The sequence below is a fragment of the Pseudopodoces humilis genome, chromosome 29, assembly GCF_049639895.1.
Source record: "Pseudopodoces humilis isolate 2021_Gansu_Grassland_sample_001 chromosome 29, ASM4963989v1, whole genome shotgun sequence".
Taxonomy (NCBI): domain Eukaryota; kingdom Metazoa; phylum Chordata; class Aves; order Passeriformes; family Paridae; genus Pseudopodoces; species Pseudopodoces humilis.
In genome coordinates this window covers 2,494,803-2,934,051 of record NC_142228.1, presented here as the reverse complement: position 1 = coordinate 2,934,051, position 439,249 = coordinate 2,494,803, and the positions used below count along the sequence as shown (strand labels likewise).

The 439,249-nt window shown below is 54.9% G+C and overlaps 40 protein-coding genes and 1 long non-coding RNA gene across 62 annotated transcripts in view; 33 read left to right on the top strand and 8 right to left on the bottom strand.

Annotated features, from left to right (window-relative positions):
• The first annotated feature begins 1,606 nt into the window (after positions 1–1,606).
• CAVIN1 (caveolae associated protein 1) lies at positions 1,607–16,576 on the top strand. Its single transcript, XM_005531467.3, has 2 exons — positions 1,607–2,256; positions 14,200–16,576. Exons 1-2 carry the CDS (start codon positions 1,837–1,839, stop codon positions 14,863–14,865), a joined length of 1,086 nt encoding a protein of 361 aa, XP_005531524.1. The 5' UTR covers positions 1,607–1,836; the 3' UTR covers positions 14,866–16,576.
• An 874-nt stretch (positions 16,577–17,450) lies between these two features.
• On the top strand, positions 17,451–30,552 carry STAT3 (signal transducer and activator of transcription 3). Of its 2 annotated transcripts, none has more exons than XM_005531466.3 (24): positions 17,451–17,584; positions 21,328–21,474; positions 21,996–22,140; positions 22,304–22,402; positions 22,669–22,764; positions 22,848–22,929; positions 23,305–23,399; positions 23,608–23,759; positions 24,204–24,362; positions 24,463–24,555; positions 25,216–25,275; positions 25,554–25,583; positions 25,702–25,795; positions 25,878–25,925; positions 26,143–26,226; positions 26,316–26,414; positions 26,567–26,702; positions 26,932–26,984; positions 27,071–27,165; positions 27,438–27,577; positions 27,925–28,137; positions 28,367–28,409; positions 28,746–28,858; positions 28,937–30,552. In XM_005531466.3, the coding sequence occupies exons 1-24, from the start codon at positions 17,472–17,474 to the stop codon at positions 28,990–28,992; spliced, it is 2,445 nt and encodes an 814-aa protein (XP_005531523.2). In that variant the 5' UTR covers positions 17,451–17,471; the 3' UTR covers positions 28,993–30,552. The 2 variants fall into 2 exon arrangements, with proteins under 2 accessions (XP_005531523.2, XP_014115654.2); XM_014260179.2 differs by having other exon boundaries at positions 27,925–28,140.
• A 6,252-nt stretch (positions 30,553–36,804) lies between these two features.
• Positions 36,805–52,234, top strand: LOC102101483 (signal transducer and activator of transcription 5B). Of its 5 annotated transcripts, none has more exons than XM_005531465.3 (19): positions 36,805–36,902; positions 46,623–46,760; positions 46,876–47,032; positions 47,115–47,204; positions 47,338–47,512; positions 47,587–47,717; positions 47,814–47,965; positions 48,042–48,197; positions 48,281–48,460; positions 48,574–48,661; positions 48,761–48,883; positions 49,033–49,125; positions 49,253–49,459; positions 49,634–49,728; positions 49,795–49,925; positions 50,571–50,726; positions 50,947–50,998; positions 51,208–51,315; positions 51,383–52,234. In XM_005531465.3, exons 2-19 carry the CDS (start codon positions 46,633–46,635, stop codon positions 51,507–51,509), a joined length of 2,349 nt encoding a protein of 782 aa, XP_005531522.1. In that variant the 5' UTR covers positions 36,805–36,902; positions 46,623–46,632; the 3' UTR covers positions 51,510–52,234. The 5 variants fall into 5 exon arrangements, with proteins under 5 accessions (XP_005531522.1, XP_014115668.1, XP_014115669.1 ...); XM_014260193.2 differs by having other exon boundaries at positions 50,571–50,741; XM_014260194.2 differs by lacking the exon at positions 36,805–36,902 and adding an exon at positions 36,919–37,005 and having other exon boundaries at positions 50,571–50,741.
• A 530-nt stretch (positions 52,235–52,764) lies between these two features.
• GHDC (GH3 domain containing) lies at positions 52,765–55,806 on the top strand. Of its 2 annotated transcripts, XM_014260129.2 has the most exons (8): positions 52,765–52,975; positions 53,057–53,187; positions 53,262–53,838; positions 54,090–54,273; positions 54,363–54,434; positions 54,543–54,676; positions 54,806–54,894; positions 54,996–55,806. In XM_014260129.2, exons 1-8 carry the CDS (start codon positions 52,765–52,767, stop codon positions 55,194–55,196), a joined length of 1,599 nt encoding a protein of 532 aa, XP_014115604.2. In that variant the 3' UTR covers positions 55,197–55,806. The 2 variants fall into 2 exon arrangements, with proteins under 2 accessions (XP_014115604.2, XP_087924233.1); XM_088068107.1 differs by having other exon boundaries at positions 52,765–53,187.
• A 1,202-nt stretch (positions 55,807–57,008) lies between these two features.
• LOC102101121 (inactive phospholipase C-like protein 2) lies at positions 57,009–66,665 on the top strand. Of its 2 annotated transcripts, none has more exons than XM_005531462.3 (6): positions 57,009–57,140; positions 61,303–63,792; positions 63,984–64,187; positions 64,767–64,842; positions 66,272–66,381; positions 66,480–66,665. In XM_005531462.3, the coding sequence occupies exons 1-6, from the start codon at positions 57,135–57,137 to the stop codon at positions 66,663–66,665; spliced, it is 3,072 nt and encodes a 1,023-aa protein (XP_005531519.1). In that variant the 5' UTR covers positions 57,009–57,134. The 2 variants fall into 2 exon arrangements, with proteins under 2 accessions (XP_005531519.1, XP_087924236.1); XM_088068110.1 differs by lacking the exon at positions 57,009–57,140 and adding an exon at positions 60,452–60,557.
• Positions 66,666–67,869: 1,204 nt separating this feature from the next.
• On the top strand, positions 67,870–69,076 carry HCRT (hypocretin neuropeptide precursor). The gene is made up of 2 exons (XM_005531463.3): positions 67,870–67,942; positions 68,452–69,076. The coding sequence occupies exons 1-2, from the start codon at positions 67,874–67,876 to the stop codon at positions 68,893–68,895; spliced, it is 513 nt and encodes a 170-aa protein (XP_005531520.2). The 5' UTR covers positions 67,870–67,873; the 3' UTR covers positions 68,896–69,076.
• A 488-nt stretch (positions 69,077–69,564) lies between these two features.
• KCNH4 (potassium voltage-gated channel subfamily H member 4) lies at positions 69,565–78,831 on the top strand. The gene is made up of 16 exons (XM_088068006.1): positions 69,565–69,663; positions 72,122–72,355; positions 72,491–72,622; positions 72,764–72,906; positions 73,819–74,062; positions 74,256–74,413; positions 74,724–74,931; positions 75,052–75,246; positions 75,425–75,624; positions 75,965–76,214; positions 76,319–76,533; positions 77,414–77,461; positions 77,543–77,910; positions 78,018–78,121; positions 78,205–78,284; positions 78,370–78,831. The coding sequence occupies exons 1-16, from the start codon at positions 69,588–69,590 to the stop codon at positions 78,829–78,831; spliced, it is 3,117 nt and encodes a 1,038-aa protein (XP_087924132.1). The 5' UTR covers positions 69,565–69,587.
• Positions 78,832–79,451: 620 nt separating this feature from the next.
• Positions 79,452–92,031, top strand: RAB5C (RAB5C, member RAS oncogene family). 3 transcript variants are annotated; one of them, XM_005531460.2, is made up of 6 exons: positions 79,452–79,543; positions 87,845–88,089; positions 89,130–89,281; positions 89,567–89,689; positions 90,419–90,512; positions 90,883–92,031. In XM_005531460.2, exons 2-6 carry the CDS (start codon positions 87,924–87,926, stop codon positions 90,996–90,998), a joined length of 651 nt encoding a protein of 216 aa, XP_005531517.1. In that variant the 5' UTR covers positions 79,452–79,543; positions 87,845–87,923; the 3' UTR covers positions 90,999–92,031. The 3 variants fall into 3 exon arrangements, with proteins under 3 accessions (XP_005531517.1, XP_014115650.1, XP_014115649.1); XM_014260175.2 differs by lacking the exon at positions 79,452–79,543 and adding an exon at positions 79,867–79,887; XM_014260174.2 differs by lacking the exon at positions 79,452–79,543 and adding an exon at positions 86,001–86,274.
• A 1,795-nt stretch (positions 92,032–93,826) lies between these two features.
• LOC102100449 (heat shock protein beta-11-like) lies at positions 93,827–94,645 on the bottom strand. The gene has a single exon (XM_014260180.2). It carries the CDS (start codon positions 94,557–94,559, stop codon positions 93,975–93,977), a length of 585 nt encoding a protein of 194 aa, XP_014115655.2. The 5' UTR covers positions 94,560–94,645; the 3' UTR covers positions 93,827–93,974.
• Positions 94,646–95,507: 862 nt separating this feature from the next.
• On the top strand, positions 95,508–96,343 carry LOC102100263 (heat shock protein 30C-like). The gene has a single exon (XM_005531457.3). The coding sequence runs from the start codon at positions 95,585–95,587 to the stop codon at positions 96,188–96,190; it is 606 nt and encodes a 201-aa protein (XP_005531514.2). The 5' UTR covers positions 95,508–95,584; the 3' UTR covers positions 96,191–96,343.
• Positions 96,344–97,234: 891 nt separating this feature from the next.
• KAT2A (lysine acetyltransferase 2A) lies at positions 97,235–103,648 on the top strand. The gene is made up of 18 exons (XM_005531459.3): positions 97,235–97,453; positions 98,042–98,165; positions 98,244–98,389; positions 98,757–98,846; positions 98,994–99,175; positions 99,424–99,615; positions 99,705–99,811; positions 99,951–100,058; positions 100,145–100,281; positions 100,417–100,625; positions 100,696–100,822; positions 101,057–101,167; positions 101,257–101,400; positions 101,645–101,759; positions 101,852–101,888; positions 102,023–102,086; positions 102,293–102,377; positions 102,598–103,648. Exons 1-18 carry the CDS (start codon positions 97,235–97,237, stop codon positions 102,789–102,791), a joined length of 2,391 nt encoding a protein of 796 aa, XP_005531516.2. The 3' UTR covers positions 102,792–103,648.
• A 625-nt stretch (positions 103,649–104,273) lies between these two features.
• DHX58 (DExH-box helicase 58) lies at positions 104,274–108,683 on the top strand. Its single transcript, XM_014260163.2, has 12 exons — positions 104,274–104,454; positions 104,531–104,732; positions 104,832–105,022; positions 105,223–105,339; positions 105,562–105,688; positions 105,769–105,951; positions 106,035–106,291; positions 106,409–106,558; positions 106,788–106,949; positions 107,212–107,402; positions 107,595–107,691; positions 107,930–108,683. The coding sequence occupies exons 1-12, from the start codon at positions 104,287–104,289 to the stop codon at positions 108,107–108,109; spliced, it is 2,025 nt and encodes a 674-aa protein (XP_014115638.2). The 5' UTR covers positions 104,274–104,286; the 3' UTR covers positions 108,110–108,683.
• A 646-nt stretch (positions 108,684–109,329) lies between these two features.
• LOC148182460 (uncharacterized) lies at positions 109,330–112,918 on the top strand. The gene is made up of 2 exons (XR_015774690.1): positions 109,330–109,464; positions 109,886–112,918. It is a non-coding gene; the product is annotated as an uncharacterized LOC148182460 (long non-coding RNA).
• Positions 112,919–118,821: 5,903 nt separating this feature from the next.
• Positions 118,822–177,637, top strand: ZNF385C (zinc finger protein 385C). 3 transcript variants are annotated; one of them, XM_088067999.1, is made up of 9 exons: positions 118,865–118,939; positions 137,198–137,446; positions 165,073–165,215; positions 169,639–169,749; positions 171,322–171,493; positions 171,982–172,317; positions 173,818–174,005; positions 174,166–174,264; positions 174,575–177,637. In XM_088067999.1, the coding sequence occupies exons 1-9, from the start codon at positions 118,903–118,905 to the stop codon at positions 174,797–174,799; spliced, it is 1,560 nt and encodes a 519-aa protein (XP_087924125.1). In that variant the 5' UTR covers positions 118,865–118,902; the 3' UTR covers positions 174,800–177,637. The 3 variants fall into 3 exon arrangements, with proteins under 3 accessions (XP_087924126.1, XP_087924125.1, XP_087924124.1); XM_088067998.1 differs by having other exon boundaries at positions 174,166–174,279; XM_088068000.1 differs by lacking the exon at positions 137,198–137,446 and having other exon boundaries at positions 118,822–118,939; positions 174,166–174,279.
• On the top strand, positions 148,210–160,981 carry C29H17orf113 (chromosome 29 C17orf113 homolog). Its single transcript, XM_014260142.2, has 3 exons — positions 148,210–148,342; positions 157,293–157,917; positions 158,845–160,981. Exons 2-3 carry the CDS (start codon positions 157,399–157,401, stop codon positions 160,375–160,377), a joined length of 2,052 nt encoding a protein of 683 aa, XP_014115617.2. The 5' UTR covers positions 148,210–148,342; positions 157,293–157,398; the 3' UTR covers positions 160,378–160,981.
• Positions 177,575–179,728, bottom strand: NKIRAS2 (NFKB inhibitor interacting Ras like 2). The gene is made up of 3 exons (XM_005531455.2): positions 179,573–179,728; positions 179,135–179,376; positions 177,575–178,738 (listed from the first exon to the last, which is right to left on the bottom strand). Exons 1-3 carry the CDS (start codon positions 179,664–179,666, stop codon positions 178,499–178,501), a joined length of 576 nt encoding a protein of 191 aa, XP_005531512.1. The 5' UTR covers positions 179,667–179,728; the 3' UTR covers positions 177,575–178,498.
• A 133-nt stretch (positions 179,729–179,861) lies between these two features.
• Positions 179,862–200,271, top strand: DNAJC7 (DnaJ heat shock protein family (Hsp40) member C7). Its single transcript, XM_005531454.3, has 14 exons — positions 179,862–180,091; positions 187,510–187,598; positions 187,842–187,966; positions 188,053–188,166; positions 188,487–188,561; positions 190,031–190,149; positions 190,487–190,640; positions 191,371–191,535; positions 192,505–192,596; positions 193,630–193,703; positions 194,048–194,194; positions 194,382–194,534; positions 195,013–195,075; positions 195,392–200,271. The coding sequence occupies exons 1-14, from the start codon at positions 179,862–179,864 to the stop codon at positions 195,427–195,429; spliced, it is 1,638 nt and encodes a 545-aa protein (XP_005531511.2). The 3' UTR covers positions 195,430–200,271.
• CNP (2',3'-cyclic nucleotide 3' phosphodiesterase) lies at positions 200,208–206,614 on the bottom strand. The gene is made up of 4 exons (XM_005531453.3): positions 206,531–206,614; positions 203,680–204,349; positions 202,974–203,116; positions 200,208–202,427 (listed from the first exon to the last, which is right to left on the bottom strand). Exons 1-4 carry the CDS (start codon positions 206,531–206,533, stop codon positions 201,975–201,977), a joined length of 1,269 nt encoding a protein of 422 aa, XP_005531510.1. The 5' UTR covers positions 206,534–206,614; the 3' UTR covers positions 200,208–201,974.
• A 219-nt stretch (positions 206,615–206,833) lies between these two features.
• Positions 206,834–215,668, bottom strand: ODAD4 (outer dynein arm docking complex subunit 4). 4 transcript variants are annotated; one of them, XM_088067914.1, is made up of 12 exons: positions 215,550–215,662; positions 215,027–215,158; positions 214,608–214,761; positions 212,340–212,401; positions 211,524–211,680; positions 210,530–210,754; positions 210,004–210,211; positions 208,408–208,494; positions 208,016–208,212; positions 207,761–207,861; positions 207,470–207,545; positions 206,834–207,038 (listed from the first exon to the last, which is right to left on the bottom strand). In XM_088067914.1, exons 1-12 carry the CDS (start codon positions 215,658–215,660, stop codon positions 206,935–206,937), a joined length of 1,614 nt encoding a protein of 537 aa, XP_087924040.1. In that variant the 5' UTR covers positions 215,661–215,662; the 3' UTR covers positions 206,834–206,934. The 4 variants fall into 4 exon arrangements, with proteins under 4 accessions (XP_087924040.1, XP_087924042.1, XP_087924041.1 ...); XM_088067913.1 differs by lacking the exon at positions 206,834–207,038 and having other exon boundaries at positions 207,339–207,545; XM_088067916.1 differs by lacking the exon at positions 212,340–212,401 and having other exon boundaries at positions 207,018–207,545; positions 215,550–215,668.
• Positions 215,669–217,295: 1,627 nt separating this feature from the next.
• On the top strand, positions 217,296–242,098 carry ACLY (ATP citrate lyase). 4 transcript variants are annotated; one of them, XM_005531452.3, is made up of 28 exons: positions 217,296–217,415; positions 222,905–223,074; positions 224,343–224,465; positions 225,463–225,525; positions 225,747–225,937; positions 226,871–226,950; positions 227,399–227,529; positions 228,874–228,992; positions 229,489–229,625; positions 230,026–230,087; positions 230,257–230,374; positions 230,505–230,659; positions 231,051–231,141; positions 233,280–233,421; positions 235,165–235,333; positions 236,210–236,314; positions 236,540–236,736; positions 236,892–236,973; positions 237,315–237,425; positions 237,924–238,051; positions 238,244–238,337; positions 238,584–238,738; positions 239,102–239,252; positions 239,770–239,913; positions 240,095–240,208; positions 240,716–240,798; positions 241,035–241,111; positions 241,279–242,098. In XM_005531452.3, the coding sequence occupies exons 2-28, from the start codon at positions 222,916–222,918 to the stop codon at positions 241,371–241,373; spliced, it is 3,276 nt and encodes a 1,091-aa protein (XP_005531509.1). In that variant the 5' UTR covers positions 217,296–217,415; positions 222,905–222,915; the 3' UTR covers positions 241,374–242,098. The 4 variants fall into 4 exon arrangements, with proteins under 4 accessions (XP_005531509.1, XP_087924074.1, XP_014115608.1 ...); XM_088067948.1 differs by having other exon boundaries at positions 227,399–227,533; positions 228,878–228,992; XM_014260133.2 differs by lacking the exon at positions 217,296–217,415 and adding an exon at positions 220,802–220,883.
• Positions 242,099–242,975: 877 nt separating this feature from the next.
• KLHL11 (kelch like family member 11) lies at positions 242,976–248,803 on the top strand. The gene is made up of 2 exons (XM_005531536.3): positions 242,976–243,460; positions 243,673–248,803. Exons 1-2 carry the CDS (start codon positions 242,976–242,978, stop codon positions 245,267–245,269), a joined length of 2,082 nt encoding a protein of 693 aa, XP_005531593.1. The 3' UTR covers positions 245,270–248,803.
• Positions 248,804–249,103: 300 nt separating this feature from the next.
• Positions 249,104–253,476, bottom strand: KLHL10 (kelch like family member 10). The gene is made up of 5 exons (XM_005531450.3): positions 252,485–253,476; positions 251,280–251,766; positions 250,574–251,191; positions 249,964–250,113; positions 249,104–249,475 (listed from the first exon to the last, which is right to left on the bottom strand). The coding sequence occupies exons 1-5, from the start codon at positions 252,913–252,915 to the stop codon at positions 249,104–249,106; spliced, it is 2,058 nt and encodes a 685-aa protein (XP_005531507.3). The 5' UTR covers positions 252,916–253,476.
• Positions 253,477–253,838: 362 nt separating this feature from the next.
• On the top strand, positions 253,839–258,614 carry NT5C3B (5'-nucleotidase, cytosolic IIIB). Its single transcript, XM_014260148.2, has 9 exons — positions 253,839–253,904; positions 253,999–254,097; positions 254,529–254,598; positions 255,001–255,047; positions 255,473–255,558; positions 255,742–255,831; positions 256,846–257,008; positions 257,151–257,351; positions 257,601–258,614. Exons 1-9 carry the CDS (start codon positions 253,902–253,904, stop codon positions 257,709–257,711), a joined length of 870 nt encoding a protein of 289 aa, XP_014115623.1. The 5' UTR covers positions 253,839–253,901; the 3' UTR covers positions 257,712–258,614.
• Positions 258,615–258,914: 300 nt separating this feature from the next.
• Positions 258,915–264,701, bottom strand: FKBP10 (FKBP prolyl isomerase 10). The gene is made up of 10 exons (XM_014260141.2): positions 264,396–264,701; positions 262,955–263,100; positions 262,436–262,625; positions 262,025–262,170; positions 261,728–261,917; positions 261,342–261,487; positions 261,037–261,226; positions 260,565–260,707; positions 260,244–260,407; positions 258,915–259,975 (listed from the first exon to the last, which is right to left on the bottom strand). Exons 1-10 carry the CDS (start codon positions 264,611–264,613, stop codon positions 259,790–259,792), a joined length of 1,719 nt encoding a protein of 572 aa, XP_014115616.1. The 5' UTR covers positions 264,614–264,701; the 3' UTR covers positions 258,915–259,789.
• A 1,706-nt stretch (positions 264,702–266,407) lies between these two features.
• Positions 266,408–271,129, top strand: P3H4 (prolyl 3-hydroxylase family member 4 (inactive)). The gene is made up of 8 exons (XM_005531535.3): positions 266,408–266,884; positions 268,886–269,035; positions 269,152–269,323; positions 269,395–269,523; positions 269,628–269,773; positions 269,860–269,943; positions 270,130–270,271; positions 270,360–271,129. The coding sequence occupies exons 1-8, from the start codon at positions 266,408–266,410 to the stop codon at positions 270,368–270,370; spliced, it is 1,311 nt and encodes a 436-aa protein (XP_005531592.3). The 3' UTR covers positions 270,371–271,129.
• A 2,378-nt stretch (positions 271,130–273,507) lies between these two features.
• On the top strand, positions 273,508–290,828 carry JUP (junction plakoglobin). 3 transcript variants are annotated; one of them, XM_014260134.2, is made up of 15 exons: positions 273,508–273,583; positions 282,863–283,095; positions 284,054–284,307; positions 284,473–284,711; positions 285,093–285,294; positions 285,706–285,850; positions 286,199–286,302; positions 287,253–287,591; positions 287,982–288,137; positions 288,282–288,401; positions 288,561–288,711; positions 288,815–288,936; positions 289,189–289,228; positions 289,565–289,731; positions 289,964–290,828. In XM_014260134.2, the coding sequence occupies exons 2-14, from the start codon at positions 282,870–282,872 to the stop codon at positions 289,708–289,710; spliced, it is 2,244 nt and encodes a 747-aa protein (XP_014115609.2). In that variant the 5' UTR covers positions 273,508–273,583; positions 282,863–282,869; the 3' UTR covers positions 289,711–289,731; positions 289,964–290,828. The 3 variants fall into 3 exon arrangements, with proteins under 3 accessions (XP_014115609.2, XP_087924261.1, XP_014115611.2); XM_088068135.1 differs by having other exon boundaries at positions 273,560–273,624; XM_014260136.2 differs by lacking the exon at positions 273,508–273,583 and adding an exon at positions 274,693–274,960.
• A 2,372-nt stretch (positions 290,829–293,200) lies between these two features.
• Positions 293,201–303,861, top strand: HAP1 (huntingtin associated protein 1). The gene is made up of 18 exons (XM_088068150.1): positions 293,201–293,368; positions 293,625–293,716; positions 293,833–293,891; positions 294,356–294,547; positions 298,784–298,860; positions 298,970–299,086; positions 299,190–299,290; positions 299,526–299,634; positions 299,769–299,847; positions 299,941–300,071; positions 300,144–300,218; positions 300,315–300,452; positions 300,527–300,594; positions 300,673–300,840; positions 301,002–301,315; positions 301,402–301,620; positions 302,059–302,161; positions 302,835–303,861. The coding sequence occupies exons 3-18, from the start codon at positions 293,840–293,842 to the stop codon at positions 303,229–303,231; spliced, it is 2,340 nt and encodes a 779-aa protein (XP_087924276.1). The 5' UTR covers positions 293,201–293,368; positions 293,625–293,716; positions 293,833–293,839; the 3' UTR covers positions 303,232–303,861.
• A 118-nt stretch (positions 303,862–303,979) lies between these two features.
• On the bottom strand, positions 303,980–305,061 carry LOC102114322 (gastrin/cholecystokinin-like peptide). The gene is made up of 3 exons (XM_005531533.2): positions 304,978–305,061; positions 304,266–304,466; positions 303,980–304,181 (listed from the first exon to the last, which is right to left on the bottom strand). Exons 2-3 carry the CDS (start codon positions 304,462–304,464, stop codon positions 304,057–304,059), a joined length of 324 nt encoding a protein of 107 aa, XP_005531590.2. The 5' UTR covers positions 304,465–304,466; positions 304,978–305,061; the 3' UTR covers positions 303,980–304,056.
• A 4,479-nt stretch (positions 305,062–309,540) lies between these two features.
• Positions 309,541–310,703, bottom strand: EIF1 (eukaryotic translation initiation factor 1). The gene is made up of 4 exons (XM_005531446.3): positions 310,559–310,703; positions 310,078–310,241; positions 309,889–309,990; positions 309,541–309,761 (listed from the first exon to the last, which is right to left on the bottom strand). Exons 1-4 carry the CDS (start codon positions 310,587–310,589, stop codon positions 309,717–309,719), a joined length of 342 nt encoding a protein of 113 aa, XP_005531503.1. The 5' UTR covers positions 310,590–310,703; the 3' UTR covers positions 309,541–309,716.
• Positions 310,704–328,123: 17,420 nt separating this feature from the next.
• LOC102114145 (keratin, type I cytoskeletal 14-like) lies at positions 328,124–332,889 on the top strand. The gene is made up of 8 exons (XM_005531532.3): positions 328,124–328,669; positions 329,839–329,921; positions 330,463–330,619; positions 331,121–331,282; positions 331,364–331,489; positions 331,580–331,800; positions 332,246–332,283; positions 332,643–332,889. The coding sequence occupies exons 1-8, from the start codon at positions 328,160–328,162 to the stop codon at positions 332,738–332,740; spliced, it is 1,395 nt and encodes a 464-aa protein (XP_005531589.2). The 5' UTR covers positions 328,124–328,159; the 3' UTR covers positions 332,741–332,889.
• A 4,387-nt stretch (positions 332,890–337,276) lies between these two features.
• LOC102113894 (keratin, type I cytoskeletal 14) lies at positions 337,277–341,633 on the top strand. The gene is made up of 8 exons (XM_014260143.2): positions 337,277–337,834; positions 339,393–339,475; positions 339,735–339,891; positions 340,144–340,305; positions 340,387–340,512; positions 340,603–340,823; positions 341,147–341,196; positions 341,385–341,633. Exons 1-8 carry the CDS (start codon positions 337,313–337,315, stop codon positions 341,480–341,482), a joined length of 1,419 nt encoding a protein of 472 aa, XP_014115618.2. The 5' UTR covers positions 337,277–337,312; the 3' UTR covers positions 341,483–341,633.
• A 5,701-nt stretch (positions 341,634–347,334) lies between these two features.
• LOC102113962 (keratin, type I cytoskeletal 19-like) lies at positions 347,335–350,679 on the top strand. Its single transcript, XM_005531531.3, has 7 exons — positions 347,335–347,865; positions 348,198–348,280; positions 348,511–348,667; positions 348,753–348,914; positions 349,219–349,344; positions 349,440–349,666; positions 350,592–350,679. The coding sequence occupies exons 1-7, from the start codon at positions 347,335–347,337 to the stop codon at positions 350,677–350,679; spliced, it is 1,374 nt and encodes a 457-aa protein (XP_005531588.3).
• Positions 350,680–357,427: 6,748 nt separating this feature from the next.
• LOC102113706 (keratin, type I cytoskeletal 19) lies at positions 357,428–362,315 on the top strand. Its single transcript, XM_005531444.2, has 8 exons — positions 357,428–358,049; positions 358,978–359,060; positions 359,415–359,571; positions 359,738–359,899; positions 360,324–360,449; positions 360,554–360,780; positions 361,082–361,227; positions 362,016–362,315. Exons 1-8 carry the CDS (start codon positions 357,477–357,479, stop codon positions 362,039–362,041), a joined length of 1,500 nt encoding a protein of 499 aa, XP_005531501.1. The 5' UTR covers positions 357,428–357,476; the 3' UTR covers positions 362,042–362,315.
• A 4,557-nt stretch (positions 362,316–366,872) lies between these two features.
• LOC102113781 (keratin, type I cytoskeletal 19-like) lies at positions 366,873–372,007 on the top strand. Its single transcript, XM_014260144.2, has 8 exons — positions 366,873–367,415; positions 368,305–368,387; positions 368,907–369,063; positions 369,476–369,637; positions 370,096–370,221; positions 370,385–370,611; positions 371,082–371,200; positions 371,732–372,007. The coding sequence occupies exons 1-8, from the start codon at positions 366,927–366,929 to the stop codon at positions 371,755–371,757; spliced, it is 1,389 nt and encodes a 462-aa protein (XP_014115619.1). The 5' UTR covers positions 366,873–366,926; the 3' UTR covers positions 371,758–372,007.
• Positions 372,008–379,043: 7,036 nt separating this feature from the next.
• Positions 379,044–384,139, top strand: LOC102113597 (keratin, type I cytoskeletal 19-like). 2 transcript variants are annotated; one of them, XM_014260139.2, is made up of 9 exons: positions 379,044–379,695; positions 379,785–379,867; positions 380,468–380,624; positions 380,870–381,031; positions 381,306–381,431; positions 381,601–381,827; positions 382,119–382,420; positions 382,874–382,975; positions 383,824–384,139. In XM_014260139.2, the coding sequence occupies exons 1-9, from the start codon at positions 379,099–379,101 to the stop codon at positions 383,847–383,849; spliced, it is 1,782 nt and encodes a 593-aa protein (XP_014115614.2). In that variant the 5' UTR covers positions 379,044–379,098; the 3' UTR covers positions 383,850–384,139. The 2 variants fall into 2 exon arrangements, with proteins under 2 accessions (XP_014115614.2, XP_014115615.2); XM_014260140.2 differs by lacking the exon at positions 382,874–382,975.
• Positions 384,140–390,651: 6,512 nt separating this feature from the next.
• LOC102113523 (keratin, type I cytoskeletal 17-like) lies at positions 390,652–396,387 on the top strand. Its single transcript, XM_005531443.3, has 8 exons — positions 390,652–391,338; positions 392,120–392,202; positions 392,651–392,807; positions 393,413–393,574; positions 393,932–394,057; positions 394,274–394,500; positions 395,243–395,613; positions 396,065–396,387. The coding sequence occupies exons 1-8, from the start codon at positions 390,673–390,675 to the stop codon at positions 396,088–396,090; spliced, it is 1,818 nt and encodes a 605-aa protein (XP_005531500.2). The 5' UTR covers positions 390,652–390,672; the 3' UTR covers positions 396,091–396,387.
• A 2,963-nt stretch (positions 396,388–399,350) lies between these two features.
• LOC102113403 (keratin, type I cytoskeletal 19-like) lies at positions 399,351–402,975 on the top strand. Its single transcript, XM_014260145.2, has 8 exons — positions 399,351–399,813; positions 400,612–400,694; positions 400,886–401,042; positions 401,269–401,430; positions 401,600–401,725; positions 401,818–402,044; positions 402,209–402,297; positions 402,703–402,975. Exons 1-8 carry the CDS (start codon positions 399,367–399,369, stop codon positions 402,720–402,722), a joined length of 1,311 nt encoding a protein of 436 aa, XP_014115620.2. The 5' UTR covers positions 399,351–399,366; the 3' UTR covers positions 402,723–402,975.
• Positions 402,976–407,976: 5,001 nt separating this feature from the next.
• LOC102113217 (keratin, type I cytoskeletal 16-like) lies at positions 407,977–411,821 on the top strand. Of its 2 annotated transcripts, none has more exons than XM_088067938.1 (8): positions 407,977–408,423; positions 409,239–409,321; positions 409,475–409,631; positions 409,858–410,019; positions 410,189–410,314; positions 410,407–410,633; positions 411,182–411,210; positions 411,569–411,821. In XM_088067938.1, exons 1-8 carry the CDS (start codon positions 407,977–407,979, stop codon positions 411,586–411,588), a joined length of 1,251 nt encoding a protein of 416 aa, XP_087924064.1. In that variant the 3' UTR covers positions 411,589–411,821. The 2 variants fall into 2 exon arrangements, with proteins under 2 accessions (XP_087924064.1, XP_087924063.1); XM_088067937.1 differs by having other exon boundaries at positions 411,182–411,263; positions 411,565–411,821.
• An 8,000-nt stretch (positions 411,822–419,821) lies between these two features.
• LOC102113338 (keratin, type I cytoskeletal 19) lies at positions 419,822–424,749 on the top strand. Its single transcript, XM_005531442.3, has 8 exons — positions 419,822–420,385; positions 421,657–421,739; positions 422,062–422,218; positions 422,457–422,618; positions 422,751–422,876; positions 422,993–423,213; positions 423,963–423,991; positions 424,491–424,749. The coding sequence occupies exons 1-8, from the start codon at positions 419,969–419,971 to the stop codon at positions 424,508–424,510; spliced, it is 1,215 nt and encodes a 404-aa protein (XP_005531499.1). The 5' UTR covers positions 419,822–419,968; the 3' UTR covers positions 424,511–424,749.
• Positions 424,750–428,855: 4,106 nt separating this feature from the next.
• LOC102113149 (keratin, type I cytoskeletal 19-like) lies at positions 428,856–433,628 on the top strand. Its single transcript, XM_005531441.3, has 8 exons — positions 428,856–429,383; positions 429,888–429,970; positions 430,779–430,935; positions 431,220–431,381; positions 431,521–431,646; positions 431,784–432,004; positions 432,830–432,855; positions 433,362–433,628. Exons 1-8 carry the CDS (start codon positions 428,856–428,858, stop codon positions 433,433–433,435), a joined length of 1,377 nt encoding a protein of 458 aa, XP_005531498.1. The 3' UTR covers positions 433,436–433,628.
• A 3,554-nt stretch (positions 433,629–437,182) lies between these two features.
• LOC102112963 (keratin, type I cytoskeletal 23) overlaps positions 437,183–439,249 on the top strand; it is a 10,036-nt gene continuing 7,969 nt past the window's right edge. Inside the window, exon 1 of the mRNA XM_005531440.2 lies at positions 437,183–437,625. Coding sequence (XP_005531497.2) covers positions 437,212–437,625 — 414 coding nt within the window. The 5' untranslated portion in view covers positions 437,183–437,211. The remainder of the gene's footprint in view (positions 437,626–439,249) is intronic.

The window sequence follows — 439,249 nt, the reverse complement described above, 5'->3', positions numbered from 1 at the left end:
ATTAAAATACAGATGAGTCTCCACATAACACTTGAAAGGCTGAATTCAGAATTTCTGAAGAGAAATACAAGGAGCTCTGCTCTGCATGTATCCTGTCCTATACCTGAATCCCTACACATTTATCTGTGGAAGCCCACCCGGAGCAGGTGACCCCAGGGACAAACAGCTCTGGGGCTTTGGACTGGCTGCCTACAGTGAGGGGTTTTTTTTTATGGAACTCTTTTATGTCTTTTATGGAACAGCAGCAGCAAACACTGGAAATAAATGCTCTGATAAAAGGTCCCTCCAGGAAAGAACAGTGTACAGAAAGCAGCCTGTTTTCACTACGTGAGATAATGGCTATTGTGGGGGACACAGGGTACAATTCTGTGATCCCAGAGCCACCAGGCCCAGGTCAGTGGGGACAGTGAGCAGTCACGGGGCAGGGAAAGTGCTGACTGCTGTGAGCATTGTGAATGAACAATCCCTCTGAATCTGTGGGATGTCTGGGTTCCCCAGGGTGTAGCTGGGATGGATCATCTCCCCCAGTCTGCCCTGAGCCAGCTGGGCTGGGAGGAGCCCGGGGCTCTCCCTGGTATTTGCCAGCCAGTGGCAAAGGCTGAGAGCAGACTCGGTCTGGCAAGAGGTGCTGAGGTTAAATAACTCTTGTCAAAGCTCTAGAATGAGGGAAGCTGCCACCTTCCCAAGTGGCAGCTCTGTCCATGGGCACTTGGCTCCCTCTGGCTGAGCCAACCCCACAAACAGTGAAGGGTCTGGCCCACGGTCACTCCCAAGATCTGAATTTTCCTTCTCCACATTCCTGGCATGTTCCAGCTGGGTTGTTGAAAAGTCTGTGGTGGCGCCTCCCATGTTTTGAGTCATTTGGGGGCTTTTACCACTAAATGCACAAGTAACCCACTGAATTTGGGCTTTGTTTACAAGCAGTGTACGCTGCAGCGTGTCCCACATTTAAAGTCTGGTGACTGGATCTGTAGAAGGCTCAAGGATTGCAGAGCTAGGTGAGCTCTTTTAGGGGGGGTGCCCAGCTGCCTCACCTCAGGAGCGAATTGTCCATCTCTGTGTTAAATTTGTGTGGAGAAGTATTGCACCCTGCGTGTACTGTGTGTGCCTCTTGTACATTCACATACATGGCAGGGGGCATTGCTAAGATACAGACATTTTCATGCTGTAACTGCTGAATTCAAATTGTAGCATTTCTTTAAAATACTGAAAATCAGGTTCTGGTAGTCCTGGAAAAAAAAACCCCAGACCTAAGTATTGGCAAAAGGTCTGAACTTCCAGCTGAACTTCAGCATGTGCTGTTGTTTAAACCAGCCTTCAGTGCACACAGCTGTGCCCAGATGGGGCTGCTTGCTTCCCACTCTCTTCCCAGCAGCTTCCCGAGCCGTTTACTAACTAAAGGATTTTGTTTTTTCCTCCTGCTACTTCAGTGCCTTTAGACTGAGGGTAAAGAAGGGGCAGCTGCAGTTCCAGAGCTTTGCATTCCTGGCCGAGCCGTGCTTGTGTTTGCATGCAGAGCCATCGCCTTCCCTCCAACTATTTTAATCATTTCAAAAGGGTGGGTCAGCAGGCATTTGGCAGCGGCTCCTTTTCTATAGCTGAGGTGGAGTCAGCCAATGACCTGCAAGCCTGGAAAATTTTGCAGGGCAGTTCCACTGGACGGCTGTGCGGAGCTGTGCCATTTGAATTTCAGCACAGACACTCACTCACTGCGCTCCCCATTCCTGGCGTGTCTCCCAGTGCGGAGTTTAGCTGAGGCTCGGGCTCAGTTTTCCCTGCTCTCTCCCGGCAGTGACAGCTTCTCCGGGCTCCGTGAGCCAGGACTCCCGAGCCACCATGGAGGACACCACCTTGCAAATCATCGAGCCACCCACTGTTTCTGAGACCTCGGAGGAGCAAGCGCCCGAGGAGCCCATCAAATCCGACCAGATCAACGGTGTGATGGTGCTGACCCTTCTGGACAAGATCATCGGAGCAGTGGATCAGATCCAGCTGACCCAAACACAGCTGGAGGAGAGACAGCAAGAGATGGATAGCGCAGTGACCAGCATCCAGGGAGAGCTGACCAAGCTGACCAAGGCACACACCACCACCAGCAACACTGTCAACAAAATGCTGGAGAAGGTGCGCAAGGTGAGCGTCAACGTGAAAACAGTGCGGCAGAACCTGGAGAAGCAAGCTGGGCAGATCAAGAAGCTGGAGGCCAATGAAGCCGAGCTCCTGAAACGCAGAAACTTCAAAGTCATGATCTATCAGGTAAGGAGCTGTTTCACTATGTCTTTACATCCTGTTAGTGGGTGTTTTCTCTGCTGAGGGTCCTGTCACGCTGCATGTTCCGCCCAACCCTCTCCCAAACTCCCCAGATTGTCTGGCAATCCAAATTGAGGCGGGTCCCCTGTCACTCTCATTTGTGGTTTAACATTTTCTGTGTGTCCTAAGACAAAGTTTGACAGAATTGTCCCATTTAACAGGAATTTTAAGGCAGATAGGGAACAAGGCCCTAAGAACTCACTGCAATGGGCCAGAAGTATCAAAATAACCCGATTTTACTGCTTAGCTCAACGAAAAGCAATAGTGCTCTGCAATCTGGCAGGGGGTGTTGTAAATCCAGCTGCCAACGTCTCTTCTACAAAGAGACACCATGTGTATGGCTACGTGGAGACCGATAATATTTCAGATTTGTGACATGCATCTGGTAACAAGTGATAGTAACCCCAGGCTCAGGGTTACTCTGTCCAGCCAGGGCAAATAGAACTGTCAGAGAAAATCCAGCCCCCTGAGCTTGGCAGTGCTCTGGGGTGGTCTTTGCCGAGGGTTTATACAATTCCCATCTTCTTTCTTCTGCATCCTGCAAGCCTTGAACCTCCTTGTTGTTTGGTCTCAATAATAGCTTTAGTTTGCTTAATAATCATCCCCTGCACTAAGCGTTGGAGTTTTCACTTAAACAAGGAGAGAGAGAGGAACGTGATTCTGTCAGGTTTCCTGCCTGGAGTTAGTTTTCCGCAGCAGAGCAAACTCTTCTATTGGGCCAGAAAAGCAAGTTAAACAGTTAATGCTGCAGTTGAAAGCCTCTGGGTTAATAATAGCCAGCACTCAAATGGAGAAGCTTCGACGGCTGATCATGTGAAGAGAGAGAAGAAAAGCAGACTAAAAGGGAGAACGGCCCATACTGTGAGGTTTGAGGGCAAGTGGCTCATGACAAGCCGGACACTGCGGGACTCCTTGGTTCAGAGCTTGAGCATTTGTTGTTTTATCACGGCTGAAAGGCTGAGATACTTGAGCCGGTTCAGATCATACAGGAAACACAACCAGTTGTAGACAGATATATGTGCATGGATTTATTACAAGCTTTTTGTATCTATTTATCCATGGAAAAAATAAAATAGAAGCAACAACCACCGCAAAGTGAGAGGAGTGAAGGGAATTGTTTAAACATAACATTCCATGTCAGTTACAGAAATAGGTAGGAAGTTGGCAAGGTTCAAGGTCCTTGGGAAGCATCCCAAACATCTGCAGGTTAGTGTTTCATGAGCAATTTGTGTTGATTTGCTGTGGCTTATTGATATTGAGTGGAGTTTCTTTTTTAATATGAAAAAGCAATCCTGCTTCTAAAGGCTTGGGGCCTTTCTTTGCTGCTGTGGTGAGGACGGAGCAGCCTTGGAAAGAGTCGTTTGGCCAGGGGCTGTGCCAGGGACTTGAGGAATCATGGAGGTATTAGGGGAGGAAATTATTTGGGATTTGGGATAATTTCCCAGCATGGATTTTAGTGTGATTTGAATGCCACAGAGCACAGGTAAGGAATTCTCCAGGTTTGCAGCATGTGAAATGGAGCTGTTTGTGCCCTCATGGACATGCTGGTACTTCCATGGGAGCCGGAGCAGACCCGGCCCCAGTGGGAAACATCCAGTGCTGGGGTCCACCCTGGGGGTTAACTGAGGAATTCACTGTGCTTTCCTAACGGTGTCTACACTTAAAAACAAATAATTACAAAATAACTCTAATTCAGTGTCTCACATCTCCGACCCCCCCACTACCAAAATGTGTGTTGGGTACGTTACTGATCATGTAATTAATTCTGCAGTGCTGAGCACATTATCTCTCATCTCTGACTCAGAAAAAGCTACTTTCCCAAGCTGGGAGTGAATCCTGTGTGTTTTCAGTTGCTGTGGAAAAAAGTCCAAAGATTTATTAGTCTTTTATTTTGGAGAACAAGAGATAAACTTATCCTAAGAGATGTAAAAAGTTCCATAATCCCAGCAGTGACTGTTTTTGGGTGAGAGATCTGAGCAGAGCAGGAGTCATGTTCTGTAGGGTTCAATAGTGCACAGTTCTGCAGCTGGAAGAAATAAAGGAGTTAAAGACAAATTAGCTCTTTGCTGGTTCTTGATGTTTGATTATTCTCTCAGCATCCTGAGGCTTCAGCCATTGTGGAGGGATTATTTCAGGAGTGCAAATAAGACCTTTTGCACCTTGGAGGGAAGTCAGACTGCCTGTGATAATTGTGTTTTGCTTGCTGTAGATTAAGAGGAGATGAAAACCAAATTTTTATCAGGGAAAGCCTGACCTGTGGCATGATCCTGAGCATGTCTGCTGGGGTAGTTTCAAAATTTGGGGGAGAAAGTGCAGGGTTGGATATCACTCCCACGTCCTGGCTGAGGGGAGGTATTGAGCAGAACATTTACAGGCATCACTCCCAGTCCCATCCATGCTTGCATTTTCTCACTTGCTTACCCTCTTTGAGCTGATTTTGCCGGGACCTAGTCTGATTTCTCTGAGTTAAGAATTTTTTTGTATAGATTTAATAAGTTGAAAACAACCATACTGCTCCAAATTACTCCATCCTTCTCTTTTGAAAACTTGCTGAGCCAAAGCAGAGGTGACAGCTTTGACAGGCCACTGTGTACTCAGCCATTCAGTGCAGAACTTACCTTCCTAAAAAGTCTGATGGCAGTGAGTGCCTGCACTGCTCATCAGCCCCTGGGAACAGAGCTCAGAGCTTCCTTTGTGCCTCTGTCCTGGGCTCCTGTCTTTCAGAGAAATCAGGACACCAAAAAATTCCGTGAGAGTGGTTGCTAATAAAAACAAACTAAAGTGACTTCATCCCAAATCTCCTGGTTTTAGGATCCTGAACCTGGGGCTGGTTACTGCAGTTCATGGTTAAATAATGGATGTCCTGTGCTAGCAGCTACTGCTCTGAAACCGGACTTTGTGCCGTGTTCAGCTGGAGAGTGGCACGTGGCAGTTTATGTAAGCTTGGCATTTTCCTCCAACTGGTTTTTGACAATTAAACTTATTCCTGCAAATGCCAAAGGCTGATTTTGTTACAACCGGACAAACCCTTGCAGCACTCGGCACACACACAGAGTATTGAATTTCTAAAGTGTGCCAGACCTTTATTTTGAGGCTCGTGTGGGTGCCGAGCTCTGGGAGCTCTGGCTCGGGATGGGCAGTGTTTTCTTTGGGAAGAGCAGCCTTTGTCCAAGGGGTGTGAGTGTGTGCTCCCCCCACTGTCCTGTTTGGAGGCTCCAGTGGGGCTCATCAGCTCTTCAGGGGGCTTTGGTAGCTGCTCTGAGCTGTGTGAGATGTGAGTTTCTGTGGGAAGGGCTGTGTATTGGGAGAGCAGGGTGGGATCTGGATCCCAGCCATGCAGTGTTGGGTGGGTAGGGCTGGGCAAGGAAATATAAATAGCCCAGCCTGGCTTTGTGCTCGCGTGGGCCTTATACGGACGGGAGCAGCGAGTCTGTACATTGAGAGAAGGAGGGGTAGATTTCAAACCCACACATTAATGGGACAGATTCAGAGGCCAGACCTGAACTGCCTCGGGTTTGGGTCTGTGCTCTTCAAAAGAGAGTGTGGAAAAGGATATGAGCTCAGGGGGCTGAGGAGAAGCACAGGGCAGGGAGCCCAGGGCATATAAACCCACTGCCCCCAGGTTACAGCCTTTCTCCACTGCCCAAACAGAATGGCAGCTGTAGCCCTGAGCTATGGTTTTGTTTCAAGTTAATCATTCAGAAACTCATTCATGATGAGTTTAATGGCAGTGGAGCATTGACTCCAGCCAGCAAGATCCACAGGTTTGAGGGACAGCCTGGGTGGGTGACGTGCCTGCAGTTGAGTGGAGCTTGCCCAGCTCCCAGCATTAAAAAATAAATAGGAATTTCCAAAGCAGTTTGACAGCACTGGGATTGGCATGGGCCCCAAGGACCTGCAAGACCAGCTGGCTTCACATGGCTGAGAGATCTCTGTGCTGGAACATCCATCCCTCTTCCCGGTGGGTCACAGCAGGGATTTGCATTGCAGCAGCCACTGTATTTATTTTCTGAAAATACTTTAAAATAAAAAGCAGGTTTCACTTTCACTGCAAATCCAGTCTAAAGCAGCTCCTGTCAGTGCTGCCTCCAATGTTCCCCCGTGAACATCCTGATGTACAAAAATCTTTCATATTCTTTGCATATTACGGAACTATAAGAGTCTCAAGATAATAATTCAGAGGAGACTGAGCCTTAAAAAAAGTCAGGATGTTAATAGCTCTGACTCTTAGGATTTTTTTTGGTGCAGATTACCAGTCTACCATAGGCAACTCTGGAGCGTGGATTTCTCTGTTGCAGCCTAGTATTAACTGCATTAATATTTCATTGCTCAGCTATTATTTATAAGCAGTTGGTGCCAGAACTCTTTGCTTTGCTCAAATCCTTTCACCATTATAGTTACAGACTGAGCTGTGCAGCCATAAATTGTCTCAGAGCAAAGGGCCAGAGGCTGCCCAGCCATTGGGATAGGGTTAGATTGGATGAGTAGTGCCTCATGAAAACAAACCCAAGGTAATATCCCTCCTGATCTCATACTCCTCCCTCAGGCCTCTCATGTGCACAATGCAGAAGGTACAGCAATGACTCATAAACTATTCAGCAACAGGCTTACCCCTCTTTTATTCCATTTGGCATGGTCCTCTTGATTCTGTAAGATCTCCTACAGCTTACAGGGCACCCGAAGAATTGTGGGTCCACTGTCCAGCTGTGAGATAGACAAAGAGCAGAAACAAAATGTGCAGTATTAGTAAAGGAAAATCAAATATTTAGAATAAAAAGTCTCAGGATGTTTAGTCTCCAGCTTTATGTGAGGATGCAAATGTCAGTGTCTGCAAATCATCTGTGATACAAACCCTGTCTTTGCTGCTTTGCTGTTCAGGAGCAGCTCCGGAGTCATCAATTAGTTCAGACAGATTTATCCTGGAGGAGTAGATCTGAGAGGAAAGCCAGTGGTACAAACAGACTGATAATGGCATCAAAACTTTTTAATCCTAACAGAGGAGGGGAAAAAAGCTCCTTTTCACTTCCAATTTATTTACTTCTCTGTTTCCTACAGCCCTGCCTCTCTTCTGACTCACTAAAGGCAAAACCATTTTTCCAAGCACAGCCTTCTTCTCTCCCCACCCTCCCTCCCTTCCTTTGCACCAGCTCTGGTGCCTGTACCAGGCTGCTGTTTCTCTCAGCACATGAAGCAGATCCAGCTTTTCAGACACAGCTTTCAGGACACAGTGTAACTGGATGTGCCTGATAGAAAGAAGTGCCAGGCAAATTGCACAACATCCAGAATTACAGAGGCTGGGAGGACTCTGCCAGTCAGGGGGATGCTACTTGAGAATGAACTATTTATCCCTCTAACATTCACCTGATCCCAGCCTGATTTGCTTTCTCCCCTCATACTTTAGATCTCCTTCTCTCAGAAGTATTCCTTGGTGACTTCTTACAGCAGGACTCAAAAGTCTCGTCCCTAAGGCTTGAGGGTTCTCTTTTCATGAAGCTCTTGGCACTATTGAAGACAAACTTTGTCCAACCCTTGGAACCCAGAGTCAAGGCCCTGTCTGACTTTGCTGTGTCACTGGGTGCAGAGATCTGGGAGCTGCTGGGAATTATCCAGCGCTGGTTTAGGGTAAGGTCAGTACGTGACAAAAACAGCGGATAGAGTTCTGGAGTTGTAGCCGCCTGTTTCAGTCTCTGCAGCCTCTGCACTTGAATCAATAAACACAGGGGTTTAAAATCACCACCCTTTTTTTCATGATCTTACACTTACAAGCAAACTCTGAGTTCAGCTAAGCAAAGAGAGACGCATCCCCAACAGGCAACACTGAATTCCTGTGACCATGAGCAGAGTCTGGCCCTGTGGCAGTGGCAGTGGGAATGTGCCTGAACCCCCAGAAGAGATCCTGTGTCTCCTGGGACCTTCTGAATCAGAGACAGACACTCTTCAATCTCACAGATCTTTGCTGACTCTCTTTTCTTTCAAATTCTGCTTCCCAGCTTCTCCCTTTACTAAAACGTACCCCTGTGCCTTTTCTCTCTGCCTGTTCTTGTGCTAACCCAGATCACTGTTGGTGTGTTTTTAATCAGATTCCTGGCAGGAACAGGTAAGTGTTTCCACTGTGCTTCCTTTCCCCGGCCATTGAAACGCAGTTTTCCTCATCTCAGCCCCAGAAGATGCCGCGCGTGTGCCTTGAGTCTTCGCCAGGGACTGCCCTGTGAGCCCAGCCCGTGGAGACAGGCCCAGGGCAGCAGAAGACACGCAAGGAGGCAGCAGTTTAGGGCCTCGTCAGCAGCACCCCCGAAGATCACTCTGAACCTCTTCGAAGCTCTGGGAGCTGCTGATTGCGAGCCTTTGCTTCTCTCCTGCTTGGGGCTGCCTCAGGCTCCCAGACCTGCAGGGCTGATCCTGCTGCTGACTAATGTGCTTGCTGCATGAGCGTGGGTGTGAGGAGCTGGGATATTCCCTTGGGCGATCTGGGGAGCAAGGAGCTGCTGTGTGTGGCTTGCATGAAGGGCAAGTGGCCAGGGGCAGTTGGCTCTGCTGGCATCTGCTGTGACTGGACAAATCCCACCTGTTCTTTGAGCTGCCATTTCCCCCTCTGAAGCACGGCCCGGGAACACTCACCTCCTCAGGCTTTTTGTGAGCGTTAGTTTGTGATTGTGAAATGGTTTGAAGTTGTTGTTTTAAACAGGTAGAACAGGCAGAGAGCACAAACTGTGACATAAACTTCCAACGCCTCGGGCAGCCCCTGCAGCATCTTCCATTTTCGTCTGGCCACAGACACTCTGCTTGCTGACAGTCAGGCCCTGCACACACTGGAGTGGTGACTTTAACTGCTGTTCATGTAACATTTAGGCCACAGAGGCCACAGTGGCCTGTTGCCTTCCTGTCATTTGGCAGCTGCTGGACACAACGCCCTGAGCTGCAGCTGCCCTTTGGGAGTCACCCAGCAGCGTGTGCAGCACTGTCCAGTGGGAATGGCCACCTGCATGGACAGGACTATTCCAAGAGCCAGGTGAGGGTGAACCAAGTCCAGGAATTGTGGTCCCTGGGCAAAGATGCCAGGGAAAACTTCTCCTTTTCAAGGAGAGTATCAGATGTAAGAAAAAACTTCTCTGTCTTTTGTTTTTTTTTAATCTAGCAATTTCAGTCTCCACAGAAAAGGTCTCTTCCACCAAGGCAGTGGAGAGGAAAGCAAAGCCACCTCTGTGCAGGGTATCTGGACACCCCTGAGCCCTGCTAGGCTCAGGGTGCTTCTCAGGCATGCTGCTGTTACTCAGGAATAGCTGAATCCTCCTTCCCATGACACTGCTGGAAGGTCAGCACAAAACAGTGTCCTCTGAGGCCTGGCAGAGTAGAGCAGTTATCATGGCAACGGGAGAGCAGAACTTGTTCTCCTCTGGCACGGTTTGACCTGACCTGGAGGGCTGTTTGCTGCCCAAGCTCCTCCTAATCCTCCCCCGGCCTCCCCGAGGCTGGGATGCAGGAGGGGCTACAGGCTCCAGCTCACCCAGCCTTGGGATCAGCCCGATTTGGTCATAGTGGAGCCCAGGAATGTGAGCTGGTCGTTTTCTGCACGTTATGGCTGCACATGTCAACCAAACTCACTGTTTGTGCTGTTGCAGTTGTGTAAAAATAATGGAGTGAAATGAATTGCAGATGTGATTTGCATGTGCATGTGAGAACCTTCCATTAAACCTTCCAACTGGAGACCGGAGTGGCTGGGAGTGCTGGGACTCTGTTTCTTACACACTGACTGAGAATGCAGCTCAGCTCTGTGCCTCCTTGGCCTTTTATACACCAGGGGAAGTGTTTATGTGTGTTGTAGCAACCAGGCTGGTGTCCATGGCCGTGGGCTGCGGGTGACTCACTGCCAGGGAACTCGAAAACAATGTCAGATAAAAGCCCACTCAGGAGAGCTGGGAAGAGACTGCTGTGGATCCAACAGCTCGGAATTGTTTGAAGTAGGAGGACACAGGGCAGCTGGCAGCCAGCTGCCTTTGGGTTTGGCTGTGGGCACTGGGGCCCCTCTGGGTGCCCACAAAGTCCACAGATGGACCGGCCCAGTGCCAGGGAGCTTCCCAAAGCACATCTCATCCCAGGAGGTCTGTGCTGCAGGGATAACGCAGGCTCCCTGTCCCTGTCCTGCTGCTGGCTGCAGCTCTGCACCGTACACAGAGCACGGCCAGAGTTTGCTGCTGCTGGTACCAAGGTCTTCTGAAAAATGTTGTTTACCCGCTGTCCTTGTGCCAGTTGGATCCAAGCAGAGAAGACAGAACTGGTTTGTCTCTGCTGATTGGGAGCCAGGTTTTGAACACCCCAACAGGCAGGGATGCCAAGACCCAGGATTTTGGACTCGCCCACTTCAGGATCAGTGTTTTCCAAGTAAAAATAGAATGCCTGGTGTTAAAAATGTGGCTCAACTGGATGAGTCATGAGTGAAACGAAGTGCAGAGAGCATAGTGCCTTGCTCAGAGCAGGGATTTGTACAGCAGCCACCAGTGGGCCTGGGATGGTTCTTGATTGTTCCAGTCACGTCCCATTATCTTCCATGCCTGTGTCTGCAGGCACGTCCTGCCTACACTAGGCAGTTCCCCTTCCCCACTGGAGAAACCTCCCAGGCAGGGAGGAGGAGACTCTTGGTGGCTTTTGGGCAGTGCCTGAGTGCAGGGGGGAGGAACATGCAAGGGATGCTCAGCAGAATGTGCCTGTCCCCATTAAGATGTGCCAGAGCTGTGGATGTTCTTGCACCAGGTGTGCCTGAACCCGCAGGAATGCTCCCTGAATGCAGGTGAGCTTGGACTCTGGGATTGTCCCTTAGCACACTGCTGAAAATCCTCCAGTGGTCCCCCAGTTGGTTATCTACAGGTCAGATCAGCAATCAGTGAGGAAGTGGTGAGAAATACAGGAATTCTCCATGCTTAGGAGAGAGAGAGGCCGGGAGCAGGACGTGAAGGGTTTCCCAAACACAGCTGGAGAAAAACTCTCGGAAACGGTCCCAAGGGGGGCAGCTGGGATCCTCACGTATGGGAAAGGCTGTGCTCCCTCTGTGCCTCTGGGTCTGATCCAGGAGGTGCCTCCTGACAGAGGCAAGAGCAGAGCTGTGAGTGCTGCAGGGCTGGGGTTGGGCTGTGGGGGTGGAGTGGGGCTGGCAGAAGTCAAGAAGTGCCTGAGTGCAGTCCTGGGATCACAGAGCTGGGCAGCTGCTGCTCTGCGGGTGAAGTGCTGGATTAGGGAGATCTGCAGGCACCCCAAGAGGGGTTGTTCCCACTGTCCCATGTATCCAAAGCTGCTGCTGGCAATGTCTTCATGGCTGTGAGGGAAGAGCTGCAGGATGCTGCTGAGGCTGGATGGGAGCATTGCTGGTGCAGCCCATCCCATGACATCAGAAAATTCAGTCAGGAGTTGGATATACTGGTGTAGCACGAGGAAAGGTTGTTATTTATGTGACAGACACTGCGTTTTTGAGGTGGTGTTTCTTTCTCAAAACACATATTCTGGAGCTCACAAGGGGCTGATAGGATCAGGGTTTGCAGGATATGGCCCATTTCCAGGGACAGCCCTGCCAGGCGAGAGGGGGATGCCTTTGTTCTGGCTCATTGTGTTGCCTCAGAGGGAAGGAAGTGGCTGGAGTTCCTGATGTTCTGCTGGCTGGGCAGGTCCCTGGAAGTTTCTGGGATTGCTCTAGCAGGTGTTGTTGTGGAGAACAGGATCCCTGCCTTCCCTGTGATGTGGGTTTGCCCTGGACTGACCTGGCCCTCTGGAGAACACATGTATTGTTTTCTGCTGAAGTGCCTCATCAAATGAAGAAAACACATGTTGGCCACTTCACCTTAATCTCCACAAAGTAGATGAGACCTGACCTGTGATCTGGAGGGTGAAGAGCTGCACCCAGCACAGTTCTTTGCTCTGAAGAAAACCCACAACAAAAGCTCTACTCCAGCAGGCTCTGTGTTTTCACCACAGACACTGCAGACTGTGCCATCCTCACTGACCTCAGTGCTCCATGGAGCTGGCTTTTCACTGCTCACAAAGGTTTCTCCAGATGCCCTTGTGCTTCCAGAACCTCACCTGGCCCAAGGAACCTGTACTTGGGAAAAAAACGAGAAAGTAGCTGAGAGCATCTGGATTTTGCCCAGGTGAAGCTGTGCTGGAGTCACGTATTCAATGAGTTGTGTCACTCCTCCAGGGGTGCAGGGCTCAGAGGGCTGGGCACAGCACCCATGTCTGCAGGGAGAGCATCTCCTCCTGCCTCTGTCCAGGAGCTCAGGCCAGAGCCAGAGTGGCAGTGACCTGGGTCAGCCAGGGCAGTGGCGTGCGGTGGGACAGCTCTCAGGGTGTGCACACATGCCGTCCCTTCCGGCACTGAGCAGGGACCGGGATGTTCTGTCCCACGGCAGCACCAGGAACACCCCTCCTCATGCCTGATGGAATGACCATCCCCAGTGTCCTGGCTCTTGGCACCTGTGCAGCTCGTTCATGCACGCCTGCAGCGGAGCAGTGGCAGCTGCTGTGACACGCAGCGCATGGGAGGTGCCACAGCAAAGTCACTCTCCTGGATCCCAGGGCACCTCCCTGAGCCGGGGGCACGCAAATCACTGCTGGTGTTCCAGGGTTTGCCCTTCAAGCACTTGGGGTACACAGGGACTGCCCCTTGATTTCCCTGGGTCTGGTTCCTGCCAGTGCAGGACTGGAATCCTGTCCTTGCTCTGTTCTGCTGCTGTCTGCACCAGGGCTCAGAATGGCACCTGGCCATCCTGCTGCCCAGGCTCTTCTCCAAACCTCAGCCCAGCAGCTCCGAGTGCCGTGTGCCCGTTCCACATATTGCCCTTTGGCTGCTGCTGGATTTCTGACAGCACTGGTCCTGGCAGCTCCCATCTCTCCCACCCAGCTCTGTAGATTAAAACTGCTTGGGCAATAAATTTCCGAGCGTGAGCTGCAGCCCTGCAGCTGTGACGCTCTGTACAGTGACGGGCTATTTCCAGCCTCTCCTGGGAACAGAGAGGTGAATCACTGCAGCAGGGACACATGCTATGTGCTGCTCAGATGAAAACCAATCCCACTCCAGACTTGTGCCCCTCTCCCGGGCACATGCTCATCCTCTGCCACTGGGATCAGAAACTTGGCTGGCTCAGCCTTGTGGAGAAGCTGAATGAATCCAGCCCTGTCCCAAGTAGAGCTGTGTATCCTTGCAGACCAGGCTGGGTGAGTTGGGACCACTGTCTCCACCATCTCCAGATATGGAATCAGGCAAATACTCTAACTTATTCCCCAGTGGAGAAATAGGAAAAACAGGGCAGCCTGCTGCATCCCAAGAGATGTCCCAGCCCCACATCTGGATCCTGAGGCCTTGGGAAAGTCTGAGTGCAGCCTGGGGGCAGCCAGGACAGCTTGTGCACGCTGGTGCTATGGCCAGACTTTCAGCTTTGGCTGAGCCTCTGCAGCCCTGCACTGCAGCAGGGCTGCAGCTGGACCTGACCAGGCTGGAGACCTGAAGAGCACTGTCCTGTGGCCAGGAGTGAGGGGCTGTGATGGTCAGGTCCTGAGATAAAGATGAAACTGGAGGGCACAGAACTGTGACACAGGCAGAGGAAGAAGGGAAAAGGCTCCAGTTTCAGTGCTGGGCTGCCTTTCCCATACTTCTGGTGTCACAGATGAGTTTGGAGCCAGCCTAGGGTGAGGAGAACTGGTGCCCAAGTCCTGGTATGGGAGAGTCCTAAGCAGATCCTCTTCACAATAACTTGTCAGCTGCAGTAAGGGAGGATGAGCTCAGGCCTGAGGTGTGTTTAGCTGGGCAGAGGCTGATGGCTCTGTGGCACCATGGGAGGGAGGACGGGCCGGCTCCAGGGTTGCTGGTGTCTGTGTGTCTCACTGGCTCCGCTCTGTGTCTTGCAGGATGAAGTGAAACTCCCATCTAAACTGAGCATCAGCAAGTCCCTAAAGGAAGGTGAAAAGCTGGAGAAGGAAGGCGAGGGTGAGGAGGTCCCTGTGGGTGAGGACCATGCAGAGGAGGACCACATCCAGCTCTCCTCGGATGAGGAGGTGGAGATTGAGGAGATTATTGAAGAGTCACGGGCAGAGCGCATCAAAAGGAGTGGCATGAAAAGGGTGGATGACTTTAAGAAGGCGTTCTCAAAGGAGAAGATGGAAAAGACTAAGCTAAAGACCAAGGAAAACCTGGAGAAGACCCGCCACAACTTGGAGAAGACCCGCCACAACCTGGAGAAGAGGATGAACAAGCTGGGCACTAAAATTGTGACAAATGAAAGGAGAGAGAAGATGAAGAGCTCTCGAGACAAACTGAGGAAGTCTTTCACCCCCGACCACACCATCTATGCCAGGTCCAAGACAGCTGTCTACAAAGTGCCACCCTTCACTTTCCATGTCAAGAAAATAAGAGAGGGTGAGGTGGAGGTGAAAGCCACAGAGCTGGTAGAGGTTGGTGGAGAGGAAGGAGAAAATTCAGATCTGATGCGTGGGGAGAGCCCCGACATGCACACACTGCTGGAGATCACGGAGGAGACTGACGCGGTACTGGTGGACAAGAGTGACAGCGAGTAGGACAGGCTGCAGAGCACAAGGGTTGTGGACGACAGCTGAAGACATTATCACTCACATTTTGAGCTCTCCCTGCCCTGGAGCCCCAGGGAAGTGTACACGATGAATCCTTCTTACCCTGCAGAGCCGACGCCGATCCCCTGCCTGCTTGTACAAGGTTTATTTTATATTTTAGTTTAAGCACATAAACATTAGGAACACGGAACTGTTTTTCTTACACTACTAAATCACCCTCAGAGACCAATCCTGCAGCAGCCTTCTTGCCCCACACCTGAAGATGGGCTTTGAGCGACAGGGCCCTGACCCAGCTGGAGAGTGCTGTCCCAAGACAATGGCTGTACAGAGTCCTCCATAAGAAAAACCTGGTGTCAAGAAAGCTTCCTGCAAGTAGCCCACCAGCCCACACCACCCAGCCCCCTGTGCCAGGCTGCACAGCAACCCCACAGGCAAGAAGACTCCCAGCACGCAAACCGGCTGCTCCTTTGGGGGACCAGAGGAACTGGGGTGCAGCCGGTGCACGGGAGGGAAGAGCTGAGCAAGTCCTGTTGATGGCCAGCGCATGGCCAAGCTGAGCTGGCATGGGGCAGGTGGGGCTGCTCCTCTCTTCCCTCCCAAGGACTCGGTGACCTTTGCACGAAGCCACCCTGCAGCTGGGCCTGCCATGGGTGCCTGCAGGGTGTAACACAGCTGGGGCCAACTGCTCCTCCCCACTGTGGCCCAGGGCCGTGGCAGGAACAGCACAAGCTGCAGGGAAGTAGCTGCCAGAGATCCAGGGTCCATGGCGAGTGCCAGGGGCAGGGAGCAGCATGGAGGTGGGGTGCTGGATCTGCTCCCTCCACACCCACAGAGCTGGTGGCAGCAGGCAATGAAGCCCACACTTGCTGCCCCGGGAGAGGGGAACACTCAGGCAGTGATAGCAGAGCAGCCACCACAGCTAGGGACTTGTTCCCAGAAGGATATGGGATTCACTGCTGCCATGTGAGGCTCTAGACCATCAGAAAGAGGCCTTGACACCTGTCCAGCACCGGATCTTGAGCACTTCTGAGCATCTGCTTTCTGCAGGGGTCCTGGCACAGCTCATGCCCGTGCCCATGTCCTGTGCTTTCCTCCCCGTGTCCTGCTTTCTGCAGCTTCACTCCCTGCCCTGAGTGAGGCAGCACAAAGGCAGCACACGGTGGCTTGGGGGCTCTGCCTGGCTCAGCCCCACTTGGCTCTTACATACACAGCCCCTGCTGCAAGCCCCAGCCACACATTCCCCATCCTGCTCCCCCAGCACGAGGCTGCTGCTGTTCACATAACCCAGTAGATAATCTTGCATTTTCTTTAAGAATTATTTTCCTTCAAATTGTCCAGTGCTATCCCGATCTCGGGGTCCTGCCACAGCTTCCCTCCCCACAGAAGGTGTGACCGGTCGGTTCCGTGTGCCGGCTGCAGGCAGCCCCGAGACACCGGTGGCCCCGAGGCTCCCGGTGTGGGGAGGCACTGGGCACCGGCTCTTGGCTGCTGGTGGTTCCCAGTCCAGTGTGGGCCCCAGCCCGCAGGTCACCTGCCCTCATGGAGTCTCTTGCGAGCCCACAGGCAGTTTTCACGCGGGTTTTCTCTGAGCAGCAGGGCCAGGACAGCAGGGCCAGGGCGGCAGAAGCCCGGCTGATCCTCACCTGTCCCTGGCTGTGCCCAGGCAGCAGCGCAGCAATAAAGTCTCTTTTGTAAACCACCAGTGTGCGGCCTGTCCATGGCACCGGGCACTGGGGAGGAGCTGCCACACAGGGATCGATCCCCAGAGCTTCAAGGGGATTGATCCCCACAGCCCCACAGGGACTGATCCACACAGGGATCCATCCCCACAGCCCCACAGGGACCGATCCTCACAGCCCCACAGAGATCCATCCCTATAGCCCCACAGGGACCGACCCCCACAGCCCCACAGAGATCCATCCCCACAGCCCCACAGAGATCCATCCCTACAGGGACCCATCCCCACAGCCCCACAGAGATCCATCCCTACAGGGACCCATCCCCACAGCCCCACAGAGATCCATCCCCACAGCCCCACAGAGATCCATCCCTACAGGGACCCATCCCCACAGCCCCACAGAGATCCATCCCCACAGCCCCACAGAGATCCATCCCTACAGGGACCCATCCCCACAGCCCCACAGGGACCCATCCCCACAGCCCCACAGAGATCCATCCCCACAGAGATCCATCCCCACAGCCCCACAGGGACCGATCCCCGTTTGCCCCACGGGGCCGATCCCCTTTTCCCCACGCGGGGGCGCTGCTCCCAGCGCGGCGCACGGGCCCGGCCAAGGAGGCGCGGCCCCTTTAAGAGGCTGCGGCGGCGGCGACCGCGTGACGTCACGGCGCTGCCCGGAACTCAGCTGGGTTTCCCGCACGGCTGTTCCCGGCAGCCGTCCCCCCCCCCGTGCCCCTGCACCGCCTCTGCCTAGCGAAGCCCCGCGGCGGGAGGCGGTGCCATCCGGGAATAGCCGGGGGCAGCCCCCTCGCCTCGCGCCGTGACGCGCTACGCGACGGCCGCGCTGATTGGCTGTCAGAGGCCGGCTGGGGCGGGGCCGTGGGAGCACAGAGTAGCCATTGGCGTTTGGATAATGACGTCACTGAGGGGGGTGGAGCCGGGCCGCAGGAGGTCCGGTCCCTCGGCGCAGCCGGACGCGATCGTCGCCGTCACCGGGAGCCGCCGCCCCGCCCGCCGGGACCGCCGGTGAGCCTGGGAGGAGCGCGGGCGCTGCTCGTCGCCGGGAACCGTTGTCCCCCGGGCCGGTTTGGGGCCGGGGCCGCCCCGCGGGCCGGCCAGGGGGGGGGGGGGGCCGGCATCGCGGGACAACGCGGGGGGGGCCTGTCCCGGTTCCCCCCTCACGGGAGGGCCGAGCCCCGGTGCGGAGCGGGGTTGATCTGTGCGGCCGGGCCGATCTTCCGGGTTGACACCGCACCCGGTCCGGCACAGACCCGAACCTCGGAGAGCGGAAAGCGTCGGGACCGGCAGGGCCAGAGGAGGCGCGGCCCGCCCGGGTCCAGCTGGGGCTGGGCCGAGGCTGGCACAGCTTCGGGGTTCCCGTGCGGAGAGAGGCACGGGTGGTGCGGCTTGTCCCGGCGCTGGTAGCATTATGTTGATGGCAGGACTCAGAACCAGGACTGGGAGCCCAAAGGGTGTCCCGGACACCGGGGCTGAAAGACCCGGCTGGGATCTGTGGAGCTGCGAGCTCAGGGCTGTCACATGCCTCTTGGGCTGCAGCAGCAGCTCGGGGTGTCCTGCCCGGACCGGGCCTTGCCTCGGTTCCTGTCCCCGTGGGTGCTGCTGTGACGAGCAGAGCAGGCGGGCTCTGCAGCTCGGGAGAGCGAGCCGCCCGAGAGCTGTGCGGGGGCTGGCAGCGCTGCCCACCGCTCCTGCCCCCGCTCCCGGGGCTGTGCTGCCCGTGGCTGGGTGGCTCCTGTCCCGCGGGCCCTGGTGCACCCCCCGTTCCTGTCGGAGGGACACAGACACGGCACTGTCAGTGTGGCTGGAACTGGGGGGGTGGGCTGCCCTGGGCCCGCCCCCTGTGCACCTGCAGGGACTGGCCCTGCCTGGTGGGCACGTCGGGGAGCAGACCCCGCTTCCACCCTGACGGTGATCGCTGTCACTGTCGCTCCCCCAGTCTTCTGCTTCCTGGGGATCTGTTGGAGCTGCCGGAGCAGCGGTGGCAGAGGACAGCAGGGGGGTGGGCTGGGTGTCCCGTGCCCTGGGGTGGATGGTGACAGTGTCACTCACAGCTGCTGCAGTGGGAGCTCTGCTGGGATGGACCTTGGAGAGCTGTGATGAGGAACAGCAAGCCCACAGCCTCAGTGGTTGTGAGGTTGCCCAGAGCCATCTCCCTCCTCCTGCTGCAAATCTCTGCATCACTCTTTTCCACCTCCAAGGCTGGCTTTGAAATCACTCTAGAGGAGCAGAGCCAAATTCTTCTAGCAGCCTTTCCAAACTGGCTCTTGTCCTGCCAGAGACTGGCTGCTGTGTCAAACAGTTTTCCATCAGGCTGTTGATGACTGTGTGCAAGAGGGAGCAGCGAGGTGCCTGCTGCTGGTGCAGGGACTCTGTGAAGTGTTGTTGATGGCATCTGTCATGACCTTGTGATGGCACCGGGATGATGTGGCCTGCGCAACGCTGTCAGTGACTGAGCTTCATCCTACTCGTGTCACTGCAAGGGACATTGAGTCCCAGGGTCCTTCTGAGGCCTTTTCCAGTGACTGCCCCAGGGCTCATTGTTTGTTGTGGGGACACACGTGCAGGGTGTTCCCAGGTGTGTCCCAGAGATGAGAGGGTGGACAGAAAGCAGTTGTAGCGTTGCTTCCAGGGCAGCCCCATTTTCAGTGGGGTGGTCGGAGTGTGCAGAGCTGTCCCAGAGGCTGCAGGTGACACTGTGCAGCTGGGCCTGACTCTTGTGCTCTGCCCTTGCAGGGAGATAAAGAAAGGTGAACTTTAGCTCTTGAGCTACTTTTAGCAGCTCTGCTCTGAGCTCTGGACAGCATGTTTACCCCTGAGCTTGCATCATGCTGTGTTGGTCCTGGCTATGTCGGCTGCTCTCTGGCTCCATTCCAGAGACAGAGGCAAACCACAGCGATGGGCAAGCCCGGCAGGATCAGAAAGGTTCAAACTTCAGATCTTTAACCCAGGCAAGGATAGCTTCCCATTGGTGGGGCTGGCCAGGCAAAGGCTTCTGCATGGGGTTCCAGGAGTGGCAGGGTCAGAACTTCCCTGATAGTGGTGGCTGCTGCCGTAAGGAGTGTCTTATGGACCCTTTTCCTCCAGGAATGTTGGTGTGCCTTTTGCCCTCCTCGTTGCCAGGAGGAGCTGGAGTTTAGTGCTGCAAGCTGGCTTGTCCTGCTGCTGTTTGTGGCAGTGGGAAGTGGCTGAGTCCTGTCCAAGTGCTGCTGCCGCGTGGCAGCCTGGGAGCTTTGCTCTTGGCCCTTTGGTGCTCTCAGACTGCGGCTCCAGCACTGCTCTGAAATGCCGAGATTGTGGCTTTCAGGAGGAACATCTGCTTGGATCACGGGTCCGGATGTGGCATCTGGTTCAGTTTCTGCAGCCTGGTGGGAAGGTTCGCCTGTGAGCCACTTGACACCGGGCGCTGCAGGGGCTGCCCGGGTGCCTGCCCGCTGTGCCATGCTGCCGCAGCACTGTCCTCCCCAGAGCTGGAAACACGGCTGTGGCAGGAGCTGGGCTGGGGCAGCGGCTGCTGCTGTTTCCGGAGGGGCTGGTGCAGCCCCCCCCGTCCCCGGTTCATGGCGCAATAGGAAGCGAGGTGGCGGCTGAGCTCACGGTCCAGGCGGGGCAGTCCCTGCCGGGCTGTCGCTCTTGCATGGCCTGTGCACTTGTCGGGTTTTTTCTCCCAGCAGCGGCACCACTCATGCTGCAGGAGTGGCCTCCAGGACCGAATGGAAGGAGCCCTGCAGCTGCTGGGGCAGAGGGAGCATTCCCTGAGCTGCTGCAGCTGAGAACTGGCCACAAAGGGCTGAACCTGCTGTGGGATGGAGGCTCTGCTGTGCTGCCCCACACACAGCCCTGCCCCACAGCTCACAGCCCAGCCCTTGGTCTGCAGCATCGCAGAGGCTCTGTCACATCAGCCAGGGCTGACTCCAGGGCTGTAGGAGTCTGTTGTCGGCAGGACCTTGCACAGCCACTGGCTCTCTCCTTTCATGTTCACTTGTTGCTCTATTGAAAGCAGGTTTGGTTCATGTGGATTTCTCTGAGGATTGCACCAGAGGGTTGTAGGTCAAGGTTAATGTCCTGTGGAGGCTGCTCCTGCCTTTGGGGCCGTTCAGTGCCGTGAAGTACTAAAAACCTCTCTAACTCCCATGTCTGTGCCAATCTCTGTCCGCTCCTGGTGCCTCAGCCCACAGGGGATGTTTTCCCTTTCTTCCTTCACACCCAGACAAATGGGGAGAGAGTCCCTCAGGAGGGCAGGCCATGCAGTGATGCTGCATCACTCAGTGCAGGGACGTTTTGGAAAAGCAAACCACTTAATGCAGGGAAGTGACTGCTGGTGTCACGTGGAGCTCTGCCTTCATTTGCCAGCACAGCTGGAGTCCCCTCGTTAGTGTCAGTTTGATTTCCATTGATGCAAGTCGTGAACTTGAAAATTGCTCCTTCCTTGTTTCTGTAGTTTCCTGGCAGTCTCCGCCTTCCGCACTTACTGTAAGCTCCACAGCCTCTTCCCTGCCTCCCGGCAGGGCTGACCAGGGGTGCCTTCGAGACCAAATAAAAGCCTCGTTCCTACCTGTTGCCAGTGACCAGCCTGCCTGTGCCAGCTGTCCTGGAGCACTGTGCCCTGGGCTCGTGCCCTGGCTGACTCTGGTTCTGGCCAGAGAGAACCCTTTTCAGGGTGTTGCAGTTGTCACAGCTGGGTCCTGGCAGGAGGGAGCCAGGAGCCCACTGGGAGCCAGCTCTGAGCCACCTGTGTGCCCGTCCCTCAGGTCTCCGGAGCTGGCCAGGATGGCGCAGTGGAACCAGCTGCAGCAGCTCGACACGCGGTACCTGGAGCAGCTCCACCAGCTCTACAGTGACAGCTTCCCCATGGAGCTTCGGCAGTTCCTGGCCCCGTGGATTGAAAGCCAGGACTGGTAAGCCCCTTTGAAATGCCAGTGAGGGGACTTTGCTTGTAACACTCACCTGTAGGGGCTCAAGTGGGCTGGAGGAGTTCTGTCACTTTCCCTGGGCCCCTGGCCCAGGGACTGGCCTCTCTCCCTGAGGCTTATGTGGCATTGAGGGAAGCAGGACTATGCATGGAGTGGGACTTTGTGCACTGTGTTAGAGCCTGGACCAGGAGAAGAGGTAGCTCTGAAGCAGGGGGATGTCCCCATGCAGGGCTGGCTGACACAGAGTACTGATCCCTGGATCCTGTCCATGAGCATGTGGGACGTGCTCACAGACATCAGGTGCTGGTGTGCACTGTGCCTGGTGCTCTGTTCTACTTGACCAGATGCTGATTAGTCTCAAGCTGGACTCAATCTTAGAGGTCTTTTCCTACCTAAATGATTCAGTGATTCTGTAAGTTGCACAGGGGATGGTGGCTGTGAGCAGAGCCCCCCTGCTTTGCCCTTGCCCCACACCAGGCACTCAGGGCTCTCCCTCTCTTGTGCAGGGCATACGCTGCCAGCAAGGAGTCGCACGCCACACTGGTGTTCCACAACCTGCTGGGGGAGATCGACCAGCAGTACAGCCGCTTTCTGCAGGAGTCCAACGTCCTGTACCAGCACAACCTGCGCCGCATCAAGCAGTTCCTGCAGGTGAGGTGGGAAGTGCCAGCTTGGCAGGGGTAGGCATGGTGGGAGAGCTGGTGAGAGTCCAAGCAGTTCCTTGGCACACCTCACTATTCACAGCTCTCAAGGATGTGGAGATCCTAGGGGTTGCCTTGTGCCTGCTGACCATGGGGTGTTTGACCCTTTACAGAGCAGATACTTGGAGAAGCCAATGGAAATAGCCCGCATCGTGGCTCGCTGCCTCTGGGAAGAGTCCCGGCTCCTCCAGACAGCTGCCACTGCTGCCCAGGTCAGTAGCCAGGTATCCCAGGGCCTCCATCCTGATTCCCGACAGCCAGGACACAGTCTGGGTGTTCTGGCTGGGTGTGGTGAGCTGGGTGCCCCCATCTTTCCTCTCCCTGACCCTGTGCTGCCCTGGAGCTGATGCTGAAGTGAGCAGCAAGCTGCCAGTGTGTGTTAGTGACAGGCTGAAGACTCTACCGAACCTCCTCAGGCTGGGAGGGAGCATCCCCAGGTTACAGCCATGTCCTTATGCCTTTCTTGTCCCCTCTGCAGCAAGGGGGACAGGCAACACATCCAACAGCAGCTGTGGTGACAGAGAAGCAGCAGATGCTGGAGCAGCACCTGCAGGATGTCAGGAAGAGGGTGCAGGTATGTGTCTGCCTGGGCACCTTCTGCTGTCCCCACCATGGTTCTTGAGTGCTTTGAATGAAATCACATCTCATGCCTTGCAGGATCTGGAGCAGAAGATGAAAGTAGTAGAAAATCTCCAGGATGACTTTGATTTTAACTACAAGACTTTGAAAAGCCAAGGAGGTAATGACAGCTCATTAGCATCTGCAAACCACAGTGTGTTCCTGCAAGGAAACTTGCTGGAGAGGTGTTCCAACCTCCACTCCCATCAGGAGTGTGCTCAGACTCAGGGCATTTGCATGGCAATTGGAGAAACTTGGTCTTCTGTTTCTGCCACTGATGGTGCCCTTGAGGGAGCTGAACTGAGCTTTGCTGTGGGATGGGGAGGGATTGGCCTCTGTGGGTGCAGGAGAGCCACAGAGGTGCTTGGAGGCTGTGCCAGATTCCTGCTTGGCTATAGGTTGCCTGCACTTTGCTGTGGAAGCGTTGTGTTGTTGTGGCACTTGAGAAGGTGGGAAGAGTCCATGTGTGTGGCTGAAGCTTCTCACCTCTGCACAGACATGCAGGACCTGAACGGGAACAACCAGTCAGTGACCCGGCAGAAGATGCAGCAGCTGGAGCAGATGCTGACGGCGCTGGACCAGATGCGCAGGGTAGGTGGGGAAAGTGGCTCTCCAGATTGCTCTGGGTGCAGATCCTCCTTCTTCAGGGTTGGAGTTTGGTAGTTCCTGCATGGCCAGAACCAGGGTCAGTGCAGCAAGCACAGCCCTGAGCGACTTCTTCCTTGCCTGTGAATGTGAAACCTGTGGGTCTGTGGGGGAAGTCACAGGGTGCTGAAGGTTCTGCTTTCTCTCTTGGCAGGGCATAGTGAGCGAGCTGGCTGGGCTGTTGTCAGCCATGGAGTATGTGCAGAAGATGCTGGCAGATGAGGAACTGGCAGACTGGAAGAGGCGGCAGCAGATTGCCTGCATTGGTGGCCCACCCAATATCTGCCTGGACCGGCTCGAGAACTGGTGAGAGCTGGCTGGGACTGTGTCAGTCCCCAGAGCAGTGGTACTCACACACCTGCTGTGGGAATGAGCTCTTGGTCTCTGGAAATGTCCTTGCAAAATGGTTTCTGATGCTTGCACACATGAATTTAGCCTGCAGTTTAGACTGAGCTACGATGGTGGGCACGGTGCTGGAAAGGTGTCCCATTGTCCCCAGCTCCATGCCTGGGGGACTCTGAGGCTGCTGGAAAATTTCTGGCCCTGGAGTCACCTGTGCACGTACACGTTTTGTTTAAAATGCATGGCCTAGAAAAATGCTCTGGGCTTGGAGCCACAGACACACTCAGTTCTTGACTGGTTTGGCATGGAGAGTGTGTTCTTGCATAGGAAGAGGAGGGCTCCGCAGGCTGGATGGTGTGGGTTTGGCAGCCAGAGCTAATGCTGGTTCTCCCTGCGTTATCTCCCTAGGATAACCTCTCTTGCTGAATCACAGCTACAGACCCGGCAACAGATCAAGAAGTTGGAAGAACTGCAGCAAAAAGTATCCTATAAGGGTGACCCAATCGTCCAGCACCGGCCCATGCTGGAGGAGCGGATTGTGGAGCTGTTCAGGAACCTGATGAAAAGGTGCTGAGGGCAGGCAGGAGCTGCAGGCAATCCCAGTCATGGCCATGGGTGGAGGGTGGGCAGTGAGGATCTGACTGTGCCCTCTGTGCTGTTCCTGCAGTGCTTTTGTCGTGGAGAGGCAGCCCTGCATGCCCATGCACCCTGACCGACCCCTTGTCATCAAGACAGGCGTGCAGTTCACCACCAAAGTCAGGTGGGTCACCTCCTGCAGGTGAGGGAGTGGAGCTGAGCAGGGAGGGCAGCGTGGGATTGCTCTCTGGAGATGATGCTGCAGATGCAGCCCCTGCTTTCCTGGGGAGCACTAGTGCTGGGAAGGGATGGATACCAGCAGGATAGATCCCAGAGGGATGATCCCGGTGGGCTGGAGTGCTGCCCACATGACTCAGCACGGGGCTGGCTGGGGATCCGCCGGGTTCTGGTAAATCCTGTTGTGGGAGTAGGAAGCATCAGCACATCCCTGGTCCCCCTGCTGCTCAGCTGGGCCCTGTTCCCTGCCAGCCTTCGTGGAAGGAGGCTGCTCTGACACCAGGCTCTGCCTGGAGCTTCCTTGCCCTTTCCCAGCTGTGCCTCCATGGCAGCCTCTGGCTCAGAGTAGTGTGGAGAGTGTTTGTTCAGAGCCTGGTGTGGGCAGTCAGCAGCCCAAACAAGCTCCTTGGGATGCTCAGGGGAGCATCAGCACCTCCCTGGTTCTGGGGACAGGTGTCAGGGCTAACATGTCCCAGGCCGGTGTGAAGGTGTGCCCAGGGCTGCTGGAGGAGCTGCTCCATATTGCTGGCTGTGCCAGGTGCCCTGTGGAACAGGAGCAGTTTCTGTGCACAGGTTGTTCATGCTCTGTGTCTGCTGCCTCTTGCAGGTTGTTGGTCAAGTTTCCAGAATTGAACTATCAGCTGAAAATCAAAGTCTGCATTGACAAGTGAGTCCTGTGCTTCCCTTCCAGTGGCACTGGGATGGGGCTGATTCCTGCTGTCCTTGGATTGGGCTCAATCTCCACAACGAGGGCCAGTGTGGCCCCCAGTTGAAGGGGAGGGTGCAGGGTGGTGCTGAGTCCCGAGGGTTCACCCCCACATGGGGGGAAGGCCTGCGGGGCTCATGGAACTTGTGCTGGGATGTAGCCAGCACTGCACACCAACTTGTGTGCATCAGGGTAGGAGGGCCACTGCCATGACCTGGTGTCTCTTGCCCCTTTTCTAGGGACTCCGGGGATGTTGCAGCACTTCGGGGGTAAGTGCACTGTTTGCTGTGGTCCTTTTTCCTTGTTTCTGCTTTTATTCCTGGCAAACATCCTAGCACACATTCACTCCAAGACAGCCCTCTCAGCCACACTCTTTCCTCTTCCCAGGTCCCGGAAGTTTAATATCCTGGGGACCAACACCAAGGTCATGAACATGGAGGAGTCGAACAATGGCAGCCTCTCAGCAGAGTTCAAACACCTGGTGGGTACCATGAGCTCCTGAGCTGCTCCTGTTCCACCACATGTCATTGTGGTGTTGCTACAGCCTGTTCCTCTCTCTGCAGACCCTGCGGGAGCAGCGGTGTGGGAATGGAGGCCGAGCCAACTGTGATGTGAGTGTTTGGGTCCCTGGCAGGGGGTCTGGCCATTACAGGGGCAGCTGAGCTGGGAGGGAATGCAGGAGTCCTGCCCTGAGGCAGGCGGTCCACCAGCACCGATTGGCACACTGGCAGCTTGCCAAGCCAGCCCTGAGTGGCCCTGCTAGGTCTGGTGGTTGTGTGTTGGGCTCAGGGTGTCTTGGGGTGCTCATGGTGTCCCCTTCTGCCCCAGGCCTCGCTGATAGTCACTGAGGAGCTGCACCTCATCACTTTTGAGACAGAGGTGTATCACCAGGGGCTGAAGATCGACCTGGAGGTGAGGCATGGGTCACTGCCTTTCACTGGCACGGGCCTGGGTGGAGCCTTGGAGTTGTCCCAACCCATGGTCACATCCTTTCTTTGCAGACCCACTCATTGCCTGTGGTGGTCATCTCCAACATCTGCCAGATGCCCAATGCCTGGGCATCCATCCTGTGGTACAACATGCTGACCAACAACCCCAAGGTAGGGCTGGTGTGGGAGGACAGCAGGGCGGGTGTCAGGATGGGGGTGTCAGGGTGAGAGAGGGAAACTGAGGCTGGGGAGCGAGGCTGAGGCAGTACCTGGCCCTGCTCCTGTCGCATGTCCCGCTCAGGGCTGTGTGTTCCCTCGTGCAGAACGTGAACTTCTTCACTAAGCCGCCCATTGGGACCTGGGACCAGGTGGCAGAGGTGCTGAGCTGGCAGTTCTCCTCCACCACAAAGCGCGGGCTCAGCATCGAGCAGCTGACCACGCTGGCAGAAAAACTGCTGGGTAAGTGCAGGGTGACATGGCATGGGGTCCTACCCATCCCTGTTGTCCCCTGGGGTGATTCCCCATCTTTACATGTCATCCAAGAGTGAGGTCCTGTGTTTGGCCTGAGGGCTTTTGGCCTGAGTAATTTTCAGTTGCTTGGTTTTCTCCGAAATGGCACAAACCCTGGAAATGGTGTCTTTGGGAGGACAGCTCTATTTAAATGGTTGTGTTCTTTTTTCTTTGCCAGGACCAGGTGTGAATTACTCTGGCTGTCAGATCACCTGGGCCAAGTTCTGCAAGGTAGAATTTCCTCTCTTTTCAAGCACCTTCCCTTGGCTGTTCCCTTCTTCCAAGCTGTGCTAGCAGCCTCTCTTCCTTTTCCTCAGGAGAACATGGCTGGCAAAGGCTTCTCTTTCTGGGTCTGGCTGGACAACATCATTGACTTGGTGAAGAAGTACATCCTGGCATTGTGGAATGAAGGGTGAGTGCCAGCCCAGAGCCTATGGTTAGGCTGGGCCTTGGAGGGGGTTCCACAGGTTCCATCCTGATGGCGTGGGGTGCCTTGTCCATGTACGGGTATGCTGTCCTGGGATACTTTTTGCTGGTTCAGAATGCAAACTCACCTGGGAATCCATAAAATGTCAGTGGCCAGGCTGAGTTCTGCTGTTAAGCAGAGCTGGCAGGGTTTACATCCTGGAGGAGCTGCTCCTGTGCCCTGACCCACATCTGTTGTTCTTGTTTCCTCCTGCCCAGGTACATCATGGGGTTCATCAGCAAGGAGCGGGAGCGAGCTATCCTGAGCACCAAGCCCCCAGGGACCTTTCTGCTGCGCTTCAGCGAGAGCAGCAAGGAAGGTGGCATCACCTTCACGTGGGTGGAGAAGGACATCAGTGGTACGAGCTTTACTCTCAGTACCCTGGGTGCCTGGCTTGGCATTCTAGAGGGGGCTTGGATGCCCTGATAAACACTTGTCCTTTGTCCTTGTCCCAACAAGCTTGGGTTAGCTTCTGAGCCTAGCCACCCTTTGCTGGTCTTTGCTGAGTGTCTGTGCCCACGTGCTGCCCATGGGCACAGTTTTCTATGGCACTGAACACATTCAGGTCCCAATCCTGCCCCATGGTCTGCTGTGTGCCTGGTAGGGCTAAACACAGCCCCAGGCCCATCTTGTCCCTACTGCTCCAGGAGTGTCTGAATGCAGCCCTGCCTTTGTTCTGTGCCAAAATTCTCCTTCCTTGCACAGGGAAGACACAGATCCAGTCGGTGGAGCCTTACACCAAGCAGCAGCTGAACAACATGTCGTTTGCGGAGATCATCATGGGCTACAAAATCATGGATGCCACCAACATCCTGGTGTCCCCACTGGTGTACCTGTACCCAGACATCCCCAAGGAGGAGGCGTTTGGAAAGTACTGCCGCTCCGAGAGCCAGGAGCACTCAGAGGCGACGGACTCAGGTAGTCGTTGGCTTTCTGTGGCTCCTTGGTCACAGGGAGGCTCTGGGGACAGCACTAGCTGTCACCAGCCAGGACTCTGTGCCATCCCTGGAGGGCACAGCCACAGTGTGGGACCAGCTATGGGGTCCAATTGGGTATGGGCAGAGGGTGGGCACTGCCTGTGTTCCCGGGGGCAGAGAGAAGGGCTCGTCTTTGTGTGGCTGATGACGGAGCTTCTCCCTCCTTGCAGGTGCTGCTCCGTACCTGAAGACCAAGTTCATCTGTGTCACCCCGTGAGTGTTCCTGGGGGCTGTCTGTCAGTGCTGGGGAGGGGGGTTTGTGTGCTCAGCCTTGCTTGAGGGAGAGGTTTCCTTCCTTTCTTTGTACCTCCATCCGAGCTTTGCTTGGTTACTGTGGGGTTCCCAGCCTGGGGTGACAGTGGGGGCTGAGCCAGGCTCCGGCTGCTGCCCAAACCACAGCCCTGTTCTTCCCCTCCGGGGCCCCTTTCCTCTGGAGAGCTCTGGGGGCCGCTGGGCCATGCCCAGGGGCCCCTCAGCGGGTGGAGGGGGTGTTAGAGAGCTCTGGCCAGGCCCTGACTCCGGAGGTTTCTGTGCTTCTCCTTCGGACAGCACCTCCTTCAGCAACACCATCGACCTGCCCATGTCCCCGCGCACCCTGGACTCGCTCATGCAGTTCGGCAACAGCAGCGAGGGCGCAGAGAACAACGCGGGTGGGCAGTTCGGTGAGTCAGGGGGGGCTGCAGGGGGCCCTGGCTGCGGCCACACGCGGGCCCCGTAACCCTGGCTGTGTCTGCCCGCAGAGTCGCTGACCTTCGACATGGAGCTGACCCCAGAGTGTGCGTCCTCGCCCATGTGAGGGGCTGCGCCGGCGCGCGGGGCCCTCCCTGGGCTCAGCCTTCCCGCCTCCAGAGCGCTCCCCCGGATTTGTCCCACTCGGCTGCAGCTGCTGCGGGCCTGCCCTCGGGAACAGCCGCGGGCCTGGCTCCCTGAATGGGTCAGGTCCTCACCTGACCCCACAGAGCAGCCCCTCTCCAGGGTGGTGCCGCTCATCTTTGGGGGAGGGGGATGAACCTTTTTCTATTTCCTTCCATAACAGTTTTCTATTATTTTTGCTCATTCAAGTGCCTATTTGCCTCCGATTGCAGCCACAGTTCCTACAAACGCTTCCACAGCCCCGGTCCTGCTGCTGGAAGCTGCTGCCCTGACTGCCTGCACCCAAACCCACAGGACCCTACAAGTCTGGAACTGCAGAGGGGATTTGCCATATGGTGGGGTCTGCCCTACTGCTCCCAGCACATCCTAGAGCTTGCAGGGTGCTGGGTTGAGTGCTCACTCTGCACCCACCTGGCCCTGGTTTTGGCCAGGATGACCAGTACAGGGCTTGCAGTTGCAAGTGGATGTATCCAGGTGCTCCTGCCCTGGACTCAGCAGGCACTGCCCCTGCTGGCCTCAGCATGGGTTTGCTGGGAGACCAGAGGTTTGGGAATGGCTTGTGCTTGTCCCCAGCTTCCTGCTTCAGGCACAGCGGTCTGGCCAATGCCAGCAGCCTGGGCTCCTTTTGGGATGGTGCGTGTCCCTGGGGTAGGGCAGAGCTGCTGCCCAGTAATGGCACTTGTGTGTAAACAGCATTTGCAGCTGTGGCCCACTTTGGGAGCTGGGTAGAGCCACAGGGGCTGCCCTGGCTTGTCTGTGGCCAGGCTGGTGCTGAGAGCATGGTCTTGCTTCCAGCACTGTGCTGAGTTAGACCAGTTGGACCCTGGGGAACTGGGGGAACCAGCATGGCTGGCACCTGGCCTGTCCCTTTCTCCCTGGGTTGTGAGGGGCCAGGCATGGGCTCTGCAGCTTCTTGGGGGCTTCATGTGGCATTTCTGTTGGAGATTGGCCCTCACAGTTAAGGTGGGAATGGGCAGAAGTTGAAGGTGGATGTGAGGAGAGGAACCTGCTGTGGGGCAGTGCAGGACAGTGACATGGGTGTTGTGAAGTGCAGATGTCCTGACTTCTGGGTGGGTTGATGGTTGTGGTCCTGCATTTTCCAAACTTGGAGGAGCCCTCCTGCCCTTTCCATGCAGTGGGCAAACAGACATGGATGAGCAGTGAAGGGGTGGGGGAGAGCTGCTCCCTGCAAGCTGCGTCACAGCTGCTGGGCACGGAACCAGAGGGCAGGGGGGAGGATCCCCATGGCTGTGGGGTCTGGGCAAGCCCCCCCAAGCTGTGTGGGAGCAGGATGGAGGGTCTTTGGGGACGCTGAGGGGCAATGAGGGCCCTTTGCCCCTCTGCTCACTCACCATAGCTGCCTCCAGCCGCAGTCCCTGGAGCCCAGGGCAGCATTCAATACTGTAAAAAATTTTATTTTTTGTATATTTTATTGCTGTATCTACAGGCTTTAACTTTCTCCAAAATAAAGGCCCTGAAGCGACGTGCTGTGGGGTGTGAGCGTGGCTCTGCCTGACCCTGCTCCGGGAACTGGGGCCTCCGTCAGCGCAGTTCGGCCGCGGTGCCGCAGCTGCGGTTTGCTCGGCGTGAAGCGGCTCCAGCGCTGCCGCACCTGCCCGGCACGCGTGGGCAGCTGCCCCTTCCCGGGCCCTGCCTGAGCCACACGGGGGGAAAGCGCCGTGTCCCAGCCCGTGGTTGCTTTCTCTGCCCCAGAGACGTGCCTGGGTCTCCTCCGCTTGTGTAAAGGAAATGCCGGTGCCAGCGTGGGAGGACACGGCTGCACTGGGGCCCTGCTCTGGCTGCTCTCAGCCCAGGGTGTCTGGGGCTGCACTGGGGCCCCTGCGGGTGCTTCTGCCCTGGGGGTGGTAGGTGGGCTCTGGCTGGAGGTGACCGGGCTGGAGCTGAGGCTGGGGGCAGCAGGGGCACCACTGCTGGGTGGGTGTATGAGGCTGGGAGCGCTGGCTGGTGGCACTGACACGCTCTGCCCACAGGGCCCCAGTGGATCCCACCCCAGCACCTGCACCCCTAGCCCTCTGCAATACCACAGAGAACAGGATCATTCCAGCATTTGTGCTCTGGTGAGGCCGAGAGGGAGAGATTATTTCTCTGTCAGAGCAGGATTAGTGGGATTGTTCATGCAGGTCATGTAGAACTGGCTGTGCTGGATGGTTTGAGGTGCTGGAGGTGCCCTGGAGCCTTCTCTGCCCTCTGTGTGCCCTGGAGCATCCTGCTCAGGTCTGAGCTGACTGTGTCCCTGCTTTGCAAACCAGCCCCCTTCCAGGACCCCTCCATTTCACTGTCAAACCAAACCAGGGCTCTGCCCAGACCCCACAGACTCATTCCTGCTCCCAGGATCCCTGTGTTGGATCATTGCCTGCCTCAGCAGTGCAGCCCAGGGTGCTGTGGGTGGGGGGCAGTTCACTGGCAGGGACCCCCTTCTCCTGCCCCGGCAGGTACCAGCTCCCCTCTGGCAGCTGCAGGATGGAGTTGAGAACCCAGGACTTGGGAATTCTCTAACCCATCTGCATTGCCACAACCGTGTGGTGTCAGGAACAGTGTCTCATTCCATTTTCCTGTGGATCAGGGGTTTCTTATCTCCCTGGACCCACTGCATCCCTGATGGCACCTGCCCCACTCAGCCAGGGGCCAGCCCTGAATAATGGGGTCAACCAACTAACCCAGGGTTCCTGCTCTCAATGCTCTGGGTAGCAGCAGGCTGGGAACTCGTGGATCCTGATGTGCAGCAGGAGAAAGGGCCCTGTGCTGGGCTGCTGAAACCCTGCAGCAGCAGCAGCAACTGGGGCAAGGGACATTTGCTGACATCCTGTCCCTCTCCTTCTGCCCCTGCCAGCCCTGCGGGGCTGCAGCCCTTGCTTTCTGCCTGTGCTGGGCCATGAGGTTGTTTGTGGCTCCAAAAGGAGGTCACGGGGTGGCTTTGCTCCTTGCCCGGGGCCACAGCACAGTGGGGAGGAGTGGGGACGGTGTCTGAGCCAAGCGTGCAAACGGATTAGGGGTTTCCAAATGCAGATAATCCGCTTGGGATGTGGACACTTGCGTGATGGGCACAGGGCCGCCCTGTGGGGATGGGCAGCCACCTGCCAGGGCAGCCCTGGAGCAGGGGCAGTCCAGAGGAGGCACTGATGTAGGGTCCCACTGGTGCCTGGGGTGTCTGAGCTGTGCAAGATTGACAGTTCCTTGGGAATAAAGCAGCAGACAGGGATTAGAGAGGCCACAGTTTATCTGCGACTCCAGCCCCATCCCCGGGGCCAAGCAACTGAATGAGCAGGGCTGCAGTGAGGGGTGGGAGGCAGAGACCCCCGGGATTCAGCTGCCACCTGCCCAAGGACCGGCCTGAGGGTCTCCTCTGCTCTCCCAGGCTCTGGGTAGGATCTTCCCACAGCAACACATGCTGAGCTGCAGAGCACATGCCCCTGCTGCCCAAGCCAAGAGCCATCCCAATCCCTGCTTCCAGTGCTCAGAACACAACAGTCAAATATTGCATCACACTCAGATTAATACACAGCAGAGCAGAGCCAGGCAGTGGTGGCTTCCACTGCCACATGTGGCAGAGGTCAGACCTGGAGCTGCAGCACAGCGTGATCTCCAAAAACACCACCTCCCAACCATTCCAGGAGGACACAACCTGCCTGCTTCCCCACAGGTGTCCCATCCTGGCTCAGAATGCAGTGTTTGGCTGTGGTGGCACCACCAACGAGGGCTCCACTCATCCCAACATGGGGTGAAGGGCCCTGGCCCTGGTGCAGCCGCTGGACTGGGCTGACCTGTGGCAGCACGATTGTGGCAGGAGCGGCTGGGACTGAGCGGTTACTGTGGCAACCTGAGCTCTGCAAGGGCTGCAGGGAGAGGGCAGAGATGCATGGAGAAGTGCAGGGATGTTGGGATGCACCAGCATGGGGTGGTGGCCAAGCGCAGCCCTTCTGCTGCCCCCAGCCAGCCCCGGCACTGGGGTGGGCATGAGAGGATTGTGTCCTTGGTCCCAGCTGGGCTGCAGAGTCCCCACCGTGTCCCCTCAGGTGTAGAGATACTCACTGAGCTGATGGGGGGTTCTGGTGCCCTCTGCAGACCCTGCAGGGCTCTCGCTGTCCTGCATGTTTCAGCAGCAGAAACTGGATGTTCTTTCCTAGCTGGAGGAGCTACAGAGGAAACAAAGAGTCTTTGCCCAAGCAATGGCACTGCTTGTCTGCTGAGGCCAAGCGTTTGCTGGGTTATTCCCGAGTGGCTGGAAGCAGAGGTTTCCTGTGGAAATTCCCCCTTGGACAAAATGTCATTTCCGTTTTTTTCTGGAGCAGATCATCCCCTCCTGCTGGCACTAGGCACCATCAGGCTGAGCCTGTGCCAGTGACAAGCTTCTCTGGTGCCCCCACTTCCCTCTGTCCATGGGCTGGCCGGGTTCTGGCAGGGTCTGTGCTGCTGCCCTGTCCCCTGGGCTGCTGGCCCCTCTCCACAGGCTGCCTCTCGCACCAGCACCAGGGCTGGAACCCCGCAGGGCCCATCTGGACTGGTTCTCCAAAGGGACCTTTGTGGGAAAACATGAATCTATGACTAATGTGGGGATTCATCTGGTTCACATTAGCTGGGCTGGATTATCACAACAGGGTTTTGTGGCCTCAGCACAGACCTGGGAGGGTGAGGGATGCAAAGCAGGGATATGGGACGGGGCTGGGCTGCCCCATGAGACGTCCTGCTGCCCTAAGCAGGAGGGGATGGAGCCCAGGCTGTGTCCTGCCCGCAGGTGATGTGGTTGGGTGTTGGTGTTTTGCCCAGGCCCAGCATCCTGCACATCCCGGGAGCAGCAGGGGGGATTGCAGAGGAGCCTCGCATACAGGATGTGCCCGGAGGGCAGTAGCCAAAAGCGTCAGGACCTCTCCGGAGCCGCCTAAATAAATGTTTCCACTCCTGAGAAATAATTAAGACCCTTGAGATGCCACTTAGAGAGGAAGGCTGTTCCGCCTGCACTCTTTGCGTTCCTGCTCCAAACACAGAGGCAATTTTCTCAGAAATCCATTACGAAGCTCCAGGCTCCTTCTGTCCCCGGAATGCACGGCGTCATTCTGCATCCTGCTGAGCTCATGCGAGGTGACCGTGCGTCCGGCTGTGCCTCAGTCTGGACAATGCTCACCTTCCCAGAGGCTTCCCGGGACTTGCTGAGGACCAAAGAGAGTCAGGGCACAGCTGGGGCCACTTCAGGGCATCGCTGGGGGTAGAGGTGGGGCAGATCCAGGGGCAGCCTCTCTATCGGGCTCTGCTGCAGTCACTGTTCCTCTGTTCTTTTCTTCTGGAAAGAAGGAATTTCTCCTGGGTAACATCCCCACCAGCCAGCTCGTAGATTTCCTTGGGACCTGGTGAAAACAAATTGTGATTGGCTTGGATTGGATTGCATTGGATTCCATTTGCTCTCTCAGCATGGGCCACTCTCCACTTTCTCTCCCATCACTAATCTATTTTTCCTTTTTTCACCCTTCATACCAGAAAGGGGAGGGAGAGAGGAGGGAAGTGAGAAGGACCGGAGGGTGTTTTCTGTACATCTTCCAACTCTACCAAGCACATGTGGCTGTGCAGGTCTCTGGTACAGGCAGTGCTGTGTCCCCCGTGTTCCTCCAGATATCCCTGGATCTGTGGTGCCCAGACAGAGCCCCAGGAGCCACAGACATTGTGTGTGACCTTGATTCTCTGGCCTGAGCAGCCAGTGCCCGCCTGGCTGACTGTGCCAATGGGTTATGTGGGCCAGGGATTGTGAAAGCCGCGTGTCCGCGTGATGCAACTCACCAGAGCAAGAGCGTCCTGGCCAAGCAGGGTGGGCAGGCACCAGGGCCCTGCGCTGCCTTCTCCGTTCCTTCTCTTTCGTCTCATTGAATACAGACAGTGTGGGGGCTGCTGGTTTCACGTTGTGTGCCTGTCCCTGCTTCCCAGGGTCACAGCTCACCTCTCTGTGAGGTCTGGAGTGCCCCAGCAGCACTGGGAACGGCAGCCAGGGCTCTGCTGGCAGCAGCTCAGCAGCGATGTGTCAGCCTCTGTGCGTGAGATTCTCCCAAGTGGGTGAGCACAGGCGGCAAAACATTTGTTCGGGCTGGAGTCACTCATTCAGTCATTCACCAGGGCTGCTGCAGTCTCAGAGTAGGGCTGGTAAATTGGAAAGCACTGTTTTGTGGTTGGCGTTTGCATGGAGCAGGTGCTGGGCTGGTGCCTGCCCAGCCCACAGGTATTTATCTCTTGGAAGTGTGGAGCTGGATAAGGCAGTGAGGAGCCCGAGCTGGAGCTGGAGGACTTTAGTACAAGAGCAATAGATAAAAGCAGTAGAGAGGTGGGAACTTGGGGCTGTGCTTTGATACAGTGGCCAAGTGATTTGCAACTGCTGGTGCATCAACTGAGAGCGATCCCGTTCCAGCAATGGCACAAGGAGAGATGAGCCTCTCCTTCCTGGATTCCCACGGGGGAAGGGTCACCTGTGCTTCTCCCAGCCCAGAGCAGGAGAGGGACCTGCGTTTGCTGAATTTCTCTCCAGAGTTTTTTCAGGCCACAGAAGATGAGCTGGTAACGAAAGTGAAAGCCCAGGAGATCCCATGCGGCGGGTGTGAGTGCTGGGGCAGAACGAGCACACCCAGTATTGCTTCCTGCCGCCGCCTCTGCCCATCACCGCACAGCAGCCGCACCCCGGGGTGCCCATCACCCGGGGTACCCCACGGCCCTGGGGCGCCAGTGCTGCCAGGAGGAGCCTGCTGTGAGTGGCAGCTGTGCAAAAGCTCCTCAGGATGGTTTTCTTATGGCTGCTGTTAATTTTCCCTGTTTGAGCAACTGCAGAGGAGCTGGCAGTGCCTTTGGTCTCCTCACAGCTTGCAGGGGACATGGCAGCTTGGGGAAGGGGATGCAGTGTCCTGTGCCAGCAGGTGCCCGAGGCTGTAGCAGCGCTGGGGATCTTGCTCATGCACCTGGCTGCCAAGTGTCAGCCCAGGCCTGTGGTGGGAACGAGCACCGTGCAGCCACGGCTGCTTCACGCAGAGGGCCCGGCGTCAGCACAAGGCAGCCCTGTGGCCACCTGGTACAGATTTGGTCATTCCTGTTCCCAGAACCAAGGCTTGGTGCTGCTTTGGGCTTTCCCGGTACTTACTGCCAAATTCTGGTGCTGGTTTGTGTCCTGCCAGAGCTGCTGGTGTTGAAGGCTGAAGCTGTTTTGGATTCTGCCCGTATCTGGTGCTAGTGCCACTACTCACTTATGACAACCCTGTACCATTACTCGTGCTGGTGCTGGCACTGGTGCCGTTAACCTGTGCTGGTGCCCGGTACCGTCACCCAGTGCCAGTGCCTGATGCCATTATCCCGTGCCTTGTTCCGGTACCGTTACCCGGTGCCATCACTCCATGCCATTACCCGGTGCTGCTGCTGTCCAGTGAGTGGCACCGCTCCCGTTACCCGGCGTTGCTGCCCGGTGAGTGGCACCGCTCCCGTTACCCGGTGTTGCTGCCCGGTGAGTGGCACCGCTCCCGTTACCCGGTGTTGCTGCCCGGTGAGTGGCACCGCTCCCGTTACCCGGTGTTGCTGCCCGGTGAGTGGCACCGCTCCCGTTACCCGGTGTTGCTGCCCGGTGAGTGGCACCGCTCCCGTTACCCGGTGTTGCTGCCCGGTGAGTGGCACCGCTCCCGTTACCCGGTGCCGTTGCCGGTGCTGGCGGGGGCAGGCGGGGGCGGGGCCGCGGGGGGCGGGGCCGCGCGGGCCGGGCCGGGGCGCGGCGGGGGCAGAGCGGCGGCGGTGCCGAGTGCCGGGAGCCGCCGGGAGCCGCCGGGAGCAGCGGAGCCGCAGCCGCCGCCGCGGCCGCAGGTGGGCGCGGAGCCGCCATCGCCGCCGGGGCCGGACCGGACCGGACCAGACCGGACCGAGCGGGCCCGGGCCCCGTCCGCCTTCCGCAGCAGGGCCGGGCGGGGTGCGGTGGGGCCGGGGACGGGGCCGGGACGGGGGGTCGGGCTTGGGGCGGTCCGGGCCGGTCCGCACTGTGGGTGTTTTGTAACCCCGGGCGGGCGCAGCTGAGCCAGGCGTGGGGCTCGGCGGGGGCCCGGCTGGGCCCGCGGGCCCCTGGGCGGGCGGAGGCGACGAGTAAGGGCCGCTCCGAGGGGGCGGCGGGTACGTCCCGGGCTCGTCCTGGTGCCGCGGCGCATCCCGGGCCGGGGGCGCTCCTCGCCCGGCGGAGCGGGGCCGGTTTTCGCATGCGGGCCCCGCCGGAGCGGCGGCCGCGGAGGGCGGCTCCGAGTGTCGGTCCCGGGCCGAGGGGAGGATCCGGGACGACGCGAGGCGTCCCGTGCAGTGACGGAGGGGTCCCGCCGCGGGCGGCACACCGGGCCGGGATGGCGGCAGGGCGGGCCCCGTTGCCGTCGGTGGGACACGCGGCTCCGCGGGGCGGGGGGGATCGTTCCCCGGCGGGAGCGGCGACACCACGGGGACCGCAGCTCCCGGTGGCCTTTCACCCAGCTCGGGCGCGGCCGGTGACTGGAAGCCCGCGGGAGCCGCGGCCACCTGTCCAGCGGGTTACGGAGCTGTCAGGGCTCCGTGCCCGGCCAGCCCCGGGCCGTGCCAGGCCGGCCCCGGGCAGCTCCTACCGAACGGCTCCGGGGCTCCAGTGCTCAGCTCGCACCGGCACTGAGCGTGCCCTGAGCTGCGGTGGCACCACCGGCTGCCCGGGGCTGTTGGCTCGTTCGAGTCTCGGCCGTGCTGGGCACAGGGCCGGGGACAGGCGGTCACCAGCCGCACTTTGGTGACAGTGTCTGGGGCGCGTTGCAGAGGGGAATCGGGGCTTGGCTCAGGGTAGCTCTGCGTGGTTTGCCCATAGCAGGGACATGGCACACGATGAGAGCAGGACATTCCTGGCTGTGGGCTGGCTCACTGTGCTGGCTGCCTGCGGCCAGCCCGCGTCCCTGCAGTGCTCGTGCCTGTGCCCAGAGCAGTGTGAGCCCTGGCAGTGGCATGCGAGGGGGGCACTTAGTGCAGGCACGATGAGCTGCTCCGCAGAGCCCGACCACTGCCGTGGGCACCGGGAACCAGCCCTCCACGGTGGGAGGACCCTCTGAGACCTGACTCCTGGTCCGGGTCCTCGTGCTCCTGAAGCGTCAGGATTGCAGCGTGACCTGATGTGGTTCCAAGGTGCTGGATGTGAGGATGGAGACTGACTTTCTGGGTTTTACAACTGTTCCTGGGGAGCTGCTCATCCCTGGGGCTGGAGAGGGCTGGTCCGTGCCCTGCTGTGCTGTGGGTGCAGCATGAGGAGGAGGAGGAGCTCTGGTGTGGGCTGATGGGTGCCAACAGCCTGTGTGCGTGGACACGGGAGAGCTGGAGCAGGGCGTGACGGGTGGCTGTCACCCACTCTGTTTTGTGGCACTGACAGTGCCCTGCTTTGTGGGTGTTGGGCCCCTACAGCTGTCACTGGAGCCACCTCACCGGGTCTTTCTGCACCTGCCTTGTGCCAAGGCCAGTGCTTTGGGGCAGGATTAGGGATGCTCTCACCGTAAAGGGAGATGCAGCTGGGGATGCTTAGCACAGGGCACACAGAGCCTCTGGAGGGACCTTCCCCTCTCCCTCTGCAGGGGAAGTGCTGACTCCAAAGTGACTGTGAAGGCTTTGCCATGGGGTTTCCCAGCTCTCTCTCGAGTGATAGCAAAACTCAGATACCCTGCTTGCAAAAAATCCCTGCTCCCTTGCACTCCTCTATGTCGTGGGCGGCGAGTGGCGACTGTGTTGAGCTGGGTACAGTGAAGTGGCCCCATCATCTGGGAAATTACTTTCTAGTCTGCAAGGAATGACTGTAAGCTGGGCTGCACTCGACAGGCTTCACAGCAGCCCTGGGGAGCCGGTGGGAGCCCAGGCACAGTGGGATGGCAGGATGGGACCTCCCTGCCATCCGCATCCCCTGGGACTGCAGGCCGCGTCCCTCTGCCTGCCCGGCTGCGGTGACTCCCAGTGTCCCACACACTGTGAGTGCTGCCCTTGAAGCAGGGCATGGCTAGGGTTAGGGTTAGGGTTAGGGTTAGGGTCAGGGTCCCCACCTTGCCAGGACAGGTCAGGACTCAGCTCTGCAGCCATGCAGGCAGCTCCAGCCTGGGAGGCTGTGCTGGCTCTGGGGCCCGGCACGCTCCAGGAGAAGTAGCCTCGACAGCTGTAATGTTTCTGTGGCATGCCTTTCCTTTCATGGGGTGTCTATTTTGCAACCCCCAAGTGTTTTGATCCCGGGAGGAAGGGGGCGGGGGTGTTTACCCTGGCACCGCGTGGCTGGTGCAGGGATCCAAGTGGCGCTGGGCATGCCTGAATTTCACATGCAGCAACAGTTCTAGCAACATCTGCTGGCTGATAAAAGGTAGACTGCTGCACGCCGCTGCTCCCGCCGCGTTGGGAAACGTCGAGGGGGAGGCACACTGTGAACACGGCTTCCTGGCAGATAGGGCTGAGCTGACTTGCTGATAAAGCAGAATCCACCCATCTGGCTGCACCAGAGGGGCCAGGAACACAGGCTGCTCACAGGCGCTTCATGCCCAGTGTTTCTCTGAGTGCTGGGTCCTGCCTCCCACTGTATCAGGAACGATGTGCTGGTGGGCTGGGACAGCCCCAGCAGCATAGCTGAACCACAGCACAGTCACAACCCATTCCCAGTTCAAACAGTCACTGGTGAGTTTTGCAATCTCCATTTTCAGTGTAACTATGTGTGATGAGCTGGTTTATAGCACAGCTCTGCTGGGAGGGAACTGGGGAAAAGGCTGGTGCTGGAGAGCCACTGCCTCAAAGAGCCAGAGAGAGCAGCATCGACCCAGCCCTGCCCACCATGTGCTGGGAGCTCATTCTGTCTGGCCTCTCATCCCTATCAGTCAATGGCCCTGCAAAGCCTTTAGCAGAGGAACAGGCTGCTCTTGCTGGGAGTTCTGAGTTCCTACAGCAGCTGGAACGGCTGTAAAATGATCTTTGCCCTCTTTGGTGTGAACACCCGACCCTGGTGCTGCTGGGCTGTGGGCCCAGGGGTGCAGCACCAGGCCCTGCTCGTGGAGATGCTGCAGTGAGGCTTACAGTGCAGCTGAGGGGCAGGGGCTCTGCTGCTGCTCCAGGAGCTGGAAAGCCCATCCCAGGGCTAGGAAAGCCAAAATTCACCTGGAACATGTTTGTGTGTGTGCGGATGCATGCTGTGCTTCACCCATCTCTGGTTTTGAGAATTTTGTTTTACAAACCACTGGTGTTTTGGTTGTTTTATTCTCTGTCTGACTAGTCCCCCCTCCTGCAGCATCCCTGGATGTCTTTGTATCCCCTCTTCCAAAGGCAAGGCTTTACCCCTCTCCATCCTGCTCCTCTGACTTGGTGCAAGAGCATCTCTGTGCAGAGCTGCTGCAGGTGCTGGGGATGAACTCTGGGAGTGCGGTGGGGGCACGCAGGAGCTGCTGTGGTGTCTCTCTGGCTCTCCCTGCTCACCAGACATCCAAAAGCCTGTGCCATGCCTGCTGGGCTGGCCCTGAAGGACTGCCATGCCAGGGGTGAGGAGGCTCCTGCACCATCTCCCCAGCCCCAAGGAAAGCTGGATCATGGCATCGATCTGAGGGGATGGATGCGGCCAGAGCAGTGCTGCCGGTGCCTGTGCTGCCCACATCTTCCCCAGCCCACCTGGGTCCTGCCCAGCAAATCCGGTCTGGCTGTGGCTGGATTAGTGCCATTGTATGTGCTCACTGGAGCATGGCAGAGAAAATGAAATTGTGTCTCCAGACCCCAATCAGGACTAATTCGATGCTGAAATGAGCTTAATCCTCAGGTCCTTCACCCAGCCTGTCCCTCCTGGGCTGGCGCAGGTCTGAGCAGGGATTAGCACCGACCCAGGAGCTGTGATGGATTTGGCCTTGGTGCAGGAGGCTGGCACAGAACCTGTGGGACCCCAGGGCTGTGCCCTCAGCATGGCATTATAGGGACTTGGGCTTGGTCATTATTAGCATGGAGGGAAAATCCCTTCCTTGAGTGTCCTCACACAGGGCAGCTGCACATCCCTGCCCAGGCAAGGGCCAGAGTCTGCCCAAGCTGGGATGCTGCAAGTGGTCGGTGGCTTTGTGCCTGCCCTAGGATTCTGCCACCAAGCCAGGGGAAGCTCCAGAACCCTGAGCTGGCAACTCCCTGTTGTGACAGCCCCAAAACCAGTTAATTCAGCTGCTTGGCCCCAGGGAGCCAGGAGTAATTAAAGCTCTGCCCAGCCTCTCTAATCCTGTCTGGGGGTTTATGGTGAGGGCAGCAGCAGTGCTGGCAGGGGCTGGGCTCCCCACAGCAGATGTCCTGCAGGAGTGACACTGGACTCGTGTCCATGGGGCTGGTTGGGCACTGGGCTCTGCTGATGTGGCTTCACCTTGTGTCCTGCCCACCACTGCTGGCCCTGCTCAGTGTCTGAAGGAGCTCTGGCTGCCCCAAGGTGGCTCTTGGTGCACTGAGGTTTTCTCGAGGTTCCAGTCACTGTATTCAAGGGATTTTGCTGGGTATTTTGGTGGTTTTGGTTTGACGCATGTTTCTGGGCCTATCTGGTTGGAAGAAATCTGAAGTGAGGAGGAAAACCTTTCCCAAGGATGGCAAGTGCTGGCAGGTGCAGAGCCTGGCCCGTGGTGTGAGATGAGCTGTTGGCAGCCCCCAGGACTGATACCCCTGGTACCAGTCCCCAGCTGGGGCATCTCAGCCTGTGTGGGGCTGATGTCCTCTCTGGGCAGCATCAGGTCATGCATGCGGTTTCCTTGTTCCTGTAACAGTGTGAATTCTCTGCTATCAGCTCCCTGTTGCTGGGACACCTGGGCAGTCCTGGTGCTACTCGTTCCAGCTCTGCCTGCTGGCTGTGGGGCCTGTCGCCTCTGCTCTCGGGGGAACGTTGGATTACCAGAGCCAGCCCTGCCTCTTTCATGAGCGTCATGGTACCTGGCCCTAGATGTTTCCAGTGTGGGCTGCATGGTTCGGCTGCCTCCTCCCCGATGCCACCAGGGTGAAGCCATAAGTCACTGCCATTTTCTGTGGGAGACAAACAAACCCCATCAAAGCACAGAGCTTCTAGAAGGAGCTCACTCCCGTGCTGGTGGGCGCTGCCACCTCCCAGCCAGAGCTGGAAACCACAGGCCGGTGTAAAACACGCGAGCAGCCTTGTCTCCACAGCGTGCCGGTGCCACAGCCCTGGCTGCAGCTCTGAGCAGGGCTGGGGGCTGCTCACCAGCCCCCGGCTGCTCCTGCTGCAGGCTCCGCTCCAGGGCTGTGCGCCGGAGGCTGTGAGCGAAACTGGGGCTGCAGCTGAGTGGGTCCCGTCTCGCCCCATGCCGAACTCCTGCATCGTCCCTGGGGTCCCATCCCTGGCTCTCAGCCAGCCACGGGGGCTCAGTGCCAGTACAGAGGCTGTGCCTGCTGTTCCAGCGGGGAGGTGTGAGGGGCCGAGGGGGAGAGCGGGCCGGGCCCGCTGTCCGGCGGGCAGCCGTGGCAGCAGTCGGGGAGGCTGTCCCGCTCAAGCAGCTGACATTTTGGAAGGAAATAGCTCCTCTCTGCTCCTTCCTGTAGTGCGCAGCCAGCGAAACGGCGGCCCGGGAGCCCGGCTGTGCCCGCCCCGAGCCGTGGCCGGGCTGTGCTGGGGCCGGACGCCAGAGCGGGGCCTGAGCGCGGCTGCAGCGGGACACTCCGCTCCGGGCTCCAGCGGGACACTCCGCTCCGGGCTCCAGCGGGACACTCCGCTCCAGGCTGCAGGACGGGACACTCCGCTCCGGGCTGCAGGACGGGACACTCCGCTCCGGGCTGCAGCGGGACACTCCGCTCCGGGCTGCAGCGGGACACTCCGCTCCGGGCTGCAGCGGGACACTCCGCTCCGGGCTCCAGCGGGACACTCCGCTCCAGGCTGCAGGACGGGACACTCCGCTCCGGGCTGCAGGACGGGACACTCCGCTCCGGGCTGCAGCGGGACACTCCGCTCCGGGCTGCAGCGGGGCCCCGGGGTGAGCCGATGCGGACACGGGGCCGCTGTGGGCGGAGGGGTGGCTGGCTGTGTCGGGGAAAGCGGAGCCCTGCGCTGTGCCGAGCTCCCGGCTGTCACCTCCCCCGTGCCCGGGGCCCGTCTGGGGGCCGGATCTTGCCCTGGAGGGACCTCGCTTGGGGCCGCCCACCTTGGAGGGCTGCGGGACCTTCCGCCGGGGCTGCCGGGGACAGGGGCGGCGCTGGCTGGGGCAGCCCCGGGGCCTTTCGGCGGCACCACGGTAAAGTCCGGCCCTGCGGCCACAAGCGAGGCCGGCTGTGACCTGGAAGCGATCGCGGGTTCCCGGAGGTGCCGAGAAACCACGTGTCCGTGTTTACTGCGGCGGGAGGCGCCCGCTGCCGCCGGAGCCCAGCGCCGCGCCCCTGCCCCGGCAACACAGCGCTCCGGAGACCCCCGGGCTGCGGGAGCAGCGGGCGAAGGGCAGTGCGGGAGCCGAGGGACTGCGTGGGTCGAGGGAGTGGGGCGGGGGTTTACAGCCAGAGCCCTTTGCTGTGTTCCCCCCAGGCCTTTGCCTAGCCCTGGGCCCCTGCCTGGCCCTTCACGGCATGGGTCTGGGTAAGAAAGTGCTGTCGGGGGCAGTGCCAGCACCAGGGCTCGGGTGTCCTGCTCACGAGGAGGTTTTCGGGCTGGCTGTGTGCAGGGAGCATCCCGTGCAGAGCGTGCTCCGGCCCCGGGGTGCGTGCTGCCTACAGCAGTGTTTGGATTTTGCCGTGCCCATGGCACGTGGGAAGCCGCTACTGCCGGTCTCACCCTGTGAGGCATTTCCCTCCTTTTGTCTGCCCACGGATGTGCTCTGGCTCTCCTGCAGCTTGGGACTTGCTGGAGCCTGCTGTCACTGTGCCTGTGACCCTTCCCCAGTGTGGTCATGTCAGTCCCCTGCCCCCAGCCCCAGCAGAGCTGCCACCTTCCCCATCTTCCCCTCTCGCTGCTGCCTTTGGCCTTCTGAGTGCCCTTTCTGAGGGGGTTTCTCCTGTTTTGCATTGGGTTTGGCAGTGCTTCTCCATCAGCAGTGGGCAGTGAGGCTGTAAGAGGCAGAAATGGTGACTGCTGGCCCTCTCTCTGCTCGGTCCCTGTGGCACTGGGGTCCGTCCCCACAGCTCCGGGGTCGGTGTCCTCAGCAGTGGTCCTACCCCGTGAAGCTGCCGTCCGCCTGTGCCGCTTCACAGGCAGTAAATGAGCGCGTTGCTGTGGCTTGTCGAGTGCTGCTGGTTAACCGAGCTGCAGTGACGGGTGGGTTCCAGCTCGCTGCCGGCGAGTAAATGCAAAGTAGCCTAAACCACTACAATTATCTGCCTCTTGCAGTTGTTGGAGAGCGCGTGGGGCCAGTGGCTGCTGTGCATGGCTGAGCCATGGCAGTGCTTGAGGCTGCATGGCCCTGCTGGGGCTGGTGGGCTCGAGGTGGCACTGGGGTGAGTGACTGTCCCTGGATGTCAGGTGAATTCGTCTCTGGGCTCCCATCCCTCGGGCAGCTGGTGGTGCCACCGAGGAGCATGATGCTGGAAAGTGATGTTAGGCATGGTCCAAGCCAGGGCAGTGGCTGCCAGCAGCAGCCAGGGGCAGGAGGCAGGGCTGCCTGGAGAGGCTGGCAGTGGCAGCTCCACCTGAGCAGTGGGATCACGGTGCTGCAGCTTATGCTAAAACTGAATTGCTGCCTCAGCCATGTTGAGTCTCAGGGTCAAAGGTCTGCCCATGGCTGGTGGCACTGGTTGCTTGTGCTGGGGTGGTCAGGCTGCCCTGCAGCCCATGGGGAGGTTTGGTTTGTCCACTGGTGAGACAGAGACAAAAATGAGACAGATTCCCCCCAGGAGGAATTGCATGTTCTGCTGCATTGACAATGTCTGTGGAGGTTGTGCTCAAGCCTGGTGCAGATGGTGTTTTGGGACGCACCAGGTGAGCTCTGCACCATCAGCCACTGCACAGCCCCTTGTAGAGGCAGATGTGAGGCTGGTGCTCCTGCTCCCAGGCTGGCACTGGCCAAATGTGGAGCCTGCCAGCTCACCACAGAGCAGCCAGAGACTCGTTGCTTAACAACATGCTGGAGTGGAGTAGGAAGTGTTTTGTCACTGTGAGATGGGAAGAGATCACCATTTTATCAACAGGCGGGGCAGTGTCTGTTTGCTCCGTGTCCGTGCGGATGTCCCCACAGTACTGAGGACTTCAGTCACTTTGTGGTGCAGTGGCACTGGCATGGCTGTTCTTGGCTCTGCCCCTTATCGAGCCTCCGCAATTTCCAGCAGCAGCATGTCCTGCTGTCAGCCATCCCACCTTCCCTTTCCTCTTTGCCGGTGTTCTTCTGCCTCCCCAGGCCCCTCCTTGCCAGCAGCATTTCCAGCTTGGTGATTTCTGTGAATGTGGAACGGTTCCTCCCTTTTTATAGGGGAAAAATTCATTTTTAGCCAGCTCTGGGTTATTGTTCCTCTTCCTGTTCAGGGGCGGGTGTGCCTGGCTCGGGGGCTCTGGCTGTGGCTGCTCTGCTCAGAGCTGCTGCCACTGTCCCCCAGCATGTGCCCCTGACCGTAGGACAGTGCCAGCTCTTTTGGCGCCCTGTGGGCCACTGGGTATTTCTGAGGCTGAACAAAATGCTTTGGGGAGAGGGGGAAGCACAGTCCCCACTGGCTCAGTCCCTCTGCTTGTCACCAGCCAGTGCAGTGATCAGGTCCTGGCCTTGGGACATGTCCAAGGCCTTGTGCCCCTGCCTGGCCCCTCTGTGTGGTGCCAAATCCCAGGTGGTTTGGGTGTGAGTGTATCTAAATGCTGTTTACTGCTGTCTCCTCACTCAAGGGGGACCTTGAGCCCCCCAGGCCCTCCTACATCACTCACCATCATATCACCCTCACACACTCAACTGCAGGTTGTTTCTCCAGCCCCCTCGAGCCACAGGTGACCCAGGGGGCACGCTGGATTTCAGTAGAGGTGTTGTCGGCACCATCCCATCCCTCCCTGCCCCTGGGGAGCCAAGGCTGTGGCGGGTGGAATCCCTGGGGAGCCAGAGCTACCCCAAAACTGCTTTGGGAAGGTCCATGCATCTCCCCCAGAACATGGGGCACACAGTGGCCCTGGGACTGGGGACTTGTCAGGGGCTGCAGTGCCACGTGGGCTCTTGGGGCTGGGGCTGCTCCTGCCTGCTGGCACTGCCAGGGTGTGGGCAGGAGCGGGGTGAGCGCAGCGGGGGCCTCTGCTCTGCGTCACCCTGGATTTCTGGCCAGCCCTTCCTCCCCCTGGCCTGTTTCCTCATTTGCGTGGCCAGTGATGGCTGCGATCCCGTGGTGCAGTGAGGGGAAATGAGAACCATGTGGAGAGGCCGTGCAGAGGCACATCCCTGGCCCTGGGCACCCCCAGGGCTGTTCCTAGAAAAGAGGAGGGGTGACTGAGAGCCAGGGTCCTCTGCCCCCACATGCCCTTTCTTTCAGCAGCTGGAGACAGCGCTGGCAGCACCAGGGACTCCGAACACTCCTGCAGAGGGTGTGGGAACAGCCAGGGCCAGACCCCTTGCAGCACAGTGCCTGCCTGTCTCTGCTGGTGCCCTTATGGTGCCTCTCGTGCAGGTGCTGAACCATGGCGGTGTGGATCCAGGCCCAGCAGCTCCAGGGGGAAGCCCTGCGGCAGATGCAGGCGCTCTATGGGCAGCACTTCCCCATCGAGGTGCGGCACTACCTGTCGCAGTGGATCGAGAGCCAGGCGTGGTAGGTCACGGCTCCTGTTCCCAGGGCGTGCCGGCTTGGCAGCCGCTGCCCCGGGGGTACAGGTGGGTGCTCCCCACTGCCAGGCTGCCCTGACACCGCTCTGCTCTGCACTCAGGGACTCCATCGACCTTGACAACCCTCAGGAGAATGTGAAGGCGACACAGCTTCTGGAGGGGCTGATCCAGGAGCTGCAGAAGAAGGCAGACCACCAAGTGGGTGAGGACGGCTTCCTGCTGAAGATCAAGCTGGGGCACTACGCCACGCAGCTGCAGGCGAGTGGGGGGCTGTGGGCAGGGGTGCAGGGCCAGGGGGGTCCCTGCCCCGTGCCTGGCTCAGGCAGTGCTCTCCCCACAGAACACGTACGACCGATGCCCCATGGAGCTGGTGCGCTGCATCCGGCACATCCTCTACCACGAGCAGCGGCTGGTGCGGGAGGCGAACAATGTGAGTGCGGGTGAGGGTTCTGCAGGGTTGGGGGGATGCTCAGGGGCTCTTCTCCATCATGATGGGAGCAGCCCTGAGGCAGGGAACAGGGAGTTCCCCTCGCTGTGCTGAGCGCACTCTGTGCCCCGTGCAGAGCCCTTCCCCGTCCGGCTCCTTGGTGGACGCCATGTCCCAGAAGCACCTGCAGATCAACCAGACCTTCGAGGAGCTGCGGCTCATCACGCAGGACTCTGAGAATGAGCTCAAAAAGCTGCAGCAGACACAGGAATACTTCATCATCCAGTACCAGGAGAACATGCGACTCCAGGGTGGGTGGGGGTCCAAGGGGCATGGGCCTGGGGTGCTGTCAGGGCCAGCCCTAACACCGTGCCCTGTCCCCCAGCCCAGTTCTCCCAGCTGTCCCAGCTGGGCCCCCAGGAGCGCCTGTCACGGGAGACGACGCTGCAGCAGAAAAAGGCATCGCTGGAGGCCTGGCTGCACCGCGAGGCCCAGACACTACAGCAGTACCGCGTGGTGAGTGATGCCTCCTGGTTCCTTGTGATGCCTCCTGGTTCCTTGTGATGCCCTGTGACACTGCCCCTGCAGCCCTGATGTTGTCCCACCTCGCAGGACCTGGCTGAGAAGCACCAGAAGACGCTGCAGCTGCTGCGCAAGCAGCAAACAACCATCCTGGATGATGAGCTGATCCAGTGGAAGCGTCGGCAGCAACTGGCAGGGAATGGGGGTCCACCCGAAGGCACCTTGGACGTGCTGCAGACCTGGTGAGTGCCTGGTGGGGTGGGGTGGGATGGGATGGGGTGCTGAGCCCCAGTGTGTGCTGAGCCCTGCTCCCCCCAGGTGTGAGAAGCTGGCAGAGATCATCTGGCAGAACCGGCAGCAGATCCGGCGTGCCGAGCACCTGTGCCAGCAGCTGCCGATCCCAGGCCCAGTGGAGGAGATGCTGTCAGAGCTGAACGGCACCATCACCGATATCATCTCTGCCCTGGTCACCAGGTACAAGCTGGAATCAGCTGGGTGGGGGGGGCCAGGTTGGCCCTGCCCCCTTCCCAGCCCCCCTGATCCCCCTGCCCCCCCAGCACCTTCATCATCGAGAAGCAGCCCCCCCAAGTGCTGAAGACACAGACCAAGTTTGCAGCCACCGTGCGGCTCCTGGTGGGGGGGAAGCTGAACGTGCACATGAACCCCCCCCAGGTGAAGGCCACCATCATCAGCGAGCAGCAAGCCAAGGCCCTGCTGAAGAATGAGAGCACCCGCAAGTAATGCCAGGGGCTGGGGCTGCCGAGGCAGTGGGGAGCAGGGAGGGGAAGGGCTGCACTTTGCACAGCTCCCAGTCCTGCTGGTCTCCTGACTCTGTGCATTCCCGTGGCAGTGAGAGCAGTGGGGAGATCCTCAACAACTGCTGTGTGATGGAGTATCACCAGGCCACTGGGACACTCAGCGCCCACTTCCGCAACATGGTGAGTGCCATTCTTCCCCGTCCTGTCCCCTTGTGTCCCTCTGTGTCCACCCCGGTGTCCCCATCTATTCCTCCATGCTCACCCCTCGTGTCCCTGCAGTCCCTGAAGCGGATCAAACGCTCGGATCGCCGTGGGGCTGAGTCAGTGACAGAGGAGAAATTCACCATCCTCTTTGAGTCGCAGTTCAGTGTTGGTGGGAATGAGCTGGTCTTCCAGGTGAAGGTAAAGCCACTCTGTCCCTTCTGCAGGCCCTAGGCAAGCTGTGGACACTATGCCCACAGGAGTAGGGCTGGGCTGAGGCCACATGGGTGCCCGTGGGTGATGTTCCCTTGGTGCCCCACAGCCCATTCTGGTCTCCTTCCTCTCGGCAGACGCTGTCCCTGCCTGTGGTGGTGATTGTTCATGGGAGCCAGGACAACAATGCCACGGCCACCGTGCTTTGGGACAATGCCTTTGCCGAGCCCGTGAGTGCCACTGCAGTGGGGGCCGGACAGCAGGACAGGCCCCATCTGCCCTGAGCAGATGTGGGAGCAGGGCTCAGCCTCCTGGTGGGACATAGCTGCTGGTGCTGACCATGCTCTCTGTCCCCAGGGCCGCGTGCCCTTCGCTGTGCCCGACAAGGTGCAGTGGCCACAGCTCTGTGAGGCCCTCAACATGAAGTTCAAGGCAGAGGTGCAGAGCAGCCGTGGGCTGACCAAGGAGAACCTGGTGTTCCTGGCACAAAAGCTCTTCAACAGCACCAGCTCCCACCTGGAGGACTACAGCAGCACCACAGTGTCCTGGTCCCAGTTCAACCGGGTACGTGGCCTGGGCCCTGTCCAGAGCCCCACCAGTGCTTGTGCTTGTGGGGCGGGATGGGGTGTACCCACCTGGGGGTCCCCGAGTCTCTGCCACTGTGCCCAGTGTCTGTGCTGTGTAACAGAGGCTCGGAGGCTGGTGACAGGAGTGCTCTTTTTCTGGGGATTTCCACAGGAAAACCTGCCTGGGAGGAATTACACCTTCTGGCAGTGGTTTGACGGGGTCATGGAGGTGCTGAAGAAGCATTTGAAGCCGCACTGGAATGACGGGTAAGAGCCGCCCTGCCCTGTGCTGCCTGGCCCGAGCCCCAAGCCCTGACGCCCTACTCTGCCTAGGGCCATCCTGGGCTTCGTCAACAAGCAGCAGGCGCACGACCTGCTCATCAACAAACCCGACGGGACCTTCCTCCTGCGCTTCAGCGACTCGGAGATTGGTGGCATCACCATTGCCTGGAAGTTTGACTCCTGTGAGTCTGTGCCCGGCGCTGGCATCCCTGGATTGAGTATCCCTGGCCCCATCTCATGCTCATGGGGCACTGGCACTGCCAGTACGCTGGAGCCATCCTCAGGAAAAGAGGCGAGCGCCAGGCTGTCCCATGGGGAGCGATGCTGCCCTCGCTCACTGCAGCTGTGGCTGTGTCAGGCCCAAACGCTGGCAGCAGTCGGGAGGAGGGACCAGGCTGAACCCTCCAACCCAGCCCTAGGGACTGATGTGGACTGTACAAAATCCAGTTACTCAGTGGTGCTCCCCAGTGCAGGGGTTGTCAGGGGTGGCCTGACCCTGTGCAGGAGTCTGTTGCTGTTCACAAGAGCAACCTTTGGAGGGTCAAATGGCTGAGAAGCATCACAGAGCCCCACGGAGCCCATGGTTGGGGAACCAGCCTCCCACGTGTCAGGATGAGGCCAGACCTGCCTTGGCTCCGCTGTGCCTCCTACCTTATCCCATTTTCTGGTGATCTGTGCTTTATCCTCAGCTGTTGCTGAGGGAGGGATGCAGTGTGGGTGGGACATGCTGTTTGCTGCATGGTGTGACCTGCAGCCCATGTCCAGAGCGCGGCCAGGAACTGCTGCAGATTCTGGGAGTCACTGTGATCTTCACACTTGTCTTGCAGCTGAGAGGATGTTCTGGAACCTGATGCCTTTCACCACCAGGGATTTCTCCATCCGCTCCTTGGCTGACCGCCTCGGGGATCTCAGTTACCTCATCTACGTGTTCCCCGACCGGCCCAAGGACGAGGTGTTCTCCAAGTACTACACACCGGTTCTCTGTGAGTCCACGCCAGGTAGCGCTGTCCCTTCACCCCACGTGTGTCCCCTCCTTTGTGCATCCAGCCAGGATGGAGCTGGTGTTCTCAGCATCCCCCCTGCCCTGGGGCCGCACCAGCCCCACAGGGGTTCTGCATCTGGCCACGTGTGAGCCCCCAGCACTGCCTGGGGTTGTGGCGTGTGCTCAAGCTTGGGGCCTCAGTGCTGCCTCCTTCTCTCTAGCTAAAGCTGTGGATGGATACGTGAAGCCACAGATCAAGCAAGTGGTGCCAGAGTAAGTGTGACCCTGAAGGCAGATCCTGGGATGTGGTTGCCATGGGTTTGCAGCACTTGAATTGGCTGGGTTGGGTGGCAACCCAAGGTGCTGAGGAGCTCAGGTCTGCCACCAGTGATCACACTGGTGCTGAGCCTTGTGAGATACCTTGGTGACCTCACCCACGGGGCACCCATCCTGCCCAGTGCTCATGAAACCCATCCCCACAGGTTTGTCAATGCATCAGGAGATTCTGCCCCCGGAGGGGCCACCTACATGGACCAGGCACCCTCACCTGCCGTCTGCTCCCAGCCTCATTACAACATGTACACCCAGAAGTAAGTATCACACCCCTATCCCTCTGCTGCTGCAGCTGGTCCTCCCCTCACCGCCTGCCTCCCACAGCCCCGACCCTGTGCTGGACCCCGAGGGTGATTTTGACCTGGAAGACACGATGGATGTGGCGAGGCACGTGGAAGAGCTGCTGCGGCGCCCCGTGGACAGTCAGTGGATCCCCCACGCCCAGTCGTGACAGGCAGGCGCCTGGTCCCTTGCCCCTGGCCCCGGCGCTGCGGGGACTGTGCTGTGTTCGTGTCTCTGTGCCAGGGGACAGCGGGTGGGCCCTGCCCCCAGGATTTGCTCTGTGCTGCCCTGAAACACAGGCTGGCGTCCAGCTCTTTGGTGTTTATGCCCTTGTATAAACGGCAGCGGATTTGTCGCATGGTTTTCCTGTATGTTCCTTTTAAGAGGCCCAGCTTCGGCTTTCCGCTTCTGCCAGCACTGGCCCTGCAGCCCCCCCGTCCCCCCATGAGGCTGCTGGGGCGGGGGCCGCCAGCCTGGCCTCAGGTTCGCTTTCGCAGTCGTCACTAAGAATGTACATGTCGCCTTCTTGTTCTCCCCCGCGGCTCCATTCCCAGGGGTGTGTGAGGGCAGAGGGCAGAGGAGGGGTTCTGCCAGGGCTCCCCTAGCCCGTGCTGGTGCTCTGCTCCACAGTGGCAGGGTCCCTGAACCTCATCTTCTCCTCTGCCCCCAAGGATGCAGGAGCCCCTCTGGCTCCCGGCCTCGGTGTCCGCTCTGGAGCCGGTGCAGCGTGAGGGTGGCAGGGTGCGAGGGCACCCAGCGAGGGCAGTCGGGTGGGCAGGGGGTTTGGGGAAGTTTTGCCTCTCCCCTCGCCTGGGCGGGAAACTCTGGGGTCCTGGCCATGTTATTTTTCTATCACAGAGTAAATAAAGCACGGAATATTTTTGTAACACAGAAGCTCTGGGTGCCACGTGTGTCTTGGGACAGAGGCGGGTCCCTCTGGGGAGCTCCTCATCTCGGGGGCACCAGATGAATGCTGGGGCTGGGCCTGGTGGTCGGGGTTCCTGTCCCCGAGGGCAGAGTCGTCGAGCCTCCACTGGCACAAGCTGGGCGGATCTGAGGGGCTCTGTCCGGGCGGGAGGGCTGCCCTGGGGAGCAGGGGCTGGGCTGGGGCTGGGGCCGTTTTTCCGGGCAAAAAAGCAAAGTAAAGCGGATCAATTGCCCTGTTTTTCGAAGAAGGATCTTGCTCTTGACGGAGGGGTAGAGGGCGCTGGTACTCGGGGTTAAATTGCTGTTGAATTCCCCGCCGAGCGGGGGGCTCCGGGTGTGCTGTGTAAAGGCGAAAATGAAAATAAAAGTAAAGCGGGGAGGGGGGGCGGCGCCGGGCGCGATAATTCTCCGTCATTTCTGCCGGAGGCGGAATAGCCGGGTGGGCGAGGGGGGTCCGGGGCCGAGTCCCTGCCCTGGGGCGGTGTCCGCATTCCGCGATGCTGCCGGCGGTGGCGGTCGCGGCGGCGGTGGCCGTGGCCGTGGCCGTGGTGGCCGTGGCCGGCCCCGCGCTGCGGCACCGCCTGTTCCGTTCCGCCCTGCGCCGCGCCGGGGGCCGGTACCGGCGGCGGCTGCAGGCTCTGGGCAGGGACGTGCGGCTGAGCCAGGAGCGGCGGCTGCGGCGCCTGCTGGGCACCGGGACCGCCGGCGGTGAGCGCGGGGCTGCGGCGCGGGGGCCGGGAAGGGGTCGGTCCCATGGCTGCCCTTCTCAGTTTGTGCCTCTCCCGGCAGGCTCGGAGCAGTTCCAGGAGCGGCATCCCCTGGGGCAGCCCTGGGGGGAAGAAGCGCCGGGGGATCCGGTTCCCCCGCCGCGTCTGTGGGCTCTGCTCTTCGGCTGCTGGGACCCCGACCCCCGGCTGCAGGTGCGGGGAGCGGCGGGCGTCGTGGGCGCGGATCCCCGCAGGGTCTGCCCTCCTGACCCTCCCGTTCCCCGCAGGGGTCCCTGCTCTACCTGGACGCCCTCGGTGCCGCCTTTCCACGGGCCCTGTCCCGCCGGGGCACGGCCGTGCTGCATTGGACCCCTGGCTGTCCCCGCGCCCCGGCGGGGTGGCCGCTGCCCACGCTGTACTGCACCCCGGCCGCTGCGGGCACCCTGCGCTCTCGGGCGGCTGCGCTGCGGCTGCAGCTGCTCTTTGCCCTGCGGCAGCGAGCGCTGCATGTGCTGGAGGCCGGGCTGGCGGCCGAGCTGCACGATGCGCTGCTGGCCCTGCGCACTGAATGGCCCCAGCTGGCCCAGGAGCTGGCGCTGGGCAGGCTGAGCCCCCAGCCCGGGCTGCCCGAGGGGGTGCGGGACCAGCTGCAGGCGCTGCTGACCCCTGATGCTGCCCGGGCAGCCGAGCTCCGTGCTGAGTGCGCCCGTGGCTTCGAGGGCATCGTGTTGCGTCTGTGGCCGCAGCTGGAGGTGGTGGTGGTGAGGACGGCGCATGGTGCGGAGCGGCTCTACCGCGACTCCCTCTGCCAGACCGACTGCCAGGGACTGCCCTTCTACTGCCCCTTCTACCAGGCAGCAGGAGGTGAGTGTCCCCCACGCCAGTGTGGCCCATGGCCTGCCCTGGGTGCCCACAGGGAGCTGCTGCCATATGGCAGCACAGGTCTCCCTGCCCCAGCAGATGCTGGTGCATCTCTGTGCTTCATTCACTTCCTGCAACCTGAGAACGGCTCAGTCCCGGCGCCAGCAAAATTCTGCCCCTTGGAGAGGGGTGAGGCTTCTGTGGGCAAGGGAGGGTCTTGGGAGCTCACATTGGCACATGCTGCCTCTGCCCAGCCCTGCTTGGTATAAACCTGTGGCCAGTGGAGCCAGCGCCCCAATTCCTGCTGTGCCCTGACTGGGCTTTCTGCGAGTTCCTGCCCTGCCTGGCCACCAAGGAGCCACGGACGGTGCTGCTGGATGAGCTCTGGGAGGGACGCGAGTATGGGCTGGTTGTGACAGCTCAGCCAGGAGAGTACAGGTGCCTCCTCCCTGCTGTGTAGCCCTGGAGGGCTGCCTCCCCCAGCCCCATGCACCCTTCTCCCCCTCACACTCTCCCTGCCCACGCAGATGCCGTACTGGGGAGGTGCTGAAGGTGACCGGCTTCCACAAGCAGTGTCCCGTGGTGGAACCTGTGCGCAGGTGAGGACACCCCACCCCCTGTCCCTCACCTTTGGGAGCTGGGCCCGTCTATGGGCAGGGTCTTAGCAGGAGGGTGCCAGTGACCCACCCCGTGTCCCTGCACCGCAGGGAGAGCCAGACACTGAGCGTGCGAGGTGAGAGCATCCCTGAGGAGCAGTTCTGCCAGAGCCTGGGCCGCACCCTGAGGATGTGGCCAGGGGCTCGCCTGATTGACTATGTCTGTGTGGAGAGCAACCTGCTGGGTGAGTCCTCCTGAGCTCTCCAAATTCCCCCAAAAGTGTAGCTGGCACTGCATGGAGCTCTGCAGCCCTCCTGTGCCCAGAGGACGGGGGACTGAGGGCAGCTTTAACATTCCCATGGTACTGGCCCAGGTGACTCTTCGGGACCCTGTGCCCCCCACTACGAGGTGTTCATGGAGCTGCAGGGCCTGCGGGACCTGTCAGAGGGACAGCGCTACAGGGTGAGCAGGACATGGGCTCTGCTCTGGGGCTGTGTGAGGTGGCTGAAGGACACTGCTATGGCAGTGTGGGACCAGCACAGGCAGCTGCCCTCTCTTTGCAGCTGGACCAGTGTCTCCAGGAGGATTTTCCCATCTACAAATCCTTCCGCTTCAAGGGCAGCATTGGGCCCCTGCGCCTGCACCTGGTGAGGCCCGGGAGCTTCACCCGGCTGCGGGAAGCTCTGGGCTCCCCCATGCCCATGCCCAGGGTCCTGCGCCAAGAGAAGCTGCTGCGGCTCATCCAGGGATCAGTCATCTCGTAGGGCAGCCTAGGGGTCCCCCTTCCACCCTGGGGTTCCCTTGGCATGCACCCTCTGAGGAGGGGCCATGTCCCAGGGGCAGGAGGGCATGGGGGCAAGGGTGCCCAGCCCCAAGGGTTTGGAGCAAATGGAGACAGTGAACTTGATCTGTGGTGGCACTGGTGCTCCACTGGTGCACCACTCAGTGCTGCTGTGGGGATGGAGCGAGAGCTTGGGAGCATCACGGGGCAGGGGAATCCTGCAGCTGCAGGGTCGCTCAATGCCTTGGCAGCACCTGCAGCCACAGAGGAGTGGCTCCTGTGCCTGTGCCTTTCCCAAGGGACATACTGTGCACCACAGCCCGTGGCTGAGGCAGTGGGCTCAATGGAAAACTGCAGGAGCAGGCGGAGCAGAAGAGCTGTGGCTCATCACTGAGCACTGGGGCCCTGTGGCATTTTGTCCCCTGGCAGGGACACTGCGGGCAGGGCTGGTGGTGGCAGGTGCCACAGAGCAGCCCCAGTCAGGCTTCAGTGCGTGTCCACTGATTTAAAAATAAGCTCCAGTGAGGGCTGCTTTTAATGTTTTAAAAACCAAATGCAAAATAAAGGAGGATTATCTCTTAAAAATAAATAAAGTACCAAACTCTGGGATTGATTTTTTTAGACTATTATTTTTAATCCTCATTAAAGAGATTGCTCAAGCAATCTGACTGCTCTGGGGGCTGTTCTTGGGGGTCCTGGGGAAGGGACAGCCATGAATATTTAACCAGCAGAGTGGCTGCTGTGCTCTGGGGGCTGAGGCTCTTTGTGCCTTTGAGGCACACGTGTACTATCGGGAGGGACTGGTCATTTCCCCCCATGCTCATTAAGGGTTATTTCAAGGGCTGGTGAGGGCGTGGGGGGCACCTGCTGTGCCGCAGATGCTGCTGGGGGGCAGCCGGGCCGTGGGCAGGAGATGATCTCTTGAACAAGGCTCACACAAAGCCAAGCATCCTCCAGCACAGCCGAGACCCCCGCCAGGCACGAACCTGGCTGAGGCCTGCGCTCCCATCCCTGCTGGAAAAAAACGGGAGCAAAATTTCTGCTCCAGGTCGCGGTGAAGCTTTGCCTTGGGCTGGGAGCACCCCGCAACAAAAGCCTTGAGGCAGCTGCCTGGCAGAGCCGTGCGGTGCCAGGGCTGCTCTGGGCGGCTCTGCTTGCGCTGCCGTGCCCGGGTACCACCCCGGAGGGAGGGGAGGTCGCTGGGGTGGAACCCGCTGGGCAGGGCCAGGCTGCTGCGTGCCCGCCTGGGTTTGGATGCCAGGCTGCAGGGCGCAAGGTCGATTTGAGTGCCCGACTGCAGGGTGCAGCTTGTTTCGGGTGCAGGCTCATTTGTGCTGCTGGTACCAAGGCTAGAGGGTGCGGGTGCCCGGCTGAAGGGTGCTAGGCGGGGTTTGCGTGCCCGGCTGCAGGGTGCGGGCTCGGCCGGGGTCCCACCGGGATGGGGCGGCTGCCGGGCCCGGACGCTGCGGTACTGGGCGGAGGCCGGGGATGCCCCGGCGGTGGAAGGTGCCGGTGTCCGATGGCCGTCCGCGCCCCGCCGCTGCAGCTCGGCGCTCGGGGGCCGCGCAGTCCCCGTCCCCATCCCCATCCCCGCCGCGTCCCCGCCCCCGGCCCGGCCCGTCTCCTCCTCCCGGCCGCGCCGCCTCCCGCCCGCTCCGCCACTGAGCCCGCAGCGGCGGCGGCGGCGGGCGCAGGCTCCGGGCGCCCCCGGGCCCCCGGGGCGCCCGCTGCCGGGGGCCGGCGGGGGAGGGCGGAGGGGCCCCGGGGCGCCCCGCCGCCGGGCTCGCCCCGCCCCGCCGCGCCGCTGCCTAACGGGCCCCGCGGCGGCGGCGGCGGCAGCCCCGGCTCGGGCTCAGGCAGCAGCAGCCGCGAGGACTCGGCGGAGCGGAGCCCCGCGCCCGCCGCGCCCCGGGCCAGCATCATGAAGGTGAGGGCCCCGCACCGGCCCGGCCCCCCCGCGCCCCGGGCCCGGCCCCTGCGCAGCGCTGGGGTGCCGAGCCGTGTCCCCCAGCCGAGCCCCGCGTCCCCCCGCACCGTCTCTGTCCGCCGCTCCTCGCTCCCCCTGTGCCCGTGGGGCCGCTCCGAGGAGCTGCAGAGCAGCCGCATCCCCCGGGCGACCGAGGGTCGCCGCCTGCCCGTGGTGCTGGTCACGCCGGGACTGACACGGCGTCCCCGCGCCCTGCCTGGACCCAGGGTCCCCAAGGGCACAATCTGGCCCGGCCCGGCTCTGTGGAGTGTCCATGGATCGCCCTGTCAAGTGCCGTGGCCACGCTGCAGCATCACCCGGTCCTGCTCAGGACACCCCTGGGTTCCCGTGAGAAGATGCCCGCTCCTGCCCCTGGAGCAGCCTCTGCTCTCCCGTGCTCTCTTCCTGACAAGTGCTGAGCTTCGGGCCTGGCCTGAGCAGCTTGCAGTCTGCTCCCAACACCTGGTGTTGGTGTTGCCGGGCCGTGGTGGGGCCGGGGTCTAGGGGGGTCTCCCACCTGGGTGGGCAGCGGATCCCACGTGTGCTTTCCTAAATGAACCCCCTTGATTGTGCTGATGCCAGCGGTACTCGCTGACACAATAGGTCACGTCCGCCCGGGACTTGCCTCCCCGCTCCCGGCAGCCTATTTTAAGCTGGGATTGCTCCGGTGCTATTAATACCCGGTGAGGGGGCTGTTTCCGTGGTGCCCCAGCCCAGTTTTCTGGACAGCGGAGTCAGGACCCTGAGTCCCTGCCCGCGCCCGCCTGGGCTCTCGCTGCAAACTGTTGCGGGGGCGGCCGGGCTGTGCCCACGCGGTGACGGCACCGAGACCTGCGAGTGCTCCCGTGCTACCAGAGGCTGCTGCCAGTGCACCGTCTGTGCCCGGTTTCCTTGGGGACCTTGCCGAGGTCTCCTGCTCCTCCCGGGACGGACCAGCATCATTCCTTGCCCAGGGACCATCCGTGGGCATGGCGGGCTGGGGGTGGTGAACATCTCGCTTGCACCGGGCCGGGCACATCCCTGTCACCACCTGCGTCACCGCGGGATTTGGCCTCACGTGAAGGTCGGGTGGCCCAGGGCCAGCACTGGAGAGGGAGGGCGCTGGCCCGGGAGAGGTCAGACCCGGACAGTGTCCCCAGCTTGTGCCGATCCGTTGTGCATCTCCGAGTCCATCCGGGGCCTGAGCGGCAGCGGAGGCACATGTGGAAAGAGCTGCCAGCTCTGTTATTTTTTGGGATTTCCAGAACAGGCTGGAGGAGTGAATCTGAAAGTGCGACTCACTGGCTGTGTGGAGACAGGGGGGCCTGAGGCACCGGGGTTCAGAGCTGTCCCCTGCAGTGTCCCTGTGCCCTGGCTAGAGGACCTGCTCCCTTCTTTCTTCTCAGGCTGAAAGCGGAGCGGGCTGGTGGTCCCGTGGGCTGAGAGGGACTTGGGGGTATTGGATATTCTGCAGGAGGTTTCGCTTCCATAGCATTTTGCTGCTCTGTCCCCCGAGCCCCCTTCCCATCGCGTGCCAGTCCCAGGAGCTGTGTGGTGCCTCTGCTGGGATCTGACTCCACGGCCCCTCGCCGGGGAGTGGCAGCTGGTGCCGCGGGGAGTGGATGTGTCAGTCGCTCTCTTCTTGGCAGGGAACAAGCGACGGTAGAAAAGCCCTGACTGTGCCTGGCCTCCCACTGCCTCAGCTCCGGGGCTGCTGCCTGCCCGCACCCCTGCCCACGCTGGATTAGGGGTAGCGGGGAGACCCGGGACCTGGGGAATTCAGCTGCAGATGAGTCACGTCACGGCCAGGCTGCGGGATAAAGGGAAAGGAGGGACAACTGATGGGCCCTTCTCCATCCCCTGCTTTGAGAGTGGGTTATGTGGTCGGTAACGGTGGCCGTCACGTGGAGGCTGAGATTAGGGCATCAGCACTCACCAGGGCACTAATGAAGGAGATAATTGGCTGAAGAGGTGCTTAACACACGCTGCAGTGCTGAGCAGGGCAGGCAGCTGGGCTGGAACGTGCCCTCCTTGTGAGCCCACGCTCACCACTGGCACCGCCATCGGCATCGCGGTCTGTGCTTTGCTCTGTGGAGCCCTGCCTGCTCCCTGCCAGCTCGGTGGCACAGCGAGCAGGATCCCTGATCCGGCCGGAGCTCTGCCCTCTGTCTGGGGGTGTTCCATGCTGTCATGGCCGTGGGCACCGTGTCCTCCCGGCTCCACTGCTGCCTTACTCGTCACCTGCCTGCGCTGCTCCTGCCGCGCCTCGTCCAGCACTCCGTGGGCTGTCCCCCGGGTTGAAGACCACCGGGAACAGCCTGGGAAAGGCTGCCAGGGAGCAGAGGCTCTTCCCCGCCGGTCCCCAGGCAGCACTGAGGAGCGTAGGGCGGCTGCAGACGGGAGGCTCCTCGCATCCCCTGTTCGCTGTTTGCCCGTTCAGAGGGAGAAGCGGGGTCTGTGTGCGCTCTTGGCTCTGTGCCACCCATCTGCACCCCAAAGTGCTGCAGCGGGCACCCCCTCCCCTATCTACGCCTGAGAGGGTGGGGGTCTGCAGGGAGGGCGTTCGGGCTTTCGCCCTGAGCCGGGGTGCGGGGGGACCGGCGGGGCTGGTGCCGGTGGGGTGTGTGTGGCCGCCTGCATCAGGCACAGCTGGAAGCAGGTCCCTGGCTCTGGGTGCACGCAGGCCCCCCGCCCGTGTTTCCTTTCCGGATGGATTTCCTGTTTTCAGCTGTGGGGCCCGGTGCGGAGCCGCTCGGGGTGGGTGCGCCGGGCGGGGAGCGGGTCCGCAGAGAGGCGGGGGTCCTGCCGGGGAGCAGGAGGTGCGGCTCTCGGTGCCCATCGCCCCTCGGCCAGCTGGGGGCTGCGGCTGCCTGTCAGTGGGGCGCTCAGATTGCAGCACGCAGGAAGCATCCGGCGTCGAGTTCTTCCCCGCAGGGCTGGCCGATGGCGTGACCTGCCGCTGAGCGCCTGCCGACCCGGGATGGCTGGCACCGAGGCAGGGTCTTGGAGCTCGGCCAGCTCCCTGGAGCAATCTGGCAGCGAGAGGATGCAAACAGCCACCACATCCGAGCTCCGGGGTAGTAGGATATGCCTGGCTCTAACAAGGTGCTCAGGGCTGGTGCTGGTTCCTCCTTCCCTGGGCATTCCTGGAGGATTCCCCATTCCCTGGGGAAGCCACACATCTATTTGAGTGACCTATCCCGGATGCCCTTGGCTGTGGCTGCCTGACTCCGTGGGGCAGATCCCAACCCTCCAGGATCAGGCACGGCATGTGCTTGCCCAGGCGCAGCCCCATGCAGGAGCTGTGGAAGTCGGGGCACTGAAGGGGAGCAACCCCTCACCTCCAACCTGGGCAGCTGAGCAGGACCTGCCTCTGACAGAGACACCACCAGATTAGAGGTGACTCACCATAATCTTGAAGAAGTGGATTAAATCTCCTCCTACTGTGCTGCTTAATGAAATCCATCCCATAATACACTCCTGGCCCTGCTGTTCCCCCTTATCCCCTGCCAGCCCCGTGGCAGCTGGGTCCCCCTCCCCGTAGTGAGGCAGGACAGAGTGTGGGTATGAGGTGCTGGCAGCAAACAGCCCGTGCCCTCGTGACCCTGCGCTCTGTGGGACAGAGCCGTGGCCACGGTGGTCCCCAGCGTGTGGCACTGGCAGGGACTGTCCTGCCCCGCTCCTCGCAGGAGAGCAGGGGCTCTGCCTTGGGCTCTCTAGGAGCAGCTCTGCTCATGCATCACATGCCGGGTGTCTGTTTTCCTCTGATGTCCCCAGGCCAAGCAGCCAGGGGCTGTGCTGGGCTGCTGGCTCATGGCTGTGCCTGTGAGGGTGAGCGAGCAGTGGGGAGGGATCCAGCTCAGGGCCAGGAGCAGGAAGGAAGGAAGGAAAGCAGAGTTAAAATAAGCCAGGCAGTGAGCTGTGAGGAAAGCCAGGGCTGGAGCTGGCTCCCAGCCCCCCAGGAGAGGGGCGGACTGGTGTGGACTGGGCTTAGTGTGGTGCTGGGGCACCCTGGGGCAGTGCTAAGCACTACTTTGGGCTGGGTTGGGGTGGGGGGACCATGGGGAAGGAGGATGCCAGGAACTGGTGAGGCCTGTGCTGCCTGGCTGTCCCTGATGACTCTGCCCCTTTCCCACCCTGGCAGGATGGCTCTCGGCAGCGGCCAGCACAGAAGAAGAAGACAGTGTCCTTCAGCTCCATGCCCAATGACCGCAAGATCAACAGCACAGCTGCCTGCATCTCCCTCATGCTGGAGGGCTGTGAGCTGAAGAAGGTGCGCTCCAACTCCCGCATGTACAGCCGCTTCTTCGTGCTGGATGCCGACATGCGCTCCGTGCGCTGGGAGCCCTCCAAGAAGGACTCAGAGAAGGCCAAGATCGAGATCAAGTCGGTCAAAGAGGTGCGTGTGGGCAAGAAGACACCTGTCCTGCGCAGCAATGGCCTCTCCGACCAGTTCCCAGACGAGTGCGCCTTCTCCATCATCTATGGAGACAACTACGAGTCCCTGGACCTGGTGGCCAGCTCAGCAGATGTGGTGAGTGCCTGGGTGATGGGGCTGCGCTATCTGGTGTCCTATGGAAAGCACAGCCCTGAGGCGCCTGGGACTGGCCACCCCAGCCTCCGGACATCCTGGATCTCCTCTGTCTTTGACCTTGCTGACCTGGAGAAGTCTGGCCGCATCCCTGTGTCCCGGGCTGTGCAGCTGATCAAAGCACTCAACCCTGGCATGAAGACCTCCACCATCGAGCTGAAGTTCAAGGAACTGCAGAAGGCCAGCGAGCGTCCTGGCACGGAGGTGGCCTGTGACCTCTTCGTGGAGGCATACTGTGAGCTCTGCACCCGCCCTGAGATCTTCTTCCTGCTGGTCCAGTTCTCCAGCAACAAGGAATACCTGGGTGTGAAGGACCTGCTGATGTTCCTGGAGGTGGAGCAGGGCATGGAGGGGGTGACAGAGGAGAAGTGCTTGGAGATCGTCAGCAAGTATGAACCCTCCAAGGAGGGCCGGGAGAAGGGCTACCTGGCCATCGATGGCTTCACGCGTTACCTGCTCTCTGCTGACTGCTCCATCTTTGACCCACAGCACCGCAAGGTCTGCCAGGACATGGCACAGCCCCTCTCCCACTACTACATCAGCTCTGCCCACAGCGCCTGCCTGCTGGAGGACAACTTCTGGGGCCGCTCAGACATCAGTGGCTACATCAGTGCCCTGGGCCTGGGCTGCCGCAGCATCGAGCTGGTGCTGTGGGATGGCCCCGAGGGTGAGCCTGTGGTCTACACCAGCCCCTCAGCTGCCTCCTGTGTGCCCTTCCGTGCCGTGGTGGGGCTGATTGACCAGCACGCCTTCACTGCCTCCGCCTACCCCCTGATCCTCTGCCTGGTGGTGCGCTGCTCGGCCCCCCAGCAGCGACTCGCTGCTCAGTGCCTGCGCAAGACGCTGGGGGAGAAGCTGTACCTGGAGCCCCCCAACCCCGTGGCGTCCTACCTGCCATCCCCGGAGGAGCTCAAGGGCCGCATCCTCATCAAGGGCAAGAAGCTGCCGCCCACCTGTGAGGACAGCGAGGGGGAGGTGTCGGATGAGGAGGAAGGCTGGGAGCTGGCGCGGCGACTGGGCCAGGAGGACCGGGAGGCACCGGAGGGAGGTGGCCTGCGGCGGGTGCGCCTCAGCCGTGAGCTCTCGGAGCTGGTGAGCCTCTGCCAGGCTGTCCCCTTCCAGGACTTTGAGAGCTCGAGACGTGGGCAACGCTACTGGGAGATGTGCTCCTTCAGCGAGGTGGAGGCGGGACGCTTTGCCAACGAGTGCCCGGCTGAGCTGGTCAGCTACAACAAGCGGTTCCTCTCCCGCATCTACCCCAGCCCCATGCGCATCGATGCCAGCAACATGAACCCCCAGGATTTCTGGAAGTGCGGCTGCCAGATGGTGGCTATGAACTACCAGACACCAGGGCTCATGATGGACCTGAATGCGGGCTGGTTCCGGCAGAACGGGGCCTGTGGCTACGTCCTCCGCCCGGCCATCATGCGGGAGGAGGTCTCCTACTTCAGTGCCAACGCCAAGGACTCCCTGCCTGGGGTGCCTGCCCAGCTCCTGCACCTCAAGGTCATCAGTGGGCAGAACCTGCCCAAGCCCAAGGGCTCGGGGGCCAAGGGGGAGGTTGTGGAGCCCTATGTCTGTGCTGAAATCCATGGCATCCCGGCCGACTGCGCTGAGCACCGCACCAAGACAGCCCTGCAGAGCGGGGACAACCCCATCTTCGACGAGAGCCTGGAGTTCCAGATCAACCTGCCGGAGCTGGCCGTCCTGCGCTTCGTTGTGCTGGACGATGACTACATTGGGGACGAGTTCATTGCCCAGTACACCATCCCCTTCGAGTGCCTGCAGCCTGGCTACCGCCATGTCCCCCTCCAGTCGCTGGCCGGGGAGCCCCTGCCCCACGCCACCCTCTTTGTGCATGTGGCCATCACTGACCGCCGTGGTGGGGGCAAGGGGCACCGCCGGGGGCTGGCGGGGCGCCGGGGCCGCCGAGTGCGGGAGTACACTTCCACCAAGGCCACTGGCATCAAAGCCATCGATGAAGTCTTCCGGACGGCCACCCAGCCGCTGCGGGAGGCCACTGACCTGCGGGAGAATGTACAGGTATGGACCCTGCAGAGGCACCCGGGGACCTGGCTTGTGCAGGGGAGGATGGGGCTGGACTGAGAGTGGTGGGGAGCCAGGCTGTCCCCCTTTTCCCGGGGGATGTGAGCGAGAAGCAGAGAGCTGTGGGAAATGGGGGTGCTCCTGGGGGTCTGCCCAGCTGAACTGACACTGGACACTGGTCTCTGCAGAATGCATTGGTCTCCTTCAAGGAGCTGTGTGGGCTGACACCCGCTGCCAATATGAAGCAGTGCATCCTGACGGTGTCCACGTGGCTGCTGCACAGTGACAGCGCACCCAGTGTCACCCTCAACCTGGCAGAGCAGTACCCCCCCATGGAGGCCCAGGGCCCCATCCCCGATCTGCTGCGCAAGGTCCTCACTGCCTACGAGACGGTAAGTGCCGTCCTGCCGGGCTCAGCTCCTTGGGGAGGCTCCCTGGGATCAGAGGGACCAGCAGCCAGTGGTGGTGCAGGTTTTATGGGATGAACCTGAGTAGGCTTGTGGGATGAACCCAGGCAGGTTTTGTGGGATGGATCAGAAGGTCCAAGGATGGAGAATTGTGAGCTCACTGTCCCCATCCTGGGGCAGAGGAAGGTGAGTGGCCGGGGGCTGCATGAGTGCTGCCCAGGAAGGAGTCTTGCCAAGGCACAGGCTTGCCCAGATCATCTGACCCTTGGACACTGCAGCCCCTCCCCTATGTCTGCACTGCCTGTTCCTTGTCCTGGTCCCACCAGGTGGGAGAAATCCCATTAATAGCCACAGCCAGAGCTGTTTCCTTCTTTTGTGTTGAAGGGAACCTGGCCATTGGCCAGGTGCAGGTCACACCATACCCAGCCATGTGTGGTGAGGTGGGAAGGGCCAGGCCCTGGGCTTGGTGTGGGGACAGCCCCTGATGAGCCCCATCTCCTCATCCACTTGGCTGGGGGCACAGGGCCAGGGCTGGCCAGCTCCTCACGCTGCCCCTCTCCCTAGATGATCCAGACTAGCCGGACGCTGATCGAGTCTGCCGACGCCGTGTACGGGAAGCTCATCCAGGCACAGCAGGCAGGTGGGTCCTGGAGGGCAGCCCCAGCTCCGCTCTGGCTCTGGCTGTGGACCCAAGCACGTCCTGGGGCTCAGGGCTTCCTGCACTGGGGCAGGGTGCAGGTGGGTGGGCTGCAGAGCTGTGTGGTAGGGAGCAAGCAGAGTGGGGGAGGCTGATGAGGAAGCGGGGAAGAGTCATTAGCTGTCAAAAACCAGAACATAATTAGTGCCAGAAATAACAGGCTAGGGCTGACGGCAGAAATGGCAACTGAGTGTTAAGACTTCCCAAACACATGGCAGAACCCACACAGGCAGGTGCTGCTGCTGCCTGCCCTGGTCCTCCCCGCAGGTGCCCCCACTCTGGCAGCTGCCTGGGACCTCTGGCCCCACTCCAGGCCCTGATGGCTGCGTGGCCCTTCTGTTGGCTGGGACCCCACAGGGATAGCCCCACCAGCTCCAGAGACTTCTGTGGGCTCCCCTTGGGGCTGGGAGAGTGTCAGGAGCTGGAGGGGCTGGGGAAGAAGGAGGGGGCCCTGCTCTGCTGTCCCCGCCATGCCAGCCTCACTGCCAGCAGCCGTGTTTGTTCCCTGCCTACGCGGCAGACGGAAATCTCCCCAAGCTCTTGGCTCAGCTCTGCCACTGCTGTGAGCACTGGGGGAGTGGAGCAGTGGGGCACAAGCTGCAGGGCACAGATTGGTGCTGTGCCCTCTGTGCTGCTCTGGCTGCTGCACTGGGGTGCTGCAGGGCAGAGCGATTCTGGGGTGTGCAGAGGGATTCAGAGGTTCCAGGGGTGCCGGTAGGCAGCAATTTGGCGGCTGCAGCCCCCACCCCCGTGCTCTGCTGCTGCCTGTCCCTGCTTTCACCCTGGCCGTGCTGTGGACAAGCCCCTGCGGTGGCAGCACAGCCGGAACCCGGCTGGCAGGAGCTGGGGGTCCGGGGAGCTGCGGCGGGGGCGTGGGGCCGTGGGAGCGCTGATTGGCAGCGCGAGGGCGAGCGAGCTGCGTGGGAACCCTCGCGTGGGCCCAGAGCCGGTGCTGCGTCAGGAGGGGTAAATATAGCACCCACTCAGGGGATGTCACGTGGGGCACAGTGACGGGGCCTGCGCTCCGATGGGGGGGTCTGGTGGCCCTGCTCCCACTCCCCCCCAGATGAGCCATGGAATTCAAGAGCTGTGCCTCTGTCCAGGGTCTCCGCTGCCCTTCCAGACCTCTGGGGTCCAGAGCGGCCACAGGCCACAGCTGACCATGGTGCTGGGATGTTCGGGGTTCCACTGGCCCAATCATTTGGGGCATAGAGGATTCTTGAGGCTCCCGGGGCAGGGGGGAGCCCACCCAGCCTGCAACCCCATGGTGGGCAAAGGGCATCCCTCTGGCTTGGTCCCTGTTGGTCGTGGGTGGTGGCTGTCCCTGTGCCAATGTCCCTGCACCCACTGAGCACCTCTCCCACCAATGCAGGGATGGATTTCCACAAGGAGCTGCACCGCATCGAGACCAAGGAAGGGCTGCGGGGCCGCAAGCTGCAGAAGGCGCTGGAGAGCTTCGCCTGGAACATCACCGTCCTCAAGGTGAGGGGCAAAGGCTGCAGGGATACCTCTGCCCTGCCCTGTCCTGCCCCTTCACCCTCCTGCCTCCACCCTAACACACCCCCGTCTCCTCCCCGCAGGGCCAGGCTGACCTCCTCAAGCATGCCAAGGCGGAGGCACTGGACAACCTGTGGCAGATCCACAACGCGGGGCAGTCCTGCGGCATCGGCAGGAACGGATCAGCCTCGCCGGAGCCCTCTCGGCTGCAAGCTCCGCTGGAGCCCATCCCTGAGACAGACGGAGGTGGCGACACAGCGTCCTGCTGACCCCGGTCTGGGGCTCGGGGCCCGGACTGAGCACCCTTGGCCGCAAGGGGCCGGGAGCAGGGAGCCCCAGCCTGCCCGGGGAATGTGTGTGAGGCTGGGTGCCTGTGCTCTGCCGTGTTGAGGGGCTTGCACCAGAATTCAGTGGAGAGGTTGGGAAGAGATGTCCCTGCTCCCTTTTGCCCCACCAAGCTCCCAGAGGACTCATCCATCCCCTCCATCTGCTTCTGGAGCCCGTACTCTGCCGAGGGGCCAGTGGGGATGCTGGTACCCCAGTGCCCATGTGCATGTACCCAGCCTGCTGTGCCAGATGCCACGTGGAAAAGCAGCCCCAGGTCTGGAGTTCTGCCCACCCTCTCCAGGGCTGCAGGTTTGGCCTTCACCAGCCCTGGGGAAAACCTGGCTGGGGCAGGAAGGATCCTGACTGGTCCTGTCACCTCCATAGCATCCCTAGGGTCCCCACTATACAGAGGAGCTGGGAGGTTCTCTGGTGCAGCAGATGTGGGGCCAGGGTGTCCCTGAACAGCAGCCGTGGCTTCTGGCATCAGGGAAATGTTTGGGTTCATCCCCCAGGGCAAGGGAGTTCAGCACAAGCAAAGGCTGGAGGTGGTCTGGGGTCAGGCGGGGGCTGTGCAGTGTTATAAAGAGTGCAAGACCCTCCCTGGTGCCCTGTGGCTCCCTCTGTTCCAGGCGCTGGAGCAGGATGGGATGGTGTCACCAAAGGGGATGGAGGGTGGCAGCAGGTACAGGACCCTGGTGGCACCATCCCTCCCTGGCAGCAGCCAAGCGCAGGGTGACGGCTCACCACGTCAGTCAGGGAGCCGTAGAGCTGCTGGCAGCCCTTTGTTCGGGGGTTTAATTAGCCTAATGGGGCTCTGAGCAGCGGCCCCTCGCATTGCGCTGCTGTCGGAGCCGGCCAGAGCTGACCTTCAGCCCATTTGTGCCAGCCCAGCAGCGCGGCCCGGGGGCAATTATGGCCTCATTAGTGCCAGGCATCCCGTCCAGTGAGTACCCTCACAATGGGGACGTGCAAATGAGGGGAAAAATGAGGCGAAAGGCCTGGACCGTCTCCGGGCTACCGGCCACAGCGCTCCCACGTCTCCCAGAGACCAGTCGCTGCCGCTGGCCCAGCGGTATTTTTGGCAGCACTATTGTGCCGGGCTCTATAAAGTGGCAGTGGCAGTGCAGGGTGCCGTGCTGTCGGCTGCCCGATGGGACATGCCCCAGAGCCGCTCGGCCAGCTGAAGACCCCAGGAAGGATGGAGGTGCCCAACACCAAGGTGGGGCTGGGGTGCTGCAGCCCCTGGGGACAAGAGAACAGCGATGGGTGAGAGATCAGAGTGTAGGGCTGGGGGTGTGGGAGGGCCTGGCCGGTTTCTTGGGAATCTCCGAGTGGGCAGCAAATCCCCGGGGCTCCCCGACTGTACCAGCAGCTGATGAGGGGACTGCTTGGGAGGGAGCTGGGCATGCAATGCCTGCAGCATTCACTGCTTGTCCCATGGCACTGGGCAGAGAGGAGGGTGTCTGCCACAGCTGCTGTGTGCCGGAGCAGGGCTGCGGTGAGGACACCCACATCTGGCTGCTGGCTGGATCACAGGTGAGGGTGCTGCGAAGGGCGACAGTCCAGGTGCACCTCGGGTGTGGGGCTGGGCCGCTGTGGCAACAACCAGGGCAGGGAGGAGTTGAAACACCAGTGAGCACAGCAGGGGGAAGGGTCCTGGGGCTCTGCAGTTCCCCCCCTCTCTGCCCTGTCGCTGCCCTGCTCTAACGCTGCGCGTTGCTCCGGCAGCCCCGGCGAGCTGCCTGCCTCCTGCTCCTGCTCCTCTTCTGCTCCCTGGCTGCTGCTCGGCAGAACCTGCCCCACTGCTGCCGGCAGAAGACCTGCTCCTGCCGTGTCTACGACCTCCTGCACGGCATGGGCAACCACGCCGCTGGCATCCTCACACTGGGCAAGAGGAAGAGCGTTCCCCTGGCCTTCCAGAGCCGGCTGTACCGCCTGCTCCATGGCTCCGGCAACCACGCTGCGGGCATCCTCACGATGGGCAAGCGCGGGCAGCACCCTGGCACCACCTGCCACGACACGCTGGGCTGCCCTGCGGGCACGGTCGCCCAGCCGACAGCGGTGCCGAGAGGTGCTGACAGCAGCCCTGACGGCCCCAGGGAGTGCCAGGGACACTCAGGGAAGGATCTGAGCACGAGCCAGGCCCAGGGAGCTGCGAGGAGCTTTTACTAAATGGGATGGGGGCAGCGGGACAGAGAGGGGATCCCTGGCAGGGTGGACTCCGGGGACACACAGCCGGAGCTCAGTGTAAATAGCACTTTTAGATACCTCCTCCCAGCCCTGGCCCTGGCCCGGCCTGCTCAGGGCACCGCGGGCACCGCGGCCTTTTACAATAAATGGTAGCCTGATGTCACCCGGCTCTGTTGTCTCTCTGGGGAGGGCTTGGGCGGGCGCAGCGCCGGGGCAGCTGCCGGAGCCGCGCTTGGACCGGGCTCATCTGCCTGCACCGGGGCGTGCAGCTGCCTGGGCGCGGTACCAGGACAGAGGCTGACCGAGGTGCGGCGGGTCCCGCTCCTCCTGCAGCCCCCGCGGGGCTGGGAGGGCCGGGGGCGAGCGGCTCCCGGTGCCCCCGGTACGGCGGCTCCAATGCCGAGCGGGTCCCGGTGCTCCCGGTACGGCGGCTCCAATGCCGAGCGGGTCCCGCCGCCTCCAACCCAGAGCCCCCCCGGGCCAGACCGCCCCACCCGCGGGCGGGGAACGGTGCCCGACGGTGCCGAGGCCCCTCCCGGTGCCGGGGCGGAGCGGGGGCGTGCCGGGAGCCCCGGGCGGGCCGGGGTCAGCCTGCGGCGCCGCGGAGGGGCCGGGGGCGGCGGAGGCAGCCCCGCCGCCGCAGCCCCGCGGCGGCCGGCCGGTCGGGCGGGACGATGCCGGTGATGAAGGGGCTGCTGGCGCCGCAGAACACCTTCCTGGACACCATCGCCACCCGCTTCGATGGCACACGTAGGGCTGGGACGGGACCGGGGAGGGGCCGTGGCGGCGGCGGAGGGAGGACACCGGGTGGGGAAAGGCGCTGCCCCGCAGGACACGGCGAACGGGACAGGGGACAGGGCTCGGCCCGGCCCCGCTGAGCCGGAGCCTCGGCCGGGTGCGGCCACCCACGCGCCGTACGGGGACCGTCCCGTATCTGGGCTCGGTGCTCCGGGACTCGCCGTGCCCGTGCCCCGGGCCATCCCCGCGGGGCTCTCCCCGCTCCCGCTGCCGGTGCCGCTCGGTGTCGCCGCAGCCGCGCTCAGCACCAGGGACAGATCCCGGTGACTGCTGGAGGGACGCGCGGGGCCCCGGGAGGGGCGGGGGACATCCGGAGAGGGCACGGTCGGGCTCAATACGCCCGGGCTGACCCGGGACCCCCGGGCCCCACCGCTGCCCCGGCCCGTGCCCGTGTCCCCGGCCCCTGAGTTCCTCCCCGTGTCCATGTGCCGGCCCCGGCACGGATTGAAGCCGGGGTAGGTGATGTCCGGGCGCCACACCCCAGCTCCAGCACTGCCGGCACCATGAAGCCACCCGGGGACGGGCCGTGCTCATGACTGACCTCAGCTTCACCTCAAAAACACCTGGAGCAGGTGTCTCCCGGGCCAGCTGCCTGCATGGCTAATCATCTCCCTTCCTGGGAGCCCGCAGCCACCTCCCAGGGCACTGTCGAGGCAATCGGAGCACTCTGGAGCATGTGTTTGCTTCTTTGCCGAGCTGTCTCCTGCCCTGGAGTGACACGGGGCAGCCCTGGTGGCGCAGGGGGTCATTTGCCCGGGGAAGCTGAAATTTGGAATGTTATCCTTGGGGCTGCAACGTGTGAGAAATCTCTCTTCTCCTACTCTGACTGAGCTGCTCCTGAGGGTGACAGGGCAGAGCCACATGTACCACATGGCTGTGATCCCCCTGTCCCTCCGGAGGGGCAGAGCTCCAGGATCAGGCTTTCCTGGGAGGTTCTGGGGGAAGCTGACTGCAACACCACCACCAAAGCCTTGGGAATTTGCCCCGGAGAGCCTGGCTTTGCCTCCAGTGCCCTGGCAGTCCCCCGTCCAAAGCTACCCAACCGCCTCCGGGCACTTTTAAACGGTGTGGGGCTTTGCGGGTTTGATGTGCATCTTATCGGCTTTATCTGCCATGGAGAGGGGTTTAGCGCAGTGATACCCCGAGGGGAGTTAACCCTGCCTCTCCCGGGCAGCTGCTGCTCTGGGCCCCGGGCACCTGGCCAGGCCCACTGGCCACCATGGCTGGGGTCTGCCAAGCCTGCCAGAGCCACATCCTCCAGCTCACTGAGCCACTCCCAAATGCAAACCCTTGTTTTCTGTTCTAATAACACATCCTGGATATCACCATAATCCCGGCTTCCCAGAGCCAAAATCTGGCCTTAGTCACAGCTTCAGGCTATTTTTGCTTCTCCGAGCTAATCCTGGGCTGAGCTGTGCTGTGGTGGCCCCACGGCACCCCCATCGGCCGGGGCTGCATCCCTTCCCTCCCGCAGCCTCTTGCTGTGTTTGCCTTGCCCTGGCATCGCTCTGCCTGTGGTGTGCGGGTCCTGGCATCACCATGGGCTCCTTTCTTCTGTGAGGGGGGCAGAGCACATCTTCCTGATCCTGGCTGTGTGGTGCCGGGGTCCTGTGCTGGGCACCCACCACTTCAGGCCATTTTGGGGCTGGGAACAGCCTGGTCTGCCCACACTGGGTTCCACCACAGTCCATGCCAGCTGCACACCCGCTTCCTTGGCACCCTGCTAACGTGAGCCTGCCTGTCCCACTGGTGCTGTGGGGCAGGGCCTGTGGCTGGGGGCTGGGGGGCAGAACAGCTATTCTGTAGTTGGGCAGGGCACGGGGCTGGCAAGGACTTTCCTGTGGCTGGTGCCACCTCCCGCTGCCAGGGCTGGGTGACGCTGGGGAGGCTCTGGGTGTTGCTGAGAGGCCGAGGATGCTGTGGTTCCTCTCTGGCAGCTGGGCACTGGCCCTTGACTTCCCGTGGGCTCATGGCTTTTCTCCCACCCTCTCAGCTGGTGTCCCAGCACCCCACACCTCTGGGGGTGTCAGCACCACAGCTGGGCACCTCTGGGCTGGATATGCCCAGCCGAGAGCTGCTGCTCCCGCTAAGCTCCCTGAGCCCCGGCGGAGCTGGAGTGGCAGATGGCGAGGGGGAGGCGTGAGCTGCCTCGCGTGGGTGATGGGGGCCAGGAGATGGATCCGGGCTCCTTCCCCTTCCAGAACATGGGGCTGGGGTCCTGCCCGGGCTGGGACCTTGGGGGCAGCAGGAGAAGGGATGGCTCTGGGAGCATCTAGGGGCAGCCAGCAGCCACGTGGAGATCTGGCTCCACTTCCCAGAGGGACACATGGGGGGGCCGGGAGGGCTGGGCTGCTGATCATGCCCTCTGAGGTTGCCCCAAGGCCTCGGGGGCAGCTGTGTCTCCTTTCAGACAGCAACTTCATCCTGGCGAACGCACAGGGCCGCTGTGGCTTCCCCATCGTCTACTGCTCTGATGGCTTCTGCGACCTCACCGGCTTTGCCCGCACCGAGGTCATGCAGAAGAACTGCAGCTGCCGCTTCCTCTGTGGGGCTGAGACCAGCGAGCCCATCCTGCAGAGCATCGAGAAGGCGCTGGACAGCAGGCAGGAGTACCAGACTGAGGTCTGCTTCTACAAGAAGGGTGGTGAGTGGCACATGGGGCTGGGTCCCTGGCCACAGCTCCAGCTGGGATTTGGCCCCATGGCGGTCTCATGGCCCTGGGGGGATGCTGCTGAGTCAGGGAGCTGCCCTGCCTTCACCAACTCTCTCCTTCACCCAGGAGCTGCCTTCTGGTGCCTGCTGGACATCATGCCCATCAAGAATGAAAAGGGGGAGGTGGTGCTCTTCCTCTTCTCCTTCAAGGACATCACAGAGAGCCGAGGCAGGAGCTACCCTGGGGACAAGAAGGAGGGTGAGCCACGGCTGTAGAATGGGGATGGGATTCAGGGAGCAGCGTGTGCAGTGGGCACGTGACAAAGGGATTCCCTGGTGGGGAACACATACACCCACGTCCCAGCACTCTCATTAACTCAGCATGCCTTGTCCGCTGCAGAGAAGCAAAGGAGTGAGAAACAGAGGAGCAAGAAGCCCGGGAACTCACACCTGAGGGCTGCACGGAGGCAGGGCAGGACCATGCTGCACCAGCTCAGCAGCCAGTTTGTCCGGAGAGACCGTGGCGAGATGAAAATCAACCGTGTAAGGACCTGGGAAACCCTCAGTTTTGCCCAGTGCCTCCCATTCCGGGGCTGTGGTGAACTGGCAGTGCAGCAGCTCTCCTGACAGCAGCCTCCAGCCTCACCCAGCCTCGCTGGGATGCTGTTCCCATGCACATCCCTCCCTGGCCTGCCAAGTACCGAAATGCCCCCCAGCTCTGGCAGCCACGCCGTAGCCACTCTGCTCTTGTGTTTGGTTGGCAGCAGGAGAACCCAGAGGGTGCCCAGATCTTGCTGTTGAGACAGCAGACCTGGCAGCTGTGGCAGAGCTGTGCCTCTCATCACACACACACTGTCAGGAAAGCCCAGTGCTGGCTCTGAGCACAGCCATCCTGGCTCTGGGGAGTGCTGTTACCAGGGTGCCAGAGCTCTGGAGCTGCCAGATAGGGCAGGGACCAGAGTCAGTCCTGTGCCAGGCTGCTGTGCCCAGTACAGGGCACCACCTGCAGCTGTGGGGCCAGAGAGAGGGTCTGAGAGCTGCTGGGTCCCAGAGCTGATGAGTGTCATAAAGTCACCCCAGGACATTAGGCAAACGATATCAGTGCACCAGTCTTGAATTTTGGCGATTTGTGTGGGATGGCCCTGGCTCTGCCCTCACTCTCCTCTGCCCCAGCATGTGAATTGGCATCTGAGACGGTTCCAGGCAGCAGTTGGCACTGCCAGGGGATTACTGTTAGTAGCAATGACATTGTGTTAATTGATGTGCTGTAATTGGCCATTCTGTGCCCATCTCTGAGGGTGACCACAGTGCAGGAGAAGGATGTCATCACCCTGGCATCAGGGGCTGCCAGCTGGTTGGCAGGACTCAGGAGATGGGGTGGCTGTGGTGGCCTTCACCCCTGGTGTGGGATGGCCCCTGCACCATCCCCATAGCACCCCACATTTGCTCCTGCAGAACGTGTTTGAGAACAAGCCGTCCATCCCCGAGTACAAGGTGGCCTCAGTACAGAAGTCCCGCTTCATCCTGCTCCACTACAGCATCTTCAAGGCACTCTGGGACTGGTTGATCCTGCTGGCCACCTTCTACGTGGCTATCACCGTCCCCTACAACGTCTGCTTCACGGGCACAGAGGACAGTCTCTCAGCTGCCCGCAGCACCATTGTCAGCGACATCGCCGTAGAGATGCTCTTCATCCTCGGTAAGTCTGTATCCTGATCCGGGATAGAGGTGGGGCAGGGATGAGAGGTGATGGGGAGGGGAGTTGGGATTGCTGTGCCCCTGCTGTTGCTCCTGGGCACACCAGATGTGAGATCAATGTTGGCTGTGGTCCTGGCTCAGCTCTAGCAGGCACAGAAGGGGTGGTGAGGGCTGGTTCTGCTCTCCTGGGGTAGACATCATCCTGAACTTCCGGACAACATACGTGAGCCAGTCGGGCCAGGTTGTGTACGACCCTCGCTCCATCTGCATCCATTACGTGGCCACCTGGTTCTTCGTGGATCTGATCGCTGCTCTGCCCTTCGATCTGCTCTACATCTTCAATGTGACTGTGGTGCGTGCTGCTGGCACAAACACACCTTCTACAGCAACGCTGCTGCCCACCTCCCTGCCCCTCTCCAACACCCACGTCTCCTGGGGATATTTGGTGCCCTGACAAGCCACGACCCTGGCTGACTGCTGGGTGTTAGGCACAGGGGTGCAAGGCTGATTGGGGATAAGCTGCCTCTGCCTTGCCCTATAACCCATGACCCTCCTGGCAGCTGTGGGGGTGGCAAAGGGCTCCTGCCCCGGGGATAGTGCTGGGGTCCCTTTTTGTCCCTGCCTGCAGCTACACCGGGTTCACCTTCCTGCCTGCCCCCCAGACCTCGCTGGTTCACCTGCTGAAGACGGTGCGGCTGCTGCGGCTGCTGCGGCTGCTGCAGAAGCTGGACCGGTACTCGCAGTACAGCGCCATGGTGCTCACGCTGCTCATGTCCATGTTTGCACTGCTGGCGCACTGGATGGCCTGCATCTGGTACGTCATCGGCCGCAAGGAGCTGGAGAGCAACGACCCCCGCACCTGGGACATCGGTGAGCGTGGGGTGGAGGCGTGCTCGGAGCGCTGGGGATCCCCCCCGTGCCGTGGAGCAGCAATGCCAGGGGAGCAGCCCTCACAGCTGGATCCTGCTAACCCCGGGCTGTGCTTGGCAGGCTGGCTGCACGAGCTGGGCAAGAGGCTGGAGGCTCCCTACATCAACAATTCGGTGGGGGGCCCCTCCATCCGCAGCGCCTACATCGCCTCCCTCTACTTCACCCTCAGCAGCCTGACCAGCGTGGGCTTCGGCAACGTCTGCGCCAACACCGACACCGAGAAGATCTTCTCCATCTGCACCATGCTCATTGGGGGTGAGGAGAGCAGTGGGGCCGGGCAGGGCCCTCGCCTCGGGCTGCCAGGGCATTGATGGGCAATCCAGGGGGAGATGATGGGCACGTGTGCCCTGTGAGACAGCCCCGGGCTGGGGTTTGGGGAGGTGCCCCCGAGCTGTGCCCCACGCTGGGCCTGACGCTGCCCTCCTGCCCCCAGCGCTGATGCACGCCGTTGTCTTTGGCAATGTCACGGCCATCATCCAGCGCATGTACTCCCGCCGCTCGCTCTACCACACGCGCATGAAGGACCTCAAGGACTTCATCCGTGTCCATCACCTGCCCCAGCAGCTCAAGCAGAGGATGCTGGAGTACTTCCAGACCACCTGGTCGGTGAACAACGGCATTGATGCTAACGAGGTAGGAGGTGTTGGTGGGGCTCGGCCAGCCCCCTCCAGCCCTGACCTGCACCCAGCGGGGAGCAATGGGGCTGGCAGGGCCAGCTCAGTGGTGCTGGAGGGACCAGGTCTGGGGCAAATTCCTGCCAGCACGGGGAGCGGGACAGGCACATGGAGCAGAAGCAGCTGATTACCGCAGAGCTCGCCTCTGCTAGTCGGGACTGCTGAGCACTGCCGAGACACACGGGCAGCTCAGCAGCGAGATTCCCCGCTCCGGAGGGGGATCTGTCCCCTGGGGCTGCAGGAAAGCTGCTCCTGCTCCCCGTGCCTCGTGCCCAGAGCCCCGGCTCCTCTCTCCCCAGCTCCTACACGACTTCCCCGACGAGCTGCGTGCGGACGTGGCCATGCACCTCAACAAGGACATCCTGCAGCTGCCCATCTTTGAGACCGCCAGCCGCGGCTGCCTCCGCTCCCTCTCGCTCCACATCAAGACCTCATTCTGTGCCCCGGGGGAGTATCTGCTGCGCCAGGGCGACGCGTTGCAGGCCAACTACTTTGTCTGCTCCGGCTCCCTCGAGGTGCTAAAGGACAACGTGGTCCTGGCCATCCTGGGTGAGGGCAGGTGGCGTGGGCTCTGCCCCCGCCCTTCCTGCTGGCCGGCAGAGTGAGGGGCTCAGGGCTCGTGTCACTAGCCCACCCCTGGTCCCCTCCTGCAGGCAAAGGGGATTTGATTGGAGCCGACCTGTGCAGCACGGACCAGGTGATCAAGACCAACGCGGATGTGAAGGCGCTGACCTACTGTGACCTTCAGCACATCGGGCTGCGGGGGCTCTGTGAAGTGCTACAGCTCTATCCTGAGTACGCCAGCAAGTTCACAGCTGACATCCACCAGGACCTGACCTTCAACCTGCGGGAGGGCAGCGAGATGGAGGTGGGTGCGTGTCCTCCTTCTCAGGCCCCTTCCTGTCCTCATGGCCCTGGGGCTGATGTCCTGTGGCCATGGAAGGGGAGTCTGTGCGCTCCCTGCTCGCAGTCCCCAGGCTCCAAGGCTGGGGTGGGGGCTGCAGCTCTGCCACCCCGGCATGAAGGTATGTCCTGTCCTGCTTCTGCCAACCCGGGGAATCGGCAGAAAGAGCATTTGTGATGCAGGAAGCTGAGGTCCCCCCTGGAGTGCAGCACACAGCTGGGGGCTGTGGGTTTAGTCATGCTGATGGCTCCAGCATCCAGGGGGATGTTCTGCTACAGAAATGGCTCTGCTGCACTTTTCCTCCTCTGGATCTGCTGAGAGAGGTTTGGATCTCCTCTGGAGCATCTCCATGGTACCCAATTCCCCCCTGAGCCTGATGGATGTGGTGTAGGAGGTCAGTCTCTAGGCACCAAACAGCCCTACCAAGACCCACCGTGTCCATAACACAGGAGGGGTGTAAACAAACCAAGAGTGGAGAATGCCAGGAGTGTGCAGCAGGTTCTGCACCTGCGTCACTCTCCCCAGCTTGCTGCATGCTGCAGACAGAGCTGGTGCTCTGATGGCTGAGCCGGGGCTGGGATTTGGGGTGCAGCCTTGGCTCTGGCTCAGGACACCCAGGCCGAGGTTGGGCAGCTCACCATTGACATGGCAGCAGCAGAGGAAGGAGAGTGAGTGAGGGGTTGTGGAGGCTGGTGCTGAGGCTGATGTGTGGGGATGGGGAAGGCTTGGTTTTCCAGGGGGGCACTGCGAGGCTGGGGGGGCTGCGGGCCCGTGACTGGTCTCTGTGGAGCTGTGCAGGGGCTCCCTCCCGCTGCTGAGCCGGTACCGTCTGCTCTCCCCGCAGGGGCTCTGCCGCTACTCCCGGTCCCCGAGGCTGTCGCAGGCGCCACAGGTTCGTCCCTTGCCGAGGCGATGGGGGAGGACGGGGGATGGCTGGGGCTGGGGCCAGTCCTGACCTCCTGCCCGCCTGCAGCCTCGTCCGGAGAGCGGTGCTGCCCCGGAGAAGCCCCTTCCCTCCATCGTGGAGGCTGAGGAGGAGCCCGACGAGGTTTTCCAGCAGTCCCCTGGCAGCACCTCCCGCCGCAAGCTGCTGCTGCCCGCGCTGGGCAGCTCCGTGCGCCGTGGCTCCCTGAGCAGCCTCCTGGGCGATGAGATGTGCCAGGTCTCAGCCCTGCGGCACAGCTGCCACTCCCCAGCCCGTGGGGGCCGCGGCCGCAGCCCCTCTCCGCAGTGCCGGAGGGACCCCCGGCTCCTGGAGCGGGATGGTGGCGTGGGCAGGAGGCCGGCCAAGCTCCTCATCCCCTCGCTGCACACTTACGGCCCGCCCGACCTCAGTCCCAGGTACGGCTGGATGTGCCGGTGCCTTGTCCCGCTGCTGGCGGCTGCTCAGATGGTGGCAGAGAGGTGAGGGGGTAACGCGGGGCAATCCTCACCCCCTCCTGCTCTAGAGTCGTGGATGGGATTGAAGACAACGGAGGGACTTCAGAGTCACAAACTTTCTGCTTCAACGTGGACCCGCCGCCGAGTGCGGCAAGGGATTCCCCCACCTCAGGTACTGCCAGCAGCTGCCAGAGTGCTGGCCCCGGGCCCGGGGGGCTCGGCAGGGCATTCGACCGCTCTCTGTGTCCTCCCCAGCAGGGACCGACACGGGCGGCCCAGCCCTGGTGATGGAGACAGAGGAGATAAAGCAGAACATCAGCCGGCTCAACCAGGAGGTGTGGTGGGGACCAGAGTTGGGTGCATGTCCCCAAAAACCCTGGGGACACCGGCCGGTGCTCACTGCTGTCTGTCCTTTTCCAGATCAACCACCTCAACCAGGAGGTTTCGCACCTCAGCCGGGAGCTGCAGAGCATGATGGAGCTGCTCAAGGGTCACCTGGGCACCCCGCAGCCCCCGGCCTGGCCCTGCCGCCTGCCTGCCACCGTCTCGCCGCCTCCCCGGCCCTCGCCGCCCGCTGCCCCGGTGCCCCCCTCGCCCCCGGTGCCCCCCAGCCCCCTCAGCTCCCCCACCGCCAGCCCCCGGGCCAAACGCTGCCCCGTCCGCAGCCGTTCTGCCCACGCCGCCGCGCTGCACCCCTGGCTGGGCACCGAGGGGCCGCGCCCGCCGCGGGGGGACACCCCCGGCCCCGACCCTCGCCGGGGCTCGGACTCGCAGCCGCCCCCGCTGCCGCCCCGCTCCGCCCGTTCCTTCCCCGGCTGCTCGGCCGGGGCTTGGTCTCGGGCCCGCCCGCAGCCACGGTCCGGCTCCACCAGCTCGCACTGACCCCGCGGGCACCGGGGGAGCCTCCCCGGGGGACTCCGCTCCGGGCGGGCCCTGCCCGGGGGGGCCCTGCCCGGGGTCCCCCGGGACGCCGCACTCCGAACACTCGCAGGGATTTTGATACGGTTTTATACTTTTCGCCCACGGGGCCTTTTCTACATCCCGGCCGGGCCCGGCAGCCCCGCCCGGGGTCCCGCGGGGCCGGGAGCGGCGGGGATCTGGCGGAGGGGGCCGGTGGGAATCCGTAGGGATCTCCGGTAGGATCTCCGGCTTGCCCGGGGGTCACGGCCGCTGCCGCCCTTCCGCGGCTGTAGTTCGTGTTGTTCCGCCCCGCCTCTCCCACGCTCCCCGCCACACCGAGAAATAAAGCCTCTATTTTTCCATCCCCGGCTCCGCCGAGTCTCTGCCCGCGGCTTCCCCGCCCTGTCCGGGGCCCCTCTCGAGACCCCACGGAGCCGGTCGCACCGGAACGCCCCCGGACCACAACTCCCAGCAGTCCCCGCGGGGCGCCATGACGTAACGCAGCTCGCGTTGGGGTGGGGCGCTGCAAGGGGCGGGGCGTTAGTGGGGCGGGGCCAGGTGATTGGCAGCTGTATCCACCTATCGCCGGCAAACGGGGGCGGAAGGGGTGGTCGGGTCCGGAAGCGGAACGGGTAAAGGCGGAAGTGAGGGCCGGGGCCTGCGAGACGCACCGGCGGGAGCGGCGCTGCGGGCGGTGAGTGGGGCCGCGGCCCCTCGTTTCGCCCTGTGGTGGCCGGACCCGGAACTGACACAGTTCCCCGGGATCTCGCCCGGCCGAGGTCGGCAGCCGGGCTCCGCCGCTTCAGGGGCCCCGTGACGGGAGTGGAGCGGGGGCTCGGTGGCGCCGCTGTGCCGGGCGGGGCGATGCTGGGGCTGGACCGGACGGGCGCCGCCGCCAGCAGGGCGGGGGCTCTGGGCGGCCGGGTACCCTCCCCTCTCGCCGTGCGCCGGCCTAGCGGGGCCCTGCGGGAATTGCGAGGCGGGGGAGCGGCGCTGCCGCGGGCACCGGCGGCTCCGGCCTGCTGCTACCGCTGTGCGGTGAGCGCTAACGGGACAGGAGCCACGCCGGGTGCGGGGAGCGGCACGGCCGAGGGGAGGGTGCCCGGCTCAGGACAGACATCCCGGCGGCTGTGGGTTCTCGGGGGGGCTCCTCCGGGCTGGCTGTGAGCAGGAACGGGCCCGTGCAGCCGGCACCGTGCGATTGTCCCGGAGCTCAGCCGGGACTGACCCGTGCTTCAGTGGGATTGGGGAAGCTGTGGGGTTTTTATGGTGGGGTTATGTTTTGTATTTTGTAGTAGTTGCTCAGCCTCTGAGGTGGGAATAGGAGCTCCAGGAGCTGGGAAGCCCAGCTGGGTTCCCGGGAACTGCTGAAATGAGGGACATGACTTGATTTACTGCAACTGGGCTCCAGGGGAGACTGTCCTGGGTCAGTACTGGTGCCAAACACAGCCCTGTGCCCCTCGAGGGCCCTTGTGAAGGAAAACCCATGGTGCTGTAGGGCCCCGAGCAAGGCCCACGGGCTGCAAGGACATTTTGTGGTTTGTCTGTAAGAGAATCTCGAGCAAGGCTGTCCTTGGATCTCTGTCACAGCGGGAGAGAGCCTGCTGTGTGAGCTGGGAGTGTGATCGATGTGGGAGTGCAGGTGTGAGTGTCAGCAACAGGTTTGCCCTGCTAAATGCTGGGGAACCGCTCAGGCCTTATTCCTGGTGATGCTCAAGGTACTGACAGAGCTCCTGGGGCTGGGCAGGAGCTGTGAGTGGTGCTGTGACCTGCAAGGACCCCGGCCCAGCTCTCACCCCGGCCCAGCTGACCTTTAGTTGCTGCCCTCTGATGTGGCTGTTGGAGCTCTGACCTTGCCTGTTTTCAATCCTGTAAGGAAGCTGGAGAGGAGAATATGTCGAGGGACTATTTTAAGTCTGGTGTGGAACAACTTGCATCTGCTATTCTTAGCTTTTTGTGTGGAGGGTCAGCACACTTGAGCTGCCCTGTTTACAGCCTGACATGGGGCCTGTGCTCTGCTGGGGCTCCTGAGCCGGCTCTGAGCCTTGGCTGGGGCCAAAAAAGCAAACTCAGTCCAGTTGTCTTGACATGTCCTGCAGTCTGAGTGATTTTCCTGGAAATATCCACTAATTTTCACTACTGCCTTGACCCTTAAAGTCTTTTACATTTCTTTTCAGCTTACCTGGATAATGGGGTGAAAGAACTATGTCTGAAAAGGGGTAAGAATTCAGGATAGTACCTGTAGGCAGCTGCAAGACAATGTTGATCTTGATGCATTCTTGGAGTGAGGCAAGCAGGTAAAGCACGTGCCTGGCTGGATCTGGGAGGTCAAGGACAGGAATGTTTGGGGTCATACCTGGATCTCAGTGTTGAAATCACCCCAGACCCCTCACGAGTCACAACAGTTTGCTGAAACAGTCAATACCTTCAGACCAAAAGTCTGCTTCTGGGGCGGCCTTCTCTCCTAACGTGCTCTGGCTGATTTAGCTGACATTTGGTTAAAGATTGTGCAGGCAGTGATGAGGGGTCCCTGTAAGCTCTGTAAGTAGGGGCTGATGCCTCTTCAGGTAATGAAACAACACAAGGCAAGGCGAGATGGACTCCTGGAGAGGGTTTGAGTTACTGGAGAGCATGAGGGAAAGGCTGGCTTGGCATGTGGATATGAGTATAGTAAGATAAAACATTTATCTAATTTTGCATTAGTAGAGTACACTTTGCTTTCCTGTGAAACCAGTGATGCGTTGGGCAGTGTGTAAAGGAACTGTCTGCTGCTGTGTGTGTGCTTGGCCAAACCTAATTGTTGTGCTGAGACGTGGGATTATATGCAAAGCTCTTCTGCATCTCAGCAGGGATCAGCTGAAGGGCTGCTCTAGGCCCTGCCAGTCATCAGCTCTGGATCCAAACTTCTTCAGCTGCTGCACAGTTAGTGGATGGTGGTCATGGCATCTCCCTGAAGAGGGAGGGGGAAGGAATGCCAAGTGCTTTCACACACAGGAAATGAAATGGGAACGCTTCTAATGAAGTGGGTGTAGCCCAGAGTATTCCTGTCAGCAGACTTAAAAGAAGATAGAATGTAGAAATGTTGGAGTCAGCTGTTTTCTTCCCTTGGGGTATGAAGTTTGCAGCCTCTTATGCAAGTCCTGAGAAGTTGTCGGAATAAAATTGAACACATTGTAGATGCTGTCCAGAAACAGGGAACCTTCCTGGGTGTGACAGTATTGGGGAGGTATAAAATTAATCTGTGTTCTGGGGGGAATGCTGTCCTCCCCTGGAGCACAGGAATGAGCTGCTGGAGCAACTCTGCATAAACAGATAAGAAAACACTGTTTTTCATGTTTGCTTTGGTTTGGTAGTGCTCCAAATAAGGAGCTCCTTGAGGCAGGAGATCTTTGTGCAGTCTGGGAAAGATATTCTGAAGGTCACGGATTCTTTGCAGTGCAGGTGGCAGTTTGCTGCTTTACATTGCTGATGTTGCCTTCTTGCTGACTGACTAGTGGGTGCTATCCAAGGCATGTGTTGCTGAGTGTCTGGTCAAAGCAATGCTGTGTCTGTCGAGGGTATCTGAACAGGAGTCGGTGTCAGGAACAGGAGTTAAACAACCTTGGCTGGAGAATTAAAGCCTTGATGCTTTTGTTCCATTTGAGTCAGTCCAGGCATCCATGACTTGATTCTCCAGCCTTGCTGTGCCAAGGATAACTGAAAGTGGGTGAGGGCTCCAAGAGGGAGCTACTGTGGGACAGGGAGCTAGTGGGCAGCTAATGGGAGAGGAAGGTGATGTAAAACTCTTCCACAGAAGTCTGTGCTGGGGGAATTGTCACAGCAGGGTGATGGCCTTGAAATCTCTGAGGATAGAGTTGTTTTGGAAAAGCTGCTTTGGAAAACAGCTGGCTGCTGGGGCTGCTCCAGAGGGCATGGATGTGCAAATGTCAGGAAACAGATGTGTGTATCAAGTGCATGAGAAGGAGCTGGTACTAGTTCAGGTCTGTAGCTGAATGACTAGTTCAACTTTGGAATGGAAATCCTATTTACCTCTAAATTAAGATGAAAGTGTCCAAATCTTTGTGAGTCTTGGATGTGGGACTGCACAGAGGAGTTGTTACACTATCATAAGTTAGTCACACCCATAGGAGTGCTGCTGTCTGTGCTGGTTTGGGTCTGTGAATCTGCACTTGAGGGTTGTAGTGCAGCTCCTGCCAGCTGAAGTGGAGAGTGGCCCAGTTCAGAGCAGTTCTGAACTCCAGACTGTGTCCTTGCTGATCAGGGCACTGAGAGCTCATTCTCTGGGGAGGGAAAAGGTAGGGAGGTAGACTATTGAAACTCATAAGACTTGATGGGACTGAGGTCTGTGGGTTGAGTGTTTCCTGGTTCATCTCCTCTGTAGCAGGTGGATCTGTTCCTCTTTATCAGCAGCCTGGACCCTCCTGCAGTCAGGCTCAGGAAGTTTGTTCTTATTTGGAACATATTGTTAAGTTGGAATATTGGGTTGATGTTCCATGCTGTGCTAGCCTGGGCTAGTGTGGTCAGTGTGTGGTTCTGGTGAGATCCACACTTTCTGCTGGTCCTGCTCATGGAAGTTGCTCCTGACTCCATGGCCTGAAGTGCCAGTGGAGCCCTGGGCCAGCTGCCCGTGCAGTGTGAGGTGAAGCAAAACCTCTGGGTAACTTCAGAGCTTCCTTTGCCAAGGAATTCATGTAATGCTGTCAGCTATTTAACGAGATAAATACTTCACTGGGGCTTTTGTCTTGAGTATTTTGGTTCTAAGCCAACAAATCCCCAGTGAAGCAACTCCTTGCATAGCTGAGAGCAGCAGCAATCCTTTGGGTAACCAGAGTCTTCAGGATTGGGTTTCTAAATATCCTCAGCTTTCAGAGTAGTCCTTGCTACTGGGTAAAGATGGCAAAAATATCAGATTCTCTAACTTCTGACACCCTCAATGAGCAGCCTCCCTGTGATGGGGTCTCCTGCAGGGGTTAACATGGGGGTCTGACAGTAATTCCCCTGTGGAGATTTGTGTTCTTATTCTGGGTAGGTTTGTTTCCAGTGGGCTCTGTTGCTGTTCCCCTGCATCCTGAGAGCTCTGGAGAATGATCTTACACTTGGGCAAGCAGGGAGTGCAGCAGCCATGGCATGTGCTTTCTCATTTAGGGCATTCAGATTCTTGAATTTAATATTCCTGGCTGTGTACAGCCCCCTCCAGCTAACCCTGGAAAGCAGAGGGGTTGGAAGAGCACAAATGCAGAGGTGATAGACCTGGAGGTCTCACCTGTGGGACAGCATCAGGAATTGGTACTTGACTTGGATCTCAAAGCAAACAACAAACTATGTTAGAGTTCACGATAAAAAAATGAGTGCTTTTGCTGTGGGATGCAGAGCTCCTGTGTGCTTCAGTGAGCAGGAGGTGGGTTGGGCAGGTAAACAAACCAGCAAGAGTCATCTCATGGGTCTTGTGATCTCTCAAGTTCTGGGTTTCACTAGTTAAAAGAAACTAGTAGGAAAATTAATGCTTGTTAATCTTGATTACATGAGTACCCCACCATGCCCTTCCTTTTCATGGCCTTGACAGCTTGAATTAGCATGGTTGGACTTCAGCTGCTTTCCCTTGTCTGTGTGCTATTGCTGTGGTTATTTTGGTCTGCCTGACCCATGGCTCGAGTGTCAGTGCTGGGGTTCTCGTGGGGAGCAGGGAGGGGTGAATGCCCAATTCTCTGCTGGAAGAGGTGGGAGGATGAACAGCTCCCCAAGCACCACAAATTACTTCATAGAGCAGGAAGCAGTCCCTGTTCCTCAAGTCAGTGTCCACTAGTGGGTGTAGGCTGACCTAGCACAGGTTCAGGCTGTGTAGTTCAGCTGCTTGTTCTCTCTGCAGAGCCGAGTTCTGTCTGACTGGAATCCTCAAACATGTTGGCATTGGCAGAGTGCCTGTCTGTGGGGGACAGTGAGCCAGCCAACAATACACCCGTCCTTCCTTGGAGGGAAGAAACTATTTAGGATACAGTTTGCCACGCTGCTTAGGGGAGAAACCTTAGCTGGCCACCTTCCAGGTGTGGTGAAGCAAAAAACCACCTGGCCAGCATCCTTTTTGGTTCATGTTAATTCTGTCTTATTGGTTGTTCCCTTTAACATGCCCTGACCTGCAGGAGATAAAAGGTCAGATTTCTGTAAGGCCAGTAGCATTCATACAGAGATTTCTTGGGGCAAAGAGCTGAATTAAAGCCTCCAAAGAGATCAGATGCAAAGCTCCATCTCTCTTTCCTCTGCGTTGCTGAAGAGCTGAATTTCACTCAGCCTTTTTAAAGGCTAAAGCTGAATTCACTGTAGCAGCTGAGAGGTGCAGGGGTCTCAGCACTCCACCACCACCCCAGCTGGCTATACCTGTCCTGCCACAGAGCTGCTGTCTACAGCACTGGTGGGCACTTCAATTATTTGTTTCTTCCTGTGACCATCAGCTGGTCATCCAGGTCTTGGGTATGTCCTTAGCCCAAGGCTATCAGTGACCAGTTAGGGTCTCTAAATTCCACTCAAACATCTGGAAGGCATGGCAACTTCTCATGTGAGCATGAAGCCATATAAACTTGTATCCAAGCCTCAAACCACCCTTAGATGATGATCCACTTCTCCATAATTGGAGCAGTCGAGACTCTGGCTGCTGCCCTGCCTGCACTGACCAGTGGCTGTCCACAGTGAGCTCAACATAGATGTGCTCATCTAATTCCTTTGGAGTTCATGTAGCACAACCAGATGGCAAAATGCATCAAGATCTGTGAAATATAGGTCAGGCTAAGACTTGAGGATGTCAACAAGCTCATTTCCTTGTTTTGCTCTGGGAATCACCGCTATCGGATTTCGGGAGGCCATAACTCAGACACACAGTGATTCACATGGTGTTTGTGCAGAATGTTGGTCTGGAACAGCAGTGGAGCTGATAGGCTGCCCAGGGAGTTATAAATACAAGGTTAAACCAGAGCTGTTCCCTTATAAGCTCTGTTTAGAGAGGAAACTCTAAAAGATGGAAGCCTCTTCAGGCTGGTAGAAATGGTGAGCTGCTGCTGAGCCTCTTGAACCTGGTGGTGACCAAGCTGTTCCTGGCCAGAGCAAGCAACTCTGCTCCCTCACTGTCCAGCAAAGCCCAGTTGTTTGTTTGTTTCATATCAAACTTTCTCATCCTGTCAGTGTTTGCCCTTTCTCAGAAGAGGGAGGGTAGTGCTGACCATGCTACTTGCAAGGATCCAGCTCTGAATTACAATATTTTTTCCTGTTTAACCCAAGACTGGACTCAAGAGCAATGGCATCACAGCTCTGGCTCCTGAAACATCCCACAGTACTCAGAAGTTTTACTCCTCAGTTTCTGTCCTACCTGCCAGCTCTGGTGACTGGTACCAGCCTAACAGCTGCTGTCTGACTGCTTCCTGGTCAGAGCAATTTGAGGTGAGATGTCTCTAGGTCAACGTGTGCTCAAGTGCTTTGTGTTGTGTAAGGTGCTGGCACTCGCAGGCTCCAGAGGAGCTCTGAACTGGCTGGAGGTTCCCTGTCTGTGTGGATTGTTTAAACTTGAAGCATATGTAAAGTAACCTCAAGCAGTCACAGCTGGACAGGCCTTGCCCTGGAAAGCAGCTGTTTGAAACTCTCCTCTGTGCTGAATAGGCTTGAGCCTTGTTCACAGGACACTCTGCTCCAGTTTGACCTGTTTTAAACTTCTTATTCATGGATATCTAATATTTACTGAGAGAATGCAGGATGTACATAGGCTTTCTTTGGGGATACTCAGGACAAGGAGAAATTGGCTTTTGGGGCATTTTCTTTCAACCAACAGCCTGTGTTAGGAGAGTAGAAGGGAAAGTGATGATCCAGAGCAGATGCAATCAGCTGTAGCATTTATCATCCACAGGGAAGTGGGAGTTGTGAAGGGTACAGGAAATGTGCCTAAATCTGTAACTGTGTACTTGGAAAGCATTCCTGTTCTCTGCAGGCAGCAGAGCTTAGTGCTTAGGGAGGCCCTGGGATTCACTTGTGGGTAACTCTGGATGTAAATCAGCTCATCCTGCTGTTCCTGCCATGGTTTTGTGCTTCTGCACCACTCGGGAGATTGGTGCTGGGGACTGGTTGGCAGTGCTGATCCCAGGGGATGCTGTCTGTCCATGCTGGCTTTGAACAGTCCATGTGAGGAACGTGGCCAGTAGCCTGATGACCTGGAATGCTGTGGGATAAGGGTGCTGAGGCAGCAGGATGGGTGTGGGAAGCATTAGGTGCTGCCTCTGTTTGGATCAGGTTGGGTGGTGATCCCTGGTGTGCAGCAGGAATGGGAGGGGGAGCTGCTGTCAGCTTTGGAGGGGACAGCCTGTGCCCAGAGAGCTGCTGTCAGGTGCCTTTCTGAGGTGAGCACCTCCTCAGGTGCCTCCCATGTAGCAGACAACCTTCCAGGCTCCAGGGCCATCCTTGGGCCCACTGGGAGGGGCAGAATGTTGTGGTTTAAGTGCCTTAGGACAAACAGACAGCTCTAGAAACTCCTTTTGTCCAAAAGCCTCATGGCCTGCAGAGCTGCCTTGTGGCACTGGGATTGCTCTGTATAGTGTTGATAGTCTGAAGTTGCTTCCTTGTGAACTCAGGAAAGGAGGAGGGAGCTAAAGGTCAACCCCAGTTACCTCTGTGAACTGAGTGATTGCTGTTTGAATAGACAAAGCTCTAATAACACCCATTGTGTGCTGGGTGCTGGCAAGGCCTGTGTCACATCCATACAGGGTGGAAGTGTTGGAGGGCCCACTGGTGGGGAGGAGAGCTTGTATTACCATTACCTCTTTACCAGGGAGGCTCTGCAGACCCAGATCCTGCTGCAGAGGCTGCTGCCTAGCAGGAATTGCTCTGTGGTGCTCACAGCCAATAACTTTCCACTGTGGGAAAGAACCACCACCAGTCTGTGCTGATGGTGACTGCAGATCACCCTCTAGAACTGGTACAGCTGGTCCCTGAGCATGTCACTAACTCTGACCTCCTCTTCCAGTTGCAACCTGCCTACAGGTGGATCCCAGTGCAGAACCTGCAGCATCCTTAACTCTTGGCACTCCTGCACTTAGACCACAATGGCAGGTCGAGGTGGAGCTGCCCGACCGAATGGACCAGCTGCTGGGAACAAAATCTGCCAGTTTAAACTTGTTCTCTTGGGCGAGTCAGCGGTGGGGAAGTCCAGCCTGGTCCTGCGCTTTGTGAAGGGGCAGTTCCACGAGTACCAGGAGAGCACAATTGGAGGTGAGTGCCAGCTCCAGATGCCTGTGGCCAGGAGGTGCTGACCTTGCTGGGGCAGTCTGGGGTGTCAGAAGCAAGACTGGCTATTTTGGTCTGGTCTGGGATTTTTGCTATAAATAGAGCCAAACAGTTAATGCTTTAACTCTTGGTTCACAATTTATTTGTTGGTGTAATGATCAGCACAGCAGAGAATAACGCTATGGCAACCCTGCATTTTACCTCTGAGGAGGCTTTGTTTCCAGTGCCTCAGCTCTAGCTTCTAATTGGAACTGAGGCCTTCAGCTTGGTTTATACCTCTTAATTATCTTTTCAGACCATGACCTGGGATTTTGGGGCTGTTTCTAGCCTGACACTGTTAACTACTTTCACAGTGCTTTCAAGTCTAGTAGTTTATTAGCTTGAAATCATTAGCACCGTGTAACCAGTCAACCAAAGGCTGGTTGGCACGTGGGTCTCTGAGCACCAATACTGGGGGTGTCCTGAGGAAAGGCTTGAGTTGTCCTTCTGTGACCTGTGCAGGAAGTAAGCACAGCTGAAAGCGTGGCTAACTGGAAAGCAGGGCCTAATGCTGCTCTGTGGAGTGCTGTGCTCTGCCTCAGTCTGTATCTGAGAGCTGTGCCTTTGTGCTGGGTGTAACACATGGTCCTAGACTCACTGTGACAAGAAAACAACCAGTTATTAAACTGGGGAGTGTGGTGTAAGTGGGCTGAGTTGGGTGGTGGTGTTATTGGTGCTCCCCAGGTCTGATCAGGGTGCTGCCACAACTGCACTGCATGATCTCTGGCAGAGGGTCTGGCAGTCTGGATGCTCCAGGGGCCAGCTGCTGCCTGGGCCCTCCAGACCACCTTCCTGTCACTGTGAGATGGTTCCTGGTTGCTGTGAGCAGGGAGTGTGGCACAGCAGAGCTGCAGCTGCCACAGCGAGTGGCACTGGCCTCTCCAGGGCTCAGCTCGCTCCCCTGCGGCAGCAGAGCTGCTCTGAGCTCCTGTGCTGGCTCTGGGCCCTGTCCTGCTGGAGCTGAGGCAAACCCCCTTCTCTTGCAGCTGCCTTCCTAACACAGACAGTGTGTCTGGATGACACAACAGTGAAGTTTGAGATCTGGGACACGGCGGGGCAGGAGCGGTACCACAGCCTGGCCCCCATGTACTACCGAGGGGCTCAGGCAGCCATCGTGGTCTACGACATCACGAACACAGTGAGTGTGGGCAGGGCTGGGGGGCTGCCAGGAGGCTCCTGCTGCCCCTGGGAGCGTGTGTGGGTCAGAGCCCTGCAGGTACCTGGCTGTGGGTGCCAAGTTCTTGAAAACTGCTCGTGGCCTCTTCCTCAGCTCTGGCCAAGGCTGTGAGCTGATAAAGGATCCTGCTGCCAAGTGCTGCAGAGGCAGAACATTCCTCACAGGAAAACCTTGTTCTAATCATATCTGCCCTGTGGATTCCTACACGGCTGCCCTTCCTGACTGCTGCCTCCTGTTTGCTTCCAGGACACATTTGTACGAGCCAAGAACTGGGTGAAAGAGTTGCAGAGGCAGGCTAGTCCCAATATTGTAATTGCGCTAGCAGGAAACAAGGCAGACCTTGCTAACAAGAGAGCTGTGGACTTCCAGGTGAGTGGGAATCCAGAGAAGTTGTTTCCCCAGCAGGTCAGGAAAGCATATTTTAGATTTTTGCCTAAGTGAGGGAGATGGCAGCTATGTAAAATACGCTTTGATGGAGAATGAAAGTGAGGTTTTGTGCTGAGGACTGCAGGATGCCACTGAGCAGGATCTGTGCCCTGCCTTTGTTTCTGTCATAGCACATGTGGCCCTGGCTGGTGAAAGTCCTGGTGAATGTGGAGGAGGAGGTCCACAGAGCACAAGCTTCTGTCCTCAGCCTCCTTTGCTGCCTTACTCATGTGGGGATGTCTGCAGGGTGTGAAACAGCATCTTCTGGGTACGAGACACATGAGGAATCGTTCCTAGCTTGGTCTCTGCTCTTCACAGCTCTTTCCTCATCTGAGGCAAGTGCTCAGGAGAGGTTCTTACCCAGCCCTCACACAGGATTGCTTGTGGTGCACTTGCAATGGGTGACACTCCCAGCTGACCCAGGCACTGTGTGTGCATGTGGCTCAGTCAGGCTGTGCCCCAGCTCAGCTGAGGGACACTGGCTGTGCAGGGCTGCAGGTGGAGCATGTCCCTGGTTTGTCCAGGCCAGGTGGGGGCAGGGACAGGGGAGGCAATTTCTGGCCCAAGGTAGTACATAGTGTTTCTCCAGCAGTTAGTGCATTGACAAGTGCAAGAAGTTTGCTTGGGGCTCCTGGCAGGCTGCCTTTAGCATTCTGATGTGATTGTTTGTAGGATGCACAAACATATGCAGATGACAACAGCTTGCTGTTCATGGAGACGTCAGCGAAGACAGCGATGAATGTGAATGAAATCTTCATGGCAATAGGTACGGCCTGTGTGTAGGGCTGGGGTAGCTCTGAGCACCAGCACTGCTGCCCAAGAGGGTCCTGTGTCAGCCAGGGCTGGTGGCTCTTACTGGGGCAGGTGTCCAGTTTGCTACACTGGTGTGGCTGGTCTTTCCCCAACTGTGTGGAGCCTTAGCCTTGCAAAGCTGGTTCTCTGTCCCTGTGTCTGGGGTGGTGATGGAGATGGGAGCAGGTCTGATGCCAGCCAGAGCCAAGGATGGGGTGCATCTGCATTTCCATTCTGTCCCAACCTCTGTTGGCAGTGAGGGCTCAGGTGGGAGCAGGCTGGGGTGTGCGTGGGAGGAGGTTGGCCTCTTGGGAGGACCCTGCTAACATCCTGTTTCTTTCCAGCCAAGAAACTGCCAAAAAATGAACCCCAGAATGCTCCTGGTGGCCCAGGCAGGAATCGGGTGGTGGACCTTCAGGAGAGCAGCCAGCCGAGCAGAAGCCAGTGCTGCAGCAACTGAGCAGCTGCTCCGGCCCGCGAGCCCTTGGAGGACGTGACTGGAACCCACGCTAACGATCGCACTTACCGTAGGGCGGCTGCTGCCGGCGCCGCTGTGATTCTCCATCCCTTTCTGATCATAGGCTGGAGGGAGTTCTTCCACCTGCACCTTTCTGTACAAATACTAATTCAATTCTAAGTCTTAAGTCACTTTTTTAATATATGAACTTCTGCTCTTCCCTCTTCCTGGTGGTGGTGGATGCAGGACCTGGTGTCTGCCCAGCCAGCGTGGCCGTCCCGCGGGTGAGGCCAGCAGCAGCCAGGTCCCACAGCACTGTAGTTCACTATGGGAAACAAAGGGATATTGGGACATGTGTTTAAAGTTCCCTGTCTGTAAGAGCTGAGGCTGATCCCGTATGATGCGCCCAGAACAACCACTAAACTGTAGCATTAGAGACAAACTCCGGCTCTTGGGCCACTTATTGACCAAATCAATGATGAGTATTTGGGGTGGGGCAGAGGGAAGCAAAACTGGTTTCTTCTGTATTTTGTATTGTATGTTTCTCCATGTAACCAATCAGTATCTTGTCAATATAGTACATCCAACGAGCTGCCTGTTGTCTTTCTTTGTGTTGGACTCCAGCATGCCAACTCTTCTTTTCTCTCGGTTCTGTCGTAATGCACTAATCCTGTTGCAACTTTTGCAAAAAATCTTGTATAGAAATTTGTCCTTTTCTTGATGGTTGTGATGCCACTAATATTGTTAACCCTGCTCTGGTGAGAATACACAAGGTTTACTGATGTACAGAGGTGGGGTGGGGGAAACCTTGGGTAACCTGTCGGTGAGAATGACGTGTATTGCAAAAGCCTGTAATTCCACAAAGAATGAAGGGAGGTATTAAATGGCTTCTGTTGCCAGACTCTAACTGATGTTGGCTGCTGCCTAGTGCCTAATGCAGTGTCTTATGCATCCTGGTATTTAAGAGGAACTGTTGACTTAGTCTTCATCACAAACTTCAGTTTTGTGTGATTAAAACAAAATTTTTATAAACCTATCATAACCACAATGTTCATGTTTCTTAATGCAGCAGGGACTGGACCTGAGCCCAGCAGTTCTGGTGGAGGCTGAGATGTGCTGGGCTCCTCCTGATATGTCCCACACCTTGGTAGGGAAATGGGGCCCTTCCTTCCTGAGGAGGGAGAAGTGGGGCTCCTGAGCTCGGGCTGTGCAGCTGCTCCTGCACATCTGCTCTCCTCACAGTGATGGTGCTGGTCTTCACTGGGCTCCAGTGTGCTCAGGGGAGCTTGAGGGAAACTCTGGGAATTATTCCTTGCTTGATATTTCTGGGGAAGCTACAATGCAGTTGGGAAGAGGTGGGGGATCAGTGTGTGGAGGAGCTCTGCTCTGCAGTGGGACAGGCCTGGGACGGTGCACCAGAACTCATGAACACAATGCCTCTGTCCCTGGAGCACGATGGCCTTGGAAGATGCTGCTCTCCTGTCACTGCTGCATGGACTGTGAGACCCCAACACCCTGGGACCTGGAGTCAATGTGGAAGAAGGAGCAGCCCCTTGCAGCTCTATCCCTACCATGTGTGCTGCTGACAGCACCATTCATGCTCGGGAGAGGCTGAGGATGGAGATGTGCTGCGTTTGAAACCTGCTGTCCCCTCAGCGGAGGAGCTGCAAGAGGCTCAGTCACAGGAGAGCTGTGAATAGAGTTGTATGAACAGCCTTGGCTTATGTGCCCTTCATCTGCTACCCAAGGTCTCAGTGCCTCTTCCTCATGTTGGATTTCCTTAAAATCTTGGAAGCAGGAAGGGTCTGTGGAGTGATTTAGTGATGGAGTGCCTGGACTCGTGCTCAAGCCTGGGCTGCCTGTGGGGTGTGGGCTGCAGTGGCCCCCAGTATGCCTCATTTGTGTGGTGCTGTTTGTGCTTGGACTGCTGAGCTGCTGGGACCACCCAGTGCTTACAGTGTGGGGTGGACTGATGCTGGTGGTTTCCCCAGGCAGCCAGAGATGGACCAGTTTTGGAGAAGAGCATCCCTGATCCCACTCAGAATAGTCCAGTGGGCACTGTGTGCAGTGCTGTTGCCATCTGCTGGCTCCTCTCTGTGAGTGCCTGGTTTCTTCCTAGACTTGGGGTCTCTGTGCAGGTATCTGTGATGCCCTAAGGAGGGTGTTGCTGCTTTCCAGAGCAGGTGCTCAGGGGCTCAGTATCGAGGCTGGGGACCTGCTGTTGTTCCTGGTGTGTGTGGGCAATGGGCTGTCTGATCTCAGGGCGGCTTTAGCACAAACAGGCATTCCTGCCTGCTGCCTGCCCGCATTCCTGCTGCCTGCCCACACACCTGCTGCTTGCCTGGGCCTGAGTGCGGGTGTTTGTGGTGGTTATGCATCATGCCCGGGGTTGGGCTTTTCCCTCCCTGCTGCTGGGAGCTCAGGGTGGACCCCAGCAAGCCCTTGCCAAGCTGGGAAGGGGAAAGTGTGAGTACAACAGCCTCACATCACACCCCAGCCAGTGGTTCCCTCCCTGTTCTGTGGGGATGGGTATTGGCCAAGGCTGTGGAGCTGGAGATGATGCTGACAGCAGTGGGAGGGAGGGGTGAGGGTACCCCTGCTGCTCCTGTACAGGTGAGTGGGATGGCCCTTCCTGCCTGCCTCCCTCCCTTGGCAGCACAGTGCTCCCAGATCCCCTCCCTCACAGAACCCTCTGGGTCTGCTCTCTGGCCCCATTTTGTGCTGCCCTGAGAAGCAAAAGAAATTCTTCCCTCTCTGTGCATCCCATCCCCTTGGCACCAAGAGTAGGGCGCAGCCTCCCCACCAGTCAACACCCAGAGAACACGAGAAGATTCAATGCAAAAGTGTTTTTATTGGATACAAAAACATTCCAGTATAGTGAAAAAAATGACATCATTGCCAATGAAGCTTGTCTGGGCTTAAACCCGAGACTCGCTCCTGTCTGCTCCGGTCCTGCCGTGGCCATCGGGTCCCATCCTGTTACACCTGGGCTTTCTTGCTGGCTCCATCCTCAGAAGCTGGTCCGGTCTGTGGGGCAGCAGGGCTGACCTGGATGGGCACGTTCCTCTCGGGAGCGGCCGGCAGTGCCAGCTTGGGGGCCTCGATGCGGAGCTGCCCTTCCTTGGACAGGGAGCAGGTCAGCGCTTCGGCATCCACCTCCTCGGGCACGTCCCACTCCCGCTTCAGCACCTCGTACTTGTAGGAGAAGGAGCCCTTCTCGTCTGTGCTCTGCGTCTCCTTCTGCCCCACCAGCACCACCTTCCTGCCCACCACCTTCACCGACAGCTGCTCGGGAGCGAAGTTCTTGACGTCCTGGCAGACGGAGAAGCCGTCCCCAGAGCCCTGGGTCAGGGTCATGCTGGTGCTTGGGGTGTGCTCTGCAGCGATGGCTCCGTGGTTGCTCAGGAGCTGCTCGAAGCTGCTCATGAACTCCCGAGCTTTCTCCATCTCCTGCTGCAGCTCGGTGAAGATGGTCTCTGCGTGTGGCCAGAGGGTCCTCACTGTGCCCAGCCGGCTGGCCAGGGAGCTGGAGGCGAATGGTGCGAGGTGCATCCGGCAAAGCATCTCTGCTGCTGGTGCTGCTGCTGCTGCTGCTGCTGCTGCTGCTTCTGTCCCCTTTTCCAGTGGGTTGGAAGCGTTCTGCCCCGCTGCAGCCGCCGCAGGTTTTTAAAGCCGTTCCCTGGAGGCGTGGCCGTGTCCTGCACATTACGTCACCCTCGGGAGAAGAGCTCAGCACTTTCCAGCCCGTTCCAGCTCATTCTTGTTAGTCACCCGTGAGAAGAGGCACCGCTGACATCGTGCCCGGCATACCTTCGCCCTGACTCTTACAGCTCTGCTCTCCTGGCTTATAATTAGCAGCATCACCTCAGCCTCCGAGCCTGAGCCACCCTTGCCAAAAATCTGTGCCCTTTGCATTTCCCAGGCATGGAGTGAGTGTGGGTTGGTCTCCTCCCAGCCTTCCCCCACCCTCAGCCGTGGCCCATTTCTCCCATCTGTGTCCACGGAGGTCCCCTCAGCTGAGACCAGAAGTCGGTCCGTGGGCCCATGCCCAGGTGGGGTGCACAGTGGGGTGCTGAGGGGTCAGGACAGGATGGCCAAGAGAGAGAGGGGTCTCAGAAAGCGCAGGAAGTGCCTGGCAGCAGATGACATGGGATATGTACTTTTGGGTGGGACGAGTCCCTGTACTGGCAGAAGTGATGAGCTCCTGGCAGAATGGAGCCTGGCTCCACCAAGCCCCCGGTGGGGGGCCAGGGAAGGGCTGTGTAGCCCCCCGGCCATGGCCCCATGGGCTCTGCTGCATCACGATGGCTCTGCAGAAACCTGAGCTCCCAGCAGTGACTGCGGCTCCCTATTTGTGGCATGTGACGTCCCCAGAAACAGGCGCTGCTATTTTGGCTGGTGGATAATCAGCCTCTCAAAAATAGGCGATGGCTCCAGGAGGGTGCGTGGGGAGAGAGCGTTCTGGAAGGGACACACCCCTGGGCAGGGGAGAATAAAATCCGCTGTTCCCCTGCCCCAGCCCAGCACGGCTCCGGCCACTGCACCGAGCAGAGCTGCAGCACAACCAGGAGCACTCGTTTGGAGCAGAGATGCTTTGCCGCCTGCACTTCATGCCACCCATGTCCAGCTCGCTGTTCCCGTGGCTGGGACCCGTCCGCACCCTCTGGCCACATCCAGGCACCCTCTTCGCCGAGCTGGAGCGGGAGATGCGGCTGGAGATGGAGAGGGCTCGGGAGTTCATGAGCAGCGTCGAGCAGTACCTGAGCGGGAGCAGCCCCGGGCGGCTCGGCATCACCGCAGAGCGCACCCCGAGCACCAGCGCAGCCCTGACCCAGGGCTCTGGGGACGGCTTCTCCGTCTGCCAGGACGTGAAGGACTTTGCGCCCGAGCAGCTGTCGGTGAAGGTGGTGGGCAGGAAGGTGGTGCTGGTGGGGCAGAAGGAGACGCAGAGCACAGACGAGAAGGGCTCCTTCTCCTACAAGTACGAGGTGCTGAAGCGGGAGTGGGACGTGCCCGAGGAGGTGGATGCCGAAGCGCTGACCTGCTCCCTGTCCAAGGAAGGGCAGCTCCGCATCGAGGCCCCCAAGCTGGCACTGCCGGCCGCTCCCGAGAGGAACGTGCCCATCCAGATGGGGCCGGCGGTGGCACAGCCAGCTGGCAGCACTGAGGATGGAGCCGAGCGAGCCAAGGCGTGAAGAGGAGCAACGGGGACCAGGCTGAGCCTGGCTACGGGGGCAGCTGCTGGCCGCAGAGCGGGACCGCGCTAGGACTGCGCGACGCCCCTGGGGGTGGCGTCTGCCCAAACCATACGGCTTTTTTTGATATGTAATAAATATTCCTAACTTTTATTTGTGCGGTTTCTGTGTTTCTTGTCCAGCCCAGTGCTTTGCAGCGCTCCTGCCTGTGCCCACGCAGCGCGATGGGAGGGTGGGGAACGGGGCTGTGCTGGCACCGGGCACGTCCCTGGCACCTCTCCCCAGCTCTGCCCTGGCAGAGGAAGTTGGGCGAGGGGCTCCAGGCCATGTGCAGCACTGAGAATCCCCGGGAAGTCCTGAGCATCCCCCTGGGTAGCCTTCGGACAACCGATTCCCATCTTTGGGATGGTGCTGGAACACTCCCGTGCGGTGCCCGCATCCCCCGCGCCGGGTGCTGGCACCTTCCAGGCGCTGCCCGCAGCTCCGCGCACCAGCCCGACGCTAAACCGCGCCCCGCACGGTGAAGGAGGCGCGGCCTCTCCTAAATGGCCACGCGGGCGGAGCCGGTTCGCTGGTACCGGGCGGGAGGCGCGGCCACGCTCCTCGCCGGGCGCTCGGCCGCCCCCCGTGCCGGCTGCGAGAAGGCGGAGGGAGGCTCGCACACCGCATTTGGAGACCAGGGCGTGGCCACGCTCCATATTTGCGGGAGTCCGCGGAATGCGGAGCGCGCCGCGGGACCGAGCGCGGTACCGGTTACCGGAGAGGTGGGAGGGCTCCTCCGGGCACCGACGGCTCGGCCTCGCCCCGTGAGGGGCTGTCGCGGTGGGTCGTCATGACCGGACCTCGATCCTCTCTGGACGGCTCGCGCCAGCCGCAGTCCCGAGTGCGAGCTCCGCTCCCGTTCGGGACAGCGGGTGACGTGAACCGGGCCCGGGAGCGCCGTCCCGGGAGCACCGGCCCCACCTCCCCCGCCGCGGCGGACTACGGATCCCGGCGTTCCCGGCGCGCAGGCGCACTGAGCGCGGGGCGCACGCGGGGCCCGGCATGGCGGAGCCGGAGGCCCCGCAGCCCGGGCGGCCCCCGCCGGGCCCGGGGACGGGAACGGCGGGGGCGAGCGGGGGAACGGCCGGAGGAGCGGGATCCAGCGACCCGGCACGGCCCGGGCTGAGCCAGCAGCAGCGGGCGAGTCAGCGCAAGGCGCAGGTGCGGGGGTTCCCCCGCGGGAAGAAGCTGGAGAAGCTGGGGGTCTTCTCGGCCTGCAAGGTGGGGGACAGCGGGACCGGGAGGGCAGCGGGTGGGGCTCGAGGCTGGGCAGGAACGGGAGATGCAAGGACGGGCATGGGTGGGCGGTGCAGGACGGGGTGCAGGGGATAGAGGAGTGGAGGTTCGGTGCTGTGCATGGGTGGGGGATGAAGGACGAGGGTGCTGACCTGAGTGGGGGGTGCAGGAGGGAGTTGCAAGGACGTTTGTGGGTGTAGGAGGGAAATTTAGGGGGTGCAGGAGGGTGAGTGCAAGGGATACGTGGACAAAGGATGCGGGATTGGGTGCTGGGATGTACGTGGGGTGCAGGAGAGGTGTGCTGTGCTGTGTGCAGGCAGGGGGTGCAGGAAGAGAGTGCTGAGTTATCCAAGGGAGGTGCAGGGATGTCACTGAGCAGGGGCTGCAGAGTCCTGGGGCTGCATGGAGGAGCGTTGGGATGGTGGCTGATGCAGGGTGAGGGCTGAGAAAAGCTGAGCTGGGTGAAAAGGGGTCGGTGGGAGCCGGGGAAATCCTTTGGCCACAGAAGGCGGCAGCCTCAGCCCGTGGCAGTGCGTGGGACACTGCAACCACCACTCCTGTCCCTCATCCCAGGCCAACGACGCTTGCAAATGCAATGGCTGGAAGAACCCAAACCCCCCCACAGCCCCTCGAATGGACCTGCAGCAGCCGGTGACCAACCTGAGCGAAGCGTGCCGGAGCTGTGGCCATGCCCTGGGTAACTCCTGTGGGACCTCCTGGGCAGGGCGAGCGGTGCTGATCCCTCGGCCTCACGGTGCTTTTCTCTCCGGCACAGCGGATCATGTGTCCCACCTGGAGAACGTCTCAGAGGAAGAGATCAACCGTCTGCTGGGCATGGTGGTGGACGTGGAGAACCTGTTCATGTCAGTGCACAAGGAGGAGGACACGGACACCAAGCAGGTGTATTTCTACCTGTTCAAGGTGTGTCTGGGGCTCTGCATGTCTCACTGCCCCACTCATGGAGGGATTTGTCTGGTCATTGTGGGGGAGCGGGGGCTGTCCCACTGTTCGTGCTCTGTTGGAGCTGGTGCTGAAGCTGGGGCTGTGAACCATCCACAGCCCAGCTGTGGAATGCCAACCCTCTTCTGGAGTGACTGCTCTCCTGGCCTTGAATTCCCTAGGGGGGCAGTTTCTAGGGGATGAATGGGTGTGCTCCAAGGACAGCACTGGTGCCTTCCTGGCTGCAGAAATTGGAGCAGCCCCATGGCAGCATTCAGCCACCTCCACCATTCTGGGAGCATGCAGTTCCTGGGACTCTTTTTGACCATGTGTGACGGTGTCTTTGTAGCTGCTGCGGAAGTGCATCCTGCAGATGAGCCAGCCTGTGGTCGAGGGGTCCCTGGGGAGCCCCCCCTTTGAAAAACCAAACATTGAGCAGGTGAGGCTGCTGTCAGGCTCGTGCCCTGCCCTGATGACTTGTCGTGCATTCTGCTGCTCTTGCACGGTCCCCTCACTCTCTGGGAGGCAGCATGGAAGAGCCCAGAGCAGCCCCTGGCACCCTCCCACTGTCTCATCCTCTCCCCAGGGAGTCCTGAATTTTGTGCAGTACAAGTTCAGCCACTTGCCACCCAAGGAGCGCCAGACCATGTATGAGCTCTCCAAGATGTTCCTGCTGTGCCTCAACTACTGGAAGCTGGAGACACCGTCCCAGTTCCGTCAGCGCTCCCAGAACGACGATGTGGCCACCTACAAGGTCAACTACACCAGGTGAGGGCAGGGGGCCACTGAGCCAGCCCCCCTGGGGTCTAACTCCCAGGACTCTCCCCAGCTCTCCCAGACCGTCAGTCCAGTAGGAGAGCAGGCACCCAGTGGGGTCAGTGCTTCTAATGGTCAGCTGTGCCCTTTGTCCACCTGCTCTTCTCGCCCCTGCTCCCAGCAGCATTGGCCCAGCAGGGATATGGTTGCTCTGGGGTCTGGTTCTGGCCCTGTCACCAGAGCCCCTTCCTGTCCCACAGGTGGCTGTGCTACTGCCATGTGCCACAGAGCTGTGACAGCCTGCCCCGCTATGAGACCACCCACGTCTTTGGGCGCAGCCTCCTCAAGTCCATCTTCACGGTGACCCGCCGGCAGCTGCTGGAGAAGTTCCGGGTGGAGAAGGACAAGCTGGTGCCGGAGAAGCGGACACTGATCCTCACCCACTTCCCCAAGTAGGTGCCCGGTGTGGAGATGGCAGCTGGAGCGCTGAGGGGACTCCTCTTTTGGGGTGCTTGCATGCTGATGTGCCACTCCCTTCCAGGTTCCTCTCCATGCTGGAGGAGGAGATCTACGGTGAGAACTCTCCAATCTGGGAGGCTGATTTCACAGTGCCAGCTACAGAGGGTGCCCAGCTGGTGTCTCGCCCAGGTATTTTAGGAAGCAGCTCCCGGTGTTTGGGGGCTGTGGGATAAAGGGTCAGGGTGTGGCTGAGCAGTGGCGGTGGCTGGGCTGCCATGGCGTGATGAGGCATTTTCCAGCAGTCATGGGCACCATGGGTCTGTTGCAGCTGTGGTGAGCACCGTTGCCGTGCCCACCACTCCTCTCTTCAGCAAGAAGCTCAGCAGCAGCAGCTCAGCTGCCAGCCTGGACTCCAGCACCCCAGAGCCCCTGCCAGGTAAGGTCCCATGAGCCCACGCCAGAGAGCTGGAACTGTTCGTGGTTCCTCCCAGCACTGCATGTGCCGCTCTGCTCCCATCCCAGGAGAGAAGCGGAAGCTACCTGAGAGCCTGACGCTGGAGGATGCCAAGCGGATCCGTGTCATGGGAGACATCCCCATGGAGCTGGTGAACGAGGTCATGCTGACCATCACGGACCCTGCTGCCATGCTGGGCCCCGAGGTATGGGCTGCGGATGCTGGGGTGGCTCTGGTCCTCTCCAGGGCCCACAGAGCTGCTTCCCCAGTGTGCCGAGGTGGAGTGGGGCTGCACAACAGAGGGTGTGCAGAGCCAGTGACCCCGACCCCGTGCCCCCAGACCAGCCTGCTGTCGGCCAACGCGGCGCGGGATGAGACGGCGCGGCTGGAGGAGCGCCGCGGCATCATCGAGTTCCACGTCATCGGCAACTCGCTCTCACAGAAATCCAACAAGAAGATCCTGATGTGGCTGGTGGGGCTGCAGAATGTCTTCTCACACCAGCTGCCCCGCATGCCCAAGGAGTACATCACTCGCCTCGTCTTTGACCCGTGCGTGGCTGGGGGATGCGGGGGGGCCGGTGTGGGGGGCTCCCCTCACCCTCGGCCGTGCTGCCCGCAGGAAGCACAAGACCCTGGCACTGATCAAGGACGGACGAGTGATCGGGGGCATCTGCTTCCGCATGTTCCCTACCCAAGGTTTCACGGAGATTGTGTTCTGTGCTGTCACCTCCAATGAGCAAGTGAAGGTGAGAGCAGGGAGATGGGCACACACATGTGCCCCCCAAAGCCTGGCATGGGCAGGATGGTCTCTCTGTAGCTTGTGTAGGGCTGTCCCAGCCCCTGTTCAGCACTGGCCAACCCCAAGCAGTGGTGGTTGCTCCAGGAAATCTTCCAGCTGCCATTTCCATGGGTGGGAGGGGGTTGTTTATCCCAACTGGCGCTGCTTGGGGGGGGCCCCTGTCTCACGGTACTTCCCCAAGGGCTATGGGACGCACCTGATGAACCACCTGAAGGAGTACCACATCAAGCACAACATCCTCTACTTCCTCACCTATGCAGATGAGTACGCCATTGGCTACTTCAAAAAGCAGGTGGGCTCCTTTCCCTAGGAGCTATCCCCAGCTCTGCTGCGCACCTGCCCCCTTCCACCTACCCCCTCCCACCTGCTCCTCTCTCCTAGGGCTTTTCTAAGGACATCAAGGTCCCCAAGAGCCGCTACCTGGGATACATCAAGGACTACGAGGGGGCGACCCTGATGGAGTGTGAGCTGAACCCCCGCATCCCCTACACTGAGCTTTCACACATCATCAAGAAGCAGAAGGAGGTACAGCCCAGGGGTGGGCAGGAGGGGAGGTGGGTGCTGCCAGCTGCCCCCTGAAGGCAGGGGAGAGGTGTGGGGCTGTGCTGGCCCTGAGAGCAGAGTTGCAGGGCAGCAAGGGGGCACTGGTGGCATTGACACTGGCCAGGGTTGTTTCTGGCCCTGCATGGTGGGTTTGTGGGGTCCCACATCACGGGAGCATCCTGCAGCCCCCACTTACCTGCTCCCTTCTAACCCCCATTCCCTGCAGATCATCAAGAAGTTGATCGAGAGGAAACAGGCCCAGATCCGCAAAGTCTATCCAGGCCTGACCTGCTTCAAGGAGGGCGTGAGGCAGATCCCCATCGAGAGCGTCCCTGGCATCCGTGAGTCCTGGCAGGGGGTCTGGCAGGACGGTGCTGTCCTCCCTCCCCATGGCTGTAGTGCAGACATGCTGACACTGACATTTGTCTTCCAGGAGAAACAGGATGGAAACCACTGGGGAAGGAGAAGGGGTGAGCACTGCATGGGGGTGGGCGTAGACCTGCAGGAGCAGGGCTGGGGGCTCAGCTCAGGCTGTGCCTCAGTCTTGGCAATTTCCTGGCCCTGGAATGGAGAGAGGCTCATGGGAACTGGCTTTGTCATGCAGGAAGGAGCTGAAGGACCCAGACCAGCTCTACAACATGCTGAAGAACCTCCTGGCCCAGATCAAGGTGTGGGCAGGAAAGGACCCTCACTCTGGGGTGCCTGTCTGCCTGACAGGCAGAGCTCAGAGCTGCCTCCCTTGGGATGGGCTGTACAGGGCTTTGTCCTGGGGCATTGCTGGGGGACCGAGGTGTGGGGGGAGCAGGACCCCTGGGTGCTGGGGCGAGCAAGGGTTGTGTGTTCACTGCTCCAACTGCCCCCCACTTCTCCCCAGACCCACCCCAGTGCGTGGCCCTTCATGGAGCCGGTGAAGAAGTCAGAGGCACCAGACTACTATGAAATCATCCGCTTCCCCATTGGTAGGTTGCTGTGTCCAACCTCCCAGGACAGGCTGAGAACCCCACATTAATAGTGGGATCTGTGCTGGGGACTCATGTTTGGGGTGATGGGAGCCTCGGGCTATTCCACCCCAGAGCAATGACAGAGCAATGAGTTGGGACACATGGTTGGTGTCCAGCTCAGTGGCTGGGGGTTGCAGAGGCCTGGGGAGGGAGGGATCTGACCCTTCCCCACCCACAGACCTGAAGACCATGACGGAGCGCCTGAAGAACCGCTACTACGTCACCAAGAAGCTGTTCATCGCCGACCTGCAGCGCATCATCACCAACTGCCGCGAGTACAACCCGCCTGACAGCGACTACTGCAAGTGTGCCAACACCCTCGAGAAGTTCTTCTACTTCAAGCTCAAGGAGGGGGGGCTCATCGACAAGTAGCGGGGGCTGGCCTAGACCTGCTGTGGCCACTGGCCCTCCCATGGGAGGGACAGGGCTCCTGTAGGATCTAGCCCCACTCTGTTGGTGGGAGCTGCTGGAGGGATTGGTGCTGCTGAGCAGCCTGGGGAGCTGGGCTTTCATTCCTGGGGAGCCACAGGGGCTGGGGGGCTGGTGCTTTTATCCCTGAGGTGCTCTGGCTGCCTCTCCCAGGGAATAGGGGTGAGGCTGGAGCTGCCTCATCAGGACCTGCCCTGGGCAGGGACAGCACTGAGCTCCTGCCTCTGCCTGGGGAGGGGAAGCCCCCTGACCCCTGTGCATCCCCTTACCTGGGATCGTGCCTTCTGCCCTGACTCCCTGTGACAGGGCAGGGGTACACAAGTGCTTTGGTTTCTGCTCCGTCCACGTACAGGCAGCCCCTACCCCTCACACTGAATGTACGGCGGGGTCAGCCCTGTGCTGCCCGCAGCGGTGCTGCTCCTGGGCCAGGGTCCTGCTGGGCAGGGGGCTCTGCCCTGCACACCCAGCTCCTGCTGCCTCTGTCAGCTCTTCCCTCCCCCCGGGGCAGGTCTGCCTTCCCTGCCTGTACATCCTCCCTGCCTGCCCCTGCTGCCAGCTGGGGTGTGGGAGGCTGCCAGCCCCAGTCCTGCCCCTCTGAGTGCCAGGGAAGGTGGCTGCCCGGTGCTGTGCTGGCCTCTGCTCCCTGCTCTGCTCTGGCTGGCAGCCACATCTGCTCGTCTCCCCCCTTGCTCCCACCTCCTTGTGCCCTCCACCCCTTTCCCTGCCCCCTACTCCCCCATTCCACTTGACTGGTGTTTTCGTTGGTTTGTTTGTTTTGTTTTTTTTTTTAATAAATGTCCTTGTGCAGCCCCAGCTCCATTCTTGGGGCTCACCCCAGCGTGGTAGGCGAGGGAACAACCTGGGATGCTCCAGAGGGCGTTGGGGAGGGGAGCAGGAACAGCTCGGGATGGGGAGAGAGTGAAGATCGCGGTGGATGGGCTGGGCAGAACTGGGGTGCGGGGGTTGGTTGGGGTGCACGGTGCTGCGCTGGGGTCCCGGACAGGCCGGGGCACAGGGGCGGGGGATTCTGCGGGAGCTCCACTCGGTTTTGGTTTCGGCTCCAGTTTGCAGCCGGGGCTCCAGGGGGGGCTCCCCGGGCCGGGCGGGCGGCTCGGTTCGGTTCGGTTCGGCTGGGCAGGGTTCGGCTCGGCTCGGTTCGATTCGGTTTGACTCGGCTGGGCAGGGTTCGGCTCGGCTTGGCTGGGTTCGGTTCGGTTTGGCTCGGCTGGGCAGGGTTCGGCTCGGCTCGGCTCGGTTCGGTTCGGTTTGGCTCGGCTGGATTCGGCTCGGCTCGGTTCGGCTCGGCTGGGTTCGGCTCGGCTCGGCTGGGTTCGGCCGTGGCCCCCCCTTGCCGGGCCCTCCCCCTGCCCCGCCCCGCCGGGACCGGGCGGATGCGCCGCCTCCAGTTTCGATTCCCGAGCGGTCCCGGCTGCGGGGAATGGAGCTCTGGGGGTACCAGCGGGAGGCGGCGGCCCCGGCCCTGCTCGGCCGCAACAGCATCGTTTGTCTGCCCACGGGCGCCGGGAAGACCCGAGTGGCCGTCCACGTGTGCCGGCGGCACCTGGAGAGCCGGCGGGGCGGAAAGGTGGCCGTGCTTGTCAACAAGGTACTGCCCTGCCCCAGCACCGCGGGAGCCTCGGCGGGGATCCCGGCCGCTGCTGAGGGTGCTCCTGTGGGCGCAGGTGCACCTGGTGGACCAGCACAGCGAGAAGGAGTTCCACGCACTGCAGGACACCTTTAAGGTGGCGTCCGTCAGTGGGGACACCAGCCACAAAACCTTCTTTGCCATGCTGGTGAAGAAGAGCGACGTTGTCATCTGCACAGCCCAGATTCTGCAGAACGCCCTGGTCAGCACGGAGGAGGACATGCACGTGGAGCTGACAGGTAGGCACCACACCACATGTACTGCTGGCCCCACGGCTGTGGCTGAGCCCCCAAGCTGAGCAACCGTCTCACCCTGCTCCCCTCCCTGGCCCGGAGCAGATTTCTCACTGCTGGTGATAGACGAGTGCCACCACACACACAAGGACGCCGTCTACAACAAGATCATGCTGAGATACCTTCAGCGCAAGCTCAGCGGGGAGCAGGACCTGCCACAGGTCCTGGGGCTGACGGCATCCCCTGGCACTGGGGGGGCAACATCCTTTGAGGGGGCCGTAGAGCACATCCTGCAGGTGCGTCCTGTGCCCCGTCCTGCTTCAGCACAGCTCGCCTTGGGGTTCAGCAGGGTGTCCCTTGGGATGAGGACAGGTGTGTGGGTGCTGGGCAGTCCAAAGGTGTCATCCCCAAACTCACCAGGTTGCCAGCGAGCACCACGCACAGCATTGTCCTGGGCAGCTGGGCTCAGGGTGGAAGCAGGGTCTTTCCCTCTCAGATCTGTGCCAACCTGGACACTGAGAAGATCACACTGGTGCAGGACGAGGTGCAGCACCTGCAGAGCCATGTCCCCCAACCCAAGAAGCAGTATGACCTGTGCCAGGAGAGAGAGCAGGTGAGGGATGGCTGCTCAGAGCCATGGGGTTACTCACTGGGTGGGAGATGAGACCCCCAAACCCTGCTGGGTGAGGGGCTGTGTCCCTTCATCCGCTTCACTCAGGCCAGCGTGAAAAATCAGTTAACCCAGAGCTTTGGTGCTGGGGGATCCTGCAACTGTCTGGGTCCTGCCATGCAAGCAGCCACAATTCCCGGGTCCTGAGCCCCTCCCTGCTCCCAGGACCCCTTTGGTGAGCAGCTGAAGAAGGTGATGGTGCAGATCCAGCAGTTCATGGAGAAGCCGGATCTCCCGCAGAACTTCGGCACGCAGATTTACGAGCAGCGCATTGTGGAGCTGGAGAAGAGAGGTGAGGGTGTGGCAGTGCGGGTGTGGCAGGGCTGAGCCGCGGGTTCAGGCTGTGATTGCGGTGTCCCCTGGCCCCTCCAGCTGCAGAGATGTTTTGTCGCAAGACGCGGGTGTGCGCCCTTCACCTGCGCAAATACAACGACGCTTTGCTGATCAGTGACGCCGTGCGGATGGTGGACGCCTTCCAGTGCCTCCAGCAGTTCTACAGCGCTGAGAAGGATAAGAAGGGCCCCACCGAACAGTTCCTCACTGCCATGTTTGAGGGTAACAGAGGGGCCTGGAGGGGGGTGATACTGGCTGCATTTTGGGGGCAGGGAGTGTCCCTGACACCCCGCTCACCTGTGCAGAGAACAGGGCGAGCCTGCAGGCACTTGCCGGGGACCACCGCTATGAGAACCCCAGGCTGGGCAAGCTGGAGGAGATCCTGCGTGAGCACTTTCAGCCCCTGGGAACTTCTCGTGGCATCATCTTCACCCAGACAAGGCAGAGTGCCCACAGCCTGCTCAGCTGGCTGCAGACCACAGCCACGCTCCACAGGCAACACATCAGAGCTGCTGTCCTCACCGGCGCTGGCTACAGCAACCAGACCAGGCACATGACACAGGCGAGTGGAGGAAGGAACTGGGCTGACCCCACCCGGCACATTTTGGGGTGCTGCGGATGCTGCCCAGGTCTCAGAACCCTACACAGCTGCTGAAGCATCACCCCTCTGTCTACCCAGAATGAGCAGCAGAATGTGATCAAGCAGTTCCGTGAGGGAGCCCTCAACCTTCTCTTCTCTACCAGTGTGGCCGAGGAGGGCCTGGACATCCCCGAGTGCAACATTGTGGTCCGCTATGGGCTGATGACCAATGAGATCGCCATGATGCAGGTGCTGCCCCGGCTCCCTCTGGCCCTGCCAGGATCCCCCAAAGCTGAAGGGGTGGGACACCGGGGCTCTTGCATTCCCTGCAGGCAGCTCCCTGGGGATGAGCCCAGCAGAACATCTCCTTGGCAAGGCACAGGGGAGGGTGGAGGTGGCTCCATCCTCACAGGGTAGCACAGAAGTCTTGGCTGTGTCCCTCTTCTACTGACTGCAACATTTGGACCTTGCCCTGCAGGCCCGGGGCCGTGCCCGTGCTGAGAACAGCGTCTACTCGGTCCTTGCCAAAGCCAACAGCAGAGAAGTGACCCGAGAGCTGCTCAATGAGGACCTGGTGGAGCTCATGAAGAGGGCGATTCAGGCAGTGCAAGCCATGCCTGAGCAGGATTACTGCCAAAAGGTGGATACTGGGTGCTGCTGTGGGCACTGGCAGGGCCAGGCAGCTCTTGCTCCCCTCTGCACCCTGCATTTGGCTGCCTGCTCTGTCTCGGGGAAGCACCAGATCCTGGCATGGGGTTGTGTGAGGGGCACAGGGCAGTGTGTGCCCATCCTGCCCTGTGGCTTGTGCTCCTGGGATGACACATCCCTCGGTAGCCGTGGATTTGCCGTGTCTGCCATCTGTCCCTGCCCTGCAGTCCTGTCCTGACCCCTGTCCCCCCCAGATCCAGGAGCTGCAGCGGGTGGCCGTGGCCAGCTGGCTGATGAAGGAGGCCAGGATCAGCAAGCAGCGGCAGCTGCACGACCCGGACGCTGTTCGCCTGTACTGCGTCAACTGCAACACGGCCGTGTGCCGCGGCAGCGACATCCGCACCGTGGAGGGCATGCACCACGTCAACATCAACCCCAAATTTGGGTAGGAGTCTCACATGGGCAGCGGTGAGCAGGCAGATGGGTGAGGGTAGCACCAGCCTGCTGCCAGCTCTTTCTCAGGGACCTTGGTACAGGGAGATTGCAGGAACTTTGTTGGACTACGGGAGCACCTGTGCTGCCCTGTTTGTGTCCCCTGGACCATCATCCTTAGTGTCTGGTGACCATTTCCTTCCAGGTCGTATTACAGAGTTTCCTCTGGGAAAATACAGTTCCAGCGTACTTTCAAGGACTGGGAGCCCGGCTGCTGTATCTCCTGCAAAGCCTGCAGCCAGGTGAGCTCCACAATTCCCCTGTGTCTGCAGCCCAGTCAGAGCAGGAGGGACAGGAAGGGCTGTGCCTTGTGCCCCAGCTCCCAGCTGCACATGCGTGTGTCACGTGTGTGCTGTGGGACGTGGACATGGGCTGTCTCCAGAGGAAGGACATTCCTTGGGAGCACGAGCTGTCCCATCCCTGTGTGCGTGGCCCTGGGGATGCTGTGTGTGTGTAACTGTCCCCTCCCTGCCCACACAGAACTGGGGGATGGAGATGCTGTACCGGCAGGTGAAGCTGCCTATCCTCTGCATCAAAAACTTCGTGGTGGAGACACCAGAAGAGAAGAGGAGGTACAAGAAGTGGGGCTCTGTGACGTTCCCCATCAAGGCGTTTGACTACCTGGAGTACTGCTCTGACACCTGCAGCCTGTCCTTCTAGCACAGGCTCTGTTCAGAACAGGAATATTCACAGGGCACTTCCAGGGTGCTACATGAACAGAGGAGGCTTCCTTGACCCTTGGACAGAGAGCCACGGCTCACTCCTCTCCTCCTCACTGGTCTGAGCCCTAGCAGCGTGTCCCTAGCTGGAGCCCATGGCTGCTGAAGGGGCTTTGCTGCACCCACGTAGAAAGGATGAGATGCTGGGATGGAAAATCATCCAAACCCTTCCTTGCTCCCCATGCTGCTGCCTTCTCAACCGTGCCAGGGGAGCCATCTGTTTCTGTGGGTCCAGGACAGTGCTTCTCCACCCTGATTTAAGAATTTGATGGGTCTCCATTAAAAACACAGATGCTGGACTGAAGGGGCAGGGTGGCCGCATGACTCGTGGCAAGAGCTGGCTGGGCTGAGGCTGCGAGGGGGGACATGGCCCTAGAGCCAGAACCCACTGTACCCTGAGCCAGCAGAACAGGGGTCTCCAGGGGACAGTGGGGTCTGTGAGGCTGTCCCGGCTCTATCCGACCCGCAGACAGTGGCCTGAGCGACCCATCCCACCCAGCCACCCAAGGCCGAACCTTCCCGAGGTGCAGAACGAGCCTAAACCCCTCTGGGGCAGCCCCTTGGGTCCCCTCGGGATCACCTGGGAGCGCCCTGGGTTTTGCGTCCGAGCTTCGGGGGAGCCGCGGGGCTTGCGGGGGGCTCGGGACCGGGACCGGGCTGGGGCACAGGACCGGGCCGGCTTCGGGATTCGGTACCGGGAGCGCCCGCGCTGCCCCGGCCGCGGCCGCTGGAGGGAGCCCCGGGCCGGGCTGGGGAGAGCGGGGAACCGGGAAACGATCCCGGGGGAACCGGGAAACGATCCCGGGGGAACCGGGAGTGTTCGGGGAACCGAGAAACGATCCCGGGGGAACCGGGAGTGTTCGGGGAACCGGGAAACGATCCCGGGGGAACCGGGAGTGTTCGGGGAACCGGGAAACGATCCCGGGGGACCGGGGGATGTTCAGGGAACCGGGGGATGCCTGGGGAACCGGGAGATGATCCGGCGGGGGCCGGGGGATGCTCCGGTGGGTACAGGGGGCTGCAGCTGCCGCTCCACGCGTGTCCCTGCCCCCCGGGATCCTGCCACACTCGTTGGTGCTGGCCCGGGGAACCCCCCCCGCCCCCCGGTAAGCAGCGCTGGTGCTCGGCAGGTCCCGGTGGGGAGGAGCTGCAGAAGGGCGAGGACACGAGCAGGGAACGGAGTCCTGCTCCTGCCTGACTTTGGTACCAGAGGCTCCCGCGGTGTCAGGCACACACAGCCCGCCTTCAGGTGGAGATGGCCCTGGGGAAACCAAGCTCCTTTTCATCGGAAACTGGGTAATGAGGCCATTTGAGTTATTTGTAGCTCCTTGTGGGCTGGGATGGCCTCTCCTCCCACTCCCTAGGCAGGATCCCTTCCCCAGAGACCCCAGACTGTTTTGCTCAGCTCAAATTGCCCTGATTTGTGCTTGGAGAATTGAGGTTGTGAGTTAGCCCAGTGGGTGCCCACAGCACTGGGTGCTGCAACCTCTCCCCAGCCCTGGTAGATCTGTCTGTCAGCTTGGGTGCCCCAAACCAGAATTCCTGTAACAAAACTTCCCCCTTTTTGAGGGGGTGCAGCTGACTCCATGGGATACGGGGCCAGGACAGCACTGTGAGTCTCTGTGGGTTTTGCAAGTGGGTCTGTATCCAGCTTCTGCTTGTTTTTCCCTCTGTGTCCCTGGTTTAACATCAGCCACATCGGATTTCTCCTTCCCAGGGGCTCGGTCACCTTGGGCCTGGCGGCAGGGAGCAGCCGAGCTGCAGTGATCAGCGCTGTGACCTTGGTCAGTGTCCTTCAGGGCTGGCATCCCTCAGAGCCTGCATCCTTCTGAGCCAGCATCCTTCAGGACCGGCATCCTTCAGAGCCAGCCTCCTGTGGCCAAATCCCCAGGCTGGAAGAAGTCTGTGGCTCGAAGCACCTTTGCTTATCTCAGCTCCCCAGAGTCCTTACGTTCCGGCCATCACGACTGGCTGTCTGTAAGCAGAGATGGGCAGCATTAGCCCGGCAGCAAACAGCTGCTGCAGCAAGTTCTGCTGGCACAAGCAGCATGGTTTGCCCCTGGCCCACAGGCTGCCAGCACGGGAGCAGCCCCAGGAACGCCTGTGGCCTCCTGCCCCAGCACTCCCGTGCCCCCGGCAGCCGGGTGTGCTCACAGAGTCAGGGCAATGCAGCAATTTATTCTTCACAGCTCATTTCATTTGTCATCAGTGCGTCAGAAAGCACCGATTCCCCTCCCAAGGCACCAGCTGGAAAACCTCCGGCTCCTCCACCTGGCAGTGCCTCAGGTCAGCCCTTTCCCCAGGCTGGTGTTTAGCGGGACTTAGTGCTCAGCCTGTTCGACTTATCGGGAAGGAGCCTGAGATGTGATTTGATTACAGCATGCAAGCATCTTCCTGGGGAGAAAACTGCTGGGTATTAAAGGGCTCTTTAACTTGGCAGAGAGAGGAATAATGAGAACTGGGGCTGAAAGATAAAGTCAGGCAGATTGAAATTTGAAATCCAGGGCAGGTCTGCAGCAAAGAGGGCACAAAGCAGGACCTCAGGCACCTTTCTCAAAGAGATGCCTGGTGCTGAGGGTCCTGCCCTGTGGGTGGTTCCATCCTGCTTCATGGTTTCGGCTCAGGCAGCAGCAGGATGAGCAGCAAGAGTCCAGTGGCATCCTGGGTGAGGGGGATGGGAACTGAATTTTGCTTCCCAGGCACATTTGAAAATCTGGCTATTGCACAGTATCTCTTCCAGAGCCTGGGAGCACATCAGACCCCGAGGTGACCTTTCCCGGGACAGCTGGATTTTCCCTCTCTGTACCAGGGGAAATTCCATCCTTCAGAAAAGTGCTTGCAGTGGAGGAATTGGATGCCCAAACCCAGAAGCCCTCTCCCCATTTTGTTCCTGCATCTCCTTTTCTCCACTGCCGGGAGCTCACGGGAGCCCACAAAGCGTGCGGGGGTTCCCTGTCCCACCCGGCCCCGCCGGGAGTTAATCCTGACTGTTCGCATGTCAGGATGCTGCTGGATTAAACAAGGGGATTAGCATCAAACAATTTCCCTGGCGCCCCGAGCGGGAGGCAGGAAATATAATCACTGCAGGTTTATTCTGCTTAGGTTCAAACAGCTCCCCAGCACGCAGCGTGAGATTCCGGCCGGGCCGGTGGCACCGCCAGGCACCTGCCCAGGCCAGGGTGGGAGCACCGGGATGAGGCTGGCACCACCAGGGCTGCTCGTGCCGGGGGGATCAGGGAGGTGTCCTGCTGTGTGGCACTCGGGTGGCACTCGGGTGGCACTCAAGTGCCTGCTGAAGCCTGTGCCCCCTGTGGGTCCCACCAGCCCAACCATGGCCAGTGCAGAGGAGCCGTCCTGGCTCGGGGAAAGGGCTGCACCCTTCGCTGGGTGTCCCCAGGAGGGTACAAAAGCCAGCACTCGGGAGACTCCAGTCCCCCACAGTCACCGAGCCCCCCAGCACCGTCCTTCTGGCTGCTCCTGCCAGCCTGGGCTCAGCTGTGGATGGCAGAGGATGGAACAGCCTCAGGGATGTAAAGGCAAATCTCTTTTCCCAACAGCTCCTGGGTTCCTGAGCCAGGGAATGGTGATGCTGCTCTGATCTGATGGCAGCAATGCAGCTTTCATCCCAAGCTTTGTGCCCACCTGGGTCCCAGGGTCCTCTGTCAGCACTGGGGCACAACCCTGTGCTCTCAGCTGCTTAGAAAAAGTAAAACAAACCCCCTAAACCTGGGGTTTTGATGGAACAAGCTCGTGCAGCACTGGCTGGGGCACAACAGCCCTATGCCTGGCAAGGAGACTGGACTTCTCTTCAGACCAGTGCACTGTGGGAGCAGCTGGGCTCACATCCCTATGGCCTCGCTGGCCCAGATATTTTGGTCCCTGGAGGTTTCTTGGCTGCTTTCCTCTGAGGAGCATCCCCAGGGCAGCCAAGTCCCTGGTCAGCTGAGAACAGGACCATGACACGTGCCCACCTTGTTTTTCTAGGAAAGGGCTAAAAATACCATTCTAGGGCTGTGTGGAAGGGCCTGGGCCAATCCTCACTACTGGGAGTCAAGTGATTTACAGCCCTGTGCATGATCCCAGCGACTGTGCAGGGGCAGGGACAGTCCCTAGGCCAGGGCACGTCTCTGTGGGGCAGAAGAGCAGAGGGGCTGCAGGTCCTGCCTTCCTCAGCGCTGCTGGGGGTGGCCAATCTCCTTTCTTGCCATTTTTAGGTGACTGTGTTTGGGCTGGGCATTGGCAGGATGTGGCAGGGGGGATGCAGCACGGTGGGGTAAGAGCCAGGGACAGCTGGCAGGTGCTGCCACAGTCTGGGGCCTCCCAGGACCCCTGGCATGAGCTGCGATATCTGAAAACTCCCAAACAAAATTTCATGCACTAAATCTTAGGGCTGCAATTCTGCTGAGACCTGGCTTTATAATTGGATCTGTCAGAAACCCGTCACACTTAATGTGCAGCTGCCAGCATGCGTGCAACTCCTCAGCGACTGCGCTGCCTCTGCTGGGCACCGGCAAATCTGGTCCTGGGATTTTCCAGCTTGAGGAAAGGTCTAGTTCATACCTAAATCTCTAACCCTGGGAGGAGGACAGCCCTAGTTTTAACTCGAGGTGCCTCAATTTCCCTCTGTGCCAGGGAAGGCAGTGGGATGGGGACGATGCTGGCGAGGCATGAGAGCCCAGCATACGCGTGTGTTCTTCACCTGAGTAATCAAACTCGTTATGCAGTGTTTGATTAAAGGCCACAAAACATATTATCTTTGATTCTTCCACTTTATTTTTGTTGCCTTGTCCCTTGGAGATGAGAGTTGTTCTGGTACGCATTAGTCACAAAGCCCCAACCTCGCGCTGCGTTCCTGCTATCTGAGAAATGAATTATTAATGGTGCATTAAACAGAGACTGGAAAGGGGCCCTGGGACACTGATAATCAGGAGCTAATTGAGGAAGAAATGAGATACTGCTCCCGTTGCAGAACGAGGACTGTGCAGCGCTGCGATACCAAAGGTGACCCTGCTAAAATTCCTGGGCCAACTGCGCCCGGCTCTGCCTGCTCAGCCCTCGCTGGTGGGTCATGTGTGCACCTGGCAAGGATGTTCTCCCTGGCTGGGATGTTCTCCCTGGCTGGGATGTCCTCCCTGGCTGGGATGTTCTCCCTGGCTGGGATATTTTCCTTGGCTGGGATGTTCTCCCTGGCTGGGATGCTCTGCCCTGGCCAGGATGTTCTCTGTGACAGGGATGTTCTTCCTGACAGGAATTCTCTCTCAGGCATCAGAAAGAAATCAGACAAATGCATTCATGGCCCTGGAAAGCTGCTGTATCCCAGATTTTGATGGCATGAAGTAGATCCTGGGGCTGGCCAGGAGTGTGGGCACAGGCTCACACCTCAGGGGTGATATCCCACCTCAGTGGTGGCTGCTCAGGATGCTGGATCCTGCCTGGAACCTCATCTGGGCTCCTTCACAAGTGACTGGGGCTGAACAATTTCAATCAATTTTATTTGTCCTCCCTGGCTGTTTTTCCACACAGCTTTCAGCTGGGGCCTGTCAAATTTCTCCTCTTCCACTCTGGCTGCATTAAAGGCTCACCCCAGCCCTGGCACCACCAGGGGTCCTGTGGGACATTGCCACAGGGCCTTGAGGGCTGGAGCAAGCTGGGAGCAAGGGGAATTGTCACTGTCACTGCCCTCCCTGGCCATGGGCTGCTGCTCTGACAATGTCAGGCTGACATGGGCCCAGAGTGTCCCATCACCTCCCCTCTCCAAAACCCAGTGGAGGCTTGGGTTTAGGACCTGACTGTCCTGTTCCCCTCCTGGTGGGCTCAGTGCTGCTTCCTCCCAATACCCAGCCAAGGCTCCCTGCTCCAGCTCTGCTGCCACGTCACGCTGAAGCAGCCGCAGTTCACCCAGACTCCTTGCATAAATATTTATGCACTGATGCAACACTTTTCTAAATATAAAGCTTTATCTGAAATTTCATTTAAACATTAAGTGTAGATAATTTATTTATAATTAATGTAGACATCAAGCCCCATCTCTGGAATGCCTGTGAGCTTTCATTTATAATTGGGAGGTAAGTCAGGAGCTAGAGGCTGGGCTCTTATCAGTTTCATTTTAATTTTCCTCCTACAGCAAATGAAGCTGGTGCAATTCATCTCTCATTAGGAGGAAGCACAAAACTCCCCTAAAATAACAGTTTTATGGGGAACAGGTAATAAACCCATCTTTGTCCCTCTTCTCTTGCCTTTGATAATGTTACTGGGGCTCACAGATCCCTTCAAAGTGTTGGTCTTCCTTAAAAATAAGTCCATTAAAAATTAAAACCACTTTCCTATATAATAAAATTTACTCTCTGCAATTATGCAGAGGGAGCAGTTATCGGCCTTCCATAGATTTTAATTAAAAGTTACAATGGGAAGGAAATAACAACGGCCATAAAATAACAGCAGCCTCTCCCCTAACAATGAGTTATTGGTGCCTCTGTTGCTCAGGTGCCTCTCAAAGTGATGCTCAATGGTGGTGAGAGGTGCTGGGGGTCCCTCGTTTACTTCTGCAGCTCTGGGGGAGTTCCTGCACCCATGGGTGCCCAAATGGGTGCTCAGCTCAGCTTTGACCCATTTGTGCTCTTGTTTCTGCACCCCAGTTAGAGAATGAGGCCGTGCTGCCTGTGGTGCCCATGGGGTGGGGTTAGGGTTAGGGTTAGGGTTAGGGTTAGGATTGGGGTTGGGGTTGGGGTTAGGGTTAGGGTTAGGGTTAGCTTTGGGGTTAGGATTGGGGTTGGGGTTAGGGTTAAGGTTATCATCACCCTGCTGATGTGGCTGTGCAGATCCTGGGGTGCAAACCACAGTCCAGCTCTGTCGGGCTGTGGGGTCATGGCTTCTCCCCTTTCAATCCCTCCAAGCTGGGCTCATCCAGCACCCCTGAGTCCTTCCTTGGGAAGTGTGTTCTGGCAGAGCAGGGCTGTGGAAGCTGCGTGTGCCTGGCCCAGATATTTTGCAGAGCTCAGAGAGAGACCATCAAAGGCAGCTCCGCACTCACGCTATAAATAGCGGTGCCCGGGCTGGTGCAGGGGCTGCCGGTGGGAACGCGGTGCCTCCGTCACCTGCAAGCACCTGCTCATGTGGAAAGAGCTGCAGCAGTGGAAAAGCTTATTCCATGTGTACAACTCTTCCAGAGTGCAAACCTTTGCTTCTGAGGATGCCTCAGGCTGGTCTGAATCCAAACACGGGTGTTTGTGGGGCCAGTGCCCCTCACCCACGCTGGCTGTGGGGCTGAACTCCCCAGCTGGCCAGGGCTGGGTCACTGCTGGTTGAGCTGATCAGACACAGGAGAGAGCCAAGCTGCTGAGGCTGCTGCAGCTGCATTCCCCCCATGTCAGCTTTTTGTTTTCCTGGAGTCTGGAGATGCTGTGGTGCCACATCCCATCCCACAACCCATGTCAGCAGCGTGTCATGGGAATCAAGGTGAATTGAACCACCTGGAGCCCAGCTGGGCCCTTGCACCCAGGCCATGGACTGGGGACCAGTTCTGCCCCGTGCCAGGCTGCTCTGGCAGCTCCCTGTGGGCTGGTGCTGCCCAGTGCTGTTGTTCCTTTAACCAGTTACAGCTGACAAGTGTTCCACTGCTGATCTCGTCATCGCCTTCCCTGGGTCCTGGCTGTGAAGGTGCTAAACCCCCCCTGATTTGGCTCTGAAACGTTTATGAAATCTTTATGGGCTTTTGAAAAGATTTTAATTCCCTGACACTGCTGCTTTCACTGGGAAAAAAAAAATAAATTATGACTCAATGAGCAATTACAGCTCAACAGCTGCTGAACGGCCACGGCAGCTGCTGGAGCAGCTTGGCACGGCTCAGCACGGTGGCCGAGGAGCCAGAGAGCCTTCCTGGAAAGTGGAGCTGGGCCTGAATCACCCCACACCGACCTTCCTTGGCTGTGGGACCCTGGCTGGGCCCTGAGCACAGCCCCTCCTCTGCCCACCTGTCTCCCACGGCCCTCGGTAGCCAGGAGCCTGAGTTGTGCCTGGTGCTGGTGGCTGCTGTGCAGTGCCAAGGAAGGAGACAGCTCTAGCTGCACCTGGAGAGCTGGGCACTGCAGCCAGCCGGTGTCGTGGGACCCCAGTGGGTGCTGCAGGAGGGATCCTCCTTCCCTGGGGTGCTGTGGTTCCATATTTGGGATTGGCAATGTCTCAACAGCATCATGGCTGGGCCAGCCTGTCACCCCTACCCATCACTGGAGAGGTGCCACCACAGTGTCCCTGGGCAGCGCCAGCTCCTCCCTTTGTGGGGGGATGTCAGAGCTGCCAAAGGATGTAGAACATTGGTGTAATTGTAAAATTCCCTGTTTACTGAAAGCAGAGCTGCTGAGCTCCAGAAACATGATGAAAGAGGAAGGTTGCCCTGACAGTGCCCATTCCTTCCTGGCAGTGCCCATTCCCTCATAGTTCCCTCCCTCCTGGCAGTGCCCAATCCTATTTCCTCAGAGGCTCATTTCTGCTTCTTCAAGTGCACAAAGTTGCTGTACAGAACTGACAATGGGGTTGGGAGAAATTCTGTGAGCAACTGCAGTGTGCTGGAGGGGCTGGGTGTGCTGTGCCTTCTGCTGCTCTGTCCCATGGCACTTCAGGGTGCTGCAGTTGGAGATGACCTTCTCTTTGTTTAATGTTTTGTCTTCAGCTTTGGAGATATCTGCAGCAAACCAAAATGTTTGAGGGTGACCGTGGTCTTGGCACAAACAGTATCTCGGGGGGAAGCAATGTGAAGGGCTGCTCTTGGAAGAGTGAAGCCAGAGTTCCCATGGGAAGGAAGAAATGCATCCATGCTCCCCAGTGCTGGAATGCTGGGAGCTGTGGGTCAGGTAGGAGGCCTCATCTCTGCAATTCTGGATCCCCGTGCCTGGAAGGGGAGTGCAGTCCCTTCCCTGCACTGTGGTGGAGGCAGGATGAGGCTGAAAGGGTTCAAGTAAATGAAAAAAGTGTGGAGGAGCCCCAGCCATGCCTCTGCTCCTTGGAGAAGAAAGCTACACCATCATCATCAGGCTCCTGACAGCCAAGGTACTGTAAAGTTTGAGATCCATTAGAGCAGCTGTAATTATTTATAGGGAGGAAAAAACCAACATCCTATATTGTACAAATCAGATGGCACAGCAAACAAATGCACCGAGCTTTGGCAAAAGGGCTCTGAAAACCCAAAGTGATTTATGATGAGCCAGGATGAGGCTCAGTGGTGCCACACTGCTGCTCCTGGGGACCTGACTCTGAAAGCAGAGGGGAAAGGGACTCCTGGTGTGGACAGGTGGGATCTGCTGCTGCTGGGCCGCCTGCTTGTGTTCCGGGATCTGTGGACCCAGAAGTAGCTCAGACTGGGACTCCCCACTCCTGGCTTCCCCCTCCCTGGCCTCTGGTGGCCCTGGAGCCTCCTGTGGGCTTGCAGGGGTTTGGAGCAGCACATGCTCTGCCCCCGCTTCAGCAGCCTCCAGCCTCTGCCAGCAACAGCACGGGGCCAATCATACCTCTGCCTCTTGGCATCAATTCCGTGTTTTAGCAGAGGCAAAGTTGTGAGCAGGCAATTGCTCTGGGACACAGGAGCTCCTGGGTACCTTCTCCAGAGGAGAGGGCTCTTGGCCAGAGCAGTTCCCTCCCAGTTGGGCTCCAAAGCTCAATTAGCAGTTTTGGGAAGTGCTTTGAGATCCTCTGCAAAGTGTCCTGGCGGAGGGCAAAATGTGATTATATAACGTGTCTAGACAGCATATTCCTTGGGGCAGGCAGCAGGACGCTTTTATATCTCCTCTCCTGTGTCAGCACTGTGTGGCCCCGCTGAAAGGTTCTGGGAGCTGCTAAAATATTAACAATGATGACAGCGACAGGCCAGCTCAGACTTTTGCACTTAAAATTGTTGATCTTAGCACAAGGTGGGAGCGTGGCAGCAGAGGCACCTTTGCCTGGTGGCACCTTGTGCTCCAGCTGAGGAGCACGGAGCACCTCCCTGCAGGCCCCCTCCCTCCATCCTGCCCCGGGCTCCGCTTCACCCTCTTGGAGCAGCCAGGCTGCCCGGGCATGGCCACGGGTCCTGTCCCTCCGTGCTGCCTGCTGGGCCTGGCTCGGACCAGGGGCTCTGCCATCGGCAAAGAACTGCAGCCCCCGGCGATGCCACCTCCCTGGAGAGCCGGGCTGTCTGCTGCCACTCAGGGTGCGGGACTGGAGACCCTGAGACCGGACCCGCTCTTCTCCGGGGCGCTGGTTGCACACGGCATCCCAGTACCCTGAAATTCAGGTGCCCTCCCCACTGTGTCCTCCTCTGCGCGTCTAACCACACACCTTACCGACCCCCCAAATCCCCCGGGAAGGGCCTGGACAGCCCCTGTGTTCCCACCGTCCCAGCCCCGGGCAGCCGTGACCGAGGGCTGCGCGACGGGAGGATGCCCCCGAGCCCCTGCGGGATGCAGCTCCGGGATGCAGCTGCGGGTGCAGCTCCGGGATGCAGCTCCGGGATGCAGCTGCGGGTGCAGCAGCGGGATGCAGCTGCGGGATGCAGCACCGGGATGCAGCTGCGGGATGCAGCACCGGGATGCGCCGCCGCGGTTCCCCCTCCCACTCCGTGCGGGCGCCGAGGGGGGGTTGGACCGCGGCGGGGCGCGCGCTGCCTTCATCCCCCCCCTTCCTCCTCCTCCTCCTCTTCCTCCTTCTCCTTCTCCTCCTCCTCCGAGAGCGCGCTCGCACGGCCGGGAGCGAGAAGCCGGCGAGAGGATGCTGCAGACGGCGGCCGAGCCGGGAGCCTGGGCAGGTAGGGCGGGCGGGGGCTGCCGGTACCGGCGGCCGCGGGGCTGGGCTGTGGGCACGGGGAGTTGCAGGCTTAGGAAAGTTGCGGGAGGGGGAGGATGCGCTGGAGGGGCCCCGGGAATCGGGATGGGGGCCCGATGTTCGCCCGGCGCTCCCCGCGCTCCGTCCCGGCGGGTGACGGGGCAGGGGCGGCGGGGGTGACGGAGCCCCGGCCCCGCTGACCCCCCGGAGGGGTCAGGCTAGGATGGAAACTTCTTGAGCGGAACTTTCCCGAGGCCAGCCTCTCTGCAGCGCGGGGCTGAGGTTCCCACGCCGAGCGGGACCCGCTGGGTGCCGGTAACCCCGGCTGGTCCCCGCCGTGAGACCCCACGGGTGTGCGCCGGACTGGGGTCTGCGGCAGCAGCTGGCCGGGGGTGGCGGTGGCCCAGGTGTGCGGCCCGGCCGGGGCAGGGGGCGGTGGAGCGGTCCTTGGGCCCCTCTGGGCCCGGCTGTGCTGCTCGGCGTGCACAGCACACCCTGCGCCTTCCTGGAGCTGCATACGTCCATGCTGGGATCGGGACTTGGAGAGCTGTGCTGGGAATGGAGCCGAGGCTCTGGCTGCCTCCACGGGGACTCTTGGTTCCTACGGAAAAGGACCTTCAGAGAGCTGTACAAAAGATCTTTCTGTTGGCTGTGTCTCCGGGTGGGAGCAGCGGGGTCCCCTGGTCCAGGAATGTGGAGGCAGAAGCAGGATCCGCACTCAGCAGATTGACCGCTCTCCCCTGGCCATTACCAATAGACTTTGCTGTTAACTTGGAGCAGCAGCTAGTTATGGTGGAAGCTTTTAAGGAGTTTGCATCGGGGTGGGCAGGGCTGGGGCTTGTTCTGCCCCAGAGCGAACCCCACGGATCCCGGCACAGGGACGTGCCTGCGCCTGCCCTTGGCAGCGCCATGGCAGGGCGGTGAGCGCCGATCCTGCTGGATGGGCGTGTGGGAAAACAACATCTTGGCACAAGAGGCTGCGATTTGTTTGCAGAGCAAAATTTGAAAGCGCTGCTTAAATAGGGGAGATGATTCTGTGTGAAGGTGAGGGGTCTAGAGCCTGGTATCGCACTCCTGGAGGCTCTAAGGGGTTTCCAGGTTGATTCACCAGTGCAGGGATCAGCACCAGCTCACTGGTACCTTGCTGCTGGAGCTGCCCCTGCGAGGGCTGGATGTGTCTGTGGGTCCCACGAAGTACGGCAGCACCTCTGGGTTGCAGTTCTGGGTGAAAATGTGAGGCAGGAGCTGGTCCTGCCCTGCTCAGCCCTGCACACACATTGGCTTCACCCCCTGCTTACCTGGGGTGTCTGAGTGCGGAGTGGAGATGTTTGTGAGCTGCATGTGGGGCACGGTGCCTGAAAATAGCATCAATGGGCAGTGCCACTGTGTGTGACAGCCTGAGGATAAATGAGGCTCTGTCCCGGCTGCCAGCCTGGCTGGGAGTTTCCTCAGTGACTGCCATCCAAATCCACCACCACTGAGTTTTTTTAAGTGACTGCAGGTGTTTTCCGATGGAGCATCCAGCCCAGTGGCTTTGCTGAATGATGTTTGGGTGGAACATCAAACACTGAGGGGATGGAGGAGCTGTGCTGGTCCCTCAGTAGCTGCCAGTGTGATTCTGCCAACCAGAAACTCTCTTGCCATATGCAGAGTTCAGGGCAGGGTGACGATACTGTGTGCTGTGGATTTCGTGTTGTTCTATAATCTGCCACGTGCATTGGAAAAAAGGGCCGGTGTGACCCTGGCTGTGGCTCTGGCTGTGAATGCACAGAGCCTGGCTCTGCGTTAGCAGGGCTGTGACGTCATGCCAGGCTGTGACTTCCCACTGGGAGTCTTGTACACGAGCATCCCTGAGCTGGCATCCCTGAGCTGGCATCCCTGAGCTGGCATCCCTGAGCTCTCCATCCCTGAGCTGGCATCCCTGAGCTCTCCATCCCTGAACCCTCCATCCCTGAACCCTCCATCCCTGAGCTTCCATCCCTGAGCTCCCCTCCCTGAGCTCCCCTCCCTGAGCTCGTGCTGTGCTCGGCTGGGGCTCCAGAGCGGCTGCTCTCACTGCCCAAGTGCTCTTCGACTGACAGAGCAGCAGCCTCTGGATGGAGAAATCAGGAGGCTGCTTTAATAGTCCCAAGAGTAACAAATATTTTTGTGGGTTGGTGGTTCACTGGCCTCAGGGCTTAGATCACAGTGCTGCACTTTGGGAGGGTTGCATGTCCTGGCCATGGTAGATGAGGATTGGGGTCTGGCTGCTCAGGTGAGGAGGTACCATCCTGCTGGAGTGTGCACTGCCAGTGGGATCAGAGCAGCCTTCCCATCCCATCCCATCCCATCCCATCCCATCCCATCCCATCCCATCCCATCCCATCCCATCCCATCCCATCCCATCCCATCCCATCCCATCCCATCCCATCCCATCCCATCCCATCCCATCCCATCCCATCCCACTGATGTTCTCTGCACTGTTTATGGGGGCTCGTGTTCAGCATTCCCAGCTGTCCCAGGACAAGGCTCCTGTCAATGTGCCAAAGGGGACATGGACAGGGATAGGGCAGAGCTGCCCCAGCTCATTCTGCCTGCTGCTCATCCCCATGGGCTGGCAGGAATGTGCAGAGCCCGGAGTGATGCTGTGGCCCCAACAGAGCGGCACCAGGAGCTCGCCTGGCTGTGGCGAGCCATTCCAACCCAAAAATACTCCCTGAGCATTGCCCCAGCATCCTCAGACTTCAGCTGGTGGCTGGTAAAGGAACCCTGGTCTTTGGGCTCTTATTTGTTGTGTTTCTGGGGATCTTCCTCTTGTTTGGCTTCTCTCTAATGTTCCTGGGGAGATCGATGTGTTTCTACGAGTGCACAACACAAGTCTGTTATTGACTGAACAAGGACCTTTGCATGGATCTTCCCAATCCAGTACTGGATGTGTCAGTCACATTTCTTCACACTGGTGAATTTCCAGGGCTAAAAGCAAATCTGCTGTGGAAGCACCGGGCAGTCCCCAAAACGATTTACGCATCATAGGGGCAAAGATTCCCTTTCCCAGCCCTGCAGCCCTTCCTGTTCCTCAGCTCGATCAGAACTGGAGTTTGAGTTTTCCAAAGCCAGAGCCCTCAGTTCTGCAGCTCTTTAATCATTTCTAGGGATGATAAAAATGCAAAAATGTGCACCCAGAGCAGAATAATGAAGCCCATGAGGGTCTATTTGTCAATTTAGCAACGATATTGTGATGTACAAAGGCTGTTTCTTAGTATGATGTTCTGAGATTGCCTCCAAAATAGCACCATAATTTCTGTGTCAGAAAGCCCCTGTCAGGAAATATGTCTGTGCTCTCAAGGAAACCCAGGCTGCAGCTGCACCGTAACAACTGCTCCATTTCTCTTTAGAAATACAGCAATTTACTTGCCAGTCATCAAAGGGAACCTGCAGATTTAGTAGCTGTGAGCTGTTCTGCGGGCATGGGATGCCCCAGGTCCCGTGGGAGCCGCCCTGGTGCTCCCCCAGTGCAGGTGTTGGTGTTTCAGAGGCATCAGGATGCCCATGTGCCCAGCCTGGCTGCACCCTGGCCATGGCAGCAGGGCTGGCACAGGCACACCGGGCTGTGGGCACAGGGGGAACTCTGCTCTGCATGTCTGTGGGACAGAGTGGGTGCTTCCTCCATCACTCCTGACTCCACAGGGGCTGAAGGCACAGAGAATCCCTCGCTGTCAGAGAGCCCTTTATGGCTGTTTTTTATAAAACACACCACTTTTCCCCCTGCAATGTAAACAGCCTTTTCCCCAGGATGAATTCCCGGCAGGGCGCCAGGGAGAGGGGCTGGGGGTGGGTTTGGGGCTGCGGGGCCCTGCAGGGGTGAGCCCAGGCTGGGCCCCGCTCATGGGGGAGGGTTCTGGGGGAACCTGGCCCTGGCTCGGGCTCTGAGCCCTCAATACCAAACAAATCTGTGCTGCTTTGAAATGGGAATGTTCCTGAGTCGTGATTTTCCCTGGCCTAATTATGGAAATTTATTAATTAGTTGATAAGAAAGATCACTGGGAAATTGCAAAGGAAACATTTTGAGGTGAAGCCCTACTCTGTGCCTGTGTCTGCCTGGAGTCAGGAGCTGCTCCAGCTGCTGGACCTTGGTCAGGCAGCAGTGGCTGGGCTCGGGGTGCTGAGGGAGCTGGGCATCCCTGCTGCTTCCTATGGTGAGGTTCTGGATTCCTCTGGCCAACAGGTTTGATCCTGGCAGCTCTGTGCCAGCTCTGCTCACTCCTCTGCCTCTGCTCACCCGTCAGGGAATGAGCTGGGGCCTCTCTGCTGGGAATCAGGCTGATGCCACTCATCTCCAGTTTGAGTATTTCTGCTTCTGACATCTGGCCAGTCTTGCTCTGCATCGGGGGATGAAGGAACTGTTCAATGTGGGGTGGGTTTGGCCTGTGTAAGATCAGAGGGGGTTCTCATCTTCCCATCACCTCCTAGCTCTCTGAGAGCTCTGCTGCCTTGGAACTGGGAGAATTCTGCAGCCACTGCCCTGGGGACATCTTTGGTCACATCTTTGTACAACCACATGGCAAAGGGCTAAGAGCTTTTTGGAGGATATTGGAGGATATTTCCCTTTATCTGTTGGAGCAGGAGAGACATGGAACCAACGATGCCTCTTGCCAATTGTAACTTGGCTCTTGCAGGTGCCACTGTGATGCTGCCCTGAGTGTCCAGAGGCTCTCTGGACCCTCTCAGGACCAGGACCAATGTGGCAGAGATACCAATAGCCACCACTGGTGGTGAGAGGATCCCAGCAGAGCAGCACCCTAGCCTGCTGGTTTTTGTGGATGTGGGTAATTTCTGGCATATTTTTGGAGGCTTGGGGTTTTTTTTCCCCGAGAACTTTCTCTGTTACTGTGTGTGATTTGCTGCCCTTGGCCTCCTCAGCCACGTGCCCAGGGGATGTGGCATGGCTGCTGTTTGCCTTGGTCGGAAGCGCTGCCGCTCTGAGTTCGTTTGAAGGGCTGAAGGCACAGAGCCGCTCTGTGCACCGGGCTAGGGGCTCTTCTGAGGAGCCTGAAATGCTTGTAGGAAAAAAAACCCATAAAAATCCCAAACAAGGGAAGCTTGTTAGGGAGCCAGCAGGAGGCTGGGAGTGGCACAGAGCGGCTGCTGGCCGAGCTGGGGGCGAGAGCTGAGGTCAGGCAGTGGCTCCCTCCCGCAGCAGGTTCCTCCACCTCCGAGCCCTCCCGCCCAGTGCTGGGTGTGCTTCCTCTCACTCAAGGCCAGAGCCTATAAATATCCCAACTCCAAATTTTCAAGAAGTATTAGGAACTCTCCAGGCTTATTTTTGAGGGCTGTTACGAAAGGGCTTGAGCGGATTAAAGCTCTCCCGGATTAATCTGTGCTCAGGAAGGCGGGGGGTGCAGGAAGGGCAGTGCTGGCACCCCCAGCCTGTGATGTAGGGGGTTCACCATGACCCCCGGGCTCCCCACTCCCCATCTTGCTGGGACAGGGGGCAGCAGCTGTGGGGCAGGGGGGGGACACTTCCACAGAGCCATGTTCCCAGTCCCTCACTTCTCCCAAGCCCCCAGGAGCCCCCCAGACCCGGCCAACATCTGTAGGGCTGCAGGTTTGCACAGGTCAGTGTCAAATTTATGTGCCCTCTGGTTTCTAGAGGAGGTAATTAGCCAACAGGTGTAATAACAATTTAGTAAATGTGTCAGATAAGTGAGCCAGTGTGGTGCAGAGCACGCTGTGCCTTTGGAGGAGTCTTCCAAGGGCTGGGGATATGCCAGATGGGAAAATAGCAAATTCCCTTGTCCAGGCTGGGGTCTGTCCATCCTGGGTCTGTGCAGGAGTTCACTCCTGGCCAGGAGCTGCTGCAGGGCTCGGGGAGGGACCTGGGACTGGCGCTGCAGGGTTCACACCTGTTCCAGAATCTCACCTTCCTGGCCAGATGTGGAGGCAGATGATGACTTGTGTGCTCCATTACCACTGGAAGGCACAAAGCAGTGCCAGAACCTCGGGGCAGGATGAGTGCTGACTGATGCTGGCTACGGCAGAGGATGAGTCAAAGCGATTTACAGACACCCAGCAGCCACCTGCACCTCCAGTGTTGGCCTGCTGCTGGCACTGCCACAGTGCCAGTGCTGCTCCCATGGCATGGAGCTCGGGCCCAGGGAAGTGCCAAGGTGGGTTCTGGCAGCAGAAAATCAGCTCCAGCGCCTGCTGGCACTTGGCATCTGCTTGGTGCTGGGAAAGCTTTTCAGTTTGGGAACATTTCTCCTCCTGAGGACTTGGGCAAACCCTCTGGCAAGAACACAGTGGTGTATGACAGTGAGATGCTGGCAGGTGGCAGGATGCCCCTGAGCGCCCTGGGAGCAGCTCCCCACTGCTCACCCACCCCTGGCTGGCCAAGGAGCTTTTCCTTCTCCTGCCAGTGGTGGGAACCGCAACCCTTTTGCATCCCCAACTGAGGGACCGCTGGCTGTGGAGTGCCAGATGATGCAGGCAGGGCAGGGTGTGGGATCCTTGGAGGGTCAGGGTGCTGTGATGCTGCGGCCCCAGGCACTAGGTGTGTCCCCCCATGGGGACAGTGATGGGGAGAGGCACTGGTTGGTGGTGAAGTGCCTGCTGCATCACCGATAAACAACTGCCCCTTCCAATCCTCATTAGCACACGGAACACGAAGCCTGTTTTGGCTGTGGGTGGGGCAAAGCGTGGCTGGTCCCGGGGGGCTCATGCAGATGGGGGTGATGGGTCTGTTGGAAGGTGGTCTCAGGTCTTGAGGGGCTGCAGAGGGTTGTGCATGGCCCTGCTGACACTGTCCCCAGCACAGGGCTCCTCATGTGGGCAGGGCAGGGCAGGCAGGGTCACAGAGACGCCTCTGTGGAGGATTTGGCCTCTCCCTGCCTGCCCTGGCTCCAGCAGAGCTTTGATGGGTGTGAATCAGTTACAGAGCAGGAAACCCTGCAGAACCCAGAGGCAGCAGTGCAGGGGTCTCACCCCCTCACCACCCAGCCCCATCCTGCAGTGGGATCAGGCACTGGCTGCCCAGCACCGCTGGCTGTGCCCACTGCCAAGCTGAGTGACAGAAATCCTGCCTTTCTTCACCTGCTGACAAGGCGTTGGAAAAGGGAGAATTCTTTAAAACATAAACCAAATAAAATTAGGTCTTCTGGTAAGGGATTAAATGGGGGCCCTCAGCTGTATTTATAGAAGGTTCAAAAGTAAATCTGTTCCCAGACTGAATAAATATTTTGCTCAGGCAGGCACGATCTTCAGTTCATCTGTCTTGCAAAGACTTGAGTGAGAGGGGAATTGATTTTCTTCAGCCTGAACAAGGCAAGCGCCTCTTAGACCCAGATAGAAAGTGAAGTCCCATTATTGGCTGAAATGGGGAAGCAGCTGGGAAATCATTAAAGCAAAGACAAAGCTGCTTTAGGGAGGTGACAACTCGCTGTCCTCCGTCGTGGCTGGGGCTGCCACCCCTGAAACTGCTGTGGGGCTGTGTTGCTCTGACCCCATGAGAGAGTTTGGAGACACGGGGTGAACATCTGGCCGCAGCAGCAGCTCCCTGTGGGAGATGGGAGTGGCTGGTGGCCGGCACTGGTTGTGTGATTGCACAGGTCCAGTGGCATGGGGGAACCTGTGGCTGGCTCAGCTCATCCCCCTGGATGGAGGGGGATCCGTCCAGCTGCGGTGGCGGTGCCAAGGACATTGAGCCCGTTCTCTGCTGCTGCACGGATCACCTGGAGGTGCGGACACACCGACAGCCAGCTCAGCGCTGCCGGACACGGAGTCACCGGGGCTGGACCTGCTCTCACATGTCGGGTTTTTGCGCTCCTACGGCTGCCGTGCTGCGGCTGCCCTGTCGCTAAGGATGAGAGGAAATCGCTGGCACATCGTGTCACTTCCCCAGCCTGCGGGATGCAGCCACTCACATGGTCCCCGGGCTGATGCAGGTGGTCCAGGCAGAGGTTCCCCTGGCAGCGTTCACCCCAGCGCTGGGTGTTCAGCGCAGTTCCAGCTCAAAGAGCTTCTTAATTCAAGCCGACACCTGGTGTTTGCAGACATCAGTTACCGCCAAGACAAGAGCTCAGTGCTTTGCACTTGATAAAAGCAGCTGCCGGGGCAGATCCAGAGCGGTGTGAACTGCGCAGCCGGGGCTGCCGGGGCTGCCGGGGCTGCCGGGGCTGTCCGGGTTCCCGGGGCTCCCGGGGCTGTCCGGGGCTCCCGGGGCTCCCGGGGCTGCCCCGCTCCCCGCGGCTGCAGCGCTCCCCTTGTCCTTTCCCAGGTCATAAAGATAACAATAAAAGGGAGAATGAAGAACAAGCCAAAGCACTTGGCAGTGTTTTCCAGCTTCTTCTCGCTGTTTTCCGTGGCAGAACCACATCAAACAGATGCTTGCCTGCGAGAAGGTCCCCAGCCCCAGGTGGGTGCCCGGAGCTGGGACGCTGTGATGGAGCGCTGGCGAGAGTTTGCTGTGTGAGCTCTGTCCGCCCCGCGCTAAAAAAAGGCACAAAATGAGCAAAATTATGCGCTGAGTCACTAATCGTTCACCCGCTGCTTTAGTCACCAGTGCTCCCACAGCGGGGGACGTTTGCTGAGGGGGCACAAACTGAGCTGTCACCGCGCTCGATGGATGTGGCCGAAAGCAGCGAGGAGCTGCTGCTGCAAGCACGGCTTCTGACACCGGACCGACCACCGGGCTCCACGGCCACAGGAGCTGCTCAATTAATGACAACTCCCTGATGAATCCATTGATTAATCGCGGCCGTGTGCTGCAGCGGAGTCACTGTCCCTGTCCTGCTCCCTGTGCTGCTCCCTGTGCTGCTCCCTGTGCTGCTCCCTGTCCTGCTCCCTGTCCTGCTCCCTGTCCTCCCACGGGTATCGCAGCTCCTGCCGAGGGACACGGGCTGCTGTTCCGCGGCTGCTGGTGCGGTGTAGCACCCCCTGCTCAGGGGTGGTGAGGCTGAGCCGAGGGCTCTGTGCCTCAGTGTCCCTTCTGCCGGTGTCCCCCACCCGACACAGGGATGTTTTAGCCGTAACCCGCCGTGCCGGAGCCAAGCGTGTGTGAAAGAGCCTGTCTCAGCACAGGGAAGAGCCATAAAGGGCCTATTTATGGAGCTGGCTCCTCACAATGTTTTCAGACACAGCCCTCGCATGTTTTCATAACAGCAACGCCTCCACCTCTCGCCAGCTGCCAGCGGAGCCGAGCCTCTCGCCGCTGTCCCCGGCACGCCCCGGGGAGCTGGGAGCCCTGGCAATGGGCTGGAGACTGAGGGGCTTCCCATCGGGATCCCGGCCCCGCTGCAGCTCGTCCGGCCGTGCCTTGGCCGCCTCTCCCGTCCTGGCTGCGACCTGGCACTGTCCCCACGCAGGGACCTTGGCACGGATGGGCTGCTTTGTGCGGCAGGGACTTGTCAGCAGCCTCTCTGCCCTGGCCGCCTCGCCACCGCGCTCCCCATGGCCTGGAATTCCATGGAGCGCAGGGCTGCGCCCGGCATCCGGCTTCATCCTGGGAATAACCCAGGGAAGGAGCAGCCTCTGGCCCAGCCGAGGCTCGGTGCTGCTCCCCGGTCACACGAGCAGCCGATGTGAGCCGTGCCCAGCCCGGCTGTGTCCCCCCGCCGTGCCAGGTCCCCTCCGGTGACAGCGTGGCAGGATGGCAGTGCCATGCACGTGTGGCAGGCAGGTGAGCACAGAGCGAGCAGGGAGAGCTCTCCTGCACAGCGCCACTGAGCAGGAGGGAGGCAGGAGTGGGGCTGTCTCCACGGCAGGAGGATAAATAACTTTTCATTAGTCCATTTTGGAATTCCTTCCAAACAGGAACGCTGACCCAACCGAGCTCATTAAATAACGTTAATGGTGCTGCCCAAATAAATAGTCCAGCTGCCACCTGCACCGCCGGCCAACACTCGCTGCCCTCTGCCCCTCTGGGAGCAGAGGTTTCCCAGTCTAATTCCATCCACGTGCTTCTCTCCTGACACCGATGACCTCCAGCACAGCACAGGATTCTCACACTGCAGCGACTGGGCTCCTGCAGCTTCATCCCAGTGAGTGCTGGGGCTGGCAGGAGCTGGGAGAGGAGTGGAGACCAAACCGTGGCGAGAGGAGGGAATGAATCCAGGCCATGCTTGTCACTGAGCTGATTAAACCCAAGCGCTGAAACTCTTCTGTCCTCCAGCCAGTGAGCAGTGTATAACTTCATTACTCCACATCCAGGAGACACTGAGGGATGTGGGCAATTCATTATCATCTGTCCCATTTCATTTCCCTGCCTGTCAGCTCTGGCATCCTGCTGTTCACAGACAAGTCAGGGTTTCAAGGTGTGAACTGAGGCTGAAGGCCAATGCTCCTGCAGCACAGATTTGGACAGGACTTTTGCATCCCCATCACTCTTGGGAACCCCACAGCAGCGCCTCGAGGGGTTCAGGGATTTTGTGCCACCCCCAGGTGTGGCACCACCATCACCAAACCCAAAGCTTCAGGGGCTTGACTTCAGAGCTGCCACTGTCAGCAGGGACTCAGGTGCTGGGGGTGCAGCGTCGTTCTGGGGAGCCCCAAGCCTCAACTGAGGGGGATGCAGAAGTGAGGGATGGTTTTGGACCCTGGTTCCTGAGGCCTCTCTTCCCCATGGCTCCGGTGCCATCGTGCTGTCCCCTATCGTGCAGGTCCTTCCTGCTGCCGCTGCCAGCTCGTCCCTGTCCCCTCAGGGTGCTCCGAGCAGCCTCACCAGGGTGCTCCTCCCCAGCCCCAGGGCAGCAGCAGTGGGTCCTGCTGGGCGCTTGCCTCAGATCCTGCTGATTAATTGCTCTGCAAAGAGCATTTCTCACAAGTTTCTTTCATAAGAAATGGTAACAAGGCTTTGATTTAGCTCTTCTTTTCCTTTCCTCCTGTCTTTTTTTATCCCTTCCTACCCCAAATGCAGGAGCCCCTTTGATCGTGTGGGTTCAGGCTCCGTAACAAGCATCTCTGTTTGTGTCGGGGGGAGTTGTCAGTGTGGTAACATGACAGCACAGTCTCCTTGTCGCCTCACACACAATGAATTATTCCTTCCACTCTTTCTTTACACCATCTCTGGGATAAATTACTGCTCCCAGATGGGCTTGTCACCCAGTGAAGCACCCTTAACCTCTGAGATGACCCCTGCCCAGCATGGAGTGCCGGCCACTGCGGCTCACCCAAGTCTGCAGTAAAACGTTGGAGTGGGGAATTGTCAGCCTAGCTTGAAAGCAAATTGCTTTGCCAATTTATTTTCTTTCTTGTGTATGAACATATTTTTCTTAAAGGGATGTTGTCACATTAAATATGGAGCTGCCAACTGCAGGCATTAAAAAATCATAGGTCGTCCCATTTTCCTTCCTCCCACTCTAAATTCTGAGAAAACAATAAATTTGGGGTTCTTTTTACTTGTCATCCGCCTTTCAGCTCGAGATGCTTTTGCAAACTTTTCCCAGCAGCTGGGAGGTTTGGGAGCCTCAGCACCACGACAAGTGCCATGGAACTGGGGCAGATCGGGCTGGCAGTGGGGAGTCATGTCAGGGTGTCTGGCTGTCCCTGGACCCATCTTCCCAGAGCTCTGGGCCAAGGACAGACCCAGAGCAGTCCTGGGACAGCGCTCAGGAGCCTCCTCCCACCACAGCTGATGGGATTGAGCCATGTGCTGGTAAGGAAATCTTCCCCAAATCTGTCCGTGAAGGGCGTTCACTGTCAACAAGTTGCCTGGACTCTGTCACTTTGTCACATCTCCTGTGACAGATGCAGAAATTCCTTTTCAGCCTTTGTGTTTCCAAGCCCCTTTTTATAGGGAAGGTAAGGAAAGTAGTTTTGTTAAACTTTGACAAACTGTGTTTCCATGCAGCCTTGCTGAGCTGAGGAAGGGAATTTGTCACACTGAACAACTTCATGGCAGTTTCTGGAACGTGTCTGATGGATCTGGCATGTGAGCATGTCTGATCTGGTGTCAGGTATCAAAAATCTCTCATATATAAGAGATCCAATTGAAAACAGGTTCCATATGGGTCTGGGTCAGTGCTTTTCCTTTTTTCTGCTGCAGAGAATCTCCCTCCCACAGCGACAGGTAGGGATAAGTCTCTTGCTACTCTTAAATTTTAAAGAAAAATCTCTTCCAAAGCTGCACTTGTACTGCAGCCTCAGAGCTCAGCAGGACTCAGCTGCCCCCCAGCCCCACCATGTGGGCTCCAGAGCCTCCCCCAGCAGGGTGTTTGATAACATTGATTTTAATAAAGCTCTGGGTTTGTTTTGCTGGGCGGATCCAAAGCACTACATGGATTTAAACAGATCCCGTTGCAAATATCTCTATCTGATACCCCTGGTGTGACCGGACTGCAAATGTCACTTGCTTAGCACTATCAAATATTTAATTTGCCTTGTAATAGAGGAGCCTTTGAGAGCTCCAGCTTAAACTGGAGATCTCCCATTAGCCAGCAGCTCTCCACAAATTCACTTAAAAGCCAGTTTCTGCCCTGAAAAGCTCCTGACCCAGATGTGGGACTGAGGGGAGCTGGGAGGGAAGACCGTTCCCACCTCTGCTGTGGGACCTGCTGGAACCCTGCTCATCACTGTAAGTGCTCATGGTGGGTGTCCTCAGCTTTGCCACGGGTGGGTGGGGGAAGGGGATTGGCACTGCCCCCACCATGGTGCTCCATGCTTGTGGCGTTGTGCCTCCAGCGGCACCACTGCTGGCCCAGCTGTCCGTGCCTGCAGTGGGGGTGGAAGCTCCCCAGGAGCTGGCCTGGATCTCATTCTGGATCCTGCACTTGTGGAAAATCATCTTCTCTGGGAACTTCCCTGCGCCAGCTTCAACAAACAGCGAGGGGGGCACGAGGTGCTCAGACTGCATCACCTGGTTCTCTGTATTTCATTTCCCAAGAGAACACAGTGGCTCTGTGAGACGTGGCTCTGCCCTAATCTTTGTGCTGACCACAAGAATCCTGAAGGATGCTGTGATCCTGCCAGGTTCTCCTCACCCAGCAGAGAGGCTGGGGGTGCATGGCCAGTGGGGGTGATGAATCCTGGAGCCTCAGTCCTTCCTCTGCCACTGCTCCCTTCGCTGTGCTACGGCCGAACCCTGGGGCAGAATGTCACACTCCCTGTCTCTGTTTGCTTTGCTGCTGTCCCTGCTCCTTTGAGAGCAGGTGGCACTGCCCAGGTTTCCTTGCTGGAGCGGACGGGCACATTCCCTGCCCCGCTGCAGAGCAGCAGCATTGTTCCCTCCATGGCATCTCCTTCAGCTGGGTTTCAGCTGTCCTTGCTGCCCGGGAACAGGGCTGGGATGTGCTGATTCAGGGGACACGCAGCCCTGCGGTGTTAATGATCTTGATGTGCAAAGGAGAGGACAGGCGCAGTGGCACCGTGCTCCGTGTGATGCTCCCTGCCCTCCCGGGAGGCTGCAGGATGTCCCAGTGCCCTTCAGCGTGTGGGAACGGGGCTGAGGGGAACCCTGGAGAGCCTCTGAGGGTAAGAACCGGGCATTTGGGGGGTTCAGAACTGAGGGTTGTGGGTGGTCTGAGCCCTGTGCCAGGAGCCAGCCTGCAGTCCCCAGCCCCTGAGGAGAGACAGCTCACACTAATCCTTGCTCTGACAAGGGAGGGTTTACGGACTGATCCTGAAATGTGCCTCGCTCTGGCGTTAGCGGAGCATATGTCAGGGCTGGGGGGGCAGCTGGTTTGATGCAGTGTTATGAAATGCTGCAAGTGCTGCAGGCATGTCCAGGCCCCTCCAAAACCTGCGCTCTGCCTGGATCTGCTCAGCTCTCAGGCCAGGCCACTGAAGCATCTCCTGATGCTATCACAGGTCCCCTGGGCCACCTCCATGTCCGGGGCAGAGCCCCCTGCGCTCATTGCAGAGAGGCCAGCGGCCTTCCCACCCCTCCACCAGCTGCCTCTTTACGGAGTTACACAGGGAATTCTCTGGGCCCGACCTTCCAGGCAGGCCGGGAAGCTGCCCCATTCCCCCATCTCCCCTGTCACTGAGAGCTGCTGCCAGGTGCATCCGCCTGCGCTTGGCCCAAGGTGGCTCCTCCAGTGCCACCCTCTGCCAGCTGGCGCCCGCTGCCCCTCGTGACGCTCGGGGCTCTTTGGGATCTTGCTGAGCCACAGGCACCAGCTCGGACGTGCCGGCTCTCGTCCGGAGGCTGCTGATGAGGGCTGATTTAGTGGCGATCGAACCGCATTTGAAGCGCTCCTTGAAATACGAGCCAAGTGTCTGCGGCTCTCCGGGCACAGGGGAGGCTGCGGTGCCCTGAGGGCCGTGGCACAAGGGCAGGAGCCGGCTCGGCTCGGCGGTGCCAAGGGCAGGGCTCGCCCTTCCCTTCACCAGCACCAGGTAGGAGCCTCCTGTGCCAGCCTGGGGCAGCAGGTTCCGCCTTGCAGAGGCATTGCTGTATCCCGAGCCCGGATGGGTGGGAGGGCTGGAAATGGCCTGTGCCGGTGGTGAGGGGTCTGGGAGGAGGCAGGATGCTGGGGCTGCTGCTGCTGCTGGGGGTCTGGGGCTCGCTGGTGGCTCTGGAGGGGGGCACAGCCACGGGCCCTGGTGCAAACATGCGTGGCAGTGGCAGGATCACAGAGCTGCCCAATGGTGCAAACCATGGAGGTGATGGGATGCAGTGATCTGAGTTGTGCTTGGGTGAGGTGTTGTGGCAGCTCTGACTTTCCTGAGGGTCCTTACAGATGTGAACAGGGACCATGAAATGGCCCTTACTCAGGGGGTCTGAGGGAATTTTGTGACAACTGTTGGTGGCCACTTTCATACCAACGCTTTCTTTTACTTCTGCTGCTTTTACTTTTGTGTGCACTCAACTGGAGGCAAGGATGGTGGGTTCAGTAGAACGTAACCTAGTGGACTCAAATAAGATATTTTTTTCTTCAGATTTCTTGCTCTCTTACCAAGTTCATGCACTTTCTGTTCAGGTGGTGTTTTCCCTGATCCCACATCACTGAATGGCGAGATCTCCCAATTAGCTGTTGTCAGGTCCTCTCAGCTCCGTGGCAAATGCAGTTTGACCTGGGGGGAGGTTCTGGTCCTGTGTGTTCTGTTGTGCTCTGTCTGTGCTCTCTTGAGTTCAGATAAAAGTCCCATGGGACACAAAGCGGTGCTGATGGCAGGAGGGTCCCTGCTGGGGTAGGACACTGAGAGAACATCCCTGCACAGATGTTCAGGCTGCATGTGCATGGGAACCTCTGTCCAGGCACTCCCTGTGCCCAAGGTGGCCTTTATGGCTCTACCCTGAGGTTATCCAGAATACAGGAAATGAGGGAAAGGACCTGACCCACATCAAACCTGCTCTCTCATCAGGATTTTGTACCTTGGCCAGAACCCCACTGCCCTGCTGATGTATCTCATGCCTAGCCAGCAGCTTTTCTGGGATGCTGTGGGATGCTGCTTCAGCAGTGTGTGTGTGAGCACAGAGCCACTTCCAGAGACTGCAGCCTGCGTGGCAAGTTGTGGTTTCTGGAGTTTGCTTTGCATTCAGGAGCTGAGTAAAGGATGGCCCGGCATGGGTCTGCTTCAAAAAATCAGCAGCCAAAGGGACATCCCCTGTGAGGCTGGAAGAGCCCTTGGCTCTGAGGGAAGGGCAGCAAGAAGTGCAGGTGGCAGAGTGCTGACGCCTTGAGAAGGCTGACCTAGAACAGAGGCTAGACAGAGTTAAGAATAAAGTAGGTATTTATTGAAAAGTCTTGAAGGATACACCTTGGGCAGTACAAAAGCCTGGCCAGGGGTACACCAAAGATGGACCTAAAAATGGTCACAAAATGAATGAGTGGTCATGAGGTCTCACATTTTTATAAGTTTTGGTCCATCTGCATATTGGGGTTAATTGTCCAATTAGAGCTTCAGATTATGAAGTCCCAATCTTCTTGTTTTCTCTCTTCAGTCCACTGTTGTTTCTGCTTTTGGGCCTGAAACTTCTAATGATTGTCCTTGATATCAAGCTAGAAAAGATATTTTTTTGTCTACCTACTCTGTGAAGAGAGATCACTAACACTTAATATGAAGCTGTGAAAACTACACACCCAGGCAGTGCAGAATATGAAAAATATGAAAGCTAAAATTTAAGGCACCAGTGTCACTGGGGTCCTGTCTTCGATGCTGATCAGCCAGGTCAAATCTGGGCAGTGGTAGGCGAGCTCATCTCCCCCATCCAGGAGAACCCTTGGGAAGACTACCCAAAAATTTGCAACTGCTTGTGATCCTCCTGCATGGAGGAGACAAAAGCCTGACCTCACCGGTCCTGGGGTGGGCTGGGTGGTGGAGCTGGGATGTGCTGACCCTGCCTTCTGAGCTGGGTTTGGCTCAGAGCCCCTGAGTCACCCTGGAGGTGTCACTTAACCTTTACCTTGCCTTAGTTTCCCTCCTGTGAAAGGCAACAGCCCCCCACCCCCCGGGCAGAAGTTCCTCAAGGCTTTGCTGAAAAGGTGAAATCTGCCCCAAAGCAGCGGTCAGTCGGGGCACTGCCAGCCTGCACATGTGCCATGACCTGTCCCGTGACCTGTCCCAGCCATGAGCCACCCGGATTGTGGCCCTGACACCTGAGAAGCAGAACAGGCACAGAAGAAATTAAGTGAATGAGACAACAAGTGTGTGTGCAATTAGGACAGACCTTCAAACGCTGCCCCGGGAGCCGGCACAGGAGCTGCTGCCTAATCAGAGCAACAGCAGTGCCCGTTTTAAAGACGAGGGAGACTTTGGGGATACTTTGTCCACATAATGTTCCAATTTTAGCTCTGCGTCCTGGGATGTAATCGCATTAAAAATACCCGGGGAGGGGGAGGATGCCAAGGGCACCCGGCGACCTGCCTCGGCTGGCTTGTCCCCACCAGCGTGCCGCGTGTCCCGCTGCGTCCCTGAGGCCCCGTCTCACATTCCTGGTGCTGATCGGCTCCCAGATCCGCTTTCCGGCTGCTCTGCTAATGGTTATCCTGGGAAAGGCCTCCAGCTCTCTTAACAGCTAGCGGGGAAGCCTCCCGCTCCTTTTGGCTAAATAGAACTATTGAGGGAGACACTCGTGGCCACCTCCGGGGTGCAGGAAGGCGCAGGATGGGTCCCGCTGAGGAGGGGGGCGCACACCCGCTGGCAGTGACGGGAACGCGCTGCCCTCTGTCCTCGCTGTCCCCTCTCCTCGTTGTCCCTCTGTCCCCGCTGTCCCCTCTCCCTCCAGTCCCCTCTCCCCACTGTCCCCCCGTTGTACCCCTGTTGTCCCCCGGTGCGGGACCCACGCTCGGGACCGGCGGAGCGGCGGCGCCACCGCGGGGCCGCGCCCGGGGCTGCAGCGAACCGAGACCCGCCCGACTCCCCGCTGGGCCCGGGGACCGAGCCCTCGTAGCCTGCTGGATGCTGAGTGCTGGGGGACACGGCTTTCGGGCTTTTGGGCTTTTGGGCAGCCCATCGCCAGAGCCAAAGCGCCCGCTGCGGTCCCCGCTGGCCGAGCCCCGCACGGTCCCCATGCGGCCCTGCCGAGGCTGCCGGGGACATCCCTGCAGGGCACCCTTGGGTCCTGCCTGGCCACCCGCAGACACCGCGGCCCCTGCCTTGGCCCCTTTTCGTGCCTGCGGGTGTTCGTAAGCCGCAGCTGCCGGCTCCAAGGTGGTAACTGGATCACAGGGCTCGGGTGACCTTCGCACCTCTGAGGCTGTTCTGGATGTCCCACCGATTCCCAGCTCGGGGTCGGGCAGCAGGAACAGTGTCCCTGCAAGGCAGAGGCCGCCTGGAGGGCTGTCCCCAGCTGACCCCAGGCCCTCTCCATGGGCAGCTCTTCTCTGTGCTGTCGCTGAGCGGGTCAGGGGCTCCCGCTCCTGCTGCAAGTTGGTCCCACAGAGCCCCGTGTTCAGGACAGGCACCTGCTGGTGGCCAGTGGTGCCAGTGCCACTCGTTCTCCTGCCGTGGTGGGGACAGGCTCTGGGACACCTCACCGCACACAAGTCCTGCCAGATGAATCTCTTGCCTGCAGAGAGTTGGTACCGTCCTAACTCTGCCTTGGGCCAACCCACAGTGCTGCCCACGAGCGAACAGAGACTTGACCTGACACAAGGAGTGTCGTCTAGAGCTGGAAACTTGGAAGAAGTGGGTTATTCTCCAGCACTAACCTCCTGGGAATGCTGCTGCTCATGTCGTCTTGCCCAAACGCTGTTGCACTTGCTCAGGGATCCCCCCCAGATTCAGACACACCACAGGCGTGGGACCTGTGTCGGGCTCTCCTGCCTCACCTGGGACCTGTTCCTGTCCCTCTGTCCTCACAGTGGGTCTGTCCTTCCTCCCGCAGGCATGAAGCGACCCCTGAGCCCATCCCACAGCCCTGAGAGCGCAGTGCAGCTGGTGGAGGAGGCCAGCTGCCCCCCCAGCCAGCCCGAGCAGCGCATGAAGCGGGAGAAGAAGCACCAGTCGTTCACACTTTGCGAGGTCTGCAATATCCAACTCAACTCGGCCGCACAGGCGCAGATCCACTACAACGGCAAGTCCCACCAGAAGCGCCTCAAGCAGCTAAACAAGGGGAAGATGCCAGCAGCCCAAGGTAGGAGCCCACCCAGCAGGTCAAGGTTGCCCAAAGGCTGCCCTTGCTCTGGCACAGCTGCTCTGTTGGGCTCGTGGAAAGTTCGGAAGTGCTTTATTTTGTCCTTGGCATCTTGTCACTTGCTGGTCTACCTGAACTTCAGGGCTTCCCCCAGCTGTCACTGGCAGTCCTCAAGTGGTTTTGGGGCCCAAGAGGCAGAAGGATGGACATGTGGGTCTGCCTGTGTGAGGTTGCTGCTGCTCTGTCTTTGTGGGTGTCTTCTTGGGTTCCTGGATGGTTTGTGCAGCAGGGACATGCGTGTCCAAGGTTGGAGTAGCTGCCAGTTGCTGGGCTACTGGATGCTGCTTTCCTGGTGCCAACCTGACCGTGTCCCTCCAGGCTCCTGCTGCGCACTTCTCCTGTATCTGTGCTGAGTTTGATTCAAAATGCTGCTTAGATGTTGGTGCTGAGGCCCCTCACCTGTCGGCTGCTGCGGCAGGGATGCCGGCACATGGCAGGAACGCTGGCACGTGCAGGTGCCGTGCTGCTGGGCAGGAGCTTGTGCAAGGGCAAGGACTCACTTACCCTCTGTGCCATCTGCCAGCATTCACCTGGCTGGGCCCAGCTGGCTGCTGCAGATTTTATGCACAAAAGCAGGGAAATGTGCCCAGAAATGTCACCCTGTCACTGTGGCTGACCTGCTCCGCCTGAGCCTTTGGCTGTGAGGGTTTGTTGTTCGCAGGGAATTGCATAGAATCACGGAAAGCCTTGGGATGGAAGGGACCTTAAAGATTATATGGTTCCCTGATCCTGTGCTTACTAGAGATTGGGCAGGCTGGAGCCATAAATTCCTAGCATGGCAGTAGTCATCTCTGTGCCAAATCCTGCCCTGACTGGGGCTGGGGTTTTTTTGGGTAAGGCCTGGGATATGCAAAGGAGCGGGTCCCTTCATCAACATTACTGACAGATGGAAATATCGCCGGCTATTTTAATGGGGATAGGGCTCATAAATTCCAGCCTGCAGCTTCCAGCTTCTCCCCTCGGTCTGTTTGTGGCCTGATGGGAGGCTGTCCAGGGATGCATTTCCTACTGAGCCAAAGAATCTTGGAGCATGCCAGTCTGCTCTTTGTGCTTCTGCACCGTCCCTGACCTCTGCCAGTGTCGCAGCCCTGGGGCCTCCGCTCCGCCGGGCAAGGTGCAGTCGCTCCTGCGTGCGCAGGGCTCTGATCTGCTTATGTGGGGAAATTACAGGCAGCAGCTGCTCCCTGCACCTCCCTGTCCCTCCCGTTCCCGCCGGAGCTGACCTTTCCCTGCACTTTTGGTTAAAAATGTCACTTCCAGAGTTGTCACTGTGAGCCTTTCCCAGTCTCTTGAGGCGTGACCCTGGGCGGCCGGGAACTGACTGATGTGACTCCTGTGTCCCCTCTGCACCGGCCGTGCCGCTGGCACTGGGGGTACTTGGTGCCATACGCGTCCTCCCCAAATGCAAAGGGGGCCAGTGAGCTGAGGACAAGCGCAGGACAAGCTCCTGGATGGGCTGCAGTGATGGGTAGGAGGGCACAGGCAGGGCTGGCAGGGCGATGGGGTGCTGGGGAAGCCCTGCCCTGCCTCATCACACTCCTCTAGGAGCCCTTCACCAGCCAGACCTCTACCTTCAGGTGCTGAAAAAATGCATCTGCCTGCAGCTGGGAGCAGTCACCCCTTCTTGGGCAGCTGCCTGTTCCGGGGCTGGGCTCAGCCTGGCACAGCCCACACACAGGAATGGCTAACACAGGTCTCCAGTGGTGTGTCAGCACTGGGGGAGTGTTGGGAGGTCAACGACAGTGGATTAAGTGAAATAATTGAGTTAGACAAAGATGGGATGTTCCTCTGGGCTGGAATCTCTGTCTCATGATGACATCTACAGCTACATCAAAGGCAGCTTCCCAGCCACCACTCAGTCTCCCCATTCCCCTCTGGATCTGTTCTTCCTGCACAGGCTGTGATCGCTGGCATCTCGTGGAGCAAAGCTGCAGAGGAGCATCGCTGGCAAACATGCTAATCAGTGTCATTACAATTCATTAGCTCTTTACCAGAAAGCCCCCAACTTAAAAACAAATTAATGCTTATTAGACATTTCATTTTGCAAGACAGATCCCAGGTCCTTGTTGTCCTGTATGGAATCATGGTGAAGGTGGTGATTAGATACAGGGTGCCCACAGATGAAAGACGTTTTCGTGCCGCAGATGCCAGTTCTAATCCAACTGGGTCACGAGTGATTTAATTACTGCCTGTGATTTCCTCAGTTTGCTCTCAGAGTCCTGGGGAACCAAACCACTGTCTGGTGATGAATGAGCAGGAAGGGCTGAGCCATCCTGAAGTGGGGACCAGTGGCTGCAGGAGCACGGACAGGGGGCTGCCTCTTCCCCTCCTCCTGGATCATCCCTGGGGTTCCCATTGCAGGACAGGCTGAGCTGGAGCATTTCAGAACTTACACCCTGATCCATTGCTCTCCCCAAAAGTCCTTTCCCCAAGAGTCTTGAAAAAGTCACAAGATGTAAAGAACAGCTTGTGCTCGCTGCTACCAGTGCATTGTCTCTGGGCCCTGCCAGCCCACATCTCCCTGAAAGGCAGTGGGAAGCACTTTCCTTTGGAGCATGAGGCTCTGGTTTCCCAGGCAGATCTGAGCTGACAGCAGCTCGTAGCCCTTTGGCCAGGGTCCGTGGGAAGGACACACTGTTCAGGCATCTCCTGTGCCAGGAGGGTTTACACAAGCCCCGAGCCCAACTCAAACCACTTTTCTTGGCTTTGGAGGCTGCTGAGCTGCTCCCCCAGTCCGAATGCCAAGGCAGGGCCAAAGCACCCGGAGGCAGCTGTGCCCTGGGGCTGATTGATGTCATAAGCTCTTGGTCCTCTCCAGTATCCCGTGGCATTTTGTACCCTGCCCCTCTCCCTGGCTGCCCGGTGCTGCCCCCCCGCAGCAACACAGCCCTGGAACAACAGTTCCTTGCAAAGGGAAAGGTCCTGGTTTTCCCAATTATCCGCTGAAATGTCTGTCCATGCGTGTTTGGGAGGAGAAAGGTTTGAGATGAGCAGAGAAATCGCTGTGACAGCTTCAGCATCACTGGGCCTGCAGCAGAGAGCGGGGCCCCCAGCAGGGGACATGGGGACCCTGGGGGAGCCTGGGCTGCTCTGGGAGTCAGTGGGGCTGGCAGCTGCTGGTGGATTTATCTTGGGCTTCAGAGGGGTGCCAGATGAACCCCCCGATTTTGGCAGCTGGCAGGGAACCCACTCCCCTTGAATGGCTCCTGCAGAGCTGGGGTCTCGGTGCCTGAGGCTGGGAGTGCCCGTGGCACTCACCAAGGAGTCCATGGTTGTGCTCTCAGCGGGTCTGGGGGAGCCCTGCTGAGAGACAACTCCTGAAAACCACGCAGAGCAGCACCTGGGAAAGCCGTGCCTTGGGGTGGAGAGCAGCAGAGGGAGGGGAGCTGGTGGCTCTAACCATGGGCAGTCTGGAGGGTGTGTGATCCCACTCCATGATGCTGCTCCGTGATCCTGGGCCATGTTCCTTCTCCGTGACCCTGCTCTGTGTGCTCTGGCATCTCATTGCTCAGCTGCATTCCCTCCTCCTTCCCCCACTGCTGTCGCAGCCTTTCAGCTGTTCATTACCCAGCAAACGGCTGCCAATCCGTTTCAGCGATGTTCAGCGGGGCTTTGTCTGCAATAATCCCAAGGTATTGATTTAAATAATTTGCAAACATGTGGGATTAGGGTCTAATTGGGACTAATCGGGGTGTGGAGGTCGTGTCACCACTGTGTCAGGGTTGGGACATTGTCACATCTGCCCTTGGTGGAGCTCCCAGCCGTGCCCAGGTGCCTGCTAGGACTTGTTCCAGCAATACCAGAGGAAAAGTTGTTCTTTCTTGCTTCCTCCTTACCTCCTGCAGCAGTTTGCTGCTCTCCTGCCTTTGGGACTTTTTGGACAAATTTAGCAGGGACAGGCCAGTATCTGGTTGTCATGGGAGCCACTTCACAGCGTCCATCTCCGGGTGCACTGGCAGCACATCGGGCTCTCCCAAACTTCCCAATGGCACATCCATGCCCAGCCTAAGTGTTAAAGGGGATTTAAGTCCATTTGGCTGGACCTGCATCTGTCAGGTGCTGATCAATATCTTGTGCCCAAGCAGCACCAGGGTTCAGATTTTAAGCTTCAGTGAATTTATGAAGGACAAACATACGGAGTCCTCCTGCTCCATTGGCCTCGGCTGCTCCCTTCAGCTGTGAGCAAAGATGAGCAAAAATAGCTTTTCAGATCAGATTTGAATAACCTGGAATCTCAGTGGGAGAAATATAATGTTTTTTTCATGTCTTAAAGATGTTGGCTGGCATCAGGAATAATTTGAAGAACCTCAGTTGGGTAATTATACATTTTCTTTCCTTCTCCTCACTCCCAGGCTTTTCCCTTCCCATTGGAGCATAGGGATGGGGTGCAGGGATGTCCCTTGGGGCTCCTGGGGGCAGAGCTGGGAGGGCTGAGAAGAGGATTTACCCCTGTCACTGGGAACTGGCAGAAAAGCCCTGTTTCATTAAATGCTCTTTTTCTACCGAAAAACCCCAAATTTCTGTGGGGGAAAGGACCTGTGAGACACGGCACATGAGCCCAGACCCTGAACATCGACTTTGTGCTGACCCATGAATCCAGAGAAAACTGCTCCCTTTCTAAATCCTCAGAAAATACCCCATTAGCTTGCTGTCCCAGCTTTCTGTGGATTAATAACTGTAGCATAATTAATCTCTGATTTTATTGAGTCAGTAACTTCAAATAGAAAATGAATTGATAAGCGGTCAGCTTTGGCTGGAAGGTTCTTGTGCTGTGGAGCCTTCCCCACCAGGACTCTGACCACTGGCTCTGCACCCCAGTTCTGGCCAGAGCTTCAGGGATATTTTTCCCTGACACACTTACTTTAAAAAGATCCTTAAAATTTAAGCTCTTGGCCATAAAATGACACAGAGAAGCTGCAGGGCTTTTCTTGTGCTGCTGGGACATGGAGGAGGTGGGAACCTCCCATGGCAGGGGCTGGGATACTCGGGTGGATGCTCCAGCTGCATCCATGGAAGGGCTTTGCCTTAAGAAATGTAGAGACCAAGCCAAAATATATCAAGGTCAGATAATGTATATCAAGTATCATCTTTGTGTGGGCTGGTGGGGGCTGCCTGGGCCATGGGAGTGTTGGGGTACCACGGATGTGGTGCTGGCAATGGCGATTTTTCCCAAAATCAGTAGGAAATTGCCTCGTGTTGTTTTTAAGCCCTGCAGTTGTGAGACATTCCTCTTTAATCGCTGATTTTGCTGTCACTTTCTTCCAGTCGGTTTGCTGTCAAGTTGCCTCAATGGTGTTCCACGACCACTCAGCTCAGGGCTGTGACACACGTGACATTAATTAGGAGTGGATTAAGAACAATGAGGAACACGGAGCCATGGAATATTTCACAATTTCCCATGTAGCATCAGATCAGCAGATTTGGAAGAGGAAACCTGGGATTTATTTTAAGTGGGGGGGGGGGGAAGAAATGGTCAAAGCAGCAGCTAAACTGTGAGCATATCCCAATTTATCAGCACCCACTGGGCCCTGTCCCGGGGGAGCTCTGAGCCTGAAGGAGCCTTTTCCAGAGCTCCATCAGCAGCTCAGAGCAGGGGGTGAGGTGCTGGGATGGGGGTGATGTCCCCTTAGGAAGGGTGCCCAGTGCTGGGGATGCTCCAGGGTCAGGCTCTGACCCCGGTCATCAGATCCAAATCCTGTTTGGAGGGTTTGGCTTTGCCCCCCGAGCACTTAAACATGTGTCTTAAACATCCCCAGGGAGGGCTGAGGACAAGGGGGACCTGGGCACCCCCGGGGGGCTCTGCAGTTCCCAGGAGGGAGGCAGCCCCTGTCCTGCTGTGGCATGGGAGAGAGGAGAACATCCCGCAGCGGCAGGCGCTGCCAGCCCGGCTGTCACCGGGGATTAGAGGTGCTGGATGGAGCCGGGCTGTGCGTGCGAGGCTGCGCCCCGTGCCCGGGCACCGTCCCGAACAGCACCGGCACCGAACCGGGGGGGCTGGAGAGGGGTGACAGCCACGGGGAGGAGACTTGTTCGTGTCTCAGTGGTGGAAACGCCGCTCATCGCCCCCGGCCCGCAGCCTCGGGCCCCTCTCCGTGCCCGCTGTGTGCTGCTCGCCCGGGGGCACGGGAGGAGCGAGCGAGGAACCGGGAGAATGGGGGGAATGGGGAGACAGGTCGGGGGGAGCTGGGGGAGGGCAAGCGGAGGGTTGTGGGTAGAGCTGTCACTGTGATTTAGGGTCGGCTGCTTAAACTGTTTTATGTTCCCAGACAGTAAGTCGTAAGCAATATAAAATTTTTTCTGAAGAGATGATCTCCCCTCGTCATGCTTCTGCCTCTTTTCCGGAGTGAGCTCTCCTCTCCATAACCCCGTGGTGTCAGTGTGGGTGTGCAGAGGGAGAAAATGGGATTCTGGCTTTTGGAGCCATGTCCACTGCCTGGGATTGGCTCCTGGTGCTGCCAGGAGAGCTGGTGACGCTGGGAGCAGAGTGCTGCAGAGCTCTGGGTGAGCTGGCCACGAGGGACTGGTGCTTGTAGCCGTGTGTCCTTCCAGCACAAGGACCATGGCCTCTCCCTGGGCTGCCCCCAGCTCTGCTTCTGGAGCCTGTGAGTTGGATGTGTTGAAGCTGTCGGTGTTGTCAGAGCTGTTGGAGTTGCCGGAGTGGTTGGAGCACTGCAGGCACTGCCTGCTCATCTCAAATTCACTTCCCTTCTTTTTTCATGCCCCTGAGTTATCGCTGCTTTTGGACAGCTTGCCCACAACACTGCTCTGGCTCACCTTTGGTATTTTCTACAGCCCCAGATTCATGAGGAATAGTTTCATTTATCTGGCTGTTTCCATGCCAGCTGGAGTGTCTCAGTGTGGTCTGTGCTGTGGCACCGGAGTGTTTGCCTGGATGAGCTCCCTGGGCACCAGCAGCTCCTGAGGGGCCAAAGCTAAGCCAGACCCTGATGGGCAAGACCAGAGACAGCATCACCCCTGGCTAATTAAGCATCCAGAAGATTTTGGGTAGTTGATTTCCATGCCAAACCCCAGCTGACTCCATATGGGCCCTGTGCCACCCCCAGGAAATCTGCACTGGGCTAAGGGGAACCAAAGTGTGATGGCAAGGAGGAACCCTCTGCCCTGTCTCTTCCAGGGGGGGGCCCCCAATTAGATGGAAAATCTTACACTGTCTCTCTGAAACTATTTCCAGGTGTAATTTCTACCCCTTTTCTTGATAATTAAATATTTTTAGGTCAACCAGTTTCTCCACCCTATTCACAGATCTGTCCTGGATGCCTTTGTAATTAGCCATCTCCCTGGGAAAGATGATGAAGCTGGGAGGCACAGGCCATCGCTTCACTACCAAAACCCTGCCCACCTTGGCTCATCCTTGAGGGTCAGAGCTGGGGATGTATGTCCCCTATGGTCACCAAACCCCTCCACTGACACATAGCTCCTAGGTTTGCTCCTTTCAAATGCATAAAAGCAGAAATCTGCAGGAAAGATTCATTTAAAAACTGGGGCATAATAATAAAAAACAAATAAAAAAAGGATCTGGGTGGGCACTGTGAACTCAGCAGTTTGGCGAGTCTCTGTTTATCAGGGGGGTCATGGGGGGCTGCAAGCCACAAACCCCATTCTCTTTGTGTGGGAAGCCCCTCGGGGGAGGAGGATTCAGCCCTTAAAATATGTTACCTTAATCCTGAATAAACTCAGGAGCAGGAAAGGTCAGCGCCTGCCTTCCTGGCCCGGCAGGGATGAACCGCCGGCGGCTGCTTCAGCTGGAGCCTTCTGCTTCTGATGGGGCTCAAGTTACAGAGCAGAAGAAAACCGATACACATCCTCCAGGTGTATCAGTCTTGATCCTATCTGGCGTCTTTCACCCCCAAATTATACCCTAAATCCTTGGTGAACAAAGTCAGCCAGAAAGGCTCTGGAAGGCTCAGCAGACTTGGGCAGGGGAGCAGTTCTGGCTGGGCTTTTATCCCTGTCTCCCTCCTCCTTTATTGACGTGTTCATTGCCCAGTTCTGGTCACTATTTGCCAGGCTGCCTCTGGAGTCTAAGGCTGGGAAGAGCCAGCAAAGAATTTAACACTGCCCTCAGTAGGGTTCAGAGTGATCCCTCTGTTGTGGCTCCTGCAGTCTGTTGTCACAAAGAACGCAGTGAATTGGTGACATTGGTGCCCCAGCTGAGCCCCCTCCTGTTCTCCCTGCCCTCTCTCATCCTTTAAGCCACAGGCAGGATTTGAGCAGACCTGCCCAAGCAAGCCCGGCTCTACAGCGGCTGCTGGCAAACGCTCCCCCCTCTTAATGCATGTCTGGGATTTGCCTCTCCCGGGCTGTGTGTGCTGAGCTGCAGGCTGAGGGCTGGGGCCCAGGGCCATTTCACAAGAAACCCTCTGGTTCCATCCCCACACTCTTGGGATGCTCAGCCATGAGTGTCCCTCATGTGGATATCAACCTGTGTTGGAAAGTGGTGACCACGAGGGGATGTGGCATCTGACCCATTTTGGCTCTGGGGGTTTTTTAGTGTCTCCCACGGGATGGTGGAGCTGGTTGTCATGGCCCCTGGGCACCCTTCTGAGCCACTCCAGGGTGAATAGTGAGCAGCTTCATCCAACAGCAGAGGTTGCAGGGAGCTGCAGCCACGGGCTTTGCTCCCTGGGATGTGGGGCAGCACCACTGGGAGGGGGATGTGGGTCTGGAGCCTGTGGGAGGGTTTGGGATGTGGGTCTGGAGCCTGTGGGAGGGTTTGGGATGTGGGTCTGGAGCCTGTGGGAGGGTTTGGGATGTGGGTCTGGACCCTGTGGGAGGGTTTGGGATGTGGGTCTGGAGCCTGTGGGAGGGTTTGGGATGTGGGTCTGGAGCCTGTGGGAGGGTTTGGGATGTGGGTCTGGACCCTGTGGGAGGGTTTGTGCTGCTGCTCTATGCCAGCTCTGGGGTACATGGACAAATATAGCAAGTTATGCACCGGACAGACCCACACTGCAGAGCTGGGAAATTCCAGCTGGAATGATCCGCTGGGCTGGGCAGGGAGGGCCGGAGGCGTAAATGGCTGGGGCTGTAATCAGCACCTGCAATTAGCCCCTGCTCCAGCTGGCCTCAAAGGCTCGGCCACGAAGTGCAGCATCCCACACCTCGGTTCCTCCCTCCCACCCCTCCGTGTCACTCCAGCTCCGGCCCTTTCAGCCGTGGCGATGCCGGCCAGGACCTGCTCTCCTGGCTGGGATAAACGCAGCGTGAGCCACAGCTGGGAGAGGATTTATTGAGGAAATTGCTGGGTAGAACTGACGGGGCTGGGCAGGTGTGGGGGGCGAGGGCAAATAGAGGATGGAGCAGGGGGTCAGGGCTGTACATCGGTCCAGCTGATCCTTGCCAGAGGGGCTGGAGGTCAGGAGATGCCAGACTTGCTCATGGCTTGTGGTTATCCCTGGGGAGAGGAGAGCAGCCATCGTGTGGTTGTCAGCCCCCCGCTCCTCCCAGTCTTTGCATTTCCAGCTCCCTCTGCTTGACGCTCCTTGCGGTAACGCCAAACTGCTGATGACATTAAACAAATTAATATCGGGTTTAAATAGCCTGCGGGAGGCCGGGCCAGGCGTGTGGGGCCAGCTGTCAATCCCAGATTAGCGAGTGCCCCGGCTAAACTTACTGCTGCTGTTAACGACCCTGACAGCAACACCCTGCCCGGGGCTCTGCCAGCGCTGCCCCGGTGCCAGCAGAGCCAGGGTGAAGTCTGGGAGAAAGACCCGTGGTGTACCCTGCCCCAGCGGGGCCCTGATGGCTTTAGTGCTTTTCAGTGCACCAGAATTCTGTAATTTACCCCAAAAGTGCCTAGTGTGGCTGTGGCACACGGGAAGGGACTCGAGCATCTCATGGTTTAATATGTTCATTTTCACTCTGCTTACGGTCCAGTGGTTTCTGCGCAACTCCTTGTATTGTTTGACTTGAGAAAAATATTCAATTCCTTCCTTGTTCTTGTCTCCCGTTCAGGGAGGCAGGGGAGGTGATTGTTTCCCCTTTTCACAAGCAGGTTTTTCATCATTTCCCTGTTTAAAGGGCAGCAATGTAAGCAAGTCATGAGCCTCTCCTCCCGAGAAGAAGCCAAAAATCCTCACAGAGAAGGTGCTGCCGTGAGGAGCCCGAGTGCCAGTCTTTGCTGATGAACTGATGGGGAGGGCAGCAGGCCCTGGGCTCGTGAAAACCCCGATCATGGGGGTCTGAGATGAGCACCCCAGCCGGGCCAGGCTGCCCGTGTGCACCCGTGTCACCCCACAGGCTGATGGCTGGCTCAGACCCTGTGTGTTTCCAGCACTCGGGGCTGGGGCTGAGCCTTGCGGGGACCCACGGCCGCGGTCACCAGGCAGGGACAGGCGGTCACCAGGCAGGGACAGGCGGTCCCCGCTGCCGGGGAGCCCCTCCCGGGGGTTCGGGGTGCGTGGCTGCCGCGGAGCCTCCCCTCCCCGAGCAAACCCTGCGGTGGAGACCCACGGGGGCATTTCGGCTCGTGTCACCCCAAAGCAGGAACCTCAGAAGACTCTCCGAGAGCGCCCCGGAGGTGCAGCAGAGCCGCTGGAGGTTCCCTCTCCCCAAGTTTCGGGGCTCGGACAGCCCCGGCGCGGGGGCGGCTGTGCGGGGAGGGGGAGCTCCGGTCCCCCCGCCCATTTCCAAGCTGATACCCGGCACCTCCGGCAGCTTCTCCCCCCGCGCTCCTGCGGGGCCGAGGCGGGGCCGGGCGCGGGGCGAGGGGCGGTGGGAGCGGGGCTGCGCCCGCCCGGCCCTGCCCGCAGCTCTGCCCGGCGAGCGGGAGGCACCGGCAGCGCGGAGGCGACGCAGCCGCATCCAAAATGCTTCTAGGTGGGTGAAACGCAACTTTCCCGCAGCCTCGTCTCTCCCCGTCGCCCTCCATCTCTCTCCCCTCCATCGCTCCTTCATCCCCCGGTTCGCCGCTGGCGGAGTCGCTGCTCGGGGGTGCAGCGGGACCGGAGCAGCCGCGGAGCTCGGGGGTCGGGGGGGCCGGTGAGGTTGGTGGGGAGGGGGACCGGGGAATCGCCTCGCCGCTGTCCCGGGGCTGCCGCTCCCCGCACGGCCCCGGCTCGAGCACTCCCGTCTTCTGCCGGGGTCCTTCAGCTGGAGGAAAGGGCACTTTTCAGCGTCCGAGCTGTTCTTCTTTATGGACAGGAACACACCGAATTGCTTCTGATTTTGCCCGTAGCTCTGCACAGAGTGTGTGTGTGTGTGTGTGTGTGTGTGGCGGGGGGGTTCTCTTCTCCACTTTGCGATTTTGGCCACTAACTTAACTCTAAATAGTGAAACACTGAGGTGGGTTATTTACTGCTGGGAAAGAACCCCGGGGATAAGCGGTACTCAAGGAGTCCGGGCTCAGAGTGAGGGGCTGGGAATGGGCTCAGCATCAAACTCAAGTATTGGTTCCCCTATGGGGTTCCCATCCTGTTCCCATCAGGGTTTGGCACCCCAAATTATCCTCATGAGATTTTCTTGTTTCTAAGTAAATCATGTCGTTCCCATTCCTTCTTGCCGTTCTGCCTGAAACCCCCGTTAAAGAGCTGCTCGTGTTATTTGCATCAGCTGAGGCTGTACCCTACACCCACAAAATGGTCCCTCCCCGCCCAGCACATAGGCAGCCTGTTCCCTCGGCTCCCAGCCTGCTAATCCTAATTACTTACGGGATTCAAGCTGAGTTTGACTCACTGCATCTTATTGATTTTTCCCAGGGCTGCAGAAAGACGAGGGAAAAGGTTGTGTGCTGACGGGGCTGGATTTTGCCCTTGCTCTTTGTCTGGGTGTCAGCTCCAACTTGTGTTTTTGCTGCACCTGTGATGCAAATGTTCGATGTTTTCTGTGTGATATGAGGCTGGGGGAGAGCGGCTGGCAGTGTCCTTGCGAGGGTGACAGACGAGGGTGGCCAGTGGTGGAGCTCCGCGGCCAGGCTTGGCCGGAGCGGACTCGAGGAGCGGAGCAGCGGCAGCAAACAAAACGTGACGCTGTTCTTGGACCCGTTTCGTGTGGATTCAGGGCTGGTAATTTTAGTGGTTTTATCAGCGTTAACTTTGCGGCAGGTGCTGGGGAGGGAGCGTGGCTGCCGGCAGCGATGGGGCTGGCACGTCCCTGTGGGCAGCGGTGCCGCTCCTCTCGGTGCGTGTGCTCTGCACATCCGTGTAGGCGTCTGTGGGCTGCCATGCACTCGCTTTCCTCTGCTAACGTGTGCCTGCCGTGTGCTTGTGGGTGCCCCAGGGCAGCCAGGCCAGGAACACAGATGTTGGTAGCCTGGCACATCAGGCAGGTGCCCATTTTGGGGTGCTCGTCTCCCATGGATCAAGCTGGCCCCAGCTGTCTCCTATGGACCAATTTAATTTTTCTAATAGTTTGAAGCACAATCTTTTCTCTGAAATGTCTTTCCCTGTCTCTCTGGAATGTGTAACACTACTCGGGATGTTTATCAGGAATACTCGTCAGGCAAAGCAGGCTTAAGAGACAAACAAAAATCCAACCCCAGAGCTTGCTTTTCACTCTGTGGCCTCAGATATGGAGGAAACATTGAAGAGCCACTAAAGCTTCAATTCTGACCCTGCAGTGTCTTGGGCTCACTGATGATCTCCACGCCAGGACTGTGTTGCTCCAGGTGGAAGGACGTGGTGGTTGCACAGTGCTTTCATGGTGATTCCAGCCCTCTTGGGCACTGTGGGGGTGGCAGTGTGGGGAGTCTGGCCCCACTGAGATGCTGGGTTTGTCTTTGGGGCTCCTTTGGTGGATGGTGGAACTGATGGAGCTTTCCCCATGGCTGTTTTGGGTGGATTTCCCTGTAAATGCAGCAGGTGTTTTTATTACTGGGGCTTGCTCCAAGCAATGTCCTGGGGGACACATCTGACCCCCTGTTTCAACCCTGACCAACACTGGGGGGGGGTATAGGGTGCTCTGACCTCCTCCAACAGCCTCAGCCTCCCCTTCAAGAGTATTTTTAGACCAAGCTGTCATCTAATCTTGACCTCCAGGATGATGTGGGCTAGAAAATATCACTGTGTCTCCAGCATCAAGCCAACAATATAATTCACAAATCTCTTTAGTCCATTTTTAATTATGCCTCACCTTGCTGCAGTGATGAACTGCTAACAAGTATTTTGAGCAAATGTGAACTTTTTTTGAAGTTTCTCAGTGCCGATGCTCCTGGCAGGTGCTGGCGGCACTGAGGCTTTGATGCTTTGTTTCAGCACCCACCTGATGTCCCTGAGCCTGTAATGACTGCAGGGGCTGGGGATTCAGCAGATTGCTTTTTTTTGCCTTTCCTGAGCGGGATGTTGGAAGGAGTGGGCTGGCTGCTCCCACTCTCCTCCAGAGTGATTATATTAGCACGGCCTGGGTAGGAGTGGCGGAAATTACAATGAAATACTAGAGGTAGGAAATAAAAATCTAATTAAAAAAATAATGACAGATGTGTGTCATCCTCTAAACCCTAGGCATGACCACCCTGGCCATGGGGCAGCCGTGGCTGCAGGGGGGTTGTGTGCTTCAGCTTTTGGGGAGCTGTGCTCGAGGAATAATGCTGGGAGCAGGATGGGAGGTGAAGGGCTTTGGTCTAAAACTTGTGAGGGGAAATACATGGGTGGATTGGGGTTTGAAAGCCCTCTTGGTCCCCCAGAACTTGCCCTCCTGAAGTCAGAGCTGGTGGGCACCCTTGGGGTGATTCCCCTTTTCCCCCTACCCAAGCAAAGCTGGGACTGGATGAAGCCCACATGGTTTCACTGCTTAGGGGGGGGTTTGGGGACAGCTGTGACACTGTCACATGCAGTGGTTTATGCGTCACTGTGGTGGTCTGTGTGCTCTGGCACGTCTGGGATGGCACTGCTGAGAGGGGATGGCCACTGGCTGGAGCCTGGCTCTGCCACTGACCTACCAAGTGGTCCTGGCTGTGTCACTTATCCTCTCTGAACCTGTCTGTCTTTCCATGGCTCTTCTTGGCTCTCTGGGGGCTTGGTGCCAGCCCAGCCCCAGCTCTGTGAGGGAGGCACCTGCCTTCAGGTGCTTCAATAATAGAAATCATTAATTTTCACTGCTAATGCAAGAAACGCTGCACTATGAAAAATGTGCGTTGGCTTGGAGGCAATTCAAAAGGCTGGTGGAGACGGGAGCCCCTAATTTGTTCCAAATTGGTTATTTCACTGGAATGGTGAGAAAGCATCAATCTGAGGAGCTTTTCTCCCTTTTCATTTCTGTCAGCCATTCCTCGGCTGTAATGAATTGGACTTGGCTGCAATTTTTACAATTTAAACAGTGTCCAGAATAAAGGCTGAACTGATCTGGGGCTCCGGTGCACTCCTGAGCTCTCCAGCTCTCAGGAGGACCCTGGCCTCTCCCCCACCACCCAGGGAGGGGTGGGCAGGGCTGTGGACAGTGCAGCCCAGATCAGGGTTCAGTGCTTGCCACCTCCCTTCTGCTGCCTCCAGTCAGGATGAGCCCACATCCCTCCTGAGCCCCTCGGGACCTGTGACAGAGGTCTTGGCTGGGCTGTGCTGGCCTGGTAGCGCTGCTGGCCGTGACACAGGGGACACTGAGCTGACTGGGATCTCTGCTGGGGGAGGCATCCCTAAATGCTGTTTTTTCAGATCATTACCTGGCAGATGGGGAGCATTGGGAATTAAAATCCAGAGGGAGTTGGGTTCAATGCTTGTGGACAAGGGAGGAAAAGATGCTCTGTAGAGCAAGGCTGATATCCAGTTTTACTCCTCAGCAGCTGCTTTTGATATCAGTGCTGAGTGGTGAAGTTCCCTGTAGCTCCTGGGAAGCAAGATGCAGCCAAGCTGCCTCCCAAGGACCAGGTGCATGGACTGGAGGAAGCCCAGGGAGCGAGATCACCCTGTCCCTGCTTCTGCTCCTTGACAAAAGGGCTTTGCCCTTCTCAGCTGCTGCTCAGAGGAGCCTCAGCCTGGAGCTGGGGTCGCCAGCGGGGAGAGATGAGCATGCTCCCCCCGCCTCCCCAGCCCAGCTCAGTAATCCTGTTGTGGCCATGTCCAGAGTTTGCAGGAATGTCATCTGAGTTTATTTCAAGGCTTGCTCCCTGCCAGCTGCAGTCACGCAGCTGAAGGTTGTGACAAGGCTGTGCAGGGGAACGAGGCACGAGGCTGCATCCTGCAAGCAGGCGGTGGCTGTGGAGTTGTGGGATTGTCAGCAAGTGCGGGGCTTCTTCTCCAGTAGCCCCCCCATGGTTCCCTGTGTATGGCCCACTGCCCACACAAACCCCTCCACAAGGACCTGAGTGTGCTGGAGCCAGAGTCTTTGTGCCCACAGTGGTGCTGGAAGGGCACCCCCAGCAGAGGAGGAGCAGCACCCTGAGTTGTTCAGGAGAGCTGGGACACAGCTGGGAAATGCTGGGGTCCCCCAGTGTGTGTCCCATCCCTTTCTCCTCCCCATGTCCCTTCCAGCATCTGCACATCCTGCAGGCCATGTCCCTGTCAGCCCGGGGGCTGCAGGAATATTTTTAATTTGGCTGAGCTGACACGGTGCCGGGTGCTCTCTCCCACATGAGACAGCGGCTCCTTGAAGCCTTCCCTCTCCACCACACACGGCAGAGATTGAACTGAGCTGTCACCACCTTCGGGTGCGAGGGATGCAGCCGGGCAGCTCCCATGAGTCCTCCCTCCCCTGCGTGCTCCCAGTTCATTCTGGGGGCTGTCACAGCTGGGGGTTTGGGTGCAGAGGGTGAGCAGGGACCTGCAGGGTGCTGGCTCTTTCCTACCCCACGCCCTGTGATGGCCAGGGGTGAGAAGGCTGGTGGAGCCAGGCCCAGGAAGGTGGGTGGGCAGGAGAACTGGGGGCTGCTCGGGGATGGGGCTCCCTGGGGTCAGCAGCTTTGGGAACACTAGCACCTCCGCTTCCCCGAGGGAAGAGCGTGCGTCATTTCCCAGAGCCTGACTGGCTTAGAGCAGGGATGGAAAGAAAATCTCATAAATATCTTTGGACTCGGGGATTTAAAAAATTTTAGGGTAATATGGCTGGTTTTGGTGTCTTCTGTTCAGCTTCTTATAGATGCAGTAAGAAACCCTTGGGGAACCCATGCATGGATGTGGGGCTGGAAGGGGTGCCAGGGATCGGCCCGGAGCATCCCAGTGGGATCTGTGTGCCTGGGGTCTGCTCTGGCTGCCGGAGCTGTGGGATGCCGGTGGAAACTGGGACTCGGATGGAAACTGTGGCTCACGGCTGCCGCCGCCCTCGTGCCGCGGGGATGATGGATGTGCTGGTGTGCCGGGGCACCTGCCCACCCAACTCCTCAGGCACGGCAGCCGGGAAAAATAGCAACAATTGGCTCGAGCCAAGGCGGCTGCTGCTGCTGCATGGAGGGAAACAGGAGTATCTCCACTCCGGTTCCTTTAGGAAGGACGTCTGACATCCGGCAGCTCTGTGAGGGCAGGCTGCTCGGCAGGGTCAGGGACAATCCAGCATACGCTGCCTGAAATTCGAGTTAAAGTTTGAGGCTTCCAGCAGGAATGGGTTTGCAGAGGAGACAGGGTCAGTGGTTTCAGCCTTGCACGGAGGAGGCAGAGCAGGGATGTTCTGTGGATCCCAGCACAGGGGCTCCGTGGAGGGGTCCCCATGGGAAGTGGAGTTGGTTCCAGCCACTGCTGATTTGGGGTCGCTACCTCTGCTGACCTGCTCTGGATGCTGGGAACCAGGGAATGGGACCAGGGGATGCAGCAGGCTCCTGCCTAAAAACTCATTAAAAATACCCAATCCTTTTTTTCTCGTGGCATTAGCACAAGAATAAAATCGGGCGTGTTTTCACCCCAGGAGCCGGCTCTGGTTTCACCACCTCCTGTTCTCATTAACCCTGGGCTAAGGTGGCTCGGCAAGAATGTTCCCAGAGCAGGAAGAGCCTCTTGCCCCGGGATACGTGGAGGAGCCTAAAGAGAGGAATTAACCGGGGGCTGCCAGAACCTCCTGGTGCAGAGCCAGGTACAATGCAGCTCCTAATCCAGGCAAATTCCGGTGGGCCACATCCCTGCTCATGGCCCAACTCCACACCGGGGGAAGGGCGAGTCTGGGTGGGAGCATCCTTCAGCTCCCAGGCACAGGATTCGTGCTGGGAAACAAGAGCCAGGTTCCCATCAGGGGTCCCACGGGACACTGGTGCCCCTTGGGATTTCAGGTTCTCAGTCTGGGGAAAGCAAATGTGGCACAAAATCCTCTTTCTGGAAGTAGTCGAGAGGCTACTAAATTTCACCTGCATTTATTGCTAAGAGAAAGTTTTTTAATGATGTCGGGGACCCCTGTGCTCGTTAGGCAGCCCTGGGTCAAGGGGCTGGGTTTCAGCTACGGCCCAGGAGTGCAGGGAAGCAGGAACACCTTGTGGCCTTCCCTAAAGGGCTTGGACTTGGATCCTGCTGAAGCTCCGTACCCACGGCTGGGGGCTGCTCTGCCCACGGCTGCTCGCAGAACACTCCCGAAAGCCAGAGACACCGCTCCTGGCTGGCTGCAAACGCTCCTGCCGCTCACCGTGCTGCATGTGCCCAGCTCTCAGCCAAAACACCCCGGCCCCGGCCCCCTGCTGCCCATCGCTCCTCGGGGGTCCCGGCGGCCGAGCGGGCTCCGTGTGCTCCCCCTGCCCAGGGGCCGGAGCCCACGGCTCGGCCACCACATCCAGTGTCCTCTCGGCCCGGCCACGGCCTCGCGGCCTTCCCCATCGCGGCCACCGCTAGTGGCCACTGCCGCCGTGGGCTGGCGGCAGCCGTGAGGCGGCCGTGAGGCAGCAAGATGGCTGCTCCCGTGCTCCGGTGAGCGCGGGCGGCCGCTGCAGGCTTTGTTCCCACAGCCGGCCCCGCGGGGGCTGCGGGGTGCTGCCGCCTCACAAACACCCCGCTGCTTTTTTTTTTGTTTTTGGTTTTTTTTTTTTTTGGTTTATTTTCGGCTTTGCGTTGCTTGGCTGGGTTTGTTTTTATTTTATTTTTAATTAGATGATTTTTTTTTTTTTTCTTTCCTATTTAAAATCTGGGAAGTTTGCGAGCCCCCCACCCCCCTACCCCAAAGCTTATGGCAGCCTTTCCATGGTACGTATGTAGGGGCGGTGAGCGGGGTGGGCACGCAGGGCTGGGCACTGGGCTGGGCGCTGGGGCTGCTCCGCTCACCCTCTCGGGCACGGCGAGCCGGCAGCCGGGGCTGATGCACCAGGGACGAGGCTCAGGGCAGCGCCTTGTCCTCTCACGAGTAAATCCTCATCCTGCCCAAACTTCCCGGCGGGGGGAGCAGCAGGCTGGTGCGGGCACCGGAGCGTGACCCCCATCCCGAGCCGCTGCCGAGTCCCCCGCGATGCGCAGCGCTGCTCTTGCCCGTGGGCAGCAGCAGCGAGGGGCGCTGGGCTGGTGCCGGAGCAGCACGGATGGAAGGGGTGCCGAGGGAAGGGAAGGGGTGCCGAGGGAAGGGAAGAGGTGCCGAGGGAAGGGAAGGGGTGCCGAGGGAAGGGAAGGGGTGCCGAGGGAAGGGAAAGGGTGCCGAGGGAAGGGGTGCCGAGGGAAGGGGTGCCATGGCGCTCTGCTCCATCCCAATCCCCGCCACGGCCTCGTGCATCCCACGCACTAATTGCTGCTCTTTTTTTTGTTTTTCTTTCCAAAGCAGCGGCTTCTGCTGGAGCAAGTGCTGGAGGGAGGGGGCTGTGGGGATGGCTTGGGAGCGAATGGGGTCAGTGACAGGGAAAGAGCACAGGAATCCTCCCGCTGGGGCCATTGCAGGCAGGAGCTCGGTGCCCGCCCGGCGCAGGGATGGATGATGGGGTCACTGTGCCAGGAGCTACGGTGCCGGTCACTCCAGGGCCACCCACCAGCATTGCCCATGGCACCCCGTGGGGACTGGTTTGGGGGCTTGTTCTTCAGAAAAACCCCAAGTTTCTCATTGGTGTCTCAGCAAGTCGTGCGGACTGATGGTATTCCCCAGTTTCCCTGCTGCGGAGTGTCCATGTTCTTTCTTTTTTCCCCTGCATTTTTTTTTCCCCTTTTCCCCATGCAGCGCTGGGTTCTTCCTCCTCCTCTTACCAACACCTTTATCAAGGCTCAGTTTGGATTTTCAGCCCAGTTCATGGAGAAATGTGAGGATCAGACTGGGCGGGCCTGAAGTGTAGGGAGAAGGTCAAGTGAATGCTGAAACCCTTCAGGTCCAGGTTTGGTTACAGGGTTAAGTGCTTTGCAGCCTCTAGCTCAGTAGAAATTTGGGAGCCTGGCCTGGAGCTGATGCGTTGTGTCACCCCCTGCGAGGGGGCTGCCATTGAATGTGCAGAGCATGGCTCTGCTGCCATGGGACCTGCCACGGCTTCGGCAATTCCCTGGAGGAGAGACAAGCCAGGCAGGACAGAGCACACCTGTGCACACAAGCACGTGTGTCTGAGCTAGCTCCCAGTCACCCTTGTTCAGCTCCAGGGCCCTGGCACTCCCTGCCAGCAGCGGGTGCTGCTCCTCTGGGGCTGAACGCTCTTTTTTAGGTGTTTCAGCCAGTGCTGAGCCTTCCTCACCTTCCCAGTGCCAGCACAGTGGGGAAGGCAGCTCCAGGGGAAGCGTGTGGGTGTTCCTGTGGCAATGGGACTGTGTTTGTGCCCCAGTCCCACCAGTGACACCAAGAGCTGCTGGTGATGCTGATGAGGTTCTTGATGGGATCCCCCTGTGTGGTGCTGGGGCTGCACAGCCTGACCTGCCCTCAGCACTGCCGTCACTGCTGCTGTCACTGTGCCACTGTCGCTGTGCCACCACAGCTGAGCCCTGGCTGAGGTTTGCAGGGCCCTAATCCCTTTCCCTTGTGTCTCTTTCATCTCCAGTCGGACCAGGAGAGTGGTAATAGACCTTCTTACTAAATTAAATGTGCAGGCTGCTCCTCGAGGCACAGTGCGGTTCAACCGTAGTTGATTTCCCAGCCACAGCAATATGGTGCCTCCAGGGAAAAAGCCAGCTGGGGAAACTTCCAATTCCAATAAAAAGTGTAAACGCTATTTCAATGAGCACTGGAAGGAAGAATTTACCTGGCTGGAGTTTGACTATGAAAGGAAGCTCATGTTTTGTGTAGAGTGTCGGCAGGCACTGGTGAAGAACAAGCACGGTAAAGCGGAAAACGCTTTTACCGTGGGCACGGACAACTTCCAGCGCCACGCGCTGCTGCGGCACGTCACCTCCGGCGCGCACCGCCAGGCGCTGGCCGTGAACCGCGAGCAGCTGGCCTTCGAGACCCGTGTCCACGGCCACCCCGAGCTGCGCTCGCTCATCAAGGTGGAGGTGAACCCCGCCAAGGTGGCCGTCCTCACCACCGTCTACTGGATGGCCAAGGAGGAGATCCCGGATGAGAAGTGCTCCTCCCTGCTCAACTTCCAGAAGTTCAACCTGTGCCAGGCGCTGCTGGCCTCGGAGCACAGCGAGTATTACCACCCCGGCAGCGTCAGGGAGATGCAGGTGTGTACGCGGGGCTGGGGGTCTGTACCTGGCGGAGCGGGGACGGAGCCCGGTCCCCGAGCTGGCCAGGCTGCTTTGCAGAATGAAAGCTCGGGAGTTCAATTAACACACAAGCACTGTGGGTTTTGCCTCTTTTGCCCTCAACTGAGTGATCAGAAAGATCAAGTAGCCGGAGAGTTTAGAAAGGATTTTCTGAATTTTACAAACGCTTCATGCCTGCTAGAATCAAATTAAATTTTTAGTGAGTCTTGGCCATTTGCCAGGCTTTTCAGCTCTCTGCAGAGCCTTATTTTACTGCAGATAGACTAAACCCACTAATTAGGTTTCCCAGCCTGTGGTGATCCTTGCAGCACTCACACAGAGGAAGTTTTCCCTCCAAGCTGGGGACTTGGCTTGAAATGGGGGGAGTGTGAGTAAATGAGTAAATATGAAAAAAATGTTGCAGTTTTGCTGCTTCTCCTGCCCCTGCTGGGCCAGTGAAGTGGAACTGCTGGAGTTGAGTGGGGCAGGTTGGTTCCTGGTGTCCTGCCTCACTGCCAGTGTAGGAGGGGGCTTGGGAATGGGGTGTTGGGGGGCTGAGGGGTCAGTGCTACTGCTGGTGCTGTGTCCTGCTGCATCTGTAGGGCTCTGACCCCGAGCTCAGGACAGGAACCCCCAAGCTCTCTGCAGCTTCTCATGGTGCTTGAGCTGGCAAACAGGAGCAGGATGAGAAAGCTTATTAGGGAGAAGGAAAGTGATTTCCAGCCTCCGTGTGTGCAACAAGTGTAAGGGCTTTTCCCTGGCTCGGGGCTCCTGCACTGCGGGAGCCTGTGGGTGGGAGCCCACCCGCTCGCTCTGTGCCAAGTGCTGCGCATCTCCCACTGCCTCTGAATCTCATTTGTGTTTCTCTCTCCCTCCCTGCACCCCCACCCCCTTCAACTGGCCCAGGCAGCCATTGCCAAAGTCCTCCACAACGAGGACAGGCACAGGATCAAAGCCTCGCCGTTCATTGGGCTGGTGGTGGATGAGACGGTGGACGTCCTGGAGCACCGCAGCCTCGCCGTGTTCACCACCACTGTCTCCCCCTGCAACGGGCAGACCTTCACCACCTTCCTGGGCAGCTTCGAGCTGCCCACCGGGGGGGCCTCCACTGTGGCAGGCAAGGTGGGTGAGGTGATGCGCTCCTTCGGCATCCCCACCATGAAGCTCACCTGGCTCAGCGCTGACAGTGCCTCACTGGTGGCCGAGCGGCTGAGCGGGGTGGGAACGGCGCTGACCTCGCTCTGCCCGCTCCTCACTGAGGTGCACTGCCTGTCCCACGGCACCTCCCTGCTGCTGGCCGAGAGCATCAGCGCCATCGAGTACCTCCAGAAGTATGAGACCACCGTGGATGCTGTGTATAGGCTCTACTCCAGGTTCCAGGGGGAAGGCAATAGCCTGCAGGAGCTGCGGAGAGTCCTGGACCTCTGTGAGATAGACCTCGGGAGCCCCAAAGCCATCCACTGGACTTCTATCTTTCCAGCTGTAGAGGCCATTGACTCCTCGTGGCCCACACTGGTGCTGCTGCTGGAGAGCGAGGCGGAGCGCTCGCCCGTGGCCCGTGGCCTCTGCGAAGAGCTCAAGAAGTTCCAGTTTGTGGCCTTCACCAAGATCCTTCTGGATGTCCTCCCCATCTTCCAGAAGCTCAGTCGCTTCTTCCAGATCGAGGACTTTGACCTCTCCATCTTGAAGCCCATAGTCTCAGCCACTGCCACCACGCTGCAGGCCCAGCAGAGCGCCAGCGGCCAGAACCTCCGCGAGTTCCTCAGCGAGATGAACAAGCACCCGCAGGACGGCCAGGAGGGCGAGAGCCGCCTATACTACAAGGGTGTTGAGCTGGCCAACTGCTCCCAAGTGCACCTGAAACACTTTGAGCACCTGAAGGAGAGCTACCTGGAGAGGGTGAGGGGCAACCTGCTGGACAGGTTCCCCAGCAGTGTCCTGGAGGCCATCAGTTCCTTCTCTGCCATCTTCAACCCCAAGTGCTACCCCCAGTCTCTGGAGGACATTGGCAGCTATGGGGTCAGCGAGCTGAATTTCCTGCTGCAGGTGTACTCACGGGTGGTGGTGAGCGAGAGGGCCCTGAGCGACTTTCCCCTCTTCAAGCGCATCGTCTTCAGCCTCAGCCAGCTCTCCTTCAAGGACCTCTGTGTCAAGCTGGTCTACAGCAGCTCTGAGATGCATGAACTCTTCCCAGACTTCGCTGTCCTGGCAGCTATTGCCCTGGCCTTGCCGCTGGGCTCGGTCCTTGCCGAGAAGATCAGCCGTGGCCGGGAGCTGCTGAAGCGTGGCCGGTCGCGCCATGCCAAGGACGAGGGGCTCTCTGACCTCATGAAGATCGCCATCGACGGGCCAGCCATCAGCGAATTTAACTTTGCATTGGCCATTGAGTACTATGAGAGCATGAGGGAATCTGGCTTCCTCATGGCACAGGTGAAGTGAGCATGGCTGGTGAGGGCCAAGCCCTTGGGCAGGAGCCAGGGCCTGCAGGCAGCCCCCAGCGCCAGCTCAGCGCCGCCTTTCGCCATCACTGGTCACTGCTGGGGCCGGTCAGCCGCAGTGGATGGTCACCTGCTCTGTGCTGGGAGAACAGGATAATTGCAAAGCCATGCTGGTCCCATGACCACCCCTCCCTCATGCCCCAAACCTCTGTTTGAATCGCCCAGAATTCAGAATCCTGGGGCCACCTGAGATCCCAAGCTGCGATGAGTTTGTTCCAAGGGTTTGTCATTATTTTGTTTTAGGGAGATGAAGGCAAAGCTCTTGAGCCCAAATGTCACGTTGCCTTTGCACAAAGATACCCAGCAGCTTTTGCTTAATGCTCTGCAAAAATGTGGGATTTCTGTTATTCTGGAGCCTGGAGAGTGAATGCAGAAAAGGCAGCGCATCCTCCGAGCTCTGCGCCGACCCCAACATGCCTGGCGGTGTCGTGTTGGTGTTCCTTGCGCACAGCACAGGGTATTTTTAGCAGTGGCATCAAGTCATGATCATTTCAAGAGCAAGAGATTTAGAGAATGATATTGTAATGGCTGAGGAAATAGTAACTATAAATGCACCATTGTGTACATATGTGTATGTGTGTGTATATATATAAATATATAAATATATATATTAAAAAGGTCTATCTTAATTTTCCTAAACTTTAAAGATATCTAAAAGGATTTTTTTTTTATTTCTTTTTTTTTTTTTTGCAAGGACAGAATAAATTATGAGCAGGGGTCTGAAAACAATCAATAGCTAATTCTTGTTCTTTGCAAAACGTTCTCACATCCCAAAATTCCCTTTGCACCCTGAGCTCTTGGCAACCTGCAGTCCAGGAGGAAGTCCTTCAACACCTGCTTTCAGGACCAACTGGAGGTGTTCAGCTCATATTTCTGCTCTGAAGTGTTTCTCTGTCCTGAGGTGAGGGGAGCTGTTGGTGCCCACAGCAGCCAGGAGCTCGGGCCCCTCTGCCCACGGGGCTGGCGATGCCAGCACAGAGGCTGAGCACGGCTGGGGTGCTGCTGGTGTGTTCCAGCGTGATGGGGCTTTGCTGGTTTTGACTTGGAGGGCTGTTTCCTTCAGTTCAGATGGATTCTCATCAGCAATAAACCCAGTGCAGCAGCATGAAGCATTACCTCAGTTGGATCCTGAGCGCCGGGTCCTTGCTGGGGTTGCCAAAAGCTGGAAGTGGGAGGATGTAACAGATCTGCTGCCCCTCAGTCCAGGTCTGGTTGCTCTGGGAGTCCAGTGCAGTGCAATCTGTTTGTTCCTAGTCCAGATCCCAGAGGTGTTGGGGCTGCACTGGTGCTGCCATCATGATCCAGTGCTGTGACTGGGTATTGCTCCTGTTCTCTGCCCAACAGCTTTTGGCACTGGGGAGCCTCCTGGAAACATGCTTGGCCAGAAACAAAAGCTTTAAAGCCCTGGCTAGGGATTTAGAGACACCATCAAAATTTGCTGAGAACATCTCCCAAGCAGGAGGGAGCCTCCGTGTGAATAAACAGCTCCGTCTCCATCTGGCCTGGGCAGACTCCGCACCAGATGCTCTCCGAGGCAGCGGCGTCTGCGGAGATGGGTCCTTGGCACACTCCTGTTGGTATGAGAACCTTCAGAGGCAGCTCTGGGAGCTCCACACAGGCGGGTGTCAGAGCACAACAGTTGCTCTGCTCTGCCTCACAGGGACCAGGAGAAAAGCCTTCTGCAGGGTGTATTCTGTGGCTGTGTAGAGTGAAGGGGTGGGGGACAGGCTGGGGAGGACAGCCAGATACAATTTGGGTGAGTTTGGTTAGAGGTAGGGCTGAAAATTCCTTTAAAGGGATCCCTACAAAAGTCACTTGTCTGTGGGACAGGAACTGAGCTGAGCTCCAGAGGGCTGGGAAGGGGCTGAGCTCCAGGCAGAGAACGTGCAGGTTCCGATGGCTCTGGCTGAGCCCCAAGCAGGGGATGTGCGGCACCACCTCGGGGACATCGTGGCTGTGACATCTCTTGGTCAGGGCTAGACCGTACCTATGCAGCTGGGGAGGGCAGAGACAACCCCCCCAAACTGCAGCAGGTGCTCATGCCAGGAACACGTGGTTCCTGTCTCCTTCCAGCCCCTTGGCACGCTCTGCAGAGCCTGGAGCACGTCCTGTCCCAGGGGGACCCGCAGTGCCAGAGCAGCAGCATTTGCTGTGGAGGTGGGGGCTCCTCTGCCAAAACGAGGGGAGACAGAGCAGGGGCCGTGACAAAAAGCTGCACCACTGGGGGGGCTGTTCACCAGCACAGCCCCACCTGCTGCTGGGTCACCTTGCATAAGGTCGTGTCATTCTATACAGACCTGGGACCCTGCCACTCTCCCAAAATCAAATCCCCTTAATTGAGTGTCTAATTAATACCTAAAAATAATGCCTTCAGCTGCTGCTGGAATCTGCCCTGCAGCAAAGGTAAGGCAGGACTCACAATGGCATGGTCCTGTAACCTTGGGAAGGTGCCCCAAGAGCATCCTGTGGGTGCCCAGCACGGTGTTGTGACATGCTGGGGAGCTTCACTGGGGTGGCCTCAGCCCTCTTCCTGTTCCTGGGAGTCTTGTCTGCTTCAGGGACAAAGCCAAGAGAGAAAAGACCTGCCCATCTGCAGGGTCTCACAGGGGTTTCTGAGCTCTCTCAAGCTGCCTGGTTTACCCCAGTCCAGAAATGTGTTTAATCCACAGATTTGAGCTCAAGGGTGTGCCAAAGAGGTTGACATATCTTCTCTGTACCATTGGTGGGCGGCAGCTGCTGCAGGTGGTGGTTGATCCTGGTCCATCAGCACTCGTCCTGTGCCTGCCCAGTGCAGGAGCTTCTCCCCAGGGACTGAACCCTTCAGCCCAAGCATTCGCTGAGCTGCAGCATCCCTTGTTGTAGTCACTGGTTTTGGGGATGAGGTGATCGCCCACTTCTTGTTCCTCCCATATATATATATATATATATATTTGATATATATGTATATTTTATGTTTTTAAGGCCAGTGCAGTCCATGCAAATCTCACTGACTGTGATGAGTGTCACCCCTCGTGATCCAGCCCCAAATGCCTTTGCTGCTCTCGCGTGGGGTCCCGGCTGCGTGTGCTGGGGGATCCCAGGGCAGCTCCTCTGGCGCCAGCCCGGCCATCTCAGATGATTTGATGTAGAAACACTGTTTCACGCCTCAGAAGGTTAATTATGCACCCCTCACCCAGTCCTGCTCGCTGCTGCTGTAATGTTATTTATTTATTTTTAAGCGGTTTCACAGATTTCCCTTCTGGGCGACTCTGGAATTAACTCGATCAGTGCACGCCTGATGAAGCAAACTGTAATTCCTCCCTGGAGTCAGGCCTGGCTTGGGGATGGCTCCGGTGCTGTGGCAGAGCCGCCGCGTGCGCTCGCCCAGAAAGAGGTCGTTGGTGCCCGTGGGGCTGGTGACGAGCGCTCGCTGCTCAAATCCAGGGAATCTCTCAAACTTTGAATTTCAGATGCATGGCTCAGATCCTGCACCAGCCAGGATCAGCATGGGGCGGGTGTGGAGAAGAGTGAGGAGCAGCACCAGCCTGGGGTCCTCATTCTGCATAGCTGGCGTCAGGGTGTGGGGGCTGGAGGGGGGCTCAGGCTCGCTGCTGTCACAAGAGGTGCTGGTGGAGAGTGTTCCTGCTGTGGGAGTGGGTACTGACCACTGTCAGCCTCCCACAAGGGTATTCTCAGGTCCAGGGGGGTGGTGGGATGGGGTTGTGCTGTGCTGGGTCAAGGGATCTGTGATGCCTTTGAGCTGAAAAAGAACCCAAACCTCAAAAAAATCCACAGGAATGAGGAACGTTGACCTCGTCCTTGCTGCAGAAAAAGGGATGGGGCTGTGGGTGGGTTGGAGTGGGTGTGAAGCTGTGTGGGACCTGAGTGGGCTCTTCTGGCTCACAGCGCTCTGAAACAGTTTATTTATTGTGTTTGATTAGTTAATATTTTTTATTTTAGCTTTTCCCCCTCCTTGCTCCCAGGGCTGGGCAGGAACTCCCTCTGTGCTTGGAGGATGCTTTCCTGTGCTCATCATCTGTGATGAGTCCGAGTTGGGATGGGGAGCAGGCTGGAGAAAGATCCCTCTGCTTGGCCTTCCCTCCCTCCATCCCTCTGTCCCACGAGTGTTTTCTGTTGAAACAGAACGTTATTAATAACTCTAGGCTATTTTTAAATCTCACGCTGGAGCGCGTGGTTGATTTGCGGGGGAACGGGGAGCGGCGGCTGTAGCGCAGGAGTGGCGGCAGCTCAGCCTCTGCTCCCAGTTCTTTTCCTGCTGCTGGCAGCCAAAACCACACCAGCCCTGGTGAGGAGCCCTGGTGGTGCCGGAGTGAGGGAGCCCAGGGCTGTGTGGCTCCGTGGGAGAGCCCAGGGAAGGGGCTGAGTCCCTGGGGGAAGTGTGGACACCTTCTGAGGTTTCAGACTCCTGCGCGTGTCCACGCTCTGATGCGGGGGCAGCTGCATCCGGCTTCGAACTGGGGTGCTGGTTTTGAGCCTTGAAGGCAAAGGGGTGCCCAGGGCCACTCTGGGCTGGGACCTTTCTCTGGGGGGTTCTGTAGTCCATGGCAGATGTCCTTACATGTTTTGTGTGCTCTGTCCTGCTGCTGCGAGCGGGGGTCACCAGTGCTAACGCTGCTCTTTCCCTCTGCCTGCCCAGGTCCCTCCGGACACAGCAGCCCCCTCTTAGCGTCCTTGCCCATCCCTGGCCGGCCTCTCCATCCCCCCTTGGACATCAAGCACTTTCTGACCTTCAGGCTCAACGGGGCATCACCGCTCAACCTCTTCCCCAACTTCAACACGGTGAGTCCCCAGGGAGGATGGGCGTCAGCTGCTGGACCCCTCCTCCCCTACAGCAGTCCCTCTCTACATGGCACCACTCCTTGAACCCTACCAGGTAGTTTCAGCTTTAATTCCTGGGGTCTTTCTCTGCTGGATACCAGTTCAACATGCCTACTTTTCCCTTAGCTCAGAGAGGTTCCTGCCCAGCCAGCGCCTGTCAGTACCAGAATTAAAAACATGGTTCATTTTAACCAAGATCAATTGGATTTTGCCCCTGGAATCAATAGTAATAAAGTAAATCTGGAGAGCAGTTCATTAGTTGAAAATTAAATAAGGAAAAGAAAAGAGAGAGAATGTACTACAGATCTGAGGAATGTGGCTGGTGCTGTGGATGTTGGGATTCAGAGTGCTGGGGGGCTGCTCCCACCCTGCTTGGGCTCCAGGTCCCCAGCCTTGGACCCCCAGCCCAGGTGCCTGGGGTGGGCAATGACACAAATCTTTAGAGATGTTCCATTAGACAGTTAAACTGCCATGGATGTGGCCAAGGACACACACCACCATGTCTGCTGTGAAATATTGTTTTCCCCATGCTGCACTGCTCCCCCAGGCTGGTCCCAGCCCCGTGGGGGTCTCTGTAACCCCTGGGTGCTGCCTGGAATTGTTGTGGAGCAGGTTGTGCCCTGGGAAGGGCAGTGGGTCCGGGGGCTGCACTGCATGCCGGTGCTCTGGGGCTCAGTCAATGCCCATTGTTTTCTCTCCTGAACCTGGAAATTTTCCTGGCAGCTTTCCTGAGCCCCCTCCCTGCTCACTGGCCTTTTGTGAGTGGCTTTGAGCTGAAACGTGCTCAGAAGGTGCAAATTATAGTTGAGATCCTCAAAGACAGTTCAGAAATTACGCGCAGGATTCCTGTTGCTGTTCAATGGGATTCAGACGTCTGAGTCCTTTAAGCTCTTTTGAAGCCCCTGCCCAGCCTCTCCCCAGGCTAATGAGCTGGAACACAGGACAGGAGGGGTTTTGATGCCATTATAGTTCCTGCTTTTTTTGTGTGGGCTCTTTTTTTAGTCACTGGAGTCAGGAGTGAACTTGACCCAACGCCTGTTCACTCCTCTTGGCTTCCACCTGCTGCTGCCTCAGCGTGTGTTCACCCACGTTTGTTGCTTTTAAAAAATTAGCAATTTGGAAAATGAATCTGGTACTTGCTGGAGGCACGCAGTGTCACACGGCTGCTGCTCTCCGTGTGGGCTGCTGCCACAGAGGATGGGCCAGACATGGACAGAGATGCCAGGGGAGGCTGTCCCAGCCATCTGGGGGTCTGGAGCCCACCACCCTGAGCTCAGACCTGAGCCCAGTCTGTGCTGTTGGCTGATGGTCCAGGGGCAGGAGCTGCCCCTTTGGGGTGTGTCTGTGCTGGAGTTGTGGCTGAAGGAGGCTGGGTGAGGTTCAGGGTGTGCTGGGCTGGCGGCTCTGGAGGAGCCAAAGCAGAATTTCCATCCCACAGGATGAAGGGCTGGAGCATCCCTGTGTCCTGAGCCAGGCTGGTCAGACTCCACTTGAGCCTCAGTGTGGGGAAGAGGGTCAGGGTCAGGATCAGGGTCTGCCCTTTGCTGAGGTCGCTGCCACACTGGAGCTGCTCTACAGCAGGATCCTGAGGTTCCCCTTTCATGCCCTGCATCGCTGGTGATGCTGTGAGGGCTCAGCAATGCCCTGCAGAGCAGGAGCTGTTTGCACTGCCCAGCAGAACACTCTGCACTCAGAGCAGGTCACAGGGCTCCCATGAACCCAGCAGATGTTTTACTCCGGAGCAAACAAAACCCTTCCAAGCTGCCTCCTGTCACTTACAGCAACAACCAGGGAAAAAAAAACCCTTGCTCCAGAGGCTCTTCACTTAGCTTGGGATGTTGCAAATCCCCAGGACCCAGCAGCGCCTCGTAAAACACCGTCAGCAGACGCGATCTGAACGGATGCTGCATCCCTGTGAATTCCTGCTCCTGACCTCAGCGGCCGCAGGGAGCTCGGCGCAGGGATCGCTATTTATATCAGCAGAAACATCCAGGGATAAATAAAGTAATGTGAGTCAATACAAATTGACTATAAAGCTGGGATCTTTATTCCCCAACATCACGGTGCCCAAAGCCACCTCTGTTGCTGGCTCCATTCTTCTGGAAACAGCCAGGAAAGCCTCAGTCCCTGGCTGCAGGACTGGTATGTACGGCTGCAGCACAGCCCCCGCCAGCCCCGCGGGAGCTGCGGGGACTTTTCCATATCTGAGAGAGCTGCGAGGGTGAGTGGTGGAGAAGAGGTAGAGGGATGTTTGTGTTTGCATTTGGGGAGAAGCACAAGGGCTCTCAGGTGGCACCAGACGTGCTCAGTGCGGGCTGGAGCTGGGCTGGGCTTCTGGCAAAGCACCTGGGACCGTGTGTGCTCCCATGGGGATGGGCAACTGAAGGCTTGAGACACTGCTTGTGTTCACCTTGGGACAGCAGGAGCAGCAATGGCCACCTTGGCTGGGATGCCTGGGGCTGGGGTGAGGAGCCAGGTGTGATTGAGCTGCCCAGCCCAGCCCCTGGGAGCTCGTGAGTGCTGTGCTCGTGAGTTGCAGGTGCTCTGGTGGACACAGCTCATTGCTGTGCCACGGGGTCGAGCAGGGTGGACTTGGCAAAAGCACAGGAGGTGGACAGAGACAGGTTGGTGCCATCACCTGGCTGGTGCCATAACCCCAGGAGGATGAGGAGACACTGCTGGGGCTGTTCAGCACCACCACCGTGTAGTTGAGGCTCAGACATGGCCCTGCTGCCACCAGCTTCCCTTGCAGCCTTAGGATGGTGCCAGGATGGTCCCTGGCCTCATTTGTGTCCTTGTGCCAGCATCTCCCTTCCCTCTGCCTCCTCCTCCGGTCCCCACCCTGCTCATTCCGCAGTGCTCAGGGTGTGGATGACCCGTGGGAGCTGGCAGTGCTCAGTGGGTGCCGGTGTTTGGTGGGAGCTGGTGGTGCTTGGTGGGAGCAACCGGCTGGAACCTGGGGGCTGACACTGCTGGGAAGGTTGGAGCCATTTTTCTTTTCTGAATGGAAAGGTGGGTGTTTCTCTGGAAAACAAGTGCTGGCCCAGCAGCCCAGCAGCATGAGGGTGCTGCCAGCAGCACATTGCAATGTTTGTTGTCAGGCATGGAACAGCATCTTGGCCATCTGTAGCTTCCCCCAGGTCTCTGCTGAACCCCAAATGCCTCTTCATTTATATGCCAGATAAGTGAGTAAAATTTCATAGCAAACAGGCACTTCATTAATCACCTGCTTTTACCATTCTGCTCACTTCTGGAAAGGAATTTGGGGTCTTGATAATGGTGCTGTTGTCCAGGCATGTGCCTCGAAGACTGATGCACCTGTCTCGGCAGTGAAATAGCTTTGCAGAGAAATACGATCGCTGAAAACCCCGGGCTCTCCTGACAGCAGGACTCAGATAAGATAATCTCCCTGTGCCACAGGGTAGGGAACAATACTTGCATTATAGATTGGAGCCACGCTCAGACAAAGAGGTTATTCTTATGTTTTCTTCCTTAATAAATGCATTTCGTTAGAAACAATTATGGCTTTTGGAAGCAGTTTGGTGCTTGGGCTGTGGAATGAGGCCGAGCCCTGGGGCGAGACAGAAGGGCCAGGGCCTGGCACTGGCCACATTCTTGGCCCCACCACAGCCCTGGGCAGGCTGGAAGACAGACATGGCTCCTGGCAGGTCATGGAAATGGTTCTGTGTGTGCCCAGCCCCATGACCGAGTTGTCATTGTTGGGTTTGAGTTGGGATTTTGTGGGCACTGTATCTTGGGTGAGCTGTGTCTGTGGCAGCAAGCACTGATGTCCCTCCTGCCCTGGCACCCATGTGGGCTCTCAGTGTCCTATGGGCTGGCACACATGGCCCTGCTCGTGCCTTTGGCATTGCCTGGGGACATTCCAACTCTCAGGTGAAGAGCACATGGAGAATGAATGGCCGGATGTTTTGTCTCTGTCCCCCACTTTGGTGGTTTCTGCTCCTGCTAAGGTCAAGGGTAGCCAGTGAGGTTCAAACAGAAACTGGCAATTTGCCACCTGTGACACAAGTGTCTGTGTGGGGGGAGAGGAGACTTGGACACACAGATGGGGTCTCGTCCCTTCTGCCAGACCACAGCTGACATTCGAACCTTGTGGATTTGATGGATTCAGGAATGGTTTAAGCAGGACAGGAGCCAGTGTTGCCACAGCACGTTGCCGTGTGCAGGGGAGCCTCCGTGGCCGCAGGGCTCCTCAGCAGATGCAGCCCCTTGCTCCTTCCAGCCACCCAGTGTGAGCTCTGCGGCACTGGCAGTGGCTCCTTGGGAGTGTGACAGGCGTGGGGGTCACCAGGTCATGGTGCCATGCTGGGGCAGCCATCAGGACACAGCACCCAGCCTCCCTCTGCCCTCCCTCCCGTTCCAGATGGACCCGGTGCAGAAGGCGGTGATCAGCCACACCTTCGGCGTGCCAGCCCCGCTCAAGAAGAAGCAGTTCATCTCCTGCAACATCTGCCACCTGCGCTTCAACTCTGCGGTGAGCGGGGCTGTGGATGGGGCAGGGAGCGAGCAGGGGACACGGGGCCAGCCCCTGCCAGGGGCATCCCCAGCGATGGGCCGGTCTCATCCAGCGGAGCTGCCGGTGCTCGGTGTCTGTGCGCTCCTGGAGCTGCTCTTGCCTCCCCGGGCTGCCTGCAGAGGAGCCATGCCAGCCTGGCCATGCTGGATCTGCAGTGCCTGGGGCTGGTGCTGCTCTGCCAGCACAGCTCCCTGGTTCTGGGCTTCATGATTCCGCTCCACAGCCAAGCAGCTCAGGAAAAGGGTTGCTTCCCTGTTTCAGGCTGCTTCCCAGCTAGAGGTGCTGTGCCAGGAGAGTCAGTCCCACTACGTGTTCCCAGTGCCCCTGTGAGCACCCCATGCCCCTGTTCCTACTCTGCCCATGTCCCTCCAGGTCCCCCCAGCTGGCCCAGACCCTCAGAGCCTGCGGCTGTTCCAGCATGGAGGCTGTGACCTACTTCAGCTGTACCCAGCCCTGTTATCCAGGGGGAGTTTATTGTCTTTGCTAATGAGGCACCATGCTCGGACTGGCCTTTTGCTTTCCCACGTACCAACCACAGCCCCAGCTCCCTGTTCCCAGCCCTTGGGAAGCCACAGGGGGAGGGATGGGACGGGATAGGATGCTTCCCCCTGCCGAGCCCGGGAATCCTCAGCTGGCCCCCTGGAATGCTGTGCAAATTAATCTGCCCAACGCAGGGGCACAGTATCTAATTCATAGTGAGGTTTCTCTCCATAAATTGCCAAACTGGGGTTGTTTTGGGGGACAATGCAGCATTGTCCCTGTTGGGAGGACACCAGTGTTCAGGGGATTTTTTTCGTGGCCATTTTTATCAGTTTGGTGCAGACGTGAATCCATCAGAGTCGCGCTTCATTATCCAGCGTTCACTGAGAGAGAGGAGCTGGGGATGTGAACCGTGAGTTGGACACCCCTTAGGATACAGTGGGTGATGTGTCCTCCCCACCAGAGAACCTCTTTATTTCGTTTTTACAGCAACAATTCATTGTACATTTCTGGAGTCATAAATTTTGCCTGAAAGCTGCTTTTAGGAGCGACTTGATGCATTTAATCCGAGCAGGGTCCTTATCTCACCAAGCAAGCAATGTTGTGATGTCTTAGAGAGTGATACCTTGGCCTCAATACGTTGGTGTCAGAGCAGGCTGGGGAGAGGAGGGAAAGGGCTCTGTGCTACACCCCACTCCCAACACCCCCTCTGTGCTACACCCCACTCCCAACACCCCCTCTGTGCTACACCCCACTCCCAACACCCCCATGTGCTACACCCCACTCCCAACACCCCCTCTGTGCTACACCCCACTCCCAACACCCCCTCTGTGCTACACCCCACTCCCAACACCCCCTCTGTGCTACACCTCACTCCCAACAGCCTTGCAGTGGTCCTGCCCTGGGGGTGGATGCCACCAGGTAAGGTGGCTGCACTAGAAACATCCCTGAGTGGCCACATGCTGGGTCTGAGCCCATCACCTGCCCTCCCCATGTCCGTCTGTCTGTCTGGTCACAGCAGTGACTTGGCCATCCCGGTCTCCCCCCCAGAACCAGGCAGAAGCTCACTACAAGGGCCACAAGCACGCGCGGAGGCTGAAGGCCATCGAGGCCATGAAGAACAAGCAGAAGGTGGTGGGGGCTGCAGCAGGGACCCCTGGCCAGGACAGTGCAGCCGACCTGGCCCCCAGCCCCGTGGGCAGTGGGGAGCTGGGCAGCACAGGTATGAGAGGGGCTGTGGGGCTGAGGAGGCTGCGGTCGGTGGGGCAGAGGTGCCACTGGTTTATAAATGAGATCCTGTGCCCGTGGGGGAGCAGGGGGTGTTTCCCTGTGATTTGGTGTCCCTGGGATGTGTTTTGTATGGATGCAGGAGAGAAAGCCAGCTCTGTCTCACACATCCCCAGGGCTCTGCCACATGCAGGGATGGGGCTGGTGGGAGCCGTGGCAGCACCAGAGCTCACCTGGGGTTTTGTGCTGAGCCCAGATTCCATTATCTGTTATCTGTTATTACAGATAACAGCTGTAATAGGAGAGACCTGGGGAAGAGCCGCCCTTGGCAGGGATGAATGCATGCAGACTTGTCTGAGTTGGTCTTGAGGAGGACGGGGGTGCTCCCCAAAATCCAGAAAACCTGTTCAGGCACAGAACTTTCTCCTTCTCCCCATTTCTTTTTCTTTTCCCCTTTTCCCCCTTTCCTTTCCCTCCCAACAGCTGATGCCAGTCAGAGGATGAAGGAGGAGTCGGAGGGTGAAGGCAGCAGCCTGGGGCTGGTGCCCAGTGCTGAGGAACCACCTGTGGAGCTGCCAGGCACTGTTGCCCCGCTGGGCTCCCCACCAGCCTCTGAGCTATCGGAGGGCACCTCAGATGCCACCAGCGTGGCCTCCTCATCCGCCCAGGCAGCTGAGGCACAGACAGCTGAGTCAGGCAGCAGCGTCAGCTCGGCCCCTGAGAGTGAGAAAGAGGGGAAAAAGAGCAAACAGCACCTGTACTGTCCCACCTGCAAAGTGACCGTCAACTCCCTGTCCCAGCTGGAGGCTCACAACACTGGTAAGGGCATTACTGGGGGGACAGGGGGACGGCCCCCCTGACACTTCCTTGGGGCTCTGAGCAAAGCCCAGCCATGCCCCATAACCAAGCAGCCCTGCAATGAAGTAGTGAGCAATAATGAGTGCTGCTGTAATTAAAAAATGTTCATTAAAATGACCTGCACAGATCAGCCATGGGGCTTTACCTGGGCTGCAGCTTCTAGGGTGAATTTTCACAAGGTCAAACACTGTTACTATTCATATCTCAATTAAGGACATTTCCAGCTACTTTTAATCAAGTGATTGAGGCTATTTTATTTTCCATTTAGCTTGAAGTTGATAGCCAGGGCTTCTCCCAAACCTGGAATAATACTTGCCAAAGCAGCTCAGTGGTTTGGGCTTGTGGCCCTGTGGAGAAGATCCCTGAGAATGCAATGAACTGTGAATGTCCATAGCCTGCAATGACTCCTGGGCTGTGCGGGGCAGCCCCTTGGGGTGGGCAGCTGTGGGAGCTGCTCAGGGTCCCCCTGAATCCTGGGGGTGGCCAGACCCACCCCCAGGGTGGTAGCAGGGGGTGGCAGCCATGGTACAGGGGTCCTCAGTTGGGTCTGCAGGCCCTGCAGTTCCAGCTCCTGGCTCACCCCTTTCTCTAGAGGATGCTTAAGTTGGGCACCCCAGCTTTAAATGGAAGGTCCTTTCCTGCCCCAGCTCAGTCAGTTCTGGGGACCAGTTCCTCCCACCCCACTGCCTACTGGGGCAGCAGCAGCTGCCGTGTGCAGGGTTGGCTCAGGACACTGCTGAGGCTCAGCTACAGACGTGTTCTTTTGCTTTTGTCAGCTCCAGTTACAAATTCAGGAGCTGATTTGGGGAAAAAGAACAACAAACAAACAAACAAACAAACAAACATTTGCAGGCTGGCGCTGCTCCGTGGCTGTCACACAGCTCCTTGCTTCACGCCTTAAAAAATAGAATGAATTAGCAGGGGCTTAAATTACTTGCTCCCCATGCACTCTCGCCATCCTGGCACTGGCAGGGACAGGATGGGGTGCTCTGTCCCCAGGTGTGTAGGGATCTTGGGTTCCTCCTTCCCCACCTGCTGTGACCCTGCTGAGCTATTCCTGGCTCCATGGCTGGCTCCTCTCTGACCTTGGGCATGGTTCAGATGCTGCAGCACAGCGAGCGGCGCGTGCCCGACTCTGCAGACTGTGCTAATGCCCGAGGACAGGCGACAGGCTCCAGTGCATGCTCAAAATAGCAGCATCTCCGAAGCTGGCACATGGAGGGGGGTCTCTGGGAAGATGAGCATCTCTGCTCTGCTTGCAATGTGCAGTTTGGCAGGGTTTGGGAACGAGCTGTGCAGCACCGACAAAAGTCTGGGTTCCCAGGCAGCTCCCTGTCCCCTCTGCCTGCTGCTGGGCACAGCTTGGTGGGGTTCCCCTGGAGCTGTTGGAGGGCACTGTTCTCACTGCCGTGGTGCTGGCACAGGGCTGGGCTGGGTTTGCTGAGCGTCCCCTCTCGCCAGGCGCCAAGCACAAGTCAATGCTGGAAGGTCACGGCACCCAACTGCGGCGAGGCCGGGGCAAGCTGCTCTCCCGGGCAGGGCACAAGTCCAAGCGGATCGGGAACAAGGGCAGCATCAACATCCAGAACAAGGCGTTTCACTGCCAAGTGTGCGAGATCTACGTGAACTCCGAGACCCAGCTCAAGCAGGTGACAATGCCCTGGGAGTGCCCAGGCACCGGGTGTGGACGTGCAGGGACTCAGGGTGTGGGTACCCGATGGTCCCTGCAGGGTGATGGGTGTCCCCACAGACCTGGGCTGCACTGTACACTGTCCTGGCTCTCAGTGATCCAGCTGTTTTCCTCCCCAGCACATGAGCAGCCGGAGGCACAAAGACAGGCTGGCAGGGAAGCCACCCAAGCCCAAGTACAGCCCCTACAACAAGCTGCAGAAGAATGCTGCCCTTGCAGTGAGTATTCTCAAGGTACCTGTCTCCCTGCACAGCACTTGCTCCGTTTGCTCACAAAGCCTTGCTCGCCATCAGCCGTCCTTGCAGTGAGTTACGGGAGCTGCTTCCCTTAAACCTTTGTTTCCATCACCAGAGCTCAGCTTCTCCCCTCAGGGAGAGTGAGCTCTGTAGCGGGTTTTGAGTCCATTCCTGGGAAGGCCAGCATGGGGATAACTCGGGAGTGCTTTGGCAGCAGCATTCACAATGGCAGCACTTGTGATTCCTCCACCTGTTCTGCAGTCTCACGGTGTCTCCTCCTCCCTCCCTGCAGTCCAAGCTGGCTTTGCAGAAGCACCTCACCAAAACCCTGGCAACCCGTTTCCTGCCGAGCCCGCTGACCGCCGCTGCTGTCTGCGCCATGCCTGGACCCCTTGCCTTGCGACCAGCAGCTGCCACCACCCTTTTCCAAGCCCCGATCCTCGGACCAGCCCTTTTCCGAACGCCGCCGGCCCACGTCCGCCCCACGCCGGGTCCCATCGTCTTCGCACCCTACTAGAGCCGCTGGCCCACCGAGGGTCTGTCCACTGCAGCTGGGCTGGGCTGCGGGGGCTGCGCGCTGGGGGCAGTGCTCCTGGTACCTGCTCTCCTGGCTGCTGGGAAAATGTAGTCGTAGACATCAACCCCGGCTTCTCCTTTGCTTGGAGAGGGCTCCCACTGGAGAGAGGTGCCCTGACAGAGCCCGGCCAGCCCCGCCGCGCATCCCCACCGCTCCCCCAGCCTGTGCTGGCCCCGTGCTCAGCAGATGAGCCCAGGCAGTGCACGGAAGAAGACAGTGTCCAAATCAGCAGGACCGTCTCATGGCCAGAGCCTGCCTGTCCTTGGCCTGCTGGCTGCTTCTTCATCGCCCTCCCAGTTGCCAGACTGGAAGGAGAGGAGCTGGCTGGTCCCTGGGAGAAGGAGCATCCCTCTAGTCCCTGCCAGCCCAGTGGGAAGGGAACTGCGAGGGGAATCTCAGCCCGGCTCTTACTGGGAGAAACAACCCCAGCACAAGTGGGAAGCTGACAGTTTCTCTCTCAGCCTGGGCTGGCTGTGCCCTTGCCAACCCTGCACCTGCCTGTGCTGGCAGGGGGTTTCTGTGCCACCCACCAGCCCCCTGTCCCCACAGCTCCCTACGTCCCACCAGCCAAAGAGCCCCTGCGGTGGCGGGCACCGGCCACACCGACCGTATCCTCACTCCGAGAGCAATAGCTGACCCCAGGGCGACGCCTCCTCCCTCCAAAGCACACGGGCCCTGCCCTGGCCCCAGAAGCACACGATGGGCATGTGGCCAAGCTGGGCCCAACTCACGCCCAGCAAGGCCGGGAGCACCAGGTCTGTCTGGTGCTGGCTCCCCGAGAGGAGGTGACCCTGTGCTTGGCACCTGTCCTTGTCTCTGTCCCACCGTGGGGACAGCCCTGCCCCTACCTCCCGGGAGATGCTGTGAGGCTGAGTGAATGTCCCTAAAGCACTTTCAGTTCTCCAGTGAAAGGCAATGCTGCTGCTCACCTGCCGTGCCCAGCCCTCCAATCCCATCCCAGTTAGGAGCTTCCAGGAATGAATCCTGATGATTCCCGAAAACAAAGGTGTCCTCAGCAGCCTGGACAATCGGGGTGCACCCATAACCTGCGGAATGCCGGGCTCTGGAGGGACCTCGAGGCCATAGCTCTGTGTTTCACTGTGCTCACACAGCCCAACCATGACCTGTCTGGGACTGTCACTGCGGAGCTCTGGGTGCCCAGCACGCTGCTGTACATAGAGAGAGTTGCATCCCAAATGGACCTTTCGCTGGAGGAACACCCCACCCCGATCTATGCAATCCAGGGGGGCAGCTCACCCGCCGCATCGGCCGCCTGCGATTCCCTTTGGTGCTGATGCATCCATGCAGCTGGAACAGTGGTGGGAGCAGAAGAACCAACGTGACACTGAGCTCTGTCCTGTCCTCAGCCCAGGGTGCTGGTTCAGACCTCTGCTGTGACTCCCATTCCCTCCCAGCCCTCGGGAAGAGGCAGGTTGGTGTGTGCACCTGGGAATCCACACGCACAAGCACACACATATCTGATGTCTTGGCCATAAGCAGCACCTGGATTTCAGAGATATTTTGCCCAGCGTGCTCCGCCGATGCTCAGGATGGGTCCTGGCATGGGGAGGTGAATGGGAAGTGGCCAATGGGTGACTCAGATGGCTGAAACATATCTGCTTCCCAGGGCTGGAGCCTTGGCAAGGACAGGGAAGCTGCAGGAGGGAGCACACACCTGCAGGATCTGTGGGCAGCACCAACCATGGAGCCACCACTGCACTCCTGTCACAGAGACAGGAGAGTGAGGGAGCCCCTGGGTATGAATTCACCTGCTCAGGGCATCCCTTCCCCAGGGAAGGAGGAGAGTAGAGAGAGGGCACCAGGAGAAGACTGAGCAGCTGTGCATGGAGACAATGGAAAGGTCTTGCAGCAGTGGTGGGACATGTGGCTTGGAGCACAGCAGAGGGAAGGAAGGCTCCCAGCAAGAACAGCTTTGCCAGGGATAGGGAGATGGTCCCACAGCCCAGGGGGGACACAAAGGGACCCCACATCCCAGGGGACAGGAGCCTGTGCTGGTGGGGCCCCAGGGGAAGGAGGGTTGTTCTATCCACTCCCCAGTGCCAAGCAACCCATGGCTGGTGCATCTCCAGCCACCCCTGCCCGTCTCACTGTGCCCTTCCCAGGCCCTGGGGGTCACCCCCAGTCCAGCAGGACAGTGGGTCCCCTCCTGTGCCGTGAGCCCCTGGTGCTGTGCCCAGCCCCTCAGAAGCATGGGGAGCCAGGAGCAGCTGGGCTCCAGCTTGCAGAGCTTCTTGGCACCACTGGGCCTGTTCCCTTCCCTTGTTCCAAAAAGCCTGTGCTGGAGCCATGGTTGCTCCTTGCCCCTCACCAGTGGAGTCCTGACGCACTCCTGTTCTTGGCACTTTAACCCTGTGAAAGCCATTCCTTCTAGTAACAATAATACTGCAACGAGCTGCGTAAGAAACCCCCGTTATGGCATCCCCCCAAATCCCCTCCTGCTCTCCAAAGCATTTACTGCCTTTGACTTAGCACATGCTGTACTAGGAGTAGGGATAGTCCATAGCGCTCGGTAACGTGTGCCCCTCTGTAAATAACCTTGGAGTGATGTGAAGTTTGATTCAAAAAACCAGAAAAAAAAAAAACCCAAAATGGAATATCCAGACTCTAGGGACTTGGCCAGTACCCTGCTGTAATGTTCATTGTATATTTTTTTGATGTACTATAACTGTTGGGAAAAAAAAAAAAAGGAAAATATTTTGATAACCGAATCTCGTCGCTTTATTGTGTTACTCAGTAAATAAAAGGAACAAGTATAAACACATTGGAGTTTTTCATCAGTTCTTTTCCTACATCCAGATTACCTGAAGGGAACGAGAGTTACTGGGTAGGACTGGGACACCTGTGCCTTGTCTTATGCTGAGAGGAGGCAGCATTGTGACAGGTGGGCAGTGAGAGCTGCCATAGCCCAAAGCATCAGGGGTGTGCAGTGTAAGTATAGTCCCAGCTCCTCCAAGGATCTAGGCAGGCAGGTTAAGCACAACCCCATCTCCTCCAAGCTCGTGGCTGAGTCTGCACTCAGGAAGAGGAGGGCTGGAATGATGGATTTGGGCACCCTGCCCTCAAGAACAGCACCTGCCCTGCTCTAGGCATTCCCTGGGGCAGCATGTCTGGATATTCCAGTGCATAAAGGAGCAGTGAACACTGCCAGAGTAAGGGACAACCTGCCAGGGAGCAGCACAGAGCCAGCTGGGGCAGGGCAAGGACAGCTGTTTGGCTGGAAGCAGGGCCAGCAAACAGGCTCTGCCCACATGTTATCAGGAAACAGAAAAAGAGGAAGTTGTTCCCTCCGGATGTGGAGCTGATCCCAACGTTCCAGCTAGCCTGTGCTGTGCCTCTGTTCCACTCTCCCAGCCTGCACCTGAGAGCAGAGGGGGTCACTGAGTGATCTTCCTATAGCACCTCTGACCACTGCAGGGGCTGGGCAGAGAGAGGAGTGGCTCCTGTCCTACTGCCTCTCTCATCTGCCAGGACCATTCCTAGCCCTGGGATGATTGTTCCTCCTGCCACCTGCTTCCCACAGGCTCTGTGACACCAGACAGGACTCAGCAGGAGGTGTGTGCGAGGGAAGCAGGAAGGTGAGGAAGAGGAGGCGGCTGTGGAAGGGAAGGGGAAGCAGGCTCAGCCATCCATGGATCCGCTGCCCTTGTTCTTGCGGCTCAGGGGAAATGCAGACTTGCTCTGTGGCTGTGTCATCTTGCTGGCCAGGTAGATGAAGGGCTCGATCAGCGTGCGCCGGTCAGCCACAGACACCTCCCACAGCTTCACCTTCTCGCCCTTGGCCCAGTGCTGGGCTGCATCATGGTCCACCCGGCGCTGCTCCTGCAGGTCACACTTGTTGCCCAAAACCACAATGGTGACCTGTTCCAAAAGGGTGAGAAGGGCCCCTGATGACCAACCACGGAGCTGCAGGGCTGGCTGGCTCTGCCATGGAGACCTGCCATGGTGGGCCTGGCCCTGCCACTGATTCCCCGTCCATGTCAAGGCCTTCTGAAACCAAATGATCTCAGCGCTCCCTTCCTCTCCTGCTGAGGTCTGTGTATCCCAAACCAGCCCCAAAGTGGAAGGAGCTTTTGAGCACCTGTATGCTCAAAGAGCATCCCAGGAGACAACCTGTTACTGCTGGGAGCCTCACAGATCAGTAACCCATGGATCAGGGACCCAGCGGTATGTTGTGACAAGCCCGAGAAAACAAAGGTGAGAACTTGCCCCAGGGGAGCAGATCCCACTGGCAGCCCCTTCTCCAGGGGGTCTCACCTCCTTCTTGTCCTTGGACTTGTCGATCTCCTTCTTGAGCAGCTCGACACGCTTGAAGGACTCCTTGCTGTCGGTGCTGTAGACCAGCACGTAGCCGTCGGTGCAGGAGAAGCAGTGCTTGGGCAGCTCCAGCCCGTCGCGCAGCCCCCGCGTGTCGTAGAAGCGGACCTGCTCCCGCACACCGCGGTCCGTCTCGATGGAGCCCACGTAAATGTCCTCCTGGGTCTCGATCATCTCCGAGCCTGGCGGGGAGGGCAGGAGCCACGTGGGAACCCAGCCCGGGGAGCTGTCCCGCCGTGCCCTCCCCGCCCGCGGCCGCTGTGTTTGGGGGTGAGCAGGGACAGCCCTGCCCGGGGGGATCCCCACAGCCAGCACTGCCCAGGGCCGGACCTGCCCGCTACACCCGAGGTCGCCGCTTCCCGGGGAAGCCGCGCTTACCGACCACATGGTTCCCGTACAGCAGTTGCTCCAGGATGGAGGTTTTCCCGACCGAGGCCTGCCCGCACACCACCACCTTGCAGCTCTTGCCCATCCCGCCGCACCGGGGCGGGCGCGGCCGAGCCTCACCGGCGGCGCGGGACGGACGCGGCGGCACCACAGCGCCCCCCTGTGGGCGGGCGGACCGCGAGACACGGCGCTGCCATGCGCAGGAAGGGGGCGTGGTCTGTACACGCCCCGCCCACCTCCCGGTCAAGTCCCGCCCATCTCCCGGTCCCGGCCCCGCCCGATGCCGCCGCCGGGCCCCTCTGCGGGCTCCCCCTGCCGGTCTGCCCCCGCCCCGCCCCACCGGCGGAGGCTCCGCCCGTTCCGGCGCTCGCCCCGCCCCGCCCCGCCTCGGTCCGGCCCAGCCCCGCGCGGTAAGATGGCGGCGGCGGCGGCGGCCGAGGCCGAGTGCGATGTGGTCATGGCGGCGCCCGACGGGCCCGGCGATACCGACAGCGACGAGGAGGCGCGCAGGTAGAGCGGCGGCCCGGGCGGGGAGAGGGCGGCCCCTGTCCCTCCCGGTGGGCGGGCCGCGGCCCGGAGAGGTTGCGAGTGCCGCAGGGCCCGGGGCCGCGGTGCATGGCGGCCGCAGGTGCTCGGCAGGGCCGGGAGCGCGCCCGGGGACTCCGCTCGCTCCTTGCCCGGGCGGACCCCGCGGGCAAAGTCCTCTGTCCCGGCCGGCCGGGAGCGGCGGCGCCCCGGGGCTCACCTGGCGGGCGGTGACAGCCACGGGCCGCACGCGGCGGGGCCCGGGAGCTGCTGGCTTTGCGATGCGGTGCCGGTGTGTCCCACTGAGCTCCCGCGGCCTCCGTGTGCACCGGGATCTGAACATCCACCCGTTACCGGGGTGTCCCAGAAATGCAGTTCACACCCTGTGTCCCGAGGCCACACACCCTCACCGGTGTCCGGGGAGCTCGCCGTCCCCCGCGCTGGGGAGGGAAGGATTAAACTCGTGGGAAGAGGAGGCTCCAAGCTCCTGAACCCTTTGCTGCTTCGTCACCCCGTTGCCCTGGTTCTCGGTCCCTTTGAAACCTGCCCACAGTGGGTTTCACTCTGTCCTGCCTTGCTGTGGATAACGGGAAAAACGCCTTGTGCAGAGCCCTGCTCCGGGAATGCTCCATCATCCGGGAGCTCCGGATGTGTCTGTGCCGTGCTCTGGTGCACCCTGCCCGAGGGAGCTGCCAGTGTCACCTGAGGCAGGGCAAGGTGGGATCCCCACCTTTCCCACAGGTAATCCCCCCAGGAATGAGTGAGCTGGAGCGCTGTGGCCAGAGAGGTGGGAAAGTGCCTGTCCAGGAAACTCCACTGGTTTTCCATAGTGGGAGGTGCTGGGTTCGTCTCTCAGGGAGCTGGAAGGAAAGAGCTGTTCCTGCCGGAGGTGAGGCATTTGCTCTGGAGGATGATTCAGTGGAATGAAGAAGAGGAAACAAAACCAAAAGTGGCCTCTGAGGAATGGTGGTTTCAGACTCCCATTGATGGCTCAAGGGATTCTATGGAAGTGAGGCCCAAGGAGAAGCTCCCTCGGGAGGTCCTGCTGAGCAAGAAGGGAGGAGCTGCTGAGGAGGCACTTGGAGCTCACAGAGCACTGGGATCGCCCAGCCTGTGAGGCTGGGACAGGCCTGTGTGGGCACATCACTCCTGCCCCCTGGGCAAGCAAATTGTGGTGTTTGAAATGGGAGAAATTCACAGAGGTAAAACCTGGCTGAAGGCACAGGTGTCTGCAAGGAGTGACCTCCAGCTCTTTAATTCTTTCCTGAGGCTGTGCCCTTCACAGCTTTCATTAGGTGCCTTTACAATGTTTCCTTTTCACGTTCTTCTGGGGATGTTGCACCTTTCCCTTGCTAAAATGAACCCATACTGGCAGGAGCTGATTCTTTGGTGTTGCTCTGCACACCCCGATTTCTTTGCAGTTCTGTGCATTAACTTCTTCCCTACCCCAGCCCTTCCTGTTTCACTGTGGTAGCTCAGTTGCTCTCAAGGAAATCAGAGCAATAATTGCTGTATTGGGGAGTGGAGTTGGAGCCTCAGAAGGTGTCAGATGTTTGTGAAAGATCCAGGACCAGGCAAGAGCTGGGTGAGCTCTGCATGGGACACACTGATTTGGTGCAGCCTTTGGGATGTATCTGTGCTCCCTTCTGTAAAAATCAGCAAAAATAAGGGAAAACTTTTTCAGCATCCTTAGCAAACGAGGGTTCTATGTTCTGTTGTTTCCATTTAGGGATTACATACATATGGATACTTTGCTCAAGGACTCACCTTTGTCCAAATGCAGGATTCTGTTCTCTGTGGCTTAATAAAACTGGAAAGTTAGAAAACAAGCAAAAGGGGAAATCTGCATTTCAGAATGGCTGTAACTAACGCTCTGAAGCAGCTGCAGACATGCCAGAGGGCTCCCAGGGTGTCCAGAGCACAGGAATGGAGTGTGGTCACAGGATAATTATTGTCTGCTGCTGCCTCATGGCTTGTTGGGGTCCTGGCAGAAAGTGTTGATGTAATTGTGTTAATTTTATCCGTTGGTGCACCAGCACGGAGCAGCTGATGAGCAGGACTGGGCTGCCCCTAAAACCTCACTTGTTTCTTCATTAATTTTAAAGGTTTCTCAACCATGGGAACAGTTTTTTCCCTGCTCCCAGCTGCTTTATGAGCTTGGGCCCCTGGAGCTTTGCCAGGGAGAATTTCCTTGTCATCTTCCTGGCACCTCAGGGTTTTGGCTCCTGTGCGTGCTCCAGGCTGGATCTTTCTCCTTCTTCAGCATTGGAGCATGTGGAAGCCTCTTAAAAAGAAATACATCTAGCTGTTGGGAAAATACTGTCAGGAGATTGCAGAGCCCCTGCTGCAAGCTTGGGATGTGTTGGTGCTTCTGCGGGGCATCGACGTTTCCCACAGCAAAGTGACGAGCATGGAGTGGCCCATACAGAGTCCCAGAGGCTGTGGGCCTGGCCAGGCTGTGGTCACTGGTCAGGTCTGCAGGTGTTGGTGAGCACCAGGAGGCTTTTCCAGTGCATCTCAGTGAGGCTCCTCCAGAATAGATGTCATTTCTCACCAGCTTTCTGCTTTTCCGGCACTGGCGGGAGGGTTGAGCCATCTGAGGGGCACCCAGTCATTCTGGGATAACCTGGAGAAGGCTCTGCTATTCCTGTTCTGCCTGTAAATGGGCACTTTGGGTTTTCAGGTGATAAACCAGCCCATTTTACTCATCTGGAATTATTTTATGATCTTATGATCATACCAGAAGCAGCAGAAGGTACTTGTGTAGTTGTTTGCTTCCCCATGCATCTCTAGGGTATTTGAATATCTAACTTAGGCAGTTGGTTTATCCAGTAGGAAAAGGTGACCCATACCTACAGTTTCAGCCTATTTCTTTAACATGAAATGTGCTTTTTTGAGGTGAATCATAATGTAGTTGTTTTCCCCTGGAATTCTTAAGCTGGCTGGCTTCCTTCATTTGAAACGAATTGCTTCCTTCAGAAAAGCACTCTTAGGCTGATTCTAGACCCTTCCATAGGTTTTCACAAAAGTTACACTGTGGACCTGCCAGGCGTGATGGGGACATTGCTGGGAATTAGGTTAATTCCAAGCTCTGGGAATTACATAATGGCACAATTAAAGCTGGGGCTCGGCTGCTGCTCTCACTCATGGCTGCAGGGAAGGTTTGGGTCGGTTCTTGGATTTCTTGTGGCATATTTTGGTTCTTGTGGCTCTTTTGGTCCTCTGAGTTTGCCCTCAGGTATGAGGAATGTTCTGAGGTTTGAGCACCTTCTGGGTTCAGGTTCAGCTCTGCTCTTGGAGATGCTCGAGGCAGCCTGTTGTTGTGTTTCTGCAGGAGAGTCCTTTGCCCATTGGTGGAGATTTCTGCGTGTCCAGGCTCGGATTTCCCGGGCTGGGGGCTGCGTTGAGTGTCTGCCATGGTGTGTGTGCTGCCCACGGAGCCAAGCTGCCGGGAACGCGTTGGGGGGAGCTGATGTGCCAGGAAACAGCTCCGCTCTGGCCTCGGCGTGCCAGCGCTGCCCAGCCAGCCACACACACACACTGTGTGCCACCACTGCCCTGGGGAGCCTGTCCCAGTGCCCAGACACCCTCTGGGGGAAGCATCTCTTCCTAATATCCAACCTAACCCTCCCTCAGCCATTCCCTGGCCACCAGAGAGAAGAGCTCAGTGCTTGCCCCTCTGCAGCCCCTCATGAGGAAGTTGTAAATATAAATCCTGAATCCTCACTCAGTGTCAAACCTTACCTGAGGACAGGTCTCTAAAGTGCATCCTGTGTATTTTTGTGACACATGGAGTGCTTTGTTTCTCTTCCAAGTCCTGAAAGAGGGGAGGGGAGAGTATTGTGTGTCCAGGGGCAAACATGATGGCTAATTTTAAGCTCTAGACATCTGCCTGCTGTAAACTGAATTGAGATCACCCAACTTATTTTACCCCAGCAGCTGAGTCACAGCTGAGAATCTGGGTGGGATTTCACCCCCAAAAATGCCTGATAAAGGCACCTATATCCTATTAAAGAAAAAGCCTCTGCAAGAACTGCACAAAATTGGCAGGTATGTTGCTTTTGCCAGAGCCTAACAGGAAAGATTGCTTGGTCAGGACAGGATTTTGGAGCCTTTCTTAAATCCTGGCTATTTTAGGGTTTTGCCACCATTTCATAACGGAGGCAGGCAGTGAAGTGGGAGTGAGGGTCAGGAGAGCTGGGAGACAGTGACTCTGCCACCTGCTTAGGTGCTGGATTTCTGTCACTGGTGGTATTGTTGTGGCACATCCCTACCCAGGGGCTGTGCCAGCACACCTGGACCAAGAGCTGCTGGGTTACAAATCCCTAAAGGTTCCCATGACAGAAAATCAGGTGTCTGCAGGAGTCTCATTGGGAGCTGGAGTGGGAGGTGGAAGCCACGATCGGCACTCGAGCGGGGGCAGCGTGTGGAAGCTCTGAGGAGGAGGCAGGAGTTGTTAGGCAAGCGTGGGATTGTGTCAGTGTGTGCAGGATGGCTTCTCCAAGAGCTGCTGTGCTGGAATGAGGAGGGGCTGAGCTTTCACAGGGCACGGGGAGGAGAAGGAGCCTTGTGCTGCTTCCTCTCTCCCCAGGCAGGCAGCGAGCTCCATCCTCAGAGCTTGAGTGTGCGAGGGAGTGTCACTGCACGCAGCTGCTGCTCGTCTTCCTGGGCCTCAAGCTGTGCCAGAAGAGGTTCAGGTTGGATGTCAGGTGGAATTTCTTTGCAGGAAGAGTTGTCAGGCATTGCCCAGGGAGCAGTTGGAGTCCCCATCCCTGGAGATGTTTGAGGAATGACTGGACATTGCACTCAGTGCTCTGGTCTGGTTGACAAGGTGGTGATCGATCACAGCTTGGGCTCAAAGACCTCGGAGGTTTTTTCCAACCCACAGTTCAATGCTGGCAGGTTCTCTGGGGTGACTGGGACAAAAGTATTTCAAGTATTAGAGATGCTGAGAAATACCATAAAAGAGAAAAAAAATAATTGCCTCGCTCACAAGGAGAATCACTCCCACCAGCCCCTCCTGTGCCTGTGGTGCATGTGAGTGATGAAAGACAAGCTTCTTACCCAGCTCCTTGGTGCAGCTCTTCTCCATTTCTGTGTCCAGCATGGAGCAGCCCCACGAAGACACAGACTGTCACAAAGACACCCATTCAGCTGGGGGCGTATTTTTAGCAAAGCACGATTCTTCTTCAGTGTCAAAAGTAGCAAGTGGGGAGCGCAGGCCCCAGCAGCGCAGGAGGCAGAATGAGCTCATTCAGACCACAGCATCTGTTGGGGTGAAACAATCCCCAGTGAGATCAGGGGCTGCAGTTCTCCTTGTTGGAGCCAGAGCCGTGGTAAACAAGGGCTGTGTGCTCTGTGTATCATCAGGGCACAACAGGGCAGAGCTGCTCCTGTCCTGGTGCTGGAGCTCGAGCCCAGCCTGACAGCTCCAGCAGGTCCTTTGCCTTCATGCTGTGGAGGTGATTTGCTTTCACAATTTTCATTGTTAAGCCTTAGGCCATGTGAGCAGCAGAAATACCTGTGCTCTTCTTTCTTCCAGTGTCACTGTGGCTTGTTGATACATTGATCTGTATTAAAATGCTTAAAAGGAAGACAGACCAATAAAAAAGAGTAGAAAACATTAATCCTTGTGTGGGGATGTTTCTCTGGCACCTCAAAGTCGCTTTCTGAAAATTGGTTTTACTGGGGTTATGTTTTCTTTCTCCCATTTTCCCAGCACTTCCCAGCAATTTATGGCAGATGGGATGCTCTGGCAGCCAGCCTTTAGCTGTGTCTGTTAGGTGGTAATTCTCAGGACAGGTAAAATGGCTCAAAGATTTATGACTCGGCCCACTGTGCTGAACAGGTTGTGATGGTGGCTCAGGTGGGTTCTGCCATTAGAACTGTTCACCTATTTCTTTAGACAACGGAGACCTGAGGGAAGGAACTTAAAATCTGTGATTTTCTTTTCTATTTGTGATATCAGAAACAAGAGAACAGTGAAACTCTTTACTGCCCGGGTTCCAAAAGTGCAGAAGTGCTGAGTATTTTTTCCACTGTATTTGGATATTTGATCTGTAATATTCAAAAAAGATGGTTGTGTTTGGAAACATTTTAATCATGCAGAGTTTGCATCCTGATGCTTGTGATATGGCTCCATCTCTCAGGCATATCTTTGTTGCACATCAGTGTAGCTGGGAGGGTGCAGAACTCCTGGGACTCTGGTGGGTTCTGGCTCCTGAGGAAAAGCCAGGCTGCAGCACCTGCCTCAGGTGTGATACTGAGAGTGGCAGAGGAGGGATGGCAGTTCCCCTCTCCAAAGGGCAAATTCATCATTTTCTGGAGCAGGGGTGGGAGGAGCTGACCTGGGAGCCAGGACAAGGCCCTAGGGGTGCAGTGGTGTGTTCTACTCCTTGCTCTGCCACAGTTCTTACCCATCTCATCCCAGGGTTTAACTCCTGCAGGGCTGTGGCTGGACTCAGCTGGGGTGTAGCCTACAGAAAAACTTAAAACTGAAAGTGAAGAGCACACTTCCCAGCTCCCAGTGTCCATTGTTCTGCCAGCTGGGAAATGTTCGATGGCTCAGTGAAAACAACCCCTGCGTGAGGTGGTTGTGTGGGAACGGCCAATGGCAGCCTGAGCAAGGCTGAAAACATGGGAATTTGTTCCAACACAATTCCCTTTGTTCTCTCCCAGGTCAGCCTGCTGAGCACTGCTCACATTCACTGTTCCATCACCGTGATGTGCCCTCCCTCTTGCCCTGTGCAGGTGAAAGGCTGAAGGGAGAAGGGGGAAGAGAAGGGGCTTGGTTTCCCTCAGGGGAAGCTTTGCTTTCGAGAGTTTAAGGGAAGCTGCTTTAAACCATATGTTGTGTGTTTTTAAATGTCCCAAACTGTCTCTGCAAATGCTTGCTCTTGAGTGTGAGGACTATTTCTAGACCTGTTGCCAAGGCAGTGCCAGGCTTCTGTTGCAGGCTTGTACCCATATTTCTCTGATTTAGCTGTCTTTTGAATGTGGAAATTGTTCTTGGCTCTGGTTCGTAAGTATGTGGGACTCCTGAAGGAGCCAGCACTGCCTCTTTTGTTCTGAGGTGCAGCACCTTGCAGGAGGGGGCTGTTGAATTTACTCCATACCAGGGAGTTCTATTGGACTCTCTGAGGGGACTCAAAGGTGGCTTTAGGCTTCTATTGCATCCATGTAAAATTTGGCCAGGAAATATCCCTGAGTATCCTGGGTAAAGCACTGGAGTATGTGGGAGCCATCAGGAAATGGGGTGTGCTGAGGGGATCTCACGAGAACCAGCTTAAATTTGGAGCATTAAACAGCTATACTGAGGTTGCTTGGGAATCAAATGCTTGTCATGGTCACAATCTGTCTGGTGTTCATTCCTTCTGAAAATGTGGTGTTTTGCTTCCTTTCAGAGAAGCAGAAGCATTCAAGGAGCAGGGAAATGCGTACTATGCCAAGAAAGATTACAACGAAGCGTTCAACTACTACACAAAAGCCATAGGTGAGAACAGCTGATAATATCAGTCTTTGCTGAATACCATGTCTAAAATTGGAGCTGGTTGCTGATTTCAAACACACCAATGGGGTTTCTGATACCACTTGCTGAATGAAAACCTCTTGCCTGCTTTAATTACCTTGGGAAATGTCACCAGATCGATAATGCCAGTCAGGGCCAATGTTGTGAAGTGCCGCAAGTTGTGCAGCTGCTGTGTGACGCTGATAGTGAGTCTTGCATTGTCTCCAGATACATGTCCCAATAATGCCAGTTATTATGGGAACAGAGCTGCCACGCTCATGATGTTGGGGAGGTTCCGAGAAGCACTGGAGGATGCTCAGCAGTCAGTCAGGTTGGACGACAGCTTTGTACGGGTACGTGGAGACCTTCAGGCGCCTCATTCAGTCCCTTGTTTGCACCTGTTACAGCTCTTGCAAATCCCTTTTACCTGTGTTCCCAGGGCCACCTCCGGGAAGGGAAGTGCCACCTTTCCCTAGGGAATGCCATGGCTGCTAGCCGCTGCTTTCAACGAGTTTTAGAACTGGATCATAAGAATACCCAGGCACAACAGGAGGTAAGAGGATGTTCACATTTAACTGTCCCCAGTAGATGCTGAGGAGGCTGAGCTGGCCAAAGGAGAAATGGAGGGTAGTGTAAGGCAGCTGCCACTGTTGTGTCTCTCTCTCACAGGGTACATTTTCCTGGACTCCCAGTTCAGTTACTTTATTTCAAGCTGATTTTAATGCTGGCAAAAGTATTCATGACATCTGCACTATTGGTGCATGGTCTGCAGTAGTTTTGGCTCTGCCATTCAGGGATTGGCTGTTCAAATGTTGCTTGGTGGCATTTCAAAGCAGAGACTGTCCTGCAGCACTTGTGTGTTCTGTCTTTCAGCTGAAGAATGCCACGACTGTGCTTGAGTATGAAAAAATAGCTGAAGTGGATTTTGAGAAACGGGATTTCAGGAAGGTGAGATTAACTTGTTTAGTGAGGTCTTATATAAGAACTGGTGTGTTTGACGTGGCCCAGGCAGGTGTGTGGCTGGTTTCCTTGTTTGGGAGGTGCTGTGCCACATGTCTTGGAGCAGGGCTGGCTGGTGAATTGTGCCAGCTCTGAAAGTGGCAGAGCTCATGCTCCCTGAGCACTGACCAAATGACAAGTGAGGAGGTGACTGGCTCAGGCCAACCCTCTGTCACTGTTTGCTTTGCAGGGTGAGTGCAGTCATGATTGAGTTGTTTGAGGCAGATTTTGTCAGCAGCAGCATTTGATCACACTTTGCTCCTGAAATGCATATCCAGAATTCTTCTTTCTCAGCTCTTTGAAATAAAAAGCAGACTGTGTGCCAGTGAGGGTCGTACAAGGAGGAATGCAGATCTGCATGGGGCATTCTCCTTACAACTTCCAAATCTTTCTTCTCAAGGATTGTAACAGGATGCAGCTGGTACTGACCTGATAGAACAAGAAATGAGAGCATGAAATCTGAAAGGCACCAAGCACTTCTCATGCAACTGCTTCTGTGCAGTGGATGTATGTAAGCCTCAGATTTATCTCAGAAAGGAGATTGTCTGGTACATTGAGCTCATTGTTCAGGTCACTCTTAGGCTAAACTCAAGATTTTGGAAGGGTAAATCCCAGCTTTGTATCACCTGTTTCTGAGGAGCAAATGGGATGTGTGATCAATCTGAATTTCCTGTGTAGGAATTGCCCTGCCTGTATTGCACGTCCTGGGCATCTGCATCTGTCCCTCACTTCCCCAGTCCCACTTCACTGGGGAGGCCAACATGAAACGTGATCTTTGTTTCTGGAGAGCTGCTCCTGCCTCACCCAGGAGCCCTTGGCTCTGGAGCACAGTGCTTCCCACAGCAGAGCCCCGTGATGTCACGGGCCGAGGAGCAGATGAACCTTGGGGAACAATGCCCCGTTCTTGCACAGATGTCCCCACCAGAGTGCAGGGATGGAAAAGACCCATTAGCTCACCCTGCCCATGGCTGTCAGGCCAGTGGAAGATCAGCCCTTGTACTGTACTTTTTTGTGTTTTGTCCAGTCCAAACTGTCTCAATCTATTGAATTTCTGTCCCTCCCACGTCTTTATACCGCAGGAAACAGGGGCAGGATTGTCCTTCTTGGCCCTTTCTTTAGGGCTTACAGTATAGAAGAGTTAAAGGGATGAACCTCCTACAGGTGTCCCTTGAGTCTTGTGTAGTGCTCTGTCACAGTAATGCAGCAGATGCCTCAGACCTTGGCACACAAAGCCCTCTGAAAGGCACAACCTGCATATGAGGAAAATTTTCCAATGAAATCTGTCTCCAGCAGCAGTGGAGGTGGGTGTCTGCACGCTCGCCTTCCTGGTCAAACACACATCTCAAGCGTGGGGCAGCTGTTCAAACCAGGCCCTTGGCTCTTAGCTGCGCTCACGCCTGTGCTTTCTCCCACCCCAGGTTGTGTTTTGCATGGATCGTGCTTTGGAGTTTGCTCCCGCGTGTCACCGGTTCAAAATCCTCAAGGCCGAGTGTTTGGCACTGCTGGGCCGGTACCCCGAGGCACAGTCTGTGGCCAGGTGAGTGTCTGAGGGCTGGGGAACACCTGTGGGGTGTCCTGGCTGCTGCCTGTGCTCCATGCCTGGAATAAGTGAGGGAATATAAAATACCAATATTCCTTAGTGCATGTTGTGATGAGGAGGGAGTGTGTGAATTTATGCGCATTAATCTTCCCGGGAAGCTGCATCCAGACCCCATTCACAAGCAACCTTCCTGTTTGGGGAAGCTTCTGGCCTTTTGGCTTACCTGTACCACAGACTTGTTGAAATATCCAAGTACCACAGTGGAGAAAAGCGTTTGTGGAGGTCAGAAGGAAATGGGAATGAGGAAGATTTCCTTCATTGCTGTGTGTTGCAGTGACATCCTACGGATGGACTCGACGAACGCCGACGCGCTGTACGTGCGTGGGCTGTGCCTGTACTACGAGGACTGCATCGAGAAGGCCGTGCAGTTCTTTGTGCAGGCCCTCAGGATGGCTCCTGACCATGAGAAGGCCTGTCTTGCCTGCCGGGTAAGTGGTGGAGATGTGGCTGCAAAATCACCGGGATTTGGCTTTTTTTAAACCCAACGCATAGTTTGGTTCTGCTGGATCAGTCCCTTCTCCCTCCCTCACCATTGCCTTTCCCAGACTTCCAGGAGCAGGCAGTGTGTCCAGCCCTTCCCAAAGGCAGCTAGTTGCTGCCTCAGATGAAACCAAGCTCCTAGAAACTGTTTCTCAGCAGATTGTGATACTTGGAAGCAGCCTCTCCTTCACTCTGTTCCCTGGTCAGGCAGAGAAGCAATAAAAAGTTGCATTGGTTCTAAAGGAATTCCTGACTTTCAGGTCGAATATCCAGGCCTATGCCCTTTCATTTAACACTTCCTTGGTGTTGCTCCTTCCCCTGGTGTGGCTCTTTGACTGACTTTAAATCTGTTCATGTGCTCTCAAAAAGTGAGCTCCCAGTCCTTTTATTTTAATCCATAAATTTATTGCACTGGCATGTTCTCATCTTAAAAAATAGGCAACCTTTTTCCTGTGGAGGATGCCTGGAACTGGCACTGGCTGTTCCTTGGTGCTTCTCTTGGGGGAAAGGCAAAGTGCTTCCAGATCATTTCAGCTGCTGGAACAAAGCTGTGGCTTGTATCCTGCAGCAATGTCTGAAACCAGATTAGAGCTGTTGTGTCTGAGGACCCTTGTCTGGCAGAACAAGGTGCTTGGTCCCCCTGACCTCATCTCCTTACCCAGGTTTGTTTCCTTTCAGAATGCCAAAGCACTTAAAGCGAAGAAGGAAGACGGGAATAAAGCGTTCAAGAAAGGCAACTACAAACTAGCGTATGAACTGTACACAGAGGCACTAGGAATAGACCCAAATAATATCAAAACAAATGCCAAACTCTACTGCAACAGGGGGACGGTTAATTCAAAGGTAAGGCACAGTCACCTGGCAGGTGTCTGTCACCAAAACCCCACCATGGCAGTGATAAACTGCAGATCAGTTATTCTGCCAAGCACAGGCCCCCCTGCCTGCTGGGCAGCTGCATCTCTGAGGCCATGGGCAGTGTTTCAGGGTTTTGTGCTTGCACAAGACTTGGATCACTTCCCAATAGCCAGCAATCGACTCCTGCAGAAACAAAACTCAAATACTTGGGCTGCACAGAGTGGGAGGGAGAGGAGGGACATGCTTTAGCCTTATCTTAGTCAGCAAAAAGCACTCCTGTCTTTCCTTCCTTCCCAGCAATGAGCAGATCTATTTTCTTGTAAATCACGTCTTGCTTTGTGCTTTTATGAATAAAAAAAAAACAACCTAATTTAAAGCCCCATGACACTTCAGCTTTGATGTTGAATTTTAGTCCTGCACTATCCAGAGAAACAGCCAGTCATGTGACAGTGCTCCCAATTCCCACCCTGTGTCCTCTGGGCATTTTTGTTCCTCAGCTGTCCCAATGCTGATGCTGCTTTCCCAGATACCCCCACTTGGTCAGAGACACAGGCTGTTCCCAAAACCTGGGAAGTGGCCACTTAATGGGTGTCTTACATGTTTGTGTCTGAAAACAAACAACACTTCTTCTAAAAAAGATTTATTTTAAATATTTTTAGGTTTATCTTCCTGCCTGGGAATTAGTTTGGACAGAGAATTGGGATTGTTATCAGGAAGGCCCATGGTTTTGAGTGCATTTCTTACACAGAAGCACCACATAGCACTGGCCAGGCTGCTGATTTTTTTTGCCAGGGAACAAAAGCTCAGTGTTTGGGGGAAATTGGAAAAAAAATCCTAGACAGAGACACAGAAAACAGTGAGACTTTCCCAGATTCTTCACACCTTTCATTTGCCTAAAGTCATGATGCAGAATTTTCTATTTGTCTGGGGTTTACTCACTTGTGTCTGATGTTGTAGCTTAGGAAACTTGAAGAAGCAATCGACGACTGCACGAACGCAGTGAAGCTGGATGACACATACATCAAAGCCTACCTGAGGAGGGCACAGTGGTGAGTACACCTTGACACCTGAGCAGGTGTGTGGGCAGGAGTGTCCTCCTAGCAGCTCTGAGGGACAGGATCACAAATCTGGAGCTTAACTGAGTAGAAGGGGTAGGGCCCTGAATTTATTCCTCTTCCTTTGGCTGCTGAGGAGATGGGGGTAGCTCTCTGTGGCCTCTCCTGCCTGCCTGGATCTGGAACTGCCTCTTGGTGGTGTATTTATAGAATCATTTGGGTTGGAAAAGACCTCCAAAATCATTGGTGCCAACCTTTGACCGATTACCATCCTGTCAACTAGACCAGAGCACTGAGTACCACATCCAGTTGTTCCTTTAACATCTCCTCGAATGGTGACTCCCTGAGCAACCAGTTTCAATGCCTAACCACCCTTTCAGTGAGGAAATTCTTCCTCATGTCCAATCTGAACAGGATTTAGGGAGGATTTGTTTTAAATCTTGACTCAGCTTACTGTGTTTATAGAGGTTCTGTCCCAGAGAGCCCCTCTCTCTCCATGTCTGCAATTGCAAATTTACAGTGGTTACAAAAGAGATTGAAAAAGACCTCCAAGATCAATCTTTCCCAACCTCCCATCTTTTTAATTGCTAAGTTACAGTGAGTAATGTGTGTGTAAGGCTGACAGATAGACACATGTCCCTTGGAGGTGCCAGGGTTGTCACTCCTGACCAGCACTGCCAGTGTGAAGCTCTGTGCCAGCTCTGACCCTGCACCAGCTCCCTGGAGCTCAGGCTGCCTGGGATCAGTTCCTGCAGCTACATATTGGAATGAGCAGGTTGTTAAAGCAGAACTTGTGCTGCCAAAGGAGTTTACAGTGTCCCCTTGGAGCCCAGAGTGTGGGTTCCTCTGCCAGGGTTTCCCTCAAGTGTCAGGGCTCCCAGCAGTAGCCCTGTGTGGGTTCCTCTGAGGTCTGATCTGCTGAGTCCTGAGTGCTTCTCTTAATCCACATCCACACAGACAGCCTGTACTGAACCCCTTTTGATGTTCCTGTGAGGGACACCTTGGCCACCAGTGTTTCTTTCCACAGTTACATGGACACAGAACAATATGAAGATGCTGTAAGAGATTATGAGAAGGTTTATCAGACAGAGAAAACAAAAGGTGAGCACAAGGGCACTCTCTGTGTGTGCACAGGTTTCCCTGAACTGGCAATTTTTTTGTTGTTCCTTTTTCCCCCCACAATATGCTGTAATTTGCAGCCTAATACCCCAGAAGGACAATATGGAGAAGCCCTCAGAGTCACTGAAAATCCCTGTCTCTGGTCTGGTTTCTCTCCAAGCATTGAATGCTGAAATAACAATTCAGCTTGTGTCTGAGGCAGTGCAAGGGGTTCAGAATGTCTGGGTTTGATTCTTGTTTTGACTGTCCCCTTGCTTTTTGAGTGGCCTGAAGTGGAAGAGATGGAATAACTCCTCCCCTCTGGTGTTTATTGTGCTCTTTTCCAGAACACAAGCAGCTCCTAAAGAATGCACAGGTGGAACTGAAAAAGAGCAAACGGAAAGACTACTACAAAATCCTGGGGGTGAACAAAAACGCCTCCGAAGATGAGATCAAGAAGGCTTACAGGAAACGAGCACTAATGCACCATCCAGGTACCCACAGCAGTCCTTATCTGCAGCATCACTGAGGCAGAAATGCAAGTGGAAGAGGGAATTTCTGGGAACAGCTCTGACCCCACAGATCTGGAGCATATTCTGGGACAGGAGCTTGGGAATGTGCAGCATTATTCATTTGCACTAGAAATTAAAAGCTTTTTCCTGCTTGTTTGTGTATCCCCAGACCGACACAGTGGAGCAAGTGCAGAAGTACAGAAGGAGGAGGAGAAGAAATTTAAGGAGGTTGGTGAGGCCTTTACCATCCTGTCAGATCCCAAGAAGAAGGCCCGTTATGACAGTGGGCAGGATTTGGAAGAGGATGGATTAAACATGGGAGGTCAGTGTTCTTTACAATACTCTGCCATGGCAGCCTTTACCAGGATCAGACCCTTTAGAGTCTGCCTGATCCCCTAAAGCAAGCCTCCTGTTGGGAATGGTTCCATGAACTGACTGGGTTTGGTCCCTGACAGTGCTGGGATGACAGGGCTGCACTGAGTGTTCCCAGTTCAGGCTGGAATACTGGTGGGTGTTGTCCTTGGCAATCTGTCACAGGATGTGTTAAATAGTGTAATTGTGAGTCCCTAAATGCTGCTTCTCCAGACCCATAGGCTGCCCTGTGGCAGGCTCTCTCTGGGACAGCTACTTTACCTGTTTGTGGTCACTTACATGGCCCCAGGTGCTGGGAGCCAGCCCTGTGCCCCCTGCCCAGCCACTCTGAGACACTCTCTGGACCCTCAGTGAGCTGACAGCTCCTGAACTGTGGGAATGTGATGGCTGTTTCACTGCAGCTCATGAATTCCTTCTCTTCCCTGTAGAATTTGATCCAAATAACATCTTCAAGGCCTTCTTCAGCGGGCCAGGGGGCTTCAGCTTCGAAGGTAGGTGAGGTGTTCTCCTCCCAGCCTTGGAATCGTAAGTACACAGATCCCCCTGGCAGGGCAGCTGGGGCTCCCAGTGGATGTGCTGCTTGAGAAGAGCATTTGTCTGTTGCATAAATCTTAAGAGCTTTTTCAAAGTTCTGCCTGCAGTGTCAGCTGGTGGCTGGTTCTGGTTCTTCTGGGTTCCAAAGCCACAGACCCAGGGGCTCCCAGTTCTGGAGCTGTGTGTGGGCTTGGCCATCCATGTGCTGCTTAGGATTGCACTAAACCAATTTGGATTTGAGAAGTCCTGATTATCTTCCATTTTCTTTTTCAGCTTCTGGGCCTGGAAATTTCTTTTTCCAGTTTGGCTAAGAAGCAAACAAACACAAATCAAACCACACATACCTGATCTGCTTCTTTTAACCTCGAATACGGACAGCCCCAGACTCCTCCTCCATCACGTCTCGTTGTCCTTAGAGCAGTTTCATTTCTGGGTTGGAGCCTCTGTTTGTGTGTTGTGTGTGTGAAGAGGAAACCAGCTCGGGAGGGGAAGGCTTGTGAATTTTGTTTTACTGTTAACTTTATTAAAAAAAAAAAAAAAAAAAAATAAAGCTTTGAATCTCTTGGTCCCTCCATGCTGGCCCGTGCTTTCAGCTGCTTCTGCCCCTCTGCACAGAGGATTTCCTGGAATCTTCCCAGAATCTCCACATGTGAGAGGGAGAAGGAATTCCTGGTTTGTTCTGGTTGCTTCCAAAGCAGCATGTCCAGGGTTTGGAGTAACTTGTAAGTTATCTTAATCTTTTGGAAATACTGCCAAGGCTCAATCCAGTTTTGTACAATCCCATTTCACCTGCAAGCCTGGCTTCTTCTTGGCTTTTTTTTATTTCTTTTGGTTTTTTTCATGGTTCTCCCAGCAAGGCCCACTTGGGCATTAAACTTCTGTGATAACGTGTGAGCTTACAATTCTGTATCAGAGAAATGCTGCTTAAAGAGCAGCTTATGTGAGAATTCCCTGTGATGCAGCTGGAATTAAGGGCTTTGTGTTCCCAAGATTGTCCTGTTTAAGGGAATATTGAATTTGCTCTGGGCTGAATTCCTTCACTGTACTTTTTTAAATTAATCCACTTGAATATTTTATATTTGTGCTAAACTTGATTTTGTTGAGCTTGATGTGTGGTTTCCTGTTACTGATCCATGACATGGGTGAGTCTTTCAATGCCAAGTGAATTCCAGGCAGGGATCATGGGTGGTTTGGGATGTGCAGTGCTGAGCTCCTGGTGTGCAGCAGCTGTGTGTTTACTTAACCTGGTTTTCCCCTGGCAGTGATTTACTCCTCCAAAGCAGCAAAAAAATGCAAGTCCAGCTCTGAACTGACAGTCTGTACTTTCTCTTGCACAGTGTCAGGACAGGAGCTGGAGGGATGGAAGAGCTTCCGGCCTGGAGCCGTGTCCTGGTGGGTTTGGTGTGGGGCACTGCCTGTTAGCAGTTTGATTTTCACCTAAAAGGTGGTGTTACAGCAGGGTCTCAGCTGGGAGAGGGCTCTGCTTCCAGAATTCCCCCCTTTTCTCTACAGCATGGACCTTTTTTGTCCAGGTGCCCTGTGTGAGCTCCTGTCTGTGGCAGGTTCTGGAGCACGGTGCTGTCAGGCTCAGCCTGGGATGTGAGCGGAGCAAGAGGCAGTGGGGCCGTGGCTGGGGGTCCTGGGCTGTGCTCAGTGAGGGGCACAGGGGTTTGGCCAAGCTCCTGGGCTGACCCTGGCAGTGTGGGGCTGTTGGAAGCTGGAGTTTGCTCAGAGAATGTCTGCTTGTGCACACAGGCTGGGCTGTGCTGAGAGAAAACCTCCCAGTGACTCTGTGTAACACCTGATTTGCCTTCCCGAAGCAGAACAAACACTGCAGGGAGCTCATTTCGAGCTCACTGAACGAGGTGATCACTCAGAATGCCACGTCTTTGTCTTCCTCCCTCCCGAGGGCAGTGCCCTTCAGCAGGACAGGGGCTGCTGTGGGGAGCTCCCGGCGGTTCCAGCGCTGGTGACGTTGCTGTCGTGGTCCTGCTGTGGTGTTTGGTCAGGATTCTTGACAATCTGCTTTCGTAGAGGGAAAATTTAAGGGCTTAAATTTTAGCACTGCAGAACAGAGTATTTTACAACTGGTTTGAAACTCAGCTTTCTAAGTGAACCAGCGCTGAGTAGTACTTTCAAAACCCAACTCTCCCACGTTTATTCTGACGTCCTTCACACTGGTGTGAGGGATGGACCCACCCAGGTGCACCAAGAGCAGCTGGGTCCTGCCACTTTTCAGGCTCTGAAATGGTGAATACGTGGGGAACTGAAATACTGGTCTATGCACACTGATGCTTCCCTAGCTTTCCTGGCACTGTAAATCAGAGTTTACAAGGCCTGTTTAGTGGCATTTTGGATCCATGACATCTCGTCCCGTGTGTGTGTGTTGATGTCACTGTACAGTCTGGGTTGTTCTCAGTCTCCTGTTGCTGAGCAGAGCCATGTTCTGTGTCTGTCAGTGGGTTTATTCTCATTTTCCCCTGCCCCAGGGAAGTGTGACCAGCTTCCTTCCTCCCTTCCTTCTCTCCAAGCTGAGTGAGCCCGTTCCCTGGAGCACAGGAGTGGAATGGCTCTGCTTCTGGGAGAGAAAATGTATACAGCAGCTATTTATAACCTGTACATGAATGCATGATTTAATGTAGTTAAATATTCATATGGTGAGTGCCAAGACTTTCTACAGAGCGTTGTTACGTGAATCAAGGTGAAGGCAAATGCATAGAACCATGGAATGGGTTGGGCTAGAAGGCCTTTAAAGGCTGTCAAGTCCAACCCTCTGCCATGGGCAGGGACACCTTCCACTAGCCCAGAGTGCCCCAGGCCCTGTGCAGCCCCTGTTCCCCACAGCACAGAGCAGGGCTGAGCAGGGCTCGGTGGCACCTGGCACCTCAGGGCAGCAGCAGTGCCCAGTGGCACTGTGACCTCCACCATGTCCCAGCATGGCTTGGGGAGACAAAACTCAGCTTCTTTCCAAAAAATGGACTCAGCTGTGCATTGCTTGGAATGTTGCCTCCACACATGGTGGTTCCAGGACATTATCCATGGGTTGTGGTTGGGTGTAGCTACAGGAAAGCTGAGAGTGCCAGTGCTCCAGCTGCTCACAGCCCTTCCACACATCCTGCAGCCCCAGGGGGACCACCAGGCCCACAGAGCCACCAGCCCCATGGGACCACCAGCCACAGGGATTTGCTGCAGAGACCACAAGAGCGTCTTCAAGCGGCGCTGTGCCTGTGCTGTTTCTAGAAGGATAGAGAGCACACAGAGGTGCAGGAGGTGGTGGTGCAGCAGCTGCCCAAGGCACAGGCATGGTGGGATGGACACACTTTGGTTTGACTCAGCCTGGCAGCTCCTGCCCAGGGTCTCCAAGGGGGAATGGCTGGTGCTGGTAGAGCTGCTGCCAACAAGGACCTGGAGAGAGCAGAGTTGCCATGGCTGAGAGCCAGACCAGGCTGGTGTGTCAGGGACATCTTCCACCAGCCAGGTTGGGAGTAGATGCTCTGAACAGCTCAAGAACTGGCAAGTGGCTGTCAGCTTCTCTGGGAAAGTTGTGAAGAGAAGTGTGTGAGGAGTGTGGCTTGGGCAGAGCTGGCATGTGAGGGCTCTGCTGTAGGACTGCAGTTTGCCAGGGAGATCAGGAGCTGTGTGGCTATTAGGCTTTGCCTTGGATGTGGTTTTGTCTGGCCATGCTGAGAATCAGAGAATAGTTTGGGTTGGAAAGCTGTGAAGTCCATCCAGGAGGTTCTGGCCACCCTCTTAAGGCACCTCATTGCGTTGGCTGCACAGAAATGTACCTGGTTTGTTTCTGATTCTGGGAGCGCTCAGTGAGCAGGATCCCCTGTGCTGCTGGCTGTTGTAAATGCAGAAATGCAAACTGGAAAATGGGAAAGACAAATTGTTCAGGTACAAGAGTATTATCCATAGAATAGTGGGTCCCTCCACTCTGTATCTGCTGAGATGCAGAGTGCATGCTGCTGTGGTACCGTGGTGTGTCTGAGCCTGGTGGAGCCTGGTGCCAGTCCCTGTCCAGCCACACTGGCCTGGATCTGCAGCCATCAAACAGTCACAGGGTTGGGCCATGTGCTGCTTTGCTGTTTCCAAATGACTTCCTCAGTTTCAGTAATAACTCCAGATATTCTCTTATTTGTGATGGATGGTTTTCATCCTGTTTAAATTCGTGCCTTGTCCTCTCCCCTCCTCTTCCCTAGGGAACAGGACAACTGTGTGCTGTACCCACCCGTGTCCCTGGAGCAGTGCTAGTCCCTGGGTGGCTGTGGCAGGGCTGTGGCAGGGGTAGGTGGCAATAGCTGGTGGCTGTCCCTGTCCCTGGCTCTGTGAGGCCATTCTGGGTCCCTGTGTGATTGTGAGAGCCGATGTGAAATGCTTTGGCCTTCCTGGCCAGGCCCCGCTCTCCTCATTCCCACCATTGTGGATGGGGTTATCCCTTCTTGGAGCAGTGCTGGGCACTTTCCCTGACCCAGATCTGAGCTTGGAGGGACAGCTCTGGTCTGTTGCTGGCAGCTGGGACACCGTGCCCGAGCTGCAGCTCTGGGGGTGGCCCAGGAGGGCAGGATCCGTGGGGAGCCCCGAGCCAGCGGGACGAGCAGCCCGGCTGCCATCCCAGCCTGTCCAACTGCCCAGCCCTGTCCCCCTGTCCCCTAATGGCTCCTGTGAACAGTGTGGTGTGAGGTGGCATCCGAGGGGCCGTGGGGGAGCACCCAGAGCCCCACAGTGCACGAGTGTCACAGCATTGCGGAATAGTCAGGACAAATCCAGGCACCGATGCGAAGCCACTTGGAGAGGAGCTTGTCCCTGCGCTGCCGTATTTATCTGAATTGGAATTCGGAATGTTTACCTCAGTGTACATAGCTCAACCTTTCCCTGGGAGGAAAGGGGAATTGCATGGAGCAATCGCTGTCTCATTGCTTTGCCAAACTCCTCATCCTCTTCCAGCCGGGCTCCGCATCGGTACCAACTGTCCCTCTTCGACCTTTCTAGGATGTGAATGGTAAAAATGTGAATATTTGTTGTTTACTTCCTTAGCAGAACTCCTGATGCCGTGTTTGTATGGGAAATCAGCCTGAGCAGACTCATATGCAATCGGTTTTACTTTATTATAAACTGTATATGATGTACAAACTAATAAAAACTCAAACAACGACAGTGTCACTGTTGTTCTTGAACAGGCAGATGAAGGAGATATTCCAGCTGTTGATTCCAGTGCTGGAGCGATCTGGGCGCTGGGGGAGTGGGCTCAGCCGGCCCCTGAGCAGGTGCTGGCAAATACCTTGTAGAGCTTTGGTGGAACAAACCCTGGAGGTTCTGTCAGGAGCGGCCCTGGCTGAGCGTTGGGCACTCGGCTGCTGCCAGTGCAGAAGCTCAGAGGGGTTTCTCCATGAAGGGTCACAGGTGCTCTGGGTGGGTTTGTAGCTCGCTATTTTATGTTATAATGAGAATTTATTCTTATCCTTCGCTTCTGAACAGCAGGAAGTATTTTGCTTTCATGGTAGAGTGTTTGGTACCAGAAAAGCACCAAAGCTCTCCCTGCTTTTGGCCTCAACAGTCAGAGAAGAAATGCTCCTTGCCCCAGCAACAGTGGGCTCGGGGTGAGCTCTGCCCCAGCCCAGCCCACGCCTCAAACACAGTCAGTATTTACAGTGTTAGTGTGGGTTAATGTCACTCTGCTGCTCCCCAGACCCTGAGCCAGAGCAGGAGGTCGAGCTGGGACCTTACCTGGGGCTGTTAGTGGAGCTTTGTGTTAAACCATGCCCAGGAGCCACCGCCCTGCTGGGCCAGGGCCCGGCACAGCACAAACCCAAGTTTCAATAAAACAGATTTAATGACGAAAGTGCTGGGTCAGTAACTTCCAGCCAGGGTTTAGGTTCAAGCAGACATGAGTTACACGGTTACGGTGCCTCCACTTCCTACACTACGGGGTTACTCCAGCCTAACTCTTAACATTCAAGTGCATTAGAGGGAGTAAAATCTTGCATGAAGTCCAGTTGTACTTCAGACATGATTTTAGTTTATATCAAATAAGATGGAAAAGATGTTAGTTCATCTCTTCCACTCCCTGCCAAAGCAGGATTGTTCCCTACAGGACGCGGGATGGTTCTTGGTCCAGCCCAGGTGGAAGGAAGGGGCTGGAGCTGCTTTGCAGGAATTGGCTCCCTGTCCTGTTGTTTCACTTGATTTCCCCAAAGTTCATGGTTGGTGTCTTTAAGACATAACCTGGCACAGTGCCCTCCTCCTGGCTGTCCCCAGAGCATCTCTGCTGTGAGGGACAGGAGCTGGGATGGAGCCCACTGGGCAGCTGCGGGACTGGCCTGCGATTCGGGCTGCCAGGACCTGCTGCCCTCAGCGAGGTCTGTCCTTAGGGGCCAAACCCTTGGTAGGGACAGGACTCCTGACAGGAGTGACCCACGCCTGGGTCTCGCTGGTTCTGACCCAGAATGGCCAACGTCAGTCCCTGGGTGTGGGAGGGGAGGGACATCCTGCAGTTCCCTTGGCTTCAGACCAGCGACTGACAGGCTTTGGTCAGTGCCAACAGGTAAAGATCGAACGATTGTGGTTCAGAGGGAAGCGATAAAAGCCCCAGAGTTGATCTTTCTCCAAGGAAGAAAACAAGCAGGACACCCCAGCTGGTTCCCTCCAAAACTCGTATTAAAATCCATGACAATTTCAGTCAGGAGTTGCTTGTTTTCTTCCTTTTCTGAGGCCAATAACTCCCCAGAGGCTTCACGCTGGGGTGGGCAGGAGGGTTTACTTTAGTAACGGTAGAATTATTTCTCTTTACACTTTTAAGGTTACAGGAGTTACTTGCCTTTTAAAAACAAACCAAGGAGCTGCCCTGCCTGTGCTCCTAGATGATGGTGCAGGAGCTAAAGGCAGAGCCCCGTTTGTTGGTGCTCTGCGTTGGCACAAGTTTTCCCTTCCCATAGTATCCCGAAAATATCGCCCTCACATCAATCTTTTTAGACAGGACAAGCATCCACATACCGTTATCAAAATACAGCAGTTTCCCTCCTCCGATTTCCCCCACTTGCTCCCCTTTGTTCCCTGCCTTTTCCAGCTTCACAAACTCCAGCAGGTCGAGCCCGGTCTGGACGGCTTCGACGCCGTTGGCGCAGCCGAGGGTGATGTGAGCGCGGCTGCCCCGCGGGAGGTTGTCCGTGGGCAGGATCTTGTCGGCGTCCCCGGGCCAGAGCAGCAGCTGCTGCTCGCTCAGCTCGATGCGAGCCCCGACAGTCTTTGTGGTGATGAACAGCGCCGAGATGGAGAGGGTGAAGCCTTTGCCGTAGGAAGCCTTCACGGCCTGGAGGAGAGGGACACGCACAAGGGACAGCGTTAGCGCCTGTGGGTGGGGATTCACGGCGCTGCCTTGGGGTCACCGTCCCCAGGCTCGGGGACAGCTCATGGCAGCTCTTGCTGTGACATGGTCAAAACACCCAGAGCAGGGAGAAGGTCAGTGCCTGACACCCCAGCTCCGTGGATTCGGAGCTGGTAACGTCTTTGTTCTTCACAAATTCCAATATTTAAACTGGGCTTATGTGCTCTGAAATAATCGATCTGGGAATCTAAGTCCCTCAATTCGTTATCATTCAGCTCAGGCTGTCAGAGATGATGCTGGAAGCCATGTGTGATCAGGGAAAGTGGGAGTATTTTGTTTGGAAACAGGAAACGATCACCATCTCAACAATTTGGAGTTTTCTCTGCACAGGCCACATGGACATAGTTGCTGTCCCTGTATTTGGCCTCTTGGGTCAGAGCAAAGCCCATTCCCAACCCTCTCCCAGGCTCATGGACACCCTGCTGGGGAGGGAGAGGACATGGAAGGAGGAGGTGGGACCCCAACACTCACTTCCTGCTGCGCATATTCCTCGGCTCCAGCTGCTTTTCCAAACTCAGTGTATTTTGTGGTGCAGTGCAGGACCCCAGGTGGCCTCTTCACAAAGTAGCTGGTGAGATCTATTTTTATTTTGGGATCTTCGATAGCAGAAGGAACTGCAGATACAGGTAAACAATGTCACTGTCACAAAGTGATTCCCCCAATGTCAACCCACAAGCCCTGGTCCAGTCTCAGCTCCCTTCCCTACCCCAGCATTCACATCTCATCTCTCTGACTGCTGGGGAGTGCTGGGTGGGAAACCAAACCCCTCCCTCCTCCCAGGCTCACGGCAGATGGAGCCAGAGAACAGAAGCTCCTGTGCACCATCGTGGCTCATCTTAAACCTGATGATGTGAGGGTCCCCTAAGGGATGGGATTGTTCAGCTTTGCCCATTTCTCTTTGCCTTTTTCCCACCCAAGCCATTGGAACCAGGGGACACCCAGGATCCCATGTCCTGCTGCTGCTGCCCGAGCTCAGTGCCCTGTGGTGCCAGAGCTAAAAAGACACAGGAAAAACTCTTTATTTTTACTTAGAAAAGCAACTTTGTCAACTATGATGACCAGGTTAGTAGCTTTAAAAAGCTTTTGTTGTTGACAGCTTTAGAAATTGGTTTTAGAAGCTGGTCAGACTTGTTAACATCAACAGGTAAGAACGTGGTAAGACAACATCTATACATACAGTATTTACTCTCCTTTTTGAAGGCTTTGAGACTCCCAAGCTCATCCAAGAATGCCTGGCCAGCCTTCCTCAGGATCTCCGAACTTCTTTTGCTCAAAAACCACCCAAAATACATGGGGAGGAATTCCTTCTCCAAGCTTGGCTTCATCTTCTTCAGCTCTTCCACAGTTAGTTTCCATTGATTCTTGTCCTTTAGCTGGGGACAATCCAAGCGCCACGGGGTTTTGGGTTCGGCAAAGATGACTTTGTACCGGTACTTGTCGGCAATGTCAAAGAGCTGGTCCAGCCGTTCCCGCTCATGGTGAGTGTCATCCAAAACGATGACGCTGATCTCCCGTTTGCAATAGTCAACTAGATCCTCATCCACCTTGGAGTACTCTTCAGGAATGGTGCTTCTTATTAGAGGTGTGATTTTATAGTGATCAACAGAGATGACCCTGCAGGCGTCTTTGTACCGATCGTGGATGGCCTGGGCGAGGGTGGACTTCCCGCTGCCAGGCAGGCCCCGGAGGATGAAAAAGGTTTTGGATTCTTTGAGTGTGGAGATGGTATCTTCATCATCCAGGAATGGGAAATGCAAACTCTCAGGTCTCTCTTTTGCTGATTGAGTAGACATTTTTCTAAATATTTTAGGCAGGAAAGTGTGACTCTTCTTGGAGAAGCCTTTGTTCTGAAATGGAAGGAGAAAACACTTTGCAGGGCAGGAACCCCAGAGAAAATGTGGCTCTGCTGACACTTTAGTGGAAAGGATGGGGCACAGGGAGCATCTCCCCCACACTCCCTCACTTGGGTGTCCTGCTCAGCTGACACCTTCTCCCACAGCAGGGATCCACTGCATCCCACCCAAGAGCTGAAGGTTCAGCCCTGCTCCCCGCTCTGGCCTTGGCAGCTGCAGTTCTGCCCCACCCAGAAGAGGTTTCTCAGGCACCATGAGCTGCCACAAAGCCCCAGCCCGGGCAGAGCTCCTCGTGTGGCACATTCAGTCTGAACGCTCAAACAAACCCCTGTGGCTGCCGGATGCGAGAGCAGTGAGCTGTGGAGGAGCCCAACAGGAACTGAAAGTTCAGCAGGTTGAGAGCTGCCACACGCCTGTCCCCTCACCTGAACCACAAACTCTACTCCCAGGGAAGGGGCTGTTCCCTAGGGCACCTGGCAAGGATGATGCTGTCTCTCTCTGAGCTGCACTGAGGATCAGCAGCTGAGTGCCTCGCAGGAATTTGGGCTTCTCTTGGGAAGAACAACTGAGATGGCTTCCAGGAAAGCCAAACCCCTCCCAGCAGCTGCCAGGCAGAACTCGAAAGTGAAACCTCGAGTGCTGGAGGAAATGAAACACTCGTGGTTGGCAGCAGTGAGCGGGAAATGCCGTTGGGAGCTGGCACAGGCTCTCCCTCCCCTCCTGCCAGCAGCTCTGGTAAGCAGAATCCCAGATTAATTCCCAGTAGGGCCTGGGAAAACACGGGACTGAAAGGAAACGAGGGATTTCTTCAGCTGTGCAAGTCCTCAATAGCATCAACGAGGCAGACACTGTTTGTTGGGTCAATACATGAACTTTCCACCCCCAGCGCTGTCTGTGGGCCAGCCCAGCCTGGGATCCACTGCACCTGCTTAAGCCAAAGACCACGAGAGCAATACCCAAGAAGTGAGTTTTGCCTTTGATGCAAAAATTGAGAAGTTTTATGTAAAACATAACTGCTCTGCCTGGGCCAGAAAAATGTTTTTCCAGTTCACAGTTTTTTAAAAACACTTCAGATGTTGATTTCCCCATCTCTTTATTCCAGAAGGTTTTGGTTCCAAATGTCCTGGGAGCAGGAGCAGGACCCCACAGTTTCCACGGGGCTCAGCTGCAGTCTCACTCCCAGCCGGGGACAAACCTGAGAGCAGCAGGGCTCCCCAGCGACCGCGGCCTCGGGGCTCAAAGGGCTCACACCGGAGGAAGCCGGTGAGTGACCTGGAGCGCTGCTCCTTCTCGCAGCACAGTGCCCCGCTTGCCGGGGCGGTCACACGGCCGGAGCCGGTGCTGCGGCGGCCCCGGGCCGGGCTGACCCCGCACCGGGCCGGGCTGTCCCCGCACCGGGCCGGGCTGCCCCCGCACCGGGCCGGGCCGTCCCCGCACCGGCCCGGCCCGCCCCCGCACCGGGCCGGGCCGTCCCCGCACCGGGCCGGGCCGTCCCCGCACCGGGCCGGGCCGTCCCCGCACCGGGCCGGGCCGTCCCCGCACCGGGCCGGGCCGCCCCCCCACGGGGCCGGCCCGCCCCCGCACCGGGCCGGCCCGTCCCCGCACCGGGCCGGGCCGTCCCGCGGGCGGGGACCGGGGCCGCTGTTCTGCCGCGGCAGCTGCTTGAGGGGACTGAGGCGCTTTTCAGCCCCGTGAACAAAGGAACAATCGCGGCCCCCCCGGGCCATTGTTCGCCGCCGGCTCGGGGACAACGGGCGCCTTCACGGGCCGGGCCGGGCGGACAAAGGCTCCGCAGAGCCCGGGGGAGCGGGGTCTCGCCGGACAATCTCCCATTGAGCCGGGACCGGCCCCCCCGCCGCCCCCACACAGCTCCCGCTTGTCTCCTGCTCCCCATGGAACAGGGGCTCGCGGAGGGAGCGATCGCCCCCGGTCCCGGGCTGTCCGCGCCCCGGCAGCCCCCAGGGTGTCCCGGGACCCCCGAGTCGGAGCCGCGGGCCCCCGGGGCCGTTCTCGGGGCCCGGCTGCCTCCGCACCCCCCCCAGGACCCGGCACCCACGTGTCGGCCACGCCGCCGGCGCTTCCACCCTCCGGGAACCGGGACCTCTGCCGGGCGGAGCGGCGGCCCCGATCCCCATGCTCATCCCGGTGAGTCCCCATCCCGCCGGCCCCGCTTACCATGGTGAGGGCAGCGGCTCCGGGGCGGGCGCCGGTGCGGAGCGGCGCGGGGGGGAAGCGGCTCTGGGGGGGGCGCGGCCGCGGCTCCTTCCATAGCCCCGGGGCCCGCCCGCCCCCGAGGGCCGGGCCGAACCCTCCCCGGGGCGGCGGTTCCGGGGCTCGGCCCCCGCCCCGCCCGCCCGCGGAGGAGCCGGTGCCGGGGATGCTGCCCGGGGTACGGGGAGGGGGGAGGCAGCGCTCCGAGTACGGCGGCGGCTCAGACCAGCTCCTTCCCTACTCCTGACACCACTCCAGTGCTGGGTATGACGCTTGCTCAATATTTATTTCATCTTCCCGCCTAGGCTCTACTTTTCCCCACTGCTCCCCTTTATTTCCTTGTGTTTTCCCCTTGTGTTTCCGTCTGCTTATGTACCGTTTCTGGCTTCCTCTGACGGCTTTTCATCTTCATTCCCTTCCTCTTTCACGTTCTCAGTGGTGTTTTTTATGTCTTCACTGCTGAAGAGACGATCTGGGAAAGGAAAAGAAAACAAGCCAAGTCCTAGAACTCAGCAGTTGGGCACAAGAAAGGCTCCCTCAGCCTCAGCAGGAATCTCTCACTCCCGTTTGGGTCCTGGCAGGGCAGGCGCTGGGCTGCACGGCCTGAGGGCACTGCGGGCACAGCGCCCTGCCAGGACCCCCCAGCGAACCCCAGGAGGACGGGCCAGGGCCGGGGTGTCGGTGACAGCCTGCAGGGGACACTCGGAGCACTGCCATCTCCTGCTCTCAGCTGGGCACGGCCGGACTTGGGAGCGCAGCTGAAGCAATGCTGGACTTCCACCAAGATTTTAATTCAATACTTGCAAGGAAATGTGTGCTGGGGGAATTCTAAGGTGCTGCTGGATATGCAGAACAGGAGAGTGGGGTTTTTTTTCCCATTTTTGGCTGCAGAGGTACAAGTACCTTTAAGTGAGAGAATCCCGTCTTTGTGGCTTTTGTTCAGCTCTGCAATGAAGCTTTTGCTCACATTATCCAAGGCCTGAAAGGGATGAAGTTCTTAATAAAAGCCCCAGAAATGCAACTACATACCCAACATTTTCCTGTTTTCTTTTGTTCTCTGCTATCATTATCAGATCCTTTCCTACTGTAAAACTGCATTTCTACAGCGTTCTACTGGCTGGAGTATCCCAGCAGGGATAGCAGCTACTGACAGAGGCTGCCCAGAGCTCCTCCTCCCCTCAGCAGCCCCCTTACCGCTATGATGGCATTTTGAGCAGTTTCACTGGGCACAAGCTTCGCCTTCTCCAGAGCCCTTTCAAAATTCATGATTGCAGACCGGTAGTCTTTCATTTTCACTGGAACAGACAAGGATATCAGCTGGTTTAGCCCAGAATCAGGAGTAAGAAATAATCAAGCCAATCTGAGCAGTTGCTTTGACTGTTAAATCCTAGAGATGTTTTCAGACCCGCTTCTCCACCCTGAGAGCAAAACCTGTGCCCACATCTTTACCTTGTGCCTGTGCCACCAGCACGGTGGCGTGGAGCTGCCACTCCACATCTCCCTCTTCATCTGCTGACTGCAGGGACTTCTGGCCATAATCTCGGGCTACTTCAGCTTTATCCAGCTCGAGGTAGCACCGCCCAATTTCATGGAACAGCCAGGCCTTCTCCAGGCTGGATTGGGCCAGTGGAATCTTCTCCTCCCAGCTTCAAGCAGAGTAAGACAGATATACCTTCACCAACCCTCACTGGGTACAGTTACCACACAACCACTGGTGTGATAGCAAAGGGTTCAGGTGTGAAAATGTCCCCAGGCATGGCTGCAGTGAGGACACACCACTGAAGGACCATGACCTGGGTCACTCCAACCCCCTGATGCCTTTGCTGCTGGGCTGTACATACGTGTTGATGGCCTGCTGGAACTTGCCAATTCGGGCGTACACGTGGCCGATGTTGTCCAGGGCCCGGGACACGGCATCTGTCAGAGAGCTGAGACAGGGAGACAAAGGGATTGTGGCACTGACATCGTCCTGTTCCTCACTCACTCTGGGTTTCTTCAGCCTCATGGTCCTTCTGGTGCTCCCCGTGCTCTCAGAGAAGCGATGGGAAGCAAAGGGCCCATGTTAGGTTGAAAGTCATGAAATTAAGGTTGATTTTTGATTTTATCTACAGCTGACCCCATGAAGAAATGGTTTAGGGAATCATTTCCACAGGGGAAATGGTTTAGCTTTGCCATTTATTATTATTATTATTATTATTATTAATTTGTGTGCAAATCTAGCAGTCCTTGGGAAAGTCTTTCCACTTTTCTTTGCCTGTTTCCCTCTGTGTCCCTGAAAGTCACGGATGATTTTTGTCTTCCAAAACAAAGATCCAAAAAGGTGTCTGCAGTGTGTCTGCAGGCTCCTGACACCGGCGCTGATCCCGTGCTTGGACCGAGCTTTGCTCCATGCTACAGGCAACTCCCTCTGTAATAACAGGCTCTGTAGGCTTTTATTTTTTTCTTAATTATCCTCATTCTCATCTTCAGAAGTGCCCTTGCCTACCCTTACCTTGGAGATGGAAAAGCCAATGCGAGGAGCAGATAAATGCGATGGGAGTCATGGAATCGCAGACCGGTTTGGGTGGGAAGGGACCGTAAGGCTCATCCAGTTCAAACCCCCCGCCGTCACAGAATCATTAACGCGAGTCATTAACAAGTCATTAACGAGTCATTAACAAAGTCATTAACGACTCATTAACGTCATTACCGGCTGCAGCCGCCAGAGGGCGCGGCCCGCCCGTCACCGCCGGTCCTTCCCGTTCAGAGCGGTCCCAAAGCCGGGCGTCTCCTCCTCCCCTCTCCTGTAATTCCTGCCTTTACCTGGCATCACCAGGAGAGAGGCAGCCTTTTCCTAAACCAGCATTCGTTTCCAAAAGGATTTTTGAAAATGAGAAACAACCCCTCAGTGACATTTTAAAAGCTCAGTGCACTACTGCCAAACAGAAGTCCCAAATCTCTTCAAGCCACTGTGCCATGATTTCTGCTATGCTTTGCAAACTCTTGCTAAATTTAAGACTACATTTTGCTCCACTGTGGTTCAAGAGCTATTGGATGTGTCCAGTGCAGACAGGCAAGTGCACCTGGAAGAGACCTTTATTTCAAGCCATGCTCAATGGTCTCTATGAAAAGGAGTTAAAGACAAAATGTAGCAGAAAACTGGTGCAATTTCAAGCCTGATCTTCCTGAGAAGGAAATGCTTGAGACTGGGACTTGTGTTCTTTTTCTTTACTACAGCAGAGATTTTGATGTGCCCTGTGCTGTGGATCTTTAAAAATCTGCTTCAGGCTCCTTAGTTTGAAATAGTGAAGATAAAAAGTCACCACAGAACACTTGGGCAGAGCTGAATGTGTAACCCTGTTAAACTCCCCAGGTGAGAATTGCATTACCTAATGCTAAAACACCCCCACAGAGGCACTTTCCCCTTTCTCCACCCACCTGAACTTCCCAGAACTTACTTCTGCCTGGCACAATCCAGATCCATCTTATGGCTGCGCAAAGCTGCCTCCATCTGTCCCATGGCCAACTGTGCACTCCCAATGCAGCTGTGGAGGTTCCCAATCAGTTCATTCTTGTTGGGAACTTCATTCTCAGACCACATTTGGATCTTTTTCAGCATACGCTCAGCTTTCCTGCAGCTTTCCTCAGCAGAACCTCTGGCCAGCACTGGGGACAGGGAGCAGAGTTTGACAGCGCAGTGTGACACACAGACATTGAGAAGCTGTGAGATACCCATCCCTGGAAGTGTTCCAGGCCAGCTTGGATGGGGCTTGGAGCAACCTGGGATAGTGGAAGGTGTCCCTGCCCATGGTGGAGGGTGGAACAGGATGAACTTCAAGGTCCCTTCCAACCCAAACCATCTTGGGATTCTGTGATACTCAGGAAGTGAGACCTGGTGAAGTGGCTAACCCTCAGACAAAGCTTGGGAATAGTTAGAGCTCCCCACAGCACTGGGAGGCACTCAGCTGCCGGCCAGGAACCTACACAGATCAATATCCTCCATATTCTTTGCGATGGATCTGCTAATGTCAGATGGTTTCTGTTTCTGGTCCTGCATCCGCCCCTGCCGCAGGACCTTGCGCTCGTACACCCGGGCGTAAATCGGCTTCTGCTGCTGCCAGAAGTCCCGCCGGTGGTTCAGGTAGGAGATGCCATCCAAAACCAGGTCCATGACTTTGATCCCCTGCCTTGTGCTGCTCTGCATCAAGTCTGGAAATGAGATAAGATAGAACCCAGGTGAGAATCAACGGACCTGAGCTGCAGCTCAGTGGGGAATTGATTTGGAACGTTTTTCTGTTCTGACACAGACAGTCCTGGATATTAAAGTGCCACATGCTCCTCAGAGCTGAGGTGATGGGGGAGTTAACAATGAACTGTTACCCATCCTGTGTGGTTCAGTGAGCTGAGCTGCTGTTCCAGCCTCATATCTGTAGCCTTCTCTGCTGATCAGAGCCAAGAAGGGGCCCTGTAAGTGGGGCCAGCTGTGCTGAGTACTTGTCCTCTGGGACAAATCATCTGTATGGCACATCTGTATTGACAGGGCACTTTGAACAGTGCTGTGGATCAGGTTGGCAGATGGAAACTGAGAGGGTTTTTACCTGCCTGCAAACCAGACCGCCCACATGTGTAATTAATACTGGCAACACTGTAAAACCTGTGAGCAAACCAAACCTTAATCACTTCTCCATTTCTGGGTGAAAAGTTCCCTAGAAATATGACTAAAGGAGAATCATCTTTGTGCCTTTTTCTAAAATGAGATACTTCTCCAATTCCTGCATCTTGACCTTAACAGCATTTATAACAAACCCACAGCCCATGAGCAAACACCTGCCTGTGTCCCCACCACCATGAGCACCATGTGCTACGTGAGCTCTGGTACAACTAATGAAGAGTCACAGGAATATAAAAGAAGAAAAGAAATAAAGAAGAATAAAAAAGGGATGAAAGAAAAATAGAATCTGCTGAGAAAGATAAATACCTTCATCCTTGAGCAACTTCTCCAGGTATGCCTTGTCAGCATAAAGCTCTCCCAGAAGCTGTTGCTCTGTTTTTGGACTCTGCTTCTTTGTCTGTTTTTGATCCTTTTGATCCTTTGGTTTGTTTTGCTGTTTCTGTTTGTCTTTTTTGCTCTGCAGCTAGAAAAAAAAGAAAGGCGTGCATCAGTGGGGAACACTGGAATGAGCAGAATTCTGTTTATACTCCATATAAGACAGCTTATTTTTAAAATAAAAACAAAAAAACCAGCTGTTTTGGCCATGAGCAACTGAAATTCTGCAGCCAGTTGTGCTACCTGGGGACTACAAGGGTGTTACAGAAAGGGTAAGAACTAGTTCTGACCTCTCAGAGGAACAAGACACTACTGCAATGGAGCACCCAAAAGTGAAGCAATAAAGAAAGTGTCCATTATCAAAACTGTGACCCTTAAATATCAGGTAAACCCAAAGTCAATATTGGAGCTCTCTGTGCTCTCCTCAACCTCTGGGCTGTTACTCATTAGCCTCGGATGGGTGACTGGCAACACCCCCAGATATGGACTGGAGGAGAAATTCTGAGTTTTGTTCCTACATGGTGGCTCCTCCTGCCCTTCTGCCTTCCCCTTTAAATTCTGGGTGGCTTGAGCCAGACCTGCATTAGAAGCAAGTGACAAACACTCTCAGGACAGGCTTTTAATGCTCAAGAGGCCCTTCAGCATGCCCCCTGCTCCCTGTCCCTGCAGGGACTGTCACTCCTCTGGTGCCCCTTTCAGCATTACAGCAACTCTAGAAACTTCTTCAGCAAGAGCCCCGTGCTGTACCTCTGCCTGCCTGCTCACAAAGCACAGCTCCTCCTTGCTCTCCAGCTTCAGCGAGGATGGGTCTGCAGACACAGAGGAGTCTGTGTTAGTGCTGCACAGCAGCCATGCAGGATGTTGTCAGCAAAATGCCCAGAAAGATGCCAAGCCAAAAACAATTGGTTTCAACCAAAGATTTTCTAATTCTTTCCCATGGAATGGGGGTGTTCTGGGAGCAGGGAACACAGCTCATCCTCTAGCTCCTCTTGGGATTTTAATTCACAGGGCAGCAGGGGCTCCTGTTGCAATATTCCTACAGAGAGGGTACATCCTGCATGGAAACTGGAGGAGAAGGATGCAGGTTCTTCTGGAGAATCACAGCTGGAGCATAAAATGGAAGGAAAGCTATTTTAAAGGTTTGTGCACTGATTAGGGCAAAAGGCTCATTGTGTTTTCACTTGACCCCCAGTACCACCATCTGTCTGCAGCCTTGTGGAACGGCTTTGTCTGCTCTGAGGGAAGGACAGAGCCTCCAAGGCTGCTGCAGAATTCCCTCTGGCACAGCCACGGGGCCCAGACCAGCAGCACAAGCCAGGCAGGCCATGGGAACAGGTGTTGCCATCCATCCAGGTGAAGCAGAGTCAGGGAAGCACTTTGGGGATGTAACCTGTTAATGTGTGTGCATTTCCCAACTATTCAAACATCTAGATCTATGCTGACGTGTTTCCATGCTTCCCTGCATCTCAGAGCTATTGACTGATTTAAAGTAAGAGTTTTTTAGATTTTAATCCATTCTTGTGCCTGCAGCCCAAGGGGTCCAAAGGTGGTTAGAGCTCTTGGTGTGGGATATTCAGCTGGGAAGATTTCAGCTGGAGCTCTGATGATACCTGAGCATTGTGCTAAGCTCAGGAAGCAGCAGGAATGGAGGAAAGCAAGCCAGATCTGGAAACCTTCCCTGTTTTTTAAATAACTACCCCATATGAAAGCACTGCAGGCTCTGGTGCCACTGGCACGTGTTAATCCCTGGCACTGGGGGAGGGCTGAAGTTTTGAAATCCTGTGAGAGGGAGGCCCTGGCCTAGCTGGGAATCTGTGTGGGGTGTGAGTGGGGCGTGCACTGGGCAGGGACAGGCTCTGGGATCCACCGGAGCGGCTCCAACCCACCCTGCAGGTTTGGCAGCCCCAGAGGAGCCCGGCACGGGTGTTCCACTCACGTGTCAGAGGTGGCAGCCCCAGGCGAGCTGTGTCTGTGCCCCACAGTGGGGCATATCCTGTCTGTGTCTGCTGGCAGGGCTGAGAGAAAAACTAAGGGAAAAGGGATGAGTTTTCTGTTTGTTTTGAACCCCACGAGGTCCTTGGCCTTTCCTGTCTCTACAGGACCCACTCGGTGATCTGAGCCAGGAACGGTGAAAGCAGAGCTCGTTAAAGAGTCAACAGTTTCACTGCTCTTTTGCAATGAAAACTGGAGGAGAGTCAGGATTTCAGGAGGCCAGTCTGAGGTAGCATGGCACATTTCATTCCAAGCTTTGAATACAGGGATAAAGGTCTCAAAATGGATTGTCATTACAATCTCTGTTTGAAGTAGATCACAGAATCATGGAATCCCAGAGTGGTTTAGATTGGAAGGGACTTCAGAGCTCATCCAGTTCCAACTCCTGGAATTCCACCTCCCATAGGCAGGGACACTTTCCACTACCTCAGGGTGCTCCAAGCCCCATCCAACCTGGCCTTGGGCACTTCCAGGGATCCAGGGGAAGCCACAGCTTCTCTGGGCAACTGTGCCAGGGCCTGCCCACCCTCACAGGGAAGAATTTCTTCCCAATATCCCATCCAACCCTGCCCTCTGTCAGTGGGAAGCCATGCCCCCTTGTCCTGGCACTCCAGGCCCTTGTAAATTGTGTCTCAAACTCTCTCATCAGCTCCTCTCATGTACTGGGAGGCCACAAGCAGGTCACTGATGAGATGAGCTGCTCTGGTCTGTATTCTCTGGAAAGTCTTCATGACGATTTTGAAAACTGGAGTGTCAGGATTTACCTACAGAACTAAAGGGATCAGACACTGTGTATAAACAGTTCAGGGGAGAAGAAAAGAATGAAAGAAAAAAAGAGCAGGGTTGGCTCTTTGTGGTGCTTCCTGGTGCTTCTGGATTTATCAGCCACAAATAACACAGACCCAGAAAGCAGAGAGGCTCTGGTGTGGGGCTCTTGGGTCACTTGCAGAGCTGATTTGCCATCTGCTGTGCCCTGAACAGCATTGTCCAGGCTCATGGGGGCCAGAAAGTGACACTTCTTACTTCCAATGCAGTTGACAATCGCCTCCTCGGCCTTGTTGATGCCCAGTTGGAACTTGTGCATATCTGGGCGGAGCCTTTGGCCTCGGTGGTAAAACACCAGCGCGAACTCAAAGTCACCCATGGTGTACAGTGCCTCTGCTTTTTGGTAAAGCCCCTAAAACGACATTTGGGGGAAGAAATTAATAAAATCAGGGAAAACTTTAACTCCTGTCAGGCATACATGAGAGCCCAGGGCTGTAATAACTTGCATATATTTAACCCCAAACCTGGAGGTGCCTGAGCACCTCAACAGCTCTGAGAGCAGCAGCAGTCTCAGGAGTGTTTGGAGCGAGCTCTTTCCTCACAGCTCTGCCTCGGACCCTGCAGGGTCTCACAGATCCAGACAAGCTTGGTCACCCCCTCCTGTTTCAGCTGGTTACCTCTGGGAATGTTTTGTCAATTTGAAGAGAGGCTTCAGCATCCTTCAAGGAGTTTTCTGTGTCTCCAAGTTTCAGAAAACACTTGGAGCGGGTGATGAGGCAGTGCTTGTCTCCTGCTCTCAGCTTCAGTGCCTGGAACCACAGACATGGACACAACACCAGTGCTGGACACGTCACCACACACAGATGTCACCTGTGCTGGCTCAACACCACAAATACACAAGTGCAGGTATTTGATGCCACAGTTCCCACATGGATCTTGATGATGGATGAGGATAAAACTGCAAGTATTTTACTGAAAATAGTATTCTCTTGTTTTTCACCGGTTCTCTGCGTTGCAGGCGCTGCACTGTCCCTGAACTGCCCTATCTGGGGACAGGTCCCTCCGTGCCTCCCCCTCTTGCCGTGGGTCCCCCCGGTGCCTCTTCCCCCGCCTGAACCGAACCGCGCCCCACCGCGGGGGCCCCCCCGAGGCCCCTCCCGCCGGGGGCAGGCCGGTGCCCTCGGGCCGCGGCGCCCTCACGTCATTGAAGCAACCCAGAGCCTTGTCGTGCCGGCCGCGCCGGCTCAGGGTTGTCCCCTCCGTCATGAGACTCCCGAAGGTGACGACGGGCAAGGACTCATCGTCCGCCATGGCTGCGCCGCGGCGCCGTTGCCAAGCAACGGCTACACAGCAACACCTGCTTCCGGTGAGCTGCCCCGCCCCGGAAGTGACGAAACGCGCGCCCGGCCCCCGCGCCCACGTGGGGTACCGGTGTCACGGGCGGCCCCGGTCGGCTCCCGGTTGCGGCCCGGCGGGTGCTCGCCGTGCCTCTGAGCCGACCCCACTCCGTACCCGTGGGGTTCTGTTCGTCCACCTGCGTTCCCGGAGCCCTGCCCGGCCGGGACGGGCGGGAGCGCGGCCGCTCAGGACAGCCGCGGTGCCCCGGCGGCTGCCGAACACCGGGCAGAGCCGGTTCCTCTGCCCCAGCGGGCAATGGCCTGTGTGTTCCGCAGGGGCAACACGAGGGCACGCACGGCCTTCCTACAGTCGGTTATTCGGTACTGGTTTGGAGCTCGCAGCTGGCACCGGTACCGGTTTCACCGCTGAGGGGGCTAATCCTGGCCAAATAAAGCCGAACGGCAAATGCGGCTGGCTCACTCCCGCCAGCGCTCCAGTCCTGACTTTATCTTGGCGCTGGGTCAGACCCTGCGCCAACATTTGTGCTTGAAACACTTTGTTCCTGCCAAGTGACTCAGAGTAAGGGCGGGGGGAGGGCATGTGTCCCGCTCGGAACCGGTGACTTTTAATGTCACCACGAGGCAGATCAGCTCCGGAGCACGCTCGGGGCTGCCCTGGGCCTGGCTGGGGCGGGAGGCAGGGTAGGGGTCACGCCAGGGTGGGGACACACGCACTGCCGAGCTCCGGAGTGGGCGGCGGGGCTGACACACCCCGTCCCCAGGGAGCCGGGCAGGGAATTTCAGGCAGATTAAGCGCTCGGTAACTGTTTTGCAGGGAGATTTTCCCCCGCTGGCACCGGTAGGTATAACACGCCGTCCCCAGCGGGTTGGGCAGCAAGGCTGTGCTCGTGAGGGCTGTGCCCGGCCCGGTGACACCGTCATGGGGACACCACAGCCCCGGCCATGGGGCAAGGCCGCCTGTTCACCGCGCCCGGTGCCGCTGATGAGCGCGTTAGTCACGGGCTGGAAATAGTAGGGAAAAAGTGAATGTGCGGTGGGAATTCCCAGGAAGCAGAACCGTGGCGGCTGCTTGTGAGGAGGAAACGGAGCAGCGGGGCGGCAGGACGCTCCCGGTGCTTCGGGAGGGTCCGGGAGCGCCACAGCGGTCTCGCCCCGCCGCCCCGCTCCCGCTGGCCGCGTCCTCGGCGATCGCGCTCCAGGGGGACCGCCCGCAGTGGCACCGGTGACCCGGCTCCGGCAATCCCGCCGCTCCGCCGTGGGTACCGCCGGGCACCGCCCGCCCCCGCAGTCACAACACGCCCGTGGGAGGTTTCTCGGCACGTCCCGGCGCTGTGGAAGGAACCCCGTTCCCGCCGCCGGTACGGCTGGGCGGTGGGCCTGTTGACGTCATCGTGGCCGGTGACGTCAGCGGCGGCGGGTCCGGCGTGGGGGGTCACGGCCGCGGGCGCCGCCGGGGGCGGGGCGAGAGTGCCGGAACTACGGCTCCCACAAGGCCACGCGGCCACACCCCATCGGCGGCGGCCAATGGGTGCGCGGCAGGCGCTCAGGCAACGCGCACGTGGCAGCGGCGGCGGGCAATGGGGGGCGGCGCCCGCCGTAGCCCGATGGGCCGGGGAGGCCGCGCTCCGCGAACAAAAGGCGGCGGCGGCGTGAGCGGGGCCGGAGCGGCGGCGGGGCCGGAGCGGCGGCGGAACGGAGCGAGGCCCAGGTGAGTGCTGGGGCGGCTGTAGCACCGAGCTGTGCCCGGCACGTGGCGGGGCTTTGCACGGCCCCTCTCCCGGCGCTGCTCCCCCTCGCCCACGCGCCTGGGCTGGGAGGCGTACTGGTTCTGGCCGGCCCCGGCCCTGATAGCTCGCGGTAGGGCGGGCGAGCCCCGGGAGCGGGCCGCGGGGGCGCCGCGGGCTCGCTCTAGTCGCGCCTGTGCCGGCGGGAGCGGCCGTCCCGGTGCGGTCCGGAGTGGAGCCCCTCGCTTCCCGCCCCTGACCTTGCGGGCGGCGCCGCCGCCTCTCCGCTGGGGTCCCCTCGCAGCGCTGCCGATGCCCGCTCGGGTCCCGGCGGCCGGGGCGGCTCTGGGGCACGGGCCGTGTGCGGTGGGCACAGCGCAGAGATTACCAAGGAGTCGGGAAAGGGCTCCGGCTTTACGCATTTTTCTCCGCTGGTGCAAGGGGACCTTGGCCGAAGCGCTTGCTTCCCCGGCCGTAAGGAAAATCCTTTCGCGGCCATCCTGGAGGAGCAGCCCCGCGTCAAGATCACGCTGTTCCCGTCCGAGCAGCAGCGTGCACAGCCCGTGTGTCGCTCCCTTCCCGGGACAGTTGGCTGTGCTCCACCTCTCCTGTTTGCTGCTTGCAAACACCTCCTGTTTGTCTTACTGCTTTCGAAATTCTCGTCCTGCTATACAGACTCTCCCTTCTCTCTGCTGATCAGTTTGTTGTCTGCAGGCTGAAAACTGAGGTGCACCCTGGCTATCCTGTTTGTAGGTGTCTATACTCTTTCTGCTCCCTAATTTGGTTTAGAGCTCAGAGTATCAGCTCTTTTGCCCAGTGCTGTTACCCAAACCCTGCTGGGTTTCCTGCATGTGAGACTTTGCAGCTCTCTCCAGATATCAGGGCTCTTCCCACAGTTCCAGCACTGCCTGAAGTGGTTCCCAAACAAGGACAGCCACAGTTGGAAGTCCTGCCCAGCCGTGGTGGCCAAGGAGCCCTTTACTGCTGTGCATTATGCAAGTGATTTAAGGCATAAGCTTGTTAAGGAGCCCCTAGGCTGCAGAAGAAGATGATCTTTAATGACAGGATTCCCAAATTTCCCCCTTGTGGCACTGGGTGGCCACCAGGTGTGGGGAGCCCGTCTGCTGCTGTCATGTAACTGGTCTGTGCTCCTCCCTGGCTGCTGTGTGTTTCTCGGAGATTCTGTGTGTGCAGGGAGCCTCCCCCAGAGCTGGGCATGCAGCACCTGTTTGCATCACCTCACACAGCATTTCCCAACCACGGCTGCGGGACCGTGACCTCATGTTGGCTGCGGCACTGAGCCCTCACCGTCCTCTGATGAAACACACGGGTCTGCCAGGTGGGAGCTGATGTAACTTTTCATGCTACCATGGGCTGAAAATACTGGCTTAGCTTGAACTGTGTTAATAAATGACCTGGAATGGAGAGGCTGCTTTATGGTGTGGGTTTGTTGACACAATTCTTGGGAGAGTGGGTGTCAAGTCTTCACTAGAGAGGGAGTCCTTTCCTCCTGCTCTGAAGTGTTGTTCAGGTGTGCTTGGAGGATGGTACTAATCTGGATCTCAGAGAATTCCATGTGTGAGCACCATATTCTGTGTGAACACAGACTGGTGAAGCTGAGTTACATATCTTCTTCTGGTTAGAAGAAAAACAAACTAAATCAATGTCTGTAGTACTTTTTCTGTCCTTGCAGAGCAGACTGTGTCACGCTGAGCAGTGCTACATCACTGATCTCCTAGGAGTCAGGGAGACTTTACCTGAGAATGCCTCCCTGTTTCTCCATCTGTGTTTCCTTTGGATTTGTTGCATGCACCCTTCAGCTGGTTGCTTATATATTGGGGTAGATGTATCAGCTGTGTCACAGCAAACACAACATCCAGCTCGAGGACTCTTTTCTGCCTTGCCACCATCCCACTGATTTTCTCTGTCATTACATTCTGGAAACTTTCCACAAGCATCAATTTCTTTGCATATATTTGATAGGTGATGTTCTGAGGGAATAACTGCTGCTGAGCTCCTGAAAATATGATCTAATCCATGTCTCTTACTTGCTCTGGACTTGCCAGCAAAGGCAGGAATCCAGCTCTTTTTTAATTGGTGGGTATGGATGATGAGAGAAAGGTCTATGAGATGTTGCAGGGAAGCTGTTTGTGTTGAAGCCCCACTAAATGAAGACAAATCATTCATGGAACTCTGTGGCACTTGTGCTGCTGGCATGAATCTGCTGTTGTGTGTGGTGTGTTCAAGGTCTGGGGCAGTGATGAGAAAATTGCTGATCATTCTTGGCTAATGCATGCTGAACTGAGCAGTAGAAGAGAAAATTGTTATCCCACAGCTTGTGTTTTGGTCGGAGAAAGGGAAATGTTTCCTGAGTTTATCTTCAGAGGTGGAGCCACTGCTCTCCCCAGTGCTGGTAAGCACTGCAGGTGCTAAACATGACTAAAAATAAGATTATTCTGACAGATGAGAGTTTGAACCTGTCTCATTCCTGGGAAACTGGGGAGATTCAGTTCCTCTGTAGTGACCTGAGTCTGTGGCCCTGCTTGGTGGTAGCAGAACAGACACAGAGAGTTAATGGACTTGCTCTGATTGTGTCTCCCTGGTTGTCAAGGGACCTGCATGAGCACACATGGCCAGGAATTGCTGATGCCCTATGGATTCTTTTCCTGCTGATCTCTTAGCTTAACAGTTCAGCAGACTGAAGCAATTGCTTTGTGTTCTGTCCCACGAGAAAGGCAGGGTTAGAACAGTGGAAAAACTGAGTGAGGGGCACAATTAAAGACTTGCTAATGTTTAGGAAACATGAAACTTGGGCAGATAAGGTCAGAACAGCCTTATTCCTGCTGTTCTGTTGCCATGACACAAGGATGTTATTTTTCATCTACTGCTATTGTAAGAGTTCTGTAGTTTCCTTTCTTTACCCCAGCAGTGTTACTGTCAAAATGAAGTGATGAAGTTGTGAGGGAAACCAGGGGAGCAGCAGAATGGAGCAGCATAAAAAAGGCCAGAAATGGTTCTGAGAGAGGAACAGCTCTGCTTTGTGTCCCTCAGATTTAAGGAATTCCATGTATGTTGCTTGTTCCCACTGAGGTTTTTTTACAGGACTATTCTTAATGAGACCTGAGGGACACCCTGGGTCCAGTTTCTTGGAACTGCATGGTATTCATTGGCATAACCAGCATCATCCTGAGTGGTTTCATTTGTAATTGTGGACTGAAGTTCTGCAGTGCTGTTCAGAGGCTCTGTGACACCCTGGAGAAATGACAAATACTTAGGTTTCTGAAATAAATATGTCTGCCATTTTCTTCCACCCATCTGCTTCTGCTGCAGTGAGATGTGACAGTGTTTCTCTGGGACAGGCCTTGAGCAGATTGTGGAGTTGATGGATTTCGAAGCGGATTGAAGCAGGAATATTGCAGCTCCCTCCCAGGCAGAACAAATGGTGGCTGCAGGTATTGTGGGAGCAGGGTTTGTTCTCAGAAACAGCTCTGCTTAAAGTACAAATTGCAATGGAAAGTTTTGGGCTGTAGAGTACAGATGAGTTGTGTGTGTGCAGCTGTGAGGCCGGGCAGCGTTGTGGTGCTTGTGGGAGCACGGCTGGGTGTGCCTGCAGAATCAGGCTGGGGTGTTGGTTTGGGGTTTGGTGTCCTCTGGCTGCTCACAAGAGCTCCCCTCTTGTCAGGCCACCTTGGTTTTGGCACTGGGCTAATAAACTAACAGGGGCTGTTTCAGTAGGCAGTTAGGGACAAGTGTTTCTGGTGATAGGAATGGGGGTTAGGTCTGATGAAAGATGGGGTGCTGCAGAAACATTGCCCGATCCTGTTTTGAAATGGGATTAAATTGGAAGTTGAGCTGCAGTCTGTTCAGGTTTTACACCAGAACTCTTTGAAAGTGAGCCTGCTGTTCTTTGTCTTTTGCCTTTGCTGTAGCTTTGCCTTTGTGGTTTTTAACCCTGGAATTGCATTTGAAAAGATGACAGTGGCAAAGTTGACTGCTGGTCCTTAAGCGCAGTTATCAGATTACAGTCATAGCACATGCTCAGTCTGACCTGTTTGGTTTTGGAAGCTCAGGGAATGCAACCTGCCTCCTACTGTTGTTGGGATGGACCAACCTCTTTCTGCTCTAGGGAGAGAAGTTCTTTATTTATAATTATGGCTAGTTAATTGCTGCCTATTCTGTGTTTGCTTATAGGATGAATAGCCCAGATGATTACTAATGGTTATTACCCAGAAGACAGCACAAGAAATAACTGGAATTTGTTAACTGTTTCCCTCTGTGGGTCTCAAGTGGGGTATGTGTTTTGTGAGGGCAGGTAGTCTTACTGAGCCATTCTGGTACTTGGCTGTCCAGGTGCTGAGATGGAATCTGAACTCCTCTTTTTTGTCTTGGTGCATCTCTACTTTGCAACTTTCCCAGAATCCATCCCAAGGGGTGATTTTGCTTCCTGCCACGCTGGCTGTGCTTGGGGAACAGTGGCATGACCCCAGTCAGTCAAAATGCAGGAGGAGCTGCTGCTTGAGCATCCCTGTCAGCAGTCTGACCCTTCAGACGTAGCAAACCCACTGGCTGATCACAGCACTCGGTTCTGATCTGTGCCACATGCAGACAGGGTCACTGGGATGAAGTATTCTTTTAAATAAGTGTTTATGGCAGCTAAAAATAAATGTGTCTTTGACACCTATGACTTTTTTGCTGCCTATCAAAAAGAATAGTTACACTCTTGGGGTCAGAAATCATTTCCTTACATCAGTTTGGAATATACTCGAAAAGAAAACTATCCATAGGAAATGGACTGAATTAGGATTTTTTCTTAAAAAAAAAACCCTAAAACAAGCTGTCTAACCTTAATCTTTTTTGTTGTCTTGAGCATCTTATTCTGACAGATGTAAAACTCTTTCCAAGAAACCTGGTTCTTAAAACAGAAAAAACAATGATGTAAACCTATTCTAGTTTTGGTAATCCTGGCAGTGTTTTCCTTTCCCTTTAGAAAAGGGTTGGGGATTGCTGATGTGCCTACAGTAAGGCTTGACTGGGAATGTGGGATGCCTTGGAGAAGTGAGTGGGAGGGAGGGGATCCCTCCCTGGAAATGCACCAGACAAAGGGGTAGGTGGGTTACACGAGGAGCAATCCTGGGGTGCTGCTACACTGGAGAGAGCTGGGCACTGCCCTGGACGTCAGGGAATGCTCCAAGCTGTGGGTTTGGGAAAGGCTTGGTGGGGGCTGGGACAAGCTGCAGGGATTCTGCCTTTCCCTGCAGACAAGGCAGGATGAAAATGGTGTGCATGGCAGGGGAATGGTGTAGAAGTTTTAAGCAGCCTGAGTAGTTCCTGCTTATCAGGGGAGTTTTATGATCTTATGTGTACTGGGGAGACTTTGGTTTGCTTTGGATTTGTGTTGAGCTGAGTGATGTGAAGTTCTTGGCCAGAACAGGGCTCTGTTCCTAATGGATTTTTGGTTTTTTTTCTCATCCAGACTAGGTAGCCATGTCAGCCAAAGCCATCTCAGAGCAGACGGGGAAGGAGTTCTTGTACAAGTACATCAGCACATCCTCTGCCATCCAGAACCGCTTCAAGTATGCCCGGGTCACCCCAGACACGGACTGGGCACGGCTCACCCAGGACCACCCATGGCTCCTGAGCGAGGTAAGGACAGGATCTGCCTTCCTGGAACACCTGAGCCCTGCTCCAGATCCTTCCTAAAGGACTGGTTGCTGTTGTTGCTCTGCCACAGTCACTCCTAACCCTGATGAAGAAACAAGCCTTGCTTCAAGGCTCAGTATCACCTCACAGGGGGCTAATTATTCCTTTAAGACTGTGAAATACAGGAGCAGAGATAGCTCTGAACCAGTTGCTCATAATTGCACAGAAGGTAGAGGAGGCTGATTCAGACAGAGATGTTGGTCCTTGTTCTCAAAGCCTTGCTCTCTGAGATCAAAAATGTCAGCAAAATGTCAGGGAAATCTTCTTTTTTAAAATTTTTCAGTGCAAAATCATTTATCTCTGTATCTCATACCTTCAGTTTCTGCAGAGAAAACATATCCAGAGCTCTTTTTATTAGCTGTCCAAGCTGGCTCCTTTCCAGTGGATAATTATATTAAGTCATTGGCTGGAGAACATGAATGTCTCATAGTCCTTGACTGACTGATTGATAGAAGCCCTGCACTAATTAGATGTTCCATGCTCAAGTGACTGAATGAACTGCAGGAAGAGATCAGCAGTACTTCTAAAAGTCTTGCAGGAAGCCAGAAGGGAGAAAAAGGCCCAAGAGCATCCTAAGACAGGTTCTGTAAGGCTGGAAAGGGCTTCAGGGTCCAGCAGCAAGACCATGCTCAGTGTCCTGTACTGCAGCACAGCGTGTTCTGACTCTTAAGTTGCTGAAATTCCAGGACATATCAGTGGTACAGGAGAATGGCACCCAGCTATAGTTTGGATTTTTTAAAAAAGATATTTGCAAGCTAGAGATGTGTGTAACCCAGGAGCAGCTATCCTTGGGTATCTTATAAGGAGCCACAGTCAGCTGGCTGAAATGCGCATGACCCTGGCCCTAGCCAGTCTCACAAGCAAAGTGTAGTGACAGCAGGAGTTTGGGGGTTTTTTTGTGAGCAACTGTCTGTGTCTGTCATGGCTTTTACTGGGTTTTTTCATCAAAACCAGCCAGAACACCGTCACCTCTGATGTCTGCTCACAGCTGAGTAGAAACAAGGTGGCTTTTCTCAAAGTACAGTGTAAAAAACCCAAATTTGCAGGTGTGTTGTACCAGGAGCTGGATTTGCCAAGATTAAAGGAATTTTGCAAGGACGTGTGCTGTGCAGGGCTGATTTAAGTTTTTATTTCACTATCTGCAGAGAACCACTCAACAGAAGTCACTTTCTAATGCTTCTTCCTTTAAATCTCTTGCCCAACCTTTGTAGCGTTTAGTGGTGAAGCCAGATCAGCTCATTAAGAGACGTGGGAAGCTTGGACTGGTTGGGATTAACCTCACTCTGGATCAGGTGAAGGCTTGGCTCAAGCAGCGCCTGGGCCAGGAAACCACGGTGAGTGCTTTGCTTTTGTTCCCAGGACAGTATAAAACTGTAAAATCACTGGGCCTCTACTGCATCCAGCCCATGTGTTTTGGCTGATGAGTGAGTGTTACTTCAGGTTCTTATTTTAATTCAGTGCTGCCTAGTAATATTTATTTTCCTGGGAATGACAGTGCAGTGCTAATGATAATGAAGTGCCTGCCATCCCTGCTGCTGCGTGTTGGGAGCTGATGGAGTTGTGCTGCCTCAAGGAATTTATGCCTTTGGTCCTCCTGGGATTGATTTGCCTCTGGCTCCAAGCCAGTGCGGCAAGAATTGGGGAACAGCAGGAGCAGCATCGTGAGTGCTCCCCATTGGGAGAATGCTGGGTGTGGAAATTACTCCTTTAGCACAACACAGCAACCATATCTAAAGCAAGAACTGGGCCACAGACTTGGGCCCACTGGTGTCCTCAGAAGTCAGGAGTATCCCCTGGTGTCTCTTGAGCCTGGAAACGTGGGTTTGGATAACAGGAAAATGCCTACACAGAACAGTTCCTGGACTCATGAGAAGATGCTAAAGGATTCTCTTGCTCTTCTGAGCTCCCTGATACCATTTCAGGGTGAACACTACTCTGATGCCTCTGCTCCTGCCACCATCTCAGGAATTCTTCACTTCTGAATTTTCCACTACTCCAAGAGCAGCTCACGCCCTTGTGTCTCACTGTGCTGAGCAGGGCCCAGTGACAGTGCTGTCTTTGGGACAGGAGAGGAGAGCAGCTGTCCTGGTGTAATTCTGATACCCCTCTGTCCTGTTAGGAATGGGAAAGGTGACCGATGCCTGTAACCAGATATCCTGGGCATGCAGTTCAGTGCTGAATGCTGTGCTGGAAAGGGAGGAGTGGTTCCCCAGGAGGCATGGTGGAGAGGGAACAATCTTAGAGCAGTGCTGATTAATTCTCAAAGCTTTCCTTATGCTGTCACAAATGTGCTGGACAAGTGGTTATGGGTGTTTTGTTTTCTGTCCCCAGATTGCTAATGCAAAAGGAATCCTAAAGAACTTTCTGATTGAACCCTTTGTCCCTCACAAACAGGTTAGTACACCATTAAAGCTTTTAAATCTCTTTGGACTTGCATGTTTAACTGGATTGGTACAGTGGAGAAAGCAGAAGTTTGGGAGCTGACAATGTTGCTGTCACCCCTGGGCACTGCTCCTTCTTGGGAAGCTGCCCCAATCCCAGCTCTGGTACAAAAGCCTCTCTGGGGTCTTCCCTGGGTGTTGCTGATAAATGCTTGTCCCTGTTCTGTGGCACAGGAGGAGGAGTTCTATGTGTGCATATACGCTGCCCGTGAGGGAGACTATGTCCTCTTCCACCACGAAGGGGGTGTGGATGTGGGAGATGTGGATGCCAAAGCTCAGAAGCTGCTCGTGGCAGTGGATGAGAAGCTCAGTGAGTCGGATGTGAAGAAGCATCTCCTGCAACATGCACCAGCTAACAAGAAGGAGTAAGTAGAGAATTCTGGAGAGGACCAGCCATGCAGCATCTGCTCTTTTTTATCTCAATGCCACATCCCTCTGTTTTCTTCACCCTGAAGGAAATGCTGCCCTTCTTGTGGCTCTCCAGAATATGCCATGCATCCTGAATCCAAGCTTTCTGACCTTATCTCAGCTGTCTGTAAAACCCAAAAATAAGATTTCATACTGCTGAGCCTTTACTTGGCAGCAGCACTTGTCAGCCAGCTTAGGTCTCAACCTGAGACTGGAGACATGTACTGAATTCTGATCCTTTATGCCAGCATAGAAGTTTCTTTCATTTAGTGAAATGGTGATGAGATGTGGCTCTGACTGCTAATTCAGAACTTCCCTCTCTCGTGCTCTGGCCTGATCTCTAAAGTTATTCTCCTGTTCTTCCTTCTGCAAGCTTATCTGTAGATCTCAAGGCTTCTGCATCTCCCTCAATTAGATGCCCATACCTAGTTAGCCTAATATGAGTCATGATTTTTCCAAACACAGCATAGTCCTTGCTGACATTGTGCAGTACTGAAGGGTGAAGGAGCCTATCACTCCACCAGTTCACTGCAGCCTCCTCTCCATCACAGCTAACAAAGCTCAGATCTGACAAAGATGGGTATCAACAGGGAGGCAACGATGTGCTTCTGTCTTGTGGGGAGATAAATCAGACTGCACAGCTCTGACAGTTGTGAGCAACTGTGTCCTCAACAGAGTTTGGTGGAGGGTAATTAAGATGAGTCATCAAGGTCTTCCTTCCTTGAGTCATCCATCACCCAGGCTCCATCCAGAGAAGATGAATGAGAATGAAAGAAATTGATGCCAAGTAGATTTGCAGATTGCCACTAACACCAATGAACAGAGCAGGCTGTACTTAGATTTGGCTGCTTTCTTTAACTTGTATTACTTTTTTTCCTTTTTTTTTACAGAGTCTTGGCCAGCTTCATCTGCGGCCTGTTCAACTTTTATGAAGATCTGTATTTTACATACCTCGAGATCAATCCATTAGGTAATAGATATTTTTGGAAGCAGAACTTTCTGTTCTGAAATACTGAAATGTGTTCTTGATCCTTCCTTTGGTTCTGTAATTCACAACAGCACCAGGTGCCATGTGCAGAAGTATGGAAGTGGCAGAGATGTCTTTGAGCTGTTCATTCAGTGAATTAAAAATGAGGAAATGAAAAATTCCCTTGAAGGGAATGTTAAGGCAGAACTGAAGAATGTAAAGATTGCACTGTTAAAACAAAACAGCCCCTGAGACAGAGCCTGGACCATGGCCACAGTTACTGGTTAATTCCTCAGGGAACTTGCTTGAGGCTGGTAGATACTGCCCGATGTCATGGGAAACAGCAGTCACCCAACTATTGCAACGATGTCTGTGTGGTACCAGATGTTGGAGTAAATCTGTAATGTGTCTCTGTACAACCCAGAGCTAATTGTGATGTTTTTCACTGCAGTGGTGACTCAGGATGGTGTTTACATCCTTGATTTGGCTGCGAAGATTGACGCGACGGCAGACTACATCTGCAAAGTGAAATGGGGGGATGTGGAGTTCCCCCCTCCTTTTGGCAGGGAAGCTTACCCTGAGGCAAGTGACAGCTGGAATTCCTTTATTGTGTCCTGAATTCATCATTCCTTGTATGCCCATGGCATTGCTGTTTCCAGTGGTTTTGTTGCTGTGTCTAGAGCACCTTGGCAGTGCTGTCCATGATAACCTGTGCGCAGGTAGCTGTAGTCCTAGGACTGCTCAGAATCACACTCTGAGCTGCAGGTGCTTCCCAGCTCTGTTTGGTCAGTTCTTTAATTCAGAATTGACTTTTTTTTAGTGGAGGCCAATATTTAACTTTCCTCAGCTGTGTGACAGAGCTCTGTGCCTGTGCAGAACCTCCTTTTGTGGTTCCTGCCCATGTTGCTCCCCTCAGCATCACTGTTTTCCTCTGGGAGCTGATGTTCCCTCAGTGTTTCAGTGACAGTTCTAAGAGCAGAGCAGCTGCTGTGTGCAAATGCTGCATCCAAGTGTGAATCCAGAGAAAATAATCATCATTTCTGAAACTTTTAAGTAAGAAGATGTTAATACACCAGTTTTTGCAAAAAGTGATGACAAGATGAGGGCTGCAGACATCACTTTGTTACAAAGCTAGCAGTGCCTGTTCCCTCTCCAAATTCCTGGGTCTGTACATCTGTACTGCTGATGCATAAGCACTGCTCCAGACATAGGTCCCAGCAGCTTCAGAGGCTGTTGGAAGTAGAGCTCTCTCCTTAATTATTCTGTTACTTATTTCAGGGGTCTGTGCTTCTCTCTCCAAAAAGATTTCTGTCCTGACTTTTTCATTTTAATGATTATAATTATGCTTCAGTTGGAAGGTTTTTGTACTGTGGCCAGGAAATCCATTTAGCTGTTCCTTTCCATGTAGCTTGCTGGATGCCAACACTTCAACTCAATTTGCTCTTAAAAGGATTAATTCAGGTTTTGTCTCTGAATCATCCCTCTCCCAGTCCCTGGGAAGGTTGTTATGGCAGAGTCTTTGCTGAGAATGTTAATGAACTCTGATGAAGTGCTGCTCAGCAGCCTGGCACACTGGGCTGCAGGAGCACCACGTTGAGCCAAATTACAGCTCTCAATGATTATGTTCCTGGCTCCAGCACAGCCAGAGTGGTCACCATGGGTGAGATGATTTTTAGATTTCCTCAGGTCTCAGTCTCAGCCAAGGCCAGAACAGACTTAACAGTTCTGTTCAGAATTTGTGGCTGTTGTGTGATGGAGCTGGTCCTCTGTCCATGACAAACGCTGTGTTTGCAGCTCTGCTGTCCCTTAGCTGTAGCTGATGGGGTGTGTTTGCTCTGTGTGTCCAAATGCACCCAGCACTGTGAGCCCTTGGGATGGAAAAGGCAGATGCAGGAGGAAGCTGAGGTTGTGCTGCTCTCTCTGCAGGAAGCCTACATTGCTGATCTGGATGCCAAGAGTGGGGCTAGCCTGAAGCTTACGATCCTGAACCCCAAAGGCAGGATCTGGACCATGGTGGCTGGTGGTGGTGCTTCAGTGGTGTACAGGTAATGGAAGTGAGGTTTCCAGAGGGCAAGGATTTCAGGTGCTGGGAGAACATAATTGCTGCAGTCTCTGGGAAGTAGACTTTCCTAAAGCTGTTTTTCCTTTACTGTGACTGTTCGGGATTGAGAGTGAAGATACTGTACAGATTTTTCACCAGGCTATGGAACATATGGAACACCTAGGCAGTTTAATTTTGGAAGGGTTAGGGTTAGATAGTTTCCTGTAGAGGTGCAGTTCCTTTCTGACTTGAAAAGAAACAAGCTGGCTGGAGGCTGTTGAGGTAATATGATTTTTGTAGTGATTGCTAAGTTTGTATCTGGGGAGCATGACAGATTAATTGTGACTGGCACCAAGAGAAGAGCAGCTTTAGTTTTCAGCAGACAACACTGTCCCTCTCTTAAGAGTCCCACTTCTCCAGGGATTTGGAGCACTTTAGGAACTTTATAGTGACTCAAACAATAACTAATCTCTTAAGTAACTGCTTTTTTTTATTGTTAGTGACACCATTTGTGACCTAGGGGGTGTGAATGAACTGGCAAACTATGGGGAGTACTCAGGAGCCCCAAGTGAGCAGCAGACCTATGACTATGCTAAAACCATCCTCTCCCTCATGACCCGAGAGAAGCACCCGGAAGGTAAGGGAGATGCTGTGAGCACAATTCCAAGCTGTGAAGCTGTGTCTGGCAGAAAAAGCTGGACAAATCTGGGCTGTTGCTATGCTTGGCCTTCCCTGACAGGGCTTTCAGTGTACTGCTGCCTTCTGAAGGAGTCAGGGCTGTATTTCTGTCAGCTCTTGCTTCAAAGAGAGGACTTGTGGTTTTCCATGGGGCCTGAGAGATCTTTATCAAACTTCCTTGCTTGGTACAAAGCTCTTATCTCGTAGCCTCTACTAAACTCAACTGCTTTAGGGTTTTTTTTTCTACTAAATACAGCTGGTTACTCTGCAACCTTGCTTCACTTTGTCCTTAACAGCTTCTTGATCTTAGAGTGCTCTGCTCCTGAAATGGTTTTACTTGCCTGTGTTTCTTCCCCCAGGGAAGATCCTGATTATTGGAGGTAGCATTGCAAACTTCACCAATGTAGCAGCCACCTTCAAAGTAAGTGACCAGTCTCAAACATCAGCAAACACACAGTTGTCAGTCCCCAGCCCTTCTTCCCAATTCCGTGTTTGACTGAGGCTCATAGTCCATCTCTTCCAGGAGTTCCTGAGATGATGGGACAGGGTAAATGTCCACCTGGGTCACCTGTCCTGTGTGTTTCTTTTAGGGCATTGTGAGAGCAATTAAGGATTACCAAGGCCCTCTGAAGGAGCATGAGGTGAGGATCTTTGTACGAAGAGGAGGCCCAAATTACCAGGAAGGGTTACGTGTCATGGGAGAAGTCGGTAAGGACCGAGCTCATCCTGAAGTTTTTTTCTTGTATCTTGCTTTCTGCTGAGCTTTCTCAAGGTTAAATGCTTCACTCTGGTAGAGCTTTTCCCTGAGGAGGCTGACTGCTCTTGTGCACTTCCACAGGGAAGACCACAGGGATCCCCATCCATGTGTTTGGCACGGAGACCCACATGACTGCTATCGTGGGCATGGCACTGGGCCACCGGCCCATCCCCAACCAGCCGCCCGCCGCAGCCCACACCGCCAACTTCCTCCTCAACGCCAGCGGCAGCCCCTCGGTGAGTTCTTCCCCACTGTGAAGGGGTCATGGGTGAGGAGCCTCATGAAGGCAGCTGCCCCTGTCCAAACAGGCTGGAAACACATTTTGGGCCACTAGTGTATTTGTAGGAAGCTTTAGGAAAACAAACATGACTTTCCCGGTGCAGTTTATCAGGAGAGGCCACCCCAATGCCCATCTCACTTGTGCAGAAAATGTGGCCTATCAAAGCTGATGATGTGACTGTTGAACCTACTGGGTCATTCAGTTTTCTGTCACTTGACTGAAATGGTCTGAAAACTCGTTTTCTTTGTAGCAGACCAGTGTAGCCAAAGTGAGGCCACCTCCTCCTCTGTGCTCCAGGCCATACCTGAAGCACTGTCCCTCACTGACTTGGCTTCTGAATCTTTCAGACTCCAGCACCAAGCAGAACTGCCTCCTTCTCTGAGTCCAAACCAGATGGCATTGCTCCAGCTAAGAAGGCAAAACCAACAGCACCTCTTGGTAAGTCCAGCCCTGGGAGTGCTGCTGGCAATGCTCTGCTGTTCCCAAAGGCAGGATGGGCATGAGAGAAATGCTTTTGTTTCTGGATATAAAGGGAAGCAGTTTTGTGGTACCTGCCTATCTTAGTCTTGAGTGTAGTTAAGTGGTTTAGCAGCTCACTTGTGCCATGAGCTCATACGCATGACTAGTCAGAGTTGGCCTGATCTGGGATGTTCAGGAACAGCACAACGTGAGGAAGTACAGTCAGAGGGCTCCAGTCTGCTTTTTTTTTAACAAGAGCAAAGCCAAATGCCCCGAGTGCTGTGGAGAGAAGGACTGCTGCAGCACCTGCCTGGGTGCCTGGCCAGCAGGCTGGCAGCAGCCAGCTCTGTCATAGCATTGCATGAGTGATTCTCTCTTTAACAGATTCAATCCCAGCCTCGAGATCTGGTTCAGGTAGGACCTGTGTGACCAGCTGAATGTGCCTGGCCTTGCTGGCAGCTGACATTTTTAGTTCTTGGTTTTGTTGCTGTTTTTTCTCTCCAAAAGTTTGCTGTGTTGTCTGGTCCTTTCCTCCTGCCCAGCATATTTAGCTGTCACCATGTAAACTTCTTATCTGGCTTTTCAAGTGCAGATCACATATGCCTCTGCACAAATACTTCCTATTTCTGGGGGAGAGAGGGCCAGGTCTCAAACAAACTTCATTTTTTCTTCCTGTCCCCTGCACAATCATCATAGAAGAGCAGCCCGAGGCACATTGTGAAAAGCTCTGTTCCCTTTGCTTTTCAAAAGGAGGGGTCACTAATTGTGACCAGTAACTGGTATCTTGTTTCAAAGGGAAAGTAGTGCAGGAGCCCTGGTTATCAGGTTTGGAAAGTACAGAAAAGTCACAAATTAACTAAATGTTGCCTTAACAGTCCAGCAAACCATTAAAGCTTGTGCTCAGTAATTTTATAGGGACTTTAAGACTACTGGGCTTTGTGCTGTGTGAGAATAAAGTGCTGAACTGGGAGCAAAGTAGAGTTTCAAGTTACCTCCCTTATCATGAGGAAGGACAGTAGAAGAGGAATTCTTGGATTGTTGCTTACATGCTCTCAGACAAACATAATTGCCTCTCTGGGTCTGCATTTTGGTGTTCCTGGGAACACTCGTGCTTCCACCCCCCCCTTGCAGGCACCTGCAAGATAAACAGAATATTCAGTTCCTTAATGGCAAGTCATGTTGCAGTGAATCTGAACTGTGAGTGTGTAGGGCTGGAGAGAAAGGACTAATTTTTTTGTTGAAGCCAGAAGAACAGTTTAATCCCTAATCCTGTTTAATTCCTAATGCTGTTTACCTTTGATCCAAATCCAGAAAGAACTCAGCAGTAGCCCAAGTTGGCATCAGCATGTGGATCAGCTCTGAGTTTTCACAAGTTTTAAAATTAATTCTGCCTGGAGTCAGAAGGAGAGACTCAATGTTGTGCTGTGACAAGTGGTGTAAATAGACTTTAAGCCAAGAGTCCATCCTCACTGGCTGAACTGTTGCTTTTCCTGTGACTCTGTCCCCTGAAGCCAAGTTTTGGGCCATATATAAATGCTTGGAGCCATCAAGTTTGTGTTGGATTCTGATTGTTAAAAAAAAACAAAACATGAGTGTGTTTAGCTCCTTTATTTTCTTTGTCCTCCCACCGTTTCCTGCCTTTTTCAAAAAAAATTTCCTATCATTCTACTGTGGTGCCTTGAGCAGCCTCCCATGGTTTGCCCAGACTGTGGGCTGTATGCAAATAAATATATTAAATTCAAAGCTCTCTTCAACTTTGCATAAGAAAACTGGGAGAAATACGAAAGGCTCCTGAGAGGAGAGGCAGAGGCAGTTTTCACTTCTATACAATCTCCCTCCTGTGATTCACTTGCCCAGTTAGTGAACCCCAAAACCTGGCTGTTGTGTTCAGAATCCAGGGAAGGGGTTTTGCTGCTTCATCTACAGTTTTTTCCTTAATTTGGACAGTGTGGCTACTCCATCCTGCAAACTGCACTTCGTCTCCTGGCTTCAGTTTGGAGGGGGGGAATACACTCATCCAGGAGCCTCAGGCAGGCATTTGGCAAAGCTGCAGTTTGTGTCTTGCTCAGGTGTACAGTTTGAAGATGGCTTGGTTTTTTTCCCCTCTCTCTGAGCAGGTAAAGCCACAGCACTGTTCAGCCGGCACACCAAGGCAATCGTGTGGGGGATGCAGACCCGGGCTGTCCAAGGAATGCTGGACTTTGATTATATTTGCTCCCGGGATGAACCCTCAGTTGCTGCCATGGTTTATCCGTTCACGTAAGTAGCCTGTGCCTGCTTTTCCATTTCCCTCTAACTCTTCTGTGACCTTCCTCCTCTCTCAGCCTCTGTGGTTCTTTAGTGGAGCTCTGCCCTGGTCTCCATCCCTGCTGGAACACCTTCTCCTCTGCTCCCTTCCACCCCTGGGTTGGCTTTGTAGGCTGCTTTCTTCAACCATTGATTTCTGGCTGCGCTGTTGAAACAGCTTAATGTTCACCATAGAACTGAAGTTCCACTTCATGTGCATTTAAAAGAAGTCCAAATTCTATTCTTCACTCAGTGAGTAAGGCAGGTGTGACTGCCTGGGCTTTCTTTCCAGCCCCCTGGCTCAGCAAAGGCAGGCAGGCTGTGTAAGGCTTCTTCCACTCACCTGCTCTTGGCTGTGTGCTTGTCTGAGACACCTTGATTTGTGCCTGCAGCAGCAGGAATTACCCCTCCAAATATTATCCAGAATTATAGCAGCTCTGCTGACAAACCAAAGCAGGTATGTAGCCAAACAAAATTTAAAGAAAGTAAGATCTTGTTCGTATTCTTTCCAATAGCAGCAGTGGTTTCTTAGCAGGCAGGAAGGAAGCCTGTGGATCCCTCAGTAGGACAGAGTTCCCTTGTGGTGTTTACCCTGTTTTACTCATCCCTACAGGGATGAGAGATGCTATTGGGTGTGCTTGAGCTTTTTTATTGTACCTCCTCAGTGTGGGGATATCCCTGTGGGACAGGGCAAGTAGGGAGAAGGGAAACAGCAGCTGCTGCTTCCAGTACAGTGAAGTGGGAGCCCAGAGCCAGGCAGGAGCCTTGCTTCATTCCCGTGGTATTTACAGGCATCCTGGAGAGCTGATGTCTAATCAACCTCTGTCCTGCAGAGAATTTCTCCTCTTGACATTTAAGACCTTGTACTGTTATTCTGCAGCTCTGATGGTAATTGCAGCTCTGTAATAACTTCTCAGCAAGTGCAAATCTAGGGGTACTGAGTGCAGGCACACCCATGTCTGTAGGTGAGTGGCAGCCTCTGGCAGTGCTGCACTTGATTAAGGATGAAAAAGCAATAGGGATTGAAGTTTAAGGCTAACTGTAATTATCTGATTCTGCTTGACCTTTTGGAGGGAGCCAGGCTAGCAAAACCTGGAATGCTCTGTCACGAATGCACTGGCATGGGAGCATAGCCAGTGTCCACACACTTGAATGATGCCCAGACTTCACTGCAGTTCCACTCAGAGCATCTACTGTGTATGAAATACCAACAGTGAAACCTTCCCAGGTGCTTCCCCTCCAGTGCCTGTGGGATGGGCAGAGTCCTGCTGGAGCAGGATTGGGCAGCTGTCTGGCCCTCCTGTTGCTGTCCTGGCTGTTCACCGCTAGTTTCCTGTTCCCCCAGTCCAGTGTTAGCACCAGCCCAGTGACACAGCTTTGCACACCTCTCATTCATTACTCTTTCTGTGCCTCATTCTGTCTTCCAGCTTGGAGTAGAGTTAAGGCTCTGGTAACTTCACTGTGGGAGAGCTTATTCATCTTGCTGGATGCCTCTGTCCCCATTAGCCCGTCTCCTTCCATACGCTGCTCTGTCCTATTCTCTGAAGAACCTTCTGCTGTCATATGGTCCCTCCCCAGACACGCTCACGTGCTCGTGTCTCAGTCAGTCTCAGGGGCTGAGAATGGGGTTTGTAAACTCCTCTGTCTGCATGCGCTGTGCCCCTTTGCCTTTCCAGCAGCCTTAAGGTCAGGGCTTTTCCATCTTCTCTTCTACAGTGGTGACCACAGACAGAAGTTCTACTGGGGCCACAAAGAAATCCTGATCCCAGTCTACAAGAACATGTCAGATGCCATGAGGAAGCACCCAGAGGTGGATGTTCTCATCAACTTTGCGTCCCTGCGCTCTGCCTATGACAGCACTATCGAAACCATGAATTATCCCCAGGTGAGTGCAGGATCCAGAAGAAGCCCAAGTGAAGAAGGAAGGCCCTGTCAGCAGGGTACTGGTGTTTCTTAAACCATGATGGCATTGGGAAATTGTCTTGGTCTTCTGACTTAGCAGATATCCCCCAGTTCTGACCCCTTGCAGAATGTAAGGAAGATGCTGGGGGCCCCTGGCAAATCCTAATGCTGGACTTTGAATTTGTTTAAGAGGAAACTGGTGCCTCTTGGTTAGCAGTAACTAATTCAGGCTGACTATACTACAGTGCTGCTCTGATGTGCAAGTGCGGCATTTAGATAAAACCTTACGAAAGAAAGGCCTTGTAAAATCATGGCTTAGGCCTATTACTTTGGCTAAGTATAGCTAATAGCTGGCCTGAGAAGTATCTGTGAGAATGAGTCTGTCAGCCTGCACCCATGAGAAAGGAATCTGCCCCTATGTCAAGAAAGATTCTACCCATGTGAAACATTTTCTTTCCAGGAGGCAAATATGTAAACATCGTTAGAGAGGAAAGTTTGTGACTTATGTGTACACTAGCAAATACTCACTAATGAACTGAGTTACAGTCAGTTGCCAACCAGTTAGAATTAAACACAATGCCTTCTGGTAACCATATAAACATGAGCTGTGAAGAATAAAGATTGGCTATTGTGGATGAAGAAACAGGTGTCTTTGTCCATCCTTACTGCGACATGCAAGGGATAGAAAATTCCATGACCAGAGCATTGAGCTTGTTGTGGAGATCATGGCAGCCTGCAGATTCAACATTTGGCCTTCCTGGATGAGAGTGCACAGAGTGACTTCCCAGTTATGACCTCCCAGGGGCCTGGTAAGGGGCTGCTCTGTGAGGTACCAATGGTTTTCTTTCTCTTGCTGCAGATCCGCACCATTGCCATTATTGCCGAGGGCATTCCAGAGGCCCTGACACGCAAACTGATCAAGACAGCTGATAAAAAGGGAGTCACCATCATTGGGCCTGCAACTGTAAGTACTGATTGCCACCTTCTCCTGTCTTTCTTAACCTTCAAATCAGCTTTCTCAGCTGGATGGGGTGTATTCTACAATCCACTTGGTCTTTAGTCACAGGAAGTCTCTCATCATAAAGTCTTTGCCATCCTTTCTCTATACAAATGTTGGTAAGGCTGCCTTACACAAGTGCTCTACAGTTTCATTATTTTAAAGGGCTTTACACCTTTTCTTATCTTACAGGTTGGTGGGATCAAGCCAGGTTGCTTTAAAATAGGCAACACAGGAGGCATGTTGGATAACATCTTGGCATCGAAGCTGTACCGTCCTGGCAGCGTGGCCTACGTGTCCCGCTCTGGGGGGATGTCCAATGAGCTCAACAACATCATCTCCCGAACCACTGACGGGGTCTATGAGGGGGTGGCCATCGGAGGAGACAGGTACGAGTTGGCACCTTTGGTAGGCACTGGTTTTTGAGTTGGTCAACAGAAGAATTGTTGGTAATTTGGAGAAGGAACAGCATGTTGGGTGTTAATTTTTCTTTTAGAAAAGGATATGAAATAAATTTCTACTGTTTCCCTTGTATTGCACACAGATATCCTGGTTCAACTTTTATGGATCATGTCTTGCGTTATCAGGATACTCCAGGAGTGAAGATGATTGTAGTACTGGGGGAGGTGAGTGAGACCACTTCACTATCTGAGAAATACCCATGGTTTTTGCTTTGGGAGCATCTGACCTGGTTGCAAGGATGCTAAATAGCAGATACTTCTACTGTTCTTGAATATTCCAAATTTTATTTCTTGCTGCTTTCATAATAAGAAATTGAATGTATTCCATGGGCAAGCATAGTTTTCCCTATTAAAAAAAAAAAGAAAAAAAAGAAAAATTAGAAGGTTCTGAGATGTCAGCCATTTTTCTGTGAAAAAGGGAAAAAGCTCCCAGCAATGCTTCTGTGTGTGTTTTGGAACTGGTTTTATCAAAAGTGCAGCTTGGAACCATCTCTCTCTCCCTGCAGATCGGAGGCACAGAAGAGTACAAGATCTGCAGGGGCATTAAAGAAGGCCGGATCACCAAGCCAGTGGTGTGCTGGTGCATTGGTACCTGTGCCACCATGTTCTCCTCAGAGGTATGGGCAAAAATGGGGGCAAATGCATAAAATAAGGATATATCCACAACAGGAAGAAAAACTGCACTCATTGTACCTAAACCTTCCAGAACTGGCAGTAGTGACTTAAATGTGCAAAAGTTCATAAATATAAATGATAAAGATATCTTGCACTTCTATAGTTCTGTCATGGGAAGTTTCCAGGGGATTCTGCTTAATTGTGAAGGGACCCCAAAGATGCCAGGGAAAGCTGCCTTTTCCTGGGGTAGGGATGGCAAAGATCTGAAGTGGGGCAGTTTAGGGAAGCAGAACATGAATATGAATGAATGAGCCTGGAGGGATTCTAGATCAGAAGATCCCTGTGATTGTCTTGCTGTCTCTGACTGCAAACAGGAGTTTTGGGAGCTCAGAGGAGACTGATGTGCAGCCACTGGTGTTCCCAGTCAGGGCTCTGTTCTGTTGCACTCTCTGCAGGTAACAGTCTCTATTCCTTAGTGCTCTCTCTTTTCCTGTTTGTAGGTGCAGTTTGGCCATGCAGGAGCTTGTGCCAACCAGGCTTCTGAAACAGCTGTAGCAAAGAACCAAGCCTTAAAGGAAGCTGGAGTGTTTGTTCCCCGGAGTTTCGATGAGCTGGGAGAGGTCATTCAGTAAGTCACATTCACAGGGCACCTTCAGCAGTGGACAAAAGCTGTCAGGGCACTAATTCTGGCCTGATAGGGAGTATATTTCTGCTTAAGGAAAGCAACTTCTACTCATTGTGGGGTTTTAAGGTCTAGGTTAGACCACCTCACCTGGATCTCTTAGAAGTACCAAAGTTACTAAATAGATTCTCTCCCTAGGTCTGTGTACCAGGATCTTGTGGCCAAAAGAGTGATTGAACCAGCTGAAGAAGTGCCTCCCCCAACTGTGCCAATGGATTACTCCTGGGCAAGGGTGAGTTGTGCTGGTTTACCTGCTTTTGGGTTTCTTGGAATCAGATGGAGCACTGGCTGTCATTCTGGATGCCACCTTGTGCTTTGTAGTGTTACTTGTGAGCTGCTGACTGTGCTAGTTGTGGGCTGTGGAAGCTGCTCTGAGGGGGACAAGCCTGAAGCTTTGCTGTTTGCTCACTCTGCCCTGTGCTGCCCCTCTCTGCTGGTGTGGTTTGTTTAACATCCTGTCTTTGCACTGCAATTCCAGGAGCTGGGACTGATTCGCAAGCCAGCTTCCTTCATGACCAGCATCTGTGATGAGCGAGGACAGGAGCTGATCTATGCTGGGATGCCCATCACTGAGGTCTTCAAAGAGGAGATGGGAATTGGAGGCGTTCTAGGCCTGCTCTGGTTTCAGAGGAGGTGAGGTGGCTCTTGTGAAAGCTTTCAGATGCTTGAAGTTTTTCTTGTTTATTAATAGACTTTTAAGCCAAAAAAGTAACTCCATGATTCCTTTGGGAAGGTAGATTCACTGGAATGCCATTTCTGTAGTCCCTCCATGACACCATGTCAGCATTCTGGGTTGTATACAATATGTTTTAATGTCAGGATGAGGTTTTCCATGAATCATGTGATGCATTGAGGAAATTACTGTATTCTAGGCATGATTTTCACTCTGTGACTACTTGTGTAGTCACACACAAGTGTGACTTGAGTCTCTCAACTCTGGGATTTTACAGGCATTTGTATATGTGTTGTGTCCCTGACTGATGTGTCTGTGCCCAGGTTACCCAGGTACGCCTGCCAGTTCATTGAGATGTGCCTGATGGTGACAGCAGACCATGGGCCGGCCGTGTCCGGAGCCCACAACACCATTGTCTGTGCCAGGGCTGGCAAAGATCTGGTTTCAAGCCTTACTTCAGGCCTTCTTACTATTGTGAGTACCTGATATTCAGGAGGTTTAGCTTTGTTACTCATTAATCTTCTAGGTATTATTACTATTAATTTTTGGATTGGTTGCAGAGTCACAGACTAGTGGTTGTGTCTACTCACACTTTGAATTTCAACTCTAATAGTTTCATGCTCCCTGTTTCAAATCTGGTTCATTTTTCCAGTAAGCCAGACTAGTTTGTCTCTTTTGAGTCTAGAAATATTTTTGTAGCAGCCAAATTGCTGTCAGTGTTGACTCTATTTGGTTGCCTGAGCTCTGACAAGAGTTACTAAAACAGACACTGGATTGTGTTGCATTTTCCCTCACGCTGTCTCTAGCAGAGATGCACTGGCTCCAAATTGGCACTCGTGTGAGAGATAAGCAGATTCTTTCTCTCGGGTGCCTGCCCAACTCTAATGTCATGAATGCCAGAGACCAGGAGGGGTGGATGGGGAGATAATCTTGGGTTTGTATCTTAATTGTGGAGTCCTTTGATGTAATTGCCTTTGTGTCCTGCACCCAGGGTGACCGGTTTGGGGGAGCACTTGATGCTGCAGCCAAAATGTTCAGCAAAGCTTTTGACAGTGGGATTATTCCCATGGAATTTGTGAATAAGATGAAGAAAGAAGGGAAGCTGATCATGGGCATTGGACACCGAGTGAAATCAGTAAGAAAACTGTATTAGGACAAACTGGAGGGATTTTTAGGGATGGGTGGGGGAGAGCAAAAACAAAAGAAAGGAAAATCAGCAAGTTTCAGAGGCAGCTGTTGACCAAATTCTCCCCAGATCTACAAAGAGTATCAGTAAGAGGCAACATCATTGACTGTAATGTGCTCTGAACTTGCAGATAAACAACCCCGACATGAGAGTTCAGATTCTCAAGGACTACGTGAAGCAGCACTTCCCAGCCACTCCGCTGCTGGACTACGCACTTGAAGTAGAAAAAATCACAACTTCCAAGGTGAAAGGCGCTGGCATTGAACTGCCCTGGGCACTGGTTCTCATGGGAGGAAAAGTGACTGGAGCTTAGCTGTATTTTCAGTGCAGTGCTTCATAAATTCTTGATGGAGATTGTGTCTGGGGTAGAGTTGAGGGGCAAGTACAGCTGCAGTTTGGAAAGGCTGAAGGCATTTGACTACCAGGGAAATGCTGAACGAGCCAAAACATCATCTCTGTGGCCACTGTCTGCTCTGGCACTGCTGGGTGTAAATCTGAGGCTGTTGGCACATGCACTGGCGTGTGACAGGGAACCTCTGGGGGTTGTTGACCCAATGGACCCCTTGTTTGGGGCTGGTTTTCTAGCATTCCCATTAAGTGTAGCTCTTGCTCAGGCTGCTGAGCAGCCTCTCCATCATTGGGTTGGTGTGTCCCCAGCTATGGGCTGTCCTCAAATCACCAGTGTAAGGTGCCAGATGAACACCATTTGCACTGTTGACATCTTTATTGAGGTATGTTTTATTTCCTGCAGAAACCAAACCTTATCCTGAACGTAGATGGCTTTATTGGAGTGGCCTTTGTTGACGTGCTCAGGAATTGTGGCTCTTTCACACGGTGAGTGAGAGGGGGCTGTTCTTGGATCCTGGTCCTATGAAGCTGCACTGCCAGCTCCTGAGGGGCAGAATTCTATGACACTGGGAAGGAAACATAGCCTGGCCTGGCTTTTGGAGGCAGAAAAGTGTCAGGGGAATTTGTGTTGGTTCTGGCACTAGAGCAGGTGGCAGCCCATCCGAGATTGATTCCTTAAATAGATGATTACCAGTAGCCATTTATTTTCCTTTGTTTTGCAGGGAAGAAGCAGATGAATATATTGATATAGGAGCTCTCAATGGCATCTTTGTACTGGGCAGGAGTATGGGATTCATTGGTGAGTTTGCCACGTCCTCCCTGCCCCTTCCCTCCTCCTGGGGCTGCCCTGCCCCAGGAGCACCAGACAAACCTGAAACATAAGGGGGATTCAATGCACTCTAGAAATCCAACTCAAGACTAAGAGGAGGGATGGGAATTTTGTAACATTAACCACTCCTCTTTCAGGACACTACCTGGACCAGAAGAGATTGAAGCAGGGTCTGTACCGTCACCCCTGGGATGACATATCCTACATCCTACCAGAGCACATGACCATGTGAGAAGCTGGTGTTGCCTTGGAATGCACCAGGACAGAAGCCTGGCCAGGGGACAGCCACAGTGGGACTGTGATGTATAAAGATGATTGCTGGGACAGAGACGTCGAGCTGCCTGGTCAAACTGTGCAAAGCGACTGTTTTATAAGGATAGAAACTTACTCTAATAAAACCAAAACTTGTGCTATTCCCTCTGTTACCTGCTGTATTTAATACTGTCTCTCACACTTTTATTTTTTCTATTCTCATTTCATTTTGTTTCCAGAAGTGATTTAGGGTTTGTGGGGCAGAGTTTGGCTCATAGGTATGCCTTACTGAACCTAACTCTGGTAACAAGCTGTACCTTTCCCATGAGGGGAACGTGCCTATCATTCCCATAAGCCATGACTTTGGATTTTTTTGTCGTTCATTGTTTTTCAATTTGTTTACCATGTTCTTATCCTTGGTCTGGCTGTACCTGAATCCTGGGACCACTGCTGATGTATAACCAATGTTAATCAAGCTGGTGTAGTAATTTAAAGTGTAAAGTTGTAACATACTGCTGTGAAAACTGTGAAATCCCTGTACTCCAGTGTCTGTATTTATGCAAACAACCTCTCCTTTCCTCTGACTGCTGCTCTGTGCACTGTCACTCATGTGATCTGCAGCTGCAAAAATCTCAGTAATAATTTCAGTGTCCTCCTTGTCTGTGTATTGTAACCAAACGCAAATAAATACACATTACTAATTTATTCCTTTTCCATGTGTGGCTTCTGTAAGTTGTCCCTAAACACTGTCTAAGGGGATGTGTGACAAGTTGTCATTTAACAAAATAACAATTACTCATGAATTGAGCATCTGCAATCAAACTGCGTACAGGCTTTCCCTTGCCTGTTTCAGTGTAGGTCAAAAAGATAAAATTTAGTAGAGCATAAGCAGAAGGACACAAAGTAGCTGTGATTGATACAGCATTATACGAGAGTTAGTGAATTGCACTATGTGTATAGCAAACATGAGCTAAGTACCTCACTGCATATCTGTGTACGATGGAGTGAGAATTCCTGAGAGGGCATGGGGAAGAAGAAAATAATGAGGATTTCCTGAGGCTCGGCGTGGAACGGGGTCTGGGTTTGGTCCGTGACACCCGAGCTCCCCGATGGCAGACGGGAGCACCGGGCTGCCCCCACGCCAGGGACGCTGAGGGGATGCGGGGTCCGGAGGGCTCCGGGCTGAGGGGATGGAGATCCGGGGGTGTCCCGAGTTAAGGGAACGCGTGGTCCCGAGGGCTCCTGGCTGAGGGGATGGAGATCCGGGGGTGTCGCGGCCTGAGGGGATGCGGGGTCCGGAGTGCTCCGGGCTGAGGGGATGGAGATCCAGGGGAGGCCTGAGGGGACGGGGGCTATGGGCAAGTCCCGAGGGGTGCTGGGTGAGGGGACGTGGAGTCTCGGAAGGTCCCAGGGGCTCCTGGACTGAGGGCATGGGCATCCACGGGGGTCCCGAGTTAAGGGGACGCGGTGTCTCGGCGGGTCCCCGGCGCTGCGCTGGCCCCGGCTCCCCTCACGGCGCCGCCGCCATTGCCCTGCAGAGACGCTTTCTCTCCCCCAGGGGGCAGCACCGCCCTCGCCCGCCATGTCCGACAAGATGGCGGCGGCCGCGGCCTGTCCGCAGCCGCAGCCCGGTCCCAGCCCCGGCCCCGGTCCTGGCCCGCCCGCGGCCGAGGCGGAGCGCGGGGGCCCGCGCGGCGGCACGGCGGACGGGGAGGCTGAGGCGGAGGAGTTCGGGTGCCCGGCGCACTGCTCCGACCTGGCCTGGCGGCAGAATGAGCAGCGCCGCCACGGCCTGTACTGCGACATCACGCTGGCTTTCGGCGGCGCGGGCATGGCCCGCGAGTACCGGGCGCACCGGTCCGTCCTGGCCGCCGCCACCGAGTACTTCACGCCACTGCTCTCGGGGGGGTTCGCGGAGTCGCGCTCGGGTCGCGTGGAGCTGCAGAAGTGGAGCTCGGAGGGCGGCCCCGACCCCGACACGGTGGAGGCCGTTATCGGTTTCATGTACACCGGCACCATCCGCGTGAGCCCCGGCAACGTCCATGAGGTGCTGGAGATGGCGGACAGGTAAGTGCGGCCGGGGCGGGGGCTGGCGGCCACCGGGCCACGGCATCGGAGGATCACACATTGCTTTGGGTTGGAAGGGACCTTAGAAGTTCATCTCGTTCCACTCTCTGCCATGGGCAGGGACACCCTCTACTATCTCAGGTTGCTCCAAGCCCCTCCAGCCTGCCCTTGAACACCTCCAGGTATCTATAACTCCCTTGTTTGTCCTGCAGGTTTCTGCTCACCCGGTTGAAGGACTTCTGTGGAGAGTTTCTGAAGAAGAAACTGAACCTCTCCAACTGTGTGGCAGTTCACAGCTTGGCCCACATGTATTCCCTGAATCAGCTGGCCCTCAAAGCACAGGATATGATCAGGAGAAACTTCCACAAAGTCATCCAAGATGAGGAGTTCTACACTTTGCCGTTTCACCTTGTCCGGGACTGGCTCTCAGACTCGGAGATCACGGTGGACTCTGAAGAAATCCTCTTTGAGACTGTTTTGAAGTGGGTTCAGAAAAATCCTGAGGAAAGAGAGAGGTATTTTGAAGATCTCTTTAAGCTGCTAAGGTTGTCTCAGATGAAACCCACATACCTGACACGCCACGTCAAATCTGAGCACCTGGTGTTGAGCAACGAGGCCTGTGTGAAGTTGGTGTCCGAGGCTGTGGAGAGCCATGCCCTGCGCTCTGAGAACCTGCAGTCTGGGAACCTGCAGCATTCCGCCTGTCCTGCCGCGCTGCTGCCACGCTTCGGCCAGAACATGGACGTCATCATGGTCATCGGCGGCGTCTCTGAGGGTGGTGACTACCTGAGTGAGTGTGTGGGCTACTTCATCGATGAGGACAGGTGGGTGAACCTGCCTCACATCCACAACCACCTGGATGGGCATGCCGTGGCCGTGACAGAGTCCTACGTGTATGTGGCTGGCTCCATGGAACCAGGGTTTGCCAAGACTGTGGAAAGGTACAATCCAAACAGAAATATTTGGGAGCAGGTTTCAAACCTAATCACCAGGAAGCATTCCTTTGGCCTTACTGAAGTGAAAGGGAACTTGTACAGTATTGGTGGACATGGCAATTTCAGTCCAGGCTTTAAGGATGTGGCCATTTATAATCCTGAGCAGGACAAATGGCTGAACCTGGAGTCGGCACCAAAGATCCTGCGGGATGTCAAAGCTGTCTCCGTGGAGGACCGGTTTGTGTATGTGGCTGCCCGCACCCCGGTTGACAGCGACAGCGAGGATGGGCTGAGGGCTGTTATTATCAGATATGATGTTGAAACCAGGCAGTGGCAGGACGTGGAGTCCCTGCCCCTCATTGACAACTACTGCTCCTTCCAGATGTCTGTTGCCAACACCAACTTCTACCACACAGCATCGTGTTGCCCCAAGAGTTACCCCATAGACAATGAGGAGGCCAAGGGAAAAATCTCCAACAGGGCCTCAGATGAAATCCTAGAATCCTTGCCCCCCGAGGTCCTGAGCATTGAAGGAGCAGCTATTTGTTACTACAAAGATGATGTGTTTATCATCGGGGGGTGGAAGAACAGCGATGACATTGACAAGCAGTACAGGAAGGAGGCCTATCGCTACTGCGCTGAGCGGAAGCGCTGGATGCTCCTGCCCCCAATGCCACAGCCCCGCTGCAGAGCCACTGCCTGCCATGTGAGAATCCCCTTCAGGTGCCTGCAGGGAACACAGAGGTACCCCATGCCACAAAATCTCATGTGGCAAAAAGATAGGATAAGGCAAATGCAGGAAAGGCAGATGCAGGAGATACACCGATACTCCCTGAGCTTACGAAGGATGCCACGCTCCCAGATCGAGTGCTAGTGTCTGCAATATCACTCCTGATGAGCCTAGAAAATAAACCTGTTTGTTAGGCTTGATGTGTCTTTATAAGACATGAGGGCGCAGATTGGATTTGATGCATAAAACCAACATCTGTTGTGTACTGAAAATTCAGAAGCTCAGAAGTTGAGGGTGGGTGGGAATTGAGACACTCCGTGAATCCAACAGTATTCCTTAATGATGCCCAGGGAAAAGCTGTAGCCTGTATCGGGCTGTGAAATGTCTCCGGGAGCATTAAGCCTGTTACTTCTCTCCTCAGATCTTTGATTCCAACGGTTTCTGTACAGTTAGTCTCTAACAGTACTACTTGGAAAATCAAAGATCTCTCTCTTAATAATTTAGTGGTTACATTTGTGTGTGCTTGAAGGCACCTGTTTCATTTGCACTTATCTCTTGACATTCCTTTGATTCTCTCCTCAGTGACTAAACTTCACAGGATTGGTGTCGGTGTACTTGGCTTTCCCAAGCTGGAGGCAAGTGCAATAGTTCTGTATGAAACAAAAGCACAATCTTTCTTTATGAAATTACTTCAGGATCTTTCTATGTGTATTAAATATTTTGTATTTGTGTGTTGTAGAGAGGCTGCAGAGTTTGTTTATAAATGGATGATTGGTTGGACACAAGGTGCTAAAAGAGCGATTGAGGAAGTGGATATTTTTTTCAGGTGTATTTGCAGGTTTGAGTTTGACTCAAGAACTTGGGTCAACAGCCTGAGTGAAGGAGTGACAACCAGCAATTAGCCACCCACCCACACTGGTTGTTCAGTTCTGTCAAAGCAGATCAGTGAGAGTGGGATTGTTTAATGGGAATAGAGTGAAACCTGAGCTACTTATAGGTCTTTTTTCAAATGTTGCACATGTTTTAATTCTAGTGAAAAGTGATGGAAGAGCCCCTGCTGTTTCCAGCCTGTCTCTGACAATCAGAAGCCTTTGCCCTCTGTGCTGTCCCAAGGGACTCCCAGCAGTTGTGCTGCAGCTCAGTACCAAGCTGGCACGTGTGCTCCTGCAGGGGGGAGAGCTGGGCTTTCAGTCTCCAAGTATCTGAATATCCCCACTTGCTGTGGGGATGAGATTTAAGCTCATTTAAACACCTTTTGGCATTCTGGGGTGGCTGTACATGCAAATGCCCTGGTTGGCTCTGGATTGCTTCCTGCTGCGCTCCCAGGGAGCAGAACGTGGGATAGTACCTTTGAGTATCCCTGCCTCTCTGACCCACTGAGCACTCCTCCTTCCCAGGCCAAGAAGCTCCAGGACCCTTTCATTTGCCAACAGTTTCAGTGCATACTTCCTACCTCCTTTTCTCCCCATCCTTCCCTTTTGAATGTTCCAGGTTTTTCCATGCAGTCTAACTCAGGATCTTAGGGAAGGGAATGGGAAGAATAACCTGGGTATTACAAAATTTGTGTAGACAAACCTTTCTGGAAAATCTGTTAGTGTTCTTGGTTCATTAATGATTTGCTGATGGGTTTGACGTGGTGACTTCTCTGCAAAGAACTTTTAACTGGTTTGGGTTTGTTTTGGTCTTAATTGTTTTGCTTCCTGAGCTGCTCATTCTCCTTTTCCAGTTCAACAGGCAGCCCAGATCATATCAGAAACTTGGGGTAAGTCTTTCTACCACTCAGTGTGCAAAGGTTTCTCTGATGTGTATGTCCCTTAATGCTCCACTTTGTGGTTCATGGGTCACTTCGATATCAACAACTTGTCTGCTTGTGAGAGAATCTCCAGCCTTAGTTAAAAAAACTACCAAACTTGAAATTCTGAAGAGTTTGTCTCAGTTTACTCCTCTGTGGTAACCATGTTGTATTTTCTTTGCCTGTTTGGTTGTTGGGGCAGGTGAAGTCTATGCTACTGGCTTCCTGCAAGAGGAAATAGGTGAGTTTAAGGTGATGTTTGCAGGTGACTGTTCCCAGACAGCTGCTGTAGGTTTGTAAGGTGGGGCTTGATCTGTGGAGTCCAGCTTATGGACCCTTGCAGGTCTGGCTGGAGTAGGTGCAGAATTGCTGCTCCTGCAGCAGTTTGTGATGCAAATGCCTCTAGTGCTGAATCCATCAATGTAACAGCAATTTGTAGGAGCTGATTTTAAGATACTTTCCCAGACTTTGCACCAAAGCAATGGAGAGGAGTTCATGTCCTCCACCCTGCTGAACCAGCTGGAAGGATTTATCAGGCAGTTGGGAGTGGCAGGTCACCACCATAGCTCTCTCCAAGCTCTCTTGTAGTCTGTCATCAAATACAGAGAATTTGTAGGGAGAAACGCCAAGATGGTTCTTTCAGTTGGAATAGGAGCTGAATATTTAATGCATGGCACTGCGCAACAAAGAGGCAAGAATAAACCTTGCAGTCTTGCTTTTTCTAAGCAAAACTGATATTGCACTTCCCAGGAGGACTCTGGGCTGACGGACAAGCTGTGGCATTTACTAAAAGCACTCCGCTCAGAGCCTGTGTGAGCCCAGCCCCATCCCTGGACAGGTAACCCGTGTGTGCCAGCCGCATGCCGTGTGTGCCGTGCTGTCCCTCCGTGTGCTCTGGGGTGAGGGGGGGCTGGCAGCAGCACTGTCTGCTCTTAATGTTTGCTCTGCCAGTTCTGGGATAGTTTTAAGCAGTTGGGGTTTTTTAGCCTTGGATCCCAGGGAACCAGTGGCACTGATGTGGTTTGTGACCGATAGGTTGAATGATCTATTGCATCACATAAGATGTTGGGAGAATTGCATTCATGGCTCTGGCTGCAGTTTAGCCATCAAGCCTGTAAATCCATAACAGTTTTTTGTGCCCTTGACCACCATAGCTTGCTGGGTGTTTATCAAATGATCCCATAACCAAAAGCCTGGGAATTCTTCCCGTGTATTTCTAGAGGCTGGTCAGCTGTCAGCGGATCCTAGTGTGTGTTCAGTAAGGGTGAGAAGGTTGACTGCTGGCCTCACTGAGGGCAAAGGGCATTGGGGGAAGTTTTCCTCCTCCTTAGGACAATCACACCTTTACACCTGTCCTCATATCTGCCTCCAAACACACGTGTCGTGTCCTGGCTTTCTTCTCAAAGCACCCCATACAGCCTTGTAACAGGATCCAGTGGGCTTTGAAAAGCAAGCATAAAGAAAGTGGTTTGTGGCTTGGATTTATTTTCAGCTCTGCCCACCTTAGGTTGGGGTACAAGCCATCTCCCGTTTGACAATGCTGGGTGGAATCTGATAAAACAGGTGCTCTTGAGGATCTAACCCTGTTACTAATATGAATGTAGAGTGTGGAACTAACGAGCTGTTTGATGACCATTAATAGTCAGATTCTCCTCCTGGGTCCATGTCACTGTGGGTTACAGCAGCTCTGCTCTCCTGGTATATTAACAGAGGGACAGCAGTTTCCTGGGGAGCAGCACTCATGTCCTTACCTGTGAGGTAAAGTAGTGTGTGTCATAGGCCCTTTGAAACAGATCCTGCTGTCCTGTTCTTGACCTTAAATACACTGTACTAAAGTTTATTGTAAGAGGTGAATTAATGAAAATAAACCTTTTATTTCTCTAGCATTCTGTTGTGCTTTTGATTTTTAAGTTGATGTATAAGGTGTGGCTCATACTCATGTTGGGTAGTACTGTTGATTGAAAATTTGAAAGGATCATTGATCCTTTTGGCCTGTTAAAATTGTTTCTATTTTAGAACAAGAGAACATACTCCCTTGCTGCCATGGGGACTTTATTACCTGAAGAGAACTATTTACACAGGCATCCAATGATGGGATGCTCAGAAGACTTTATTAGATACGCAGAACTATTTACACAAGCATCCAATGATGGCTGATCACAACACTCCTAGCTAAGGGGAACTATTTACAACGGCGAGCTCCGAGTTGAACTGGTGAACAAGATGTCCATGGAGGAGCTGTGCTGGTAGTAGTGTTGCCTGGCGATGTATTCCATGACGTTGGACAGCCCTGGCACCACGCAGCAGCTGACGGCACTGCGGGTGATGCCCATGCTGTGGGCATCGTACCACTCGTTGGTGTCCTCCTCGTAGCACTCGGTGGCAACGGTGGTGCTGAACCCATTAAAGCCCCCGACCACGAACAACAGGCCGTCCATCACCTCAATGCCAAAGTTGCTGCGTGGGTTTAGCATGGAGGGCACGGCGTGCCAGGCGTTGGCGATAGGGTTGTACGCTTCCACGCTCTGGAGCCGGCTGTTCCCATCAAACCCTCCAACCTGTGAATGCCAAAGGGACAGAGCTTGAAAGGGGCCTTTCCTCAGCCAGATCTTGGCATGCACAGCGGGATGGGAATTGCTCCTGCCTCCCTGGCTGCAGTCTGAGCATGGCAGAGAGCACGAGATCTCCAAACATGGCTCTTGCTTATTGATCCCTGCTCTCTGAGGAGCTTTCCAAAGCACTTTATGCAACTGTCAATTTTGACAGTTCTCCAGAGGTTGGATGCAGTCAATGGAGAGGATAAACAATGGATGAACAGGCCCAAGCCCCTGCTCTGTGCTGCTGATGCTGTTGGCAGCGGCAGAAATTGTGTTCTTTGCTGCAGCTGCTTAAACATTGCCAAACACCATTTTCATACTCAAAAGCGTGTGATGGGTGATAACATTCTTGGGAAGTGCATCAGCCATTCTGGCCCTGACTTCCCTAAACCTCATGTAAACACATGGCCACCCTGAAGGTCTGGGAACTGCAGCCACCCAAACCTTACCGCGTACACCTGGTTCCCGTACGCCATCACCCCAACTCCGCTTCTCCTGCTGCTCATTGGGGCGATCAGGGACCACTGGTTTGTGGTGGGGTTGAACACTTCAGCTGAGCTGAGGCACTGATCACCATCAAACCCACCACAGATGTATACCTGGTGGACAGGAGAGGTGGGAAAGTGTGAATGGGGTGGTTAGACCCTTGGTCAGGAAACATGTTGAAGAGAAAATGAATGGTGTAGCAGAATTTTTTGGGGTGTTTTGTTTTAGAATGGGAATGGTCGTGTCATCCATCCTGGGTTCAAAATAGCAGCAGTGCAAAAAGTTGATGCCAGCAAGATTTTATCTCTTGATTTTCCAAGCTGCATGAAGCAGATAGGCCTGGTATTGCACCTATGGCCAGGAAAAGGGCTGTTGGGCTCCATTTGGGCAGCAGCTTTAGAAGAATTTTTGTCCTCCTGGTCACATCTCTGCCACAACAGGCAGGCTACTTTATATCTGTAGCTCCAGGATTTAATTAATTGTTACAAATTTAAGTGATACAAATTTAGTGAAAGTTGATGTGAACTTTCTTCATGCTGCAACCTCAACTGCTCTTCTCTGGGGTTAGTTTACCTTTCCATTCAGTGTGGTTGCACTGGCGTCGCTCCTCTGCTCGTGCATGGGGGTGATCAGGGTCCACTGGTTGGTGTCTGGGTCATACCGCTCCGCTGTGTTGAGCCGCATGTACCCATCAAACCCTCCCATGGCATAGATGAAGTTGTCCACAACGGTGACGCTGACGTAGCAGCGCCGCGAGTGCATGGGTGCTACCTGCTGCCATGTCTTCTGCAGCGGATCAAACCGTTTGACGATGTTGAAATAATCTGTGCCATCGAATCCACCGATAACGTAGACGTGGCCTTTCAAATAAGCCGAGCCGTGATAGGCAACGGGGCTCTCTTGCTCCCAGGGGATGTTCAGCCACTTGTCAGTGCGGCCATCATAGGTCTCGATGGCGCTGGTGGCGCCGCCCCCGCTCCAGCCCCCGATGGCAAAGAGGATGGCGTAGGGCAGGCGCGGCCGGGTGAGCGGGTTGGCATTGACTGAGGAACTCTGGCCGTAGGAGTTCAGGTCGTAGATTTCGGACAGGGCACTGATGATGAGATCTTTGCAGTTGGCGTTGTCTTTCACGTACTCGTGAGCTTTGACGTTGTTCATGAAGTAGTCGGATTGTAGGAGTGCCAGTCGAACCTGAAACATGCAAGGAGGAGGTTGGAGTACTAACACTGATGGCTACCTCGGTAGCTTGGGGACAGCTCCAAAGCTGTGCTGCACCCACCTTGCTGAGCAAGCAGGCGATGTGCTGCCTCCTGTTCTGCGGGTCATGAGCGATCCACCTCAGCACAGCCTCAAACACGGCTTCTTCTCGCCTCACGTTAAGCTCATCCTTCTCAATGATGTGTGCCAGCTCCTCAGCAGAGAGATCTAGGAACTCCTCAGACACCTGGGACACCTCCTCGAAGTGATGCAGGATGTACACGCAGGCAGCTGCGCGCAGGTCGGGGCAGTGGTAATAGTCAGTGAGTCTGCAAATGCCAATGCAATTCTCAAAGCACAGCCTGGAACTGAGGAACTCACAGCACAGGCTGACGATGCCCATGACATTAAACTGATCTGCTGCAGCCAACAAACTCTCAACGTTGTCCTCTGTGATCGGTACTGTCCCAGTGTAGGCGTAATTGATGATGAGACCCATCATTTCAGCTGAAATGCCAGGGATTTGATAGACCATCTTGTCTGCGCTGTCCCAGTTGGTAAACAGAGTCCTAAAAACATGATGTTGCTGCATTAAACCTTGCCCCTGGATCCCCTGTGCTCCCCCTGCCTCCAGGGCACCAGTTTTGGCACTGGTGGGAGCTATTCTGGTAGGCCCCATGGTTTATTGATTAATGTTTTACTTGCTGGTTGTTTGAAAAAGGAGACAGCCTCTGGAGCATACCAGAGCTGGAGGCAGCAGGGCAGGGTATTTCACCTGAGAGGAGCAGAGGAGCAGAATCCCCCCATTGCCTGCTGCCCATGCTGTGGGGATGGGCCCAGGACAATGGGGGGGGTCTGGGGGCCAGTGCCCACAGCCAGAGCATGTTCAGCCTCTCACCCACCAGCACCCCAAGTCCTTCTCCCCAGAGCTGGTCTCAATCCGTTCATCCCCCAGCCTGGATTGATACTGGGGTGGGGTTGCCTCAACCCAAGTGCAGCACCAACACTTGGTCTTGAATTCCAGAGAGTCACAGGGTGTGGGGAAGGCAAAGCTGCCCTGTGGCAGCTGGGCCAGGCTGGCCAGGCTGTGTCTGGGGCTCCTCAGACACCAGTGCTTAGAGACACTGATATGTGGATTAATCCTGGTGTTCAGGGAGGTGTGGGGACTATGGAAAATCACTTGATGAGAGGTTCAGTGAAGGTGAAGTCCTGGAGAAGTGCTGAGGCAGGGTGACCTCAATCAGGGATTGCTGTTTGTCCCCATCCCCTTGTGTTTCAACTACTGACCTGAAGTAGATACTGCAGCAAGAGAGGATGAGCTTGTGAGCCTTGAATTCCACCCCATCCACACTGATGATCACATCACAGAATCTCCCTTCCAGGCGGAGTTCATTGGAGATGCTGCAACTCCTATCGCTCATCTTCCTCTCCATGTTGGAGGATGAATATTTGGTAGGTGCCAAGCTATCCCCCACGTTGGAGCCAGAGGCAGTGGACCTTGCTGAGGTGTGTGGAGCACTCTGGTGTTGTCCCCAAACATCCAGCACTGAACCCCCTTGCTGGTTCTGGATTGTGCCCCATAATGACATCACAGATGCAGGGGTGAGCCAGGCCCAGCATTCTGTGGTTGCCCCCAGCCTTTGCTTTCCTACAGCCCAGGTTATGCCGGGTCCTGGATCTGCACTGTGGTGATGATTGCTTGGGGCAGAACCAGCCATGTGATCGATCCCCTGGCAGCCCTTCAGAAATATTTCACTGGGGTGTAACAGCCCCCAGATGTGGGCATGAACCACTGCTGAAGTGTCTTGTGCCACCTCACCCAGGAGGAAGCTGAGGTACAGTCCAGCTCATGTCACTGCTGTCACACACACTGGCCCTGCTGCTTTGTCACTGACGTTGTGCTGGGGAGGTTTGGGTTGTATATTGCAAATGTTGGGAATTTTATTCAGCCCAGACATAGGCTGCCGAGGGCAGTAGGGGTGGATGCCCATCCCTGGAGGAATTTAAAAGTCTTGTGGATGTGGCACTTAAGGACATCATTTAGTGGTGGCCTTGGCAATGCTGGGGGATGGTTCTTTGAGGGCTTCTCCCCCCGCCAGTGTTCCTGACTCGGTGTCCTCAGTGTTCCCGGGGCTGCGGGGTGGTTCGGTGCCGGGAACCCTGCGGCCAAGAACGGCCCGGCCGGATACCTTTTTCTTTTTTTTTCTTTTTTTTTTTTTTAATGTATCTTTGAGCTCGTCGCGAGGGAAACGCAACCGCCGCTCGGAGCTGCTGCGGGCGCGGGGCGGAGCGGGGGAGGATTCTCCGGCCCCGGAAAGCACCGAGCGCTCCCCGAGCACCGCCCGGACCCCGGAGCCCCTCCCGGTCCCCGGAGCTCCTCCCGGTCCCCGGAGTCCCTCCCGGTCCCCGCAGCTCCTCCCGGTCCCCGGAGTCCCTCCCGGTCCCCGGAGCTCCTCCCGGTCCCCGGAGCTCCTCCCGGTCTCCGCAGCCCCTCCCGGTCCCCGCAGCCCCTCCCGGTCCCCGCAGTCCCTCCCGGTCCCCGGAGCTCCTCCCGGTCCCCGGAGCCCCTCCCGGTCCCCGCAGCCCCTCCCGGTCCCCGGAGCTCCTCCCGGTCCCCGCAGCCCCGCCCGGTGGCCGCAGCCCCGTGGCCCCGTTCCGGTCCCGCCCCGCGGCCGCGGGGCCCGGCGGGAGCGGAGCGGCCGAGATGGTGAGAGCGGGGCTGCGGGCCGGGAGCGCGGCCAGCACGGACGGACACAGGGGGCTGGAGGGTCTCGGTCACCGAGCGGGGTCTCTGCCTGCAGGTGCCCGAGCTGGAGAAAGCTACGGTCCGGATCCGGCAGCCCGAGCGTGTGCGGGGGATCATCCAGTCTCTCCGGGAGCAAGGGGTGGCCAAACTGCAGGTACCGGCCCCGCGGTGCATCGCCCGTGCTCTGCCCTTTTCTCAGCTGCCCCTTCCTCGTCCCCCGGCCCGGCTTCTCCCAGCCCCGCGAGGGACCTGCGGTGCAGCTGGAGGGGGAGAAGCCCAGAGGAGAGGGAGTACGGGCCCCCGGACTCCCAGTTCTGAAGCTTTAACTGTGCGCCAGTCCCCAAACCCCTGCTCCGCCCAGGATGAAGCCATTCGGTGCCGATAAGAGCTCCGGGGTGGGAGGGTGAGGACATGATCTGCCTCGCCGCTGGCAGGAGCGGCCACGTCGTCGCTGCCAGTCTGTGCCCACGGGAGACCCGGTGGTGCTGGGTGCACGTTCTCACAGGTGGCATCGCCTTGGGCTCACTCTGGCCAGCGCAGAATGCACTGGGTCACGCACGGATTCGGTTTTCTCCCCTCTTCCAGGTGATTTCCGACTTTGACATGACGCTGAGCAGGTTTGGTTGCAATGGCAGGCGCTGCCCCACATCTCACAGTGAGTGGAAGCCGTTGTTTTCACTGTCGCTAGCTCAGTTTGGTTTCTATGTTTGTATTTGATGTGGTTCCTGTCATTCCCTGTGCCAAGCCTGGCCGCTCCGTCCTGTCCTCCCCATGCAGGCCTGGGCTTCTGCAGGAGCCAGGAGCCTGCTCCTGGGCTGGCTGCCTTCATCCCACTGCCCAGGGCACCGAGGCTGCTGTCTGGCCAAGCCAGGCCCTGTGATTGTGGCCTGCTGTGGGCTTAGAGTGGGAGCCACTGCGTTGGGACCCCACTGTGCTCGGGTCACAGTGTCACCACGGCTTGTATTGGGAGGAGCCAGCACTGAGATGCAGGGGAGTTGCTGTATAAAGTCTATTTATGATTCTGTGCTACATCATTGGTGTTTTATTTGCTTTGTAGATATCCTTGATACCAGCCGTGTTATCAGCGAGGATGGCAAGAAGAAGGTGGGTGCTGTGTGTAAGGCGCCACATCTTGGCTTGGTGACTCTTGTACATGTCACCTGTCATCGGGAGGTCACACTGGCTGGTGTGGCAGCTCTCCCAGCTGTGGTGGCTGCCAGGATGGAGTGAGAAAGTGTCCAGGCTGCATTTCAGCCAGCAGTGACAGAGAAGTTAAAAAGGGAACTCGAATTTGCACATGCAGTTGTGGGTGTTTCAGTTTGATAAGAGGAGGAAGGGGAGGGCATTTGGAGCAAGGGGAGAGCCAGCCAGACTGCTGAGAGTTGCTCAGAGGGAAGCTGCTCAGTGACAAGGTTTTGGCTGTGTTTAGGTAGAGCAATGCTTTGGAGAACTTCAGAAATGCTAGTTTTGCTTAGTCTCTTTAGACCTGATGTTCACTTTGTTCTTTTTCCCCCTATGTGACACTCCAGCTGAAGGATCTGCTCCACTATTACTATCCCATTGAAATAGATCCCAACCGGACCCTGGAAGAGAAATGTCCCCTCATGGTGGAGTGGTGAGTCCTGTTTTTGGTGATCTTGACCTTGTCCTGACAACATCTTGTACCTGAGGACTACAGGACATGAGGCTTGAATCATCCCTGGGCTTGGCAGCAATCCCAAAAGATTTAGTTGTTGTTTCTGACTTCTGAGGGCCTCTGGGAGCTCTGTCATTGCTGCCTTTCCCACATCACATACAGGTGGACCAAGGCCCATGAGCTGCTGGTGCAGCAGAAGATCCACAAAGGTGACATAGCTCAGATCGTCAGAGAGTCAGAAGCGATGCTCAGGTATGGGCACGGGATGTGATGCTGAGGTTTGGGCCTGGGGATGTGATGCTGAGGTTTGGGCCTGGGGATGTGATGCTGAGGTTTGGGCATGGGAATGTGATGCTGAGGTACAGCTTGGCTGCCCACAGCCCTTCTCTCCTGACCATGTAACCAGATCTCTGTGCTGTCACCACACTGCAGTGTGACCAGTGCCAGCCTGCCTTGCTCACTCCCTGGGGCTGAATTCTAAGGAAGTCAGAACATGAGCCACAGCCTGAGCTTACTCCTTGGCTGCAGGCTGCTCCCTTCCTGCTCTGAAACCACCACCCCTCTCCTGGGCCTTGGCAAGGAGCAGCTGAGGGGCTGGTGCTGGGCACAGCTCCCCATTTGCAGGGCAGGATGCAGGGGCAGCCTGCAGCTCTCTGCTTCCAGCAGAGCTGTGCTCTTTGCACTGGAACTGCCAAGCCTTATGCAGACCCGGCACTTGGCTTAGCAGCAGATTTCACCCACAGCACAAAAATGTTGTGCTAGAACTTGCTGCTAAAGCTGACCTGGCAGCAGTGGCCCTAAGGCCAGCTCGGGGAGCTGGGCTCTGCCAGGTTTCTGCCAGGCTCAGGGAGGAGATAGCTTTTCATGAGCCCAGGTTCCACTTCTTTATGGAATTGTGTCCTGGCAGACTGGGGCTGTCACAGTTGTTGTGATCATCCTCCCAACCAGTCTGACCTGTTGCACATCTCCCACTTGTGTGGGTGTGTGTGGGCAGTGTGCCCTGTGCCCCTGCTGAGCAGCTGAGGTGCTCAGGAGATGCCAGGCAAAATGTTCCCACAAGCACCCTCCCAGCTGCTGCACCCAGAGCTCTGGGGTTCTGCCACGGGAGTGCTGCTGCCACAGAGAGCTCGTGCTGTTTGCAGAGCTTGCACATGTGTTTCTGTTTGGGAATGTGGGCAGGAACAGGAGCTGGGCTGAGCACAGGGCACCAGGCACCACGCTGGGAGCTGGTAACACAGCCCTGTGCAATGGACACTCCTGCTCTAGGGATGGCTTCAGGGAGTTCTTTGATCAGCTGCATAAGAACAACGTCCCCCTGTTCATCTTCTCGGCTGGCGTTGGCGATATCCTGGAAGAGATTATCCGTCAGGCCAACGTCTTCTACTCCAACGTCAATGTGGTGTCCAACTACATGGACTTCAATGATGCTGTGAGTTCTTGCATTGCATCCGTGTGGTGAGTGTGTGGAGGGAGTGGTGTGGTGCTGGGACTGAGGACTGGGACGTGATTAACAGTGCCACCATCAGGTTAAGAGCTGTCTGTCTGTCTGTCTGTCTGTCCCATGTGCTCAGGGAATCCTCACGCACTTCAAGGGACCCCTCATCCACACCTACAACAAGAACAACACCGTGCTGCAGGGCACGGAGTACTTCCAGCAGCTGAGCACAAGGACGAGCATCATCCTGCTGGGGGACTCCATGGGTGACCTGACGATGGCAGATGGTGTTCCCAGTGTGGAGAACATCCTCAAGATTGGCTTTCTCAATGACAAGGTGGGTGAGAGGAGCAGTTTAGTGCTTCCCTACCAGCCTTCCCCCAGCAGGGAAGGGCAGGGGGCTGCCCCAGTGATTTGGGCATGTAAGGGATTTGTATGAGCTCCTGTGGGGTGTGTGCAGGGACCTGGGGGTCTGCTGAGCTCCCACTGTGTCTGGGAAGTGGTCAGGGTAGTTATTGACTCCCTTTTCAGTACTGTGGGTGGAACATCCTCACCCTCAGCTGCTGGTTGTTCATGGTCCTGGCAGGTGGAGGAGCGGAGGGGGAAGTACCTGGATTCCTATGACATTGTGCTGGAGAGCGACGAGACGCTGGACGTGGTGAACGGGATTCTGCGGTACATCCTGGCTGAGACATGAGCTGGGGACGTGGTGTCCCAGCTCCAGCCACGCAGCAGGCACGGGGCAGGGAATGTCCTTCCCAGGACAGAGCTGGTGGGGACCTGCTGGAGCTGGCTGGGCTCCATCCTGACCTCACTAATGCCCTCAGCCAGCCCTGGAGCAGGAGAAGTGAGAAGGAGGAAGCTTCTCCTTTACACCAACCCTGCCTGGCTCTGCAGTTTCCCACCCAGAGTGACTTCGTCCCACTGGGAATTCACCCCTGCCACCTCCTGAGGCCACAACAAACCATTCCCCATTTCAGGCAGAGATGTTCTGCATTTGCTTCAGCAGCTGAGGGTGGAATGGAGACAGTTTACTGTGGGCTGAGGCCTGGTTTAGATGTGCCACTGTGTTCCTGACTAAGAAAACAAGTTTCTCTCTCGTCCTGTTTTCTGTGGACTTCAAAGCTCCTGGGCTGACTCTGGTGCCAGTGCAGCTGCTGGGCTGGTGTGGCCCTGCTGGCCATCACATCACCCAGCCCCACATTCCCCATGTAAACCAGCAGCTCTCTAGCCTCGTGTCTCAGCTCACCCATCCCTCTTGCACCAGTGCAGCTCTTACTCCGGAAAAAAAGCTTTTTCCAGCCGTCCCTCAAGACCCAGAGCTCAGCTGCAGCTGCTGCCCAAAGCCAGAAGTAAGTTTGTCTGCCAGGGATCAGAGGAGTAGGGTGGGGATGGGGGAGGAGGGGCCAATGGCAAAATTTTGAGTTTTAAGCAATGTTTTACCTGACCATGTTTGTATACTAAATTTCTGGGCTGATCCTTGGCTCTCAGAGCAGCAATAGGAAAAGACCATTTTATTTCTGTATAACCTCTGGTTATGTTGGACTATGGGAAGAGCAGATTTGTTCTCTGTTTTGGAATAAAAACAAAATTGTCTAAAGCTGGGTCACAGGTGGTTTGTAGCCAGCGCCGAGGGGCTGGAGCTGCTCTGCTCCCTGGGCTGGTGCTGGCAGCTGCCTCTGCTCCCCAGCTCCCCATCCCACCAGAGCCCCCCAGCCCTCACCAGCTGCTGGAACTGAAGCTTTGTTGCCTTTGGTGGAGGATCCCAGGAGGGAATTTTGATTTCTCCTGCCAGACCCAGTGGATGCTGGAGCCTGGAATCCCCCAGGCAAAGCTGGTCCCTGTGCTGCCAACACATGACCACGTTCCATGGCAAAGTAACCAAACACAGTCAAACTCCTTGGAAACCTGGAGGAATTATTTATTTGGTGCAAGGCAAGTCCCCATTTGAGGGATTCACTCTGCACTGATGTGCTTCTGCATTTCTTCTGTCCCTGTTGAGGACAGACTGCAGGGGCTTTGGGAGCTGGCAGGTGCCAGAGCTGTGCTGGTCCCAGGAGGACCTGAGCACTCCAAGGCTGTGACCTGCATTTGGGCATTGAAACTAAATGGGTTTGATTTGTCTCAATCACTGGGGGCTAGGAGGTGGGGAGGGTGTGAAGGGGGACAGTGCTGCTCCCTGAGGGCTGGGGGTGAAGGTCTGTTTCCCTTCTCCCAGCTGATGAGGTGTTTGCCGGGTCCCACAGTTGCAGGGGGCCCAGACTTTTGGAATGGCAGATGCCTGCAGAGTATTGGGGTTCCACCCTGGGAACTTGAGCCCCCTTCAGCCTCTTGGCCCAGGGCAGCAGGGGCAGAGCAGGGACAGGGACAAAAGCCTTCTCTTTCTTCCCTCTAAAGAATTTTAAGTGTATATATAAAAAACCCAATCCCCAACCCTAAACTACAAAATGCTGTGGTGGAGGTGAGGGGGAGCCCCCCTGTATCCTGCCTGCCCCCTGAGGCAGCACAGACAGGGGAGGGGGCTGGAGCTGGACCTGCAGTCGCTGGTGGAGGATGAAGGGGCTTAGGGAGGGGACATCTTCTAGTCTGGGTTTATTAGCTGGGGGCTGAGTTTTCCTGCTCAGGAGAACACATCAAAATACCCTCAGTTAATAAGAGGTGAAAATCAAAACCCAGCCCCCTGCAGGACTGGGGAGGGGCAGATTCCCAGGGTGGGAGACCGGCCATGACACGGCGAGGATGAGTCCTGTCTCCAGGAACAGCAGGGACTGCTCCTCAGAGCTCCTCATGAATCTTCTCCTGGTCCTCATCCGACTTGAGCTTCAGCTCGTTGGGTGTGATCTTCCCATCCTGGTTGCGGTCTTGGTTCTGGAACATGTCAGCAATGACTTTCTCTGGGTCGGAGCTGGGCATGAGGCGGCCTTTCCCCTCCGCCACCTGGGTCTTGATGAAGGTGGAGAACTGGAGAGGGGAGAGGGAAGAGATGCTGCTTGGGGCAGGGCAGGGAGACCATGGCCCGTGCCAAGGACAGGCAGGGACTGGAGCAGAGGCTGCCCTCAGGGACACTGCCCTCACCCAGCAGCAATGCTTTGGCTGGGGTGTTCTTCCTGCACAGCTCTGCAGGCTCCCAAGTGCGCAGGGGCAGCAGTGCCCTTCAAGTGCTGCTGCCCAGGGTGGGGTCCCCTGTGCCCCATTTCCTCCTGAACCCCAGCATTTAGGAGCCACTCACCTCATCAGCAGGGATCTCCCCGTCCTTGTTGAGGTCCATCTGCTCGTACAGGTTGGCTGGTGGCTCCCCGTGCCAGATGAAGAGGTAGCCCTCAGGAACCCCCTCCTCCATGGAGACCAGCTCCACCTCAAAGCGGAGCACAGCGCTGCCAGGCACCCCCCGGGCTGAAAACACAGCAAAAGCTCCAGCACCACAGGGGGCAAAGCAAAGCCCTGGCTCTGAGCCTACAGCCCTGGCAGGACAGGGGATGGAGCCCAGCAGGGGCTCAGCAAGGCTGAACCACCCAGTTTTCATTGCACACATCAGCCACCACTCCCCTACCTCCGCTCTCCCCGTGGCCCAGGTGTGGGGGGATGATGAGCACCCGCCTCTCCCCTGCACACATGTCCAGCAGGCCACTGTTCAGCCCCTCGATCACCTTGTTGGCCCCCAGAGTTACCTCTTGGGGCTTCTCATAGTCGTGGCTGCAGGAGACACAGAGGAAACAGCGCAGGTGAGAAAAGTCCCTCGGATCTAGTGGGCAACCCTGAAATCCCAACCCTTCCATCCCACCATGGCCCAGAATCCCACATCCTCCACCCTGATATGCCATGAAGTTCCACACCCTCCATCCCACTGTGTCCCTTGAACTCTCCTCCCCGCTGCCCCATCCTGCTGCCCCGTGCCCTGTGATGCTCCAGCCCTGCCTGTGGCAGAGCGGATGGTCCCGGTGCTGCCCGGTGCCTGCCCACCCCCAGCCCAGTGCCAGGCAGGGTTTGGCCCCAGGAAGGACGGGAATGCTCGGGGCACGCACGAGGAGAAGAGCCGGGTGCCGTCCAGCAAGGAGCAGTTGTAGTGGTAGCGGACAAAGTCCCGGTGGCGGGTGGTGACATTGCAGCCCTCGGGCCGGAACACGGTCTCAATCTCCACCGGGTCCTCAGGGTTGTGGAAGTCGATGATGTGGACATCAAAGATGAGCACGGCTGAGCCGGGGATTTTATCTCCTGGAAGAGGAGGATGAGGGGAGCTGCTGGAGCGCTGCAGGGCAGGTGAAGCCTTTCCCTGCTGCTTCCCACACCCCTTGATGTGCTCGTCTCTCAGAGCCCTCTGCACATTTACCTGCACCGTTCTCCCCGTAAGCCAGGTGTGGGGGGATGACCACTCGCCGCTGCTCTCCCACGCAGACCCCCTGCAGCCCCTGATCCATGCCAGGGATGATGTAGCCCTTCCCAATGTAGGTGTTGTAGGTCTGATTGCGGGAGTAACTGCAGCAAGAGAACCCCCAGCACCATCAATGCCCCAGACCCTACCCCCCAACCCACACCCCTCCTCTCAGCCTCTCCTGCTCCTCCAGAAACCAAACCTTGCTCCAAGAGATGCAATAAACAGATATTGTCCTTTTTAGCCTATTTCATGCCCACTGCCCCCTCTCCAGCCTTTCCTTGCAGTTGTGGGGTGGGAGAGGACATCAGGGGCTCTCCCTACGCAGCTGCTTCCTCCCACACCTGGAGTCAAAGAGTGTCCCGTCCATGAGTGTCCCATTGTAGTGGTAGCGGACAAAGTCCCCGGTCACAGCCCGGCGTTTGCAGGACTCTGGCACCTCCAGGTGCTCCAGAAAGACACCATCCTTGGGGTTGTGGAAATCCACCAGCAGCACGCTGAACACCAGCGATGCCTGTGGTGGGATCACAGTCCCTGGGGGAGGACACGGGTCAGCCTGAAGGAGGGTCCTTCTGTACTAGGGGGCTCTGGTCAGAGCTGGGAGGGAAGGGGCTGGCACGATAGGGTGGTGCCTGGCTCACCATAGCCCTTCTCCCCATAGGCCAGGAACGGGGGGATGATGATGCTCCTCTTCTCCCCAGCGCACATGCCCAGCAGCCCCTGGTCCATGCCCTTGATCAGCCAGCCGGTGCCCACGTAGGTGTCGTAGGTGCTGCCCTTGCTGTAGCTGTTGGTGGAGAATGAGGCTGGGGACGGCTCAGCAGCCCCAGCCAGAGCAGGGCTGTGCCAGAGGCTGGTTTGGGGGGTCACGGAGCTGCACCAGCCCTGCTGGGGAGCCAGGAGGGAGTACAGGGTGAGGCTGCTCCGACTGTGTGCCCAGCCTGGTGCCCCTGGGTCCCAGCCACCCCTAGTGACCCAGTGGCAAGGCAGAGGGTGCATCCCAGCCCCACAGCCCCCTGCCCTGAGGCCAGGTGCATCCCAGTGGCGCATACCTGGAGTCGAAGGGGGTCCCATCCAGCAGGGTGCCGTTGTAGTGGTACCGCACGAAGTCCGAGTTCTCCACCGTGCGGTTGCAGCGCTCGGGTTTGGACAGGGTGGTGATCTGCAGCTTGTCATTCTTGTTCCAGATGTCCAGCATGACGACGTCAAAGTACAGGGTGGCATCTGGGGGGATCAGCCCCGCTAAAGGGGCAGCAGCAAGGACAGAACACCTTAAGTGGGACTAAGACTAAGCCCAGGCTGGCCATGGGCTCTGTCCCCTGAAGCCTCCCCTGAAGCTGCTGCTGCTGCTCAGGGCTGCTGGTGACCCACGCCAGCCCCTGGGAAAGCAGCACAGGCCAGCTGGGGGCAGGACCCCTCCTTCCCAGGGAAGCCCCACTCCAGCATCACTCGCCCTGGCCATGGAGCCACCCTTAAGCCGCATCTGCCAGGGAGGCACTGGAGCCCTGTCCCTGCTAAGGCCAGCCCTGGGGGTTTTGGTCCCTCACCCCCCCCGTGCCAGGGCCCCTTACCCACGCCGATGCTGCCGTAGCCCAGGTGGGGTGGCACGATGAGGTGACGCCGCTCGTTCACGCACATGCCCTGCAGCCCCCGGTCCATGCCCGTGATCAGCCGCCCAACGCCCACCACACCGGCCACCGTGGCCCCTCGGTCATAGCTGGGGCAAAGGGACACACCCGTCAGAGGTGAGAAAAAGGATGGAGCTCCAAAGCTGCCGGTGCTGGTGGGGGAGGGCAGAGGGACAGGGCTGCCCCTCCCCAGTGTGCAGGGCTCCCATCACAGCCTGTGAGTCCGTGTTGCAGGCAGAGTCCATAGCTCAAAAACACGGATGCTAGAGGGCTCAATCTCATGCTGCTGGAGGGCAGCTGGCCCCTGGGGCACTGGTCAGCACTTCAGCCTGACTCTGCACCCCCAGAAGCCATCCACACCCTCCCCAGATCTCACCCACTGAGCTGGGCTGGAGGCCGGCAGCTCTGGGGCTTCCTGCTGCTTCCAAATCATTTTGTATACAGCACATTTGAGCTTTACACAGTGATGAGGAAAGACAACGTCCCAGCCTCATTTTTAAACTGCAAATTTGTTTTTATTTTTAAACTTTAAAATACTCCAAGAAATTACTGGAGCAACAGATGGTCTCCTGGCAGAGAATTCTTTTAGCAGTGAGTGTCCCCAGGCTCCCATTGCAGTTACTTTCCCCATTCATGCTTACAAGGAAGGTAAGACACATCAAACTGTGAACACCTTTGCTTTCCAGAACTCAAAAAAAACCACCTGCCTAAGAAATTTTTATTGCTACATGGTGCTGGGGCTGAGCCCCATCATGGCTCCAGCGGTTTCTGTGTCCCCAGTTCTCCTCCCCACTCATGGTGCTGCAAACCAGGGGCTGCCCCAGCCCTGATTCCCAGCCAGCATGAGCAGAGCAGGGACGAGGGGCCAAGGAACACTGAGCCCAGCAGAGTGAAGCCTCTGGGATAATGAAGGGTTTTGCCACTGCCACGTCTCAAAGTGCTTTAAGCATTTTCCTGCCTGTGCAGCACATGTAGGTACGTGTTCCTGAGTGCAGAGTGTGCCAGTTAGGGCAAAATCCCAAATTCTGCCTGTGCCCTGGACAGGCTATCCCACAGCTCTGCAGAGCTGAGGGGGTGCAGATCCCTGAAGGGCTGGGAGCTTCCGTGGGACCTGGTGGGGCAGCCCAGGCAGGGGCTGCAGAGCTGGGCTCAGGGCTCGCTTCAGCCTGAGACGTGTTCAGCCACCAAAAGCCCTTCTTGGCTCAAAGCCGGGGGTGCTGGGCGTTGTCTGGCCGGGCCGCCCGTGCCCCGGGGCTGGGGGATGGCATGGGGGTCCCCGCAGCTGCCTGCCTGCCCCGGCATGCGGGCTGGGGGCTGGGGGAGGCATGCAGGGTCCCGCCGCAGCTGCCCCCCGCATGCAGCCCCCGCACAGCCGCGGCGATACCTGGAGTCAAACTTTTTGCCATCTTTAAAGGTCCCATTGTAGTGGTAGCGAATGAAATCCCCCATCTGCGCCTCCCGCAGGCAGATTTTGGGTATATAGTATCTGTCTATCACCACGTCTTCTAAAGGGCCGGGGTCGCCCAGCGCCGGGGCCCCCAGGACGCCCAGGAGGAGGAGGAGGAGGAGGAGAAGGCAGCGGCTGCCCGGGGCCATGGCCATGGCGGTGAGGCGGCGGAAGGGCCCGGCGGGGGGAAGGAGGAGGGCGCGGGGTTCAGGACGCCCCTTTCCTGCCCGGGACGCCCCTTTCCTTCGCTTTCCCTTCCCTTCCCCTCCGTCCGCCCAGCCCGGCCCTCCTGGAATTTCTGTAGACGTGTCCGGGCCCCGCCGCGCTCCCCCCGCCGCGCCTGAACTGACACCGCGGCAGAGAACGATGCACGGCGGGAGGGGTTATTCTTTTCCCCTCTTTTGTTTTTCCCCTTAGGTTTATCCCTCCTTTTTTTAATTTCTCTTCTTCCCCCTGCCCCCCCTTTTCATCTTTTTTTACTCTCCTCTTTTTTTATTTTCTTTTCCCCTCTCATTATTTACTCTTTTTTTTTTTTTTTCCTTGGGCAATTCTTCCTCCGAAGGAAAAGCTGACGGAGCCATTGGGGAGCGGCTGTGCGGCTGCAGGCCCGGCCCGGCCCCAAGTCCTAACTCTGCTGTGCCTCCTCCTCCTGCTGCTCTTCTGCCGCTGCCAGCTCATTGCACCCGGCCCAAGATGCTGCTGCTCAGTCCCAGAAGTTTGGGAGAGTAAAGAAAAGGAATTAAATGTTTTACTAACGAGTCAGCTGCTGGCAGAGTCTTTACTGAATGGCGATGATTAAAAATGTGAAATTCCCCTAGCAGCCCTTCCCAAACACAGCCTGAAACGCTCACAGAAGGTGTTGCCCACACATCCCTGCTCCCCCAAATCCATCGGCAAGAAACAAGTCCTGTGGGGAGTGCCAGGTGGGAAATGCAACAGGCTGTGAACCCAAACCCAAATCCCAGCTCAGCTCCTCTGAGGCTCTGCTGCCAATGAGAGCAACAGCTCCAGCAAAGCACCGTCAGCTCCCCCAGCTCAGCCCGGGGGGCTCTGCAGCCCCCCAACACAGCACACCGGGGCTGAGCACCTTCAGCGCTGCTCGGGGGGACACGGGGCTGTCCCGATGGGGCGGGGGCAGGTCCTCATTGCCCCGAGTGAGTGCTGACAGGAGCGCTGGGTACGGTCAGCAGCCTTTGGTCCGCAGGGAGAAACCTCAGCAGCGTCCTGGCTCCTGCCCCGCGCTGGGACATCCCTCAGTGCCACCGTCCAGCCAGCGACAAAGAGCTGGGTTTGGACCGGGGCCAGTGCGGCCATGCCGAGGCCTGGCACGGGACATCTCTGGGACCGGGATCTGGCACGGCACAGGGCGTGCGGCCTCGGGCTTGGCAGCGGCCGGCGGCGGCGACACCTCCGGGCACCGCCGGCCTGGAGGGTCCCCCCGCGCACGGCGGTGCTGAGGCCCCTCGCTCCGTGCTGCGCAGCTCCCCCGAGCGCCCCTCGCTCCCCTGCGCGCTCCCCCGAGTGCCCCTCGCTCCCCTGCGCGCACCCCCGAGCGCCCCTCGCTCTCCTGCGCGCTCCCCTCGCTCTCCTGCGCGCTCCCCCGAGTGCCCCTCGCTCCCCTGCGCGCTCCCCCGAGTGCCCCTCGCTCCCCTGCGCGCTCCCCTCGCTCCCCTGCGCGCTCCCCTCGCTCCCCTGCGCGCTCCCCGAGTGCCCCTCGCTCCCCTGCGCGCTCCCCTCGCTCTCCTGCGCGCTCCCCTCGCTCTCCTGCGCGCTCCCCTCGCTCCCCTGCGCGCTCCCCCTCGCCCTCCTCGCTCCCCTGCGCGCTCCCGCGGCCCGGCGGGGCCGCACTAAGACCCTGCGCTCCCGGTTCGCACCGCCCAGCCCCGCCGCCCGCCCCCTGCGCGGGCCCGGCGCGGAGCGCGGAGCGCGGGCAGTGCGCGGCAGCGGGGATGGGCGGTGCGGTGCCGGTACCGGCTCCGCAGCCGGCCGTGCTGCTGGCGGTGCTGGCGGCGGGGCTGTGCGCGGCGCAGTACGAGCAGTACAGCGTGCGCGGCTTCCCCGCGGCCGCGCTGGAGCCGCTGCAGCGCGCCTACGCGCGGGCGCTGGAGCGGTACGCGGACGAGCAATGGGCGGAGAGCGCTGAGGGGCTGGAGGCCAGTCTGCGGCTCCACAGGCTGCTGCGGGACAGCGAGGCGCATTGCCACCGCCGCTGCGCCGGGGAGCCCCCCGCGGGGGAGGAGCGGGACCCCGCGTGGGAGTGGGAGCGGGAGCTGCGGCTCTTCGGGCGGCTGCTGCTCCGCGCCGGCTGCCTGCGCGCCTGCAAACGAGAGCTGCCCGTGTTCCAGCTGCGCTACCCGCCGGCGCAGACCCTGCGCGACTTCCAGCGCCGCCAGCCCTACCAGTACCTGCACTACGCGCTCTTCAAGGTGAGGCGGTGCAAATGGCAAGGGGTGTGTGTGGGGGGGGTCCTGCTTCTCCGTCCTGCTCTCCTCCACTCTGCCCCCTGACTGGGCACACCCCATCCCGTGCCCCATCCTGTGCCACCCATCCTATACCTCCTCTTCGATGCCCCAATCCTGCACCTCCATCCTGTGCCCCCATCCTACACTGTCTGCCTGCACCCTCTGATCTGCCCACCCTGAGCCCCACTCCCGTCTATCTCTGCACCCCCTGAACCCAGCTCCCCTCCATCCTGCACCCTGCTATCAGGAGCTTCCCCTTCACTCCCCATCTGGCATCCCCCACCAGCTCCTCCATCCTGCCCCTGAGCCGTGGCACGTCAGCATCATCTGGGACACATCAGGCAGAACGACTGAGGGGCCCCTGTGCTTGTGTCCCTCTGCCTCACCTTGTGCTGCCCTGGTGCCCCAAGGTCTCCCTGGACAGGCAGAGCATTGCCTGGGGACAGTGCACAGGGGCTGCCCCAACTGAGGGGCCTGAGCTGAAGGGTCCAGTGCCTCTGTGATTGCCATGGGACACGTGTCGGGATGCTCCATAAGAAAGAAAGACTTGCTCAGTTTCACAGTGCAGATGTGGAGGGAGGTTTTGTGGAGGGAGGTTTCAGAAGGTTTTCTGTCTTGGTTTGAAAAGACAGGTGTCTTCTAAGGAAGGCAGGAACCTTTTTTCCATTTCCCTTGAAATGGAAAAATGTAAACCCACCCCCCACACACACCAATTACTATAATCTTGAAATCAAGGGATTCTCAGGCAAAGATATAGGAATAGGAATAGCAGTTTTTTTTATTAGGAGAATTAAAAATAAAAATGCAGTAGCACAAAAAAAACTAAAAAGCACTGACAGAATGCAACCTGACACCCTGTTGGTCAGTGTGTTGGTAGCAGTCCAATTAAATGGTGGCTGCAGTGCTCCTGGAGTGACAGATGTGGTTCTGTTGAAGCAGTGATCCTGTAGAAGGGTGTAGTTTTCCTCTGAAGGTCCCCCGGTGGTGTAGATGGGTCCAGTCTTCCTCTGGGAATCCAGTAGAGAAAGGCTGACTGCAGTTTTCCAAGTCTCAGATTATATCCAGGTAGGAATGCTTGGCTCCTCCCCCTGGGTGGAGCTTCTCACAATGGGGTGAGGTGATTTTTCAGTCACGAAGTGACACACAATGGCCCATTAACAGAAGATGTCCCCCAGGAGTTATGAAGGATGGGTCACATAAAGAGCACTGCCCCACCAGGTTTTAACAGATGGTAATAGAATACATACTTTTGGTTACATCTTGCACTGCAACCCAAGACAGGCATCCTGCTCAGGCGCCCGTGTGTTGGCCAGAGTGTCTCTGGCAGGGGAAGTCCTCTGGTCAGGGTCCTGGTCCCTGGCCACCTGCCACTGTGGGTGCTGTTTTAGCACTCAGTGCCGCAGCCCCACTCACCTGGCAGTGGCGAGGGACTGCCTGGCTTCATCCTTAATGCCTTTTCCTCATGCTGCTCTGGCCCAAACCCATTTCATGGATGGGTCATTCCACCCTCCCTCCTTGCCTCTCACTCCCCTGAAGCTCCAACCCAAGAGCCCGTAAAGCAGCAGGGGCAGCAGCCAGGTCTGATGTCAGCGTTGGAGAAGAGCAGATGTGTGGGTCAAACCCACACCATGTGGATCCACCTCACGCCACGTGGATCCACCTCACACCACGTGGACTGCTCCTGGCTGAATGTGGGGGCCCATGAGGGGCTGAGCTGTCCCTGTGCTCACCATGGGCACAACCAGGAGGTTGGTGTGGCTGGAGTTACCTGCCAGGTCCGTGTTCCCAGATCCTGTCTGTTCACCACTGCCAGTGGATGATTGTGCAGTGGGCTGTTCCCCACAAAGATCACCCCTCTGTCCTGCAGCCCAGGGGTCTGGCTGGGTGCTGAGGCCCCTTTGGCTGCAGCACTGGCCCAGGCTGCCCAGCAGCAGGTCTCTGCACCGGCTCCTCCTCCCTCCACAGTCAAATAAGATCGAGAAAGCAGTGTCTGCTGCCCACACCTTCCTGCAGAAAAACCCCAAGCATGAGATGACCTTGAGGTACCTGAACTACTACAGGACGATGCTGGATGTGGATGAATACCTGGTTGACCTGGAAGCTCAGCCCTATGAGGTAAGGAGGGGATGGGGCTGGGGCAGGAGAGGAGCTCCTCAGGGCTTGAAGCACGCCTGGTCCTGCCAAACCCCGAGGGAAGCAGCTCTCCCTCACTAAGCAGAGGTCCTTGGCAGCCAATATTCGTGCGGTCAGTGAAGCTGTACAACAACGGGGATTTCCGGAGCAGCGCAGCCGACATGGAGCAGGCGCTGGCCGAGTACTACAAGGCGTACGAAGATTGTCTGGCCGGCTGCGAGGGTGCCTACGAGCTTCAGGATTTCAAGGACTTCTACCCTGCCATCGCAGGTAGTGGAGGGCTGGGGGACGGCAGACCTGGGGAGGTGATCAGGGGTGCAACACCCGGCATCTCCCCCCAGACCACTTTGTGAGCGTGCTGCAGTGCAAGGTGGACTGCGAGACCGAGCTCACTCCCAACGTGGGCGGCTACTTTGTGGAGAAGTTTGTGGCCACCATGTACCACTACCTGCAGTTCGCTTACTACAAGCGTGAGTGCCAGTGGGAGCAGGGGACGGTGTCCTGGGGCACCCCGGGATGCTGTGGGCCCTGGGAGGGCTGTCACCCCCGTGTCACCCGGCGCTGCTCCCCGCAGTGAACGACGTGCAGGACGCGGTGCGCAGCGTCTCCAGCTACATGCTCTTCGACCCGGGTGACACCGTGATGCAGCAGAACCTGGTCTATTACCGCTTCCACCGCGAGCGCTGGCGCCTGCAGGACGAGGACTTCGAGCCGCGGCCGGTGAGGACCCCCCAGCCCCCCCCATCCTGCAGCCCTGCACTGACCAGAGAGGGGCTGACACGGCCCCTCTCCCCTGCTGTGCCCAGGAAGCCGTGCGCTACCACAACCAGACGGCTGCTCAGAAGAAGATGCTGGAATTTGCTCAGCAGTACCTGCAGGATGATGATGAGGTACCTGCTGGGCCCGACGTGGGATGCAGATGGTGCCTATGGGGGTGCTTTTGGGGGTGTTGGGGTGGTTTGTGTGGGTGCTGCAGGGACCTTCCTCAGGTGGGGGGTCTGACCCCCCCAAAGCAGCCCTGGAGCAGAGACTGCAGGTGAGGCTGCCGAGCTCCCCTGCCCCCTCCTGTGCTGCAGATGGAGGTGGATGGTGGTGAGGGGCCAGAGCTGCTGGACCTGCCCTCTGATGGCGAGTTTGAGGGTGAAGGTGACTACGAGGAGGGCTTCTTCGCGGAGTGGTGGCAGGAACCCAAGACCAAAGGAGACAAAGACGAACAAGGTTCCTGATACCCCAAGAGCTGGGGGCCAAGGGTGGGGGGGATCTGCTTCCCACACCCCTGGTGCCACCAAACTCTCCTTGTTTACAGAGATCCTATGATGAGCCAGGTGAAGGGGCACCTGGCACCAGCTGAGCTGGATGGTGGTGGCTCTGTGATGCCATCTTGGGGACATCAGGCTTTGGGCTCCTCCCAGCCACTGGTAGGAACTCAGACTCATGGGGAGGGGCTGATCCTGCCTAGCATCCTGCAGCAGGGCTGCCTTTGCCACCTGGATGTCTGCTGCCCTGGCACAGCCCAATTCCTGTCACTGGAACACCAGCAGCCCTGAACGTCCCTGCCTGCCCAGGGGCCTGGGCCACCCCTGCCCCCAGTGCCCCAGGAGCCCTGACCAGCAGTGATGCCTCACAGCACTGGGGTTTTCTGTGGCCCTCAGCTGCTCCCCAGGATCTGTGGATGATGCACCAGGATCAACCCCTGTGTTGTCTTGAGGGGCTTGGGGGGCTACCTCGACTTTGGGAGCAGTGCACAATGCTGCTGGAGCTGGTCCTGCCCCTTCCTGTGGCTCCATGAGGCTCCTGCTCCTGTTCCTTCAGCCTCCCAGGCATAGCCCAGGTCCCCTTGGAGTCCCCAGCCTGGTTCTACAGGGGACTCCCACTGTGCCAGGTGCCTGTGTCACCATGGGACTGCAGCTTGGTGAGGCTGTGGTGCCCACGCCCTGCCCGTGCCTTGAATTTTTGCCACACCAGCCCTCTCTAGCCTTGAGCTCCATTAATTTAAGATTTCCTCTCTTGCACAGTTGCTCTTTTTATATATTTACTGGTGCTGAACTTTTAATAAAATCCAGACTGGTCTTTTCATGGCTGCCTCCACCTTCCACGTGCTGCCACGATGGGATCCAGGAGCTCAGGGTGGGAGAGACCCCACTGTGGGAGAGGAAGGGATGAGTTCAGGCCTGGACGTCCCCACAGGTGACCTGGGGGAACTTTTGGGGCTGTGGACCCATGGAGGCCATGAGAGCAGCCAGGCTCCTGTGAGGCTCTGGGTTCCCTGAGGGGGACCCCAATTTGGATCCATGACCCCCTCATTGTTCAGGGGAGTGTCAGGTGGGGTAGGGAGGGGGGCTGCAGGGGGCTGAAGGGCAGCATGTCCTACCCCACATGGCTCTTTGGGGCGTGATATGCATGATCTGGTGGTTGTTTTGGGGCGCAACACTGTGACACTGCTCCTTGGGGATGCATCCTGCTCCTGGATCAGAGGGTGCAGCCTGCATCCCCCGATGGAGGTGGGAGGTGGCAGGGTGGGATGACCCCTCTCCTGCCTGCATCGGGGCGTTTTGGGGCTCACTGGGGGTCATGTTGGTGTTGACAAGGCTGTGCCAGTCCTGGGCTGGAGGTGTCGAGCAGCGTGTGGCCGCTCGCTCCTCCCTGCCGTGTTCCCGCTCGGCATGGAAATTGGCTACGAGGACTGAAACTGAGAGGCTGAATCACAGCGTTGGCCCCGGGGGAGGGAAGGGATGGGAATGGAAGGAAGGGGGTGGCAAGAGGCTGCCAGCACCCCTCCCTGCCCTGCCTGGAACCCCTATTCACCAGGGCTTTTCCAGCTCTGCAGGGCACTGGGCGGGGGGCAGGGGCTGAGCCCCCAGACCCAAAGCTCAGGGCTTGGGAGGCGGTGCTGGGAGGGAGCACCCACTGCACCCCTGCGCCGGGAGAGGGCTGTCCTATCACCTGGGAGGAGTGGGCTTTGTCACCGATGGGTCACAGCCACCTCAGGGGGGGAGTGCCAGCCTGCTGGGGTGTGGCCGGTGGCACTCGCGAATGGATGAGAGGGAAGCGCTGAGCCCAGCGCTGGCACCGCAGCCCAGGGGACAAAGGCCTGCGAATCTTCCCAACAGCTGGGCGAGGGTGGCACTGGGCCCACGGGGCCTCCGCCCTGCTCTGACACACACCTGGGCACCGTGTCCCCTCCCCAGCCCCACACTTACGTGGAGAAGACAGCTCCTTGCTCCCACTGATCTACTGGCACCAGGCAAAGCCCCTTGCAGCCGTGAGCTGGGTGCCCAGAGTCCTTTCCCTGGTCCCAGCTGCAGCCCCTGGATGTGCCGGTGCTGGCTGCACCCATCGCACCTGGCAGTGCCAGGCAGGAGCAGCAGCTCTGGGAGCGGTGCTGTGACCCCAGCAGCGGCTGTGACAGTGAGCATGGCCACCATCCTGTCCCCCAGGACACAAAGAGTGGAGCTGCGGGGCGGTGCCAGGGGTGCAGAGATGGGATACGGAGTGACTGATTTAGGACACGGAGGTGGGATGCAGGGGGATGCAGGGGGATGCAGGGGGATGCAGGGGGATGCAGGGGGATGGGTTACATACATGGTGAACGCATCGTCGCCCTTCCCTGACACCCTCGACCTTGACCAAGGGGGGAGCGTGAATGACATTTCTGGCTGACACCTGAGCTGTGCTGTGCCCTGCCGTACCATGTCGTGCCGTGCTGTGCCGTGTGCCCATTTCCTTGTGCCGAGAGCTCTCTCGCTGTGCTCCGGATCTCCCGCTCAGCGCACAGCCATCAATTCCCTTTTTCTTGCAGAGGCGGTGGAAGCTCTGTCTCTCACCTCCCTTGGGAGCTGAGAATCCCCGCCTGGCAGCGCTCACAGCCAGACGTGCCAGGAACCGTACAGGCAGCGGGGGTGCAGGATGCTCCCTCCTCATCCTCACCGGGGCAGAATCCTCCTGCTCACCACACCTGGGGGTCCTGAGTTGGGCTGGGACGTATCCAGTGGATGACTCGGGCACTGGGTGACGGCGGCTTCGCCCGGGACGCGGCGGCAGCACCCGGCTGGACCGGTCCGGCGGGGACCGGGTTGACGCGGCTCCAGGAGCCCCGAGCCCTTCCCGAACGCCTCTTCCTGCCGCCCCCGCGCTGCTGCCTCGGGGGGTCCCCGCACGGCCCGGGGGTCCCCGCTCCCCCGGCCCTGCCCAGGGGAGGGTCCCGGCCCCACCTGGCCGCGCCCACTGACGTCACCCAGGTGGTCCCCTCGTGGTCGCGCCCTGGTTCCGCCGCCGCCGCGCCCCGCGCGCCCCGCCCCGCTGGCCAATCACCTGCGCCCGGGGGGCGGGGCCGCCGCGCCCCCGCCAATGGGGAGCGGATAAACACGTTCGTCGGGGGCGGGGCCCGGCGGGACCAGAGGTTGATGGGCGTGCGGAGCAGCCAATGGCGGCGGGGCAGCGCGGGGGCGGGGCCTGTGGCGGGCGGGGCGGCGCGCGGGGCGCTGCTCGCCTTTTGTTCGGGCAGGAGCGGGCGGGCGGCGGAGAGCGACGGTGAGCGGGGCCGGGGCACCGGGAACGGGCGGGGAGGGACGGTGAGTGGGGCCGAGGCACCGGGCACGGGGAGCCGCGATGAGCGGGACTGGCGCACCGGGCACGGGGAGCGACGGTGAGCGGGGCGGGGCAGCGGGCATGGGGAGCGACGGTGAGTGGAGCCGAGACAGCGAGCATCGGGCATGGGGGAGCGACGGTGAGCGGCAGTAGGCCGGCGGAACCGGGCAGGGATCGCTCTGGTGAGCGAGGGCAGGTCTGGAGGACCGGGCTGGCGGGGAGCGGTCCGGTGAGCAGAGTTGGGGCAGCCGGAACGGGGCCAGGGCCGTGGCCGTCGGTCATTCCGGGCTGGGCTGTACCGGGGCCGTGCGGACTCCACCGTGCGGGGCTGGGGAGCGGCCGCGCTCGGGGCGGGGAGGACCTGGGTGTCCGGGCTGGGCAGCACCGGGCGTCCCGGCTCGGCTCCGCTGCCGCCGTCTGGGGCAGGGCTCCCCGGGTGCTGCCCGTGGGCTCGGCCGGTCCTGCGCGGGACCAGCTGGGCGGGTCCCCGGCGCTTCCCGCATGGGCAGCCGGGCTGCCCTGGGCTGTCCCGGCCCCTTCCCAGTGCCGCGGGAGCCACTTTGGGAGTCGCGGCTCCGCGCTCCTGTGCGAGGCGGTGACTCGGTCCCCGGCCCCGCCCGGAGCTGCCGCTGGGCGGGCGAGGCCCTGGCACGGCGCTCGCCCGGTGCTGTGGGGCTCTTACGCAAACTGGGCTGCTCCGTGCCCAGAGTCCCACCTGGGGACACCGCGTGTTGCTCTCGAGGCCACCTCGGATCGCCTCGACACCTCCGTCCGTGCCCGCGGGGCTGGGACTACCCCTGCCCCCCGCCGGGCATTTGTGGTCTGGGGGCTGAGAGGGCCGAGGGGGATGCGGGTGACCTGACATCACCCAGACAGCCCCCCGTGGGTTAGGGGTGCTGGGCACAGTGCGGCCGGAGGGTCCCAGCTGAGATCCTGACAGCGGACATCCGCACCGGGAAACGGCGGGGAGAGCGAAACTTGGCTGTTTGTCTGATATTTGGAGAGGAGAGAGTGCTCTAATTGCGCTAGCTGAGTGATTAGCTTAATTAATCAGGTTTACAGCACAGATGAAAGGATAATGCTGAAATGTTGCTGGGAGTTGCCCGGAGAAGGCAAACGTGGGCTGTCATACGAGCGACGCGGGGAGATGTGTGCTGGGAGAGGAGCTCAGGAGGGCACTGCTGCTGCTGGGGACGGGACAGGGTGACCTGCGCCAGCCTTGTGCCTGCACGGGTGTGAGGACATCAGCCTGAACCCTCTCCGGCCAGGCTGGAAGTCCTTGCACCTCCGGCTTCCCCGCACCGCTGCTGGGGTGCCTGGGTGAGTTCCCTGTCTGGTTTGACGTTCCCTTCTCAGCTTCCCCATACCAGAAGGGTGGTGGGGGTGGGGACGCCCTGTGACACAGCCCCCTCAGTCGCTTCACCTCCTGCTCCAGCCCACGTCGTGCTGGTTTTGGCGCTGGTGCCAGCCCCGGCCAGACCGCGGGTCTGGTGTCCGTCTGCCATCGGCTGGTGGGGAGCCGGGAGCTCAGCTGCCGCGGGGATGGGGCTGGAGCGGTGCCGGGGGCGTTTGCTCCGGGCTATCAGCCGCATCCAGGGCAGGTGCAGCGTCCGCGGGGGCTCCTCCAGGCTCCGCTCTCGGAGTGTCCGGCCCAGCCGGAAACAGGGATGAGAAAATTATAGGGGTCCATTTCTGTGTCCTTGTCGCTGTCGGAGCTGGCTGGAAGGGTGCAGGGACACCCGCTGGAACTGTGTTTGCACATCTGAAGCCTGTGATCGCTCATTGTTTTGGAGGATTTCCATGAAGTGTCATGAAAAACCCGTTTTACTGCTAATTTGGCTTAAACAAGTTGGCCATCAGGACGGGGACGCACAGAGCTGCTGGCAGCGGTGGCTGAGGATTGTGCGATTGTGTTCGCTCCTTGCACTGTGGCCGCTGTGCGGGAGCGGGGACAGACGCGGGTCCCCAGGGCTCAGGGCGCTGGGGGAAGGTGGGGCGGCCGTGCGGGGCCTTTCCTCAGACAATGGCGTTCCAGTCTATTGTCTGGGCGATGTGCCGTGTCCTTGCCGGCTCCAGGAAGCGCGTCCATCACCGGGGAGGGTGAGGGGACGAGCCGGGCTGCTGGGAGGGGTCTCCTGGGGCTGGGTGTGCGAGTAGTTTGCGCACCGTGCCTGGAGCCTCCGCGGCAGCGCGGGTGAATCGTGGCCGGGCTGCAGCCGGGGGGCTTGGGGAATATCCCCTCTGGTCCTGGTGCCGCATTTCAGTGTATCATTCGGCGCTGCCCTAATCCCATTAACTCACCCCTTTGTTTCCCCCACCTGAAACCCTTACTCAGCCCTCGCAGGCGGGCAGGCACTGCGGTACAGCTGCACGGCTCCTGCAGTTCAGCCCGTTCCTGCGAGGACGGTTTCCCTTCAAGACTGTGGTTTGGTGTGGGAGCGCTTGATGGGATTTGGCTTTTTATCGCACTTCCAGATCTCCGGGATTTAAGACGGCGCTTTTGCCGGGCGCGCTGCCGCTCGCAGATGGCAGAGCCTGGGAGCGAAGCTGCCCTTGGCCCCGCTCCGCAGGCTTGGGGAACAGAGCCTTTGCACAGAGAACTTGCAGAACTTTAATTGCAGCATCTGTACCGACGCTTGCGCTGGTTTTGAAGGTTTAAATTAGACTGGCTTCTAATTAAAGTCGTTAAAAAGAAACGTAGTGTCTATTACAGCAATAGAAGCCTACCTCGGAGTTCAGCTGGTGCTTCCCTACCTAGACAGGGTGTGTGGGCACCCAGCATCACCCTGAGCCGGGGGCAGCTGGTCAGTCTCAGCCCCGTGTGGTGTCCCAGGTGGGTCTGTGTGAATGGAAACTCCTGGGCAGCTCTGGAGGACACCAGGGCTGCATTGGTGCTTGAATCGCGTTCTCTGCGCTGGGAGGGTTGGTTTTACCCCTCTTAGCTCATGGACATACTTGACAAAGTGATGGACAAGGGAGTGGGAAGGTGCAGGTACTGCTGCTCCAAAAAGGCCTCAAACTTGACCTCAGCACCATGTCTGTGCTTAAACAGGGCTGGCTTTGCAGCCACACCCGGTTTGTCGATGGCTGCCGAGGGGGGAGGTGAAGATGTTTCTATTTAAGCAGAGGTTTGAAATACCCTTCTAAATACACCATCCCCGATGGGTTCTGCGGCGGCTGCTGCCGGGCCTGCAGGCATCCTGGCACGCCTTGGACTCTGGGCTCCGGAATGGCTTTGGAAACAGGGCAGGAGCCTCGTGCCGCGGCTGCCGGGGCTTGTCGGGCAGCCCGCGACATCTGCGCTGGCTGTTCCCAGCCAGTCCTCGGTCTCCTTCCCAGAGCCGGAGCTTCTGGCGGGGTGGAGGCGGAATGCTCGGTGTTTTCCCGATATCCCACGCTTGGGTGATCGGACCTGGGCGGGGGTGGCCGTGCCCTCCGGGGGGGCTGTCCCGGTGCTGGTGGGGGGCACAGAGCCCGTGGGGGGTGGGTGCTCTGAGGTCCCGTGTGGCTTTTTGGGGTAGGGGGCTGGATGGAAAGCGCGTTCCTCTGTGTGTGGGGAGAGACCTTTGGCTGCTGGCTGTGCCTGCCGTAATCGCGGTGACGCGCGGGCAGAGCCCTGGTGACAAATCATTAACTTGCTCCGACAGGCCGGGTGCTGACGGCTGTTGGTGATAATTTCTTGTGAAGCGTCTGAACTTTGCAGCTGTAATGCAACTGGATGGAGAAATTAAGCCTGGGCTCAGCACCTCTGTGCCCCTCCTCGCTGCCCCAGCTCCTCTGGCTGGGCCAGGTGACAAATCCTGTGTCCTGGACACCGTGGCTGGAGCTGGGAACAGCCAGCAAGGTCCAGAACCTGCAATTACAGTGCTCTTAAAGAGCAACTTGTTCTTTGTGCTCATCAAAACAGAATAATGATTTTTGATTCTTTTATCCAGATGGAGTAATTGTGATTAATCTCACCATGCCAGTTCTCCTTTCCACAGACAAGTGGCAAATTCCCATCTTTCCCAGACATGATTCTAATCAAATCAGCAAACTATGAGGAGGAGATGTGTCCATGTGGGTCCTCCTGATCCTGGTGCCACTGCAGGTGGAGGTGTCTGTGCCAACAACTAGGGATGTAGGGAGGGGGATGTGGTGCCAGAGACCTCACTGTGGGTCTTTGGCAGATAAATGTCCCTGGGGAAGCCTTCCCTGGGCTGAGGGTCCTGCTGTGGGTCCTGCTCCCCGCACAGGAGCGGGGGGTGGGTGTCACGCTCACTGCTGTGTGTGCACTTGCAGCGGGAGAGCACTTGATGGATAATACTGTGTCGGTTTGTGATGTGAAGTGCCAAAACATCACAGCCTGGGCCTGGCGTGTGCGGGAGCTGTCAGGAGCTGTTAATTCAGGTGCAGGCGAGGCGTTTCGGGGACATGATCTGGGTTGATGGAGAGCATCAGCTGAGTGCAGCAGGTCGTGGCAGAGATGCCACGTTCTGGTGCTCAGGGGCGTGCAGCACCCCCAGCAAGAGGAACTGGAGCTTTGCATGAGGAATTCAGCAGCTCAAATGTAACAACATCATGGGAGTTGAATTACGAAAAAGGTTTATGGCCCCCTCCAGTGAAGGAGCCCAGATCTGAAGCTCCTGCACCCCACTGCCTTTCCTGAGTGCCCTGAAGTTGTCAGAGCTGGTGGGGCAGCCAGGAGCCATTCTGGACCTGGGTACATCCATACACAAAGGCCATGGGCTCGCTCCTTTGTGTGCAAGGCCAGGCCAGTGGTTTTGCCTGCTCTAACGAGAGGCTGATCCCCCGCCGCTGTCTCCTCCTCATTAAACTTCAAGCTGCTCTCGTTCCCCTTTGAATTCTTCCACTCATCTTCCCTGTAAAGCCCCATTGAAAGGGCTCCTGGTGCCAGGATCTGACTCGAACGCTTCCCATTGATGCTGGTGAGGTCTTGACAAGCTCCTTTCTCTGCCTGCTCCTGCTGCGTGTTGCTGAGGATCCTCTTCAAAACCACTGAAGCTTTTGTACAGTGTCTGCAGGGCCTTCGTTAGCGGCTGCCCTGGCTTTGTCAGCCCTTGGTGTCACTTCAGAGCACCTTTGGGCAGGGCCTGTGGGTGTTGGGGGACTTTGAGGTGCAGCTCTCCAGGGTGCAGGGGGCTCTGGGTGCCCTGGTCTGTGGGAAGGCTCCGTGCTGTGGCTGCCGAGCCCAGGACTGTCTGAGCGGGCAGTTGTTAATCCCCGGCTGCTCCAGGAAGGGGGGGACCGGAGATGGCTTGTGTGTAGCGTAAGTGCTTCTAAAATAGAGTCTTTTCTTGTGCTGCATTTATTGAATTGCCTTAACTGCCTCTTCCCTTTCCTTAAAAGCCTCGGTGGCTGTAATTGCAGCCACTCGCATGCTTGCACCGCTGAGCCCAGCCCCTCATATGCTGCTGCTGCTGCATGGGGGCCCCCCCAGCACTGTTGCTCTTTGCTCCCGGAGGATGTGAGTGAGGGTGGAGCTCTGGAGGAGCTCTGGCAGCCTCCTGTCAGCACCCACACTGCTGCATGCTGGGGTCAGGGCAGGCTGGACCTGCATGTGATGAGCTCAGGCTGCCCCTCGTACCCACTGACCCTGAGGCCCAAGTGCCTGGTCTGCTGCAGCCCCTGCCTGGGGCTTGTGAGGATGCCCTGTGCCCTTCACCTGCTCCCACTGGGGTGACCCCACACTGGGGATCACTGCTGCTCCCCAAGAAGCCCTAAAACAGTAAATATTTCTGCATGAAGCAGCACTCACTGCTTTCCTGCTGCTGTTCTGCACAGCTCAGCCCTGTCTGCCGGCTGTGTCCTGCCTGCTGAGGCTGAAGGCTTCACAGCAGCTGGTGAGAAGGGCTAGTCAGGCCTGGGGCTGCATGTTTGCCAGAGACTTCCTCCACAGACGGTGTCCCGGGGGGCCGGTGCTGCTTGGACGCTGATCAAATGGCTCTGGGGGCGGATGAGCTGCTGGCCGGTGCCCGACAGCCCGCGGGAGCTTCCTCTGCCTTCCTGGCTGAGGGAAGTGGTGGGAGAGGGATTAACCTTTTCCTGGCAGTGCCCTGCTTGACTGACTGAAGCCCCTGCCTGTCCTGGAGCCCATGGCTGAAGCCCCTCAGATGTCTTGGCCCCTTCCCCATTGTGCTGCAGGAGCAGGCTGGAGGTTCTCCCCAAACCTGCTGTCCCCCACATCTTCCTCACTGTTTCCTGGGGTATTCCTCACTGTTCCAGGAGAAAATCCTGTTTCCCTGGGGTCTAGGCTTGTATGGAGTGTGGCTCAGATGAGGCCTGCTGGCACCATGCTGCCCTCACTGTTCTTCCCTTCCCGCTCTGCCAGCCTGGTGGGTAGAGGTGAGTGCTGGGCTCAGCAGCAACTGTCCTGCCCACAGGCCTGATGTGGGAGGGCTGGGGCCCAGCCAGACGTGACCCCTGCTCCTGGCTGACCCTTCAGCGTGGGTATTTTCATATGTGCCCCAAATAACACCCTACTTCTCCCTCCTGCATCAGGCTCCTTCCCCGCTACAGCACTTCCTCAGAAACACTGCCAGGAAATGGCTCCAGCTAAGGTGAACCCAGGTGGAACCAGCACCCTGGTGCCCCTCTCCTGCTGATCCTGCTGAGGAGAACAGAGGACAGCTGAGGACAGAGCCACACTGTGGAGGATGGGGGAGAAGCTTGTGTCAGTGTCTGCCCCTCACTGAGTGATGAGCAGGGCATGCTTGACACAGGATTCAGAAAATGTCACTGCTCACTGCAGGAGCGTCTGACATTTGCTCCGCTGGCCCTGTCACCTCAGGTGCTGCTGGTCTCGCTGGCCCCTGTGGTGATGAGGAAACACTGTTAGGGGGATGCTCAGGGGAAGGACAGGTGCCCATGTCTCTTCTGTGGAGCTCCTGGTCCTGCTCTCCTGCTTGGAGCTTGTCTGGGGCCGATCACCAGAGCTCGTGTCTGAGCTCAAGGAGCTGCGCTGGCTTTTGATGTCCCTGGGTGCCACGGTGCAGACAGAGGGGTGGCTCATGCATAATGCAGGGCTCTGTACGGTGTCTGAGCCCAGCTCCTGGAGGTTTGGAAAATTAAGTGCCTGTCTGATGCCTGTAAATTGTGGAGTGGATGTCACTGCTCAACAATGGTGCAGCAGCATCAGCCCCTGCCAGATCTGTCTCGCTGCTGCCTGGGGTCCCTGCCCTGGCTGTGTGATCTTTTCTGCCCTCAGCTCTGTTCTCCCCCTGCCCATCTTGTCCAGGGCAGCTTCCCAGTGTTCTCCTGGGGTGTTGGGGCTCTGCAGGTGGGATGGGTGCCGGCTCACCCAGCTCCTGCACCACAGTGATGTGCCCTGCCAGTGCCACAGAGCGCTCTGCTGCCTGCCACTTCCACACTTGGTAAGGCAAGACTATTGCTTGAGTTTCCTGACACAATCTGGAGACTCTGCCACCATGGCCAGGATGACCCAGCTGAAGGACTCGCATTCCCAAATCCTGAAGCAGCACCGTGGCACTCCCAGCTCCGCACCCGGGCTCCCACGGCCCATCCCTGCTGAAACGCAGGGTGGGGAGCAGAGCTGTCTGTCCTCTCGCCCCTGGCACCATGTGTCACGCACTGTCCTGCCGCACTGATCAGACATCCCAGCTCCTATCCACCGTGGGAAGGCTCTGCCTCCACCGCCCTCCATTGCCTGACCACCGTGCATTATGCACAGCCCATTATAGCCGCTCTGAGGCTGCCAGTGCTGCTCGACAGCTCAAAAAATATTGTGTTGGCAGGAGCAGCGCCCTGCCGCGGCTCCGGGAGGGCGGCTGGGGCTGGATGCGGGGGGTTGCAGGATGCTCCCAGCCGGGGGGACAAGCGTGGCGGGCTCCTGTTTCCCATCTGGCCGCTGCTTCTGAGAACGAGGGCTTGGGATTCCTCCCTGGGAGGCCCGGCCCGTGCAGCTGGCGAGGGCTCGGCCGCTCCTTGGGAACAGCCGGCAGCGGTGGGACGAGCCGAGCCAAGCCCTTGCGCGCCGTGCCCCACGGAGCCGCGTCCTCGGCCACCACCCGACGCCCTGACTCAGCCGCCGGGCTGGCGGGGGGCTCAGCTCGGGGTCCTGGCTCCCCCAGGACGGTGCTGGGGCTGGTCCCTGCGGGTCCCGCGCTGTGCTGGCGGCTGGAGCGGAGCCAGGGGTGCGCGGCCGCCCCGGTGCAGCCCAGCGCAGGAATCGGTGCAGGTGATAATTAGGCTGTTTGGAGGTGGGTGCTGCTGCACCCAGGTATGCCGGGCGGCAGCTGCTCCCTTCGCTGCTTATCGCTTCTGAAACTCTGACTCATTCCACTTCTGCTCGGTCGGGAAGGGATAGGAATCCTGGGTGATGGGTCAGCGGAGGGCTGGGCGGGTGCTGTCTCCATCCCTCCCTCCCTGCCTGCCTCCCAACCCTCCCTCCCCGCCTGCTTCCATCCCTTCTGGCCGTGCCGGGGGCCTGGATGCAGGGCTGGTGACTCACAGCCCTGAGTGAGCTCAGGCATTAATCCATGAGCCATCTTCCCTCCCTCCCTCCCTGCCCTTGTATCCCCAAATTAAAGACAAGGAAATCCCAGCCCTGCTCCCAGCAACCTTGGCTGGTTTGTCCTGAGTGTTGGGATGTGCTGGGCTGCCCTGTCCCGGCGCTGAGTGGGGAGTGCCCAGCCCTGGACCACACCATGAGCACCCATGGGAGAGCTGAGCCAGTGGCTTTGCCTGCTTATTTTTAGGTGCTTTAGGAGTGTCACAGGAAGCTTCTAAAAAGGTTCATTTTATGCTTGGAGCTCCAGCCATATGGGGCTTGGAGCTCCTGGCATGTCCCCAGCTCTTTGCAGGTCCTGTTTCTGGAAAGGGATCTTAAAAAAGCTCATGGGCAGCTGGGGGACCCTGGAGCTTGTGGTGTCCCACTGCGCTGGGCAGAGCCAGCCCACACCTTGGCCTGGCAGTGGTGAGACACGGTGTTGTGAGACACAGCACCGTGAGACGCAGCCGCCGTTCATGTCTGAACACGAGCAACAAAGTGCTGAGCTTTGGGTTCGTCATCCCGGTGCCGCCTTTCATCTCCAGTGGGGGAGGAGGGCAGATAGGGATCGGCTCCATCTGCTCGTGGGTGCGCAGGGGCCGGCTGCTGCACGGGGGGCTGCCCTGCCATTCAGGGGCAGGAGAGGGGCAGGAGGGTCCTGTGGCAGCCTGGGCTCTCCCAGAGGTGTAACCTCTCCCCTCCCCACCCCGCAGAGCAGCCATGGAGGTGATGAACATGATGGAGCAGCCGATCAAGGTGACGGAGTGGCAGCAGACCTACACCTACGACTCCGGAATCCACTCCGGTGTCAACACGCAGGTGCCCTCGGTCAGCAGCAAGTGCCTGGGGGACGATGATGAGGTGTATGGGAAGCAGTACACCATCAAGAAGACAACCACCACGAGTTACTGCCAGGGAGGGAGCCAGAGCCAGAGCCAAGCGCAAGGTAAGGGGCTGTGGGGCCTGGCACATCTGCAAGCTCAGCTGCTCAGCTCCTGCCTTCCTGTTCCTCCCCCGTAGCCCTGCTGCTTCTGGGTACTCCTCCATGCTGGCTTCCACAGCCCGGGAGTTGTTGCTGCCTAAAATATGCTCCCTCCTGTCCTCCTTCCCAGCGCCAAGAGGCTCTTGCACGGGGGTGGCGCCTGGTCAGCCCGCGCTGGCACGGAGCTGCGCACACATCCGAGTGTGCCAGCGGGTTGGCTTGAGATGGGAACAGCTGATCCCGGCCCACAGATCTGCCACCTGCTCCACTGCCTGTCTGCCTGCTGGGAAACCTGTCCCAGCATGGCTGACAGAGCTGCCAGTGTGTGCTGTAACACTGTGCCACTGCCACGGCTCCTCCTGCTGAGGCGAGGACAACGTGGAGCCTGGACTGCAGGAGATGCTTCCCCCGGCTTTACCCCCGGGTAAAAGAGGGGGCTGGCTTGCTGTGCTTGCCTCTGCAGTTCCCTGTCAGCAATAGGTTTATTTGGAAGGTTTATTTGCCAGCCCCTGCGGGGATCAGAGCCCCCCACGGGACCCTGTGTGGTCCTTGTGCTGCAGAGATGGGGCCCATGGGTGGATACCGCAGTATCACACCTCAGCATCCCCAATGGGGAAAGCCTCAGTGTTCTCCTTTTTTCCGGTGCCAGCTGGTCCCAAGTTGCAAATATCCATAATTTTTTAATTAATGGGCCTTGTGTGACAACTGCCTCATCATGCTGCCTAATTGAGTGTTGTCTTATCTCTGTGCTGCCGGATCTGTTTACGCTTTGAAGCTCAAGCTCTGTGCAGAGTGTGCCGGGACTGCTGACGTGGCCGGTGTCACTGCGCTAAGCTCTTGCTCATCTCGTTGGGATTGGGAAGCAGGGCTGGGAGCGCTCCTTGGAGAGAGCCTTACGCTGCCTCCCTGTCCACCCCTGCAGCGGACATGGAGGCTCAGCTGGCCATGACCCGTGCCCAGCGTGTCCGGGCTGCCATGTACCCCGAGACGGTGGAGGACCGCTCGCTTCTCATCACCACCCAGCTGGAGGGGCAGCAGACCAACGTGCAGCGCCTGGCAGAGCCCTCCCAGATGCTGAAGTCAGCCATTGTGCACCTTATCAACTACCAGGATGACGCCGAGCTGGCCACACGTGCCATCCCAGAGCTCACCAAGCTGCTCAACGACGAGGACCCGGTAAGGAACTGTATCTGCTGTATGTGTGTCTGGGCTTTCAGCCTCTGCCCAGACGGGCTCCTGTCCTTGTGGGGCTCTGTGGCCGTGTCTTTCTCCTTCCTCTTGGCCAAACTCCTGGTTGCCTCTGCGGGACACCTTCCCACACGCCGGCTCCTCTCCCTGCAGGTGGTTGTCAGCAAGGCAGCCATGATCGTCAACCAGCTCTCCAAGAAGGAGGCGTCGCGCCGCGCGCTGATGCAGTCGCCGCAGATCGTGGCGGCCGTGGTCCGCACCATGCAGAGCACCAGCGACCTGGACACCGCCCGCTGCACCACCAGCATCCTGCACAACCTCTCGCACCACCGCGAGGGCCTGCTCTCCATCTTCAAGTCTGGGGGCATCCCGGCCCTCGTCAGGATGCTGAGGTACACAGTGGTGGGGGGACTCCAGCGGGGATGGCAGAGCCTGGCAGCCCCTCCTGGGCTGGGGGCAGAGGAAGGGAGGGCTCAGGCTGTCCTCAGTGTGGGTCCTTCTGCTCACCAAAACAAGGGAGTGGGACACTGTGAACCTGTGAAAACCCCTGGGGTTTGCTGTGTATGGAGACTACATCGGGGCAGGAGGAGGGGAGCAGCTCCCTCATCCATACTGCCCTGGCCACAGAGATGGAGCTCAGGCTCTGAGGTGTCCCTTCCCTTGCTGAGGGGTGCTGGGGGGTGCTGGGCTCGGGGCAGCCCCGGGGGCTCTGCTGCAGCCTGGTGAGCACGGTGTAGTTCCTGCACTGACGTGGTGTGTGCTGCCGCCTGCAGCTCGCCCGTCGAGTCCGTTCTCTTCTATGCCATCACCACCCTGCACAACCTGCTGCTGTACCAGGAGGGGGCCAAGATGGCTGTGCGCTTGGCTGACGGGCTGCAGAAGATGGTTCCCCTGCTGAACAAGAACAACCCCAAGTTCCTGGCCATCACCACTGACTGCCTCCAGCTGCTGGCCTATGGGAACCAGGAGAGCAAGGTGGGATGGAGATCACAGACTGACAGAGATGTGGGGAAGGCAGGAGGGGGCTGGTTGCCCACCTTTGCACCTCACAGATGTGCAGCAGGCAGCGGTGGAGACCCCGGCATCTCATGTGTCCTTGGTGACGTGACCGGAGCATTCCTGCATGCCAAGGGGTTGGAGCTCCTGCCTTGCTTGTGTCCTGGCATGAGCTGGGGAACCTGGAGAGGGGGTCCCAGCAGCCCAGGACTGCCACACCCCAACCCTCCATTCTTGATTCCCCGTCCCAGGAAGTGTTCAAGATTAGGTTGGACAGGGCTTGGAGCCGCCTTGTCTAGTGGAATCTGCTGCTGCCTGTGGTGGAGGGTAGAACTGGATGGCCTTTAAGGTCCCTTCCAACCCAAACCATTCTGGCATTCTGTCTTGCAGCTGATTATTTTGGCCAATGGAGGACCCCAGGCCCTGGTGCAGATCATGCGCAGCTACAACTATGAGAAGCTGCTCTGGACCACGAGCCGTGTGCTCAAAGTGCTGTCAGTGTGTCCCAGCAACAAGCCTGCCATCGTTGAGGCTGGTAAGAGAGGCTGGGGCAGAGCCACAGGAGGATGAGTGGTGGTGTCAGGGTGCTGTGGCTGAGGATGTGTCCTCCCACATGTCTGTGGGACGGGCAGAGGTCTGCAAAGTCAAGTGAAGCCACCTGTGCTGGCCTGGAGTCCTGCTCTGAAGGCTGCTTAGGCATGTTCCTGGCACTGTGTGTGGGTAGGATCCATCCTGGCTGGCTGAGATTCTTTACTCACCACGTTTGGTGCTCTGTGTACAGCAGCATCGGCCGATGCCCAGCCCAATGCAGCCCTGCTGCCACTTGCTCTTCCTCCTGCTGGGCTGGCCAGGGGTGCTCACAGGACTGTCCCCTTCCCTGCAGGTGGCATGCAGGCATTGGGCAAGCACCTGACCAGCTCCAGCCCCAGGCTGGTCCAGAACTGCCTGTGGACCCTGCGGAACCTTTCTGATGTGGCAACCAAACAGGTGAGACTGCGGGTCCCGTGGTTGTGCTTCGGTGCCGTGTTTCGGAGCCGGGTGCCGGGCGGCTCGTGCCGGGCTGAGTCTGAAGCCTCATGTTCCCTGTTCCACGAGCTGCAGCAGCGCATGTGCCTGGCGGGGTGAGGGGATGCCCTGCTGTGCTCAAGTTACCCTGCAGCAGGGCTTGCCCTGCATCCTGGGGCGCTGCTCGCTGTCCGTGGCCCTGCCCGTGCCAGCTGGCTGCCAGCACTCCTGCGTGTCCCCAGTGTGGGGCCGAGGCCACCGCGGTCACTCAGCGGGTGCCACCGGAGTTTGCTCTGGCTCTGCCCCGTCAGCCTGTCCCGGGCTGGCTGCCTGCCTGCTCCTGGGGGAGTGCCAGCAGAGCTGCTGCCAAGGCTGCTGGGCCCCGCAGCCGGTGCAGAGGTGACCCCAGCCCTGCTCTGGGTCTGCTCTCCCAGCCCTTTGCTGCCTCCTGATGAGTTTTCCCATCTGCTGGGGCCGCTCCATGTGGATTAGCTCTGATGCAGCCTGGAAACTATTTTGGCTGTCATGGAGGCATCCCTGGCTCTGATGACTGAAGGGTTGAAGGAGGACATGGTCATGGTGCTTTTAACTCCTTCCTGTCCTGCTGCTGGCCAGCACAGCCAGGACTGGGGTCACTCCATCAGCATGTGGGGAGGGCTGGCAGGGGCATTGGAAGTGTGATTCCAGCAGGAGATATTAACCTCTGAGTGAATCTGCATGTGTTAGAGTGGCTGGGGCTCACCATGAAGGAGCAGCTTCAGCTGTGGAGGCTGGAAAAGGAGCCGTGGGGGGATGGAAAAGGAGATGTGTGGGAGTCAGAACACTGCAGCCCCCCCATCACTGCATGCTGGGGGCACGTGGGGCCCGATGTGGGGCTGGAATTTGGGTCTGGCTGTGTGTGCTGCTCCCACCTCCCATCCCCACTCCTGCAGGAGGGCCTGGACGGCGTCCTCAAGATCCTGGTGAACCAGCTGAGCTCTGATGATGTGAATGTGCTGACCTGTGCCACTGGCACCCTCTCCAACCTGACCTGCAACAACAGCAAGAACAAGACACTGGTGACGCAGTCAAACGGGGTGGAGGCCCTGATCCACACCATTCTGCGGGCGGGTGACAAGGAGGACATCACCGAGCCGGCCGTCTGTGCCCTGCGGCACCTCACCAGCCGGCACCCCGAGGCCGAGATGGCGCAGAACTCGGTGCGGCTCAACTACGGCATCCCCGCCATTGTCAAGCTCCTCAACCAGCCCAACCAGTGGCCACTGGTTAAGGTAAGGGGCCAGAGGGGTGTTGGGGGCAGGAGGAGGCCGGTGGCCAGGCTGGAGCGAGCCCCTCCTGCTGTTCTGTGGTGGGGTGGGCTGCTGAGGGGCTCGGCAGCTGGTGCTGTGCACGGAGTGATGGTGGCTGCTGCTGCCACAGCCCTGCTCCTCTTGGGTCGTGTTCTTGACAGCAGCTGACGAAGGAAGTGGCTGCTCGTTGGATTTGAAGCTCAGCTTGGGGAGAGGATAAATCCAGGGAGGGGGGAAGCTGAGTCAGCCTGCACCACAGAAGGGAGGGGTGGGACAGATGGGGAGGGGTGCAGCCAGTGTTTCTCTTGGGGAACACGTGCTGCTCTGACCCACAGCTGAGACAAATGGCTCCTTCCTCCTCCTCTCCTCCAGGCTACCATAGGCCTGATCCGCAACCTGGCTCTGTGTCCTGCCAACCATGCCCCGCTGCAGGAGGCCGCCGTCATCCCCCGCCTGGTCCAGCTGCTGGTCAAGGCTCACCAGGATGCCCAGAGACACGCGGCTGCCGGCACACAACAGCCCTACACGGTGAGTCCCCACCCCTTTGCCCTGCTCCCAGCACAGCCTGGCACCCCAGAACCCAGCCTGTCCCTGGGGGAACCCTGTGCCCACACTTCAGGTGGCTGTTCCCCGGTGTGTGAGGGTCCTGGCTGAGTTCTTGTTCCCTGGCAGGATGGAGTGAAGATGGAAGAGATTGTGGAGGGTTGCACAGGGGCGCTGCACATCCTGGCCCGGGACCCCATGAACCGCATGGAGATCTTCCGCCTCAACACCATCCCTCTCTTTGTGCAGGTGAGGGCTGTGGGGACACAGGGGCTGCACTGGGCTCCTCCTGCCCAGCCTGCACGGGGAGCTGCAGCCCTGGGCTGGTGGCCCCTTGCATCAGGACATGCCCAGAGCACAGGGGCTCCTTGCTGGCTGCTTCACACGGGCGCTGATCTCTCCTGACAGCTCCTGTACTCGCCGGTGGAGAACATCCAGCGCGTGGCAGCCGGCGTGCTGTGCGAGCTGGCCCAGGACAAGGAGGCAGCAGATGCCATCGATGCCGAGGGGGCCTCGGCTCCCCTGATGGAGCTGCTGCACTCCCGGAATGAGGGGACAGGTGAGTGCTGCCATGCTGTGCTGGGGACTCTCCTGGCACTGTCCCAGCTGGGGCTCTGATGCTGTGTGGCAGCAGGAGCTGAGGCTGCTGGCCGTCCCTACAGCCACCTATGCGGCCGCCGTGCTCTTCCGCATCTCGGAGGACAAGAACCCTGACTACAGGAAGCGTGTCTCCGTGGAGCTCACCAACTCCCTCTTCAAGCATGACCCGGCAGCCTGGGAAGCGGTGAGCATCCCAAAAAGATCTTTTCCCCAGGGAAACCAGGGGAAGTCAGGGGATGGCCCCGTCCTGCTTCCAAAAGCTGTTGCCAGCACGTCCAGCCAGAGCTCAGAGGCATTGTCAAACAGCGGGAGGTGGGAGGCAGGTGGGCTGTGGCCTCAGCTCCTGCGTTGTGGCAGCACCTGGGCTTGCCACCACGTGGCCCCTGAGCATTGTGAACATGAATCCCTTCAACTGTGCCACCTTCTTCTTCCCTAGGCTCAGAGCATGATCCCCATCAACGAGCCCTACTCAGATGGTGAGTATGGCACCAGCCCTCCTTGCCAGGTCCCTGTGGGCTGGGTTCTGGGGTGGGCAGTTCCCTCAGGTCAACAAGCCAGGCTGGCTTTAAAACCTTTTTCAGGTGGCTGTCAGTCAAGTGCCAGCCCAGTCTGCTGGGGATTGGGGGTGCACAGTGGGATGCTCAGCTCCCAGGGAGCACACACTGCTGGTGCCCTCAGGCCAGGGGATGGTGGGGCCCTTTTACAGCATCACATGTCACATGCTGCCCTGGGTGGGGGGACAAGGAGGTGGCTGAGATCTGGAGAAGTCATTGGCTGATGGGAGCTGAGGTTTCCACAACCCTTCCCTGCAGAGCTGGACCCTGGTTACCGCCCCATGTACTCGGGTGACATCCCCCTGGACCCCATCGACATGCACATGGACATGGACGGGGACTACCCCATGGACGCCTACAGCGACGGCGTCCGAGCGCCCTTCGCTGACCACATGCTCGCCTAACCCCCTGCAGCCCCACACCAGGTACCTGCCAGCGCACCTGGGACATGGGCTCAGCCCTGTGGCTGAGGGTGGCCAGGGGAGGCAGGGCTGGCCGATGGCACCTGGCATGCTGAGGGGTCTCTGGTGCCACCACGGGGTCCCTGGTGCTGCCATGGATCGGTGTCCCCGTCACCTGTGGGCCCAGGGGAGCCTGTGCTCTGGTCTCCTCCCAAATCCCCCCTCGGTGGATGACGGGAGTTCTCTGCCACTGCAGGTGTTCTCTCCATGCAGAAGAGGGTGGCCCCAGAGCTGAGCATTCGCAAGAAGGACTTGGGAGACAGAAGTGCCTGAGAAGACAAAACTTTTCCATTCCCACGAGAGGTTTTATTTTTCGATTTGTTTTCTTCGCTGTGGGTCTGTGGAGAAGGTCCTTCCTCCTGGGACTGCTTCGAGCACCTACTGCCACATTCAGCATCCAAGATACTGTTTCTGAAGCTTTAAAACACAAACCTTGCACCGTTAGTGATCTTTCATTGGCAAAATAGTCTTTTCTATGAATATATATTTCTTTTTTATTTTTAATATGGTGCCAATGGCTTTTGCCGTCTTTAAGTTTGTGCTTTCTAACTTCCCCACGATTTGTTCTGCGTGTTAGTGTTCTAGGAGAGGAATCTGACATGGAAAAACCCTTTGCTTCCTGCAAACTCCAACTGAATCAGGTCAATCCAGAGTTTGCTGAAAGCAAAGGGTTCATGTCCCAGGACCTTCCAGGGTGTCTGAGGTTTAATTCTTTCCCATCAGCCGCTGGGAGCTGACTTTGTGTCCCTGTCTTGCCAGTCCCCATAGAGGAGTGACTCCAGCATTAGGAACTGTGTCCTTGTACTGATCTTTGTTGCACATTTTAACCCCATTTCCCTTATCTTTGGTGAGTGGTGTGTTTCCGTCCCCTCCTCCCTTATCTAATGCATTTTTTAAAAGAAGCTTTAGATCTGATGGTGGTTTAACACTCCAGCTGGAAAGGGATGGACAGTTACTGGAGTGTGGGTCAGGAATGGAAGATTTTATTATTTCTGTAAGTTGTTTTTTGTATAGACCAAAGCAAAGAATAAAATAACCCCTGCAGCCCTGTGCTGCCCTGAGCCTGTTCTTCTGTTGGCTGGGGACGGTCCCTGGGGGCAGCCAGGAGAAGGAGCAGCCATCGCCCTCTGTGAGCCCATGGTGAGTCCCTCCGTGGGGCAGAGTGGGAACTTCATTCCCTTGCTTGGCACCTGCTTTGCCTGGACGTGGGCCCAGGCTGCCACAGAGCACGGCAGGATACCGAGGTTCATGTGCCGTGCTCAGGACGGGAGCAAGCAGGGACAAAGCAGCAGGAGCTGGTCTGGGAAGTGGGACTGGGGGGAACATCCTGCCCCAGCTCAGCGCCGTGGCTGCAGCCAACCCCAGTGCTCAGGGAAATGGATCTGCTTCCTGCCAGGGCCCGTGCCAGGACCAGCGATGAGCAAAACAACAGCTGCTTTCCGGGCAGTCCCTGCAGAACCCCGTGTGCTTCCCGAGGGCAGTGGGGCTGGGCTGGCTCGTGGGGTGAGGCTGGGGGCCAGACAGCCCTCGGCCTGCTGCAGGTGCTGCCAGAGCAGGAGACAGTGAGTGACAGGCCTTGGCTCCAGCCCTGTGTGCCTGGGATGGGGGTTTGGGTGTGCAAAGCCTGGACCCCACCTTGTGGCTCTCAGGGGTTGCAGGGATGTTCCTGCTGTCAGATCTGGCTGTCCCCAAAGTGCCAGCAGGTCTGGAGATGCCCCAGAACATCTTCCCTAGGAGGGGTCGGGTCCATCCATCCTGGAGCCGTGGGCAGGGATGGGACCCCTGCATATGCTGGGGCAGGAATGCACATCCCGAGATCCCCAGTCCCACTGTGGCAGAGCTTCCAGGGGGCATGTCCGGGATTTTGGGGGGAAGTGGAGCCAGAGGACACTTGGACCAGAGTAACCGGAGGTGTTTGCGGGGTTCCCAAGGAGCGGCACCCCCGGGTGGGCTCCGGGAGCGGCGGGACGGACTTCGGGATCCCGGCAACCTCGGCCGCGCTCCGGAGCTGCCGGGGAGCGGCGGGGCCGGGAGCGGTGTCCGAGGGCTCCGCAGGCTCCGCCGCGCCGGGAGCAGCGCCCAGCGTGTGTGCGGATCTCCCCCGAAGCAGAACGGCCTGCCGCACCCAAACCCGGCGTCTCCCGCACTCCCGGGGGCACCGAGCCCTCGGCTCCCTCGGTGTCCCACCCGCTGTCCGCTGGCACCGGCTGCGCTCTGCCTCTCACGGTGTCCCGTGTCCCCCAGGCTGCCTTCGGGCACCCCAAATCCCCGGGCCGTGCCCGGCCGGTGCCCTCCGTTCCCCTGGGGTTGTCACAGACGGCGGCTGCCGCAGCCCCCGGAGAATCAGCCCTGTCTCTCCCCTTCTCACGGAGCTCTCCTCGGGAGGTGCCCGGGCAGGAGGGGCAGGACGGCATCGGGCAGGGCAGGGAGCGGCAGGTGCGAGTCTGCACAGGTACCTGGGGCGGCCTGAGCCGGGACCTTGCTCCTCCTGGCCCGTGTCCCATCGGTGCCCGGGACCACCGGCCTGCTCTCCCAGCTCCCGTGGGGCAGGACCCCGGGGATCGGCAGCCGAACGCCGGTGGAGGGGGGACAGCAGGGTCCGGGGTGGATGGGAGCTGCTCTGCACGTGTCTGAACAAGGATTCCCCGGGGAGAGGGAATGTACGTGCAGGAGCCGGGCCAAAAGCAGACGCAGGGCTCTGGCAGTCCCGGCTGAGCTGACTCACCGGCCCGGCTCCCTCCCCGGAGCCAGCAGCAGCGCCGCACCTCCACACGGTGGGTCCCTGTCCTTCTCTGGGGAGCAGGGTCTGAGGGCTTGGGGAGATGTTTTCTGTTCAGCATGGTGCAGGATTTGGCCCCGAGCTCTGGCGGTCCCAGTGCCACGGGGCAGAGGACTGGGGAAGGCTGTGGGTGTGTTTTGGGGTCTGCATTGTGCCTCGTGCCGTCCCTGTGTGCCAGGGGGGAGCAGGGTGCCCTGGTCTGGGTGCTGTGCATGCGGCAGCGACCTTGAGCACCAGGAGAGAGGGCAGCAATGCCCATCCCCGGCCCTGGCATGAGCCTGCAGCAGGGAACGAGGGGCTACTTGTGCCACAGCCCAATGGTGGAGGTGGGAGCAGGACTGGAGATGAGGCAGGGGGCTTGTGCAGAGGCTCCCACCCTGCAGGGCAGGGGGCAGCGATGCCGGCAGTGGCTGCAGCCCCAGCCAGAGCCATTGGAGGTGGCCGAGAGCAGGGATATGCTGGATTTATGGCCCGTCTCATGATGTGTTTATGGTAGGGATGGGGCAGCCACAGATGCAGCCCAGCCCTGCCCTGCACTGCACGGCAAGTCCCTGCTCTGCATCCTGGTGCCAACAGGGTGGAGGTTCACAGATGGACTTTGCTCTTTGAGGTGGAGCTCCCCAGGGCTCTCCGTGGCACTGCTGCCATGTCTGCCCACTGCCGGGCAGCTCCACAGCTCCTTCCCTGTTTGCTCCACAGGCAGGGACCCCGTGGCGGGGCAGGGTCCTGTCCGGTCCTGTCCGGTCCTGTCCGGTCCTGTCCAGCCCTGGCGCTGTTTTGGTGCTGAGCCCCCCGTGTCACGTAGCAGCCACCACAGAGCAGGTACGCTGACCCCTTTCCTCTGCCAAACTTGCCCCATATTCAGGGGTGGAGCTGAGCTGGAGTCTGCTCCACAGCCCTCCTGTGCCATCGGCAGGGAGTAGGGATGCCTGAGCCCTGGCTATGCTGTCCGGCCCCAGGGCTGGCAGATGTCGCCTCTAGGAAGGTGTTTGTCCTACGGCAGGATTGTGGGGGATATGGGGGTTCAGGATGTGTCCCGGGTCCCTAGAGCATCACCTGAACAGCTCCTTCCCCCCAGGCAGGGGCCAGAGAAAGGACTCTGCTGCCCGCCAGCGCCGCTCAGGGAGCCAGGGCAGACGGTGCCTCTCCCCATGGCAGCCAGGCCCCCACGTAAGGCCAGCCAAACTGGACACCCCGGTCCCACGAGAGACCCTCCCCAGCCAGAGCCCACCCGCCTGCCACCTCCAGCCCAGCCCGGACTCACCTGTCACTGCCTGTCCCCACAGCAGCCCCATGTCCCCCCGGTCAGACACGGGCACACGCCGCGATGCCGCGACCATCACCGGTGGGTAGAGCTGAGGGTGCCAGTGGGTGCCCTGGGGGAACTGGAGTGAGGGGGGTGAGGAGCTGGGTCTACTATGGGCTGTTCCTTCATCCTGTTCCCATTCTACGGCCGGAGATGAACCATTGTCCCGGCATCCTTCACCCCGCGCTGCATCCCACGCCCGCTGTCCCCAGCGCCGCTCGGCCGGGCACAGCGTGGCCAGGAGATGGCAGCAGGACCCTGTCCGCGGACAGCGGGGCCATGAGGGGGCAGCAGGACAGAGCTGGGGAGGGGTCCCTGAGTGCCACCCTGCGGGGGACCCCCTAATCCCTACACTAGTGGCTCTGGGGACAGACCCAGCTGGTGGCACCAGCCCCAAAGCCCATGGGGACAGAGTGGGCTGAGGGGTGCAGGAGCCCCCTGTGCAGCCCACTGCCCCCATATGCCCCCCACCCTGGGCTGACACCGTGTCCCTCTGTCCCCAGAGCTGTGCAGCGAGGATGTCCCCGAGGTGGAGATCATCAGCCTGCTGGGCGAGCAGCTGCCCCGCTACACGCTGCGGGCTGACACCGTGTTCGGCTACGACCACGGCGACTGGCTGCGAGCCCCCAGCGGCCCCTCGCAGCCCGTAGCCCCCCTCACCCCCCAGCAGATAGAGGAGACCCTGCAGTATTTCCGTGAGAGCCCGGGGCCGGCGGGGTTGGTGAGGGTGGTGGGCACAGGCCCAGTGTCTGTGCGGGGTCGTGATGGCGAGGACAGGCTGGGAGCTAATCGCTGATAATGGGATTGACGGGCTGGATTTCCTCCCCCGGAACATCCCGGGCTAATTCTGGGAGCAGCTCTGCTGAGCCAAGCCGGATGCTGGGAGAGAGCCCCCATCATTTCCCGGGACCCCCTGCACGTCCCTGCTGCCCTGGCTGTGCTGTGGCTCACAGGGGTGGGACACTGGTGGGGTTGGCAGAAGGTGTGCCTGTGAATCCCAGGGCTGCTGCTCCCCCAGACAGGACAGCCTGGGGCGGGGCTCAGGGCCCCTGCTGCCAGTGAAGCCCCCAGAGCTGTGGGAACCCCAGGGGAAGATCCCTGCAGCCCCCATGGCCAGGCAGGGGCAATGCCCATGGCACCGTGACGTGGCCCATTCCCAGCGTGAGGTCGGGGTTCAGCGGGGGGCGCAGACGGATTATCTCTGCTTTGTTTCTGCCTCTGGCCTGCGTGTGGCGGGGACAGGATTAGAGCAAGGGGCTGGGGGATGGATATGGGGCAGTGGGAGACAGATGGGGCTGAGGCCTCCACCCACCTGCTCACGCCAGGCTGGGCTGGGGGTAAATCCTCACCATGCCCTGCCTGTGCTTGCAGCCTTCCCCTTCTGGCTGCTCCCCCCTCTGCTTCTGCCCCTGCAGTGACAGTACAAGGGATTGAGCCCCAAACCCTGTCTCTGTGCCATGGGGCAGGGAGCATGCAGCACCACCACCCCAGCAGCCCAGCCCTGCTCCATGGGGCCGGTGGTTCTCAGTCCCAGACTCCTGCAGGTCACAGATGCCCAGGCCTCCAGTGCCATTGGCATGTGCTGGTGAGGAGGGGGCCCATGGCGTCATTCCTTTACTCAAACCTTTAAGCTGCCGTCAGAAATAGCCCCCTGTAATCTGCTTGCACAGGCACAGGGAACCTGCCCAGAGGAGCAAATCCTGGGGCAGGGGATTAGGAAGAAGCAGCTCCTGCCTGTCCATGCTGAGACGCGTGCTTGAGTCCTTGGGGTCCCTGGAGGGACCAGTGGGTGATGCTGGCTGTGTCCCAGACCTTACCAAGGGAAACGCCAGTGCCAGGAAGGGGGAGAGGCTGGGACTGAGGGCACCTGCTCCAGTCCTCACTCCAGAGGGGACTGGTGGTTATGGCAGGATGCAGTTGGGGCCAGGATCCCAATGGGTAGGAGTCAAGCAGGCAAAAATGTGCAATGGTGCGGGGCACCTTCAGCTGCATCCATTCCCTGATTGTTTGGGTGCTAACAAGGAAGGGCACTGGGGCAGGTGACGAGGACAGAGCACGTTGGCATTACCAGCATCACACCCACGTGGCCTGTGCTACGTGCCTGCCAGCTCCTCCATAATTCAGCACACCATGATTTATTCAGTTTTCTTGCTTCTGTGCTGCTTCTGCACCACTGTGGGATTGTGGGGATGAGAGGGTGTCAGCCAGGGAGTGTGGGACGTCCTGGGTGGGGCACGAAGGGGGCCAGGCTCACGCTTGGAGCCAAGGGTGGTGAATGGGGAGGTGGGAGTGGAAAAGCCCCTTTCCTCATCAAGGACCTGGCAGGTCCCAGCGCTGCAATGGGCACTGGAGGGGCAGGGTTTGTGATGTGGGTGATGATGGGGGGTCCAGCCCTGGGGTGGCAGGGCAGGGCTGGCCAGAAGAATGTACCCTGATCCTCATGGGGACCGAGGCCCTGCACAGTCGTGGCTTTGACTGAAGGGCCCAAAATCTCTCCCTGCCCTTTCCAAGGGGCAGAAGCCTCTGTCTGTGACACCCATGGTGTCAACACTGCCGAGTTGCTGCTCAGGGACCCCAGTGTCCCCTCAGCCCCTCGTGGGGGGCCTGTGTGCCCTGACTCGCTGGGCTATGAGTTTGGACAAGAGGTGGGACACCTGCACCAGCCCCCAGGGCTGAGCAGAATTGTCCTGGTGGGTTTCCCAAAAAGGAACCCGGTTCTAGGGTGCCTGATGGGGAGATCACGTCCCCCGGACGGCCCGGGAAAACGGGGGGAATGGGCAGTCCCGGGCAGCCTCCGGCACCCCCCGACCCCCGCATCGCCCCCGTTCTGCTCCCGTCCGGCCCCGCCCCCGTCCCGGCCCCAGCCCTGGCCCCGCCGCCGGGGGATGCGCCGGGCAGGTGCGGGGGGACGGGCGATCCTATAAATAGGGGCGGGAGCGGCCGCAGCGGCTCCGCTCAGCGTGGCGGGGCTGGGCACGGCTGGGTGGGCACAGCGGGCCGGGCGGCTGCGGTGGGCTCGGCACGATGGAGATCTGGAGCAGCCCCACCGCCTACGATGAGTTGAATGGGAACGCGGAGCGCGGCGGCGGCGCGGACCCCATCGCCCGGGAGCTGGAGGAAGGTGAGGGCGGCCCGGGTGGTCCCGCCCCGGGGATGGGGATGCGGCTGCAGCACGGCTGGGCTCCCCTGGGCTTGGTCTGGAGCGGCTGGGCTCGGGATGTCCCCGGGGCTGGTCCGGAGCGGTCAGGCCGGGGTCTTCCCTCGGGAGGTGCCGTCTGCTCCCCACCCGTGCGTTCCCTCAATCCCGATCTCCCTCGCCACCCTCTGGCCCGGGCTTGCCGCCGCCCGGTCCCTTGGGGACCCCCAGGGTCACCCCGACCCTAAGGAGACCTGTCCCCAGGCCGGGAGTGGCGGGGAGAGGGGCCCTGCCAGGTCTGCGTGTGCCCGTGGGGAAGGGTGTCCTCTTTCCCGTGGGAATGGTGTTCTCCCCCCCGCATCCCCCGGATCAGGCCCGAGGATGGATGTTTACATGTTTGTCAGCGCTGCAGCCCCCGTCTCCCAGGGCCAGCCGCTCGCTCCAACCGAAACGATGCTCATGCTCTAATTATTTCCAATTAATGGCTCGGGGGCCTGACGAGGTGCAGTTGGGGACCCCCGCGGGGAGCGGGTGCGGAGAGGGGGGGTGAGGCTGGGGCTGGGGTTGGCCCTTCTTCCCACGGACGTGTTTGGGGTACGTGCCCTCCGGGCCTGGGGGCAGCAGCCGGGGCAGTGAGGACTGGACGGGACCGGGGTGGCGAGTGGGGGCATTGCCATGGCAACACACTCACCATTACACAACCCCAGCTGGGGAGGCCTAATGGGATTTGTGAGGCTGAGCTTCTCCGTTAACCCACTTCGTCTGCGCGGCTGGGGACGCGGGTGGGGGCCCCGAGCGCAGCCAGAGCTGCTCTGCCAGGGGAAACTGAGGCACGCACCCTCGGGGCAGCAGAGCATCAGAAGGGGCATGGGGAGCGCTGCGTACTGTGGGCAGGGTGCGGGGCACAGGCAGGGCTGTAAGCAGGGTCTGGGGTGCGGGCAGGGCTCGGGGCTTTGCGCCCGGCTCCCGGCTCCCTCCGACCGCGCGGCTCCAGCGCCGCCGTCTGGGAGCGTGCCCGGAGCTGCCTGGCAGCGCCCGCGGCCGCAGCTGGCACGATCCGAACCGGGGGGACTGACGTCTCCGTGCTTGCACCTCCTCTCCCGGCCACAGAGCCAGGGAGCAGCGAGCAGAGGCAGAGCTGTAGCCGGGGCCCGGCCTGACGCGGAGGTGTTGGTGTGCTGGGCAGCTGCCCGTCCCCGCAGCGTCCTCTCCGCAGCTGCCTCTGGTGCTCTGGGGGTGTTTTGTGCAGCTGGAGGGGCACCGGGTGGGTGCGAGCTGCAGCATCCCCTCCCCCAGAGAGAAACTAGGGCAGGGGGGATCTGGGGGAGGGGGCTGGGGACAGACTGGAGAGGACACCGCCTGTGAGCCCGGCTCGGCGCGGTGCCACCCACAGCTATTTATGCTGGAGCTCCAGCCTGCTTTCTGCTGGAGATGTCACCTCTGATCCTGTCTCCGCTGCTGCCCTTTCCCGTCCCCCTTTTCTGGGAGCCCTGCAGTGGGGCTGGCACCGCTCCTGTGCTGAGGCCATGGGGTCAGTGAGAGGCCCCAGCATTTTTCTTGCCACCCCAAGGTGCAGGCAGGGTTGGGGGCAAGGTGTGAGTCCCCTGTTTCCCGTGATGCTGTCACAGCTGTGGGGATCTCTGCCTGTATCTGCCTGGCACTGCATGAGGTGCCACCGAGCAGACAAAAATTCCTTTCTGGAGACCAGCCTGGGGCAGCCTTGGGGGGACAGTGCTGAGCCCCTGGGTCAGTGCTGCCACAGTGTGGGGGTTCACCTTCTGCCCCTCTCCCCCAGTCCTGTGTGCTGAGCGGGTGGTCAGGATCACGAAGACCTACCACGATATTGACGCTGTCACCAACCTGCTGGATGAGGTATGTTGGAGATCCCGCCTGTGTGAGGGCTGGTGGGACCCTGGGGACACAGGGGTAGGTGAGGACCGGGGAAGGGATGTCCCAGCTGAGGCAGACCTGCCCCTTGCAGAAAGAGAGGGACCTGGAGTTAGCAGCACGCATTGGGCAGTCCCTGTTGAAGCAGAACCGGAGCCTGACTGAGCACAATGAGCTCCTGGAGGAGCAGCTGGAATTGGCCAAAGAGGAGGTAACGGCTCCTGGGCACAGGTCTGGGCCTTGTCCCCTTGCATGCTCCCCTGGGGGCAGCTGTGGTCCCCTCAGCCGTGTCCTGAAGCACTTTGTGTCTCCAGATCGCGCAGCTGCGCCACGAGGTCTCCATGCGGGATGACCTTCTCCACTTCTACACCACCACAACGGAGGAGAGCGAGCCCACCACCACCACCTCCACACCGTGAGTGGGAGTCCTGTCCTGCCACTCACCTGGGGCAGAACTGCTCCTGTGGGTTGGGCAGGAGCCATCACCATCCCTGGGGTAGCACTGCCACACTCCCTTCCCTCCCTTGGTGGCTGTGGGTCCAACCCCACAGAGCTTGGTTGCTAAAGATTCCCGGGGGTGGGCAGGGCTCTGAGGGCAGCCCCATCCTGCCCACGCTGCCGGGTGCTCAGGTCATCCCTGCTGTCCCCAGGCTGCGCAGGCACGAGTCCTCGCTGTCCTTGCAGCAGTACTTCCAGTACGACACCTTGCAGCAGAAACTCAAGTGCTTGGAGGAGGAGAACCAGAAGCTCCGGATGGAGGTGAGCAGAGCCAGTGGTGGATGCCCTTCAGCGCCCACCTACAGCCCGCTCTCTGCGAGGGGACCCGAGCTGCCCCCTCAGGGAGACGGGAGGTCCTGCCTGTCGTGCTCAGCCCCTCCAACGCTCTCCCCCAGGCCACCAACATCGCCACTGAGACCTGTCAGTACGAGGACCAGGAGCAGCAGCTGATGATCGACTGCGTGGAGCAGTTTTGTACGTAGGGCTGGGGGGTCTGCGGGCACTGCCCGGCTGGGCGGGCTGGGTTGGGACCGTGCCCGGCGGTGACGGACCCCGGCCCTCCCGCAGCCGAAGCGAGCCAGCAGGTCGTTCATCTGTCGGAGGAGCTGGCGCGCAGGGCGGAGGACGCGGCACGGCAGCAGGAGGAGATCAGCCAGCTCCTGGCGCAGGTCGCGGATCTGCAGCAGAAATGTCGCACGGTGAGGGTCCCCTGTCCTGCCGGGGGGAGGGGGGTGCGGGCCCAGCCCCTGACCTGGCCGCTCTGCCCGCAGTACGGCTCCGAGGTGGAGGAGCTCCAGCAGCACCTGACCGCGGCCAAGGAGGTGCAGCAGCAGCTCCGGATGGAGGTGAGCCCGGGGGAAGCCGTGGGTGCCCGGCCTGATGGGGGGGATCCTTCCCCGCTGCCCCCGGGCCGGGCTCAAGCTGTGCCCGTGTCCTCGCAGCTGCGGGATCTGCAGGAGAAGTACGCGGAGTGCGGCGGGATGCTGCAGGAGGCTCAGGAGGAGGTGAAGAGCCTGCGGAGCCGCAGCCTGCCCAACAGCACCGTGAGCCGCTACAGCTCAGCCAGCCTCCTGCCCGTGGTGAGTGCGGGGCTGGCTGCGGGGGGGCGTCCCTGATTTTCCCCTCTTCTGACACTCTGTACCCCCGTCCCCAGGACTCGCTGGCGGCTGAGATCAAGGGGATGATGAGGAAGAGGACAGACAGCTCCTCCTCAGACTACAAGTGAGTGCTGTGGTGGCCGGCTCACGCTGTGCCGTGGGCTGGGGCTCCGGCTCACCCTGAGCTGCCTCCTGCCCGCAGGAGCTACCAGCGCGTCTTTGAGACGGTGAAGGCCGTGAACCAGGCAGCCAAAGCCAAGTCTTGCTCTGAGTCTCCCCACCATGTTCCAGGCTCCAAGCAGTTGTCTGCTGCCCATTCTGGGGGGCCCAGCACCCCCCACACCAGCTGTGCCGGCTCGGAGGATGCCCAGTGAGTGCTGGGGTGGGGAGGATGGGGCTGCTGCTCCTGCACAGGAGCTGGGGTGCAGGTGAGCCGCTGCTCACAGCGGGGCAGGGAGGGCAGGCTCCGGCTGGGGCCCAGCACAGCAGTGTAGGGCTGCAGCCCTGGGCACCCTGGCGCTGTGCCCGCAGGGCCGAGGGGGCCGGCGAGGAGTCCCGGGCAGCCCCGGGCCGGCAGGACCTGGAGGCGGCCGTGCAGAGGCTGTCGCTGCGGCAGCAGAGCCACGTCTCCGAGGAGCGCTCCTTCTTCGAGGCCGAACGGGAACGCAAACTCTGGCGGCTGAGAGATGGGGCGAGCTCCAGTGGCTTCCTCACCCCCGAAGGCAGCGTCGTCTCTACTGGGACCAACTATTCCGGGGGCTCGGACCTCACCGCCGGCTCCAGCTTCTCCCTCGGCTCCCTCACCTACTTACCCGACAAACTGCAGATCGTGAAGCCGCTGGAAGGTGAGGGGCAGAGGGGGTGCAGAGCTGCAGGTGTTCTGAGGGTCCAACACCCCCACCTGAGCTCCCACCGGCTGTGTCCCCCCCAGGCTCTGTGACACTCCACCACTGGCAGCAGCTGGCACAGCCCAACCTGGGTGGGATCCTGGTACCCCGTCCCGGGGTGCTCACCAAAGACTTCAGGCAGCTGGACACAGACCTGGAGGAGGTGTACAGCCTCAATGACCTGGAGGAGGATGATGTGGACACCAGCTCCTTCCAGCTGCTCCCTACCTCAACACCCGCCAAAGCCAAGGAGCGCCCCAGGGGTGAGCACGGGCAGAGGGGACGGAGGGGCCGCAGCCCCCGGGATGTCCCTGTTCTCCTGTCTAGGCTGCCTCTCGCCTCCCTCCTTGCTCTCCCTTCCTGCAGCAGCCTCTCCTCTCCTGTCCCATGGGGACATCCCACCTGTCCCCACGGGGATGCTCCGCCTGCAGCTGCTCAAGGGCCGTTCTCGGGCAGCTGCCCCGGCGGGATGAGCCCTCTCCATCACCCTGGCGAGCCCCTGCTGCCCCCCGGCTGCCTGGAAGGGACCGGTCTGGGACAGACCTGTGCTGGCTGTGCCCTCTGAGCAGGCACCAGACACAGTTGCTGCTGGAGCCGTGTCCCGTGCATGGAGCTTCCAGCCCAGCTTTGGCTGTCCCGCCTGGCCTCCACCTCTGCCCTGTCCCCCTCCCCATTGACCCCTTGTCTCCTGTCCCTTCCAGTGTTCCTCTCTGTTAACAACCTCCCCCAGACCCAGTCTACCTTCACCATCACCACCTGCCACATCCTCCACCCCACCACTGCGATCACCACGGTGACACCCAGGTAAGGCGCATGGCCCCCGCCAGCTGCGCTGCCTGCACCATCCCCCAGCCCCGCTGTGCCCCCAGCTCTCTCCTCCTGCCCCCTGCCCGCCTCCCTGCAGCTCGAGGAAGTGGCAGGCCGGGGGCCACCTGCAGCCCCCGATGCTCTGAGAGATGCCAGCACTAGAAATATCCCCAAATCTGGCTGCTGGGGTGTCTGTGTGCCCGGGGGACTGGGACCTCCTCTGCGCTGCAGCACCCTGATGGATGGAGAGCCTTCCTCGGGTGGGCTCTCCCGGGGGAGCAGCAGCACCCCGGCCAAGGAGCAGCGGGTGCTCCTGGCACCCTGGGCAACCGGCACAGCTTTCCTTCCTCCCCTCTTGGGCAGCGGCCAGGAACTTTTCCCAGCCGGGCTGTCCCTTCGTTAATGAGCACCGGTGATTAGCCCTAATGAGCCCCCCCAAGGCTCGTTGGGGGTTGGTGCAAGCTGGAGTTAACTGTTAGACAAAACCCTGGTGTCTGGAAATTGCTTGTGGAGCTGTGGCTGTGTCCCAGTCTCTCCTGGCTGCTGAGGAGCAGCCCCATCACTCTCGGGTGCTTGAGCAGTTTGCAGCACGGGGGTCTCCTATAGCCCAGGGCTCTGTAGGTGAAGGAGGACACCAGCTGATCCCCACCTCTGCTCTCTTCCCCTCCAGTCTGTATCATGCCGTCGTGCCTTCTTGTGGGCCCTTTGAGGGGCTGAGCCTCAGCAGCCCCTCACCAGAACAGACTCCCCCCACACTGGCGCTTGGTCCTGGACCCCCGAGCACCCCCATGGGACTCTTCAGGCTCTTGCTGGGGCGAGATTCCCGCTTGGCACCAGGGACTGGATCACGGTGGGCCCCCTCACTCCACTGCCAGGACCCTCAGCATTCTGAGTCACAGCCCCCCCGTGTGCCCAGGGGCCAGGACGGACCCCGACCCAGGAGCAGCATCTTCAGCTGGAACCTGGTGGAGAAGTTGCAGCGCCTTGGGCTGGACAAGGTGGTGGCCAGAGGGGAGATGTCCTGTGCCCGGCCAGGGCCCAGAGGGGCCTGGGGCACCCAGAAGTGATGCTGCTGCAGAGCCCCCAGGCTCAGAGTGAGACACATCCTCTTCCTCACCCATCCATGGGGAAACAGACAGGACAAGCTTCAGCCTCAGCTCCTGGCGCTGCCCCAGGTCCATCAGCGCTCCTGGCACCAGCCTGGGGAGCTTTGCCCCAGCTGTAAGGACAGAACCTGGCACAGCTCCCCACCTGTGGGGGGTACAGGGGGTGCTGGCTGACCCTGCCCCTGCTGGAGGAGTGTGGACCCTTCACAGGAGCCAGTTTCTGGCAATAAAAACTGTTCCTGCTTCTGCTGAGCCTGTCTGTGGAGCGAGGGGCAGCGTGGCCCGTTTGGGGCTGTCCAGATGCTGCAGAGAAGGGTGATGCTCAGTCTGGGCTCGGGTGTGTCCTGGGGCCACCCACTGGGGCCGGGGGGAGACCCCTGCACCCTGGGCTGGGCCCCTGGCCAGCACCTGGACTGGACTGGCTTTTAAAGGGAATGGTGGTTTAACTCTTTCCTGCCCACTGAATAGCAATAGTAGCAGCACCCACAGCTTGGGATGTTTCTGGGGGTGCATCTGTTGCTCCTCCCAGCTGTGTCCCTCTCTCCAAGCTGTGCCCCATCCCCTGGCAAATAAATGTGAATTCACAGAGCAGTTTGGTTGTGCTGTGTCTGCTGCCACGTTCTGTTTGCTGCCCTGTGCATCTCTCTGGGGGCAACTCCCCACTGCCCTCCCTCCCCGGCTCTCCCCAGCACAGTGAGAGTGCAGAGGCCGTAGTGCCAGAGTTTTATTGTGGGAAAGGACACACTGAATGTGTCAGGGCTCTGCACGGCCAGCCCATCCCAGCAGCTACACAGCACCAGCCTCGTCCTCAGCGCTGCGGCGGCCGAAGTCCATCCAGTCGGGGTAGTAGTGGTCGTGCAAAGCCTCCATCCCCTCATCCCCGTGCACAAAGGCCTTGTGCTTGTTCAGCTCTGCCAGGGCAAAGGCAGCAGTCAGAGCTGGCACGAGGGCCAGGCTGTGCCCCCTGAGGGCTGCCCACCCTGAACTCCCAGTACCTGCGAGGACGTGGGGCAGGAACTGGGACAAGAGGTGCTGCTGCTCCTGGGACAGGTCCTTGGGCCAGTCCCGCCGGACCAGGCTGGGGGGGGGCTGGTGGGGGTCCCCCAAGGCACCCGGTGCCTCTGCTGCTGGCCGGCACAGGCAGGCGGTCGCTGCGAGGGCGAGGATGAGACCGAGGCACAGCGTCACCTTCATGGCTGTGGAGAGACCGAGCAGGGGTGGGGACGTGGGGGAGCTGCAGCCCCCAAACTGGGACATGCTATGCTGTGGTGAGGGTGGCCTGGGCACTCAGCCCTGGCCATGGCCAGTTCACACTCTCCTGTCCCTCCCTTTGGGTCCCCACATCCCCTTTCCACCTTCTCCCCAGGTTTTCTCCCTCCTTGTCTCCTGGCTGGAACCCACATCCCCATGAACCACAGTCAAGGCAGAGGGATTCATAAGGCTCAAGTCCCTCTCCTTGCTCCTTGCAAGGATGCTGAAAACTAAAGCACACGGCCAAGAGCATCATCCAGCTCCTCCCTGAGCTCAAACAGCTGGAGCTGGGTTCCCATCCCCAGGGCATGGCCCGGCCCAGATCCCCTCGGCTCCTCTTGGTGGGTCATTGAGTTGCTTTGTCCCTCCTATCTGCTCCTCAGGTTTTCTCCATCCCTCTCTCCCAGCTGGTCCCCAAGTCACCTGTGGACAGTGGCAGAGCCCTGTGAGACTCACCTGTGGGTTCTGAGGCTCAGCAGGGTGTCAGGGTGGGTGTCCTGGTGGGTCTCAGTGCGCGTCTTCCTCCAAGATCGCCCCAGCTCAGCCTCGCTTTTAAAGGCACTGCTGGGGCTGCCACACCCCAGGGCGGCTCCAACACAGCCACCCATCCCCGGGGGGGCCCTCGGGCACCTGTGTGTGCTCACAGCCACACAGACACACAGACACACAGACACACACAGCCACACAGACACACACAGCCACACAGACACACACAGCCACACACAGCCACACACAGACACACACAGCCACACAGACACACACAGCCACACAGCCACACAGCCACACAGCCACACAGCCACACAGACACACAGCCACACACAGACACACAGCCACACACAGCCACACACAGACACACACAGCCACACACAGACACACAGCCACACACAGACACACACAGACACACACAGCCACACAGACACACACAGCCACACAGCCACACACAGCCACACACAGACACACACAGCCACACACAGACACACACAGCCACACAGCCACACACAGACACACAGCCACACACAGACACACACAGACACACACGGACACACAGCCACACAGCCGGACACACAGACACAGCCAGACAGCCACACAGCCACAGACACACAGGCACACAGGCACACACAGGCACACACAGGCACACACAGGCACACACAGCCACACACAGCCACACACAGCCACACAGCCACACACAGCCACACAGCCGGACACACAGACACAGCCAGACAGCCACACAGCCACAGGCACACAGACACAGACACACAGTCACACAGACACACAGACACACAGGCACAGACACACAGACACACAGACACACAGACACAAGCACACAGACACACAGACACACAGACACACAGACACACAGACACACAGGCACAGACACACAGACACACAGACACACAGACACACAGACACAGGCTCACAGACACACACAGCCACACAGCCGGACACACAGCCACACAGCCACACAGCCGGACACACAGACACAGCCAGACAGCCACACAGCCACAGGCACACAGACACAGACACACAGACACAGACACACAGACACAGGCACACAGGCACACAGACACAGGCACACAGACACAGGCACACAGACACACAGACACACAGCCACACAGCCACACAGCCACAGCCAGACACACAGACACACAGTCATACACACACACATACACACACACATACACACACACACACATACACACACACACATACACACACATACACACACACATACACACAGCCACAGCCAGACACACAGACACACAGTCATACACACACACATACACACACACATACACACAGACACAGCCTGACAGCCGTATCCATACACACATGTACAGGCACACGTGTCCATACACATTCCTAGCTACACAAGCACAGTTCATGGCTGGCTGTACATGGACACACGTGAACACAAATCCAGGTGCAGCTGCCAGGGCATGGTGCCTTGGCTGCACTTTTGTACAGAACAGGAGAGCTCTGTGTGCAGCTGAACATGCACATCATGCATTATTAAATAATAACAGCTACACAGTATCACACACTGCAGTGGTGTGTGCTTATATATAAATACTTATATAAATAATACAGTGTCATATATAAAATTTTATACAGTATAAAATATATATATATATAATGTGTACATTTCTAATATCAATTCTAATTATAATAATTCTAATATAAATTTCTAAACATAGCTTATGCACCTATGTAAATACATCCAGGTATCCATATGTACACATGGATACATATGGATGAGGTAATTGTACATCACTGAGTGATGGAGGGTGTGTGCAGTGATGGATACCATGGAACACCATGACATATCTCTCTCTCTCTATATATGTATATATGTATAGAAACACAGCTATATGTATATATAAATATGATTACATAAATATATATTTACATATGTTTATATGTACATGTCTATATATATGTGCATATACACATATACACACACATATACATGTATATATTTATATACACCCCCATGATTTTTGGATTTTCCCATTACCTAAATGATTCTGGGATTATGTATATATTTGTAGATATATGTACACATATACCTAAATGTGTACACATTTATACATATTTATACATCCAGACCTATCTGTATTTATAAATAGCAATACATATGCATATATCTGTATGTGCACATGTATATATATACAGGAGTAGGTGTGTTCCTACATGTGTACGTGTGTCTGTGTGTCTGTCTGCACACACACACACACGGGTGTACGCGCTCCCTGACACGTGGGTGTGTGCACACGTGTTGTGCCAGGGCTCCCAGGGGCTCTGTGCAGACCTGGGGGCTGTGTCTGTGAGTGTGTGTGAGGCCCCTCACCAGGACACAGGCCCTGGAGCTGCCCATTCTGCAGCTCTGGATCTCTCCCTGCACCCCAAAAAGCTTTGGGGTGTTGCGGAAGGAGTGGGCCCCGCTCGTGTCAGAGCCCCTGGAGATCCTTGTCTGTCGCCATCCACCCCCTCATTGGATATTGATGTTTCCTGCTGCCTGTATTGACCCCTCATCAGTGTATTTGTAGAGCCCATTTGTCTCCCTCTTTCAATAAACCCCGTGAACGACATCCTGGGCTGGGGCACGTCACTGTCCCGTGTCCCCACGTGTCCCCAACGAGCCGTGTCGGTGCTCCTCAAACACCCCGAAACAAATGGGCTTTGGATGGCCGGAAGGCAGCGGCACCCAGCACCCCGCGGCCATCGATCGCTCGCTCCACCGAGCACTCACACAAGGAACAAACAAATTGTTTTCCAATTTCTGCCTTTTAATGGTTCAATCTGGACCAAATGAGCCATCAGGGTGATGGGGACATGGTGGCCACTCCCTCCAAGGCCACAGCTTGGCATCACCTTGACGCAGATTTCTTACTGGGGCTGTGGGCTGGACCCTTCTGCGGGTGGACAGGCAGAGCTGGAGGATGGACCAAGCACTCCTCACCCCTCCCTAGCTGTGGTAGCTGTCCTGACACAAAAAGGGCACGGGAATTCCTGGTGCAGCAGCAGCAGAGATTGGGCTGTGTCAGGTTGTGTGCACAAATGTACACCCTGATGTGAATGCTGGCCTTGGTGCTGTCAGCACCTGCTCTCCATGTGCAAGGCTGCTCACCTGTCTGCCAGCACCTGCTCCCCGAGGCACAGGCAGGGCTGGAGGTCACTCTGAGGCACAGGCAGGGCTGGAGGTCACTCTGAGGCACAGGCAGGGCTGGAGGTCACCTGCCTCCTCGGTGCACTTGAAGCTGCTTTGCATAATTGCAGTAATTTGGTTTCCAAGAGCAAAGTCTCCCGGGAAAGTGGCAGTGAACTCAGGGCTCCTGCACAGCTCGCGGGCGATGGGGGTCATTGTGGCAGTGGATGAAGAGCCAGGACCTGCTCTGGGGGGCTGCCAGGAGCATGAGCAGGAGACCAGGGTGGGAGCAGCCTCTCAGGACACCCCAGCCCTCCCTGCTGCAGGACAGGTGGGCTGGGGGCAATGGGAGGGAAACCCAGGGACTCCCCGTGCACTCAGGCATTTCAGTGCATTTCCACACCACTCTTGTGCCAGAGGCACCTGCTGGCCCCCAGAACCATTGCTGCCCTCAACCAGTGCATTTTACTGAGATTTCATTCTTGCCTGTTGATCTTGAGCTCAGGAAATAACGAGAGCACTCAGCCCCTGACCTGTGGCAGAGCCTGACTGGGGTGGCAGTGCCTCCCCCTCCTCCCCGGAGCATTTTTGGGAAGCACGAATGCTGACCCTGCCCAGGGGACTTACAGGAACACAACGAGCACAGGAGCCGGTTCGAGGGTTAGAGCCAGGGCAGGGAATGACTCAGCACCCACCCACTCCTCGGCTTTCCCTCAGCTCCCAGCAGGAGTAGCAGAGACAGCACCAAGGGAACTTCCCCTTCCTGCAGTGGGCCAGAGCTGGGGGCAACCCCCAGGGCTGGGAATCCCAGCAGGCCCCTGAGCTTTGGCCCCAGGAACAATGGAACCCACCACGCACAGGCTTTTGAAAACCAGTTTTATTTAAATAACTTTAAATACATTACAGTAAAACATTAGAATTGGAACCAAAGCCATGTTACTGCACAGGGTGTGAGGCAGTGCCAGCTCCAGGGATGCTCATGTTAGTCCAACATTGAGCCCTTGTCACAAGTTTAACCCATGGGACAGTTCCTCCAGTGCCTGGTACCTCAGGGCTCGCAGGTACCAGCACCTGAACTGCAGCCATCCAACCTCCAGGTCACTCTTCTGTCACTCCTTCTGAGCCAGGCCTCCCCACATCCCACTGCCTCTGGGAGCCAGCACAGCCCAGAGGGATGTGTCCCGGAGCCAGGGGCCTCGCACCAGGCAGGACACGATTCCCCTCTGTCAGGATGGAAGTGCAGCTGGACTGAGGAGCCATCAGGACAGGCAGAGTCCCTGGGCTTAGCTGGGAACAGCTGGAACTTTTGGCTTCAGGCTGGATGGTGCCGCTGCCCGCGCTACCTCTGGGAAATGAGGGACAGCCAGACGAGATAGCATGGGCTCGTGTCAGTTTATTACATCACCAATTACAACAGTCCAGACTCAACAGTGGACCCAAGATCGTTACATTACACAAACCGGCTGGTTTTAAACTTATGACAAGGGACAGGTGGGAATTTCATGGTAAGGATATCTTCTTGCATAAAGCTCCAGTGGCCCACAGGCACTTAAAACCCGTGGACTTTCAGCTGGTCGTCTTTAGCCAGTCCAATCTGCAAGACAGAAAACGCGTTCACAGCATGGGGTGATGCCTCTGCGCATCCAAACACTGCCCACACCCAGGGATCTGTGTGCATTTAACAAACTCCTGTTTATCTCAGCAGGCTGAAGGTGTCCTACCTCCACGAGGAACTGGCAGATGTTCTTGCGCTGGTCACCCTGCAACTGAATCACTTCTCCATACTCGGGGTGCTCAATTACAGTACCATTGCAGGCAAATTTCTGCAGCAAAGACACAAAAATTCCCTTAGCACCACACAAACATCCCTGCCGGGCGTGGCCGTTGCCCCCCGAGCCGACAAGCCCTACCTTCTTGAAGGCCTTCACCAGTTTCTTTTTATCGTAGTCATCCGCGATGCCCTGGACTGTGGTGAGGGTCTTCCTGCCGTTGCGCTGCTGGATCCTTATATGGATGTAGTCCTCAGTGCCGGCCGGGAGCAGGTCATCACCCTTACTTGCATCCGCAAAGGGGTCTGCGGGGAGCGCCGTCAGGCCCCGCCCCGCCCCCGCGCCATTGGCCCCCGCGCCCGCCCATCACGCGCAGGACACGCCCCATTGGCCGTCGCGCCCGCCCGTCACACCTCGGCCCCGCCCCCGCGCGCCTGCCCGTTATCGGTAGGTCCCGCCCCTGCCCCCACCCCATTGGCCGACGCGCCCGCCCGTCAGGCCTTGGCCCCGCCCCGCCCCCCCGCGGCTGACGCAACCGGGCCCGGAATAGCAACTGCGCCACGGGGCGGGGCCGGGGCGGGGCCCGCGCGCTCCCCCGGCCCCACCGCACAAAGGGCCTCACCGAAGGGCTGGAGGTTCTGGATAGCGGACATACGATACGCTTCCCTTCCCTCGGCGGAGGCGGCGGCGGCGGCGACGGGGGCGGCTCTGGCGGCGGGAGCGGCTCTGGGCGGAGGATGCTCTCGCGGCGGCGGCTCGAGGCGCTGTCAGGGGGGCGGGACTGCCGCCGACCGCTTATATACCGCCCCTACGTGACGCCATCACGCACGGCGAACGAGAGCGATGATTGGCTGTCAAGCGGGGGCGTCAGGACGCATCGGGCGAACGCGGCCGCGCCCCTGCTGGCGCGGGGGGAGCGGGGCGCATGCGGGGCAGGGGGGCCCGGCAGCGCGCGGGGCGGCGCGTGCGCAGTGCGGTGTGTGGGCCGGGGCCGGGACCCCCGGGACCCCCGGCCCCACTCGGGGTCGCCTCCGCCACTCCCGAGACCCCCCGGGGCCCCAAAATACTCCCGGGACCTCAAAAATCCCCCTGGGACACCTAACCTCCTCCCCGAGACCCACAAAACATCCCCATGAAGCACAGAATGCTCCCCGGGACCACTCAAACACCTCCAGGTCCCCTTGGGATTCCCCTCCAAAGAGCACGGTACGCCCCGAAACCTTCACGGGGGCCCCAAATCCCCTCCAGCCCTCGCAAATTTTCTTGGGACCCTCCAACCCTCCCAAAACACCCTTATTATGTCCCCGTGAAACCTCTTTGGGAACCCCGAACTTCTCCGGGAGTCCCAAAGCGTCCCAACCCCTCCTTCACTCTTCCGAAATCCCCTTGGGACCCTCAAAAGACTGATCCCGTTCCCTGGCCCTCACTGGCTACGCATTGTCCAGCCATGGTGCCCATCACTCTGGATGGCTGCAGGAGCCAAGGCCAGCCCAGAGCAGTTTGTCCATTCCCAACCCTGTGTCTGTCACATCCATCCGGCTCCACAGCCCAGCGCTGCCCAGGCCTGCCCGGAGCTGTGTGGGGCTCCTGTGGGCACTGCAGGTGTTTTCCCGGCCACCTGCACATGTGGGGAGGCCCCGGGTCCTGCCTGTCCGGTGATTCGTGTCCCGGTGTCAGGAACTCGCAGCGATCCCGTGCCCCAGCCCGGGGTGACACCGCTGTGCCCAGCCTGCCCGGGCTGGCCTTGCTGAGCCTGGCACAGCCTGGTCACCACCCTGTGACTGCAGTGCTCCGGGCATGGAGAGATCTTGGGTCCTCTCCTGGTGCAGCTGCAGCCTGGGAACGCTCAGAGCTCACCTGTGGATGTGGGTTTGTTACCAGGGTTTGTCACTGGCTGTCCCCACGGTGCCACCGCACCTGCAGGGAGCTAAGTGCTGACAGAGAGGAGGGTTCTGTTCCCAGGCTGCTGGCAGGGAGATGCTCGGAGGACACACAGTTCTGGAGTGGGCCTGGGGCTGTGCTGCCGAAGGGAAATGCTGAAGGTGTCACCAGAATCTGATATGAAAGGAAGATTTTTCTCTTTAAACGACTGAAATGGATCCCCTGGCACCTACTGCACCTCAGCTCAATCTGGCAGGCCTTGGCAAACCTCAGCCTGTGCAGAGTGAGCTCAGTTCCTTTTGCTGTCTGTCCTGAGCGCTGGCACGTCCCACCCTGGCTCCTGGGGTGTCCCAAAGGCCTGGCTGGGTCAGCACATCTCAGTAACCCCAGTCATGGTGCTTGGGAAGGGGCAATCTCTGTCCTTTCGTAATGAGAGACAAAGGTGGAGGGCAGCGAGCCCAAAGGGGCCCAGACCAGGGTCAGTGGGAATTGGTGATCTTAGGTTTAATCCTGTTCTTGAGTCCTAATTTTAGGGCCTGGAGCCTGGCTCGCAGTGTTAGGACTGAGCTGCTAAACACGGACATTGTACGGCATTCCCGGTGCTGCCGTGGATAAACCCCCCAAACTGGCAGGTGTCTCCCTGCTGTGGCTCAGCCAGCACGGGGGCTGCTGGCACGGGAACATCACATCCCGCTCTGAGACATGGTACAGGTGCTAAAAATACCCTGAGACTCCAGACACGAAGAACAGTAAATCTCTGACAATTAATGGGGTCAAAAGCCACGTAGATCTAAACAGAGCGTGAGCTCCCCTCTGGGAGCGGGTCAGAGCTGCACATGGAGTGGGAACATCGTCCCGGGGAGGCCTGGGCCTGCTGGGCTGAGGATCCTGGATCTGGAGCTCCTCAGCTCCGTTTGGATCCCCTGCAGCCCCAGCTCCCTGTGTAGGTGTTCCTGCCCTGCTTCGGAGCCATCTCTGAGGCACGACGTGGGTTTGACAGGTTATTGGCAGCTGGGTGTGCTGCCATCTGCGGCTCTGGCAGACGCCGCATGGGTCGGATGTTGCATCATTCTTGGGGGTTTTATTTAAGATAAAGGCAAATGATTTCTCTTGCACCAGGCAGAGGGAATTGTTTGCGTTGCTGTATTTGTGGTGTTTCTGAAGCATCTGTCTCTTCTGTGTGTGACGGATCAGCTGGAGAACTGGCTGAAATTTTCATTAGAATATCAATTTGCTCCATGGCCACCATGAACAAGCAGGTGGTTCTTCTCTCTCCTCGTTTTCTGATCAGATTTTCCTCCTTTCCCAGAGAAGGAGCCATCTCTAGCAGCCGCATGGTGGAGTAGCCAGACAGGAGGAGCAATTAGAGCTTTGCACTCCCATCTTTCTGCTGGAGGCATTTCCAAGTTCTCACTGCAGCCAAAGGGCTGCTATTCATATTCAACACCAAACACTCGAGCAGAGCCATCGGTAACTTCAGTCTGATGTGAGCTCTGGGCAGACTGGCCCTGCTGCTGAGCCAAGATCCCCCAGAGAGTCGATTTATCAGTGTCACTTCTGATCTGCAGAGTCCACATGACACATCCTGATAGTGTCCTCACCACTGGGCCCCCAGAGCCTTTGGTCCAACACCAGAAGAAGCAAGTGTGTGTCAGACACCAGAGTTAAACCCATCACTGGTGAGAGCTGTCACAGAAGTGTTAACATCCGATTTTTGCTGTGGGCAGGATTCAGAGCTGGCACCTGCAGTCATGGGTGACTTTGGCAACTGAGTCCCTGCACCCTCCTCCCCTCTGCCCGTCTTTGGGTGCTGGTCCCGACCTGTCCTGCCCGAGGAGGTGCCGCTCCCGGCTCCCCACGAGGTGGCAATGCTGGTCTCCTGCAGCTCCGAGCTGCTGCCGTCTCCTCGTTCCCAGCGCCTGGCAGATGATCCAGTCTGTCGCCTGGGCAATGCGGGGGCTCCGTGCACCACAGCCGGTGCGTGGGGCCCTGGCCCTGCCAGGGGAGCTGACAGAGACTGTTCAGGGGCAGCAGGAGGAGCAGAGGGAGCCCAGAGCCGCCTGTGTCACCTGTGCTGTCACTGCTCACTGGAAGGCATCTGGGGCTGCTCCTGGGGACCACTGCGCTCCTTGGCGAGTGGCACTAGTGGCCCTGCGACAAGGAAACGGGCTGGTGCTGGGGACAGGCTCTACCCGGCAGAGGTGCCCCTGCCAGTCCCGGGGATCTCACGGGGAAACGCTCCCGTGTGTGTGTGCAGACAACAGACCCGGGGAGCCGGTGTGATGCAGCTCAAGACTGTGTGGGGGTCCTGCAGCAGCGGCCCTGGGGCTCCTGGGGGCTCTTGGTGGGTGACTGCCTGTGCTTACTGCAGGTCTCTCTCCTTGTTGGGTCCTGCAAGGCCATTTCACCCGTGCTCTGAGGTGGGGGCATCTTGGTGCCACCCCTAGTCCACCTGGGAAGTGCAGCAGAATGGAAGGAATCATCCTGGCATTCGGCCTTACAGCTCAGCAATGCCCTCCGGGCTGAGACATTCCTAGAAACCAGCTTTTCTCCTCCAACATCCTTCCTGCAGCCTCTGTGTGACCGCAGGGATGGGGATTCAGGATGAGCTGGATGTTTGATGGATATTTGATCCCATTAATCAGTGCGGGCAGCACTGACAGGCGTCAGCCCTGGTGATTAACCTGCTCCTGGAAAGAGCAGCAGGGTGAGCACGGCTGTCACGGGGCCAGAGGCAGTGCAGGGATTCCCTGATCAAGTCCTACATTTCCTTTACACAACTATTCCTGGCATTCACATCCCAGATTTGCAGACCCCGGGGTGTTGCATGAACTGGCCGCTGCCCACCTGCAGTCGGGACCTGCGGGATGCTCGCTGTGGTCCCAGCTGTGGATGCTCGGGATGCAGGCACTGGACATGGTGTGACACATTCAGAGGGCTCCACGCACTGCGGGACAGCAAGGGCAGGCCGTGGGCACATCCTGATTCCTGTCAACCCAGTGACCTCCAGTGACCGACGTGGCCCCGGGTGCGTTACAATCACTGCGTTTAAGGCTATTTATTCACCCTCCCTGCCACTGCTCAGCTCCCGCTTCCCCTGGCAGGGCCCCCACCCTCCCTCCTGTGACACCGCTGCTCTCCGCGAGGTGCCAGGAGAGCTCCAAGCACAGGCTGAGCCTGCCCGTGCTGCTGCTGCAGGTGAGCAGGAACAGACCTGCGGCAGGTGAGTGGGCAGGGACCTGGCTCAGCCTACACAGCCGCTCCTGCCGGCCCCTGTGCTCTGTCCCTTCAGGCCGGTGCTGGGGAGTTCTCTCAGGGAGGGCTCTCCAGGATCTTGGAGATGTCTTCCTGCAGAGAAGGGATGCTGTGCCCCTCACTGCAGCCCTGGCCAGTTCCTGGGTTATTCCCATGGGCTCTCTCCTCCCCCACATGGGGATTCCCCTGGCCAAGGTGGATGCCCCGTGCAGACATCACTCCGTGCTCACATCGCAGGGAATGTATTGAATAAACATCCCCCTTGTGGGGGTCACTGGGGTCCAAAAGCCTCAGCCCTCAGCTGGGGCCTTGGCATCAGCCTGGAGCAAAGCTGACATGGGAATAGGGATCACAAAGACCAGGAAGGGTGGGAGCAGCTCAGGGCAGCAACTCTGCTCTCCATCAGACACCCTCAGAACTGCTGGGAGCCCCGGGAAGAGCTGGCCCCTGCCTAGTGACAGTCAGCAGATCCGGAGGGTTTTCTGCGGTGGAAGGGTCCAAACCAGGCATTGAGGGCCGCTTAAGCAGCTGGGAGAGGGACAGGATATGATTTTCATTCTGTCTCCTGATGGATTCAGGAGCTGTCGGCACCAGGCACAGCCGGCGCGGGGCTGACTCAGAGCCTCGGCATCGGGCTGTGCTGGGAGCAGGGACCATCCCTGCAGCTCTGCCTCAGCCCCACACAGCCTGTTTGCACATGCCTGTGAAGCTGCTCCTGCCAGACACGTCCTGCTTTGCTGTAGTTTGTCACTCCTGGGCCATAGGACACAGAACTGCTCCAGTGCCACAGAAAAGGGCAAAGGTACCAGGCTCAGCTCCCACAGCTCCCTCGCTGCAGCACAGCTGGGATGGCCAGCACAGCCAAGGAGCAGCAAGGGACATAACTCATCTCCCACTGCTGCCCTGCATGGCTCCAGCCCAGCTCCACCCAGTCTCAATTCTCCATCCCTGGAAGTGCTCAAACCCAGATTGAATGGGGTTTATAGCAATCTCATCTAGTGGAAGGTGTCCCTGCCCATGGCAGGGGGTGGAACTGGATCAGCTTCAAGGTCCCTTCCAACCAAAACCCTTCTGGGACTCCATGATTCTATGATCCATCTGGGCACGGCAGTGCAGCTGTCCTGCCCTGCAGCCCTCTGCTTTCATCTTGCCCTTCCACTCTGCCTGAGCCAGGCAGCTCCCCTCCATTCTGAAGGGAATTTCTTGCTCCATGCCAGGGAGAGAATTTGGGCCATGGAGAGACCCTGGGATGAACCTGTACTGGAATCTTGTGTGCCAGGCAGGGCCCTTCTGAGCTGGGCTCCTGGCATGTGCCAGCTCATCAGCACCATCACCAGCACTGGCAACGTCTTTGGACACAACATGGGCGCATCTGGGCCCTTTCCTGCCATGGTGGGCACCCAGCAATGGGAATAACCTGAATGTGCTGGGAAGCACAGTGAGACCCTTCCAGGTGCCCTGACACCCACCCCGTGCTGCTGATGCTGCCTGGCACAACGGGGATCCCAGCAGAATCCCCTGTCATGCCACAGCAAGGGCAGAGGGGACGAGCCTTTCTGAGCAGCTCTCCATGTCCAGGGGCTCCGAGGCCCGTGAGAGGAGCAGTCCCAGCCCATGAGAGGAGCAGCCCTTGTCCCCTCTGGAGAATCAGTGCACTGCCCCCGTGCCCCCCAGCTCCAGCCAAGGGAGGAACCGGCCTGGCTCAGGCATTTGATCCTGCCCCGGTGTGGCAGGGGATGCACACCAGGCTGAATCCACCTCTTGCTGATCTGGCGGTAAGGGGCAGGGAATTTTTGGGGTAACAGCAGCAGAAATGATGAGCACAGGGCAGAGCTGTCCCCACTCTGCTGACTCGAGCAGAGAGAGGGGCAGGTCAGGCCAAACACCTTGTTCAGCACCTTCCTCAGTCCAGTTCATATTTCACTTACGAGGCAAAACCTGTGCGGGGTGTGAACACATCCCCACGCAGCTCCAGCCGCAGCCCGGCCCCTTCCCGGCCCCGCGGCCAGGCACACTCATCCCTGCCTACACCAACCCCCCGAGGGCCAAACACTGGCCATGGGCCAGAGCTCCTCCCGGCGTGCTGCCAGCGCCAGCCCAGCCCAGCTGCCCGTCCCGGCACGATGCTGGCACGGCAGGGATTTGCCTCTTACAAAACACTTGGCCGTGGCACTCCCTTGCCAGGTCGGGAGTTGGAGCTGGGAGCAGGGGGCTGGGATGGCCATGCTCTGGGGTCCCAGTGCCCCCGTTCCCAAAGCCCAGACAGGCACTGGGACAGGATGGCCTGGGAAGGGTTGCAGTGGCAGAGGACACTCGAGGGGACATCAGCCCCTGGGGTGCTCAAGGTCCTTCAGAGCCACAGCTCGTGTTTGTTGCTGTGTTGTGCAGCTGCCCAGGCCCCTGTGCCTGTTCACACTCCTGGGGCTCCCCTGGCCCCCCAAAGGTGCAGGAGCAGTGTGTTTATCCCAGAGCTGCCTGGTCACCTCATCTCAGTTACCAGCAAGTACCAGCCTGGCAGGGAGACAGGGAAACCTCAGCAGGCACTGCCTTGGGGCTGCAGCTGTAAAACCACTCGGTGATAGCCCCTTCTTTTGGTTATGAGATGTCAGGGACCCCAGGCAGAGGCATTTCCATGTACCAGCACTGCTCAGCTGCCGTGTTTGTGGCCTTCCCGGCAGCCACTGCACTCACCCCCTGGCATGGAGCTTCCTGGGAAAACCAGGTCAAGATGGAGCCTTTCAGCCTGCTGCAGATTTTGCTGTGCTTGTGCCACAGGCTCAGTCTTTGCCAGAAGCAGAGCCACGGTGGCTGAACCGGCATGGGGCAGGAAGGGCTGGCAGATCAAGTGGGTTTTGGGGGCACAGGGAAGCCCAGGGTTGGAGTGCCAGGGCTAATATTGGCCCTGAACCTCCCAACCCTACAGCAGGTTCTCGCCAGGCTGGGCCAGGGGCTCAAACCATGTAGAGCTGAGATCAGAAGTGGGAACTGCCTGGCTCCCCAACTGTCCCCCTGCTCCAGGGCAGACTGGGGTTGCATTTCCCTTTCCTTTGCTCCTGAACCAGGAGAAGGAATTACACTCCCCACCACAGCCTCCCTGCCCAAGAGCCCATAAACCTCGCTGGAAACAAACATGACACAGGGAACAGGGGCTGCCCAGCGGCCCCCAGCACGCAGCCTCGGGGCAGGAGACCCCCAGGCTGGGGGTGCTGGGCTGAGCTGCAGGCGTGTCACCAGCGGTGTTTTGGCTGCCAGGGCCGCGTCCCTGCCGTGGCTTGTCCCCACACCCAGCGCTGGGCTGTCATTAGCGAGGCGGGTCCTGCCCGCGTTCCCATGTCCGCGTCAGCACCGCCGCCCTCGCGGGCGCTGCCAGGCGGTGCCCGCAGCCAGGTGTGCCCCAGCCAGGTGTGCCCCAGCCAGGTGTGCCCCAGCCAGGTGTGCCGCCCCGCCACCGCGGTACCAAATAAAGAAATCGCCCGCGCCCTTCTGCTTGCAAAACACTTTGGACCTGGTGCTCTGCTGACGCCGCCGGTTCCCAGCAGCTCCTGGGATGTGCTGGGGGCTGAAATGGCTCCTCTTCCCCTTGCTGGGCTGCAGGCGAGAGCCCCGGGACCCTGCAGATACAATGCTCTCAACCTCCACAGGGCCCCCAGTGCCCCATCAGCAGTGCAAGGGAAACGGAAAGAGAACACAGACAAGGAGCCACAGTGTCAGTGTGGGCTGCCCTGGCCGTAGGACTCACACCCCGTGCATGGAGCCCGACTCCCAGGCCCAGGACATGAAGGAGCTGCTGGCAGGCAGTGCTGGTGCTGCACCATGTGCCACACTGGCCTGGCTGCGGTCACCGTGTCCCTGGTGCTGCCGGCGAGCCACGGAGCGGCACCAGGCACAGACCTGCACTGTGGTCAAGGCTCACATCCCTGCCACGGCCGCTGCAGCACAGCTGGGCCAGGGCCAGTGGCAGGACAGCAGCTCCAGCCTCCCAGCGATCCCACAGTGGGGTCACCAGCACAGGGTGGGAAACAGTGGTGGCTGGAGGAGGAGGCAGGAAGCTCTGGCAAAGCTGGTTCAGGAACCAGCCTGTGTCTCTCCATGTTCATGAGCGACAGGGAGAAGCTCAGGAGCAGGGGGTTCTCAGGTCTGTCCTAACTCGTTAAGCATCTGGGATGAACAGAATGTGTCCAAGGAGCTCAGAGGGTCCAGCCCTGTCTGTAATTTGGGAAGGCTGTGTGCTGGCTGGGGATGACAGAAATGCCCTGAGCAGATATGGCCCCTCACCCAGTGAGGCTCATGTATCCCCGAGTCCCCCAATTCCTCACAATGCTCTGGGTTGAAGCCCTGGGTGTCAGGCAGTCACTGGAGAACTGTCCCCGGCCAAAGCAAAGGTGATGGGCCTGATAAGGCTCCAATTGAAGGGCCTGACTGGCCACCCATGTGGTTCCAATCTCTTGGGGACACTGGTGCAATCCCCCCCCACTCCCAGCTTCCAGTCACCACAACCCCAGGGAAGGGTGGTCAGACCCCAGCCATGCTGGGCACTGAGCTGTACTGACCCCGCACAGGGAAAGAAGGCACCAGCACCCTGGCCTGTGGGAGCTCTGGGGACAGCAGGAGAGGGTTTGGGGCTCTCTGCAGAGAGACAAAGCCAAAATAGGGCTGGCAGGAGCCCCCCAGTCCCCCTGGGCTCCCTGGGCAGGGCTGTGGCTGGGCCACGCAAGTGTAAAGTTATTTCTCAGGAACTGGCTGATGGTGAAAGTTCTTTCCCAGGTGTGGCCCAAAAGGAATGTAAATCCTCTGAAGTCCTCATCTCCCCTGTAATTATTGTCAGACAAGTTTCAGCTTGGAGCTGGGCCGCCCCGGCCCCGGGCATGGGAGCGGGGGGATGACGCACAGGCCTGTCCCTGCAGCGCACATGTCCCCTCCTGCCCCAGGAATGCATCCCATGACTCACGGGGACCGCGGGGGCAGCCAGGCGGTCGGGGTGGATGTGGAGGGGAGCACCCGCAGTCGAGGTGCTGGGTGGGTGCACAGCACTGGGCTCATGCAGGTGTGGGGGCCCGTGTTCTCCAGCCTGGACATCCCATGGGATGGCTGAACAGCCCGGCACTGCTCTCCCCCAGGGGACACAGGCTTGCCTGTGTCCCAGCATCCCAGCAGTGTCCCAGTGTCTCAGCAGACCAAGGAGAAAGGTGCCTCCCTAGCTCTGACCATGCAGGGCACTGCTGGTCTGGTCTGTGCCCCTGGTGTCCCTCACCCTGACCGATTCCACAGGCATCATCCCTGGGACATCGTCACTGGGCCAGTGGAAATATTCCTGGCAGCTGTGGGCCAGCAGATTCCAAAGGGTCTTGGCTCATGGGGCTGACAAAACTGAGGCACAGGACTGACAGGGTCCGACCCATCTCAGGGGAGCCTGTGCAGCTGCAGCTGGAGCTGGGGCAGTGCTCGGTGGCACCTCAGGGCCAGGGGCTCGGGGTGAGCCTGCTGTGGCTGCGTTCCCAGCGGGAATCACTCGGGAAGGAGCCCTGCAGTTCCCGAATGCCACGGCCAGGCTCTGACCCTTGTGCTGTGCACCTGGGGGTCGGTCACAGGCACGGGGCGGGAGCAGAGCAGAGTCCACAAGGACTGCCAAGGCAGTGCCCGGTGCCAGCGGGGCTATCCCCGCAGCCTGTGTGTGCGGAACAGCCTCGGGTGCGCGTCGGAACTGCGCACGCCAGGAGAGCACACGAGTGTGCTCACCTTACACACTGTTCACGCTCTTCTCCTCCCCTTTCCCCCGCTCTGCCGGCCGGACCAGGCGCTGGCTCTGCACCCGCCCCGGCTCTGCGGCACCGGCACCGGGGCTGGGGAACTGCTGGGGCGCGGGGAGCGGCGCGGCCAGGATGCAGGCAGGGATCGGCTGTGCAGGGCACCTTTGCACACCCCTGCACACCCCAGTACCCCCCGCACACATTAGTACCCCCCAGCGCACCCCAGAACTGCCCCACAGTCCGTCCCCGTCCCCGTCCCCGTCCCCGTCCCTGTCCCCGTCCCCGTCCCCGTCCCCGTCCCCGTCCCCGTTCCCGTTCCCGTTCCGTCCCCGTCCCCGTCCCCGTTCCCATCCCCGTCCCCGTCCCCGTCCCCGTCCCCGTCCCCGTCCCCGTCCCCGTCCCCGTTCCCGTTCCGTTCCCGTTCCGTCCCCGTCCCGCCGCGCCTGCCGCTGCCAGCAGGGGGTGCCCGTGCGCAGCGATCGCGCCCCCGGGCACCGCCCGGCGCTACCGGCTCGTCCCGCCCGCTCCCACCGGGGCCCCCCGGATCCCACTCGGCTCCACCGGGTGCCTCCGGGATTCCCCGATCCTCCCGACCCCATGGGGTACACCCCAATCTTCCCGCTCCCACCGGGTACCCCCGATCTTAACCGGTCCCACCGGGTCCCACCGGTCCCCTGGTCTCACGGGGTCCCCTCGGATCCCCCGGCTCCCCAGGGGTCCCGCCGGGCCCCTCTGCACCGGCCCATAGCCCAGAGCGGGATCCCAGCACCGTTTCCCAGGGCAGGTCCCAGCCCAGATGCCTGAGTGCAGTCTGATCACAGCAGGGGTGGGGGCATCACTGGGACATTGGGACCACCGGGACACCGGGACTACTGAGCCACCAGGGCATGGGAACCATTTGGACCACAGATACCACCAGGACCATCAGGACAACAGGACTACCAGGACACTGGGGCATGGGACCATCAGTACCACCGGGACCTTTGACACCACCGGGACCTTTGACACCACCAGGGCTCCCACCGTTCTGTTCTGCCCAAGAGTCTCAGCCCAGCCCTGGCAGTGCAGAACCGTATCCACGCACTGAGCGGGGTACGGAGTTTATCCTGAGCACCCGCTGGTTCTGCAGCACTGGGCTGAGCCAGGGGTTCGGATTAACAGAATAATAACAGAAGTGAAGCTGCTTACAGAGCTGCAGCACGTAATTACTGTTATGTATTGGAGAATCCGCCACGCTCCGGGCGAGAGCGGGGCCAGCGTGTGCCAGGCCCAGGCAAGCCATCGCCTCCTGCCAGACACGGCTGATGGGCCTTGGCTCTGCACTCCCAGCTCGTGTTCAGAAAATCATTAGTGTCATTAGAGCTCCAGGGTGGAGCAGTGGCTCTTGGCCAGGAGCGCCCTGGGCATGGTGAAGGAGCGGGAGTGGGAATGGGGTCCCAACAGGGACCTGAGCAGGGCTGGGGGTGGGGGCTCAGGTCCTTGGGGGGAGCCAGGGAGGGATGGGGCAGGTTTATTGCCAGGGGCCTCTGGTAGGCACCAACTGTTTCAGTCTTGTTAATGACTTCATAAAACTCCCTGCCAAGTACAGATTAACGAGCAGCCAAGTCATTACCATCTTGTGGGAAGTGACAGCACAGCCCGGTTACAGGGACTGCTCTGGGGTACATCTCCTGAGCACAAGGGCTGGGCAGCCCCTTCCCCTCCCAGCAGCTGCGGTGGCCTCCTGGGAGCATGGCCCCGCTGTCCCCTCAAGTGCACGAGGTGACAAGGCCCTGCTGCACCAAGGCCATGGCACAGCCTCACAGGCAACACCTGCCAGAACCATTGGCCCTTGAGGAGCAAGAGAGGGAGGGCAGGAGGGATCCAGAACACACAGCACATCCTACCTGAGGGGCCAGGCCACAGCCCTCTTCCAGAGAGAACTGAGACCAGAGCTGGGGTCCCACAGAGGAGAGGGGCTTCCGTGGAAATCACAGTCTGTGGGGGCTGTTCCCATTGCTCCTGCCCATCCTCCTGGTCATCAGGGCTGTGCTGCTGGGAAGGGTCTGCATGGGGCCATCCTCCTGGCTGCAGGAGCGCACTTAATGCCAGCAGAGGCTCCTGTGGAGGATTCACAGGGCTGGTGGAATCCCTGTCACCACCAGCAGGTTTGTGACATCCCCCTGGGGTCCTTTGGTGTGACTGGCCTCACCCCAGAGTGGGAATTAAATCGTGATTCCCTTCTGTGAGCGCAAGCGTCCCCAGGCCAGTGCTGGTAGCTGCCTCACCCCACCACCAACGTCACGGGTGTCCCAAGCCGGGATTCCCATCCGGCTGAAGACCTTGCCCTGGGGGCACAGCGGGTGTGGGTGCAGGATGAATGTGGGAGCCGCTGTTTGTTGCCCACAGTCAGCAGAAATTTTGTGTGACTCCCTGCCAGTTGTGCCGTGCTCAGTGAGGGGAGAGGAATGAACAGACAGGGTGTGATTGTATTGCCACACCGAGGAATGAGACATGAGAAAATGCAAGAACTGCTGCTACCTAGAAGACAGATGCTGAAAAATTAACATGGGAAACCCCAAAGGTTGGAGTTTGCCATGGAGATAGAGCTCAAGCAATTCTTGTGGCTTGGGACTTTGGCTCTGCTCAGATATAAAAATATTCTTCTGTCTGAGTAAAACAAGCCCTGAGGTGTGTCCATCTGTCCTTCTGCCCACCAGAGAGACTCTGGTCACACTTCTGACTGCAGCTCAGGGAGATTCATAGGGAGAGCCTTGGTCCCACACAGCATTGGAGCAGCTTGTCCCTTGGGCTCTGGACAAGGGAATCCCCAGCTCTGGTCTGTGCTTCTGCACTCTGTCACTTGCCTGAGCCCAGGCTGGGGTGGATGAGTTAGGATGTCACTGGAGACAGCCTGCAGGGAGCCAAACTGCTCAGTGCTGAGCTTACTGGAATCAGTCTCTCATCCCCAGGCAGAGGCAGGAGGGCTGAGCCAGCCCTTGGAGACAGGACTGGTGTGATCACAGTTTGTTCAGTATATTCCTGGCTGAGATGTGCCAGCAGAGAGGCTGTGCTCAGCCTGGGGTGGGCTGGCAGTGCACGGGGCTGTCACAGTGCCTGGGTGGCCAGGAGGATGAACAGCTGCAGTGGGACTGGGGGGAAGAGATTCAATAATTGTGGAAAGATCATCTCGTGCCAGATGTGCCCATGATCCCTGAATGCAGCAGAGAGAACCCCATCCCCCCACACTGCCTGGCCACTTGGATGAAGAGGGGAGCTTTGGACTGGCTGTGTCAGCAGTGCTGATTCCTTGGGAATCTCTCTGTGAGGGGATCTCCTTGGCACACGCTGAGCCAAAACAGGCAGAACAGGTCTCTGCTGGGGAGCAGAAATGAGCCCCAGCATGGTGGGGGTGGAGGTGGCTCATGAACAATCAATGACACAGGACCAGGACCTCACTTGGTGCTCTGCAAACCACTCAGGACCTGGGACTAATTGAGCAACATCACCCTGTTCAGAGGATAGAAGACTTGAGGAGAGGAGAGGAGACTCGAGGAGAGGAGACTCGAGGAGACTCGAGGAGACTCGAGGAGACTCGAGGAGACTCGAGGAGACTCGAGGAGAGGAGACTCGAGGAGAGGAGAGGAGAGGAGAGGAGAGGAGAGGAGAGGAGAGGAGTCAGTAGCCCAGAGTGGCCCTGATATGGGGCCGCCAATGGGGCAGCTGGAGGGTCCCACTGGCACAGCAATGTCTGGCTTCCCTGCTCCAGTTTGGAGCCTGGGAAGGGACAACAGAGAGTCACTCCCCTTGTCCTTCCCTTCACCTGGCTGCCTCTGTTGCTGCCTTCTCCCCTCTGCAGTGGCTGGGCCGGGCTGTGCTGTCCATCTCTCAGTCTCTTGGTGTGAGCAGGAGGGAATTAGATGGGGTGACATCACCCCCACCGTGCAGCTCGAGCAGCCGAGGCTCGGCTCGCTGGCTGGTGGCAATGTGCCCTGGGCTGCCCAGAGGGAGTTTCCATTGCACACACAACCACAGCTTCCTTTCATGGTAATAGGATCTGGGATGGCTTTTTCCAAATACTGTGGGGGGGTGCCAGGACACGTCTTGGCACATGGTAAAGAATTGACGGCTGAGATAGAAACAAAGACATCATGTGTCACTCCACACCTTGATATATTTGTTACCTATTTTGTGTTGTTCAGACTTTCAGAGCAAATCCGTCAGCAAGGGTAGAGCCTGTTCCTGCCATTCCTCACACACAGGAGACTCCTTTCCCAGGCCTGCAACCGTCAGTGAGTTCGCACTGAGCTGGGAATTGCTGCAGAAGGCACTCGGGAGAAGCTGGCCCACAGGGGAAATGCAATGACTCCTAATTAGCTCTTATTCATGACATTAAAAGCACAATTAGATGTTGTTGTTTGAGGCAAATGCAACACACTGACCGTGCCTGTTCCACAGCAGCTCTCCCCACTCTGGGCACTGCGTGTGCAGCGTGGTCACCCCAACAGGCAATGTCACCTCCCCTCCTATGCGAACCAAGGAGTTCAGTTCTTTGCTCCCCTCTGCAGCACACGAGGCACAGATAGCATCTCCGGCGTGCTTCTTGCTGGAACAGACTCTGATACCATCTCCCAAGAATTATGATGTGTTCTTTTTTTCTTTTATCTCAAGGGAATTTGTTGTGGGTCAGTGCTTCAGGAAAGCCTGGGAGATGGAATTCTTCTGGTAACATGAAATAGCTGAAGCAGTACTGTTCCTCTGAATCCTGATGTCCCATCAGCAGCCAGCACAGGGGAGCTCTGTGCTGAGGGTTCCTGATGTTAGAGTGGGGGTGGTGTGGGGTGGATGCTCAAGAGCTCAGACAGGGGCTGGGACGGCAGCTGACCAGCAAGAGCATTGGTCAGAAAAGACCAGGAAAAAGCTGATATTGCAGGACAGTCTCCAGGTTGTCTGTCTGCCACGTGGTAAAAGAACTGAAACCTGAGCTGGGGTTGTGATAATACAGAAAGAAAAGCTGTAAGGCCAGGTGTCCCCTGCCCCTGGGCTGTGGAAGGGCTTTGCCTTGTGTTAGGGCAAGTGTCACCTTCAGGCTGACTTGTAGTGGCCTAAAATGTGAGGGTGACCTGAGGGGGGTCAGACCTCACAGCACAGGATTTAGCCCACGTGGGAGGCTCAGGGCCAATGTGGGAATTGCCTGGAGCAGGAGGGTGTTTGCTGGAGCAAACATGAGCAAAGTGAGTGCATTTGGAAGAGCTGGGTGCAGGGGTGGCCTGGGATGGCTCTGGAGCACAGCTCTCACACGACGGCTGTTGGGTAATCCTGTACCCCCCACTGCAGAGGGAAACGGGCCAGGAACATCTGATCTTTGCCCTGCCAGGTTGCCCCAGGATGGTGCTGGAAGCTGAGCACTGTCCTCTGCTCACTCTGCCATTTGCCAGTGCTGGGTTGTGCCCAGGTCCCCCCCTTCCACAGCTCTCTGAGGGATGGGCAACGTGTGCATTCCAAACTCCCGGTTTTTGCAGCCTGGGGAGTCAGAATTCCAAATCTGAATCCCAGGGGTGTGAGGCAGTGCTGCCCAGAGAGCAGAGCCCTCGAATGAGAGGATCCAGAGTCTCTTGTTGTTTCCTTGGTGGCTGCCCAGAAAGTCACCCCACGCTCCTGGAGCTGCTAAGGGGAGCGTGACTGCTGTGAAGTCCTGAGATCTAACAGGAGGAAGATAAAGCCTTGTTGTTATTGTGTCCTTCGGAAAGAAAGGAGGCACCATGAATTACCGAGGGTGAGGCTCTGGGAACATCTGAGCACCTCCAAAATCAGTTAGTGCATTATAATGTGAAAACAGCCCGAGGGGGCTGGGAAGGAAGGAGATCACAACATAAGGGAACACACAAAAGGGTTCCTAATCCCTATAACTCCTTCACTACCTCACAGGCACCTCTGCAAAAAGCAAAATAACTTCTTTTATTGAGAATGCCGTGGCTGGAGCCAGGCAGGCCGGGCTGGGTGTGCGATTTTCCACTGCGCACAAAAAGAGCTGGCATCACATCAGTGAAGGGCTTTTTTCTCAAGAAAGAATAAAACACCGCAGTGCCACACTTCCTGCTTCTTTGCTGCTTTTTTCACAGCAATACCTGTTCAGCTATGTTACTGTAACCATCCTGCTCAGTCCTTCAGTAGCCGGGGGCAGGCACTGTCCCTCCCCTCTGGGTGTGCTCAGAGCCTCGGTGTTTGCAGGGTCCTCACCCCTAGTGCTGGGCTTTGCCCATCAACACTTTTGACAGAGGTGATGCTGAGTTACCATTGGCATCGCTTTCTTCAGCTGCAAATCTGTAGGAAAAAGCCTTTAGCACAAGCACTGATCAGGATTGATTGTACTCTTCCTACTGATAAGGATTTATCCTTCTCTTCCCATTGATAAGGATTGATCCTTCTCTTCCCATCTGGAATTCCAAGAAACCTGCGCTGGCTGTGGGTGTCTGAGAGAGTTTCATTCCCTCTCCTCTGATTTAGAATGTTTAAGCATTAAACCCTGCCTCAATGCTGAGAAAGCAGAAATTGTGGCACAGAATTTTTTAGCTTCTGCACATTTTTTAGAAGTCACAAGCAGTTTCTGTGGGATTTTGGGAAAGGTGATGGAGTAAAGCCGGTACTGCTGGGAAACATTACTCATCTGCCCTTTAAACTGTGTGAAACCCCACCAGAGTAGGGACTTTCCAGTCTCTGTAGGGAGATTCAGCCCAGGCTGGTACATAAGCAGAAATTGATGGAGTTTATTCTCTTTTGAGCTATAAGATTTCTGCCAAGTCCTGTATCAGTACACAAATCCTGCCAGGTCTGTGCTTGTCCTGTGATAAAGGTCGTGACGGGAAAGTTTCCATCTGGCTTTGGCTTGGCCCAAGTAAAGGTTGTGGATGTGCAGAGCTCTTAAGTCAGCAGCTTTCCTTGGATTTAGACTTCTCAAAAAAGCAAGTAAATAGATTTGTAGATTTTTGCAATGATACTTGCGAGTGATTTGGCGGATGACAGAGGATTCACTTGTGTTACTCCATGAGGGAGCAGCGGGTGGAGCTGGAACGGGCACTGGGAATGCCCTGAGCAGGGACCTGGATGGCAGCAGCTGCTGGGAATGGAAGCGGAAGAAGGTCCCATGTGAGAGTTGCCGGTGGGATGTGACAAAAGATGTGAAATCAAGGAGAGAAAAATGATGATTCTGGAATTTGGCTCTGGCTGTCAGGGGTGTCGAAAGGCGCCGGCAACGCCTCCTGGCCGGGCTATAAAGGGCCCCGAGGCAGGGGAGCGAGCACTCACTGCTGCTGCTGCTGCTGCTGCACTGCCGAGCCGCCTCTCTCCATTGCAGCTCCAGCATGAGCACCACTGTCAGGCAATACTCCTCCTCCACCTCCCTCAAGGGCTCCGGCGGCCTGGGGGGGGGCTCCAGCAGGCTCTCCTCCGTGCGTGTTGGGGGAGGAGGCTACAGGGCCCCCAGCGTGCACGGGGGCTCTGGCAGCTACTCCGTCTCCTCCCGCATGGTCTCGGGCTTCGGCAGCGGCTTTGGGGGCAGCTACTGCAGCAGCGCAGGAGGGACCCTCGGCGGGGGCTTTGGGGGCAGCTATGGGGCCGGCTTTGGGACCGGCTTTGGAGGAGGCTTTGGAGGAGGCTTTGGAGGCGGTGATGGCATCCTGCCGGCCGGGGAGAAGGAGACCATGCAGAACCTCAACGACCGCCTGGCCACCTACCTGGACAAGGTGCGAGCCCTGGAGGAGGCCAACACCGACCTGGAGGTGAAGATCAGGGAGTGGTACAAGAAGCAGGGACCTGGTCCTGACCGTGACTACAGCCCCTACTACAGGACTATCGAGGAGCTCAGGAACAAGGTAGGATGCTGGGATTAACACAGGGGATGTGTCAGAGAGGAAGCAGAAACAATGACTGTTACCTCTGTAATTAGTCAGCACTAATTATGTCATAAAAAGTGTCTCAGTGGCATGTGTAGAGTGCTCGGCTGGAAATTAGAGATGTCTCAATGTCTGCTTTTGGTTACATCCTCCTGAGTTGGACAAGTGGCAGCTTTCACAGGCAGGAACAGATCTAAGAGGATGTAACACAAAAATGAAGAGAACAGACAAGTCTGCACTGATCGTGTGTGTTCTTGGGAGTTTAAAATTAAGGTGCAGGGAAATTTGCAGCTGTGGGCAAACTTTGAAATACTGATATCATGTCTGAAAACATTCAGGCAAAGAATTTGCAAACTTGTTTCAGCACCTCCTGTTGAGGAGATTTAGATGATAAAAAGATGGAACTGACCAATAACGAGTTTTTTGCCTCTTTTGGCAGTTGCTGCCCCAGGGCTGGAACTGGTGCAAAGCCCTCAGCCCAGGCAGCTTGGGCGTGGGGATTTCTCTCCCTTTGATTTGACTCCCAGCATCCCATTTTGGAGGAAATGCTCGAGTTTACATTGTTCTCTTTTATTTCCCATGTATTAATTGCCCTTAGCAATTCTGGAAGCTGTGGACAGCTGGAGCTGCAGGAGTGCTGGCAAAGGATGCAGGGAGCTCATTTTTTCCCCCCCTCCTCAACAGACTTCTCCTAAACTCTGACTTGAATCTCCTCCCAGTGTGGGTTATTTGCTCCTGCTTTGGTAATATGAAAATCAGAATCTGTAGGCACCTGCTCACTGCCTTTTGTTCCATTTCTGCTGCCAACAAAATAAATCCATCCCAGAACAAGGTGTGCCAAGCACAGACACCCCACTGGTCCCTCTGACCTTTCCACAAACAGCATCTGCCCTGAAGGATAGGAACAAAGGCCACCATCAGATCTCACACATCTTATGTGGCCTTTTGAAACACTTACTGAGGGACTTTTGGAAAGGGAGGTCATGGAGTAACCAGCCCTTCCCGCAGTCAGTGTCAGCTGCATCTCACTTGTCCTGATTCAAGACACACTTCTGCTAAGGAAATGCCAAACTTCCCCAGAAGTGTTGTTCCTGTCCCAACACTCAGCCAGGAGGAATTCCTGACACTCCTTATCTTTTACTGTCCAGGTGTTGGTGGCCACAGTTGAGAATTCCAACCTCCTGCTGCAGATTGACAATGCCAGGCTGACAGCAGATGACTTCAGGACCAAGTAAGACACATTTCCTGGAAAAAAATGGAGCAAAGTATGCAGGGAAGTTTGATGAAATGAGAACAAAATCCCATCCAAACCCCAGAAAGGCAATGTGGAAGCAAAGCCTTCGAAATGAGGGCACAATTTCCAAAGCAGATGGTTATCTCAGTCTTACAGGCACCCAGGGGTTGTGTTGCTTTCATCCAAACTCACTATTTTATTCCTGTAGTTTGTTAATCTCTGACATGGCCTTTCCTGTGCAAAGACCTTGCCCTGTGCCTCGCTGTGTCCTTAATGTGTGTGTGCAGCTCCACAGAGCCCAGGGCCAGTACCAAGGCCTGGAAGTGTCAGGAGCAGGGTGATGTTATGGACTCAGGCCGACACTTTATCATCAGTTTTCCCCCATTTTCCTCAGCATTTCCCCTAGGAAAGTTGTCAGTGGGGCCGTGTAGTACTGCCACAATGCCAACAGCAGTGTGGAGGCAGCAAACAGCAAGCCCAGGTGCTGTGTGCCCAGCTGGCAGGAGCTCATGCAGCTTTGCTGTCTGTGTGTCCCCAGGTTTGAGTCGGAGCAGGCTCTGCGCATGAGCGTGGAGTCCGACATCAACGGCCTGCGCCGGGTCCTGGATGAGCTGACCCTGTCCAGAGCTGACCTGGAGATGCAGATTGAGAACCTGAAGGAGGAGCTGGCTTATCTGAAGAAGAACCACGAGGAGGTGAGCACAGAGTTGGGCTCTAAAAAGGCCACCCTGGGCCCTGAAATTTGAATTCTGGTCCAGCCTTTAAGGCTATGCTGAGTTCTGAAGTGCTGGGTGGGAGGTGAGAAGTGCTGGTGAGGCAGCAGAAGGGATACACTCCGGACAGCAGCACATCCTCCCTGGAGCATGTGGGACTCCTGTTCACCCCTTGCCATGTCAGTAATACCCACTGTGGCTGTTAGAGATTCATTAACAACCCTCACAGCTTCTGGCTGCGAAGAACTGTTCCCTGAGAAATGAACCAGCTACAGGCTCTGCTTTATTCTCTGGAGAATTAACTCCAGTGGGGATTTCTCAAGAATTTGAATTATTTTATTTGTGGTCATGGAGCAAACACCCCAATTTGCTCCCTTTTGATCAGCCCCCAAATGCTTGCTATCCTGAAGAACTGTCTCAAGAGGAACAATTTATATGCCGGTTCTTGGACTGCCTGAAGATGCGTTTCTCTTTTTGTGTCAGGAAATGACTGCCCTGCGCGGGCAGGTGGGTGGGGAGATCAGCGTGGAGATGGACGCTGCTCCTGGCATCGACCTCACCAAGATCCTGGCGGAGATGCGGGAGCAGTACGAGAGCCTGGCGGAGAAGAACCGCAGGGACGCCGAGCAGTGGTTCTTCAGCAAGGTGAGGAGCCGGCGGCGAGCAGCGGGCGCGGGGCCGGGGCCGCTGCCGGGGCTCTGAGGACACGGCTTTGCCTGGCTGCAGACGGAAGAGCTGAACCGGGAGGTGGCCATCAACACGGAGCAGCTGCAGAGCGGCAAGACGGAGATCACGGAGCTGCGGCGCACGATCCAGAGCCTGGAGATCGACCTGCAGTCGCAGCTCAGCACGGTACGAGGGCCGGGCTGGTGGTGGGGCGGGGGGTGCGGGGCTGTGCCCCCCCGGCCGCCCCCCTGAGCCCGGCCCGTGCCCGTCCCACAGAAAGCGGCTCTGGAGGGCACCCTGGCCGACACCGAGGCGCGCTACGGCACCCAGCTGGCCCAGCTGCAGATGCTGATCACCGGCGTGGAGGAGCAGCTGGCCGAGCTGCGCTGCGACATGGAGCGCCAGAACCACGAGTACAGGGTCCTGCTGGACGTCAAGTGCCGCCTGGAGCAGGAGATCGCCACGTACCGCCGGCTCCTGGAGGGCGAGGATGCCCAGTGCGTGAGGGGCTTGGCTGGGAGGGAGGGTGGGATGAGATGGGTCGTAGCAAAGGAAAGAGAAAATGAACCACCTGCATCCCCTGGAGAGTTCTCTCAGCCTGAGAACTCTCTCATTCCCTGACCCATTGCATGCAACAGGGTCTCCCTTTTCAGTCCCACCAGTCCACAACAGCCCAGTGGTTGTAACGGCCCTGCAGCATCCCTGGGTTCCACCTCCTGTCCTTCCACATGTGTGTGGTCCTGGGCAGGGAGCAGGTGCTGCACTGGTGTGTGAATCCCTGTGTCAGACTCCCATCCTTACCTGCTTCTTCCTTCAGTGGGGACACTGGCAGCATTTTAATCATATATTGGTACAAGAAATAAAGGCAGGGTTTAAATAATGATTTTGTCTTGGAGATGACTCACTTTTTCTCACCATCTTTTCCTTGTTCTCCTCCCATAGCATGTCTTCCCACTACGTCTCACAGCCTGTGAAAGAAGGTAAGAACAGGTCTTGGCCGAAGCTCTGGTCATATACAGCTCTCATACCCTCACCCACCTTAGCACACACTCCTTTTACTTTTCTACTAAAGTTACTACTTTATTATATTTCCCAAATTTGAACTGATATACAAAATTTTACAATATAACAAATTTATATAAAAAATATTACGATATACCAAAACATGTGTCAGAAATGATCTGAACAGACTGAGTCTGTACAATTTAGCAGTGGGAATGTGGTGCTATATTGAGTTTCTAATGTGATGATTGTAGCAACAAATCTCTAAGACAAAGATCCTTAAGACTCTTCCTCCCTGCTGCCCTGGAAATGACAGTTCCTTCTTTCCCCATTGCAGGACCAGTAACCACCCGCCAGATCCGCACCATCTTCGAGGAAGTCCAGGATGGGAAGGTGATCTCCTCCCGGGAGCAGATCACACAGGCTGCCCACTGAGGCACTGCCTGTTCTGCTGCAAGCCTCGCCCAGCACAGCAAAGCAGATCCCAGCTGATGTGTTCTTGCCATATGGATCATCAAAAGCACCTTCTCCCACTATCACCCCCTTCCTTCCCCTCTCTCACCCTTCTCTCAGCTCCATGCCACACACAGAAATCAAATAAAGCTTCTCTTTGCAGTCCTGCAAACCAAGGTCTGGTCTTGATGCTCTTGGTCTGTCTCACCCCTGTGGGACAAAGCTCCTCCCTGCAAGGAAAACATTCTCCATCCTTGGTACCCCGATGGTGGGGCCTGTACACCCACACCTCTGTAACTCCTGAGACCTGGTGGCTCCAGGGGAGAGGGTGTGGGGGGCAGTCTAGAAAGTAGCTGATCCCACAGGTGGTGGGAGGTGAAGCCTGTGAGAATCCCCAAGTTTCACATGTTGGACAAAGTGCTGCTCCCCCGCTGCAATGCCCAGCAACAGCAGCACTGAAACTTTAACCCAGTGAGCCCAAGCAAGTGACAAAGCCCAAGTGATGCAGACAGGACCCTGCAAACACCACACCCCAGCTCTGCCCCAGCAGCTGCTCCCCATTCTGGATCCCAAGCGTTGGGGTGAAACTGTCTGAAGCTGCAGGCAGGACAGGGATCCACCAGCTGCTGTCCCTCCAGACAGGCAAACTCAGCTCAGTTCTGTTCCTGCTTCCAGAGGCGCCACTGAAGGGTGAGGAAAACAGTGATGGGAAGAGGAGGGTATGGTCTGTGCAAGCAAAAGGATTAAAATTCTTCTGGGAGTTCTTGTAGCACTCCCCGGCTGCCGGTGGCTGCTCCTGACACAGCAGTTCCCACTGCCGTCAGCCGGCCCAGCGTTCCTGGAAAGCCAGTTCAGACACATTCTTGGCTGCATTCTGACACATTTATTACTTCATAAATCCAACTTCTAACTCAATGAAATGAATCAGAGCAATGCAACTAAGCAAGAGTGAAAGCAGAGCTGGCCACACAGCTTTATGACCCTTCCCCAGAAATCTGTGTGGAATTTAGGAGGAGATAAGAGAGAATTCTTTATTTTTCTCCAAACACTGGAATGATGCCTGCAGTTCATCATCTGCCCTGCAGCCAGGTTGGAAGGGCTCCATGGTTTTGAGGCCCCCCATGCCCCTGCCCTGCAGCTCTGCCCAGCGCCGTGGGCTGTGTCCCCCCAGCCCCCTCAGAGCAGATCCCCGTGACCCTCGTGGGGCATTGGTTGCCCCAAGCACCCCCAGCGTCCACCAGCTGGAGGAGACACGGTTCTGGTTTGAAGTTTAATGCTAATGATCAGTGAGCTCATCAGTGGGGTCAGGAGAAAGGCTCCTGAAGCATCATGAGTGATCCATGGGTCAGTGGCAGCACAATTCCCGACCCTCCCAACTCGAGATGCTTCCAGCCCCAGCACCTCCACGGTCCTGCAGACTGCACTCCCTCCACTCCCACAGCCTTGAGGAGAGAGCCCAGAGCAACCCGGGGACTCTCCCTGAGGGAATTCATGTCCCAGGGCTGGATAAAGACAGGGTTGAATCACTCAAGATCAGATGCCTGAGAAGGGTCGGGACAGACGCAGCTTGCATGGCCACACCCCGTTCCAGGTCACCTCTTAGGGACCCTGTTGTCCCCATGGGTGGTGCAGGGACCACCAACACCTCTTGCAGCTCCTCTGAGGCCCCTGCCACGCCTGTGTCCCTCTGGCTGCTGCCCTTGCAACACCCAGTGCAGGGATGCTGAGGTGCCTCACTGGAATTCACCCTTGCTTTATATTTTCCTCCTGTAAAAGTCTGGGCACACCTGTGTTCCTATAGAAACAACAAATAACACTTTGCTAATGAAATCCCCTGCTTTAATTACTCCTGCTGCCGCACAGTGTGAGGGAGGTGTGGAAAACAGATGTCAATTTTCTCCTGCCTTGAGCATTAATAATTAGTCTAGACCTTAGGAAACCCTGCTGAGGAGGGAGCTGCAGAGGTGGCTCATGACAGGCAGCGGCAGCTTGAGGCAGGTCTCAGAAAGTGGGAATTCAGTCCAGAAAGATGGCTTGACTTCTCAGGCAACACTGAATTCCTCTGACAGAAAAGACCACTTTAGAAACAGACATTAATGTGTGGTTTTCAGCTCATTTTAGGCAACTTTTCAGTGATAATTTGGTTCCAGGGCAAACTTTATAAACATATAAAAAGAGGGAAGTGGTTTTATCCAGGTAGTATCTGCATCTGCTGATACGTAATTTTGGAGCCAGAACTTCACCTCCATTTTCCCTCAAAGAAAGACCGAATTGTATGTTTAAACACCATTGTGCTACCATGAAGCTGCTGTTATGCCATAGAACTGGAATTTTGATTTTGAATTAGATTAAAAATGAGCTCGCAGTGTGCATGTGTGCAAGAACAGAGGCAGGATCTGGTTTAATACTCAGCCTTTTACTTCAAAGGCTGTGATAGAAATAGCATGCAGTCCTTGTGGTTGTGTTCAATGGGAGGTCATGGAAATAACGTCCTTAAGTGGTTAATGTAGTTTTAAATCTTAATTAATGCTCATGATTTTAATTGCTGCCCTGTGGCATTACCAAAGTATCACAGATATTCTGGGCAATGTGTGTTTTTATGACATAGCAGTTCAATGGCAAACAAAAGATGAAAGAAAAGGCAATTCCCCATCCAGGAAGAACTGTGAATCACCTGTGTGTGACATGACTGTGACAGTGTGACACCTGCACCACTCCGAGGGGCTTTGCTCAGGGCAGGGCTGAGCGTTTGGACTCACACAAGGGCTCTGTACCAGCTTTGGCTCTGACATTCCCCGTTCCCCACATCACCGCTGCAATCAGAGAGGACAAACCATGGCATTGCCCGGGCAAAGGTGAGGAAATGAAGATGGGGACGAAGCACATTCCTGGGAGCGACACGTCCCGGCCGCCCCCGCGCTGCTGCACCTTTTCCATCTGCACCTGGGGAGGGTGAGCAGCGAGTGGGCGGCCCCTGGCCCCGTGCCCGGCGCTCACACGACATGAACACGCTGACTCCAAGAGTCAGAAATGGCCAGAGCCAGCACGGCCGAGACTCCCAGCCTCCAGATCTCCAAACTGCACAGACTTGTCTCCATTCACCTGTGGCAAATGGGAACATAGGGAACCACTTCTCCATAGCAGCCAGCTCCTGATATTCCAAGGACACATCCAGTCCTGTACTGTCTCCAGCTTTTTGCAGATGGAGGGGAGGGAGTTGTGCCCTTTGAGCTCCTCAGCAATGTACCTTTGTTCTTCCTTCCATCCCCTTTCTCCCCTCCTTTGGCAAATGATCTAAGGAAGAACTTGGCTGTTGGGAAGGGGCTGTTGGGGCCTGTCTGCAGAGACAGCCCAACAATCCACCGTGTGCACACATGAGCAATCCCCTCCCCTCCACACCCTGCACGATGAGCCAGGGACACTCAGACTGCTGGATTCTGCTCGTGCTGCAGGTCAGCACAGAGAGGCGACAGCAGGGCCTGACCACACCACTGCACTCAGTTCTGGAGCCTTTTTGCTTGCCAGAGACAGTCACTGTCTCTCCTGAAGCTCCGTTTCTGTGGGAGCCGTAAGCTCAACTCACAGTGGAGCTGTCCTGCCTGGTCACAACTTTCAGAATTGTCCACCACAGAAAACATCGCTGGCATCAGCTGCTGAGCTCCCAGCTTTGTGTTCCTGTTCACAGGGCTTACACACCAGGAGCATTTCCCTTATGTCCTTCATCTACTTTATGCTATCCCACATTTTTCCTGGAGATCTCATAACTTCTAGCTAGCCACCATACCCTGTCCTTTTGGGATGGTTGGCTAGTGCTCGTTCTCAAAGAACACAAACCATCCTATTACCTTCCCACAGTCCCCCACTCTTGGGTGGTCTCTGAAGTGAAATCTCCAGTGAGCCCTGGAGCACAAATTCCCTTTTCATTGCTTTTTCACTACTGTTCATCCCCCTCCCTGCAGATAAAAGAGCGGACTTGTACTTCCAGGATTGGGAGCCAAGTTCCTTCCAGCACCATTGGACTCAGGAGGCTTTGGAGGACCATTCAGGGCTTCACAACACGGCTGCTGTCCTGCAGGTGTGTGTGCAGCCCAAGCAGGGACAGGAAACTGCAGCTGGGACAAAAAGCCACAGTAAAATAGATGCTGAGCTACTCCGTCAAATGCTGCCTGCACCGCTCTGTTTCAAAGCTCACAGTGCAGAGGGAATTAAATCATAGCCCTGAGCAAGGAGCCTCCTCCTTTTAATCACACCTGACAATTTACTTGGAAACGGAAGAAGCATAAAGACATCCTTTGTAAGAGAAAAATCTTATAGTGGAATATGACAAAAAGCATGAATAGAACAAAGGCAAAAATGACGATTCTGGAAGTTGGCTCAGATTTTATGAGTGATGAAAATTGTCGGGAATGCAAAAAAAAAAAAAAAAAAAAAGTGGTGTGGCAACGCCTCCTGGCCGGGCTATAAAGGGCCCCGAGGCAGGGGAGCGAGCACTCACTGCTGCTGCTGCTGCTGCTGCTGCACTGCCGAGCCGCCTCTCTCCATTGCAGCTCCAGCATGAGCACCACTGTCAGGCAATACTCCTCCTCCACCTCCCTCAAGGGCTCCGGCGGCCTGGGGGGGGGCTCCAGCAGGCTCTCCTCCGTGCGTGTTGGGGGAGGAGGCTACAGGGCCCCCAGCGTGCACGGGGGCTCTGGCAGCTACTCCGTCTCCTCCCGCATGGTCTCGGGCTTCGGCAGCGGCTTTGGGGGCAGCTACTGCAGCAGCGCAGGAGGGAACCTCGGCGGGGGCTTTGGGGGCAGCTATGGGGCCGGCTTTGGGACCGGCTTTGGGACTGGCTTTGGAGGAGGCTTTGGAGGAGGCTTTGGAGGCGGTGATGGCATCCTGCCGGCCGGGGAGAAGGAGACCATGCAGAACCTCAACGACCGCCTGGCCACCTACCTGGACAAGGTGCGAGCCCTGGAGGAGGCCAACACCGACCTGGAGGTGAAGATCAGGGAGTGGTACAAGAAGCAGGGACCTGGTCCTGACCGTGACTACAGCCCCTACTACAGGACTATCGAGGAGCTCAGGAACAAGGTAGGATGCTGGGATTAATGTGACATCTTCATCAAAGCCACTTGTAAAGAGATGACCTTGTTCCTAACAGCTGGAGGGAAGAGACTTATCAAATAACAGGTAATTAGTCTGAAATGAAAACCAGATCTTTGGAATAACAGTCACTATGAACAACAGAACACCAGGGACCAGAATGGAGTTTCTGTTGACTGTTCCAGTGTAGGAAGGAAGATGGGACAGGAAAGGAGTCAGACAGTGATTCAGGTTACCTGATGCTACTTGCTGCCCCACTGTCACCTTCTGCCTTCCTTCTTACTACCTGTGCCCCATAGTTGCTCCCTGTTATGCTCCTGATGGAGCTCTCAGCAGGCAGGGACTTGTTATCTCCTGGCCCTCTTCACTGCTGAGTGATATGCAGATGGAGATGAATAGTCATTCTCAAAATATCCTACAAATCAGATTTTTATCCCTACCCTTCAAGGAGGCTAAAGGCAGAGGTTAAAATAGAAAGTGTCCTATGGGATGGATTTTCTTTAGGAGTTGCAGACACTGACATGAGTCCAATCCAGGACTGGAACACACTGGGCTGTAGTAGGTGTGTACCCTGCTCTAAAATGTAGCAGATGAAATCATGGCCAAGGTAATTTCTTTATTCTTAGAAGCTCCCTGGATGATTTTAAACAAAAGTCCTTCGACAAAACACCAGAATCTGTCCATCCCTCCTGCCCTGCCATTGCTTGCTCCCCCTCACCCTCATCACTCATCCTGAATGAGCTCAGGTTCACTGAGGGAATGAGGTGTGGGTGGTTGGGCAATGCCTTACCTGCTCTGGGAGTGTAAATTCCTGGGAAACGGGGCAGGGTCAGCCCCTGGGGGGAACTCGCATTCCTAAAATTTCTTGAGCTTCACCCTGGGGAAAAGGGCTTGTCTTGATGCAGGAAGCTCCTCTGCTGATCCCAGCATGTGGTGTGCTCTGATAGAGCACAGAAACATCTGGTGGCAGGAGCTGTCTCTGGATTTGAGTGATGAAGTGCTGGGTCTCACAGAAACCTTCTGCTCCTGATCCAGGGGAAGGCAGATCCTTCCCTCCTCACCCCTCAGCTGGGAAATGACCACATCAATATTCCTGGATTATTCCTTGGATATCCCCTGAAGCAGGAGAACTCAGAGCTCCTCATTAGCTCGTGGCTACAGAAATTCCTGCTCACTAAATGGCCAATCATTTTCATAATCTCCGAGCAAATACTTGCACCTCAGGTGTAATTATGAAAGCCAAATGAGGCAGGCACAAGGCACTCCTTCCTTCCTTGTTTTTCCTTCTTAGCTGGGCTGCTCCCATTCCCTAAGCCTGGAGTGTTTCCAGGGCTCAGCATGGTGTGAGCACCTGGAGGTGCCACCTGGGCAGGCCCATGCACCCAGGGCAGTGTTCCCAGGGGTCTGTGCTGATGGGAGGTGGAAATGAGCACCCCACCTTGTCTCCCTCCATGGGCAGGAGACCCAGTGCTGCTCCAGTCCTCTGGATGGGATTACTCAGAGTGTTTGAAACGACTTTTTAACTCTTTCACTTATCCCTCATTAGATTCTTTCTGCAACTGTTGAAAATGCCAACATCGTCCTGCAGATCGACAATGCCAGGCTGGCAGCAGATGACTTCCGAACCAAGTGAGTCCAATGCCTCCAAGAGCTTTTGTGAAAAAGGGGGGAAAGCCTGGCTGTTCAAGGTGCTTTTTTTCTGCACCTGGGGTTGCTCCACTGGAGTGGAACATTTGGGAATAGTTCAACTCTTCCTGGGCACAGCACTGATATTTCTGCACTGTGAGAACTGTGCACACACTTGGCAAAAATACACTGATCTGGGGAAGGAACAGACAAGAAAAATGCTGTATCAGGTGGGTGTATTCAGCTGTGTGTGTGTCCCCAGGTTTGAGTCGGAGCAGGCTCTGCGCATGAGCGTGGAGGCCGACATCAACGGCCTGCGCCGGGTCCTGGATGAGCTGACCCTGTCCAGATCCGACCTGGAGCTGCAGATTGAGAACCTGAAGGAGGAGCTGGCTTATCTGAAGAAGAACCACGAGGAGGTGAGCACAGAGTTGGGCTCAAATTGTGACCTGCAGACATTCATTGCACAACAGGGAAATGGGCCAAACGCGCAGGAGTCTCTGCAGTTAGGGCTGTCAGGAGACACTCGAGCAGGAAGGGGGAGAGAAATAATCCCTTCAGGCAGGACCTCCAGGAGGTCTGTGGGGTTCCTGCGCTGGGTGCAAATAAATGTCTCACGATGGGAAGATGCCATGTCACTGTGACGTGTGGTGTTTCTCTTTTTGTGTCAGGAAATGACTGCCCTGCGCGGGCAGGTGGGTGGGGAGATCAGCGTGGAGATGGACGCTGCTCCTGGCATCGACCTCACCAAGATCCTGGCGGAGATGCGGGAGCAGTACGAGAGCCTGGCGGAGAAGAACCGCAGGGACGCCGAGCAGTGGTTCTTCAGCAAGGTGAGGAGCCGGCGGCGAGCAGCGGGCGCGGGGCCGGGGCCGCTGCCGGGGCTCTGAGGACATGGCTTTGCCTGGCTGCAGACGGAAGAGCTGAACCGGGAGGTGGCCATCAACACGGAGCAGCTGCAGAGCGGCAAGACGGAGATCACGGAGCTGCGGCGCACGATCCAGAGCCTGGAGATCGACCTGCAGTCGCAGCTCAGCACGGTACGAGGGCCGGGCTGGTGGTGGGGCGGGGGGTGCGGGGCTGTGCCCCCCCGGCCGCCCCCCTGAGCCCGGCCCGTGCCCGTCCCACAGAAAGCGGCTCTGGAGGGCACCCTGGCCGACACCGAGGCGCGCTACGGCACCCAGCTGGCCCAGCTGCAGATGCTGATCACCGGCGTGGAGGAGCAGCTGGCCGAGCTGCGCTGCGACATGGAGCGCCAGAACCACGAGTACAGGGTCCTGCTGGACGTCAAGTGCCGCCTGGAGCAGGAGATCGCCACGTACCGCCGGCTCCTGGAGGGCGAGGATGCCCAGTGCGTGAGGGGCTTGGCTGGGAGGGAGGGTGGGATGAGACAGGACATAGACACAGAATGCCTAAGGCCTCAGCCCGGTCTTAGCTTTGTTCACACCAGCTGTGGGTGCCCAGAGCTCTGTCCCTGGCTGTAGTGGAATGCTGCACTGGGTCCCTTTCCTTGCTGCAAAGGGCTGTGGTTCCTCCATCCCTCAGGAGAGGCCAAGTGGAGCAACACTTATTGCCATGAGCCTTCTCTGTTTTTCTTCTGCCTGAACACAGAGCCTGTGTAGTAGCATCAGTGTTTGTCCCTAACATCTGTTTGGTTTTGTGCTTCTCTTGTAGCATCTCCTCCCAGTACTCCTCCGCCATGTCCTCACACTCTGGCAGAGATGGTAAGAACCCACCTTTCCCCTCAGCCTGGTTCTTTCCCCTTCCCAGTCAAAGCTGGGTTGTTTAAAGTAGCATTTTCTACTTCCCTGTGGAATTTCCACCAGGTCTTGAAGAACGTGCAATATCTGATAGTGTTTTTAAAAATTTCTCTCCTTCCAGCCATGAATAATTGTCCTCCTTTCCTCTGCAGTCACAACATCATCCCGTCAGGTGCGCACGATCGTTGAGGAGGTGCAGGATGGGAAGGTGGTCTCCTCCCGGGAGCAGGTTGCACTCACCACTCGCTAGGACAGCCCCTGGCTCAGGAGAGCAGGGAATTGAGCCAAGAAGTGCCTGAGGGCCACGTGTGGTCGGGTTGTGTCCCCTCACCTGCTCTTCTGTGTTGCCTTCATTCCGTGCAGGTGTCTCTGGACACACTTAATAAAGCTTTTTCTCCTTGCTTGTGCAACTGCAGACTTGTCTGTCACTGTCATGCGATCCCTCAAAGCCTCTGGGTTCTGTGTTCATGCCAGGGAAGGTTCTAAGAAACCACAAGAAGTCAGTGAGAGGAGGAGAATGGAGGGACATGTTCCACCTGGAGGGATAGGGGTTCTGCCTGTGACAAACATAATTTGAGACAGCTTTTTCTAATAAACTGAGTGCTTGTAAATACATGGGACTAGCCAAGACATAAACTGTGTAAATGATACAAAATTAAGGCAATTATGGAAAGATGAGGTTTGAGGTCAATGTGCCACGTGCCTGATAATTAAAGCCAACAAAATAAAGCTCAGTTCTCTAACTCTTGGGATCATAAAAAGTCACTTTCTCCTGTAAGCTGAACTTAGATGGCTTCAGCAAGACTGCTGCTGTCAGGTGTTCTCTCTGAGATGTGAGCCTGGTGTCCACTCGGTTGGCAAACCTCATCCCCACAGGCCTGCTGTCTCTTTTGTCTTTAAATCATACTATCAGACACAAAAACTTTTTACAGGGCTGTTCATGCTGCCCCAGGGCTGCACTTAAGAGGAACTAAAGTAACCATTGCTTAATCTGTGCAGGGATGAGTAGCAATAATTTTATCACTGTCGTGTGTAGCAGATCACTGCTAAAACCCTTCCTGAAACATGCGAGGTAGAAACGACGCCTGAGGCTGAGCTGCCGCTCAGGATTAGTGACGCAGTTGGGCAGCAGCAGGTTCTGGCTGTGCCTGTGCCCATTTGCCTGCTGGAAAGCGACCAAGAGAGGGCCAGAGAGGAGAGGAAATTGTGTTAGAGCCAAATGCGTGATGGAATCGCTCTGAGCCAACCTCATGCTTTCCAGTCCGCGGTAGCTGGGAGCCCTGAGCATCGACTTATGTTCATCCCACACCTCAAGGAGACAAATCTGGGGCTCAGACCAAAGGGAGAGGGAACAGTTTGCATTAAATCAGCTTCCCTAATAACAATGGACAAGAGGCTCCTGCAGCTGAGGCAGCAAAAGCTCCTCCTTTGGGTGATCAGTGGTTCATTCATTCCCCTCAGTCTCCCCACGGCATTACTGTCCCTCATCCCACTGAATGCTCCCCAGGGTGCTCCCTGGCCCCAGCAGCTTTGGAAAGAGCTCATGAGGTCACACTGGGCATGACAGAACAGGCAAAGGAGAGGAAAGGAGATCAAAAATGTGGGGAACCCGCCAGGTCTTTCCAGAGAAGGGAGTGTGAGATACTATCACTCTGTATCATCGTTCGGCAATTACAGAAAAGGGCAGGAAATGAGACACATCAGAGCAAAGAGTCCATGGGCTGCATTGTGCTTCTCCCTTTGCTGGAATGACAGACCTTCCCTGGAGAAAGTCTTCCAGGCCAAGCAAACCAGAGCTATCTCAAAAATGAAAACCAGAGCAAGAAAAAATGCACCTGAGTCTCAAGCTGTCTCAGACTCTATGGCAGTGGGCAAAGCTGCAGGCTGGAAATCCTGAGCCAACTGCTCATGTGCTTTTTTGGTTGTGGTGGTTTTTGTTTTGTTTTCTTTTGTTTGTTTTTTGTTTCATTTTTTTTTTCTTTTTGTCATCAGAAGAGAGTTGTTTTGCTTTAGTTGCAAATGGCTTTTTAAGTCTTGAACCATCTGCAAAATTCCCCAAGTGTATGAATAGAGAAAAGCTTTCTGCAAACCACAAATATAACTGATTAAATATAAGTAGGAGGTGAAAAGAAGACATCAGTTTAAGAGTAATTGGCTCTGCTGGCAGCACAGAGGGACATGGCCCCTTCTGCAGCCAAAAGGGCACAGGGGAGAGATTGATCCAGCAGAACACTCAGCCATCTCTGAGATATTTACATCTGTCAGCAGGAACAGCCTGAGATGAAATCCTAAGGAGAGGTGGGAGAACAGCCGGGAGAGCTGATGGAAGAACCTGGTTTGTAATCAGTGGATTCAGTTCCCCTGGGAGGATTTTATCAGGGGATATTAATCAACATATATTTGCATCAATGAAAAAGGCTTTAATTCTGCATACAGCTCAGTGTAACCCTGTTATCACAGGCAAGAGCAAAGTCCAAGCTCAGCACAAATGATATGTGTGTGACATTACAGTGCTCTGAAGAAGGAAAATACCACAGAACTGTAAGGTAATATATTGCTTGTTATTTACTCTTTGCTACACGCATTTGTGGCTGTGAAACATGGACAAATTGTCTCTCTAAGAGGTGGACAAACATTGGTTTTGTGGTTTTTTTTCAGATTTGCTGCAAGCACAAGAAGAAAAGCCTTGTTAGGATTCAGCTGGGAATTACAGAGGCAAGTCCTCAGTGAATGATGGTGAAACTTTATGGACAACAAAATGAAAAATGGAAACTATGAATGTCCTTGAAAGGTGTTTCATGATGGAGACACAAGGAGAAATCTATGAGATGTGCCTGTGTCAAGAATAATATAAAATAGCAAGAACATTGACAATGAATAATACTGAATTAAGTGTTGTATTTCCAATCTCTAAAGCCCCATGTGCTCCTCAGACAGTTGTTTTTACAATGCCCTCGAGGAGGAGGATAGTTGTTATTGTTGTGTCCATCCTACAAAGCATGAAATTGAGACTTGGAAGAGCTGAACAATTTGCCTGGAGTGACTTGCAAAGCTGGGATCAGACCCTGGAGCACCTGGTGTCAGCAGCAAGATGGAGATCAGCATCAGTAGAGCCAATAACAAGCTGGCAGAAAGTGGCATGACAGGTGCATCATCAGCCAGATAAGCAAATACTTTGTAAATACTTTGTAAATTGAGAACACCAGGATTTTCCATAGGTGTAACATGGAAATTCAGCTGACAGTGAGAAGAGAGAAGCTCCGTCTGCCTCTGGATGAGCCTCTCCCTGGCCAGGCTGGCAGAGCCTGGCTCCAGCTCCTCTCCTGGCCCTCCTGTGCCTGGGCACCAGCAGGGACTTGGGGTTTGGTGCCATGTCTGAGTCATTGGGTCCCCAAGGAAGCCCTCTTGGATGTGAAAACAGCTGGTGATTCCGGGAGTATTTGTAGTAACGCGAAATGCTGGATCTCCTTCCTGGGGACACGTTAAACACCTGCATTAGACTAAGAAACAGTCTTAAGCCTTAAAAAGTATCCTGAGACTCCCAAAGGATTTCCAGGGAAATTCAGTCTTTCTCATTTCCATTGCCCTGTTGAGTCTGATAATTCTGCTGTAGAGCACTCTTGGGAATAACTCCAGCATGTCCATCCTCTGTCACCACCCCACTCTCTGTCACACAGCCCAGGACGCTGACGGAAACCTGAAATATAATCTCTTCCTTTCTATATTTTACAAAGCTCATTACGTGGGAGCAACACCTTTGCCTGGGGGAGGCTCTTCTGCTCATTTGTTACTTAAAGTAATTTTTCCTGGTCAGACCTGCGCTGCTGTTCCTGAAATGCCCACGGGAGATCCTCGTGCGCCGTCATTCCTCTGCTCCCCTGTCATTCCTCTGCTGCTCTTCCTCCCTTGGGGCGCAGCGTTGCCTGCGAGGGGCTCCCAAGTCAGCCAAGGACAGCTCCTCAGAGCATCGCCCCTGGCTGCCTGCGAGGATGTGGGGAGCAAATTTCCGTCTGTAGACTCCAGCCAGGAAGTCAATCAATGTTAATTCTGGAAAGAGCCTTCCATTAGGCATGGAGATCCCATCATTAGCAGACCTCCTCATCACAAAGTGAAAATCTCTTTAATAAAATGAGGGCTGTGACTGCTGGCAGGGCTTGAGGTTTGTTCTCATGTAAAAGCAAAAGCTGGTTTTAAAAAATACTTTGAATTTTGGATAGGAAAAAAGCTGCCATGAAGAACACACAATTCCAGGAAAATAATGACTGAAACGATTGTTCTCCTTTACAAAAGTTGTAGAAATTCTAATCACCTTTGGTAAGGTCTGAAGTAAGAAAATAAGTAAGAAAGAAAGAAACATGGACATCTCTGCTTAGTTTGCAGTAATTGAAAAAAACCTCTCCACTCATTGTGGATGTTTTCCTCATTGAAGAAAATCACACAGCCATGGGATGGTTTGGGTTGGGAGGGACCTTAAAGACCATCTCATTCTACCCCCCTGCCATGGGCAGGGACACCTGCCACTAGACCAGGTTGCTCCAAGCCCCATCCAATCCAGCCTTGAAAAATGAAGGACCATTTATCATATAAATATTGATTAAATGAAATTTAATGTTTGCTCAGCAGTAATTTTATAATTTTTTGGTAGAAAAAAAACCAATTGTGACCAGGCTGCAGGTGGGCTCCAGACTGACTCTGATCTTGGCTCCAGGCAGGGCCTGGCCACCACCAGGGCACCAGAGCACCCTGGCTTCACTTCCTGATGATGGCTCTAATGAAGGATGGGCACTCACGGAACCACCCCACACTTCAGGAGTGCTGGATTTGCAGTGCCAAGATAAAATTGAGCTTAATGGACTTGCCCAAATGGCAGAAGCAATATTTATGAGCCAGGCTGCACCTGACACATTCTTTATGCCACGTGTCCAAGTGACCTGGATGCCAAACCCAAAGCTGAACCACACGTGGGTGAGAGCCAGCCAATATTAGCATTGCTATATTAACGTTATTAATAAAATGAAAGATTCAGATGACAAAACATTTTAATTATTTCCCTTCTTCCTCAATTCAGCATTCCAGAACTAAAAAATTAGCTTAATATACTTTTTGAAAGATCTTTTCTATTGTCCTTTCTAAATTTAACACCTAGATTGTATTGGAGAGTTTTCATGGCGCTGTTTGCATGGAACTGGATCAGACTTCCGTAACGTCAAGCATCTCCTGAAATTCTCCACTTTACTGTTTAAGAAATCTTATTAAACATCCTGTGTGGCAGTGAATAGTCAGTGAACTGCATGTTTGGCGTCCAGGAAATATCCTTTCATATTTTGGATAAATATTTGACTATTTTGTCTAGCCTTGAAGGCAGCAAAACAACTGAGACCTGCGCAAGGGGATGTTTTGATGGATGTAGAATAAAGAGAAGGGATAAACCAGCCCTGGTACATTCCAGTGCAATATTCCTCTGTGCTCTCCTAGAGCATTTGAGGTCTAAAGACCCAGACCAGGGGCTCACTCCACTGTTGGCCATGTGGAATGGAAGAGAGCCTCGCTGCATGGCCCAGGGTGGTCTCCTGGCTCTGGTCCCAGGGACTGAGGTCAGGTGAGTGAGGGGACACCCTCGCTTCTGGTCACGAAAGGGCCGAACAGGCTCCATCAGATAGGACGCCTTTCCCACAGCTTTCACTTTCCGGGTAGACTCGCCCACGCCAGGGATGGATAATTGCTGTGGTGTTTCATTCCCCGGGCACTCTTGGGTATCGTCGGGTTTTTGTGTCACTGTTGTTGAGTTGTCATCACAAGTCAGACCTGATGATTCAGGAAGTAACATTTTTGATGTAGTTTTGAAACACGCTTCTGTTAACCAAAGCATCTTTCTGTTGTGGGATTTCTGGAGACAAACGCCTTTGGGGAATTATTTCCGGCTGAAAAAAAAGAAAACACCTCCTAGCCAGGTCACAAGGAGGAAGAATAAACAGCCCTTCTCCAGTGGCACGATTCACAGGGACTGGTATAAATAGAGGACCAGGGGACAGAGGGCTCACAGTTGGATCCTGCAGCGACCTGAGCGCTTGCCTTGGGCTCTGTTGGCTCCGCACCCACACCATGAGCTGTGCTGTCAGGCAGGTCGTCACCACCTGCTCCCAGGGCAGGGGCAGCACGGGCAGCAACACGGCTGGCACCGGCAGGAGGGTCTCCTCTGCCTCCTCGGGGAGACACGCTGCCTATGACTTGGGTGCTGTGGTTGGCAGCTTCTCCGGTGGCAGTGTAAGCGAGGGATTACTCGGGAAGCAGCTGAGCGCCGGCAGTGCGGCTGGTGGGAGCTTCGGAGCCACCCAGAGGGCTTGTTCTGCCCTGGGATTCAGCAGTGGAGGCATCTGCACTCGAGGCGCTGGTGGCTTTCCCAGGGCTGGCGCTGGCTGCGGGGATGGGATCCTGTTTGCTAACAACGAGAAGGCGACGATGCAGAACCTCAACGACCGCTTGGCCTCGTACCTGGACAAGGTGCGGCTCCTGGAGGGGGACAATGCCGACCTGGAGTGCAAGATCAGGGAGTGGTATGCCAAGGTAGGGCCCAGCTGCGAGCCACGGGACTACAGCTGCTACCACAAGGAAATAGAAGACCTTCAGAACCAGGTAAATCCTTGCTGGTCAAGAAAATCCTAATATTTCTTTCGGCTTTGCTTTCACATGTGCACAGAGCTCTGGCTCTGGAGGGCAGCTGAAGCAATGGTTTATATGAAATGATGGTCTGTGGGAGGGGGATTCTGTATTTACTGAACACTGATGCTTCAGCAAGGCTGTGTCCACCACCTGGCACATGGGTTCCCCTGCTGTGATGCCATATAATTGATTAATAACCCAAATATATGGAATAATTATAAAATTCTCCAGGTGTTTCCTCCAGGGTCCTCTGGAGGCAGAGGAAGCTGCAAGCCCACATATTCCTCTTACGATTCCTTTTCTAGATCCTGTGTGCAGCCATGGAGACTAACAAAATCCTTCTGAACATTGATAACAACAGGATGACTGCTGATGACTTCAGAGTGAAGTGAGTACAGTCCCCTGCTGGCCCAAGGAAGGGCAGGTGAAGGGTGGTGATGGGGAGATCCCAACCCTCTGCCTGTCACACTGCGTAGTAAAACAGATCTCTGACACCACTGGCAATGTTTATGTCTGAGGCGAAAGAACTCGATCCCAATTTTTTTCCCCCAACCTCAACTGAAGGCCTTGCCCTGCTTTGCCGATGTGCTGACCTTCATTTGCTGCCTGTGGTTTAAGGTACGAGACCGAGTGTGGGCTCCGGCAGAACGTGGATGCCGACATTTGCAACCTCCGGCCCGTCCTGGACCAGCTGGCCAGCTGCAAGACCGACCTGCAGCTGCAGTGTGAGGCTCTGACAGAGGAGATGTGCTGCCTAAAGACCAACCACGAGGAGGTCAGCTCTCTCACGGAATTAAGCAGAAGGAGAGTCCCCCCAAGGGTGGATGGATGTTACTGATACAGTCACATATTTCCTGCAGGAAATGAGCTGTCTGAGGAAACAGGCGACTGGGGATGTGAGTGTGGAGGTCAATGCCTGCCCTGGCCCAGACCTGAGGAAGATCCTGGAGGATCTGCGGTGTCAGTACGAGACGCTGATGGAGCGCAACCGCAAAGAGACGGAGCAGTGGTACGCCTGCAAGGTACCACATCCCCACAGAGCTGCACCCAGCCCTGCCCCCAGGGGGAAAGGGAAAAAAGAGGGATTAGGAAGTGTCCTAATAACAGCAAGTGTGTCACAGATGTACTCAGATCTATCTGTACTGCCCGATTTCTGTGTTCCATCTGTGGCAGAGGGGCCACCACATGGTGCCACAGGGTCAGAATGGAATAAACAGAGTGTCAGCCTTGGACATGCTCAGGGCACTGCAGGGTGTGGGGAGGTCCTGGACACCACAAGATGCACTGTGGAGGTGAGGAAAGGGCTGTTCTTTTCTGACCTTGCAGGTGGAGGAGGTGAATCTGGAGGTTGTCACAAGCAGCCAGGAGATCGAGTCAAGCAACAAACAGGTCACTGAGCTGAGACGGCAGCTGCAGGCCCTGGAAATCAATGTACAAGCCCAGCTCACTATGGTAGGTGATGCCACAAGGATTCACAGCTCCAGCTCTCACAAGCAGGGTTGTACCCGTGTCAGACCCAGCTACCTGTGTGTTTGTTCTATTCTCAGAAAGAAAACCTGGAATCCTCTTTGGCGGAGACCGAATGTCGCTACAACAAATACCTGGCTGAGCTGCAGAACCAGATCTCCTGTGTGGAGCAGCGGCTGGCCGAGATCCGAGCAGAAATGGAGTGCCAGAACCAAGAATACAAGACCCTCCTGGATGTCAAGTGTCGCTTGGAGCAGGAGATCCAGACCTACCACTGCCTGCTGGAGGGTGGCCAACACGACATCATGTATGCACACAGGGCTGGGCACCCGAAAATCTCTGTGCTTTGCCTTACAGGGATATGAAAATTTGTGATTTTGGTAGGAAAAGCAACAGTGTGGTGAGGAACCAGTGCTGACCTGTTACCAGAGAGGGCCGATTAGAAAACCATGAGGCATCTGAGGATTTGGCTCTGATAAATGTCCAGGGAGTGCATCAAAAACCATTCTTGAGCCAGGGAACGGGCTGGGAGAGCCCCCAGAATTGTCCCAGCCCCTGGCACAGTTCAGCAGCTCTTTAAGGGCAACTTCACCGGGAGCTGGGCAAACAGTCATTAACTGAGTTTTATTGGCTTGCCAGAATGAGACAGGATTAGGGACTAGCAGCTAAATTACCTGAAACAATGAATTATCTAAACATTTTCAGTTTCACACAACAATTTTAATTAAAGTTTTGGAAAATTTAATTTGTATGCAAAGCATTTGGCTCTGCCCTGCCTTCCATTGACTGAGGTTTTGAAACAGCCAGGCTGTTAATTCCAGCCATGGCTGCGCACACACAGAACTGCCCTGAGCACCCACCTACTCCTTTTGTTTTGTTGGAAGAGGAGGCTTTGGAATGGTGGTGCCCTGACATGGGCTCCCCTGGACTCTGCAGCACTAAATTATTTACATGAAAAGTCAGTTTTTGTTCCAAAGTGCCTATTGCAAGGGCTGAAGTGGCACTGTTAGTGCTTGCTCAGGGTAATTCTGAGTGTCAGATGGAAAACCATGGTCTGCCAAAAGACAGGCGGAATGGAGATGGATGGTGGCTGCAGCTGACCCTCCGGGCTGGGAGGGGGAACAGCGGCTGAGACTGAAGAGATGGAGCTAAAGCCAGCGAGAAGGGCAGGGGGAGATCTCCAGGGTGGCAATGTCAGGGGCCTGGGTGTCCAGAGCTGTGTTTTTCCACAGAGGGTCGGCGGGAAGAGGAGTCGGTGCCACATCAGCCGGGAGGAGCGCGGGGCTGAAAGGCAGCCTGTGCCAGCCCTGCCTGCCCTGAGCCCCAGGGCCAGGCTCTGCCAGGTGAGGGGGTCTGCAGGGAGGTGGGACCATGAAATGCTTCTTTAGTGCTGGGTACCTGTGGAACAGGAGCATGAGAGGTCTCCAGGCTTTTCTGGGTGATGAAGAGAGGCTGGAGGAGCTTTTCCCTGGAGAGAGGCTGGGCTGGAGTCGGGATCACAGCTGTGACTGTTGGTGGTAGGGCACTGGGATTAACTGGGCTGTGGTGGGGAGCAGTGATAAGGGATGCAACTATGGGATATTTATTTATAAACCTTCACACAGAAATTATGTTTGACACTGGGGGGTGTCCAGCAATAAATGTGTGTTTAAACAAGATTTTCAGCACAACATGGGAATGAGGAACTGGCAGGGGAATCAGTCACAAGTCTTTCAACAAGGATACAGTTTAGCAAAGCTGGGGAGACAAGGGAAAGAGGAAGGTCAGCACAAAAGCGAAGGGGTGTAAGAGAAAGGCACAGGATGCAGACTCCCCTGAAAATATTATTCTTCCTACTCTCCTTCAGGTCACTGCAAACCAGAGAGTCCCCACCAGCCCCACTGCACATCCCCTGAGGAGCTCTCTGAAGAAAAAATATTTTGGAAAAACAAGGCAAAAATAACCTGGGAGTTCTCAGTTGTGCTCCAGCAGCAGTCAGAGGGACTCTGCAGGACGGCACCTCCTGGCCACCCCATTCTGATCCCAGTACTGCCCCTCACTCTAGGCTCCCCTGGGTTGTGGCCATTCTCTAGCAGCAACCAAGGCTTGTCTCCAATAAAACTTTGCTCCTGTTGACACAGCCTTGAACCTGAGAAATAATTTCTACAAGTAAATCAATATAAAAGTATTAAAAAAATATATTATGAGTCTACCTTCAGTCTCCATCCACACAGGAATCACTACAGGGAAAAAGGAAAACAAGACATGTTGCCATCAGTGCTCCAGCTGAACTCAGAGGCTGAGGATGGGGATGGAGGGTGGAGGAGAAGGACCAGCTGATGTTGTGGAAAGGGATATTTGCTATCAGAGGAGGAAGCATGAGCCAAGACATGAAGCAGAAGGTGGTGAGGAAAGAAACGCCCAGGTTGGCTGGGCAGAGGGCAGGGAGGGAGGCTCAGGGCTTTCTGACTGACAGTCTGCTGCCGAGAGAGAACTCAGAAAGACAGGGAGTCTTCACTAAAGCAGGCATATGCTAATAGAATATCACATAATATCACATAATATAATGTAATACACAACATCTTTGAGTTATTACAGATGCACACTAACAGCATAAAAGCAAGAACAGCAAGTTTTTTCAAATAATACCAAAGGAGGAATTTTAAAAGCCAGGCTTTGCTGGACTCTCCACACCCTTCTAGTGGAGGAAAACAATTCCCAGAGAAAACACTAAATAAAGAACCTCTAAATGGATTTGTAAAAAAGGCAAACAGGAAGAACCAGATGGCAACACGTGGGAAGATAAAAGGGTGAGACAAATTAATATGTGGGAGAGAATTTTTTTAAAAGTGAGACTCAATAAACAGACAGAAAAAACAGCTGCTGGTGCTTTATTAGCGCAGAGAAAGGAATGACAAATGCATTTAGGAACACAACTGCATTTTGCTGTGTGTGCAAGCCAAGGCTCAGGATCCAGCCTGTCCCTCCTTGCTGGCAGCAGCGTTCAAATGATGGCTTGGATGGGCTGGGAGTGGTGGCACAACCCTTGTTGCTTGTTGTGGAGCTCTGGCAGCCTTTCTCTCATGAAATGTGGGATGGGGTTTGATGACTGACCTTAGACAGAGGCCTGACATGAAGGCTTCTAACAATAAGGCTTTGGGGGACACGATGAGTCTGAATTAGTGCCTGTTTCTAAAGAAAGAAACAGCTCAGATGGTTCTGGAATGGCCTCTTCTTGGGCTCTGTCCAGGACACTTGTTAGCCCTGTGGAGTAATTGCTCTAATGAGCTCCTGGACAAGCTCTGTGTTACTTTCCCTGCTCAGTTCTGCATCTCCCATTCCTGCAGCACTAATTGCATGGAGCATTTTGGGGTGATTTAATCCACCTCGGTGCTGACACGGCACCTCTGAGGTTACTGCACTGCATCTGTGCAGAAATACAATTCTGCATTCCCTGCCCAGTGTTTATAACCTGGACAGAGATGGGAAATGGTGACTGCTGTGGAGACAGCACAGGAAGAGACAGGGAAGGGAAGATGAATGAAGTGGGGAGGACACAGTGCATGGAACAACAGAACAGGAATGACCAGGGACCTGAACTTCACAGGAGCTCACGGGTTGTGCGGCTCGTAGGAGTTTGTTCTGTCCTCTTGTAACATGCAAATCTTGTAAAGCAAGAACAAACGAGTATCTCCAAAAAAAAGAGACTTGAGCTGAAGGTACAGGATGGAGAGAGGAACCCAAGAATATGAGGAACAAGGGTGGGTGTCCCTGAGAGAGGCAGGGGTGACATCAGCACTCGGGCTGGTAAGCAGGTAGTGAAATGCACTGTGACAGCTCCAGCAGATGTGTCTGTGTTGTAAGAGAGCAGGAACATGGGAATTACACCACCATCAGGAAAAATCCCTGAGGAGTTAACACACCAGAGGTTTAAGGGATCAGTGAAGAAATGGGAAGAAAACAACTAGTTTTGTAAATTACCAATGCTGGAAATCAGCCATGAGTTCCAGACTGCACAGCACAGGCAATTATTTCTGATTACAGGCATGGTGTGTTTGGAAAAGCAGGCCATATTCTAGTGTGATACATAAACTGTAATTTCTCTACAAAAGTCTGCTTTATACAGTATGCAGATAGGTACAGTCTAACACCCACAGTAACTATTTGTGGGGTTTAGATTTTTGTTTGTTGGCTTGTGTAACACTTGTAAAGAATTAGATGAGCAAACTGCTGCTGTAACCCAACAAGAGATTTCTCAGCTCAGTACACTGAAAAATACAATCTAAACTGCCAGTATGAGCCACATATTGAAAGTGTGTTGAAATTAAGAGACTTTAGTACAAGTATGATATGAAGATAAAAGAACACAGCCTGGGGAGTTCTGGTTGCCCTCCACCTTTGCCTGCCTGGCTCTGTTGAACCACTGGACGGTGCCTGAGTGCAGGAAGCACCTGAACACTCCAGGTTGTCAGGCTGTGACCTGATCCTGTGTCTCTGCAGCAGACACCACAGGCTGAAGCCTTGGTTTCCCTCCTGTCATGCTCTGCCAGCTCTCTGTGCAGAGTGGAACTGTTGCAGTTTCATCACCCATCACTATTTTCATCTGTCCTAAGAAATCTCCAGGACTCTCCTCTGCTGTGATAACCTGCAGTGCCACCAAGAGATGCTGGAGGCCTGACTGCACTGTCAGCACCTGGCAGGTCCTGGGAGGATCTAACACTCTTCATCAACTCAAGTTCTCCTTCATCAGGGGGAGACTGAACTTCAGCAGGAAGAAACCCGGTTGTGCCCACCTCCATGTCCTGCTGAACTTCTCCTTCAGCACTGCAAATGCCCAGAGACTGCAGATGTGAACACTCAGCAAGAAAGAAGCTGAAGCAGAGTCATTCTCTCGGTCTCCGAAGCGTATTTAAGCCTGTGCTGTTACCAAACCCACTGTGGTAATTATTTCAGTTGCCTTACAGGATTTGGCTAAACATGGTGGTATAAACCAATGAGTCACTAGCCAGGAAAAAGTCGTGGTCTGCATTTGAAAGATGGGAGTAGGGAGCCTGGAGCCGGCTCAGTATCACATCAAAGGAGTGTTTAATAAGTGATGCCTAATGGCCATTATGCAAATTATTAGTGGTAATTACAAGTGACAAGATAAAATCATGTTCCAGTGTGGTTGCACAAACATCACTGAGGCAATGCTTATGAAAGCAAAGTTCTGTTGAACCAGACACACCTTTCTTGTAGTTGACACAAGAAAACATTATCAGCTTTGATAAGCAAAGCAAGGTGAGCATGTGGAGCCAGGCTGGGCACAGTGACAGCCACGGCTCAATGAGGACCAGACTGTCCTGGCCACAGCAGGACATGCCCTGCTTTTGGGAATGTGGCATTATCCTGCCTCCTCCATCCCTGTGCACCAGTATTCACCCTTATCCCTTCTTCCTCCCCTTTCGCTCTCTCCTCTCATCCATCAAGCCCACAGGACTCAGCAGCACTGGCACTGATGTGTGCGACCACTGCTGATTGTCCTGGCCCAGGGCCTGTTGTGGCTTCCTGCACCCCAAACCAACTGTCTCCTCCAGTCCTACACTGAGGTTATAAATCCTTCTGGGACATGTTTATGTCTTAGACTTGCACAGTCCTTTCCCTGTGTTGTGCCCCAAGGCTGTGTCCCAAGGCTACAGGAATACAATAATAACAAAAATGAAGGTAAAGAAATCAGTTTAGTGGGGGGAAAAAAGCCTGTACTGAGGGAACACAGCCTGTGCCTGTCTTGGTGCCGAGTCCTGGAGCTCTGACATGGCCATGAGGAGTGAGACAACACCACAATTTGTTTTTCAGATACAGCCAGGTTAGCCAGGGACCAGCTTCTGAGTGCATTTGCTGTATCAAACACATGCTCCATGTCCCAGCAAAATTGGCAGGAGCCCAGAAAAACTCCAAAGAATGCAACTGCATCCCAAATAAGAGTTTTTCGGAAGAACTGTATGGTCATGTTTAATCTTCACTAGTAAATTGAAATTTGAGAGTCTATGGACCATTCCACCAGGACATGAGTGAAAGGTTGTACAGTGCTGCTGCTGTTTGTTTTGTGGAGCAAGACCTCTTCGTTCTTCCCATCAGAGAACTGCTGAAAGAAGCAGGAGTGGGTGCTCCATGCCCACCCATAGAGCAGTGCCCAACAGCTGCAGTGTCTCCTCCTAAATCCAACACTCTGCAAGGGAAAGAAAGGCACCCCCAGCCCCATCTCTGTAGGTTGCTCTTGGGTAACTCCTGAAAACCTCCCCAGCAGAAGCAAAGCTCCAAGCAAACTTTATATTAATTTCTGTTGGCTCCAACAGCCACACCCTGTCTTCAATTATATTCCTCAAAATGACGGATGAAAGCCAGATTTTCTCCCTCTTCTTTTTGCTCATGATTTTCCCGACTGTGAATCTAGGCTGTGTGGGGAGCACAGGGACTGTGTCTTGGGGGAGGATGGACTTGTATTTCAGGCACTGCAGTCTCAGCGAGGAATCCGAGCTCCGACAGACTTCAGGTCTGTCCTTAAGCAAGTTATTTCCCTGCACCATATGAATAATGAATATTCCTGGATGCCGCCAGCCTTGGGTAGGCGGCTTTTTATAATTTTTGATCTAAGAAATAAATTAACCCACTGGAGGGTGGAAAGCTTTAACTCATGCTGGTGTGAAGACGATCGTATCAAAACATGTTTGGGGACACTCTTCTACTGTGGTGACAGCAGTCACCAACTTCCCACCAGTAAAAGTGGCTGAGGGTATGAGTGTTGGCTTTCTTCACTCTTCCTCCCAGAGGTGACGCTGCTCTCAGAGCTCATTCAGTGTCACCCTCACAGCCAGCAGGGATCTATCACAACTGCTCCTGTACATATGGACATCCTTGAGTCAAAAGCTGCTTTGTGAGTAAGAGATGCGTGGAAATTCCATGCTGTAGGGAACAGAAGCTGTCGTCCCCTGGAGAGCAGAATATCCTCTCATTACAGAATCAGCTGGAAAAGGACACTGGCACTGGTGGAGCCAGTTCTCTGAACTCTCCCTTGGCTATTGCCTGCCTGGCTGGGAGGTTGTGCTCCTCTGACAGTTGTGCTTCTCTGACCAGCCAGGCTGTGCTGTCTCCTGCTAGTGCTCGACAAACTCCGTAAGAAATGCAGAAAGCATTTCTCCTTATTCAGTGCACAGCACAATCTTTGTAATGGCAAAGACCTGCTGGGTTGCATCTGAGTCCAGGGATCACCAGTGGATGCTCCCTTTCCTGTCATCTCTGTCTTCATCTATCATCACCACAAACTGAGAAAGCATGGACAGCAATTAAAGCAATTGAAAAATAACTTCAGCAAGGTCCTTCATACACTGCAGTTGATATCAACCCATTGTCACCCATGTATAGGGGACACTGAACAGGCCTGAGCTTCACAGTGGGAGCAACTTGACTTTTTGTGTTTGCATGACTAAAGAAATTTAAGCCATAAATAGGTAACTAAGTGGATGGGGGATTTACCTCAGTGATTTTGGAAATCTCACAGTAAAGCAGATATTAGAGCTCTGCCAGGTAACCAACATCCACACCACAGTGTACCTGGTCTGTTCTCTACTATAGTCACAATCATTCATACTTTTCAGAAGTGAGAAATTCTATTAGTTTTCCATTTTTTGTTTCACAAGCTCTACCATAGCATGTGATATAAAAATGGTTACTGAACTAGGAATAAAATAAATACAAATTAATAAAAGATTAAAGGCACTTTGATGTTATAAATACCAATGTTTCTTCTTTGTACATAATCTAGGACAACTTTTTTTCTTGACTTGTTGCAAAGTTTGCATCATACAAAAAGCTGATGACTCATAAAACACCATTTTACTTTTTGGAATAAGCTGCTGACATGTAAAGTATCTTCCTTGTGAACTGGGATTTCTAGAGGGAAACTGCCTATGGGCTATTTAATCTTGGCATAAACAGCCAGACTAGCCAGCCCCGTGGGAAGAAGAAACACCCCACAGGTGACACCCCCTTTGGAAGGTATAAATGGAGACCTGCAGCAGCTGCCAGCCTGCAGTCGGACTCAGTATCACGCTCTGCATCTTGCTTTGGGCTGTGGGTTGGTGCTGCAGCTGGGCCTCACCATGAGCTGTAGTATTAAGCAGACAACTGGCTCTCTCAGGGGCAGGACCAGCGGTGGCAGCTGTGTGATTGGTGGTGGTGGTGGTGGTGGTGGAGTGCGGATCTCCTCGGTCTCCTCTGGACGATACACGAGCTGCGGGATAGGCGGTAGCCGAGGGTTCTCTGGGAGAAGCTACTGCGGTGGTGTCAATTACGGAGGAGGACTGAGCACTGGCAGTTTGGTCGGTGGAAACTATGGAGGTGGCTTAGGAGCCACTGTCCTCGGAGGATGTCCAGGCATGGGATTCAGTGGTGGCAGCGCTCGCTTTGGCGGTGGCATGGGAGGTGGCATGGGTATGGGTCTTGGTGGAGGTGGTTTTGCTGGTGATGGCATTCTTCTTTCTGGTGACGAGAAGGTCACCATGCAAAACCTGAATGACCGCCTGGCTTCTTACCTGGACAAGGTGAGGTGCCTGGAACAAGAGAATGCTGACCTGGAGTGCAGGATCAGGGAGTGGTACGCCAAGCAGGGCCCTTTTTGTGAGCCACGGGACTACAGCTGCTATTACAAAGAAATAGAAGACCTTCAGAACCAGGTAACATCCCCTTCAGCTGCTTTCCCCCTTGCAAGGCTGTCTCTGGTGCTGGTTCATAACTCAGTCCATTATCTGGAGTAACAAATTGTTGTTGTAAAATGCTTTTTGCAAACAGCTACTACAACATCTGCCTGTGGAAAGCCCAGAGCTCAGGGGTAAAACTGGAGGGTTTGGGCTGTTTCTGTTGCTGTTATTCATCAGACATATTGAAGGGGAAAATGTTACTTCATGGGATGCATCTGGATGGGCTCAGTAGTCTTTTTGAATTTAGTTTGTGCCGAGGTGGTCAAATTGAAATATGGCAAGAAAAAAACTAAAAGATAAAAAAAAATGGATCACATTAATTTGCCTGAATCGATATTATTGTCATGCAGTCTTGCAGAATTCCAGTTCAACTTTATTTTCTTTTACTTATTAGTTTACTCTTTTGGGTAGAATTGGAAAACATAGGACATCTAATTAAAACTAAGAAAAAAGAGAATATTGCCATTACACATTTAGAATGGGCAATTTAAAATGCAAAATATTTGCAAAGTGGCAAAAATTTAGGATGCCAATGCACAATGAACAAAGAGAAAAGAATCTAGGAAAGGAACTGAATAAGATAGGCTTGTCATTAATTCTAGAAATAAAACTTTAAATCTCATAAGATTTAGATTTAAAAGGCTGAGATGGATTGTAACAGATGCTGGACAGTAATTACACCTCCCAGACTCTCTGCACCTGAACCATAAATTTTATCACTTTAATGTCTTCACTGCCCCTTCCTTGAATGTCCCTGTGAGTGCTGCACCCTTCAGGTCCCCATCCCTAATATCCAGGATTTAAAAAAAGGAGAAGGAGAAAAAGGGTCTGCTTGCACCAGGCAATGGGTGCCTTGAGCCCAAGGATATGGAGCAGAGACCAGGAACAAATGTTCTTTTTCCAGATTGTCTGTGCAACCATAGACAACAACAAGATCATTCTGAACATCGATAACAGCAGGATGACAGCAGATGACTTCCGAGTCAAGTGAGTACCTGGGTCCCCTGTGTCACCTCCTCCTCAGGGCTCTCAGCCTCTCTCCTGTGACCCAGGACAGGCTGGAGGCTGTGCTGAAGAATTCTCTCATCCATTGTCTCTAGAGATGTCCTAATTAGAGGCAGTTCCAGGAGGGGAAGTTTGGGATGCCAAGCTGATTTTGAGTAGAGATTAAAGGAAGCAGAAGGGATCTGCAGACTGGGAGCAGTGAGGGTTCAACCGAGCTGCTGTTCCAGCATGTGCTATCTTTCAGAGGGAAAGGATTTGATTTTTCCTGTCAGAGCTCAGAAATACTGGTGCTGTCAGACACTGACTGCTCTTTCTTGCTTGTTTCCTCCCTCGCAGGTACGAGACGGAGCTGGCCCTGCGCCAGAGCGTGGAGGCCGACATCAACGGGCTGCGCCAGGTGCTGGACCAGCTGACACTGTGCAGGTCTGACCTGGAGGCACAGCTGGAGTCGCTGCGGGAGGAGCTCTGCTGCCTGAAGAAGAACCATGAAGAGGTAGGTCCTGCCCTCTCCTGTACAAAGCATTCCCATTGTGTGACCCAGGAGCTGTGAAGGTCCATCAGAGAGGGGCTCTGCAGGGCTCTGCTCCCTGTGAGGGAACTTGGCTCCCTCAGTTCTTTCTTTCATTTTAAACCTGACCTGATCTGAACGGTGTTTGCAGGAAATGTGCTGTCTGAGGAAGCAATCGACTGGAGATGTGAGCGTGGAGGTCAATGCCTGCCCTGGCCCAGACCTGAGGAAGATCCTGGAGGAGATGAGGTGCCAGTATGAGACGCTGATTGAACGCAACCGCAAAGAAGTTGAGGATTGGTACGAGTGCAAGGTGAGTAAATTCCCACAGCTCTGACTTTCCCTGGCTAACACCCAGGCAATCATCCCACAGGGATTTGTTGCATGTTAAACCACACAAGAGACTGTAAGAACATTTAACATTGATTTACACTGACCAAGTGACACAAGGGAGGGACACTGCCACCCTGTGTCCTTGTCATGGGCTGAAGGAAGTTGGTGGGACCTAAGGTATGAATTCTCTACGAAGCAGTAAGTGGTGAGAAGAACTGGAAGCAGCACTATTAGAAGAGCAAGAGGAATGACCAGCCAGGTTTACACTACCATTAGGATGAGAGTTTTCATCCAAACCTTTCTCATTTCATGTCTTTGCTAACTTCTTTGCTCTTTCCTTAATACTTGATCCAACTTATACTGCACATTCCCTGAAGCTCTTTATCCTGGATTGGTGATTTCAGATTGAGGAGGTGAATCGGGAAGTTATTACAAGTGGTCAGGAGGTGGAAACGTGCAACAACCAGGTGACTGAACTGAGACGCCAATTGCAAACCCTGGAAATCGATCTCCAAGCTCAGCTCAGCCAGGTGGGTGATGAGCTGGTGCAAACCTCATCCATCTCACAGATGTCATAGCTAAATGCAGTGTTTCTCCTGCCTGTATTTGTCTTATGTCCCATGTCACTCCTCAGAGGGACAATCTGGAGTCCTCGCTGGCGGAGACAGAGTGTCGCTACAACAACCACCTTGGTGAGCTGCAGAGCCAGATCACCTGTGTGGAGCAGCAGCTGGCTGACCTGCGGGCAGAGATGGAGTGCCAGAACCAAGAGTACAAGATCCTGCTGGACGTTAAGTGCCGCCTGGAGCAGGAGATCCACACGTACCGTTGCCTGCTGGAGGGTGGCCAGCAGGACCTTATGTAAGTGGGCTTGAGACACACAGAAAAAATGCCATAAAATACCTGTGTCCTGGTTATTTCAACATAAGAGCAAAGTGAAGACCTGCCAAGCTCTTCTCCCTTACTGAGCTATTTAGCCTGCCTGGTGTCATGGTGGTGACCTGCTTTCTTCCCTGTGCCAATTGCTGCCATAAGAAGAATGGTCACTGCAACATTTTGCCAATTTTCTGCTGAAAAGGGAAGCAGACTGAGAGCTGAAAATCTGTAACTCTAGTTTATCTGTCATTTGCCTCACTAAAATGTTATTTTCCTGTCTCCTCAGTCAGCAAGGAGGAATTGGTCAGTCTTCGGGTCTAGGAGGAGGAGTTGCAAGAAGCAGTGGGATAGGAGGAGGAGGCATCATTAGGACAAGCCACACTTACACTTCGTCTGCCCAGATCCCATCCTGTGCAGCTGCGGAGATCCAAGGTAAGAACTGTTCCACTCTAAACATTTCCACAATCTTCTCTGCTCTAATGCAACACTGATGGGCTGGAAGAAAGATCCTTCTCACGCAGCTTACAGGTGCTACTTGAAAGTTTTATTGTGGGGCCTGTGGGAAATAGTGGACAGGAGCCACAGAGGAGTGGCTGAAAGGAGAGCTTTTGGGAGCTGGGACTCTGCTGGGACACAGGAGAATTGCTAAAGGGAGGAGAGGTAGAAGGGAGAGGGACAGAGTCAACAGATGGGCAAGCCATGGAGAACATGGAGAAAGGACTGATGTGAAACGTGAAATGTGAAATGTGGGACAAAGGAAAGAGCAGGACAAAGAAAAGTGCTCAGAAATTAGGTGGGCAAAAAAAGAGGCAAGAATCATGGGAATACTGGCAGATAAATATTAGTCCTAATTCAAGGGGAAACTTCCAGCCAAACTGAAAAGGAAAGAAGGAAAATATAGTGACAGTTGGTCTAGGAGAATGACGTGAGTAGGGGCATTGATCTGGCATGGATCCCAGTGCCATTCCCTCATCCAGATTGCTGCTGGAGCAGTGTCTGCAGCTTCCACCTTTTGGCATTTTGATGCAGCCTGTGCTCCAGCCAGTGACAGATCCATCTGCCAGGCTGGCAGGAGCCATCAGATCTTCCCAGGAAGGGGCAGTATTTATCTGAAATTTTAATTGAATTGGCTTGTGAAACGATCACGTGTAGGGAATGACAGTGTGGGAAAGAATCTATTTTTGCTATAAACACAGTAATGTTTCCTTTGATCTCTTCAGTGCCTTGCCGAAGGATTTGTGATTAAGCAGAGAAACGAGAATATCCAACAAGAGAAGCCTGAAGCAGAGCTATGGATGAAGAGAGAGAATATTTACTGCATGTGTCTGCAGAGAGCACAGAGCGTGCTCGTCTGTGTTGCTCAGCCATGTTAAACAATGTGTCAGAGGGATGAGCAGAGCATTGGGCCACATTCTGCTTTATTTTGCTATTTGCTTTTCAGTCTGTGTTGCTGTGTGTGGCCCAGCACCATGACTATTGCTGTAGTCAGCCAGGGCTATGATCACTTATGTACCTGCTGGTGAAAAATGTCTCTAATAAAACTTTGCTTCTGCCTGATGCAATCAAGAACCTGTGTCTGAAACTGAGCTCCTTCCGAACACCAGGTTCATGAACAAAGGGCAGGATCATCCTGCACGGGAACAAAGCTGCTTTGCCAGTGGGACCAGAGAGTGGCCTTCCTGACCTGGCAGGTCTTGTCCAGCTCCTCCCTGCTGGCACAGCCTGAGGCAGATCTTGCCCATTCCTGTGGGACACCTGCCCTGACCCCCATGGACAGGCAGGTCAGGCAGAGGCCTGTGTCCTTCCCACACAGCATTGGGCTGAAACACAGTTTTAGAAGAATTTTGAAAGTCAGTGATGGAACATCTGGAGACAGTTTGCCTCAGTCACAGTCTAGGGCTGACACATCTGGGCAGATCCCTCCATGCTCCATCCCCCAGCCTGGGGACTGTTGAGGATGAAATCTTGGTCTCCACAACTGATTAAATTTCTGCTGACATGGCTTATATTCAAACCTATCCCTTTCGTTGTGTGGGAACCTTCACACTGGGAAAAGGACTGGAGGCAAAAGGTTTCTCTCCTCTCTTTTCACACAGTGACTGAGTCATTTACTGATCATTCTCTGATTGCCAAGAGTTTCAACCTGATCAAGAGTGGTTGAAAGATCATCTTTGCGTTAAACAAACCTTGTCTGTGGAGCTGCAGAGGGCAGGGTGGAAACTGAAAAAGTGCAGCTTAACAGAGAATAGAATGGAGAAAACAGCCAGGTAGGGCCTTTGGACACCCAGAGCCACCCAACTGACACAGATGAGGCAGGTCAGTCCCTCCTTGGCCTTGACCAGCAGCTGGGTGCTGAGCTGGTTTTGTCCTGGCACTGACCTGCCAGAGCAGCCATGGGCCACGCTGAGCTGGCAGTCACTCTGGGTTTGGAGAACTGGCAGTTCAAAATATCATAAGGGTGTTTTGAGGATTAAATTGTTGGTCCAGAAAGCCAAGCAGTGGTGGTTTTGACAGTGGTGTGGCTGTTAGAGAGTCACATTCACCTGTGAGATGACCCAGTAAAGCAAAACTCCTGGTTATTCATTTTCCATCAAAGGCTGGAGGTTATGGAACAGCCAGACTCAGGGCAGGAGGAGATCAGGTGCAAAGAAAAAATCACTTCAGGACTGGACATACAGTATAGTGTGACACACTTTTCTATTGCCAGTTCTTTTCTAGAGACACCAATTTCTCTGATGATACAGAAATACACTTACCATGGTAGCAAGTGCCTGAAGAAGTTCAGCCACTAATGTCTTAGGGAACAGGTGGAAGGTGCCCTTCTCCTGTTGTAAGAGGCCATAGAGAGAAGATGTCTCAGTGACATTTCTTTATTTCATCTACCAGACACTACGTTTAACATTATCCATGGGCAAGACAAGAAGACACAGCACTGGAACACCTGCAATGAGTGGCCAAAGGTAGAAGTTTTTAAACCAAGACTAAATTAAGCCTTATTTGAAGTTCAGTTCCAGCCCTACAGGAAGTCCCAGACTTGATGCAGAATTCTTTCAGTAGACATGTATGGCCAGTGCTTCACAAGAGATCAAAAGAGATACAAATTGTGACTTTAATGGCAAATTTCCTTGTGTCAGACTCCAGTGGATAACCCAGTTGTTCTCAGAGCTCTGGCTGAGAAGTTGAAAAGCGAATCTTTCCCCTTCCATTCCCATTGTCTCTTCCTTCTTGTTTAGTGCAAAGACAGACAGTGAGGTAACTCAATCCTTCCCGGTCTATGAGTCCTCACACTCTTGTTTCTAAAAGCATTTAGACACTGCACTGAGACTCTTCCAGTTCCCAGTCTACTGAAAACTTGGCTACCTATGGTACGTAAAACTCCCCAGTCCCTCCTGGCAGCCCCAGCTGATTCCCACCAGCTGTGGGCTGGTTCCTCCTCTTGTGAACTGCTACTGACATCTAGCTGCTCCTCCAGACTCCCTGGGCTCATATCAAAGACCTTCCCACCCTTCTCACCATGTCCAGCAGGTCCAGCACTTTCACAAAGGAGCTGTCCTGAATTCCTGAGAGGTGAAAGAGACCTAATGACATGGCCAGAAAGACTCTAATGATCCAGAAATTATGAATATGCCTCTGGAAAGCCCCTGGGGTTACAGCCTCAGCTCCTGGGACGCTGTGATGTTGTTTGTGGACCTACAAGTTGGTATGAGTCTGGAAGGCAGCTCAGGAGAGGCAGGTTGTGATTAACAGTTCCCCAGCAGAAAACACCCTAGAAACACTTAAATTATTAAAGACCTTCAAATTATGGAGCTGCAAGCCTTGGAAACTACATTTCCATAAGATTTCCCTATTTCTTTGTGCTGATGAGACAGACCCAGGAAGTTTATGAGTTCAAGTAACTGAATGAAAACATAAGGGAAAAATTAATTTAATTTTTTAAGGTCTTGGAACAATTACTTAGTTTTGTCTTAGTTTATCTAGTGTCCTCATTTCCTGGGGACGAACAGGAAAAATAACAAGACCGAGGGAATTGCGTGTGGAGTGAAGCTCCTGGGCACAGGTACTTGCTGCAGGCACACAGAGGTGTTGGGGGAGAGGGGACCAAGGTGTCCTGGAGGAGCAGGAGCGTCCCCAGCGTGCAGACACCCTCCACTCCCACGGAGTACAAGCCATCCCGTGTTTCTGCCTGCTCTACACTGATGTGCCTGCGTGATAACTGCGGGGCTGGGGAAGGAATGTGTGCTCACTCAGGAGAGATGCTTGCTGCACACAGCTGTTGGGAAACTCCTGAGGAATCATCCGCAGACCAGGCAAAGCTTCCAGCAACGCAGCTTACAGCAGTTTCGGTTCGCTCCTTCCACCACACCCTGACTCCCAATTATGTTCTCCAGTCCTAGGAATGAAATCTGGTGATTCCTTCCTATACACAATAGTTTTATTAGAGCTTTTACCTATTCTGAGCTTTGTGTGTTTTGGGCCAGAGGGAGGCCCAAGTGTGTCAGGCAGGGCAGGGTGACACACAGGCACCATGTCTGGGTCCAGCTGCAGCTCGGCCAGCGGCGAGTGCTTTGTCTTGGAGTAAATCACTTAAGGAAGCCTCTCCATGCCAGTTTCCAGCCTGCTGGAGAGATCTCTGGAATGCTTCTGCCTTTCATGGCATGGATAAGGATCATCTAAGGAGGCAAAGAAAAGGGGCAACATCTTTTCAACAGAAATAAGAATAAGAGCAATAAAATGATGAGTAAATCCATGAATACTGGGATAAGTCAGTCCTTAAGTAAAAGGGATCATTTACCTGCCATAACAATAGCTACTCCAATCCACAATCCTGACACACATTCTGACTGAGGATTTCAGCAAGAGTTTGAACTCACCTTTCTCTGGTGAAGGAGATTTGGAGAATTTCTTACAAAGAACAGTTGGGTTCAGAAAGCCATGGAACACCTGTCCCTTGCTCCATGGCCACTGGAAAGGGGCTCCCCTAGGGAGAAGGCTCTGGAGTCTCAGCAAAACGTCTTATGAAAAGAATCTCAGCCTGAATTTTGATTATAAAAGTGTTAAAAGATTCTTGCTTTTTATTTTGGAAACATTACTGATAGAGAGCCTCTAGTTTGTACCAAATCCAGCTTCTCCAGCCCAGGTAGAACTGCACAGGGCAGTGACTGCTCTGCAGCTCTATCAGCAATTCTGTCTTTATATGTCCCGGGACAGCAATCCCAAAGCTCTGATTAAAATGCAGCATGTATTGACAGAGAAATTTGCCATAAGATGTTTCCACTCCCATCCACTGTTTCAAAACCACCCTTTCCCAGCAACAATTACAATCCATAATGAGGAGAAGTGCAGAAATTATCTTTCACTGAACAACAGGAAATATTTAAAGCACTTTTACCTTCCTTTACACTCTCCACATAATGAAACAAATCCTTTGTGAATTACTGGAGAGCCACAATCATGTATGAAGAACCTTTCATCCGTGTCCATTAAGAGATCCCTCCTTGGTCTCACTTGTCTCGCAGCAGAGTGTTTCAGATTTGTCATTTTGCCAGTGGAGAGATTTGAAGGTTAATCTCTGTGTCTCTCATCTTTCCAGAGTTCTTACATCATTCTTCATACATCATTCGAAAAGCAAACTTAGTATTTCTCCTTTCTTTTTCATCTTACATATTCCAACCTCAGCACCTTCCATGAAAACTGCTTATTCAACTCAAAATAAAATGAAAATAAATTAATGAGAGATAAAGAGCTCTTTGATGCAATAACCTTTAATGATTTCTTCCTGGTATGTAATTTAGGACAGTGTTTTTCCTGGCTTAATGCTGTAAGTTTGCATCATAAACAAAAAGCTGATGATTCATAAAACATTATTGCTAATGTATTTTTGAAATTAGCAAGAGACATGTAAAGTATCTTCCTTGTCTACCAGGCTTCTTGAAAGGAAACTTCCCTTTGAGAAATTATTCTTGGCACCAATGGCTGGAGTAGCCAGCCTTATGGGAAGAAGAAACAGTGGTGACACCCACTGTGGAAGGTATAAATAGGGATTGGCGGCCACAGACAGCTCGCAGTCTGATTTCGTATCAAGCTGTGCATCTTGCTTTGGGCTTCTGCTTGCGTTTCCAACCGCTGTCGCCATGAGTTGCAACATTAAGGAGACTATTACTGTGTCTAGCAAAGGCAGGAGCAGCGGTGGCAGCTGTATCATTGGTGGTGGTGGTGGAGCACGGATTTCTTCTTTTGGCATAGGCAGTGGCAGAGGTTTTTCTGGAAGGAGTTACTGCGGTGGAGTGAATTATGGAGGGGGACTGAGTGTTGGTAGCTTGGCTGGTGGGAGCTATGGAGGTGGCAACTGCTATGGCAATGGCCTTGGGTTTGGACTTGGAGGTGGTGTGGTTGTTGGGGGTCTTGGTGGCGACTGCTTGCTTTCATCCTGCGATGAGAAGGTCACCATGCAAAACCTCAATGACCGCCTGGCTTCCTACCTGGACAAAGTGAAGTGCTTGGAGAAGGAGAATGCTGAGCTGGAGTGCAGGATCAGAGAGTGGTACGCAACACAGGGCCTCTCCTGCGAGCCCCGCGACTACAGCTGCTACTACAAAGAGATTGAAGATCTTCAGAACCAGGTAATCCTCCCCTTGGGCTGTTCCTCCCCTCTGGAAACCTTACTGCTGAGTTTCTGGGTTGTTCCTCCCCTTTTGAAAGCTTATTCCTGAATTTGTGTTTAGAACCTACCACAGTTGTTGGAGGGAACTTTGGTGCTTGTGAATGTCTTTGCAAACAGGAATTTTGGCAAATTCCCCAATGACATTGCTGAGTGTGGGGGCACATCAAGGATGGGTATTGCAAGGTGGTATCGGTGGGAGAACACTCTGAAAGAGGAAAAGGATGCTTTGGTACATTGTACCAAATGTACAATGGAAATGTAGTGGTGTCAGCCCCACAGGAATATCAAAACAAACTATAGGACAATCAAAAACATACACTTTGGATGCTTTATCGAATGAAATGTTATAAATGTCTAGGTGAGAAAAGCTGAGAATTGAAACCGATTGTCACAGTGACACAAACAGCCTGATATTAATAAATCCACAATGAAAGTTATGGCTGATCCTAAGGCTTAAAGACACCTTCCCACCATGTTCCCTGAAGATCCTTATGTCTGAAGCCCAGAACATGCCAGTTTGAATGTCAGTTGAGATTTAATGTATTCAGGAAGGTATTTTAGACTTACTTTTTGCAGCATCTTTGGAACTTGCCTTCAGATCTTGAAACTGGGAAGTCCCATCCCACAACTCTTTAATTCCCAGCTCTATGTGGTTGATCTTTCTTTTTTGAGTAAAGGAGGCAAAGCCACCTCCTTCAACTTCTCTGCTGAAGAGACAAGGTTACTTATGTAAGAAGGTAACAGAAAAAGGGAAATGTGAAGAGTTACTACCTAATTGCAAGGCAGAAAGACCTAGAGAGTAGAACAAAAGAGAGAGGAGACCTCTCTCATGGTTTGCTGTTTTCCAGATTGTCTGCGCAACCATTGATAACAACAAGATCATCCTGGACATTGATAACAGCAGGATGGCTGCTGATGACTTCCGTGTGAAGTGAGTGCTCATCTATGAACCTGATGCCTCTCCCCTGCCCCTTTCCACCTCCCTGGGAGGCTCAGAGCACTAATTACAGAGGCTCCAGACACGTCTCCCCACACCACTGCGGTAGGGCAGGATGATGAAAGGCATTTTGCTCCTGGTCACCAGCCCTCCCTTAATTAGTGTTCTTGGGTAAAACATTTAGCAACGGCGTTTGTGGTGAGGCTGGGGACGGGCACCTCAGGGAGTGGCCCATTTTCACCCCAGATCAGTGCAGATGGGATCAACAAAGCAGAAGTGCAGCCAAATAAGTGATACCAAATACACAGTGAGCAGGAGCAGGGAAAAAAATCATGAGGAAGAAAAGCTTTCACATAACAGACATGAAGCGGTGCAGAAATCCAAGGCATGGTACATTCACCTTGGACAGCAAAATGCAGGTCAAAGCATGGAGCTGGGGAAGGAGATCTGGGCACAAACAGAACCCATGTGGGACATCCCCATGCTGAATCTGTGCTTTCTGACACCACCCAGGTACGAGACGGAGCTGGCCCTGCGCCAGAGCGTGGAGGCCGACATCAACGGGCTGCGCCAGGTGCTGGACCAGCTGACGCTGTGCAGGTCTGACCTGGAGGCACAGCTGGAGTCGCTGCGGGAGGAGCTCTGCTGCCTGAAGAAGAATCATGAAGAGGTAGGTCCTGCCCAGACGCTACAAAAATCATGGCCCTGGTAGAAAACTTTGCCATGGTGCTCCGAATTTAAGATTATCCCCTTTCAGGCCACAGCTTTCCCACCAAACTTTCTGGGGCTCAGACCACTCTGCCTCAGAAGGGAAGGGAGCTCTGTCAGGGGCAGTGCTGTTCCCAGAGCTGTGCTCACACTGGGAGTGCCAGAGGGGAGAAAGCTGCTGCTGACTCCAGTGGATGAAGAAAGAAATTAGCCAACAGATTTGTTGGGAAAACACTTGCACCATTCTCTATTGCCTTTCACAGCCACAGCAGGGAGGAAAGTCTCACAGGGAGGGCAGTTCTTGGCCACTGAGCTTTGCTCCTCTGTGCTGCCTTCCAAAAGCCAGTATGATCTGATCTGGGATTTATTTCCAGGAGATGAGTTGCCTGAGGAAGCAATCAACTGGAGATGTGAGCGTGGAGGTCAATGCCTGCCCGGGACCAGATCTCAGGCAGATCTTGGAGGATTTGAGATGCCAATATGAAACACTGATAGCGCGCAACCGCAAGGAAGTCGAGGATTGGTACGAGTGCAAGGTAAGTGACACACTTGTGCTGCAAACAAGACTGACACACACAGCCCCAGGCCCAGGAGCTTTTCAGAGACCAGACATGGAGACAATAAGCAGTTCTTCCTTCCCAGTGAAGCCTGAGAGCAACATTCATTATACCCTGTGTTCCACAGAAGCCACAGGCCTGTCTGACCAGTTTGTTATGTCCCATCTGGAACAGCAGCATTTGCCACAATGTGGTGTGTTGTTGGAACAGAGATAGATATTCCACATTTGGATTAAAGAGATTAAATAGCCACGAGGTTAAGGGGATTTGTAAAATGATCAAGCAGGGGAGCTGATAGGGAACACCCTGTGCACAGAGAACCTGCCCTGCTCCCTGTTTCCTTTTGCTGAACACTCACCGTGTTCTGCTCCTGTAAAAGCAAGTCCAGTGTACCCAGATATCCCCTGAAGTTCTTTATCCTGGATTGGTGATTTCAGATTGAGGAGGTGAATCGGGAAGTTATTACAAGTGGTCAGGAGGTGGAAACGTGCAACAACCAGGTGACTGAACTGAGACGCCAATTGCAAACCCTGGAAATCGATCTCCAAGCTCAGCTCAGCCAGGTGGGTGATGAGCTGACTCACAGCTCCAACTGGTCACTCTTGGGTTTCTTAGCATGAACAGCCAGACCCACCCACCAGCACGATGGTGGCGAATGGCTCGTTCATTTTTGGATTGGAGGGTGACACTTAAAATGATTGCTGTTTTTTTTGCTTATCTTATCAGAGAAATAACTTGGAATCATCTCTGGCTGAAACTGAGTGCCAGTACAACACCCTCCTCGGTGACCTGCAGAACCAGATCACGTGTGTGGAGCAGCAGTTGGCTGAAATAAGAGCAGAAATAGAGTGCCAGAACCAAGAGTACAAGACCTTACTGGATGTCAAGTGCCGCCTGGAGCAGGAGATCCAGACCTACCGGTGCTTGTTGGAAGGAGGACAGCAGGACCTCATGTAAGTATCTCTCTAGATCCACTAGAGAATAAATGAAAACTTCAAGCATCTGTATTACAGATCGGGTATCCAACCTGATCTTCAGTCTTTCTTAAGGCTTTCTCTGAGATGAAAAAGTTGCCTCATGAACAACTTCCTTGTGATGAACATCCCAATCTGAACTAAATGTCAGTCCTTGGGATCTGCAAAGCAGAACACCAGATCTGTTAACTGCTGGTGACAACACTGTCACTCCTGGCATTATGTCAGCATTAGTGACAGTCCCTTTTCTATAGTGAGATGGATGAGAACTGTCCATGCCAAGGGGGAGCATAAATGCAAAGCAACTCTGAAAGTGAAGGAAAATGCAATGTAAAATACTGTAATGCCTCTAAAGGCCACAGTTTGAGACTTTGTGTCATGTGGTCAGTCAGCAGTGACATGCAAAGTTCTAAAATTCCCTATTTCTCTCACCAAATTTATCCCACTAGTCACGGAGGAGGAATTGCAACTGGTGGAGGGGTCATTAGGACAAGCCACACCTACACAACAACTTCAGCTGCCCACTGCCAGCCCCAGGTCCCGCCCTGCAAGACCGGAGACATACAAGGTAAGGGCTGCATTTTCATGAAAGGAAAACTGGCTTTGTTCATTTCCTTGTGCACTAAGGCCAGGAGACAGCACATTCCTAGGACGTGTCAAAGGCATCCTCTCAGAGTCACTGTGCTACAGGGGGGATCTGTTCCAGTGGTGGTGTCACTGAGAAATGGATTTAAAGAGAGCTTGGACTGAACATGGGGTGCAGGAAGGAAATGGGAGACAAAAAGGAGAAGTAGAATGCAGAGAAGGTGGCCAGGGAAATAAAGCATGATGGGAAGATGTGGAAGAAGTGAAGAAGGCAAGAGCCAAAGCTTAGCAAAAGAGTCTGGAAAGAGTGAAGAGTAAACTTATAACTTTACAAGTGAAAATTCCAATTAAAGCAAATTATTTAAGGAATTTCTGGAGCTTCCTGGGTTGCTGCCAGGTGCACCAGCTTAGCAGTGCATTCCAGAAACAAGGGCATCACCAAGACCCAATTTCTATTATGTGAAGGGTTTTACTTATTTTCCAATCAAATAACGCTGCTGTGTTTTCTCTCCAGTGACCTGCAGGAGAATTTGTGATTAAGGAGAAACGGACTGAAAGGTGACAGGAAAACCCACAGACAACCCAAGAACAGTCTGTGCTCACTGCACCCTCTGTGCAGAGAAAGTAGAAGTAACTCAGTGACGCTTGGCCACGTAGCTAAAGGGGGTGTCTGGAGCCACCTCCTCTGTTCTGCTCTTCTGTCCTGCAATGCTGTAACCTCTAGAAGTTACCTGAGTTAGTCAGGTCACTTATGCACCTGCTGGTGAAAAATGTCTCTAATAAAACTTTGCTTCTGCCTGATGCAATCAAGAACCTGTGTCTGAGTTTCTTTTGAACACCAGGTGCTGATCCATGAACAAAGGGCACCTAAACCGGTCAGGATCATCCTGCACTGGGAACAAAGCTGCTTTGCCAGTGGGACCAGAGAGTGGCCTTGCTGACCTGGCAGGTCTTGTCCAGCTCCTCCCTGCTGGCACAGCCTGAGGCAGATCTTGCCCATTCCTGTGTGGCACGGGAGGAGTCAGACAGGTCAGCAGAGCTGGAGCTCATCAGTGAAAGAACAGTGACAGAAATGTCCGAGGCTCAGGCAGGTGTGTATCCAAATACAGGTACCACCTGAGCAGCCAGCTCTGGTGCACATCTCCAGCTGCTCTCCAGATGTGCCAGGTGTTAAACTGGGAGCTGTGCTGGTGCTGGGGAGCATGATGTCTGTCACACACATCTCAGCAGGTGTCTCCTGGCCCTGCCTGTCTCCCAGCCTCGTGCAGTGTGAGCATGTCCGAGTGAGGTGCTGCTCCTCGGCAGAGCAGACCCAGCTCCTCTGTGTCAAACTGCTGTCCAGGGAGGGGGACCCTGTGGGGACAGTGCCCCTTCTCCTGGGTGCCTCAACAGAGCAGCAGGTGCTGACATGGCAGACATTCTCAGCAACCTCATCTGCTCTTCAGACAGACAAGGGGTGGTTGGGCATCCCCAGCTTTGCAGAGACACCCACAGGACAGAAAGAGCTGATGGCCTGGAAGCCGTTTTTGTACCTTATGTCACACGGTATAAAGATTTCTCGCACCTAAACACGTGTCAAATGTTTTGGACTCCTTTGCTGAGAAATTAAAAAAACATTTGAAACGTAAAGGCAAATTCATTTCCCCAAGTCTCGCTCCTACTGTCACAACATTTCTGAGTCTGCTCTGGCAGGTTCCTGCGCTGCAATAAGCCGGGAGCAGGGAAGGGGCAAAGGGAGGGCGGAATTTTGGCTGTGAGGAAGCGGAGAAGGGACAAGAGTGATCCCTGGCGGCCGGCAGGCGGCGGGGACGGGGAGCAGGGATGCTCATCCCGGCAGCCGGGAGGAACCGGAGCCTCCTGCCGGCAGCGCTGCACCTTCCCAGACTCGAATCAATCCCTGCAGCTGCCCAAAGCCTCGAACGAAAGCCCGAAGCTGCTGCTCGCTGCTCCCAGCAGAACAGCGTGAATCAGATCCTCCGTGAGCAAGAGGCAGACGCTCATCGAAACTAAAATCCCGGGAATTTGGCATCTGACTTTTCACCTTCGGCTCCAGTGGCACTGCCCCTCTTGTACCACAGAATGAAATAGCAGCCTGAAGCATCTGGGAAAATATTTACACTGCGTTGTGTTTGGTTGTTTTTCCCAGAGGAAAGAGAAATTTAAAATACCTGTGCTGGGCTGGTTTTATTTTGTTTTATTTTCCCCAGAGACAGAGACATTGAACATGCCTGAGAATATAGGGCAAAACTGGCCAATCCAAAAACTGTCCCGTTTGGACCGAGTCTGAAGTAGAGGTTTGTTATTAGCACTGTATTTCTGTATTTAAAGTCACACAAAAATTTAAGAGCAGCTGGAATAATCAGTAATCCTGACTGATGTGCAAATGCTTCTCGTCCTGAAGAACAAGGAAATGTAGAAAGTGCCTGGGAAATTCTGGCACTTCCCAGCTCTCCCCATCAGGTGTCAGCTGTTCCCAGCTGGCAAATCCAAGGGAAACACTGAGCTGTCTGTCCTGGTCTGAGCCCTGGCCTGGCCCTGGCCTGTCCGGTGCCTGCTCTGCCCCAGGTGTGCAAACACTGCATTATCTGAGACCAAGGTCTGAGACTCTGCTTAAAGCGGAGTTCACATTTTCCTAAGAGGTCCAGAGACTCTAAGTTAACGGAGGGTTAATCCTGAGCATGGCTAAGTGGATGTAGTCACTGTTAGCCTATCCAACAGAAGTACAATAATATGTGATTTAAATGATATAAAAATGCATTGATCCACAATCTGCAGCAATTTCAGCTCTGCCCTGCAGTGGGTTGGGCAGCGCTCCCGCTGTGCCACAGAACCATGCCGAGGGATCCGACACAGGTTTCGCCAGACCGAATATTTGGATATTCTGTGGCGATGCAGGATGAGCGATCCCCGGCCCTGGGCTGCAGGTGCTCTCTAGAGGGCACTCGGCTCCCAGAGAGCTGCCGAAGGGCAGAGGCGAGCGCAGAGCCAGCGCTGAGGAGTCGGCTCATCCCCGGCCGGCAGAGCCAGCCCCGGGCCGAGCGGAGCCAGCCCCGGGCCGAGGGGAGCCTGCCCCGGGCCGAGGGGAGCCTGGGCCGAGCCGAGGGGAGCCGGCCCCGGGCCGAGCGGAGCCTGCCCCGGGCCGAGCGGAGCCGGCCCCGGGCCGAGCGGAGCCTGCCCCGGGCCGAGCGGAGCCTGCGGGATGCGCTGGGACATCCCAGTGCCCCAAAACACGCTACCAGCCCTGGCAGCCTGCTCCTGCTCGGCCGGTATTCAGCGCTCGTAGTGAGGTTGATTTGAGGCGGTTCTGCGTCCATCAGGGGTGGTGCAGGTGCTCCCCCGGCTCCCGCAGGTCCCGGCTGTTCTCCCGTGTGGGGCTGCGTGGGACGGGCGCAGACTGAAACTCGCTCACCAGTTTGCTAATAGGTGTTTGTTTTCCAAACGGCACTGGAGTGTTTTGAATTGTGTTGTTAGGTGGGAGCACAGTGGAACCAGGGTCTCCTCAGGGGCTGTAAATGTGCTGTAATGACTCTTTGCTAATGAGGCTCTTGCCGAGGGAGCAGCAGCTGAGACCCCAGAGAGACAGCTGGGCCAGGGCTGTTCAGACCCACAGTAAAGCAGTTCCAAATCAAAGGGTTTGTGCTCTCAAAGTTTCTTACGGCTCTGACTCACCTAATTACTGCTCCTATCACAACCACCATCGCTCTGTTGGGTAGTGGAGCTTTTGAAGGCGCTCTTTAATGTTTCATCACTACTCGGCTCTGCAATAGCAAATGAGTAACAGATCAGTAGAATGGAGGCAGGAATTACGCTTTTCCTAAAGGAGGGATGTTTGCTGGACTGGACACTCCTGACTGTCCTTCCCTGGAGGGCAGCAGGTCACCTGTCCATGCCAGCTTTCACTGACCAGTGCGTGAACGTGCTGTGTTAGGACCATTGGACACAACAGGGACAGATTCCAGGGATATTCCCTTTCCCACACCTTGGGGTGTGGGTGGACGCCAGGATTACACCCTGTCTTGCAGAATTGTTCAGGAGAGGTGGGGACTTTCTCACTTTGAAACAGATATTTTTAAACTCCTTCACTTAAAAAATAAACCTAAATAGTTTTTGCCATAAGGGAATCACAGAATCATTTAGTTTGGAATATCTGTCTAAGATCCTCGAGTCCAGCCCTTCAGCCAGCACAGCCAAGACCACTACTCGCAGATGATTTTCACAGAATATCACTGAGATCTAAAACAATCCTGTGTTCTTGTTGTGGTAATGAACCAAAGAACACTGGTGAGGAGCCCCATGCCTGGAGAAGAATGAAGCACCACCTTTTGGCAGAATTGTTTCTAATTACAGAAATGCATTTATAGAAAATCACACCTTTCAGTGGAAATTGTTGGAACTGACAGCATTTTCAACCTCAAATATTTCTGGATGGAACTGCTGCCAGGCACCCATAGCTGTGCTAGTGAGGGGGGACAAAAGATTCCAAACACATTGTGCCCTCACTACAGAGTGAACAATTATGAATTGTTGGGTAGGAATTACTTTTTGCTTAGAACTCTCAGTTAATCCACTATTAAAACAATACATATAATTGAGCTCTAATATGTTACAACTGATCTAAATCAGATTTTTCCATTTTCCAACATCTAGTTTTTTATTGGATAAGAAAAAGATCCTCATCATTTAAATTTTAATGGAGAAGAGAAGAACTTTATGCTAAGTGTCAGGCAGCTGAAGCTCACTGGAATGAAGAGCAGAGTACAAACAAGAATGATGTTCACCCTGCATCACAGTCACACTGCACAGCCTGGCTTTCTTTTCTACTATGGAGAAATCCTACGGGATTATCTAGTGTTAATAAAACTGCCTGATGATCATATAATGAGAGTTACTTTATAACATATAATTATAAGAATGAGTCATATTCCCCAAGTAAATAATTCATAGTTTTTCTCTGTGTAGCAACATACAAGAATTGAGTTTTCTAACAAGACCTGACCAGAAGCAGGAAGGATGGAATAGGATCCCAGTGAAACACCAAAAAGGGGGACAACAATCCAACTGAGACCCCATGAATGTGCTCAGCAGCCTCGGTGGTTTCTCCCAAACACAAGTGTGGGAAAGGTGGTGCTGGAGGCTGAGAGGAGCCAGCGTGTGCTCACCCACACCCCCAGCCTGAGCTCTGCCCCAGCCCCTTCCTGCTGCCACCCTCCCAAAGGAAAAGGAAAAGGGCTTCATTCTCCTGCAGCCTCTGCTGCAGCCAACGCACATCTGGGCTGTGCAGGGAACTCTGCCATTGGAATGCTGAGGGAATTCCTGCCCATCCCGGGAGAATTCCTGCCAGCACTGGGTGAGTTCAGGCTTAAATAGTCCATCCTCCTCTTTGGGCAGGAGCTCCTAACAGTTTCATCCCAGGAAAAGGGAGAGGCCTCGTTGCAAACAACTCTGGAGCCACCTGCCTCCTCCTCCTGCTGCTCCTCCACACCCCCAAACCCCATCCCAGCTTGGCTCTGCCCAGTTTTTGGCTCTGCTGCAGTGAGCAGCACCAGCCCCAAATTCTGTAACATTTCACTGTCCCATTTCACAGGTACCACTGGGGATCCTTCCAGTTCCTGAAGTTTATTGCAATCACTTTTATGTGAAGCTTCCCAGCCCTCCAGCTGCACTTCAGCAGCATCTCTGGATTTTGCTGGAAACATTATCTAAGATCAGCCAGGAAGTTCAGTGCATTTCAAGGGCCTGGACAATACTATGGGACAGAACTCAGAGAAAATTACCACCTTATAAACCAGCTTCCACCTGACAGCAGCTCTGAAATAAAACATTCCTTTCAGGAACCATTTGTTCTGTAACTTCTATCTCTGATCCTGGCCAGGATCAGATCCCAACGTGTTGAATCTGTCAAGCTTCCTCAGTTTCAAGGAGCTAAGTTTCACCCTTGAAGTACATTGCCTGCACAAGTTCTAGGGGAAATATGGCATTAAATCTTCCTTTCATGTATTAAAAATGAAGCTATGAAATTGCACACAAGCATCCTCACTGATATTCAAACCATCCAAAAATGTTCTTCTGTTAAAGGAAGACAGGAAGGTTGGTCTTCCTAAATGGAATTACTGATACAGAAGATGTAATAAACATCTTTCCAGGAAAAAAAAAAATCAAAACCTTTCTGCAGAATTTTACAGAACAACATTGATTTGTTCCCATGTCTCTGTATCAGGGATGTCAAAACAACAGTTAAATGGAACACAACCCAGCTGCTGCTTGAGCCAAAGTAGCTGGAAGTATAGAAGAGAATTTAATTCACTTTGGGAGAAAAGGATTTCTCCCTGGAGAAAATTATCCCCCAGACTCCACTGAGTGTTATGGTGAACCATTTAAATTCCTACAATGCAGAGGAGGCCTCACTCCCTGGGATGTTTCAGAGATGAAGTGGAGCAGCAGGTGGAACACAAGGCATGTCCTCTGCGTGGGCCAGGGTGTGCTGGGAGGGGCCTCTACCAAAAGCTGTTTCCACAAACAAAACTCAATTAGCAACAACCACCATCACAAAGGCTGAGTGAGAAAACAGTAATATCCCAAATTAATACAGGAAATTGGGTATCACACAAGTTCCACCTACAGGAACAGGTAACAGACTGGGATTTGCTATGGATCGTGTGCCTGGGCAGGAGGAAAGGGGTGAGAGGTACCCAGGGGAGAAATGTCTGAGGCTCAGGGTGCTGTGAAGGCTCACAGGGCAGATGTGCAGCTGAACTATCCACTGCACTGGGCAAAGATACAATCTGAAAAGAAGAAAATGGAAGATAGCAAATATTTCCTATTTTTGGTCATGCTGTGCCTGTGAATGGAAAGCAAATCTGAAGGAAAAATGCTGTTTTGATGTAGTTTATTGATCTAATCCCCAAACCAGGAACTTTACCTTTCTCCTCCAAGTATTTCATTTGTGCTGCATAGGGAAAACATCCTGATAAAATTTTGAATTCCCTTCAGGAACATGACCATGACTCCCAGCCATGTCAGGAGAGACCAGCCCCAAGCCTCAAAGCTTTCCCAAGTCTCTCAGCCATCCTGTACCTGAATTTGGTCCAAGCACATGAAGGGTTTTTCCCTGCAACAACCTGCCACACTTCCTTCCTTCAGCCTGACACAGAGCACTTATTGTGATACCATTTTTTCATAATTAATTTGTTATTTATAAAACACAATTATAGAGGTGTGATTGAAATAATTGCTGACACGTGGTATTTGCCATTGTTCACTGAGTTTTTATGAGATATTACAAAGGAGTCAGAGTGGTTCTCTGTACCTACAACATGCACCCTGCAGTCGGCTTTCTAAAGGCATAAAGCAATAAAGGATTACAAATACGGAGCATACAGCATAGGATAATGATAAACCTATGAAAATATCAGTTAAAGTTAGCTATAAAAAAATCAGCCAGAATTCCTTGACAAATATCTGAGCATTAGAAAAGAGCTAGGAACATCCACTGCTACTGTGGCAGCGTGTTGTTGTGCTGAGAGGGCTGTGACCAGGACGAGGTGAGTGGGATGAATTTGTTTTGGATGACTGCAAGCCAGTGCACTAGATCTCAACAGAGATCTCCCTAATTCAGGGCCACCCAACAGAAATTACATGTTTTGTGTCAATAAACAAATGGTCACAAACACTTAGAGGAAGGGTTAAGCTTCCTGCCACTGCCAAGCATCTCCCTTTAGCAAATTAGGGCTTGCACATGGAAAGCAGGTACTCCCTTCCACGGTGACACCCACCATCTCAGGTATAAATGGAGAGGAGGCCAGCTGGAACTTGGAGCTATGATTCCAGAACAACTGTAAGACCAGCTTTGACGTTTCACCTGAGTTATTTGCTGCTGCCACTATGAGCTGTGGCTCCAAGCAGCCCCTGAAGAGCTGCCTGCGGGGGAGCAGCAGCGGAGGGGGTGGAGGAGGGGGTAGCTCGCATTCCTCGGTCTCCTCGAGGACAGTCACTTCCAGGACAAGTGGCGGTGGCAGGTTTTCTGGCAGCAGTTGTGGCGGAGGAAGCTCCCGGAGCAGCTACGCTTATGGCAGGCGCGGTAGCTACGGAGGAGGAATGAGCAGCGGCAGCTGTGGAGGAAGGCTGGGTGGTGGATCTTATGGAGGAGGAGTGGGGCACTGCAGCATGGGAACGGGCTTCAGCTCAGGTGGGAGCGGCTTTGGGGGAGGCTTTGGTGGAGGTGGTGTTGGTTTCAGTGGTGGCAGCTTTGGCAGTGGTGGCTTTCACGGAGGGAATGTGGGAATTCTCTCCAATGATGAGAAGCTGACCATGCAGAGCCTTAATGAACGCCTGGCTTCCTACATGGAGACTGTCAGGAATTTGGAAAAGGAAAATGCTCAGCTTGAACAGTTAATTAGGGAGTGGTACCAGAAGCAAGGTCCTATTGGCCCAAAGGACTACAGCCACTATTATGGACAAATTGAAGAACTCCAAAACCAGGTAGGATGTTCTTTGCCAGAGAAGTTCAAGCACTGTCAGACTGAGAGATTCACAGGGAATGTTTTCCTAACATGTTGTTTCTCTTCTAGATTGTGGCTGCAGCTGTGGAAACTCACAAGGTACTTTTGGACCTGGATAACACAAAGATGACTGCAGAAGACTTTAGAATAAAGTAAATATATATTGCTCTTTTACAGGCACTGACTTCCTTCCTCCTGCTTTCCTGAACTTATAAACAAATATCAGCCCACATGGACTTGGCTTCCTCCTGCTTCCATGGCAGTGCAACTGAAATAATTTGTGAAACTTCAAAATTTTCAATATTCCTAGAGAGATCTTTGATGGGAATACTGCCTATGGCTGCAGAGCCAGAGCTTACAAGAAGTTTTATTTTTAGGAATATAAAAATTGGGATTTTCTGTCACTCAAAGTCAGGTTAACCAGAGAGATGGAACCTGTACAAAATTGCAGTGAGAAGAGACGATGAAAGAGACCACAGAACACATTTTAATATTAGAGTTTGATATTGATAATGAACTTAACATTTATTTAGTATAAATAATAATAACTTTATGTTATTAAGTAATATTATTAATTAAATGTTAAGTACTGGCTGATGATTTCCTAATTCTGATGCCTGAGAGGTGCTGCATGCTCCAAAGTACAGACATAAAAGCAGGAATAGGTGAATTCTCTATAACTAATGTCACTTAGGAGGAGGACTGTGGGTGCCAGGAGCAGGGCTGAGCTCTCTGCACTGTCTTTGGCACAGGTACGAGATGGAGAGCGGGCTCCGGCAGAATGTGGAGAGCGACCTCAACAGCCTGCGGCCCTTGCTGGATAACCTGACCCTGACCAAGTCTGACCTGGAAATGCAGTTTGAGTCTCTGAAGGAGGAGATCATCGACCTCAAGAAGAACCACGAGGAGGTAAGAGCCAGCTCCTTGAAAGGCACACTGGAGATGTGGGAAGCTGACACCCTGTGCTCGAAACCCCGACCAAGGGGCAGGGCCAGGCTGCTGCAGGGTGCCCCTGAGCTCAGCCCCCTCAACAAACAATGACTGGAAAGTCAAGGCTAGATAATTGCAGCACAAAGCTCCCAAATATATATATCTGTATGTTGTTGGAAGGTTCCATTGTGTTCATTGTCCTTGGGCCTGGGTTTTCTCTGCAGGAAATGAAACTGCTGCAATCCCAGTCCAATGGGGATGTGAATGTGAAGATAAACTCTGCTCCAGGAGAGGATCTGCTGAAAAAACTGAATGAGATGAGGCAAGAATACGAAGCTATTATTCAGAAAAACCGTGCAGAGGTTGAAAAGTGGTACGAAAGCAAGGTAAATGGTGACAGTTCTTGTTAAGAACCTCCTGTAGAGGAATGACACAAGATCAATTGCTTTTACAAAATAATAATAGAGTCCCTTTGGTCAAAATGAAGCAAATCACGAGTGGGCTTGAATTGCTCTGGCAGAGCCACACAATCAAGTTTAACAGTTCCATTCTACCAGTGGCCCTTCTGCAAATTATGTTCCAGATGGTCCCATGATAAACTGCCATGTTGGCATTGTAAGTAAAACTCAGAAACTCCAATTGCCTACATTAATTTTTCAGATGGAGGAAGTGAGTCAACAAGTCCACTCAAGTGGCCAGGAGATACAATCAAGCAACCAGCAGATCTCTGAGCTGAGGCGTGAATATCAGAGTCTGGAGATTGAGCTGCAGTCACAGATCAGTCTGGTAGGTAACAACTGCTCCTCATCCCCTGATATGCAAAGAGCTCAGGAGCTGCTGGAATGCCAGGATGTCAGCTGTAAGGATCCTTGGAGCATCCAACTCATGTTGGGCATAAGAATGATCTAATCCTGCCACGTTGCCATAAGCAGAGTGTTTTGTTTTCCCTTTGCAGATAGACTCTCTGCAATCCAACCTGGACGACACGGAACGTCGCTATAACATGCAGCTGCAGCAGATCCAGGGCATGATCGGGCCCTTGGAGGAGGAGCTGGCCAGCATCCGCTGTGAGATGGAGAGCCAGAACGAGGAGTACAAGATGCTCCTGGGCATCAAGACCCGCCTGGAGCAGGAGATCCAGCAGTACCAGGCACTGCTGCAGGAGGGGCAGCAGGGCATTAGGTACAGACTTCAGTTAATTAATTTTCTAATGATGCAATCAGGGAAAGAGGACGGCAGTTCTTAATATTTGTATTAGGAACTGGTGCAAGGAATTAATCACCAACATGTTTACTACAAGCACAAGAATTCTCATGGAATCTGATTTTTTGCTGGCAGCATGCAAAGCTGTACTTTTACAAAAGTGTTTACAATTGTAATTTGTCATTTCTTCCCCTAAGTACCATCAGGAAGTGCCATTATTTGGGAAAATGAAAGGTAAGATAGAAATAACACACCCCTTCCTCCTTACAGCACTTCACAGGGAGGAGCTGGTGGAGGATCCTCAGGAGGAGGAGGTCATGGAGGAAGTAGTGGAGGTGGAAGCTGTTGGTCCTCAGGTGGAGGAACCAGTGGAGGAAAAACTGGAGGATCCTATGGAAGATCTTCCTCTTCTGAAAGTGGAGGAGGAGGGAGTGGAGGAAGAACAGGAGGTGGAACCTGTGGGAAAACTTCAGGTGGAGGAGGTGGCAGTGGTGGAGGAGGAGGGGGTAAATCCTGCCTCTCCCACTCTTCATCTTCCCAGTCCCAGCCCAGCGACTCTTGTGAAAGCCCAGGTAAATATGGAATTAAAAAATACACCCTGCAGTTCACAATTCTCTCTGAAGAGCAGGAAAGGATATAACAACTTCCTTCCTGGAAATATTTTTGCTTTATTTTCCCAATTTTTTTTTAAAGCCACTCTGACATTTGTTCTTAGACAGTGAGAAATCAACACAAGCAGCACGAAGGATGGCATGAAGAGCAGTGTCAGATGATGGGTGAAAAAAGGAAATGAAGAGAGAAAAGGGAAAATGGTGCCAAGCCCAAAGTAGGCAGGGAATTAGGAAAGTCAGAAGTTAAAAATGTGACTGGAATTAAGCAGGGGTTGGTTAAAGCAGGGTAGAATAGTTGGAACACTCGAGACATTTAAAATATAAGGGGCATTGGCTGCGAAATACTGAAGCAGCAAAAGATGGAGAGTGACCAAAGGGTCTGATCCGTATCTGATTTCCTGGCTCTGGTTCCAGGAAGTGCTGAAAACATGAAGCTCTGTCTGGAAGGAAACAAAACATTGGAGAGAGGAGCAACCATGGAGGAAGTGTCTGAAGCCATAAAACACATGAGACTGGGTAAGGGTCCAGGTCCTGGCAGCACCTCAGACAATAGCCTGAAAATGGTGAAAATGAGCAGGAAGATGTAATTTTAGAAAGATTCAATTCCACTTTTGATTTTTTATGAAAAGATGGAAAATGGTCCTGCTTTGAAGCTTATATTTACTCATTATAAGGACCAGGTTCAGCCAGGCTCTGCCCCAAACACAGTTTCCATTGCAGACTGACAGGCAGTCATGACATGAGAGTTGTCTCTCACCCAAAGGACCTGAAGCCATCAGTGCAAACAGCAGGAACACTGCACAGACACTCCTGATGCTGAAAACCAGGCAGTGAACTCAGGAGGATTTTGTGTCATGAGGAAGATTGATAAAATTTGGTGTAGATGAGCTCTAGTTTTTAAAAAATTCCTACACAGGCTTTGCAAACTCCTCTGCAAAAATTTATTCCTCTGATCAAGGAACTCCTCTGTCCTGCAACACTCCAACACACATTAATGCTTGGAAGCAAGATTAAAGCATATTATGTACCATCTCTCTTTAACTTATAAAATTCTACTGTAAATATCCATACATACACAAATGCAGATTCTAAGTTCACCTGTATTTGGTTTGTACTGCAAGCCACTCTAAATTTAAAGTGATTTGCACTCCCATGGCTGAGAACAGCAGCAGATTCATGTAGTTAATTGCTAAATCTGCACATGAACTGTACAAACTCAGGTCTGACAACGTCTAGACCTTTCCAGAAGGCTGGGAACAACCCTGGTGCACTGAGTACTGCAGAGGTAAAACTTAGGAAGTAACAAAAGGTTAAAAATGCTGAATACTTTGAAGAAATTCTTGCTTTCCTCCATCTTTCAACAGGGAGTTTTAGAAAGGTTGAGGAATGATCAGCAAGACCAGCATCTCCCACTGCACGACCTCCCAGTGAGGCCTTCGGACCAAGCAAGACTCTACTGAGCATGGCTGAACATCCCCTGCCACGAGCAGGAGCGAACACTTGTCCAACTTACCCAACACTGCTCACTCCAGGGGCTCATCAGAGCTCTCTGGATGTTCTGTCTGCTTCTTCCATCTGATTCTGCTCCAAATCACTGTTACCTGAGTTAATCTCTACTGTGATTGGTGTTCCTGTGGAATAAATGCTAATAAATCTTTGCTTCTCTCTGATGCAATCAAAGCTGGTTCAAGTTCCTTTAGCGGAGATTTTTGTTTGAATCAGTTACAAATATCAAGCCCTACCTGTGGAATACACAATAATGTGTCAGATTACCCATAAGACCCAAAGTTTTCAGTGACATATTCACCATTTAAGACTCACTGGGCAAAACTTTGCAGTCTGCACTGCCAGGAACAATGCTCTGCTGGTTCCTGCAATGGAAAAACTCAGTCAAAACCCTTCTGCTATTAACTTCCATCAGGGACAAGACAGTGGGCTTAAGGAACTGACTATTCCCTATGAAAACCTCTTTAAAATATGAGCTCTGTTAGGAATTTCAGTTCAAAATAACCCAGAAGGTTTCTCACACAACACCTGCTCACAGATACATCCTTTCTCCCGTGCATTTCGCTCCTCACCTGCTTAAACCCAAATAGAAAGATCACTCTATGAGTCTTTCTCAGTTTTACAACCACGAGGTTTGTTTTTTCCCTCTGAGGAAGGCATCACCCATGGGAGAATGTTGGGAAACACAGACTGAGTGGGAGACCGTGGGAATGGGAACCCTAAATGCCTGAGTTCCAGGCAGATCTGTGCCAGTGATTCACAGTGTTGCTTTATGCCGGGCTCTCAGCCATGAATTAGTACTGAAAAACAAAAAGAAATCTGATTTTTTTTCCTGACCAGTGTCTCTCTGGGGGCTGGAGGACCCAGCTCACCTGTATGAAGGACTCCTGCACACACAAGCACGCGCTGATGTGCCTGGCCTGACACCACAGCAGTGGTGGGCTTTGTTTGCCAGGATACCCCTGACTCCCACCTGCTGCAAAACCACCTCTTCATTATTAACCCCTTGCAGCATCACATCACACTTGTCTCTGTTTTGCTACCTGTCCCCTGAGCCTACTTTCTTCAATTGCTCTGCTCATCTTCCACACTCAGACCTGTCTGCTCAGGGTACTCAACTAGCAGCTCAAATTAAGGAATACTCCCAATCCAGGAGCCCTGCTTCTCATATCTCCCCTAGGCGCCTGCCAAGTTAACCTCAAAAATGTTCCTGCTCAGTTCCTGCTTCCTGGCTGTCCCAGGGTGATTTACAGGCCATCACCTGGCCTCACAGCAACACCCAGGAGGCTGTTGGGGTGGTTGGATATGATTTACTCAGAGGAACAGCTTGGCCATGCTGGAGTTCACTGCTCTCTGACCACTGTGGTACCACTGACACCTCTTGCTCCTATCTTTCTTTCCAAAAATATAACTTGCTTTGAGTATTTTACTGCTGCTTATCTAATTCTCGGGCATCTCTGCATTTAACCTTGCAGAAGAAATTCTCCTGAATTGATCCATGGGGGAGCAAAGCAGAAACTGGAATTTGGAGCATGGAAAGGACAATGAGGCTGTTCAGGGGCTGAAAACCCAGGGTGCAGCATGTTGCAATACTCAGTGCAGCTCTGCTGCTGATTTAAATGCTTATTTTGATATGTTACAATAAGTAACAATTTCTGAAGCATAAGGGTAAATACTATACTACTACTACTACTTTTGCTACTCAGCATTGATTGTACTGCCTTTTCCTTATCTAAAATCTTTGGCTTTCTAACAAGATGTTTTTATAGTGTTTATACATTTAATGAGTCTGCATCTACAATGTAAATCAGCTTCATAATATGGTTTATTGCATGCTACGGTATGTGACAAAATAAAAACAAACCACCAATAAACACACGAAACCCTCTACTTAATCATGGCATTAGCACTCACTGCAGAAAAAAGCAGACTAAAATGAGATGGTTTCTTACCAGACCCCAGAAGAAAAAGTCACTTTTAAGGATTCTTTCCTTTTTACAAAATCTACACCTGGGTTATCACTGGCACTTGCTAACCGAGAAAAAAGGCTTACATGGAGGAACAGAGCTGGAAAAGTCACTGCAAAGCAGGAGTAAAAAATACAAACATTGTAGTGTCAGGTGTCAAAGCTTAGGGCAGGCTCAAAGTGGGGCAGCAGCAATACTGAGGAGTGAGGAGAATTCTGCACTTTTTATTTGCATGCATCTCATCAGTCATTAATCAGCATAATAAGCTTTAATTTTATGAGCACAAAGTGTTGCAATTCGGGTACTTATCTGCTGTTCCTATTAGTGCTCTGAGAAGATAATTGTGGTACGTGTTGGAACAAGACCTTCAGAGCAACCTCAGGCAAAAAGCCATGTGCACACACTCCTGCGTGTTTGGCTTCAGAGCTCCCAAGCAATCCATGTGTCCAACTGAAGGCACAGATGTCATTTCCAAATTGCCTGTGTGTATATTGTGCTGATGTCTCTTTTGCTGAGCATTCACTGTCAGCCCTGTTAATTGCCAAATGCTGTCCAGGCCATCTTCATGGGCTGCAGAATGAGTACATCAAGTACATCATGTCACCGTGCTGTGGGGGAAGGCAGAGCCCACCTGGGCTGTTCCTGAGTGTGTAAATCCCTGCAGAGCTCAGCCCAGCAGGACCCTCCTCCCTGGGCTACGCTGCAAGTAGAGCAGATGCCATGGATGTCCTTCCCCACCCCACAAGAGCTGCAGCAGCAGCAGCAGAACGTGCCACACCAGTGCCTTTGCAGGCAGGGGGATGTGGGTGCCCACAACTCCGAGGGGCTCTGAGGCTGCACAGCCCAAATGAACTGAGGATTCTGAACCTCAGAGAGAGGCAGGAACCTTGGCAGACATTCTGAACGTGCCCTCCAGCTGTTCTGTTTTGGTACCAACAAAATGAATTATTCCAATCTAATTGCCTTCACCCTGTAGGGGGCTGGGGAAATGATAGTGGGACCACTCTGATTGTGGCTCAGAAACTGCTAGAAATGCTGACAGCTGACAGGAGGGAATTAGCAGCCTGCAAAGTGTCCCCAGCTCTGGGGCACACACACCCTGACCCACAGCTCTCACAGCTACGTGGCAAAGCCCATGTGTGCATTTTTAGGATCTGAGGCACAGCTGCTCTTCGATCAGCCTCCTTGCATGGAAGGTCCAGGTTATCCTGCACAAAAGGTTGTGATGGGGGTGCTGGAGGTTTTAAACTTCACAGGCAAGCCCACTGCTGCCTTAAGGGAGCAGTCCTTGTTTGTTTTGCTAAATTTCTTCAGAAATGACAGTGAATTCACTAGAACATTCTGAGCTGAAGCAGGAATGAGGAGTGAGTGTGATCTCTGAGGTGAAAACAGACCCTCTCCTCTCATAAAAAATTCTGGTGAGAGTGATAGGAGGAGGTCATCAAATGAATGAAAAGAAACTCTGGTTTGCCTGCGGCAGCAGAATGACATTGAGTTAAGGGGAAATGTTTCACATTTTCAGCACAGAGGCACAAGAGGGAGAACACATTTTCTCCAGGACTGTTTGGAATGCAGCAGCTCCAGCCTGCAGGGAAAGTCTCCCAGTTCTGCAGCATGGGCTGCTCCCAGGGTTTGTGATTGGGAGTCACTTCTTTGATACCGATCACGGAGGCCTGATTAAAAGGAGAACAATAACAGAGTGAGAGCGAAGGAACGTCGGCTGGGCTGAACCACGGCATGTGCTGAGCCGGAGCAGAGGCCGCGCGCAGTCGGAACATTCCGGCACTCTGCAGCCTGGGCACTGCTGTGGCTGGAGTAATAAAGGTTATAAATAATTACCCTGCTCCCACTGGGAAACAGCAATGTTATATAAGGTATGGATGCTGCATCAACACAGAAACATTAATGATTCAACTGTGCATCACGTATGGGAAAGAGAAGGGAGACAGTCCTAAACCTGATGGCTCCTTTTTAGGTAATTCCATAAATTAACATCACCCATATAATATATTAGCAAAAAGCATCAGAGAACAAAAATCTTTTAAGGCTCTTTTAATGAGCTCAGAAATGAAAAATTAATTCTGTCCACACAACAGATCTTCCTTGGTTTACAAGTATGTGCACAGTCAAATATTTAATAATCAAAAATTTTTCAAAAATCAGCCAGGAGGGAATTCAGTGTATGCAACTTTACAGGAAGGTTAAGTATTCATAGTTCACTTGTATTTTTCAGGAACTTCAGTGTTCTGCTCCAAAGAGACAACAGTGACTGTGACAGAAACCAAACATCCCAAGGGCAGCTCTCAGCTCCAGGAATACACAGGAATATGGCCCAGCCTCATGGCTGGCAGGGTTCCTATAAATCCAAGGTGGAACTGAAAATGAAATAGCAGCAATGCTAAAGATGAAACAGGAACATCCTACGGGCATGTGACTTAAAAGTTACCTTAGATCTATGGGCAAAACCTGTGATTTATGATCCTCCTTGGTATACAAAGAGTGGTAACAATACAGAGCTAAAATGAAATGTCAAGTTTAGTGAAAGTTCTCCACCTTTGGAGGTTTGAATCTTTCTTTCCTTTCATTGTTATTTTTAAAAGTATTTTCCAAGCTTGCAATAAGACTTGTTCTTATCAGAGCTCTCCCATACAGACAAATCCCTGCTGTGAGTAGTTACACATGGAAAAAGACACCAGTAAATAAAATAGAAAATAATGTGGGTTCTCAAAATATAAATAAACAGATTATAATATTATTTTGGCAATTTTTTTTACTTTCTTTAATCATTCCAGGGAATTTTGCATTTACTATCACTTACAAACCCAAAGATGTTCTATCTTGGCTATGAAAAGCATGTCTAAGGAATCACTGATGGCAATTTGAACATGATAATCAATTTTACTCACCACAGCAGAGTTTGTGACAAATGGTCCCACTGACCAAAGCAGCATTGCCCAGACCCAGAGGCAAAACAGCACAAAAAAAGAAAAAACATTTTGCCTATAGCAAACTCCATCTTTCTGCACCAATAATAGACTGTGCTAAAGTCCAGAAATTGTTTATGCTGCTGAGATGTCACTACCAGCCTACAGCTGAGAATCAGGAGAAATTATTCCATCACCAAACTCCTTGGAATCTTTCATCATCTTTCAGCCATTGAGAGATCAAATAGCAAGATAAAATCTGGAGGTTTTGAAAGCAATTGCATAAGCAGCAATAGAGCAATGCTGGTGTAGACATGGCACAAAGGCCAGGACAGAGGATGAGGTTAGCAAATGTTAAATAATCCTGAATCTACAATCAGCATCCCACCAAGGTGACCTTTGGAAAGCAAGGACTGTGCTGCATTGTCATGTCCAAGAGGTCTTGGCTGGGAGAAGGACAGCAGAGCACAAATGGCAGGTCCTTGGGCGAGCCCTCTGCTCCTACACCTGAGGTTTAGGGGAGATTGCTACATTTCATAAATACCTACAGTCACTGAAGGCTCCATCACCCCACAGAGAGGAGGGCACACAATGAAGACATTTCAGACAGAGCAGAACTGTCACCGGGGAACTGTTCACATTGTCCCAGGCAAACTGGGACAGTTTGGGTCCATCTGCAGCAAGACACAAATGCTGGTGTAGTGCTGTTATTTGCACATCTGCCTTCAGACAATTGGCTTTGGTGTCCAACCTACCCAGTAAGGATGGAAACCCTTCCATCCAGGGTCAGCTCTTGGGGATCAGGGCAACACTGAAGTGTGCTGTCATTTCTTTTGTGGTCTCAACAGTCTGATTTCTCCTCATTTGAGTAAAAAGTCTTTCAGCTTTTCTCTCAGGATGCTATTTTAATCTCAAGGATCTTTGCTTTAAGAACAGTAGATATAATTACTTTATCACCTACAATATATGACATATTAATAATAGAGTGAGCTGCTTTATATTAAATGATAAAAAGTCTTCCCACACACTAGGTTTTAAATCACTGTCTGCAATAAAACAACTTCTAATTTGGATACAATTGACTTTATAATATAATTAATGCATCCTGGATCTTCTCTCTATTTTAGATCAACAGTGCTTTGGTGAAAAAAGTCCAATATTATTTTTCTTTTTAAATTCTAGGACTTGGCTGGCTGTGTGCTGCCCTAGTGCTTTCTTCACAAAAGAGGGATTTTGATTTTTAAACAAGAATCCCTCTGCATTGCTCGAAATAGCCTGCTCATATTAAATAAGATGTTCTGTAAGTGATGGCAGGGATACATGAATTGGACAATCTTTACAGACAAGTCACACAATCCTATTAATAAAACTTGCACTAGCACATATGGTGAGAAATGGAACATAAGCTGTGTAGAAAATCTGAAATGCACAAAATTGGAAAGAGCAAAAGAGAACAAACAACAGTCTTTAGCAATAGCAGCTACAAAACCTTAGCAGAGGAAGTACCTGTTCCAGAAACTACTAAATTAAAAGAATGCTGCCCAAAAGTGAGATGTTCAACCTTAGCCAAGCCTCAGAAGCCCAGCTGTGGGCTGGATTGACTGAGATAGATGCACAAAAATACTGTTCAGCAAATTATTCTTGGCACAAACAAGAAGTTTGGTAAATGCCCTGGGAGAAGGAAACACCCTGATGGTGACACCCAGTGTCAAATGCATAAATAGAGAGAGCTGGGGATGAAAATTTGCAGTCCTGAAGCTTATCAGGCTGTGAAGCAAAATTTGGGGTTGCGGTTTGACTCTTGCCTGCTGTCACCATGAGCTGTGGCACCAAATCTTCGAGCAGCACCATTAGAATTAGCAGTGGAGGGGGAGGTGGTGGTGGTGGTGGTGGAAGATGCGGTGGTGGAGGCGGTGGAGGGGGTAGGTCTGGTGGATCCTCCTCAATGTCCTCAAGAAAATATACCTCTTCTGGAGGCGGTGGGGGCTTTTCTGGGAGAAGCTTTGGTGGAGGAGGCTCCAGGAGCAGCTATGGGGGCGGCTTTAGCAGCGGCAGCTGTGGCAGGATCAGCCGCAGTAGCTATGGAGGGAGAATGAGTGGTGGTAGTTACGGAGGAGGAATGAGCTGTGGAAGTATGGGAGGAGGATTTGGATCAGGAGGGGGTGGATTTGGGGGAATGGGAGGTGGTGGATACGGTGGAGGTGGATTTAGTGGCTTTGGGGGTAGTGGTGGCTTTGGCGGTGGCGGCAGCTTTGGCGGGATGGGCTTTGGGGAGGATTCTGGCTTGCTCTCCACAAATGAGAAGCTGACCATGCAGAACCTCAATGATCGCCTGGCATCGTACATGGATAAAGTACGACGCTTGGAAGAAGAAAATTCCCAACTTGAGCAGCTGATCAGGGAGTGGTACAAAAACCAAGCTCCCTCTCAGAACAAGGATTACAGCCAATATTACAGGACAATTGAAGAGCTGCAAAACCAGGTATGATTTACTCTGACCTGCTTGGAGCAGGCTCTTACTGGAATGGCACTTTCCACATGCAGCACAAGGCCCCCGTTTGGGGCAATATTCCCCTTCCTGTGCTTTAGTCAGGAAGCAGAGTGCTGTGGGGACCAGCTCCTGTCCGTGTGTTCTGCCACACATGTATTTGGCGCAGGAAACACTGCTGGATGCAGTGGCAGATCAGCACCAGTGCCCCATCACATGGTCTGTGCCATGCTGCCGCCAATGCTGGGCTGCTGCTCACTCGTTCTTCACTCTTGAACAGCAGATTTCATCCTTGCTTGTGTTGTGCTATTATTGCAATATTAATTGGATGTTTTTGTGAATATACAGGATGAGCCAGCATGTGCAGTTAGTCTCATTCCAGCCCTCAGCCATTTAACAGTCACGTATCTCTTGTGTGAACATGGCTGTTCTCAAAAGTAATGGAAATTCTGCTTTCCCACTGTTTTTTCTTGCTTGGGTTGGGGTTTTTTGTTTGTTTGTTTTTTCTTTTTTGAATATGAGGAGCTAATTTAGTTACTTCCAACAAGGTATTTTTAATGGATATTTGTAAACCAAAATTAACAGTAAAGGCACTTTCTTTTATCTGGAAGCAATAAACTCCTCTCTCTCAATAGCTCCTGCAGCTCTAGTCAGGCGTGAAATCTTGACATTGCCATAAACCCCTTCTGCGAGGTGTTTGTACAAGGTATTTCTTTCCTCTGTCATTGTACTGAAAAGACAACTGACTGAATAACACCTGCTCCCTCCCTTTCAGATTGTTGGTGCAAATGTGGACCTTAACAGGATGCTTCTTGACATGGACAACACTAGAATGACTGTGGATGACTTCAGGCTGAAGTGAGTCACTCCCTTACTCGCTTTTTTTCCATCCACGTTTTCTCCCTTTATTCCCCAGAGTTTTCATTGACAATAAATCTTTGTAGAAGCTGGAGACTTTTGGCTATGATCACAGAATAGAGAATTGTTGGGAAAAGTATTCTGAGAGGGATTGCTTTGGGTTTTCATTGTTATTTTTCTCCAGACATGTTCTTGAAGAGACACATTTAAGGGACTCCATTCTAAGTTTCTCCATCCTTGCATGTAGATTTGTAAGCATAATCCTCATGGTGTAATTCTCACTGAGAGAAACTGTACTGAAATCAAACACAGCTATTGGAGACAGAAAGAGAATGGGGTCCTTTCTTCTAAGAATTGACCAGAGATGTAAGATGGGAACTGTTCATAATTGAGATACCAACAAAGAGGTCTGGCAGCACTTTTACTCTCTTTCTTGTCTGTCATTCAGGTATGAGACTGAATATACTCTCCACCAGAGTGTGGCAAGTGATATCAATGGATTACGCCCACTTTTGGATCAACTGACTCTGTCCAGATCTGACTTGGAGACACAGTTTGAGTCCCTGAAAGAGGAACTGATCTTCCTGAAGAAGAACCATGAAGAGGTAAGTTTCTTCACACTTCGATAATTAAAGGCAACACAACACACAAAGAATTTCCCCTCACTTTTTCCACCAGCAGTAACCAGGTTTTGGCCACTGGTTTTGATCATCCAACTTGGCACAAGCCAGCTTTGGTGTTGAGGAGTGTGTAGAGGGCACAGCTGACCACAGCTGGTGTCAGGAGACACCAGGTCAACACGTGAAACTGGGGGATGAATGGCTTTCAGTACAAACTACAGTTTGCTTGCTGAACTCATGGAAGGAAAATTGGATAGACTATATGGAGGAGTGAAAAGAAAGCATTTTTACTCTCTTCAGTGAGATTTCCCACTAAGAAGAAAAGGTTCCCACAAAGAGTACACTGCACAGAACTCCTTACAACCCTGTGGAGGCAGCAGGGTCACCAAGCATGCAGTGCCTGGCTGTGAGCACTGCAGCCTCAGGAATGGCAGAATTGTTCCATGGCAAGGACAGGCAAGGCACTTCTGCTGGAGTCATGGGCTGTGTGAGGACCTATGTCCTTTTCCTTCCCTTTATTTGAACTGATGCCATTCCTCCTTACTTTCAAGCTTTGAGAACCTCATGGGATTTTTGTGATTTTTTTTCAGGAAATGAGAGGACTGCAAGGCCAATCTGGTGGTGATGTCAATGTGGAGGTCAATGCTACTCCTGGCATTAACTTAATGGAGAAACTAAATGAAATGCGCAGCGAGTACGAGAGGCTCATTGAGAACAACCGGAAGGAGGTGGAAAGCTGGTATGAAACCAAGGTAAAGCACAGGCAGGCTTTGCTAATTAAACTTTTCACAAAGTACTGGACCTATTTACAGCTGGTGAAAGGCAACTTATCATGTGTTATTTAAGGGACAATAGCTTTAAATTACTTTAGGTAGTTTCCTACAACAGGTCAGTCCTGGAATATCAGTTACATGGTAAAACAGGCAGAGCCTCTGTGTTCCAGCAGCCAGTGAATTACCGGGGTGTTGGCAGAGTGACTTGCAGGAAATAAACAGTCTGTATGGCAGACTGTTTTTCTTATTAATTGATTTATTGATGCTTTTATGATAACACCACAATGTTTTTTAATTATCAAAAATGCCTCAATTTTTGGATGTTAATTTTTTCAGATGGAAGAAGTTAATCAGCAAGTCCACTCAAGTGGTCAGGAGATACAATCAAGCAACCAGCAGATCTCTGAGCTGAGGCGTGAATATCAGAGTCTGGAGATTGAGCTGCAGTCACAGATCAGCATGGTAAGGAAAGGCATTTGCTTCAACCATGACATGTGTGTGAGAAGAAGAGCTACAGCCAACTCTAAGTAATCCATCCAAGGAGAATGGGATACTGGATTATTTATCTTTAATGATACACTTCTTTCTGAGGATTTGTGAAGATCTCCTGTTTTCCCACAAAAATAAGTTAAAGTCACCGCATTGCCATAAGCAGAGTGTTTTGTTTTCCCTTTGCAGATAGACTCTCTGCAATCCAACCTGGACGACACGGAACGTCGCTATAACATGCAGCTGCAGCAGATCCAGGGCATGATCGGGCCCTTGGAGGAGGAGCTGGCCAGCATCCGCTGTGAGATGGAGAGCCAGAACGAGGAGTACAAGATGCTCCTGGGCATCAAGACCCGCCTGGAGCAGGAGATCCAGCAGTACCGGGCACTGCTGGAGGAGGGGCAGCAGGATCTTGTGTACGTAATGAGCACAGCACTGTGTGACACCCGACTGCTGCTCAGTCACCGGCAGGAAATGTAACAGTCAAGAATTGCAAAACAGATTTTGTACTGAAATGAGGCAGATGCAGCTGGCTTGGCCAATCTCCTTCTGGTGTGAGATATTTTATTCTGTTCAGAGTATAATTTATGTGAAGAAAACCTAATGCAGAAATTCTGAACTACCAGTTTGGGATTGGACCTATGTAAGAGAGCCTGGTTCCAAGCTTCCAGAAAAGACTGTAAGCAAAAAAACCAACCAAAAAAACAACCCCAAAAAACAACAAAAAAAAAACCCCAACAAGCCCAAACCAACCAAAGTTTTCCAAACCTTTATAAAGTTTCTGAAAGTTCAAGCTACTTCAGCCTCACTTATGCAGTGTGCCAGCTTCTTCTTGGAAATGGTGCCTGAAACAGCAGCAGAAGTTTCATTCTCTTCTTTCTTTTGATTTTGAGTCACACACTGATGTATGTGCCAAATATTGCAAGGAATCCCTAGGCAGAATGTGGGAAGAGCAAAAGCTCTTGCATTCAAGTTGAAATTGAAAGACAGGATAATTTTTGGCACTGCCTCAGTTGTTTTGCTGTGCAGTGCTGGGTTCTAACCAGCAGTATGACCCACAGAAGTGCTGGTTCCTGGGCAGCAGCTGTAGCTTAATGGCCTTCAGAGCAAAGTGCTCTTGATTAACTCTTTTTTCCCTTTCTTTCTCTCTCTTTGCAGAATCCCAGGAGGAGGAATGGGAGGAGGCATGGGAGGAGGCATGGGAGGAGGCATGGGAGGTGGTAGAATTGGAGGCGGTGGTTACTCTGGAGGAGGAAGAGGAGGACATGGTGGCATGAGTGGTGGATATGGAGGTGGTAGCAGCGGAATGGGAGGAGGAATGGGAGGAGGAAGTTGTGGAGGAGGAATGGGAGGAGGAAGTGGAGGAGGAGGAATGGGAGGAGGAAGTGGAGGAATGGGAGGGGGCAGCAGTGGTGGATGCATTGGAGGAGGAGGAGGAGGAGGAAGAACCTCAGGAGGCATCAGCAGTTCCCACTCCTACTCTTCATCTTCCCAGTCCCAGTCCTGCAGGAGCGGTGGTGAAAGCCAAGGTGAGAACTATGGTATGGGCATAATGTTCTCTCAGTCACATCTTGACTAATTTATGCACTAATTTATACCAACATGCTCTTCCAGGGGCAAACCGTACTGAGGAAAAACTAAAATTTCTGGAAAGCATTAGATTTACTGTTACTAAAAATTCTTTTCTCTTTGTGTGCAAAGAATCAACTCCATTTCCAGAGCACACAGTTGATTTATATTCCATTTTGTGGGTGATATCAGCTGATCCTGTAGTTTAACCTCAGCTGTTTTGTTTCATCAGTCTCATTCTTTGCAGAACCTCATAAATCTCACAGCCTTTGTGCCATACTGGAGTTTTCCTTTTTACTTTTGGAATGCTTATGGCCACTCCCACATAATCCTAATGTCTGGGGAATACTGGTATCTCAGACATTCAGTGCCAGGACTGATGATGTTCATGTTTATTTTATCTCTAAACAGGATATGGAAGAAAATCTTTTGACTAAGAATATACATCAAGGATCCTCCAGAGCAAGACCTTTCGAAATGAAACTGGCCCAAATCTGCTGCATTCCCCACACTCCCAAGGAAAGATGATGCTCTGAACAGTTCCAGGGAGTTGCAGATGCCACCTCTCCCCCTGCCCTGCATGCTCTGTGCTGCTTCTGCCCACAAAGCTCTGCAGCTTTGGTCATTGGCACTCAAACTGCTGCTTTACAGATCCAACCTGTTTGGTACTCAAATTGCTCTGAATCAGGAAAATGTCTCTAATAAAATTTCATTTCTGTCTGATGCAACCAGAATCTTGTGTGTGGTTTTTCTTTCCTTCTGTAGGTGCAAACACTTAGAAAACACAAAGCCATGCCAAGACACACCTCCAGGCAGAGAGGTTGATGATACACTCCAGTAGCTGATAACAAAATTTAAAGTTAAAACACAATTTATGAGCAGTCAGGACAGATCAGAATTTTCTTGGGCTGTGCTTTTGTTTTTTAATAATGTGTTAGATATACATATGAACTGAGCTCTGAGACCCAACAGATGAATATCAGCCTCAAAGGGACTGCAGAACCTCAGTGCTAGATGACTCTAATGGTGTTGGCAGCACGTGAGTGTCCACAAGGGAACACTCACGGTTACAGAGCCATGGTTGTAAAATGAAACTAATATTTCAATTCACAAAACCTTGATGGATACTCATTGGTTTAACCTGGAAATGCACAGATAAGGGATCTTGTTTTGAAATTATAAGAAGTGAAAGGGATATATAATTTACAGGAACTTTACAAAGTTCATTTCATATTAACATAAAATGTTAATATTAACAGCAATTGCCTTCAACCTCTGAGAAATTAAGTACATAAAAGGGCCTGGAATGATCACTGTTGGATATAGCTACCAGTGTATCCCAGCAACTGAGGGGCCACAATTCCAGCAAGGCTGCCCAAGGGGAGGGTACATCTCACTTGCACACTACCTTGCAGGCTGCACACAAGGGAGGGAACTCTGAGGCTGAGTTGAGAGTGAAAGAAAATGTGAGTTCCAGAGCCGAGGAGCAGCACTGCTGAGTAACACAACAGATGGACGTAAGTACGGATTGAGAGAAGACACAAAACTGATTTCCAGAAATACATGTCACACTGCCATGCAAACTTTCTCAGCACTTGGAAACCATTCAGGGAAAGAGAAACACTTGACTTACACCAAGCCAAAGTGTGCTGGCATTGTGCTGGCATCAACGAGCCTTTGCAGGCTTGTTAAACAGAGTTGGTGCTGCCTAAATGCTGCCAAGGACATGGAACAGGAACAGTGAGATTCTAAATTTATCCTTCTTTGGTTTAGTGGTTTAGAAACTTGAACTACACACACCATCCACAAAGAGCCACGGTGTTCATGATAAATTGTTTGAGGATTAAGAATTGTGTGTATTCCAGAGCCCTCTAAGGGAAGGAATTGCATTGCCACCTCCTACAGGTGCAGGGACAGAGACATCCACGGATGTGAGTCCATGCTTTAAACTAACCTTGGAAGAGTATTTATTTCCCTGACTCCTAATTACTTTGCTTCCCAACAGGCACTAACTGCTACACATCATACAGTGAAGTCCAGTAGGGGTTAAAACAGAACGAAGACAGCAATTACTGAGACCCAAGTGGAGGACAGGAAGGATTTCCAATATCATTTTACATCCATAAGGCCCAGTATTGGGTTTGTGTGGCAAGGTTTGGGTAGCAGGGGATACAGGGGGATTTCTGTGAGAAGCTGCCAGAAGCTTTCCCCATGTCCAGTGGATCCAGTGCCAGCCCAGGACGGCCCAGGCCAGCCAGGGCAGAGCCCCTCAGTGATGGTGGCAGCACCTTGGGGGTAACAGAGTTACCAAGGGTGAACAAATCTGCACAACTGCAGCCAGAGAGAGGAGTGGGCTTCTTTCTTCTTCTGTAATATGGAACCTCTTCCTAAAACACTTCTAGGTTGAATCCATCCTCCCTCTCCATGGGTAAGCTGACTTTGAGGTGGCAATTCACAACAAGTCCCACCAGTTCCTTGTGCTTCCTTTGCGCAGCCCAGTGACTCTTCCATAGGAGTTGGCAGTGTTGGTATTTTAAGCGCAAGCGAAAATTCGAAAATTTGTTTCTGTTCAAGGCTTTTCTCAGTTTCACAGGAGCTTGATTAGTAAAGGTGGAAAAAGCAGCTCACTGCTGTTCCCTTTTGCACAGGCAGTGGAAAAAAGTACACAACTGTTTCTGACTCTGTTGGGTTGTGCAAGGTATTCTGTCATGGTTGCAAAACACCCTTCGCTGTAATGATCTCAGGTAATGATGATATTTTTTTCAGATCTAATCTTTGGCTCTTTTAATCAAACTTATTTTTTCATTGTATTATAAAATTCAAAGATGTATTCTGAGAAATTACTATTTAATACAGTTATGAAAATACACAAAGTAAAATATTTCTCCTCTCAAATTCCTCTGAGTCCATTTAAAATGGCTACAATAAAATATGGAGCTCTTTGATAGGAAAAGATTTAATATCTTTTCCCTTGCACAATGTTACTTTTGTGTCTGTTATGCAGAGTTTTCTTCAAAAAGAAAAAGGACTGTGATCCACATGCTGCATGTTCAGAGAAAGCTGAATGCCAGCAGGACCGTATTCAATACAGAGTGAAAAATTCAGAGTCAAGTTTTCTTCTGTAACAGACATGGGAATGCAGTCTTAAAAAATTTTATTTCAATGCCTTAAAGTAAATTTCTATGAAGCTGATGTAAATTTGAAATAAATTAATGAATTAAGAGTCCCTTTGAGGCTGCTGTGTTATGAATCATGTCTGTGATCTCAGGTGGAAGACCAAAGCTGAGCAACTGAGTTTCAAAACCTAAAAAATGATGGACACAGACAATGAGGCAGAGATTTCATTAGCTGCCGTTACCAGTGAGATATTGCCAGATTAACAGAAACCGAGAGATACAACATTGTTCAACAAAATATCCAACAAGGAGCCACCCACATAAAATTATAGTGCAGCTAGGTGTGAATCAACTAAGACATACTTGAACTGAATGGTAATGCCTTTTACTTACCTCAGACAAAATTCCCCTTAGCACATCACTTTCAGCATGAGCACCATGGCTGGCAAGGCCCATGGGAAGCTGGACTGCCTGGCAGGTGACACCCACCCGGGCAGGTATAAATAGCCACCAGCAAGGACGGCCTGCTCACTTTGATTTCCTCTATCTCACTGTGCACAGCTTTGCATCTGGGGCTGGATATCTGATCCCTTCACCATGAGCTGCAGCGTCAAGAGATCATCCAGCACCTCGTACAGGAGCGGAGGAGGAGGTGGAGGCGCCTGTGGTGGCAGCAGCGGCCGCAGCTCCTCCGTGTCCTGCCGGCGCTACGCCTCCTCCGTGATCGGCGGTGGCAGCTACGGCGGGGCAGCCTGCGGGGGCTACGGGGGCGGCCTGAGCATGGGCAGCCTGGCCGGGGGCTTTGGCGGGGGCTTTGCGGGCAGCTGTGGCCCGGGGGGGGACCTGCTGCTCAGCGGCAATGAGAAGGTCACCATGCAGAACCTCAACGACCGCCTGGCGGCTTACCTGGAGAAGGTGCGAAGGCTGGAGGAAGAGAACGCCCAGCTTGAGCACCACATTCGGGAGTGGTACAGGAAACAAGCTCCCAATGTTTCCAAGGACTACAGCTCCTACTACCAGACCATTGAACAACTCCAAAATCAGGTAGGATCATCCCGGCACACGTGGATCCATCTCCTGCATGCTTCTCTCTCCTCTAAGACTTTCCTCCTTCCTTTTTGCTTCTTCCTCCTCCCTCCATCCCCAGCACTGGGCTCTACCGCCCGCGGGACGGCCGTGCTGGTGGCACCGCAGGCACAAACCTGCTGAGCTGCACCTCCCATCCCCTGGGTGAGCAAAGCCTCACAGCAGCCCACAGGCAGCAGGGCACAGCCCCAGGCACCAGGAGCTCCAGCAGCCACAGACACGCTGCCTCACGCAATGTTCATCCCACGTTGTGCAGGTGGCTCCAAACCAGCCATGTGTGCTTTGCACTGCTTCCCTCTGCTCCCACCCAGATCAGCTGGATGGAGTGCAAAGCCAAAGCACCGGGATGGCAGGACCTGAGCTCCCTTTGTCCCTGTCCCTCTCCTACAGACACCAGGTGGAAGGACTCAGGTCTTCCCTTACAATCAGGTCACATAGTACCAAAAAAACAGAGTAAACAGACACTGTGAAGTAATACATTCCATGAAAAGTTCTGCAAACACACTTTGGGACACACAGGGTCTGTCCTTAACTTGATAAAAGGAAGAGCATGGATTTGGCAGGATGATCTCTAATAGCACAAGCTTCCCTGAAAAGTAAATCTGGATCTTTACCCTTCCATATGGCCCTTGCACTACTGCTAGAAACAATTCTAGGACCCACAATAAAACCCTACCAAAGCTTCGTGTCTTCTTATTGCTTTGTCCTGCAAATCTAGAACACAGAAATACTCCTCTCCCCCTCCCCCTTTTGCAGATTATTTCTGCCACTGTGGACAATAACAGAATGCTTCTGGACATCGATAACAGCAAGATGACTGCCGATGACTTCCGAATGAAGTGAGTACCTCCCTGTGAACATTCCATGTCTGTCAAATCCCTGTCATCATCGAAGAAGACAAGGGAGAACTGCCCTGGGTGGTATTACTGAGTCATCCCATTTTACTGGAATACTGATCTTGGAAGGATCTGTGCTATTGACTGTTAGCGTCTCATTTCCCCATTTCTCTGTCTCTGTGTGTGTGACATAGGTATGAGAATGAGCTGGTCATCCGCCAGACCGTGGAGTCTGACATCAATGGCCTGAGAAATCTCATGGATGACCTGACTCTGGTTAGATCTTCACTGGAATCTGAGCTGGAGACCTTGAAGGATGAGCTGATTGCTCTGAAGAGAAACCATGAGGAGGTACGATCCACTGATAGATGGCACAGCCAAAGACAGAATGCATTGCTTCTTCACGGCTCCCACCATCACATATCAAATCAATTTCACCTTATTCATTATATAATATATATATTTATTCACACCATGGGACTGTCATTCCTTTGTACCTTGGACTGCTTTGCCCACAGTCCCCAGCACAACAAACGACCTGTGTGTGCTCTTGTGTCTCTCTCTGGACTCCCTGCAGGAAATGAGGCAGCTCCAGTCCCAAACTGGTGGCGATGTGAGCGTGGAGGTCAATGCTGCCCCTGGAGAAGACTTGACAAAGATCCTGAATGACCTGAGAGATGAATATGAGCAGATCATTGCGAAGAACCGCAAGGAGGTGGAGCAGTGGTATGAGGTCAAGGTATGTAGCAATGCCCAGAGTGGGAACTGGGTGGGACGGCCCTGACACCCTGGTACCGAGACTGGCTGAAAGGGAGAGGCTCCCTGGAGATGTGAGCACTCGCTCAGCAAATCTGCTCCCTGAGGAGCTGCTGTGGCTCAGAAAGTGTCTCTGGGGTTTGACTCTGCAGATCCAAGAAGTCAATCAGCAGGTCACTTCCAGCAGCCAGGACATCCAGACAAGCAGCCACCAGCTCACCGAGCTGAGGCGCGAGATGCAGAACCTGGAGATCGAACTGCAGGCGCAGCTCAGCACGGTGCGTGGGCAGCATCTGCGGGCCCTTCCCTCCTTGGCACGGGCAGGGAGCTGTAGAACTCTGCTCCTCAACTCCTGTGTTTGCCTTTCCAGAAAGGCTCTCTGGAAAACTCTCTGGCAGAAACCGACTCTCGCTACAGCTGCCTGCTCCAACAAATCCAGGGGCAGATAAACTGCATCGAGGAGGAGCTGGCCAGCATCCGCTGTGAGATGGAGAGTCAGAGCCAGGAGTACAAGATGCTGCTGGGTATAAAAACCCGCCTGGAGCAGGAGATCCAGCAGTACCGGGCACTGCTGCAGGAGGGGCAGCAGGATCTTGTGTACGTATTTCATATTTTAGCAAGGGTGTAAAAAGAAATCCTCATGTATTTATTTACTAACAGAAAATTTTTGTCCCTAAAGCTACATCAACATATCTTTCAAGTGAACATCCCATGTTAGTAGGTTTTGATGAATTCTCTCTTTTTTTTTTCTTTCCTCACAGTGCTTCCCAAGGAGCTTTCCAAGGAGGTGGAAAATCCTCCCAGACATATTCTGCTTCCTACTCTCATTCCCAGTGTGGGGAGATGTCAGGTAAGTCAACACTCTGTAAGCATGTGATTATTAGTGGGTTACATCTGCCCCAATGGCTGCAATGTATTTAGTCAGAAAAAAGTTTGGGTTGGGAAAGATTCCGAGGTCCATTAGCTAAGGAGTGAGAAAACTCATTACTCTGTTGCAGTAGAATCAGGGGTTAAAATACATCAAGTGTTGCTCTTCCCTCTGCCTAAATAAAATACAGCTTACAAACTATGGGATGGGAAATACTTTTTGCTTACTGGAATAATAAAAAAACACAGTTCTGAGAAAGCGCTCAGGTTGCTGCTGGGCATGGAGCCTCCGTGCCTCTGCTGCTGACGCTGTCAGGTGTAAGAATTCCACTCAGCAGGAATGCTCAGACTTCCCCTCAAGGCAGTGATTTGCTCTGTGTTCACACAGGGCAGTCAAGAGTGTGCTAGAGCACCAGGAGAGACCGTGGCACCATCCAGCTGAGATGCACCGACCATGGGCGGCAAGAGACACCCGAGAGTTTCTGCAGCAGGGCCAAGGCAGCAGGAGGGGTTTGGAAGATGAGCCTGGTCACCTGCCCCAGCACCCCTTCCTTGGCCCTGCAATGCTTGGCTTACTCAACTTGTGTTTGGCAACTCATTCTTTGTTAAAGGGCTCACCCTCTGCTGGTAACTCTGCTCTAATAAACCTTTATGTCTGCAATGCAAATCACAACTTGTCTGAGAAAATCAATATAATCAACCTCGTGTGGGTACTTCTCCAGATCATCCACCAAACATGGGCTGTGCAGTTGTACAGTGTACGTGGTCTCAGGACAGTCCATTTCACTCTAGGAAAATGGACACAGTACTGGGATAGAACCACTGAGTGAAAGGAAATAGCTGGCAGTGTGACCATGGCTGTGTGAGGTGAGACAACAGCCACCGTCTGCCTAGGGAAACTGCCGGGTGAGGCTGGCAGAGCCCTCTCTTCACTAGCAAAAAATATAAAGCTGAAAATAGAAACCTTGTTGTGTTCTTGACACAAGTTTTCTCTTTCCTGAGACATTAAAAACCACTTACCATTTTGGTTTTCAGTGGTCACTAAGGGATTGCTTTCTGGCCCCTTGCCTTGCCACTTGCACTATGAGAGAATTAATTATGTGAACGGAGAAAGAAAATACAAATGATGCGTAACTATCATGAGATCAACTGTTAATTTACTAAACTGTGCCCAGTGGTACTACTATAACTTATCTGAGTCCATTAGTCTCATCACAGCTGGAGCCCTGTGAGAAGGAAGGTGTGACTCAGCAGAGGTTGCTCCAGCATGAGGGGGCTCCTCACAAGTATTTCTACATCTTTTGTTGCACACAGAATTACATATTGCTGACTTCTGTTAGGAAAAACAGACAACGGAACAATGTATCTATTTCCTTCAGCGTCATGCCCCAAAAGCATTCCAATGTTTTATGAGAGAAATTTCAATTTAAATACTGATATAATACCATGAACCCAATTTCTGTAATTATACACAGCTGGCTGATACTTTGCCTTAAGAGAAATGAGAGACACATTCCTTTCATTGAAGGTATTTTCTACATTTTTCTGCTTAAGAACATAACATATGAAACAAAATTAGAGATGAGAGAGCAATACTAAATTGAAGCAGTTCTTTTAGATGTATTTTGCTTTCTGAAGATCACAGTGAAGTTCCTTTTCAGTCCCTGACTGTTGTGCACCAGATACACAAAATCGGCCTTGTATCACTTACAGGTGCCTGTTCGTCCCTTCCCCACTGATTAAACCTGGTTTCTAGTATTTCCCATTTCATTTCAGACTGAAGGATTGATCTGTTAGGGTAATGAAATGAAACACTTTCTCATCACAACCAACTTAAAAGAGTTTGATCTTGTTTAGGTCTTCTCTCAGTAGCCACACGCCTTGGCTCTGCCAGCACAGCCCCCTGACTGCAGCCTGCAGTGAGTGCCCACAAAGAATACACTTTCTACTCCTGTTGAAAAACTGACTTTTATCAGTCCAGCATCAGGAATTTGTGTGAATAAAAGCCTGTCTACAATGAATAAAAAGCTCATTTCAGGTTTTAACAGTATAGAAAGTGATGCAAAGCAAATGCAAACGTGGCTTTTGTCCCCAGAGGCTGCCAGAACTCGCTCAGGTCTCAGCTATATTTATTGTAAGCAAAGCAGCTGAAGGAGACATCTCTTTTGAGGCAAGATTATGGAACCTTAAACTACAGTTCATGAATGTAACTAAAGAACTGAAAAGTTCTTTTGCTTCCTTCTAACATTCCAGAAGCACAGAACTCCCAGGAACTCCAGAGCAGCAGTGTTTGTCCCCATTTCTGAGCTGATTTGGGAGTGTGAGGTCTTGGTGCAGTGGGTGGCACTGGGGAGCGTCCTCAGGAGTCTCTATAGCAGGATCAGCTCACTGCAGAGTCCTGCAGCTGACAGCACAATGCCCTCCACACATTCCTGCTGATCCATGGGGCACTAACCCCCACCTAGGGATGGGCCAAGGGCTGTCCTAGGGACAACACACAGCACAGGTGTGCCACAGGCACAGCAAGACCCACAGCCTCCATCTAAGGCTGGCAGGTGCTCCAGAAACCTTGTGCTGTTGCTGTGATCAGCTATCCACTGCCTGCTCCTGTGCTCACTTCACTCATCCACGTTCTTAGAAAAAGCCATACACTTGCTTAGTGTTCTTGAACAGATCTACAGGATAGGAAAAAAAGGCTTTGGCAGGGAGGAATCTGGAATTCAATTAGTCGCCATCATCGATAACAGGAGCACATGGAAGAAGGTAGAGAGAAAAAGAACAGGAAAAGATCCCTCTTCTGGAAGTGTTTAATTTCCCTTGAGAAGTAACTCTAAATTTGTCCTTTTTCAGTGGTAGGAAGGACTATGAGTAATGATTTAGATCAAGCACAGAATTAAAATAGCTCACATTTAATAGGATTTTCTGTAGGTCTATACATATGCAAGTTTATGAGCCCAGCCCATGGAGTGAATAAGAGAAGGATGAGCCCAGAATGGGGGTTTGTGGAATCCTACAGCTCTGAATGAACTGGACAAATGCACAGGTTGAGCGATGCTGCAGAACAATGGATGACGGATGAGGAATGCACAAATGGAGTTCCTGACGAAACTCTTGGGAGTTGCACTCTTCTTACCAAGACCACATTTGACTCATTTACTGTAGAACAATTAATTACCAGTAATTGTATCTAGGATTGTCCTCTCCCTCTCGTGTGATTGAAGACATACATCCAGTAATGCCATCACAGCCTCTGTGGAAACCACAGCCTGCTTTTGGTTCTTCTGCCAATTTGGAGTATCTGTTTGTGGCTCAACATCCAACTTCACCGGTGAGTAAACAGCGCTGGGAAAGGATTCACAGCACTCCTACTTCAAACAAACTTCTGACTTGCCGAGGTCCATGAGGTGCACTATGAACAGAAGGTCTGCCACGGGAAGATGTGATTTCAAAGTTCTTACAGCACCTTTGAATGGCTGAGGAGCCTCAACATCTTCTACAGCAGAACATGTCTGACCTCCTTCTGTCATTACAAGGACTACGAAAAGTAATGGCTCCTGAACAGTCCTGGCTCTTCTGGCTTGTGAAGTAGATCAGCAGGTCCAAACTCGCTCACAACAGCCAACTCAGGCCATGAGCCATGGACACAGGACAGTGGCCAAAAATGCACATGGAGACAAGGAAATACCCCTGAGTTACAGAACAGAAAGTCTAGAAATTAAACGTTTGGGATGCAGTTAGCAAGGATAGTTAGAGCACCTATTTGAAAAAATAAGGAAGGAACAGAGAGACAGAGAAAAAGCACCTGGTGATGGTATGAAATTACAGCATTGGGAAATGTCAGGAATTGTTGGGTCGAGTGTTGTGATGCAATGATGCCAAGAAGGAGATATAAAATCAGCACCTCTGGCACTAACACCAATCAGCAATAAACATCTCATAGGGGAGAATAAAAGTGCATTTCAACAATCTAATGAGGAAAATATGACTAAGGAATCACACCCTGTGAGAAAATAATTTTTATTTTTTAATAATGATGACTCAGTCTCAATAACATATGCAAAGCACTTGGTTCTGACGTGTGGATAATTAAAGAGCTACCAATAAAACAACAATCATAATTATGCAGCTCAAAGGATTACATTAACTGTGATATGGGGGTGGTGGTGTGTCAAGAAAGAGGGTGAATGGTTTTCCATGATTCTTCAGTCATCCATAACACACATTAGTAACTTTTATGGATCTCATAATCATTGTGGCTAAGAAAAAAAAAATGCTGCTTGAGCCACAACTGCAGGGTGTGTGTAAGTAACAGCATAAATGGAGAAACCAACAACAAAACAAATGGGTAATAACCTCCAGTAGAGATGGATTTCCATCAAAGTTCAGTGCTCACATTTCGAGACCCCTTGTCTTTCAGGATTAAAATTCACATTTTCCAAAGGTTATTTAAAGGCAAAATTTCCTAAGAAGGGCTTATGACAATCTGCCCCCTTATAGAAATGGTGCAGCTCTTCAGCACCAAGGGACAAAAGACCAAAGGTAAGGGGGATCTAGAGGATCATCACAGCTATCTCTGTTATACAAGGATAAAATCCCCAACGTCAGTTGACCAAGACTTGAAACTATCTCTTCCATCCACAGCTCCTGCAATGCAAACTCTTCAAGACTCTTCTGCCTCCCACAGTTAAAAATTTCCTTTTACTTTCCAAATACACTCAAATCCAGACTGTGTTCATTCCCACATGTACAACAGGATTGTTCTGTATTTCAAACAGCCCTGGTACCTCCTTCCTCAAGAGCCAGCTGATAACAATCTCAGCCTCCATCTGGCCGAGCCAAATCCTTTCTTTCCTCTCCCAGGATACAGTCAATGCAGCCATACAGATTTCATGTACATATTATGATCACTGAGTGATCATAAATTTGCACAAAAATGTTTAAAAACTCACAGCTTTAAAATGCCATCACTGCATGCTCATGAGACAAGAGCATTTCCTGGAAGTGATACCACCTGAGTTTGGTGAGAACAGAAATAATATTGCTGCTGTTAAGCTCATTCTACAGTGATTTACCATTAAGTACCCTGAGAGATAGGGTCCACATTGAGCTTTCTTTCTAAGGGAAGCACCCAAATTCTTAGAGATTCTGTTTCCAGGGAAGTTCCACAGGCTGATTTGAACCAGCCTCTTGCAAAGGGTGCCTGAGTTCATACTTCTTCAAATCTGAAATTAAAGCAGAGTGATTAGGTAGGTGGTGCTTTCACCACCTGTTTTCAGGACAAAAGAAGTTACTTCAAAGAACAAAGAACAACTATTAAAATGAGTCTCACTCACTAAGTAGCCAGCAACAAACTATCTCCAACAAAATCTAACACACAGCCACCCACCCAAAATTGCAGTGCAGGCTTGGTGTGAATCAGCATGCAAACACAGAACCTGGGGGGAGGGCTGTCCCAAGCCCCAAAAGAAATTCCCCTTAGCACATCACTTTCAGCATGAGCACCATGGCTGGCAAAGCCCATGGGAAGCTGGACTGCCTGGCAGGTGACACCCACCCGGGCAGGTATAAATAGCCACCAGCAAGGACGGCCTGCTCACTTTGATTTCCTCTATCTCACTGTGCACAGCTTTGCATCTGGGGCTGGATATCTGATCCCTTCACCATGAGCTGCAGCATCAAGAGATCATCCAGCACCTCGTACAGGAGCGGAGGAGGAGGTGGAGGCGCCTGTGGTGGCAGCAGCGGCCGCAGCTCCTCCGTGTCCTGCCGGCGCTACGCCTCCTCCGTGATCGGCGGTGGCAGCTACGGCGGGGCAGCCTGCGGGGGCTACGGGGGCGGCCTGAGCATGGGCAGCCTGGCCGGGGGCTTTGGCGGGGGCTTTGCGGGCAGCTGCGGCCCGGGGGGGGACCTGCTGCTCAGCGGCAATGAGAAGGTCACCATGCAGAACCTCAACGACCGCCTGGCGGCTTACCTGGAGAAGGTGCGAAGGCTGGAGGAAGAGAACGCCCAGCTTGAGCACCACATTCGGGAGTGGTACAAGAAACAAGCTCCCAATGTTTCCAAGGACTACAGCTCCTACTACCAGACCATTGAACAACTCCAAAATCAGGTAGGATCATCCCGGCACACGTGGCTCCATCTCCTGCATGCTTCTCTCTCCTCTAAGACTTTCCTCCTTCCTTTTTGCTTCTTCCTCCTCCCTCCATCCCCAGCACTGGGCTCTACTGCCCGCGGGACGGCCGTGCTGGTGGCACCGCAGGCACAAACCTGCTGAGCTGCACCTCCCATCCCCTGGGTGAGCAAAGCCTCACAGCAGCCCACAGGCATCAGGGCACAGCCCCAGGCACCAGGAGCTCCAGCAGCCACAGACACGCTGCCTCACGCAATGTTCATCCCACGTTGTGCAGGTGGCTCCAAACCAGCCATGTGTGCTTTGCACTGCTTCCCTCTGCTCCCACCCAGATCAGCTGGATGGAGTGCAAAGCCAAAGCACCGGGATGGCAGGACCTGAGCTCCCTTTGTCCCTGTCCCTCTCCTACAGACACCAGGTGGAAGGACTCAGGTCTTCCCTTACAATCAACATTTTTCATAAAGAGATGACTTAGAGCATCAGGGCAAAGCCCAGAGTGCCTCCTATACCCAGAAAGCAGAAACCATTGGGGATTGGTCATTTCCCAACATAAATGTTCTTCTGTTCTTTCCCTCATCAATATACTCTTCCATCAAAATCTTTGGAAAGCCAAAACCTCGCACACATCAGTCCCTGTGTCATGGCAATTCAGGAAATGTCTGTGGTCCCTGCTCTTCTCCATAAAATAATTCCAAGACCAGCAGTAACACTCTACCAAAGCTTTGTATCTTCTTTCTGCTTGTCCTGCAAATCTAGAACACAGAAATACTCCTCTCCCCCTTCCCCTTTTGCAGATTATTTCTGCCACTGTGGACAACAACAGAATGCTTCTGGACATCGATAACAGCAAGATGACTGCCGATGACTTCCGAATGAAGTGAGTACCTCCCTGCAAACCTTGCCTCTTTTGTGTCACAAATTTTATGAGACTCATGAAACCAGGTGGATGAAGCCCTGTCTAAAGCAATATGATCAAGCCTACACATTATAATGAAATGAATGTGCAATGCTTTGCTTTCCCTTGGTACAGGTATGAGAATGAGCTGGTCATCCGTCAGACCGTGGAGTCTGACATCAATGGCCTGAGAAATCTCATGGATGGTCTCACTACCACTCGGTCTTCACTGGAATCTGAGCTGGAGACCTTGAAGGATGAGCTGATTGCTCTGAAGAGAAACCATGAGGAGGTACGATCCACTGATAGATGGCACAGCCAAAGACAGAATGCATTGCTTCTTCACGGCTCCCACCATCACATATCAAATCAATTTTACCTTATTCATTATATAATATATATATTTATTCACACCATGGGACTGTCATTCCTTTGTACCTTGGACTGCTTTGCCCACAGTCCCCAGCACAACAAATGACCTGTGTGTGCTCTTGTGTCTCTCTCTGGACTCCCTGCAGGAAATGAGGCAGCTCCAGTCCCAAACTGGTGGCGATGTGAGCGTGGAGGTCAATGCTGCCCCTGGAGAAGACTTGACAAAGATCCTGAATGACCTGAGAGATGAATATGAGCAGATCATTGCGAAGAACCGCAAGGAGGTGGAGCAGTGGTATGAGGTCAAGGTATGTAGCAATGCCCAGAGTGGGAACTGGGTGGGACGGCCCTGACACCCTGGTACCGAGACTGGCTGAAAGGGAGAGGCTCCCTGGAGATGTGAGCACTCGCTCAGCAAATCTGCTCCCTGAGGAGCTGCTGTGGCTCAAAAAGTGTCTCTGGGGTTTGACTCTGCAGATCCAAGAAGTCAATCAGCAGGTCACTTCCAGCAGCCAGGACATCCAGACAAGCAGCCACCAGCTCACCGAGCTGAGGCGCGAGATGCAGAACCTGGAGATCGAACTGCAGGCGCAGCTCAGCACGGTGCGTGGGCAGCATCTGCGGGCCCTTCCCTCCTTGGCACGGGCAGGGAGCTGTAGAACTCTGCTCCTCAACTCCTGTGTTTGCCTTTCCAGAAAGGCTCTCTGGAAAACTCTCTGGCAGAAACCGACTCTCGCTACGGCCGCATGCTCCAACAAATCCAGGGGCAGATAAACTGCATCGAGGAGGAGCTGGCCAGCATCCGCTGTGAGATGGAGAGTCAGAGCCAGGAGTACAAGATGCTGCTGGGCATCAAGATGCGCCTGGAGCAGGAGATCCAGCAGTACCGGGCACTGCTGCAGGAGGGGCAGCAGGATCTTGTGTATGTTGTCTGTTTGCAAATAAGGGCACAAATTTTATCACAAGCTTTTCTCTCCTGGCACTCACAGAAGACAGAGCAGAATATTTTACTTGTCTGTAGCTGAATTTAAATTCAGCGACTTTTTTTCATGGCATCTGCATTGAAATGTGTCTATCAAAAACTTCCTAAGCACATCAAATACCAAAGGAAACACAGAGCAGATTGTTACTGACAGGTTTTGAGTTAATAAGTTCCTCTTGACCTGTTTGTGCAGAGTGAATTCCATGAGAGGAATCACCATGCCAAACCAAACTGTAATGAATTTCCTTCTGTCAGCAGAGAAACAAGCACAACTGGACTGTGAGAGTACAAGAATTATACTGCAACAGTGTTTTGCTGTCTCTGCTTTTACAATTTTCTAGGAAAATACAGCTGAAGGGATTGAAATGAAAAAATAGATATAAAAATATATTTGCAAGATCCAGGAAAAGTTGAGCTGTTACCTGCACTGCACATGATGTCAGTATGTATTTATTGTTCCCTTCATTAAAACTCCTTTCCTTTTACAGATCATGTCAAGGAGCAATCCAAGGAGGAGGTATGTCTTCCCACTCTTCTAGTTCCTACTGTCATGGTCAATCTAGTAACAAGAAACATCTTCCAAAGAGCATCCAAACTTAAGGCTTTCACATTTTGTGTTTCATCCCTTTTCCTGTTAATACCAACTTTGTGCTATGACTTCCACGTCTTCAATTGCAGCAGGGATTAAACCATTCACAATCAAAGCTCTTAATTTCAAAGTGGTTTGGCTCCAATTCCAGAGACAGGTTAAGCTCCTTTCCCATGCTTTTGTTAACAAATGGATATTTAAATAGTGGATGAGTCTGAAAAGTCAGTGCTGCAAAGAGACTCTTGGTTTCCCTATCAGAGCAATGATTTCTTCTTTCTTTCCACAGGGCAGTCAAGAGTGTGTTAAGATCCCACCGACACATTGGGCTTCCCTGATCCAGTCAGTGCCATGGGAGCCCACACGCGCTGTGACCTACCCCACGCACAGATGGCTCTCCAAATGCTATTCATGAAATCAAAATTAATAATTACTAGGCTTTTCTTTAAACTATCTACTCCTCCCTTTTCATACTGTCCATCACTGTGACCACTGTGCTTACACACAGGTCTCTGAAGTGCACTTGGTTCTCTACTGAACAACAATCCCTCAAATAAAGATTTACCTTTCTGCATTGCAAAGAAAACTCTGTGTCCAGCAGTCTATTTGGTATATTAATATTCTATTTACATTTAGGTGTAACAAGTCAGATACACAAAGAAATTAAGGTTGTATGAATTATGTAATATGGCTCCAAAGAAATGTGTGAATCCTAAATCATATGATGACTAGATAAAATCCTGGAGAGGAATAAACACATCCACATTAAACTCAACGGTGACACCTATGGAGAAGAGAAAGGGATGGGGGAACCCGTTCTTCATAGCATATGTTGCAAGGGGTTGATTTGCCATTTCAGCAGCTGAAGCGAAAAATCAGGATTAATTAACCTGAAAATTTCATGAAAATTTTGTCAAATCAAAACCACTTTCCTTAGAGTCGCTGAACAAGAAATCAATCCTCTCCAAGCAGCCCTTTCCTAGCTTCTGCATGAGAGGTCTGTCTAATCTTGTTCAGTTAAAGTGAAGGGTTAGATCAGGAAATGAGCGAGGACTGTGAAGGTTCTACTAACCCAACATTCAGTTGTTGGGATTATTCCTCCTGTTGGAAAATCTGAGCTCAGGTCTTTTACCTGAAAGTTCCACATGGAGGAGTGTTCTCTCTTATTCCATAGGCTCATTCCCAGCTCCATGCTGTGTGGAACTCTGAGTGGAGAAGGGCATGGTGCAGGCAAGGTTCAAGCGTTGTTACTAAACCTGCCCCACTTGGTGTACCACACTGAGCTTATTTGGGCTCAACAGAGGAAGAAAACGGGTGAAATAGCTCAATCATTTCAAACTTAGAAATCTGCATTTCAGTGTTTGGTTTGCAGGGCTGAGGAAGCTGCTGAACAGGGTCAGCCACATAGCAGGGGAGTGATTCCACTGCCGCCCTGTCCCAGACTTTGGGTGGGTCTCAGAGACTTCATTGTTTCCTGAACACCTCCTAAATCACCAACATTTCTTATCCTGTCACGCTGCTTTACACTCACACTTTGGTTTGCAAAAAGAGTCAGGACAGGTAAAACATCACCGTTTTGGATAACAAGGTATTATTTTAAAATGCATCAAACTGTTCCATGTTACAATCCAAACTGAATTCTCAGCACAGCAGGAAAGGGATGAGTCAGAGAAAATATTTCCATGGGAAACAAGGGTTTGTAAAGTCAAAGTAAATCCGCCTGTCCTTGGAGTCACAACAGGACTCTTCTGCCTTCCGATCCCTTTTACTTCTCTCTCTTAACAACCAATGCTGACTGTCTCAAGCCCCCTAGCACTAGTCAGCTATAATGGACTTTGGGATCAAATACCTTCTTTAGGCACAGTTTAACTCGGAAGAATGTCTGTAATCCCAGAAAGGAGCCATTTGTGCTCTAGGCTGTTTGTTGGGAACATTTCTAAGTCTCCTGCTTCTCTCTTTCAGGTGGGACACATTCGCAGTGCCATCATAAGGGAATGCTGTGATCCTTCTACAGTGGTGTGTCCCACAGCTCCGGACCAGGGACAGGATTTATCTGGCTCAGACAGTGTGGCCTTCCATTCGGCTCAGCATCCTCTGATGGCAATCAAGGAAATAACAAGTAGGATTTGTGACACAAACTGTTCAAAACACTCTCAAAATGAAATTAAAGCCTCGGGCCTGGGACACGGTTCGTACAAGGAAAGGACAGGTTCATTAATACAAAAATTGGCAGGTTTTTATTTTTATTTCATGCCTTGGAGTCGATGGCTGTGTTTAACAGCCGGCCCGGCAGGGAGCGCTCTGAGCTCTCCCGCTTCCCAAGGCCCCAAATCCCGGGGTTTATGGCTCCATCTGAAAAAGAATCATCTCCAGAAGGATAATACAACATTTTCAGGAGGTTTGATGAAGATAAGAGGGTGAAATGGCTGTATGGAGAGAAATTCAAGACAAGAACCAGAAATCAGTGGACCGGGTTCTCCGAGGGGATTTGCTCAGGATCAGGATTCTGACACCTGCAGGGTTTAGACCCTCAGCGATATTTCCATTTGCAAGGTACAGCTAGAGCAGCCCACTGCTACCCCTGGTGCCTTTGTGCACAGTCCTGCCAGGCTCTGGCACTCCTGGCACAGAAGTGGAACCACGGAGGTGACAAAGCAGATTTCCCTCTCAGCCCACCACCGACTCAAGGAATGAGAAAAGAAAACTCTGACTCACTGTGCCTGTAACAAAAAGCAAGAGGAAAGGAAGCTGCTCCTGTGATATTTCTGGCATTTACCAGCCCACCATAACCATGAAAAATAACAGCAGCCAAGTTAAGTATGAGAATTCATGCAGGAAAATCTCCTTGTAACAATTTCTGTTAGGTTTCACATCATGTATAACACTTTGGAGTGCTAATCCCAGCAAACCTTGGAATTTCTTTAAGTGTTTCCACATTGTGGTTGCTGTATCCCTGGAAGCGTTCATGGTCTGGTTGGAGTGGCTTGGATAAACCTGTTCTAGTGGAAGGTTTCCCTGCCTGTGGCAGAGGGTGGAACTGGATGAGCTCTGAGGGCCCTTCCCACCCAAAGCATTCCATGATTCCACGATAAAGGACAAGTGACAGTGAACACGTAGTCTCAGGAGCACTGGAGCTGACTCTCAGAGCTGTTTTAGTACTGCCTAAAGAGAGGTTTCTGCATGCTGCAATTACTCCTAATAGCTCAGTTCGGGAGCCCACGCTCCTGCAGCTCTGCCAAGCCTGGCTCCAGGGAACACCTTTCCCTGGCACACACCTGTGCTCCCAGCCCTGGCAACCCGCGCAGGGTTGGGATCAAAGGCACCCACAGCCTCCCTAATCAACATTTTCTGACAACATTCCCAATCTTAGTTCGGTTCTTTCCCACAACCTGATGTCAGACTATCAAAAATCACAGCTGTACCCAAAAGTTCACAGTGCTCACACACACACATGCAAAGATTTTAAACAAATTCCAACAACTCCTTTCTGTTGAAAATGCTGTTAAAAATCATGTCACCAGATTTTATCAGTTATTAAAGCTGAATCCATTAGGAAATCATGAAAAGGCACTCAGAAAGCACTTCAGTCACTGGCTTTGCTGGTGGTAGGCTGCCCAAAACACAGTCAATTGGCACAAACTTTAGTTTTTAATAAAAGGAAGGTTTAAAGCTGAATATGGGCGTCAGAGTCTGGTGGAAAACCATAGCTCTTAGTTTAGGTAACAGCCAGGACTGCCTGGGAAGGGACTGCCTGGTACACACAAACATGGGTAACACAGTCCTTTATGAAAGTGCCACAAACTGTCAAAACTAGTGAGAAATCCCCTTTTAGTCCCTTAAAGTTGTGTGACCAGCCAGGGCAGCCAGAGCCAGGGCTCCAAAGGGGTTTCCATGGTTTGAGAGTTGCCATGAGAACCAAGTGTTAAAAATGCCTCCCTGGCAGCAGCTCCACAAACCAAAGGCTGCAGGGTTTGCCCTCATACAGTAACAGTCGGATTTTCTCACTGAACCCAACCAGAGATCTTCAGGCTCTGAGAAATCCTGTCAAGAAAAACTGAGTATGAAACCACTGGTAGGATCAGGAAAGCCCAAATACAAGGATCTATCAGGAGGGTACTAAGAGAGCTCCTTGTTTTCTAATTAGATCCAGAACTAACGTTTAAACTGATCTTTAAGGCTTGCACAGTCAAATCTCTGACCTTACTGGAAGCTGTGGCTTGCCCCTATGATCAGAACATATATTCTTACAAAATCAGCAAGAGGAATAATAACCTATAAATCTATAAATACAAGTATGTGCGTGTAAATATATGAGCATGTAGATATAAATAATAGACATACAAATGTTTTACAGATGGGAACAGAATAAAGCAGCTCTGTGCTATGAGCCCCATCTACTCTGTGTCCCTCCCAAGTCTAGGATTTATTTTTGAGCAGGAATTTTCCATGTGGTGTATGGGAAGATCCCTGTGGATAGCCCCAGGCCTCCTCCCTTAGCAAGGCCAGGACAGGTTCAGTCCCTTGGGCTCTGGCAGAGGCCCCTTTGCTGCTGCCTGCAGAAACCTGACTTTTGGAACACATCCTCCTGTCAGTTGGATGTTTGACTCTCAAATAATAGTTTCCAGCTCAATCATACCTTGCTGAGATTTACCAGCCAGATAACAGGTTAAAGGAAGTGTGAAAGTACATCCAGTGAGTTGACTTGCACTCCCTAGGGCTTGGTGCCTCAACTGAGCCTTCCTTCCCACACAATCTTTAATCACACAATAAGAAAATCTGGTTTCTTTTCCTGTCTGAGGTACTTTACTCCCCAATTTACTTTATCATTAGAATTCTGGAATGATGGAGGAGTCAGGAGTTTAAAGCTAGTTATGTTTCTAGGGAAACAGGGACAATAATGAAGCATTTCCACACCACAGCCAGTTTCAAGGATTTGCAAAATATTTACACTGCTCTCAGTTATTTAAGTGCTTGAGCTCTTTGGGAGAATCTTTTATGTATTTTCCTCATACCAATCTGTTCAAATGTTCTATAAATGGCAATCATTGAGAAATTGAATTCTGTGCCCAATAGCACTGCAGCAACTTGGGCAGGAATCATTCCAGTTCAGCTCAAATCATTGATCCATCATTTCTGTCCTGCCATGAACAAACCAGAGCCCCGGACAGAAATGTCTTGTCCTGTGTCTTGCTCTCACAATTTCAGTTAACACAGAATCCTTACACTACTTTATTTCTCATCTCTTTCAGTGCAGAAATTATGCATTCCCTTCACCACAATCCCTCTACTTTGCAAAAATAGTAATTTTGAACAAATTCCCAGTGTTGCTCTGCTCTTCCCAAGCCTCTTCTTCAGCCACTCACAGCTGTGTGTGCATGTGCTGGGACCTGCCTCTTCAGCACAGCAACATTCCTGTCTCACAATCTGTTGGCACATTCAGGGAATATATGGCAATGCCAGGTTTGTAAGGATTAAAAAAAAACAAAAAAAACCCAAAAAAAACAAAAAAAAAAAGATTTATGATGGGCTGTAAAAGCCAGACAGCTGAGAATTGTATCTCGGGCAAACCATAACTGCAGTTACCTTGTTACCAGCTGCAGATCAGTGCTTGTTGTCACTGGCTCTTCCCACAAGGAAGTTTAAAAGAAAAAATAGAAAATTTTGTGCTTGAATTAAAAAGCTGCAAATGTTTCATGCCTTTGATCTTCAAAAGGGGAGAAAAATATCCCAAGCTGTGATCCTAAGAGGGCCTGTGTCATGATCAGTTGGGAAGGTGGACAAAGTTCATACGAGCAAGAGATGAGATGGACACTAAAAATCTGCATGTGAAAAAGCAGCACATTTTCATTGATGAAAGCAAAGGCAGAAAGGAAGAATTACCAGCAGGGACAAACAGTTAAAAATTGAAAAGGTAAATCCAGAATAATAAATTGGCTTTGTTCATTCATCCATAGATGCATCCATGGAACTGCAGGCACCAATGAAGTTGGTTAAAATGTTCAGCAGGTTCATTAAAGTGTAATTGCATTAGCTATCCCTGGAAGGAAATTCAGCAAGGTGTGAAAAGAAAGAAGGATATAACAGTGTCCTCAAGGGCAAGAAAAAAAGGTTTACAGGACAATTAATAAAGCTACCCTAAAACAATATGAATGATTTTATAAAGCAGCAGTGACTGGCAAGGCAAAGAAGATAAAGGCAAAGCAGAACCAGTTCTCAGCCAGGAGCTTGGGTGTGACTGGATGACTTTGCTTGAAAAAATGTTTCTCCCTTCCCATCTGATAAGGTGCAGATAAGGGAAATTCCCTGTGCTGACCATTCCTTATTGGGGAAAAGCTGACCCTACCATAAATTAGGTTTATAGCACTGGGAGAAAATGAGACCTACACTGAATGCTAACAGCACCTTCTTCAGCTTGCTGTGCTGAGGGCTTTTCCAAGCACTGAAGTACACATTCTCACCTTTAGGGAGTCCCTACCAAAACAAACACATGCAACCATTAAGGTAAAACAGAAATGGAAAGTTAAGTTTTAGAATTAAGTTTTAGCAAAAATGCTGTGTGAGGGATTGATTTTATACTAGAGGCTTATGCTGTATTTGGTGTTATAAATCAGATTAATCCATTTGACTGTGTGTCCCAAGCCTTTCTTCTCCTGACACTTCCAGCTGTACTTCCAAACTGCCACTAAGAATTGCAGTTCATTCTTTGGGAGATTCTTCCCTGTAAACTCATGCAAACCCAACCTGCCTGATCAATATTCTGACACTGCAATCTATGGTGATTGCTGCTTTTACTCAAGATATTGCAGAGGGCATCCAGAAACCTTCCAGATCCTAATTTTTATGAGCTGGATCATAAAATATTATGCAGCAGCACAGATGCAAAAGCTTTCTATTTTGCAAAACTCAAAAATACACTGCATTGAGGTGCTGATATGGGAGTCCAAGGAATGCTGAAGGAGTACCTGGAGGGACAGATGTTCATCTCTCCTTGCACCAGGAGATAGATCTCAAAAAGAATGCATTGGTATTTATTCTCCTTTCAGCTTCCTGCTTTTCTGTTTAGTATGGAAAACATGATGCTCTTTACGCTCTAACTATGGACTTTAATATTTAATAAAAAAATAACTGTTCTCCAATTGCTTTCTCTCAGTCACCTCATGACACCACTGTTTCACCTGTTCACAGCCCTTGGAGCAGTTACTGGCTGGGCAGGTTTGTCCCACCCAATGCTGAACAGGACATTCAGGTCTCCAGAAGGAACTGGCATGTCCCTGGCAGCAGGAGCGTCCCTGGGCCTGTGAGGAAAGGCTGCACAACGTTACAGTGCAGGATGGAGAGCTGTGGAAAGCAGAATTATGTACAGAGAGCTCCGCTGGGGTGTCCTGGGGCTGAAGCATGGTACATACCCTGTGTGTACCCAGTGATATATTCTGCACCTGAGTCACTGCAGAATTCCTCCTTCTGATACAGCCTCCTGGTTACCTGGTGATACAGGTGCCTTGGCTGGCCTCCCATTTGCTGTTTGCTCTTTCCCTCCCTGAATTTGCCCTGCAGTTTGACACCTCTGTACACAGGGAGTGCAGCTCTATTCTGTAGCCTGAAACACCTGGAGCATTTTTCACAGGTATAGAAAGGCCTGTCTGCTCCCAGGAGCTGCAAGTGCTGCCAGGCCAGAACTTCCTCTTTCTCCAAAACACTTCTGAGGAGTTCCACAGAATGTGGGGGGAATAAGAAAGAGAATGGAAGGAAAGCTCTGAGTATCCTCTTTTGCTGTAGGGATGCTCAGGGAGGAGCTCACAGTAACAAAAGCTTTTGAAAATCCATCTTGGATAACAGAGGACCTGAAAATTTTAGAAATAACATTTTCATGACTCTCAAAGACCAGAAGTGATTCTGTTTCTTCTCTTTGCTTCTCTCTTTCATTGGCGATCAAAGGGCTCAAAGTGTAATCAGACACTTGTTTCTGCTCATTCTCCAGGTACTCAGGGATTTCACTGCTTCTCTCCGAATACAGATACAGCCACGGCTGCTTCAGAAGGATCCTTGTGTCTGTAGAAAACCAGACTCTCAGACACAGCATGTTCTCTGTTAGCCCAAACGGAACCAAGAGTAAAGACAGAAAGAGTGAAAATTTCCTTTCTGAAAGAAGAGCTTTTCTCAGGGGGAATGAGGGAAAACAGAGGGGTGGGAACGTGAAGGTCCACACACATTGTTCACCATTTGGGCTCTTTACAAGCTCTGTTATCAGGCTGAATCACTCTGTTGAAACAAAGCTTTGTGTGACTCCGCTCTGGCCGCGCCGTTGGCCGCACTGGGTGCGCTCCTCAGCCCTTTGTTTCCATGCAGACTCCAGCCAGGTTTAGGAACGCTGCCCTCGGTAGGGAGGTGCCTCCTCCAAATCCCACCTTTTGCTTCAAGCGGCAGCGGTCTGGGGGAGGGGATGGCCTCCCTCGAGTGAGGTGCTGGGGAAGGAAACAGCCCACTCCACACGCACTGACCAATAAGGGGAACCGCCGTGTTGGCAGAAGGCTTAGGGCTGATAAATTCCATGGGTCTCAGATAACACATTCTGGAGACAACTCCCATTGTCACCGGCATAAAAGCGGTGCGGTGGGGGAGCAGGGCACTCTCCTGCCTCGGGATCAGCAGCTGAGGTGCAGTTTAGCTTGGGTCCTCGCTCTTCCTCCCCATGGCCAGTTATAGCTTCAGGCAGAGCAGCTCTTCCGTGGCGGGGGGACCCGGCGCCTCCTCCCGCCGCTTCGGTGGCAGCTTCAGGGCCCCCAGCATCCACGGGGGATCTGGTGGCAGAGGTGTGTCCGTGTCCTCTGCCAGGTTTGTCTCCTCTGGCCTGGGTGGGGGCTATGGTGGGGGCAGCTTCAGCAGCAGCTTTAGCTATGGGGGTGATGGCCTCCTGTCGGGAAATGAGAAGGCAACCATGCAAAGCCTGAACGATCGCCTGGCCTCCTACCTGGAGAAAGTGCGTGCGCTCGAAGAGGCCAACTCTGACCTTGAAACCAAAATCCGAAACTGGTACCAAAAACAAGGACCGAGCCCAGCCCGGGACTACAGTCCTTACTTCAAGACTATTGAGGACCTTCGAGACAAGGTAGGTGTAAATATTTATCAAAAATCATCTTAGATTTCCACTTCCAAAGGAAGCATGAAAACCCAAAAAGTTCCTTAGGAACCCCTAGAAAGCATTACAGGTCATGGGAAGGAGAGGGAGATGAGATGTAAATGCAAGGAATGGGTGGGGGGATAAAGTCAATATGGAATTACCTAATTTTTTAAATGCTAGCCAATAGGAGGTACAAACTAGTCAGTGGGGATGCCCGAGTACTGAAGTCTGATAATGTTTGCTTTTAACAAAGCATGTGTTTATACAACTTACAACCTGCCTGTCTCTGCAACCTCTCACCTGCCAGAGAGCTTGAAAACCCTCAGAGGCCCAGACACACTGCTTTAACAATGAAATTAAAAATGGGTTTTGACTAATTTCTTTTTCACATACTTAACCTTGGAATTAAGTGAACTGAAACATTTGGCATAGGAAAAAAGGAAACAGCAGACATGAAGTAATCAATCCCATATATAAATGCAGGATTTGCCCCAGGAGCCCATGGGTACCTGATAACAGATTGCTGAGGTGATACACATCCTGCATAACACAGGGAGTAGCTGATTAACTATGTAAATAAATGAAGGAAAACTTGAGGTTTAGTTTTCTGAGTTCAGCCTGGAGTTCATGACCACTCCCACACAGGTTGCTTCTCCGTGCTACAACCCATCCACATTCACTCCCTATTTAAAATCTGAGTTCTGCTGATGGCAGAACTGGCAATGGGATTTCCTCCTGTTAGTGTTATTTTAGTATTCTTTTCCCTCCTTTCTTTTGCTCCCCTTAGATAGGAGTGGGAAATCATACAGCTAATTTGTGGATGACCATTTGAGTTTTAGAAGTGGAAGGCACAGAAGACATGCTTTCCAGGTAAAACTGAACAGAGATTCCTTCTAAATAAATTTTCCTTCAGAGGCTTTCATGATGCATTAAAAGAATCAATAAACACTATCCTGAGTATTCTAGGAAATAAAAATGTGATCAAAGGTGGTCTCTCCAAGTCCTCTCCCTCTCAGCCAGTATGTAGTTTTGTCTCACTGGGAAACTTTTACCTAAAGCCATTTCATACACCAGAAAACAGAATCCTGGCAGAAGTACATGATAAATCTGTGTGATGTGTGTGCTGTGGATCATTGATCCTTCCCTACACCTCTGTTTGCTGTAGCCAGAGATGAAATAGACTCTTCACTCTTATCTGCACAGCAGGGAAGCTGATAACAGTTGTTTCAGCCTCAGTAATGAGCTCTCATTGTTTGCAGGTCCTTGATGCCACCTTTGATAATGCCAGGATTGTGCTGCAGATTGACAATGCCAGGCTGGCTGCTGATGACTTCAAAACCAAGTGAGTAATTTCTGAGAGGGAAAAGATCTCATGAGTAGGCAAAAGTCCTTGTCGAGCCAACGGGCAGTGAAACAGTAATGGAATGCCCCTAAAACCCATGTATGAATATTGGTTTGATCCTGTGCATGCAGTTCAACCCTTCATGTCTTTGCTAAGAGCACCATCTGCACCACTGAAAATTTTGCATAATGTGAAATATGTGGAGAAATGCTTGGTGACATTTGCTACACCATAAATCCTGCAAACCCAGATACATTCATTCTGTGTTTCTTGTGGGCTGGTTAATCAGTGAACCTGAATGGGTTCATTTTGCTTTTTTAAGGTTTGAGACTGAGCAAGGTCTGCGTATGAGCGTGGAGGCCGACATCAATGGCCTGCGCAGGGTCCTGGATGAGCTGACCCTGTCCAGAGCCGACCTGGAGCTGCAGATTGAAGGGTTAAAGGAGGAACTGGCCTACCTAAAGAAAAACCATGAGGAGGTAAACCACAAGAAACACATTTGAAAGTGGCACTAGAAAAACAGCCTGTGGAGATGTGGAGTCCCTCAGGACTGCCCTGGGCAATCCTGAGGAAAAGATTTCTGTGTAGACTGGGATCCCTCCTGCCAGTATCTCAGGGAAGTCAGTCAGCCTTAGCCCTTGAAGAAAGGACAGAAGGTTCATAATGTTTTCAGTTTACAGTTGTATCCTCTTTTGTCTCCTCTGCCATTCCCCACAGGAGCTGAGTGCCCTGAGAGGCCAAGTAGCTGGGCAAGTCAGTGTTGAACTGGATTCTGCTCCAGGCATTGACCTGTCCAAGATCCTGGCAGATATGAGGGACCAGTATGAACACATGGCTGAGAAGAACAGGAAGGATGCTGAGGCCTGGTTCCACAGCAAGGTAAAACCCCTCCATATTGTACAAACACTAACCAAAAAATCCATGAAAGAAACAACTGTTAAAACACACAGAAAAATGCTGTGACAACCTTACATCCCCCACATTTCTCACGTAGTGTTTTCCCTGTCTCAGACTGAAGAGCTGAACCGTGAGGTCGCTGTTAACACCGAACAACTGCAGAGCAGCAAGTCTGAGGTGACTGACCTGAGACGCACCCTACAAGGGCTGGAGATCGAGCTGCAGTCCCAGCTCAGCATGGTATGCCAGAATTTGCAATTCCTGACAACCCCCCACTGAAAAGGGCCAATGCTTCCCTCCCTGCACAGAGCCCTGCACTGGCAGCAACCTTTCCTGTGTGTGGTTTCCCCTGACAGAAAGCGGCGCTGGAAGGCACCTTGGCCGATACAGAAGCGCGTTACGGGGCGCAGCTGGCGCAGATCCAGGGGCTGGTTGGCAGCATCGAGGCACAGCTGGCTGAGCTCCGAGCTGACATGGAGCGCCAGAACACCGAATACAAGATCCTCATGGATATCAAGACTCGGCTGGAGCAAGAGATCGCTACGTACCGACAGCTCCTGGAGGGCCAGGAGTCCCAGTAAGAACCTTTTGCTCAGCCTCATATGTCTGACCATGTCATGGTATTCATTTGCCACAGCATCATGGTAAACACAATTAAATACTCCTGGAGTTCTACAGTTTTTAACAAACTAGTTTTTCTGGACCCTGGTGGAGGTAGAAATGTTACAGTTGCCATTTACATGAAGTGAGACCTCAAAGATTTTCTAAACAGGAAGGGGACCTGACAAGCAGCATAGTAACAACAGAGAGTTGAAGCGATCAACTGCATCACAGTCAGGAAAAGTGCAGTTAATAATGTTTTACAAAATATAACAATTAATACTAAATTCCCATAAACTCCCTCTTATCAGGTTTTACCCAACAGGAATCAGTGTGGGAGGAAATACTGGGAAGAGAAGACAGTCACTGAGTGACTCCCACATTGGAGCACAGCTCAATCTGTGGGTCCTCGCTCTTCCTCCCCATGGCCAGTTATGGCCTTGAGGCTCTCACACAGCCTCAAGGAGGAAAAAATTGGGGCAGGGGTTGAAAGGTTTTAATTTCCTCTGTTACTTCTTTTCCATAATGTCTTTTCCCAATGCAGTTTAAAGATATATTTCCTACAACAACTCCCTGTCCTTTACTGAGGAGTGCAGGGAGATGGGCATATCTTCCCTGACTGCATACAGTGTGCCTGATTGATAGACAATGTGCTTTCATACATCCTCATCTCATGCAGCATTTGATTTATTAACTCTCCTTTCAATTGTTCTCTTTGTTCCACAGGATGTTTGGCTCCCTTTCGGGAACTGCTGGTAAGAATCCTTTCTCTTTCAGGAGAAGTTTTATTTTCTAAAATACACATAACTAGGAGTTGTGTCTGTTCTAGAGATTGGGGTCGGCGTTATTTGTCAGAAAAAAAAAAATTATAAGTAACAAATGATGTCTCTGGTTAGAATGGAACAAATTTCAGCAATTAAAGGATGTCAGATATCAGAAAAACATCTCAGGCTCTGCTACAGTAAAGGCTAAGTAAAGCACAAAACACTTAATCATTTCCCCAGATGAAAGGACATGGGAATTGAAGCTTGGCCAGCTCAGGGGAATTGCAAGAACATGCCAGTGAAACCTGCCTTGAGCTGTTAGAGGTCAGGAGTCATAAAAGGGATGAGTCAAATCCAGGTGATGGAGAGGAAAACTTCTGAGAGAAGGGAATGAGAGATGAGGCTGAAGCCAAGCTCAGCACCCATCACAGAGTGGTCTGTGCGAGCTGGGCTTAAATAATTGCTGTTCTTTCTCTCCATGTTACTGCAGATAAAAGAGACAAGCACTGAAGGTCCTTCAAAGTTCATCTGTAAACTGAGAAAAAGCAGACAACATGTGTGGATTGAGACAGAGAAATCTCTCTGAACTGCTGGAAATGACTGTTGAAGCACAGAAGGTTCTTGGCCACACAAAGTTTAGGCAAATTTAGTGATGATTAAGATGCGTACTGGGTCAGCTTTGCAATTATTTCTAGTTTTGCATGTACTGAATTGCTGCATCTACTCAAATAAAAATGATATTCTTGCAATCTTTGCTTCTTTTGAGTTACTGTTATATTTCACTAAAGTTTGGCTTTACTCAGGAAGGAATTAGCCAGCTAGCCTCCCTGAGAGTGCTCAGTGTGGGGAGCTCAGGTTCCATCCTGATTCTTGCTGGCTCCATCTTGCTGGCAGGAGCTTGGAATGCAGAGGCAGCACATCCCCAGCCCCTGGGAGGGGGACACAAGAACGACCTGGATTTCTCACTACAATGCTGTGCACTCTGCAGAGCAGGGGCAGTGGGATGGGCAGTGGTTCTGGAGAGCAGCAGGAGCTGGGAGAAATTTCATAGGATAAAATACAAAGTACAATACTGGCTGGTAGATAATTCCTGCAGGAGCACACAGGGGTGAGCCACAGTTGGGAGAATTCTTTACTTCCATTCCCTGTTCACACAGAGCTTACAAAGCCTGAGCACCAATTTCAGCCCCATTACCTCTCATGCCATTGCAAAGATATTATCACTTTTAGTTCCAACACCCAGAAATCACTGATTTGATTTGCTACCATCTCTCCCCAAACTGACAGCCAAGGAAACTTCTCAGGGATTGTGCTAACAGCAAACCATGGCTCCAGTCCAACCAGCACCTTCTCAGCTCCTGCTGTTACCAGAGGCACAGTTTTCTCCATAACTGGGGGAGGAATGGAAACAGGGATATGCCCAGACTGAAAGTATCCCAATACTGCTCTCCCCCAGAGTGGATCAGTTTGCAGTCTGTGTTTCAGGAAGACATCATAAAATCCTTCAGCACTTCTCTCCTTGGCCCTGGGGAAAGTCCATGATCCCTTGCTCACAACTAGATATTCACAACGGATTAATGGAGTGTTCACATGGCTCAGAGCACCCCAAGGCTCTGGACCTCCTCTCTCAAGATGGGGAAATCCTCTTCAATATAAAGGTGCTGGTGCTTGGGTTTGGTTCAGCAGTGACTCAGGTGACCTGTCAACATCAGCTGTCACTACTGACACTGACAATCCCAGCTCAGCCTCTGGAATGAAGCATGGTGGCATTAAGCAGTGGCTTCACTTTGACAGGGGAAAATTGTGACAGGAGAGAACAGTCAAAAAAAGTAAGATCCAGAGAAAGGGACAAGATGGGGAGAATAGGGGGAAAGATGGGAGGAATCAAAGGGAACAGCAGCCCAAGAGGCACATGGGGTGCAGGGGATCCTTCAGGAGCTCTGATTTCTGTGGGGTTCACTACAGGATAAGAAGATCTTGTGCATTCAGCACAGGCAGACACATTAACACATGCTCTGTACCAAACTTATTCCCTACAACACCAAGACCTGGAAACCTCCTTACATGAAAGAACCAACAGCTACAGGTTTGTTTTTTAATCTTAACAAATCCCATTCCCTGAGAGCAATTTCATGTGACAAAACCAGTCAGGGTGGGAGCTCACTGTTGCGGATTTCTGGTATTGTCCAGCTACAAATGTGCAAGTCTGACAAGAAATTCTCATGCTTCAAGAATGCAAGCTATAAAAATCCTGAATTCTTGTTTTTATAGCTTAGTCTAATTTTATTTTATAATTTTATTGATTTTGTCCTGTATCTATAAGGCAGTGAAGGATTTCTGGTAAAATATTTGATATAAATCACTCAGACACTATAATTTTAGAGTCTGGTTCAGGAAAAAAAAAGTTTTCTAAAGGTATGTCATGTCTCCTCTGAGTGATGGTTTTATCACTCATAGAGTGATCACTGAGATGACAAACAAGCTGCTGCTTGACTGGAACTTGCTGTCCTGAGAGGAGGGGCTGGAGTGTGTCAGCTCCGTTAATCCTACAGCAAAACTCCTAACAAAAGAGTTTGTGCAGCACAGACATGTCAGGGAATGTCTTCCAGGAAAGCTCTGTGGAAGATGACAAACTGAGGGGTTCAGGTACCACAGATACAATGCTGAGACTGTGCAAAGAACAAGTCTGTGTGTCAAGACACTGGATAAGGAATCTCTGAGCTAAGTTAGTGAGACCAGAATAAACTCATAAGCTTGAAAGAGCCTTTCTTTTTTTTTTTTCCTTCAGCAGGTGATTGGTTTCTATTTCATTGTACAGCCTGTAAGGAGAAAATGCTGTAGAAATCATTGTCTAAATTATGTTATGGGGCATGATCTGTATTGGCTGCTAGATTTATTTTGTTTCTCAACGGTAAATATTGAACAGAAAGAAACAGCTTTTATCTGCTACCTGGTTTTTGTAAGTGTTCATCTGATACTGATCCAGCGTGATGCCTGGGGCATGTTAGAAAGCAGCAAAGTGTGTTTCACCATTGACCTTCCAAAGGAATTATCACATCTGAGTGAAAGAAGACTCAATGAAAACTCCCCAAAGTTTCCTACTAAATTTTGTGGTGTTTTGTTGCTTGGGTTTTTTTAATGCAATATGATTTGCTTATTGTGGACTCTCTCAGTTGAACAGCCCCTGGCAATACACACAATTCAGGGCATTGACATTACAGGGGTCTTTAAGACAATTTTTATCTTCAGGAGGGCTTGTCTGAACTTGTTTCCTGAGCCACCAACCCATGGAGACACAGGGATCTGGCAAGGTACACAGACCATTAATCTGCCTAGCAGCAAAACTGAAGGGCTGTGGCAAAGGGCCAGCTTCAGTTTGAAACACGTTTCCAGAGCGGTGAACACCCACCCCTGTGCTCTGCTCAGCCTGGAGCGAGTGGCCATGCCCAGAGCCAGCCTGTGAGGGCACATCACAGCTGGACTCTGCCATCTCTTCCCTCCCAAGTGCACTCAGAGTTTCATCTCTGAGTAAAAATGCTGAGCATTCCCTGTGCCTGCATTAACATCCCAGCTCGAAATGTCAGAAACCCCCTTGGTTTATTCCAGCAACTCCTGTAAGCCTTGGGTTAGCTGAAATCCTCACCCTGAGTTCTAAGCTCAGTTTCTGTACTGTCAAAGACTGTGCTAAAAACAATGCTCTTCTTATGAGGTTTTTAACAAATGTATCAGTTTTCCTCTTTAAGCTTTATTTGAGGTTCCTGTGTTGTGCAGAGAACAGGCAGCGCTCCCCACACGCCCCATCCCCAGCAGGGCACACGGGCAGCTTGTGTGCCTCCCACACCTCCCACCTCTGCCTTCCCGGGCTGTGCAGGGCGAGCAGGGCTGCATGACTGAATTCCTGAGTTTCGCTGGCAGTTTATTAGCTCTGTAATGTATTTCTGTTTCAGACTCCTGCTTTAAATGAAGGATTAAGGTGACTCCTCTGAGCCTTATTTTCAAATACTCCATTTCCTAGTGCACACTGGCATTAAACACTTGTATTGCTATCAGAACAGTGTTATCTTAAACCCGTCCTCTTTACATTTTCCAAAGTAACAGGATCTTAGTCCTCCCACATTTACTTTTTTAACTGAGTTGTTTCAATCTGTGTTACCTTTCTGGACTATTTCATAACAATTAATAAATTTACTGTTCCCACTCTTCCTTGCACACCGATGGATGCTGATTGTTCCTCACACAATGCCATGAATAGATGCTTTTTGTACTTAAAATTCAGACTCCAAAATCTACATATTAGTTCCAAGAAAAAATCAAGAATAAGAACATTTCTAATTCAATTCCAAAAATTTAAAGGGAAAAAAATGCAGATAGAAAAGAAGGAGTAACGGTGAGATAAAGAGATGATTCTACATTTTTCAACGAAAGGAGAATTTTACTTAAGCCTCAATTTTAGAAAAAGTTGATTTTCTGAAGGTAGCCATGGTGAGCATTGTAAATAGGCGAGTGGGTGGGGCTGAACTCACTTTGTTTTTCCATTCTTAAATGTCAGAGAAGTAAACTCCAATTTTCAGAACTATAGCCTGAAGAAAAAACATCTGATTCATGCCTTTTGTTTAATTAAAAAAGAAACCCCAAGCCCCTGCGATGTGCTGCCAGCACTTCTTGTCAGGAATGTCATCATAGTTGGCCTCACCTCTAGGGAGGAGGAATTTTGGAGGGAGGGCTGCAGTGGGGTTTGTCTCCCAACACCTGAGATCATGAGGATATAAAAGAGGCACCAGGGCAGTTGAAGGCACAGTCTGTCTTCTCTTGCCAGACTGCATAACTGACCTTTGCTCCTTCTCGTGCCTCAGCCATGGCCACTTCCTTCCTGAGCTCTTCCTCCACCTGCGGGGGTGGCATTGGGGGTGTCGGGGGCGGCAGCTGTCGCCTGTCCTCGGTGCGCACCGGAGGCGCCTGCCGGGCCCCGAGCATCCACGGCGGCTCCGGCGGCCGCGGCGTCTCCATCTCCTCGGCCAGGTACGTCTCCTCTTCAGGAGGAGGCTATGGCTTTGGGGGGGGCTATGGAGGAGGCTTTGGAGGGGGGGCAGCCTGTGGCTTTGGAGGGGGCTCTGGCTTTGGAGGCGGTGCTGGCTTTGGTGGAGGATTTGACCTTGGTGGTGGCTTTGGTGGTGGCGATGGCCTCCTCTCTGGCAATGAGAAGATAACCATGCAGAACCTGAATGACCGGCTGGCTTCGTACCTGGACAAGGTACGAGCCCTGGAAGAGGCCAATTCAGATTTAGAAGTGAAAATCAGAGACTGGTACCAGAAACAAGCTCCGACCAGCCCTGCCCGTGACTACAGCAATTATTACAAGATAATTGAAGATCTCCGAGATAAGGTATGACATTCATATGTAGAGGAGTTATAAGAAGGCAAGAGAATTATGGAATTTATGTTCTATGTCTTTAAAATAAGATTGAATAATTACAGAAGAACTAGTGAATCCCTCATCCCAAATACATTGAGGTCCTGAGCATTCTAGAAGAAAAGAATAGTCTCTTCTCAATTTAAGCACCAAATATCTTACCCTGACAATGTGATGCTTGTTGAAACTAAGATGGTTGCAGTAAAAGTCAGCAAAATGTGTTTAGAATTACCAACATATTTATTCAGGAATCAAATAGGAAAGAAAGTGACAGGTAGTCCTCAAAGGCTGGAAAGATAATTCTCCTGGCTACAGATAAGATCAGGTGTTGTACAAACATATTTCCCTATTATGGTTCTAATCCATGTTGCAGAGAGTACCACAGCTCTCTGGTTTGCTTATGGAATATAGATCATATATATTACATATATATATCATCATTCATGGAAACCTTTCTCCATCTTTCTTAATTTCCAGATCCTTGCTGCTACCATTGACAATTCCCGGGTCATTCTGGAGATTGACAATGCCAGACTGGCTGCTGACGACTTTAGACTGAAGTAAGTTCACCTGGAGCACGTTTGTCTTCACTCTGCTTTGTCTTCACACTCTCAAAACAGATTTTTCTTTAGTAACTTCAGAACCAAAACACCCAGGCAAGCAGAATCCATTGATGAAGGACCAATTCAGAGTATAAACCTGACAAAACACAGCATTCAGATCACTGAGCTGTTTGCATGAGTTATAGCCCATGTCTTCATTTCTCTGTGATACACAAATGTTTTTACTAATCTGAATCACAGGGGAAAGAAGGCAGGAATAGGTGAAATTTTCACTTAGAAAGAACTGAGTGGCAGGGAGAGATTGCTGTGGGGCTGCAGCAGTTTTCTTCTGGAGTCTGAAATTTAGAGTAAGGTGGGGCTTTTCCAGCTCCCAAGCTCAGCAGTACATCAGATGATAAAGGTCCATGTGCAGCTGCCTTCCCTGCAGCAATACACCTGCAGGTTTCCATCTTCCCTCCTGTGTCCCAGGCAGCCCTGGCCCACCTGTGCTTTCCTACACACCAAAGCTGGGATGACACTGCAAAACTCCTGTCCTGTGTGACAATGTTTCTATTGATGCTGATAATCATTATTAGGTTCTGCAAGGTGAAATGTCATATCCTCCTTGAACAAAATCATACGGCATTGTCTGTGCTTCCTTATGCCATGGCTGGATATCGGAAAAAACAGCTTTAATGCTTTTACACTTCTAAATCTGTATGTTTTCATCTACAGTCCACTGTTCCTTCCATATGTGATCATTTTATAGCTCTACTGAATACAAACTCTGACATGTTCCACTGCTTGTTTCATTTTTGAACTGCAGGTATGAGAACGAGCTGTTCCTGCGCCAGAGCGTGGAGTCCGACATCAACGGCCTGCGCCGGGTCCTGGATGAGCTGACCCTGTCCAGAGCCGACCTGGAGATGCAGATTGAGACACTGAAAGAGGAGCTGGCTTATATGAAGAAGAACCATGAAGAGGTGAGAGTCCTGACAGTGCAGGGAGGAGATAACTCCCCTTTAGAATTTATCTCTTGTAAATGATACATGGAAGTTACATGTAAGTTCGTGTGTCCTGTGTGAGTTCACAGAGTAGGGAAGCTGGTGTAACAAAAGAGAAAATGTGATGTATGCTTTATGTGTGTTCCATCTGTGATACTTGATAGCACAGGTACTGTGTACCACAGCAGGGATTGCTGGGGGCAGGAGGAGTGTGAGAGGAGAGAGGCTGATCTTTCCGTGTCCTCTGCCTTCTGCCCATGCAGGAAATGAAAGAGTACTCGAACCAGCTGACTGGAACAGTCAATGTGGAAATGGATGCGGTTCCTGGCATCGACCTGACCAGAGTTCTTGCTGAGATGAGGGAACAGTACGAAGCTCTGGCTGAGAAGAACCGTAAGGATGCTGAGGCGTGGTTCTTCACTCAGGTATGGTCACACCAATGAACAGCACAGCAATGCACTGCCTCAGCATTACCACCCTGGCAGGTCCCTACCTCCCTTTCTCAAAATGATTGATTTTTTTTTATACATTTGTATGTGATTTTACAGTTGTTATTCCTTTCAGACAGAAGAGCTGAACCGTGAAGTTGCCACCCACACCCAGCAGATACAGACCAGCAAGTCGGAGATCACGGAGCTGCGCCGCACCCTGCAGAGCCTGGAGATCGATCTCCAGTCGCAGCTCAGCATGGTACGGAGCTGCCCCGAGCACACCACAAGGCACTGCCTCACACTGTCCCCTTCCTCCCTCGCTGTCTCACCTCTCCTCAACTCCCCCTCCATGGGACAATCTTCATTCTAACCTGCTCTGACATTATTGCTCTTTAGAAAGCTGGGCTGGAGGCCAACCTGCGGGACACAGAAGGCCGATACTGCGCGCAGCTGGCTCAGATCCAGGCCCTCATCACCAGCGTGGAGGAGCAGCTGAGCGAGCTCCGCTGCGACATGGAGCGCCAGAACCAGGACTACAGAATGCTCATGGACATCAAGAGTCGCCTGGAGCAGGAGATTGCCACGTACCGCCAGCTGCTGGAGGGCCAGGACTCACAGTATGTCACTCTGTCCCAGTCCTGACGAGCAGATAAGGGTAACAACACACTCTGGAGCAGGAGCTGTGGCTGCCAGGCTGACTCCAGAGTGCTCAGTCACGCTCCCTGCACACGCAGCCTTTGGAAATGGCAAAGCAGGTGCCCGGCAAAGTCCCCGGCGCTGCCGTAACTCAAGCTAAATCTGCACATCAGGGATGTGGAGGATTTGAAAATATAAATGCCACCATTTTGACCATGATGAATTACAAAAGGCACCAGGCCCCATATATATGTCTCAATCCTTTGGTTGCACTGGAATTAGAGCCTTCAGCCTGAGACAACCCATAAAAACCTGCTCCCAGTATTTCTTAACTTCTGGTTTTCTCTATTTGTGCACAGAGGTGAAAGTACTCATCCTCACACACCAGTATTCCCAGCTAGAAAAGAGCTTGGAACAGACTCCAGCTTACTTCAGTAAAATCTACATTTTCATGCCCATTTCTCATATCTGATCTATACAATACATGGAATTACTTTTGATTTCTGAGGATAAATCAGCTCCTTCCATAGTTTGTAGAAGAGGTGTTCTGAGGAGAGGAGCAGTATAAGGAGACACCTCAGGACAAGGAACTGGTCTGACCACTGTTCCCATTCCCTCTCAAGTACATAGGGGTGGATTTCAAAGCTGAAAGCACCTTAACACCACCTCTGGTAACAACACACCCCAGAAGCAGCCACTGAGAGCAGCCGTGTTTAAATCCTGGCTTATTTAAATTCCTAAATGGTACAATGGTTTCAGGGAACAGGGTCAGGAATGGTAATTAATCAAATATTTCTTCTCTACAGGTTGTCAGGACTGAACCCCAAGGATGGTAAGAAACATTTTTATTTAATGAGGGGCTGAAATGAACAGGCAAAATAGGATTAAATAAACCTTTTAGCCTTGGATTTCTTCTTACTACCACAGATTCCGTTCTCCCCACAATGAGCATGTTCTGTATCATGTAGAGACAAAAATATCATACTTTATTTTATGTGCATTTTTGAACCCAGTAGATTTCCCAAATGATTGTATAAACTGCTCATGGGATTCTAAAATACTCAAGTCTCCCAAAAATTCCTAAGTTCCTCTGCTGATTCACGTAACATATAAGAAACTTCCAAATCCATATCTGATGTGCACTCCTAAGGGTTTCTGGATTTCTGGAGGGCCAGGAGGGAAACTGGATAAGACGTGAAGGCAGTTCTGCCTTTGCTATGTGAAAGATCTTGTGAGAAAAAAACAAACACAACCTCATCGTTCAGCTCCTCAGGGTCTTGGCAGGGCCTTATTGTTTTTTTTGTTCCCTATTTAATTTTTTTATTCCCCCTACAACAGTATATGGGGCTGGTGGAAGAGTTCGTTCTGGCACAGAAGATGATGGAAAATCTACCCGTGACAGGAGATTCTAATAAAGAAATACTGAATCCCTGCATGGACCCAGTGCAGCCTCCACACTGGCTAATGCTGAAAGAGCCTTTTGCTTCCCCAAATCACAAGAATGTATCCAAGAATGTCTTTCCTTAGATTTGCTCTGCCTTTGTACATGAGCATTGGCTCGCTGGGTCAGAGATGCCAAGTTTGTTTTCTGCTGGTGCTCTATTGTGTCCCAACAATAAAGTTTCTGTTCTGCTTCTGCAAATAAATCCAGTCTAATGGTGTTTTTTTGAGCCACTGTGGCACTGCCACACACAGCCCACAGACCCTCCCAGTATGGGCTGCTGTAACCCAACCAGGGGATATTCTGGGAATAACAACAAAAATAACAATAATAACTTTAAAAATAATAATAAAGACAGAAATGAAGGGACAGATAAAGTGCCATTAGATTCTGCCAGCTATCTGGAGCTGGTATCACTTTAAACAGAGAAGATAACTTAAAAAAATCCCTAAGATCTTTGTTCTCAATTCCAAGGGCACAACAGGGCTGCAATTAATGCACAAATAAAATGCAACTCTGAAAAAAAAATGCATATACTTGTGTTCCTGAATTGCCTGCAGCACCAAGGCAAATTCCCTCAGCTCCTAAGGAAGCAGCAGGCACAGTCCAGGTGAAATGAATTGCTCAGAGTTTGCTGCAACTGTTTTGGTTTTCATCCATCATAAAGAACATCCCCAGCCCATGTCACTGCTGTGCCTGCTGTTTTAGCCACACCACCTTCTCCCAGCTACACATCCCCCACCAGTGGAACTGAAGGGATTCTGATAAAGCTTTGAGAGCATGGTGATTCCCTGGAGCACACAAAGCAGTTACCCAAGTGCTGTACTTTGCTTATATAACATGTTTGGAAAAGGCGTCCTTAGCCCCATCGCTGGATATTCAATCCACATGATAGTACCTGCAAAAATGATATAATTTCTAGAATTACATATTTTGTTTTCCTTCCAAGCTCCTTAGAGACACTATTTTTGTGTCTCCTATTTTATGACATTTAAGAAAATGAAATATACACTGCTGGCATCACCAGTTTGGCTATGAGATCATTGGTGCTGCTGGTAAGAAATGCACATCCTGCTGGCATTCCCACTGGAAGCATTTTGGAAGAGGTTCTGGCAAACTGCAGCAAAGCAACATCACAATCCACTAGAGAGGAAAACCAAATTGTATAAATTATATTTTTTCCTGATCCATAACCTGGTGGCTTGTATCACTCAAACGGCAAGAGAGGGAATTCCTACAGCCACAGGCAGCTGTCCATCCATTTGTATTCCAGATGGAGGAGTTGAGTCACTCAGTGATTATTACAGGATATTGATCTGTACAATGTAATTGTCAAAATATTCTGCCTGTATTTAAACTGCAGCCTAGAAATTCAGCTCAGTTTTCTTCCCATGCTCCAATTCAGTAAAACAAGCATGATTCCCAGATGAAGCAAACCAGGACTGTGGAGCAGCACCCATTCCCAGGGAGCAGAGCAGTCCCCATCCAAGGGTGCCATCTGCTGACAACAGTTTATTTCCTTACTCCGAGTGTCACTTCCATTCTCTGTTCTGGATTAAAGAGGTGATCAAGCCCAAATTCAGCATTGTAGACTGACAAAGAGTCGTGTCAGATTTTGAAGTAAGTTGTTTGGTCTTTTTCATTGACCCTCAATATGTGTGGATCAAAACTGCATGGCATCTCTTCCAGTTTGGAAAGGCTGAGCTTCAGAGGAAGCACTTCCCATGTCCCAGATCACCTGCACTTTGGATTAACTGCAAGAGAAAATACAGTTCTGGTTTTCATGATGTGGTAATTCCATTATATTCTCAGGACTGAGTCTCTGTGGTCTCTCACATTGCCAGGCAGGGTGGGAATGCCATGAAGTTATTTCAGGTTAAACAGGATTCATTTTATTTCACGTTCTATTCTGTACATCCATGTGCAATTCCATCTCAGTGTGATAGTTCATAGACACCAGCTTGCTAGACTGAAAAGTCAATCCGAAATTGATCTCTTGTGAGATCTGCAGGATGTCATCAGTTCTATTATAATTTGGGGTTTTTTTTCAAGTTAGGGCCTCAGTTTTCGTCTGATGCTTCAAGCTCATCCCCCTCCCCAGCAGCAGGGCTGAACCCAGACTGCAGCTACTGATAGTGGCTGTAACCAGAATATTTGGGGATAGCTAAACCTTGTACTCACTGGAGAAGCCTATCTTCAATTATTTCTTTCCCCAAATAGTAAGAAATGACAGGATTTCTACAGAAGGAAGTGTCTGAGAAAGAAAGAGAAGCTCAATGTATAGAGAGCTGGGGAAAAGGAGCAGGTGTTGAGCAGAACCAAGCCCGAGCCACAAGGAGGAGCCCGAATCCTGCTCCGTCAGGAATGAGGCAGGGAGGTACCCGGGAAGCTGGAGTGCAACAATTCCTTATTGCTGCAGCATTCCAAATGAAACAAACAGGGAAAAACACATCCCTTCCTGTTTCTCCCAGGACAGTGTTACTCTGCTCCATGGGTCTCCCTGACCTCACCAGTCAGGACGAGCAGCAGGGCCAGGGCAGACCCTGGGGAAGGGGTTAAGCCTTCACCTAGATAAGGAAACCAGCTGCAGCATTTCTGGGAGAGCCTGTGCCCACTCAGCTTCTTGCATCTTCCCAAATCTTCCTCCTCTATCTCATCCCTCAGCCACGGACTAGAACGAGACAAGGCAAACCCACTAAGCCCAGCAGTTGCCACAGGACCACTCCCCAGTCTACAACCCCTACCAACATGAGGAACAGGACAATCTGCAACAGGCACACTGCACCCACCTTTCCTGGTTGGATGGATACCGTTTGACAGAAAGTTACTGAGACTGTTGAGAAAGACTATTTCTGCATGATTGCCAGGTCAATTTTTAGGGCTGGTAGCTTTAAATAATCACTTGCATTTTTTGAATGTTGTTAGAAACTTGTAGTGTAAATATTTTCTATAGCAAAGATAAATATCTTAATAGTATTAATGCTATTAATTACAAGAACAGCAAGAAATCTTTGCATTGCTGCCTACTGAGACCACTGAAACAGAACTGCACCTCAAATCATGAGAAATAGTAGAAAAGTATCCAATTCTCATGTATTTCCCCTGGAAATGGGCAGCTGAAGGGAACAGCTAGGCATTACTGACTGGAGTTTTTTGAGTTTAGAAGCTGGATGCCTACATGAAAGCCTCAGGTCTCCCACAGGCTGAAGCTGTTTGGCCGCTAAGCTGTTTGATGGCTGACAGGACACATTGCATTTGAGAATCCAAAGGTTTGAGGATCCAAAGGCTGCTGCAATTCTACAGCCTGAGAATTACCACAGAAAGTATCTGCAGAGCCCCATCCCTGCCTTGGCTTCACATTTATTCCCTTCATGAGCAGGAAAACATAACATACTAACTACAGGGTTAGAGAGAAGTCTGAGGCAGAGCTGATCCTGTTCCACACCTACGGATTTTGGCCACACCTCACTATTATCATATGAAAAGAAAAAGAAAAAAAAACCCAAACAAGCGAAAGGAAAGCAACCCGGTATGTAGCTGATTCCAAACAACAACAGTGTGCAGGCTCATAAATGCTTCAGAATTGACCAAGAGGAAGCACGTTTCGTGATGACACAATCTTGTTGCTGTAGTCATTCATCGAAGGGAAACTCCCACAGGAAAAGGCATAAAGCTGCTCAGGGAAGGCGAAGAGGCTGCTCAGTGCTAGGCAGCCAAACCTGGGGTTCGATTCACACAGAGCTAAGCATGAGCACCAGCCAAGGCCCTTTCCAGTTTTTTTCTGGGTCCCTCAGGGGTAGTTCAGGGTGTGGTTTGGCCCAGCAAGGAACTTCTTACAGAGCGTCAAGTGCAGATGATGGTGCCAGCAGCACACATCCCTCCTTCTCCTCCGCCAGACCCTTCTGGCTGGCTGCAGGAGGGACAACCTGGGGAAGCTTCAGCGAGCACTATGGGGAAAGCATCTTCCTGGGTGGGAATGAGAAACAGACTATGCAGAACCTGAATGAGCGCTTGGCTGCCTACCTGGACAAGGTCCGTGCCTTGGAAGCAGCCAATGCTCAGCTGGAGAGCTGCATCCTAGAGTGGCACAGGACAAAGTCTCATGGAAAGAGGCATGACTTCAACCAGTACGAGCAAAACGTCACTGACATGCAAAGACAGGTAAGTCAGAGTTGGGACTGTGTCATTCTGTGCTCTTCTAAGGAATTGGGCTTCTCCTTTATGCTGATGGCTTTCTTTTAAAGAGGTTAAATAAAACCTTTGAAATGTTAGAAATCCTCAGGAAGGTAGTTCCAGGACCTGAGCATAAACATTCTTTGTGTTTACAAGGAGGAAACTGAGCACAAGAGAGGCTGGAAGGGGGCGAGGGCGATTCTGCAGAGACTGGCAGAATAAAGGGATCCCTGTGCTGCCAAGTGTTCCTTTCTGTGCTGAAACTGGGGTTTGAGTAACTGCAGCTGGCAGAACTTGGTCTTTTTGACTGCACAGGTCTTGAGCAAATTACAAAGCAGAAGTGCAGAGCCTGCCCCTCTCCTGCCGCTGTCTCCAGACAGACTGGGGCATTCCAGCTCTTTGATTCCTGCGGTAGCAGACAATGAAACTACAGGAGTTTTGGGACCAATGAGCTTATGTAATCAGATGGAAAAATACTTCATTGTAATTAAGAAAATAGCAGTGACAAATTCCTTGTGGATGTTTTCACTATAATTAAAAGGAGAATTTCTGGTTCCTGCCAGTAGTTAATATTAATGTTCAACAGTAACTCTTTCAATCTCCCAAACTCACGTGTCTTCAAATTTAAGCATAATATTAATCTCTATTCATAATGAACATCCTTAGCACTGTAACCATCTGTGTGACTAATCAGTGTAATTAACTTTACATACCCATATGGGGCAAAACCCAAAGCTCTTCCAAAAGCAATGTTGTCATTTGCCCTCCACTTCTTATAATACAATTGCTTAGCATTCTCAAAATCCTGAGAAATTCTTTTTAAAAAGACTTGGAAATTGTGTTAATTCACATCTTTGCTGATTGGGGCCAAGGACTTAATCAAACTCGAAGCTCACAGCTAAAAGTGTTGCCTCCAGGCAGTAGATGAGGTGCTCGGACCACAGCCTGTGTAGAGAAAGCCAGACCTGCCATCACTCATTTCTGTTTTAAGGATAAAAAAAGGTCACCATCCCCAGACCTGGCACTTGGGCACTTTCCTTTTCAGCAGAAAGAGAAATACAAACTTGTTCATCAAGAATATATATGTGTTCAGGTTAATTTGGAATTAGTAAATCAGAAAGATTTAGGAAGACAGTAAGCATAAAACCATGATGCTGACTGGGGTAAAGCCTTCACTTTTGAATAGGTTGTACCAAACCATTTATATTTAACACTCACCACTTAAACAGCTGTCCCTGGCCACAGACACCTGCAGGCTGGTGGCTGCCCTGGATGTGCAAGGAAAGGCCAGGAAAGGATCAATTACAGGTGACAATTCAGTGATTGAACCCAGAATTTTTACTTTCTCTATAAAATCTTGCAATTAGCAGCACGTCTGCCAGTAAAACGAGTGAAAATATAGCATCTAATTATTAACTATAATTAAATTAATTGAATGTTAATTTAAAAGGTGAAACTAATTTAGCACCTAAAATAAAATTTAGACTAAATTTAGGGTCCTATATCAAATAATCCAGGATGTCTATGATATGCTGCCTGTCTGAACTTGGAGGCATATAATCACTTGGGTCCTACATTTTTAACCACGCTAAATACCTGAATTCAGGATGAA

Bases quoted from the DNA above. Each gene is read 5' to 3' on its own strand.
- CAVIN1 (XM_005531467.3), top strand. From the start codon at position 1,837: ATGGAGGACACCACCTTGCAAATCATCGAGCCACCCACTGTTTCTGAG. The intron at 2,257-14,199 runs GTAAGGAGCTGT...TGTGTCTTGCAG, and splicing joins TCAAAGTCATGATCTATCAG to GATGAAGTGAAACTCCCATC.
- STAT3 (XM_014260179.2), top strand. From the start codon at position 17,472: ATGACGTCACTGAGGGGGGTGGAGCCGGGCCGCAGGAGGTCCGGTCCC. The intron at 22,141-22,303 runs GTGAGGTGGGAA...GACCCTTTACAG, and splicing joins GCATCAAGCAGTTCCTGCAG to AGCAGATACTTGGAGAAGCC. The intron at 22,930-23,304 runs GTAATGACAGCT...ACCTCTGCACAG, and splicing joins GACTTTGAAAAGCCAAGGAG to ACATGCAGGACCTGAACGGG.
- LOC102101483 (XM_014260193.2), top strand. From the start codon at position 46,633: ATGGCGGTGTGGATCCAGGCCCAGCAGCTCCAGGGGGAAGCCCTGCGG. The intron at 46,761-46,875 runs GTAGGTCACGGC...CTCTGCACTCAG, and splicing joins TGGATCGAGAGCCAGGCGTG to GGACTCCATCGACCTTGACA. The intron at 47,513-47,586 runs GTGGGTGGGGGT...CCTGTCCCCCAG, and splicing joins GGAGAACATGCGACTCCAGG to CCCAGTTCTCCCAGCTGTCC.
- GHDC (XM_088068107.1), top strand. From the start codon at position 52,765: ATGCTGCCGGCGGTGGCGGTCGCGGCGGCGGTGGCCGTGGCCGTGGCC. The intron at 54,274-54,362 runs GTGCCTCCTCCC...CTGCCCACGCAG, and splicing joins GCTCAGCCAGGAGAGTACAG to ATGCCGTACTGGGGAGGTGC. The intron at 54,677-54,805 runs GTGAGTCCTCCT...GTACTGGCCCAG, and splicing joins TGTGGAGAGCAACCTGCTGG to GTGACTCTTCGGGACCCTGT.
- LOC102101121 (XM_005531462.3), top strand. The intron at 64,843-66,271 runs GTGGGTCCTGGA...CCACCAATGCAG, and splicing joins CATCCAGGCACAGCAGGCAG to GGATGGATTTCCACAAGGAG. The intron at 66,382-66,479 runs GTGAGGGGCAAA...TCCTCCCCGCAG, and splicing joins GGAACATCACCGTCCTCAAG to GGCCAGGCTGACCTCCTCAA.
- HCRT (XM_005531463.3), top strand. From the start codon at position 67,874: ATGGGACATGCCCCAGAGCCGCTCGGCCAGCTGAAGACCCCAGGAAGG. The intron at 67,943-68,451 runs GTGGGGCTGGGG...TTGCTCCGGCAG, and splicing joins TGGAGGTGCCCAACACCAAG to CCCCGGCGAGCTGCCTGCCT.
- KCNH4 (XM_088068006.1), top strand. From the start codon at position 69,588: ATGCCGGTGATGAAGGGGCTGCTGGCGCCGCAGAACACCTTCCTGGAC. The intron at 69,664-72,121 runs GTAGGGCTGGGA...GTCTCCTTTCAG, and splicing joins CACCCGCTTCGATGGCACAC to ACAGCAACTTCATCCTGGCG. The intron at 75,625-75,964 runs GTAGGAGGTGTT...CTCTCTCCCCAG, and splicing joins ACGGCATTGATGCTAACGAG to CTCCTACACGACTTCCCCGA.
- RAB5C (XM_005531460.2), top strand. From the start codon at position 87,924: ATGGCAGGTCGAGGTGGAGCTGCCCGACCGAATGGACCAGCTGCTGGG. The intron at 89,282-89,566 runs GTGAGTGTGGGC...GTTTGCTTCCAG, and splicing joins TCTACGACATCACGAACACA to GACACATTTGTACGAGCCAA. The intron at 90,513-90,882 runs GTACGGCCTGTG...GTTTCTTTCCAG, and splicing joins TGAAATCTTCATGGCAATAG to CCAAGAAACTGCCAAAAAAT.
- LOC102100449 (XM_014260180.2), bottom strand. From the start codon at position 94,559: ATGCTTTGCCGGATGCACCTCGCACCATTCGCCTCCAGCTCCCTGGCC.
- LOC102100263 (XM_005531457.3), top strand. From the start codon at position 95,585: ATGCTTTGCCGCCTGCACTTCATGCCACCCATGTCCAGCTCGCTGTTC.
- KAT2A (XM_005531459.3), top strand. From the start codon at position 97,235: ATGGCGGAGCCGGAGGCCCCGCAGCCCGGGCGGCCCCCGCCGGGCCCG. The intron at 97,454-98,041 runs GTGGGGGACAGC...CCCTCATCCCAG, and splicing joins GGGTCTTCTCGGCCTGCAAG to GCCAACGACGCTTGCAAATG. The intron at 100,823-101,056 runs GTGAGAGCAGGG...TACTTCCCCAAG, and splicing joins CCTCCAATGAGCAAGTGAAG to GGCTATGGGACGCACCTGAT.
- DHX58 (XM_014260163.2), top strand. From the start codon at position 104,287: ATGGAGCTCTGGGGGTACCAGCGGGAGGCGGCGGCCCCGGCCCTGCTC. The intron at 104,733-104,831 runs GTAGGCACCACA...GGCCCGGAGCAG, and splicing joins CATGCACGTGGAGCTGACAG to ATTTCTCACTGCTGGTGATA. The intron at 106,559-106,787 runs GTGCTGCCCCGG...CTTGCCCTGCAG, and splicing joins ATGAGATCGCCATGATGCAG to GCCCGGGGCCGTGCCCGTGC.
- ZNF385C (XM_088067998.1), top strand. From the start codon at position 118,903: ATGCTGCAGACGGCGGCCGAGCCGGGAGCCTGGGCAG. The intron at 118,940-137,197 runs GTAGGGCGGGCG...TTCCTCCCGCAG, and splicing joins CGAGCCGGGAGCCTGGGCAG to GCATGAAGCGACCCCTGAGC. The intron at 137,447-165,072 runs GTAGGAGCCCAC...CTGCCTGCCCAG, and splicing joins GAAGATGCCAGCAGCCCAAG to GTCCCTCCGGACACAGCAGC.
- C29H17orf113 (XM_014260142.2), top strand. From the start codon at position 157,399: ATGGTGCCTCCAGGGAAAAAGCCAGCTGGGGAAACTTCCAATTCCAAT. The intron at 157,918-158,844 runs GTGTGTACGCGG...CAACTGGCCCAG, and splicing joins GCAGCGTCAGGGAGATGCAG to GCAGCCATTGCCAAAGTCCT.
- NKIRAS2 (XM_005531455.2), bottom strand. From the start codon at position 179,666: ATGGGCAAGAGCTGCAAGGTGGTGGTGTGCGGGCAGGCCTCGGTCGGG. The intron at 179,377-179,572 runs GTAAGCGCGGCT...CCTCCCCGCCAG, and splicing joins GTACGGGAACCATGTGGTCG to GCTCGGAGATGATCGAGACC. The intron at 178,739-179,134 runs GTGAGACCCCCT...CTTTTGGAACAG, and splicing joins AGTCCAAGGACAAGAAGGAG to GTCACCATTGTGGTTTTGGG.
- DNAJC7 (XM_005531454.3), top strand. From the start codon at position 179,862: ATGCCGCCGCCGGGCCCCTCTGCGGGCTCCCCCTGCCGGTCTGCCCCC. The intron at 188,562-190,030 runs GTGAGATTAACT...CTCCCACCCCAG, and splicing joins AGAAACGGGATTTCAGGAAG to GTTGTGTTTTGCATGGATCG. The intron at 194,535-195,012 runs GTCAGTGTTCTT...TCTTCCCTGTAG, and splicing joins GGATGGATTAAACATGGGAG to AATTTGATCCAAATAACATC.
- CNP (XM_005531453.3), bottom strand. The intron at 203,117-203,679 runs GTATGTATAGAT...CTGTATCTGCAG, and splicing joins CAAAAAGGAGAGTAAATACT to TTCCTTCTGCTATCGAAGAT. The intron at 202,428-202,973 runs GTGAGTGTTGGG...CCTCTCCTCCAG, and splicing joins AGGAATATGCGCAGCAGGAA to GCCGTGAAGGCTTCCTACGG.
- ODAD4 (XM_088067913.1), bottom strand. From the start codon at position 215,660: ATGGCGGACGATGAGTCCTTGCCCGTCGTCACCTTCGGGAGTCTCATG. The intron at 208,495-210,003 runs GTAAGTTCTGGG...TCCCTGTCTCAG, and splicing joins CTGGATTGTGCCAGGCAGAA to CTCTCTGACAGATGCCGTGT. The intron at 208,213-208,407 runs GTATGTACAGCC...CTCTGCTTGAAG, and splicing joins TTCCAGCAGGCCATCAACAC to CTGGGAGGAGAAGATTCCAC.
- ACLY (XM_005531452.3), top strand. From the start codon at position 222,916: ATGTCAGCCAAAGCCATCTCAGAGCAGACGGGGAAGGAGTTCTTGTAC. The intron at 224,466-225,462 runs GTGAGTGCTTTG...TTCTGTCCCCAG, and splicing joins GCCTGGGCCAGGAAACCACG to ATTGCTAATGCAAAAGGAAT. The intron at 240,209-240,715 runs GTGAAAGGCGCT...TATTTCCTGCAG, and splicing joins AAAAAATCACAACTTCCAAG to AAACCAAACCTTATCCTGAA.
- KLHL11 (XM_005531536.3), top strand. From the start codon at position 242,976: ATGTCCGACAAGATGGCGGCGGCCGCGGCCTGTCCGCAGCCGCAGCCC. The intron at 243,461-243,672 runs GTAAGTGCGGCC...TTTGTCCTGCAG, and splicing joins GTGCTGGAGATGGCGGACAG to GTTTCTGCTCACCCGGTTGA.
- KLHL10 (XM_005531450.3), bottom strand. From the start codon at position 252,915: ATGGCTGGTTCTGCCCCAAGCAATCATCACCACAGTGCAGATCCAGGA. The intron at 251,767-252,484 runs GTCAGTAGTTGA...TCATGTTTTTAG, and splicing joins TGCTGCAGTATCTACTTCAG to GACTCTGTTTACCAACTGGG. The intron at 249,476-249,963 runs GTAAGGTTTGGG...TGGCATTCACAG, and splicing joins ACGGGAACCAGGTGTACGCG to GTTGGAGGGTTTGATGGGAA.
- NT5C3B (XM_014260148.2), top strand. The intron at 255,048-255,472 runs GTGGGTGCTGTG...GTGACACTCCAG, and splicing joins GCGAGGATGGCAAGAAGAAG to CTGAAGGATCTGCTCCACTA. The intron at 257,009-257,150 runs GTGAGTTCTTGC...CCATGTGCTCAG, and splicing joins ACATGGACTTCAATGATGCT to GGAATCCTCACGCACTTCAA.
- FKBP10 (XM_014260141.2), bottom strand. From the start codon at position 264,613: ATGGCCATGGCCCCGGGCAGCCGCTGCCTTCTCCTCCTCCTCCTCCTC. The intron at 261,488-261,727 runs GTGTGGGAGGAA...CTCTTGCTGCAG, and splicing joins GGGACACTCTTTGACTCCAG to TTACTCCCGCAATCAGACCT. The intron at 260,408-260,564 runs GTAGGGGAGTGG...CTGTGTTTTCAG, and splicing joins GGGCCACGGGGAGAGCGGAG to CCCGGGGGGTGCCTGGCAGC.
- P3H4 (XM_005531535.3), top strand. From the start codon at position 266,408: ATGGGCGGTGCGGTGCCGGTACCGGCTCCGCAGCCGGCCGTGCTGCTG. The intron at 266,885-268,885 runs GTGAGGCGGTGC...CTCCCTCCACAG, and splicing joins TGCACTACGCGCTCTTCAAG to TCAAATAAGATCGAGAAAGC. The intron at 269,944-270,129 runs GTACCTGCTGGG...CCTGTGCTGCAG, and splicing joins ACCTGCAGGATGATGATGAG to ATGGAGGTGGATGGTGGTGA.
- JUP (XM_014260134.2), top strand. From the start codon at position 282,870: ATGGAGGTGATGAACATGATGGAGCAGCCGATCAAGGTGACGGAGTGG. The intron at 284,712-285,092 runs GTACACAGTGGT...TGCCGCCTGCAG, and splicing joins GCCCTCGTCAGGATGCTGAG to CTCGCCCGTCGAGTCCGTTC. The intron at 288,138-288,281 runs GTGAGTCCCCAC...GTTCCCTGGCAG, and splicing joins GCACACAACAGCCCTACACG to GATGGAGTGAAGATGGAAGA.
- HAP1 (XM_088068150.1), top strand. From the start codon at position 293,840: ATGTCCCCCCGGTCAGACACGGGCACACGCCGCGATGCCGCGACCATC. The intron at 299,087-299,189 runs GTAACGGCTCCT...TTGTGTCTCCAG, and splicing joins TGGAATTGGCCAAAGAGGAG to ATCGCGCAGCTGCGCCACGA. The intron at 302,162-302,834 runs GTAAGGCGCATG...CTTCCCCTCCAG, and splicing joins ATCACCACGGTGACACCCAG to TCTGTATCATGCCGTCGTGC.
- LOC102114322 (XM_005531533.2), bottom strand. From the start codon at position 304,464: ATGAAGGTGACGCTGTGCCTCGGTCTCATCCTCGCCCTCGCAGCGACC. The intron at 304,182-304,265 runs GTACTGGGAGTT...TTGCCCTGGCAG, and splicing joins CCTGCCCCACGTCCTCGCAG to AGCTGAACAAGCACAAGGCC.
- EIF1 (XM_005531446.3), bottom strand. From the start codon at position 310,589: ATGTCCGCTATCCAGAACCTCCAGCCCTTCG. The intron at 310,242-310,558 runs GTGAGGCCCTTT...CGCTCCCCGCAG, and splicing joins CCAGAACCTCCAGCCCTTCG to ACCCCTTTGCGGATGCAAGT. The intron at 309,991-310,077 runs GTAGGGCTTGTC...TCTTTGCTGCAG, and splicing joins TGGTGAAGGCCTTCAAGAAG to AAATTTGCCTGCAATGGTAC.
- LOC102114145 (XM_005531532.3), top strand. From the start codon at position 328,160: ATGAGCACCACTGTCAGGCAATACTCCTCCTCCACCTCCCTCAAGGGC. The intron at 331,490-331,579 runs GTACGAGGGCCG...CCCGTCCCACAG, and splicing joins TGCAGTCGCAGCTCAGCACG to AAAGCGGCTCTGGAGGGCAC. The intron at 332,284-332,642 runs GTAAGAACAGGT...TCCCCATTGCAG, and splicing joins CTCACAGCCTGTGAAAGAAG to GACCAGTAACCACCCGCCAG.
- LOC102113894 (XM_014260143.2), top strand. From the start codon at position 337,313: ATGAGCACCACTGTCAGGCAATACTCCTCCTCCACCTCCCTCAAGGGC. The intron at 339,892-340,143 runs GTGAGCACAGAG...TTTTTGTGTCAG, and splicing joins TGAAGAAGAACCACGAGGAG to GAAATGACTGCCCTGCGCGG. The intron at 341,197-341,384 runs GTAAGAACCCAC...TTTCCTCTGCAG, and splicing joins CTCACACTCTGGCAGAGATG to TCACAACATCATCCCGTCAG.
- LOC102113962 (XM_005531531.3), top strand. From the start codon at position 347,335: ATGAGCTGTGCTGTCAGGCAGGTCGTCACCACCTGCTCCCAGGGCAGG. The intron at 347,866-348,197 runs GTAAATCCTTGC...TTCCTTTTCTAG, and splicing joins TAGAAGACCTTCAGAACCAG to ATCCTGTGTGCAGCCATGGA. The intron at 348,915-349,218 runs GTACCACATCCC...CTGACCTTGCAG, and splicing joins AGCAGTGGTACGCCTGCAAG to GTGGAGGAGGTGAATCTGGA.
- LOC102113706 (XM_005531444.2), top strand. From the start codon at position 357,477: ATGAGCTGTAGTATTAAGCAGACAACTGGCTCTCTCAGGGGCAGGACC. The intron at 358,050-358,977 runs GTAACATCCCCT...TTCTTTTTCCAG, and splicing joins TAGAAGACCTTCAGAACCAG to ATTGTCTGTGCAACCATAGA. The intron at 359,900-360,323 runs GTGAGTAAATTC...TGGTGATTTCAG, and splicing joins AGGATTGGTACGAGTGCAAG to ATTGAGGAGGTGAATCGGGA.
- LOC102113781 (XM_014260144.2), top strand. From the start codon at position 366,927: ATGAGTTGCAACATTAAGGAGACTATTACTGTGTCTAGCAAAGGCAGG. The intron at 370,222-370,384 runs GTGGGTGATGAG...TTATCTTATCAG, and splicing joins TCCAAGCTCAGCTCAGCCAG to AGAAATAACTTGGAATCATC. The intron at 370,612-371,081 runs GTAAGTATCTCT...TTATCCCACTAG, and splicing joins GGAGGACAGCAGGACCTCAT to TCACGGAGGAGGAATTGCAA.
- LOC102113597 (XM_014260139.2), top strand. From the start codon at position 379,099: ATGAGCTGTGGCTCCAAGCAGCCCCTGAAGAGCTGCCTGCGGGGGAGC. The intron at 379,696-379,784 runs GTAGGATGTTCT...TTTCTCTTCTAG, and splicing joins TTGAAGAACTCCAAAACCAG to ATTGTGGCTGCAGCTGTGGA. The intron at 381,032-381,305 runs GTAAATGGTGAC...TTAATTTTTCAG, and splicing joins AAAAGTGGTACGAAAGCAAG to ATGGAGGAAGTGAGTCAACA.
- LOC102113523 (XM_005531443.3), top strand. From the start codon at position 390,673: ATGAGCTGTGGCACCAAATCTTCGAGCAGCACCATTAGAATTAGCAGT. The intron at 391,339-392,119 runs GTATGATTTACT...CCTCCCTTTCAG, and splicing joins TTGAAGAGCTGCAAAACCAG to ATTGTTGGTGCAAATGTGGA. The intron at 393,575-393,931 runs GTAAAGCACAGG...TAATTTTTTCAG, and splicing joins AAAGCTGGTATGAAACCAAG to ATGGAAGAAGTTAATCAGCA.
- LOC102113403 (XM_014260145.2), top strand. From the start codon at position 399,367: ATGAGCTGCAGCGTCAAGAGATCATCCAGCACCTCGTACAGGAGCGGA. The intron at 400,695-400,885 runs GTGAGTACCTCC...TGTGTGACATAG, and splicing joins GCCGATGACTTCCGAATGAA to GTATGAGAATGAGCTGGTCA. The intron at 402,045-402,208 runs GTACGTATTTCA...CTTTCCTCACAG, and splicing joins GAGGGGCAGCAGGATCTTGT to TGCTTCCCAAGGAGCTTTCC.
- LOC102113217 (XM_088067937.1), top strand. From the start codon at position 407,977: ATGAGCTGCAGCATCAAGAGATCATCCAGCACCTCGTACAGGAGCGGA. The intron at 410,020-410,188 runs GTATGTAGCAAT...TTGACTCTGCAG, and splicing joins AGCAGTGGTATGAGGTCAAG to ATCCAAGAAGTCAATCAGCA. The intron at 411,264-411,564 runs AAACATCTTCCA...TTCTTTCTTTCC, and splicing joins ATGGTCAATCTAGTAACAAG to ACAGGGCAGTCAAGAGTGTG.
- LOC102113338 (XM_005531442.3), top strand. From the start codon at position 419,969: ATGGCCAGTTATAGCTTCAGGCAGAGCAGCTCTTCCGTGGCGGGGGGA. The intron at 420,386-421,656 runs GTAGGTGTAAAT...CATTGTTTGCAG, and splicing joins TTGAGGACCTTCGAGACAAG to GTCCTTGATGCCACCTTTGA. The intron at 423,214-423,962 runs GTAAGAACCTTT...TTTGTTCCACAG, and splicing joins CTGGAGGGCCAGGAGTCCCA to GATGTTTGGCTCCCTTTCGG.
- LOC102113149 (XM_005531441.3), top strand. From the start codon at position 428,856: ATGGCCACTTCCTTCCTGAGCTCTTCCTCCACCTGCGGGGGTGGCATT. The intron at 430,936-431,219 runs GTGAGAGTCCTG...CTGCCCATGCAG, and splicing joins TGAAGAAGAACCATGAAGAG to GAAATGAAAGAGTACTCGAA. The intron at 431,382-431,520 runs GTATGGTCACAC...TATTCCTTTCAG, and splicing joins AGGCGTGGTTCTTCACTCAG to ACAGAAGAGCTGAACCGTGA.